General features: G+C 40.6%; 3 protein-coding genes and 1 non-coding gene across 10 annotated transcripts; 2 read left to right on the top strand and 2 right to left on the bottom strand.

The window, feature by feature from the left end:
- Window positions 1-82,407: 82,407 nt before the first annotated feature.
- Window positions 82,408-152,683, bottom strand: LOC126297827 (uncharacterized). Of its 3 annotated transcripts, none has more exons than XM_049989071.1 (6): window positions 152,056-152,683; window positions 151,778-151,931; window positions 138,535-138,687; window positions 113,837-114,015; window positions 91,294-91,470; window positions 82,408-90,085 (listed from the first exon to the last, which is right to left on the bottom strand). In XM_049989071.1, exons 2-6 carry the CDS (start codon window positions 151,893-151,895, stop codon window positions 87,578-87,580), a joined length of 3,135 nt encoding a protein of 1,044 aa, XP_049845028.1. In that variant the 5' UTR covers window positions 151,896-151,931; window positions 152,056-152,683; the 3' UTR covers window positions 82,408-87,577. The 3 variants fall into 3 exon arrangements, with proteins under 3 accessions (XP_049845028.1, XP_049845027.1, XP_049845029.1); XM_049989070.1 differs by having other exon boundaries at window positions 82,408-90,088; window positions 152,056-152,672; XM_049989072.1 differs by lacking the exons at window positions 113,837-114,015; window positions 138,535-138,687; window positions 151,778-151,931; window positions 152,056-152,683 and adding an exon at window positions 109,457-109,555 and having other exon boundaries at window positions 82,408-90,088.
- Window positions 112,877-112,951, top strand: Trnal-caa (transfer RNA leucine (anticodon CAA)). Its single transcript has one exon. It is a non-coding gene; the product is annotated as a tRNA-Leu (tRNA).
- Window positions 152,684-224,911: 72,228 nt separating the features above from the next.
- LOC126299618 (syntaxin-18) lies at window positions 224,912-248,451 on the bottom strand. Its single transcript, XM_049991656.1, has 3 exons — window positions 247,748-248,451; window positions 237,828-238,214; window positions 224,912-229,766 (listed from the first exon to the last, which is right to left on the bottom strand). The coding sequence occupies exons 1-3, from the start codon at window positions 248,144-248,146 to the stop codon at window positions 229,590-229,592; spliced, it is 963 nt and encodes a 320-aa protein (XP_049847613.1). The 5' UTR covers window positions 248,147-248,451; the 3' UTR covers window positions 224,912-229,589.
- A 9-nt stretch (window positions 248,452-248,460) lies between these two features.
- On the top strand, window positions 248,461-563,786 carry LOC126299616 (inner nuclear membrane protein Man1). Of its 5 annotated transcripts, XM_049991655.1 has the most exons (13): window positions 249,262-249,347; window positions 277,465-277,551; window positions 312,358-312,439; window positions 350,434-350,627; window positions 377,627-377,667; window positions 429,115-429,294; window positions 436,808-436,988; window positions 451,586-451,786; window positions 479,546-479,753; window positions 504,230-504,397; window positions 510,995-511,179; window positions 552,101-552,242; window positions 563,262-563,786. In XM_049991655.1, the coding sequence occupies exons 3-12, from the start codon at window positions 312,366-312,368 to the stop codon at window positions 552,220-552,222; spliced, it is 1,554 nt and encodes a 517-aa protein (XP_049847612.1). In that variant the 5' UTR covers window positions 249,262-249,347; window positions 277,465-277,551; window positions 312,358-312,365; the 3' UTR covers window positions 552,223-552,242; window positions 563,262-563,786. The 5 variants fall into 5 exon arrangements, 3 of the variants coding, with proteins under 3 accessions (XP_049847611.1, XP_049847610.1, XP_049847612.1); XM_049991654.1 differs by lacking the exon at window positions 277,465-277,551 and having other exon boundaries at window positions 248,461-249,347; window positions 350,437-350,627; XM_049991653.1 differs by lacking the exon at window positions 277,465-277,551 and having other exon boundaries at window positions 248,468-249,347.
- Window positions 563,787-576,716: the final 12,930 nt, after the last annotated feature.

Raw genomic sequence — 576,716 nt, 5'->3', positions numbered from 1 at the left:
CGATTTATTGCATGCACAGACATTTGTGCAGACAGGTTGTTGTATGTGGATGGGCCTTAAATGTGGAGTCTAGTTGCATGTCAGATGCTAGATGAGAGTTGAGACTATAGGCTACATACTGTATCTTATCCTTGGCATTGATAATCACACTGCATTTCTATTGTTTTGGTGGCCAAAGAGCGGTGATTGGTGTGTAAAGAAGAAGAGTTGGGACTATAACCTCCTTGGTCAAGATTCCAGAGTATCAGTGGCTGGCTTCCTTGAAGAAGCTGTGAAGGGATGTGATGCTAGAAATGTTGATTTTGTGGTAAAAAGTGATTACTGATGGTGCGTGTAGAGTCCACACAGAATACCATGGCTGGTAGATGCTCACTCAGTAGGGTATGTGTGGGAGAGTGGTAGTGGCGGGGGTTACAAGCAGGCTCTCTCAAATTCAAATGCGAGAGCATTGTAAAACAGTTGATTATGAAGGTTATTAAGGGAGGAACTGAAGAAATGTAAGGTCTGTAGCTTATGATAAAGCGCATCCTCGGTCAAGGTAAATGTGTAATCCCTTGATTTATGTTGTTCTAAAACCCATAGCATTTCTCATTTCACAGAACCTAAAAATTACATTCTTTCATGGAAAAAGTCTGTAGTTGGTGGAATAACACAGTAGTTAATGAAGTTTTGCATAAGAACCATAAGCCGGCCGCGGTGGTCTAGCGGTTCAGGCGCTCAGTCCGGAACCGCGGGACTGCTACGATCGCAGGTTCGAATCCTGCCTCGGGCATGGATGTGTGTGATGTCCTTAGGTTAGTTAGGTTTAAGTAGTTCTAAGTTCTAGGGGACTGATGACCACAGATGTTAAGTCCCAGAGTGCTCAGAGCCATTTGAACCATTTAAGTACCATACGGCAATATACTCTCCTGTTTGCGTGCTCTCTTTTGCCAAAATCTCATTTCGATATCACAAACAGTTTTTGAATTATGAGGAATGTTGTGAATATTTCACTCTGGATTTATCGCTGGTGTGGCGCGATCGCAAATGAGTGCGCTACATCAAATCAGTTTTTTCGAGATTGGTGACTGATGATGATGTTAGCTAAATGTCATATTATGTAATATGCATCAAACGCAAAATCACAGCTATCCCTATTTTTCATTGCAAACTTATTCGAATTTCACACATTGTTTTACTTCCATTTTGTAAGGATCTACGGATTGTGCGCAGCCGTACAGGACGTTAACACGCGCTCGTCAGCCGATCTGTCTGGAATGCTGACAATTTGCTTGGTCAGTAGACGCGGGTCCAGCCGCAGTGCGACGGGGAGTATGCGACTGGCCGCCGTCCGCAGTGGACAGTATTAACCAGCACGGCTTGGGGCACGAATATGTCTCTTTTCTTAGCTCACCATGGAGCCTTCCGATATGACTGTAATTAACTGGTGTTAGGATGTCAGACCCAGTGATGATGGGTGAGCGTAGCGTGCGTGTTTTATAATCCGCCTTTGTTAATAAAACTGTTTAAACTTACTTCTCGTATTTGCGTATTGCTGTACCTCAAGGATCCACCGCTTACAAATCCTGACAAAATATTCGTGTAATCATCATCCGGGCAACAACACAGACTACCCCCTTATAGAAGTGGTGTCAGCATAGGAATACTTATGGAAAATCTACCGTCCTGAAGAGGCACACTACAACGTGAACTTCGGGCAGCAGCAGCGTGTACATCTTCTGACTACGCGGGGACATCCAACGCTGGAATTCAGGTTGGTCTACTCCAGTTTGGTTATAATACGAAAGGCAGTGATGGATTTTTATTTTACATTTGAGTGACTCATTGCGTTAAATTAGACGAAATGTCGCAATCCAGTCAGAGTAACATTGTCGATCTACAAACTGTTATTAATGAACTGCAAGAAGAGATTCGGCAGTTAAAAGCAGAAAGAGCCGAGCGTAAGATTCCGAGAGACATGTCAAATGATAGCTCATGCAGTGCAAGTACAACTAAAATAAAGAATTTTTCATTATTGCCATCAGTACCAGTGTTTACCGGGAAAGCCGAAGATGATGTGAAAGTGTTTTTTCGTAAACTTGAAGGTGCCGCCCTTTTAGAATCATGAACAGATTCCAATAAGCTAGTGGTTGACAAATTAATGATTCAGGGAGCAGCACAGGATTTCATTAGCGCAGAGCCTACTTGCGTGAAAACAGAAGTTTACAATGAGCTTAGAACGATTGCTGTTCAGAGATTTAAACGTAAAAACGCGATCAGATTTTACGGAGAGCAGCTTCACAGTTTGCAAAGGTGACGTGAAGAATCTATCAGGCAGTTTGCTGACAGAATTCGGAACATCAACGCTCAGACGTGTGAGTTAGTAGAAGATGAAAATGAAAATCGAATTCATTTGTTCGAAGCCGACCAGAGAGCCTTGGACACATTCATTCATGGGTTGCACGGAAAGGAAGTAAGCAAAGCTGCTAGATTCGTGTGATGTAAAACGTTTCAGGAAGCAGTAGTATCAACTATTGGTTTCGTTGAAGCACTAAGACGACCGAATGAGATGCGGAAACAAGAGCGTATACTTTTCAACACTACAGTACAATGCTACAGATGCAATAAGTTGGGTCACAAGCGTAAGGATTGTTAAGAAAATCGAATCTGCTATCATTGCGGGAAGCAGGGTCATGTTTCGAGAGATTGTCGCAACAAGAAGAAAGGTAATGCGAACAACAGACAATCTGCCAGATCTTTAAACGAGTACGGGCATGTACAGGCTACCACTCCGTCCTGTCCTTGCCAGAGACACTGATTCCTGTTAGTTCTGGCGATAATCAGACCGAAAATGACTCCGTGATAGGTACTGTATATCGGGGGAGAAACATCAAGCTACTTATTGACACAGGAGCACAGACCTCATTAATGTGGTGTTGCATAGATAAACGGGATAAATTGAAACCGCCGCTATTAAAAGTGCGAGGGTTAAACGGTGGAAAGCTACCTAACTATGGAGAAGTTGACGTAGAATTAATTCTTGACCAACGCCAAGATGAAAGTGAAAATACACATAAATACACAGCAAGGGTGCAATTAGTTTCAAATAACGAAACGCGTTACGACGGTGTACTTGGATTTGATTTCTTGTCCGCTAACGAAGCAGAGAAATTTGTCGCAGAAAGAGAGATCAGACTAGGCCATAGTAACTAGAACCTAGGAAATCGTTCTTCAGATCGTACTCAAAGGAGCATCAAAACTGACGTCGTGAGAATGGACTGCCCAAACGATCCATCAGTTCAAACCGTCCGAGTCGATGTTCAAATTGATCAGCCTCAGCAAATTCCCAGGGGAGCAGGAAAGACAATCTACGCTGAAGTTAAGTCACCCCAAGGCAAGGAAGGAACTTTGTTATTAATTGAGCGATCCGAGAAAAGTGAGTTATTGGATACAATGCATTGTTACGTTGCTAGAAGTGTAGGTGTTGCTACAATGGTGAGACAGAATGTCGCAAAAGTCCCGGTTACAATAACGAATATGAGCAATGAGGATGTTGTTTTGCCATGAGGAGCGTAAGTTGCTGGAGTGTCGAGCGTAAGTAAAAATGACTTAATACAGATTCCAGATGAGGTAACAAATGCTGCAGTTATGAACACAGATTTGTGTAACAGTACCGCAAAATTTCAACGAGGAGACGAAGTTGATAAAGAACTGAAGTGAAAGATTTGGGACAAGATAGAACATTTGACAGTTGATGAACAGAAGATTTTAGCGCCTGTTTTGCTGGAGTATGCAGATTTATTCCGAGAACGTGCAAATTTACCTGTCACTCATTTAGTTCAGCATCGTATTCATACAGGGAATGCTGTCCCAATCACACAGAAACCTCACCGAGTACCATTAGTCAAAGAGAGTTGGTAGAAGACATGGTTAAAGAACAATTACAAGCCGGAATTATAAAACCAAGAGATCCTTCAGACCCACCGTGGTGTACGCCTGTTCTAATTGTAAAGAAGATATCAATTTCAGGAGAACCACATTTCCGATTTTGTGTTGATTACCGATCATTGAATGCTGTGACCACACCGGACATTTACCCCTTATCGAATTTAGTGGAAATCTTGGATTACTTGGGCAGATGTCGAATTTTTTCAGTATATGATTTAACAAGTGGTTATCACCAGTTTACAGTGCATCCAGATGATCAAACAAAAACTTCATTTGTAACAGCAACAATAGTATACAAGTATCTTCGTCCGCCGTTTGGACTTCGTAATGCTCCAGCTACATTTCAACGCCTGATGGATTCATTTTTAAGAGGACTGACCCCAACACAAGCACTTATTTCCCTTGATGACGTAACAATTTTTGGTGAAAACATGACGCAGCATACTGAGAGACTACAAGCTGTTTTTGAGCGTATAAAAAGTGCAAACCTGTCTTTATCAATAGATAAATGTCATTTTACGCAAAGCAAAGCTAACTACCTTGGTCATGTAATAACCAGTGAAGGTGGTCCACCTGATCCAAAATTAATTGAAGATGTAAAGAATTTTCCTGGGCCACAGAATTTGAAAGGACTACAATCATTCTTGGGATTGTCAAATTTCTACAGATGATTCATAGCTGGTTATGCCAATATAGCATGTCCAATTACACAGCTACTGAAGGAAGGAACCACATTTAATGGATCAACAGAATGCAAAAAGGCAATGGAAGAGTTTAAAACTGCTCTAACCACAGCCCCAGTGTTAGCCTATCCGGATTTCAGTAAACCTTTTACTCTTTCAACCGATGCATTCAATTTTGCCATAGGTGTAATCTTGTCTCAAGAAGTTGATGGTCATGAACATCCAATCTCATTTGCTTCCAGACAGTTAAACAAAGCAGAATGTAACTATACTACTACTGAGAAGGAGCTTTGTGCTTTGGTTTTTGGTATAACACATAACATATGTTTCTTAACTGGAAGAGATGTTGCAGCACTTAAATGGTTATTGAGCTTAAAGGATCCAAGTTCCAGATTAACAAGATGGGCATTAAGACTGAGTGAGTACCAATTTATGGTTATTCACCGACCTGGTAAACAACATGTGAATGCTGATGCAATGAGTCGAAAAGTCAATGTTTGTGTTACAATAAGTCAAGAAGAAGAGTTAAAGGGAGCTCAAGAAGAAGAGTTATGGGCAGCTCAAGAAGAAGATCCACAATGCAAATTATGAAAAAATGATCAACGTTTGGTCGAATTAGATGGATTATTGTACAAAATCATTAGTAAAGGAAATCGCCTAGTTGTTCCAGAAAGCATGAAAGAGCAAATCATGAGAGAGCAACCAGATTCTTTATTATCAGGACATTGTGGTAAAAAAGCAACAAACATTAAAATAACTCAAATGTTTTGGTGGCCGAGTCGCATATCTCACGTTTTCGAGTTTGTTTGACAATGTGATTCCTGTAACAGACGGAACACTGTAGGAAAAAGTAGAGCCCCATTGTAAGAACTGCCAGAAAGAAGTGAACCATTTCATAGGACCATTGCCTAAGACTAAAGAAGGAAACAAATACATATTGATAATGTTAGATCATTTCTCTAGATACCTTCTCATAATACCAATACCTGATGAGAGCGCTGAGACAATAGCCAAAGTTTTTGTGAAAAATTCGATTCTTAAGTTTGGATCACAATTAAGTATAATCAGTGATCAAGAAACGAATTTTATGAGTGAATTACTTAAACAGACTTGTAATCTCATACAAATAACTCAGTTAAGGACTACAACAGCACACCCTGAAGGAAATGGAAGAGTCGAGCGAGTCCATACAACAATTATTAAAATGGTTAGCCATTATGTGAACAGCAAACATGACAGCTGGGACGTCTGTTTACCATACTTGGTAAGTTGTTACAATGCCAAAATGCACAGCTCAACTGGCCTAAGTCCATATGAGGTTGTCTACAGAAGAAGAATGCATTCACCCTTGGACTTTGCATGATCGACTGCTGGAATCAGCAATGAACACGTAAGGGATCTAGCACACAAGCTAAAGGAAACATGGAGGGGAGTGAAACAGTAAGCAAGACAAGTTCGAATCTGCGTGCATCTGCCACTCCATGAGGATGGAACCAGTAAGTCATAATTATGCTCACAAATACACGATCAGAAGACTTGAGTGGTTGATTGTGAAGCACTCAGATTTGTGAGTGAAAGCAATGCATGAACATACAGCCACAGCCTAACATAAAAGTCATGACACTTCACCTCAATTTTGTTGCCTACTACGCCAGCAGCGCGCCAAGCGGCCAGTAAGTAAATCTGTTGAGTTTGGCGCGATCGAGAAAGCATATAGTAGTTGTCTATCTTGGTTTGCACAATTGTTTTTACAAATGGGAGCGTCTGCAGCGCAATAAATTGCAGCAACAAGAAGAAGAAGACACTTCATCTGTCTTTTTGTACGTTTCCTAAGGGCCCTGAGAGGTATACACCATCATGTTTCTGAGCTATAGCGTCAGGATTCGCTTGCAAACTTCATTTGTGTTAATGATTAACATTTAGTTTTAGGAGCAGAAAGTGGGTAGTGAATAGCAGACGAGAAGATCTTATGAAAAAAGAGCCTGTTTATCTTTTTATGTAATGTTAAATTTTCTTCGCCACACATAGAATAAAACCAGTTCATAAATGCAGACAATAATAAACTCGTGCGGAATGCAGAACCCACACTGTTGGATATCCCAAATAAGTCACCCCAAATGACGACGAGGAGGAAACTGCCACGAAGGTTCGACAATTTTTCCAAAGCTGTAAAATAGTCCTATTGCACAGAAACAGCCATTTAAATTCTCCATATCTCAGTGCCAGATTCATCTGAATCGTCAAGACACGCCTGCTTTGATGATGAAGTTAAGTCCATTTCATAGATTTTTCAGGAGAGCAATTTTAAAGTTTAAAACGTTGTAGTTTCATTGGTTATTGAAATATGCTTTTGTAATTTAAATAGTACGTTCAAATACCTTCTCTTTACAATTTCTTAAAAGTGGAAAAAAATATTATTAAAAATTGGACCCTGTATGTCTTTTTATCTGAATGTCTGTTATTTAATTTCTTTGCACTAATTAGATTGTAAAAGTCAGAATGTAATGTAACATTGGCACGATATTTCACAATAAAACTTCCCTGCAACTCCCTTAACAAAAATCCATTCATCTTTGATTCTAGTCATTTTGAACAGGATGTTCATGACTAATCAGGTATTAGAAACAATAATGTTTATTAATATTCTGTTTTTATTTTCATTGAACTCATGTGAATTATAATGATTAATAAGGCCATGTCTCCACTTTTTTACCTTTAAATCAACTGGTATACAACTACCAACAATTACTCAATATATGGTTACAACACATACATTAAAAATGTAGTTAATAGGATGTAATTTCAGTTATCAGCATAAATCACAATTTTTATAACCCACAGTCCTCATTTCTTACTTTTTACTTATTACAAACAAATAACACAAAACGTATTTGTGAATTCACTGCCAGAAAGAACGTTTGTACAGTACTCTGTGTCACAGAACACCTTCAGTTCTTGTAAATCACAATACTTTTCCTTGGTGATAGGCAGCAGTCCTGAAACATTGGACATGCAGCCTCTTATTAGGATGGTATCTCAATAGGTTTGTTATAATAAATCAGGACCTGCTATTTCACACACTGATATTTAATTAGTGTAACTAAGGTCCTTAGCAGCCTACCTTCGCAACTGGGTGAAGGAAACAAAAACTCTCTTTTTCCAAGTTCTGGTCCGTCTTCCATTTGTCCAGCAGGAGTAGTAACAACGGATGTGATCCAAGATCCGTTGTAAGTGTCACAATGTATGTTAAACCTTGGATGGTGACATTCTATCTTCATCTCCTTAATAATTCGCCATGGAAATGGACATTTTGGTCGGTATCTTGGTTGCAAGAAATCAGTCCAGTCACATATCATTGAGCCATCAACTTCGACGACCTGAAAAGGAGTGGGTTTTGCACGTGCATCTTTAATTATGTCTGTCCAGTCCTTTGGGAGGTCAGCTTTTGTTTTATGTCTGATGAGGCTCATGTCTTTGTCACTCTCCAGGTATGAATGTCCTCTTACTGGGAGTGTCACAAGAATTGATTCAAATCCCTCTGCATGATGAACAAGATAATGGATGAACCTGAAAAGGGTGTAGATTTGGTTTTGACCACCACATGAGCCACAGAAAATTCCCAAATTTTTAACCTAAGGATCCAGAAATGAAGAAACATAATAATGCAGGAAAGAAACTACTTCAGTTGAACCTTTCTTCCCTATGGTTTCAGGTTAAACATAAAACACTAAACTACTGTCTGAGAGTCGATGTATGTTAAATAGATATAGAGAAAGCTGTCGCTTATAATAGACAATGTTGGTGCTGATGTTTGGACATGGAAGATTTCGTTGGAAGTCCATACATATTGATTCTGTGTTTGTTAACTTTCTGCTTCTCTGTCGAGAGAGTTTTTTACGCTGATAGAATAAATCAGCTTTACAGCAGTACAGTTCACATTCAGTCTTCTCTCTCTTAATATTGCTTTGAACGTCTGATCTTTCCTTTCCATCTGTTGCATGTGTGAGTTGTGCATATAGAGCTTTGAAAGTTATAGAAAAGTTATCAAAAGTACTGCATGTATCACTACGAGGGAAACTGAATGAGATATTAAATTTTGTATAAAATATTTTACGATAAGTTTCATATGATATGGATAAGTAGAATGTGTCTCTTGAAACATCATGAACATCTCCTTAATTGTGAGTTCTTCAGGCAAATACAGTTTATGTGTTTTATTGATGCTTTAATGACTGGGCTGTCCTTTAAACGACTTTATGTGAGCGCAGATGTTTTGCTCCGTTTCTGTAGAAAGTTTATGAAATTGGTTTCCCTTTGTCTCTCGTTTATCAACTGGAGCCATGCTTTCATTTTTTTAAGGAATTCCTGATAGTTTCTAATGTTTTCCTTGAAATATCATACAGTGATATAAAGGCCTTTCGACAAACAGACAATTCTGTCACAGTATTGTCTCTCATTATTCTGACCTTATAATGTAATGTATAATCACTCAAAGTAGCTACTGTTTCATCTGTGCGAGGCCTTCGGCGTTGTACATTGTCAACAGAAATCAGTCCTGTCAGGTCACAACTTTGCTCATTCTAGTTCTTCAGCAAATTGAAATTACGTATCAGTGTAGCCTTCTCTGCATCAGTTAGCAAACCAATACAATCCTTCTTGTAGTTACAATGCTCTCCTATTTCAAGTTACATAGTTCTTAGCTTTTTAGATATTTCAGACTGTCTACCATAGCTCTGTCTTTTTCTAGACTTACCACTGCAGCTTGACTGGATATTCCATCACCAGTTGAAAGACTGACCACTTGCTTGATTTTACATGAAATTCAATTCTACCTACCACGCCATAAGGTGCTGAAGCAATTGGCAAGGCTGCTCTGTGTTAGCTCATATCACAGCACAAAATTCAATTCCACCACAGCACAAAGCAAAGAAGCTAATGTGAAATCTGCTCCATGTTAGCTTCGACAATACATAAGAAAGATCAACAATGACACTGCATTTAACAATGTCAACAACAAGATTTCCATAAAAACAGTCAAAAATATCAATACAGCTCAGAAATCAGCACCTGCTGGACTTCACCCTTTCTGTCCATGTACTAGACGGACTTGACCCGTTTTCTCCTTGTATACCATATTTTAATATGGCTACAACTCCGTGACTATGCCGATCATATTCATTTAAGTTCACCCCACTGAAACTATATCTAATGAACTTCATAATGATCCCACTAACTCTTTTTAGTGAGTTTTGGACTTAACCCCTTCATTCCGTGTAGTCTTCATTTGTGTCTCGCAAAAGCATGTGAAGTGTCTGTATGTGCAGATCTCTAGTCTTCATGCAAAATTAATGTGGGACAAGGAAAGTGGCTATCATTTTAAGTACAGACAGCTACAGAAATTGTATCAGAAGGATCAAGTGAAGGACAAACAAATTTTGAAGAGCATTGGATCTCGATATTAGAAACAGATGCCCTTGACTTGTTGTTAAACCAGATTAGGATGCCACTGAAGAAGAAACGTGCTGCAAGATGGAAACACTAAAATAAGCTGTGTGCTCTAAATTTATTATATTACAGCACTCAGGCATATAGGTTTTGTCAGAATGTTCTATGCTTCCGTCAGCACATACATTACAAAGGTATGTGGAAGGCATAAAAATTACATGTGGGTAAGTGACAATTTATTCCATCTTTTAAAGCAGAAGGTACAGAGATTTTCCTACACTGATAAACTGGTGAATATGTCATTGGATGAAATGTCTCTAATGGCAAATTTAACATATGACAGCATTTCTGACACTGTTACTGACTTTAAGAACTTGGGATTTACACCCACTGTATATTTCTCCCACTATTTGGCTGTTGCTTGTACCACTAAGAATAATGTAGATATGAAGGTCGTACTAGTGGCAACAGGTAACAATGACTAAAACACAGTAGGCCTATGGAACGACAAATGGGGCATCGATCCCTTCTGCATGTAGAGATACGTGTCTGTGCTTTTTACGAGTGGATCTATGTGTTTTTATTCCTTTGATATCAACGCGGTAAGCTGCAGTTCTATCCGAGGTCACAAATGTTTCTTCTCAAACGTGTTGTAGCTTGCCACTGGATTCATGATTTTTATCCCAACTTGTGCTTATTTTAGAATCATTTTTAGAAACATCTACGTCTTCTGATATTACACAAACCCCTGGATGGAATAAAATGATTCAAATATTTCGTAAATCACGTAGGAAAGGGACGCAGAAAAGACATTATGCTTACGACAAGTCTGACGTTCTCCTTTCTCACCGCTGGTGTCGTTCGAGCAGTCAAATGGTAACAACATTTACAACAGCGAGTGTTGCGACTCTTATGTTAGACTGTAGTACAGCCCTGAAGAGGAACTAATTGAGACTTTAGTGAAAGTGTCACTCGCACTGTGTCACCTTAATTAGTAGTACAACTTTCACTCACTCCCTCCACATTGAACCACACACTGAATGAAACTTTTCAGCTTAGCTGCAGTTACAGTGTTATGGAGTAAGTAGTAGCCTGTGGTGGAGCTATAGATAGGTGGGAAAGGCACAAGATTGTATAGATGAACTCTCTTCCCATGTAATACTGTGAAATAGTCCATCCAGGCCACATACATTGTGATATGCGTTGTAGGACCAGCATTTTTGGATAGTAATACTGATTGCATTTATTAAAGAATTAGCAGTAATGCGGCTGTGATGTGATAAGCGCAGCTAAAGTGATGAACGAAGAGCTTAGGTGCACAGTGATACTACTCAAAAGAGTAGTAATGTTGTTACATGCAAAGAACCTGAATTCAAAGATGTGATAGTTGGGCATTTCTGTCACCACCAATGGATTAGCAGATATAAGAACAGATAATCGCAGCAGTAGGTCATACAGCAACTCAGCAGTAGACCTGATGTCAGGAGCACACAGGACATGCCATCAGCATACAATGAAAAAGCAAACGCAAGTGTCACAAAAGAAGTGTAACAAAATCTAATAACAGTTGCAGACCCCACAGAATTAATAACATTGAGAAAGTAACTTACGTTTATTTCGTGCCATATTCCATGATGAAACCAAAAGGCAGCTGTGGTTACTCCCTAGACGACTTGAATGTAATTGCATTTGCATGTAAAGTAATTTTGGTTAACAAATGAATGTCCACTATCGCCGCTAGCACACATTGCCTGATATTAAAGTGTATTTTGGTATTGAAATTCGGCATTGCCAATGTCAGTTGATGTTGAATTCATTACAATTAATTTATGATACAACAACTAATATTAGGAATTTAGTCACCAGTAAAGCATTTCAGAAGTGAAGCTCTCATCAACTGAGAAACAATAAACGCTTAGAAATAAATTTTGAATACACATGGAATGGAGTGGAACCTGGATGTATATTCCAATAAAAAGGAATAAGTAGGAACCTATGGTGTACAATTTTGTTAACAATGCCAATGGGTTGCCAATCTCAATTGAACAAAACAAAGACACTTGTGTGACATGACAACTACAGATAATGGATAGGGCCAAAAGTTAACAAAATACATAACATTCATACCATGTTCAAAGAAACACACACTTTTGTAGTTTAAAATGCAAATAAAAAGGCAAAGAATAAAATACAGTTAGTAACAATAACACGAAAAAATTTTCTATAATGGGGAGTCCTTATAAGTCAAAAACATAAAATTACAGTTTCGTTGGTGACAAGTTATCGACATGAAAATAGACAATAGTGTTGAATTAACCTACAGAAGCCCAGATTTAGTCCAGATGGTTGTCAAACAAGGAAGAAAACCGATTTCTACTGTAACTGTTCGAACATAATACATTTTGTTGACATTTGGAACTATGCAGTGTTATGTGCACTTAATGTCATATAGATGGTTTTATTTTGTACCATTGAGATGAGAAGTGGCATCCCATTGGTGTCATTAACAAAACTGTACGCCACAATTCTCTATTAGTTCCTTTTAATTATAATATATATCCTTACTATCCATGCTCCCTTCCTTTCTGCATATTTTTTTCAAATTTTATTTCGGATCTTTTATTGTTTTGGCTCAATACTTTCTCTGCAATTATAACATGACAGGAATGAACTATTGTTTTGTTTAAAAGGCTGTTAAAGTTTAACTCTCATGTATTCTAGTAGTATTGTTTAAACAAAAAAATTATTGTTTCTTGTTGTACAATTTATAGTACAGATGTGGTAATCTATTAGTCAATGAATTTAAAAGCCTGACTGTTGATGTTTTTTTATCTTTGATGGAATGGTTGATGACAAGGATGCTAAAAGTATAATATGCTAGTAGCCATAAAATTATTCTTTTTATCTTAATAAAATAACCTTCCTCCCTTCCAATCCACATTTTTAAAAATTAAGTTTCTGATGAGGACTGTTGCATGTCTTCATACAATCTTTATATATGGAACTATCTGTAATTTGTTGTGCCGTGTAACACTGAAGTTACGTTTAAAATCTTACACACTGGCCTAACAGCTATGGCTTTGTTATGTGCTCTTTTATTATTAATTTTCATATTTCTTATTAACAAAAAATGTTATACTTATATATAGTCTGCCACTTTGGCTGAGTGGTCAGTGTGTCTAACCACCATGCAGCAGGCCCAGGTTCAAATCCCAGCTGAGTCAGAGATTTTCACTCCTAGGGGACTGGGTGTTATGTTGTCCTCACCATCATTTTGCAGACATTGACACACAAATTGCTTAAGGTGACATCAACTGAAAACACTTGCACATCAGTGGCCAGACTTCCCCAGGTGGGGCCTCCCAGCCATCAGTGCCATATGGTAATTTCATATATACAGTTAAATGATTCATGTTTAGATAATGAAATGAAGTTATTGTATCCGTTTGGGTACTGATGGCGATTCTACACTATTTCTCAACTTCACTGCGTTGTTTAGATTCCATTTCTTGTCTTATATTTTGTTTATATAATATATCTGGTAATATGGATATTCCGAAATGCATAATTTATAATTTATTAATAAAAGTTATATTGGTGATCAAGACTTGTGTATTTCTATTTGGCAAAGAGTATTGCGGTCTGTCACAATGGTGAATGATTTGTCAAACAAATATGGCAAGAACTTGTTGATGATCCAAAAAAGTGCAAGTCACTCTGTCTTGGTTTTACAGTATTTCTTCTTGGACTTAGAGAGTACTCTACAAGGATGAGATATCATCTTTTCAGCACTGACTTGAATTTGCAGTACAATTGCAACTACCCCATAACCGTATGTGTGAAGCTCTGTTTCAGCATTCTCTTCTTATAGTACTAGGACTGGAGAACATGTTAATGCCTTCTTAAGGACAAACCAAGATCTTTCTTGCACCTCCTTCCAGGAAAACTTTGCATCTCCTTGCAGTACATGTTGTAAGGGACGCACCTTGGTAAAGAAATTATTTTTGAATCGTGGCTAGTATGAGCCATTCAAAGAAATCTTCTGACATCACGAATGCGCCAAGGAGTTGGAAAATCTGTGACTGTTCTCATTAGCTGTGAATGGGGACAGACTTCATCACCATTCACTAGGCGCCTCAAGATTTTTATTTCTTGATGGCAAAGAAACACTTCCAGATTTAGGCAGAGATCTGTAATCTGAACACACTTCAACACAGTTGTCAGTCAGCTTAGATGTTCTTCGAATGTCGTGGAAAATAATGACAATGTTATTCATATAGCAAAGACAAGTTGTTCATTTGAGGTGTCAAAGCAGGTTTTTAGCCATATGTTCGAATGTGGTTGTAGTTTTATGTAGTTACACAGCATAAATTTGAATTCATGGAGGCTGTCAGGGGCTACAAAGACAGTCTTTTCCCCATCAATCTCTTTAACCTCACTTTGCCAGTAAACTGCTAGAATGTCCATAACTGAGAAATACTTTGCTTATTTCAAGCAGTCTCAGCGTTCATCATCTGCCTGGATAGCTGTGAACATAAAAGCTCTTGTTTCAAGGACAGGGAGGCGCACTGATCGCAGTTCGAATCCGCCAGGCAGATGAAGGATGTGGGCCACTGTGCCGGTCAGTCTGGATATTGTTTTCAAGCATTTTTCCACGTCCCACCAGGTGAATGCTAGGCTGGTACCCATGTCCTACCCCAGGTACATGCTATGTAAGCATCTAGAACATCTAGAACACTTTTAGACTCTTTCACATAGAATTTATTCTAGATGTAGACAGGTGTGGTACATTGATTCCTTCCTCAGGGCGAGTAGGGGACTGATGACCTCAGTTGTTTAGCCTTCTTAAACCCATAATTAGTAGCAGCAGTGGGTGTCATCAATCCATGGCGGTGAGTTGACATACCTTTCAGTGATTCTGTTGAGCCTTTGGTAGTGGATGCAAAAACACCTTCTTCACAATGACCACAGGAGAGGACCAAGAATTCTCACGGAACCTTCTCCCCTTCCTTCTGAGTTACCTGTCGTCCAGCTGGCGACATCCTGTAAAAGTGCTGGTTGATTTGTGGACGATCCCTGGTACTGGTATGGTGTTTCACTGTGAGCCACTTGGTTTGTCTCTCTTCAACTCTGGATTTAAAATCATTCGAAAATTGGTACAGAAGGGCCAATACTCACTGACGTTATTCCTCTGTTAGAACAGATCCTGTTGGTAGTTTGGTGGTAGCTTCTTGTCTTGCATTGTCCATAGCGATAAAAAATCACAAATCTTCACATTGACACTGAACTGTGCTTTATGAACTGTTTCAGCTGGCTCTATGCAAATAACCCCCCCCCCATAAACCATGGACCTTGCCATTGGTGGGGAGGCTTGCATGCCTCAGCGATACATATAGCCGTACTGAAGGTGCAACCACAATGGAGGCGTATCTGTAGAGAGGCCAGACAAACGTGTGGTTCCTGAAGAGGGGCAGCAGCGTTTTCAGTAGTTGCAAGGGTAACAGTCTGGAAGATTGACTGGTCTGGCCTTCTAACGCTAACCAAAACGGCCTTGCTGTTGTGGTACTGCAAACGGCTGGAAGCAAGGGGAAACTATAGCCGTAATTTTTCCCGAGGGCATGTAGCTTTACTGTGTGATTAAATGATGGTGGCATCCTCTTGGGTAAAATATTCTGGAGGCAAAATAGTCCCTCATTTGGACTTAACATCCGGGCGGGGACTGCTCAAGAGGACGTCGTCAGCAGGAGAAAGAAAACTGGCGTTCTACAGATCAGAACGTGGAATGTCAGATCCCTTAATCGGACAGGTAGGTGAGAAAATTTAAAAAGGGAAATGGATAGGTTAAAGTTACATATAGTGGTAATTAGTGAAGTTTGGTGGCAGGAGGAACAAGACTTTTGGTCAGGTGAATACAGGGTTATAAATACAAAATCAAATAGGAGTAAAGCAGAAGTAAGTTTAATAATGAATAAAAAAATAGGAGTGCAGGTAAGCAACTACAAGCACCATAGTGAACGCATTATTGTGGCCAAGATAGACACGAAGCTCACGCCTACTACAGTAGTACAAGTTTATATGCCAACTAGCTTTGCAGATGATGAAGACATTGATTAAATATATGATGAGATAAAATAAATTCTCCAGATAGTGAAGGGAGAGGAAAATTTAATAGTCATGGGTGAACGGAATTCGATAGTAGGAAAAGGGAGAGAAGGAAACGTAGTAGGTGAATATGGACTGCGGGAAGAAATGATAGAGAAAGCCGCCTGGTAGAATTTTGCACAGAGCATAACTTAATCATAGCTAACACTTGGTTCAAGAATCATAAAGAAGGTTGTATACATGGAAGAACCCTGGAGATATATAATGGTAAGACAGTGATTTAGGAACCAGGTTTTAAATTGTAAGACATTTCCAGGGGCAGATGTGGACTCTGACCACAATCTATTGGTTACGAACTGTAGGTTGAAACGGAAGAAACAGCAAAAAGTTGGGAATTTAAGGAGATGGGACCTGGATAAACTGAAAGAACCAGAGGTTGTACAGAGGTTCAGGGAGAGCATAAGGGAACAATTGACAGGAATGGGTGAAAGAAATTCAGCAGAAGAAGAATGGGTAGCTTTGAGGGATGAAATAGTGAAGGCAGCAGAGGATCAAGTAGGTAAAAAGACGAGGGCTAGTAGAAATCCTTGGGTAAGAGAAGAGATACTGAATTGTATATTTGGCGTAGCGATAATTAGAGGGATTAGGGAATTTACAGAGGCAAAACGAGTATCATTTTTTCCTCGATCAGTACGTGAGAATGCTATACGAAAGAAAATCGATAGTGCCGTAACCGTGTACCTTCCGCCACGAACTGCACACCAACTGCAGAGTATGTGTTTCACTCTATATGTATATGATGCTGTAGGAGGTCTGTAATGCCAGTAGGCTATAGCGAAATGCAAGAATAACAACTGCTTAGGATCGATGACTGATGTAGGCACTCACTGTAAATAAATGTAACATATTGTGTATTTAATAAGGTGACGAAGTCAATTACTGTTCGATTACACTATTGGTAATAAGTTATTGGAATAAGTAACAAGCATGAAATAACCTAAGGTATAATGATTACATAACATAACTTACATGCGAATTGGATGCCATGCTGAAGTTCACTGGCAGAATCTTAAGAAAATTCAATTTATCATCCACAGAAAAACTGTCTTATAAAACACTTTTCCAATTGATTCCGTCCTCCAACAGAAATCTTGATAAATTACAATTAATGTGAAGTCTCAGTCTAAGGATCCCAAATATGGTCCTGTATACAAGTGGATTACGATTGTGGTGATCTCACTGTTCTGTGCATATTGTCAAGCGATTCCAATCTTCATGTAATGAATCCATTTGTCCACCCATCAATATCTACATATATACTGCATCCACAGATGGTGGAGTGGCCATTGTTGTTATTCCATGGGTCTTAAGTAAAGAGAGCACCTTAAGCTACTGCTGTTCCCACAATCGATATTATTCTGCAGGTATTAAGAAAATGATGCAATGTATCAAACAGACTTAGGTATGTTTCCATTGAAGAATTTACTTCTAAATTCGCAACCATAATTTGGATTAGGGCATGTGTAGAGGCAATAGAATATAATTTTTCCTACATCACTATGTGAGAGTAGAACAGAAAAGAAAATCGACAAATTGCCAAAATGAAACCTCTATACAGAGGCTCGTAGAGTATATGTTGAGATGGAGATGTAGACGACGCTATACAGGTAGGAGGGCTGCAACGCTGGTAGGCTGTAGAGAAATGCACCAGTAAGAACTGCATACGACTGACGAGTGATGTAGGGATGGGCTCTTAGTGAATGTAACGTACTGTGTATATGAAGAGGTGAAAGCCCGCATCTCGTGGTCGTGCGGTAGCGTTCTCGTTTCCTACGCCCGGGTTCGATTCCCCGCGGGGTCAGGGATTTTCTCTGCCTCGTGATGGCTGGGTGTCGTGTGATGTCCTTAGGTTAGTAAGGTTTAAGCAGTTCTAAGTTCTAGGGGACAGATGACCATAGATGTTAAGTCCCATAGTGCTCAGAGCCATTTGAACCTTATTTTTTTTTAAGAGGTCCATTAATGTTCGATTACACTATTCGTAGTAAGCTACTGGAATCAATAACAAGCATATAATGCCTTAATGTACTCTGATTACATAATACGACTTGTAGAAGAATCAGACGAAATAAGCCACGAAATATGGAAATGCTGTGTGCCTAGGGGTTCCCGTCGGGTAGGCCCTTCGGCTGGTGCAAGTCTTTCGAGTTGACGCCACTACATCACTCAGCTACCAGGGGCCGACATAAGCCACTTATAAAACACGTTTGACCTATTACATGCTCCTACCCATGTCTCGGGGAATTGTAGTTAATCTGAAGGCTCAGCTTAAGGATCCGTGACCATATGTCACAGCCTTGTCAGTCATGATTTTTCTTTTTTTAAAATATGGTCTGCATTTCGACTGGAAAACGAACCCAATAATAATGTCCATTAGTCAGTGTCTAGATACTTTTGATCGCATGATGTATATCACGTAGTACATTAAGGGCAGCTAAAAAGAGGGGCAATTGTTTCGCTGCTAGAGTATTGGCTATTCTATGTATTGGACGATTCCACTCTACAAAGCAACATATAATCGACTTCTTTATATAAAATAAAGATTTTATATTATGCAGACACATAATATGGTGATTTACCGAGTCATTTTCCCACTCTCGAACAGCAAGGGCGTGGGTTAGACGGTGTAACTACTGTTCATCTCATATTGTATGAATCTGATATTAGGTATGGACACAACATGTAACCATTTTTTTTAAAAACTGTCATGGAAACATATTGTCTTTATTTGGACATCTCACATAAACACTGGACAGAGTGTAACCGCCATATTTCTATATACATACAGTTGTTATTTAGAATATGAAACACAGTAATCAATGCAAGATTATTAAAATGAAGGAGGTTGCTACGAAATGCTCTGTTGATGATTTTATGATAGGATCTTCAGCGTGTGTCATAGAGTTGCATGGGAATGTAAGTCTGCTGTAAACCTGCATACTATGTCCTGGCGGTCATGTGATGGGCACTCTTGTTTGTGGCATGGTGCAGTGCCGGACGAGAAAAACAGAGGTCGTGGGGAAACAAGCACTATGGCACATACTAATGGTGGCGAGCGAGCGAGATCGGTACTTTCCCATCACATGGCCAAGGCCAAGCTGGCCGCACTTACCGTGTGTGCAAGCATTCAGACAAAGCATTGTGCACTGCGCGGCTATCTAAAGTAAAAGTAACTATTTTAATAATGTCCCAAAAATTTTCTAAATAGTGTTCAAAAATGGTTCAAATGGCTCTGATCACTATGGGACTCAACTGCTGTGGTCATCAGTCCCCTAGAACTTAGAACTACTTAAACCTAGCTAACCTAAGGACATCACACACATCCATGCCCGAGGCAGGATTCGAACCTGCGACCGTAGCAGTCGCACGGTTCCGGACTGCGCGCCTTGTTCGCATTGACGGCACTTTGAACAGTGGACGTTACATTTCAGATGTGTTACGACCCGTGGCTCTACCCTTCATTCGATCCCTGCGAAACCCTACATTTCAGCATGATAATGCAGGACCGCATGTTGCAGGTCCTGTACGGGCCTTTCTGGATACAGAAAATGTTCGACTGCTGCCCTGGCCATCACATTCTCCAGATCTCTCACCAATTGAAAACGTCTGGTCAATGGTGGCTGAGCAACTGGCTCGTCACAATAAGCCAGTCACTACTCTTGATGAACTGTGGTATCGTGTTGAAGCTGCATGGGCAGCTGTACCTGTACACGCCATCCAAGCTCTGTTTGACTCAATACCCAGGCGTATAATGGTAGTTATTATGGCCAGAGGTGGTTGTTTTGGGTACTGATTTATCAGGATCTATGCACCCAAATTGCGTGAAAATGTAAGCACATGTCAGTTCTAGTATATTATATTTGTCCAATGAATACCCGTTTAGCATCTGCATTTCAGCTTGGTGTAGATATTTTAATGGCCAGTAGTGCAGGTATTCAATTATAGTGGGTAGGTACACCAATTGCATAATCAGTGGTTTCTGTCTCAGTACGTTGTTTTAATGTTAATAGTGCAAAATAAGTAATTAGTGTTTTTACTGGTGACGTTTAAGGATTCCTCACTACAAAGGTAAAAAAGGGATCTAGTGCAACTTCATCCAGCTGTATTTCTTATTTACAGCAACTAATAATATTACAGACTTGAAATGTAGAATATTTTTAAGAAACTGTCATAACAAAGAAGGTCGAATTGGAGGGTCGAACTTTTTAAGTAAGGCTGCTAGGTTAAGTGAAGCATGTACAATTTTTATATTGATGATACTTGACGTACAGAACTAAAACATCAGTTCCCTAAGCCGGTTGAATACTACTGTTCCAGTGTAACGACAAGCGCCGGCACGAAGATCAAGAACACAAGAGCAGAGACGACTGTGAGGCGACGTCAGCCAATAGTATGCTGACTAGGGCGCCACCATGAGTGGAACAGCATCTAGTGAAATTGTAAACGATGTTTTTCAGAAAGTCATTAAGTGGCTCTCTGCAAATGGGCTCTCATTAAACTTTGACAAAACACAGTATATACAGTTCCACACAGTAAATGGAATGACACCATTAATAAATATAGACTTCGATCAACAGTCGGTAGCTAAGGCAGAATATTCAAAATTTCTAGGTGTATGCATTGATGAAGGGTTGAACTGGAAAAAACACACTGAGGATCTGCTGAAACGTTTGAGTTCAGCTACTTATGCTATTAAGGTCATTGCAAATTTTGGCGATATACATCTCAGTAAATTAGCTTACCACGCCTATTTTCATTCTCTGCTTTCGCATGGCATCATATTCTGGGGTAACTCATCATTGAGTAAAAGAGTGTTCATTGCACAAAAGCGTGTAATCAGAATAATTGCTGGAGCTCATCCAAGATCATCCTGCAGACACTTATTAAAAGAGCTAGAAATCTTCACTGTAGCCTCACAATTTATATATTCACTTATGAAATTTGTTATTAACAATATGAAAGAATTCAACACTAGGAGAAAGGATGACCTTCACTACTCAAGGTTAAATCTAACTTTGGCTCAGAAGGGGGTAAATTATGCTGCCACAAAAGTCTTTGGTCACTTACCTAATAGCATCAAAAGTCTGACAGATTGTCATATAGCATTTAAAAGGAAATTAAAAGAATTTCTTAATGGTAATCCCTTCTACTCATTAGATGAATTTTTGGATATAGTAAGTGGGTAATTTCCCAACATCCACAAAAAATAAAAATAAAAAATATAATAATAAAAATATTGAGTGTCATGTAATATTTTGTCTAATGTAATATCTTGTATAGACACCTTTTATTAACCTGACACGTTCCATATCATTACGAAGTGTCGTATTCATGATCTATGGAACAAGTACTAATCTGTGATTCTTGAGTTTCTCCCGGCGTATTTGATAATCAAAATATCCACGGGTGTACTGCCGGTCTATAGTGTCCAACGGGCACAATATTTCGGCAATCAAACATGTCGCCATCATCAGGTGAACTGACGGACTGAGCTCCTGTGAACGTGCCGGCACGGAGATCCGTACGCTATGGCTGCTCAGGGGGAACTGGGTTCGGTCGCGGCGGCGGCCGATTTAAATACCCTCCGCCCGCGGCGCGCTCCCTCCGCCGTCCGCGCCCCGCGCCACGGTCTCGCGGTGGAACAGATTGCGACGGCGTCTGAGATGACGTCGGTGTGATGGCTCTGTCCGCCGTGGTCGTCACAACTATGCGTTTGCTCGATTTACTCTTGATTAACCCAATCGCTGGTTCCCAAGCCTTGCTAAGATTATAGCCACAGTCACGGTTTATGAGGTCGTCATTGGTGCGAATTTCGATGGCCTCTCTAACAGCGTTGTTAGAGGGCGGAGGGAGCGCGCCGCGGGCGGAGGGTATTTAAATCAGCCGCCGCCGCGACCGAACCCAAAAGCAGGAAGGCGCGGAGGCGGGTGCGCGCGTTCGGCGGAAGCAATCTGATACCGCCGGCGCGGGCTCGCCGCCGCGAGAGAATGCCGTAGCGGGGGAACCTCGGAGCGTTGCCGAGGGGAGCGAGCGATGCGCAAGTGACGTAGGGACCGCCGCGCAAGAAACAGACGACGAGGGATTCCAGCTGGCACGAAAAACCGCCAGTCGATCTCCCACCGTAGTGACACCAGCCCCAATCATCACCGCCAACAGATTCGATGTAATGGGAGAATCTGAACGAGACGAGTCGCAACGTACAAACGACACTGAGGAAAATGACCAAAAAAGCCTCAGAATCCCACCGATAGTCGTACAGTTTGAAAACAACTATAAAGCGCTGTACGACGTCATATCGAACTCCATAGGGGAAAGCAGGTTCACCGCCAAAAGAACAGGCGGTGACAAAGTTAAAATCACGCTAAAGAACGTTGACGACTATAAGGCAGTGAGGAAGGTGCTCGAGGAGCGGAAGTTTCATTTCTACACCTTCCCACTAGCAGCGAGAAGGCCAATTAGACTGGTCTTCCGCGGAGTGCCACACACCACCGACACAGCTGACATCAAAAAGTTTCTACAGGAGGAAGGTTTTGAGGTCAGCTCGGTGGTGTTGACGCGACCGAATCGACCCTGGCCCCTCCATACGGTCACCCTCCCAGATTCTGCCCAAAATCGAAAGATCTGGGAGGTCAAAAGGATACTGGCCCTAAAGGTCACTCCTGAGAAACTTAAGAAGAAATCGGGCCCAGGGCGATGCTACAACTGCCAGGCCCTTGGGCACATCGCGCGAGATTGCACGATGCCAGTGGTGTGCGTCAGATGCACGGAGCAGCACACGTACGACGAGTGCAAATTGCCAAGGGGGGAGAGAAAAGAAAAGTGCGCTAATTGTAAAGGAGCGCACCCCGCCAGTTACCTAGGATGCCCTGAATACAGAGCTCTGAGGGACAGGCAGAGGGGCAAAAACATCAGTAAAGCCCCGAATCACACCAAAAACATACCAGCGCCCAGGCCACCTCCCCCACCTCCCCAGAGAAGACAACACGATACCGTAAAAACGCAGGTCTTCGCATCCACCGCATATTCCCGCGCGCTTGCCGGTGACCCACCTGACCCGCCGAACCACCCACTACCACCACAACACAGCAGCAACCAGGTTCCCCAAGCTGACGAAAGTCCTAGGGAAGCCAGTCCTCCATGCCACCCACAAACCAGTCCGCGAGAAGCAGTCGAGTCTGCTACAATCCAGCAACTCGCGTCGTCCATCCAGCTGCTACAGGCACAGATGACCCAGCTAGTAGGTATACTAGCAACATTGACGCAACTCCCCGCCGACCTCAGATCGGCAGCACAGCAGTCGCCTGTAGCAGCGACAGCCCCAGGGAAAACTGTCCCCCACCATGGATAGGAGACCTAATATACAAGGTCTCAAAATATGCGCGTTTAACGCAGACAACCTCACTCGCCAACCCATGGAGTTTAGAGAATTCATACAGAACGAAAACGTTGACATATGCCTAGTGGGCGAAACATTCCTCAAACCAGGACTAAGAGTTCCTGTACCAAACTACATTTGTTACAGAAACGACCGACCCACTCACGGAGGCGGGGTCGCGGTATATGTCAAAAAAGGAATCAGACACCACCAAGTATACCCCCCAAATACAACAGAAATAGAAACGGCGGCAATCGAAGTGGCCACTGTAACTGGCCCCCTAACAGTCGTTGCAGTGTATCGCCCCCCTTCCCAAAGACTAGAAGAGGACGACATAGCTGCACTTAGCCGAATTAGAGGCAAACTGCTAATAGCAGGGGACCTAAACGCCAAGCACGCGGACTGGAACTCGAGACACCGAAACCAAGCTGGTCAACAGCTGCAACGACTCGCGCGCACACACCAGTTACAAATATGGGGCCCAGAGGAACCGACACACTTCCCAAAGAACGGAGGAAGACCGGACGTCCTCGACATAGCCATCACAAAGAATCTGGTGGGCTTTGTATCCGCGACATCGGTAAACAGAATGTCGTCGGACCACAATCCCGTGATTTTTGAGGTCGATATGGGAGAATGGCTCTCTATCCCACAACGACATGCGACCTACAAGCGCATCAATAAAGAGCAATTCAGCAATGCAATAGCAACTGAACTTGCCCAGACCCCGCCTCCAACTGCAGAGACAGTAGAACAGGCACTAGACGACCTCACAAGAGCGATCCTGCAAGCTGCTGAGGGAGCCACACCGCCTCAAGTGGGGCCCCCCCGCTCCAGGCAACTCCCCCCGCACTTGCTTGCGCAAATACGGCACAAAAACAGGATCGCCAAAGAGTGGAAGCTCACCAGAAACAAGGTCACGCGGAAGCTACTCAATAGGCTACAGAGAGAGCTGAAAGCAGATCTCAATGAGTACCGCAACCAACAATGGTCAGCAAGGCTCTCAGCTCTCAAACTAGAAGACAATAGCTTATGGCAAGCCACCAAACAGTACACAAAAAGACGCGCGAAAATGCCACCACTGCATGGCGAACGCGGACTGCAGTTCAGCCCCATTGACAAAGCTAACGCACTAGCCGACGTGTTCGAAAAACAGTTCAGACCAGCAGAAGTACAGGACAGAGAACACGTTGCAACAGTCCGCCGAGAACTGGCCGTGTTCCTGGAAGCAGACGACGAAGATGACTACACGCCACTCTTCAGTACTGAAGACGTGGCGCACTGCATCAAGTCGCTGCCCACCAGGAAGACCCCGGGTCACGACCAGGTCACAAATGAATTGCTGAAACTCCTCCCGCCTCTGGCAATCACCCACCTGACCGATATAGTTAATGAACTGACGCGATCACAAAAATTCCCGGCGCAGTGGAAGCACGCAGAAGTCATTGCGATCGCAAAACCAGGAAAAGACCCGGTGTTCCCGCAACACTATAGACCAATTAGTCTACTGCCTACCCTCAGTAAACTTTATGAGCGCCTCCTACTAACCCCCATACAGGACCATATCACAAGAGAGCAGATTCTGCCGAAATTCCAATTCGGATTCAGGCAAAGACACTCCGCCCCCCAGCAAATTATGAGGGTGGTTGAAGCAGCTACGGACAGCTTCAACCGAAAGGGCTACTGCGGGCTCGTCTTGCTAGACGTAGCAAAAGCCTTCGACTCAGTCTGGCACACCGGGATACTACACAAGATGTACACCCTAGGCTTCCCCGGAAAGATCGTCAAAATAGTTAAAAACTATCTCTCCGGTAGGACTTTCTCAGTTAAGATCGATGGATCCCTGTCGACCAGGAGAAGAATCGGTGCAGGTGTGCCCCAGGTCTACACTGCTGACATCCCTATGACTCAGCATGTACGCACTGCACAATATGCAGATGACACTGCATTCTTCTCCTGCTCGACAAACAGGAACCTGGCTACAAGGCGTCTGCAAACCGCCCTAAACAGGACGGAAAACTGGGCCAAGCAGTGGCGAATAACAATAAACACGGAAAAAACACAAGCCATGCTGCTCACCAGACGATACGGGAAACGCCGACCCCCAAGAAGACCATACCAACTGCTGCGATTACAGGGGCAGAACTTGCCATGGAGAAATTCTGCGAAGTACCTCGGTGTCACACTTGACAGACGCCTGACATGGAAGTGTCACATAGAGGAACTTCGCAGAAAGACTCACGCCAGGATGCAGATCCTGTACCCTGTATTAAACAGCACCAGTTCCCTCGACCCCGCAACAGGAGTAGCTATCTATCGAAGTCTAATTCGACCGATACTGGAATATGCGTGCCCTGTATGGGGCTATGCAGCCAGATCGACGATAGATCGCTTACAGAAGGTCCAAAACAGAGCGCTAAGACGGGCCTTACACGTCCCCATGCGCTTCCCCGCGGCGGACCTGCACGAAGCTGCAGACATAGAGCCGCTAACAACACGGTTTCGTGCCATGGCAGAAGTTTTCTACGCCACGGCACGGAATTCACAAAATGACCTAATAAACACCCTTGGGCAATACGAACAGAATGGGAACAGATACAAAAGACCTAAGTCGCTACTCCTGCAGTAGCACAATTAGTTAAATGACATCTCTCAAAAATCAGCAAAACACAAAAGACCAGTATTAAAAACAACAAAAAAGAAAAGAGGATGAAATGTCCAAATTCGACAACAACCTCCACCAACACCCCCCTCTAACAGTAGAGGAAAAAAGAGAGGAGAGAGACCGAACCCAGTTCCCCCTGAGCAGCCATAGCGTACGGATCTCCGTGTCGGCACGTTCACAGGAGCTCAGTCCGTCAGTTCACCTGATGATGGCGACATGTTTGATCGCCGAAATATTGTGCCCGTTGGACACTATAGACCGGCAGTACACCCGTGGATATTTTGATTAAGTACTAATCTAACCTAATCTAATCTCCAATCTAATGATCAGGTTGTAGATTCGCAAACTAACTAGTACAACCAACAAGTGAATGTGGTAGCAGCCAAGTATCAATTATTTAACTGCAAAAAAACGTCAGACCAAACTTATCGCGAGTGCATAACAGATTTGCAGGGTATGACGAAGAAATTCAAATTCAAATGGGCTTGTGGTGCGTTATATTCAGATGTTATGTTGCATTATGCGATTGTGTACAAGTTAACTGATGTCAAACTCAGAGAACAGATTCTGAAAGAGTCCGATCCATCATTTCAGCAAGTCGTACAAATAGTACGATTCAGGTGCCCTGTCGGCCAATAAATTTGAGCAGCCCGCAATTTGTCGGGTTGAGTCCTTTGTTTGCGAACGCCCCATTTGGCAGTGGCAGTGTGCGCTCGCCACGTCCTGTAAACAACTTCCCACGCCACTTAAGCAGCTTGCTAAACAGGCTGCTGTACAGGTGAACAGAATTACGTCATGCCCTCGGTGTTATCCATGGCACAAACGCCAAAACTGCCCCTCCCGACTAGCACAGTGTTACGCTTGTGGCCAGAAAGGACACGTACAATCTGTATGTTTGCAATGGAACAAGCATAAGAATTCGACACACTCACAAAAATCTAGTCACAAGGCCCAAGTCATTAATGCAGTATATGCGAAGTCTGCAACAGGCATTAGCAAAACTAGAAAACGAGCAGGTTGTTCAGTCCTACACGGGTCAAACAAACTTTTTGTTCATTTGCTTCTATGGGGGAAAAGTGTGAAATTTCAGTTGGACATTTTTGAATCGTCACACATGTGAAATACGTGCTCCCCGTACATGTCTAAAACTAGCACACACGTGATGGCTTATAATGGGGAACACATTCCCGTTCTCGGAAAATGAACTTTGCCTGCCATGTATCGCTCGCATATACGAACAGTGATTTTTACGGTGCCACAGTCACGAGATTGCGAGAACATATTTGGTCTTGATTAATTTGATTTGTTTGGCTTTAACATTCAGTACAATGTGATGTCAGTGTCTGCATTCCATGCAAAAGACAGTATAGCCAGATCGCTGAAAGAATTCTCTGAACTCATGTCTGAACGTTTAGGCATGGCTAACAATTTTGTTGCGCATATTACTCTGAAAGATAATGGTCAGCCGAAATTTTACCTCCCCGAACTGCTCCCATTGCATTACGGGACAAAGTTACTGCTGAACTTATAGAATTTCAAGATAGCGGAGCTCTTGCGCCCACACAAGATAGCCAATGGCAAGTTCACTGGTTTTGCTCCCCGAACCTTCAGGTCGCATTCGCCTCTGTGTTGACTTTAAGTCTACGTTCAACCCACAAACGGTGATTCATACTTACCCTTTGCCACGCCCAGAGGATCTCATGGACAGATCAGGCGCTGGTCGCTACTTTTCCAAAACTGATTTGCGTGATGCGCATCTTCAAATACCGTTCAATGAAGGATCTCAAAAAGTGTGTGTAGTGAATACTCATTTGGGCTTGTTTAAATGTTGGCGTTTGCCTTTTGGCAGTGCTTCCGCACCCGCCATTTCCCAACGGTATTTGGAACAGCTGACTGCTCAAGTGCCAAACTGTTCGAACTATTTGGACGATGTTGTCGTAGCAGGTCGTACACCTGAAGAGCATCTACATCTACATCCATACTCCGCAAGCCACCTGACGGTGTGTGGCGGAGGGTACCCTGAGTACCTCTATCGGTTCTCCCTTCTATTCCAGTCTCGTATTGTTCGTGTAAAGAAGGATTGTCGGTATGCTTCTGTTTGGGCTCTAATCTCTCTGATTTTATCCTCATGGTCTCTTCGCGAGATATACGTAGGAGGGAGCAATATACTGCTTGACTCTTCGCTGAAGGTATGTTCTCGAAACTTTAACAAAAGCCCGTATCGAGCTACTGAGCGTCTCTCCTGCAGAGTCTTCCACGGGAGTTTATCTATCATCTCCGTACCGCTTACGTGATTACTAAATGATCCTGTAACGAAGCGCGCTGCTCTCCATTGGATCTTCTCTATCTCTTCTATCAACCCTATCTGGTACGGATCCCACACTGCTGAGCAGTATTCAATCAGTGGGCGAACAAGCCTACTGTAACCTACTTCCTTTGTTTTCGGATTGCATTTCCTTAGCATTCTTCCAATGAATCTCAGTCTGGCATCTGCTTTACCGGCGATCAACTTTATATGATCATTCCATTTTAAATCACTCCTAGTGCGTACTCCCAGATAATTTATGGAATTAACTGCCTCCAGTTGCTGACCTGCTATTTTGTAGCTAAATGATAAGGGATCTATCTTTCTATGTATTCGCAGCACATTACACTTGTCTACATTAAGATTCAATTGCCATTCCGTGCACAATGCGTCTATTCGCTGCAGATCCTCCTGCATTTCAGTACAATTTTCCATTGTTACAACCTCTCGATACACCACAGCCTCAGTGAACATCCGATGTCATCCACCAGGTCATTTATGTATATTGTGAATAGCAACGGTCCTATGACACTCCCCTGCGGCACACCAGAAATCACTCTTACTTCGGAAGACTTCTCTCCATTGAGAATGACATGCTGCGTTCTGTTACCTAGGAACTCCTCAATCCAATCACACAATTGGTCAGATAGTCCATACGCTCTTACTTTGTTCATTAAACGACTGTGGGGAACTGTATCGAACGCCTTGCGGAAGTCAAGAAACACGGCATCTACCTGTGAACCCGTGTCTATGGCCCTCTGGGTCTCGTGGACTAATAGCGCGAGCTGGGTTTCACACGACCGTCTTTTTCGAAACCCATGCTGATTCCTACAGAGTAGATTTCTAGTCTCCAGAAAAGTCATTATCCTCGAACATAATACAATGTTGACTGGAATACTCTCTTTCAAATTTTGAAGGTGACAGGGGTAAAATACAGGGAGCGAAAAGCTATTTACAATTTGCACAGAAACCAGATGGCAGTTATAAGAGTCGAGGGACACGAAAGGGAAGCAGTGGTTGGGAAGGGAGTGAGTCAGGGTTGTAGCCTCTCCCCGATGTTGTTCAATCTGTATATTGAGCAAGTAGTAAAGGAAACAAAAGAAAAATTCGTAGTAGGTATTAAAATCCACGGAGAAGAAATAAAAAGTTTGAGGTTCGCCGATGACATTGTAGTTCTGTCAGAGACAGCAAAGGACTTGGAAGAGCAGTTGAACGGAATGGATAGTGTCTTGAAAGGAGGATATAAGATGAAAATCAACAAAAGCAAAACAAGGATAATGGAATGTAGTCGAGTTAAGTCGGGTGATGCTGAGGGAATTAGATTAGGAAATGAGACACTTAAAGTAATAAAGGAGTTCTGCTATTTGGGGAGCAAAATAACTAATGATGGTCGAAGTAGGGAAGATATAAAATGTAGACTGGCAATGGCAAGGAAAGCATTTCTGAAACCGGCCGCGGTGGTCGTGCGGTTCTAGCGCTGCAGTCCGGATCCGCGGGACTGCTACGGTCGCAGGTTCGAATCCTGCCTAGGGCATGGATTTGTGTGATGTCCTTAGGTTAGTTAGGTTTAAGTAGTTCTAAGTTCTAGGGGACTGATGACCTAAGATGTTAAGTCCCATAGTGCTCAGAGCCATTTTTTTAGCATTTCTGAAGAAGAGAAATTTGTTAACATCGAGTATGGGTTTAAGTGTCAGGAAGTCGTTCCTGAAAGTATTTGTATGGAATGTAGCCTTGTATGGAAGTGAAACATGGACGATAAATAGTTTGGACAAGAAGAGAATAGAAGCTTTCGAAATGTGTTGCTACAGAAGAATGCTGGAGATTAGATCGGTAGATCACATAACTAATGAGGAAGTATTGAATAGGATTGGGGAGAAGAGAAGTTTGTGGCACAACTTGACTAGAAGAAGGGATCGGTTGGTAGAACATGTTCTGAGGCATCAAGGGATCACCAATTTAGTACTGGAGGGCAGCGTGGAGGGTAAAAATCGTAGAGGGAGACCAAGAGATGAATACACTAAGCAGAGTCAGAAGGATGTAGGTTGCAGTAGGTACTGGGAGATGAAGAAGCTTGCACAGGATAGAGTAGCATGGAGAGCTGCATCAAACCAGTCTCAGGACTGAAGACCACAACAACAACAACAATACGTGTTCCATAATTCTACAACTGATCGACGTTAGAGATATAGGTCTATAGTTCTGCACATCTGTTCGACGTCCCTTCTTGAAAACGGGGATGACCTGTGCCCTTTTCCTATCCTTTGGAACGCTACGCTCTTCTAGAGACCTTCGGTACACCGCTGCAAGAAGGGGGCAAGTTCCTTCGCGTACTCTGTGTAAAATCGAACTGGTGTCCCATTAAGTCCAGCGGCCTTTCCTCTTTTGAGCGATTTTAATTGTTTCTCTATCCCTCTGTCGTCTATTTCGATATCTACCATTTTGTCATCTGTGTGACAATCTAGACAAGGAAATACAGTGCAGTCTTCCTCTGTGAAACAGCTTTGGAAAAATACATTTAGTATTTCGGCCTTTAGTCTGCCATCCTCTGTTTCAGTACCATTTTGTTCACAGAGTGTCAGGACATTTTGTTTTGATCCACCTACCGCTTTGACATAAGACCAAAATTTCTTAGGATTTTCTGCTAAGTCAGTACATAGAACTTTACTTTCGAATTCATTGAACGCTGACCGCGGCCATCAACACGCTCAGCTGTTCGCAAGAGTGGCCAGCTCCTTCTGCGTCCTCCTCACACTACATTTCGCTTCGCGTAGTTTTTGTTTGTCTGCAAGGCTTTGGCTATGTTTATGTTTGCTGTGAAGTTCCCTTTGCTTCCGCAGCAGTTTTCTAACTCGGTTGTTGTACCACGGTGGCTCTTTCCCATCTCTTACGATCTTGCTTGGCACATACTCATCTAACGCATATTGTACGATGGTTTTGAACTTTGTCCACTGATCCTCAACACTAACTGTACCTGAGACAAAACTTTTGTGTTGAGCCGTCAGGTACACTGTAATCTGTTTTTGTCACTTTTGCTAAACAGAAAAATCTTCCTACCTTTTTTAATATTTCTATTTACAGCTGAAATCATCGATGCAGTAACCGCTTTGTGATCGCTGATTCCCTGTTCTCCATTAACTGTTTCAAATAGTTGGGGTCTGTTTGTCACCAGAAGGTCTAATATGCTATCACCACGAGTCGGTTCTCTGTTTAACTGCTCAAGGTAGTTTTCAGATAAAGCACTTAAAAAAATTTCACTGGATTCTTTATCCCTGCCACCCGTTATGAACGTTTGAGTCTCCCAGTCTATATCTGGCAAATTGAAATCTCCACCCAGAACTATAACATGGTGGGGAAATCTACTCGAACTATTTTCCAAATTATCCTTCAGGTGCTCAGCCACAACAGCTGCTGAGCCCGGGGGCCTATAGAGACATCCAATTACCATGTCTGAGCCTGCTTTAACCGCGACCTTCACTCAAATCATTTCACATTTCGGATCTCCGTCAATTTCCTTCGATACTATTGCACTTCTTATCGCTATAAACACGCCTCCCCCTTCACTGTCCAGCCTGTCTCTGCGGTATACATTCCAATCTGAGTTAAGATTTCATTACTGTTTACGTCTGCTTTCAGCCAACTTTCTGTCCCTAGTACTATATGGTCGTTGTGACCGTTTATTAATGAGAGCAGTTCTGGGACCTTTCTATAGACGCTCCTGCAGTTTACTATTAACACATTAATATTGTTATTCCCTGTTGCATTTTGCCTACTCCTACGTTGCCGCGTCTCAGGAGGCGTCTTGTCGGGCCTAGGGAGGGAATTCTCTAACCTAAAAAAACCCCATGTGCACTCCACACGTAATCCGTTACCCTTGTAGCCGCTTCCGGCGTGTAGTGCACGCCTGACCTATTCAGGGGGACCCTACATTTCTCCACCCGATAGCGGAGGTCGAGAAATTTGCACCCCAGCTCTCCGCAGAATCGTCTGAGCCTCTGGTTTAAGCCTTCCACTCGGCTCCAAACCAGAGGACCGCGATCGGTTCTGGGAACGATACTACAAATAGTTAGCTCTGATTTCACCCCGCGAGCGAGGCTTTCCGCCTTCACCAATTCCGCTAACCGCCTGTACGAACTGAGGATGACCTCTGAACCCAGACGGCAGGAGTCATTGGTGCCGACATGAGCAACAATTTGCAGTCGGGTACACCCAGTGCTCTCTATCGCCGCCGGTAGGACCCCCTCCACATCTCGGATGAGACCTCCCGGCAAGCAGACAGAGTGAACACTGGCCTTTCCCTATTTCCCTAAGGGGTTCCATCATCCGCCTAACGTCGGACCTTGCTGAAGGAGTAGCCACATGTCCACTCACAGGCAGAGCGGGCGATGCGACACGGACAGCCTCCACATTTACCCTCCGCCTCGTGCGCCGCGAGCGCCGCTGAACCCGCCACTCCCCTTGGGGAGAGGGTGGCCCAACTGCGCCCGGTACCCGCGAAGATGTCTCGACAGCAGGGACAGTGGGTGAAGCATGTAACACCTGGAGTGTACCTTGCGACGCACCAGACTCCCCACTGCCGCTACATTCCGAGGCAGCAGCCTGAAGACGGCTGACCGCGGCCATCAACACGCTCAGCTGTTCGCAAGAGTGGCCAGCTCCTTCTGCGTCCGTACACAGCAGTCACACATCCTATCCATCCTAAGGAATCAATTTACTAAAGAGACTTAATTAACTTTTAACTAGACTGCTAATTCACTAAAGGCGGCTGATTATGGACTAAACTGTGATTGCTAGCCACTTCTTGTAGAAAACAATGAAAATAGCACTACCTGTCTCTGGACTGTATTGAAAACAAACACTAGCACTACTGGCACTATGGTTGACTAAAGGGACTCTCTCTGGCTGTATTCAAAACAAACACGAAATCTATGGAACACTATTAATAGCACTCGACAATTATAGCTTCCTAAAAGCAAAAACACACGGAAGAAGAAGTGACAAGTAAGAAAAATACAGTTAATACTTAAATTAAAGTAGCTCGCTGCACAGCAGGCGTGAAGCAGACGGCGCTTAGGACATTTGCATGCTTTGTTTCGTGTGTTATCAAATGCAAGACTCAAGTGTAGACTGGACCAAGTGCAATTTTTTTTAAACGTTAGTTGCGATATCTTGGTCGTATCATGAACAGTCAAGATGTACATCCTCTTCAGTGGTATTTGTTAGCCATATGAGATTTGCCAGTTCCTTGCAATGTCACAGAATTGCAGTCAGTTTTAGGGAAAATGAACTATTATATTCGGTTCATACCGAATGTTGCACAAATCGCAGCACAATTGCGTCGCAATGTTTCCTTTGTTTGGACAGATAAATGCCAAGTAGCTTTTCAAAAACTTTAAGATGCATTGCTTAGTGACCGATGCTTAGTTCACTTTGATCCCGAAAAACCAGTTGTGCTGCAAAATTAACTCTTCCTCTCATGGAATCGGTGCAGTAGTTTCACACAGTATTGGCGATGAAGGCAGGCCTATCGCTTTCGCATCAAAATTATTGTCCAAAGCATATTGTAGCTATTCATAAACAAAGAAAGAGGCGTTGGCTATTGTGTAAGGAGTCACCAGATTCAGCCACGATTTGTATGGCAGAAACTTCTACTTAAGTGACGGATCACAAGCCTTTGCAGTCCTTCTTTCAGCCGACGAAACCGGTCTCTGCATGAACTTCTCAAAAATCGCGAAGATGGACTTCGTTGTTGTCTCAGTACCCGTACGAGGTAGTGTATCGTCCAACAGCTCTGCATCTACATCTACATGATTACTCTGCAATTCACATGTAAGTGCTTGGCAGAGGGTTCATCGAACCACAGTCATACTACCTCTTTACCAGTCCACTCCCGAACAGCGCGCGGGAAAAACGAATACCTATACCTTTCTGTTTGAGCTCTGATTTCTCTTATTTTATTTTGATGACCATTCCTCCTATGTAGGTTGGGCTCAACAAAATATTTTCGCATTCTGAAGAGAAAATTGGTGACTGAAATTTCGTAAGTAGATCTCGCCACGACGAAAAACGTCTTTGCTTTAATGACTTCCATCCCATCTCGCGTATCATATCTGCCACACTCTCTCCCCTATTACGTGATAATACGAAACGAGCTGCCCTTTTTTTCACCCTTTCGATGTCCTCCGTAATCCCACCTGGTAAGGATCCCACACCGCGCAGCAATATTCTTAGCTGTCTCTTTAGTGGACTGGTTACATCTTCTAAGTGTCCTGCCAATGAAACGCAACCTTTGGCTCGCCTTCCTCACAATATTATCTACGTGGTCTTTCCAACTGAAGTTGTTCGTAATTTTAGCACCCAGGTACTTAGTTGAATTGCCAGCCTTGAGAATTGTACCATTTATCGAGTAATCGAATTCCAACGGATTTCTTTTGGAACTCATGTGGATCACCTCACACTATTCGTTATTTAGCGTCAACTGCCACCTGACACACCATACAGCAATCTTTTCTAAATCGCTTTGCAACTGACACTGGTCTTCGGATGACCTTACTAGATGGTAAATTACAGCATCATCTGCGAACAACCTAAGAGAACTGCTCAGTTTGTCACCCAGGTCATTTATATAGATAAGGAACAGCAGAGATCCCAGGACGCTTCCCTGGGGAACACCTGATATCACTTCAATTTTACTCGATGATTTGCCGTCTATTGCTACGAACTGCGACCTTCCTGACAGGAAATCACGAATCCAGTCGCACAACTGAGACGATACCCCATAGGCCCGCAGCTTGATTAGAAGTCGCTTGTGAGGAACGATGTCAAAAGCTTTCGGGAAATCTAGAAATACGGAATCAACTTGAGATCCCCTGTCGATAGCGGCCATTATTTCGTGCGAATGAAGAGCTAGCTGCGTTGCACAAGAACGATGTTTTCTGAAACCATGCTGATTACGTATCAATAGATCGTTCCCTTCGAGGTGATTCATAATGTTTGAATACAATATATGCTCCAAAACCCTGCTGCAAACCGACGTCAATGATATAGGTCTGTAGTTCGGTGGATTACTCCTGCTACCCTTCTGAAACACTGGTGCGACCTGCGCAATTTTCCAACCTGTAGGTACAGATCTATCGCTGAGCGAGCGGTTGTATATGATTGCTAGGTAGGGAGCTATTGTATCAGCGTAATCTGAAAGAAATTTTCCAACCTGTAGGTACAGATCTATCGCTGAGCGAGCGGTTGTATATGATTGCTAGGTAGGGAGCTATTGTATCAGCGTAATCTGAAAGGAACCAAATCGGTATACAATCTGGACCTGAAGACTTGCCCGTATCAAGCGATTTGAGTTGCTTCGCAAACCCTAAGGTATCTACTTCTACGAAACTCATGCTAGCAGCTGTTCGTGTTTCAAATTCCGGAATATTCCATTCGTCTTCCCTGGTGGAGGAATTTCGGAAAACTGCGTTCAATAACTCCGCTGGTAATGCAGACGCACGTTCACGTCATCCGATTGGCCCTGATAAAGACATTGACGCTTCCGCTGCATCTTGTTGTCACATCGGTGCTCAGGATTCTGAATTGCTTCAATATTTTCACCTGAACTATAGGGAAATTTCACAGGCCACGGAAGCTGATTCAGATTTGAACATTTTGCTAACATACATTCGCACATCTTGGCCTCTTTCCTTGCATAGCATAAAGAACTCTGTAGTATTACGATACTTTCATGTCGGCATAACCTCGCTATACAGAAAGGTGTGATTGTTGTTCAAAATGACAGTGGACAGTCACTTGTGTTGATCAGTAAAGGCCGGCTTGTGTGTCCGAGCGGTTCTAGGCGCTTCAGTCTGGAACCGCACGACCGCTACGGTCGCAGGTTCGAATCCTGCTCAGGCATGGATGTGTGTGATGTCCTTAGGTTAGTTAGGTTTAAGTAGTTATGAGTTCTAGGGGACTGATGACCTCAGAAGTCGCATAGTGCTCAGAGCCATTTAAGCCTAAGATGTTAAGTCCCATAGTGCTCAGAGCCATTTGAATCATTTTTTTTAACCGTAGAGCTTTGCAAAAAGAGGTGTTGCAGTTACTTCAACAAGGACATTGGGGAATTGTTCATACGAAACAGTTAGCGCGTGGACACTGTATTTGGAGGGGTACAGACCCCCAAATGGAACAGATGACGTCACAGCGTCACGCATGTGCAAAAAAACCAGTCCGCTCCACCACAAAAATTCTCTGCTTGGCCTGAGTCGCAAATCACCGTTGCAACATTTGCACATAGACTTTGCGGGATCTTTTTGTAACACCCGTTGGGGGATTGTTGTTGACTCGTATAGCAAGTCTCCTTTTGCTATGCCAATGAGCTCGACGACGTTACGTTGCACAATTGAGGTGTTGTCTTCTGTTTTTTTGCCTCGAAGGTTTGCCTGAAGTCATAGTGCCGGACAACGGCCCCTAGTTTACGTCAAATGAATTTGAAACGTTCTGTGAACGCAATGGCATACAGCATCTAGCTAGTGCACAATTCCATCCACAGTCAAATGGCGAAGTGGAGCGTTTTCTCAGAACCTTCAAGCAACAGATGGCCAAACTTCGTTCCGCACACACCAGGGATCGAGCACTGCAACTGCTTCTCTCCTATTGTTCGAACCACGAGATGGGACATCGCCGGCGGAATTGCTTCACTGCCGCCGCCATCGGGTGCTGCTCTACCTGCTCCATCTGGCGCCGAAGGAAGGTCGCAAGTATCGGTTCGCGCCGCATGATATTGTGTTTTATAAGGTTTTTAGCGGCAGCAGACGGTGAGCGCAAGGTGAGATTGTCCGTCGACTTGGCGCTTGCATGTATCTCATTTCAGGTCCAGAAGGATTACAGCGCCGACATCACAATCAACTTCGCCACTGTCATGTCCACGGTGATCCTTGTGTGTGCTTCCCCCAGATTCACGGATCCCGAGGACACTCTCGTCCTACCGATGGAACTGGACCAGCCCAGACTGCAGCAGCCGGCACCTTCTACATCTGGTTATTGGCCTCCAGAGGTGGACGAGTACCCTTCTGGTCGTTTTCCGAGGCACGTTTCCGGGCCGGCCGGAGTGGCCGTCCGGTTCTAGGCGCTACAGTCTGGAACCGAACGATCACTACCGTCGCAGGTTCGAATCCTGCCTGGGGCATGGATGTGTGTGATATCCTTAGGTTAATTGTTTTCAGTAGTTCTAAGTTCTAGGGGACTGATGACCACAGATGTTAAGTCCCATAGTGCTCAGAGCCATTTGAACCAAAGCAGCTTCCTACGCAATCTACAGGGTGTCCCAGCTGTCTTGTCCACCCGAAATATCTCTGGAACAATAACAGCTATTGGAAAACGACTTTCACCGGTATCAATGTAGGGCTGGGGCCCATGAAATATTTGGAAACATTCTAAAACGAAAGCATATGTGTTTTTAACACAAACTTATGTTTTTTTAAATGGATCTCCTATATTTTTTCTTCAGCAATCCATATCATGACAAAGCACATACACGATGGCGTTGATTGCATCGCAATATTCCCATTACATCGCGAGATATTGAGACGCGAAGTTGACGCTTGAAACACCCGACATGCGCTGATAGCGCACGTCCCGAGGTTCAGGCGTGAACCCCATGCTGCCCGTAATCGCGATGCGATTGACATGTGTAATCACACCTCCATACTTATCAAGAGGTCCGAAACGAATAATACGGTCTGCTGCTATTACGGGCAGCATGGGGTTCACGCCTGAGCCTCGGGACGTGCGCTATCAGCGCATGTCGGGTGTTTCAAGCGTCAACTTCGCGTCTCAATATCTCGAGATGTGTTTCACAGGAATTTTCTCAGGTGTCAAGTATGAAAGAGATGCCGCTGCCTCTTCCCTGTGGGTACCAAACGGACATCTGCACCTGGCTTGGCAGCTGACAGCCAAGTCATCGCTTTGCGGACCACGCTGAACGTGTCTGTGCATTAGTGTGTGTGTGTGAATTCCTAAGGGACCAAACTGCTGAGGTCATCGGTCCCTAGACTTACACACTAGTTAAACTAACTTATGCTAAGAAAAACACACACACACCAATGACCGAGGGAGGACTCTAACTTCCAACGGGAGGGGCCGCTCTGTGCATTAGTGTACTGCATTATTTTGTGAACATGTCTGCAGGCAGTGCAATGCATTATTTCCAAAGTTTATAATTAGTGAGCGTCTTTGCATAGTGTTTTCATGCATTATTTTGACAATTACGAGTTGTTTGCGTCTCTGTACATCAGTGTACTGCATTATTTCGGTAATTTATAAGTAGTTTTTTAGGTTTGTAGGTTGTGCAACGTGTTATTTCGACAGTTTACAATTAGTGGGCGTGTTTGCAAAGCCTTGTACAGTAGAGTACTGTATAGGTTAGGCGCAAATTGAGACGCGTATAGCGCGTGTGGCGCGACTCAGCGCAGCGCGCGTTTTTGTAACATCACAGTTCAAATGGGACCGCGTAAATTGCGACACGACGCGACTGGGACGCGACACGCGCCTGCGCCAGGTCGCGCGGCGTTGTGGTTGTGGCACAGTTTCTCGCGCCACGCGTCGCCAGTGCCTCGCTAGCACCGTGGGAAATTTGAGGCGGGGAGCGGGTAAGTAGCTCGGCCACATGCTCACTTCGGAACGGCGCATATGAGCAGTGGTAGCATTGCCCATACGATAAATTTTGCCTTACTGTATACTAAATTTTATTGCCTTTGGGTAGTGTTTCGTTTTTCGCCATTTAAGCGCTCCAGCATTCTTCGTTAGTACATGATACTTTTCTGTTATTTATATCTGTATAGTTTTGTTTTTCTTCTGTCAAGAAAAATTCATACTTCAATAATTGATGAGCCATTGGCCGCTGGAATTGTATCATATGCCTCCGCGATGTTTTCAGGTCGCGAGAAGGGACAGAGGGAAGTGAATAAGGAACTAAGGAATATTATTAAACATGTGAATATAATCAAGGTAGGAAAGTAAAACAAAGTTATCTTCTCGCTGCCTAGTATGCTGGCGTATCTAGGTGACTGCTTTAACTGTACTTGCTTTGTCACAGTGACAGCAGCTATTGCGACAGAATTCCGAAACGGAGTGCCTCATTAAACAAGTAATTGGCAATCACAGAGCTCAATAGCTTACGAAAAGCCTCATAGTGTCGTTTTGCAGTGACATAAAAGAAGAAATTTCATGTTTATTTTCATACTAGGAAGCTCTTGATTCGGTAGCTTAAAAAATTACAGTCACTGGAGTAAAATAAATAAAAAGGGAAGTATAAATACTGATATATCGCCATAGATAAGAAAGTTCCGGGCGTTTAAGAATTGGCAAAACACTCTCCTCCTTGTGTGCTATCACTCGCCAAACTTTCGTTTCGATGTCTCGAACGGTTTAGGAGATATGAGAGATGTTGCGAGTGTTTCAGTCACGCGGGCATGAGATCGGAAGTGAGCGCGCTACATGGGATCCATTTTCTCGAGATCGGAGGCAGACAGAGACCTTCTCCCAAGTCTAAACACAAATTCAACGTGTTAGCTAAATTTCATACGCAGCAACATATGGTATAATACGCACCAAACTCCAAATCATAGCGACCCCTAATTTTCGTTGCAAACTTTTTGAGTTTTGCGTAGTGTCTTACGCGTCGCAATATGCGCTGGAGCCGATCGAGCCGTGCGGCACTTGCTTGTCCCGCTGTAGTGTCGTGTCACGTCACACGTGCTATACGCGTCTCAATTTGCGCTTAGCCTAACGCTCAATGTTTGACCGGTCACGGCTCGCCTGTTGACGGGGGAAACAGAGAGCCGCTCGTGTCCGGCCCCATACGACTCGGCTCGGTCACGTACTCGCCCCATGTCTGTTGGGATTCTGGACACTCGGATAACCGAGCATGACCGGTCACTGTGCACTCTACTGTGCAAATCCAACTCCTCTCTCTCTCTCTCTCTCTCTCTCTCTCTCTCTCTCTCTCTCACACACACACACACACACACACAATGTATTTATCTCTGTCTCCCTCGCTTTTAATACAAAAGTAACGTTTCTCTCTCTCTCTCTCTCTCTCTCTCTCTCTCTCTCTCACACACACACACACACAGACAGACAATGTATTTATCTCTGTCTCTTTCGCTTTTAATACAAAAGTAAAGTTTCCAAGAACGGGTACGTGACACAGGTAAATTCATAAAGCACTTGGAAAGTAAAATGATATTTCAATACAATCGCGGATAGAAGACGAGTCTCACTTCCAAACAGAAGATATGTTTTTCCTTTCATTAATAAAAAACATTAAGTAAGTGCTGTCCCTGTAATCTAGAAGACAACCATCTGCATAAAGATAGCATACAAAGAACATTAAACATTTACAGACGTAACTTGTCATACTTTTCACTTGTTTGCAACAGAAACAAAATTATAGTTATTGTTGATCAGCAGTAAATTACCAAAATCATCGAAACGTTCTCGTAAATACGAGGTATTTTACGTTAATGAAATATTATACGAATTATAACATTCCCGTTTCTCTATAATGCAATATCCACTTACTATGCAAAAACGATTATGTTAATGATTGCATGTTGTACCTTCGAAAGTAACACACATTTGTCGCACATTGCTAAGAATTTCCTACTTTTCATTTATTTCAAGCATATTAAGATCACGGAAATACGGCCAAAGGAAGGTAGCAATTTTATGTCTGGAAGTGATAACAATCTTCTCACAAACGAAAGTCAAAGCTCGATTTTTAATCCTTTGTACCTCCTGTTAAAAAATACACATGTTAGTACACATCAATTACGCTAGTTAATTATAAACCTATCGCGTATCATAATGAAACAGCGCTTTTAACTGCAGTAATTACTCACTTGACAGTCAGTGTCATTGACACTGCAAATTTGTTGCAGTTTGTGAAACCGAAGAAGAACTAACTGGATTTTCGGTTATTTTTCGCCTTCTAATTCATCTGTGGCATCTTTAAATGGTCTCAGAAAATGCGCAATTTTTCCTGTAAGCTCATTATCTTATCCTTACAATCTGTAAGCGGAGTCCGGCCGGCCGTTGTAACCGAGCGGTTCTAGGCGCTTCAGTCCGGAACCGCGCGAATGCTACGGTCGCAGTTTCGAATCCTGCCTCGGGCTTGGATGTGTATGATGTCCTTAGGTTAGTTAGGTTTAAGAAGTTCTAAGTTCTAGGGGATTTATGACCTCAGATGTTTAGGTTCCTTAGTGCTCAGAGCCAATTGAATTTTTCTAAGCGGAGTCCTTTCCCGTCAGATAAGCAGCAACTTCGTTATACTGAGTGTGTAATGATTCCAGCATAGTGTACAAGCTGTCCCAGCGTGTGCAGACCTCTTGTTTCAACGATGATTTCAAAGACGAGCACAGACCATTTTTCGTAATGTACCTTACAATGCATTTTGCAGTATTTATTGTTGATGCGATGTTCGGGGCATGATTTAACCAGAAGTTATCTTCATCGAAAGTATGACTAAGGGCTGTGTTTATGCAATGAGCAGCACAAGGAATCCTTTCGTGATTTTCCAAAGCCTTTATTACACTGGCACCCTGGTCGGAGACAAAAACAAAACTGTGCAACATGTCCGGCGAAATGTCCCAATCAGCCATCCTCTCTTCAATTTCTTTCATAATATTTACTCCCGTCTTCTTAACGTCCGGGAATTTTGTTGTAAATAAAACATTGTTCACAAGAGACCAATCTGTGTTAATTAATGTGTTGTAAGCGTCAAATAGTGCACCTGATTCGCATCAGTCCACATATCAACTGTCGCAGCACATGTTTTATTAATAACTTCTGAAATAACAGAAGGCATTATGCTGTTTCGTATTGCATCAGTTTGTTCTTTGACATGTCTGCTTATAGTAGAGGGATGTGGCATGACATCTGTCACGTTAACTTCTCCATAATGAGCCTAGCCTCCATAATGGCCTAGCTCTGAAACCTTCACCGGAAACAGCATTAAAAGGTCTCATATCTTTAGCACACATTACAACACACTTTGCTCTAATACTATTTTTTATTACTGCCAGTATCCTGAAGGAGCGGTATCTTTGTGAGGTTTCTTGCAACTGTGTTTCTTTAAATGAGTGGTTACCGACTGGAAACACAATAGTGTGGAGCACTTTATGCACGATACGTACCCAGTAGACGCACTCTTTTCGTCTACAACCAACAGAAATGTACTCCATACTTGGCTTTTTATACCTTCCCGTTTCTTCAATGTGTAAACATTGGTTTCAATCTTACGCCTTACTGCACTTGCTTCCTCGCGCTGCATGATTACAGAGAGACAGACCACAAATGAGAAGCCCGTATTGGCTGCAGTCTCACACGGATAATGACACGTGTAATATGTTTGAAGTTAGTGCTACGTATTCGGTTACGGTTTCTATGTTCGGTCAATAGAACCAGTGCGGGCAGCCTATCCAGTTAGGGTGTGCTCGCCCCATCTCGTATTTTGTGCTCGCTCACTCGGTCGTTCAGGCATTACTTTGACAACTTACGAGTTGATTTCGTGTCTGTACATCAGTCTTGTGCATTATTTCGGTAATTTACGAGCAGTTTGCAGGTCTCTAGGCTATGACAGTGGCCCCAAGCGCATAAGGTCGAGTGTTTTGTATCAGCCTAATAAATAAATAAACTTTGTGAAGTCCACTCCTAAATAAATTGTTCCAGCTTCCTTCTGAAAATAAATAAAGTACACTCCTTCCTCTCTCCAGCAGCTGGACACAGACTGAGTTCTTTTCCCGCCATTTTCTCCCAGAACTCCATCTTGGATTATGTCACAGGAGGGACGACAGCGCCCTCTGGTGACAGTATTTTGTACTAGGTCAGTTGGTCTCCGAACCTCATGGTGAACACACTGAATGGAGCTATTGCCTATGACATCTCAAATTGTTTAAATGAACGATGCACGCAAAATGAATACTTAACTTCCATCCTATCCAGCAGCCTAGCACAGACTAAGGCCTTTTCCCGCTAATTCCAAGGAAGAGTTGGTGGCTGGATGACTTAGGTTAATGGAGGTAGCCCAAACGACCTAATTTCCCGCCAAAATTTCCCCACTGTTTTCTTAGGTTAGTAGAGGAAGCTCAAGTGACCTATTTTCGCGCCAAAATTTTCTCGCCATTTTCTTAGGTCGCGGAGGGGGACGGGATGGGAGGGATTAGGTTAGTGAGGGTAGCCCACATCTATCACCACCATGTTGGATAAATTTGGAAAAATGCAGAGTGCAGTGACGCCCGCCTTGCTCAATTACTGACGCCAAGCGTGTAATCGAACTTCACCTCTAAGGGTCCCACTTCACTATGTTCTTTACAGTGCCTAGTTACTATCAGACGTGTTCGTAGGATTTGTAAATGGTGACAGGCGACATTCTTAAAGCACGTCATTGAATTTCATGTTAATCGAATAATGAAATCGACGAATAACGTATCGAAATCAATGGAATGTCCATCTAAAGAAGGGTGAACCCTCTTTCCAGGTATGGTCTTATGCTTTTAAAATGAATATTATACCGACAACACTGAATTTTGTGTTGAAAGCGGTGAATATCAATTGAATGATCCCATTAAGGTGAACCCAGAATTTTTTCAGTCATTCAGACAGAAAGCAAGTAGCCCTGAAAAGTTCTAGTAGGGGTCTACCACCCTCTGGGAGGGGAACGGTGTCTGCCACCTTATGGGTCTCATGGGCAAGCAGAGTGAGCTGAGTTCCGCACACAATCAATGTTTATGGGAAGTGTGTTGTTATTCAGCCTGCAGAAAGCGCTGAGCTTAAATTTTTGCGAAGAACAATAAGATGTTCCGAAACGATAGGCTAAGCACAATGGGCGGTGGCGTGTTTTTTGCTATTAGAAGTAGTTTACCTTGTAGAAAAATCGAAGTAGATATTTCCTGTGAGTTAGTATGGACAGAAGTCATTCTTGGTAACCGGAATAAAATAATAACTGGATCCTTTTACCGACCATCCAACTCACTTGATACAATAGCTGAAAGGTTCAAAGAAAATTTGAGTTTAATTTCAGACACATAAACGATTCATACAATTAGTAAAACTGGAAATCTTGTCACTCTTTTGTGTTGCAAGGTTGTGTTATTTAGCTTGATGCTGGGATTTATTTTAAGTTCACCTTTAAGTAGTAAGTACACCGTTATATTATGTGCAATTGTTAGTTTATTGTTGTCACACCATTCACTGTTCTCTATGAGAAGCTGCAAAATCTTTAGTTCTGAGTGACTACTTTAATTTCCCGATACCGCTTCGCGCAAATCATCAGCGTACGCTACTATCCTCTTTCCTCTATCACCTATCTCTATTTTGTCGGTAACTTCCAAGAATGACTGACTGTCGAAGTCGCTGGGTCAAAACGATACATATCGAACGAATGATTATAAATCGATATAGCTTAGACCCCGCGACTTCTATAGGCAATCATTCGTGAAAATTACCATTTTGTCTATCAGTGGCTCTCTAGCAATGTCCCAGAATATGGGTCCACATATGGGCACCTGGGGGCACCCTTTGGTGATTTTCTTGACAACTATTTGGTGCCCGGTTCGCCATTCTACACTTCGTCTGTGCAGCAGTCAAGGTATCTGTTATTAACTACTGGCCATTAAAATTGCTACACCACGACGATGGCATGCTATAGACACGTAATTTAACCGACAGGAAGAAGATGCTATGATATGCAAATGATTAGCTTTTCAGAGCATTCACACAAAGTTGGCGCCGATGGCGACACCTACAACGTGATGACTTGAGGAAAGTTTCCAACCGATTTTTGATACACAAACAGCAGTTGACCGGCGTTGCCTGGTGAAACGTTGTTGTGATGCATCGTGTAAGGAGAAATGCGTACCATCACGTTTCCGACTTTGATAATGGTCGGATTGTAGCCTATCTCGATTGCGGTTTATAGTATTGCGACATTGCTGCTCGCGTTGGTCGAGATCCACTGACTGTGAGCAGAATATGGAATCGCTGGGTTCAGGAGGGTAATAAGGAACGCCGTGCTGGATCCCAACGGCCTCGTATCACTAGCAGTCGAGATGACAGGCATCTTATTCGCATGGCTGTAACGAATCGTGCAGCCACGTCTCGATCCCTGAGTCAACACATGGGGACGTTAGCAAGACAACAACCATCTGCACGAACAGTTCGACGACGTTTGCAGCAACTTGGACTATCAGCTCAGAGACCATGGCTGCGGTTACCCTTGACGCTGCATCACAGGCAGGAGCGCCTGCGATGGTGTACTCAACGACGAACCTGGGTGCACGAATGGCAAAACGTCATTTTTTCGGATGAATCCAAGTTCTGTTTACAGCATCATGATGGTCGCATCCGTGTTTGGCGACTCCGCGGTGAAGGTACATTGGAGGCGTGTATTCGTCATCGCCATACTGGCGTATCACCCGGCGTGATGGTTTGGGGTGCCATTGGTTACACGTCTCGGTCACCTCTTGTTCGCATTAACGGCACTTTGAACAGTGGACGTTTCATTTTAGATGTGTTGCGACCCGTGGCTCTACCCTTCATTCGATCCCTGCGAAACCCTACATTTCAGCAGGATAATGCACGGCCGCATGTTACAGGTCCTGTACGGGCCTTTCTGGATACAGAAAATGTTCGACAGCTGCCCTGGCCAGCACATTCTCCAGATCTCTCACCAATTGAAAACGTCTGGTCAATGGTGGCTGAGCAACTGGCTCGTCACAATAAGCCAGTCACTACTCTTGATGAACTGTGGTATCGTGTTGAAGCTGCACGGGCAGCTGTGCCTGTACACGCCATCCAAGCTCTGTTTGACTCAATGCCCAGGCTTATCAAAACCGTTATTATGACCAGAGGTGGTTGTTCTGGGTACTGATTTCTCAGGATCTATGCACCCAAATTGAGTGAAAATGTAATCACATGTCAGTTCTAGTATAATATATTTGTCCAATGAATACCCGTTTATCACCTGCATTTCTTCTTGGTGCAGCAATTTGAATGACCAGTAGTGTATAAAGCTGTTGGAATTTCCATTTGTCTTAACTTTTCAGATAGCACAGGCCACCAAAGGATATCAAAAGCGCTAGTATATCAATTAATATGGCCACCACATATCTGTCATGTGTCCTCTGAGTGACGTGTAAAGCCCTATTTACTGCATTGTCTATAGACTTGAGCGGCGTGAACTGATGTGGACTGAGGTGCAGATGCTGTCTGTGAGACTGTAGTCTGTCACACAGTAGCATCTCCTGGACCTTGCCTCGTATATTCAGTAGACAGATTGGTCTATATGATTTTGGGTATGTTGATTCCTTGTCCTCCGATTTTTTATAATTACTGCATTGGCCATCTTCCAACAGGCGGGTATTCTCCCTTGCAGTAAAGAATCATTCTGTAAGTCCTTCAGGTAGGGTACAATCTGCAGGGCAGCAGTTTTGATGGTTTCTGAGTGAACTCCATGTGGGCCCAGCTTTTCTTCTTTAAATTTCGTTATTGCCAGCGCAGACTCCTAATGGGCGAAAAGAGTCGTGATTCCACGAGTTATTAGTTAATGTCCATTTGGCTGCGTAGGTATATGTAGTGGTGTTGGTCTTGTGAAGGGTCATGTTCCGGTAGTAGGTTGTTTAGCAGGTACTCTGCCGAGCATCTCTAGCCCTTCATCCTTGTACCTCCTGTCGCTTTAATAGTATACCGATATTTAAACGGTTTGAACCTGTAGATATTAAACTGTATGTTGAAGCAGAAAGCATTAGAGTACTAGGTGGCACAGATAGCTTTTCATTTACAATACCTACACCTCGTTCATCTTGCTGTGGCATCGGAATCTTCTGGGATGGCTCATATGTTGGCGACCAGTACTGACCTCTACAGTGTGGGGTAGGGCCACCTGCACATTTCTCTGAGTCAAGGACAGGCTGAGTGTATTCATCACTGAGTGGTATGGACAACAGCACATCATTGTCCTGCTCCAGAATGATGATCAGGTCCCACGATGCCAATGCTAATGCTTGTCCTGGCAGGCTGGAGGTTACTGCTGCTGGTCTCGACACGTAGGAGGTCACTGCTGAACAGAGAAGAAGAAGCAATAAGCATCTATGGAGACAAAGAAAATGGAACTGAACAAGAAAAAACACACACACATATGCACACACTTACTTTTATAGTTCATATTCTTCTGCTGTGGTGTGCTGCATGATTTTGACTGCTGCTGGTGATGCTTCATGGTTCTTCTTCTTCCAGAGACTGACTGAGACTGATAACCTGCTGTGTTCGCCTTACGTCCTCCACATTACGACCACGTGACTGGATAGAGAGTTCCTGCACTCCTGTTTGCTCCTGAGGGATGTGGTGGGGGTGGACAACAGTGCCCTCTGGTGGTGATATTATGAAGTAACTCACTCAAGACTCAAATACATCTGGCAGTTTCAGAAAAGGTAGGCAGTTCCAGCACAAGCATCTGTGTGTGTGTCCTGAAATGCATCTTCACCCCATCCCACTGCATTGCCATTATTTACTGAAGAATATTCATGCTACACTTATCCATTATCTTTTCTTTCCAGTCTTTGTGTAGGTGGCTGTGGAAGTAGTGCTCAGTTGCATGCTTGCACGTAGTGTACTTATTAGGCTATTCTCTGTTTGTAACCAACGTCTCCTCAATTGAACACAGTGCACACACATGGTTGCTTGCGCTCTTGCCTCTTGCGCTTCAGAAGACTGACTGAGTTTTTCTCAAATGATCTACAGTTCCAGCACAGACATTTATTCACATGAGTTGGGCAGTGTAACATTAACCCAGTGCTGCTGCATCTTAATTATTTGATGAAGCATATTTGTGTTCTTCATATGTTCATTCAGTATCATTGCTTTCCAAGCAGCATGTAGGAAGCTACAGGCATAGTCCTCAACTACATGATTACAGCTAATATAACAATTAAACTCCTCCTTGAGCGACACAGACATCTCGTCCATTGAACACATAGCACACAGTTAACACTTACGTCAGTCCTGCCCAAAGGCTCACCACAGACTGAAGCTCCCTCACAAGTGGAGGAGGGAAGGGGGTGTGGGGTGGTGGGGGGAGGGTGGTGGTGTGGCTGGGGAGGGCCAACAGCGCCCTCTGGTGGTGGTATTGTGAACTATGTCACTTGATCTCCAGACCTCAAGGTGAACACACAAAATTTGAAACTCCCACCAATAAATTTGAATTTCCAGGCATTTTCGAATTTCATGCCAAATTCCAATTTACTGCCACTTCTACAGGAGAGGGGAGGGGAAGGGACCCATGTGCCAACTGGGGAAAACTCATGACGTCTTGAATGTGTGCAACCTGTGCTGACAAGGTGGCATAGAATGCAGGTTGCCCCCTACCAATGAGGACCTAGCTACGCTCAAGACCACAAAGAAAACATTATTGGAAATAACACGTTTACTAAGCAGGCATACAGGACTGTCTCCCAAGGTGCCACATCACAGTCAGGCAAGCAGAACAGCGGCCTAATCAGCAGAGAGACTCGCCACAGGAAAAGGAGAAGCAGCAGCAGTGGCCATCCCTCTCGAAGGTGAATGATGGGTACCGTCATGATCCCAGAAGGCCTGCAGTCTCCGTGCCTCACCAGTGTTGTCTTGGAAGATGGCACTGCAGTGGGCAGTGGCAGAGCCCTTCCAGCAGGACTTTTGACTCCATAGACTATTTAAGACATGTAAGCATGCCAAGGGTTGACTCCCATAGCCTCCTTTCTCACTGGATAGCTGTACCTGAAACAAGGGCTGACATTTTGCACTGCGTAGTCAGCGTTCAGCATTCGGCAATGAGACATTTGCTAAGAAGGGTGAGGTGTTTATGTTGGCGCTTTCCGTCTGTGGCGGTGGGGATGGCAATGACATCATGTTTTCTGGTTTTCCTTCGTTGTGAGGTCTGCTGTTGGCTTCAGACTTTTGCACTTTAACGTTTCAGAGGCTCGTTTCTGCTGGTTTGGCACCTGAATACTTGATGTTGCGTTGTATCTAGGCCTACCTTGCGACACTCTGCTTTGCCACGAGTATGAAAGAGCCTCTCAGCTACCACAATGACATTATGCTTCAGTTTCAGACTTGGGAGTTCAGTTGTTCCCTGGATGCTCTAATAGCTTCCATAATTGCCACAGTTCACTTAGTATTTCCCATAGTTGGCAGTCTGCTGGTCATTGACACAGGCAGTTAAGTGAGCAGGAGTTGCCAAGATAGAAATTGCTCGAATTTTTAGTGTCCACAAGGGATTTTGACGTGGGGTGTAACAGCAGCAATTTCATAAACAATTCCGCAGCTCTTGGAAGAGAATTGCTGGTTGATATGCTGTTTCATTCTGATTTGACCCACTCTGTTGTTTGTCGCTGATATAGTTTCTTTTTTTTTTTTTTTTTTTTTTTTTTTTTTTTTTTTTTTTTGCACTTTGAGCACATTGACACCCTCTCTTAGCTTAACAATTGTCTTTATACTGGTTCTGTTCGATGGAGCATGTTCAAAAGTATGACTTTTTTATGCCTTGTACTACACATATACTTGAGCCTTCATACCACTTCTGCAGTTTATTGCTAATGAACCATTGTTAATCCAATAACAATATTTCATTTTGTGGCTGCATCTTCATAAAAGCTAAAATAAAATTCCTGTTAATTAATCACCAGCACAAGCCACAATGCTTCTGGCACAGCCTTCTGTTATCAGAACCCAGCTTTTATTTAGAACTTGATAATTGTGGAGATGAGGAGTTGTGATTTCAGTACAACAGGAGTGAGCACCCTTTCTATAAGTAATATAGTTTTACCACATTTTTAGTTATGGTGCATCAGTGGTTCATGGAAGGATTCATTGTAGTATGTTATAGACGTGACATCAGATCCTATGGCTTGTTGACATTATATGGCTGTGCGAACAATTTGTTGTGACTAGCAGCTTATTGAATACATTGTGCAGTGTACAATGTACACTGAAGCGCCAAAGCAACTGGTATAGGTAGGCATATTCATATACAGTGATATGTAAACAGGCAGAAGACGGCACTGCAGTCGGCAATGCATATATAAGGCAACAAGTGTCTGGTGCAGTTGTTTGATTTGTTACTGCTGCTACAATGGCAGGTTATCAAGATTTAAGTAAGTTTTACGTACTGTTACACTCGGCACACGAGCGATGGGACACAGCGTCTCCGAGGTAGCGATGAAGTGGGAATTTTCCAGTACGACCATTTCACGAATGTACCGTGAAAATCAGAAATCCACTAAAACATCAAATCTCCGACATCACTGTGGCTGGAAAAAGATCCTGCAAGAACGGGACCAACGAGAATAGTAGAACGTGACAGAATTGCAACCCTTCCGCAAAGTGCTGCAGATTTCAATGCTGAGCCATCAACAAGTGTCAGCGTGCAAACCAATCAATAAAACATCATCGATATGGGCTTTTGGAGCCAAAGGCCCACTCGTGTACCCTTGATGACTGCATGACACAAAGCTTTATGCTTCGCCTGGGCCCATCAATATCCTGTCTAATCACCTTCATCCATTCGTGTCCATTGTGCATTCCGACGGACTTGGACAATTCCAGGAGGACAATGCGACGCCCCACACGTCCTGAATTCCTACAGAGTGGCTCCAGGAACACTCTTCAGAGTCTAAACATTTCCACTGGCCACCAAATTCCCCAGATATGAACATTATTGAGCATACTGTTACAGATTTATGGACAGCCGTGCAGGATTTGTAGTGTCAGTTCCCTCCAGCACTACTTCAGGCATTAATCGAGTCCATGCTACGTCATGTTGCGGTAATTCTGTGTGCTCGTATGGGCTCTACACCATATTAGGCAGGTGCACCAGTTTCTTTGGCTCTTCAGTGTAGTACTCTCAAATTCAGAAATGACAGAGCACCTTGTACTAGAGATAGGATGTTTATATTCACAGGACATGTACATTAGTATGTTCTGCAGAAATGAGTAGCATGTGTCGTGTGTGTAACATCCAAAATGTGTCCTATGGTATAGCCATCCATGTTGCATTCACCTGGTTCAAAACTTCATCTGTGGTGGTTGGCAATGGGTCACAATGCTGCACCTGTCACTTCATTATATCCCACACACTTTCGATTGACGACAAGTCTGGTGATCTGGCAGGCCAGAGCAAAAGGCTGACATCCCGTGACACCAAGATGGCATGTGTCTGTGTAGGAACATGTGGTCATGCATTGTCTTGCTGAAAAATGGCGTCTGGAATGCTGTGCAGAAAGGGTATGGCTATGAGGCACAAGATGTCATTCACACAGATTGCACTGGTCACAGTGCCCTAGACATGCGCCAGCTGTGATTCCTGGTTGTACCCAATAGCACCCCACACTATAAGGTCTTGAGTTGGCACTGCATATGTAGGGTGAATGAAGTCACTGTGATGCCATTCCCCCTGTCTGCAGCGAACCAAAATGTCACCACCTTTTTCTAACATACAGAACCTGGATTCATTCTAAAACACTATCTGTCCCTGTTGACGCCGTTCCATTCACCATTTCAGTCTAGCATGTTTCTGTGCATTAGTCAAAAGTAGACAGAAGAGTGGACGATACGCACATAACACAAGCCATAATAAACGGTGATGGACTGTCACTCCTGATTGTGTATGATGTGTTACACTGTTGTGCCAGAACCGAGGATGACACAGGTCTGTCATAGAATGCCTTTTGGGTGAGGTGTCGATCTTCTTGGATGGGGGTGATTTGGGTGGTGCAATCTGACTCGTTTCATCGTCTTTTACGGCCTCCTTTGAACCCTTCTGCACACATCTATTGCTCTGCCGAAACACTTCATCCCACATGAGTAGCAGTTTCCCCAATAGATGCATCACGCTCTCTCATGCCAATAATGTGCCCTCTTTCTAACTCACTGATCTGACGGTGTGATTTCTGCACACATCTGCAAGGCTTCCTGCGTGTCTGCTCAAGTCATAATGATGCACTACCTTCAGTTTATACTGACAACGAGACTCGCAGGCACATTTTACCAGTAGGTGGTGTGGCGCAGCAATATTGATGTTGACATTGAACCCACGGGCTGACGTGGTTCAAATGCTAATCATTTCTGGAAAACATACTAATATACACATCTTCTAAGTATGAACATCCTACCTTTAGTCGTTCAAGGTGTTCTGTTTTTTTTCTGAACACAAGTGTAGATGATAAACTGTTATCATGTATGTGTTTCAAAATTCTGAATCTGGTGGATTCAGACGTTACTCTAATTTTGTTTTTAACTAAACCCCACTGGAGATGACTCTACACTACAAGTTTTACTTATATGCACCTTTTCCCCATTCCGAGAAAGGAACTTCTAGATATGTCTCCTAATTTATATTGCCATACTTACCACCCTGAAAACGTCTCAATGCTTATCATACAAAGCATTACTCAGGAGATTCACAAGAAAATAAACACATTTCTAACATTTCTATAATATGCCACAGAAAGAAAGAATCAGCTTAGAATTCTTCCTCTATGTACTCATAGGCTAAATGACAAACTATTTTGCCTTATATTCACAGTGAATAGTAGACACATAACCTATTACAACTATCAGTGTACAACACATAAGATATAATTAGTAGTATTTCTTTTCAGCCTGATCATTCAACCAATGTAAGACATATCTGAATAGATCAATGAGTGCCTCAATGCTGAAAACCATGACATTTATTTATTTTACTGAATTAAGTGCTTTTAGTGCATATAAATGGCTTGAGTTGTGAACCTTTAAGTATGTCCTAGAAAATAAAGCTCAGTACTGTAACAAACTCAAATTTATTCTTCACTTATAATAAATATGTAGACATACAGCATATTGTCTTCATTAAGTGTTGTTTTTGCTTTTTACTCATGGTTTTAGGAGATACAGCAAACAAATAGTTACACTGTCTGGTGTATACATTGTGACAGCAATTTATAAGTGTGATAGCAGAGAGTGAGTGAAATTAGTAGTAGTAGTATAATAATATTAGTAGCTTTAATCGTCTGTAGATCTCTTTTTACAAGGATATAGGACATGTCAAAGTATTTACAAATTTAGACAATTTAAAATAAGCTAATTTGAATACACATATATTTACAGACTTCTAGTTAGAGACAATCATTGGATTTACTCCTGGGATACAATACTTTTTTTTTACAAATAACTTATTAAATAATGTAATGCCACATTGTTCACTTGTATCTCACTATCAGTCACTGCACACACTATACACACATTGTTTCATGCTTTGCATAGATTGGGGTTATGCATTTCTAGAAAGGAAAAAAGAAGGAAAAGAATAAAGTGAAGGTGTTATGTGGAATGTTGGATATTTTATGATCATTAGTATTATTATTATTATAATTTTTTTATCAAACCCCTACTCTGTTTTAGCTAAGTAATCCTTCGTGTATGAATGTATTGCATAACAGGTACTTTTTAGCTGCCTTTTTAGATAAGTGTATTTTTGCAATTTCTTTAATCTCTTTTGGTAATTTATTGTACAGTTTAATTCCTTGTTAAAAATGCTGCTTTGAGTTTTATGTTTATTTTCTCTTGGTAAATGTAAGTTGAGTCTATCTCTTGTTGCATGGTTATGGACAGAACTGATTGTGCAGTAATTACCAATGTTATTTTTGATGTATACTACTGACTGGTAAATGTATTCACAAGGCGCAGTTAAAATTCCCAATGTTCTGAACTGATCTTTACAATGAGCTCGACTAGTACTTTTGGTTATTATTCTTATGGCTCTTTTCTGGAGTTTGAAAATTGTCTTCATTTTTTGCATTTGTTCCCCAAAAAAGAATGCCATAGCTGACTGTACATATGAAAATATGTAACTAAAAGACACTGCATGTTACACACTGATGATAGGATTCTAAGGGCATAACATGGTGATGACATTCTGTTTGTAAGTACCTTTGTGTATTCACACCACTTCAACTGAGAATCAATATTCATTCCTAGAAATGTTGCATTTGTTACACAGTCTATAGAGGTGCCATCTACATTTAATTTAACATTGTCATTTTCCCTCTTCGAACTGAAATTCATGGCATTAGTTTTCTTTATGTTTAATGTCACTTTATTACTTATTGACCAACCATAAACTTCTTTGAGAGTTTCATTTGCTTTCTCGGCAAGGATTTCTCTTGTTTTCTCAGTGACTATAATATTGCTGTCATCAGCGAAGAGGATTTTTTCACCATTAGTAACACTACTGGAAAAGTCATTGATGTATATCAGGAACAGTATTGGTCCTAATATGCTACCTTGTTGAACCCCTATATTAATGTATTTTGGTTCTGATAACTGTTTTACTAATTTTTTAGATCTATTTGAAGTATGTGTTGTCTCCACTCTTTGTACCCTATGTGTTAGGTATGATGTAAACTAGTTTCTAATTTATTTAATAGAATCTTGTGCTCAACTGTATCAAATGCCTTAGAAAGATCTAAAAATATGCCTGTGACACACTCATCTTTATCAAGAGCATCAAGTACAACTTTTGTGAATTCTGTATTTTTGCCACTTCGGAAACCAAACTGTGATAATTTTAGTTGATTGTATTTATTCAGATAATAAGCAATATGCATAATGTAAAAAGACATCAACTCTGCCTAACGTGATCGCCCCACGGAACCTGCTCATCCTGTGCAAACAGCACCTTAGGAAAATAAAGGTTTAAAATAGGTACTTGCCTCCTCCCCCCACTATGTTTCTATAGGTATATTGTAATCATATTTTAGCTTCCACTAGAATACAGACCGTTGTCAATAGGGAGATCTGTGTTTTGCTTTCCATGAAGATCAGAAGTGCCCGAAACGGATGGAGAATTGGAGGATGTGTGTGTGGGCTTTGTATGACATATTTCACAATGAGCATTTCACAATTTACTGTTTGAGTTAATTATTTTCGGTTTCTGTATTGAAGTTTTGAATAAATAAACAGTGCCTTATCAACTATGAAATTTAAATTTTTGTGCTCCTTTATCCTCAGAGAAAACAAGAAAGTACCTACTTCAACTAACATAGCTGGCAGAGCAACGGAACCTTAATTGCCATGATAAACATGTACCATAGTGCCAAGTCTATGAATAACTTTTTCACATTTTGCTCTTCTTACACTTACATGATGCGGCTCCGTGACTAAACTGGTATATACACTCCTGGAAATGGAAAAAAGAACACATTGACACCGGTGTGTCAGACCCACCATACTTGCTCTGGACACTGCGAGAGGGCTGTACAAGCAATGATCACATGCACGGCACAGCGGACACACCAGGAACCGCGGTGTTGGCCGTCGAATGGCGCTAGCTGCGCAGCATTTGTGCACCGCCGCCGTCAGTGTCAGCCAGTTTGCCGTGGCATACGGAGCTCCATCGCAATCTTTAACACTGGTAGCATGCCGCGACAGCGTGGACGTGAATTGTATGTGCAGTTGACGGACTTTGAGCGAGGGCGTATAGTGGGCATGCGGGAGGCCGGGTGGACGTACCGCCGAATTGCTCAACACGTGGGGCGTGAGCTCTCCACAGTACATTGATGTTGTCGCCAGTAGTCGGCGGAAGGTGCACGTGCCCGTCGACCTGGGACCGGACCGCAGCGACGCACGGATGCACACCAAGACCGTAGGATCCTACGCAGTGCCGTAGGGGACCGCACCGCCACTTCCCAACAAATTAGGGACACTGTTGCTCCTGGGGTATCGGCGAGGACCATTCGCAACCGTCTCCATGAAGCTGTGATACGGTCCCGCACACCGTTAGGCCGTCTTCCGCTCACGCCCCAACATCGTGCAGCCCGCCTCCAGTGGTATCGCGACAGGCGTGAATGGAGTGACGAATGGAGAAGTGTCGTCTTCAGCGATGAGAGTCGCTTCTGCCTTGGTGCCAATGATGGTCGTATGCGTGTTTGGCGCCGTGCAGGTGAGCGCCACAATCACGACTGCATACGACCTAGGCACACAGGGCTAACACCCGACATCATGGTGTGGGGAGCGATCTCCTACACTGGCCGTACACCTCTGGTGATCGTCGAGGGGACACTGAATAGTGTACGGTACATCCAAACCGTCATCGAACCCATCGTTCTACCATTCCTAGACCGGCAAGGGAACTTGCTGTTCCCACAGGACAATGCACGTCCGCATGTATCCCGTGCCACCCAACGTGCTCTAGAAGGTGTAAGTCAGCTACCCTGGCCAGCAAGATCTCCGGATCTGTTCCCCATTGAGCATGTTTGGGACTGGATGAAGCGTCGTCTCACGCGGTCTGCACTTCCAGCACGAACGCTGGTCCAACTGAGGCGCCAGGTGGAAATGGCATGGCAAGACGTTCAACAGGACTACATCCAGCATCTCTACGATCGTCTCCATGGGAGAATAGCAGCCTGCATTGCCGCGAATGGTGGGTATACACTGTAGTAGTGCCGACATTGTGCATGCTCTGTTGCCTGTGTCTATGTGCCTGTGGTTCTGTCAGTGTGATCATGTGATGTATCTGACCCCAGGAATGTGTCAATAAAGTTTCCCCTTCCTGGGACAATGAATTCACGGTGTTCTTATTTCAATTTCCAGGAGTGTAGAATAATATCCTGGGTTTTGTGCACAGGGTGAGGAATCATGATAGCACTTGAAAAAGGTGACAAAATTTTTAAAAGAGGTCAGTAAAAGATGACCAACAGTTTCAATAAACAGATGTGGCACAAGTGAATTGTTTTCATTTTTGATAATCTCTAATAAAAAGGCCAGTTATGACCCCAGATGGGGTATGGCTGTTTTTCCCCTTCATACAATTTTATTAATATGTGCAGATACATTGGTAATTCTGTATGGGTAATCTGATATTGTTAATCGTAATTCATAAACAAAATCTACATCACATTTTTACAACTAATAACATTCTACACTTCAATATTGGAAAAAGACCAACAAAATATTTGTGAATTACTGCTTCATTTACATCTATAATCTGCGAACCACTGTAAGTACATGGCAGAGGGTATGTCCCACTGAACTGGCTATTAGGTCTCTTACCCATTTCTTTCACATACAGAATATGGGAGAAATGATTGTTGAAATGCCTTTGTGCATGCTGTAATTAATCTAATTTCATCCCCATGATACCTTTAGGAGCAATACATAGGGGATTGTAGTATATTCCTAGAGCCATCTTTTAAAGCCCACTATTGAAACTTTGTTAGTAGATTTTCTCAGGACAGTTCCCATCTATCTTCAAGAGTCTGCCAGTTCAGTTCTTTCAACATCTCAGTGACACTCTCTATGGGTCAAACAAACCTGTGACCATTCATGCTGCCCTTCTCTGCATATGTTCAACATCCCCAGCCAGTCTTATTTGATATGGTTCCCATACACTTGAGTAATATTCTAATTATTTGCAAGCAATCTCCTTTGTAGACTGACTGCATTTCACTAGCATTCTACCAATAAACCGAAGTCTGCTACATGCTTAACCCACAACTGAGCCTATATGATTATTCCAGTTCGTGTCCCTACTAAGTGTTGCACCCAGGTATTTGTATGATTTTATATATTCTAACTGTGACTTGCTAATATTATATTTGTAGGATACTATGTTTTGTTGTGAAGTGTACTATTTTACATTTTTGAACATTTAAAACACGCTGTCAGTCATTGCATCACTTTTAAATCTTTTCAAAACTCGATGAAATATTTTTACAGCTTTGTTCAGACTGTGTTTTGTTGAAGATAACTGCATCATCTGCAAAAAGCCTGAAGTTACTATTAATATTGTCTGTAAAATCGTTAATATACACACTGGAAAAAAACTGTACAAACTTTTACAGATTTCCATTTCACTCAAGATTTGTTGTTGCAACAGTGCATATGGAGTACGTTTATGGATCAGTAGTACAGGCACTTCTGAGGTACCAGGTATTGACACATGCTGAAACACCCATATTGGTATGTGCGTAGCCTCTATGGGCGGGAATGCAGGCTCTAATTCTGGCATCCAGTCGATTGTATAGATGGCGAATATTGTCCTGGGATGTTTTATGCCACGCCTGTTAGACCTGTTCACATAGTTATGTAAGATTTGTTCATTGACGAGTATCATGAGTTACTTTTCGTCCTATCATATCCCACATGTGCTCGACTGGAGACAAGTCCAGAGAGTGTGATGGCCAGTAAAGTTACTGCAGATCTTGCAGAGACATTGAGTATCACGGGCAGCATATGGGCAAGCATTGTCATGTTGGAACAACACAACACCTTCCTGTTGCAAAAACAGCAAGAGAACTGGTCTAACAACATTCTGCATTAGCTGAGCGGTGGTTAGTGTTCCCTCCAGGAACTTCAAAGGTGAATGCCAGTTGTAGACCATAAGACCTGGGGTGGAGGAATGCACTCTACCAGACATCACTCACCATTTCTACGTCATACGTGCAAACAACCATCACTTACGTGCAGACAGAATCTTCTTTCATCACTGAAGACCACAGCACACTATTCCGTCTTCCAAATGGTCCTCTAACAGCACCAGTCGAGCTGTGCATATTAATGCTGTAGCGTGAGTGGAAGACAGGCTTGAGCGGTTCTAGAGCTGCAGTCTGGAACCACATGACTGCTACGGTCGCAGGTTCGAATTCTGCCTTGGGCATGGATGTGTGTGATGTCCTGAGGTTAGTTAGGTTTAAGTAGTTCTAAGTTCTAGGGGACTGATGACCTCAGATGTTAAGTCCCATAGTGCTCAGGGCGATTTGAACCATTTGAAGACAGGCTAGAGTTGAGCATGCGTGTAGCCCCACTGCTAATGACCGATTTGCAACAGTTCATGATGACATGTCTGTGCTCACAAGCCTTCTTATCTGTGCTGTGGTAGCTGTATGATCTGCCACTGCTGCTCTTACAATATTATGATCCTGGTGGACATCTGTGTTGCTTGAACGTCGAGAACCTCATCTATGGGTGTGAGAATGTTAACACGACTGCTGATACCAGCATTGTTGCACAAATGATGCAGCATGCCCAACTCGTGTGACAGATCTCCAAAAGAACCATCCCATCACTTCGAGGGTCACAGTTTGACCCCTTTCAAACTCGCTCAGTTGGCTGTAGGAAGCACAAGTGCATCTCTGTGGCATGGTTGCCTGCATGCTTCATACATTTGCACCACACTGATCCTTCTGGCTGTGAGTATTCCCTATTAAAGGATAGACACAATGTTGCTCTGGTAACTATGCCACTACGCTATCTGTTGGCAGACGGTGTTGAACCCATTATCAATACATCTACTACCGCCAGGAGGCACATACTGTCATTGGATCAAAGTTGACACTGCCTTCCCAAGTGTTCTATTTTTCCTGGCAGTGTATAATACGAACAACAAGGCACCCAACACACTTCCCAGTATACAAGAAGTCACTTCTACATGGTTCACCATCTAATACAACATGCTGTGTCCTCCTGCGAAGAAATCCTCAATCCAGTGACATTTTTCGGAAACCGATGAACACTGCGTCCACCTGCCTGCCTTAATCCATGACTTCCAGGATGTTGTGTGAGAAAAGTGTGAGTTGAGTTTCACGTTATCTCCGTTTTTGAAATCCATGCTGGTCCACACAGAGGTGGTCATTCTGTTCTACATACCTCGTTACGTTTGAGCCCAGAATATGTTCTAAGATTCTATAACAAATGGATGTCAAAGACACTGGAAGGCAGTTCTGTGGATCACTTCTGGTACACTTTTGCAGACAAATGTGACCTATACCTTGGTCTAGCTACTGTGCACAGTATTTTGTTTGATTTACCCACAATACATTATAGTTAACCGAGGGACTAACCACGCTGCGAATTGGGTATAGAATATGATAGGAATTCAGTTGCGCCCTGGGACTGTATTCAGTATTAAAGATTTCAGCTGTTAGTCAGCCCCAATGACACTAATACCTATTTCACTCATCCTTTCAGTGGTATAAGAATTAATTTGGGGCAACAGTCTTGAGTTTTCGTTTGTAAAGGAACATTTGAAAACAGAGTTAAGAATTTCTGCTTTTGTTTTGCTAATCTCAACTTCAGTTCCAGTCTCGTCCATGAGTGACTGAACACTAACTTTGGTGAAATTAACAGCCTTTACATATGAGCAGAATTTCTTTGGGTTTTATGAAAGGTAATTCAAGAATATTCTGCTACAGTAGTCTCTGAAGACTTCATACATTGCTCTCTTGACTGCCAAATGTGTATCACTCAGCATCTGTCTATCTATAACCCTATGCTTTGCTTTATACCTATTATGCAGTAGTCTCTATTTCCTTAGATGTTTCTTTACAGTGACTGTGTACCATTGAGGATCATTCCCACTACAAACTGTCCTACTGGGTGCATATCTATCAAGCACATGTGCACATGTTTAACTGTTCTTTTAAACTTGATCCATAGATCCTCTACATGTTACTGTCCTGAGCTAATAGTTTCATGTTCCTCATTGAGATATGACATTATTGTTTCTCTGTCTAGTTTGCTGAACTTATAAATCTTTTTACTTGTTTCAGTTCCTGTTTGTGTTTTAGTACTCACTGTTACTGTAACTGTCCCATTGTGACTTTCCACTTTCCATGTGGACTTCCTCAAAGTCAGGGCTCTTTGTTGCCATTAGATCTAGTACATTTCCATAATGTTTGGCATTCTGAATTCTGTTACAGGTAGTTGTCAGAGAAGGCATTTACAAACAGCCGGCAACTGTGGCCGAGTGGTTCTAGGCGCTTCAGTCCAGAAACTGCGCTCCTGCTACGGTTGCAGGTTCGAATCCTGCCTTGGGCATGAATGTGTTTGACGTCCTCAGGTTAGTTAGATTTAAGTAGTTCTAAGTCTAGGGGACTCATGACCTCACATGTTAAGTCTCATAGCGCTTCGAACCATTTGAACCATTTAGCAACATTTCACAGGATACTAACAAAACGATAATTATCCCAGTCGATTGTTGGACGATTAAAGTCTATTCCAATGATTACAGGAAACTTATGTACAAGCAAAGTGAGGTTTTCTCTAAAGACTTCAGTTACATCATTAGGAGAATCTGCTGGTGAGTAGACGGACCCTATTATAATTTTTTGCCTATCCTTGATACTGAGTCTTGCCCTGACGGTCTCACATGCAGTTTCAGCTTCTATTTTGGTGGATTTAAGTCTCTTGTCTACTGCAACCAGCTTTTTGTGCCCAATAGGAGTGATTTGACCTCTGGCACTTTGTTGTGAATGCTTTTGCCAGTTAACAACAAAGATTTTGATACTCTCATATGTGGGAGGCATTTGTTTGAATCTTACATTGATACTTCTGGGTTTCCCACAGCTATCATTATTTGAATTGGATGGAAGTCACCTAATCTAAAAAAGCCTTATGTGCACCCTACACACAGTCAGCTATTTGGATATCTGCGTCTGACGTGTAGTGCACATCTGAGCTATATACGGGGACCCTAAAACTCTCAACACTATGGCGCAAGTCTAGGAAGTTCCAGTCTAGCTTCTCACAGAACCCTCAGACTCTCTGGTTCAAGCCTTCCACTCGACTAAGAACCATGAGAGCCACTGTTCTGGAGACAGTGCTGCAGATTGTGAGCTTCATTGAAACTCTGTGAGCAAAGCTGATTTTCTCAATCATCTCTGCTAGTCACTAGAATGATCCAAGTATGACCTAAGAGCCCAGATGACACGCATTGTTTGTTACACTGTGCGCCACACTCTGTAGTCTGTTGCACTCTGTTTCCTCGATGGCTGCTGGAATAGCCTCTTCAACATGCTGAATGAGGCCTCTCGGCACACACACAGGTGTTGCTTCCTATACCTTGTTGCCAGTTCCCTACAGGGTACCATTATTCACCATATGTTTGGACTGGAGACAATTAATAGACCCCTAACTTTTGGTGTTGGAGTTCTCTTGACATTGGACCAGGCCCAGCTCTAGAGGGAGCAAAGCAGGGTATCTGCCCCAGGCGGAAATTTCAGAGGGCGTCAAATTCATATTCTTGAAGAAAAAAACCTTGTTTGACAATGCGCCTGGCATCCAGCGCATGTTGGTCTATCGATTATTCATATGATTTTGAAACGCATCCCTGTTGGTTTTTGGACATTTTTGAACACATTGTAAGTTGATTTCTGAACGAATTATATGTTGATTTTTGAATGCATGCATAGTGTATATGACATCTCTGCCAGGGGAATCCCCGTCGCATCTAGAAATAAGAAGCTTTCCCACACACGTAAGTGGATAAGCCTTTATGAGCTGAGCCAAGTAAACCCAAACGGGTGAATATGAATCGCTATTTGTTCATGTAGTTCATTGGGTATGCGAATGATAAGCATTGTTATAATTATTAGCGAAATAAACAGATTTAGACTGCCAAGTGGATATAAACGACTAGCAGGAATAACAAGAGCGATTACATACGGGGGCTATCCACAAAGTATATTACGTTTTGGAATTAAAAATAAATAAAGTATTGTAATTTTTTTATTATATACAGATGAAAGCCACACTTAAATACTACTTTTCTACATAGCTGCCATTTAAATTAAGGCACTTATCGTAGCGATGGACGAGCTTGGAAATTTCTTCGTCGTAAAATTCGGCCGCTTGCTCCTTCAACCACGTGGTTAATCAGTAACCCGGTAGAAATACGATTTTTGTGGATTTCCTGGAAAGAGGCACTACAATAAACTCTCAAAGGTATTGCCAAACTCTGCTCCTCAGAAGAGCAATACAAAACAAGCACAGGGGAAAGTAGGGCTCAAAGATCTTGCTCATTGACGACAACGCCCGGGCCCACACGGCAAATGCCACTCGTGAAGTTCTCGAATCTTTTAAGTGGGAGTTGTTTCCTCATCCGCCATACAGTCCCGACCTGGCACCGAGCGACTTCCACTTATTCCCAGCAACGAAGAAGTGCTTGGCTATGCAGCGTTTTGATGACGACGCACAGTTTCAAGAAGAGGTAACCACGTTGTTGAAGGCGCGGGCGGCCGAATTTTACGACGAAGGAATTTCCAAGCTCGTCCATCGCTACGATAAGTGCCTTAATTTAAATGGCAACTATTTAGAAAAGTAGTATTGAAGTGTGGCTTTCATCTGTATATAATTAAAAAAATCAATACTTTATTTATTTTTTATTCCAAAACGTAATGTATTTAGTGGATAGCTCTCGTATTATCTTGACAGAAAATTTTTGCCAGATCGCTAGACTACTAATGACAAGTTGTACAGTGCCGAGTTACCAGCTGCATAAGTTCTATTCTCGGAATAGCGCGGAAAACGCTTTGTACAAACACTTAATAACGCCTAACTAGAGAATAAACACGGGATAACTAAACCGGTGATTCTGGCAGGGTTAAAAGAAGGTAACTGGAGAATAAGTTCTGACAATGGCAGGAATAGTTGCAGAATTAGTGATGACAAGATTGTTTGTTAGAACGAGGAAGGAGAAGAAACGGGGACATCACACAAATTATATGAAAGAATATGACGATTCCAAATTTATATAAAAATATGGTACTACTACTATTTTTGGGCTTGAGAGACTGGAGCACATGAATGAAATGTGAAACTATTTTCTAACATAAAATTTTTTGCTTGTAGTAGGCCCAATAGAATGAGATAGATAAAAGTGACCATTTGTCCCAAAACAGCCTCGCTTATTTGGCGTGTGTTAAATTGCTCCAATGTTAATCAGGCATTCTTGACTACTGTTCATTATTAACAGCTTTTTCAGTACTAGACGACATTTTAATTTTACATGCAGCAAAACGTTTGACGAACTTTGATGAAATAATAGATTCTTTCGCAGAAACGAAGCAAGATTACAGAGAAAAAATGCTGGGGCAAAACAATTGAAGAATTGTGTCTTGCTTGTCTCTTGACTCTACTGGTTTTATGTTTCCTATATTTAATTTTACGTCATACAAAAGAGAAAGTTGTTAGCTAATAGATAATAAAGAATGTAAATTTTTTGAAGAATTGTTATTCTCTCCGTCACAAATAATCCCACCCAGTATTAATTATAAGTTTTTTTAATGTCAAACCAGCCGACTGGGAGCAGGAGAAGCACCAGAGGACATTTTCATTTCCATTGTCGTGAATGAAATACAGCGACATGAGATAGAATAATGCTGTGTGAAGAGGCGTTACACTGCACTTAAGCAAACTTAAGACCAAATAACATGACTCACATTTCCTCGAACATATATGTTTTGTATATCAAATTCTTCAGAAAGATGTTCGCTACAAAACGAACATATTTTGAAAAATCGATAGTTTAAAATTTTTGACGTTCCCTCCCAAGCGCTCGAGGGGGAGGGGGGGGGGAGCCACTATCAAGTTTTTGCCCCAGCTCGGAAATATCGTAGATCCTGGGCTGCATGGAAAAAAGAAGGTTTCCCGAAAACAGGTGAAGTGAGTCCAACTGGCTCAGTTTCAGTTTCATTGAAAGACAGCACAGAGTTATCTGTATGCGCATGCACATAAATGTCGAGCAGCATAGCTACACAAGGGCATTTGTGTATTGCTACCCGCCTTCGTTGGAGATCCTTGCAGTTTTTAGCAAACGACAGGCAGCTAGGGCCCATATTTGTTTGTATAGTGAGTTGAGGTAATGCTGTAAAGCGATTTATGTGCAATAATGCCTGTTGACTCCAAAGGAGAAAACAATCATGTGTAATGCAGCTTCTAAAGATAGTTTGAGTAAATATTCGAGAGGGAGTGGAACAATGCATATATGCATGTATTAATTCAAAAAGGAAATTAGGTTTAAAAATGCCTTCTAAATTTAAAATGATTTTGAATATTGTTTATGTGAACTAACAGAAAGTAAAACTATAGTTGCATGTATATATTCGTCCCCACCTGCAATTTTGAATTGTTCTCTGAAATTTTGGAAATCTTTTTAACTGTCTAAATAGTCAGTGGAAATACATAACTGTGCTTGGGGATTTCATTGTTAATTTTTAAAGAAAACTGTAAAAAAATTCCAGAAACAGGTTAATCTACTAAAAACATACAATATGGACATATGTGTAGAAGATACCACCAGATACAGCAGTAAAAGTGAAAGTACTATTGACCAAATACACATTGATAAATAAAAATGTGGCCTTAAATCTGAGGTACTGGATACAGGTTTCTCTGATCAACAAGCAATTAACTTGATTTTAAATAAATCTCATGAGAAAAATGACTCCAACATATATGTTGAGAGAAGATTAATTAATGTTGACAGCAAAAGGGTCTTTAATCTCATATTAAAAATGTAAACTGGAACATCGAAATCAATAGTTTCGTAAATATATAATTCAACAAGTTCTTCTCTAATTATAAATACTGCTATGATATTTCATTCCCTCTGAAGAGAAAAAAAATAAACAAAAAATCAAATACATGGATAACAAGTGAAACCAAAGTGTCATCAGAAAGTCTTACACTGCAATATAAATGTCCAAAGCAAAACACTACCTTGAAACCATATGTCAAGTGTTATAGGAAAACGTACAGGGAAGCTACAGTTGCTGCAAAAAGAGATGCACAATGATTCATATATCAGAAAGGGAAACAACAAAATGAAACCAATGGGGAAAGTTATTATTAGTCATACAGGCAAGCATGAAAATGCAAGTAATAAAATCATCATAAAACAGAGAAATGAAATTGTTGATGATCCACTTTTAATAGATAATATATTTAATGGTCATTATATTAATGTGGCCCAAAACCTGATCACAGGTAAATATAATCCAAAGACAAAGATAATAACTACAAGAAATGAAAGGACAATGTACCTCTATCCTGTAACACGTGAAGAAATATAAAGGGCTATCAGTAAATTAAGTGTAAAATGACCTGCGGATTTGATGGTATCTCTGACAAAATTACTAAATATAGTACTGATGATGTTGTCTCTCAACTTGTGGACATAATCAAATGGTTCAAATGGCTCTGAGCACTATTGGACTTAACATCTATGGTCATTAGTCCCCTAGACCTTAGAACTACTTAAACCTAACTAACCTAAGGACAGCACACAACACCCAGTCATCACAAGGCAGAGAAAATCCCTGACCCCGCCGTGAATCGAACCAGGGAACCTGGGCGTGGGAAGCGAGAACGCTACTGCACTACTACGAGCTGCGGACTGGACATAATCAATGACTCCTTTGAAATTGGTGTGTTTCCAAGTAAACTTAAGTAGTCAACAGTAATACCAATTTATAAAAGTGGTGACAAGTTTGACATTAAACATTTCAGACGACTCTGATTATTATCTGCACTTTCGAAAATAATTGAAAGAGCAATGTATGACAGATTGCTGGACTTCCCAAACAAAAATAAAAATTGGACCTCACCAAAGCGTTTGATCTTATAAAACATAATCTGCTACTGTTAAAACTATATAATTACGGTGTTTTCTACAAGTGGTTGAAGTCATATTTAACTGCCAGGAAACATAATCTGCTACTGTTAAAATTATATAATTACGGTGTTTTCTATAAGTGGTTGAAGTCATGTTTAGCTGACAGGAAACAAAGAGTGCAAATTTCTCAGGATGGGAATTTGCACCATTCTGAATATAAAAGACTTAATTATGGGGTATCCCAGGGCTTGGTATTGTGACCATTGTTATTTTTGGTTTCCATTAATGACATACCGTAACAATGTTCAACAGCTAATACTATATTATTTGCTGATGATACCAGCTTCTTTATAAAAGGGAAGAATGATTATGAAATGCAGCAAAAAATCGACAAAACAGCAGAAATGGCTGAAAAATGGTTTAAAGATAACTGTCTAGTTGTCAGTGACAAGGAAACTATGGATAAGCTTCAAATATATAAGGGACAAAAATAGAACCAATGTAAAATTCATATTATCGAATAGCCAAATTCAGCAAAAGAATCACATTAACATTTTAGTACTACTGGTGGATGAACATCTAAGATGGGAGAAACATGTACAAATGCTTAATAAAGAATTAAGCAAGTACTGTTACATATTAATAATGCTTAAAGATTGCTGCAATACCAAAACAGTGTTAAGTGCATATTATGCATACATGTATGGCCTACTGAGGTATGGTATAGTATTCTGCGGGAATACCTCTTTTGCAAAGCAGTATTTTAAATTACAAATGAAAGCTTTAATATTATTAAGTGATGTTGTTTACAGAGCATCATGTAGAGGTATTTTTAAGGAGTTAAAAATCATGACCTTGCCATCTATTTTTGTATTTGAAAGTATCTGCTTCATTAAAAACCATAAAGTTTAAGCTCTGAATAGTGAGATCCACAATTATCAAACAAGGAACAGGGATGACTATCATAGGGATGTGCACAAAAATCAATATATCAGAACACTGTTGTTTACAAACCAAAAATTCTCTACAACATATTGCCTGATAACATCAGAAAAATACCAAACATTAAGGCACCTAAAAAGGAACTAAAAAGGTCTACAACATTAATGAATACCTGGAATTTTGTTCAAATCTGTAGGTCTGCCTCATGATCTCTCTAAAAAAAAATCACAATTATCAAAGTATTCCTAGATAAAACTAGACTTGTTTCACCAATGTATGTATCTAACTATGCACCTAACTTCTGTGCCATATGTTACTATGCCTATTTAACTAAAGTTCTGGTATTTAATAGTTTAGTAAAATCGACCAAAGTGTTTCGCTAGCTTTTATTTTATCTGAATCTATGTACAGTGTGATTATAATTAAAGTTAAACATTCAAAACACTGTAGAAATAACACCACTGGTCAGAATATTATCGGAGAAGGGAAAATGTAAGGCAGAAGAAAAAAAATAGTGTGAAAATTGATCAATAGATGGTACTGTATGTGTCAGAATACTTAAATGAAAACACCTATCATGTGCACAACCCATTGAATTTGGTATAAACATGCTGCATACACGGCTTTTCCTCCTTTTGCGTCTGTCACGTTCGACATGACTGTCTCAATGCAGGATCATGCTCTGCTTGTAAAGCTGTATTAAAAGAATGATGACTGTGCACACGTCGCTCTGTAGAATTTCCGGACACTGAAGGGTTTGAAAAAAGGCGTTGGTCCAATGACTGCTGTGGGTCTGGAGAAAATGATTTGGAAATTTGAAAAGACGGGTTCTTTTGGAGTGCAATCTGGTAGACGGAGAATATGAATTGATTCGATGTCAGTGGAAGCAGTGGCCACAGCAATGCAGGAGGAGATGAGTGGTGGTGTGCAAACGTATTGTGCATAGATAATTGCCCGAACATTGAACATACCCTTCAGCACAGTGCATAACATGCTTCGAAACATCCTTCTTTGCTATCCATTCAAAATTACCCATGTGCGCGAGCTGCTTCCTGTTGACCTGCCTCCAAGAGATACCTTTGCTTTAAAACTTCTTGCTCGCATGGAAGTGGACAATGATGTGGACAGACAAAGCCCACTTCCATCTGACAAGATATGTCAATACACAGAATTGTCGAATATGGGCAACTGAAAATTCACTTGCAAATCAATTAGTACCACTTCATCGTGAAAAGGTCACTGTGTGGTGCAGGTTTATGGCATCATTTATCATAGGGCCATATTTTTCGAAGACACAGGTGCATCCGGTTCTGTTACCTGTACCGTCACTGGCAAGCGCTATGAGTGTCTTTTGCACAACCACGTCATTCTAGCTCTCCAACAGCGTGGATGTGTGAATGGGATCATTTTTATGCAAGATGGCCCACCTCTGCACATTGTAAATCCAGTTAAGCAGCTGCTAAGGCACCATTTCGGAAATGCTAGAATTATCAGTCGGCATTTCCCTACAGCCTGGCCGTCCCAATCACCTGATCTTAATCGGTGTGACTTCTGGCCGTTGAGCTACCTTAAAGATGGAAACACTTTGATCAGTTGTGGAACATGCTGTTTCTCGATTTAAACTTGCTGAAAACGGTGGACAGCATATTGAACATGTTTTGCGCCAGTCACACGGAAATTAATAATCCGATTTGATATTGGTTGATGCTTTTTATACAGTTTTTGGCATCAGGACTTAAAAACCAATGTGATTGATGCTTTTATGCAGTTTTTGGCCTCAGGAGAATTACGAGGGTTGGAACTTAAATAGTGGCAACTGTTTATTCACAACCGATACAAAAGAGTTACATGTCTGCACCGGTTACTGTCCTTTAAAGTAGTAGTCACCAGCGTTGTGTAGAACCCGTTGCTAACGATGTGGAAGTCGTAGTATACCGTTATCAGAGCCTGTTCTGTTGATGGTGCGAATGGAGCGGTCTACTGCCTGTCGAATCTCTGGAACAATTCTGAAGCGAATGTCACGAAGCCAAAACTGAAACGCAAATCCAACGAATGGCGTCGTTATGGGTCGCCGCGAAAGTCGACTGTGATTGTGTTAACCTAACGCATTACGTTCCTCCACATTAGACCGTCAGTGCACAGTATTACTGGTCGTTTATGGAGCATCACCTGCGATCAGCTTTGCGAAAGATGCAGCGATACTTCCTGCGCAACCCACCCTTCATTTTGCACGACATTGTGCGGGCGCATACAGCGCAAGCTGTGGCTGCTCTGTTCGGTTGATGGGACTGCGAAGTACTGTACCATCCACCGTACTCTCCGGACTTTGCTCCATTCGCACCATCAACATTGCTCTGCTAATGATATACTACGCCTGGCAACGGGTTCTACACAAAGCCGGCCAAAGTGGCGAAGCGGTTCTAGGGGCTACCACTACGGACGCAGGTTCGAATCCTGCCTCCGGCATGGGTGTGTGTGATGTCCTTAGGTTAGTTAGGTTTAAGTAGTTCTAAGTTCTAGGGGACTAATGACCTAAGAAGTTAAGTCCCATAGTGCTCAGAGCCACTTGAACTACTTTGAAGGACAGTAACAGGTGCAAACATGTAATTCTTTTGTACTGGTTGTGAATAAATAGTTGCCACTATTTAAGTTCCAACCCTCGTATAAACCGACTTTTCCCATCTGATGTGATATGACCTTGCCGTGGTGGATGGGCTTACGTAACTAACAGTATCACACCAGTACACCCATGCACACTGAGTAGTACAGTTTGTTTAACGTTAAACATACACCGTTGGCATTATTGTATGATTCATTTGTCATTTGTAGTCGACCACTATTAAATTATGAAGCTTACAGTGTCATCTATTGCTCCATTTTGTAACTATTTATTTTCTTTTTCCATGCGTTTTCCCCCTTCTCCGATAATATTCTGTTGTAATGTGACGTCATTCTGACCAGTGGTGTTATTTCTACAGCGGTTCGAAAGTTTAACTTTAATTATAATCACCCTGTATATAATTTTATAATATAATTAAGCGGAATAATGTTTTGTTATAAAGATGTGTTGATAAGAATGATAAGATTTTGTACATGTCGTAAATATATATTTTATGCTGTTTTGTACTTTGACAAGTCCAATACCATGAATGTGATAATATGGGCACTAAATAAATAAATATATGTGTTACCCTGAGTGTCACGTATTAGATAAACAGTCTCAGATCATATTTCTGTGAAGAATAAGATGCCGTAAAGTTTCGACATAGGAGAACTGAGAAGAATAAGCCAAAAATTTGTGAAAATTGTATATGAAAACTGTAGGCGAATATTTGTGCAACGGCAACTTAAAAGCACAAGTAAGGAGACTGACATCTGAAGAAAAGGTGTGATGGGATATATGTTGTTCCTGAACAAACTACTAAAAATAGACATGAAGCACAGTGATGATGCAAAAAATAAGAAAATGAATAACACATCTTCAGTTCTAGTGGATTCTGGCGTCTATGAAATTCCTGAATTTGTCGAGTCCCGGGTGTTAATCTTAGTATCATATTTCATGATATGAATGACGCATTGAAAGTAAATTAACTTTCTCTCAACGACTCCCACAAGTATTTCTCACATTCGGGAATAATCGCTTTTATTTTTATTTATTTGTTCGTGTTCCGTTGATCAGTAGGCAAGAGAACTGCATAGATATGTAACGAGTCATAATTATACACGGGAACAGTACTTATAGATGCTAATAAATATAAATTTTAATATTGTATAGACACAAAATACGCTAATAATTACAAGCTTGAGCATTGCCTACAGTGAAAAGAGGTATAAAATAATCAAATAATAAATTATAATTTCCACATTCTCCAGAAACAACCCTCAAAATATATTAGAAGAGTCAAAAGGATTCTACAACATTCTCAGGGAAAATATAAAGAGTTATCAGCCTCCAAATATTTGCTTCAAAACAACAGACGGATCTCTGGAAACAAATACTACAGAAATCTGCAAAATTCTTAAAAATTATTTTGATAAGCTACTCAATTGCGAGAAGCCTAAATGAAAATTACTCTTCACGAAAACAGTACCAAGCCCCAAATTCAAAGCCACCTTCGGTAACAGAGGTAGAAGAGATTATAAAACAACTAGAAAAGCAGCAGAGCCCCACGAGACGACGGCATTATTTTCGGGTTCTTGTAACTCAAAGACCAAACCACCGTAAATAAAATCCATGAAATTCCTACAGAAATATGGAATACAGAAAAATTCCACAGGTATGGAAGTGTGCATTGAGCCACCCTCTCAACAAGAAGGGCGACAACAGAGACCTTCATAATTACGGAGGTGTCTCATTATTACCGGTCACGTACAAAATTCTCCCCAACGCATTAATCAACAGCTATAACCACAAGCTGATACAAAGATAGGTGAATACCAAGCAGGCTTCAGAAAAGGAAAGTCCTGTATTGAACAAATTTGGAACCAGGAAACGTTCCTGAAGGTCTGCCAAACGAACGACACTGTAGTTACATTCGTGGCCTTTAAGGAGGCCTACGGCTCCGCAGACATGCAGATTCTCTTTAACACATTAGAAGGATACGGAATACACAGAGAAACTAGGAGACTCATACAACAGACACTACATTCAAAATAAAATTTATGGGAGAAATCTCAGGCCCAGTCGAGATACATACAGGGCTCACACAAGGAGGTCGTCTCACCACTTTTATTCAACATTGTCTTGGGCAAAATTATGAAACAATGGGAAGAGAAAGTAATAGGAATTCAGTTAGGTTGGTTGGTTGGTTGGTTTGGGGAAGGAGACCAGGCAGCGTGGTCATCGGTCTCATCGGATTAGGGAAGGATAGGGAAGGAAGTCGGCCGTGCCCTTTCAGAGGAACCATCCCGGCATTTGCCTAGAGTGATTTAGGGAAATCACGGAAAATCTAAATCAGGATGGCCGGACGCGGGACTGAACCGTCGTCCTTCCGAATGCGAGTCCAGTGTCTAACCACTGCGCCACCTCGCTCGGTAATTCAGTTAGGAAGAACGTGTGCAAACAAGACGATCATCAAATGCCTGGCGTTTGCAGATGACCTTGCAGTACTAAACAACAATACACAAGAAGAGCTGGAACACGCACATTAAGTCTCTGCAAAAACAGGTCTACAGATATCGTATGAGTAATGCAATACATGGAAAGAAAGAACAACAACGAAGCCATGTACACAAAATATGGAAAGGTCAATAGAGTGGAAAAATTCAGATATCCTGGGGAATATATACAAACATGAGGAACAAATAAGGCATCGAAAAGGCAAAGAACAAAAAACTTCAGAAAGCATACAAACTGACATGGACGCACTATAATAAAAGAAAAATTTTGAGACAGGCTACATTCAGGCACTATAGTACAGTTGCACTACAAGAAGTGCTCTATGCATCAGAAACAACCACAATCAGAGCATTAGGCATAACAGAAACAGAAAAAATAGAATGTAAAATGCCCAGAAATTTTTTTGGAGCAGTACGTAGAGATGGCATATGGATAAAGAGACCAACCAAAGTATTATATGAACATACAGAGATGATCTGAAAATGCTGACTAACAACAATCTATGGACATATACACTGAACGAACAACAAGAGACTCACAAGGAGGCTTTTTGATGTAATATATAGTTTTTTTTTTTAAAGAACACCTATTGATTTCAAGAAATAGAAGAAGACCTAAAACACGCAGGGGTCAGTATTGAAATGAAAGAGACAAACTCAGAAACAAACTATTAACACGAAATTTGAAGTAAAAGAAAAGAAGAAAACAGGCAAAATAGGGACATATCAAAGGAAACTGCAACACACACAAGAATGAAGAGATTTTGTAAAGAGAGAAAGAAGGAAACAAGGAAAAATGATTAATAGTGTATCATTCAAGTTAATCACTATCTTGGTGGCAGAAATGTGTAATAATAATAATAATAATAATAAAATTACAGTCCTTCCACATTACAAGCTTCCAATTTGGTAGACTTGAAGTGCTTTGTTTTGAAATGAGGAATAAATAATTCAGTCGAGTATGTAATGTGTCTGTTACTAACTAACAAAATTTCAGTGCCAGCCTTATCGCTGAAGTTTTGCAAGTAGAAAATCTAAAATCTTGTTTTGACCTGCTCCTGAAATTTGGAGACCACTGTGGTCATCACTTTATATTTCTTGTGTGTCTGTTGTTCCTATACTTCTTTATCTACAGTAGCCTTTGTGTTTTCCTTTTCTGTCACCTTTTCTTCACAATAAATGCAACACAAGCTCACAAGCAACGAAGGGGATTCATAGCAGACTGTTTGTGCAGTGAGACAACGTTTGAACACGGAGGATGCTCATGTGTAGATGCGTTCTTTCCACAAATTTGTGTGCATGCCCTTTTATTCCCGTGCGTCTCCGATCGTGCACAACAAAAGAGGGAGCATGTCGACATACCTTAATACAAAAGAAATGCTGGAAGTCTGCTCATATAGGTAACTAGTCAATAAATGTGCACATCGCCCTGCCCTTTATTTCACTTTTTCTTCTATTTTTAGGATTTGTGCACCATCAGACATATCCTGGACCAATTTTGCTGCCTTTAAATCATTTTCTTTTTATGCTTTCTTCAGTTTAGCTGAGACCTGAGGGCGAAGTTCTTCTTGTTCCTCCTTAGGCAGATTGAGTTCTTTTTTCTTTACTTTTAGAGCAGCTGTCTCATAGTCAATTTATGTTGTCCTCATTATTCATATTTTAATCTCCTCTTCAAGATGCTTTTGATTTTGTTCCTCTTCTCTTCTAACTCAACTTTTCTTTTTTTTCACATTCTTCCTTATAAGCATTACTATTTGCATGTGCTTGCTGTTTATACTTGCTGAATTGTGAGTCAGTGAGCACAGAACAAAAATGGGGGCAGTGTCCCAACACATCCTTCGCAGTCAAAACACTGTCAAAAAATCTTTAAGTCATCGCAGCCTTGTCTTCTCCTAATGTGGGCTTCAAAACGCAATATCTTCTCTCTATGTCCACATTTCCATGTGTCAATGTAATAGAAGCCTTAACAAGGTCAGAAAGGTCAATGTCAGTCGTAATGTCATTAGTCTTTTTTTATCACAACACAGACCTAGTTTTCAACTGACAGTGCAGCTATCATTACTGCATTATAAGTAGTTGTGTGGACTGAATGTAATTATAATGACATATATTCCAATGTAACTCAGGCATGCTCAAACATTAGCCCCTAATGCTTATGTTATAACTATGTTTGGAACGCATGACTACTTATAATACACCAATGATAGCTGCACTTTTATCTGAAATCTAGATCTGCTATGCAATAAAAAAAAAGGACAGATGATGTTATGACCAATGCTGACCACCTGGATTACATCACAGTCATGGGGCACAACCATTCCAATGTAATCCAACTTAATGAAGTCTTAACAAGTTTTGAAACATTTGGATACTTTAGCTCTATGGATGATGATTTTTTTATGTGCTGTTGTCGTAGAATCTTCCACTCATGTTGTAAGTAATCTTGCTGGACATCGAATGGCATCCTGTTTGGAACTTTTAACATGTTGCTGTAGCTTTTGCTCTTTATTCTTTCTCTGGGGCCAAAAAACCTAAAACTCTGCAGTGCTGCATTTGGTAAGCTTGTCTTTTCTATCACATATTTGCAGGCTGCTATTTAACATGTTGCACACTTTTTAGAAACCACAACTTGTCACATTCTTCCAGTTTGGTATATTCATTGGTTACTTGCCCACTAACTACTACTGGAAGTTGGTTAAGAGGAAGCAAATTATCAAATGTAAAAAATTCATAACGAAGAACTTCAAAAATATTCTCATTTTTTTCTCAAAGCACAACCCTTCAAAAAACAAATCAAAACGGTTTGAAGTGTCTTTTCTATTTCTGTGTGCAATGTGTAAATCAAAGATGTTTGGCTTTGAAAATATTGGGTGAATTTACTTAATAGTTCTGCGCATGAAATTATGAAATGAAGTTCGGCTTTCATTGAAGGTTTTTCAAAGCATTAACAATGGCATTGTAGCACTGGGGCACTGAACAATAGCAGAATTCTTTTTCTGTAGAAGTATATGCTTAAGAAAGTAATACTGGATACCACTCCACTGTTCCAAAATTCTGTTGTCATGTCAAAAACATGTGATGTAGAATGTTAAACTTACACAAAATTTCTTCAAATTCTGCCCAGCATAGCAGGCCACCAGTCAAAATAATACAATTCAATTCAATTGATTATCATCCATTTTACCATATACATGATATAGGAATTGTCATATACACACACACACACACACACACACACACAGAGAGAGAGAGAGAGAGAGAGAGAGAGAGAGAGAGAGAGAGGGGAATAAAATTTTCTTAATTACACTTTAATATTTTTCTTAGTTAAACTTCACATATTTTGTCTTCTATTTACATGCAAGTTAGGAAAAAAAACGAAGGATTATGCAGAAAAATCAAAAGGTGAGCACTATCTGTTTAGATAGCAAAGAAATTCATCAAAGTTATAGAAACTCTGACCTAATAGTAACCTCTTTAATTGTTTTTTTACATATATGTAAGTTTTGTATGCTTTTTATTTCTTTTGGTAAGGCATTGAACATTATTTTTGGTAGATACATCACACTATTTTGGTACAGGGATTTTGAATGTGTGTTTCTATGGAAATCGTGTCTGTTTCTGGTCAGATAGTCATGTATTTCACTGTTAAGAGAAGAGAATTCTTGATTTGACTTTAGGAAACATACTGATTCATAGATGAATAAACTAGGGATGGTCAAAATTTTCAACTCCTTAAAGAGTCCTCTACATGGATCTCTGTAGGCAACACCCTTCCGAATACAAATAGCTCTCTTTTGGAGCTTAAAACAGCTTTTTGCGAAACCTGTATTCCCCCAAAATATAACACCATATCTTAGATTACTATGAATGTAAGAGTAGTAAGCACATATTACTGTTTCAAAATTTCTTTTTTCTTTAAGTTTTCTTAATATATAACAGTATTTACTAAGTTTTTTTTATTCAATAGTTCAACATGTTTTTCCCATCCCAATAAAAAGGCTCGTATCATCTGGGAAAAGTACTGATTCTGCTCTTGTTAGATGGTTAGGAAAATCATTAATAAAAACTAAGAAGAGCAGAGGGCCTATAACAGAACTCTGGGGTACACCACAGTTGACTTTCAGATATGTTGAGTAATATTTTGTGCCATTATGTATTATTTCAACACTTTGATATCTGTTGCACACGATTGAAACCAGCTGTATGCTTTTCCACGTACTCCATAGCAATACAGTTTCTCTAGCAAAATATCATGGCTGATGAGGTCAAATGCCTTGGATAGATCTTAAAATTTTCCACGGTTTAAGTCCTCATTATCCATTGCAGTTAAAACCTGTTCCAAGAAGTGATATACAGCTGTTTCTGTAGACCTGTTTTTCCTGAATCCATTCTGTGCATTGGTTAGAATTTTGCATTTGTTTAGGAAACTCAATTACTTGAGCAAAATCTGAAAGTTGTGACAATGGTCTATAATTTTGTATGGTGTATGGACAGTCTTTTTTATAAAGTGGTTTTACAATGATTTTTTAAGTGCAGAAGGGAATTCACCAGTTTTAAATGATGTATTAATAATATAGTGATATTGACCATAAATTCAGGGGCTTCTTCAACTAAACATTCCAAAGCCTTTACATAGGCATGTTGCATGTTGTAAGTTCTGATGTTTGTTAAGTTTTCTGCCTTGGATCTCCTGAAGATTACTATCTAAGATCCAAAACACTTTTTTAATTGATGTAGGTGCATCTGATCCCAGCATAAGGCATTTATTTAGGGATAAGTTAGCTTCAGAAAGTGCTCACATAATTTCTGATATAACATTTCACCGTCTCCTTTTCTGAACAAGTTCTTAAATGGTGCATTGTTATGCTACACTTACACTCTGATCAAAATGTAAAGGTTGTTTATAATTCCTTAACATTGGTAGTTTCATTGAAACTCAATGTGTAATATAATGAATATGCTTCTTCTTCTAACACATGTACCCAGAAAAATTATGTCAGGCCATCAGTTATTAGGCATCTCAACTTCTTAAATGAAAGTGAAAAATGTTCAGGAACATTTTCAGAAAACACCATCTTTACAATGTGGAAAATATCACTTGACAAATCCACAGAGAAATTAAAAATTAGTGATTTCATCATCCGAATCAATTTAGTGGTGTTGGAACTGTCCTTGGTACTTAACATCTGTATTGCTGGTGCACTCACCAAACTTGAAAGTTGTCTCTGAGCTGAACATTCTAAATGTATCTGATGTGATCCACATATAATTCCAAAGTTACACTTATGTTTTCTTGAAAGTGAGTGGCTAAAGATTGTCTCAAAGCCTTTTGTCTCGAAATTAATAAACATAAAACACACGTTGCAAAATAGTTAACTTTCACTAACCTTTTTTCCCATCCACATGCTTTTTTTTCCAAACTATCTGTTTTTTTCTTGCCGTCATACAGAATTTCCATCTTCCCATATCTAAAAGTTTATTTTCCAATTTGAGTATCACAACACCAGTTTTGTTACAACAGCAAAATTAATGATCTGACAACAAAAGTGAGACCACTTTTCGCTGTTATTTGGAACAATTACTGTCACAGTGAGACTCGCAAAAATCAGCAAAATATTTACATTGCTAGAGAGGAACAGCACTAACCAGCACGAATTCATGCCCCCACACTTCGCCCAAACATACACTTATTAAATATTGACCACACTACACTGCCTTTAATGCATATTCTTTGCTATAAATGAGAAAATGGGAAAAGAGTGTCATCTGAACAGTGACAGTGTACCCAATAATTTGACAGGAGGAAATATTAAAAATAATATTTTTGTCAGTAGCATGACTATCACAACAAAAATAATAAAATAGCAGCAGTCTGTTTATCCTGTACTCTCTGCAGCACTGTCAGGCTCCAACACCAGTAAAGGATAGCTAACTTTGGTCATGAACCAGAAACTGCATTTCTGTAGTAAATGTTCTTTCCATAAGCCAAAACAGATTAATTCCAAGTACATATAATTTCTGCACCGACATATTTTTGGAGAGAACAATGAAATGAACCAAGTTGGGATGGTTCCTTCAAAAATGACATGGGCCATTTCCTTTCTTATCTGGTCCCAGTCAGTGCGTGGGCTTTCTTTTTACTGCAATCTACAAGGTGTAGAAACTATTTTGCTATACCGTAATAGCAACCCTTTGCATAACAAAATGGTACTTGTGTGAAAATAACACTCACATGTGTTATTCCTCCTCCTGTGGCAGTCATGTACTAAAGTTCAACATTACTACACAATTAGTGGAGCCTACAGCTACATTTATACCAATACCAAATTTTGACAATCAGCTGCAATTATTTTCCACTGATAACTGCTTTACTTTGAAGTGCTCCGGCGTAGATATTGCCCCCTAGACACTGCACACCCCCCCTTTTTTTAGTATGGTAAGCCATAGTCAAGATGGCAACTTGCAGAGGAAACAGTGTGACTTGTTCAGATGTGATGATGCATTGTGTGGAACTGATAGGAAAGAAGATGGTTTTTGAATCTTTGTGCTCTGACAGTGCTGCAGATGTGGATTATCAACCAATTATATGCAATATTTCATCATTGTTAGAGGTAAGTATCACAAATTGTAATTATGTGGCATGCCATGTCATATCATGTGGCAAAGTGGATTACCATAACAGTGCAAATCATTCTTAACACTAATAATTACTGGAACCATGAACTATGGGAGACTTTCTAAGATATTTATATGGGGGTGGTTACCCCTAAACAACTGTCATACTTGCAACGGGCATGTCTAGGTGCCCACTATAAAGGTTATTGTGGGTTTTCATTATATAGATGTTAAATTTCTGTATTGTTCTAGGGGTTATTGTGGCTTGCCACTATACACCTGTTAAAATGCACTATTGTTCAGTGTAGGTTCATGCTATTAGTAATTTTTGCATTCTTTTTTTCTTCTGGAATGAAGGAGACTTCAGACTTTTAGTTAGAGAGGTGCTTATCTTCCCTGCTAAAGATGGAAGGCATCAACGGTGGCAGCGGACACCAGAGTCAAATAAAAGCGCTAAATGTAAATTTCGGTGTAATCTAGTATGTATTAAAATATGGCTATTAAACAGAATCAAAGAATATTAGAAAAATGATATAATTTTACTTGAATTATGCAAGTTATTAATATCGTTATTTTGGGGAATAATATTATATTAATATTATTATAAGTAATACAATTTTTTATAAACAAATTGTGACAATGACATCATTTTTATTTTTAAGGGTCAAGAGTATAAGAGTGATGCAACCAAAAGAAAAGTACCTGCCAGAGAAATGGGACCTCCATGTGACTACTGTTGGAAATGCGCGACAAAGGTAGGAGAACCAGCTTCCACAATATTCCATGGCTTCTAGGACTGAATGAATTTTGATGCACAAAACTACATCTTTTCATGTATCTCAATAGCACCTCCAAAACATTCCTACCCGGAAAAATAGCAGTCTTCCTGAAAGATCACTGCTACGTACTCTGTTCAGATTCAAGGCGAACTCATCAATGTCTGTAAGAAGGCATTTCTCTACGTTCATGGACTACACAAATCAAGAGGAAGAGTGGAAAACATTGTACAGTGGTAAATAGTTTATAAAGAAAGATCAAAGGGAGCACCATATAAATCGCCAGAAATATCCACCTGAAAGGATGGAAGGTGTTCATGAGCATTTATGAAGCATACCCACTCACCAGTCACTACAGGCACAAGAAGCAAAGGTTTATTTTGACTGCGAGATGACTATCAGTTCGTTACACCTATCCTACTGTGAGGAATAGAAAATTTCCATTGTTACAGAAGGTAAGTACAGACGGATTTTTTGCACAGAACAACATAGGCTTCAAGATGCCACTTTATGACACATGTAATGTATGCGACGAGCTCGATAGTGTGATTGAGCGTTGCAACCTAACCAACGAGCCACTGAAAGTGAGTGACTTGCAGAAGAAATGAGAACTAAATCACTGGAAAACAAAGGCAATGCAGGCTACTACAGCAGCAGATATTGATAGAGCCCTAACCAGTTCCAGTATCGTGGTCATCTCAGTTGACTTGCAGCAAGCCCTCCCTGTTCCAAAACTTACAGCTGGTCCAGTTTTTTTACACGCAAAAATTATGGATGTACAATGTGGGTATGCATGATTGTAGAAAAGGCATCAGATACATGTACATGTGAACTGAGGATGTCACAAAATGCGGCAGTGATATGTAGCTGTATATTTAAATTTCTCCAGACGAACAGCGGTGCTTCCAGAATAGTATGCTATTCAGATAACTGTGCTGGAAAAAATAAGAACTGGATGGTTACATGCCTGTAGTTGTCACTAGTGGTGACAAACTCAAAGATATTGAACACAGATTTTTGATACCTGGTCACACAACTCCTATTAGATACTACTGTGTTCAAATTTTTGGCCAAAATCCTGATTCATTTTTCTTTATGCACACTGTTAATGGAGACTTACATGAAATTAATGTCAAAAAGCATGGCCATCAAATACAGACATCTTGGATTATGACCTTAACATCAAAATATGTATCCTCTACAGCATAAGAAACTGTCTGAAGTCATGCACTTGCTTCCCTATATACCTGTGGTGCATCATGGATATTATTTATCCCTGACTCAGTACCAAGACACAGAGCACGTTAATGAACCAGAATTAATTGATGACAGTATCTTAGATTACACTGAGAGTAATGCGAATTGTGATCAGTGAAGCCAAATGTTGGCACTGAAACTTCGGTGATCTAAAATGACATGGCCCAAAATTATATGCATTCCCTACACTTAAATGTTTTTTGCTAAGAGCAGTAGCTAAAAATGTTCTGTTTCATATGAGAAGAATACCTTAAAGTATGTAGTATCTTACAAGACAATAAGCATGTCTCTTATGTCCATTACCTGATTTATGGAATTTTGTGAACTTTCAAATGTCTATACTGTAAAATATACTTACTATGGCTTACCATTATCTACCCCCAAGTACCTCAATTATTAAAATGTTTACACATTCTTGAAAATTACTTTTGAGCTTTCCTTTTCTTGAGAAGATAGTGAGCAGTTTTTTCATATGTCTTAACCATCTATGTTAGCCACCATAGTATTATTAAGACTATGTCAGCACGTTGTTCTTACCCGTTAATGACACTTTCAGAAAAAGTGTTTCAGCAAAATTAGCGTCTTTGAGAAGCTCAATGTCACCTCTTTACTTCTCGCTGTCAAATGTTATATGAATAATATAGAAAAAATAAATATTTTTAAATTTGTTGTTACGTATTACAACACAAGAAATAAAATATTTTCAATTTTCAATATGTTTTTATTCTGTGGATCACATCTCATACAAACTGCATCAATCACCTTGTATTGTGTATGTATATATACTCAACTAGAATACTATTAATGAAAATTTCACAAGTTTTCCTTCTTTTCCATTAAAATATGAATGAGAGACTATAGATCTTCAAGTACACAGTAAGCATACTTCCATACAAATTCGGTGAATCACAGTATATGAATTAAAGGAAATTGTTCTAATGATAGAACATTTTGATCAAATCACAAGCAATCCAAAATAAACTCTGAAGTTACAAATTTTGTACCTCTGGTCCCTTCAAAATCGAGTACATTACCTACACAACACACATTAACAGTGGAAAGATGGTGATATTCCCAATAACAGCTTTATCTACACCAGACACATAAAACAAGTCTTTAAATTTCTTTTAAAAAGTACATCACAAAGCACCACAATTGCTTTATAATTTTCTGGGTGTGAATACAAACTATCCATATATACAACATTTATTTTATATATATATATATATAATCTTTTGCTATCACAATTTTATTTTCATTTTATTTACAAAAAAACAAATAGAAGTGTAAGGATTCTTGTGGCACACACTGTAAGAAACTTATTACAGGAAAAAAGTTAGCATTCAGCTTCAGCAAAACAACTGTGATGTCAAATGCATTAATTATATTTATTCAGTTAAATGGAATGTGAATAGCATGTGATTTTCACTATTTTTCTGGTATGGCTATATGAGCTGAAGAAGTAAACCAATGTTATATCATAAGTTTCCTCAATATACAGGCACTTTGTAAATTAGCTGTTTGTGATTGTACCACACAATGCCTAAATATTATGTGCAAAATTACTGGAACAGGCACTTCTGTGAATATGGCTTCTGTTTATCTTATTTAACAGAGCTGAGAAAGAAAATTCTCCACATTACAATATGGGGTGATATATACAGACAAAATGTGCAAAAAAACTGTTAAGAGATTCTCAACATTTCAAGTACTACTTAACATTATAATACAAATTTCAAGAAGTTCAACAAAACGTTTACAACAAACATGCATTAAATATCCCATCAGAGGTTTGGGAATAAATTGTTATATCACAATATAATTTCCATATGAGGTATTACACAAAAAATTGCTATATAAATTATGTTCAACAATTATGATACTCCACATGCTTTTCGACACTGAAACAACCATTCGTGGGGGGGAAAAAAACCTTTCATAGTTTCCTATCAGATAGAAAATGCTTTACTACCCAAAAATGTTTTGTACAAGTACCACACAACTTCATACGAAACACATACAACAACAACAACAACATTTACTTCATCTAGTAACATTTTACACCAGATAAAAAGAGTTCAATTTTTTGATACATGTATGGAAAGGATTTGCACTGACCAGCATAACCGGCAAATGTGCATGACACTTTTGCTGCCGGCCATAAAATTACAGACTTTTAATAGCTTTCTTATTTATCTATGACTTCTCACCTTACCTCCATTTCAACCAAGATTACAGATTTTGTCCAGATTTTTAATGTTATTCACAACATCATCTTTGCATCAAAATAGGTTATATCAAGAATCTGAGCACACTGCTGCTACTTTCAGTCGAATTTGATAGAGAATTTCATAGCTAAAATACCCAGCAATTAAAGCCAAATGAGAGTCTTCTAGTTTCCCCATGTGTTTCCTAGTTCATATCTAAAAAAGAAGGTGGTCTCTCAGAGGTATGCTGCTCCATTAGCTGCCACAATGTAAATGACATTTTATTAGTGATATTTTTTCAAAATATTTAATAGAACCAGTCAGCATTTCAGTCTTAAGATCTGCTCATAATAGGGTGTCTTTACTATCAAAGCTACTACTGGTACCATCTCTTTACCAAATTAAAATTTCTTTCTTCTCAGGTACCTGAATGTCTTAGCTGCTGTGTCATCTACCCACAAAATTTGTATGTAATATTTGCAGAAAATGATTTAATGTAATTACATTTATTTAATCATCTATTCCCAACCTCCACCACTCCCAACAGCGTTTTACACATTAATCCCACATTCCTTCATCCCTGCCAGAAATATCAAAAATACTGACATTACATGATTTGCTATCTTTGTTAAAATCTTTACGCATTTAACTCCACAACTTTAACAGTCATTTTCTATAGTAAAAAATTACCTTTTTAAGTGATCAGGTGGTGCATCAAAAACTGATCTGGTTATTACCCAACAAGGCTAGCTGTGGTCCCGGCCAGAATGCTAAAACCCTCACTTTTACAGACATGGGGGAGGGGATGTGTGGGGTGGAGAGAGGGTGGAACAACAGATAAGATGCGGTATTGTTAAGTGGAGGGTGCTCTACCACTAATCGAATACATGATCACTAAAATGACTGTCAAGTTACAAGAAGAAAACAAAGCGACTTCATCTGCTGTCCATACCTTCTATAGAAATAACCATGTATGTTATTTTTTATTGCAATCTCAAGAGTTTTGTCATCAGTGATCATGAAGCAGTCTTTTGTTGAAACAGCCATAAATAATAATGAAGTTTCTTCACTGGTACACATTATCTGATGTTAAAGCATTTTAAGGTTTCACTATTAGTCAAAGCACATGTCCTTCAGTAATCGTCTAACACTTTTGTAACAATGTTTGACAACAGTATCAGATGCTGCCAGTTCACCAGCACTGATTACTGTGAAATTTGTGAATCCACATTTCAACAGAAATTATTTGCCTCACGGGCTCTCTAGTTTCATCATAAAAGCTCAGTTTGATAATTGTGTTGAACTGTTGGCACTTGGCTAACCACCTATTCTAGCACCTTTTATAATAGTATCACACTGGCATAATAATTTATCTGATCGGTTCTTTCCTCTAACACTGTGCAACGAAATCTATGCTTAATAGTACAAGATATGTTGTTTCTACACATTCCCATGGAATAAGGGTACCCCTCATTGGGCTCATGGGCAGATACATACAGCTTAGACTACCTGTCAGATGACCCTTTTACATGTGTTCTGCACACGCACGATCTGCTTGGCCAACCCTGCACACATGTGCTCAGCCAGTGCAGTACAATCACATACTCTTTATGGCCTGGCTGTAAGGTTCCCCAAGCATCAGCTGATTACCCAACTCCACCAACCTGTGCCAGCTGGAACAGCCTAGTATAAGAGAAACAGGCTCTTGTAGCACCCTTGTGCATGTCACCTACAGGACACTTGGATTAAACATTTTCACCTTCTTTCCTTCCTATTTGGAGAAGATACTCTAATAACACTCACCTCTGCACGAAATACTCATTTAATATTTTACATGCATCTATCTTATAATATTTCAGTAATTTTGAAACATATTATGTCTCATTTTCAATGGAACTCTTCTTCCTGTCTTCAATTAACATTAACAACAATCTGCCATGGCAGTCCATGGAATTTTTTATGTTATTGCTTTGTATGCTTAAACTAAAACTTAGTAGCAAGCACCACTTTACACTTTAACGTGACTATATCCTGACACATGATCAGGCTTTTAGTGATGTACATATAAGAACTCAGGTGGTGAGGCAATGCACAGTGTCTAAAGGCAAAAGCAATGCATCACACAACACTCCAGCTACGAGTGTCAATCTGCTATGTTTGTCTGCAGCATGTGCTTCGAGGAGCCTGTACAACGTATAGTATTGATTTCCTTATTAGTTTAAATGTGGTGAAGGTACTCATTCTCTGTAGTACTCATTATGGACGGCACAAAGCAAAGATGTTACAAAGCAGCAGAGATAGTTTTCCAAACATATATATTGACCTACAGACAGTCACAAGTAAGACATTGTCCTGGTGTGATGTTTACTGTATCACTATCAGTTACCAGACTACGCAATGGCTCCAGCATGTGGTATTTGACAAAGCCAACACATTGGTGGTGTTTGTAATGTCAGTTCAAATGGCTCTGAGCACTATGGCATTTAACAACTGAGGTCATCAGTCCCCTATAACTCAGAACTACTTAAACCTAACTAACCTAAGGACATCACACACATCCATGCCCGAGGCAGGATTCGAACCTGTGACCATAGCAGTCGCCTGGTTCCAGACTGAAGTGCCTAGAACCGCTCGGCCACCACGGCCGGTGGTGGTGGTGACACCACCACTACTACTACTACTACTACTACTACTACTAGCAGTAGTAGTAGTAGTAGTAGTAGTGATAATAAAAAATCTGTTGGGATCAATGGCTGGTGCAAGAATTTCAGTTGGACACTATTCAGCAACCTGCATGTGTCTAATCTACCTCAGTAAGCCTACCAGGAAAAGGGGACCTACAGTTTATTTGGGTGATCTGAAACAAGTTGTTTGTGGCAAATCTTAGTATCACTGAGAGGTGAAGGTTACATTCAAGGGAGACAAACATTCTGTACTCAGGCTGGGATTTGAAACTGTTACTTTTCAGTTTCCAGATATTCATTTTACCACTAGACCAACAGGCCTGACAACACACTAGTGATGCTGCAGAGAATTCTCCATCTCTGACTGAGTACAATGCATCATGCACCTGCCTTCTTACTTATACATCACTATAGTAGAAGTAAAGACCAGGCCCACACTTTGCTTTGTTGAGTAATACATGAATGTTCTATTCCAGTTTCCAAGGCACTCAAAATAAGAATGACTGCATAAAATAAAATATTCTGCTAAAGGTAATATATAAATTTCATTCATTAGAAGCAGAACACAATGTAATGAGGTTTACAATATTAAAAAATTACCATCTTTACTTTAGCATCAGTAAAGTATTTTCAAATAAACAACAAACTTATGTAGTCATTAATTAACAATAGACAATAAGAGCTATAAATCTCTTATCATTTTAGACATTAGCTTGTTTCTTTTCTCTCTCAACAATTTAAATATGTAATTTCTTAAAATTTCATTTCCAATCTCAACAACAAATTTACTGTTAAAAACATAATTTGTACAATACACACTCTGCAATAAGGTCAATCTGTGATCACAATTATATTACTTGGGCTTGTGAATATCCTGCAGCAAAATTTTAAAATGGCAACAAAAACAAACAAACCATTCTATTGCACAACAATGTGTAAAAACACAGTTCATAAGAAACTGTTAAAAATGACAAACACATTATACACTTGGGATAATTTCCTTTTCACCACAATGTACATAAGTTTCTTTATTAAAAAATTCTGTATTATTATTTGTTGTCAATACTTCCACAGGTTTCTCAGTACCTTTTAAACCACCATCACAAAGTCCTGAACTAAGGCCACTGCTTGAAGTGTCTGAATTTTGAGGTTGTTCACACTGTAAATCAAGAGTAATGTGGTCTGAATCACACCTTCCTTTCAAATTAGTCTCTGAATTAGAATCAGTACAACTACTTTCTGACACTGGTAACTTTCCTGTTAATCCAGGATAGTTAATTCTATCTGCACTCCCTGTAGTAACAGTGGTAGAATTGGAAACCTGTGGAACATATGTTTCCTCAATAACACAGACAGCACAATTTTGGGCTGTTCTTGCGCTATCTGTGTTGACTTTAGCTGCCTGCTTATCATCTTCTGAGGAAGAAGATTGGGGTGAAAATTTTGGCTGCACTGTTCCAATTATCCTGCTCACTGAAAGTTTATGCTGATCGGAAGCTGGCACAGTTCTGCAACTATTACTGTCATTGTGAGCAATTGAAAGATCTTTGTTTACATTCTGCTGTTGCTCTGTCTCTGGGGGACCCTGTAGCGCAACTGTTCCAGCTAGAGTCTGACCATGTAGTGCTGGATTTTGTTGTTCCTTTTCAATGGAAGTTGAAACACTTTGCCTCTGCTGATGCCGTGCATTAGCAAAGGTATCAACAGGTGATGAAAGAGGACTGTAATGTTTTAGAGGAGGAGACTGCATATGAGAATCATCATGAAGCTGAATGAGAGATGATACAGTAGCAACTGGTGCTGAAACTGGAGGTAAAGTTCCATAGAGCAGCTGTACTGCATTGGGTGAAATATGAGAGTTCTGAGTCTTTGATAGAGACATACTTGTTGGCACTGATTCAGATGCACATGGTACACTCACAGAACTAATATGTTTATCAGTAGTTCCACTTGGAGATATATTTTTGGAACCTATTCCACTTCTTGGAGAAACATTTTGAAATTCAGAATACTGTAGCAAATTCTTCTGATAAGTAGAAAAGCCAGGCATTACAAATTTATTCGAATCTACATGAGTCCTTGTAGATGGTGAAAGAGTGAAAGGAGGAGAACCATTTTTACCTGTAAATGGCTGACTTGGTGGTTTGCTGTTCAATTTGACAAGCTGTATGTTATTTTGTTTAGTTGGAAGCTGACTCAAGTATGGGGTTCTCATACCATCATTTTTCTGGCCACCAGGTGACACAACCTGAAACATACGTTTAACACCAGAAGCTGGATTTCCCAAAAATCGAGGCATATTGCGCATTTTAAAAAAGCGTGGCGGTTTTGCTACAGTTGTATTGTTACTGCCACCAACTTCTTTCAATAACTTATCTGAGCACTGAGAAGACTGTAAGACATCTGGTGATGTAGCATTCATGGAATCTGTTTTTTTAATGGGGTCACTTCTTTCTTGAAACAAAGAATTCGTCTTGGAGGAAAGATAACTAAGACGTGAAAGACTAGGATTCCAACTTTTTGGTGGAGTTTTCAGTGTCTTATATCCAACAGGAGAATTTGCATATGTACTTCTTCTTGAGCTGCACGTCACAGTGGGGGTAGCAAAATTTTGCTTCTCATGTCCCTTCAGAATTTGATCCTTAATAGACTTTTCCTGCTTAGAGTATGTATCTTTTTGTAATAAGCAGTGTGTGTGAAAACTTTCTGAATGTGGCACAGCCTGATAAACTGAGTTGTCAATGCTATAGTTGTAGTCCAGAGAGGAATGTGATTCAGGAAGTGACACAAGACCTACACCAGCATCTGATTTTTTGTTATCTGTTATAACTGGTGAATCACAGAACTTAGTAATCTCTTTTCTATCACTGACATCTTCCTTTAAATCAAGGGTTTTCTGAAGATACTGAGGTTCTGCTAAGCCAGGGAGGAGTAAATTGGAAGTTGCAAATGTTGTGTCAACCAGGGATCCTATTTCTGAAGAACCTGAATTGTCTGGAACTCTTTTACACAACAAATTTTTATCACTCTGGTTATTAGTATCTCCTGAACCATTAACCACTGGTCCATAGCTTTCCGAGAAGAAAACCTCAACTGAATTCACCAAAACATCATCACTTGTTTTCAATGTAGACACAATGTTTTCTAATGACAACTCCTGGTTGCCTGAAGTGATATCTGTGATACTCATTACACCACTTTCACTTATTTGTATCTGCACTTCCTTCCAACTGGATACATCACTTTTCTGCAGCACATCACCATTTGAAGTGTCCTCACATTCCACCAAATTATTAGGTGGTTGGCTGAAAGAAGAAAACTCACATTCCGCATGTTTGTTTTGCAAATTATCTTTGGTACCATTTTGTTCATCATCACAAACTAAATCTAGTTCTTTGCTATCTTCTTTTTCTACTTGCAGACCATAATCTATTTTCAACCTCTTAGCACAGCTTTCAAAAATTCGATATCTCAAATTCATCAGGCCCTTCTGAAACAATAAAGACTTGCTAGAGTCTGTATAAAATTATTCTATTCTACAATATCAAATTAACAATCATCATACAGTGTCACATTTTTTCCCCAACAAAACAACTAGAAGAGCACAATACCAATCAACAAAAATGAAGTCGAAGCCTATAAATAAGGATATGGATTATGAGAAGCCTTTTGACAAATATCAGTATACTAAATAATGGAAAATCCAGGACAGAATGTGACAATATTATGAAATGGATAGTTGCTACTCACCATATATAGCAGAGATGCTGAGTTGCAGAAAGGCACAACAAAATGACTGTCAGAAAGTAAGCTTTCAGCCAACAATGCCTTCATTGGGAACCCCCCCCCCCCCCCCCCCACACACACACACAAGACCACAGTCTCTGCCTGCTGAGCCCAGCCAGAGACAGTGGTCATGTGCATGAGAGGTGTGTGTGTGTGTGTGTGTGTGTGTGTGTGTGTGTGTGTGTGTGTGTGTGTGTGTGTGTGTGTGTGTTCTATTTCCTATTAAGGCCTTGTTGGCCGAACGCTTATTTTCTGACAGTCTTTTTGTTGTGCCTATCTGCGACTCAGCATCTCCACTATATGGTGAATAGTAAATATCTTTTCATACTCATATCAATATACTACCGAGAGAGAGAGAGAGAGAGAGAGAGAGAGAGAGAGAGAGAGAGAGAGAGAGAGAGAGAACGAACAAGTGTCCCTGAAACACAGTAGTGGGCCAGTTCTGTGATATAAAAATCTGCTTCCTATAACATCATCATCTCACAGTGTTAAGCACACTCAACACCAAGCACCACCATGAAGTGCACCCCTTCCCCCCAAAATGAAAAATACTGTTAATATTTCTTTAAGTTTGTGAACTGAAAGTTGTACACTAATGGCACACTTCAAACTATGTTCAATGCATTTTGTCTTTTATTTAAAACATGACAAAAATACTACACTTTGCATCTTGTCATACATGTGCTGAGAAACAATTTGGAATTTATGAAATTTTGGGTCATACCGCAACAGCTGGACACATAAAAAGAAAGGTGGTACCAAACATATAAAGGAGCATCTCAGAACTCTCAGACTTGAAAGAAACATAGATCACTTGCAAAAGCCATCAGGAAAACTACTAGCAAATTTAATGCTCTACAATTAATACATAAAAAAGCTTTCAAAAATGATAAAAAACACTCTACTTACTCTGCACCAGTTATGGATATAAGCAACGTCCATCAGTGTAAAATCTTCATCAAGGGGTTCATTTAGATACAAAATTTCAACAATATGTTCTTCCTTTAGCCCAAATTTTGCTCTTATCAGCTTCTGTAAATGACGCACCGTTACTGCAGCTGGACACCTCAGGTAACGCTTCACTGACTGGAAATACATAGTTTGTGAAAGTAAGAACTACATTTTATTGCTCAAATTAATATAAATATGTTACTGACACGTACTATCAACCAGTTACAAAAACATTTTAGGTACTGTAATCTGATAACCTTTACATCATGGACACAATATCAGTTATTGAACAATTCCAACCAGCAATCGAATGCAATATTTCACCAACAGATATATTCCAGCTTGTACTGTTATCTAAATTTGCACCCCTTATTGATACAATATGTAGACCTTGTAAATCGACAACAGTTATTTGTCATTGGCATTTGTACATAATAGCACAACTTAAGATTCAATAAATATGTCATTTATTTGACTACTGAAAAATGATATGTTCACTGTGATTAGATCAAATGGACTCAAGTTGACCTTTATCACAACAGTCTTTCCTTAACCCATGACCACTCTAGATTCATACCCAAGAAACATTGTTATCAGACGCAAATTCTTCAATAAATACATTTACAATAATGCACTCTGCCTGTGCAACACAACATGCGACACAGTATTTACTCCCATGGCAGAAACACATTTAAAAGAATATAACCCTACATATAAAATAATGATCAGCTGTGTCAAAAAGCACATTCAGTACAAGACCGTTCAGTGTATTACTGTGCACAAAAACATCACCAACAAATAAGCCACAGCAACACACACAAATAAGACTTACACATACAAACAGAACACAGTCCCCCGTGATGGGAGGTATTAAAAGCCACCAATAGTCTGGATAGAAACAAACCTTTATTTCCATATGAAGTGTCAGACAACCAAAAAGCCAGAAGTCTTCACAATAAAAACAATTCAGATACAGGACAACATACACTAAATAAGTAAAACCAGCAGCAAATCACAATAACCCTGCAACATTCCTCAAAGTCAGTCATTTTCAAACATTTGACCAAATGGGCCAATATAATCTTTGTACGCTTTACAGTGTCGCAAATACCAGCCGAATGCAGGAGAATAACACTGCTTTCTGAGTAATCGCTACTCACACTTTAAGTAGAGGTAGCAATACTTTTTTTTATTTTATAGAAAAGTGATTATTTAATGTAAAATCCAAAGAATACCCAAAACAGATGATACCACGAAAAAGATTTTTAACACTTTACTATCAAATATGATAAAGCAGTGTGACCAAAGTTCTTTGGCAAGTGCCAGTGGTGGTATAATTCTGATGGCATTCTCATACAGTCTTTTCAAAGGCAAGCAAAGGACTCAAAAACTTTGTCACGTGAACACAAGCATTAAAGAATGTATGTCCAGCACTTCTTAGCGATTGTCAATGAGACAAACCGAATGTTACAACTTCCAAATATTTTTGGCATTACATTTGGAAGATATTATATTTTTGTGTAGTAGCAAGATTGAATACATGTAACTTTATTGATAACAATTTATTTTAAAAGTTAATGACTGCCAGGTGAGGCAAGGTGTGGATTAGATTTTGAAATAAGTAGTGTCTAAAATGACTTTCTTTTATCCTTCAAGTAATAAATGTATGTAAAGGAAGAGTGAAACAAGACACCACAGAATGAGACATTTGACAAATTATTTAAAACAAAACTGGACATATGTGTTGGGCATTGTTTGATGAGTTACCTCCAATAACCATATTTTACAAAATATGGTACAAGAGCTGATGAACTTTTAACTTTTATTGAGAATGGTATGCAATTTTAATTACACTGACGGAAAAAATCACAACACAAGAAAGGAGTTGTGCAACATAAACAAAAGTTGGCAGGCATGTTTCTACATCTCAAAGATGATGTCTATTCAAATTTTGTGCCATTCACATAAGGATGGCACTAGTAGCACCACTATGAAGATACAAATCAGGTTTGCTTTAAATACATGCTGTAACAGCCATGAACATGAGTTACCTTTGAGATGGGATGTGGTGGGTTGATGTTAGTCACGAATGCCTTTAAAGTGACAAAGACTCCATTATCTACACCTCACGAAGTTTGACTGAGGTCATGTAATAGGGCTATGAGAAGCTGGAAGTTACTTCCATGATACTGTAGAAAACTTGGCAGGAACATAGCCACTGTACATGATTACTGGCAGCAGTGGTCATGAGAAGACCTGGCTTCAGGCAGCCATGTGGCGCTACCGAGAGGAAAGACCATCATGTTCGGAGTATGGCTCTGGCGCATTGTACTACATCTGCAGCAACAATTTGAGCAGTAGTTGGCATCACAGTGACACAATGAGTTGTTACAAATTGGTTACTTCAAGGACAGCTCTGAGCCAGACACCCTGTAGTGTGCATTCTACTGACCCCAAACCACCGCCATTTGAGACTTCAGTGGTGTCGAGCAAGATCTCATTGGAGGGTAGGGTTAAGGTCTACTGTGTTTCCTGACGAAGGCTGATTTTACATTGGTGCCAGTGATGGCCATGTGTTGGTTATGAGGTGACCAGTTTAGGGCCTGCAATCAACCTGTGTGCTAGACATACTGGACCTACACCTGGAGTTATGGTCTAGGGTACAATTTTGTATGACAACGGGAGTGCTATTGTGGTTATCTCACACATGCTGACTGCAAATTTGTATGTCAATCTGGTTATTCAACCTGTTGTGCTGCCATTTGTGAACAGCATTCCAGGAGGTGCTTCCAAAATTTCTACTGCTGTAACCCAGTATGCTCTACAGAGTGCCTGCACGATCAGCAGATCTGTCTCAGATCTGTCACCACATATAAGAGCCAACGGTATATTCCATAAACACATACAACACAGCAAACAATATCTTCAGCTTTGTCCATGGACACCATTAACTATCCCTGTACTGAAGAAGCACGTGCAACAGGCATGGAACTCCATCCCACAAACTCAAATACAGCACCTGTACAACACAATGCGTGCACGTCTGTATGCTTGCTTTCAACATTCTGGTGATTATACTGGTTATTAATGTACCAGCATTTCACATTTGCAATGGCTTATCTCATGCTTACATTAACCTGTGACCTTGCAATGTCAATCATTTAAAATAGGTTATCTAGACAAATGTATTCATGAAATGTCATTACTCTATATTAATTATCTGTTGCTTTTGCAATTTTTTCCATCAGTGTATAATCAAGATTTTACATAAAATGTACATTAAAGGTGCCTCACAGCAAATTGAAGTATTACTTTTCTCCTTCTTGAAAATACTCTTTCAACTTTCTGTTTTCTGAAAGTGTGCATTTTAAGATGATCACTTCACGTATTAATGTAGTCTACGGCATTCGATAAAAGGGTGTGGTGGTGGTGGTGGTGGTGGTGGTGGTGGTGGTGGTGGCAATCGTGGTTGGTGGGGGGAGAATGGAGAGGTGTGGGAGTTCTTGTACTTAGTGCTTTAGATATTATTACATACTTTGTTGAGTTATAGACACATCATGTCACTTCCGAGAGATCCGGAACCTGTACAGAAAATTGAAATAGATATTAACATAAACATCATTTCGGCCCTTTTTACTGCTCATGAAAACCACACATTGCATGTTGTACCACCATACAAGCGAGACCTTTAGAGGTGGTGGCCCAGATTGCTGTACACACTGGTACCTCTAATACCCAGCAGCACATCCTCTTGCACTGATGCACGCTTATTAGTCATGGCATACTATCCACAAGTTCAAGGCACTGTTGGTCCAGACTGTCCCACTCCCGAACGGCAATATGGCGTAGATCCCTCAGAGTGGTTGGTGGATCATGTTGTCCATAACAGCCCTTTTCAATCTATCCCAGGCATCTGGAGAACATGCTGGCCACTCTAGTCAAGTGATGTCATTATCCTGAAGGAAGTCATTCACAAGAAGTGCACGATGGGGGCGCGAATTGTCATCCATGAACACAAATGCCTTGCCAATATGGTTCCACTACCTGTCAAGAGGATGGCATTCACATATCATACAGCCATTATGGCGCCTTCCATGACCACCAGTGGCGTATGTCAGCTGCTCATAATGCCACTCCAAAACAGCAGGGAACCTCCACCTTACTGCACTTGCTGTAGAGTGTGTCTAAGGCATTCAGCCTGACCCAGTTGCCTTCAAACACGTCTCCAACGATTGTCTGGTTGCAGGCATATGCAACACTCATTGGTGAAGAGAACGTGATTCCAATCCTGAGCGGTCCATTCGGCACGCTTTTGGGCCCATCTGTATTGCACTGCATGGTGTTGTGGTTGCAAAGATGGACCTCGCCATGGATGTTGGGAGTGAAGTTGTGCATCATGCAGCCTATTGCACACAGTTGGGTCATAACACGATGTCCTGTGGCTGCACGAAAAGCATTATTCGACATGGTGGCATTGCTGTCAGGGTTCCTCTGAGCATAATCCAGAGGTAGCAATCATCCACTGCAGTAGTAGCTCTTGGGCGGCCTGAGCGAAGCATGTCATCGACAGTTCCTGTCTCTCTGTACCTCCTCCATGTCTGAATTACATCACTTTGGTTCACTCCGAGATTCCTGGACACTTCTCTTCTTGAGAGCCCTTCCTGGCACAAACCAACAATGCAGATGCAATCGAACCACAGTATTGACCATCTAGGCATGGTTGAACTACAGACAACATGAGCTGTGTACCTCTTTCCTGGTGGAATGACTGGAACTGGTCGACTGTCGGACCCCTCCATCTAATAGGTGCTGCTCATGTATGATTGTTTACATCTTTGGACGGGTTTAGTGACATTTCTGAACAGTCAAAGGGACTGTGTCTGTGATACAATATTCACAGTCAACATCTATCTTCAGCAGTTCTGGGAATCGAGATGATGCAAAACTTTTTTTGATGTGTGTATAATTTGATGTTGAGTCACATGACAGTTTTCACCAGACACTTTGAACAAATCATGGTATTATGATGGTGAATGCCACTGGTTAAGATTAACACTTTAGTTACACAATAAAAATGTTTCTCACTGGCTGTATATGCACTTAAACTCAAGACATCAAATCTTCATGCAACATACGCTAACTGAAAAATATATTTTGGAGAAATCTTATCAAGCATGTAGTAATGATAGCTGGTTTATTGCAAGATGGATAGTTTAGTGTGAAACACAAAAGATTGTGTATTTTTTGCATTAACAAATCCTTTTCAGGGTAAAAAAAAAAAAAAAAAAAAAAAAAAACTGATAAATCCTAGGGCTGACCAGGGATCTAACTCTGGACATTTGCCTTTTTAGTTTGCCACTTACCCACTGAGCCATATCATGGATGGTGTTTAAGTACCTCAAATTTGAACAATGACAGCAAAATGTTTTCTCAGTGAAAACACCACATCACCAGCTGTTCTATTTGTGATCATTTTCTTGCACAACAATCTACCTTTTCATCCAGCTGAATGAGACTCCATTTCCATAGTAGAGATAAGATAGTCCCGTAGGATACACAATTTCCTCTCTAGTGTTTACATCAACTGGAGATGCTGAATGGCACTCAAGTTGAATCAGAGAAGTAATTTCGTGGCATAATATGTCATCCACTCCAGTGCCCTTTCAGCCATAAGTACTTCTTTATCAAAAACTTAATCTGTTCGAGAAGTCAAACTTGAGGGCACATTCAGGGAATGACTATAAAATGCACCCTTTCATGGATAGTGTTTATTTATATAGTGTATCTGTGTACCACGGTGGCCTCAGTCCTGGAGACAAGATATTATTGTTGAAATAATCAAGGAAAAGAATAGAGCAGCAAAGGGTCTCTCTCTGTGTAAACATATTAGTATGATCATGATGTTCAAGAACATAGTTGTGGCATTGAGTTGTAATATAACACAGATTGAAAAACATAGTCTGAGATACAATTGAATTCCCAGCATTATTCTGAGTTTGTTTAGCAAGCAGGCTGGTGAGTAATCCCACTATCCAACAATCTTCTAATTACCTGGGTGAAAAATGTGGATAATCCAAAACACACATGTTCCCATTGGAAACTGCTAATTATTATATTTCAAAATGTACTACATATGACAGTTAAGAGCTCACTGCATTACTTACACATAATTCACCAAAAACAGACAACTTACTTACAAAATTGCTATTAAAACAACTTTTTGTTTCTGTTCTACATTTTTTCCCCTAATTGTGGTTCTCATTTTCTGGAGAGTCAAAATGTTAGTATAGTTAAATTCTGTCCTGTATATTCCAATAACAGACTGACACATTTCAGTGGGTGATAATGCGTACCTCAATCACCTCATCTATGCTCTCATCTGTAGAAGACACTTTGTTCACTATAACCTCACAACTTGGACACACAAATCCAAGTTAATAGGCATTACTATTCTACCACTGGTGAATGTTTTCGTCACTACATCATCAGATGACTAACAGTACCACATCCCTCACCACTGCAGTCTTCAGAGGCACTGTTGGTGGAACAAAAGGTGGATGACACATACAAAAACCATTCCATCATCCAAAACAAGTACATTTACAGCAGAATGGCAGGGTGCCTTGTACAATGAAACTACACCTCTCTCTGATAAACCTTTTACTTCAAATATGTACACACAACAAGAAAAACATGGAATGGAACCAATCTCTGAAGATAGTAGTATCCGTTCAGACTCCCATATGATGAATGTAATTAACTGATAATTTCATTATTCCTTGGATGAAACATGGTTTTTACAACTTGCCAATAATGAATGGCTTGAATTCACCTGCTGAATTTGTGCACAAAAAACAGTTAGCCTTTTTTTACTAGAATTATGGAGAAAATAATACTGTTGAATGTAACCAAAGAATTCAGCATACAAAAACATCAGCTTCATCATCGTTGGCACTAAATTTCTTTCTCCAGACAGTAGTTTCGCAAATTCCAAAGAAATGTTTAACCTGAGTCACTACCCTGGTGAGGCATAAAATTTTCCTTCAAACTTCAGAGTTTTTCTATTAACTTTGGATCAGATACGGGAACTTCTGCTCTCTTCTGCTTGAACCACATGAGTAGGCTTCATTTAGTTTTTAGCACACATGCTGGGATGGTCCAACTTGGCTGTCAACTTTAGTATAAAAGTTAACAGCTTTTCTTTGTATTCCTTCAAGTCTCTTACTATTTGTAAGCATATCCCAAACTCTTAAAGTTTTATTGCAGATTCTCCCGATTCCAACTCAAAAATGGTTCAAATGGCTCTGAGCACTATGGGACTCAACTTCTGAGGTCATTAGTCCCCTAGAACTTACAACCAGTTAAACCTAACCAACCTAAGGAAATCACACACATCCATGCTCGAGGCAGGATTCAAATCTGCGACTACAGCGGTCTCGCGGTTCCAGACTGCAGCGCCTAGAACCGCACGGCCACTTCGGCCAGCCTGATTCCAACTCAGCAGTGCATTATCAACTGTTGTTTTAAACTTGAGCCACAGTTCTCCTACATGCTCAAGTGGAGAGTTAAATGTTTCAAAATTGCTCACTGAAATACAACACTACTATCTCTGTATCTAGTTCAGAGACAAACAAATCGTTCTACTTGTTTTATTTCCCTTTTGTACTTTGGTAATCTTTGTTGCTACAACCGCATCATGGTCAATGATACCAGATTCAATGAGAACATCCTCTAAGAGGTGAGATCTATTTGTTACCATTAGATCCAATATATTTTATCAATGACATCTCTGGAACTTTTTCGGAGAAACACATCTGTGTAAACAATTACTGGTCAACTTCCAATTATACCATGTATAATCCTGGGAGTTTCCCTTACTTTTCTGAAGCTAGCAGATTGATTTAGGGAACGCAAACTCTTGACATGACCTCCTTTTGTACTCCAATTTTTCTTCATTCATTTGCCCTTGTGATTTGTGAAGTTTTGAGTTTCTCCAAATACAGTCAGTCTGCATTTAAACCATCATTACAGAGCTAAACACCTTGCCTAATTACACAGTGACACTTATTACAAAGAAGATAATGTTTGTCTCTTAAGGTGATTTGAGGACTTTGAGATAGATTCTTCAGCATCATCACGTGTCACGCTTGTCAATTGATCCATTCATTCCTCAATACTGTCCTCGTATTTAAAACAGGAAAAAGAGGTGGGGAAGTGCAGTGGCATAATGAGTGCTGTGCAGAGAAGGCCACGGAAAGCACAGATGTGCAAGGCAACAGAGAGCAGCTGGGGTGGATAATCCTGTCTGTGCAGCATCATATAACTGTACTGTCATTGGGACTACACAGGTACTTGGACAAGTGGAACTGGTTTAAAGTAGTTATAAGATTTTGCCTAAACAAAAATACTACTTGTATTTTACCTATGTAGAAAGTTGTTCATTCATTTGAACATATTGAACTATATGTAATTTAATTTTATGCACATGCCACATGTTCGTGGTAGGATTATTTTTTATTTCAATCATGGTTTTGTGTTGTTATATCCCCACCAACCTAGGAAAAGGGTATGAGAGAAAGGAGCATCAAACTGAAATAAGAAGAAAGCCAAGGGGGAAAGTATGAGAAAAAAATGAATGGACTATACTAAAGCTTGTGAAAGTTTCTTGCGAGACACCAAAATCTATGGCAGGGTCATCATGTGTGAGTTCTTCACAGGCTAGTGTTGCTCAAAACCAAGAAGTAGCTGGAATAGTACAGGTAATCTAGCACTAAAACCTCACTACGACCTGTAACCAATACTACGAATTTGTCAGCTTCAAGTGCTTCCAATCTGATAGCTGAAATTGAAGCACTAGAACAAACTGTAACCACATCAATTAGGTCTGATTTTGTCAGAAACAATACTGGAAAATGGTATACAAATGTATATTCCAACATGTAACTGCTATTAATATGGCAAGGTCTCAAAGTATTTTTGCACCTTAACACAGACCCTGCTCATGGGCCAGAAGTACCACACATGAGAAAGTCAGAATAGACTCCTATCACTTCAAAACTATTGTCAAAGAGATGGCTAATGCAAGAATAGTTTTGGCACACATTGACAAATGATAAAAATGTTTTACACACTTAGACAACTTATTATCCTTCCAAAGTGTCATTAATGTGCTGCTGTTGTCATTTGTTTGATAACACAAACTAACTGAATACATATAAGTTTTATTCTTCCAATGATTCAGTACTTGATGTGAACTGGATGCAGTAAACACGACACGAAATTGTTACAAAGAAATTTTGACAATGCTAGAGAAGCTAACAGAAATAGACAAATACTTGAACACATGATTGGCTGCAGGAACTTGGTTGGTCACAAAGCAATCATTTTCATTTCTATGGTTTTAGAGTCTCTGGCAATCGGTACTGCTTGAAGTGAATGATGCCCAAATTTTTTTGCATATGGAAGGTCTTAATGCATTTCAGTGTGCTCTAAAAATAACCAACTTGCTGATGGGACTGGAGAAGAAATGGAAGAAATTTGTAGATAAGCCTTTAAGTTAAACTAAAAGCTTGTGTAAAGAACTTGGCTCTTCTATTAAACCTCCAACACAAATTAGGAGGCAGCACATTTATGGACATAGAGATCGTAAAAATATGATTTAAAATGAAATTTTTTTTAGAGTAACTGCTGAAATTCTAGAAAGATACTGGCAGCGCATGAAGTTAACTGGAAAATATGCTTTCCTAAGGCTTGTAATAACACTTGGCATCGATGAAGAATGCAACCTCGACCCAGCTTCTTAAGATACTGACAGAGAGGACTTACATAAGTACGAGAGTGTCTACAGGCTACTATAACTACAACAAACTCTAAGAAAAAACTTCTTGCTTCTGGTCCACTGCGATTATGGAAGTTTATGTTGTAGTCCCTACTTGAAGGGGGGTTACCTAATATACTCTGGTGTGCAAAAATAAAGCAACAAAAGGAAATTTTGCAAGGTTTCATTTATTTTGTCGCAAAAAACAGGTGATAAAAAGAAGAAACAATGTAAAGAATACAGAATGTAAGCAACTGCAACATGCATACAGTAGACAAAAATGTTCGACATTTTTTCCAACTTAATGGATTTTCACACACATCCTGACAACTGGTTAATGTGCTCAGTATGGGTTGTGACCACCTCAGGCAGCAATACAGGCACGGCAATGATGGTGCATGATGTGAATGATGTCATCAATGTCATGGTGAGAGTGGTTGGCAGAAGCTGACATGATGCAACCCATCTCCCTGTGCGTGCGTCCCAGACGTGCTCTATGGGATTCAAATCAAGAGAGCAAGCAGGCCCGCCATGGGTGCAGTATCTTCCATTTCCAAAAGAACATCAACCATCTGTTCTCTATGAGGTCAAGCATTATCGTACATCATTCCTAAGTTTGAGCCCACAGCACCTCACAACAACTGCACAAAAGTCCCAAGATCTCGTAATGATAGCCGACAGCAGTTAAACCTTGCCGATTCACCCATACAATTTCGTGAAGAATTATTTGTGTGGTTAACATAATCCCTGTCCACACCATTAGGGATCCTTCTTGATATCAGTCTCTTTTCACAGTATTTGGGCCTCAAAACTCTACATTCCCTCCGGATGCAAATCTGTCAAGTATCACTCTCCACACCAAATCGGGACTCATCTGTGAAAAGAACATTGGCCCTTGTTCAACCATCAGGGTGGCACGCTGATGACTCCATTCTAGACATTCCCTTCTGTGAAGACGCATCAGAGGTACACATACAGTGGGTCTCCGACAGTAAAGGCCACTCTACAGAAGCCTATTTATTGTACACCATTTGCCTCAATGCAACATGTCCAGTGGATGCTGTGGGGTGAGATACCAGTTGCCGTGCAGTACTAAGGCTGTACTGTCATGCTCTTATAGCCAAATAACGGTCCTCTTTTTCTGATGTCAGAGATGGTTGGCCCAGCCCTGGTCTTCAGGATACAGTTTTGGTCTCTACAAACTGTCACCATGTGCGAGAAACAACAGAAGGATTCACAGTAAGCGATCAGGTCACATCAGTTTGCGACTGTACTGCTTCCATTCTTCATACGGTTCTCCACTGCAGACAGTCTGGCAGGTGTCTTCTGTGCCATACTGCACTGTCTGTGACTGGGTACACAGCAATTGTGGATGATGAACTACCTGTCAAACACTAACCCATTTTATAGGTGTTCTGACATCACTGGCGTGGTTGTCCATTGACCAGAATGCCACCTTCCATGCAGAATACGATCATAAGGACGTCTGTTGACAGTTTGTATGATTGCGTCGTGAATTAGACACAGAATGGGGAAATACTGATTTGTTGCTTTAATTTTGGAGACCAGTGTAGTTATAATGCTGAGAATATTCCTCACAGCTCCCATAAGTAATGTCAGTTATGAGAGAAGCTTCTCTAATTTGAAACTGATCAAAAATTATTTAAGATCTAAAATGTCCACATTGAAATTAAGAGATCTAACTATATTGGTAATTAAACAAGAGGTACAAATTAAAATTGATGGATGTGTTAAGAGAGTTTGCATTGCAAAAAAATGCAAAGTAAAAATTTAATTTAATAGATGTTTTATTTTGAAGAAATATGTAGTAGCAACAGAGTATCACTGACTTTTTTGCTAAACTGCAAAAATAGGGGGGTGACAAATTTAGGGTTTGTACCAAATGGCAGAAATCCACACTATGCCGCAGGGGAAGTGGTCACTGGAATGCAAATCATGAACTATTTCAACTGAGCAGAAATTGTAAGAGTACACGAGCAGAACTTGAGTACTCAATGACAAAGAAGGATTTTGCTGCACTGCTGACATGTCATCTGCCTGTACTGAGAAAACACAGCTCCTTACACAGTATAGCATTCAGAAACTCTATTCTATGGAAATGTAGAAAGAGTAACTCCCCTCTCCGTACACTGCCTGTTCTAAAATATGAGTTAAGAATGGTGTGGTGCATCGGGAGAGGTGAATCATAAAATGAAATCACAGAGCCTCTTAGTTGGCAAATAAATATATGACAGTGTTAAAAATTAATAGGACACGCAGATTTACAGCAAATATTTTAAAACTATTTGTCTCAGTTGCAAAGTTGGAGTGTTATGTTTTACACAGTGCATGTTATGCAGATCGTACAAAACCAAGGAATTTCATTCTTGATGATTGAAATGTTGACATCAATTGCATGGATTTTTTTTCAAATTTAATGTGCTGAACTGGTATTGGAGCACATGCCCATTTTTAGTGGCAAACTTCAAGTACCTTTATGTCATCTGGACAATATTTAAGACATGTATTACAAACAATTGTATGTACATGTGTAGCAGCATGTTCTTCAAAAATTGTTAAAAGTAAATGGCGTTCAACTATATGAACATCCACTGAATAACTGAGACCTGACATGTTTTGACAAGAGTGCTGGAACGAAAATGTGTCACCTGTCATTCACATACACAACCAATTGAACTATAGCTCTGTCCCAACTGAGCTCATCATTTGGGTGGAAGCTTCACCCCTAACACAGGCATCAGCAGGCTTAAAATGTAAGCTTAGAGTTTCTGTTAACATCTGTGTCCAGACATACATTCCCATGTAAAACTTAATATAACAAGTCCATTTAAAACACCAAGAAAAGGGTAAATATGAAATGTGGCACAAAATATAGGGCAGGTTTATGTATAACATTCTTTCATAGCAAAATATAGCAAATTCTTCTAGAAAGTGTAGCAAATGTGGGAGGGCAGAAGGAGTACAGGAGGGAAAGGGAGGGGGGGTAAAGCATGTTGCAAAATGAAATCACTTTGCAAATGGCTAGGGTTGAAAATTCTGACAGCAACTGTGGACATTAACTACAAGAAAGGCAGGTACTGAACATTTTGAGTTGTTCACATATATGCCCACTAGCCCTGTCTCTGCTCTTTTAACTTAAAGTTGGAGGCTGTATCCCCTTCATTTTTGGGTGTCAGCAGGTTTTACACGTCTTGAATACACAAATATATAGGGGTCTCTCACGTGTTTAGAATATGTTTCTCCACGACTTCTTAACTCTTGCAGTATGCGAGTCTTATTTCATTGTGATTATTTTTCCCTAACCAATCTCTTACATACTGAGTAATTCAGGTCAGAGCAGCAGAAATATCAATGGTTTCATAATAGAATAGACCCACAAGCAGCTAATTTGGATGGAAAAATTCTTCTCCCCCCCCCCCCCCCCCCTCTCTCTCTCTCTCTCTCTCTCTCTCTCTCTCTCTCTCTCTCTCTCTCTCTCACACACACACACACACACACACACACACACACACACACACACACACACACACACACAAATGTAGGATTCTTAATGGTTTTAATACAAATGCCAACTGAACTGGCCAGTTCTACCACACTGAGCTCAACTGGAAGGTGAGCTTAATTGAATGGTCCAAAACAGCTGCTCGTAACTTATGGATACATATGAAAGGCAATCAAAGATTTTTTTAAGAACAAGGTTGTAAGCATAAACCACTGAAAATACTGTTATTACAGCAAACAAAGAAAATAATTTAAAAAAAATGAGTGGGGATAAATGAATGAGTTTATTCAATATTCTCTGACTTGCAGGCTATTCTTAAGATTCACTAAAGAACATATTAGCAAATTTTGCTACAGGATTTGAAAACATGGTAATTTCCATCAGCAAATATTTCACATGGGACTGAATTGATGCTGAAGGCACCACAGTCTATGTGAATGAGATGTTCACAGAAAAAAATTCCTGCCTGAAGTACAGAGTCAACAATAAAAGTCTATGGAGCCTTGAAAAGGTTGCTGGCAAACTCAACTTCAGTTTAAAGAATATGGTAACTACATACTATGACCAAGAACAGGAAAAACTTTTTTATTTTATTTATTGATTTGAGCAACCCTTTTGAAGGGTACGATAAATCAACTTTGGTTTTGCTTCTCTGTTTTTAATTTTCATTGCTCCCAGACCACCTACATCCATAGAGAATGTTGTCCCTTTTCTTCCTGGGTCCACTTTCTTCCTTTTGCAGATCTCTTTCTGTCCTGAAGTCCTGCCTTTTGTGTTGCTTCTCTAGAAAGTATTCTGTTTATATATTATGTCCATTCTAATTCATGTTTTTTCCATATCTTTGTCAATTTCAGTGTACCATGTAGGTTTGAAATTGTAGCTGTTTAGTAAGGTGGAGATCTGCTTGGTTAGCCTGTTATTATTCATTCCGTATGTGTGTCCATAAAAATGTAGTCCTCTTTTCCTTACTACATGAGTTATATTTTTCATTTTCAAATCGAGCTCTCTGTTTGATATTAATTTGTATTTAAAAAAAAAAAAAAGGTTCAAAAGGCTCTGAGCACTATGGGACTCAACATCTATGGTCATCAGTCCCCTAGAACTTAGAACTACTTAAACCTAACTAACCTACGGACAAAACACAACACCCAGCCATCACGAGGCAGAGAAAATCCCTGACCCCGCCGGGAATCCAACCCAGGAACCCGGGCGCGGGAAGCGAGAACGCTACCGCACGACCACGAGATGTGGGCAATTTGTATTCAACATTGCTATAATTTCTAGGTATCAATTTTTTCATTAGAATTCTTCTATCACCTTTTTCCAATTTTTCAAAATTCCCATATCTTGTTAGCTTAATTGTTTCTCCTGAATACAGTATTTTAGGCGGTACCACTGTTTGATAGTGTCTTATTTTTGTGTTTCAGGATGAAGTTTTTTTGTTACATACAGTTTTTGTCATTTGGAATGCCCTCTCATTTTATCCATTCTGTTAGGTATTTACAACAGTTTGTTTTTGATATTGTGTTGCTATGAATTTTAAGATTTGGAGGGGCATCATCAGTGATATTTGTCATGAAATGTGTTTTTTTAAATGATACTTTTAGTCCTATCTTGTCTGCTTGTTTCTGTAGTTCTGAGATTTGTTCTGTGGCATTATCCAGTTAATGAGTAATTAACGCCATGTCATCCACAAAAGGCAGGCAACCGATGGCGATTTTATTTGGGTTTCTTCCTAGTTGAACACACTTACTATTGATGGATCTTCTCCATTCTTCCTCTACCTTCTCTATTGCTGCTTAAGGTGTGATTAAGTTGATCTTTTATAAGTGGTACCCATCTCTCCGAGGCCTTTTGATACACGTTTCCCTACTTCTATAATTTTTTTGTGTACTTATCATTTTTATTTGCTTTCCAGATATTCCAGGCTCATTGTCATCACAATCATAATTTCATCAAGCACGTTTCCATTTCTTTTTAAGAGGGATAGTTCCTTCTGCAGTCCCAATAATTTAGTTTTGAAGTTGTTCCCAACATTTAGGTATTCTTTTTCCAACTGCATTTTGTAATTATTTTCTCTAGATAACTTCTGTACATCAAACTTCCTCAGTTGGTATTGGTTCTTTTTTTTTCTAAATATTGGTCTAACCTTGAATTTCTAGATATATTGTCTGAATCTAAACTGTTGCTCTTGGCAACTTTTACATTGAGTACCTCCATTGCATAGTGTCTACTTACAGCAACATGACCGAGTTGTTTTTCACCACAAATCAGATTTGGTGATGCCCATGTAGTTTGTTTTCTAGGCAGTTTTTTGAAGAACGTAAATTTTAGTACTATGTTATGCTGCCTGCATAGCCATAAATCTTTCTCCGTTTGCACTGGTTCTTTTATGTGGAGGGAATTTTCCTACTACTGATCTGTGCCGACGTTCTTTGGCAATTCGTGCATTAAAGTCTCCAAGTAGTAATACTTTTTTTTCTGATAGAATGTGGTCTAGGGTGTTTTGACCATTTTGCCAAAAACTTTGTTTGCACATTCAAACGTTTGTATTGAAAGTCTTTCATTAGTTGACTTAAATTCTATTATTGAGTTTAATATGTTTTTGTTTACAATGAAACCTGGTCTTCCCTTAAATAACCTGATTAAAAGGATACACATAAGTAAATCTTGTTTTTTGCAGTGCTGCCATCATCATATTTTTTGCTGTAGAAAGTTTATTAAAGTTTTAATTTTTTCTGTTTTTAAGAGTTTATTTACACTACAAGTGGCTAAGTAAGTTCAATTTTTTCTTACCAGCTATCAGTATAGCAAACTGCTATCCTCCGATTTACAACACTTTTTGACGGGAATGGGGAAAAATGCTAAATTTTGGGATGTTTCGTATAAAATGCCAATTTCACATTATGTCACTAAAAACTGCATACTTCATGTAATCATTTACATTAAATCTTCCTTTCCCTAACTACATCTAATTTATTCACTTGAGCTTTGAACAAATGTTACTAGACATTCGCAAAAATTAATCATACTGCTCCATGTTAAAGTTCTGTTGCTTCATGCTACTGCTCGGCTCCACGTTACCATTGTGGCTAAAATACTTCGAATCAATGTGAATTTTTTTTACATTATCTCCCAAGAGTGGATTAGAGATCAATTGCTTGATATTCAGATGGGCTACTGGTACCATGTTTTGAACAAACAATATTAATGACTGCCAACTACCTTCTTCAGTTACTGCGAGTACAAAGGCCAGGGAGGGAGTTGGTGTGAGAAGGCAGAGGGTAGAGAATGGGGTCGGCCCTGTACAACAGTGGTTGCAGACAATTCATATTGATGTCAATATAACAGACCAAGTAAACTTGATAAAAACAAGAGAAATCGCTTTTCCTCATACAATAATTTCAATTCCATTAATATGAGCACCCCCTCCTCAGTCAGTCCCCAAAAAAGACAACCTGTATCTAATGACTACTTTTCACCCAAAAGCATTACAACAAGATGATACAACATCTAAGCACTGACTCAGTATTGGTCGCCCATTCTGGGATAGCGTTGACAAAAATATCTCCAGCCACTACTGATATTTAAACAATGAAAACTGTAGACAGTTTCTCAAGATATGTATAATCCAAAACAGCTATGTTAAAAATTTGATAGTTAATTTCATACTAGAAAGAATATCTCTTTACGATATATTCGTTCTACACCCAAAAATGACACACTTTTTAGTATTCATGGATAAAGCACAAATATGACCCCTCAAAGCTTCCCTTGACCAACATTCTCCATTCCAACAAATTTTCCACTGAATGAGTTACATTCATATAAAACACACACTAATTTCTTTCTCCACATCAAGTTTCTGGGAACTAATTTAGCACCATCTTCACCACTATTGCCTCTAAAATTCTTTGCTGCCATTTTCATACTATTCTATTGTCTCACTTCAAAATAGCTCCTGCTCCAATTCCCTCATACCTTCCAAAAACTTTCACCTTTAAGAGCATCAATGCACAGAAAGCCTTAGAAGTTTTATAGTGAGCAAATTCTACATTGGTTACATACTTTGTTCCCTTTCAGGTATCTTTAACATCTCAGTAATTAACTTTTCTGTAGTGCTTCAGATACAGGTAATTTATAGACACTATTCTGCTACAAAAATCTCTCCTCTCTCTCGTGTTATGATGAATAAAGTATTTAATGTAAATTATAAATACATAACAAATCTTGTCTACATATGTGTTATTAATAAAAACAGCAAAAAATATTTATAACTAGGTTTAAAATCAATGTACAATATTACAGCACATATTGGGTTTTAAGAGGTAACATCACACAGCAGAACAACACATTTTCTTATCTGCAGTCTTCATCTCAGAAGCAAGCCCTTGAAGAAACAACGTATCTCAGCAACACTAGTGCCGGGACGGGGCTTGGGCCGGGGGGGCTTGGGCCGAATAGGGGGGGGGGGGGGGGGGGAAGTGGAGGGCAAATAACACTGAAGTTAAAAGCAGTGATAACACTGAAGTTAAAAGCAGTGACAACATAGAACAATGACAATTATTTGATGCTTTACGGTAATCCTTTTCTCTCTATTTTCACACATATGGATCTAACAGCATCAAATGAAATGACAGCATTAGAAGCAGAGAGTGAAAGAAATAAAGAAATTAAAGCCCATATCCCACATGAGTGCAACTACATGACAATTTGGTTTTCCTCTCTCCACAGAACACATTCCAAAAACTTTTTACATTACTTAGCAGTGTGCCTCTCACCTCCGAAAAATTAAATAAATATTTGTTCCCTGCACAGACTGACTGGCTTTTGGTTCTGGATTAGAGCCATTCTTTTGCTTATCACACGAGAGTAGCAATTTTTCATTGATTCCCATATAGCAGCACCCACACTGACTCATCCAGTTGTCCAAACGAGTGATAGCAGACTAGTATTCCCTGCACACATAAATGCCAGCAACCTACAGTATTGGACACAATATTCCATATGATTCTGAAGGTAGAAAAACTGTTGGCACAACTTCCATCTGCTGCAAATGGTATTTGAGACAAAAAAAGAGGGACTTTAGTTTTTAACATTAAGTCTTAAAGCTCTGCAATCAACATCAGTAACAAAAAATATATGCACAAAAAAATCAATATTAATCAAGGAACATCTTTTAATTTTTGTTGTCCTGCTGTCCTGAGTTGTTTGTAACATTATGCTGATAATTTTCATGTCAGGTCCATCTATGCGCAACTGAATACGACCAGTTTTATCATGCCAGATACCTCACCTAACATGACAATCATCGACATAAAATTCAGGAACTTCTATCTTTCACTCAACTTGAACTTCAAACTACAATCATAATTAAAAACAGTAGCAGGAAGATAACTTGTCAGTTCATCACTTACACTGAAACAAAATTTTATCTAATTGATAGATATGCGTCTAAAGTAAATATTTTCCTTCCGCGTTTGTGTGCCAGTTGTGAAAATTCTGAATAAAACTAGTACATTCATTTGGATAAATGGAAAGGGAAAGTCCAATGTACCACATGTTAACATTATTATATTGCTAATAACATTCTGGTATATCACCTGATTGCCAAAATACCCAACAAGTGTTACCCAGAAATTCTCTAACTTGCTAATGGCTATTAATTATGTACAAAAAATATCTGCTGGGTCAGATTTTAATTTCAATATAATGGCAACACCAAACTTAAGTAGTAGCTCATGGTTTCAGTATCTGCCACAGCATAGATTTCATCACAGGGCTCAATGCTAATACATCATGGGCAATAAATAAATTAACAATAAATAGTGTTGGTAAGTATAATTTTCTAGACACCTACCACTAATTTATCTTGTTGGATCATGGGCACAGCAGAGCACAGTAAACAGTCGGCCACAACTAAGAGCCAAATTTTACTGTCTCATAAAATAATTTCTGGTTGACTGGAATACACTCTTCAAATTAACTATTTGTGACAGTGGTGCACAGTCATAAGATGTTTTAAAAGATCCCATGGGCATCTTTGACCGTTCATAAAACCCACTACCATAATCTCAGCTGTGTATCCATTATCAAGTGGTATACTGCAAAAGTTGTGTCATTATCACATATATATGCTGAGTATTTAATGTTGCTATTAGCTTTTGCATAACTAACATTAAATCAGTACACAGATTCACTCTATTAATGGACAGCCTCATTTGCCATTAGCATTGACTATGTGTAGTGAACTCATGTTATTTAAGCAAAAGATAACAGCAAAGTTAAATACTCAGCATAGGGGCATGTCAATGACGTACATACATACTAGAAATTTTTTAAACTTCTGCCATGTGCTGAATAACAATTACTGCAGTATCCCACTTCATTATAACTACACATTTGTAATTGCAATAATGATGTTATGAATAAAAGTTGTTTTTACAGTCAAAGGTATGAATAAATAGTTTTTACAGTCATAGGTAACCATGATGTCTTTTAAAAACCGTCTTTGAAGTTTTGAAGATAGCTGGAATACAGTAAAAGTAATGACAGATACTCTACAACTCGTACAAAAACCTGAATGCAATCCTAAGAGTCAACGGACTTGAAATGAAGGTGGGAGTTGTGAAGTGAATGGAACATGGCTGTAGCCTGTCTTCCATGTTATTCAGTCTTCACCTTGAGCAAGCAGTATACAGAACCACGGAGAAATTTGGAAATGAAATTAATTACATGAGATGAAATTAAAACACTGATGTTTGGCAATGACATTGTAATTTTGTCAGAGACAGCAAAGGAGACTGAACAGTAGTTGAATGGAATACATGCCTTGAAAAAGGGATTACCAAAATGTAAACTAACAAAAGTAAAACAAGGGTGATGGAGTACAGTCTTTCACGAGGGAATTAGACTATGGAATGAGAGACAGAAAATAGCTGATGGGTTTTGCTGTTGTTGAGAAAAATAATTGATGATGGTAGACATAAAGAAGACATAAAACAATATACAACAGAGAGTGTCAATAGCAAGCAGGAGCTTTCTGAAAAAGAGAAATGTGTTGACACTGAATATATATATGAGGGTAGCAACTTTAATAGTAGCAATTATTTATTTATAGCTCGTACAAAATAGATACGTGTTTCAAAGTTTTATTGACCTTCAAAGTAGTCAGCAGCATTGTGTATAACCCATTGCCAGCAATATGGAAGTCATAGGATACTCTTAGCAGCCTCAGATGTGTTGACAGTTCGAGCAGCGCCGTCTATTGCCCGACAAATTTGTAGCAGTTCTGAAGCAAATAATGTGAAGTGTTTCCTTCAATTTAGAAATCGAGTTGAACTCATGATGGCTTAAGTCGGAGAAGTGTGGCAAGTGGTATAACACTTAGCAGCCCCATCAGTCAAACAAATCAGTAACAGTTTGCACTGTACGTGCTTAAGCATTGTCCTGCAAAATTATGGCCAGGTCCTGCAGAAAGTGTCATCATTTCTGTCTCTATGCTGTTCATTTTTGGAACAACTTACGACCAGCTTACAGACAGAAGTGATGACACTTACTGCAGACATGACCATCATTTTGCAGGACAATGCTCAAGCACGTACAATGCAAGCTGTTACCGATTTGTTTGACTGATGGGGCTGCTAAGTGCCATACCACCTACTGCACTCCCCTGACCTAAGTCCTTGTGAGTTCAACTTGATTTCTGAACTGAAGGAAACACTTCACGGCATTCGCTTCAGAACTGCTACAAATTCATCGGGCACTAGACCACGCTGCTCAAACTGTCAACACAACTGGCACTGCTACGAGTATCTTATGACTTCCACATCGCCGGCAACTGGTTATACATAATGCTGGTGACTACTTTGAAGGTCAGTAAAACTTTTAAACACTTATCTATTTTGTACAAGCTGTTGGTAGAGCACTTGCCCGCAAAAGGCAAAGGTCCCAAGTTCGAGTCTTGGTCCGGCACACAGTTTCAATCTACCAGGAAGTTTCATATCAGCGCACACTCCACTGCAGAGTGAAAATCTCACTCTGGAAACATCCCCCTGGCTGTGGCTAAGCCATGTCTCCGCAATATCCTTTCTTTCAGGAGTGGTAGTTCTGCAAGGTTCACAAGAGAGGTTCTGTTAAGTTTGGAAGGTAGGAGACGAGAGACTGGCAGAAGTAAAGCTGTGAGGATGGGGCGCGAGTCGTGCTCGGGTAGCTCAGTTGGTAGAGCAATTGCCCGCAAGAGGCAATGGTCCCGAGTTCGAGTCTCGGTCCGGCACACAGTTTTAATCTGCCAGGAAGTTTCATATCAGCACACACTCCGCTGCAGAGTGAAAATCTCATTCTGGAAGCTGTAAATAAATAGTTGTCAGTATTAAAGTTCCAACCCTCGTGTAAGTGTTAAAGTCTTTCCTGAAAGTATTTGTGTGGAATGATAGCTTCCATGGAAGTAATACGTGGATGATACATAGCAAAGCAATAGGAAAATAAAAGCTTTTGAAATGCGGTGCTACAGGAAAATGCAGAAGATTAGATGGCTAGATTAAGTAACTAATGAAAGGGTACTGAATCAAATTGGGGAGAACAGAAGTTGATGGCACACCCTGATTTAAAGAAGGGTAGGTGACAGGACACATACTTTGACATCAAAGAACAATTAATTTGCTAATGGAATGTGGGAGGGAGGGAGCGAGGGGGGAGAACAAGTGCAAGAGGGGAGAGGGGGCAGTATTGCAAGGGGTGTGAGGGGGGGGGGGGCAGACTTGATTACGGTAAGCAGTTTGAAGTAGATGTAGATTGCACTTGTTAGGCACAGATGAAGACTTTTACACAGAACAGATTAGCAACAACAAGGAAAGATTACATGTTTTACTCACTGATCTGTTCCATAAGAAAAATGAACAGCTTTTATTAAACAATGGTAAACAAAAGAACTGGTAAATTAAAATGGCTTAGTCCTCAACATTGAAGTCATTTACGTAACCCGAGTAATTGAGTATGGCGAGATAGAAGAGATAAATCTACATTAATAAGATGTTGAAAGAACTCAATCATAATGAAAAATAAATTATTCAGGTTAACCAAATTTTTTGGCCACACTGATTAAAGCTGCTCAATATAAATTACAACAAAATTTATAGAGAGGAGGCAATATATTTGTATACCTGTAAATCTGCACAGCTACCCTCGCCCTCAAAAGTGCTGTGATACTGCAATGATATTTTCACATATTCATCAGGAGAATAAAAAATGGAGTCATTTTTTATTTCACCTCTCTGCTCAGGAAGTTCTGGCTTTGAATCTGAATGCACACTGTAGAACTGACGACGCCGTAGCATTTCATCTGTAACAGAATGAACCTTTTGTAAATAGTTATAAAGGACTTAAACTCACACTTTTTATTAAAAAAACCATATGTAAGAGATCAAGAAAAATCTAAAAAGAATTACATAGTCCCTATGACAGTCAGTTCACACAGCAGACAGCTCTGTCCTCCCTCACCCTCTTTCTCGCTCTGCAAATATATGTCAACAGGCTGAGGGATAGCCCAAATATCTCCACGTCCCCCCTTTTCTAATTTTATACACATTTAATAATATTACTCAAACAAGATCTCAAACCACTGCTGATGCTCAAAAGGGGACCACTTGGAGATATGGCCTCATAAAACTTTTCCTCTGACTCGTTTCTGTTTTTTATATGAACAACCTGCAGCTTAAAGATACGTGTTTCTTAATATTCTATATCCTAATACCCACTTTCCTAGAAATTTTATAATAGAATAGAGAATCCTGTGTGCCTAGGTTTCATATAACAACAGCTTCTGTCTGAATACCAACATTTTCATATGCCCTAATTAAACGAGTCAATGGATGTGGAGAGATTTTATTTAATCTACTAAATTTGTTTAATATCTGATAGTCAAAATTTTTAAACTATCATCTCTGTTTTGTTTACCGGGGAAATACTACAGGCGGAAATTTCTTCCACCACTAGCTATATTCAAGTCAAACACCAACATTGATGGGCTTACTCATACCACAGTGGCTATAATTAAAACAGATTTATGTCTGATGTTTCACTGAACATCTGTCAACCAAGACACGATTTTGTTTCATGTTGTGAAACAAATCACTGATTTAAGCAATCGGCTCAGCTCCGGTAGCAATTTGAGTAATGTAAATCAAATACTCACTATGCCTCCAAAGAGAAAAGAATGGGTATTAAAGCTGGACCATGCACTGCCTATTCCATAGGTCCTCCTCAGCTTACCTCATGTTCTTCAAAGTTAACTATTATCTGTGATTACACAGCAATATTAAGCTGTTTCTGGTTCAAATGGCTCTAAGCACTATGGGATTTAACATCTGAGCTCATCAGTCCAGTCTCCTAGACTTAGAACTACTTAAACCTAACTAACCTAAGGACATCACACACATCCATGCCCGAAGCAGGATTTCAACCTGCGACCATAGCCGCAGCGCAGTTCCAGACTGAAGTGTCTAGAACCGCTCAGCCACAGCGGCCGGCTAGCTGTTTCTGGAGCTCCATTATATTGAAATCAGAGGTTGTGATATACAGCACAAAATACAGTGGACAGTATGTGTGTAAAGTGTGGCATGGAGAAAATGAAAGTAAGCTGCTCCAGATAAGCACATAGTGTCTGCAACTTCAGAAATTTGAACAAATGCAGACAGTTATTTCATAACACCGAAAAGTTACATGTCTTGTGCTCACAGTACAGTATAAGTGTAGACCAGATGTGGCTTGATTTCAAAGAAACAGTATCAGCAGAAATTAAGAGATTTATACCAAATGAATTAACAAACAATGGAGCTGATCATCCTTGATACACAAAATGAGTCAGAACACTGTTGCAGGAACAATGAAACAAACATGCCAAATTCAAACAGATGCAAAATCCCCACCATTGGCTATCTTTTACAGAAGCTCAAAATTTAGTGTGGACTTCAATGTGAGATGCTTATAATAGTTTCCACAATGAAACTTTGTCTCAAAACCTGGCAGAAAATCCAAAGAGATTCTGGTTGTATGGTTGGTTGGTTTAACAGAGGGGGAAAGGGACCAAACTATGAGGTCATCGGTCCCATATTCCTAATAAAACAATGCCACAAGTGTGAGAATAAAATAGACGAGACATATAACACAAAACGGAAAGAAAGGAAAGATCACAACAAAAATGGAAAGGCAACAAACACTAAAAGGAACGAAAGAGGAGAAGAGAGCAACAGAGATGCAAGAAACAGTTAGAAGAGAGTAAAACAAGGAAGCAGTTTACAGTGGCTGACCGACTACGAAAATAAAAAGGAAGAGCCGGCCACCCTAACACATTAAAACCTTCACCCTAAAAGCACTAGCGTGGAGGATACACAGGGACAAAGGAAAGGCACTAAAACTCAGATCAAATGATAAAATCCACCCTCACGGATGAAACATAAAACCAAATCAGGCGACGAGGCATTGTCTGCTAAAATCAATGATAATGAGTCTGGCAACTGAACATGAAGTCACAGGGTAGCCAGAGAAGGACATAGCAGAAGAAGATGAGCCACTGTCAACAGGGCACCGCACCAATACTGAGGTGGGTCTTCACGGCGCAGGAGGTAGTCGTGGGTCGCCGATGCATGGCCAATGCAGAGAAACACAGAGTCCCTGCGAGACACCCTCATTGAGGACTTTCACACATTTGTGGTCCCCTTAATGGCTCACAGTTTGTTGTGCATACTGAGATTTTGCCATTCCGTCTCCTAAAGCTGAAAAACCTTGCGGCGTAATAACAAACTCAGCCCAGTTGCGGGGATGCCCATCTCCAGAAGTGGTTTCCGTGTAGCCTGTTTGGCCAGCATGTCAGCAAGTTCATTTCCGCGGATTCCGACACGACCAGGGGTCCAGACGAACACCACTGAACGACTGGACCGTTCCAGAGCATAGATGGACTCCTGAATGGACACTACCAAAGGATGACGAGGGTAGCTCTGGTCGATAGTTTTTGGGCTGCTCAATGAGTCAGTACATAAAAGAAAAAACTCCCCAGGGCATGAATGGAGATACTGAAGTGCACGAGAAATGGCCACCAGCTCTGCAGTGAATACAGAGCAGCCATCAGGTAAGGAATGCTGTTCAATATGGCCACTGTGAACATAGGCAAAGCCAGTGCAACCATCAAAGATCGAGCCGCCGGTGTAAACCACTTCAGAGCCCCAGAACACACCAAGAATCGAGAAGAAATGACAGCGGGGAGCTGCAGGATTAATGGAGTTGTTAGAGCCACGTGCAAGGTCCTGACAAAGCTGCGGCCGAGGCGTACACCATGGAGGCGTACGTGAACAGACCGCAAGTAGAGGTGGTAAAGGGAAGGACTAGTTCAGAGAGAAGGGACCGTACGCGAACTGCAATCGTTAGCCCCAACCTGGGCCACTGATGCGCGAGATGGACTGCTGTGGGTGGAAAAGGAGACGGTAATTCAGATGCTCAGGGGTACTACGAATGTGTGCTGTGTAACTGGAAAGCAGTTACGCACATCTGATCTACAATGGAAGGACCCCAGCCTCCACCAGTATGCTGGACACCGCACTTATTCTAAAAGGTCCTGTCACTAGTTGAACCCCGCAGTGGTGCACAGCATCGAGTAAATACAAAGCTGAAAGCACTGTCAAATCATAAACCAAACTCCAATAGTCAATTCAGGATTGGAGAAGGACTCTGTAGAGCCGCAGCATCGTAGAGCGATCTGCACCCCAATTGGTGTTGCTTAGGCAACATAGGGCACTGAGGTGCTGCCAGCACTTCTGCTTAAGCTGACGAAGATGAGGGAGCCAAGTCAATCGAGCATCAAAAACCAGTCCTAGAATCGATATATCTCCACTACAGTGCGTGGATCGTCATTAAGGTAAAGTGCTGGTTCTGGATGAACAGTACGACACCGACAGAAGTGCATGACACATGACTGTGCGGCTAAAAACTGGAAGCTGTGGGCTAGAGCCCATGACTGCGCCTTGTGGATGGCTCCCTGTAGACTCCGCTCAGCAAACCCCAAGATTGGAGCGCAGTACAAACTGCAGAAGTCGTCTGCAAAGAGAGAAGGTGAGATGGAGGGCCCGACAGCTGCTGCTAGACTGTTAATGGCCACTAAAAATTGAGAGACACTCAATACAGAGCCCTGCCGGACTCCATTCTCCTGGATACGGATGGAACTATAGGAAGCACCAATTTGCACATGGAAAGTATGGAGCAACAGGAAGTTTGGGATAAAAATTGGGAAAGGGCCCCGGAGACCTCACTGATACAATGTGGCAAGGATATGATGTCACCCGGTCGAGTTGTATGCTTTACGTAAGTCAAGAAAGACAGCAACCAGGTGTTGTCATCTGGAAAAGGCTGTTCGGATGGCAGATTCTATGGACACGAGATTATCAGTGGTAGAGTGACCCTGGCGGAAGTCGCCCCGACATGGAGCCAGCAGGCCACATGACTCCTGGACCCTACCCAACCACCAACATATACTTTCCAGTAGCTTACAAAGAATGTCGGTGAGGCTGATAGCTTTCCACATCAAGCGGGTTTTTACCGGGTTTGAGCACCAGAATGGTGGTGCTCTCCTGCCATTGCTATGGAAAGACGCCATCGCATGAGATCCGGTTGAAGATGACGACGAGATGTCGCTTGGAGTCAGATGAGAGATGTTTAATCATCTGGCTGTGGATCCGATCAGGCCCAGGAGCTGTGTCGGGGCAATGTGCAAAGGCACTGAGGAGCTCCCACTCTGTAAATGGGGCGTTATAGGATTCACTGTGGTGTGTAGTGAATGAGAGGACATTCCCTTCCAGCCGCCGTTTGACTGTGCGTAAGGATGGGGGGTAATTCTCCGACGCAGAGGCTCGAGCAAAGTGTTCGGCAATCGCGTTTGCGTCTGTAGATAACATGTCATTTATCGTAACACCGGGGACACCTGTTGGGGCCTGGTACCCAAAAACACGTTTGATATTTGCCCAGACTTGGGAAGGTGACATATGGCACCCAATGATCGAGATGTATCTGTCCCAACACTCCTGCTTCCATCGTTTGATAAGTTGGCGAATGCTGGCACAGAGCTGTTTAAAGGCTATGAGGTGCTCCAGGGAAGAGTGCAACTTATGCCACTGTAGAGCTCGCCAACGCTCCTTAATTGCTTCAGCGACTTCCAGCGACACCCTAAAGAGCGAGGGATCGGATTTTCTGCAGCAGAAACAATTGTCATAGTCATCTGCTCAACCATCACATCGACTTTACCGTATGGGGGAGATTCATCGGTGACAGCTGAAGTGAAAGTTCCCTAGTCTGCCTTGTTTAAAGCCCATATGGGCAGGCCTCCATGGGCCTGAAGCTGGGAAGTGACAGGAAGATGAGAACGTGGTCACTACCATACAGATCATTATGTGCTCTCCAGTGGATAGATGGTTAAAGTCCTGGGCTACAAATTGATAAATCACTGGCCGAGTAACTACCCTGAGTCACACTGAAATGTGTGGCGGGCCCAGTATTAAGGAGGCAGAGGTCAAACTGAGACAGTAAAGTTTCGACATCTCTGCCTCGGCCAGTAAGCATGGTGCCACCCTGCAAGGCGTTATGGGCATTAAAATCTCACAAAAGTAGGAAAGGTTTAGGGAGTTTATCAATCAGTGCAGCTAATACATTCATGGGTACTGTACCATCTGGAGGAAGATATAAATTGCAAACAGTTATTTCCTGCGTAATTGTCATTCTGACAGCCACAGCTTCAAGAGGGGTTTGAAAGGGCACATGTTCACTTAGGACTGAGTTTAGGACATAAACGCCAACTCCACCTGACACTCAATTATACTTGCTACAGTTACTGTAATATCCCTTATAGCTGCAGAGGGTAGGGGTCCGCATTGTCGGGAACCAGGTTTCCTAGAGGGCAATGCAGATAGCAGGTGTAAAGCCAACAGCTGCCGTAGCTCAGCCAGGCAGTCGAAAAAACCGCCGCAATTCCACTGGAGGATGACACTATGAGACTGGGAAAGCATGAAACCTTCAATGAGGCAGTTTACGCCTCAGAGTCGCCTGCTGCCACTGACCTATTGCCTCAGCAGCCTATATCCATTGTGTCTGAGGGTCTGGCAAGATCTAGGTCCACAGCAGACGCCAAAGTCTCCACCCCATCCTCAGACGCAGAGCTCGTAGGTAGCAGTGGTGTGGGTGCCACCGCAATTTCCTTTGTCTTAGGTGTTTTCTTTTTGGATTTCTCTCGCTGCTCCTTGGGTTTCCCTGGCTGAGAGGACTTCTTTGGTTCAGTCTCCGGGACGGAGGATGAGTGTGAAACCTTATGACCAGCTGCTTTTGGGCTCTTCAGCCACTGGCAGGCGTCGTCTTTCCCACTAGCAGAAACCTGGGAAGGGAGTGACCCAAAGGACCACTTTCTAGTGAGAGGAGCTGAAGAAGACTTACACTTCTCCGGCTTAGAAGTGGTGATGGACATCCCTAATGGTTGGGGGTGACGGGCGTTGCTCTCAAAGCAGGTGGTGCGGGAGCAACAGGGAGGGAAACGCCCCCCACCATCAAGGGGGCAGGTGTAGTCTTCCGTCTCTGAGAGATGACTTGGGTTGGCGGAGCTGATGGTGCCAGAACTGTTGTTGCGGCGGCGTAAGACGATGTCATACGCATAGGATACAGGTGTTCAAAATTTGCTCTTAGCCTCAGTGTAGGTCAGTCGGTCCTGGGTCTTGTACTCCATGATTTTCCTTTCTTTCTGGATACTTCTGCAGTCCGGCGAGCAAGGCAAATGGTGCTCTCCGCTCTGCAGTCCGGCGAGCAAGGCGAATGGTGCTCTCCGCAGTTGACACAGATGGGAGGCGGGGCACATGGAGTATTGGGCGTCCGCTATCTCGACATGTGACGCTGGAAATATAGCAGGAAGACATATGGCCAAACTTCCAGCACTTTTAAGCATCACAGCGGTAGACAATCACCTTGACCTTCTCGGGCAATGTATCACCCTCAAAGGCCAAGATGAAGGCACCGGTGACAACCTGATTATCCCTCGGACCCCGGTGGACACACCGGACGAAATGTACACCTCGCCGCTCTAAATTGGCGCGCAGCTCATCATCGAACTGCAAAAGAAGGTCCCTGTGAAATATGATACCCTGGACCATATTTAAGCTCTTATGGGGTGTGATGGTTACAGAAACATCCCCCAGCTTGTCACAAGTGAGTAACTTCCATGACTGGGCAGAGGATGCTGTTTTGATCAAGACTGACCCAGATCTCATTTTAGACAAGCCCTCCACCTACCCGAACTTGTCCTGTAAATGCTCAACGAAAAACTGAGGCTTCATCATCATGAAAGATTCTCCATCAGCTCTCAAACATACAAGGTACCAGGGCAAATAAGGTCCACTGCCATCCTTAGCCTGACGTTCCTCCCATGGTGTGGCCTGGGAGGGGAATGATTTGGGGTCATACTTCTGTGCGTTGAATTGAGCTATTGAGCACTTAGAGACTGCTGGTGTTTCATCACCAGCAAGAGATAATGGACTATGCTTAACTGTGTGTCATCTGCCCTGATGCCACCCATCTCGACCAGGGGCCCTTCCCACGGGTGCCTCCCAGATGCAGCAAAGGCCACCGGCAGGAGGGCCGTTGCTGAGAGTCCCGGTGCCCCAGAGGGATGGGCATCTACCCCTTAAATACATGGGGAGTTAACGGCACAGGCATCAGCAGAGCGATCCCTGTGTGGTCAGGAGGCTACAGCCAACAGGATACATGGCGGCCCCACCACAACGGACTGGCTACTGTGCTGGATATTAGGTGCAAAGAAATCCATGGTCATTGTTGACACAGAAAGCAACACTGTTTAGTGCACGGTGGAAAACGCACCCAGGAAGGTGTCCTCGCGCAAGATATGGAGAATGGGCGGGACTGCAATGCGACGACGAGAAAGTGGGCTAAAGATCTCAATGCATGATGGACAGGATGCACCATGTAAGGTGCCCTTTCCCAATTGGCTCACTCTTCACGAAAATTTGAAAGTATGGAGGTAAAACCCTACAGGGGACCATCACATAAAAGTCTAAACGTGTGAAACTCCATTTAGTCACATCTTAGGACCAGCAGTAATACCTTGGGCCTATTCTAAGCCCCAGACCGGCAGGCAGAGGAGAGGGAGGGAGGGGGGACACATCTGGTCGTATGTTAGTGGCAAGACACAATCAATGCCTTCTCTGCACAACAGCAATGGAGATACTATCACAGGCAGGGCTGCCAAAGCAGAGCTCCTAAGCACAGCCTTCCAAAATACCTTCACAACAGAAGACAAAGTAAATATTCCAGAATTAGAATCAAGAACAGCTGCCAACATGAGTAACATATAAGTAAATATCCTCAGAGTAATGAAACAACTTAAGTCACTTAATAAAAGCAAGTCTTCTGGTCCAGACTGTATAACAATTAGGTTCCTTTCAGAGTATGCTGATACAATAGCTCCATACTTAACAATCATATACAACCATTCACTCGACAAAAGATCCATAGACAAAGGCTGGAAAGTGGCACAGGTCACACCAATATTAAAGAAAGGTGGTGGTGGTGGTGGTGGTGGTGGTGGTGGTGGTGGTAATCCACTAAATTACAGGCCCATATTATTAACATCAATATGCAGCAGGATTTTTGAACATATATTGTGTTCAATTGTTATGAATTACCTCGAAAAAAATGGTCTATTGACACACAGTCAACTCGGATTTAGAAAACATCGTTCTTGTGAAATACAACTAACTCTTTGTTTGCAAGCAGTGTTGAGTGCTATTGGCAAGGGATTTCAGATAGATTCTGTATTTCTGGATTTCCGGAAAGCTTTTGACACTGTACCACACAAGGGGCTTGTAGTGAAATTGTGTGCTTATGGAATATTGTTTCAGTTATGTGACTGGATTCACGATTTCCTGTCAGAGAGGTCACCGTTTGTAATAAATGATGGAAAGTCACTGAGTAAAAAAGACGTGATTTCTGGCGTTCATCATGGTAGTTTTATAGACCTTTTGCTGTTCCTTATCTATAAACGATTTTCAAGACAATCTGAGCAACCGTCTTAGGTTGTTTGCAGATGATGCTGTCGTTTATAAATTAATAAAGTCATCAGAAGATCAACACGAACTGCAAAACGATTTAGAAAAGATATCTGTATGGTGTGAAAATTGGCAACTGACCCTAAATAGGGAAAAGTGTGAGGTCATCCACATGAGAGTGCTAAAAGGGATCCATTAAACTTCGGTTACATGATAAATCAGTCAAACATAAATGCCATAAATTCAACTAAATACCTAGGAATTACAATTACGAACAACTTAAACTGGATGGAACACATAGAAGATGATGTTGGGAAGGCTAACCAAAGACTGCATTTTACTGGCAGGACACTTGAAAATGTAACATATCTACTAAGGAGACTGCCTACACTACACTTGTTCGTCCTCTTTTAGAATAATGCTGCCTGGTGTGGCATCCTTACCAGATAGGATTGACGGAGTACATTGGAAAAGTTCAAAGAAGGGCAGCACTTTTTGTATTATTGTGAAATAGGGGAGAGAGAGAGTCACTGAAATGATACAGGATTTGGGATGGACATCATTAAAACAAAGGTGTTTTTCGTTGCCACGGAATCTTTTCATGAAATTACAACCACCAACTTTCTCCTCCAAATGCAAAAATATTTTGTTGACACTGACTTACATAGGGAGAAATGATCACCATGAGAAAATAAGGGAAATCAGAGCTCGTACAGAAAGATATAGGTGTTCATTCTTTCTGCACGCTATATGAGATTGGAATAATGGAGAATTGTGAAGGTGGTTCGACGAACCCTCTGCCAAGCACTTAAATGTGATTTGCAGATTATCCCTGTAGAAGTAGATGTATGCATCCTGGTTGAAGCTGCATGGCAAACTATCTCGAGTCTAGCATCCTCACACTCCAATGTTCTCATATCACATCTGCCATTAACAACATGTTCGGGACAAAGCCTTTCCAGTTCTCAAAGGCACTATACGAGTTGAACATAGATTTTGTGGTATGGATGTCTCCCCTTAGGAAACAAGCACACAAATGTCTTCCACTGACCCTGCCTGTGCCCCTCCCCTCACCTTAATACAGTGACATCAGTGAAATGAAACATACATGCTTGTTTTGTCAAGAGAAATCTCACAATTTATTTGATTCACAGCAGCCAGTGTGGTGGTTGTTGTTATTGTTATTATTGTTATTATTATTATTATTATTATTATTATTTTGTATGGCCTACTGAGGATCACATAAAATAACTTATGTCTTCTTTCTTTTCTCCATTCTTCTTTCACGGCAGTTTTTCATTCTTTTCGTATGTTTTTCTCTTCTTTCTTCTGTCCATATTATGTCGGTCTTTTCTTTGTTTTCTCCTGGAAGCCCTTGAAACTTTTTACTTTTACTCTGAACTTTTCTCTTATTTCTTCCTCCATTATTCCCAATCTACACAGGTTTACTTTAACTTCTTTGACCCACATCATACATGTTTTCAAGTTTCTTTCAAAAAAGTTACAAAACCTTTTTGTTATTCTTTTTTCATCTAGCCTTTTTAGATGTCCACAGTATACAGCTCTTCTCTTCTTCATTGTGTCTAATATTTGTTCTATTCCTTCAAGAACTTCTTTACTACTTCTTAATTTCAATTTTCCATCATCATATTTTGGTCTCAAGGTTTTCCTGACTTTTTCTTTCCTATTTCGCTTAATTGTTTGGCTGTATTGAACAAAAGGCATTCTGAAGCATAAAAGCATTCTGATCTAATGAGAGTTTTAGTACCAGAGTTTTGCATTTGTTATTATTATTATTATTATTATTATTAAAGCACGACATGAGTAACGCAAGCCAAACCGTAAAATTAACGGTGAACAGATGATACGATAACTGTTATAATACCAACACCCATCAGAAAAGGCAGAGAATAATCTTTTCCCACACTAATACAGCAGCATTGTTACACACACACACACACACACACACACACACACACACACACACACACACACACACGTCTAAGGCTGCCGTGCCCAGACTTACTGGGAAAACTCTCAAAAAGGATAGAATTGATGAAGTGTGGAGGAAACAGGTGAAACTTGTGCGAGTAGGGTGGAACTGAACTAAAATTGAAGCTAGAACAAAGTCGGAGCAAAGAGAAAAACAAATAAAAAGACCATAATCACGGGATGCAGATCAGTGGGTGGATTTGTGTACATACATTGACACAAGCACAACTCACACACACATGACCAATGTCTCAGACTACTGCAGCTGGACTGGTCTGAGACAGTGGTCAAAAGAGTGTGTGTGTGTGTGTGTGTGTGTGTGTGTGTGTGTGTGTTTTCTGCCTCAGAAGAAGGAACTTTTGGCCCAAACCTTAAATGTATAGCAGTCTTTTTGTTGTGCCTGTTTGCAATTCAAAGTCTCCTCTATACGGTGAGTAGCAGCCTGCCTTTTCATAATAGAGTTGTTATTTTATATTGTATATAAAATGCAATCAGTTAAATTGTGGCATACTGATTATCTTGGCTTCATTCATTTCCACCATAGTTTGCAAGTATAAAGAGCCTGAAACAGTGCCACTGTGATCACTTCCTACTCACCAACTTGTTCTCTCTCACTGAAGCATGCATCGGTGTAAGGCAAGTTGTGACTTAGTACAGAAGTCCCGTAACGGATCTCCTTGTTGTAAAATAGCACTGACAGGGAAAAATGACCAATTGTGAGGATCAGAGAGCCTCTAACCAAGCTGTATTTTGTGAATCTGTGGATGTTGTAAGATGAATATTAAACGAGCAGTGTATACAACTCCAAGTGGGCTCCATTTCACGAAAAGTGATGTATGGAAAAAGTTTGATGAAGTAGCTTGCCCTTCAGATGAAAAACATTCATAGTTCATTCAATGCAAATGAAATGATTGTATTCTTGTTTATTACACTCCCAGCATGTGGAAGTTTTATGACCTCACATTATAAAAAAAGTGATTAATGTAAAGATAGATAAAAACATTATTCCAGTTATCTGAAGCAAATAACTGTAATTCAAAGTAAACTTAAGTCTGACCAATTACAATTCACTATTTCTGTATGTAAAATATTCACTGTTCAAAATTACTTAGGACTGACAGCTACCACGTAAGTAGTGTGGCAGAAGCCCAGACTTGTAGCCACAGAAAGCACACAAAGTTACTTAACCTTAATCCCCACCAACACAACACTTTCTGTTAGCACTGTGCTCAAGTTTCTGGCAGCCTGACGTCCTGTATGATCATTGTACCACATGATTTTGTTTGTTTCCATTTTACTTGTTGCAGGAATTGTTATCTGACTTGTTACCGTTATTTTTTATGTGCTACTGAACAATGTTGGAAGAACGTTAGTCGAAAGTTATGAGTTAAATGTTCCATGTTGTTCTCTTGGCCAGGTAATTGCTGTACAAGGTCAATCAAGAGAAATAGTTTGCTCATTATAAGCCTACTTTGAGATTGAAAAACTTTATGGTTGCTCACTGTGCACCTTTAACAAGGTAATCAATATAACTGCTAAGCTTTGAATATAAACAAAAACACTGTTGTGAATATTGGCAAGGAAATGTTTGAGAAAGAACAGGAAGCTGGTAAAACATCGAAGCTTGAAACTCCATGGAAAAAATGTTGTAGAGGTAAACAGATAATCAACATAAATTCATTTGCTGAGGGAGCGAATCACCGTCAGGTTTATAATTATTATTGTATAAAGGAACATCCAGCACTCGGCAAGTTACTGCCCGCACTTAAGGAGTTAGCTCTTTTCCAATGCAGTCACATATTGTTATTCACAGTTTTTCACAACCTAGGATTTCCCAATGGACATTTCTGTGGTCATTTGCTGTTGATGGAGAGAGGATTAGCTACACATCAACGCCTATTTTTAAGGCAGATCCTTGGCATAAATATCAAAGTGGTGTGACTTGATGAAATGTGGGTCAATTCTGGTCATGTTCTCAAGCAGGGCTGGGAAGACAACACAACTAAAGAAACAATGGAAATGTCTTCTGGCAAGGGGGGCCAACTTATTCTCCTTCATGCAGACACCTTGTAAGAGTTTCTCCCAAAATGTAGCCCATTTTTTAATTGCAAGAAGACAGGATGCTCCTACCCTCCTTACCATTCAGTTGTTATTGACAAGGCAAATACCATGGCAAACTGAGAGGAGGAATTGGCTTCAATATTATGTTGATGTAGGTGATAAAGTTACAGAGGTGGAGCTTAAGGGCCTAGTATTCACTACTCTTAATACACAAAATTGACGAGCTGGCAAAACAATGCAAGCATACAATTACACTACCACCTTACTGCTGGCATTTTAACACAAAGTTAATAAAGAATCAAATTAAAGGTTACATTGCCAGGAATAACCATAAATTTGTGAATTTTAAAACTTTTTCTATGTACTGATTGTTCCACGATACAAACTTATGGCAAACTGTCAGAACACTATGTGCCGAAATATTGTGGCAGCAAGTTGTAGACATCCAGCAGTTTGCCCAAAATTTCATGAAACAATAATAAATTTACTTTTTCAGTAGTTGCAGCTCTCACAAAAGAAACTGTTACGAAGGTCACCTGAGGGCAATACAAGAAAGCTATCAAACATATACAGATTACCATGGAAAGAGAATGACAAAATGAAGCTGTTTCAGAAAATTCAGTTGAGAAGATGATTATTTCAGTAAATAACAACAGTGACAGTGACACTGATACTTCAAGCATCTGTCCTAGCAAAGTATTACAGCTAAGTAGTAGTAGCAGTTTACTGGTACATTTCTTAAATTCCATGGGTTTTTTCCTTTTTATGAGGTTAATCCCACATTTCTGTAACTGTAAAGTGTTGAGTCAGGCAGTTTGTAGCACAACTGTCATTTCTTCTGAACAGCCAGCTACACAGCTCATTAAAGTGTGAGCTTCCATTGGCAACGCGTCAGCTTGGTAGCAATTAACATAATTAGGTATCTCTGTGTGCTTCTACAGTTTACATCTTAAATTAGTTGTGCTGTGAGAGGTAGGCTGCGTAATACTGTGTGCAGGCATAGGGCAAGCTCAGTGCAACCTGCAAACAACTAAAGGCACTTCTGGTTATCATTAACCACCTTCAGGTTGTAGCAGAGGCAGAGAATCTGGCATGTTGCATGGGACACCTCAGGTGTTGCTCCTTTTGCCCACCCGCTGTGCTGCCGAGGCATCTTCCAGTGCACCCAATGCTGTGGGGGTCCGCCCACAGTGGCATGCAGTGACATATTTGTGCCACTCAAGGAAGAAGGCCACTATGGAGGCTGGTCAGCTGGCCTTGCCCATTCACCTTGCGGGTGGACAGATAGCCACTCCTTCAGCAGGATCAAGAAAGCACGCATGAGTGGGGAAGAGGGGGTGGGGATTGCTAGTTACTGGGAGCTCCAACGTTAGTTGAGTTATGGAGCCTCTTAGGGAAATAGCATTTAGATATGGTAAGAAAGCCAATGAGCACTCTGTACATCTGCTTGGGAAAGGGGGGGGGGGCCTCATCCGAGATGTGGAGGCGGCCTTGCCTGTGGATATCAAGCATACAGGGTGAAGTCGTCCGCAAGTTGGGGCTCAAATCGGCACGAACGACACCTGTCGCCTAGGGCCTGAAGTCACCCTCATTTCATACAGATGGCTTGCACAAGTGGTGAAAGCCTAATGTGTGGGCTGCATGCAGAGCTTGCAGTGTACAGCATTTCTCCAACAGTTAACCAGGTTCCTTGGGTTTGGAGCCAAGTGGAGGGTCTCATCCAAAGGCCTCATCAACTATGTAATGGCTTTGGCTGCAGATTTCTGGACCTGAGTTATCAGGTGGAGAACTGTAGGACTCCCCCCTGATACATCAGGGGTGCACCGCACAAATGAAGCAGCTACTCGGGTAGCGGAGTACTTGTTGAGTGTATATGGTACTCTGATAAACACTCACCGCACCAATAGTGAAGTCAGACTGTCAAAATTTTATTAGTAAATTGTCTAAGTATTGACATCAACCCCCCCCCCCCCATGAACCATGGACCTTGCTGTTGGTGGGGAGGCTTGCGTGCTTCAGCGATACAGATAGCCGTACCATAGGTGCAACCACAACAGAGGGGTATCTGTTGAGAGGCCAAACAAACGTGTGGTTCCTGAAGAGGGGCAGCAGCCTTTCCAGTAGTTGCAGGGGCAACAGTCTGGATGATTGACTGATCTGGCCTTGTAACACTAACCAAATCGGCCTTGCTGTTGTGGTACTGTGAACGGCTGAAAGCAAGGGGAAACTACAGCCGTAATTTTTCCCAAGGGCATGCAGCTTTACTGTATAGTTAAATGATGATGGCGTCCTCTTGGGTAAAATATTTCGGAGGTAAAATAGTCCCCCATTCAAATCTCCGGGCTGGGAATACTCAAGAGGACATCGTCATCAGGAAAAAGAAAACTGGCGTTCTACGGATCGGAGTGTGGAATGTCAGATCCCTTAATCGGGCAGGTAGGTTAGAAAATTTAAAAAGGGAAATGGATAGGTTAAAGTTACATATAGTGGGAATTAGTGAAGTTTGGTGGCAGGAGGAACAAGACTTTTGGTAGGTGAATACAGGGTTATAAATACAAAATCAAAAATGGGCAATGCAGGAGTAAGTTTAATAATGAATTTAAAAACTAGGAATCTGGGTAAGCTACTACAAACAGCATAGTTAACGCATTCTTGTGGCCAAAATAGACACGAGGCCCATGCCTACTACAATGGTACAAGTTTATATGCCACCTATCTCTACAGATGATAAAGAAATTGATTAAATATATGATGAGATAAAAGAAATTCTCCAGATGGTGAAGGGTGAGGATAATTTAATAGTCATGGGTGACTGGAATTCGATAGTAGGAAAAGGGAGAGAAGGAAACGTAGTAGGTGAATATGGACTGGGGGAAGAAATGTTAGAGGAAGCCGCCTGGTAGAATTTTGCACAGAGCATAACTTAATCATAGCTAACACTTGGTTCAAGAATAATAAAGAAGGTTGTATACATGGAAGAATCCTGGAGATACTAGAAGGTATCAGATAGATTATATAATGGTAAGACAGTGATTTAGGAGCCAGGTTTTAAATTGTAAGACATTTCCAGGGGCAGATGTGGACTCTGACCACAATCTATTGGTTATGAACTGTACACTAAAACTGAAGAAACTGCAAAAAGGTGGGAATTTAAGGAGATGGGACCTGGATAAACTGAAAGAACCAGAGGTTGTACAGAGTTTCGAGGAGAGCATAAGGGAACAATTGACAGGAATGGGGGAAAGAAATACAGTAGAAGAAGAATGGGTAGCTTTGAAGGATGAAGTAGTGAAGGCAGCAGAGGATCAAGTAGGTAAAAAGACGAGGGCTAGCAGAAATCCTTGGGTAACAGAAGAAATATTGAATTTAACTGATGAAAAGAGAAAATTTAAAAATGCAATAAATGTAGCAGGCAAACAGGAATACAAACGTCTCAAAAATGAGATTGACAGGAACTGCAAAATGGCTAAGCACGGATGGCTAGAGGACAAATGTAAGGATGTAGAGGCTTATCTCACAAGGGGTAAGATAGATACTGCCTATAGGAAAATTAAAGAGACCTTTGGAGAAAAGAGAACCACTTGTATGAATAACAAAAGCTCAGATGGAAAACAAGTTCTAAGCAAAGAAGGGAAAGCAGAAACGTGGAAGGAGTATACAGACGGTCTATACAAGGGTGATGTACTTGAGGACAATATTATGGAAACGGAAGAGGATGTGGATGAAGATGAAATGGGAGATATGATACTGCGTGAAGAGTCTGACAGAGAACTGAAATACCTGAGCCAAACAAGGCCCCGGGAGTAGAGAACATTCCATTAGAATTACTGACAGCCTTGGGAGAGCCAGTCCTGACAAAACTCTACCATCTGGTGAGCAAGATATACGAGACAGGCGAAACACCTGCAGCCTTCAAGAAGAATATAATAATTCCAATCCAAAAGAAAGCAGGTGTTGACAGATGTGAAAATTACTGAACTATCAGTTTAATAAGTCACAGCTCCAAAATACTAATGCGAATTCTTTACAGACAAATGGAAAAACTGGTCGAAGCCGACCTCAGGGAAGATCAGTTTGGATTCCGTAGAAATATTGGAACATGTGAGGCAATACTGACCCTACGACTTATCCTAGAAGATAGATTAAGGAAAGACAAACCTAAATTTCTAGTATTTGTAGATCTAGAGAAAGCTTTTGACAATGTTGACTGGAATACTCTCTTTCAAATTCTGAAGCTGGCAGGGGTAAAATACAAGGAGCGAAAGGTTATTTACAATTTGTACAGAAAGCAGATGGCAGTTACAAGAGTTGAGGGACATGAAAGGGAAGCAGTGGTTGGGAAGGGAGTGAGACAGTTTTGTAGCCTCTCCTCGATGTTATTCAATCTGTGTATTGAGCAAGCAGTAAAAGGAACAAAAGAAAAGTTCGGAGTAAACATTAAAATCCATGGAGAAGAAATAAAACTTTGAGGTTCAACAATGACATTGTAATTCTGTCAGAGACATCAAAGGACCTGCAAGAGCAGCTGAACGGAATGGACAGTGTCATGAAAGGAGGATATAAGCTGAACATCAACAAAAGCAAAATGAGGATAAAGGAATGTAGTCGAATTAAGTCAGGTGATGCTGAGGGAATTGGATTAGGAAATGAGGCACATAAAGTAGTAAAGGAGTTTTGCTATTTGGAGAGCAAAATAATTGATGATGGTCGAAGTAGAGAGGATGTAAAATGTAGACTGGCTATGGCAAGGAAAGTGTTTCTGAATAAGAGAAATTTATTAACATCAAGTATAGATTTAAGTGTCAGGAAGTCTTTTCTGAAAGTATTTTTGTGGAGTGTAGCCATGTATGGAAGTGAAACATGGACGATAAATAGTTTGGACAAGAAGAGAATAGAAGCTTTCGAAATGTGGTGCTACAGAAGAATGCTGAAGATTAGATGGGTAGATCACATAACTAATGGGAGGTATTGAATAGAATTGGGGAGAAGAGGAGTTAGTAGTACAACTTGACTAGAAGAAGGGATCAGTTGGAAGGACATGTTCTGAGGCATCAAGGTATGCCCAGTTTAGTATTGGAGGGCAGTGTGGAGGGTAAAAATCGTAGAGGGAGACCAAGAGATGAATACACTAAGCAGATTCAGAAAGATGTAGGTTGCAGTGGGTACTGGGAGATGAAGAAGCTTGCACACGATAGAGTAGCATGGAGAGCTGCATCAAACCAGTCACAGGACTGAAGACCACAACAACAACATCATTCACAACAATGTCCCTAACTTTACTGCCCTTCAGGAAATTTCGCATGTTCCAATAATTCTCAGGACTGAGAATTGCCTGAAGCCCATGATAGAAAGCTGAGATATTTAGCGAGTCATGGAACATACACACATGAAAAAAATTTTTTTGCATCACCCTGGTTCCCAGAACTCCTGAAGATAGACATTGACTGTGGGTATTGTATCACAGACACAGCCCCAGAGATGTCACTAAACCCGCCCAAAGATGTGAACAACCATGCATGAGCAGCGCCTATTAGATGGAAGGGGTCCGACAGCCAATCAATTCCAGTCATTCCACCAGGAAGAAGGTACACGGCTCGTGCTGTCTGTAGTTCAACCATGCCTAGACAGTCAATACCGCAGTTCGTTCATGTCTGCATGGTTAATTTGTGCCAGGAAGGGCTCTCAACAAGGGAAGTGTCCAAGTGTATCAGAGTGAATCGAAGTGATGATATTCGGACATGGAGGAGATACAAAGAGACAGAAACTGTTGATGACATGCCTCGCTCAGGCCGCCCACAGGCTACTACTGCAGTGAATGACCACTACCTACAGATTATGGCTTGGAGGAACACTGACAGCAACGCCACCACATTGAATAATGCTTTTTGTGCAGCCACAGGACATCGTGTTATGACTCAAACTGACCAAAATAGGCTGCATGATGTGCAACTTCACTCCCGACGTCCATGGTGACATCCATCATTGCAACCACGACACCATGCGGCGCCATACAAATGGGCCCAACAACATGCCGAATGCACCACTCATGACTGGCATCACGTTCTCTTCACCACTGAGCCTCACATATGCCTTCAACCGGACAATCATCGGAGACGTGTTTGGAGGCAACCCGGTCAGCCTGAATGCCTTTGACACACTGTCCAGCAAGTGCAGCAAGATGGAGCGAGGTTCCCTGCTGTTTTGGGGTGGCATAATGTGGGGCTGACGTACACCGCTGATGATCATGGAAGGTGCTGTAATGGCTGTACGATGCGTGTATGCCATCCTCTGATCGATACTGTAACCATATTGGCAGCACATTGGCGAGGCATTCGTCTTCGTGGATGAAAATTTGCACCCCCATTGTGCACATCTTGTGAATGACTTCCTTCAGGATAACGACATCACTCGACTAGAGTGGCCAGCACGTTTTCCAGACACGGATCCTATCGAACATGCCTGGGATACATTGCAAAGGGCTGTTTATGGACGACATGACCTACCAACCACTCTGAGGGATCTACACTGAATCAGCATTGAGGAGTGAGACAATCTGTATCAGCAGTGCCTTGATGAACTTGTGTATAGTATGCCACAACGAATACAGGCATGCATCAATGCAAGAGGACGTGCTACTGGGTATTAGAGGTACCAGTGTGTACAAAATGTGGATCACCACCTCTGAAGGTCTCGCTGTATGGCGGTACAGCATTCGATGTGTGGTTTTCATGGGCAATAAAAAGGGCGGAAATGATGATGATATCTATTCCAGTTTTCTGTACAGGTTCCAGAACTCTCGGAACCAATATGATGCAAAACTTTTTTGATGTGTGTATATTAAAAAGGCGCATTAGATGCCATTGGACGAGGAGTATTGAGAAAAATATTCTCTCTATTGACGCTGAATTTGAGTGTGACAGTGAAGTTATCTGGATGTGTATAACAGGCATATGTGAAGTCAATTTAATTGTTGGATGTTTTTACTGGCCATCAGATTCTACTATAACAGGCTTATGAGAAATCCAGTTAATTGTTGGACTTCTTTTACAGGCTATCGTCAGATTCTGCAGTAACAATTTTAGAGTCATTCAAGGAAAGTCTATGGTCAGTAGTGTGGATATGTCCAGATTATGCAATATCAGCTGGAGGTGACTTTAGCCTACCAAGTATAGGCTGGGACACCTATAGATTCATTGCAGGGGGTACAGACAGACAATCTTGAGAAGTACTTTTGAACATGTTCGACAGCCCACACACAATGGAAATATACACTAGACCTTGTAGCTACTAATAGACCTGACCATACTGATGCTGTCAGTATAGAGACAGGGATTAGTGATCATGGTATCTTTGTGACAATGGTTACTAAATTTCATAAATCAGTCAAAATGGCTAAGAGTATTTTTGCTGGAAAGAGAAGTAAACAGCTGATAGCATCCCAGTTAGACAATGAACTGCAATCATTTCGTTCCATTATAATGGGCATGATGAGTTATGGGCAAAGTTTAAAAAGACTGTAAATAGTGATCTGCACACATATGTGCCTATTAAGTGGATTAAGGATGAAAGAGACCCACTGTGGTTTAATAACGATATTCTTAAAATGCTGAGGATGCAAAGGCTGTTGCACTGTTAGTTCACAAGGGAACATGCAAATAACAGGCAAAACTAGGTTTGCGCATCAGTAAAAAGATCAATGTGGAAAGCATACAACCACTTCCACCATCATACCTTGGCAAAAGAGCATGCCAAGAACCCAAGAAAATTCTGTCTTACATACCATTGCTAAGTGAGTGAAAGACTCGTTGACCACTCTCGTGAGGCAGTAGGAGACATCAAAAGGAAAGCCAAAGTTTTAAGTTTCGCATTTAAGAAATTTTTCCCACAGGAAAATCGTACAAACATATTGTTGCTTGACCATCCCATCACACAGACTCCTCTATGGAGAACATAGTAATAAGTATCCCTAGCTTAGAGACCCAACTGAAGGAGTTGAAAACAAATAAATTGTCAAGTCCGAATGGCATCCCAATTCAGTTTCACAAAGAGTATTCTCCGACAATGTCCCCTCACTTAGTTCACATTTATTGCAAATCTCTCGCATAGCACAGAGTCTCAAGCATCTGGAAAAAAGCAAATTGACTCCTCTATATAAAGCAGATAAAAGAACAAGCCCTCAAAATCACAGACCACTATCTGTAACATCAGTTTGCTGCAGAGTTCTTGCACATATTATCAGATCGAATATAATAATTTTCTTTAAGACAGAAAAGTTTCTGTCCACAAATCAGCACAGTTTTTGAAAGCACTACTTGTGTGATACTCAACTTGCCCTTTTCTCACATGAAATCCTGCATATTATGGATGAAGGGAAACAGGCAGATTCCACATTCCTAGATTTTCAAAAAGCATTTCATACCGTACCCAACTGCAGATTGTTAATGAAGGTGTGATGAATGATCGCTAGTTCTAAATGTAGAAAAATGGAAGTTTATGCTCATGAGCAGGAAAAACAATCCTGTAATGTCTGAATACTACAGTGTGCTGCTTGAAAAAGTCACACTGATTAAATATCTAGGTGTATCACTGCGAAGTGATATGAAATGGAATGTGCATGTAAGGATTGTTGTAGTAGGAAAAGCAAATGGTTATTGGGAGAATTTTAGGAAAGTGTGATTCACCTGTAAAAGAGGCCACATATGTGACATAGGTAAATCATTCTTGAGAACTGCTCATGTGTTTGGGATTACCACTAGGTCAGGTTTATAGGATGACATGGAATCCATTCAGAGATGAGATGCTATGTTTGTTACCAGTAGGTTCTAACAACATAAAAGTATTACAGAGATGCTTTGGGAAATCACATGGGAGTCCCTGGAGGGAAAGTGACACTTGTTTCGAAGAACACTTCTGAGAAAATTCAGAGAACCAGCATTTAAAGCTGTCTGCAGAACAATTCTACTGCCATCAGCATACATTTCTCACTAATACCATGAAGATAAGAGAAATTATACTCATACAAGGGCAAATAGACAGTCAGTTTTCCCTCACTATTTGGAGAGGAAGAGGAGAAGAAATCATTAGTAATAGTACAAGGTACCCTCCACCATCTACCATATGGTGGCTCGCAGCATATATATGTAGATGTAGACGTTGAGTGATGTCAGTACATTGTTTAGTTATCATGACAGAAATGAAACAGAAGCTTATTCAGCTTCATGTCTGGAGTGCACACTTCATAATGGTAAGTAGAATCATAATAAAATTACTTTTTTAAAAAAAAAGTTTCAACATTTTAGTACGAAGGCCTTATCAGCAATTAACTACAACTGAAGTTCATCTCAGGAATTCAGTCTACATCATACACTACTGTTTACAATATAATTGTTGCACTAGTGATGTACTGTTTTTTGTATTGCTTTTGTTCTAACTCCCAATACCAGTTGGCGTATTTAAGATTTCTTTCTTCACAACGATAAACAAACAGTCCTATTTTTGTTATGTTAGAAATAAGGAGGCAGATCAGAAGACTTAATAACAGGTTTAATTATAAACCTAATGTTCTGTTTTTCATAATTAACCCATAATGGTGATCACTTAGTACTTGACATGTCAGCAGACCATTGTGTGTCATATTTAACTGAATTTATCTCATGTCAGAAAACTCAGACAGAGTTAATTTGGAGTAGACGAAAATGTATTTTAAGATTTCATTTGCATAATGTATTTAGGGAGGACTACCTGACTTCAATAACGAAAAAATTACCTTATATCTACATCTACATCTACATCCATACTCCGCAAGCCACCTGACGGTGTGTGGCGGAGGGTACCCTGAGTACCTCTATCGGTTCTCCCTTCTATTCCAGTCTCGTATTGTACGTGGAAAGAAGGATTGTCGGTATGCTTCTGTGTGGGCTCTAATCTCTCTGACTTTATCCTCATGGTCTCTTCGCGAGATATACGTAGGAGGGAGCAATATACTGCTTGATTCTTCGGTGAAGGTATGTTCTCGAAACTTTAACAAAAGCCCGTACCAAGCTACTGAGCGTCTCTCCTGCAGAGTCTTCCACTGGAGTTTATCTATCATCTCCGTAACGCTTTCGCAATTACTAAATGATCCTGTAACGAAGCACGCTGCTCTCCGTTGGATCTTCTCTATCTCTTCTATCAACCCTACCTGGTGCGGATCCCACACTGCTGAGCAGTATTCAAGCATTGGGCGAACAAGCGTACTGTAACCTACTTCCTTTGTTGTCGGATTGCATTTCCTTAGGATTCTTCCAATGAATCTCAGTCTGGCATCTGCTTTACCAACGATCAACTTTATATGATCATTCCATTTTAAATCACTCCTAATATCAAACATCAAGTAATGTTGTTACAAAATGCATTTTCGTAAACTATCCATACACTGTCTTAATAATTTGTTGCTATGAATAAAACTACAATGAAAACATAGTGCAGCTCTTCCAGAGCACATTGATGCCAGTTCCATACTTATACACTGAAGAATTCTCCTCTTTCATAGAGCTGAATGAAATGTAAAATTACAACTATATCCCATTATTCATCTGGAAGTTTTATCACTTCACATTATAAAGAGTAACTATTATAAAGCTAGAAAAATAACATTATTTTAGTTTTTTGAGCACAGGACTGTAATTCAAAGGATACTGCAGCCTGCCTGATTAAAATTCAATGCAACAACTAAAGGGTGACAGTTATTGAACTATATGAAAAAAAAAAAACAAATTAATTACAAACTACAGCGTGCATACACTTCATTCAACATGAACACATCACTACGAATATTCGGATTTAGGTTATGACATGTTTGATATGCCTGCCATCATTGGTGATGATGTGGTGCAGACGAATAGCGAAATTCTGCATGACCCGCTGAAGTGTCGGAACATCAATGCTGTCGATGACCTCCTGAATGCCTGTTTTCAGCTCAGCAGTGGTTCTGGGGTTATTGCTGTAGCCTTGTATTTAATGTAGCCCCACAAAAAGGAGTCACGTAAGTTCAAATCTGGAGAATATGGCTGCCAATCAAGACCCGTTCCAGTGGCCTCTGGGTACCGCAGAGCCAGAATTCGGTCCAAAAGTGCTCCTTCAGGACATCAAATACTCTCCTGCTTCGATGGGGTCAAGCTCCATCTTGCATGAACCACAACTTGTCGAAATCAGGGTCACTTTGGTTAATGGAGGTGAAATCATCTTCCAAAACTTTCATGTACTGTTCAGTAATCACCATGCTATCCAGGAATATTGCACCAATTACTCCGTGACTGGACATTCCACACCAGACAGTCACCCATTGAAGGTGAAGAGACTTCTAGATTGCAAAATGTGTTTTCTCCATCCCCAAATGCACCAATTTTGCTTACTGACAAATCCATCCAAATGAAAGTGGGCTTCACCGCTAAACCAACCGTAGCTAATTCCCATCATGCTCCGTGGCCAACCATGTGTTTGAATGTCCTAATGCAAACCGTTCAGAAGTTATGATGATTTTATTTCATGTAGTTCAATAACAGTCACCCTGTATGTAACATATTCACTACTGACCTTACTGTTTACTTATCTACTTTAGCAATACTCTGATGGTATATAAGAGGCTTCTCTCAACTTAGGAGTTCATAATTTTTAACATTAATTGAGACAATTAAACAGAAAAGGCTGTAACAATTTCCCTCTTACTATGGTGATTTACTTACTCTGATATAATCCGGGCACCAATTTGTAAACCAAATGCTGTAAAGTTGCATCTGAGCGAATATTTTGAAGAGGTCGTGTTTTATGAACCTGAACATCACATATTGGGCAATATTTATTTGCTTCTAGGTAACGGACAATGCAAGACTTGCAAACTGAAAGTAATAAAACAGACAAATTAAGTAATAAATAGCAAAAACCTTAATTTATTTAAAAATAATTAGAATGAATCTCAGAGTAATGAAGCATGTAATTGTATAAGTAAAAATGTTACACATGTTTACTGAATAACCTTTTACAGATAATGTGGAGTTCAAAAAATTGTTTTTCTGAAACTGAAGATACTTTACAAATATTTATCCTTTGTTAAAACTTACTGCAAATTATTTCTAACAGACAGAACCTACACTACATGTGAATGCAGGATAGCTCAGTGAACTGCACTGACAAAAATCAAGTTGATTATTATCTGTGAGGATATTACTCAGCTGACTTCTCAAGAAGAATTCATCAGAACATACACGAGACTACACAGTCACATCTTATGCATGATGCAGATGTGTGTGAGCCTTCCCTCTACCCCTCTCTCTCATCCCATCTGACACATGAGGTGCAGTATCAATACAATATAATCAGCCACAACCATGTAGTTATAGCTATGCCAGTATATTCTGTGGTTAGCTATGAAGGACATTGTCTGAAAGCTTAGTTATGTTTTCAAACTTATACATTGCAAGTCACTGAACTTGAAGCATGAAAATATTATTAGAACAATCCACCCCCTCCCCTAGAAAATAGCAGAGACCAAATTAACGTTAATACAGGGGAACACAATATGGCACTATTCACTTTCTGCCAGGTAGCACTCTTCGTGAAACATTCAGGACACTACATTTTTTGAAAATGATAAGCCACATTAAAAAAAAAAAAATTATTCATGTTCTGTAAGAAAATAAGTGAAAGTTGTACTGACTATATTTTATTTTTAAATTCTTTTTCTTTCTTGAAATAAGGTCCAAAACCAAAATCATAAGCAGAACTGTACATACAGAATTCAAATGGAAAGTTAGACTGCTTGAACCAGCTCACAGTACACAATGGAAAATTGTTGTGTTTATGTGAGCATTCATACTGAGCAGAGAGTTAGTTTTGCTGAGTTTGTACTTAGCTTTGTTCAACAGTGTCATCTTATAGATAGACTTTCATATCCTCCTGTTGTATATATCTAAATGCAAAGAGCATTGGTCTGTGTTTATCTTCTGCCTGTGTTGTAGAACAACATCATATGGCAGACTTTCATCTTTATGGTATTCAAGTCATGATTAATTTATGGTGAACCTGGGAGACCACAAATGCTGTCATGACCAGAGGAAGTGTGTGTTGTAAAAAGAGCCTGTAGATGAACTAAAATGCAGTGATAGATGCTACTGCTGTGAACAATCACAAAAGTTCTCAAAATATTGCTTGTGACTCTGAAATATCACAGACTAAAGTTCTTAGGACATTACAGCCGGTTTGCGAAAAATAGAAATAAATCCAGAATTTTTCCCCATGCAATATTATGAGATGATGAATTTTCATGAATCATGATGAAAATAGACATAACAATGCCTTACTGCAGCTCAATAAACCCACATGGACTGGATGAAGTAGATCATAAACCCACATGGACTGTATGAAGGAGACCACCAGTGTCCTTGGTCAATTAAAATTTGATGTGTAAACTTGTTGGTCTTTATTTTGTAGCTAGATGATCTTCAATTATGCGGTTCCAGCTTGATAGTTGGACAACACATTATTTAGGCAGAGTGCAGGAGATTTTTGATAGAAATTGCAGCAGTTGCTGGACTGGAAGTTGCTGTATAATAAATTAGTCTTCTAGACCATCCAATCTTACATCTTCAAACTTCTTTCTCTGTGGTGTCTTAAAAGAGAAAATGTAACAAGGAATGCCTATAAATCATACAAATACGATTGAACATATTATAAATGCCCACAAAGACACTGACAACAAAATATTGTTTAGTCAAGAACCCTTTACAATACAGATAAATAAATGTTTTGAGAGGTCATCTCTTCATGCATTTATTGGAGAAACATCTTTCTTTACAACTATTAAATGTCCTGTGAGTCAATGGTAAAAAATAGAGTTGCCCTCTGTTTATTACTAAAACTAGAAACATCCAGTAGAAAATTGGAAATAAAAGAACAAATTGACACCCGACTGGTAAAAATGTACTTAACAACATAATTATCTGTCTGCTAGGACATGAGGAAGGGCATATTCTATGGTTCAACTGTTGCATTGACAAATTGTGCTCATCCAACTTCACTTTCATCATCCTCCTGTCACTGAAACTATTGTCTTATTCAACAATTAAGTTGAAATGGATTTAGACAAGATAAAAAAAGGTCCACCTAAATCTTATTGCAGACTGCCTTATTGAATACATACTATACACACTTATTAAATGTTAATCATTACACCTACATCAACGTGCAGTAGTTTGACTCCGTAGACCGTAATGGATCACCCAGGCCAATCTGCAATGCTGCCAGTATTAGAATGAAGCAGGCTATTTATTACAAATGAGGACTATTATGTCTCCATTATTTACATGCTGCAGGAGATGAAAGCTTGAATATAAAAGTTTAAAAAAGACACCAATACACATACTGATAACTGTGAGAGGAAGAAAGATGGGGGTTTACTGTCCCATTGATGAGACCATAAAAACAGATGAAAAGCTCTGATTAGAGGAGAATACCGGCCATGTCCGTTTCAAAGGAACAGGTCAATCACAAATTAGGGAAATGGTGGAAAACCTAGATCAGAATAATTGGATGGGGATTTGAAATATTATTGTCACCCTGAGTACAACCCTTATGTCTGTCTCACTCAGTAAGCAAGAGCACTTATTGAACGTCTAACTGATGCGTTGCTTTAAAATATCATAAAAAATGTTATTGACAAAGTATACGTTGTATTTTCCTTATTGTACTAGATGCAAAAAACTTCTTTGGTGGCTCTCTCAAACTCAGTATCATCATTATAAAAATATTTTCTTCAAATTCTTTGCATCAATGATTAAACATTACTTTCGAGGATTGGTATTAACTGATTCTCTACTCCTTAACATCAGGGCGAACAGTGATTGCACAGTTCACTAGAGTTTTGTACTAACAATTATTCAATGAGCTCATGCAACATGGTGTCTACATGCAGCTGACTTGCATGAGTGTATATGCTGGTAATACGGCTGATACAGCTCCTGTAGAAAATATAACGTAATTGGATGGATAAATCTACTCACCAAGTGATGGCAAGAGAACATGCATATAACAGATACACAGGTTGCAAGCTCTTGGAACCAGTGACTTCTTCTTCTAGCAGAAGTGTTGAGGGGGCAGGAACAGGGGGATGAAGGAAAAGGAGTAGAGTTCACTAAAGTCACCCAGAACACAAGGTCAGGGGAGACTTCTATGTCAGTCAGGCAGCAGACTTCTATCAGGAGGGTATTCAAAAACTGGTATGTTATGACAAGTGCCTCAATATTGACGGAAATTATGTAGAAAAGTAGATTAAGGTACAGACTTTCATCTAAAAGTAAAATTATTGAGATATCTTAGCATGTCTTTTTCTAATTTCAAAGCGGTACTTACTTAAAAAATACGCCTCGTATTTCCAAATTATGATATGACTTTACTGTGGAATAGTTTAAATTTTATGTCAGCATTTGGTTCATTACAAATTTCATCCCAGGTCGCCTCTTCATCATCCCAGGTAATCTGCCTCTTCATCATCCCAGGTAATCTGCAAACTATTCTTAAAACAGTTTGTCCTGGAGCCATTAATTATTATAACTGGTTTCCACTGAGGAGTATCCAGACTGTAAGGCACTATGTTATGTATCCTAACTAACTGTGCATCATAATCCAGAGAGAGCATTTGTTGCTAGGTAAACAGTTATTTTCTTGCTTTGAGCTTCACCAAAGAAAGCATTATCAATTAGGGTTGAAGTTCCAGTAGACACCAATGGGATCAAAATTACAGCCGTACAACACAACATCTGCAGCATCTCATTACAGGAAATGTTACAATATTGTAAATGATGTTATTAGAAGGATCACAGTTACCATTTATGCCTATGGAAAACAATTTTTACAACATGTTGTGTGTGTTTTTGCACAAGAATGTTTCTAATTGTTGGTTTGTTTTCCCTGTTTCAGATACAGTGCAATACAACCCCCTCTGAGAAGGGAATCTGTTGCAGGAATAGTTGTATGTGTTGGCAGGTGTCCATGCGTTTATATTTTTCAGCAGTGTTAGGCAACATGTTCACGTATTTACATTTTTCCAAAAGTTTATATTATATAACAAAGTTTTGTGTTCTAGTAATATCACTGATTACACTCCTTGTGCACACTGTAAGCTCCTTGTAGACAAGCTACACGTGGTTTTCTTTCCCAATTATATATCAAGGAAGGTGGGAGGAGCAGGATTCGTTCCTTGTCCGACCGTCCTGAATTGAGTTTTCCAAGGTTTTCCCAAGTTATATCATACACTTGAAAGTGCTAACCCATAGTCCTAATTTTTGCAACTCACAAATAACAAAAATTGGTGTAGTGTAAAGTATGTTAAGTGATTTTATTCTGTTTTCTCTGCAAGTAATCAGTGTTGCAATGTATGGTAAGTGTGGATGTTACCATAGGATAGTCAAAGTGGGTGTGGATTGGGATTTCATTTTCATGACTGTAGTGGGGTATATGGAGAACTCAGCGAGGCTGACCCACAAAACAGTAGGCTATGTAAAAAAATACATAAGAATCGCTGAAGAGGAGCCAAAAATTTGTGCCCTTCAGGCTGAATTAGAACACGCGAAATTTTAACTAGATAGTCTGAAAGGGAGAAAAGGTAATGAGGTGCTGCAAATTTCTAGCAAAGAAACTAAGTGTAGGTCAGTTCCAAAACAGAGTAGGAAGAAATGAGCCTTGCTGCTATGTAGTAGCCATAGGAGAGGTGTAGGCCACATGGTTCAGGACAAATTAAAAACCGGGTGCTAGTACAAAAGTACTGTGAACCCAAGTGCTAGTCTTAAGCCAGGTGACTTGATGACAAAGGAATTTTGTGCAAAGAATATGACAAAGAGGGTCAGGTTATTGTAGTAGGTGGAGCAAGGAACAGCCTGGCTAAGGACAGATGTCACAGAACTAGGGGTGACCTGGAATAAACAGGAGTAGCAAAACAATACGACCACTGCCCGCTGCGAAGTTGGGTGCTGCCTGGTGGTGCTGAGAGCACGAGACGTGGTAACAGAAGTATTTAAGCGGAGAAGACGTGGGCGGAGGGTCACCCTAGCAAAGTTATGGGCTGCAAACAGGGAAATCAGCTGAGATAAGAGACTTTGACATAGGGCAGATTATTATTAGGGAGAGCCTGAGAGCAAATATCTTGAAAATGGCCCATTATTTATATGAATTACATGGCCTGTGCATAGATGTCTAATGCTACATACCTCCACAAACTTATCAAACATGTGTCGGATCTCTGATACGCAGAATCAGTGACATATTTCATTTGAAAGACAGACAGACAAGCTATAAAGAAGGTCATAATGTTTTGGTTATCAGTGTACACACATAAATGTGAGTTTTGTGGACTTCCTGTGGCACTATGACTAGCCTTGGGTCAACACTGCTGAAGTTGTGTGAACAGTGAGTTGAGCAGACTGTTGCTGACTGAAATGGAAACTAATATGAGGACAGTGCCTGTTGCTACAATTGGAAGATGGGGATATAATAGACACAGACTACACCTGAACAGGAGAGGGAAAGATAGATTGCGTGACTTCTTGCAGAAAATGTATGTATCACACAAGGCAAGATCCCTGTGGTTACTTGTGTAAGATGCCTATTTTAGGTTAGAATTAGGATTCAGGCACACTGTTTTGAAGGAATTCTAAATAACAGAAGTGCCCCATAAAATGCTTACAGTCAATCAGAGTGACTTTTTACCAGTCAGGGTATCTCTGTATCACTTACCACTTTTGTTTCAAATCACTGCTGCTTCATCTACTTGCATTATTTTCTATTAAAAGTAACAGTTTTTATCACCTCTGGTATTTCTAGTTACTATTTCAGTTGTCTTTCCAACTCCCTATAAGCTCTTAGGCTTGTGATCATCCTTTAATTGTGTTGGCTGTGAAAAAAGCTCTAGCAACAGTAATTCACATTGAACAACACCAGGTCGATACAAATATATTGGTATTTCAAAGTAAACCTGCAGTACTCAATTAACATTGTCTTCACTTCTTATTAGCACCTGATTTTCTTCTGGCATGATTTAAATTCACCCAGAGCATTAGATATAGGAAAAATTACTTTTCTTTTTAAGACTAGTCTAAAGTTATCCTGAATGACAGTGTAACTTTGTATCAGCATTAAAACTGAAATTTTACTCTGATAAGGCATAGTTAGTATACATTTTCACTTTTCCAAGAACTCAGTAACTACAGATGTAAAATGTTACAATGTCTGTTGTCATGTGTAATTTATGGCATGTCCAGTATTTTGAAAAAAATGGTACAAAGTTACCCCGACTAGCTGTAAGAATGCACAAAAAAGTAAGGTTAGCCTATTTCATCGAAATATTAGAGGATTGAGTAATAAGGCACAAGAGTTCCTTGTCTGCTTGCTCTGAAAAAATAGGCATCCTGTGCCTATCTGAGCATCACATAACCACAGGGATAGATAGGTTTCATATAAAAGATTAACTCGTGCAGAACTAATATGAGAAAAGAAAGAGATATTACCTATATTAAGACAGAACACAAGGTCAAAAACATTGAGACCAGTAGATTTTGTAGTGATCAGCACATAGAACTGTGTGCTTGGGAATTAGTACTGAAAAATATTTCAGTTTTAATTATATCTGTCTATAGATCCCCACTGGGAAGCGGTGAACTGTTTATGAGAAATTCGGTTTCTGTCATACATCAGGGAGCAGTTAATAGGGTGGCGACTTCAATGTAGATTTTCTACTGGATTTTGAAAGGAAAAATGACCAGGAAACCCTATTTGGATCCTACAATTTCATCTCGCTAATTAACTTCCTAACATGGGTGGATAAAGACTATAGGACCCTAATTGATAATGTTTTCTTTGGTGAGTCTCAAAGCAAGAAAAATAACTATTTACCCGGTAACAAATGTTCTCCCTGATCATGATGCACAATTAAGATAAATAACATAGTGCCTAACAGTATGGATACTCCTCAGTGGAAATAATTAACAGCTCCAGGGCAAATGTTTTTAAGAATAGTTAACAGGAGATTACCTGGGTCGAAATTTATAACGAACCAAATGCTAACATAAATTTAATCTACTCTATGATAAATTCATGTCATAATTCCAAAAAGCTTTCTTTGAAAGCTTATCAGAAAAGCCATGTAAAAAAAACATGAATCCCTACAGAGATTAAAGTATCTTGTGAAAAGAAAAGGGAAACGTATGTGCTCGCAAGAACTAGCAGAGAGTCCGCAGTAGTTGCATACTACAGAAACTACTCAAATTTGCTAAGAAAGGTTATTAAAAAACTAAGGAACATGAACATAATATCAGAAATCAGTAATCCCGACAACAGACTTGAGGCTATATTTTGTGAAGGTGATGTATTCTAGAATAGTATCTCACCTTAGCAACAATAATATCCTCAGCAAATCACAGTTTGGGCTTCATATTGGTATTTTCTGTGACACGTCTAAGGCATTTGCCTGTGTGGAACACAGTAGTCTCCTGGATAAATTGAAGTTTTATGGGATTGATGGCAGAGTCAACCAGCGGACAATGTCATATTTAACCAAAAGAACACCAAAAGTTGTATTTAGTATAGTCCGGGGACATTATTGTGACTGGTGAGAAATCACGTATGGGGTTCACCGAGGCTCAATCTTACATCCACTGTTGTCCCTCATATACTTAATCTCCCTCCTAATAAACAACAAGCAGTATTAGTCCTTTTTCCAGAAGACACTAGTATTGTAATCAATCCAAGCGTAGTACAGAAACTGATGTAATAGTAAACAATAGTTTGGCTGGTTTTCTGTGAATGGTTCAGCACACCTATGGTACTACACCAATGGTAAGTGTAAAACATAGTGAGGAAATAACAAAGTGGGAGGAAACTAAATGATTCTTAGATGTCCATGTTGATGCGAATTTAAAGTGAAAAAGGCACATTTTAGAACTCCTACAATAACTTAGTTCTGCCACATTTGCACTTAGAATCATTGTAAATCTTGGGGTGGGACAAATTAGTTGACTTTTGTATATTTTCATTCAGTTATGTGGAATAATATTCTGGGGTAACTCATCTTTAAGAAAGAAACTCTTCATTGCTCAAAAATGTGCTATAAGAATAATACTTGGTGCTCATCCACAATAATCATGTAGACATGTGATTAAGGAGTTGGGCATTGTGACTACTGCTTCACAGTCTATTTGCTCCCTCATGGAATTCATTGTACACAATTCACTACATTTCAAAAGAACAGTAATGTACATAATTAGGAAAAATGACATTCGTTACTGAACTGTAAGATTGTCTTTAGCAAAAAAGGGGGTGGACAAGGATGCAACAACATTTTTGATAACTTACCCAATGACACAAAATGTCTGACAAACAGGAAAGTACAATTTGAAATCAAATTTGAAAGTTTCTTCTCGACAACTCCTATTCTGCAGAAGTATTTCTATTACTGTAATGTGTAATAGGTGTTGGGCAGAAATTATTAAGTCACATTTTAAAAAAGTCTAAATTTTCAGTATGTAACCATATTAAAAATTAAGTTGTAATGTGTATGTAAAAGACTCGTCCCACATCATTATGATTTATTGTGAAAATGGTCCAAGGAACATGGAACTCACTATGATAAATGGTTCAGCTGATAAGGCCATGGTCGGCTTCTTGCTCTATCCTCACCTTACCATTCCCTACTTTGCATGTTTTACATGTGCATTATTTATTTATGAAAACTTTCAGACATTCCTATTCCACTGTGCTGAATGGTTTAAGGATGGATGGATGAATAAATAAATAGGAGTATTGTGATGGCATTGTCCAGAATTAGCGATTAAGTGAAATGGGAAATAAGAATATTGAGAATATTATGAAATCATGTAAATCATCAAGTACTCACAGTAACTAGTTATGTAGAAGTACAGATTATTTCACATACATTTAGCATTTTTAGGCATTGGTGCTAAGAGAATTTTCATGTGTTTACTTGACCAGTTGCTGAGGTTGTCATTCATGTGAATCACTTAAATAAATTGGTTCATCACACAAAAACACATCTAACACCTTCAACATTTATTTACTTATCCCTGCCATATTTATTGAGACAAGTGTTAGCTTATGTACAACTTAACACGATCCCACAAGAAAAAATTCCAATATCATGAATGCAAAATCTAGAAGCCCAACCTAATTAAATATAAATTTCTTGTCATGACAATATTGCTGCATTCTGATGAAAAAGGTGGACAAAGACAGCAAGGGAGTGGCTGAAGTTCTGCCAAAGAAATTCTCAGTATTTGTGTACAACAATTTAGTGACAAAAATTTAAAACACAAAGACCAGAGCAGAATTTGAATTCAGTTGCTCCTAAAAGGTTATGGTGTTTGGCAGATCCCTTTTCTCTGTACACAGACCTCTCGTAGGATACTCACATTTGATGGGAAGGTGATTGAGCCTCATTAAAAAAAAAGGACAAGGAGAATATCACATGTTATTCCCAAATATGAAGCAAAACAGTAAAGACTATCTTCCCTCCTGCATTGGAACTTCGATCAGTCACTTTGATCCTATACTTTTAACACAATTTGTTCACACAACGACTGAATTAAGCTCAAACGAGGTATCTATTACAAAATAAAACAATGTGAAGAGTTGACCATCTGTCTAAATAAGTAAGACTAGAAAGGTGTTATGAAGACAGCTACAGGCTAATAATGCTTCCATCAGAGCCTTCAAACACATTTAAAAACACAATCAACAAAAATAAAGAAAAAGCAGTATGTGCTATATTTAGTAGTCACAATGCTTATTAAACGTGCTTTGGAAATGAACAAGGAATTAAAGAAATCTATTTTTCCTTGAATGAAACACCACAGAACTTGGAAAAATGTTGGCACTCTTGGGTCCTATTGGATTGCACAGAGCACAACAAATTGCTCTATTAAGATAAAGTACGGAATTTGTCCGGGTCATTTTTGCTACTTCCCTCTATACCACAAAATTTTATCCCAGAATGTCTTTTATGCTTACTGTCCTGCTTTCATTTCAATATAGGAGTACATTCCAGACATTAAGCATTGATGAGTCCCCCTTATCTTTAGGTTCATGTGGTTCCTTGTTGGACTTATTTGTTCTGGAAGGTGATGCTAGCAAGGATTACTTTTTTAAATTTGAGAATTACACATGTTACCTTAAGAAATGACATTTTGTATTTATCTCCAGCATAACTTGCATTGTTTAGGAGAAACTACTAATACTTTCAGCATCATGCTCAGATCCTTTTCTGTGTCTGCAACTAAGTAAATCATATGCAGTGAGTTAGGTCTCTATTTACTGTCCTCAATAAACATGTTTCATCTGTATGAATAAAGGCACCAGCCCTACCTCATTCTTTTCCGATTTTAACTGCTCTTTGACTCCCATTAATAGTTATTCATGCAGCCTGATACTGACACACTTTACAAATGGGCTTTCTATAATCTTAAATAAATTTGAAAATCAAGTTTCTTGTTTACCATACCAAAAGCCCTTTCCAGATCTATGAAAGCAACAATGATGTTGTAGTTTATTTCCAACATTATTTTATGGTAAATTTTCATATCTTAATATCTAAGCCTCCAGATCGAAATTCAAATTGATCTTCCCTGATGTAAAAGTCACTTTTTTACTCTCTTCTTTAGTATGTTTAGCTCTATTTTCTGTGTGTGAAATAGATGTGAAACAGTTCTGTAATTACTACAGTCCCTAGCAGCCCCCCCTTTTTTTTAACGGCAACTTTTATATTTCTGCTCAAATTTTTCTTTTCTTACAGACTTCCACGATGATCCTGAACAGAGTTCACCATACTGTCACTCACAATCCTTTAAGAATCCTTTCAGTACATCAAATGCATGGGATAAAGAGGAATATTTCATTCTAGTTGTCACATTTGACCAATGATGCAGGAACCAAGTAACAAATGTCATGAACAACATCGAGACTATAACGTGATATTAGTGGTGATTTTTTCAGAGAGACTAAGCAACAAATTAAGTCTGTCATGACAAGCAGGTTTCTTGCTTTCACATTAGTTGTCTTTGCCAACTCATAACCAAACTGTCTCCTTCCTACCTAACCTACAGTCAAGTCGGCATAAGTTGATCCCTGACAGCTGGCAATGCTGCTGTTGGCCTTGAACTACAAAGTGTCAACAGCTGCAGACAAGAGCAATCACAGTCTATAGTGCTCTGGAAACATTGAGGCACTGCTGTCAAAATGTTAACAAAATCACGTACCATGACTGACTGCAGTAGGTGCACAAAGCTGCTGTGCCCAGTCCACTGAACCGTCAGGGATCTTCTTACTGCACACATTGACTATAGACTTCAAGCTAAGCTACAGATCAGTGTCACAAATTGGTTTTATGCTTTCATGTAATTTGGCTTTGGCAACTAACAACCAACTGTGCAAATACTCATCAAAAGGTGATGTCACAACAGCCTTTAATGTTATTTCACAGGTCAAAGCCAATGATTAGTACTGAATCTTCATCTTCACCCAGTTCACATTGCTTTTAAATGGGACCCATGATCAAGAATGAATTTCAATTAGCTCTACAGTGTCTGAGATAGACAAAGGTAACACAAACTAAACAACAGAACACAGACTAAAGCTTTCCACTGAAACATATACTCAATTACAAGATTTTGGACTGAAACATATGCTGAAGTATAAGAGTAAGGATAAATTTGGGCTACCTTAGAATACATGAAAGAAATCCAAGAATACACTCAAAACATAAGCATTTAATAAACAGTGTCAGCTGTGAACTAAACCACAATATTTTGTATTTTTTGTATACTGTCTACACTTGTGGTGCGAGATCCTCACATATAATGAAAAATACATCAGTTCAGTTAAATAGATCATCATCTTAAAAAGCAATAGATAACTTTAAACTTGAAGTAATAGTAATATCAAATGTTACTAGCTATATCATCACAGTATCTATATTGATATCAATTGTGTCCAGTGATCTTTTATCGTGCCACAAACATGGGAGGTCCACTGCAACTAGTTAGATAAAAATTATGTCTTTGTATAGCAGATGCTACACTCATGTATAATGAATGCTGTTATAGAACAATATATAATCTTATTATGACAGATCTCTCAGTGGTGTAATACTATATAGTTTGTTCATAGTTAAAAGTGGCATTGCACTAACTGACACTCTCTCTCTCTCTCTCTCTCTCTCTCTCTCTCTCTCTCTCTCTCTGTGTGTGTGTGTGTGTGTGTGTGTGTGTGTAATGTGAACAACCTAGAACAAACCTTACAATGTATGCTACTGCACTTCGGTAAGTTCTATTTTGGTGCCAACATAAACCAACAATGACTTGTTGCCAAGCGAGAATTTACATTGTATGACAAATCAAAATAAATGATTTTATGGCAATCGTGAATCAGCAGTAAACATATGACGTTCAAAGTTTTTGGAAAAAAATGTCAATTTGTCTCTTACGCTTTGATGACACTTGTCTCTAAGAGGTGCATAAATAATTTAAACAGCGAAATGCATTAGTACAAAAGGGAACTATTGGGATATTTACTGTACAGATAACCTGTCATTCCGCTGCAAACTACACATCTCTTTCAATGATGTTATGGAAACTAATATCATTGTTTCACGTCGAATTGTTTGCCTAGCTGTCTAATATTTAAGAAGAAATTTTGGTTACACAGTTAAAGTAATTACACAAGATCCCTCATCTAAGAAATCAAATGTGTCAATTTTCCGTAGCAAAATAATTTGCAAGTATTGTGATGATTTTTGTTCCACAACTTTTACAGTATAATAGATACGGTTCAACGACGACACAAATATTGCGAATGATTCAAGACCCTACAGACATATCATTTTCCTTTTACTACTATAATAAACTAGCGCGTGTATTGAAAACAATGACTTACATGAATGTAAACATTCGATGATGGTTGTAGCATCTATGTAATATCCTCCGCAAAGCACACATACCAAATTGGCGTTGAGTTCAGTAATCTTGATTCTATTTCGCCAAGTTCGCCGCATTGTTGGCTAGGAAAGTAATTTCCAGCCAACAGCTACCTGAAAATTAACGTCTTCAATCAGGGCCTAAAAACACTCACGATATGACATTCACGGCAAGTAATCGTCGCAAAAAACTATTTTCTTTTTTTAAAATTAAAGATTTCCACGTAAAAGGAACTACCTGTGCAAAATAACTGACATGCAGCAGCAGCTGCTGCTGCTAGAACGAGCTTCATTTATTGATTTCTCGAATTTAATTTCACAACAACTTCGCTGCACAATGTATTTAGTTACACTTCATAGTTTTAGATGAAAACATATTACTGGCAAGTCAGCCTTGTTATGCTATATAGAGATCATGCCCGCTACTCCAGTGCGACGTATTCACGTACAGCCATATTGAAATTACAGCGTATTTTGTTGTAAATGACCCCCATTTCAAAACGGCAACAATTCTTCGTCAACCATGCGATGACAGCTACATGTAACGGCACAATCACAACCTAGGAGTATCCGAAAAATCTTTGAAGCTGCTTTCTGCTATTGTACCGCATTCAAACAACTTTCCAACAAACTCGAGCAAACCGCAATTCAAAGGCGCACTTTCTTCTTCCACGTTCAAAGATCACAAGATGACAGCGAGGAATAGCATAGGCAAAAAAGAAGAAAAAAGGCATCAAAAATAAGAAATGATCAACTTTTGAAGACTTAAGCTTATCATGTCTGGGAAACCGTATTAATTACTTGCTTAACTACACGACTGAAATATATACACGCTGGCTTTCATTTCATGTCACTAAATTAACTTCGACAATAGCTCTTCCTTATATTGCTTAAAGTATCGTCTTCATTCAAATTATTTATTCATTCCCCAATTACAACACAAAAATCCGTCACAGGTTGTGTCAGCATAGGATTGAAAGCATTCATAGAAAGGCAGCATGAATCAACAGGACGCGAGACCAAGAAATTATTTGGATATACGAAACTGAAGGCTAAAGAAAGTTTAACGCCTCATTGATTCCAACGTTAGACATAGGGTCTTTTTTGATAGAGGACAGTAGTGAAGGGAAGTGAACTTTCTCTTGGTGTAATTTTGGAAAACCATGGAAACCTGAATCAGCACGGCGAGACAGATCTAAGGGATCCTACTCCTCCAGACTTTAACCGGTGATGATAACTACTGTGACACCACGTTTGATACAGAATAACTATAACAATAGTGGTGATAATCCTACACCATTATCTATACGAATTGTTGTTTGAATAACTAACTTCATTTTTCAGCACGGAGAGGGTAATGGCCGGACCGTATGAGCAGTTTCTATCCTGAAACCAGAAAGTGTGTATTTCACAGGTTCTAGATGCACAAATGTACACAGATCCCACAGCTCCAGAAGATTATGAGGAAGTTATGTGAGTTCTGCATCATCATTATATGACAGATTAGATGTGTTCAGTACCTATGAAATTCGAACAAATTTTTGAACAAGAACGTGATCTGGAAGATGCTCTGGATGCGAACTCCAGTATGCTGTCCATGGTGATTGTTGCTAAAAGACATGTTATATCCAGGATCCTGGTCAGCATCTGTATTGCCTGACTCTGTCAAAACGAAGGTCATGTTGAAAACTTACAGGCAATATGCTAATAAGATGATCAGCAGCAGACACTTCGTATTCGTGAATATTTTGACAGTAGTGAGCACAGTCTAATATATACAGTCGCGACACTTGCTGCTGTGAAAGTTGTTACCATTTGACAGTTCAAGTGACGCTAGCGCTCCTAGCGGCCAGAAAGCTCGCCTTCCTCTGACAGCAGATGCGACGTAAAAATAATGTTTGTTTTTAATTCGTTTTGTACGTAATTTACAAAATAGTTAATATATTTTGCGTCACAAGTGTTAGGAGAACAGCGAGATACATAAATGACCTTGAAATATAAGTAAACAGTGCACAAACTATTGAATGAAGTGACATAAGTTGCAACATATTCTTGAAGAAATAATTAAGAAGTAGCATACAGTCGCACTTATTCCACTGAAAGTAAGAGAATACACACTGTTTATCCCAGATATGAAGTATATAGATGACCTTCCTTGTGTAAAAATGTAGCGACACGTCACTTTTCATTACATTCTGCTTTGCAGGAAGCCTGCTTCCAAAAATACAATTTCCGTCTTATTCTTTGTGGTATCAGGTTATCTCAGTAAAAAAATATGACTGTTTTAAAACTTTATTGTATCCCATTGATACATTTAACGAAAATAAAATTAAATGAATGAGTCAGTCCTAACACTTTAGCAACCCAAATGAGAAAGCTTCGTCACTTTTTTATTTCTTCTCTTGCTTCTACAGACTAAGTCTTGATTCCTGAATTTAATAATGTAAAAGAGTCTCACTTTCACAAACAGTCTTACTAACAGCAGCTTGGTTTCAGCACAGCATCCTGGTGGAAAATTGGGGATATCCATCAACATGTTCACAAAGAAAGCACCACAATTACTTATGTGAGCATATTCATCAAAAGTAGAAGTCATCTTAGTCTCACAATGAGTTAAACATTCTTTGAAATCTTCTGTGCAAATAAATAGGCTTCCAAAATTCGCTTCATACCTTTTAAAATGACAATAAACTTTGTCATTTGAGTCTAAGTCTTGGCTGCAATCCACAAGTATTGTCCTACATTTATAACAGTCATGAATGGTAAGCAGTTTCTTTAATACATAACCAAACATGTATGTCATGCTGTTTGCCTCTCCGAGGTTTGTTTGGACTTCCACATTTGGTAGTCTGATCAGTGTACTCGTGTCACTGATGTCCAACAGTGGTGAAACAAGTAATTTGGGGGCTGCTTTCATATCCACTATTGTCTGACCCCAGTTGATCCCCTCACAATTGGAGGTGGCTACACTACGTGTGTTCATTAATTTGCTTAAAGCACAATTATTGAATGGAGCACAAAACTGTCGTGGTGATGGGTTGCTACAAAAACCACCTTTATGCCTTATCACTGAGAAAAAGTTTTCCATTGGATCTTGATTAATTTTGCGTGTTAATAAATATAACTTGGTTCCATCCAAAACGTCATCAACAAACATGTTCAAAGCGCTTGTGTTACCCAGAAGTCCTTTAACACACTTAATCCTAGATGAAAAATCTTTCGCATCAACATCTACAAATTTCCATGACTGTATCCATGGCTTCAGTGTCGTTAATATTTCTAAATGTCTTGAGGTACTTGTAATGCAGTTCCTTAAGGATACAGGCCCTTTAACACTATATGCATTAAATATGTCAAAAATATTGTTTACTTTTTGGCAAAAATCTGCAGTAGTAGTAGAAGATGATGATGTGGTGCCACAAGTTAAAAGTGTTTCAATACATGCAGTGCTTACCTTCATTTTTGAAAATGCTGGCAGTTGGACAGCTCTTTTAGTGAGCTTGGGGGCCAACTTGTACTTCCTTTCACTGTCACTTGAGTACAACTGATAAATGTCCTTCCATGAAGCAGTGCCAATCCCTCCTTCATCTGTTGTGTGGATAATGTTATAGCTGAATAAATTATTATGTATGCTTTTTATCAAGTGTAGGGTGTCATAAAAAAATTAGATCTTACTCCCTTCGTGTACTAAGCATGGATTAACTGGTGTGATACCCAGTCTGTTCCTCCACTCCACAAAATTCGAGCCTTGGTCAGTCACACATGTTTTTACAACCAAACCAATCTCTGTGAGTTTTTTGACAACTTCAAAAAATATGCGCGTCAGATGGGTGGCTCCTACTGGTCCTTTGGAGAAATAATATACTAATGGCTGTTTAAAATTTGAGAAGATACAGTTAATCATTATAACCAATGCAGTACTGGCAACCATAGATGTACTTATGAAACCCATGTCTTCAAATCCAATAACACGATCCCTAGAGCAGTCATATACCAAATTTTCCGTTAGTGACATCTCATCCATAGACAAATTAACAATTATATCAGTTTCTGGTAACTGCTGCACTTTCTGCTTTAAAAGATGAAATATGTTATTATTTATCCCACAATTTAATTGTATATCTTCCACATACCTTTGTGAGGTACGTACTGATGGAAGGCTAAAACAGTGTGATAAAAAACTGTATGCCTGAGTACTATAATACAACAAATTAAGTGCAAATAATTTAGTTTCACCTTTCCATCTCGCACCACGTTTTCCATTCAATGGTATACTGATTTGGCTCATCCATAAATCGAGAGCATCTTTTTTCAAGTACTTGGAACCAATACTTTTTCAAATGAGCTTGTCCTTTTGTATTTGTGTCCTGTGACGATGTGGTTGCAGTTTATTCTTACGATGGGCACTTTCCTTGTCATGTAGTAATTTTGTATGAAGTCTAATGATTTGCACATTTTTACATTTCACACGATTTTCCAACACGCGAATAATTTCACGTAATCTAAGCATTTCATCTTCAAAAGATGTCTGTGTTGCAGATTCCGTTGTTAGTGATTTTATATGTGTCTATCGTGTAGTAACACTTGTGATAGCTCTTTCTTCCGTGTCAGGAGACAGTTTTATTGTTTTTGCAGTAACACTTTCACGTTTATATGGCAATTTTCTCTTCATCGCCACTAGTTGTGGCTTATTCGGCACGTCGAGTAACGTAGGAACTGCATTCCATACCAATGTCTTTTTTTCCGCGCTCACGAACTGGTTTGACTCGAAATGTAACGCACAAAACTTCACGTTATTGTGCAAATAAAGGACATCTTTTTGCAGCAGGTCCTGTCTTCTACTATTTATTAACCATATCTTGCTCCTAAAAAAAAAACAAATTCAATAATTCAATACAGTTTAGAAAAAAATAGTACATAAAGAGCACTTTAATGTGATATTTCATACCTCTCAGGGTCCTTAGGAAAGCTGAAGAATGACAAATGTGGTGTCTTCTTCTTATTATTACTGCAATTGATTGCGCTACATACGCTACATTTCGTAACTACCACCTTAAAAATGAATATAAACGATACTGTTTACGTTTACTGAATACCGTATTCAGCAGCGTAGCTTCTCCACTGCTTGGGGCGCTGTTGTCGCTGCATATAACAAAAATCAGCGAGAGTGTCGCGACTGTATATATTAGATTGTGATAGTGAGTACAACCACAAACGCAGTCCTGGCGTTGACTTGGGTGCTATGTTTAAAGAAGAAGAAGAAAACAAGACACTGGTCCAGAAAATGGCTTAAAATGAGAGATTTACCCATGAAAATCTGCTAAAGGAAATGATCCAATTACTCTCAGGCCCCGATTATTGCACCAACTTTCTTCGAATGATCAATGAAACTTACAAAAACGCGTTAAGGCCCTCGTAAAAGAAGAAACTTTTCTATCCGTTTCGCTCTTATCTAGCGAAGGATATGTCGAAAAAACCTGTTCATGTACCAAGAAAGTTTGTCAATTTACTCTTGCTTTTGAAGCAGATGCCTTTCATGAAAAACTGTACCGTAAATGGAAATGTTACACTCACAACCTAATGTTAACGTCGACTTCGGCCGGAACTGACAGTAAAACGTTTAGTAACTATGCCACATTGAAAAAGAATACACAAGCACGTTGTTGTTGTTGTGGTCTTCAGTCCTGAGACTGGTTTGATGCAGCTCTCCATGCTACTCTATCTTGTGCAAGCTTCTTCATCTCCCAGTAACTACTGCACCCTACATCTTTCTGAATATGCTTAGTGTATTCATCCCTTGGTCTCCCTCTACGATTTGTACAAATTGTAAATAGCCTTTCGCTCCCTGTATTTTACCCCTGTCACCCTCAGAATTTGAAAGAGAGTATTCCAGTCAACATTGTCAAAAGCTTTCTCTAAATCTACAAATGCTAGAAACGTAGGTTTGCCTTTCCTTAATCTTTCTTCTAAGATGAGTCGTAGGGTCAGTATTGCCTCACATGCTCCAATATTTCTATGGAATCCAAACTGATCTTCCCCGAGGTCGTCTGTAAAGAATTCGCGTTAGTATTTTGCAGCTGTGACTTATTAAACTGATAGTTGGGTAATTTTCACATCCGTCAAAACCTGCTTTCTTTGGGATTGGAATTATTATATTCTTCTTGAAGTCTGAGGGTATTTCGCCTGTCTCATATATCTTGCTCACCAGATGGTAGAGTTTTGTCAGGACTGGCTCTCCCAAAGCTGTCAGTAATTCTAATGGGATGTTGTCTACACCCGGGGCCTTGTTTCGACTCAGGTCTTTCAGTACTCTGTCAAACTCTTCACGCAGGATCATATCTCCCCCGTTTCATCTTCATCTACATCCTCTTCCATTTCCATAATATTGTCCTCAAGTACATCACCCTTGTATAGACCCTCCATATACTCCTTCCACCTTTCTGCTTTCCCTTCTTTGGTTAGAACTGGGTTTCCATCTGAGCTCTTGATATTCATACAAGTGGTTCTCTTTTCTCCAAAGGTCTCTTTAATTTTCCTATAGGCAGTATCTATCTTACGCCTTGTGATATAAGCCTCTACATTCTTAAATTTGTTCTCTAGACATCCCTGCTTAGCCATTTTGCACTTCCTCTCGATCTCATTTTTGAGACGTTTGTATTTCTTTTTGCCTGCTTCATTTACCACATTTTTATATTTTCTCCTTTCATCAGTTAAATTCAATGTTTTTTCGGTTACCCTAGGATTTCTAGTAGCCCTCGTCTTTTTACCTACTTTATCCTCTGCTGCCTTCAGTATTTCATCCCTCAAAGCTACCCATTCTTCTTCTACTGTATTTCTTTCCCTCATTCCTGTCAGTTGTTCCCTTATGCTCTCCATGAAAATCTGTACAACTTCTGGTTTAGTCAGTTTATCTGCGTCCAGTCTCCTTAAATTCCCACCTTTTTTCAGTTTCTTCAGTTTTAACCTACAGTTCATAACCAACAGATTGTGGTCGGAGCCCATATCTGCCCCTGGAAATGTCTTACAATTTAAAACCTGGTTCCTAAATCTGTGTCTCACCATTATATAATCTATCTGAAACCTGTCAGTATCTCCAGGCTTCTTCCATGCATACAACCTTCTTTTATGATTCTTGAACCAAGTGTTAGCTATGATTAAGTTGTGCTTTGTGAAGAATTCTACCAGGCGGCTTCCTCTTTATTTCTTCCCCCCAACACATATTCACCTACTACGTTTCCTTCTCTCCCTTTTCCTACTATCGAATTCCGTTCACCCATGACTATTAAATTATCCTCTCCCTTCACTATCTGAATAATTTCCTTTATTTCATCATTCATTTCTTGAATTTCTTCGTCCTCTGCAGAGCTAGTTGGCATATAAACTTGTACTACTGTAGTAGGCATGGGCCTCATGTCTATCTTGGCCACAAGAATGCATTCAGTATGCTGTTTGTAGTAGCTTACGTGCACTCCTATTTCTTTATTCAGTATTAAACTGTCTCCTGCATTTCCCCTATTTGATTTTGTATTTATAACCCTGTATTCGCCTGACCATAAGTCTTGTTCCTCCTGCCACCGAACTTCACTAACTCCCACTTTATCTAACTTTAAACTATCCATTTCCCTTTTTAAATTTTCTAACCTACCTGCTCGATTAAGGGATCTGACATTCCACGCTCCGATCCGTAGAACGCCAGTTTTCTTTCTCCTGATAACAACATCCTCCTGAGTAGTCCCCGCCCGGAGATCCGTATGGGGGACTATTTTACCTCTGGAATATTTTACACAAGAGGACGCTATCATCATTTAACCTTACAGTAAAGCTGCATGCCCTCGGGAAAAATTACGGCAGTAGTTTCCCCTTGCTTTCAGCTGTTCGTAGTACCACAACAGCAAGGCCGATTTGGTTAGTGTTACAAGAGCAGATCAGTCATTCATCCAGACTGTTAACCCTGCAACTACTGGAAAGGCTGCTGCCCCTCTTCAGGAACCACGCGTTTGTCTGGCCTCTCAACAGATACCCCTCCGTTGTGGTTGCACCTACGATACAGCTATCTGTATCGCTGAGGCACGCAAACCTCCCTACCAACGACAAGGTCCATGGTACAGGGGGGACACAAGCACAGTATGCCAAAATTTACACCCTTCTCTTGGCCTTCTAATCGTAGTTCATTAACCTATGGCTAAGCGGAAACATATAGCCCACATCGTCCGTGGAACAACGGAACTTCGATTTCTTTTATGTCATTGCAATCTCACTTGTATGTTATGCGTAAAATATTGATTTTGTTCATAACCTCTTCCTATCTATTACATGGCTGGGACAGATGTCATACCACTACCATTTTTGTACCTGTCAGAGCTGTTTTGTTTTTATCCTTTATCGTATTTTCTATAGTTGTGGATACTCATGATACAATGAGATAAGTTGTAGTAAAGCAGCTTTTCGCTGAATATATACGGCGTATCATCGGTACAAAAGACGTCTGCCATTTTCTCAAACCTTCCGCTAGTCCAAATTCAAAACAAACACGTAAAACACTATCTCTTCTTGACAAACACGTCAAACAGCACAGTACACGATCAAATTCTTGGCAAAAATAGTTAGGTTTTACAAAATGTTTGAATGTTTACGGGGGACTTAACACTAAAAAAGACGCACCACGAAGGAATCATCTGAATTGACGGAAAGCCATAGATGTGATGCACATGTACAGAGAAACAAATGATTACAATTTCAGGAAAATTGGATTATTTAAGAGGAAGAGCTTCACAAATTGAGCAATTAAATAATGGGTTGGTCTGTCTCTGGCTCTTATGGAAGTAGTTATTGAGCTTGGCATTTTTAATAGAGTTGTTGAATGTTCTCCTGAGGGATATCACGCCTAATGCTGTCTGATTTGTGCGTTACATCATCAAAATCCAGAGCTGCTTGGAGGGCCCTGCTCATAATGCTCCAAACGATTTCAATTGGTGAGAGGTTCCGTGACCTTGCTGGCCAAGGCGGGGTTTGACAAGCATGAAGACAAACAGTAGAAACTCTCGCAGTGCGCGGGTGGGCATTATCTTGCTGAAAAGCAAGCCCACGACGGCAACAAAACAGGGCACAGAAAGTCATTGACGTATCGTGGTGCTGCAAGCGTGCCACAGATGACAAGCAAAGAGATCCTGCTAAGAAATGAAATGGCACCCCAGATCATCAGGTTGGAATCCTGCTACTGTCCAGGGCGTCTATCGACACGTCTTTGCTGGTCATTGGAGCTCATTTCAAAGCATGAATCATCACAGAAGACAATTCTACTCCAATTAAAGGGATTTCAGGCCGAATGTACCTGACACCACTGCAAATGGGCTTGTTGGTGTTCAAAGGTCAAAGGTAGTCGGCGCAAGGGGCACTATGAGTTCAGCTCCCTTTCTGTGAGCCGCATATTAATAGTCCTTGTTGTCAATGAAGCAGCAGTCGCACGTCAGATAAATGATGATTATGAATTCACAGCTCTGAGTGGTTCTCTCACGATTGCCCAGTGCTCTCATTCTGTCATCTGTCTAGGTCGACTGCTCTTTTCTTGAGGCTGTGTTGGGCCATGGTTCACCCATTCCTGTCAACATTGTCGAATAGTGGTATCACTCCTACTCAAATCTTGAGCGATTCACCGATCACTCGTACTAGCATCTTTGAGCCCAACTACACATCCTCTCTCAAATGCTGACATTGCGACGGGTCAGGCTCTTATCGCGCAGTTTCCTTTCCCTGAAAGAAAATCCACCTACCTCGTTTCTTAGGTAGTTGCTGCACTCGCCTCTCCTGATAGCAGCTACTGGAAAAATTGCAGAAAAGCAGTGTTGAAGAAACTGCAATTTAATAGCCGCTCACCGGAGGCCGCGATACATGTTTGCTGAAATACAATCTATGAGCAATCTTCCTAAATAAATTGAGTTATTGGAATGGTAGTAATTGTTTACTCAAACGAGAACGCGAAGTTGGTAATTCTATTTAAGCTCTTTATTGTCTTTAAGCCTGATCATCAGCCCGCTAATCTACGTTTGAAGAAAGTTCAGTTCACAATTCTATCCACACTCAAACCCCGCCAGAATTAGCTTTCAAAGTTACGGAATTTACTTAACTGCAACACAGACGATTTTCTAACATACACGTTTGCAGTCGATGTTCAATAATAGTTCGTTTTTTAACGTTAATGCTCGCCATAAGCACTTAGTAAAAGTTTACGAAGTACCGCCACGCTTTTAATTATTAAAGTTACTCGCGTCTTTCGCGGAACGAAAAGTCACAACTCGCTCAAACTCACACTACGCGTTACTGGACTCTTCCAGTCTCAAATCGCACAGTACCGAACCGATGAAGCCGTTTTATGACTTCATTTTACACATTATTCGCGAGGACACATCAAGCATGTCTCTTCTCGATCACAGTTCCTTCGCGACCCCTCATCCACTCGCGACTCACTCTCCTAGTCTGCTAACCGTCCTCGCATCTCATTGGCTCACACATCACACAGCCAATCAGAATTAACTCTTTGGGTGCGCCTCGCGCCAAAATCTAGCACGCACCAGTCATGACTTCTGAATCATTTACGTCATGATTTCTTGTTACACAAAATTTACTGTATAATTTAACAAACCGAAAGGAAAACTAGACTTTACTTTATTTCCAGAAATTATTTAAATACTCGCGAACGTTCTGGCTGCTTGTACAATACCATACACTCTTGGACATCCGACATTCACTAAGATGGGGAACCACTGGCGACTCTGTTCCCACGGTTACATCGTCTGAACACTTGCGAGTTCCAACCTAGATTTTATACACTTGCAAAGAATGGCGAATGTCCCTCTTTCATTCACTCAGGCACACTCATTCACTCTCACCTACTCATATAAAATAACTGTTCACAAAAATTCAAAACATTTATGGTTTTAACAAAGTTATAGGTGAATTTCTAAAAGTAAAATTCTCAAAATAAATACAAAAGCACGGAAGGTGATTTTGTTTCATAGTTGGATGGTCACTGAAGGTGATCTATACATAATGGTATTTATTTAGACTCGAAAATTGTAGAAATTTGCGTTTTCTGTAAGATTTTTCTAATTTCCAAAATATGCAGGTTTCAAAGCTCAAATTTGGATGACTTATTTTTATTCATAACAGAAACTAGTATATTAACTTTTAATTTCCTCAGGTTCCTCAGTTAGAAGTTATTAAAGATGAAAGTTCCACGTTATACACGCGGCTAGTTAGCGCACAGGTCTTACATTCTCACGGTACAGACATGCCATATGGTCGTGACGTCAGACGAACGGACACCGGTAATCTGCCCGCTACAGCACATATGCTAATCTGATGGCTACTTTACAGTCTGTCTACATTTCACAGTAAATATTTGATAGAAAACTGTGCGCTCGCACTAGTTGCGACGCCACAACATCTTCGTATGTTGTTTCATGCACCTGTCTACTAGGTACAGTTACCGTGCAACAGAGTACACGGAATGTAATTTGCAAAGACTTTATACCCTGGTATCGACATGTCCACTGCTTACTGTCCCTCCCAGCTACGCTATGAAACTTTACTACCAAAGACAAATGCACCATGGCATCATGATATGAACACATTGCACTATCTTTTGACAGTTGCCACCAACACTGAGACATTCGTCGTCGCATGCAACCATTTTGAAGAAATCACTATGGTAAAACTCAGTGCCCTGCGATGCAAGAGACTGTCAAAAATGGCTCTGAGCACTATGGGACTTAACATCAGAGGTCATCAGTCCCCTAGAACTTAGAACTACTTAAACCTAACTAACATAAGGACATCACACACATCCATGCCCGAGGCAGGATTCGAACCTGCGACTGTAGTGGTCGCGCGGTTCCAGACTGTAGCGTCTTGAACTACTCGGCCACTCCGGCCGGCCAAGAAACTGTCAAACAGCTTGCTCCACCTCAGCACTGGTCAGGAAGTGATGTCCCAAGAGTGCACCTATCAATGCAGGGGACAGGTAAAAGTCTGATGGTGCAAGATCAGGGCTATAGGCAAAATGATCCAATTTCTCCCATCTGAGGCATCAAATCTTATCCTGTGTGAGCCTTACTGTGTGTGCTTCTGCATTTTGTCCAAGAGCACAACACATCCAGTCAAGAGCCTTGATCTCTTTAGTTGAATGATGGAGCTGAGTTTGGTGAGGGTGTTGAGGTAGCATGCTGTGCTGATGGTCCTTTGATGGGGGACATCAAGGAGAGTAACACTTTTCGTGTCCCAGAACACTGTGGCCACAAACTTTCCTGTGGTGGGTCACAATTTGAATTTCTTCCTCACTGGTAAACTGGGATACTTCAGTGTCACTGAGGCAGCCTTGGATACTGAAGTAATGTGTTGCACTCATGTCTCATCACCAGTGATGATTATGAACAGGAACTCATTTCCCTCTCACACAAACCATATCCAGAGATCGAGGCTGATTCCAGTTCTTGCTCTCTTGTGATTCATGGTCAGGTTTCTTGGTACCCATCTTGCAGACACTTTTTGGTAACCCATCACATCGTGGAGCCTGAGAACAGCCAATACTAAAGACGGAAGAGGTGTTAATAATTTCTGGGCATGGAGAAGCTCATGCTCTTATGTCACTAAGGCACCTACAAGAGTGTTTGAAGGAATAATTATCCCCATATTTCTAAACAGAAAAGTGCAGGCTTATGCACAGTCATATTAAGTGCAACAGTTTCTGGGAAAAACAGAGGCAACGGAGTGCCAAAAAGAAATATTGTCACATGGGATATCATCAGTTTTTGTACCAGAAACTGTGATCATGAATTGTTATAAGAATGGAAATCCTCTAGGCATGGTAAAGTTCGAGTTAAGTAATAGTGGTATTTTGGTGACCGGCACAACTTGTGAGATATCCGGAACAAACGCCTGCCTCCCAGCTATGATCAATGGGTACGGCTGTACTCCGACTAATGACTGTGCATTGCATTGGCCAGAGAAACCATCGAGAGTACTGCCAATGCAAAAACTAACCTACCTTAACACTCTGAATCCTGCTATCATACACTCTTTAGACATACTAATAACATACCAGCAATGCAAAACCTCCATGGGGCAAATGTTGCAACACATTTATCAATATCAAGAAAACTGACACCAAAATGTGGTGACCATAAGCATTATGACCACTAGTCTTTCCATGTTTCTGATAGCACTTTGCATACTTTACTTATTCTGAGAAGTACTTGTAGAAGTATCCATTCTACAGACCTATTGACATATCAAATACCTGTCGCGTGTTTAACTAGCATAACACAAGAAACATGGAGTACGAAAAAAATAAGGATAATGTAGCATAACTGTAGAAAAGGGTTCAGTTACCCAAAACTTAAGACTAATGGTACAGAATTATTAAAGAAAGATACAGTCTATATAAGTCATCTCACATGAGCAAAAAAGGTGGTACAATGGGCACAATGGGCAATTATGTAAGTAGACCTAAAATATAGTTGCAGTCGATTACAAAAGGCAAAATTTGGGACTAATTTTTTGAAACAGGGAAGGAGGGTTGTGCAGTAGCTTAATTTTATGGTACACAGAAAGCTCAGAACAGATAAATCTAGCTCTGGACCCATGTGCCATTCGGAATGTCGGTAACGTGTATCATCAATGTAACAGACGTCAGGGCAAGCCGCAAGTATTGCCACACATCCTGGTGAGACTGATAAACGAGGGTTGTTTATCAGTTCCACCAGCAGTCCTTGCCTAGGTATGACAATTCAATAATTATTCTGGGCTGCCGAGCTCCTCGGATATTTCTGCCTACATCTGACTTTGCAGTGACGCTCTAGCATTGAAGTTATTTAGTGTTACTTCGCCATGCCTTGTTATGTAGCACTGCAACGTTTGTATTTCTGCTTTCCTCGCTTGGAGGATATGAGGCAATACTTGCGTCTTGCCCTGACGTCTGTTACATTGGTGATACACCTTACTGACATTCTGAATGACTCTGCTCAAACACCCGGAGCCACTACACCAAAGGCACAGGCTTGGCCTTTAAATAAAGAGGCTTTTGGAGCTGAAAGTCATGTTCAGTTGTCCTGCCATTCTCTCTGTCTTGTTAGAAAACAAGGAGAATGACAGTCTATGATGGTCTGCCTGCTACTTGCTCGCTGACTTCACCACCAAGATGCAATCAACCTGTTGCATGGCAGAGCCATGGTCTGCCATTGCTAGCTACTAGGCCATTACAGATGAGAAGACTGGTGTGTGGCCTGCCCTCCTCCACTACAGGTAATCATAAATGATCTACAAACTGCCATCTTCCCAAAGCAGGCATGACACATTCCCACAGCCTACAGGCCGAATCGTGAGCATCTTCTGCAGCCTTGGTCGATACATGGCGGATGACCAGGGCCTAATCTTTGCGCCAACTGTCATCCTGGACCACAGTCAACAGTCTCCACCTGAGCTTGCTATGGGCTGCCTTCGAGAGCGCTGAAGTGGGATCCGCACTGTATCACGGAATATTTAGGCAGGTGACACCTTATCACCCCGCTGCCGCCAGCACAGCATGCAGCCGTGGCTCACTGAGGTACGGGGCGTTGTCATATCTTGTTGATGAGCGCTTCTTCGCGGCATGCGCACTTATACCCAGCCGCCGACCATCGCCCTGAAGACACTTATAACGTTGTAAAAGCTGGACAGAATATACCAATGATAACCTTAAATTTCTGCAATTTCTTCAATTTTTGCAACATGAGACTTTTGAACCAGTCGTTAAAAGTGAAAGAATCAAAGAAATTTGATTTAGTGCTTTTGAGGAGACAGTCTTACCTCTTTCCATACAGGTATTTCATAGTTGGGTGGTTTTATAGCCCACAAATCGAGGCAGCATTCCAGCAGCTGCACGTCCAAGTATCATTGAAGACATTCTGGATTCTGAAAAATTGAAAATTTTCTCTGGGTACTTGACTCCATAACGGCATATTACTCTGTTCTTTGCACAGTCATCAGTTAGACTGGTTTCTTATGAGATCCATATATTCTTTGCACATGCACATTTCTTTACCATGTTCTTCAAATTTTCTTCACAGGCTCGTCCTCGGGCCAGTACTATACTGCATGTTCACATCGGACCTACCAACACCTTCACGGGTCGAAAAAGCTGTCTACGCGGACGACACGATGTTGTTCTCCAAAAAAAATGGTTCAAATGGCTCTGAGCACTATGGGACTCAACTTCTGAGGTCATTAGTCCCCTAGAACTTAGAACTAGTTAAACCTAACTAACCTAAGGACATCAGAAACTTCCATGCCCGAGGCAGGATTCGAACCTGCGACTGTAGCGGTCTTGCGGTTCCAGGCTGCAGCGCCTTTAACCGCACGGCTGTTGTTCTCTAGAAGTCGCTGGCGCTAGGTGCTGATCCCTAACCTTCAGGCAGCTTGCCACGCCTTGCAAGATTGGGCTGCAAAATGGCGTATTCCGTTTAACCCGACGAAGACACAGGCCATTGTCTTCACGAGGAAGAGGACTGCACCGGAAAGAAGACCCCGCCTACGATGCTGAAATTCCATGCAGTGACACCGTCCGCTACCTGGGGGTCCTCATGGATAAAAGGTTGACGTGGAAGCCTCACATTGGTGACGTGAGGATAAAGGTCATCCAACGGATGGGCGCACTCTACCCATTCCTAAACAAACAATCGGAGCTGTCGCCATAGAACGGCCTTCTCGTATTTCGACTCTATCTACGACCGCTGTTTGATTATGCGTGTGAGGTCTGGGGCAGCGCAGCGAGGACGCATATTCAACGCCTCCAGTGTCTGCAAAGCAAGATCCTGAGACGGGTCTTCCATGTGGACTCGCAATTCCCTCATGGATACCTCCACGAGGCAGCCGAAGAAGACGAAGTGCTGGAACGGCACAAGAAGAAAGCAATACGGTTTTATACCCGGACAAGGACTTCTACGAACCCTCTCATCAGGGAGCTAGGAGCTCCAGCCAATCCCAGAGACCGCTACAGACGACCAGTGGCCATGTTAGACCGATGAAGACTGAAAGCAGAAAAGCACTGCCATCCCCCATCATAACCTGAAGACCAAGAAAACCCCAAAACTGATGAAACCACAACGTCCCGCACCCACAGATGCCACACAAAAAATAAAGATGATAACATAAACACATACCACCTCAGCAGAAGCAGAAAATGCCGCAAGGTAAACTCTGCATAAAGCAGCTAATTTAAGTTAGCCTTAAGTAAGCGGATGGAGCATTCGTTGTTCATTTGCTGCAGCCCAGCTGCGTTTAATATTTGATACAAAGCGTTCCTTCAGTCTCAAGTTACATAACAAAACTGACTTCATCTAGTCTTGTTCGGGAACATTTTTACAAAACTCGTCCACTTTCCTGTTAACGTTGCTGAAGTAACAAGTTATGATACTATTAGGATCTTGTTGAGTCACCATGAAACCATAGTCACTCATTGCTTCAATGTATGACACAAAGGATTCTTGTACTGAGAACACAATGTACCAGGTTTCTTAATGTGATGTTGTTTTAGTTCATTTATTACAACCCTACAAGTACCAAAATGTGCAGCAGCTTTGTGCCGAGTAAGTGTTTCGTTTCTTACAGATTCAAGGCTTTCCTTCAGATTTTCAGTGCTGTAATGTGCATATTGGGAATTCCTGGCTTATGTTTGTACACTTATTTGGTACTAAAACAAAATTAATATCTTATCAATATTCATTTTAATGCTCTAAATTCATTCCAATCTGTGTTATGTCTAAAACGAAGTACTGCAAACACTGTGCGGCTACTTCGTTCCGGTTTCTTAACAAACGTTTACATGGGCCACAAAGATTGCACATTGCCTGCAGTATAGCCCGCCAATGTCGTCCAGCAACAACAACACGGACACATGAAAAGCAGCCACATGTTTGGTAACATTGCCACCCACTATTGTCTGCAGCAGTACGTTTTCAAGCTAGAGGGATTTACACTAGCCACTCTATGGCCACCAAACGGACGAGAGCGAACTAGTAGGAGTGAGTACAACCCTCTTCCATTTGCATTCCAGAAGGAAAGAAATTAGCAAGAAAAAGAGAAATCGCACTTCCTGTATGCACATTGTTTCAAGTAAACGAACTGGTTCCCTAATCTTATCTCATGAAATGATGCTAAATACATATCTTTACCAGAATGCTCAAGCACTGTTTTGAGTATATTGTTAAGAGCAGTTTGTCCATGAACTGGTAAGGCCAATATCAACATAAAAGACTTTATATCACCTACAACTAGATTGGGGATCAGCCTTCTGTTTTTGGTCAGTGGTCATACATACAGACGTTTGATGTACCTATAACTGCTGTAACATAATATTTACGGCAGTTTCCAAAAGATTTTGCTTTTCGATATTTAGTCTAATTTTAAAGCACCAAGAACACACGCCACTTGGCCTGCTTAAGACTTCTTTATTGACTTTTCTGAGCAGCTATTCCAGAATCATCACATATTTGCTACCAAAGAATAAACAAAAAAAATTAAAGATATTACATCATGTTATCAGTAATGAACTATAACTATTAACGGTTTTGGCAACTTCATAAAATATAAAAATTCCATTTAGATTCACCACTGTAGCCTTTACACTACTCCCCCACAAGTGACATGGTTACGAATTAATACATGGTGATGAAGGAATTTTCTTTTAAAAAAATCGGCACAACATTGACATAAAACAATAAAAAAAAAACATATTGGAATGACAAAAGATACGATACAAAATAAAAACAAAAACTTTTTGCAATGTCTGATATGATATTTGATTAATTATCCACAGAGACAACTGCTCTAAGAATTGGGGTGGGAACCTTATAATCCGCCCTGACTTTGATACTCTGATATTTGGAGATGGTTCCTCTGTGGGATGTTGTGGTTCAGTGTCCTTGGAAAAGTTTGGAAGTTTCTTCTCTGATTCCCATTTTTCTTGCAGGAGATAAGTTGGTTTAAGTCTGTCCACTGACACATTTATGTGTTTGCACTTCCTTTTAATAGTGAAATATTTTTCATGTCTTGAAATGGCAGGAAATGGACCATCATATGTAGGTTCTAATGGTTTTCTGACCCTGTCACATCTCAGGAAGAGATGGGAACAGGTTTGCAGATCTTTTGGAACAAATACTGATATTGATTTACTTTGTGTAGGCCTACTAGGTTTCAGATGAAACTTTTGTTCTTGCAAATTAGATGCAAATGAATCAAGGTCAATCTTTGTAGTGGGCTCTTCAAAAAATTCACCAGGAAGTCTTATAGTTTTTCCATATACCATCTCTGCAATTGAATGGTTCGATGTTTCTCGCACAACAGTGAGCAACCCCAATAGAACAGTAGGCAGAATTTCTGTCCGATTAGAACTGTTATGGGCCTTGATTGCAGACTTCAGAGTTCTATATAGTCGCTCAATTTTCCCATTGCACTGAGGATGATATGGCGTTGTGTGCTGCATTTTCATTCCACATACTATGCCCAAATTATTAAATAACTGCGATCTAAACTGTGTTCCTTGGTCAATGATAACCTGTGATGGTACACCAAATCTTGCAATCTAGTGCTGGTAGAAGGCTGTTGCCCCTTTTTCAGCTCAAATATCTTCAAGTGGTATGACTTCCATCCAAAATGTGAAACGGTCAATACAAGTTAAACAAAAAGTCATGCCATTAGAAGGAGGAAAAGGTCCGATGAGGTCAATGTGTACAACACTGAAATGTTCAACAGGTTCTTCAAACTTCCCTAGTGGTGATTTTGTGTAGCGAGTGGTCTTGGTTTTCTGACAACTGACGCAGGGTTTAGTCCACTGTCGCACATCACTTTCGATGTTTGACCAAATGGCTGTGCTACTCAACAGTTCCACTGTTGTCTTTATGCCAGGATGAGCTAAACCATGAAAATCAAGAAATATTTGATAACAAAAAGGTTGAGGAATATAAGGTCTGATATTTGCAGTGGATGTGTCACACCACAACGCTTTCACTGATGGAAGTTTATATGACTTGAAGTTTAAGGAGTTGTTCCCTGTTGAGGGTTGCTGTAGTTCTTGATCTTGTTGCTGGTTTTTGGCAATTTCATCATAGTCCAGTATTACTACTTCATCAACTCTGGATAGGGCATCTGCAACAATATTGTCATTGCCACTGACATGACGAATATCGGTCGAAAATTGTGAAATGAACTGCAACTGTCTCATCTGTCGAGGATATGCCTTATCATTGTTTTGCTTGAAAGCAAATGCGAGTGGCTTATGATCAGTGAAGATTATGAAGTCTCTTCATTCCAGAAAATGCTTAAAGTTTTTTACAAAAAGGTTAATTCCCAGTAATTCTCGGTCATGGGTACTGTAACCCTTCTGTGATTTACTCAATTTCTGTGAAAAGAATGCAACAGGTCTCCAATTTCCATTTTCCAGTTGCTGGAGCACAGAACCAACAGCAGTATCTGATGAGTCTGTACATAATGGTAGGGGTAACTCCGAGTTATGAAAAGCCAATAATGCAGCATTTGCTATATCTTGTTTAGATTTATCAAACATTTTCTTTGCTTCTTCAGTCCACTGAATTTGTCTATTATCCTTCTTTCTTGCTCTCTTACGATAGTCATGCAAAACAGCTTGAGCCTGTGCTGCATCTTTAAGGTAGCGACGGTAGTAGTTGACAATGCCAAGAAGTCTGCGGAGCTCATGCAGTCTGTCAGGTAACTTATACTCTAAAATTGCTTGCACTTTCTTAGGTAGTGGACGGGATCCCTCTGATGTTATTCAGTACCCCAGGAATTCAATTTCATTTACTCCGAAGGTTGATTTTGATATGTTGATTCGAAGTCCATAATTAGACAATTGCTCCAGGAATAGTTTCAGGTGTGTTCGGTGTTCTTCAATACTGGATGAGGCTATTAAAATGTCATAGAGATAAGGAAACACAAAATCTAGCCCAAACATAACTTCATTAATGAATCGCTGGAATGTTGGAGGTCCATTCCGCAGGCCAAAGCTCATGACATTAAATTCATACAGTCCAAATGGTATGATTACAGCTGTTTTATGTTTATCTTCTTCAGCATTAGGTATTTGATAATAGGCCTTAAAGAGATCGATTTTAGAAAATATGTTTCTGCCTTGAAGAATACAATAGAAATCTTCTATTCTAGGTACAGGATAACGGTCTGGAATTGTTCTTTCATTTAAGCGTCTATAATCTCCACACGGACGTACTGAGCCATCCTTCTTAGGTACAATATGGAGAGGACTTGCCCATGCAGATTTAGATGGTCTAATGATGCCATTGTCTAACATGAATTTAAATTCTTGTTTTGCCATCGCCATGCGCTTTGGGTCTAATTGTCTTGCCCTAGAAAACACAGTCGGGCCTTCAGTGGTAATGTAGTGTTTGACATCATGTTTAATTTCGCTAGGTACCAAATTAGGGTTAGCTATATCTGGATACTGTAACAGTAGATCTGTAAATTTTGTGTTTTGGCTCATGGTGCTCAGGACGTTTTCCTCTGAGATTGACATAACTTTACTCTCAGCATTGAGCTTGGTTACATCATCTATTAATCTTTTACTATGGACATCTACTAATACTTGAAATTGATGCAAAAATCGGCACCCAATATAGCTTTAATGATCTTCGCAACTATAAATGGTCACTGAAATGGACGTCGCAGTCCTAGATCAATAGTACGAAGTTCGATTCCGTATGTAGGAATTTCGGTACCATTTGCAGCATAAAATTTATACGATGACTCACCATTAACATTTGTGTGAGCGGGAATTACAAAAACATCCGCCCCACTGTCGAATAAAAATTGCAATCCCGTTTTTTTGTCGGTTACAAATAAGCGGGTTTTGCGGCAATGAACTTGGGCAGCAGAACTTGCCGCTAATTCAGCTGCTGGGTCGCGTTTCCTTTTCAGTCCAGCTACATGGAGGTGTGCATTTTTCAGGCTTGCAGTTCTGCCCAAAACGAAAGTGGTAATAACAGTACTTGCCCTTGAGGTTGTACTTATTTCGAGACTTACTACGACTTCTTTTACATTGACGCTCACAGCTTCCGTTACGAGACCTGCCTCGATAACCAGTTGACAGCGCGGCCATATGTTGCTCTAGCTCCGAAATTCTTGTCATCAAGTCACTCATTGTTATCGAAACATCCTGTTGGCTACGAGCACTACTTTTTGTGACGAACAATTCGTTACGGGGATTTATTTCTGTTATTCTATCAGAGATTATAGCCACCTTTTCGAGTCCCTCGTCACTGACAATTAAAATGTTCCTTATAGAATCCAGAAGTTTTTCTAGCCAAAGTGTCTTTAGGTCGTTTTCTGACACATCTACACCTGCCAAGGCTTGCATTTTGCTTAATAACTGACTAGGTTTTTGGTCTCCCAAATCAATTCCAGTAACTAATCACTTAATACGCTTATCTTCACTTTCCTTGAAAATATTCAGTAGACGTTTCTTAGCTAACGAATATTTATTCGCATCTGTGCCGCAAATAATGTCCCAAATATTCTCGATGTATTTTGGTTCTAATTGTGACACTAGGTGGTTAAATTTAGTTTCTTCTGTGACAACTTTGCAAATGCTGAACTGTGCTTCTACTTGATAGAACCAATTTTCTGGTTTTTCACTCCAAAAAGGCGGAATTTTGATGCTAACCTTGTTTGATTCCGTTTGTCGTCATTTCTTCTTATTATCACGTCGGGGTCACCAAATATAACTGCTGTAACGTAATATTTGCGGCAGTTCCCAAAAGATTTTGCTTTTCGATATTTAGTCTAATTTTGAAGCACCAAAAACACGCGCCAGTTGGCCTGCTTAAGACTTCTTTATTGACGTTTCTTAGCAGCTATCCCACAATCATTACATCTTTGCTACCAAAGAATAAACAAAAAAAAAATTAAAGATATTAGATCATGTTATCAGTAATGAACTATAACTACAGTATTAACGCTCTTGCCAAGTTCATAAAATATAAAAGTTCCATTTAGATTCATCACTGTTGCCTTTACATGCCTCTTTAAAGTGGAAAACTGTTCAGTATGCCTCTTGGTACAAAGCATTTGCAACGTTTTGATGGGGAGGACCCAAGGAATTCATTAAGGTAGGTTGAGATAACACTGAAACATTTATGTTCATATTTCGCTGGGGTCCACCAATACAATGAGACAACTATTAATATCATAAATGCGACATGTCTGCGACCAGAATTTTGGGACATGAAAAGGAATGTATACAAAAACTGTCATAAAAAGTTACAGGGGTGGACAAAAATATAGAAACAACACAAACACAACACGTTACTGTGCCTAATACAGTGTAGGAAAACAGCTGGCATTCAAAACAGCTTCCAGTCATCTCGGAATGGATAAATACAGGTCCTGGATAGTTTTCAAGGGAGTCTTATACAATTCTTCCTGCAAAACAGTATCAAGTTCAGGCAACAATGATTGAGGGGCTAGCGATCATACAACCTCCTCCGTAAAGTAGAGCACAAAGGCTCAATAACATTGACATCTGGTGACTGTGGTCGACAAATGAGATGTGATTATTCATCCTGGTGCTCACAAAACCAGTCCTGGATTATGTGAGCTGTGTGAAAAGGGCCCTGTGGTCTTGGAACACAGGATCACCATTGGAGAATAAACATTCTACCATAAGATGTACATAATCAGCCAAAATAGTCACAGAGTCCTTGTCAGAAATGCGACCTTGCAGAGTAACCATAGGGTCCATAGAATACAACACTACAGCTGCCCAGATCATAATTGGACCCCTGCCATGTTTAAGTCTTGAGACGTAAACTTGGCCAGAAGTTGTAAAGAGTGTGAACCAAGACTCCCCTGACCAAATTACATTCTTCCACTACTCCACATTTTCGTGTTACAGGCATTTGCATCACTGACGAGTGGTTTTGGAATTCCAACTCCCTCATTGTTGTTTTGGTGCTGATAGGGTTCTTCAGTGGCTTTTGCAGCTCTTGTCCTCTTATTATTTGTCACAATCCTATTCAATGACCGTCTCTCATGACCACAACACACAGTTTCTTCCGCATTGTGATTTAGAGGATGTTATCCTGCTTTCCGAGTACGCAATATACATCTTCGATTCAGTGCCTCTTAAAACACCAAACACTTTGGCTATTTTGGTTACAGAAGCATCCACAATAGCAGCACCAACAATTTTCATACATTCGCATGCACAGAGCTCCGACATAATGCACTCACAATTACACAAAACACTGTTATGACCACAAATGACGCTTGAAACGTATTGGAGACATCGCACAAGTACAGTTCATGGTCAAATATAGCAGCACAACCCGCAGGCTCGACTAGCGCCTGGACTTACGTTAGAGCATTCATTTTTCACGGTGTTTTCAAATGGCTCTGAGCACTATGGGACACTGCTGAGGTCATCAGTCCCCTAGAACTTAGAACTAGTACTTAAACCTAACTAACACCAGGACATCACACACATCCATGCCCGAGGCAGTACTCGAGCTAGCGACCGTAGCAGTCGCGCGGTTCCAGACTGTAGCGCCTAGAACCGCTCGGTCACACAAGCCGGCTCACGGTGTCGACCCCCTATAGTTGGCAAGTTATTGCCCAAGGAACATACGTGAGGAAAGTTCAAAAAACTTGTGCTGTCTTGAGAACCTACGTAGAATAAAATTATGACTTATTACTAAAGATCTTCGATTACGACAGTAGCAGAGACGATGTCTTTTTTCCGATTTCAGTCTTTGCATGTATACTATTTTCTGTGTTTCATAGTTCTAGTTGCGAATGTAACATTTATGGAATTTATGGTTGTGTCATTTTCCCACCTCTAAATTATTGTAGCCAACAAACAAACTGTGTGCCTCTATGTTCACAATGAAACGAAATGATATTATTTCCCGTGTTTTGGCACTGCAGCACTATCGGCATGAGAAAGAGAAAGAAAGGCTGATTGTGAGAGTGAGAGGGAAGCATATACAGGCAAGGACAGAGAAAGGTATGTCGCAGCCATACGAAATATTCTCCATCCTTGGTGGACAAAACGGCAACACCTCAACAATATGTCGGCCTCTACTTGCAACAACCTATTCTGTCAGCAATATTGCCGCGCCTTACTACAATACTGCCACGTATGGCTGCCACAGTGCAGCATTGTTGACGGCAACACTATTTCAGACACACATTGGCAAACTACGTACCGTGTAAATGCACCTTTAGTATTGCAAAGTTGCTCATTTTCCAAGGAAGTAACTTTCACGGGTGCTTCCAATCGTACAGTGATGCATAATGTGTTGATGAGGATTTTGTGGGTATGATTTATACAGTAATTAATTTCTGCACATAAGTAAATGGCACTTACCTTCTGTTTAAGTAAATTTCTCGTAGCAAAATACTTCTTCGTGACACAAATTACTTCGAAAACTCAGTAGCACAGATGTGCTTAGCAGATAGTACCCAAGATGACAGGTGGCAGAGTAACTCGAACACATGAGCTACAATGGAAGCTACAATCGGCATTCGGATTGGTCACCTGACATCTCTCGCTCACTACTATGGAGGCGGCATATGAGATTTCATCGTATATTGTTGTTTCTGTATTATAAGTTGCGTGTTTTGACTGTATGCCGTCTCAAGGCAATGGTGCATTGAAGATTTATCATAAATGTCACTCTTTGTACGATTAGTTGCAATTAAATGTCAGTCAACAGCAAGCGGCGGCAAAATGCCTTTAGATCTTAAGATAAACAGTGTTAATGCATAGAGCTGCATGCGATTTGTGTGGTCTTGTGCTCATAATTCTGTGATTATGGAGTCGAAGGAAGTAGGTTCCTGCTAATATTTTTTTCCATCTTTGCGTTTGTAACAGATTCTGGCCCTTTTCCGTTTTCATATAATAATAGAAGTATGTTCTACAATCTTCGATGTTATTTGCATATAAGAGCATGCTCTCTCAGGAACGTGCTTCTTAGATATTGTGACTTCAGTCCGATTAAAAAACGAAAGATGGGACTCTTGCAAGTGAAAACAGTGAAACCTCCAGCAATAGTATTTGTATTCTTGATCTTCGCAGATATGTAGCTGTTTTTTTAATTTTTTTCGAACAGGCGGGAACTTCAGAGGACAGTTTCAATACCTCCTACTGAAACAAGAAGTAATCATATTTCTAGCCTTCCTTATCAGGAAGACTTTGCTGTTTATTCTGAATATGTCCCTTTTTCCGAAGGTGTGGTTAGGCAGGAACCTAAGAACGTAGCCTTAATTGCTTTGGAAATTTGTGGTAAGTTCCTAGGGGACCAAACTGCTGAGGTCATTGGTCCCTAGCTTTACACGTTACTTAATCTAATTCAAACTAACTTACGCTAAGGACGACACACACACCCATGCCCAAAGGAGGACTCGAACCTCCGACAGGGGAGAGCCGTGCGAACCGCGGCATCGCTCACAGACCGCTCGGCTATGCAACGCAGCTTAATTGCTTTGACTAAAACGAGAAGCAATGACATTTACATCCTTACTTGTCACAAATATTTAACTGTGGTCAAATCCTGAGCAACGCTTTCGTAAATTCGGCGGTCAGGCCAAAGATCACACCACACAGGAGTGAGGGACACTACGTGACCGGAGAACCAGCCTAATGTCAAATGCCGGTTGTAGCCTCCAAATTTAACACTCCTCATGTGAGAAGACAGGTGCTGCCAACTGTTGGGTACAACTGAAACTTTTCCGGAATTGTTATTAGAATAGACAGGATTTAATCTTTTTCTTGCGTTGGTGCCAAATCACCCCTGTAGGTGTAAAGTGGCGCCACTGTATCGTACGCAATGCATTGATACTCGTAATGCTACAAAATGAGTGAACAAAGTAAGAACTCAGGTGTTTGTTAATGATTAACACCAACAGACTTTAAATTTAGTACTGTGCCTGAACACTGCTCGAACGGTTCGAACAATTTACTCCCGTACACGACGAAATGGTCAAATTTTAAGCATATCTATAGCTTGTTCGTGTGGCTAGTTAGTAGTTTCTCGCGTATCTAAAACTCATGCCGAGAAAAGGTGGGTTCACACTTGACGGGACGTCACCGTCACGTCAAGAGATTCTTCTCTGTAATTCAATTGATGTCATCACGCACACCGTCGACGGTAGGTCTTCGATACGTCACTTCGCGTCATATCCTCTCGGGAAGAATGTTTCGACGAGCCATTGACGGAGTCACGTGATATTTTCCTGTTGCTGCCGGCGAGTAGCATCTCCATATTTGTTTTCTTTAGTTCAGCAAAACAGCCCATGGAGACATACCTTAAGCAAAACATCACCTTATGCTGTCGTGATATTGGACGCCTAAACCTTGAATTTCTCTTCGTAATTGTTATTTGTATCTTGCTTAACAAGTAAAAAAAAACTGTTGTTTAGACATTCTGAAATATTTATAGAACGATGACTCCTCCTCTTCCGGCTCCATGTTTTAACATTTTTTTTCTAAAATAGACACTCTTTGCTCGCTGTTCCTGTTCCTCATCATCAAATGTAGCAGCAATCGTTGCAAGCTGCTTTAAACTAAATTTCGACATTTTATGGCGATTTACGACGAGCTACGAAATAGGGCCTCTGTTGGGTATTTTATGAACCAGCTGTAACGTCACAACCGTTCTTCGACGTTGACGTGCCATGTAGTGTGAACGCTCAGGAAGTGCTCTGACCGACAACGCTCAATAACGTGTCGGTGAAGTTCCGACAAGTGTGAATTTACCTTTAATCAAATGTTACGTCATTTTTTGTGCAGAATCGATACTATATCGAGCGCCGAGTCACATCTGGATATCTTGGCCGGCCTGCAATCGATTTCAGCCTGGTCTGCGGAAGAAATTGGGAGAGCGCATTGTGCTTTGCCTCTATTTTCGAATATTTCCATATTATAATTAGTAAATAATACTCGTCCTTTGTAGGTGTATTAAAACACTGCAACTGATGTAAACAAACGTAATTTATAATGAATTGGCTGCAATGACTTGCTTTTATAGGCTTACATTTTTCCATGGTGACATTTCAAGATGCCTAGACCCCGTTTTCGGATGTTTACATTTATTGCTTGTCATGAACATTGTTTCTCTACTAACGGCGTTATAGAATTTTGCAACCGATGTTTTCCAGACAGCTAGTGTAAAACTTTCTAAGAAACAATTGTCATGATGCATAACTACATGTACACATCTGACGATGATGTGAACGTAAAATGAATATACTCAAGTGGGTGTTTTGAAGGATAATTTGTTGGCGTACCGTATTGGGAAAGGGGTGCCATTCAAATGGTTGAAATGGCTCTGAGCACTATGGGATTTAACATCTGAGGTCATCAGTCCCCTAGAACTTAGAACTACTTAAACCTAACTAACCTAAGGACATCACATACATCCATGCCCGAGGCAGGATTCGAACCTGCGACCGTTGCAGTCGCGCGGTTCCGGACTGAAGCGCCTAGAACCTCTCGGCCACAATGTCCGGCCAGGGTGCCATTCATATCGATCCATTACCCCACAAACGTAAACGTCATGGGACACTACAACTTCGAATGTACGCACTAGGGCCGCTGTTGTCGCCTCGCCTGACGTGGCAGCCCACGAGCATAAGAATGTCTGTACCCAAAAACTTAAGTTAGCATGCGTATCTGGCCCGCGGGCCACTACTCTATACTGTTTCAACAAAAGTGTCGTTTTCCCAGCACTATTTATATCTTAGTCTCCCAAAACGTTTGTGCACTTCTAAAGGCTTCCGCAAGTGTTTTAGCACTAACTCAAGCGTTTCAGATGACGTTATAACGCAAAAGGAAAATTTATTTTGAGCGTTATTTGTAAGATGAAGCTAAAGCCTGATCTACACGTAACGTTTTGTTGTCGGTCTTGCATGATCATGCCAGATTTGTCAAATAAAACGTCATATGTGGACGGAAGTCTGAACAGTCTTGTATGAACTGCTAAAGTTTGACAAAGTGGCAGAAGGCCGACGGGCTTAAGATTTGTGTACATGTAAGGCTACCAACAAGTCTGTCCATGTAGACGCACGGCAGAATTAGCGTTAAAATTTGCTCAGCTGCCAGCCTACTCTCAGTGACTCTCTGTTATTTTAGTGCGTGTACTGGCGAAAGAGAATGACAGAATTGTGACACTCGACTCACGTATTTTTCATGGAGTTGATAGAGCTGCATACTACCAAAGAGTTTCTTGCCTCTGGTAACTAAAATTTAAGGATTAGACAAGGAAAAACAGGCAAATACCACTTTGATTAATAACTACAAAGAAGCGAGTAGTAATGTAACAAAAGAGTTGGTCACCAATAAGAGTAATTCATTTCGAACAGTTTACCACTTGTAAAGATGATTAAAACAAAAGAGTCTCTTGACAAGTGTGAAGTGCCTGCTGAGTGGTTCCGCATGATTTCATGCAGCCCACATTAAGTAACTGCAATGTGTTTCGTTTCTGATCATGCGGTCTAGCACAGACCAGGTGCAACAATGATGCTCCTGCATGTGTTTTCGATGGGAACCGTTTTATCATCCAACATACTGCCCACACTTGGCTCCTTCTAATTTTCATGATTGCATGAACCAGTCGGTATGAGGACAGCATTTTGGCACAGACGGCGAGCTACAAAGCAGCGTATGGAACTGGATGAAAGCAGAGGGAACTGCCTTCAATGATGAGAGCATTGGAAAGTTGGTATTACGCTATGACAAATATCCAAGGAACCACTTGAGCGTGAGGTTGCAAAAGGATGAGTAGCTCATAAGTATGGTACAGTGATAGTGGCGTCGATACAAAGCAGAGCAATGGCAACGATAGACAAAGCAAACATTGCATTACATGTACAACAACAGTTGCTGAAGTTGACGTTTTGTCAGAAAGGAACCCAATGAATTTCGCAGAGTGAGAAAATAGTGGCAGATAAAATACTAGCGTTTCTGCAAAGGGATGTGAGTACTGGGACAACCTATGTTGTGCACCAAAGTACCGTTATCCAAGATGGCGGCGATGACATCATCAACTGACATCAGCTGATGACGTCATCCAAGATGGCAGCAGTGATGTCACCCAGACCCAAGGCTGACTCTGCGCCGATGTACCATTATCCAAGATGGCAGGAAGTGCCACGACCCCTGCTACGGCCTCCTCCTCGTGGGAAGTCCCAATTCCATCAGGACAATGCGACCTCTACAAAACTAAGATAAGTCACTTGGGCTACCTCCACTAACCTAAGTCACCTGACCAGCACCTCATCCTAGGAATTGGCGCCAAGTTTGAATTTTGGCAGGAAGATAGGTCACCTGGGGTTTCTCTATTAACCTAAAAAAAATGCGGGAAGATAAATCACTTGGGCTACCTTAACTAAACTAAGTCACCCGACTGCCACCACCTCCTATGGATTCGTGGGAAAAGGACTTGAGCAGCGTTTGACATAAGTCTTTATTGTGCATGCACTACTTTATTTAAACAATTAGAGGCACTACCACCATCCAGTGTGGTCACCAAGGGGTCTGGACTCCAGCTGACCTAGTACACAGTACTGTCATCAGAGGGCGCTATTGTCCGTGATGTAATCCAAGATGGCAGGGGAAAATGGCGACAGACAGTGTCTCCGCCAAGAGATCTAGAGTCCAACCGACCTAGTACACAGTACTGCCAGCAGTTGGCACTGTCGACTGTTCTGTGACGTAACCCAAAATGGCGGTCTGGGGTGGGGGAAAACGGCGGGGAAAGGACTCTGCCTGTACTGGACATGAGCTTTTATTTTGCAGGCAGTGTCTCCATCACAAAATCTAGAGTTCAACTGACCTAGTACACAATACTGCCTCCAGAGGGTGCTGTCATACCTCCTGTGAACCAAGATGGTGATCTGGAGGGGGAAAATGGTGCAAATGTGACTCAGCCTGCGCTGGGATGCTGGAGAGACTCAGGAAGGAGTGTACACTATTTATTTTGGAACAGTTTATTTACAGATGGAGTATATTTATCACACTGATACAAAACAAATGCTTGGAGTCACAATACACAGTGTGCACACCTGCAAACCACTCCTAAATAACGCTCTTCAAACACGCAAACAACTCCTAACTTACCAAAATAATTTCAGCACAGACCTCCTAACTGTCCCTAAATAATGCAGCATGGTGATATGTAGACACACTCAGTATTCGTAAACTGTCCAAATTGCGCATAGCACAGCCTACATACCTGCACACAAAAAAATGCAACAGACACGCACAGACACCGCCCGCCGTTGCCTGTCCACTGGACTGCACACGCTCCCAGAATTCGGGATGGACCAACAGCACCACGAAGTGACATGGCTGTCAGCTGTCATACCACACACAGGCGCCCATTAGAGTCCTGCATGCATGAGGTGGGGGCATCCCTTTCATACACAACACCTGGGCAATTCCTGTCAAAATACATGTCCACCTAGGTGCCATTGATGACGCGGCTGCACGGGAGCGATAACCTATATACAAAGTGCAGACGCTTCAAGGTGGGGCACGCATTCACGTTCACCGCTGCTGGTGTGAACCCTCCCTCTACCTGCAATACGGCGTACAGCTTATTGCTAAGCAACGCTGCAGAAATCCGTTCCAGAATCACAAGTTGCTTTCTCCCTAGTGATTGTAACGGACCATGCGTAACGTGTGGCTGACACATCACCGCGTGTAGCTACATACCATGACAAGCGCTTTTAGCATCGTTTCCAATGTTATACTGAAGCCACATGTCTCAGCTTGTATGCACTCATATTCTTTCCCTAAAAGAACCTGTTTACGAAACTAGTGCAGAATAACATCGAATGCACTCTTCCCAGTGGTCCTTCCTGATCTAAACATACGCAAACGTTCTCACCACTATGTAGAGACTCCTATATCACAGCATAAAGGATGTCTTGTGAATGAATCGAGCATCATGACTGACTCTTTTCGAATTTACCCGCCGAATTCCTTATGCCGCCAGTACCGAAGCACCGTCCACCTTTTCTTTCTTTCTGCAGACGAGACTTCCAGCGGTAAAATTATTTTGCACAGATCGCAAAATTGCATTGACAGTTAAACCTGCAAAGTTGTCTACAGACCATCAAATAGATACTAGACTCACAAGAATATTGGAAGCCAGGAACATATTTACCAGTGTAACTACAATTAAATATTACGATTGCTGTTACAGTCTGACACCGATCGATGTACAGGTAATCTCTCCTCGTGACGGCTGTGCTTGTGGAACGAAGCTCAGTATCTATAGCACACATAATTTTCCAGGGAAAAAAATCTCTCTCATATCCTGACAGCTATCGACGTGCTGAATCTATATGTTCCTCACAGTAGCACACACAGTCATCTTCTCTGGTCATGCCACAACATAAACTACAGTAACTTTACAATGCAATATATACACATTTTACACAAACAGTGCAGTTATCTTTTATATCTGTACAGCACACGAAAAAATTATGGTATGCCTACACTCACACTGGCTGTATGTCACGATTCTCCTCAGTCCTAGGGAAGCACCGTCCGCCTTTTCTTTCTTTCTACGGACGTGACTTTCAGTGGCAAAAAAACTATTTTACACTGATCGCCATACTGCACCGACAACTGTATGGCAAAGTGCCATACATATCGTCAAATACAGACTCTTACTCAATTACACTGCCCTCCTGCTAAGGACAAGAGCTTGAACATTAGTGTGTGAAACCGATCTCCAACCCAGCAATATATCACTGCATACCGTGTTGATGTAGTAAACATAAAATTCATATCCTCCAGCATACAAAATTATCCCTGTTAGATCAGAAAGCCGTCTGTGGATCGAAGTCACTCTCAGGACTGTTGTGCAAAGACTGGCCCATTTCCCCTTAGACACAAACGCGTACAAGAAAAAAACTTTTTCGCATGGTTTGTACACAGCGGTATCCTACCGATCGCTCACGCAACGTAATTCCGAAGATGCGGACTCCAAATTATTTCTCTACAAACCCGAAACTTTAGCTATGCGGAGTGTGCTCTAGACCATTGAGTAACTAGAAACTTATTCCGTCTGTGAAGACCTTTACTCGGCAACATGAAACAAACAGAGGAAACTGATATTTCCACTCTCGAATACCGATGTCGGTGATGTAGTAGATTCCATATCATCCCTGTAATTTACAAGGTCAACTAAAGTGTTTTCTCATTTCTAGAGAACTGGCAAATGTGTCTTCCACACGCTAGATGCACACGCCACAATCAATCTTCTCTCAATTAAAGAAAGGCGCGAAATGTGCAGAAGCAGTCAACCGAACAAGTTACATGGGCGGGAATAACGATCCAGTGCAAACGCACCTTCGTATTCATTCTCAAATATCCACACGATCACGAAAGCTATCCAACACATACTAAGTATTAGTTCGCTATGTGGTCGTCTAGAAGAAAACACGGTTAATTCATATACATTTCTACAAGAAAGGCAGCACGTTTTTTACTATTGCGAAATATGGGAGTGTCACAGAAATGATACAGGATTTGGGCTGGACATCATTAAAAGAAAGGCGTTTTTCGTTACAACAGAATCTTCTCACGAAATTCCCATCACCAATTTTCTCCTCCGGATGCGAAAATATTTTTTGACACTGGCCTACATAGGCAGGAACGATCATCACGATAAAATAAGGGAAATCAAAGCTCGGACGGAAAGGTATAGGTGTTCATTCTTTCCGCACGCTATACGAGATTGGAATAATAGAGAATTGTGAAGGTGATTCGATGAACCCTCTGCCAGGCACTTAAATGTGATTTGCAGAGTATCCATGCAGATGTCGATGTAGATGTAGACTCCAACAGGCATCTCCAGTCTGACAGCTCCTACCGTTAACGGGAAACTTGTATCACCCCAGCACAGGTCACCGGCGCTGCAGGCCGAGCATGTGCAGGTAGAATGTTTATCCTAAGATATCGGTTACACATATATTTGATCCCTGTACTTACAACTAAACGTTACGATCACAGTCTCAGCTGAATAACATTCAACAATGAGTGAAGTATCGGAAACACACTCTGTTGACAGCTGTGGCTCTGGAAATAGAAATATCAGTACCATTCTTATGACTTGACACACTCTGCCCATGTTATCACAGTACTTCACATCAACTCCATACCTTGCTTAAGGCTGGACATAGACATTTCCTTTACACATGTCGGAACACAAACACATACTTTATAAGCCTGATGCTCAAATGCGAACATATCACACACCCCCTACTACTAAGTATAATACTTTGTCAGTAACTGATTACCTACGATACAAAATAATACTGACAGAAAATCAACCATGAGTGGACATGTCTCATACGTTTTGTTGTGAGTCCCACCACTGTGTCCTAGAAAGAGAGATTTAACCACCGTATGTTAAAAAACAACTAAGGTATGCTACTGTCACAAGCGGCCATGGTTCTACAGGTGCACACAAGTATCCATGTTAAAAGCTATACTGTCTTTATAAATCGAGGTATAAGATTACTTCTGAATGAGGTGGTTTTTTTGTCCGGACATATGCCGTGACGGTGATCGCAGGAGTATATGGTATCAGACCAGCTCTCCGATTACACGTCACCTACGATGCAACATTGTAACAAAATCGCTGACTTGTGCAACAGGATCGTGTTTTGAGTATTCGGTGGAAATGCATACAATGTGATACTTCCCCAAACTAGATACAGATACTACAATCCAAAGCAGATCCGCGTCCATTCAAATCTATCAGCCCAACATTCCATCATCGTTATTCTCTACCCCCCAACAGAGAAAAATTAAGAACTGTACAAGCTCCACTAACTTCATCCGATATAGAATTCGCCTAGCCACCGTCGCTCACACGATGAGGCACGGCTGCAGTGCGGTCTGGCGCGGAGAGGGAGATTTCGCAATGCTCCCCAGGATAGCATTCCTACAGGACGCCCCGTCCGTCATAGAATTTACTTGTCAAACTGCCTATGCAGAACGATTTATGTGATGATTCCATCCACCCCCCGTCGCATCTTGGGTGTGAAATCGAGACTTCAGCGTCATAACTAAGTTAGCGATAGGTGCTTGATGCGTTGCAATCTCCATGTACACATTTGCCTGACAGATGTGCTGTTTACAGAGTTATTTACGGAATTACTTGTAATTTTCACATGTCGGACGCTGCTGCTATGCGTTTATCTGTTTCCTTGTAGGACGTATCCCCTGCTACTAACGATCATTTTATATAGGTCTGATGCAGGCATCGTATAATTTCTGAAACGTGATCGGATGTGAACAGTGGACACTTTACTTCTCCGGAAAGCTATATTGTGCTTGTATCACGCAGAGCAAATGTTTTACGGGAATAGTTTTTTCGTTTTACGGTTCGATAACATAGTTTATCGTAGAGTAACCGGGAAGAAGGACGTATGACATGCGCTTGAAATATATTTCTTACATTCGAATATTAACAGCGCTACATTCCATATGACTGATAGGTTTGAAATGCAGGCAATCTAACATTATAGCCCATTTTAAGTGCAGAACATTTTAGCCTTAGGAGTGCGTTTGTTTATGTTCTCTCTTGCCAATACCTTCCCGGTACCAATCCTAGACTCTAGAACAATACTTTAGAGTTGATAGCTTCTCGAGAAATCTCATGCACTTGGATGAGTGAAGACTCGGAAAGCTCTATTCATTCACGGGACGTGGGGTGTAGCTGTCTACTTCTGGTCGCTTGCAGATTAATTCGGTAGCGGTGCTGCAGTGCGAGTTGGTCAATGACAGTGTGAGGAGGGTCTTTCAGGCCCTAATTGTGCCCTAAGACAGCGAGAATGCTCTGCGACTCTCAAACGCAGAGAGATATATTGTAAATTAAGCACTGTGCTCGAGGTTTACAAATATATAGAGTGCTGTCTGGTATACTTTGATGGTTTATGTGTTCGAGAATTAACACTGAATAGACGTACTGTGCAGTCATCTATCTGCATTCACAATGATGCTCGCAAAGTAGAGAAGGGGCGGTTTAACTATGATACTTCTGGGAGTGTGTGCAGACCAATGGGCAGTGGGCGGCGGGCGTTGTTTGTGCGCATCTGTTGCAATAATTTTGCGAGTGGGTCTGTAGGCTGTGCTATGGGCAATTTGGACAGTTTACGAGTCCTGAGCATGTCAACACATCACTGTGCTGCATTATTTAGGAGCAGTTTGAGTATCTATACTGAAATTGTTTTGGTAAGTTAGGAGTTGTTTGCGTGTCTACAGAACGTTATTTAGGAGTAGTTTACAGGAGTGCAGACTGTGTATTGTGACCCCAAGCATGTGTTTTGTATCAGTGTGATAAATATACTCCATCTGTAAATAAATTGTTCAAAAATAAAGTCCTTTTACTGCCATTTTCCCCCACCCCAGACCGCCATCTTGGGCTAAATGATGGAACAGACGACAGCACCCTCTGCTGGAAGTACTGTGCACTAGGTCAGTCGGGGTCCAGATCCCTTGGTGACCACACTGGATGGTGGTAGTGCCTCTAATTGTGTAAATAAAATAGTGCATACAAAATAAAGACTTATGTCCAGCACTGCTCGAGTGCTTTTCCCACGAATCCCTAGGATGAGATGGCAGTTGGGTGACTTAGTGGAGGTAGGCCAAGTGACTTATCTTCCTGCGATTTTGTTACGTTAGTAAAGAAACCCCACCCCCAGTGACCTATCTTCCCACCAAAATTCAAACTTGGCGCCAGTTCCAATGATGAGGTGGCGGTCGGGTGACAGGTTGGTGAAGGTAGCCCAAGTGACTTGTCTTCCCGCGATTTTCTTAGGTTATCAGAGGTTGTATTGTCCTGATGTAATTTGAACTCACCACAAGGGGGAGGGAGTGACACTTTCCCGCCGTCTTGGATAACGGTACTTTGGCGGAGAAATCACTTTTGGGGTTGGGTGACTTCTCGGCCGCTATCTTGGATGACGTCACGGACGCCATCTTGGATGACGTCATCAGCTGACGTCATCGCCGCCATCTTGGCTACTGGTACTTGGGCGCGGAACATAGGTTGTCCCAATACTGATGCGTTGTGTCATATACACTTGACTGTAGAGAAATGTCATGAGGAGAGCAATGATGATAATACGTGCTTTAACAAGTGAAAGTGATACTGAAACAGATGTCGATGAGGCATGTAGCTTATTATACTTGTCGGACAAGGAGCAACAAGTCCCATCTCCAGTGACTCGTAGCAATTGAAATTCGTTGTCCACGGAGGAGGTACTAAACATAATTACGTAAACAGAAGGTCATCCGCAGCATATTAACAAAAATTATGAACAGATTTCGTATAAGTCTGCTGCAGTATTACTGTATAGTGTATGAGAAAAAGAACGATATTCAAAGGAAGGCAAGGCGCACTAGTTACAAAAAATTGTGCGTGCCCGCTTCAGGGGTGCTCGATAGTAGGGATGCATGATAGAAACCTACTGGATTATGCACATAAAATTACGCGCGACGTATATAACGGTGATTTCAAGAGAATGAATGGCTGGTTGCATAACTTCAAACAGTGCTATAGAACTGAGAAACGTAAGATAATGAAATTTCAAACAAATTGTCGACCTGACGATGCACAGCAGACTGCGGAATCGGCCCGAAAGTTTGTAGGTGAGATGAACACATTTATCCCATCGTTCAGTAAGGAATTTGTTTTCAACTCCGCCCAATCGGGATTTGAAGAGGAAATGCATATGAAAGGAATTGTGGAAATTCGTGAGACCAAGAGAGTAGTTGTGTCAAGATCAACTACTATCACTGCCTTAATGCATTCATATACAATCATGCCAGCTATTAATCTGGTTGGTTAATTAGCTGGGAAGTTATTTATTGTGCTGCAAAAAAGTTGGAGGTGCTCTGCTCCCTATGAGTCTTTCTCGTGTGCATGATTTACAAGGACAGTAGGGAATATTAGCTTCACAGCAAGCAAGAGTAGGAAAATGGGCGTAAGAGAACTTTGGTATGAGCACTGCTTTTGGCCAATAGCTGGTTAAAATAATTTTCTTTTGCTTGATTCTATGTCTGTGTATAAAAATCATACTCCTTTAGACCAAACTACCCCTCCTGTGTGTGACGTTGCAGTTCATACTACATGGAACCACTTGACAAATTGAGTATCTGCTTGTTTGTTTTTCCGTGGCTATAAAACATATCGTCACACTATCTGCAGCTATACCTTAAAGGATAGCCACTTTCACGATAAGCTCCACCACAGTCTGTTTCGCAATCAGTTGTCTGCCATCACATTTCATTAGTTATCATCACCCTTTTACACCAATATGATTTTATATGAATTCTTTAGGAGAGGATACCTAGTTGATCATCCTGCACGGATTGTAACTCCCAAGGAGTTCGCCTTCGATTTTGATGGTGCGAACCTTTATGATACTGTGGCGGGCCGTTTTTCATTCACTGTTTATGGTGCAAGTTAATGGTTCGTTTTGAATATTTGCTGATCTCTGCACCTTTCGGAAACTTATTTCCTGTCGCCCTCGCGACGCACGTGGTGAGTCATTAGCAGCCAATATTTTTCCTGTCTTAATTATTAGCACAACACTTTCAGATGAGTCTTACTAAAGATAGAACTTGCAACCTCGCAACTCAAGGGGTTCCTTGTTAAGTTGGAAGGGCAACTATGTAGAGAAGTATCTGGAAAAGATTTTTATTTTTACTGTGGCTTCGATTTCGTGAATGATCTGGAATAAACTTTCTTTGTGGTAGGCTACTTTAACTTACTTCCTTTCTTGAAAGTCAAAGACCAACGAAGATCACAGTCGAACTGAGACGATCCTGAAAAGGAGGTAAACACTTTTAATTTTCGTGGCCAACAAACATTGTTTATTGCGTCCCCCATGCAAAATTGCGCAATTTGAGTTTTATAAGTGCTATTTATGTGTAATGTGGACCATAATTTTTTTGTACGTTCTAGACGGGTTCTAGTGCCTTTTTAAGGAAAGAAAATAATGTGCAGCGAAGTTGGTAAATAACACAATGGAGTGACCTTTTCCTGATCAGTGCCAAGCTGCTTAAAACACATTATGTAGGCCTATACTTTTACGATACGATAAATAAATACCAGCTTAAATTTAACCGTTTTATGTATGTTTTAAACTACACTATGACTTTGTCTTTCCAGGGTACTGATAAATCATTGTTGAAGTGCATTTCAAAGTTGTACCTCACTATTCTTGTGCTTTCTGGAACTAGACTACGTCTGCCTAGTTGAAGATTATGCATTATTTCTAGGTTACATCTCGCTCCTAATACCACGGAACTGTCCTCTATATACTCTGGATTGAGTGTATTAGATGATAAATAGTTTTGAGAACATAGTCGCCTTAGAAAGAAAAAAATAACTGTGCAATACACAGCAAGTGATTACTATGACTTCACTATTTTCTTACATCCAAATTAATGGCGGTTTGCAAAATTCGTAAATTAGATGCCACTGTTCCGTTTTTTCAACGAACGATAATTAAAAATTCGGGCGTCGCGGTTTATGTTACTTCTAGAACATGGTTTAGGAAATCATTGACAAACATGTGGGGAAGTACTTGAGTACTATTTGCAACTTTCTCTCCTTTAGGTATCTTAAGGCTACCTTATTTCAGTTTCCACAAAACATTTGAGTTCGCAATCCATCCGAAATTTGCTCCAACATCACATTAGATTAATTCCTAATTAGTGTTGGCAACTGCCAATGCTGTGACTGATTTGCAACTTACATTCTACGAACCACTATGTCCTGGTGATCCAATTCTCACATGTTCCTGCCAACTGCACGAATGCAATGAGAAAACTGATATTCCGTGTTTAATTTTTCAGCTATATCTTTCCATTCTTTTTCTGTCTTTGGGAACTGAAAAGAACAAAGAATAGGTCACTCAAACATTGGCGAGAATTAAATAGATGTTTCGTTTTTTTTCGTGTAATAGATAAAAAATAGGTTTTTTATTTTATTTAGAATTGGGTTGGACAAGAATTGGTAAATGACGACGAATCGTCAACAGAGGTTGCATTCCCACCTTATCTAACACCACAAGAGAGAAGATAGTAAACTGCAAGTAAAGCTGTATCATATAGATTGTAGATGGTGTGCAGCAACCAACCACAACTTGGTTTCAAGTTATTTTATTCAAAAAGTAATGTTACCGGTTTCGAATTTATCTATTGCTAGCTGATAACCCAGCACTGCACAGGTATTCATTTTGGCAATTTTCTATTAGAAACGTAAGTATGGTGACGCTGAGAGCGCCGTAAATGTTTCACTGCAGAACACACGTCACAGCTATAAAGCTAGAGAAAATTTAAGGATAACAAAAGGTGAAGGCTGAAACGACTTGGGACGCGCGTTTCACTGAAACAACGAAAAAGTGAGGGGGATATCTTTTCGGCTATAAAAACTATTGAGATAGGCACACGACTACATATTATTTGACAAAAACAAAGAAAAAAAAGGAAATATACGGTCTGTGCACAATTTAGGTGCGACTGTCACAGCGAAAGTTCTCAGTTAATCAGGTTCGGTACAGGAGCAAACTCACGTTTAAGGTAGCTGGAAGCGCTCACTAAGATTTAACAAAGTTCGAAAGATCAACATAAACACTAAATGGTCATCCCTAGGAGGGCTCGAGGGTAATGATGAATAAAATTATAGGGGGATACTGCGGAGAGGAGACGTCACGTGAAGTGGAAGTTAAAAAAAAAAGGTGTGTTAATTAGATGGGACAGTCCATGTGGGCGCTCGGCGCTGGCACAGGTCGTTTACATGCGTCGCTGCACGTGGAATTAACGCACTCCAGAAACTGGAAGGCGGCTCTCTAAAGTGACTCGGAAAAACTAAAGAGAAAATGGCGTGCGGGTGATAAACCGCTGATTGTCACCCGTCTTGTTCGGGAAGCTATGGCACTAGCAGGCTATTTGCCTGAAGCAAAGCACAAGGCTGACTCACAAGATTGGTTCCCCAATATTTATTGTGCGGTAGTCTTCTTATCCTCATTGAATGCTGGCCCGAAACGAAAGCACTGGTCCAGAAACGGAAGCATTGGTTCACAAATGACAGCACTGGTTCACAAACGAAAGGCAGAGCACTCATTCAGAGGCTGGATGGAGAATTTATTGCTAGTGCACGCTGAAGAATGCGTAGCTCGCATGCGGACGCAGTTCCAGGCGAAAGCACCACTAGGCAGATTGTGGTAGTGGGGGAAAAGAGATTCCTGTTTTAGGTGTCCACTATGGTGAAGGTGCTGAGGAGAAAGTCTAGGTGTGTCTGTGAGCCGAGAGTCATCTCATAGGGCATGCTGTGTGACTCACGAAATTTTAGAATTTACACAGGAGCCAAAGAACCCCCCCCCCCCCCTTACCTTTGCAAGAGCACAACATTGGGGTAACAATGGAGCTATGGCACATTGAATGCTAGTATGGATACCACAGCAGTGAGTGTCGCTGGCGGTGGCATGGGCACGTGAGAGGCGACGTTCGCAGCCATTACATTGACAGCCACTGTGTTGACAAGGGGTATGGCAATACATGGTGCAGTTTGGGAAAATAGCTGACCAGTGCTGGGCAGTGGTCCAGAACATGCAACCGGCGCACTGGACTGCATGGCTGAAGGCAGGCATGATGAGGTGTGACATGGCTGTGGCTGCAACTTGGGAAAGAAGGTGGTGAATGGCACAGTGACTGGCCCACAGGAGAATTCAGGCAGCTTGAGGAGCCTTGACATGGTGCAGTCTCACCGAGTGCAGGTTTTTGGGGTGGGCATGCAGGGCATATACAGCTAAGCCCTGTTCGGCTGGTACACAGGATGTAACTTGTGCTGGAGTGCACAACACTGATGCGAGGGACCAATAATGTTGGTGTGAACAAGGGAGAACTGGTGCTCAGTGGAGGAAATGGGGAAAAGGGCACATGAACATGATGACCCTCTTTAATGTGCTGGCATTGGATGCAGGCCTGGGACCAAGTGCAACAATCCCACTGAACACTGGGACAGATGAAAAATTCCTGGAAAAGGCCAGTGGATGTGCAGCTGCCAGTGTGTGCCACACCATGCAGGCAGTCAAAAGCTAGTTTACAGAAGGTGGACGAAGGGGAGGTATGGGGCACACATGGCCTATGGACCCATCGATGTGCGCGGGGTCAGAAAGGATATCGAACAAAATGTACAGGTCTGTGCCAGGGACCTGGTGGAGATGGAGGGCAAGGTCAGTAGTTGGGTAGTGATATAACTGAGCTAGCGTTGGCTCGATGAAGTGGGCTTCCTAATCTGTCAGAGTGCTGAGGCTGCAGGAGTGGCTGAGGCAATTAGCAACAATGTTATTAATGCCAGCTATGTGGCATATATCAGTAGAAAACTGAGCCACATACACCTGCTGGTGGAACTGTTGTGGTAAAATTTGGGTGACATCTTTCTGACTAAACCCTGTCATAAGAGGATGGTGGTCAGTGAAGATGGCGAGTGTTCCCCAACTGAAGGGTGGAAGCAACTCACTGCCTCACAGATAGCGAGCAATTCCTGATTGTATGTAGCCTATTTGCACTGGGGCTCAGATTGCTTAGCCGAAAAGAAGACCAGTGGCTGCCAAGTGCCCCCAATGAACTGTTGAAGGACTACACTGATAGTGGACTGATTCACATTGGTGATAACATAGAAGGGGGTAGACAGGTGCGGGTGTGCCAGAACAGCCACATCTTCGAGGTCATGCTTAGTGGTCTAGAAACTGGCCATCACATGCAGGATCCACGGTCACCTTGCAATGCAGCAGTGAGAGGTTCATGAACAGAGGTCATGTTTTTAAGGCAGCCATGTCTAGGACTCTGTGAAGTTCTTATATGTCACAGGATTTGGAAATTCGGAGATTGCATGGACTTTCTCAGGCAGGGGTCACAAGCTGGAAGTGGAAATGGTGTGCCCTAAGAATTCAGTCTTGCCTATGCCAACAACACATTTTTTCTAGGTTAAGAACGACTCCTGCTCTTCCCAGGTGGGCAAAAATGTCTGAGGTGCTCACAACAATTATCTGTCTTCCAGGAGTAGATTAGAACATCGCCCCAGTAGGCAAAACAGCTCAGTGCACTGTGGAGAAAATGGTCTAAGAAATATTGCCAGGTTTTTGCAGTGTAACAGAGGCCATAGATCATAAAGGGGCTTTCAAAGAGGCCAAAAAGTGTGATAATCGCCATCTTATCAATGATCTATGGTGCTACCGGGATCAGTGTGAAAGCTTTCGTGCAGTCTGTCTTACTAAAGATGTTGGTGTTAGAAGTGTCATCACTATAGCTGCGTAAGAGTGGGATGGGATAACAATCAGAAATGGTTCTCGAACTGAGCTGTTGATAATCATTGCAAGGGCGCCAGGTCCTGTCTTTGGGTGTTAAATGAAGTGCAGAGTGCTAAGCATTTTTGTATGGTGGAGGATTCCCGCGGCAACAGAAGTCTCAATTTCTGCCCATGCAAACCTATGCTTATCAGGCAGAAGAGCATGGGCATGGCAGTGAACCATTGGGCCTGTAGTGGTCACGACGTAGTGCACCATGTCGTGGTACAACTCATGGAAGTTGATTGGGGGGGGGGGGGGGGGGGGGAGAGTAGGAATTGGGAAGGGAGATTGGTGAAAGTGCTGCATTACAATAGTTCTTTAATGGCAAGATTGGCATCAGGGCTGGAAGTGAAGGGGATGCAGAGACCCAGCGCATTGTCAAGTATGCAATGCTGTATGAGGTTGGAGAGAAGATTGCACTGAGTATGGGGTCATTGAAAGTCCAAAGAAACTCTTCACTGGGAGCAAGAGGAATGCAAGGGGTGTGGGGACTGTATGTAGTGGTGACAGAGCCGTTTGTAGTGGTGAGGAGGAAGGGGGAGGCAGGGCCAGACCAGAGCAGAAATTTGCATGGGAAGGTGGACAGACTGATCAAAGCCAGTGTCAATGATGTAGGCGACTGACAAGGTGGGTTACGAGTGAACAGGCCATAAGAAATTGCTGAGCAATGAGGTGTACCGACCGTCTGGGTGCCGTGAGCACGGCAGTCTGCAGTTAGCAGTTTCACTGTCAATGCACTCATGATACCAGCACACAGTCTTGGTGTCACATGGGGCTTGCAGTTCGCCAGACTGGGGGGGTAATGCACCCTGGAGTGTGCATCGGCATTTGCTGTGGAGGATGGAGGTTCGGAAGTGGGTGTGAGTTAGTAACTGAGGGTGGCAGTTAAATTTGTCATCTTTCTGCTGAAACACAACACGGTTTGTGCTAGGTCTGATTGTGCATCCTGAGGAGCAGTTGCCCTTCAGGACAGCTGGTGGACTTGTTGATGCAATGACGGGAGGCAACGGAAGGTAGGCGAACTGGGCATTGACTGCAGCCAGTGATGGGTCAACAGACTCGAACATCTGGTCTGCAGCATCTATGTCTGTATTGTCCTACGTTGCAAGTGCCATACAAATCGCACGAAGCAAGCAAGAATTCCAGAAGTGGATCAAGAGCTTGTCCAGCAAGACATGGGGGTTCGGCTAAGGCACAGAGGTACTGCAGAAGTTGGGTGGGCCTCATGCTGGAACACTGTTTTGGATGCCAATCGCAAAATTAAGCATTCTTTCAATTTATGGTAGCTGTCGGGCTTCAAAGTGCTGGGGATTATGTTGTGAACCTCTGCCACAAGGGTAAACTTTTGTTGTGTAGCTTGTAATTCCAGACCCATTGGAGGAAAACCATAGATGAAGGCCATGGGTATCAAATGCAGGGGATGGGCAGAAGTTCTGTTTGACTCATGGGTCAGTGACAAGACTTGTGTCTGAGGCGTAGCAGCGCTCAAGGGCTGTGCTAACTGGGTGAGGGCATTATTTAAAGTGGCCACCTGTGCCAGTAGTTTGAACAGGCTAGGAGTACGGACCTGCCCAGATGAAACATTCTCCACCATGGAAGACATTTCAGGGGTCTGTTCAGAGGCACCACTTCCCAGCACATGCTACGTCTTAGGCATGGATGTGGGACGAATGCGACCAGAAGCGAGAGAAAAAAAAAAAAAGTACACTTGGCACTCATGAGAGTGCAGGCATGGAGTGGAAACAGTGACTAAACCATGCGTGGAGCAACACAAAGGCACATGAAGGGCAGCCAAATAGGGAATGTGTGCTGCATGGAACATGTGAGGAATTGTGACAGCAGAAAGGGGGGGGGGGGGGGTGCATGATGTCCGGGTAACAAGTGTGATAACACTGCAGTGCCATAAATGTTTCACTACACAACAATCAAGTGAGGGAAATTAAGCGGGATGGGAGAGAAGATGGAAATGAAGTGGAATGTGTGTTCCACAGAAGCAACGAAAAAGTGAGAGGACAAATTTTTGACAACACACACTATTTATCAAAACAGACAAACTACTACATATTATTTAACAAAAAAAAATCAAAATATACGATCTGCACATTGTTTAGGTGCAACTTGCACAGCGAAAGTTCTCAGTTTATTAGGTACAGTACAGGAATAAACACATGTTTAAGGTTCAAAGATGAGAGCCTCACTAAGATTTAATCAAGTTTGAAAGTTCAATGTTAACACTAAAAGTACTTTTATACACTATGGCAATACACATAATAAAAGAACATACATAAAAGATTACACCAGACAGTTAATTGTTAAAAACATAACTGAACATTATTAAGTTTCACACAATGAAAGAATAGAGAGTGTTCATCATCAGAAGTCTTTCATCAAAACATGATACAAAGGTTTACTGGCGAGTTGCCTGAGGATAAGCAACAATTCAGTTACCTATGCGTAATAAAGATGGCTGTGCTCCACACTTGTGTCAGAGTGCAGTTTCTGTGAATTGCCTGTTTGGAGCATTTATTTTCTTCCAACAAATCATGTTTTCAATGTTTATATTTTCACCTTCACACATGTTATATTACATTATTAAGCACTCCTATTTGGTCACAAAATTAATTTCCAATGCCTACCACACATTTTGACTCACAACATATGAAAACAAATACAAAGTATATGAGTATCAGAGATGCCGCAATCCAATGATATGGTATTTTGGGAAAGGAAGCATGAATTGTTGTTTTAAAATTGAGAAAAGTATTTTACATCAAATGTAGGGCATTAAATACAGATAGATAAATGCGATTTTGTGAATTATAGTGTTACAAACTTATGTTAAAAAATGACAGAGAAACAAACGTCTGTAAGAAAATACGTGGAATCCTTATGTGCTATTTGAACAATGATGATGATAGGCCATTAAAACTTACATTTAATGCCATGAATAATTCTGACTATTGTACATACATACAATATTATAAGATTTGTTGCTTAATCTGTAGATAAGGTACACGATAGCTCCTTTATCAGCTGGCTGTAATATTTCCATATTGCTGTGAGTGGTTTTCTTCAGCAGTGTGGGCTGCAAATGTAGATTTGTTCAAGATTTGTCAATGTAGATTTGTCAGGACTTAAAGTGTCAATGTGTACCTAAACTCAAAATGTCTACCTGTGAGCAATGTAGAATTTTGGGCACAAATCATATTGGAGCTTGTATATTCGTGTAGGGGACCATAGAAATATTTACACCATGGATCACTTTTTTCTGTAATTTACTAATAGTAGATTTTAATATTTTATTTAAATAGGTTTGCTATTTTGTTTGATAGTGGGTCTATGTATAGGGTAATAGCATATTAAGGTTTAACTTCTGTAGGAGGCTTATTTATTTTGGACTGAATGTTGTGTGACATGTTGTTGTGTGGTTCTTATTTTTATTTTGTTGCAATGTTTTTCTATCATCGTAAGATCATAGCCATTATTATAAACAACTTTGTTAATTACATTGATTTCAATTTGTTGATCTGTGTGACAACAAAATTCATTCGGTGTGCCATGGCTCTGAAATATAACACTTCATATTAGCTGAGATGACATGACGAGCTGTCAATGCAAACCTATCTGGTGGTGGGTTTTCTATACAGATGCTAAATTGATATTTATGGTCACTATTACAAAATGTAAGACTAGAAAATTTATGCTTTTGTTTGTTCATGCTCAATTGTGAATTTAATATTTTTATGCATTTTGCTGAGGTCTACAGCCAGTGCATCAGTTTAATTGTTTATAGCATCAAAAAGCAAGAATATAGTACATTAATTTGTTTGCAATTTGTTGAGAAGTATTTTTGTTGGATGTGGTTGATGTTCCCAGCCAAGCTACTTCCCATTGCCATTTCATCATGTTGTTGAAGCTAAAATAATTGTGTTCCACAATTAGCGAGAGTATTTCTATGAGCTAACAGGTCTCTGCAATCTATCTATAAAATATTTTCTCCATTCTTATTGCTCTATTTAATTTAATTTTTCAGGTGGTTAATATTTACTTAAATTTTCAATAAAAATTGTAAAGTATTAATATGATATTATTTTTGTCTCATCTCTGTTTATTTTAATTAAAGCAAAACATCCATATGTTTCATTACTTAGCTTTACATATTCCTATTTTATAATGCTGTATACATCCTCTCAGGTTTCTTGTGTGGTGCAGCTCAAAGCTTGTTTCAAAATTATAACTGTAATTACAGGGTACTTGGGGCTCTTGCCAATGATTAAAAACATTAATGTTGTTGTGAGTCTCTTGTAGGGAGACTTATCAAGTCCTTTCCTCATGACACTATCTTCTTTTTCAATTTCTGGAGTTAGAAGCATTAACAGTTTACAGTATGTTTCTGTGTCTATATGTAACTGCAACCATCATCTGGTTCCTGTTGTAGCTCTCTGAGAAGCCCCACATAGAAGAATGTCCCTCTCTTTAATAACCAATCCCAGGACCATCATGAGAACTTCATTTCCTTTTGTGTAAAACATTAGTGTGCCACACTGGCAAATTTTTGAAAATCAAATATTTTGTTATGAGAAGTTTGACAAAAAAAGTTGTTCTGAAAACTAGTTTAAAAACAACAAATAGTGTATTTGTTTAATAAATAACGAAATATTGGAGCAATAAATGTCAATGGATTTCAAATTTCTCTATTATTTGCAACACTTCATACTTACAGATGACAAATGGTTTTATTTGTATAAATGAATAATATGTTATCTGCAATCATTTTCGTTTTTATAATAGAAATAAACATACAGAGAAATGGCTTCGCTTATAAGTAGCTGCAACTTTGCAGCCTGAGGTAGGTCTGTGTTAATGAGCAGGAAATTAACCTGGCCATTGCACACATTCATACTCTCAAGCCTTAGATTATGAAAAGGGCATTGCATCCTCATGTTGTGAAATATTTCAGATATTATGACAGGAAAATGTATGATCTGTTGCAATCATAGCTGGCAGCAACATGAAATTTAGCAGTTACAGAATGTGTTTGCATACTTTTTGTTTTTCAGTGCTAAGTGACTGTTCATAAATATATAAGAGTACTTTGAAAATGCAGTTCATCTTCTGCATTATGGATAAAGAAGCATTTCTATAATACCACAAATTTTCTCAGCAAACAGGTTTAAGTTCAGAGAGCAGTCATTTGGAATGATTCTCCCCATAACATTATTTGAAAGAATTTTGTATTTTGAGGTGTACAACAGTGTTGTTGTTTCTCTTTTAGGCACAATATTTTCATTACTGACCCAATCATCTTCATCAGGTGTGAGTTCCACTGCCAGGTGTACTTGCTGCATGAACACCAACAACACTGTCTGAGTCCAGGCAGTGAGTACATATAGCAGCACAACTTGCAGCACCTGAAAACAACGAATGGGTCGTTTGTCAAATACTGAGCATAAAATTTAAGCAATAACTCAGAGTATACAACTGAGAAGACCTGAGAGAGAAAATAATTGTGTATAGCATACTAAGCAGCACACTGTGACAAATGATTCTTGTTCTGTGAGGGTGATGTTTGAGGTACTGTGATCATTTTCACATCCTGACTCAGGAATGAGGTGTGTTTTCTACATCTTCTATGCCTGAATTGACGAGATGGTACTATGCCTTGTAGTTCTTAAACTTAAGAAGTATGTCTGCAGCAGCAAGCGTACCGACACACATTGTGTGATCAAACTGATACTTAACAGGCAGACCAGTACTACTGAAAACATTCAGACACTACATGCAAATGTGTTTTTTACATCATGTGCAGATATTTGGAAGGATGTGAGGTGGGATATGCTTTTGACCTATCGATGATGATGCTTAGTGTAGTTTTTAGGTAGTCCTCTTTGAAAATATCTTTTTGTATTTGTTTAAAACAGTCTCTGTGATGTCTGGTTTATTGAAGTGTTCATCCCAAGTTCACCAGAAACACCATTATCAACTTACAAGGCGATTTATGAATAAATATCGCTGAAATCCATTCACAGTGGGGGAAAAAACAGTCAGCATCGCGGCCAATGTGGCAGCATGTAATTTTGGATCTGGAAGAATTGCAATATGGTCTTGGGATCACTGTCTAGAGGTATGTTTAGTTGAATTAAACAAAATGTAACCCAAAGCTTTTAACAGTTTTTCCCCCAACCATATTTTTCCAATTAACTGGGAACATAATCTGAGGATTGTACATATGATTCTGATAGGAATTTTATGCTGGCATTCTAAATTTAATTCTCTAACAGAATACACACCCATCTGCGATTTCTTCAAAAGTCCAGTTTTGATGTGTGTTTTGTCTCAACTTTGTGGTGCAAAGAAAATGACATTTGTTTCAACATGTCAGGATTTATTATTAATATTTTCCATTCATCCCATGTATGTGATAGAAAATATATAGAAAATGAATTTTACAAAATTGTTTTATACTTTGCCAGGAAACAGGACTTGTTGTGAGCAAGAAGGTGAATGGACAGTGGATGTTATTAGTGTGTGACAAGTTGAGAATTTGTCAGACAGGAAGCATGTCTACATGGTCGAGGCAGTTAAGGAAACTACTCACACTATGTGGAAGATTTGGGTTCGAGTCCCGGTCTGGCACAAATTTTCAGCTTTCATCATCAAATTACCTTGATACCAAACTGCGGCTAGCCAGTCTCTACTTTGAAATTGAAAATTATTTTGTTACAGGTCCAGCAGGAGGCTTCGGGGATTCCTGCCAATGACCAATGTTTTTTTTAAAATTTATTTATTTACTCGTCAAGTTCCGTAGGACCAAATTGAGGAGCAAATCACCAAGGTCATGGAACCTGTCAGTACATGAAATACAACATAAACTTAATAACAGATAAAATTAATGTTCATGAACATTAAAAAAGTCAGTTCACAACTTTAAGTAAACACTATCAGCAATACAATAAAAATCAGTTTAATTTTTCAAGGAACTCCTAGGCAGAATAGAAGGAGTTACCCATGAGGAAACTCTTCAGTTTCAATTTGAAAGCACTTGGATTACTGATAACATTTTTAAATTCGAGTGGTAACTTATTGAAAATGGATGCAGCAGTATACTGCACACCTTTTTGCACAAGAGTTAAGGAAGTTCAATCCAAATGCAGATTTGATTTCTGCCGAGTATTAACCGAGTGAAAGTTGCTTATTCTTGAGAATAAACTAATATTAGTAACAAGAAAAGACAATAAAGAATATACGTACTGAGAAGCCAATGTCAAAATACTCAGACTCATGAACAGAGGTTGACAAGAGGTTCGTGAACCAAGACCACTTATGGCCCGAACCGCCCGTTTTTGAGCCAAAAATATCCTTTTAGAATGGGAAGAGTTACCCCAAAATATAATACCATACGACAATAGCGAATGAAAATAAGCAAAGTAGACTAATTTTCATGTTGAATGCTCACTCACTTCTGATACTGTTCGAATAGCAAAAATGGCAGTATTAAGTCTTTGAACAAGATCCTGAACATGGGCTTTCCACAACAGCTTACTAGCTATGTGAACAACTAGAAATTTGAACTATTCAGTTTCACTAATCATATGCCTGTTCTGTGAAATTAAAATGTCAGGTTTTGTTGAATTGTGTGTTAGAAACTGTAAAAACTGAGTCTTACTGTGATTAAGTGTTAGTTTATTTTCTACAAGCCAGGACTGAGGTCATGTACTGCACTCTTTGAAACCGAGCCAATGTTGCACACAACATCCTTTACTACCAAGCTAGTGTCATCAGCAAACAGAAATGTTTTAGAGTTTCCTGTAATACTAGAGGGCATATCATTTACATAAATAAGGAACTGGAGTGGCCCCAACACTGATCCCTGGGGTACCCTCCCCCCCCCCTCGCCCCACCACCTTGACAGTACCCCACTCAGACCCCACATCACAGCCGTTATCAACATTGTGAATAATGACCTTTTGCTGCCTGTTGCTAAAGTAAGAGGTGAACCAATTGTGCGCTACTCCCCGTATTCCGTAATGGTCCAACTTCTGGAGCAATATTTTGTGATCAACACAATCAAATGCCTTAGTTAAATCAAAAAATATGCCAAGTGTTCGAAACCTTTTGTTTAACCTATTCAGTACCTCACAAAGAAAAGAGAATATAGCATTTTCAGTTGTTAAATGACTTCTAAAGCCGAACTGTACATTTGATAGCAAATTGTGTGATATAAAATGATCAATTATCCTTACATACATAGCCTTTTCAATAACTTTTGCAAACACTGATGGCATTGAAATAGGTCTAAAATTATCTACATTATCCCATTCTACCTTTTTATAAAGTGGCTTTTCTACTGAGTACTTTAATCGCTCTGGAAACTGACCATTCCTAAAGGAAAAATTACAAATATGGCTAAATACGGGGCTAACATATGCAGCACAGTACTTTAATATTCTGTTAGACAATTCATCATAACCATGAGAGTCCTTTGTCTTCAGTGATTTAATTATTGACTCGATCTCCCTCTTGTCTGTATCACAGAGGAGTATTTTAGACATCAATGTCGGAAAGGCATTTGTCAAGACGGTTATATGATTTCCCGTAGAAACTAAATTTTTATTTAATTCACCAGCAATTCTCAGAAAATGATTGTTAAGTACTGTACATATATCTGATTTATCAGTAACCGAAATATTTTTACTGCGAACTGACTTTATATTGTCGACCTTGTGCTGCTGACCAGACACGTGCTTCACAACAGACCATTTGGTTTTAATTTTACCGGAGACTTAGCTATTCTATTTGCATACCACCTACTCTTTGCCTTCCTAATAACATTTTTAAGCACCTTACAATACTGTTTGTACTGGGCTACTGTAGCTTGATTGTGACTACTTCTAACATTTTGATATAATTCCCTCTTTGTTCTACATGATATCCTTACCCCACAAGTCAGCCACCTGGGCTGCCCATTACAGCTAGTATCCCGTTTAGAATGTTCTGACTACAAGGGGTCTTTCCATCTGCAGGGAGGAGCCAATGTGGACACAAAAATGATTTCGTAAAGACTAAAGCGTAAGAAATAAACTGTATCATCGGATTTATCATTATTTTCTATTTTAGTTAAAAATCAGCTATTTTTCATGTGTTCAGAGTTCAGTCTCCTTAACAGGATGATTTTCAAAGAAAATCAACTGGGAGGGGGTGGGGGGTAGGAAAACTTGTTTTACTGGTTTGGTTTTTCCAGGATATCCACATCCACCAAAATCTGTGATCTCTTTACCTCAAATTTTGGATTTTCTGCAATAGTAATCATAAGTTTTCTTCATTCTATAGTGGCTTACACGCAATGCATATTTCATTATACAGGGTGTCCCAAAAAGAATGACCTGATTTTAAATAGATTTATTTATTAGGAAGAAGAGCTTAACACCAACAAATTGCATACTAAATTACTCAGAAAAGACAGACGTTTATAAAAATCCATCATAAATGTTCAATATGTTCTCCATTGGCTGCACGGATGACACCTAGCCAATAGCCGAATTCATCCCAAACTGAGTGTAAGGTGTCTTCTGTCACTGAAGTTACAGCAGCTGATATTCTGGTTTTTAGTTCATCAATGTCATGAGGTAAGGGAGGAACGTAACCACATTGTTTAACATATCCTCACAGGAAGAAACACATGGTGTTAAGTCAGGGGATTAAGTCAGGGGACCTAGGAGGCCAAGAGTGTAAAGCCTGGTCTCGTGGTCCTATATGCCCTATCCAGCATTGAGGTACACTGGCATTGAGGAAACTGCATATGTTGTTGTGCCAGTGAGGTGGTGCTCCATCTTGCTGATAGATGAAATTGTCAAAGTCAAGTTGCGGGAATAACCAGATCCATAGCATTGCAAGATGTGATTGTTCTGTTACGGTTTCTTCCTCAAAAAAGTAGGTCCATAAACCTTGCTTTGTGAAACAGCACAAAAAAATTCACTTTTGGTGAATCATGTTTGTGTTCAATTGTGTCATGAGGATTTTCGAGCCCCCATATACACACATTATGTCGGTGAATCTTACTGCTAATATGGAAAGTTGCCTCATCAATGAATATCAACTGTGACATAAAAGTGTCATCTTCCATGTCCTCTAGAATAGCATTACTAAAGTCCACTCACTTTACTTTGTCAGTATCTCAAAGAGCTTGTAGCAGTTGTAATCAGTATGGTTTGAGGGCTAAATGATGCCATAACACATGCCACACTGTCATACACAGTAACGCAAGTTCTCGGCTAGCACGATGGGTAGACTTGCGGGGGCTCTGCTCAAATGCTGATCGGATTTGTTCCACCGTTTGCTCAGGAATGCGTGGCTGGCCAGGACTTTTGCTTTTACAGAGGCATCCTGTTTCTTCAAACTGTTTATACCACCATTGAATGTTCTTTGGTGATGGCAGTTTAGCACGAAATCGAATATGAAACACCTGTTGAACTGCGATCACTGATTGAGTATGGTTCAAATGGCTCTGAGCACTATGGGACTTAACTGCTAAAATCATCAGTCCCGTAGAACTTAGAACTACTTCAACCTAACTAACCTAAGGACATCACACACTTCCATGCCCGAGGCAGGATTCAAACCTGTGACCGTAGTGGTCATGTGGATCCAGACTGTAGCACTTAGAACTGCTCGGCCACTCCAGCCGGCGATGGAGTATGACTAAATTCAATAACACAATATGTTTCCTGTTGCACGGATGCCATAATGCGCAAGACTGGCTGCACGTTGCAGGTCAGCACTTGTAGCGAAATCTAGCGGATTTTTTATAAAACTCTAGACCATGCCGATTACATCTAGCGGTGTTTCAGTTACCTAGTGACATTTGTCTCAGTATTATTACAAGTTAAAATTGGGTCATTCTTTTTGGGACACCCTGTATATATTTCTTGAATCAGAAGTGATGAAGCATGTTAGGTGTGATATACCATTCTATTTTCAAATATATTCTCACTGCTTCATGCAGACTGTCACTGGCAACCCTTAGCATTGCAATTTATTCAAAAGCTTCCATGAGCAACTGAACAGATGTATTATTAGGGTGGCAAGCTTGTAACTTGAGTGTGGTCAAATTGGCACACTAAAACTTGTTACTTCTGGAATAATTAAATCTGTTGGTATTTGTGCTGTCACCAGAGCCATGCACTGTGCAATGCCAGACTTCCTCAAAGATGCTAGCCCATAATGCAACCTGCTACATTATGGCTGGCCCACTAGTTCATCAATTATTCACACAGCATAATGATTTTGCTGAGTAGTGTGCAACTCCAGCTCTCACTACATGAGAGTGTGGCCACCTGTATCGTAGCATATTATTCCTGATCTCACTGTGAGACTGTCCTCTTGGCCACTGGGAGACACCAGAGCTAGTTTGTGGCATCCAGTGGAAGGTGGCTTTGTCCACTCTGGAGATGACTGATTAACCTTTTTGTAATCCTTGGCTTCTGCTTGAAGCCTACTATGCTGGCTTAAGGGCTAGTGGCTTTCTCATGAGGGTAGGCATTTTCTAGCACATATTGCAAATAAACTTATGGAGTGTCCTGGCAGAAAGGAACACATTCCACTACAGTGCTATTACTGGGAGCAGTAATCAAACAACTGGGAATACCTTGGTTCTAAATTGCAGTTTTGCTAATGTATGAAGCAAGTTGTGTGCCCTCTGGTATGGAGTTAGCGTTTTAAAGTATTGAAAATTTTTGAAGTGAGCAGTTATCAATCTTTAGTGATTGACAACATTATATTTTCAATAAGAAAGCCTACAAGAATTTGAATGTGTGTTCTCGTATGAAGTCATGGAATTACACTTAGTCACTTTCTGGTTTTCTAAGTGAATGTTGCAGTTTGCAGAGTAAGCAAATGCTTTGTACGAGGTGGCCTCATATCAGTGTAGAGCTATTAGCTAGCTTGAGGTAGTGTTTAATGAATGCGACAAGTCTTGGCAAGATCTAACAGATGCCAAGGGATCACATTTGTTTCTGTGAAAACTTGAAGAGTGGTTGTTTAGTATGACTTTTTTGTGGTGACTTTAAACTGTTATTGTTTCGTCTTTGTGGAGGTTTTAGGTGCAAATTGGTAGGAAGCAGATGGAGGTGAACAGTGACAGGTTTATCTCTGTCCTAATTATCAAAGCAGCACTTATTTACATTGGTTTTAACAGAGTAGCACTGCAGAAAATTGATCACAGTCCACCAATAAACATTTTCTATTTTTTGAAGTGAAAAGAAGATATCAACATTATCACTAAACATACCTGCAGTTTTCTTTTTCTTTCATATAACACACAAATGGTGCTGTAACTCAAACTTTTCAACTACATTATCAGGAAGAGGTCACGTCTACATCTACATCTACATGGATAATCTGCAAATCACACTTAGTTCCTGGCAGTAGGTTCATTGAACCACTTTCACGATAATTCTCTATTAGTGCGTGGAAAAACCAAACACATATATCTCTCTTATTTTATTATGATGATCATTTCTTCCTATGTAGGTCAACATCAACAAAATATTTTCACATTTGGAGGAGAAAGTTGGTGACTGAAATTTTGGGAGAAGATCCCCCCCCCCCCCCCCAACCGCAACCAGGAACACCTTTGTTTTAATGATGTCCACCCCAAATCCTATATCATGCCTGTGACAGTCTCTTCCCTATTTCTCAATAATACAAAACCTGCTGCTCTTCTCTGAACTTTCTCAGTGTACTCCATTAATTCTTCTCTATGGATACACTTAGGCCCATAGAGATTTCTGACTAAACCATCAGTAATATTCTTGCAATGAATAACAGCACTGCAATTGATTGACATCATATCACTACATTATAGCCAACAAAAACTACTATAACCTATGCTTTCTGGAGCTCTATGCTAGGATTCTGTGTCTATTTAAAATACTTACTGGGGTCTGTTTCTGTTACATAGGTCAACAACTAATTGGTATCACCAACCAGTACTCAATAATGGGATGTTACACTATTGATGACCAATTACCACAGCTTTCAACTATATATGAAAGTATTTTTTTTTAATTTGCAGAAAAGTTCAGGACAGATTTTACATTCCAACTTAAGCAGTGTCCTGATGAGGCAGAGTTTGCTGTTAAAACTAATTTCTATATTACAAAATGCAATAAAAACATTTATTTGATATAAACCAATCCCTATATAACCAAGTACTCAGAAATTATGACTAAAGTTGAATATACTTCAAAATTCTCTTGTGTGTGTGGGGGGGGGGGGGGATGACAAGTTATCAAATCTTTGGATCATATTTAGGACTTTAGATCATGTCATTTAAGAGTACTCAAGGAGCAATAAATTTACTGAAAATATGCAAAAAATGTAACCACATAGTTAAAAAGAACTGACTTGAGTAAGCACCATGAAAATTAAGGTGAGTCGATGCAATACAATTGTAAACATGGTGAAGACAGTTGCAAATGTAATAAAAAGAATCACACAGTTAATACATCATCAGCTTGGGAAAACATCTGGAACGGAGGTCTGGTAACAGATTTGGTTAGATTTGTGTTCACATTTAGACAACTCATAGTGGAGTGTGATCATACATTATCATGATCTATGAACACAGTACTCTGAACCTATATCATAATTTAAGGTGAGTGTCTCACAATTTCATAAAGTTTTCGTATAAAACTTAAACATTAGAAAAAGGATTATGGTTCAAATGGCTCTGAGCACTATGTGACTTAGAACTAATTAAACCTAACTAACCTAAGGACATCACACACATCCATGCCTGAGGCAGGATTCGAACCTGCGACCGGAGAGGTCGCTCGGAAAAAGGATATGTTTTTGGAACTATGTCTACTCTTGAAATAAGCAAAATCATTCCTTACAAATAAACATGAAATAAGAAGTGAATATTTGGTTGTGGAGTATACTGACACTGAAAAATATAGTCCAAAAGCATACGTGTGTGCTCCTAAAATCACAAAACGTGGCAGAGCACATAAATAAGAGAAATGTTTAACATGACACTGAGTGGACTATTAAAATTTTTTGTATTAAAAGAATTCCATGTTTGGTTGTGTAAGTGGTAATGATATCGAAGGACACTAACAATGTACAAATTTACTAAAATATTTCATTAAATGTCTGCTTAGTTTCAATAGCCACAAATTCTCTAAGTACCAAAGAACCTCGTACTTTGGAGAATACCAGGTGGTGAAATCTTCTTTGGCATCACTAAATTCCAAGCAGAATGCAACATATGTAATGCCCATAATAAATTATTCAAGAAATAATTTCACGCTTCACTTGCAAGTAAATAATTTTTGAATTATTGCTTTCAATAGTAAAATTTCAAGTTTTTATCTAAACCCTTGATCACGTTTGTAAAACACTTTTGGTTTTTGGAAGCAAAAATATACACTTTACTAGCTTTTAATTACATGATTCATTTTAAAGTCTGTACAGTTGTACCTTCTGACAACTTTGAGTTGTTAATGTGTTCTCATTACCAGAACACACCCTGTAGCTCAGAAAGTCATTTGTTGGGTTTGTCATCTTATAGCTTAGGTGGGCAGTCAAAAGTTTTTCTGGGGTTTATTTTCTTAACATTTGACAAAATAAAAAAAATGTAAAATACAGAAAGGTAAAATAAAAATGTAAATATTAGAAAAGAGTAAAAAGTTAAACCAATGAACAATGTAATAGATAAATAAAAGATAAACCACAGGACCACAAGAAAAAGAATGTCGGCTTGATGATTACCAGTACAAGGCGTAAAATATGTACTGCATGGAAAAAGAAGTATTGCGAGACATGAGGGGAGAGAGTCTGAATAAGGCTGACCCATGAAGACAGAACAGGCATAATGCCTAATCCCTGAGAGTGAAGAAGGTGGTGGTGATGTGCTTTTAATTTAATATTAAGTTGTGTCACACAATCACCAACAATAATTGTGACTGTGCTTTCCTAGTAAAAAGTAGCTTGTACAAATAGAGAATACAATTGGTAAACATGGCAGTCACTATTCATAATTTTTTGTTCACCACATTTGGTAATGTTCTTCCATTTATACGCTTTTCACCATGAAAATTTTGGGACATTTCTTAGATCAACCTGAATTTCATCTTACTTACACCACAATTCTTAGAGAAATAACCCCCTTCCTGTTCCCATGAACAGAATTGTCCCTTGAACAATAAAGTTTTATTGATTATGCAATGTTAAAACTAGCCATTTTTATTAGCATTAAAGACAAGTTTCACATCACATTGTTCAAATACTGAAAGCAACACAGACAGCAATGAACCTGAAGTCATAGCTGGTAAAACTTGGTGGTATTTATTGCAGACTTTTTTTTTCTTTTTTTTTTTTTTTTTTTTTAAACACTAAGCTGTTTCTCTAGTTGAAGCATTAAACCACCTTGGATTTGTAGAAAAATGAATATTCATTTGTTTTGCAAATTTATAAGCTCTTCCTAGCTGTATAAAGAAGAATCCAAGACCTAGCTTGTTTGAACTGAACAACGTGTACACATTTATTATATGTTTTTCTCCCTGGCTTGACCATATTGCACTCAAACACTGCTTTAAGTTACCATATTGCACTCAAACACTGCTTTAAGTTGATCTCCATTTTTAATTATGGTCAAGAGTACAGAGCTGGAAATGACAAACTCTTTGCAGATTTCTGATTTCGACCACAGAACTATTTTATGTTAAAGAATTCTTTGTGTTAAGAAATTTTGTGTTAAATATTTTTCTCTCTATAAATTTAACGGCATTGGATTGAACATACAATATCCTGAAATTATTAGTGGCAAAGTACATTTATACAATTTTTCACATGCACTGTTTAGTCCTAGAAGGAATTTGAAGCTTTGATTAAAAAAACTGGTTTATGTTTAAAGAAATTTTGCAGAGACTTAAACTAGCTACACTCTGCATTGCATAACAATACAACACAAATATCACTAATTTAAGAAACTAACAGAACACAAATTGGAGTACGGCACATACAAATTAGCACAAGGAATCATTTACTTTCTTGAAGCACAAGTGCAACATGATATTTCAGATCCTGCTAGAAGGGTCACTGAACACTATGAAAACAACAATTATTTTCTTAAAGATTTTTATAGGGGGGAGACAATATACACTCAAATATGTAAGTCATAAAACTGATTTAAACAGAGAGGATCACAAACACAAATGGAGCTGTCTGTTTCATTTGGTTGGATGCCAAATTACAATACGTTCTGCTATCACACATAAAATTTGTAGGCGTCAGTAAAGAAAAAAGGGAAAAGACTATAATAGCTGCTGACTTAAATTCACCGACTTAATAAAAAACTTCAGCCTCAAAGTAAACTTCAAACAACCCACTAGAGTAAATGCAGAGTCAGCAACCTGTATTGATAAAATTGTTTATTACAAATGTTATGTAGACGACACTTTGTTACTTGTCAATGGTTCCCATGAGGACATTGAGGAAATAGTAAAAAAGTTCAACGACACACATAATAAAATAGAATTTACCGTGGAATATGAAACTGACAATTGTTTACAGCTCCTGGACCTGAATATAAAAAAGCAGGGCAACAAACATGCGTTCTCTGTTTATGGAAAACAAACTACGACTGATGCCATGATCCCGAATGATTCATGCCATCCACAGGCTTATAAAGAGGCTGCTTTCCGTAGTCTCGTGCATAGGTCAGTCAATATACCTATGAGCGAAAAAGATAGGGAGACTGAAACTAATACCGTTAAGAGAATAGCGATGAATAACGGTTACAGAATAGATATGGGTAAAAAACTGTTACGGGAAAAGTAATAAGCGCAAAAAGAATAAACCTGATGGAGAGAAAGTCAAAATTATCACGATGCCATACTACGGAACAGGCTCACAAAAGATAGCAAATATTTTTAAGCCATACGATGTTAAAATAGCTTTTCAGACTAATAAGCTAGTGAGGTATAGCCTTAAGCACAATATTGGCGAGAAGAGAAATAAGTTTGAAAGATCGGGAGTTTATAAGATCCAGTGCAGAATTTGTAATGCAAAATATATAGGGCAGACAGGAAGATCATTCGCGATCCGGTATAAAGAACATAAAGATGAGTTCAGGTAAGGAAATTATGACAAATCAGCTGTTGCGAACCATATATATGAAACATGCCTTCCCCTTAATAGCATAGAAGACAACGAAGAAATATTGCATGTAGAAAAGAAAGGGAGGAAACTTGATTTACTAGAGGAATTTGAGATAGCTATCCATGAAAAGAAACAAACCAATATTCTAAATGCACAAGATAATTTTAAAGAAATGAGTTTTTTTACTGGGTTTTTAGAATTATTTTAGGGTAGGTATGTGACTTTAAACTTGTAGCATGTCATCGAGGGAGTTGCGAGAGGCTAACAATGGCAGACCAATGCAATAAGGAAATCAGGTGCCCAATAGCATACCATTACTGTCAAGCATACGGCTGTAACCATGCATATTTGGTAGCTATGGGACGGCCATCGACTTGTGTCAACAACTTCAATGTAAGACGAGGACCTACAGTTCAATATACTTTTAATTCTGTTTTACTCTATGGACTTCCCAACTATTTGTGATGGTATTTTGTCTTTTTAGTCCGTTTAATTTCATGACATAGACTTTACAACCTGATGATGAGAGCATTGTCTCTTGAAACGTGTTGTTAAAATATATGTATAAGAATCGCGGTTGAATACTAACAGCGATAACCTGTATTGATAATATTTTAACAAATTTTTTATCTAAAGATGTTTACAAATTTTGCGTAGATTTACGAAACTCTGACCACTCTGCATTATCCACTAAACTAAAAAAATTAACAAAGAAATTTCATGCAGCAAAAGCCATATGAAAGAACTTCAATGAAACAGACAAATTATTTACGAATAAAGGAGACAACTCACCAAAAGGTATTTGTGCTGTGTCTTTGGCAGGCACACAAACAAAAGGTATGGAGCTAGGCTAGCTTACTGAATGCACTTCCTTTTTCTAGCTGTAGGAATAGAGTCAACTGCCAGCTCTTTACCAGTGCACGAAGTTTGTACAGGGCTGGGTTGATGGTGAGAGACAGAAGGCAGGGAGGGAGTTGGAGGGAAGCATCTAGCATTTTACGAAATAGTGGGTAGCTGTCTGTGGGCTGTCTAGGGGTGCAGGTAGTGGGGGCAGGCATCTGCACAGGTCAGATAAGTTGGTGATAGTGGAAGGATCCAGATGGCATGGGTTGTGAAGCAGCCACTGAAATCTCACATGTTGTGCCACAGACTGGTTCACTTTGTTTTTGGCATTAGTTTTGCAGTGGCTATTCATTCTAGTTAACAGCTGGTTGGTTGTCATACCAATGTAAAACACAGTGCAGTGGTTGCAACAGAGCTGGTATATAACATGGCTGCCTTCACACATGGCCCGGCCTCTTTTGGGGTAGTGTAAGCTTGTGATGGGACAGGAGTAAATGGTGCTGGATGGGTATTGGGCAGATCTTGCATATGGGTCTGTGGCAGGGGATTGGGGGTGGAAGTGGCATATAGATGAACTAGGATGTTGTGGAAGTTGGGTGTGCGGTGGAACACCAATCTGGGAGGGGTTGGAAGTATCTTGGGTAGGATGTCCTTCATTTCAATGGGAAAAAAATGTTGTATTTAGTAGTAAGTTAAGGCAAATTTTTTAAGTAGCCTTCTTGAAATTTTTAATGAAACATTTCCACTTAGAACCGCATGTAACAAAATGACTTATAAACTTAAATGGATAAATCAGACTACAAAAATTTCTATGCCAGGAAGAGGTACTCCAGTATGTACTGAAATACAAGACAAGACTGCATTTTAAAACTTTTTGTCAGATGATTTGCCGAAAATAGGTGTTCATGGATCAATTTTTTATGCTGGTTCTAGAAATAATTACTGTTTTTGTCTATCATGTCAGGTTTTTACACAAAAAAGAAGTAATGTTTTGACAGTTTTCACTTCTTAGCCCACAAATATACTCTAACGCCCATTTCATTTCAGACAAGGTGAGTTTTTGATCAAAATACATCTAAAAATGAAATAAATTTAAAAAAAATACTCCTCAGGACTCCTCTAATTTGTTTCGTGACTACCATGTATAAAAACAAGAAGTCAACAGTGTTCCACAAATTTTTAAAATTTCTCTTCTTTGGCCTTCTTGTTGGTACTTGTATATGATGACTGCCCTCTTCAGCAGCCAACAGTAGTCGACCAAAATAGCTGCTATTCAGTGCTGCTGGTATCTCCTCTTAATATCTTGGTGAAAAAGTTAGGTCTGCTCTTCAATACAGGGTGTATCAAAAAGAATCATCTAATTTTTAAAAATCATAACTATTATGTTATTTGAGATATCTGCGTGAACAATGTACTGTTGGAAAGACCAAACTCACATGTTTTACAGTGTTCCTGTTAGATAGCAGCACTGTGCACCCGCTTCAGTTCTAGTAAAAATGGTGTTGGAACTAGAGAAAGTGTTTTGTCTTCTACGTTTTGCGCAGTGCGGGTCAGTAATAACTGTTCAGCGTGAATTTCGTGCTAGGTATGGTGCAGTGCGGGTCAGTAATAACTGTTCAGCATGAATTTTGTGCTAGGTATGGTGTGGCTACTCCCACAGCACAGAACATTAGATGATGGCATGAACAATTCTGAGAAACAGGTTGTTTGTGTAAAGGCAAATCGCTGGGTCATCCCAGAAAGTCTTCCACAGACGTTGAGTGTATCCAAAATTGTTTCACAAGGAGTCCGCAGAAATCCATTTGCTGTGCAGTTCAACAGCTCAACATGCCTCCAATGTATGTCTGGTGTGTGTTGCGCCAACGTTTACACATGAAATCATATAAAATCTACCTACTGGAAGATCTTCATGAAGATGGCAAACAACAATGTGTGGGGTTCTGTAATTTCGTTCACGGCAAGATGGAGGATAACAGTTTACTTCCACACCTAGTGTTTAGTGATGAGGCAACATTCCATTTAAATGGAAAGGTGAACTGTCATATTGTGAGAATATGTGGTACAGAACAACCACATGAAGTTTTACAACATGAGAAGGATTCTTCAAAATTTAATGTGTTTTGGGCAGTTTCGTAGGAAAAGGTATATGGTCCATTTTTCTTTGCTGAGAACACTGTTACAGGAAGCACATATCTCGATTTGTTTGAGAACTTTCTTTTCCCATAGTTAGAGACTGATCTGAACGCCTTCATTAACCAACAGGATGGGGCACTGTCACACGTGCATCTGGAAGTGCGGGAATTTTTAAATCAAAGGATTACTGAATGATGGATCGGTCACACTGGACCAAATGATTTAGCCTTACATTACTGGCCTCCAAGCTCACTGGACCAGACTGTATATGATTATTTCTAGTGGGGGCTTAGAAAAGACACTGTTTATGTGCCTCCATTACCAACAACAGTGAATGAACTCAGACATCACACAACAGTAGCTGTGGAAGCTGTAACTCAAAACAGTGCAGTGTGGTACCAATTTGAATACCACATTGCATATGCCGTGCATCTCAAGGGGTCATATTGAACACCTATGAAACGGTATGAAAAAAAAACACACTTTTAAGTTTCCATTCATCAAAAAACAATATTAACTGTATATGTTTAATAGTTTCTGAAATATAGACATGAAAAATTGGATGATTCTTTTTGATACACACAATATAATGTCCCAAATTTCCAGAAAGTAGTTCATATGTGAGTATAGAAGGTGGACATTTAACAACCCATATTCTTGAAATTTTGCAACTTTTTTCAACAATGGCCTTGTAAGTAGGATCTTTGTTATTCCACAGAAATTTCTCAGTAACTGATCAGAAAGTGGTCATGCATCTTTTTCTCTTTCCTTTATTGCCTTCTGAGAATCTTCATCCTTCTTCAGTTTCTTTATTTGAGGACTAAAAAAGAAATTCAGCTTTCAGTTTGTCTCATGTGGTGAAGGGAAACTTCTTGGAAAGGTACTTGTTGCAGGGTCCATCCTGTGGTAGAGCCTTTAAAAATTGCTTCAAGTCCAGTTTTATCTGTAGAGGTGGAAGCAAGGCTTTTTTTTCTCCCCCCCCCCTCCCCTCCCCTTCTACAAGCGGTTCATGCAGGATATTTTTAGTTACGGGCACAAAATTTCTTCACTCTGACCAAACTCCCACACTCCAAGGTCTTTGCCTAAACTGACTGTCCCATTCATATAGAAAACAAGGCATTTTTGTGAACCCAGCCTTCTGTCCCAACAGTATTCCAATAACTTTGAAGTCACCGCAAATAAGTCAAGTGTGCTCCTCATACTGAATATTTGTTAAGAGTATCTTCATGTTCTCATACGTCACTTTCATTTGAACTGAATGGGCTACAAGAATGGACTCGTACACACTTCCATTATGCAGTAACGTGCCTTTCACGGTCCTCATTGACAAGTCTAGAAATGTCTCTACAGTGTAGGATCATGTTCAGTGCCATATGAGTGCATTAACTTATTTATGTCATTGCAGTAAACCAAGGACTCATTCTGTGAGAATAAATGAACTAATGCTTTCTCTCTCTGTCTGTACCATGAGTAATGTGTTCCTACTTCCAGAAGATTCTTACTTTTTAACTGGGAGCCAAGTAGTTCTGCAGATTCGTTAGGCAAATTGAAATCTTATACAAGAGCATTAGTTCACTCAGAGAAGAGTTATGGAGTAAAAGTTGCATTCAGGCTGGTGGACATCACTATCATCTTCGGTAATTGCATCATCTTCATTTTCTTCATGATCTCCTGCCACATTCCCTGCAACTACTGGAGGGAGATGACCAATCAGATCTTCTCCATGAGCAAAGTGCCCTAATGGCTGAATCAATGCTTAGATACACAATTTGCCTCTTATTTTTCAAACTGCAGCCCTGAAGATTAGCTAAGGAGAAATAACAGACACTAACATGATTTTTATGCTCCCTCCACACCTCTGGAATCATAAGTGGAAAGCATGTTTTCTTTCCTTTTGTCCACAATCTTAACCTTTGCACACAACAGGGGATAGAAAATATTTAGGTTCTCACACACTTGTGTGTTGACATTGTTGAACTATCAACAGTAGGTGAAGTGTTTTATTAATACTGTCTCAAATATACAGAATAATCACAACAGAGCACTGGTAATCCAAGCCTGTGAGACAAGCAACACTTTCAGGATCACACAAAAACAACTAACATTAACAGGTGTAACAATCTATAGGTATGCAGGACCTTATTGAGAAATTTACCTCCAACAATACACATAACCTACTGGCCTAGCAATGCACCTTTAAGTGAAATTGCAGAAAAACTGTATATGACAACAAAAAATTGAAAACAGATTTGAAACCAGAGTAAAAAGTTGAGGTAGTATCACACAAGGTGCCGACTTGAAAGGGAAAATGCCGCGTAAAATGATTTCATAGTTAGTGTAAGCGGTGCAAATGATGTGGGAAGCAACGAACCTGGTGTTTGCATGGAAGCTCTGAAGAATTTTCTTCAAGAGAATAAGCAGAAAAACATGATTGTCACCACTGTCCCACATTGGTACAATCTGATCCACAACTTGTGTGTAAGCAAGGAAGATCAACAACTCGTGTGTAAGCAAGGAAAGAAGAAAAACAGACATTAGAATTAGGGCACTATGTTCAAACTATGGAAATTGTTCAATTCTAGAAATAGGAAAGTTGGATAGAGGTCACCACACTAACCACGGATTTCATTTGAATTATGCAGGTAAATGTTATTTGTGTGAAAAATTAAATCCAATAATAAAAGAAAGGATCAAACTGAAAAGCCTTATAAATAACAACAGTTCGTTCACAAATGAAAGTAGTCCTACAGAAACTTTTTTAGAGTAAAACAGCCTTCACCATGTATATGTGAAGGTGAAGTACTTGACAACATCACGAATGACAGTAAACTCAAAATAATATCACAAAACATCCAATATATTACCAGCAAAATTGAACAAATTGATGAATTTCTAAGTGCTAGTAGTCTTCATATTTATCTCATGAATGAACTAGGGCGCAAAACTGAAGAAATGTGTAGCACCCCGTGGTCTAGGGGTAGCATCTTTGATTCATAATCAAAACGTCTTTGGTCCCGGGTTTGATCCCCGCCACTGCCTAAATTTTGATAAATAATCAGCATTGGCGGCCGAAGACTTCCGGCATAAGAAGTCAACCTCATTCTGCCAACGGCCTTTTCAAAGAGAGCAGAGGAGCGGATAGAGGTTCAGGGCACTCTCTTGTCCTAGGTTTGGGAAATTGCCCCTAAAGGCGGAAGAATCAGCAATGATCAACGACATGAGGATGCAGAAGGCAATGGAAACCACTGCATTAAAGACACGTAACGTGTATCCACAGGACATGTGGCCTGTAGTTGAAGAAGTGTCGTGATGATCTCTCCATTGGCAAAAGATTCCGGAATAGTCCCCCATTCGGATCTCTGGGAGGGGACTGCCAAGGGAGAGGTTACCATGAGAAAAAGATTGAACAATCAACGAAAGGATAATGTTCTACGAGTCGGGGCGTGGAATGTCAGAAGCTTGAACGTGGTAGGGAAACTAGAAAATCTGAAAAGGGAAATGCAAAGGCTCAATCTAGATATAGTAGGGGTCAGTGAAGTGAAGTGGAAGGAAGACAAAGATTTCTGGTCAGATGAGTATCGGGTAATATCAACAGCAGCAGAAAATGGTATAACAGGTGTAGGATTCGTTATGAATAGGAAGGTAGGGCAGAGGGTGTGTTACTGTTAACAGTTCAGTGACCGGGTTGTTCTAATCAGAATCGACAGCAGACCAACACTGACAACGATAGTTCAGGTATACATGCCGACGTCGCAAGCTGAAGATGAACAGATAGAGAAAGTGTATGAAAATATTGAAAGGGTAATGCAGTATGTAAAGGGGGACGAAAATCTAATAGTCATGGGCGACTGGAATGCAGTTGTAGGGGAACGAGTAGAAGAAAAGGTTACAGGAGAAGATGGGCTTGGGACAAGGAATGAAAGAGGAGAAAGATTAATTTAAGTTCTGTAACAAGTTTCAGCTAGTAATAGCGAATACCCTGTTCAAGAATCACAAGAGGAGGAGGTATACTTGGAAAAGGCCGGGAGATATGGGAAGATTTCAATTAGATTACATCATGGTCAGACAGAGATTCCGAAATAAGATACTGGATTGTAAGGCGTACACAGGAGCAGATATAGACTCAGATCACAATATAGTAGTGATGAAGAGTAAGCTGAAGTTCAAGACATTAGTCAGGAAGAATCAATACGCAAAGAAGTGGGATACGGAAGTTCTAAGGAATGATGAGATACGTTTGAAGTTCTCTAACGCTATAGATACAGCAATAAGGAATAGCGCAGTAGGCAGCACAGTTGAAGAGGAATGGACATCTCTGAAAAGGGCCATCACAGAAGTTGGGAAGGAAAACATAGGTATAAAGAAGGTAGCTGCGAAGAAACCATGGGTAACAGAAGAAATACTTCAGTTGATTGATGAAAGGAGGAAGTATAAACATGTTCCGGGAAAATCAGGAATACAGAAATACAAGTCGCTGAGGAATGAAATAAATGGTAAGTGCAGGGAAGCTAAGACGAAATGGCTGCGGGAAAAATGTGAAGACATCGAAAAAGATATGATTGTCGGAAGGACAGACTCAGCATACAGGAAGTCAAAACAACCTTTGGTGACATTAAAATCAACGGTGGTAACATTAAGAGTGCAACGGGAATTCCACTGTTAAATGCAGAGGAGAGAGCAGACAGGTGGAAAGAATACATTGAAAGCCTCTATGAGGGTGAAGATTTGTCTGATGTGATAGAAGAAGAAACAGAAGTCGATTTAGAAGAGATAGGGGAACCAGTATTAGAATCGGAATTTAAAAGAGCTTTGGAGGACTTGCGGTCAAATAAGGCAGAAGGGATAGATAACATTCCATCAGAATTTCTAAAATCATTACGGGAAGTGGCAACAAAACGACTATTCACATTGGTGTGTAGAATATATGAGTCTGGCGACATACTGACTTTCAGAAAAGCATCATCCACACAATTCCGAAGACGACAAGAACTGACAAGTGTGGGAATTATCGCACAATCAGCTTAACAGCTCATGCATCGAAGCTGCTTACAAGAATAATATACAGAAGACTGGAAAAGAAAATTGAGAATGTGCTAGGTGACGATCAGTTTGGCTTTAGGAAAAGCAAAGGCACGAGAGAGGCAATTCTGACGTTACGGCTAATAATGGAAGCAAGGCTAAAGAAAAATCAAGACATGTTCATAGGATTTGTCGACCTGGAAAAAGCGTTCGACAATATAAAATGGTGCAAGCTGTTCGAGATTCTGAAAAAGTAGGGGTAAGCTATAGGGAGAGACGGGTCATATACAATATGTACAACAACCAAGAGGGAATAATAAGAGTGGACGATCAAGAACGAAGTGCTCGTATTAAGAAGGGTGTAAGACAAGGCTGTAGCCTACTCTTCAATCTGTACATCGAGGAAGCAATAATGGAAATAAAAGAAAGGTTCAGGAGTGGAATTAAAATACAAGGTGAAAGGATATCAATGATACGATTCGCTGATGACATTGCTATCTTGAGTGAAAGTGAAGAAGAATTAAATGATCTGCTGAACGGAATGAACAGTCTAATGAGTACACAGTATGGTTTGAGAGTAAATCGGAGAAAGACGAAGGTAATGAGAAGTAGTAGAAATGAGAACAGCGAGAAACTTAACATCAGGATTGATGATCACGAAGTCAATGAAGTTAAGGAATTCTGCTACCTAGGCAGTAAAATAACTAATGACGGACGGAGCAAGGAGGACACCAAAAGCAGACTCGCTATGGCAAAAAAGGCATTTCTGGCCAAGAGAAGTCTACTAATATCAAATACCAGCCTTAATTTGAGGAAGAAATTTCTGAGGATGTACGCCTGGAGTACAGCATTGTATGGTAGTGAAACATGGACTGTGGGAAAACCGGAACAGAAGAGAATCGAAGCATTTGAGATGTGGTGCTATAGACGAATGTTGAAAATTAGGTGGACTGATAAGGTAAGGAATGAGGAGGTTCTATGCAGAATCAGAGAGGAAAGGAATATGTGGAAAACACTGATAAGGAGAAGGGACAGGGTGATAGGACATCTGCTAAGACATGAGGGAATGACTTCCATGGTACTAGAGGGAGCTGTAGAGGGCAAAAACTGTAGAGGAAGACAGAGATTGGAATACGTCAAGCAAATCATTGAGGACGTAGGTTGCAAGTGCTACTCTGAGATGAAGAGGTTAGCACAGGAAAGGAATTCGTGGCGGGCCGCATCAAACCAGTCAGTAGGGGAAAGCACCGGTAGATGAATAAAACACACACACACAGAATTTCGAGCTTTCGCAATCGGCGGCTGCTTCGTCAGGAAAGAGGGAAGGAAAAGGAAAGATGAAAGGATGTGGGTTTTAAGGGAGAGGGTAAGGAGTCATTCCAATCCTGGGAGCGGAAAGACTTACCTTAGGGGGGAAAAAAGGATAGGTATATACTCGCGCACACACACACACACACACACACACACACATATCCATCCATCCATACATACACAGACACAAGCAGACATATTTAAAGGCAAATGGTACTAGAGGGAGCTGTAGAGGGCAAAAACTGTAGAGGGAGACAGAGATTGCCTTTAAATATGTCTGCTTGTGTCTGTGTATGTATGGATGGATATGTGTGTGTGTGTGTGTGTGTGTGTGTGTGTGTGTCCTTTTTTCCCCCTAAGGTAAGTCTTTCCGCTCCCGGGATTGGAATGACTCCTTACCCTCTCCCTTAAAACCCACATCCTTTTGTCTTTCCTTTTCCTTCCCATATATGCGCAATAAGAATAAAGCTTAGAAATAGCAGTTTAATAACAGCTAGCCTGTACAGATCCCCTAACAGTAACATGGAAGAATTTTTCTGTCATTTAGAGGAACTTATTGACAAACTCTCACTTCATAAAAAACAGACAATAATAGTAGGGATGTCAACATAAGACTCCTTAACTAATAATGTAAATAATCGTAGATATATTGATATTTTACAGTCCAATAATTACACCCATGTGATTCAACATCAACAAGAATTACACACGACTCTAAGACATGTATTAAACATGTTACCACAAACTTAAGAAAGGAAGACCTTGTAGTTGGAACTGTTGAGAATCACATTTCAGATCATAGTGCATTAGTCCTAGAGCTTCATACAGACAAATACGTAGTATCTGATGGGGACCTATTCACCTATAAAAAGAGAGCTTGACCAATGTACATTAAAGGAAATCCTGTCACACATAAATTGGCATCAGGTAGGCCTACATGAAATAGAAGATATTAATGAAAAGTGGGGCAAATTTTATACAGCATTAACCCATTGCCCTAATCAAGTGTGCTCAGTGGTCAAAATACTAAGGAAAACTGACAGTTCCAGGAATCTTAAACTTCATCCTAACATGATAAAATTAAGTGAAGATATGAAGGATTTATATACTTTTTAGAGACACCAATCTGCACTACTTCCAATCTAAATACAAAGCCTGTAGAAAAATCTACAGGAAATCACTTAAGACATTAAAAGCACAGGTGTATACTGAAGAGATGAGGCAATCTAGCAATGTTACCAAAACAGTGTGTAGTATAGTAAATAAGGAAAGAGGAGGGAGTGGCAATGCAGTGTGCAATAACATAATAATAAGTGCCAGTGGAAAACTGCTGAGTGACCAAAGAAAGTATATGAAAGATTCATAGATCAGTTTAGTAAGATGAGTAGGGAGGATATGATCAATCCACCACAGGTACTAAATCCCAGTAATGTTAGTAATTCATTCTTCCTGAGGTGTGTTACAGAATGGGAAATCCTGAAAACCACTTCCAACTTAAAAGCAAATACATCCAGTGGCTGGCATGACATCTCATTGAAATTGATGAAAGAATGCAGTACTGAATTAACAAAGCCTCTACAACATATAATAAACAGCTCTTTCAGTAAGGGGTCATTTCCTGACCTGTTAAAAGACACTGAAATAAGACAGGCGCATAAAAAGGGAATAACCACAGATATATAAAACTATAGGCCTATTTCATTGACATCAATACTTAGTAAGCTGTTGGAAAGGCTACTTCTGGATCAACTTCAATCATTTTTCTGTAAGTGCAATCTATTAAAAACTGTCAGCATGGTTTCAGGAAGGGCCAGTCAACAATAACAGTTGTAGCTAAATTTTTGCAAGTGGTATTGAATAAACTTGATCATGGAAAGAAAGTTATTGACACTTTTTTTAGACCTATCCAAGGCTTTTGACCCTGTAAATCATTCTGTTCTTCTACATAAATTAGAAACTTATGGAGTCAGAAAAGTAGCATTAGATTTGTTAAGATCCTACCTTGCTGACAGAAGACAATGTGTGAAGCTGTATTATACAACTGGGAGACATACACAAAAAGTAAAATCATCTTCCAAAATTCTTAATTGTGGAGTCCCTCAGGGAAGCATTATTGGCCCTTTTTTGTTTATTGTGTACATCAATGATATAATAATTCCACAAAATTCAAACCTAGTAAATTATGCTGATGATATCTCCTTCATAACTTGGCGCTCTACAAAACAGTTCATCATCATAAACTAAAGGCTATGCCTCGTCGATTTAGCCACGTCCCTCTCTCCATTGTCGTCCTCTCAATTCTTCATACGATTTTATCCCGATATCTTCTTTGATGTTATTAAAATATGTTGCTCTTGGCCTGTCTCTTGGCTTTTTTCCGAAAACTTTTCCTTCAAATACATTCTTTAGGAGCTGGTTGTGTCTCATTATGTGCCCTATCATTTTTGTTTTTCTTCTTCCTATATAATTTAGCAGCATTCTGTTCTCATTCACTTCTCTTAAGAAAAACAGTTAGCAGTGCAAAATAATGCAGAGAACATTAGCCTTGTCACAGAATATCTCACAAAAAACAAATTGGCACTAAATAAGGACAAGACAATTCTGATGGAGTTTCTGTTAAATTATAAATCATAACAAGTGGATACAGAACCAGAGCTATCAGTTGAAACAATTGTTAAACATAAATTCCTGGCTATTACAGTAGACAAATATCTTACATGGAAGGAACATATCAGCTACATGTGTAAAAAAATATCCTATAACACCTACCTGCTAAAACGCCTTTCTAGCATAATAGCACAACATGTTTCAAGACAAATCTATTTAGGAATCATACACTCCCACCTGCAATGTGGTATTGAGATTTGGGGTGGAGCACCAACAGTATATATGATTAGGGCTTTTAGAGCCCAGAAAAGAGCAATTAGGATAATAGCTAATACAGTATAACCCCACTTTTATGTTCCTGGAATGAACATTTTCCCACTGTTTACAACATTTTTTATTGGTCCCATCAAGTTTCCTTTGCCCACAATGCTAATTTGCACTTGATTTTGGGTCAACATATTTATCATTTTCCCACGACTTACGCATTTCGAAAAAATGTTTGTGAGGAAAAATGATGCTGGCATGATGTTGGCCATCCAGTAGTGTTTACAAATATTATGTGGTTAAGTTTCTTGACACCATGGCACTCTACTCAATGGATCTGAACAAGAAAACATGTAAAATTTGGAACAATTTGTGCTGTATCTCCTGCCACTGCCAAGCTCTGTTTGTCATGGTGGTTGATGGGAGTAACTAGGTTCATTCGAATGAAGATATTGCGACCAATCACAATCATTTCCAAACTGTTTCTACTGCGCAAACACAGTTTCTTGATTGTTGTGATTATTGTGACGCCCTTGTTGAACCATATTTAGAGTATTTAGGTGTACGGCCACTTGGAAAGCTAGTTGACACCATCATTCACCTTGTGAAGCTCAAATGTTTTTAGTTTAAACACAGCGCAGGTTATGTATTTTATTCATTCTGGGCAAAAAGTGTTTCAAGAATTTATTCTCATTGTCAAGTGCCGTATTTATGTTTGTATTTTTTGTGATGTTACACAAACAAACAAACAATGTGAGTGACAGTTTTGTGTGTGTGTGTGGTTTTATAAATAACTGATGACTGATGAGGTACAGTACCTGATAACCTCAAAAAGATGACTATAGTGCAAGAGATGCAGAATAACACACATTCAAACACTGCACCAAATACTTGTGTACATATTTGCAACTGACGAGAAAAATTTCTCGAAACACGCCCTGCTAAGCATGAAAAAATACATAACTAGTGCAGTATTTTATTATTTAAATAAGGAATAATAGTTGCTGACTTTCAAGAACATCGATTATGACATATGAAATTGAGTCAAAAGTTCCTACTTCCCAGACAGTTATCAGTTCCAGTTACATCAGCGGTTTTTATTAGACAATAAACCTTCATGAGATAATAAACAAGTCCCTGACAAGTCTTTTGATGCCTGTTATATATAATGTGCAAGGGGGTAAACTACATGTAACTTATACAGCATAAAACATTATTTCCAAATTTTTACATTTTCGGCGTTTTACACCATTTTTTTGAAGTCCCTTGAAAAGTGTGAAAGTGGGGTTTCACTGTATTAGTAAGTGTCAGTCTTGTAGAGAATATTTCATTAAGTATAACATACTAGCAGTCATAATCATAACACAAGAAAAAGACTGGATTACCACATAAAATTTAGTAATAAAAAAGCAACAGATCATAGACCATTTTCTGCTGGAAGATATGTTTATAACAACAGATTGCCAAATAATATAAAAATGTTAAAGGGGAACATATTTAAGACAGAATTAAAGAAACTTTTAATTCATAAATGTTTGTACTCCCTCAAGGATTTTTAATCTTAGTGTGTTTGTAAACTATGTCCATGGCAGTTACGTTATTATGGACGAATAAACCATGTATTTATTTATTAGTTCTCAGTCATTTGATGCCTTGCAGACTAGTGTAATAAAAACGGATATTTTACCGAGTATGTTCAATATTATAAAGCTATGTTAACAAAGTAACAGCAGCCAAACAAATGGCAAACTAAACGTTCACTGTGCAACATAAAAGTGAGACAAAGACAGTGTTGTTCACGGTAAAATCAGAGTTAGACATAAGAGTTGTAGCTAGGATTAAAGAAGCTCAAATATCAATTTCTTTATAAATGTGGCAAAGTCAGATGTTGATGTAGTAGAGAATCAGAGAAAAGTAAACCCCTTTGGACTCCATCAAGAAGCTGAGTATGTCAACAGATTTTAAAAAAGTCACATAAAGGAGTGAAAAGTGTTACATTATTATTATTATTATTATTATTAATAAAAATAAAAACTAGGCTGAGTGGCATGGGACGCCCACTATAGGGATGAAATCAGTATGTGACATAATAGCAGTTCCTCCAACTAAAATACTCAACCAATCTTTTGAACAGGGACACTTCGCTGATGTGTTGAGATACGTTGGAAGTCAGACCTCTGTTCAAGAAAGTTTTGCAAGAAGACATGGGAAACTATTGCATTATTTCTATTCTTCCAGTCCTGTGGGAAGTGTCAGAGAAAGTAGCTGCAAACCCAATCAATAATTTTGATGTAAAAAATATTATTGTAAGTACATAACCAATTTGGATTTCAACCAGGAAAAAACACTCTGGATATAATGAATACCACTACTGAAAAGCTATACAAATCATTGGCCCAGATGAGAAAAGTTGCAGGTATCTTCTGTGAGCTTACAAAAGCATTTGACTCTGAGAACCATGCCATGCTTATCTACAAACCAGACAAATATGGAATTAAGGACAAATACTTTCAATTGGCTCACATCACACTTTAACAATAGAAAAAAAAGAGTAACTATCATTTCATATGCAGTGAATTACTATTCTAAGTGGAGAACAGTATCACAAGGTGTGCGTCAAGGCTCCATTTTGGGGCCAATCCTGCCCCTATTAGACCTAAATAACTTACCCATAAGTATAAATTCCCCATGAGTTCGGTTTGCAGACAATACTTCTGTTTTAATTGAAGATGAAAGAGCAGAAAAAAAACAAGCTCCATGATAAGCATGCTGGATATGCTAGAAAACTGGTTTCAGTTAAATGGGTTCAAAGTGAACATTGCTAAAACTCATATGGCACATTTCAAAACCAAGCATTTGAAATGAGTGGAACTTATAATACAACATAACAATAAACTTACAGAAGAAGACATTATCAAACTCCTTGGGCTAAATGTGGACAAGCACTTAAGCTGGAATACACATATTGACTTCCTATCAAATAAACTAAGCACTAAGCAATGCAAATACTAGTGAATTCCACAGACTTTACTACATGATTAATAGTATATCATAGTTATTTTAAATCTGTCATGTTATATGGTACAGATTTCTGCGACTGTTCTAACAATGTATCTCGAACACTGAAATTGTGGAAGAAAATTATGAGATACATTTGTAAAGCATAGCAAACAAATCTTGTTGCCCATTATTTAGGAAACTACAAATTCTAACTATTCTCTCCACATACATTTATGAAATTATAATCTTCCTACACAGCAGACAAAAATTATTTGAGGAGAACCATTGTAACCACACATATAACATGAGAAATAAAAATCATTTTATGCTGCCAATATACCAACTGAAATTATATGCATGGACTCCACAATACATGAGGAGGACAATATATAACAAGTTAATGGATAAAAACATATTTAACATGAAACCAAAGATTCTAAAAAAAAAAAGGCTGCAACAGATTCTGTGGGAGAAATGCTACTATTCAAGAGAACAATTGAAAGAGGATGCAATGATAATTTGAGCAAGGGATAATTAAGTTTTAGATTTTATTGTGTGTAAAATATATATATATATATATGCTATATTTAAGTTAAAGCAATTACAGCCTTCGATCGTAAAAAATTAAGTCAGTTGACCTGGTTTCGGCACTTCTATGAGTGCCTTCATCAGAAATTAAACATTCAAATTGGGATGTAACATAAGTACAAAATTATGGGATTTTTTAAAAATAAAAGTTTCAGTACTGACTAACGGTACAAGAAAGAAACAGTACATCCATGTCACATATAAAATAAATATCAAGTGAGAAAACTTTAGTCACAACATTAAAAAAAAATAATAATAATAATACATGGGAGATGAGCCACTATCGGCTACTCATACATGTCAAGCCATAGGTATCAACAGACTGAGATGCTTGCATTAGTAATTGCGGGCAGGTGAATATTACACCAAGAGTACCATCTAGTAGTCACAAATATAAGTAGGCTACTGAACATTTAAAAGTAAAAAAGGAAAAAAAAAACTGTATTCATAATTTAAAATCGACTCATTCCCCATTGGAAAACTCTGGCATCTATAAGATTTTTCGCAGCATATGCTCTTCTTACTACAAAGGACAAACAGAGTGTGCCTTTACAACCAGATATAAAGAACATCTTTTAAGAAAAAATGACACTAGCACCCAAAATTTGTCTTTTGCAGACCACCTTTTGATTACAGGTCACGTGCCTAAATCTGTTCACAATATCAACATTTTGCACACCGAGAGGAAAGGGCATACATTAGATATCCTAGAAGAACTAGAAATTTTTAAACATCTTTCTCAAAATGGTAGCCTCTTTCTCAATGAGCAGCTACAATTACGTATTACAAACTTTTTCTACAGTATAAAGTTGTTACTTGATATCTGATTTCAGGTTTCCTCATGCAGTTACCGAAATGTTTTTTCTATCTATGTTAACTCATAATTTTTCGTTTATTAAATGGTTTATATTGGCTGCATTTCATGTTATATTTTTTTCTACAGGCTGTGTCATTCAGCCCTCTTTATATTTTATATAATGGTGTTTTCATTCTTTTTGTACTTCTAAGCTCTGATGTAGGCAAAATGTTACCTTGTCTGCTGTTGTCAAACAAAATATTGTCTTTTATTTCATATACTGAATAATGTTCATCATAATATTAGTCTTTTCATTTGAATGTTAAGTAGCCAGTTTGTACTTGTGGCTGCTAGATGGCACTCTTGGTGCAATGTTCACCTGCACACAGTTGTTAACTCGGGCGCCTCAGTCTGATGCTACCTGTAGCTCGACATATACAAGCAGCCCATAGTGGCTTGCTTTCCACGCATTCTACTTTAAAACATTTTGTGACTAAAGCTTTGTCGCTTGATATTTATTTTATATGTGAGATATAAGTGTTGTTTCTTTCTTGTACTGTCAGTCAGTACTTACACTTTTATATAATAAAAATTTTCCCATAATTTTGTACTTCTTTTGTAGGCCAATTTGAATGTTTAATTTCTGATGAGGCACTCACAGTGGTGCTGAAACCAGGTCAAAATACTTAATTTTTGTGACTGAGGACTGTAATTGCTTTACCATTAATTTGTAAACAGTCGCTGGTCACACAGCCATGTTTAAAACTTTATTATGATGCTGTTTGTTAACATCAGGTATTCTATGTTTATAGTGAAATTTTACCACAGTTTTGACATGTCTCCTGTACCTGAATCAAATGATGTAGATTATGTTTGTTATAAGACTAAGAAACCACCGCTGATGATTCTTTCAGACATAAACAATACTCTTAAGCTGTCAGGTACATGTTCCGCACAATAAGAGAAAGGCATTGAATTACAGAGAACCAGAGGCTTAAATGAATTACATTTTCTGATCAGAAAGATTAACATCTGGAACATAAATATGCTTCAGTTTCTTCCCTTATTATTATTATTATTATTATTATTAATTCATTGATACTCTTGTGGCCTATAACATCTCATGAGTTAACACTTTTCTTTTAAGAGGTTGTCCTTGTAACTGGTGTAATACAGTGTAAAAAGACAAACAGAAAATTACCTAAAGCACAGAATACTGAATAAGTATTTAGAAAAAAAACAGCAAAAGTTAGGCTCCAAAAATGTACATTTCTTTAAAAAAAAAAAAAGTATAAAACCAAGAGAAACACTAAGTGTCATTTCAAAATACAAGAACCACAAACTTGAGCATTGTTACCACAAAATATATATGCACTGAGAAATAAGTAACAGCTTCTTGACATACAGAATATAAACATGAGGTATTCAAATGCATATATTTGTAAACATCAGTATTGGTTTCATGAATTATTAACATTTCGTATCATGAAAGTCTGTAGATAGTATGCAATCTTCGTTGAATAAAGGGTGAAATATACCACACATCTTCCATCCTTCTTCCTGTCCAGGTGCCAAACCGCAATAAACTCATAGAATAGCAACAACAGTCAGTCATGGTACCAGTGCAGAAACAACAGGGAGAAGGACATGACAATGAAAAAGAACAGTGCCCATGCACGAAGACCTGCACTCTTTTGCATGACCTGATGTAGTTGTTCATTTCCTTCCTTCACATTCTCTGTAGACCCAATCACAGTTGTTGAAATGCGTTCAATTTTTTCTTCCTGTAAAAAGAAAATGATACATGATTTTGAGAGCAAATCAATATTTTACTCAATTAATACTGCAACACAATAAGATGGACAAGGTACAAAGCAGGATTTTGTCTCAACTGATTTAAGGAAACTAAGGATTTGCATCTTAAATCTTCCAAAAATGAATCTCACATTTTATTGTTGTTCTAATTTGATCAGCATTCATACAATATGTCTACTGTAAATATAATTTTGTAACTGACATAACTTCCATAAATTAGCAAGCTTAAGCATTTTAAGAGTGCCCTTAGCAATACACCTTGTATTGACTGGAAATATGTAATTGCTTTCAAATTTCCGACAAGATACCAAATTACTGTGCAAATCAAGTATTACATTCACAAAATGGGAGTTGTGACCTTTGCAAAAAGCAAACAATGGGATTTCTACACAGGCAATATAATATAAGCCTGCGAACACAAATGGAATGTTTGCAAAGAACATTTATCATTCTGCAAAAATATCTATTTGATTCAGAACCAATAAACCACGCACAAAAATTTCATATCTACAATAGGGTAGCTACTTTTGGGCTCTAGTATGCTCCCAGATAGTCAAATGTGTTAAAACATCCCTTCTGGGACATGGGTAGGTATGCTGGCCTTGGACTGAATCTGCCTTGGGATTACTGGGACCAGTGTGCTGGCCAGCCTGGATGTGGTTTCCCCATATTCATCTAGATAAATATCAGGCTGCCTTATATAAACAACGCGCAAACATTTGAAAACGACATGAAATTTGATCATGCTATTATACTAGATGCAACCAGAGGGGGTACATGGATTTTTCCCAGACTGGGGTGGGGGGCGACTGGCAGTAGCTTTCAAATGTCTTTGGGAGTGGCTACCCCATCATCATACAAGCCCAAAGGCCTTATAAAGGTACGGTTGGTTATCTTCAAAACTGGAGAACTACCAGACTACTATTGACAAAACAAAGGCTGGATAACAGGTACCAGAAAGGAAGGAAGGACTGTTGAGCATCAGTGCACCTGAAAGACAGTGAAAAATTTCTACCAGTGACAACTGCAGGCACAGTTTGGGGAGGGGTGAGGAGAGGAGAGGAGAGGAGAAGAGAAGAGAGACAGGAGGCGAGAGAAAGAAGAAGAAAGAAAAAATATTGTTCTAATGAAAGCAGTGTTGCCAAGATTTCAAATGCACTGCAATACAAGTTCCACACTTTGTTGTCACTCACATCAGATCTTTGTTGCCACCTACATCAGAGCTATCAGGGAACTCCAAATCTGCCAGCCCATAACAACACTGATTGCAAAGAATCCTAAAGCAAGTACAATTAGGTAAGGAATCAACAGTCAGAAATGAATATTTCAGGTGATATGAGGTCTTGGGAGAGCGTTCATAATGAATAATATAACGAATAATATAAAGTTCCTTTATTTGGGTTCAGGCATATACACTACCAATGTTTCAGGACACTAATTTTATCTTCAGGTGCTAGTGTAACAATTAATAAATATTACATAGCTCACTAAACAAAATAAACAAACATAAGTCTGTTAAGTCTGTAAACCAACAACAGGGCATATCTTAATTGCATATGACAAAACCATACAAGTCATGTGGATACATTAACAAATTTAACCAGTAATATGAGAGAGCCTATGCGGAGGGGGAGGCATCAAACATGTGGGGTCAGCTGGTAAGATTTGAGGTAAACAGGGCCTTAAAAAAAACTAATCCATAAATATGCACTGACAGATGACATGATTTTACGGTTTGGGCATCCACAGTTCAGGTAAAAGATAAAATATTTTAAAATTTTTTAAAGAAACTATTAAAAATCTTCTAAAAAAACTTTTTGGTGGCTGCATTAGCTGTTAGCAGTTCCTTTACTAAAGGATCACACACAACCAGTTTCACATCTTCAAGTGGAAAAGATAAATAATTTAAAACTGATTTGTTAAAATACACGACATTTGAACACTGGGAGACCATAACATTGCTTCGTTAAGATACTCGGCATCCAAACATTGGGAGACAGTGTATTTTAATGAACCAATATTAAATTAGTTATATGTAAACACTTGAGGATGACAGTAAGTCATTGTGAAACTAATTTTATGTAATACTGTTGACATTTAATGTGGATACCAAAAAGTTTTAGAGAAAGTAATGTAACCTGACAACCTAATATGAATGGCCAGAGATGTGCTTTGGACTTAATAAAAGCAACAAAAAGGCGAAAATGTCATTGCAAACAACCAAAATGCCATTTGCCTATCTGCAAAAAGGAACTTACCATAAAAGAATTCTGGCAATGGCACGTAAAGTACTTTCTGTATGATCCGCATAACTTACAGCCATGCAGAGCACAAGGAGGAGCTCCAGTACACACATGCCATTCTGTGGCTGTGGCATGAATCAGTGTCAAAACAAAAGTGAAGAATACTCAGGAAATTTAGCTACTAAAATCCATGCCTTACCCCCACAAAGCAACCCAATACAGATACACTAAATAGGTATTACTAAACAAAAGACATAAGGCTAAGCTTAAATGTGTGCAGCACAGAGCAATAAAAGGTGCACTTTGTATGGTGTTTCTTCTTGCACTGACTTCACGTTACTTTAGATTCTGTACTCCATGATTATGGAAAATTTCTGTGTAAAGGCCTTATGCCTATTCAGCCAGCAAACAACAACAGACAAGTTATGTGGGCACTGGCCTCGCACGGAACAGCTGTTCAGAAGATGGCCACCACATAGCAACCCAAGCGTCACCAGAGGTCAGTGGTCCTGTGGGTATTTTCTTCTCTGGGTACCATGTGACAGAAAGTAGTATCTACAGTACCCCAGCACCCGGGCAGTATTTAGGCCAGCCAGTGCCAAACTATTTTCAATGAGTTTACTCCGAGAATGTTCCCTGAGCCAGGTGCCGATTGGGAAACCATTCCTAAAATCAGGATTTTATTTTCTTCTACTTTAAAGTACACTTACTGTAACTTTGCTTCCAGCATGACAGAACTGGTTGATGTTTCTGCTCAGGTGTTGTTACTTTCCAGCAGATGCAGCACCCTCATGAACTCCTGATCGTGCGGCCAGCAGCCATCTCCACATCACCTCTAGAGCTCATCAATGGATGGACTCTGTGGCTAAGGACTTTTGGAGTGTGCCCCAACCATTCCAGCAGTTTGAAAAGATGGTTGAGCCAGGGGTGAACTACACCGCACTCATGGAACAGCACTTCTTAGCCCATGGCATCACAGGTGATGCCCAGCAGCGCACCTGTTTTCTGGCATATGTGGGCCCGTACATTTACCATCTTTTGCCACAACTTAACCCAGAAGTGGAACTCCACACTCTGCCTTATGACATTTTGAATTGCAGGTTTGTTCGAATATTTTGACTCCAAGGTGCACATTGTATAGCTTGCCATAAGTTTTTCAGCTGCTGTAAACTTAACAGACAGTCTTACCCCCTAAGGATCACCTACTTCCAGAGTTTATCTCATGACTGCTATTTCCAGCATAGTAATCCTCAGTGTAAACTGTCATATGGGGACTTCCTTGGTCTGGGGCATGATTCTTGTGCATGCCCCCTCTTGAAAGACTATGCACGAATCTCATTAAATTGAAGGACCCTTCCTTAGAAACATGTCTCCCCATTATCAGAGCTTTTGAACAGGCTCTCGCATCATCAGCCACCTTGCAGCACCCATCATGCCACAAGGCCAACATGCTGCCCTCTGCCACAGTCAAGCCCTGCCCCCCCCCCCCCCCCCCTCACAATCCAGGTCAGATTCACATTTCACATAATGCACGCAGACTCAGCAACCAGAAGTCACCCTCAACAGTTCCCTTCCTGCAGATAGTGTTATATTACTTACCAGAGACACCAGTGCCACTAATGGTGAGCTATGTGCACTTTTTGTGGGAAATCCAGACACAGGGCTGAAGTGAGCCAAGCATCACTGAAAATGAACATCAACTGTGAATGTATGGGCCCATCAGATGTGGAGATGGATGACAGGGTGGACCTGTTCCCAGACGTATCCTATGTCTAATCTGTGCTTCCTCACTTGTACTTGTGGCGTGCACGAGTTTTTTTTTTTTTTTTTTAGGCTACGCAGTAGTGCGAGGTGTCCTGATGAACACTCACCAGTCGACGTGCAGGCAGGGAAATCAAGACGCGCTCAGTGTAAAGACACTTCAGCCATCAACATATTAGCAGTAAATTTTCAGAGCGTTCGGAATAAAGTTCCTGAATTTACTGCCCTCCAGGAAGCGTGTGGCGCGCAAATTATTTTCGGGACTGAGACCTGGATGAACCCTGAGATAGGAAGTTGTGAAATAGTTAGTGAGGGTTAGAACGTGTATCGTAAAGACAGATTAGACACCATATGAGGTGGTGTCTTCATTGCAGTTGACAAAAATATTGTGTCTATTGAGGTCGAAGTAGAGTGTGATTGTAAAGTTATCTGGACACGTTTAACAGGGCTAAGAAAAATAAAGTTAATTGTTGGGTGTTATTACCGGCCACCAGGTTCCACCGTGACAGTTCTAGAATCATTCAAAGCGAGTCTACACTCTGTATTGCATGCTATATTAGTCGGAGGCAACTTCAACCTACCTAGTATAGACTGGGATGTCTATGGATTCATTACAGGTGGTACAGACAAGCTGTCGTGTGAATTACTTTTGAACACATTATCCGAAAACTGTCTTGAGCAGCTAAATCGACAGCCAATGCGTAATGGAAATATTTTAGATCTGATAGCCACGAACAGACCAGACCTCATCGATGGTGTCAGTGTTGAGACAGGGATTAATGATCACGATGTTGACATTACGACTATGGTTACAAAAGTTAAAAAGTCGGTCAAGAAGGCTAGGAGAGTATTCTTACTAGAAAGAGCAGATAAGCTGTTGTTAGCATCCCATTTAGTGGGATGGACAAGGAAGAATTATGGGCAAATTTTAAATACATTGTAAATCACGCATTGGACAAGTATGTGCTGAAAAACTGGGTTACGGGTGGAAAAGACCCACCGTGGCTTAATAGCGCAATTTGGAGAATGCTCAGGAAGCAAAGACAGTTGCACTCGCAGTACAAGAAAGATCGGGAGAATGAGGGCAGGCAAAAGTTAGTAGAGACTCGTGGTGCTGTAAAAAGAGTGATGCGCGAAGCATACAACCACTACCAGCGTCATACCTTAGCAAAAGATCTTGCTGAAAACCCAAGAAAATTCTGGTTAGAAAGCATCGCTCCTGCAAAACACAACTTGTCCTTATTTCACATGATATCTTGCAAACCATGGATGAAGGGTATCAGATGGATGCCATATTCCTTGACTTCTGGAAAGCGTTTGATTTGGTGCCCCACCGCAGACTCCTAACTAAGGTATGAGCATATGGGATTGGTTCCCAAATATGTGAGTGACTCGAAGACTTTTTAAGTAATAGAACCCAGTACGTTGTCCTCGATGGTGAGTGTTCATTGGAGGTGAGGGTATCATCTGGAGTGCCCCAGGGAAGTGTGGTAGGTCCGCTGTTGTTTTCTATCTACATAAATGATCTTTTGGATAGAGTGGATAGCAATGTGCGGCTGTTTGCTGATGATGCTGTAGTGTACGGGAAGGTGTTGTTATTGAGTGACTGTAGGAGGATACAAGATGACTTGGACAGGATTTGTGATTGGTGTAAAGAATGGCAGCTAACTCTAAATATAGATAAATGTAAATTAATGCAGATGAATACGAAAAAGAATCCCATAATGTTTGAATACTCCATTAGTAGTGTAGTGCTTGACACAGTCACGCAGATTAAATATTTGGGTGTAATATTGCAGAGCGATATGAACTGGGACAAGTATGTAATGGCAGTTGTGGGGAAGGCGGATAGTCGTCTTTGGTTCATTGGTAGAATTTTGGGAAGATGTGGTTCATCTGTAAAGGATACGGCTTATAAAACACTAATACGACCTATTCTCGAGTAATGCTCGAGCGTTTGGGATCCCTATCAGGTCGGATTGAGGGAGGACATAGAATCAATTCAGAGGCGGGCTGCTGGATTTGTTATTGGTAGGTTTGATCATCACGCGAGTGTTACGGAAATGCTTCAGGAACTCGGGTGGGAGTCTCTGGAGGAAAGGAGGCATTCTTTTCGTGAATCGCTACTGAGGAAATTTAGAGAACCAGCATTTGGGGCTGACTGCAGCACAACTTTACTGCCGCCAACTTATATTTCACGGAAAGACGACAAAGATAACATAAGAGAGATTAGGGCTTGTACAGAGGAATATAGGCAGTCATTTTTCCCTCGTTCTGTTTGGGAGTGGAACAGGGAGAGAAGATGCTAGTTGTGGTACGAGGTACCCTCCGCCATGCAACATGTGGTGGATTGCGGAGTATGTATGTAGATGTAGATGTAGACTTACACGAATCTCCATCCCTCACAGAAGCCCCTGACAACATGTCTGTCGAACTGCAGATAGACGTGGGGTCTACTGCGACCACCACAGGTTGGCAATCTTATTATCATGTGGCATTCCCTTGCCTTCAACTTTTTGACACACAGCTGTGTAGTTATAGCAATGACATCATTAAAGTCGATGGCCAATTTACAGATCAAGTTCAATACCGTTCGACTGCCCTCACAGCCATGATTTGATGCAGATCCTGCATTTTACGCACATCCTGAAGTTTGCTTCCACCTGGACTACATCACCGAGGTAGCTGTGGCCAACCTTCCATTGGACACCGAGCTCATTGCGTGCTGCACCACTGTGTAACCCAGTGTACCACGAGGTACTCTGCCTGGTGCAATGTAACTGGCAGCTGGACCACAAGCAGCTGCAACAAGAGGTCCAGGCCTACTAGTAACACTACAACGAGCTCTCCACCATCAACGATGTGCTCCTGCTCCAGGGAGACAATGGCTGCATCAGCACTGTGATCCCAACAGCTTTCCAGCAGTGCATCTTGTCTCTCTCGCATGTCAGGCACTGGGGCATTGTGCTCAGCAAGTGCCTGGCCTGCCAACATGTCTACTGGTGGGCACGGATGCGGCATTCACCGACGTGGCACACAGTTACCTCCTATTCCACATGCCAGAGCAAGCAGATTGCCCCTCCACATCATTTTTTTCCTCGGTCAGACACATCTACCCCTTGGTCCCCACTACTCCTGGAGAACAGGCAGACCACCCCTACATGTTCTTTTAGTGGCTGCAAATGGTCTCCAGGTAGCAAAAAATAACCATTTTCAGTCAATGATTGGTTCAGTTGGACCAGAGGATGCAGTCCATTCCATGTAAACACAGCCTGCATCATTATGGAGCCACCATGAGCTTGCACAGTGCCTTGGTGACAACTTGGGTCCACAGCTTCCTGGAGTCTGCACTACACACGAACCCTACCATGAGCTCTCATTAACTCAAACTGGGATTCACCTGACCAGACCATGGTTTTCAAGTTATCTACGGTGGAACTAATAGGGTCACAAGCCCAGGAGAGGCATTGTAGGTCATATCATGCTGTTAGCAAAGGTACTTGTGTTGGTTGTTTGTTGCCATAGCTCATTAACACCAAATTTCACCACACTGCCCTAAAGGATACATTCACTGTATGTCACACAGTGATTTCTGTGGTTATTTCATGCAGTGCTGCTTGTCTGTTAGCACTTTTCCCAACCGGTCTGACAACTCTATGAATTATAGTCACATCACAAAAAATTGCGACACATTACATTCTGGACACACCCTGTAGATCGGGCAGTGGATGGTAATGATACTGGCACATGATGGACACTTTGCCACACACAATATTAGTGCTTGCAAAGCACATATTTGCAGATTAAAGGCATAATTAAAAAAACTCATTAAAATTTATATTCTTTTTGCAAAGATGTTCTTCAGACACTGAAGCTGGCACTCATCCACACGAATTTCCTCTCTCTGGATTAGTGCTGAATGGAAAATTACATTAAAAAACAAAAATCAAAATAATGACTATCCTAAGACACAAAATGATTTAACTTAAAAATGGAAAAATTACATTTGGGAGTTTGTTCCCTTACCTGCTGGAGCACCTTTTCTGTAAACACATCCTGGAGCTCTGCAATCCGCACTACTCTGCTCTGAATTTGCCGTATTTCATCTGCCAAAGTGTTTAGTTCATTGTACAGCTGCAAGTTTTCCCTCTGAAATATTTGAAGTTCTTCTACACTCAGGTCGGCATTATAGTTTTCAAAACTTTCTTCGTTAATGCTCTCAATGGGTGTTGCAAGATCACGTGCTTGTGCTGACTCTGTGTCATCTGATAGCTGTGTCCGCACTAGTGAATATGAAGCTGATGTTATGGGAGAGGTAAACACACGTTCTGGTTCCAATTTTGACAGTTTCTTGTGTTCCACTGTCCGTCGGACCCTCATAAGCTTCTGTTCAGAGTAAATCTCACACACAGCCTGGTAAATGAGACAAATTACACAAACAACTAATTAAATACACTAAATGAAGGTAACACCTGAGGTCATTAGAAATGGAGTAAGCTGGGATTGGGGAAGAAAGTCAGTTGTGTCTTTGCTAAAGGATCACCTCAGCAATTTCCTTATATGAAACCTAAATCAGCAAGGCAGGATGAGACTTTGAACTCACATCTAATCAAATGAATCTAGCCATACCCACTGCTGCACCATCTTACTCAGTGCCAATTATGTTACACATGAGGAGAGCCATAAATGCTCTTTAGCATGCAATGTGTTTGCAGAATTGTGGAAACGGTATCACTTCGCTACATTATGGCATGAAATCATCATGAAGTATCAGTTGGTTCAGTTGAGCCCTTTGTTATATCTTTCATTGCGACCACACATCACCACTCCAATAATTTAATTTCACTGATAGTTTTCTTAAATGCAGGACCTTTTATAAAGTTGTGGCCACCCACACACATGTGACTGTTAACTAAGTTAGATTGTTGTTGTTGTGGTCTTCAGTCTGAAGACTGCTTTCATGCAGTTCTCTATGCTGCTCTATCTTGTATAAGTCTCTTCATCTCCGAATAACTACTAATACAACCTACATCCTTTTGAATCTGCTTACTAGATTCATCTCTTGGTCTTCCTCTAAATTTTTTACTACCCACACTCCCCTCCAGTACTAAATAAGTGATCCCTTGATATCTCAAAATTTGTCCTATCAACCGATCCCTCCTTCTAGTCATTTTGCGGCACAAATTTCTTTTCGCACCAATTCTATTCAGAACCTTCTCACAAATTACATGATCTACCCACCCAATCTTCAGCATTCTTCTCTAGCACTACATTTCAAAAACTTTTATTATCTACTTGTCTAAACTGTTTATCATCTATGTTGAACTTTTATATGTAGCTACACTCAATACAAATACTTGCAGATAAGACTTCCTAACACTTAAATCTATATTTTATGTTAACAAATTTCTCTTCTTCAAAAACGCTTTTCTTGCCATTGTCAGTCTACATTTTATATTCTTTCTACTTTGGCCATCATCAGTTATTTTGATGGTCAAATAACAAAACTCATCTCTGCTTTAGGGGTCTTGCTTCCAAATTTAATTTCATCAGCATCACCTGATTTAATCAGACTGCATTCCTTTACCCTTCTTTTACTTTGATTCATGCTCATCTTATAGCCTCTTTTCAAGATGCAATCCAATATGTTCAACTGCTCTTCTGAGTCATTTTGTCTCCTTGACAGAATTACAATGTCAACAGCGAACAACAAAATTTTTATTTCTTCTCCCTGAACTTCAATTCCTACCCCAAATTTTTCTTCTCTTTCTCTTACTCCTTGCTCAGTGTACTGACTGAATAACATTGGTGATAGGCTACAACCCTGTCTTCCTCTCTTCTCAACCATTGCTTCCCTTTCATCCCCCTCGACTCTTGTAAGTACTGTTTGGTTTCTATACAAGTCATAAATAGCCTTTCGCTCCCTGTATGCTACCTTCAGAGTTTGAGTATATTCCAATCAATGCTGTCAAAAGCTTTCTCTAAGTCTACAAATGCTATAAATGTAGGTTTGCCTTTCCTTAACTGATCTTCTAAAATAAGTCATACGGTCAGTACTGCCTATGTGTTCCTACATTTCTCCAGAATCCAAACTGGTCAGTCGGCTTCCATTAGCTTTTCCATTCTTAGGTAAAGAATTCGTGTTAATATTTTGCAACTATGACTTTATTAAACTAGAAGTTCGATAATATTCACACCTGTCAACAACAGCTTTCTTTGAAATTGGAATTATTACATTATTCTTGAAGTCTGAGGGTATTTCATCTGTCTCATACATATTGCACACCAGATGGAAGAGTTTTGCCATGGCTAGCTCTCCCAAGGCTATCAGTAGTTCTGAAAGAATGTCATCTACTCCTGGAGCCTTCTTTCGACTTAGGTCTCTGTCAAACTCTTCTCACAGTATAATGTCTGCCATTTCATTTTCACTTATGTCCTCTTCCATTTCTATAATACTGCCTGCAAGTTTGTCTCCGTTGTATAGACCCTTATATACTCCTTCCACATTTCAGCTTTCCCTTCTTTGGTTAGGACTGGTTTTTTCACCTCAGTTCTTGATATTCATACAGCTTCTTCCATTTTATCCAAAAGCCTTTTAATTTTGCTGTAGGCAGTATCCATCTTTCCCCTAGTGAAACATGCTTCTAAATCCTTACATTTCTTCTTCAGCCATTCCTGCTTAGCCATTTTGCACTTCCTGTCAATCTCATGTTTTAGATGTTTGTATTCCCTTTCGCCTGCTTCATTTGCTGCATTTTTATGTTTTCTCCTTTCATAAATGAAATTAATATCTTCTGTGTTATCCTAGGATTTCTACTAGGCCTTGTTTTTCTACCTACTTGATCCTCAGCTGCCTTCACTATGTCACCTCTCAAAGTTACCCATTCATCTTCTACTGTATTCCTTTCCCATGTTCTAGTCGATCAATGCCTAATGCTCCCTTTCAAATTCTCAACAACCTCTAGTTCTTTCAACCTATACAAGTACCATCTTCTTAATTTCCTACCTTTTTGCAATTTCTTTAGTTTTAATCTAAAGTTTATAACCAATAAACTGTGGCCAGAATCCACATCTGCCCCTGGAAATGTGTTAGAATTTACAATCAGGATATAAAATCTCTGTCTTATCATTATGTAATCAATCTGAAACCTTCTGGTATCTCCAGGTCTTTTCCACATACACAACCTTCTTTCATCATTCTTAAACCCGCTGTTAGGCATTTGATACAGTTCCGCACTGTCGCCTGATAAACAAAGTAAGAGCCTACGGAATATCAGGGCAGCTGTGTGACTGGATTGAAGAGCTTTTAGCAAACAGAACACAGCATGTTGTTATCAATGGAGAGACGTCTACAGACGTTAAAGTAACCTCTGGCGTGCCACAGGGGAGTGTTATGGGACCACTGCTTTTCACAATATATATAAATGACCTAGTAGATAGTGTCGGAAGTTCCATACGGCTTTTCGCGGATGATGCTGTAGTATACAGAGAAGCTGCAGCATTAGAAAATTGTAGCAAAATGCAGGAAGATCTGCAGCGGATAGGCACTTGGTGCAGGGAGTGGCAACCGACCCTTAACATAGACAAATGTAATGTATTGCGAATACATAGAAAGAAGGATCCTTTATTGTATGATTATATGATAGCGGAACAAACACTGGTAGCAGTTACTTCTGTAAAATATCTGGGAGTATGCGTGGGGAACGATTTGAAATGGAATGATCATATAAAATTAATTGTTGGTAAGGCGGGTACCAGGTTGAGATTCATTGGAAGAGTCCTTAGAAAATGTAGTCCATCAACAAAGGAGGTGGCTTACAAAACACTCGTTCGACCTATACTTGAGTATTGCTCATCAGTGTGGGATCCGTACCAGATCGGGTTGACGGAGGACATAGAGAAGATCCAAAGAAGAGCGGCGCGTTTTGTCACAGGGTTATTTGGAAACCGTGATAGCGTTATGGAGATGTTTAGCAAACTCAAGTGGCAGACTCTGCAAGAGAGGCACTCTGCATCGCGGTGTAGCTTGCTCGCCAGGTTTCGAGAGGGTGCGTTTCTGGAAGAGGTATTGAATATATTGCTTCCCCCTACTTATACCTCCCAAGGAGATCACGAATGTAAAATTAGAGAGATTAGAGCGTGTATGGAGGCTTTCAGACAGTCGTTCTTCCCGCGAACCATACGCGACTGGAACAGGAAAGGGAGGTAATGACAGTGGCACGTAAAGTGCCCTCCGCCACACACCGTTGGGTGGCTTGCGCAGTATAAATGTAGATGTAGGTGTTAGTGATGATTAAATTATGATTTGTGGAAAATTCTACCAGGTGGCTTCTTCCTTCACTTATTTACCTCATTCAATATTCATCTATAATTTTTCAATATTTTTTCAATCTCTTCTTTTTCCTACTATCAAACTCCAGTGCTTTGTATCTATCTTGGCTACAATAATGTGTTCACTATGCTGTTCATAGTAGCTTATCTGCAGTCCTATTTTCTTATTCATTATTAAACCTACTCCTGCACTACTTCTATTTCATTCTGCATTTATAACCGTCTATTCTGTTCCTCCTACGAATGAACTTTGCTAATTCCCACTATATTTACCTTCAGCCTATATAGTTCCCTTTTTAAATTTTCTAACATACCTGCACAATTAAGGGATCTAACATTCCATGCTACGATCCATACAACGTCAGTTTTGGTTTTCTTGATGATATCATCCTCCTGGGTAGTCGCCACCTGGCAATCCAAATGGAGATCTCAAATGGCTCTGAGCACTATGGGACTTAACATCTATGGTCATCAGGCCCAAAGAACTTAGAACTACTTAAACCTAACTAAACTAAGGACATCACACAACACCCAGTCATCATGAGGCAGAGAAAATCCCTGACCCCGCCGGGAATCGAACCCGGGCGCGGGAAGCGAGAACACTACCGCACGACCACAAGCTGCGGACAAATGGAGATCTATTTTACCTCCGAAACATTTTACCCAAAGAAGATGCCATTGCCATTTAACCATACAGTTGAGCTGCATGCTCTTGGGAAAAATTATGGTTGTAGTTCCCCTTTGCTTTCAGCACAGCACAGCAAGACTGGTTTGGTTGATGTTACAACACTAGATCAGTTAATCATCCAGACTGTCACCCCTGCAACTAATGAAAAGGGTGCTGCCCCTCTTCAGGAACTACACATTTATCTGGCCTCTCAATAGATATCCCTCTGTTGTGGTTGGGCACCTGCAGTACAGTTATTTGAATTAAACTACAAATTCAAAAGACATTATTCGATCATCTTTTGGTAATAAGCTTCTTTTTGTCATTTATTGCTTCTTTCACTTGTGGCAATTATTTTGAAAAGTGCAAAATGACAAGTCGTGCTGTGGTCCCTAGCCCTTTTAAACTAATAGGTTAAGTCAATTTGTAGGTTGAAGGAATGTAGAACTCCATCAGATGATGATATTGCATTTAAAAATCCAACAGCTGGATTGAGAAAAGCTTTACATTTTTTTCTACAAATGGGAATAGGGGTGGCCTGTAAGTTAAAAAGGAAGGAAGGAAGCAAGCAAGCAAGTATAACAACATGACTCATGTTAACAGCTGATCCGAACCTGACAGACATAAATATCAATAACCAACATCTTTTACCAACTACAGATTACAGGAAAATACATAATTTTCTACATGACACACAGAAATATCAATAGCCAGCATCCTCTGCCAACTACAGATTACAAGAAACATATCATTTTCTACATTGTGCTGGTGCAGGTTTAAACACTGGTTTAGTAAATTGATTTTCCCACAGGAATAAATTGGGCGACGATATCAACATGATCTATCGAGCCAGGAAGCAACCTCAAGCTGGCCTACAAAAGCCACAACCTACAGCATATTCTCTTGCCCTCTTACACCACTGGCTTAGTCAGTCTTAACCATTTCATGTCCATTTCTTTTTCTCACTAAAATCGTTCTTGACTAATAATCACATTAGTTTTTGCACTTGCAAATTGTAAAACTGATGTTTGTGTAAATTTTACCTCAAAATTATGTCAATTTTAATAGTATAAAATTAAAAATTAAATCATTTTGTTTCTCTGGCACCCTTACTGTGAGACTACTGCACTTCTTAGGATTACGTTTGGACTGGATTGTAAACATAATTAGTTTTTGGAAAACTTTACGAAAGTCTCTTATTCTTTGATTCCCCTACTGGAAAAGTTCAAGTTGCTACTGTGAATAAAATACAAAATTCGACCGATTAAGCCAGTGGCTTAAGACGGCGAGAGGATATTCAAAATATCATGTGGTGTGCATGAACTTAGGTGGCTTTTGTAGGCCAATTTGAGGTGGGTCTCTGACTTGATGGAGCACAGTGTCCTATATTGGACTGTTCATCTTGGCTTCAACACCAGTGTGGTATGTTGCTCATGATTTACACCAGTTGTACCCTGCTGACCACAGACATTGTGTGGCTGGGCATACTTCGTACCAATATTAGACATTCCCTGTTTTATTCCATGTGTATTGGAGAAAATGAGGGCAAGAGGGGGGGGGGGGATGATTGTCTGTTGATGCCCATAAATTGTGTGATTTCAGTTATCTTTTTCTAATAACCAATGTGCAAGAACACCGTATATTTGCAGACTACCTTGAGTACCAGTTCCCAAAATTTCCTTATCACAGTTCTGTGAGAACAACCATATCTTTCCAACAACTGCTATTTTATGACAAAAAGCTCTCAGGGTCCTGCCAAGTGGCAGTGGTACAAAACTGACATTTCAATGAGTGTCATATTTATTATGTTCTGCTGAAATCAATGACAATCAGCCAGAAGATGATGAGTGTGATATTTGTCAAAATGTGGTTTTTCATTTCTGATACTGGTTAAAAACCTGACAGCTTTTTGTCAGCAGTAGTAATTGGAAAAGTCAACAATCACAATTTCCCTTTTCGGTTTCCTGGGCACCATTGCTATGCTTTTGTTATGTGTTATACTAATGGTCCAAGTAGCAAACTAATTAATTATTTCAGTACTTGTTGACAGATCTACTTGGTAAGGATCTTAAACACTTGAGCTGTACTAAAGAACAGATGTACTTGTGGTTTAATACTATGTTTTGCAGGGGGGGGGGGGGGGGGGGGAATCAATGAAACTGCAATGTGTGACTTTCTAAAAACTTATTGTCAGTGCTACATATAACAATAAAGAGAATTGTGGGCTGCTTATTGACTTTTAAGTAATCTGTCATTATGAGATAACAGAAGCATTAGATTTCACCCATCTGTTTTGACCCATGTCACCAATATGGCGTAAATGACCATTCTTGACAAAACCAATACGGCGCCTATGATGTCAATACATAAACATGACAACAAACACATCTCCCTCCAAAAATATAATTAAACTAACGGTACCAGTGTGAGAAATTGGGGGGGGATTTGGGGAGGGGACAAACTACGTAACAACACATACACACACACACCACGATCCCAAACCACACAAAACGATGACATAAAAAAACGTCACAAAATTCCCAAATTCAATTACACTCATGGGTCAACAGCAGATCACGATTCCAGAACAGCTATGATGACACATAAGAATCAAAAACTTCCCTTGACCTATATAGTTCAACAGCAGCTCACGATACCAGAACACACATAGCTATGACAACGCATTGGAATATCGGACACTTCCCATGACCTATATAGCCTAAATACAACAGACGGTACCAAAACAACTGAAATCGAGTACTTCCCCTATGATACATAAATCATACATGTGAACAATAGACGCAAAAAAAGACTACTTACCACAAAAAAGTTCTGGCGCTACACACTAGGTGGGGCACCACAGTCTCTCTCTCTCTCTCTCTCTCTCTCACACACACACACACACACACACACACACACACACACACACACACAAACAAACAAACTGCCAACCCACCCACAATCTACCAATACTGCCCCCCCCCCCTCCCCCTCAACTTTCACCCTCTCCCCAAAAACAAAAATCCACCAACAGTCCCTGGTCCGAGACACCAGAACTCTGGCCAACCGCAGATTCTGCTTGCTTACACTGCATTTCACTATCTCCGCCACAAGCTCAAGTTGCAGAAACTTAATGACGGACAACATCTTGTCCCCCATTTCAGCCCACAGACATGCACTATTAAACTTAGAAGACATATCCATACCTAACAAAAGAATCCACAAATTGAATTAAATTACTTACCACATGACAAACAGCAAACGACACTGCAATAATATAAACACAACAGAAACTTAATTCTTAATCACTGAAACCAATTTCCGTTCTTCTACAACAGTCACGGCCGAGAAACGCACACTTCAAGCACCGACACCCAAATGAACCCATAACACGTGGACCATACACACACCAAAGGACAACACCAACCGCTACAAGACTACATCTACAAACACAACACACTCAAACTAAACTTTGCGCCATCATGATGTCACACACCACAACACCCTTATGTCATGGATCAAAGCTCACGGGTGGGATCGGATGCCTCCATTTACCTGCCATGATTTATTCCTCTCTCGACTATTTTCCATGGTATTTAGGGAATGGCCTATGAATGATTTAGGCTCTATTTTTAAGCTTTTCTGACCATAGACTGTATTCCCTGGTACTCAGTTAAGTGTGAGGTTTCAATTATCTTAACACAGATGGTACCAATGATTGGCCCATTTATGATACAGGATGTAGCATTTTTTTAAAATTGGTATGATGATGAATGTTGATCAATTAACAAAAATAAAGGCTGAAAAAAACAGTATGAATTTCAACACTGAAAATGCAATGAAGAATCTAACATGGCATTGAAGTTTTGGATCCATTTGGCATGCAGGCCTCACACACAAATTTCTTATAGGCTAAGTGGAAAAAAAGAAAACCAGTGAAACTGCAGTATATGAAGGGAAACTCATCTAGAAATACACAAAGCAAATTAAGAAGTTGTAACATTACAATAATACTAAAAAAATATTGAGACAGAGAAACATTTACTTCCAGTTTATTTTTCTACATGTAGTTTACTGTGGTATGAGGTTCTGTTGCAGAATAATGTGGGTATCAAAACCATAACATGTACGGAAATTTTTAATGAATTCAAAATCTTTAGCTTGCCAGCAATCTACATCTGCAAACTTACATTTCCTGAAAGGCTTTTTAATAGTATACAGTTATGGTAATAAATACACGAGACAATAAATATGGGCAAATCCCACCTGGAAAAATAAATGGCAATGCTCTTACCAAAAAGTGGCGCTACTGAACTTTTGTTTAGTGTGTTGCCACAAAGAACAAACAAATAACACAACTGTATTTGTACAAGAATTAATTAAATAAAATGGTGACACGCAGAAGACAGTAACACGAGCGACACTGGTGATGGTGTAAGTTGAATTCTGGTGTTTTGATCAGTGTTAGTTGTGTAATACTGTTGCAGCATGTTTTGTATAGAACTTACAGCTTCAGTTTCATTTCATTTGTCAGTTGTACGCTTTCTCCTTAAGTCGGTAATGTAACAGTATGTAATTTTTTTACTTATATGCACTAGTAAGGAAAAACCCCGTATCAAAATCTTGGTGACCTGGATGCTACTTAATAATAGCAATAATTTATTATTATTATTAGTGAATTTTGTGTGAATTCTAAGATTTACTTTCCGTTTCTGGATTAAGAAAAGCAGGAGTATATGTAGTTTTTTTTTTGCTATATTAGTTTTTATTTATTTGTAGCTTATACCTTTCTTTGGTACAGCATATTGCATGCAAGGGTAGACTCAACAAAGAACTGCTGACAAGAGTGTAAAGAGGGTACGGTTTTGAATCAAAAATGACAAGAACAACGAAAAATTTACTGGTAAATTATGCAAGTAATTACGCGCTTTCAGTTACCTTTACGAACCTTCAAGTATGTTTCCACTAGGTCTAACGTGATTCGGTGATGTTCCATTAACTGCGATGGCCCAACATTGTTTTTCCACTCGCGTTTCAATTTGGTGATCAGGTACGAAGAGTTGCCAATGATGCGTTCAGCACCAACCTCGATCTCATCACGCTCCTCATCCGTCATTCTTGGCGAATCGCATAAATGACTCGTAAAATTTAAGTATGCTTTTCTGTGTTTCAACAAGAAAAGTCTTAATCGCGTGATTTGTTCCATCAGCTCCTTCACCTTAATTGTAAAATCGCTCTTCTCTGAATGCCGAGGCAAAATTCGTGACTTGTCAATGGATATTCCAAACGCTTTATTTTTTGTCCGTACAGTTTTGACGCAGGCTTTAAATAACGACGTGATATCCATTTTCTTTTCTTTCTCTTGAAAAGTTTAACAAATCACTCTCCAATTATTAACGAGGTAACTGTAATTCGATACTGCATTTACAATACAAATCGCGCTGGTTATCCAATAAACACAACAGTCTCCATATAAGTTTATCAATAAGTCATTAAAATACACAAACTATATCACAAATTTTTTTGCATTTTCAGTAGTGGTCCGGGGAAGGTGTATTTACACTGTCGCACGCAAGTACAAAATCAACACGGGTTTCTTTCTACATCATTGTCATCTGTTTTCACGTCAAGCCAACGTGTTAACAAGCACCCACAGACAACATACGAACGCAAGCATAAACAGTTGTGGTGTTATCTGCGACATTTGCAGCATGTTATAGTGTCTGTGGAGAAGTTGTTTGTGAATGTTGAGTTTGTATGTTGGTTCAAAAGAATGGTTGCTAATTTATTTTCGTCGTTTGGCGTGGAAGGTATTTAATATATTCCAGAAATGACGTAGCTGTGCTGGTTAGTGTGAGACCACTGAGTTTGAAGAAACGTTAGTGTGAAAATTATGGCCGATATCAGTCAGCTTTCAAATGAAGAAATTAGAGCTGAGTTGGTAAGATTCGGATATCGTGTGGGGCCAGTGACACAGTACTCCCGAAATGTTTATATTAAAAGGCTTCAACAACTTTTATCTGAAGATGAGGATAATCATACGAAATCGGATACTAGGACAAGACTAGCAACATTAAGGCTTTCAACATTAAGCTCAGAAGAAGATACCGACGAAGCAGGAACAGAATCTTCGAACAGAGGTGGTAGAAAGAAGAGAAGAAGTTCGCACTTTCCGTCGAGCAACGTACCGTATAGAAATTCACGCGCAGCACCAAACATACAAGATCCTTGCATTGTTAATGCGTTCAGAGTACCAGTTATTCGACCAGCACGTAGAAGTCTATTGGAGAGAGCAACTGGGGAAGTGAGAGAACGTGCAGAATTCAGAGGCCGTTATGCAGATTATTCATCAGGACTGGAAAGTTCGGAATCTGACGAAGCTGATGCACGATCTGGGTTTCAATCTCGTAAAAAAAATGTATCATCTGAGGTCACAAGTAGGCCTATTTACCATTCCAAAACCGCCGAGAGTCGTAGGAAGTTGTTACCTACAGGAACATCAACTTCAAGCTGGCTGTCCACAATTCGCTCTGTCATTAACCCGCTGGGTAAGTTATTGTATAATATACAGAAAAGTGAAACTTCTCTCTTTTGTATGGGTAACTTTTACTGTAGGTAGTGTTGGCAATGGCATTTTCATTAACTGTTTCATTCTTGAAGAAATTATAGTGTTACTGAATTGTCAGATAACCTTAATAGGAGTGCATGCGAATATGTTGTACGTTAAATAACAAATTAACGGTAAAAAATTCATGCACTTAATTCTTATGTATCCATGGTAACATTTTAATGGCACATGCAGCCCATTTTTCTTTTTTTAATTTTATTTAGGCATTGGTAATTAACATTTTGTGGGCCTTAATCTGTGGTCTAGGGCACGTTTCTGTACGGAACCAAACGTTAGGCACAGAAATATGCTGTAGACAACAACATTGTGTCCATAAAACAAGAATCTCTAAGAGTGTAAATACTGCCCATGAAAGCCTGTGCGCTATGATCTTGTTTGTTTTCCTGATAAATCGTTTTTTTTTTTTTTTTTTTTTTTTTTTTTTTTTTTTATGTGTAACGATGGTCATGGGGTAGTTGCAGTCCACAATCATAGCTAAATATTTAACTATTCTGCAGCTTTAAAATACACGCTCATCTTTCATCTGAGTATTTAGTATGAGATGAATGGGGCACACCATCCCCATAACTGTTTGTTAATTTGGGAAAACTTTTTTATATGTAAATAACAATCTAGAATTATACAAAGGCATGTGTTGCTCTCTTCATACCTTTTTTTCTTCACCTGCATTCTATTTTTTTTTCGTAGTATTTCCATACAGCTATTGTTTTTGTATTTGCTGGGATTACTTTGATTATAAGCTTTACCAGGGACAGTGCAACAAATTTTCACAGCCACTGACTTTCGAAATTACCTAATTTGTTGTCAGTACTTAATAGGTGGTTTACCAACTAGGTGTTCAACAGGAGATGGTGTAATTTGTTGTATTCAGTAGGACATGGATACAGGAGGAACAATATATGGGCCAAGAGTTACAAAGTGTCCTCCCACCCCTACCCCCTCCCACTGACTTGATGAACAATCTTTTTTTCCTTTCTTTTGCTTGTGCCGTTATCCCACGGTTTTGAAGGGTCAGCATGGTTAGGATCGGATTTGGCAAGGTTAATGTTAAGGAGTGGCCGGATGCCCTTCCTGCCGCCGGGATGGAATTATAGTACCTCACCTGTCTGCGATAGTGTATTCCATGGAATAGTGTGAACATGTTCCGATGTCTGTGAGTCATGTAACTGAGGTTGAACGAGGGAACCAGCATGGTATTCACCTAGTGGGATGTGGAAAACCGCCTAAACACCACATCCAGGCTAGCTGGCACAGTGGCCCACATTGTTAATCCTCCAGGTGGATTTGATCTGGGGCCAGCGCGCCTATCTGAGTCCAGGAAGCAGCGTATTGGTGCTCTCGGCTAACCTGGTCAGTACTGGCTTGATAAACAGTATTTGTGTAGAATATGCATCATAGTCCTTATTGAAAATGTATATGATGTAATACAACCTTTCATGGTTTATGTTTCATTTGTTGTAATTTATAATGAAAAGTATTAAGGAAATGTTGACTATGACCGATTTCTCACACAATTGAAAAATGTACTGAACTAGTCACTATGTAAGGTCCACATGTTGTCGTAATGATGTGTATTTAACACGAAGGCATTGTTGCCAACCATGGATGTTGATGTTGGGCTGTGCTGGAAATTAGTCTATGGCCAGAATCTTCATTTTGCATTCACATTTGTTGGTTTCGCCAGCTTGCAACCAAATTGTCATCGTTCAGCCTATCGTAGATCTTGTTCTCTGCTACAGATCAGTCTGTCACTACAATAAAGGATCCCTTGTAGGGTGGAGGGTGAAGTGGTGCACTACCACAGTCTAGCTGAAGAGTTCTTCTTTTATGACTTGCAGCAGAAAATGCAGTACCAGTACCTTAATTGCACACTTAATCAAACAGTGGAATGCAAAGCCCGTGGTAATTTAGCAGTAGACACATGTGACACAGAGGAGTGTGCACCTATTTACAGAATCTTACGGTACAGGAAACAGATATAATACAAAGCAGTTAAACACTTCTTAGAGTGGTGAAAAGTTGTAGGCTTTCCCAATGGATTGCAGTGTTTGAAAAATGCTACATTTCGATAAGTGTTACATATATATCTTCTGGTGAAGATTACTTTGCCAGAAGCGGACCAGTGTGACTTTAGCTGAAACGCCATAGTTTATCAGCACTGCCACCTAGCTGGAGACCTATGACCTTTTCATCAGCAGTACAGACTGGAAATGTCTTCATTCTTTCTACAACTATTTAATGTATATCCTAATATATAAGAAAAATAAATAAAATTCAGGTATTTATAACATGAATATTTACATATAATGGAGGGTGGTGTTGTGGAGGGGGGGGGGGGGGAGAGATAATGGGAGTTTGTTGTTCAGGGGTGAAAGTCGGCAGGGTTTGCAAAGGTGAGCAGGTAAGCGCCATTATTGCTGTTCAACAATTTCTAGTTCGGGAATTTTAACTTTATGTGAATCAAAATAAATAAAAAACTTTAGAAGCCATCTTTTGATGGATATAAAAAAAGGTAAGAAATATCTTATTGAACAATACCATTATTGTTCCTGTGGCACCATCTTCAGGAAGCTCGTATTGCATCTGGCTGGATAAGCAGTTTTTTCCTACCAGTGCCGAGGCTTCCCTCCTGTTACCACTCTCGTTGGAAACACATAGATCAGTTGTCAGGAGGAGCTGCAGCTTGTGGATCCAAGGAGTACCCATGCTCAATCCATCCCAATGTCCACAGCGGATAAGCCCTCGCAAGAGTTTTGGCCACTACAAGTTGCGAAAGAGGAAAAGGAGAAGGGGAGAGGAATCTGGAGAAAGCTACTCCAGTGACCCCTCCCCCTGTGATGTTGGGAGCTAGAATGGACTTGCGGTGATTCCTTGTCTGTTGTAAGAGACAACTAATAGGAGCCTTTTTATTTGCCCATGTTTTTACCTTGATATTTTGACCGTTCTTTGGACTTCTGAACATTTTTGACCTTTTTACTTCTTTTCCCTTTTTTTTTTAAGTTATGATCCCCATTTTGTGTTTGACCTCCACTTTCCAAATTTTACAGAAGTGCGGTCCGTTTGGGGAAGGATGCCTTACTGTGGTGCATTAGCTCTCCACCGTGCATTATCTCTTGCTCCTACCAATCAAGTGGATGTATCTTTGCTTCCGAAATCCAGTGCGGTAGCCACTCCATCGTATTTGGTTCATCATGTACCCTCCTGGTGATAGCCCACTGACAATGCAGGGATACCATTGCTGATGCTGCCCTGTGTCAACTAAGGAATAGATACATATCCACTTTGGGGTACCAGGACTCTGGGCAATGCCTGCTGTGCTAGGTGGCCTTTGCCTTGGCAGGGTGAAGCACTTGGGGAGAGCCTGTGATCAGAATGAGTTGCATAGCGTGGATGATCCACAATGAAATGGTTCAAACTTAATGGTGGATGTGCCACCACGGCTGTCTTATTAATCACGAACAGTGATTTTAAAGCAGTGGTTTACAGTCAAATTTAATTTCTATCTTTAACCATGCCTCAAGATGAGAGCCAGGTAAGGAGAAATGGAAGTGGTCAATTTGCCGAGTTGTTGGTTTGTTCTTGAACTGAAAGCGAATCTTTTGCTAAAATGAAGCCACTGTTTTTTGTTGAACATATTGAAGATAGATTTGGGGAGGTTGCTGCAATAGAGAAAATGAAAAATGGATCTTTGCTGATCAAAACATCGCACACCAACCAAACGTGGGCACTTCAGGCCTATGTCAAAATAGTAGATGTACCGATCACCATTTTGCCTCATAATGAGCTCAGTAGAATTCGAGGTGTTAGCTTCCATCAGGACCAAATGCTAAAAACTGATGAAGAGCTGTATACTAATCTGGCATGGTGTGGAGTTCATTTTGTTCATATCCAGAGGGACCCACGTATAATAGAGTGGACACTGGAGCTTTTATCCCAGCCTTCAAAGGCATAGCTTCGCCTGAGAAAGTTAAGGTCATGATTTATAGGTGTGATGGGACACGTCCTCCTGCTTTTCTATTGAGGCTGTCTGTAAGGCATGTGGACGGGCATCCCATAAGGGTAATCCTGGTGACGAACTCCCTCAATGTGCCAAGTGTCCAGAACTGTAGTCTCCTCATTCACCACAATTTTCAGTGATCAAGAGGGAGAAGAAAATTCAAGAGTATAAAATGCTTGAGCGCTTGTCTTATCAAGATGCAAAGAAAAACTTTGAAAAACTTAATCCGAATTATATGGTGTCAAATTTTGCAACTGTTGTCACAGTTTATACCTCCCATGATGACAAGGTGTTGCGTGACACCTCCTGGTCATAGTTCAGGGCCTGCCCTACAGTTGGGGGACGGAAGTCAGCTCCCTCGCCTCCTACATCTCCTAGCGCTGGTGGTTCCTATGCCATCAGTGTGATCAGAAATGTGTAGTCATCCTCTGGCGGTGTTAGGGAGGAGGAAACGTGTCAACTTGCGGTAGAAAATAACACATCTCCCAGATCCATTACACAGCCCACCACAGATCATCTGGTTAGTCTGCAGTGTGCAATGCTTTCGTGCATTGCCAACATCTGATTGACATGTTCCTCGCCCTACAGATGGCATATAATACCACCTGGCGACATCATATTCTATCTGCACTGCATGCATGGGATTTCTGGGGAAGTTTTTCCATTTTTATCCAGAATTTCGTATCTCTCTGACTTTTTCAAGTCCAGATGGGTTCGACTGTTAGCAACTGATATGTCCAGGAAATTGGAGTCCCTCAGGGATTGGTTCTGGGAGTAAAGCTGTTTGTTATTGACATCAATAGTATTGTAAATGCAGTGGCCCCCACAGTCTCTTCCTCACAGTATGTGGATGATCTTCGCCTGCATTATGCCTCTGCATCACTGTGCACAGCTGAGCGCCAACTTCACAGGGTTGTTTGGAGAGTACATCAAAGCTATCAGTTTTCTCCTACTGAATGGTAAAATCTGCACTGATTCCGTGGTACTTGCAATATGTTTTGCAGTGCACTTTGCCCTCATTTTCTGACCCTGAATCACCTTATTGAATGCCGCCCGCTATCCTATCATGCTGTTGGCAAAGGGGGCGTTCTGTAAGAGCCCTGTCGACAGCCTCCTTCTGTTGGAAGCCAGTGTGGGTTAGATGACAACAGCTTCTGACAAATTACGCAGTCACAATCTTTCAGATACCTAATCACCCGTGCCACTCAACTCTGTTCCACAACCAACAGTTTAGACTGTTTGCACATCATCCAAAACTGTAGACCATCTGGGATCCGACTCAATACTCTACTGAAGGACCTCCAACAGCCTCCTTTAGTCTGTGTTCCTAGAGTTCCCTGTCAACACCCCCCATCGTCTATGCCCTGTCCTGATATACAGATGAACCTCTTTTGTAGGCCCAAGAAGTATGTTGATCCTACCCTTCTCGGACACCTGTTTTGTTCAATCCTCAATAATTATTCTCATGTGGTATGCATCTACATGGTGTGATTGAAAGTCAGTGACAGAGTTCGTTACACTTTTGTACATGCAAGGGGACACGAGAAGCACTCTTTGCTGAGTGCCTGCAATGTATACACTGTAGAGTTGGTTGCCAAATATCAGGCTTTGCAGAACGTCAAATCCCTAGCCGCGATGAACAGATCAGAAATCTGTAGCAATTCCATGAATTGCTTAAAGGGCATATGCCAGTGCTATCCCTAAAATCTTTTGGTTGCCAACATCCAGGACCTACTGGTTGACATCTATGTCTCTATAAAGACAGAGACCTTCATCAGGAAATGAACTCGCCGACCATCTAGCAAAAGACACAACTACAGGAGATAAGCTTCATGTCGGAATACTGGGCACTGACTAAAGATTGCAACTTTGATGCAATATTTTTAGGCTCTGGGAATTTGAATGACAAGCTACTATGACCAAAAAAAAGTTGAGAGCAATTAAAGGGTCTACTAAGGAGTGGCATAAATCTTTTGAGGCCTTTCGGTAAGCTGCTACTGTGTTGTACCGACTATGCATTGGCCACATCAGATTTGCCTACAAGTTCCTTCTCTGCTGGTAGGATTCTTCCCACTGCAGCTGCGGTAGTGTACTGACAATAGTGCATGTCTTTGTTGAGTTTGCCCTACTGGCCAATGTGTGGCACTCTCTCAGCTTCCCTACCTCACAACCTCAGACGCCTGCGGATGATGCAACAGCCACTACCAAAGTGCTGTATTTTCTGAACGAGAGTGGATTTTACATGAAACTATAATACTCCTCCACTTTGGCGTAGGGATGTTTGTGGAGGGAAGAGCTTCCCCCTTCAGTGGGTACCCCCATGCAGCTGCAGGTTAATTTCGTTCCCCCCCACCTTGTGCCTTTAAACCCTCTTGCGCAAGACGCTGCCCAGGTTATCTCTATTTTCTCTTTCCTGTCGTGTTACAACTACTGTCGCACCCTTTTTCAAACTTCTTGATGAGCTTATATAGTTTGAGCAGCCAAGTCCGCACTTTTTTCACTTTTTTACCTTTTTACATGTTTCTCACACGAAATGGAGGGCTGATGACCCAGTAGTTTAGTCCCTTTAAACACACAATCATTGTCATTATCTGGTGACCCCTGAGGTGCCTGATGCTGCCATGTCATCAGATTCTGATATTATCTAGCAACTAGTATAATGTGTAGGCCTGCCTGGGAAGACAGGTGGTGTGGATCTGCTCAGTAATAAGTGAAGTATACCATGTGGTATGTTAGCCAGTAATACAATTCTGTCTGCTCTGTGTGTGATGTATATTTTTGGAAAGGAGCTGAGCATTTAATATAATTATTTGGTAGTGGAGAGTGTGGTTGATCACTCTACAAAGGTCGTGCTTGCAGACAACTTCCTTTGTGTTTCAGTTGTACAAAACCCCATGTTCACCACTTTGCCCAGTATCTAGAATACCTGCTTCCTGTCAACAGCAAGTCACAGTTATCCCTCCCCCCCACCCCGTCTCATAGTTCCCTCGGCACCATCTTTGGGAACCACTCTGTGCCCCTGACTGGAGAAGCAGTTTTCGCCTCCTGCGTCTATCGGTGACAAGGCTTCCAGAAACCCACAGATCAGAGGCCTGACACCAGTCATTGGCAGGAGGAGCTGTGGCTTGTGAGTCTCAGCACTACCCACTGATCATTCGTCCCCATGCCCACTGTGGAGAGGACTACTCTGGTGAACATGGAGGTGCCAGAGACCCTGGAGGTGCCAGATCCCTTTATATCATGGGATTCTGAACCAACATTCAGTTATCCCTCCTGTCTCTCCCCCTCCTGTCCTATCTCCCCTGTCAGTGACAGGCAGTTATCAGTGGCCATGATCCATCACTCTGGCCCCATCACACCTAACCAGGATACCCTCAAGGTGGTGATACGGTGGATATGATTGTCGCCTGCTGGAACTACAACTAATTTCCTTTTATTTTGAAGGCTCTGTTGCTCTCTAAGAAATGCTCTTCACTGATAACTGTTCCTCAATGCTTCGAGTTTACCATGCACTCTGAATTGTACTGGCTGTGAGAGAGCATCTGGAGGGTTTGTGTATTGGTTTGCACAGATGTTGTAAGTGAATTTATTCCCCTCCATACCACATTGGAAGCAATAGCAGTGCCAGTGTAAACTACCCCAGTGATCGCCAATTGTAACCTATATTTACCTTGATGCAGAACACTTACTTACCCTAAGATGACTACTTAATCCATCCACTCTCTCCTACGTTTTTCTTTTACTTAGAGATTTCAGTGTGCACCCTCTACCCCTCCTCCCCAGTGACTCGATGACTATCTTTGTTGCAGTGACCCCTTTCTGGTGATCCTGTCACTTCCTTGTTACTGCCCAACAGACCAATTACTGTGATGGGCTCCTCAAAGACTCAACTGGCAGTTATGTACCTCTGCTGTCACCTTCAACACTTCTGTGTCAGAGTGCATTGACGAGGTTGTGGAAGACATCTTTGATGCGATCACCCATACCTGTGGAACTGCTATTCCCTTTCCTGCAAGCACCAATCAGTGGCATGGTGGACCAAAGACATTCCAACTACTATTCATAATTGTCGGTGAGCTCCTCCTCAGGCTACACTCCTCATTTTTAAGTGAGTCCTTGCTAAAGCAGCTATCTAATGAAACATACTAAGAAGGAATGATTGGAGTGCAATGTCTCCTCCATGGGAATGTATGCCTCTTCACCCCAGGTGTGGACCGAACTCCGTAGTTTTGTGGGTCCTCAAAGATCAGCAGCTGTTCTAGGTCTCATCCTTCAGGGTGGTCTTTGTACCAAAATGTCTTCTCTCACTGAATGCCTTGAGACTAACTTCGTGACACCATCAGCATCCTCTTCTTACTCAGCCACATTTCAAACACATAAATGAAAAGTTAAAGACATCTCCTTATGCTTCATCCTCTGCCAAGCTGAATTACCTAATGAACCTTTGACTGGGAACTCGTCAAAGGATATGAGTCCAGGTCCTAGTTTGATTACAGTCAGATGGTTGAACATCTGAATGTTATTCAAAAACTCCATCCACTCAGGTTCTTCAACCATGTTGGCTAGAAGATGTCTTCTCTTCACAATGACATAGTGTTATTGTCCTACAGTACCTAAGCCAGGCAAAATTCCAACATCCATGACAGATACTGACTGACTAGCCCCACCAGTGTACTCTGCAAACTTCTTGAGATGATGGTAGCCCTCCAGTGTGTTGGACCTTTTTCCCCCCGATCAGTGTGGTTTCACGACCAACCATCTGTTTAGATTGGAAACAGCAATAAGATAGGCTTTATCTAAATTCCAACACCTCTGTGTAGTCTTGTTTTGACCTTCATAAGGAATACATCATCACTTGGCATCATCACATTATACTTACCCTCCATGACCAGGGCTGTTGACACTCCGTTATTGATTTTTATTCATTATTTTTACCCCACCAGTCGTGAGGGGCTAGTATTGGTATGTCACTCAGCTGCCCATTGGTTCAAGAGAAAACCATCCCACAGGGATCTGTGCTGAGTGTTACGCTCTTTCAAATATCCAAAAATGGGCTAATGACATTGGTTGGGCCACTTGTCACATCAATGCTGTATGTCATAGATTTTCACATTTTGTATAGTCCCTAGTCAGTAGCCTTGATTGAAGGCCAGCTTAAAGCTCCTATCCGAAGAGCTTTTGCTTGGACCCTTTCCCAGGGTTTTCCCAATTTTTTGGATCACCTTTTTTTTATATTCAAAGCTGATTTGGATGTCCCATATTTATCTACTAAATACTAGTTGCATGCAAATTGACATTCTCTGCTTCCTTGCCCACATCTCTTCGTGTGCGGATTGTGCAGCTCTCCTCTGTATTTACTAGACCCTGGTCTTGTGCATATTTGACCATGACTACCAGGTTCATGGCTCAGTGGCACCTTCAGCTTTGAAATTGTTGGATTCAGTTTATCATTGTGGAGTAACACTGACCTCTGATGCCCTTCGACTGGTCTCTTAGACAGTCTCCTTGCTGAAGCAGGAATCTTCCCTCATCAGCTGTGATGGTGTCAACTGTTACTCACTCATGCAGTCACCATCTGACAGTTTCCTAGTCATCCAGCTTACCACATCCATTTTGCATAGGAGGGCCATTGACCCTGTGACACACATGTGGCTTTACCATTTGGAATGCTCCTCGAGGCCTTCTGCACCTAACTTTAGAATGTGTTCTCCTGCACGCCACACCTTGGTTAGTACTTAGACTTATAAGTATGGTGGATCAATTTCAAGATATTAGAGTTTTAGTCACTCCCATGATCTTTTGGCATTTGTTCCTTTCAGTTCTTTATGTGGACTGATAAAATAAGAAATCAGGTTCTTTGCAGAATTGCCAAAGAAAGGAGTATATGGGAAACACTGACAAGAAGGGACATTCAACTTTTAAGATATCAGGGAATAACTTCCTTGGTGCAAGAGGGAGCAGCAGAAGGTAAAAACTGTAGAGGAAGACTGAGATCGGTATACATACGGCAAATAATTGAGAATGTAGGCTGCAAGTGGTAGTCTGAGATGAAAAGCTTGGCACAGGAAAGGAATTAGTGGAGAACTGCTTTAAAGCATTCAGACAACTGGTGACGCTAAACAAGTTGTATCAGGCCACTACTGTCATTTGCACGGATGGCTCTAAAACCATAGATACACTTTTATATCTCCCGTGTCAGGAACAACATTCGTTGCCAGGAAAATGTAGTATTTTTACAGCATAGCTGATAGCAATTAACATAGCACTGTGTTTTATTAGACAGATCTCCCTTAACCACATTTTAATTTGTTGTGACTCAATAATCACTATGTAGGCCATTGGTGGATGTTACTCTTGTCACCCTGTAATTTCTGGTATTCATGACCTCCTCTGTGGTCTTAGCCATACTGCCTACTCACCTGTCTTTCTCTGGGTCCCAACTAACTTGGATATCCTAGAGAATGATTTGGCCAACCATTTGGCTAGAGAAATGAATACCTACCCAACATTCGCTTTGATCATCTCAGATGCAGATTTGCAGCTGCAAATACTTCCTCTCTTCGAGCGGAAATGGTACATCGTATAGTGACTACTGCCCCTTCTTGATAAGCTCCACATTATCAAGGAGAGTACTGCTGCACAGCTTTCCTCCAAGAAGGAATCTGCTGTCCTATGTCACCTCCACGTTGGTCATACCAGGTTAACTTGCTTTTATTTTATATAATGAGCTGCCGCCATGTTGTTTCTGCAGAGCCTTACAGCCAGTACCTCACATCCTGGTGGAATTCCCCTCCTTCTCCGTTTTCTGTGAGAAAGTGGTTTTTGTTCTCGGATATAATGTATTAAACTGCTTTTCACAGGGAAGGGGCAGGGTGGTTGGGCTGCAGCATCTCCCACTGCATGCTTAGTCTGGGTGATCCTCAGCTCTACCTCCTTTGCCAGCTGCCTCAGTCATCCCTTCTTTACTGTGCTTTACTTGCTTATGGATACGGTCAGCCCTTTTTCTGCTACACCCCATATTCCATTTTAGGGATAGCACTCCGATTAATAGTGGATTCTGTTCCACTCTTTACTGATATGACTCCCGTCAGATGCAGAGCTGTGGAGGACTCTTACCTGATCTCACCCACCTTCTGACCCATCACCTTGTTTTATTATTGATGATCCAATGGATATCCATTACGTTTTTAACCTTCTCACTTTTATTATTACACTAGTAAACCCGGCAATGCTTGGCAATGGCTAAATATATACGGGAATTGTACGCATGTCCTAATCTCGTACTCTCCCATCTATCTGTCCATCTCCCTCTTCCATTCTCTCCCTCTACCTTGTCCTACCCCATCCTCTGTCTGTCTGTTCCTTCCACCTCCTCTATTTCTATTGAAGTAAATTGTTCAATAACTTTTTGAGAATTTTGATAAAAACGTAAAATGATGTCTTACCTTTATATAGTAGTGTAGATATCTCCCAGCTAGAATGTGTTAATTACTCTGCAACTCACCTGTACTCGAGTTGATGCCAGCCCTGCCCTACATACCTTTCCAACTGATATATGTAACTTCTCTGTAAATTATTCTGAGCTCTGAGCTTCAATGCATTCATTTTTATGACTTGCTCAGCTGTCGTACGCCTGTGTGATGCTTATGCCCAGTACACTGGTCCTTAAACTCCTAATAGTAAGAACAATATATGAAATGCCACAACTGCAAGGATTACGATAGACACACACCTTACACAAACCAAAATCATCGTTTATGGAATTGAAAAGAACCCTTTTCTTAGATGATGGTTGAAAAACACATTTCACATCATATTTCTGCAAAATATGACCAATCCTGTTTGAAATACTAACTGCATGAGGCAAAAAGCCCATAGACGTTGGTGCCACCTAGGTATTATCATTTCTCATCTGGTGCATGGTTGGTTGGTAGCATGACACACATCTGCTCTGTCTTATACTGTAACCATTCTGATGAAAGGTGACCTCAAGATGGCCAAAGTCAGCTGACAAGCTCCAGGATCTGAGATGCCGTGGGCCCTGTGAACCTAGGTACGAAGTACCCCATCAGGCTGAGTCTGTGGTGAGAACTATCAGCCTGCTGATACAAATCATTTTGAGTAGAACTCTGATGAATGCCATGTCCCAGTGTACCATCAACCTTTGTCCTGACCATCGCTATAAGGAAGGGAAGGCAACCATCCTTTTTCTCCTCTGTCATGAAATGAATATTTGTGTGGATTTTATTCAGGTGTTTTAAAAAGTCATTTAAATTCTCACTGCCATAATTCCAGACAGCAAAAGTATTATCTACATATCTGAAGAAACATGCATGTTTCAAAGATACCAACTCCAAGGCATGTTCTTCAAAGTCTCCCATAAACAAGTTGGCAATGGTAGGTGAAAATGGGCTCCCCATCACAACTCTGTCTGCTCCTAGTACTGATTGAGAGAAAGACTAAAAGCCTCCATAAGACAAGTTCCTTGTCACATGAGACCATCCAGAGTCTTAAATTCTTATTGCGCCGTGTTCCCCAAGGTTATATGGCCTTTTGAAGGTCCGCAAGGAAGGGGTCCATCTTAGGCTGATTGTGAGTAATACTGATGCTTCGACATATAATGAGGTACCTTGCTGCACTGTTGAGCCCACTAGTAGATCAGTGTGAGCATCTCATTAAGAACTCAGCGGATTTCTTACATCAGTTAGAGGGAATGTGTTTGAATGATTCTGACAGTCTAGTGACTCTTCGTGTGATCTCTTTCTTCACTTGTGTTCCTCTTGTGTAATTTATTGCAGTTAGGTTTGGTGTTTGAATTAACGAACCTGTTTCAACACATGTTGACTTCCACTTAAATTTTAATCAATGACCCAGTGCTTCGAACAGACAGGTGGAATTGCCATGGGAAGCTCTTTGTCACCTATTATTGGCAATTTGTTTATGGAAGACTTTGAGGAACGTGTCTTGGAGTCGGAAACTTTGAAATCTGCATGATCTTTTAGATACAGGGTGCTTCAAAAATGACCGGTATATTTGAAATGGCAATAAAAACTAAACGAGCAGCGATAGAAATACACCGTTTGTTGCAATATGCTTGGGACAACAGTACATTTTCAGGCGGACAAACTTTCAAAATTACAGTAGTTACAATTTTCAACAACAGATGGCGCTGCAAGTGATGTGAAAGATATAGAAGACAACACAGTCTGTGGGTGCGCCATTCTGTACGTGGTCTTTCTGCTGTAAGCGTGCGCTGTTCACAATGTGCAAGTTTGATGTGGACAACATGGTTTATTCCTTAGAACAGAGGATTTTTCTGGTGTTGGAATTCCACCTCCTGGAACACAGTGTTGTTGCAACAAGAAGAAGTTTTCAACGGAGGTTTAATGTAACCAAAGGACCGAAAAGCGATACAATAAAGGATCTGTTTGAAAAATTTCAACGGACTGGGAACGTGACGGATGAACGTGCTGGAATGGAAAGGTAGGGCGACCGCGTACGGCAACCACAGAGGGCAATGCGCAACTAGTGCAGCAGGTGATCCAACAACGGCCTCGTGTTTCCGTTCGACGTGTTGCAGCTGCGGTCCAAATGATGCCAACGTCCACGTATCATCTCATGCGCCACAGTTTACACCTCTATCCATACAAAATTCAAATGCGGCAACCCCTCGGCGCCGCTACCATTGTTGCACGAGAGACATTCGCTAACGATATAGTGCACAGGATTGATGACGGCGATATGCATGTGGGCAGCATTTGGTTTACTGACGAAGCTTATTTTTACCTGGACGGCTTCGTCAATAAACAGAACTGGCGCATTTGGGGAACCGAAAAGCCCCATGTTGCAGTCCCATCGTCCCTGCATCCTCAAAAAGTACTGGTCTGGGCCGCCATTTCTTCCAAAGGAATCGTTGGCCCATTTTTCAGATCCGAAACGATTACTGCATCACGCTATCTGGACATTCTTCGTGAATTTGTGGCGGTACAAACTGCCTTAGACGACACTGCGAACACCTCGTGGTTTATGCAAGATGGTGCCCGGCCACATCGCACAGTCGACGTCTTTAATTTCCTGAATTAATATTTCGATGATGGTGTGATTGCTTTGGGCTATCCGAAATATACAGGAGGCAGCGTGGATTAGCCTCCCTATTCGCCAGACATGAACCCCTGTGACTTCTTTCTGTGGGGACACTTGAAAGACCAGGTGTACCGCCAGAATCCAGAAACAATTGAACAGCTGAAGCAGTACATCTCATCTGCATGTGAAGCCATTCCGCCAGACACTTTGTCAAAGGTTTCGGGTAATTTCATTCAGAGACTACGCCATATTATTGCTGCGCATGGTGGATATGTGGAAAATATCGTACTATAGAGTTTCCCAGACCGCAGCACCATCTGTTGTTGACAATTGTAACTACTGTAATTTCGAAAGTTTGTCTGCCTGAAAATGTACAGTTGTCCCAAGCATATTGCAACAAACGGTGTATTTCTATCGCTGCTCGTTTAGTTTGTATTGCCGTTTCAAATATACCGGTCATTTTTGAAACACCCTGTATGTAGGTGATACTTTTGTTGTTTGGCATCATGACAGTGAGAATTTGAAGAATGTTTTAGAACACCTGAATTCAGTGCCCTTGAGTATTTCACGATGGAGGAGGGAAAAAATAGCTGCATTCCCTTCCTTAATGTGTTGGTCAGAAGAAAGGCTTGGTGGTATGTGGCGACATGCCATTCAAAGGAAACCTACTCACATTGACTTGTATCTACAAGGTGCTATATCTCACCATCTGGCTCAGCCTGATGGGGTACTTCATATCTTGGTTCACAGGGCCCACGTCATCTCAGACCCCAAGAGTTTGTCAGCTGAGTTAGCCCACCTTGAGGTCACCTTTCATCAGAATGGTTATAGTGAAAGATGGATCAGATGTTGGTGACACTAAAGTCTATGGCCTTTTTGCCTTATACAAGGAGAATTTCCAGCAGGACTGGTTGTCTTTAAATGCGAACATTTTTAGGTTAGGCTTTACCATGACTGTTACTGACATTAAATGAAACAACAAGTTCACTGTTACCAGTCACCGTTTTATTTATTTCCACGACGCGTTTCGAAGGTTTAAACCTCCATCATCGGGTGGATTTACATAAGTAAGTATTACATTTGTGTGTGTGTTGCGTTACGATTTTTGGAGGAACTTGTGACACTGCCTTCAGTGGTCACAGGTTCCTTTTGCTGTCGTTACACATCACATGTATACTGCCCATACGAAGTCCCAATTTTTCACACTGTCCAATTTCTTTACACAGTCCAATTTAGCCACTGTCACGAATGATGATGATGACGACGACGACGACGAAAACACAAACACCCAGTCCCTGGGCAGAGAAAATCCTCAACCTGGCTGGGAATCGAACCCGGGACCCTTTGTGTCATCTGGTATGAAACCCCAATTCTTACCCAATTAAGGGTCCTCCAAACATCATACAAGTTGTTGTGAGTCTTGTATGGATTTCCTTAAAAAATGGTTTTCGTTGTCTGTTGGAGATAAAGGTTTCACTGTTCAAACGAAACTACGTCTCAAGTTAATCCTAGACTGAAGTAGTTTATGGCGAAACAGCGAGTGAGCTTCAACATTCTCAGCATTTTTGATTGACAGAAAATTCTTGATGGAATATTTGGTGGTGCAATACTGGGCAAGACAGTAAATCTTCTCAAAAGTGGTTGGGTTTAAGCACCTTGTAATTGACCTGCAAGCTTCATTAAGAGGAGGGTCCACAGTTTTGGCATGAGATGATTTATACCAAACAGGGGAGACATATTCTCCTGCAGAATAGCTCAGTGCCAAAGCCGTGGTTGTAAAAACTTGTGGCTTAACTCCCCAGTCTGTGCTTCTTAGCTTTATCAAGATCCAAGCACTGGTTGTATGTTTGTTGTCTGGAGGTGAGAGAGTAGTCCAGTGTTAGCCCTTAGTACTTGGAGCAAAGCCATGTTCCAATGGATCCTCTTCAAAGACACAGTCAATTTTGTTTAGGCCTTGCTGTTCTTGAGATGGAAATCACAGAAAAGAGTTTTTGAGGGTTTTAGCTGTAGGTGCTTAGCCTTATAGTATGTGCCTAGTTGTTTCAGAGTACCATCAGGGGTGGGCTTTTATTTGTTCAGATGTTTCACTTTGGGAAGCCAGGGCGAGGTCGTTGCCACAGATAAAATTTGGTGTGTTGTAAGGAAGTGGCTGAAAATTTGTATAAATATTACACAACAAAGGGACCAACACACTTCCTTGAGGCAGACTATTTTCCCGTGTTCTCCACTTTGTTGCCCATGAAAATTGTACAAGGGACCTACGATTCTGCAACACTATTGGTATCAACGTGGTAAATTTTGGATCCTTGATGAGAGCAAATACTTTTTGTAAGAGTATATGATGGTTGGTAAAAGCACACTGCCGATGTTGGCAGCTTTTCTCTTTCATGCTGCAGCTGGTAACTGTTTGTGTGGTGACTGATGAGAAGTGGAACATGATGAATGATGAGTCGACTGATTAGACAAGATGGCAGAACTAGTGAGGAAGTAGTGATTGATAAACATTGTCACGATGTGGAGTATATGAACTTACATAGCATCATAATGGAATATATTGTGTTTAATGTTGTCATATAAAACAGAATATTCCATAAAAGTTAAACTTTACTCTTAGGTTCATGCATAACCACAATCTCAAGAACTGGGAAATTTCAAAAATAACCCACTTAGTTTTCGGAATGGTGTTTGGGCTTCTCTAAAGATCGGTCCATTACCACAGCCAATGTTCCTGCAGAGACATTCATTAGCTTCACCAACTCAGAACCAAACTATAACATTGGAATACAGAATAATATCCCAGTAAATCCTGTCATATTGCAAGAAATATACAATATAAGAAATATCTATGAAAACCAGTAAGCAACTTTATAAACTGTAATAGCTGGACCCCCCCCTCCCCCCCTCCCCTTGCGGGTCCGGGGGGTTAAATAGGCCCGAGGTATTCATGCTTGTCGTAAGAGGCGACTAAAAGGAGTCTCTCATGTATCGACTTTTATGTGATGGTCCCCTGTAGGGTTTGACCTCCATTTTTCAAAATTTTCCCGAAGAGCAGGCCAATTGGGGAAGGGCACCTTACATGGTGCATCATGTACATCGAGCGCTGAGACCTCTCGCATTTTTCGTTGACGTGGATCTGCACTTCCGCTCATTCTTCAGCTGTTGGGCGAGGTCACCCTCCTGGGTGCATTTTCCTCCATCCTCTGTGCAGTGTTGCTTTCTACGCTGTCGACGATAATGGACTTCTTAGCTCATTTGCGCCTGATATCCAGCACGGTAGCCAGTCCATTGTGGTGGGCCCGTCATGAACTCTGGTGGTTGTAGCCCCTGACCACACATGGATCGCTCTGCTGATGTCTGTGCCTTTAACTTCCCACATATGCCAAGGAGTAGATGCCCATCACCCTGGGGCATTGGGACTCCTGACAATGCCCTTTCTGCCAGGTGGTCTTTGCTGCTGCTGAATGGTGCCCGTGGGGAGGGCCACTGGTCGGAGTGGGTGGCATCAGGGCGGATGACACACCATGAAGTTAGTATGTCATCTCTTGCTGGTGGTGAAACACCAGCAATCTCTAAGCAGTCAATGTCTAACTTCAGTGTTAAGAAGTACGATCCCAAATCATCCTCCCCCCCTCGGCCCACATCATGATGGGAGGAATGCCAGGCTAAGGATGGCAATGAAGCTTATTCACCCTGGTACCTTGTATGTGCGAGAGTTGATGGAGAATCTTTCTTGTCAATGAAACCTCAGTTTTTTGTTGAGCATTTAGAGGACAAGTTTGGGGAGGTGGAGGGTTTGTCTAAAATGTGGTCAGGGTCGGTCTTGATCAAAACAGCATCCTCTGCCCAGTCATGGGCACTACTCACCTGTGACAAGCTGGGGGATGTTTTTTTGTTTCCGTCACACCCCCTAAGAGCCTGAATATGGTCCAGGGTATCATATTTCACAGGGACTTTCTTTTTCAGTCTGACAACGAGCTGTGTGTCAATTTTGAGCATTGAGGTGTCCATTTTGTCCGGCGTGTCCACTGGGGTCCAAGGGATAATCAGGTTGCCACTGGTGCCTTCATCCTGTCCTTTGAGGGTGACACATTACCCAAGAAGGTCAAGGTGATGGTCTACTACTGTGATGTAAAGCCCTATATCCCTCCCCTGATGTGGTGCTTTAAGTGCTGGAAGTTCGGTCATATCTCTTCTTGCTGTACTTCCAGCATCACCTGTCAGGATTGTGCTTTACACATGCTTTCTGTACTGCCCTCCATGAAACCTGGTTCCCAGCAATGCAGAGCCCTGCCCTCCACGGCTATAAGGGATATTACAGGAACCGTAGTGACTATAATCGAGTGTCACGTAGATTTTGCGTCTGTCGTGAACTCAGTATGTAGTAAACTTGTGCCCCTTGAAACCCTTCCTGAAGCTGTTGCTGTCAGGATAAGGACGACACAGTAAGTAACTGTCTGCAATGTATATCTTCCTCCAGATGGTGCAGTACCTGTGAATGTATTGGCTGCACTGATTGATAAACTCCCTAAACCTTTCCTACTTTTTGGAGATTTTAATGCGCATAACCCCTTGTGGGACGCCGCCATACTTACTGGGCGAGGTAGGGAGGTTGAAAATTTAGTGTCACAACTCGACCTCTGCCTCTTAAATTCAAGTGCCCCCACACATTTCAGTGTGGCACATGGCACATATTTGGCCATTGATCTCTCAGTTTGCAGTCATGGCCAACTCCCATCTATCCACTGGAGGGCACATGACGACCTGTGTGGTAGTGACCACTTTCTCATCTTCCTGTTACTCCTCTGGTGTCATGCCCATGGACACCTACTCAAATGGGCTTTAAACATGGCAGACTTCACCTCTACTGTCACTGCTGAAGCTCCCCTACATGGTGCCATCAATGTTGACATTGAGCAGGTCACTACAACGATTGTTTCTGTTGTGGAAAACGAGATCCCTCATTCTTTGGGGTGCCCCTGGTAAAAGACAGTCCCTTGGTGGTCGCTGGAAGTCGCTGAGGCAATTGAAGAGCGTTGGCGAGCTCTACAGCGACATAAGCACCACCCTTCCCTAGAGCACCTAATAACCTTTAAGTGGCTCTGTGCCTGTGTTGGCCAGCTTATAAAATGAAAGAAATAGAAGTGTTGGGAGAGGTACGTGTTGACCATTGGGTGCCATACATTACCTTCTCAAGTTTGGACAAAAATCAGACGTCTTTTTGGGTAACAGACCCCACCAGGTGTCCCTGGCATTAACATTAATTGCAAGATATCTACCGATGCAAATGTAATTACCGAGCACTTTGCTAAGCGTTATGCTCGAGGTTCTACGTTGGAGCATTATGCTTGAGCCTCTGTCGGAGAACTACCCCCCCCCCCCCCTCCCCCCGTAGCCTTTCACACTGTCACACGGCTGATGGAAAGGAAAGTCCTCTTGTTCACTACCCATCACAGTGAATCCCATAACGTCCCATTTACAGAGTGGGAGTTCCTCAGTGCCCTTGCACATTGCTCTAACACAGCACCTGGGCCGAATCGGATCCACAGTCAGATGATTAAACATCTCTTGTCTGACAACAAGCAACATCCCCTAGTCATCTTTCACTGGATCTGGTGCGATGGCGTCTTTCCTTCGCAGTGATGGGAGAGCACCATCGTTCTGGTGCTCAAACCTGGTCAAAACCCGCTTGTGGATAGCTACCAGCCCATCAGCCTCACCAACTTTCTTTCTAAGCTGCTGGAATGTATGGTGTGTTGGCGATTAGGTTGGGTCCTGGAGTCACGTGGCCTACTGCCTCCATGTCAGGGCGGCTTACAGCAGGGTCGCTCTACCACTGATAATCTTGTGTCCCTCGAGTCTGCCATCCGAACAGCCTTTTCCTGATGCCAACATTTGGTCGCCATCTTTTTTGTTGTACATAAAGCATATGACACGACCTGGTGACATCATATCCTTGCCACATTGTATGAGTGGTATCTCCAGGGCCTGCTCCTGATTTTTATCCAAAACTGCCTGTCGCTGCACACGTTCTGTGTCCAAGGTAGTGCCTCCCATAGAAGGCTTTGCGTATGTTCCTGGAGGACATATTGAACAACACTCCTTGCCAGATGGCTGCAGTGTTTTCACTGCAGAGCTGGCGGCCATATCTTGTGCTCTTGAGCACATCTGCTCATGCCCTGGCAAGTAATTTCTCCTGTGTACTGATTCCTTGAGCAGCCTACAAGTTATCAACCAGTGTTACCCTCGCTGTCCTTTGGTAGTGCCGATTCAGGAACCCATCTATGCCCCAGAACAGTCCTGTCGTTCAGTGATGTTTGTGTGGACCCCAGGACCCGTTGGAATCCCTTGCAACAAACTTGCCGACAGGCTGGTCGAACAGGCTACGTGGAAACCACTTCGGGAGATGCGCATCTCTGAAAGTGACCTGCATTCTGTCTTACACTGCAGGGTTTTTCGGCTTTGGGAGATGGAATGGCATAACAGCATGCACAACAAACTGCATGTCATTAAGGAGACTCACAGGGAATCAGTTGTCACCTGCCGGCTCCGCCTTGGCCATACATGGCTAACGCTTTGTTACCTCCTCCGTTCCAAGGACCCACCTCGGTGTCGCTGTGGCTCACAAATGATGGTCGGCCACCTCTTGCTGGACTGTCCACTTTTAGCAGGCCTGCAGCGGACTTTTAACTATCCCAGCACCCTACCTCCAGTGCTGGGCACCAATGCCTCAACAGCAGCTTTAGTTTTACATTTTATTCGTGCGGTTGGGTTTTATCATTTGATCTAAGTTTTAGAGCATGTCCTTTGTCCCTCTGTGTTGTTCACCCTAGTGCTTTTGGGGTGGAGGTTTTAATGTGTTGCGGAGTGGCTGGCTTCTCCTTTTTATTATCATGGTCAGCCAGCCATTGTAATCTGCTCTCTTGTTTTGATCTCATCTACATGTTTCTTGTGTGTCTCTGTGGTTTTCTTGTCCAGTTTTGTCCATTTTAGTGTTTGTTATCCTTCTGTCATTCTTGTGGTTTTCTCCTTTCTTCCAGCTGTGTTTTCTATGTCTCGATTATTTTACTCCCACCCTCATGGAATTATTTTAATTGGAGTGAGGGACTGACGACCTAACAGTTTTGTCCCCCCCCCCCCCCCCCCCGCCCCCTTTTAAACCATTCAACCAACCATAGCTGGATCAATAATTATCAGTTTTGCACTATCAGCATAAAAAAGTAATGAATTCGTATCTTACTCCAAAACAAATCATTAGATTCAGAGTTTCTCATTAGCTACTGTATACTATCACCCAATTGGTTATGAGCAATGGAAATAAGTTTCCAACAGCAGCATTCAGCAGAAGAGCCACCAACATTGTAAGTGTATTTTAATCTGATAGTTAATGGTATCTTATGCAGCACTAAGGTCAATGAAGTTTACTCCTGTGGTGTGTCTGTTCACAGAACCTTATCCAGCATATTAAGTTAGGCTGAAGATATGTGCGATAGCTTTCTTGCCTGGTTTGACACGTTGTTGTTGGATGAGCTGTTGTTAAACAGCCTGAATGAGTTGGTTGAGTGGCATTCTTTGTGTATAACTGACACTTGAGAAATATTGATCTATAGGTCTTGGTGTGCCCACTGTGTTGTCCAGGCCTTAGAACAGGTATCATGCATTCTTTCTTCCATAATTCGGAATATTGGACCTCCTTAAGCAGTTAATAAAAGTTGTATCAACCATGCGTTTCTGACCACACCAAAGTTTATTATTTCTTCTGCTTTATTTGTTCTCCCATTAATTTTCCTCAACTCTTTTTGAAGAGGTTATTGTTTGGGTGCATACTGCTGTGATGGTTTTTTCAACCACTGGGTTCTGTTGGAATAGTCTGTAGTAGTCTTCTAGATGTAATATTACATCTGGATTCAAACATTCAGTGTAATTAGTGTGACACCATTGAGGAACACATTTACAGGAACTCTTCTCAGACAGCATCCATGAACTTGTCATATGCTTCAGGAACTGGCTTGATGTTCTGTATCATAGTGTCCAAAGCAGCAGAAAATTTTGGCTAGTTCACTTTCTCATGAAGTGAAGGCATGTGACATTTCTGATGATGGAACATCTGTCATATGGGAATGTTAAGATTTGCTTCTCCCTTGGTGTTGTTTGAGAGGAATTGACTACGTAGTGGCACCAGATTTCACCCTCTCCCTTCTGTTCACCTATACTAACACGTACTCAATGAGCAGTCCTCACAGACATTCACACAACACAGCTATACACTTACTTGACGCTTCATATCAGGTCAGAAGGCAATGGCAAACCACCTCTACTATGACCTTGCCTAGAATGGCAGTGCAGGATTCCTGCATCTGCTCTCCTTTGTACATTCCCTGTGTATAGGACTACTTTAACTTGATTTCCCTTCACCAACTCTCACCCAAAATCCAACACTTTAACTTAACATAGACATTGGGCTATGCCACAAATCAGTGTCTTACCACAATCTACATTCCTACAGACAGACAGTTTTGCAAATTATTTTTGAAAGCAATTTTTGAAAACCTATACACATTGGAAATATTTTATACCTCATAGCTACAAACAGGCCTTATCTCCTGACTGTCAGTATAGAGACAGGGGTTAGTAGTGATCATGATGTCGTCATAGCAATGATAGTTACTAAAATTAATAAATCTGTCATGAAGGCTAGGAAAGTATTTATGCTAGAAAGACCAGACAAGCAGTCATTAGCATCTAATTTAGACAATGAGGAACTATTGGCAAAGTTTAAACTGACTGACTAACTGAATTGCCCCATGGATAGGTTCTGTACCGAGTAAATGGATGAAAGACAGAGAAGGTCCATTGTGGTTTAATAACAACATTGGGAAAATGTTGAGGAAACAGATATTATTGCACTCTTCAGTTAAAAAAGAAAGCACTAACTTCATCAGGCAAAACTTAGTAGAAATTCATGTGTCTGTAACAAGATAAATGCACGAAGCATACAACTGTTTCCATTGTCGTATCTTAGTGAAAGATCTAGCTGAGAACCAGAGAAAATTCTGGTCATAGATGTAATCACTAAGGGGGTTGAGGGATTTTGTCTAGTCACTTGTTGCCCAGTCTTTTATGGCAATAGAAGATAGCAAAAGGAAAGTTGAAGTTTTAAATTTCAAGTTTTAGAAATCATTCATGCAGGAGGATCATCCAAACATACTGTCAATTGACTTTCGCACAGGCACCTGTGCAGAGTATGCAGTAATAGGCATACCTGGCCTGGAGAAGCAACTGAAAAAGTTGAAAACAAATTAGTTGCCAGGTCCGGGTGGAACAACATTCCCGTTTTACGGATGGGGTGCTGTGGCATTGGCCCCTTACTGAGCCCTCTAAATTTTCCCCAGTGCAAAGTCCCAAGCGACTGGAAAAAATTGTAGGTGACTCACATTTATAAGAAGACTAAAAGAACGGACCCACAAAACTACAGGCCAATATCCTTCACATTAGTTTTTTTGCAGAATTCTTGAAAATATTCTCAGATCAAATGTAATAAATTTCCTTGAGACAAAAGCTTCTATCCACAAATCAGCATGGATTTAGAAAGAGTCACTCCAGCAAAACTGGGATTGTCCTTTTCTTGAATGACATCCAGCAAACCACGGATGAAGGGCAACAAGCAGATTCCATATTGTTCCATAAAAAGACCGGAGAACTGCCGGATATCAGTAATGTACTGCTACAATATTTCAGCACAGAGTCTTCTTGCCATCTTCAGGCAGTTCTCCCGTGTTTTTATGGGACAATCAGTATGCCGCGAAAGCTTTAAACATCACAGATTCTATATTCCTTGATGTCCTGAAAGCATTTAACATGATGTCCCACTAAGCAGGTGGCTCAGTGGATAGCACACTGGATTTGCATTCTGGCCGACGATGGTTCAAACCTGCGTCTGGCCATCCTGATTTAGGTTTTCTGTGATTTCCATAAATGGCTTCGAGCATATGCTGGGATGGTTCCTTTGAAAAGGCATGGCCAACTACCTTCCCTAATCCGATGGGACTGATGACCTCGCTGTTTTGTCCCCTCCCCCAAATCGGTCAACCAGCCAACTAATACGATGTCCCACTGCAGGCTCTTAGCGAAGGAAAGTACGAGTGTATGGCATAGGTTGCCAGATCTGAGAGTGGCTTGAAAACTTCTGAAGTAGTAGAACCCAGTATGATACGCTCAATGGCTAATGTTCATCAGAGACAAGGGAGAATCAGCATTTGAGGCTGACCGCATAATGATTCTACTGCCGCCAACATGCATTATAGACTTTCATTTTTCCCTTGCTTCATTTGTGATTAGAACAGGAAAGGAAACTGTTAGTATTGGTACAAAGTACCCTCCACTATGCACCATACAGTGGATTGCGAAATATGTATGTAGATGTAGAAAAAATATATGTAAATATTTTTTCTGTGTTCTGTTCTTTCCGTTTGTGTATGTATCAACTTCATTATGTCATGGGTCAGAGTCAACATAGTATTGGTAATTTCAATTAATGTGGTTATCTTTCGGCAAGTGGGAAGATCTATGTGATGATGTTGGTTAAATGACAAGATAGTGTTTCATTGCATAGCTCAGCTGCAGTAATATGTGAGGTTTTTTTTATTTTAAAAAAAGAGCAATGTGGCTACTATGACTACTAACAGAAAAGTTAGGATTTGTTGGACCTACAGTTCACTAGTTACTTGCATCATCACTGTACAAATAGATCATAACCCTTTGGACCATATTACTGGTCTGTTTTGCTTGAGTGCCTCTGAACCATTTTGAGCTTCCTGTTTTGTGAAACACAATTGTGAGGGTTTTCTCATAGATACCATGTTCGTATCTCCATCACATGCAGTTCACTGATACTTGTCTTTGTAGAGGTGTTTTCATTATCTCTCAGGTGTGAAAGATAGTTACTATGACAAGGTGTAAAAACTGCATAAACTGTTGTAAACCAGAAACTATTTTATCTGCCATAACATCAATTTGAATTTTTTCCCAAGGTGTGTACTCTGACCTCTATAGACTTTACAGCTTTATTCTAAACTATGGATGCAACAAATGATATGACATCATTTGATACCCATCAGACAAGCTGCTTATTACTGTGACATCCAATTTTTGCAGTACTATAAGACTTACTATAGAGGCCGTAGAGTGTTGGAAGCTGATATAAGGTGTATCTCTGTGAAATCAACACAGTGTTCCACAAAGGAGCTTAGTTTTCATGTACTTCAGATTCACGCGATAGTTCTAATGTGCATTTTGCTTTTATATATTGTATGATTTGTCATCTGAATCTGTGCTTGATGTCCCTACTCTGATACTGTATGTCTGTATTAGAATGCGGTTAAACAGAAATCAGAAAGAAAACCTTAGTATTTGCCTCAAAAGAAAGGATCTGCAAACACGAACAACTGGAAACATCAGGTTGGTATGCCCTAGAGTTTTTTTCTTTTTTCAAAAGCATATTAAAAATAAGCTGCAGAGTATGGCATGACTTTCTGAATGGAGATTTGAGGTGGTAAATAAAATAAATTAATTGTGGTATGCTTTTATACTCATTTCAGAACCACATTTTCTTTGACCTGAGATTAGAGCTGTAAGTGCTTTGACTTTCCCTTAATTCTGTGTTGTGCACATAGTGAAAGGAATATAAACATTTGTTTTTATGTTATGATTTCAGACACTGTTTTGATGGTGAAGACAGACAAGCTCTGTAATGTTTGTGTGTGTGAGTGATTTACAAGCGATTTTTCATTTACAATCAATTTAATGTCCCTGTCATCTCTGATTACACAGTTGTTCCAAGTAATTCCATTTGTGTTTTGTTAAGTCAATTTCTTTCTGCATCTATGTCTGTGCTCTGCAAACCAATGTGGAGTGTGTGGCAAACGGATGTTCATTGTACCACTTTTAAGGGTTCTTCCTGTTCCATTCATGTATGGAGGGAGTGCTGTAATTAATCTAATCTTGTCCTCATGATCCCTATGTGTGTGTGATACATAGGGATTGTAGTACATTCCTAGAGTTATCATTTGAAGCTGGTTGTGGAAACCTTATAGGTAGGTTTTGGCTTGCCAGTTCAGTTTCTTCAGCATCTCTTGTGACACTCCCTCAAGGTTCAAACAAACCTGTGACCATTCATTCTGCCCTTCTGTGTATATGTTCAATACTCCCTGTTAGTCCTATATGATTTGGGTCCCACACACTTGAGCAATATTCTGGAATTGGTCACAGAAGTGATTTTTAAGCAAACTCTTTTGTAGACTGACTGCATTTCCCCAGTATTCTGCCAATAAACACAAGTCTACACCCCTACTTTACATGTGACTGAGTCCATGTGATCATTCCATTTCTTGTGCCTTCAGAGTGTTACACCCAAGTATTTGTATTAGTTTGATGTAAATATTAAAGACCACAGTTGTGATCAAGTCCACATAAAGTAATTTTTAAGTCTGAGACATTTACTGGAAATATATTGATGCTGAGGTTTAAACAATGGTGCTTTATTTTTCTTTGAGGTCCAATACTGCTTGTGGTAATCTTACGTTCCAATACCAAGTCCGAATCTCACTCTCAAGTTTTGTGCTCAGGAATATTTGTTTCAGTGTACGTGAAGCTGTGGAGTGAAATATCCTTCTGTGGCTAAGTGGATCACAGCTATGAAGTGCACAGGCCTTGATTTGAGTCTAGTTTAGTGTACAGTTATGTGTAAAAATGTTCAGTTCAGTGCACAGTCATCTGTGGAGTAGGGGTTTTAATCGTAAAGACAATGCCTGTCTCTCTTTCTGCAACTGTTGTTTGCAGCTATCTGGTAAAATGCATTACAGAGGATACTTATTATTGTAAGAATAAAATGTAGCAACTTGAATGCTCCTCATATTGTGTGTATGTTACAATTACTCTAATCTTAGCTGCATGTTTAGTTTATCATTTGTGTGTAGATGGTTAAAAAACTTCTACAGACCCTCACTAACAATTTATTTTTAAAATTTTGTAAGTTCACTGCCCACAGAAATTTCTCTCTCTATCTCTCTCTCTCCTCTCTCTCTCTCTCTCTCTCTCTCTCTCTCTCTCTCTCTCTCTCTACCTCTCTACTGCTATTGCCCTTTGGATGATCTTTGTTCAACATTTCCATTAAACACTCACACAGACTAGAGAGTCTACTTTACTCAGTATTTCTGTAGCATGAATTGCTAGACTCTCCCTTGCTTGTTTATTAAGAAAATTGTTAAAGGTGTGTTAGCCATCCTTTCTCCCCCACCCCCTCGTGCTTGTCAGTGCATTGTGCAGTGCTGTTGTCATTTTGAACAGAATCCAAATAATTATCTCCTCCTATAGTCATATGTGTCATATTTTACACCCTTCTTTTATAAATTCTATGTAGACCATTGTTTTCTGCATGTTAGTTAAAATTCTGGAAAAATATTCTAAATAAATTGCAAAGTGCATTGCTGAATGTGTGGCTAAAGAATCTTCATTATTGCATTGACTAAGTGAACAAAAACCCAAGTCTTTGCTTATCGTTGACGTAATAATTCCTTTGTTATCCATCCTGCTAATTTCATGTTGATTCTGCGCATTTGGTTGCCTCAGGAAGGCGTCTACTGTAAAGATTTTATTATTTATGTACAGAAATGGCATGCAGCTCAGGAAGTATGACAAATATTTGCATATATCTGTGCTTATTTAACATTCTCATGTGTCTTCTTCATCTGGAGCCTTGTATTGCTGCCCAGAAACTACTTTTGCAAAATATCGTATTGCTTCAGTTTTAGTCAGTGTTTTGCCATATCTGGTAGCATAATGCTTACCCCTAATCTCTCTAGTAACATTTCTAACAACAATGCAGCAATTTTTGTTGTATGCTTTTATGGATGGACTGTGGTTATACTTGGAATTCTGATACAGCTGTCACTTTCTTCTGCAGGTTATCCATAATGGTTGCTTATGGATACTGGGATTGTGCCTTCGGTGCCTTAATGGAAACAGCTTTCAAAGAAACTAACGAATGTCTGTAAGAAAGCAATACATTTATCATTTAAAATGTCCATATTTTCTTGCCACTCAAATCTTCATTAAGTTTTTCGAAAGGGTCTGCTGCATGTGGATATACATATGGTGAAAGTTCAGTTGACAGATTTTTGCTGGAGATACAGTATGCTCATTTCCTGTTGTGGATCAATTAAATGTTTACCTTACAAACAGTTGTATGCAAGGCACAAAATGATTGGTGTGTAATTTTACATTTCGCATTGCAACATATATGAATTGTGTATTTATACAACACTCATATATGTACTTTGCTTATTAACCAGCTATGTAGAGCAGTAAATATTTATATTGTTTTATATGTTTTAATATCTAGCATGCCGTGTGTCTGTAGTATCCCTGCAGAAACTGTTGAGTGAACTTTAACATCATCAGTGTAAATTTTCCCGATTTGCTATGGGCCTTCTACTTGCTTCAGTTTTTCACTTTTGGACTCTGATTCTTAAGCTGAACAGCTATTACTGACCCATTTTATGCAGCAACTATTATCAATTAATGCAAGATAATGAAAGTTAATGGAAGATAATGAAAATTTTATGCCTTTCTGCATTTCTCCATCTCTTGTAATGATCAAAATATTCACAGTTTAGGTTTTATGTCTGAGTCAGAAGGCTCATATTATTTCTTTCTTTCTTACTTGCAAAAGGGTCCCACAGTACTTTTTTTTAATTTATAACATCAGAAGATATTGTTACAACTTAATTTCGAATTGGATATTAACAAACTTGAAGTTCAACAGTAAGACAGCCAACCTCTTATTGTGTTGATATGCATGCAAACAAGAACATGAACATGTAGTAGCACACTGCATAATGGAAAAGAGGAGTTAGTGCTAGAGTAATATTTTCCTGAGAAAACAGACAACTCAGGTCTGCATAGCTGTGGGTATTTGCAGCAGTAGTAACTTCGTAGATAAGAGTCTGTGAGAATATAAATATCCATGGGTGTGCACATTGATATCCACCGTAATAAAAACTTTATGATTAAAAGTCAAAGAGTAGTAGCAATATAATAATCCATTTTTCATTTACTGGCCTCAAATGCAGTCAGTGCATGAAATGGAACTGCACATTGTTTGTGAGTCAAGCTGAAAACAGGTATTATATGAATCTTCACAACACTCAGTTTCAGTATTATTAGACTAGAGGCTAATCTAGGAATTAATGTCATGTTAAATCATGTATGAGAGATTGAATAAAATAGTACTAGTAGTACTGGTCAACAACGAGATATGTCCAAAGTAAGTATTTGAACCTCAGCCTATGAAAATGATCCAGGCCCGTGCAAGCATTCATCAGAGATCCAGCATATGGAACAGGTTAAAGGGGCTCACAAAATTCTAGTGTCTATGGCTGTGGATGGAAGACTTAGAGATGTAGTTTTTTTATGCTGATGGCACTTTACTTGTAAGTGCAGTTCTCTATATGTAAACATTTTTGAAGTGAAAAATGGGGAGGGGTGCAAACAAGGTGAGATTTGAGTCAGGAGGATTACCATACTGAAGAAAGTTTTGAACAGTTCCCATTTGCACCATTGGAAGAAGTTGATATAGGAGGAAATATGGTCTAGATGGTATGGATTAGAAAACAGCTGTTAAGTTAACCATATTGTGCTCAGTAGTATGCTCCAGCAATGGGTAATCAAATGTCCCCATAGTTACAGTTTGACAGTGGCTGCTTATACAGGTGCACAGCAGCTCTGTAGCCAAGCTCATAAAAAAATAAAAATAAAACTGTTCAGTAATCACAGCAGAGTTATATATGATGTTGCTTTCACAGGTATGTGACCTATGATACAATACACCAACACCATATTCGTATTATCTGTCCCGCTATCCCTTCATTACCTAACCCTTGCCTTTCCCTTCCCATTTTGACCCTAGTCAGACGTGTGTGTGTGTGTGTGTGTGTGTGTGTGTGTGTGTGTGTGTGTGTGCCCGCACTCTGGTGAACACACATTCATACACTGAGCTAGTGTGTAGATGTTCTTGTTTATGTGCCAATCCACTATTCACCCCAACTATATGGATTTGGTGGTGAATAGTTGGCTTTACCCATTCTGTTTGTTCCTCTCAGGATTTTTCAGTAGCATAGTAAAATTTAAGTTTGGTTGCATAAAGTCTCATAATTGATGTTATTATATTAGAAAAAATTGCTATGAAAAGCTTGGGAAAAATGTATTTGTATGAGAAAGAAAATTGCATATCTGTCACTTTCTAGATGATGATCTGAAGAACAAACCATAATTAAAGTATACACAGATTTGTCTTCACTCCTAATAGAGAGAGAGAGAGAGAGAGAGAGAGAGAGAGAGAGAGAGAGAGAGAGAGAAGTAGCAGAAAGGGTATATGGGAAAATTGGAAAGGGTGATATGATAGCCAAAATCCCATGTAAGAATTATGACAGGTTATGGAGATACATTAAATTTAATATAAGCATAGCAAGTGGTAAGATGTGAGACCATCAGGCACTAGAGCTAATAATATTTAAGACTGCACAGGTTAATCAGCAAGAAGAGAGAGAAATTGAGGTAGGTCATTGATGACACAAAATTATGTTCTGGAAACAAGTATGGGACAACCACTTGGTCATTTGAAACAGGATTGCAGCATGGTATTTGAACTTATTCTTATTCTTGCTCAGTGAGTCCAGTATCATAACAGATGAGATAGAATGAGTAATTGGGATTGAACAGATTTTTTGTTACAGAATGAAAATTTGTCAGGGAAAGAAAAACATATTGTCTAATACTATTTAGTTTTAACCATGAATACAACTAGATACGAAATTTGGAAGGGATTGTAAATGGATAAGAAGATTGAAAAATATGAGTGTTGAATGTGGAAATAAATCAATGAATAAAGAAATAAAAACAATAATGAAAGTTGTAGATGACAATCTGCATCAAACTGGGAGATTCTGAGAATACTAAGGGACAGGGCAACCACAAATTTGAGTAATGCTGATTTGGTTACACAACAGTGAGACAGAATTTGGCCAGTGTATGTTAAAATCAAGTTTGCCATGTAGTGTGGGACTGAAGGGGGGTGAGGGAGATGTTACAGAATTTTTGCAGTGTGAGATGATGAACTGAGATGAAACAAGTTGAATAGCAAAGAGAAAGAATATGTTTTCCCTCTTTGGAAATCTGAAGCATTGGTGTTAAATGAGATTTCAGATAATGCAGCGAATAAATCAAACAATAAAGTAGGTGCACAGAACTGTCATTACAGATTATATGGCTTTACATTTTGTATCTTGCTCATGAATTGACTGATCATGTGGACAAAGAAGACAACCCTGGATGATACAGGAAATGTTATCATTGGGGTGGACAACCAGTGTTGAGAATGACTTGGAGAAGTGTCACCTTTTGCAGAGACTGATTCAATGCAGCATTGCTCTGTTCATCAAAAGAAATATTTCTGAGACATTTGGAGTAATGTTTTCTTCAGAGAGAAACAGATGCAGCCTGGGAAATCTGTCTGTCTGGGCACAACTGATAGTATGGTTGCTGGTTAGAGGGCTATGGAAAGATTTTGTTCAGATTGTGTACTTAAAGATTCAGCATTCTTCCAGATCCAGCTGATTAGATATACAGTCTGTGCAAAAAGGAGGACACTGAAAATTGAAAGTAGTGTTGTTTTTGGATGACTCTTCTAGGTAAAGAAGAGTGAATTTTGATTTTTTTCCCCTGTAGATCTAAACCCTTCGATCATTGTGGCATAGAATTTGGTAAAGGAATGAATGAATTCTTCCTTCAGTCCAAGGAACTTTAGGACATAGTTATATTTTTTTACATTTTACTTCATGAAAAGCATAAATATTGTTTTGTTAATGGCATTCATTGAGATCCTCTACTTATACAGTTCTCTGCTTACTTCATTGGATGACAGAAAATTCTTCTTAAAATGAATTGGTAGTGGTTGTGGTGGTGGTAATGGTAATGACGACGTCAACGATGGTGGTGGTTGTGGTGCAGGACGCCAAAAAGTAAGTTGCACATTACTATGGCTGGCCGAGTAACTTTTATTGAATGCTTCACTACATTTCAAAGTGACAGAGGTACATGATACAACTTTTTAACATAGTCAGCAGATCTCAGTAATCAACAGTCAGAATATTCTACTACCAGATATACTTTCTGTTTGCCGAAAAAATGGAAGTAGCTGGTGCAAGGACTGGACAGTGTGGCATATCAACATTACGTGCATATGTGTGACCTCGGTCAAATTGTTGTTTCACTACGGCTGGATGTGAAATGGCATTTGGTTCATGTGTTGTTGTTATGGTCTTCAGTCCTGAAACTGGTTTGATGCAGCTCTCCATGCTACTCTATCCTGTGCAAGCTTCTTCATCTCCCTGTACATACTGCAACCTACATCCTTCTGAATCTGCTTACTGTATTCATCTCTTGGTCTCCCTCTACGATTTTTACCCTCCACGGTGCCCTCCAATACTAAATTGGTGATCCCTTGATGCCTCAGAACATGTCCTACCAACGGATCCCTTCTTCTGGTCAAGTTGTGCCACAAACTTCTCTTCTCTCCAATCCTATTCAATACTTCCTCGTTAGTTATGTGATCTACCCATTTAATCTTCAGCATTCTTCTGTAGCACCACATTTCAAAAGCTTCTATTCTCTTCTTGTCCAAACTATTTATCGTCCATGTTTCACTTCCATACATGGCTACACTCCATACAAATACTTTCAGAAATGACTTCCTGACACTTAAATCTATACTCGATGTTAACAAATTTCTCTTTTTCAGAAACGCTTTCTTTGCCATTGCCAGTCTACATTTTATATCCTCTCTACTTCGACCATCAGTTATTTAACTTCCTAAATAGCAAAACTCCTTTACTACTTTAAGTGTCTCATTTCCTAATCTAAAACCCTCAGCATCACCCGACTTAATTCGACTACATTCCATTATCCTCGTTTTGCTTTTGTTGATGTTCATTCCGTTCAACTGCTCTTCCAAGTCCTTTGCTGTCTCTGACAGAATTACGATGTCATCGGCGAACCTCAAAGTTTTTATTTCTTCTCCATGGACTTTAATACCTACTCTGAATTTTTCTTTTGTTTCCTTCACTGCTTGCTCAATATACAGATTGAATAACATCCGGGAGAGGCTGCAACCCTGTCTTACTCCCTTCCCAACCACTGCTTCCCTTTCATGTCCCTCGACTCTTATAACTGCCATCTGGTTTCTGTACAAATTGTAAATAGCCTTTCGCTCCCTGTATTTTACCCCTGCCACCTTCACAATTGGAAAGAGAGTATTCCAGTCAACATTGTCAAAAGCTTTCTCTAAGTCTTCAAATGCTAGAAACGTAGGTTTGCCCTTCCTTAATCTAGCTTCTAAGATAAGTCGTAGGGTCAGTATTGCCTCACGTGTTCCAACATTTCTGCGGAATCCAAACTGATCTTCCCCGAGGTCGGCTTCTACTAGTTTTTCCATTCGTCTGTAAAGAACTCGCGTTAGTATTTTGCAGCTGTGACTTATTAAACAGATAGTTCGGTAATCTTCACATCTGTCAACACCTGCTTTCTTTGGGATTGGAATTATTATATTCTTCTTGAGGTCTGAGGGTATTTCACCTGTCTCGTACATCTTGCTCACCAGATGGTAGAGTTTTGTCAGGACTGGCTCTCCCAAGGCCGTCAGTAGTTCCAATGGAATGTTGTCTACTCCAGGGGCCTTGTTTCGACTCAGGTCTTTAAGTGCTCTGTCAAACTCTTCACGCAGTATCGTATCTCCCATTTTATCTTCATCTACATCCTTTTCCATTTCCATAATATTGTCCTCAAGTACATCGCCCTTGTATAGACCCTCTGTATACTCCTTCCACCTTTCTGCTTTCCCATCTTTGGTTAGGACTGGGTTTCCATCTGAGCTCTTAATATTCATACAAGTGGTCCTCTTTTCTCCAAAGGTCTCTTTAATTTTCCTGTAGGCAGTATCTATCTTACCCCTAGTGAGATAAGCCTCTACATCCTTACATTTGTCCTCTAGCCATCCCTGCTTAGCCATTTTGCATTTCCTGTCGATATCATTTTTGAGACGTTTGTATTCCTTTTTGCCTGCTTCATTTACTGCATTTTTATATTTTCTCCTTTCATCAATTAAATTCAATATTTCTTCTGTTACCCAAGGATTTCTACTAGCCCATGTCTTTTTACCTACTTGATCCTCTGCTGCCTTCACTGCTTCATGCCTCAAAGCTACCCATTCTTCTTCTATTGTATTTCTTTCCCCCATTCCTGTCAATTGCTCCCTTATGCTCTCCTTAAAACTCCGTACAACCTCTGGTTCTTTTAGTTTATCCAGGTTCCATCTCTTTAAATTCCCACCTTTTTGCATTTCTTCAGTTTTAATCTACAGGTCATAACCAACAGATTGTGGTAAGGGTCCACATCTGCCCCTGGAAATGTCTTACAATTTAAAACCTGGTTCCTAAATCTCTGTCGTACCATTATATAATCTATCTGAAACCTGTCAGTATATTTGGTTTATTTGGTTCATATACCACCAGAATTTCGTAATGAATCTGTATGCAACTTAGACATTTTGCTCACAAGAATTGTTCTGTTAAATATACTTCAACTTTGGAGTAGGTTTGCAGTTGCCATGCCATTTCATTCCCACACTGATGCACCTGTTATCTGTACCACAGCAGAATTGTCTGCACGAAATCAGGAATGTGTGCTCCCTTTTGACATTGCACCACACCTGTCATGTTATGGTCTTAATATGGGGCGACATGTGTAACTCACTTTCTGAAGTCCGTACGCGGTGGTGGTGGTGGTGGTGGTGGTGGTGGTGGTGGTGGTGGCGGCGGCGGCGGCAGCGGGGGCAGCAGCAGCAGCAGCAATAGGAGTAGTAGTAAGAGCAGCAGTAGTCATATTGGTAGTAACTATTAGAAAAACTATTGAATTACATGAAAATTCTAAAAAGTATTTAAATCAGATAAAAAGACACAAAACAGAATATAGTTTACACTGCATTAAAAATTGAGTTTGTGTATTAGATGACTCATACTTGAATCCAGGAGGATGATGGTTCAAATCTGTGTCCAACCATCCAGACTTAGGTGTACTGCGTTTCCCATAAATCACTCCAGGCAAATGCCTAGATGGTTCCTGTGAAAGGGCACATGTGATTTTCTTCGCCATACCTGAAACATTCTAAGCGTGTGCTCTGTTTCTAATGATTTCAGTGTTGAGTAGACATCCAACCCTCATCTTTCCTCTTTCCTACTAGATTATGCCATTTGGTACCATGGTCATGAAGGGTATGACAACAAGGTTTTAAATTCTTGCCACATCATGCTGAACATTCAACGTCCTTTCAACAATGACCAAATTAATCTTGTTGTCTTATCAAATAGTGCCCCACACCAAATTCTTAACAGCTGTATAAGTAGGGGTCTTGAAAAATCACTGCTTTCTGTGACCTTTTACTAGGTCCTCTACAGACACGTTATTGTCTGACCACCACAAACAGAAGCGAGACTTGTCACTGAGCACCACAAAATGTCACTCATTGTCTCAGGTGACTGGCTCTACACCATCCAGTTATCTTGTCTTTGGTATGGTATTGATAGTAAAAGATGCATGCCAACCTGAGACTGCAATCCAGTTTCCAGTAATCTGTTCTCAACTGTTCATGGTGACACTTTGCATGCTGTGGTGACACACTATCTGTAACCTCTGCCCAGAATTCAACTGTTGTCATCCATCTATTCATCAGAGCCAGTTGAACAGTGCTACAATTTTCTCTTTAGTTACCTCTTCTGGAACAACCAGTGTTTGTTCTTGTCGTCACACTGTTGTTCTGAGTCCAACTCATCATCATTCATTCTACTGTCATTGCACTACAGCTAACTGTCTGTATGATCTGTGCGTATATTGCTTTCATGTCCCTCATTCCAGTTATTCACCTTTTCTCAAGGTGTGGAAGATGGCAGCAAGCTGCACATTCATGTCCTCTGCATATTGTCTGAAAGATTTCAGTAAAATTAGATGCACCCAATAGCTATCATGTACTGACGCTACATTTCATCTGTAGGAATGGCATTTTTCTGCAGTAATAATGCTGAATATAAGCTTTCAAAGGATGAATTTTTAATTAACGTATCCCACAGACATGGAAGTACTGGGGTATCAGTTTAGTTGCATTTGGTGAAGATGTTCAGTGTGTAACACTTGCCATTTCTGTCAGTGTATATGGAAAGTAAAATTAACTGTTGTCAGTTTCAACCAAGTATATGCATCACTGAAAACCTTATTAGATGTGAGGGAAAATGGCCATGCCTGAAATTTTTGCCGTTTTTGTCGTAGTGGTTCGTTGTTTAACTGAAACTACTACATGTGGTAATTGCTGTAATAACAGATAATAATACATTAGTGGTTGTTAGAAACACTCTAGCTACAGTGATCATTTGCTATTCAACAAGATCAGATTTATATGCCACACTATTGATGAAATGTAAATGATCTAAAGAATGCTGCTGTGACATCTCAGCGATGAAAGATTCAGCATGCCTGAAGTAAGGAGGCCCACATCTCATAGCAGTGCAACTGATGTGACAAAAAAATGCATCATAGAGGTTCCAAATGGGGTACTGAGACACATTCTACCATTCTTCCTAAAACTATACATGTAGATTGTTTCATTGTTTATACCAGTGGTTGACTGTGAAACATATATTGTAGTAACATTTCCTTAATGCACACTGTAGCAATCCTGGGGACTTCACAGACCAAGTTGTGTCTTGCATCTACATTGTCCAATTCTTTTCAAGCTACTATGTAGGTTAAGGTTTTTACCATTACAGCTGGTTGGATCATTATAAAAATGATTGATTATACTCCTCTGTAGAGTTGTTGTGAATGTACTTTTACTTTAGATCTCTACAGGAGTTACAATTAAGAGTCTCTAGAATGTTGGTGTATTTGGCTCTGTCAACTGCTCGTATATAGGTATCTTTACTCTGTTATTTATTATTTGATATTTCTTAGCAATTCTCGTACTTTTCTGTCAGTCAAAACAACCTGTTATCATATTTGGTGCTTGATGCCCATCTTTGTATTGATTTAATGTCCTGTATTATCCCAACCTGATACGAATCTCATATTCCTAAAGAATATTCAGTGCAGGTCACACTTCATATTTCTATGAAGTACATCTTCAGATTTGTCCACACAAAGAACAAGAACACGTCATTTCGTGCTAATGGTTTCACATGTTTCTGATATGCAGAACAGTAAAAATATAAATTTTTGTTGATGCCTACAATAGGTAGCAGTGAATACTTCTCTCTATCACATGGATCATAACCACAAATTTGTAAGGATATAATGATCATTTGGTAAATACTCCACTCTACAAATGTGCGAGTGATAAACCTTATTTCACTGGTGCTGAAAAAAAACTTGGTTCACTGTGGTAGGTATTACAAGTGCTTGAAAAAGAGTGTACCTAGGATCTGTCTGTTGGTGGGGAGGGGATGGCATGGCTGGCAGTTCACATTAGTTTCAAGCAAGGGAGAGGAATAGAAGAAACAAAGCAAAATTTCTTACTGTACAAAAACTCAAAATTATCGGGAAAACCATTTGTGTTAATTGACAAACATATTAGTGGTGCCACTTAATAGTAGTAAAAACTGCCTATGTATGAGCTTTCCACGCATTATTTTCGTGTGAGGTAGGTAACTTTCAGACAAATGTGAATAAATTTATTTTAACCAAGTTTGTAACATTTTAAAAACTGCTCACTCAGTTTAAATTAAATTAAGGGCATATAATTTCCCGATGTTGTTCACTTTGAACATTGAGTAAGCAATAAAAGAAACCAAAGAAAAATTTTGAGAAAGAATTGAAGTTAGGGAAGAAGAAATAAAACTTTGAGGTTTGCCGATAACATTGTAATTCTGTCAGATGACAAAGGATTTGGAAGAGCAGTTAAATGGAATGGATAGCATCTTGTAAAGAGGTTATAAGATTCCAGAATGTAATTTTCACTCTGCAGCGGAGTGTGTGCTGATGTGAAACTTCCTGGCAGATTAAAACTGTGTGCCAGACCGAGACTCGAACTCGGGACCTTTGCCCTTCGTAGGCAAGTGCTCTACCAACTGAGCTACCTGAGCACGACTCACGCCCCGTCCCCACAGCTTTACTTCCGCCAGTACCTCTTCTCCTACTTTCCAAACTTCACAGAAGCTCTCCTGCAAGGAAACATTGAAAGTTGAGCTAAACTCTGCTGCTCCGAAAGATCCAGCCCCCACTCTCCCCATGGTGGAGCCTGTGAATGCCAGTGAAGACTCACACTAATAGGTGGCGCATAACTCAGCAGCAAACTATTTTGTCATCTTGTTTCCCCTTTGCTGCTTTCTCAGATCCCAGTCTGACAGTTCTTCAATGGAACTGTAACAGCTACCATTGCCATCTGTCCATGTGGAGGTGTCTGCACACTCATATGCTCTGACATACAGTGAGCAAGTGACACTCAACATTAAATTAGAAGTTGTTGCTGTTTGTGTCCGCCTTTCAGTTGGGGTCTGTAATTCCTGTCTATCCTCAGACAGATCTATGCCACATAGCGAGTTGGTGAAGCTAGTGGAACTGCTGTCTCCACCCTTCATTTTAGTAAGGGACTTAAGTGCCAACCCCTATCTGTGGTGCCGCCGAAACACGTCTAGCAGGGACCAAGTATAGAGAAATTAATTCTGGGACTGGAAGTCTGTCAGCTTAACACAGGGGTTGTAACACACTTCAGTACAGACCAAAAAACATTTTGAGCCATAGATAGAACAGTCTAGAGTCTGCAGTGTGATCATGTCATGCTTGTTCTGACACTGTGGTACGTTGATGGTGACCTTTATGACAGGACCACTTTTCTATGACACAATCTTTCTCAAACCACCAACCAAGGGAATATGCACCACATTAGTCACTGTGGAAAGAGAACTGGCAAGCTTTCACCTCCAAAGCAACTTTTGAAGCCAGTGAATAGAAAGATATCGAAGGAGTGGCCCAAGATATACACACTGCGGAAGCTGTGATTCCCAATTCAGGCCCTCCCCACTGGGAACTGGTCTGAAAAAATGCACTGTCTTATGTCACATTAATGTGACCACTTGTCAAAACCCTGAAAAACAAACTTTTGTAATGTGGACTGCTGCAAGATGTGTAGGAAGAGAATCAGTGAGGTTCTGGAAGGTAGTGACAGGAATGTGGAACCATGCCGACTCAAGTGCCATGGCCAGCTGCCCTAGGTTTCTCAGTTTGAGGATTTATGATGCAAACAGCCCAATCAATGTGGTCCCACAGATTCTCGAAAACTTGCTTCATGCACTTTTGTTGACCCGGGATTGTGCATCATCACCCAGAAATTTACCTCAGTAACTAGTTACCTGAAATCATTGAAACTTTCACATTTTTAAGTCTTTATTTTATCCCACTTGGACTATGAATGAGTAGACTATATGGGGTAGCACCATTAGGATAGAGATTGTTAGACTGTTTCCTCCACAGAGGTGTGCGATTAGCAACTTGAGTCTTCTGACGGACCCTGTAGACACCCTCCTGCTGGGAGCTTGTTTCCCACCACTGAGGATCCGATGCGAGCAACTTCTGGTCAAACCGTGTGGTCACAAGGTGTCCGATGCTTATTCGTCTATGTTACTCAACTCTGTATCACAACCAGTAGTTCAGATTGTCTAGGAATCATGCAAAAATGGGTAGACCATTTAGGATACAATAGGAGGCTCTGTGCGAGAGCCTCCATCTATCCCTTCTGGTCTTTGTGCACGAGTTCCCCCTTGGCACCCCACATGGTTTGTGTGGTAACCAAGCACTCAAGAAAAGTATGCACAACAGTCAAACAGTTTAATGGCAACACAAAACTTCATAGTACAGCACAGGTCCTCTACGAATTTGAAATAGCATGGCTAAAAACTGAGTTCACAATTATTCAGTTCTCAAGAGCAGAGTACTAATAATGATGGTAACTATGCAAACAAGAGTGGGTTAAGTGATCTGTACTCTGTGTTTTATGTTTGCAATTGGTGTGCCCTTGCATCATTGTGCTACTGCTGGTGGCTGATGGCCATCCCCATAATTAGCCTCACTAAAGTATGGCTGAGCTGGTAGTGGTGACTCGTGCGGGTGCCCTGCAGAAGCAGAGATGGCGTTCAGCACTGATGTGGCATCTCCCAGAGCAGCAATGATGACTCGATTGGTCTTAACTCTTTACAGGAGAGGAGGCAGGCTCATTTAGTAGTGGTGGTGGTGGTGGTGGCGGCGGCGGTGGCCAGCAAAGGGTGGTAACATGGGTGGATTTATGTGTTACCACATTCTTCCTCCCTCGGGGAGGTGATGATTAGATGGTGGCAGCAACGCCGCCATGCTGTGTGCTGCTGAGTTTCCCCCCAGGAATGTGATGTCCATTGTGTCTTGGACATCGAGGTCTGTTGAGTGTGGTGTTGCCAGGAGCTCCCCATGTGGAAAGATCAGAAGTGGATGTCGCAAAAGGAGGCTCCAGCTAGCTAGGAAATGCTGAGACTCAGTGGTGGCAGTTAGTTCCTCCATGGCTGGTGCTATATGGATGTATGGCTTCCAGAAGGTGGAGCTATGAATGTTCTGGGGGTGGCTTCAACTGGCCCTGTTATTGCACATCCTGTGAAAAGCCCTTTGTGAATACAGCTGAGGAAGGTTGTGTGAAGGGCTGGAAAAATCAGCTGATGAGTGCTCTGTGTGGGTTGGCCAGCACGGAGCAGGATGGTGGGTCAAAGGGTGTTCATTGGCCAGGATGATTACTGGAAAAGTTGGTGTGCTTGGATCTAACTGATGGTGAGGTGTTGCAGGTGTGCGTGGTGTTGGTAATTGCTCCCACACTCAGGAGTCATAGCTGGTTTTGATGGTGGGCCACCTGCCTGTTGTCCACCAGCAGCATGAGGATGCCCCATCCACATGGCTCATGAATAACGGTGGCGATTCAGTACTCTTGCAAGCCTTAGGTGTGAGCCTGTGCTTGGATACCTGGTTTGAATCTCGGCAATGATGGTGTATGAGGTGGGTGTGGCACTAGCATCCATAGGTGCAGCAGGGTATGCTGTTGGTGGCTGTGCTTCAAGTCTCCCATTGGGGTTGTTATTTTAGGTGCTAAGAAGGAGTGTTAGTGCATCCTCTGCTGAAGTGTCGTATCTGTATTTTTTAATTTGATTTTTGAATATATACACTAGATGTTCTACTTCTGTTTCATTGAGGGTAAAATGGTGGTGCTATTATGTGGTGGACAAAAGTTTGAGACCAAGTGAGGTGACACAGTGGTTAGCACACTGGACTCACATTAGGGAGGACGACAGTTCATATCGGCAACCGGCCATCCAGATCTAGGTTTTCCGTGATTTGCTCCAGGCAAGTGCCAGAATGGTTGATTTGATACGGCACGGCCGATTTCCTTCCCCATCGTTGACACGATCCAAGCTTGTGCTCCATTTCTAATGACCTCGACATCAGTGGGACATTAACCCCAATCTTCCTTCCATTTAAAGTTTGAGACATGAACTGTGGCCCATTATCCGTCACTAGAGTGCAAGGAAGTAAGATGAAAAAGATCTTTGTGAGTTTTCGTAGAGTGTTCTCTATTGTGTGGAATGGCAGGTGACGATGTCTGGATGTTGCAAATGTTCAACAGTAACGGTTAACAAATTTACATCCATAAAGGGGCCTCTGAAATCCAGGTGGACATGTTGCCATGTCTGTGGACGTTGGTCATGGTGAAAAACATTGTTGCAGAGATGCGTGTTGTCCCACGCACTTTGTATGTGCATGAATTAATAGCTCGATTTGCCTGGACTGTAAATGTAGGTTTGGGTGAACATTTTAGCTCGTAACATCCCCCAAAGTCCATATGCAGTATCTAAGTATGTTGTTTTGTAGAGATGTTGGGGCTACCACGGGAGGGAGGGGGGGGGGGGGGGTGTTTGTTCTGTTGTTGACAGTACCACAGCATCTACCAGAATTGATCTGTGTGGAAGCATAAAATTGTGATGTACAGTGTCTGATTCCTATCTTGGGGGTAGTTTGGGCAACCCCGAGGATATAATGCTGCACCTGTTGTAAAACAGGGTATGTGGCAATCTCATCCGTGATGGATGAACTTATAATTGGGAAGGTATCTACCATTTATTGAGAGTCACCATCAAAATAAAAAAAGATAATTTCTGCTTGGTCAAAGTGTGGATCTGTGCCCATTGGAAGATGAGGTAGGATGTCTGCGTTGGTGTACTGTACTGTGCTATTGCTCAAAAGTATATTTCATAGTTTTAGCAGCTTAGAAACAGCCAAACATTGTAGCCTGTGTGTTATTTTATTTGGTAAATGACGAGCTTAATGGTTTGTGGTCCACGATTAGATGAAATTTCTATGCCATATAAAAAACACAAAATTTTTTTATTGCATGTATTATGTCTAGGGCTTCTTTTTCTATTTGCAAATAGGTTTTTGTGGTGTATTTAACATTTTATAGGTGAACACTATTGGTTGCTCTGAGTTTTGTGAATTTTGATGGGCAGATACCGATTCCAGCCCATATTTTAATGCATCAGCACCTATAGTCGGCTGTTTTCCCAGCAGAAAGATGGCCAGGCATGGAGTTGAGCTGAGTCTCTTCTTCACTAATTGGAAGGAGTGTTCAGACTCAGCTAACCAGACAAATGGCATACCTTTTTATCTAATTGATTTAATGGATGTGCAAATTTAGCCACCCACAGAATGAATTTATTATAGCCAGTAGTTTTGCCCGTATGAGACTGGAGTTCCTCTATGCTCGTAAGCTGTGGTAGAACACTGTTAGCTGTGATATGGCTGTCTGTTGGCTGACTTGCTCGCTGTGAAATTGTGAGCACTAGGTACTCAGTAGAACACTAACAAAACTTTCATTTTTCAAATAGCGTTTTAGACTTGCATCCTGGAAGATCTGAAAGATTTCTGAGTCTTGAGAGTTGATCGTCAGAAGTTGATCTTGTGACCACAGTATCCGCCAGGTATTTGATGCAACATGGAATGTTCTGCATGAGCTACTCTGTAAAATGCTGGAACACCATGGGGGTGTTTCCCATGCCATATACAAATGGTTTGTATTTGTACATCTGTAGGGTGTGATGACCACTAAGCAGCTGTTGGGATGTTTCATTGAGTGAAAGTGCAATTACGTATCTGAAAGATCTACTTATGAAAACTTCTGACCACTTGGCAGTTTTGCTACTAGTTCTTCTGGGTGAATAGCTCTGTATCAATTACTGCTTGAGCATTTACTATCACTTTGAAACTGCTGCAGAAGTGTACTTTTCTGGACTCCCCCGCCATCCTCAGTCATCACTAGTGGTATTGCACATGAGCTAGTGTGTTTTTTTTCTATCACTCCCACCTCTGTTAATCTTTCTAGTTCCTGCTTGGTTTGTGCATGTGGAGGCTCTTTGTTCCTGTACAATTATCACATCCTGTATCCTCTTGAACGTATTTACTGTGGTCAGCCTTTGTCTCCCCACATTTCCCTCCACTATCTGACTGAAGATTCTTTGATGCCTAAGGATATGTCGTATCAGTCACTTCAGTCTTTTAGTCAAGTGGTACCATTCATTTATTTTCTTCTCTGTTAGATTCAGTACCTTTTCATTAGTTATCCGATCTCTCCACATAATCTTCTGTAGCACCACATTTCAAAAGCTTCTATTTCACTTATGTGTAAGGCTACGCTTCAAATAATTTCAGAATGCACTACTTAACATTAAAATTCCAACATTTAAATTTTATTAGATGTTAATATATTTCTTTTTCAGAAATAGTTTTCTAATTGTCAGTCTTTGTTTCATATCCTTTCTTATTTCGGCCATCATCAGTTCTTTTGCAGCCCAAATAACAAGACTCATCTACTACATTTAGTGTGTCAATACCCACTATAATACACTCAGCCTCACCTGTTTTAATTCGACTACATTCCATCACCCTAGTTTTACTTTTATTGATGCTCTTCTTATAACTTACCTTGATGAAGCCACTATCTGTTGTGTACAATAGCTCCGACCTGTCCATTTCTGTCTCTGGCAGAATTACAGTCCCACCAGCAGACTTCAAAATTTTTGTTTATTCTCCCATAACTTTTAATTCCACTTGCCAAATTTCTCCTTGGTTTCCTTCACGGCTTACTCTTGTAGAGTGAATAACACTGGGGTAAGCTATAATCTGTCTCCATCCCTTTTAAAATACTGATTCCCTTTCATGTCCTTCAACTCTTATGATCTTAGTATGGTTTTTGTACTAGGCTTAGAGGATGATTCACTCTCTGTATTTCATTGCAGCAAACTGTAGAATTTCCATGTGTGTACGTTGGTCAACATTACCAGGACCTGACATCTAATGTACAAATGTTATAAAGATAGGTATACCTTTCTTAAACCAGTCAAAGGTAAGTCGTAGGATCAGCATTGTCATGCATATTCTTACATTTCTCTGGAATTAAAACTGATCTTCTCCAACTTCACCTTCTGCCAGTCTTTCCATTCTTCTGTAGATAATTTGTGCCAGTATTTTGCAACCAGGACTTATCAACTAATGGTTATGTAATAATCACATCTGTCAGCACCTACCTTCTTTGAAATTGGTATTATCACATTCTTTTTGAAGTCTTAAGGCATTTTGCCCATCTCATAACTAGAACGATGTTTACACTTAGGTCTTTCATTCTCCTGTCAAATTTTTCTCACACTATCACATTACCCATCTCATCTTCATGTACTTCCTTCTCCTTTTCCACAATATTGTGTTCAAGTTTGTTTTCTTTCTATAGTCTCTCTGTTTATTCATTCCACCTTCCAGCCTTCCCCTTATGGTGTCTCCAGGCCTCTTCCATGCATACAGCCATGTTTCATGATGATTCAACCATGTTAATGATGGTTTAATTGTGCTCTGTACAAAATTCTACCCTGCAGCTGGTGTCTGCCTTTTCCACAGCCATGCCTGCTTCTATAGCTTCGCATTTCTTGTCTAGCCATTCCTGGATTGTCATTTTAACTTCCTTTACATCTCATTTTTTAGACATCCGTATTTGGTCTCACCTGCTTCCAACAAAATCTTGTGTGTTGGCCAGGGATTTCTGCTGGAGCCTTTTCTTTTTGCCTCTTTGATCCTACGTGGACATTGCTATTTTACCTCTCAAAGCTACCCATTTGTGTTCTGTTGTATTCATTTCTGCTATTTGAATCAATTATTGCCTAATGTGCCCATTGAAACTTTAAACAACCAGTGGTCCTATTTATTTATCCAGGAACCATATCTTTAATTTCCATTTTTCTGCAATGTCTTCAGTTTTAATCTGCAATTCATGAACAATAAATTAAGATTAATGTGCGTATGCTCCTGGAGATACCTTGTAGTTCAAAATTTGGTTTAGAAATCTGTCTTACCACCATATTGCTGATCTGAAATCTTCTGACGTCTCCAGTTCTCTTCCATGCATACAGCCTCATTTCACAATTATTAAACCAAGTGTTAGCAATGATATGATTGTGCTCTGTACAAAATTCTGATAGGCAGCTTCCCCTTCCATTACTTTTCCCCAATCCACGTGCTGCTTTTTTTTCTTATCATTTCCCTACTATCTAATTCTGTTGACACACTATAATTAAATTTTTCTATATTAACAATCTGAATAATTTCTTTTATCTCATCATGCACTCTGTCTCTTCATCTGCAGAATTAGTTGGTACATAAACTTGTGTTACTATTGGGTGGGAAAGGAAACCCCCGCAGTCAGGCCCTGAAGACCAATTATTAGTTGACTGACCACTGTGTCATCCTCAGTCATCCATCATCGGGTGTGCTATAGTGGGCCATGGGGTCAGCACACCACTCTCTGCGCCATTGTCAATGTTCCAAACTTAGAGCTATTACCTCTCAATCAAGTAGATCCTCAATTAGCATCATGAAGCTGAATGCACCCCATTCCATTCCTCCCTCCAAGGAAAAATCCCTGACAATATCAGGAAATGATTCCACATCCCCCACATACATGTCTGTCACCTTAGCCGCTTAGCTATGGAGGGGCCGCTATTTGGTAGTATTAAATCATTTCAGGTCAAGAGTCTGCTACAGTTCCAGCTAATGTTAAAGAGCAGACTGACTATGGAATACACAGATATTTTTTTATTGGGAGGAGGAGAAGGAAGTGGCTGCAACAGTGATGGTGGCTTCCTTGTTATAGTCATTGTCCCGGGTGATTAGGAAGGTGTATTGGGAAGGGAGAGGCTAGAGAGTTGAATGGGCTGAAATGTAAAATGATTCCAGATGTGACTACAGTCTTTACGGTACGGATGTATATTTCGGGAAAGGTTGTGGATGCTTATAAAGGGGAAATGATTGAATTGAAGTAGGCACATAAATGAGGCTGAAAATGTTGCTAAGCTTTCAGATGGTGTCCATACAATTGCATTGTACTGGCACTGCTGCAGCTCAGTTGCAGTGAGGGGGGAAGCTGAATTCGAGGGAAGGCTGGCTTACAGCTGGGAAGGAGACACTGCAAGCACCCTAGACAGGAACATGGCACCAGTGAGCTTATTCTGGTGCAAATCAGAGGAGATGGATGTGGTGCAAAATGAAGAGGAGTGAACTGGAAGGAGGATGGGATACAGAACAGAGGAAGAGAGTGACTGTGGAGGATACAGTGTGAGGCTAGCAAAGAAAAGTGCCAGAAGGCTTACAGAATTGAAGAGTCTGCCTCATTCTTCCGGAGTCTGTCATTGTGCATCTGCTGCAAATCCTGCTGCCTTCACCAGAGTGAGCTCACAGAGCCCATATTCCTGTCCCATGTGCTTGCTGTCTCTCCTTCTCAGTGACCAGACACATTTCCCTCCAATCCTTCCTCCTCCTGCTGACTTTGTTTCTCCTCTTACCCCTTCATACAATATAACCCTTCATACAAGTCGAGTTGCAGTGCTGGTACCATGTAGTCGACCAAGAAAAGTTGCTGTGCCAGTATACGTGTATTGCGCAGCTAACTTGAAATGTGAATATTGAAAGCTTTCCAGAATTTTTCACATACCTATTGATGAATCGATGCCTCAACTTTGTGGTGAATTGTTATCTTTACTCCTCTCATTATTTGCATTCCGTTGAGGGTTGTCCATTGACAAAGTAGAGATATCTAAAGGAAACCCTTCGAAGCAAGCAAGTGGTTTGATTTCTATAAACTTTTTAGTCTATTTCGATCCTGAAATGAGATGGGATCATGGTAGTAGATAAGCAGTATCAACTACATGGAAGATCAGAGATATCACATTTTCTCCTTTTCATATAGTTTGTTGCTCAGAAACCACAATCTCGGACCCCATGTTCACTCGAAGAATGAGGAATGGGAGTGGTTTTGGATAAAGAAATTAATAGGTGACACTGCTTGGAAATGACGGAGTATTTACATAATCCCAGCAGCTCTTGATACTCCTCATTCATTGCACTTGTCTAGCTGATTCCAGCCATTTCTGTAATAAGTGGTTAATATCTAGTTGTCTGATATGTCACATCAGAAGGTCTGCATATTACACACTAGAGAAGTATGATTGTCATATTAAATAACACAAACCAAAAATACTTTAAGAGTAAAGGAAACCACTCACAGCTAATAAGCAGCAAGCACAAGCGTTGAATCGTTGACAGGTACACACAAAATAGGCAGAAAACTTTCTAGGTTTTGGAGTAATCTTTTCCCGAGCAAGAGCAACCCCCCCCCCCCCCCCCCCCCCCCCCCCTTTCACATACACACGCACATGCCTGCATGCCTGTACACCTACAAACTGTCGTCTGGGTGCACAATGCCAGGAGTGCAGTTCAACAGGTAGACTTGGGTGGTGTGAGGGTAGTGTTGGATGGAGTGGGTAGCTAGTCTCTTGGAGGGAAGCAGCTGGTGTTCTGCCCAGAAATGCGGGAGGGAGGGTTGGCAGATTCATGGGCTAGGCATGTGATGTATGGGTTTCAGAGCCGGGGGCAAGCAGTGCACGATGAAATTGACAGAGAGAGGTGAATTGAGAGGGGTGATGGGATAGAGGAAGGGGAAAACATTGGGTAGAGAGTGTGGGAATAGTGGATTAACAGAGATTGATGATGGATGGTTCCAGGTGCTAAGGAGTGTTGCAGTGGTAACGCCCATCTGCATGGTTAAGAAAAAGCTGGTTGTGAAACTAAGGATCCAGATGGCCTGTGTCGTGAAGCAGCCATTGAAATTGAGATTGTAATGCCCGTCTGCATTGTGTTCTATTGGGTGGTCTATTTTGTTTTGGCCACACTTTTGTGATAGCTGTTCATTCTGATGGATAGATGGTAGGTTGTCATACTGAGAGAAAGCTGTGCAGTGGTTGCAGTATATTTGCTATATGACATGTCTGCTTTCACGGGTTGCCTAGCCTCTGATGGGCTAGGATAAGCTTGTCACTGGTCTGAAATAGGAAGTGCTGGGTGGGTAGATTGGGCAGGTTTTGCGTCTGGGTCTTTTTCAGAGATTTGATCTCTGTGGTAAGAGATTGGGAGTGGGAATGGCATAGGGATGGACTAGGATGTTGTATGTGTAGAGTGGGTGATGGAATACAACTTTAGGAAGGGTGGGCAGGATCTTGTGTAGAATGTCCCTCATTACAGGGCATGGTGATATATGAAGTCCTGGCAAAGGATAAGGGCTAGTTGTTTTAGTGCAGTGCAGTGTATGTGAGGGTATGGCATGGGAAATGGTTTGTGGGCTAGGTTTGAGGGGCACAAGGGGGGGGGGGGGGTTGCAACTGCAGTGAAGATCCAGATACTCTGTCTACTGGTGAGTGAACTATGTAGGAGGAATTTTTTGTTGTGTAAGGGATGAGAGCTGTCAAAATCCTGGTAATGTTGGTGGTTAGTCAGCTTTATATGCAGAAAGATGTGGATGCTGCCATGAGAGAGGCAGAGATCTCCATCCAGAAAGGTGGTGCTTTGAGTTGAGGAGGACTAGGTGAAGCAGATGGGAAAGAGGTGTTAAGGTTATGAAGGAATGAGGATAGTGTGTCCTGTCCAGATCTTGAAGATATTATCAATGAACCTGAACCATACAAAATGTTTGTGATTTTGGGAGGACGGGAAGTTTTACTTTGCATGGTCCATACAAAAGTTAGCAATGTAGGGTACCATGCATGTGCTCAGGTTTTTGCCACAGATTTTTTTTATATATCTTCTCCTCAAAGTGGTAGTTAAGTGTCAGGATATAGTCGGTAAGGTGTATGGGCAATGAGCTACCACCTCGTCAATATCATCATCATCATCATGCTCTGGACTCAGGCCCAACACACAATATCCTCATTCCTTCACAACCTCAACACTCTCCCATTCGCTTCATCTGGTCCTCCTCAACTCACCCAACCCTAGTCGACCTGCCAAACTCTGTGTGTGTGTGTGTGTGTGTGTGTGTGTGTGTGTGTGTGTGTGTGTGTGTGTGTGTGTGTGATTTTAACATCACCAATTGTGTACTCCTCAATAATGAATTCTGTGTCAATTACCAAATTGGTTCCTGTGGCGCCTGATAGCTTGAATCAGTCATAGTGGTTGGCTTTCAACAATAAATGTGATTACCGTTAACTTTTGAACTCCAATTTACAAAATCTGAATGCCGTCAAAGTTGCCTCTTGTGGTTGATACTTTAACTTCCAATTCTACTTGTTGATTGAGTGAACTTCAAAAATGTTCCTTACTATGATGAAATCACCAACAAAGTCTAGTAAAATTTGATAGGTGGCTTGACTCTCTTACCTCAGAAAAATAAAACAAGAAACTATGCAATACTTGACAGAGTTGTTGATGTCATCGTCGTCATCACATCACAAGACCACTGCCACATTAAATGTCCATTCATGGCATCATGGCACACAGTTTGTGAATCACTGATTAAAAAAATATTAAATATAAAATCTGTTATAACACTTAAATACTTTCCTGAAAGTGAATGCTTTAATGAGTGTCATTTTGATTTGCACAATAATACACTTTGAAGGCGTTCTCAGACTCGAAGGTGACTGATAATTGAAACGTCATATGTACATCTATTTCAGTGCAATTGGTGACCACCTCCATGACCTAGTTAGCATTTCTGACCACTGATGAGCGGGGTAGCTGAGGGCCAGGGGTGGGACCAATGCAGGATGTGTGATTGGACCCTATCTCCAAATATAGCAATCTAGTTTTATTGTTATTTTGAAGAAGGTTTGACGTGATTTAAATATTACATCATTTAGGGAATTTATGGATTCTTCCATACTTCTTGGTAGAACAGTTCCATATTTACAGTTGAATAACAAGTACACAGTAGAACAAAAACAGGGTGCTTGTTATTCAACCTTAAATAATTTGGAGCATATTGGAGATACACACAGAATTCTCATTGAAATGAAATATTGAATAAATATAATTCCTTATTAGACACTAAACTTTATGTTCGCAAGAGCAATGTATACTGTGGTACTGTACATTGCACAAAATGTTGCCGTCAGCAATCTAGTTAGGTAACAGTTGTTCACAGCACAGTAGGTTGAATCACAGCACGCACTAATAAACAATGTGTATCATCAGTCCACTATCAATAGCACTAACGTTAAGTCCAGTTGCATGTTGGGTGCAGTGTTATCATGTTTTGTGGAGCCCGTAAGCATTCAAGGAAATTATGCAGACTGTGAGATATCATTCCATTGTGTTTAGAAATAAGATGCACTCGAAGAAATCATCTGAACTGTTCGTACTCACAGTTTTTACACAGTGATTCTTATTAATGTTTAAAAAACCCCAAAGTGACGAAGATGAAGCTGTGACAAATAATTTAATATAAGACACACAGGCCTGCAAATGTTGCGAAATACCCCAAAAGTGGATGGCAGATGTTGAATATGTGACGTCATCAGATTATGTAGCTTGCTGCATGTGCAGTGATTGGGCTTGTCAATCCTACACTTGCCGGCAGGGGGCAGCGCTACAGGTTGCTCCACTAGGCTACTCTGTTTTCAAACACCTTGTGTAAGTGTGATCTGTTGTAAACATATGAAGTTATAATTTTTTTCCTTTTGTCCTATCTTCTTCTACTTTTTTTCCAAGCTTTATTTAGTAAAGAACACACAGGTCATTTACTGGTAGCAATGCAGTTCGGAAGCTTATACTTATTTAGTTATGACACAATGTGGTAGGTTTTTGTCTTACTATACTTTGCAGGTAACCAGCAGAGACTGCGAGACAAGTGAATTAAATAATGAATATTATCTGAATTGAAACACACAATTGTGTTATTGCTACGTGGCTTAACCGCTGCACATGCGACGAGGTATGTCATCTGGGGACGTCGCATTTTCAGTATCCGTCATCCAATTCTGGGGTATTTCCCGACATTTGTGACCCTGTGTGTCTTATATAAATTACTTGTCTCATAGTCATCTATGTTGCTTCAGGGATTTTTTAAATGTTCATAAGAATCACCCTGTATATATGTGTATCAAAGTAATTATTCCTAGTTTTATGATGTCATAGAGGATATAAAACATAAACATTACTTATCAATAACAGTGTGTCTGCAAATGTTTAGTTTTTTTCTAATAAAAAAGCCAGTGTTCATCACTCAGATTTTAGATGCTTTTGTTTCAGCTGTTATTCTTACCACGGAAACAATGAACAACTGAGGTTAGTTTGTTGTTATAAGTCAGAGAATATCTTATGTGAAATTTGTTTACTTACTTTTGGGTACTAAAATAGGTAACACAGATTCCTTTGAAAGTGTGGAAATACTGGCTTTGTAATTACGGAATTGACACTGAAAGTTAAACTTCCTGCCTCTAGTATGTAATTTTTTTTAGCGTACATTTTCTGCATTCAGATTTCTGATTTCCGTGCTCATTTTCAGTCATAATTGGAAAGATTGTGTAACTAAAAATTTTAATAACATTTATAAAAATATTTACTTGTAATAATTTTGTAGAAAGAAAACAGTTTGTAGCATACTTTTGTGGTGTGGCATTGCTAGAATTGTATTCTAAATTTCACATGTTTTGTAATGAAGTTGTCTCAACACTTTTATTACAGTATGCAGTTTCCTTCATCCCTGTATGAGGTCAAAACTATGCACTACTGGACATTGCTTTATTATGAAAAATGTTTTATTTCATGCCTTTTGTTACTTCAGAAAAGTAGAAATAGTTGTTAATATACACGTCTTATTATGTTCCGTTACAGTCAAAATCATTTGGAATGTAGTGAAACAAAAAAACACACACTCGCACTTCCATGTATTGGAGGTTGAAAGAAAAGTAATAAATATTGATTTGAAAAATAGTGAAGAAGACAGATATTAGGATCCCCAAGACCATCACAGATAGGGAACTGGATGAAAACTCAGCCAAGACTTACATAGCAAGAGAGAGAACTGATAACTCTCTCGACAATGAATGATTGTTAAATGTGTGCCATTAACTTTTATTTTTTGTATTGATTTAATTTACTTTCATTTCACTTTAAAGCAGAAGGCTAAATATTATACTGATTTGTGCATTGATGAATGTCTAGAGTCAGTAACACTGTGATATGGAGTGTTCTGTTCCTGCTCGTTCTCTCGCACATTTCAGTGAACAGACATCATTGTGCTCACATTTAAACTGCAATGAGTCGTGCAGTGGGCAGCATGTTATAACCTGTCAGTAGCACTTTTTCGTTCAGCAGATGTTTGAATTACAGCATCAAAATCTAGTTGCCTTTCCAAATAGCAGTTTGTTGCCAAAGTCCCAAATCTGTGTGACATTGTTAGTGCCTAGTTGATCTGAGACCATTTTTAACTGAAGCCAGAGGGGCAAAACCTTTCTGTTTCTGCTAAAATGACTAGGACAGTGTAAAAGATGTGCATAGCTACATCTGCATTTGGAAATAAGCTGGATATTAAGCTTGTGATTCTTATTTAGAAGGTCTAATGGTTCCAAAGTAATGTATTCAGAGTTTGAAGTATGAACCGTTTTCAAAGATTTAATTTCTTCTTTTATATCTACATCATACTCCACAAGCCCACCTACCCTGTTCCATTTGTGAATGGTGCATGAGAAGAATGATTGTCGGCAAGCCTTTGTATTGGCTCTCATTTTTCAAATTTTCTCTTTGTGGTCATTGCGTGGGATGTATGTGGGAGAAAATAATATGTTGTCAGAATCTTCCTGGAAAGTGCTCTCTCGCAGTGATGCACAATGCCCCTCTTGTAACGATTGGAACAGGAGTTTGTTGAGCATCTGTCTAATGCTCTTGCGCCAACTAAACAAACCCGTGATGAAACTTGCTGCGCTGTCAGATCTTCGCCCTCTCTTCTACCAGTCCTAACTCACGAACCGGTTAAAAAAGTGTCTTGCAAGCCAGTTCTTTCATGGATGAGTTACATATCCTTAAGATTCTTCCTATGAATCTATCTGGCATTTGCTTTTCCCTATATTTGTTTTATGGTCATTCCACTTATGGTTGCTTTGAATAGTTACTCCTAGATATTCGATGTTAGATACTGTTTCCAACAGTTTCTCATAAATAGTGTAGTTGTACAGTAGTGGCTTTCTTATCCTATGTATACACATTATGTTACCTTCTTTATGTTCAGGGTAAACTGCCAAACCCTGCACCATTCATCAATCCTCTACAGGCCATTCTGCAAATCGATACTGTCTTCTGACGTTGCTACTTTGATAGACAACTGTATCAGCTGCAAACAGTCTTTAAGAGCAACTAATGCTTTCTACTAGATCTTTTGTGTACATTGTAAACAGTAAGGGTTCTATCACACTTCTTTGGGGTACTCTGAGAATTACCTTTATATCTGTTGATCTTGTTCCATTAAGAGTGACATGTTGAGTTTTATCCCCAAGGAAGTCTTTGAGTCTGGTCACAAATCTGGTCTGATGCTTGATAAACACTTTTTTCCCCCCTCATTAAATGGCAGTGTGGGAGTGTGTCAAATGCCTTCCTGAAGTCAAGGAACGTGACATCAGCCTAGAGTACCATTGTCTACAGACCTATGTATCTTATGGAGAAACAGCGAGCTGAGTTTTGCTGGATCTTTATTTGTAGCAATCCATGTTGATTTTTATATATAGGAGATTTTCGTTCTCCAGAAACAACATAATCCTTGAGCATAAAACATGTTCCATAATTCTAGAACAGATGAAATTCAACAATATAGATCCATAATTATGGGCATCTGTCCTGTGGCCGTTCTTGAGAATGGGAATGGTCTGGACTTTTTACAGTCGCTGGGTACCCTTCATTGCTCCAGCAATCCGAAATAAACTACTGGTAAAGGGGGGGGGGGCAAGGTCTTTGCATTATCTTTGTTAATTCTTATCTCATTTTTTGTAGATTCTTCTCTCTTTGTAGATTTGTATCTCATCTGGTCCTGCTGACACCTTTCCACTACTAAGAAATTGTAGTTGCTTTTTTGTTCTGCGATTGGTTGTCTCAGTATCTGCCATTTTGACATTTGTATGATGATTGAAAGGAAGGACTCTGTTAAGATATTTCACAGTGAAAGAATTTCGGAAGACTGGATTCAGTATTTTGGCCTTCTCTTTGTTATTTCTGTTTTGGTGGCAATATGGTCTCTGAGTGGATGAATAGATGATTTTGAACCACTTACTGATTTTGTGTAAGACCAAAACCACTTAAAATTTTTACTCAGAGAAAGTGACAAAATTTTACTTTCAAAGTCATAGAATGCTTCCTTCATTGTGCTCCTTACACATATTTTCGCTTCATTCACCTTTTGTTTGTCAGCTAGATATTGACTACTTGTGAGTATGAGATGTAGCTCTCTTTGTTTACGGAGCAGTTTTCTAACATTGCTGTTAAACCTCGGTGGGTGTTTCGCATCCCTTAAGACTTTGCTAGGAACTTACCTGCCTAAGGCATATTGAACAGTGCTTTTGAATATTTTTTTTTATTTGTGCTGCACATCTTCGTCCTCATCACTGAATGTATGAATGTATGTGTAGTCACACATATACTGTGCAATTTATATCCTGTCATTCTCGCTGAGCAAAAAATCTTAATACCCTTCTTAATATTCCTTGTAAAACCTGTAATCGTTGCTATCGCAGCCTTATCATCACTGATATCTTTCTCTACATTAACTGATTCAATAAGTTCAGGTCTGTTTGTTGCTAGGTGCTCTAAGACATTACCTTCACGAGTTGGTTCTCTAACTATCTGCTCAGAGTAATTTCTCTGTGAGAAATTCTAAATCTGTTGTGACATCATTATGGTATTCATTGATAAGTAACTTGCATGCCTCAGTAACCTGATTCAGTCATATATGTTAATTTCCATAAAAACCCAGAAGTTTCATCTAAATTCTTCTCTGTTTCTTAATTGGGTTTTTCAAGTTATACACTAGGCTGTTAATAATAATTTTAAAAAAAACATTTATCTTGAATAATCTTCTGTGAATTCATATTTATCACTTCATTCCTGGTTCCACCATGAAATGGTTTCCTCTACTTAGACTGCACATCCAAAAATTGAGCATTGCTGTTAATTGCACTGGCAACTACATTAGATTCAGAGAGAATGGTGTCTCAAATTTCGCACAAATATTTTAAGTCATTTGATACGCTCTCTACATCTACATTAATACTCCGCAAGCCACCCAATGGTGCGTGGTGGAGAGCACTTAACGTGCCACTGTCATTACTTCCCTTTTCTGTTCCAGTTGCGTACGGTTCGCAGAAAGAACAGCTGTCTGAAAGCCTCCGTGCGCGCTCGAATCTCTCTAATTTTACATTCGTGATCTCCACAGGAGGTATAAGTAGGGGGAAGCAGTATATTCGATACCCCATCCAGAAATGCACCCTCTCGAAACCTGGCGAGCAAGCTACACCGCGATGCAGAGTGCCTCTCTTGCAGAGTGTGCAACTTGAGTTTGCTAAACATCTCCATAACGTGACGAAACGCGCCGCTCTTCTTTGGATCTTCTCTATGTCCTCCGTCAACCCGATCTGGTACTGATCCCACACTTACGAGCAATACTCAAGTATAGGTCGAACGAGTGTTTTGTAAGCCACCTCCTTTGTTGATGGACTACATTTTCTAAGGACTCTCCCAATGAATCTCAACCTGGTACCCGCCTTACCAACAATTAATTTTATATGATCGTTCCACTTCAAATCGTTCTGCACGCATACTCCCAGATATTTTACAGAAGTAACTGCTACCAGTGTTTGTTCCGCTATCATATAATCATACAATAAAGGATCCTTCTTTCTATGTATTCGCAATACATTACATTTGTCTATGTTAAGGGTTGGTTGCCACTCCCTGCACCAAGTGCCTATCCACTGCAGATCTTCCTGTATTTTGCTACAATTTTCTAATGCTGCAACTTCTCTGTATACTACAGCATCATCCGCGAAAAGCCGCATGGAACTTCCGACACTATCTACTAGATCATTTATATATATTGTGAAAAGCAATGGTCCCATATCACTCCCCTGTGGCACGCGAGAGGTTACTTTAACGTCTGTAGACGTCTCTCCATTGATAACAACATGCTGTGTTCTGTTTGCTAAAAACTCTTCAATCCAGTCACACAGCTGGTCTGATATTCCGTAGGCTCTTACTTTGTTTATCAAGCGACAGTGCGGAACTGTATCGAACGCCTTCCGGAAGTCAAGGAAAATAGTATCTACCTGGGAGCCTGTATTTAATATTTTCTGGGTCTCATGACCAAATGAAGCGAGTTGGGTCTCACACGAGTGCTGTTTCCGGAATCCATGTTGATTCCTACAGAGTAGATTCTGGGTTTCCAAAAACGACATGATCTCGAGCAAAAAACATATTCTAAAATTCTACGACAGATCGACATAAGACATATAGGTCTATAGTTTTGCGCATCTGCTCGACGACCCTTCTTGAAGACTGGGACTACCTGTGCTCTTTTCCAATCATTTGGAACCTTCCGTTCCTCTAGAGACTTGCGGTACACGGCTGTTAGGAGGGGGGCAAGTTCTTTCGCGTACTCTGTGTAGAATCGAATTGGTATCCGTCAGGTCCAGTGGACTTTCCTCTGTTGAGTGATTCCAGTTGCTTTTCTATTCCTTGGACACTTATTTCGATGTCAGCCATTTATTGTTTGTGCGAGGATTTAGAGAAGGAACTGCAGTGCCGTCTTCCTCTGTGAAACACCTTTGGAAAAAGGAATTTAGTATTTCAGCTTTACACATGTAATCCTCTGTTTCAATGCCATCATCATCCTGGAGTGTCTGGATATGCTGTTTCGAGCCACTTACTGATTTAACGTTAGACCAGAACTTCCTAGGATTTCCTGTCAAGTCGGTACATAGAATTTTACTTTCGAATTCACTGAACGCTTCACGCATAGCCATCCTTACGCTAACTTTGACATCATTTAGCTTCTGTTTGTCTGAGAGGTTTTGGCTGTGTTTAAACTTGCAGTGAAGCTCTCTTTGCTTTCACAGTAGTTTCCTAACTGTTGTTGTACCACGGTGGGTTTTTCCCATCCCTCACAGTTTTACTTGGCATGTACCTGTCTAAAACGCATTTTACGATTGCCTTGAACTTTTTCCATAAACACTCAACATTGTCAGTGTCGGAACAGAAATTTTCGTTTTGATCTGTTAGGTAGTCTGAAATATGCCTTCTATTACTCTTTCTAAACAGATAAACCTTCCTCCCTTTTTTTATATTCCTATTAACTTCCATATTCGGGGAAGCTGCAACGGCCTTATGATCACTGATTCCCTGTTCTGCACATACAGAGTCGAAAAGTTCGGGTCTGTTTGTTATCAGTAGGTCCAAGATGTTATCTCCACGTGTCAGTTCTCTATTTTATTGCTCAAGGTAATTTTCGGATAGTGCACTCAGTATAATGTCACTCGATGCTCTGTCCCTACCACCCGTCCTAAACATCTGTGTGTGCTAGTCTATATCTGGTAAATTGAAATCTCCACCTAAGACTATAACATGCTGAGAATATTTATGTGAAATGTATTCCAAATTTTCTCTCAGTTGTTCTGCCCCTAATGCTGCCGAGTCGGGAGGTCGGTAAAAGGAGCCAATTATTAACCTAGTTCGGTTGTTGAGTGTAACCTCCATCCATAATAATTCACAGGAACTATCCACTTCTACTTCACTACAGGATAAACTACTACTAACAGCGACGAACACTCCACCACCGGTTGCGTCCAATCTATCCTTTCTAAACACCTTCTGTACCTTTGTAAAAATTTCGGCAGAAATTATCTCTGGCTTCAGCCAGCTTTCTGTACCTATAACGATTTCAGCTTCGGTACTTTCTATCAGTGCTTGAATTTCCTGTACTTTACCAACGCAGCTTCGACAGTTTACAATTACAATACCGATTGCTGCTTGGTCCCATCATGTCCTGACTTTGCCCCGCACCCGTTGAGGCTGTTGCCCTTTCTGTACTTGTCCGAGGCCATCTAACCTAAAAAAACCGCCCGGCCCACGCCACACAACCCCTGCTACCCGTGTAGCCGCTTGTTGCGTGTAGTGGACTCCTGACCTATCCAGCGGAACCCGAAACCCCACCACCCTATGGCGCAAGTCGAGGAATCTGCAGCCCACATGCTCGCAGAACCGTCTCAGCCTCTGATTCAGACCCTCCACTCGGTTCTGTACCAAAGGTCCGCAGTCAGTCCTGTCGACAATGCTGCAGATGGTGAGCTCTGCTTTCATCCCGCTAGTGAGACTGGCAGTCTTCACGAAATAAGATAGCCGCCGGAAGCCAGAGAGGATTTCCTCCGATCCATAGCGACACACATCATTGTTGCCGACATGAGCGACAACCTGCAGATAGGTGCACCCTGTATCCTTCATGGCATCCGGAAGGACCCTTTCCACATCTGGAATGACTCCCCCCGGTAGGCACACGGAGTGCACATTGGTTTTCTTCCCCTCTCTTGCTGCCATGTCCCTAAGGGGCCCATTACGCGCCTGATGTTGGAGCTCCCAACTACCAGTAAGCCCACCCTCTGCGACCGCCCGGATCTTGCAGACTGAGGGGCAACCTCTGGAATAGGACAAGCAGCCATGTCAGGCCGAAGATCAGTATCAGCCTGAGATAGAGCCTGAAACCGGTTCGTCAGACAAACCGGAGAGGCCTTCCGTTCAGCCTTCTGGAATGTCTTTCGCCCCCTGCGACACCTTGAGACGACCTCCAACTCTAACACAGGTGAGGGATCAGCCCAGTATCCCGGGCAACCACAGTCTTAGTCCGATCGGGGGATGCGTGGGACGAGCTGGCCGTCCCTGACAAACCCCCATCCGGACCCCCACAGTCTTACTTCAACATCAGTGATATTATTTCGAACTTCTAATTATTTGCTTCTGTAGTCGTTTGGTGTCAACACTGTAGACAAATTGATGCCATGATTAAACACTTGAAACATCTCACATAATCCAAAACACCCTGTACCACAGAATGTGTTTTGGATGACAGAGTTGACCTACCGAGAGTTCCAACAGCAATGGCAATCTTGTCAAAGTGAACTGCAATTGGTTTACAGCATCAACCCGAACACACTACTGGATATCAGATGTGGTATATGAAGAACATCTAACACACTGTTTCATTAGGAACTGAATCACTCCAAAAACAGTATCTGCTTTGTGACAACTCACAGCTGCATGTTGTCCACATGAGGCTATGCCAAGCACTTGGAGAAAATTTTGCAATAGGTTTCCACTGAAGGAAATGGGTCTGAACTCCTTTGAGACCCTGTCATGCTACATCTGTTGTTACAATCTTGTCTGTGTCATTCACTGGTGGGAATTAAGTATTTCACAAATATTGATCAAATAAAATGTGCAATAGCAACTCCTGGTCTCTGATAAATATGAAATAAAAGGAATCTGTAGATTGTAATCAATTTCCTTGTTGAAGTAAATATAAGGCAGCATGAATTCACCTTTTCGGCATGATTTGACCCAGGAATTGCATCAACAGTAATTGAATAATGCTTCTCATTTTCTCTTTGTTCCAAGATGGCACTCCTTTTGTGACGAGGGTAACTAGAAATGAATTCAATCTGAGTATCATTTGTGGCAAATATTGCACTTGTAAATGCTTTTCAGCTTTTTGTCCATCTCTGACCTTGTTAATGTGTTTTGCAAGAACTGGACTACAGTGTCTCAAAAGCTCTTAACATTCTGAGGCAATTTCCATTATTTGACAACCAAAAATTTCTGAGATGAACCTCTGCAGGCCAGTAATTAATGTCAGATCAAGTTACACAAGAGTTCATATGTAAGTTGGCTCTTTTACAGGTGAACAAAAGAACAATAATACCCGTTTGCTTCTGAGCATCAGCATGGCCAGTGTACCTCCTTTCTGCCATTTCATTTCTTCACTTTTATGATTCTTCCAGGACAACTATATAGAAATACATATATCTTTATTTTGCGTGTAATCTTGAATGCAAAATATTTTCTTATATTTTGTGTAAAATCATCTTTTAATGGAATCAGAATATTGTCCATTCAAGATTAACAAGAAATAGAATAGTAAGCAGGTAGCATGTAAGAATTGTAAAAGTGAAGAACTAATGTGGAAAGCAAGGACTAGATAAGGTATGCTGATGCTGGAGTAGTGTTATTTTATTTATTATGATTCAAAATTTATTTTACAATAGCAGTATGATATTTCCCAACTGAGCACCATAGGGTTTGGAATCCTTGAGGGACTTGGGTTGCCCAAGAGCCTTGGGCCGAAGGACTTTGCCATCCCCTGCCCCCCACTCCGCTCTTTGGGGCTGCTGATGAGTCAATATCCACCTCATATATTCCTATATAGAGAGGAAAGTATAATGTAATTTTTCAGAGCCAGTGGCAGAAGAGTTGAAGGGAAAGGAATTGGGATGAAGGGAAATGGTTGGAGAGGTTTAGGAAAAGGGGGTACAGTTCGGAAAAGTCACCCAGAACTCTGGGTCAGGGGAGATTTACCAGACAGGATGGGAAAGCAGGAGGGGAAAGTGCTTTAGACAAGAGATTGATAACACTGTACTGTTGTGACTGGTTCTTGTGATTGAGTTGTTACTGGTCTGGGAGGCAATGGTGAAGGTTGTGGGATGTTAAGGAGGTTGGCCAAGCTTCGTTTGTGGGAGAGGAGTGGTGGTTGATGGTGTGGCTGTTTGGAGAGCTGCAGAGGGGCAGGAAGGGAAACACCACTGTTGAGCTAGTTTAGGAGAAACCGGGATGGTTTTTGGGGTAAGTCTGGCATGTTGTTGCAGTCTGAAGGTGGCTTGGCAGATGATACTATCCAAGGAAGCAAGAGAGGCAGATAACTGCAGAATTTTGTGGAAAGAGAGAGATCCGGTGGAGTGGAAATTGGCAGATCTGGACTATAGGTCACAGATGAGTCGGGTAAGTGCAAGAGATTGTTGTATTTGGAACTGTAAAAGAACCTGATGTAGAGTAGGATTTCATCCAGAGACAGGGACTTTCAGTGTTGGGCCTTTGGGAGTAATTCCAAGGGACAAGCAGGTCTCAAGAAACAGAATGTGGGACCTTAGTTTTGGTAGTGCAGAAGCATGTTTTGAAGAAGAACAGATGTATTATGTGATGGGATTCATCATGGCAAGAGAGGAAGTGTTAGAAATGGTGGGAGTGGCAAAATTGAGAGGCAGAGGGTGAAAATAGATAGAAAAATGGAAGAAAAGATGGGAAAAAATTTGGAAAAATCAGGAGGATTTGTACGAAAATTATGAGGAAAGATAATAGCTAACAAGAGACAGTGAGTGGGTGAGAAGAGTGGTCTTTGTTTGGCAGTTAAAACAATGTACGAGATGGCAGTAAAAGTCGACCAGAGCAGTTTGACGAAAAACAAATGCTCAAAAATGTGAAAGAATTAGAGTATAAACAAGGTAAGTGGAGGTTTAGAAAGAAAGTAGCTGTCAAATTTGCAAATAAATTGGTGAAAGATGAGTGAGAGAAGGCCCTGCAGTATAGTGAACTGCAAACAAATTGTTTTCTTCAAATTCACAAATAACAATGGGCCCATCTATGTGCATGGAAATCAGTACTAGAAAAGATGTAGGGGCAAAGTGTTGATTAATCTGGGTGGTACAGATTAATAAATGATCGGACTACTAGCACATAAGGTAGAAAACAACGACAACAAAGACTGACACAAGGGTTACATTAGAAGGAATGATGGCCACATTGGCTAACATAACAATCAAAATAACCAATTTTTGACAATATAATGTAACTGGATCGATAAAAAAATCTACTCACCAAGTGGCGGCAAAAAGGTTTAATTTATGCAAGCTTTCAGAGCCAGTGGCTCCTTCTGGCAGGAGAGTTGGAGGGGAGGTAAGAGGGGTGAAGGAAAATGACTGAAGAAGGGAAAGGGGTAAAGTTTGGAAAAGTCATCCAGAACTCCGGGTCAGGGGAGACTCACCAGATGGGATGAAATGGTAAGTATCCCCTGACCCAGGAAGCTGTTCTAAATATGTAAAATTTTTAGATATTTTCCTCCAGTTGTAAACCTTCATCATACACAACAAATTAAAGAGAATCATCTTAATAATTAGTCAGTGAAAACTTATTTTAAAATGTAGTGTGCAGAACAAAAATGTAAATGCATGTCCATTTTTATATTATAGAAATGTATATAGAATAAGTCTATTTTCATTGCTTCAAGAAAAGTGTTTTTTGTTTCTAGGTTCTCTGATGTCAGGCTTTTCAAGACGTTCTAGTGTGTCAGACAGCCGTATAGAAAACAATGGGTATATTCCACAACGCAGGTAGCATGGAATTTATTTCTCTTTCATAGTATTTAATACTGCAATTAGCAACTTGTTAGCTTTTACGTATTTCTAGAATCTCAATTGACAGCCAAAGCTGCAGTGTTAGATACTATGTTCACAACCAGTTTTGACCACCTAAGGTCAGCATGAGGCGTAAACAGTTTTAGCGTTTGTGCCTTACAACCATGATGTATACTTAACCTGCTTGTTATTGAAGATCACTACGTTCAGTTTTACAGATCATTGTGAAAATATTGTCTGTCAGATTTTCACAGGCATGGGTGTAATGGTTGTAATAACAAATGCTGAGAAATTGAAACTGTTTTAGCCTGCTGGTGATTTTACATGTTTTAATCTGCTTGCAATTATTATTTCACATAGCAGCTGTGTCTGAGTAATATTCAATAAGTAATTTATACTTAAATTTATCTATGTTATGTGGAACTTTTTGAGGTCTGCAACTGTGTTGTATAATTTTAAAATAATTTTGACTGCTTCAGTCCATTTTTACCAATGTTTATTAGGGTGAAACGTTTCAGCAGTGTGCTGCCTTTGTCATCAGGTGCATTGAAGTTAGATGTATATACATTAACCTGAAGTAAGATGTATATGTAGCAGACAATCCTCCTCATACTTCAGATTAACATAATGTCGTGTACAGTCTTAGAAAAAACATGGCTGCAAGCCTGCTGCTGCAGAAACTAACACCTCATCCTACGTGAGTGGTCTGATGCGAATGTTGTGCAGTGTGGGACCACCCAAGTAGGCGAGCGATTTAGTGTGAAGCGATTGCACTGTCCTATGTGCACAGCCCAGCCATGTGGTGACAGATTCCAATACACAAGAAAAATGAGTTTTCTGATTTTCCTGCTTCAAAAAAATACTTCATGTTAATAAAATAAAGCTACATCAACTCCTGGAGTTAGTTTATTGGTAGAGATTCTTCTGTTCCTTTAAAAAATTAGAATCTGTTCCTTTAAAAAACTAAAAACCACATTTTTGCTTTTTGTGTTTTCTTCGCCATTTTATACTTCTCATTCGATTCTGAGGAAACTAATTAGCACACAAAATTGATTTTCTTCATATCATATAGTTTGAAATCAGTCAGATGAAGAAGTGTGTATTTTTTTTCAATTTTGGTCATAGTTATTGTGATACTTAATTTCTAAGTAGGCTATTAGATAAAATTTCAAGGGTTTACAGTACATATTAAATGCAGCTAACATATCAAAGTTGTTTTTAAAGCTGGAACCAAAGCCATATCTCACTATATTATGGAGAAAATAGAAGCTGAAGTATTTTACTTCAGTTTGCTGGCACCGGGCACCCTGCCTTAGCAGCTCAGTCATGAACAGTTTGTGGAAGTAGGCATGTTATTCCGCTGTCAGCACACCCACCCTGGTAGCACAGTACATTCATTATAAACAGATGGAGGACATTTTTAATGAAAAAGTTGTATCTTAAAGATGGAATACTGAAGAAACATTGTCAATGATAAAACAGTGAAACAAATAGTTCATATTTTGAAAAGCATATTCATGGGGAACTTAATCATTTATATGAAGAAAGTTATATGAGTTGAAAGTTATAAGCGAAAATGATTCTGATACTTCTGACAGTGGGCTGCTCCTACTGCAAAGATCTCCAAATTTTGGGAGGAGGTAGTAAGGACTGGAAAAAAAAGTCCAGTAAGTAAACATTGGGTCTGAAATGTGCATCTTAAGATATAAGAGCACCTGTTTACTAGTAGCAAAATGGAAATTTTTTTCTTGCTTTGGTCCTCATTATCTACTGCCAAAATATGGGAAGCAAAGAGCTTGCAACAGAAGTGTAGTGCCAGACTGTACATACAAACCAGTTGTGGTGAGGAAAACAGCTGCCATCACCAGATTGCGTAGGCAACCAATACAGTGCATAAATGACTGCTGAAAAAGGTAACAAACAAACAGATCATATACTGAACATAGACTATCTACTACACAATTTGAAAACCATGGAGGAACCATGTGGGCATAGTATTTTAAAAATTTGTGAGTTGCAAAGACTAACAATAAATAAAAAGTACACGGATTTCATGTGGAATGTTGGCTGCTACAGTTACTAAACACACAGCCGGTATCAATATCATGTAAATTATAACAGCATGCAAGATATAAAATATGGAAATAGGAAAGTGTCTGGTCAGCAACACATGGTTGACGATATAAAGACAGTTCATAGTAACAATATTTCTGTCACTGATAAATAAGATATATGTACAGTATTTAACAATCATTTTCTGAGGATTGCTGATGAATTAAATAAAAATTTAGTTTCGACAAGGGAATGTTATAACGCTCTTGGCAAATGCCTTTCTGAGATTGATGTCTGAAATACTCCTCTGTGATACAGACAAGGGGGAGAATGAGTCAATAATTAAATCACTGAAGACTAAGGACTCTCATTGATATGATGGAGTGCCTAGCAGAATATTAAAGTACTGCAGTGCTCGTGTTAGCCCTGTATTTAGCTATATTTGTAATTTATTCTTTAGCATTGGTCAGTATTTACAGCTTCTAACACACAATTCAACAAAACCTGACGTTTTAATTTCACAGAATGGGCATAAGATTAGTGAAACTGAACAGTTCAAATTTCTTGGTGTTCAAATAGATGGTAAACTGTTGTCGAAAGCCCACGTTCAGGATCTTGCTCAAAGACTTAATACTGCCATTTTTGCTATCGGAACAGTACTTGGAGTGAGTGATCATTTGACGTGAAAATTAGTCTACTTTCCTTATTTTAATTTGCTTATGTCATATGGTATTATATTTTGGGGTAACTCTTCCTATTCTAAAAGGATATTTTTGGCCCAGAAATAGGCAGTTGGGGCAATAAGTGGTGTAAGTTGGTTGGTTGGTTGTTTGGGGAAGGCGACCAGACAGCGTGGTCATCGGTCTCATCGGTGTACGGAAGGATGGGGAAGGAAGTCGGCCGTGCCCTTTCAGAGGAACCATCCCGGCATTTGCCTGCAGTGATTTAGGGAAATCACGGAAAACCTAAATCAGGACGGCCGGACGCGGGATTGAACCGTCGTCCTCCTGAATGCGAGTCCAGTGCCTTACCACTGCGCCACCTCGCTCGGTGGTGTAAGTTCACGAACCTCTTGCCGACCCCTGTTCACGAGTTTGGGTATTTTAACATTGGCCTCTCATATATTCCTTACTGTCATTTCTTGTCAACAATATTAGCTTATTCCCAAGAATAAGCAGCTTTCACTCAGTTAATACTCAGCAGAAATCAACCTGTATTTGGATCGAACTTTCTTCACTCTTGTGCAGAAAGCTGTGCAATATACTGCTGCATCCGTTTTCAATAAGCTACCTTTAGGATTAAAAAATTGTTGCAGTAATCCACACACTTTCAAATCGAGACTGAAGAACATGTAACACGTGAGCCTCAGTTGCAAATAGAAACCAATCTTTACCCGGGTTTCAGGCAAAATAATTTGGCCTTCTTCAGAAGCCAGTGGCACTAAACTATTGCATGCCAAAGTTTCTAACTACCCTACACAATTTTTGTTAATGTTATCTTCATTAATGGTACTAATGCTATGTGAATTCAAATTCATCTACATTTAAGTTTTTAGGTGCTGTTGCCTTTATTGATACTTAGTCACACTGATGTACTCTCTACGATATTACAGATCATTCCTGTAAATAGCCACACATACATTTATTAATTAACCAGATAAAGTTTGAGCATTGTATTCAAAATTGAGAAATAATTTTGCTGAGTAATAGCTAGTCTTTCTTACAGGCTCCGTATCTGTTATAGGGGTATCATTCTCCTTATAAGTAAGTTCTCTTACATATTACGCCGTTAAAGGTTTTAATGCTTATATTAATCGAATTCCTAATGTAAAGATAGCTACTGTTACGTATCTATATTTCCACACGTGCATACGCAAGAAGCACCATGAGCGATTCTCAGTACACAGCCGCTCACCGCGTTTAGTTCCGGAACATCTCTCGCGGCGTGCTGACCTCGTCTGCGCATTGGGGCCTGCTGTTTCTTTTCAGCCCAAGTAATGTAGATTTATGACTGATTACTACGGTGCTACAGTTTTATACTTGACATGGCCAAACTTTGGCATGCAATAGTTCAGTTTCACTGGCTTCTGAAGAAGGCCAAATTATTTTGGCTGAAACCTGGGTAAAGATTGGTTTCTATTTGTAAATGAGGCTGACATGTTACAATTTCAATTATCACAGTTGCTGACAGGGTTGCACAATGTTAAAAATTCGAGACTGAAGAGTTTCCTCATGGGTCACTCCTTCTATTCTGTCAAGCAGTCCCTTGAAAAATTAAGCTGATTCTTGTTGTATTGTTGATTGCATTTACTAAACTTATGGCTTGAATTTTTTTGGGTCCATAAACATATTATTTTTATCTATTATTACTTTTATGTTGTAATTTCATGTACTGACACGTTCCATTACCTTGGAGATGCACTCCTCAATTTGGTCCTACAGAACTTGACATATAAGTAAATAAATAAATAAGTAAATAAATATGACTTATGTTTATAAATGAGTACAATGTCAGCATAAAATGTCATGTAGCTTCATAAAAATTACCTTATTTACAGTTTTTCTGTGCTGTATGCAATTGTTTTTAAAAATCATATGCCTGCATGGTTTCTCTCTGGTTTACAAATTGCGTGTAAAGTTTGGTGCTAGGCTTCATACATGTATGAGCTGTTTTCATTACCTTATGTACCCACTATTGTGTAGCTCTTATTTCTTCGTAAGTTTTAATGCCACGGCTGACCTTTGTGCATACAATTGTTCTGTGACATTTCATACTGCAGTTCTTCCTTTTGTTTTTAATGCAGTTGTGTTCTGATGATGTACTGAAAAAGTCAATAAATTAGATTGTGACCAAGATTTTCCGCTGTTCATTAAGTGACAATTTTTTTCTCTCTTGTCCCACAACATAAACATTCTTGAACAACTCTGATCAAAATTTCAGACATTGTAAGTTAAACCACAAACAATGTCATTTTTTGCTAAAATATCAGAACTAACTATTGTGTCTATGTAAATAAAACAGAAAGAAACTTCCACATGGGAAAAATATATTAAAAACAAAGATTCCAAGACTTACCAAGCGGGAAAGCGCCGGCAGACAGGCACATGAACAAAACACACAAACACACACACAGAATTACGAGCTTTCGCAACTGGCAGTTGCTTCGTCAGGAAAGAGGGAAGGAGAGGGAAAAATGAAAGGATGTGGGTTTTAAGGGAGAGGGTAAGGAGTCATTCCAATCCCGGGAGCGGAAAGACTTCCCTTAGGGGAAAAAAAGGACAGGTGTACACTCGCGCACACACACACACATATCCATCCGCACATACACAGACACAAGCAGACATATTGCCTTTAAATATATCTGCTTGTGTCTGTGTATGTGCGGATGGATATGTGTGTGTGTGTGCGCGAGTGTACACCTGTCCTTTTTTTCCCCTAAGGGAAGTCTTTCCGCTCCCGGGATTGGAATGACTCCTTACCCTCTCCCTTAAAACCCACATCCTTTCATTTTTCCCTCTCCTTCCCTCTTTCCTGACGAAGCAACTGCCAGTTGCGAAAGCTCGTAATTCTGTGTGTGTGTTTGTGTGTTTTGTTCATGTGCCTGTCTGCCGGCGCTTTCCCGCTTGGTAAGTCTTGGAATCTTTGTTTTTAATATAACTATTGTGTCTGCTTCACCACATTGCACATTTCACAATGCCCTGCAAGTGTTGCTCACATAGGACAACTCGGCTGTTGACCATTGTTTTTGTATGTATGCTGCGCCATGTTCACAATGGTTTACTCATGCAAAACACTGCCAAAGTCAGAGACGTTCACTTATAGTGGCCAATGTAATCTGCTGCCCATCAGAATTCCAAGTCTGGCCATATACACGAACTTGCAACACTGTAGGATGCAGAAGGTTATGGAGGAAGAGCTGTCATTCCACCCAAGCTGTTATAGAGCTGTATGTGCATGTGATTTAGTGGTAAATGTTGCACAATATGGATATGAAGTCGTGAGTTAGAGACCCATCAATGCCTTGTTTTAAAAAAAACTGTATTTCAGATTTGTGCTAAAGTTATGTCTAATGGGACCTCGCTTCACTGACCCACCAGTAATAACAAAAACTTCCAGAAACTAGTGAGTTTCTTCTCCCTACGGTGGCCAATGGACTCCAACTACTGGTCATATGCCACCTGTCGCCTAACGTCAGGTGCAGTCTGACCAGGTGAACGCAGTGTAGTGCTATTGGTGTATTATCATCTGCCGCGATAGCTGAATGATCAGCGTGATGGACTGCTGTTCGATTCCCGGCTGGGTGGGGATTTTCTCCGCTCAGGGACTGGCTGTTGTGTTGTCTTCATCCTCATTTCATCCCCATCCTACGTGCAGGTCGCCCAATGTGGTTTTGAATGTAATAAGACCTGCTCCAAGGCTGCCTGGTCAATGATGCCAAATGCTCATTTCATTTCCAGTGTATTATCTACTGTCACTTCCTTATTTGGAGTTCTAGTATTTATCTTGCAGTTGCATACTGGATTTTGCATGCGTGGAGCTTATGAACATTATAGAGTTGTAAAATAGTTGCAACTGGAAAAAGGTCTAACATTTAAGACTTTTTTTTCACTATGGGTTTAATGGAGAGGTGAAGACAATGGAGGCACCTCAGAACATTTGTATTGTAGGTGCTTTTGGCGAAACATATCAAAGAAGCATTTTCTTGTTTCAAGAAAGATTGTTTTGGCATGAATGATTTTCCACATTCAGGAAATCTTGAAACAGACGTGTGTGATGAACTGTGACCACTTAAACGTTGTGCGACATTTGCATTTGATAAGCAACGTTTAGAAGTTATGAGTAAGAGTACTGCTTGCTCTAATTCAAAACAACAAAAATCAAAGGGATGACTATTGCTGCATTTTTGCACAAACATCATTAGTTAACTTGTTGAGAGTTGTTGTCAATAGCTGAGACACCATTTGGTCGCAGTGTAAGAAAAGTAACATGAAACACTGCATCATGTGTTGCTATTACAAGATAATGCATTCTGCCAATTTCACAGATAAAATTATTCAAGAGTTTGTTTTAAATGTCACCCCTGTGCACTTATTCTTCTGGTCTTATACCCTCAAATGTTTACCATTCTCGGTCCTTATCAAAAAACTGCCAAGAAAATACCTTCTGGACAAAAATGCACTTAAATCCTGGGATTGAGGACAGCTTTAACTCAGATCCACTTGAATTCTACTGGTGTAGAATCTGTAAACTACCTGAGCATTGTCAAATTGTTTTAGATAATGTGAAAGAATAGTCTGTTGATGACAAATTTTCTTCTATTAAATTATGCACTGTAATAATACAAATGAAATACAGCTTTCAGCAAAAACCAAACATCAAAAGGGATCTGTAACAGAAATGAGCCTATATTGGCAAAAATTAGCATGATATTACTTACACTGGACTTCAAAATGGTCTGTGTTTACTGGCTGTCCTGTGTCACTCTCAACCGGATAGAAATGTGGTTGTTCATAAATAAAATAAGAAAGATTTTGTTACTGATTTTCGATCTGGCTGCCTATAGATCTGTCAGAAAACTGATAAAAGTCTGACCTTTAGTGAGACTGTAAATGAGAGCTGAAGCAGCGTTCACATCACAGGCGGCTGTATTACGTCAGAGCTAGTGACGATCTACAGTATTTGTCATCTCTCACTTATTTCCCCCAGTGGTGGCCACAACAGCTAAATCACAGTGTAAAAGATGAGATTAGTTGGAATTTCCATGTGGAATGACGTTCCTGGACTCAAAAACAGCATAACTTAGGTGATATGAATAGTTGAAGTGCTTCACTAGCTGTGTCAGGTTTAATTTTCAATGGATTTCTGAGCCCACATTTTATGTCTTTACATATGGTTTCCTGCACAGTAACCTTTCGTGATTGGAACTTTGTTATTTGTAGCTTACGAAGTCTCCCTGTAGATATTCACATTTTTCAATCAATGCTGTGGGGTTGTATCTTTGTGCCTCTCATTTAGGGATAGTGTCAATGACAGTGATCTCAAGAAAAGTATTTTCCAAGTCTGTAATAATAAAAACATGTGTTGCCTACTTATAATGTTGACGGTCTAAACACTGGAGATGCTCCAAAAATATGTATCATATCTGGTGGTGAGCTTTTTACTTTTCAGAAAAAATGCAAATAACTGTGACAGTTATTGATTTGTGATGTTTACTTCCCAGTTGGTGCATCTGAATATTATTAGTAAACTATGCTCTAGTCCCTAAACCTAGTTACAGAAATGCGAATAAGACTCGGTGACGTATACTTTTGGTATTCCAGCCCTCGGCAGCTGCATATTCGAGACAGAATCTGTGAGCACTTTGCAACTGCCTCAAGGAACACACTGCCTGGTATTCCTCCTGCAAGTATAACTGAATCTTGGCAACAAAACAGGATATATTTGGTGGCTCTGTGAATGATGAGTTACTTCCTGAATGGCACAGAATTATTCTACTAAATTCACTTGTTCTATTCATATCACCTGAATGATTTACACACAAAGTGTGAATTAAAGTTATCAATGTATGCTGTTTTTGAGTCCATGAAAGTCATTCCTTGTGGAAATTGCAACTAATCTCCTCTTTTATGGTGTGATTTAGCAGTTGTGGCCACCACTGGGGCAATAAGTGAGAGAAGACAAATACTGTAGCTCGTCACTAGCTCTGAGGTAACGTGGCTGCCTGTGAAGTGAAGGCTGCTTCAGCCCTCATTTACATTCTCTCTGAAGGTCAGATTTTTATCAGTTTTCTGACAGATCTGGAGGCAGCCAGTTCAAAAATCGATAAGGAAATCATGTTTATTTTGTTTATGAACAACCACATTTCTATCCTACTTGAGAGTGACACAGGACAGTTAGTAAACATAGACCATTTTGAAGTTTTATTGCAATAGACTTTTGATGTTTGGTTTTCATGGTAAACAGTATTTAATTTGTATTAGTACAGTGCTTAATCTAATGGAGGAAAATTAGTCATCAACAGACTATTCTTTCACATTCTGTAAAACAGTCTGACAATTCTTAGGTAGTTTACAGACTCCACACCTGTAGAATTCTAGTGGATCTGAGTTAAAAATGTCCTCAAACCAGGACTTAAGTGCATTTTTGCCCAGAAGGTATTTTCTTGGCAGTTTTTTGATAAGGACTGAGAATGGTAAGCATTTGAGGATATAAGACTAGAACAATAAGTGCGCAGGAATGACTTTTAAAATAAACTCCTGGGAAGATTTGTTCGTGAAATTGGCAGCATTCATTATCTTACAGTAGCAACACATAATGCAATGTTTTAGGTTGCTTTTCTTACACTGTGACCGAAAGGTATCTTAGTTTTTGGCAACAAACACGAGTTGTGATAGCCATGCCTGTAGGGAGGGATTTCTAGTGCACAACCACCTTTTCAAGCCACCAGATACAAAATATTATATTCAGCTTTCCCTTTCCTTAAGTATGTCTCTCTTTTTATGGCGTGACCATTAATTGCTTCTTAAGAAGTTATCATAAAAACATCATAACTCGTCACCAGTAACAATATTGAACAGGATTTCTCAATGAACGAACTGATGACATTCAAGCAAAAATGCACCAATAGCCATGCCTTTTGTCGCTTGGAACTAGAGCAAGCAGTACTCCTACTCCCAACTTCTATACCTTGCTTATGTCCCATGACATTTAAAGGGTCACAGTTCATGACATATGTCTGTTATTGTGACTTCCTGAATGTGGAAAATCATTCATTCAAGAGTGATCATTTTTGAAACAAGAAAATCCTTTTGTGCCGTGTTTTACCAAAAGCACACACAATACAATCATTTTGAACTGCCTCTGTTACCTCCACCACTGTATAAATTCATAGCGAACAATATGTCTCAATTATTGGATCTTTTTCAAGCTGCGACTATTTTATAACTCTTGAACAACATTCATAAACTTCAAGCATGTTGAATCCAATATGTGACTGCAAGATAAATATTTGAATTGCAAATAAGGAAGTGACAGTTGTAAATACACTAACAGCTCTGTGCTGCGTTCGCCTGGTTGGAAGGCACTTGGCATTAGGTGGCTGGCGGCCAGTGTAGGGCAAGCAAACTCTTGAGCATGAATTGCTCTAATTTTGACGCAGTCACTAACTGGAAGTGTTTTGCTATTACTCATGGGTTAGACAGTGAAGCAAATTATATTTGTTGTTCCATCAAACATAACTTTAGCAGACACCTAAAATATGATTTAAAAAAATAGGGCATTAATGGGTCTCGAATTCACTACTGTATGTCCATATTGCTCAATGTTTACCAGTATACCACGCATGGATACAGCTCTGTAATGGGTCACAAAGAATTGACAGTGCTTCCTCAATACATTTAAACATCCAACAGTGTTGTCAGGTGGGGCATAAAAAGTGAACGATTCTGATTTAGTCTCTGCTGCAGCCAAGTTTTTTCCTCTAAGACTGTACATGTAACTGTAATGCACCTGATTGTGGCAGCATGCTGCCAAAAACCGCATCGCCGTAGTAAACATTAGTAAAAAGGGAGTGAATCAGTAACAATACTTCATAAATAAGTACCATATGTTTCAAAGACATTGTATATAATGTATTATAGTGCGGAATGCGTTAAGTTTAGAGGCAGTTTCATTGTCTATATATTTGAGGTGGTTTGGAGTGTGTTTGTTGTGCGATATGACCAAAGCATTCCATGTACTCAACTAATTGGTGAATAGTGATTGTGGTTTTCTCGCTGAAGCTCATCAGTGTACTAAAATTGATTTTTACTGTCCAGAATATAAAATTGACTTATTATAAACATATTTCATGTTACATATGCCAGGCAGCATGTTGAAGACTGTTTGCGTTTTGTATCGTGTATGAATTTTATGTTCAAAACTAAACTGATTCTTGATTAATTAAATAAATAAATTAATTTAGTTTTTGTATGAATGATAAGCAGCAAGGTTACTTGTGAAATTTTATTTTCCACTGACAGACAAGTTTTGAGACAGTACAATGTCATTGTTAGGGCGCTTTCATATTTTTACATTAAACAAATAGTGATATTTCAAATAATAGCGCACGTCAATAAGTCGTCCTTTTCTTGCAAGTTTTACTTGGCAAATCTAGATTTCAGCTAGTGCCTAGCTATTATCAATGCACCATTTTATAGTATCAATGCATGTTCTAATATGTCAGTCCTCTGTTGTTTGGGCTTCCGTCACATTTCTTTCAAGAATATTGTATGTAAGGTAACCTGATAAATATTGGTAGTGTATGTTTAGTTCATTGCTAGATACAGCATTCCACGTCATAAGTTCATGCACATTAATTTTTTCTTTATTTCAGTACAAGAAGAGAAAGAGAACTCAATTTGTTCAAATCAATCTTATTTTTTCCCATACATTCCATGTTTTCTTTCTGTGAAATAAGCAAGCAATGTTTCTATCTTCACTTAATAAGTGCCCTTCAAAAATATTTGTAAGTGGGAAACATCATCAACTTTAAATCACAGTAATAAATGTGTCTAAGTAGTATAATCTTAGGCAATAATCAATATTCATTTAGTTTTTCTCTTTAGCAGATAAATTATTTTAGCAGTTCTTTCAGATGTTGAGGGTGTTCTGCAAATTTGCTTCACTTCCTTCCATTCTGATTTTCAAGCAGCTTGGCAGTTTCCTAATGTTTTATCCCAGTCATCACTGTTAAATTTCCGGTTTGACCTAGTTCATTTGTTGTTGCATACATTTTAGTAGCACATCATACTTGTGGTACTTGAGTACAGTCTGTCTGTAAACTCGTGAGTGAGCAAGTGAGTCACCGTTCTGCCCACCCAACTACATCACAAGGGTCTTCTACAAGCTGTATCACAAGTTGTACTGGCCCTACCATGGGATGCACTTTATATCCATAGAGACAGTGTGTAGAGACATCTGGGTAGCATTTATTTTTAGACACGTGTGTTAACACCAAATGGAATACGAAAGATGATTGTCTTGTTCTGAAAAAGAATGATATAGAGTAAATTATAGTAATGTAGGAACATAAGTCAGGATTTTTGTATCCACTACTAATATAGACCGGAATGCATGTTCATGTGCTATCTTCTCCTAAAATGGTGCATATATTGTGATAGAATGTTGAAGACCATATATTGCAGTTATTCTCTAGAACTTAGACTTATTCTTACTCTGTGTTGCCATGAAGAGGTGGAAGTTTTCTATGCAGGCCTGTCTGTGTTCAGAGACAACAATTCTTGCTGCGCAAGAAGTGTTTAAAAAGTAACAAAGAATTTGTAATTTCACGTGTTGTATGAGTCTGATTCAAACAACTTTTTTGTTATTGTGTTTGTGAACATGTCTGAAAAGTTTCTGTACTGTGTTAGGCATATTGAATGTTTAGTCTGTTGTCAGCTGTAAAAACAAAGTATCAACAATTATTTATTTTAAGTTGGGAGGGGGGATGAGAGAATTTGTATTAAATTTTGCTATAAGAATGAAATAAAGTACATCTAACTTTCAAAAATGTAATAATGCTTTTGGTAAGTATTCTATGAGAAAAAAAAAAACCCACTGGTTTATAAGTAGTACAAGCATTTCGAAGGAGGCACTGAAGTTGACGAGTACCCTGGATGCTCCAACCTATCATCAGTTGATGAAATTGTGGAAGAAGTGAAAGAAATGACTATGAAAGATTGCCAAATTGCAGTCAGAGAAGTCTGTGATGTTTGCATATCAGTGGGCTCATGCCACAAAATAGTTTCTGATGTTTCATGTAAATTTGTTCCAAAATTGTTGAATTTTGAATTAAACAGTGGGAACTGCAAGTTAGATAGAGCCAATGTAGGTACTTAAGAATATTACTTAATGGATATGGAAATCTACAGTAATAATTACTATGTGATAAAAGCCATCTCCATTGTGGATACCTGTGGGTATCTGCAGTAATAATTACTTTGTGGTTAAATCCTAAAATATAGTGCCAGCATATGCCTTACATGCACTGCCCCCCCCCCCCCCCCCCCCGCCCCCCAAACTCACACAGTGATCAAAAGTATCTGGACATCTATTAGTAAACATTAATATGGGGCATGCCCACCATCACCTTTATGACAGCTTAAACTGTGCATTTAACAGGGTGTATAAATGTTTGTGGAGAAATGGGAGCCCATTCTTCCTCAAGGCACTGGGGTCTGGGATGAAGTTGACATTCTAACTCATCTCAAATGTGTTTCACCAGGTTCAGATTGAGGACTATGGGCAGGCCAGACCATTTCGTGAATGTTACTGTCCAGAAACAGTTGTCACAGATGCTGCTTTATGGCATTATGCATTGTCATGCTGAGACAAGGAATCGTCATCTCTGAACTGTTCCCCTACAATACACAGTACACAATTATGTAGAAGTTGTTCATATTCTTTCAGAGTTAGCATTTTCTTAAGTGCAGTAAGGGGACAACACCCTTATCACAAAAAACACCCCCATACTGTAATAGTACCTTCACTGTTGGCACTACAAATGATGCAGGTAACTTTTTCCAGGCAGTCTACAAACCAAAACTCTTCTGAGTATTGCCGCAGGGTATAGAGTTATTCATCACTCCAAATGGCTCATTTTGTCATCCATTGTTGAGTGGCATCACTCTTTACACCATCTTGTACAATGCATGGCATTGACTGCAGGAATGAATGGCTTGTGAGGAGCTATTCAAAATTGTGTCCCTTCTTTCGAACTCACTATACACAGTCATTATGCTAGCTGGACTGGTGGTAGCTATTCGGGACTCTTTCCATTGATTTCATGTGATTTTTTTACAATCCTTCTCTACAATGCTGGATGGTCTCTGTCAGTACGTGAGGGTTTATTTTCAGTTGTTCCTTTGTGTGTCCATTTCATAGTTGACTTGCACAGCTTTAGAAGAGTTGAAATTTCCTTGATATATTTTTGTTATGCAGATGACATCCAGAGACTAGTCCATGATTGAAGTCACTGAGATACCCTGACCAACCCAACCTGTGTTTACTACTTCTCTACTCACAACAAGATACTCTCCAGTTCGTTTTATATTGGTGGATCTGCCTCTCATGACATCTAGTGCTCAATTCCACATTACATAGAGATGTCCGGATACTTTTGATCAGATAGTGTATAAATAGTGTTTGATATAAAATCAGTGACTTATCAGTCTTTCTCTTATAATATAGTTACAAGTGCACAGCACAACACGGCACAGGACAGCATGTTACATTGAGAAGTATAGCACATTACAGTGATTTAACATTCTGGTTAATTGATGTAAATTTTATAAGCGAATTGTATGACTAGCACTTAACAGTATCCAAGCTGTGACAACGTGTAACAAGATTTCATTTGGCTTTTCAGTGTTGCAGAAATGGCCCAAAATTCGATAAAAACTGTTTCAGTAATTATGCCAGAACAATGTGACATAAGCCGCTTCTGCACACCCTCTCCTGCCCCCTACTCTCTCTCTCTCTCTCTCTCTCTCTCTCTCTCTCTCTCTCTCTCACTCACTCACTCACTCACTGCGGCCTTCTCCTCCTCCCTATCAGGTGGGAAACAGGATGGAGGGTTGGGGAGAGGTGACTGATGACTACAAGGGAGAAGCAGCAAGTTCACAGATAGAAATGTGGCACTGGTGAGATCATTCTGGCTGAAAGTAGAGGAAGTTGTGCACAGCCCATTATGGCAGGAAGAGTGTATCGGGAGGAGGACAGAGCAAGGGGATACTCCAGAGAAGTGGATGTGGCTGTAGGATGTGTGAAGTTGGGTCTTGGGCCAGGGGTGGAGGTGGGCCTGAGGGCAGGGACTTGTACAAATTGAGACCAAGAGGATTATGGCATCTAATTATGTGTTGTAATGGTGCCTCCCATCTGCTTTTTGTGAAGTAGCCATGAAAAAGCATGTATTGGGCTTATTAGTGTGTTGTGCTACTGAGTGGTCAGCTTTACTCTTGGCCACAGTTGATTGGTGGTCATTCCCACTTAGAATCCTGCACAGAAATTGATGCAGAACTGGTATGATATGTTCGCTTTGGCAGATGCCCCTGCATCGGATGGGATGGGATAGGATAGGATAAGATAAGATAAGCCTGTGATGGGAATGGTCTAGGATGTGTTGGGTAAGTTTATTGGACAGGTCTTGCACCAAGGCCTTCAACAGGAGTAGGACCAATGTGTCAAGGGGCTGGGAGTAAGATGTTTGTAAAAATGGGCTAAGATATTGCATAGTTCAAGTGAGAAACAGTACCTTTTTGGGAGGGGTAAGAATGGTTCTGCGTAGAATGTTTCTCACTGCCAGAGATAGTGATAAATAGTTGAAGCCCTGGAAAGGAATATAGTTCAGTTGTTCCAGTCCAGGATGATGTTGGGTAGCTAGTTCCTGGGGTGGCTGCAGGATTGGGGTGGGTATGTGTGGGTATGGCATCAGAAATCTTTCTGTTGACTAGGTTTAAGTTGTAATGCTTGTCTGGCAAGCCCTTTGCAAGACTTAAACCAACCATGACAACTGATCCATATCCTTCACCAGGTCTTTACCATTTATTATTGTGCCCAAAAATGAGGAACATTGTACTCAAAATCCTTTCCATCACTCCCAAAATGGTATTCCATTGTCTGCCTAGTCTACACTTTGAAAACCGAGCAAGGTGGCGCAGTGGTTAGCACACTGGACTCGCATTCGGGAGGACGACGGTTCAATCCCGTCTCCGGCCATCCTGATTTAGGTTTTCCGTAATTTCCCTAAATCGTTTCAGGCAAATGCCAGGATGGTTCCTTTGAAAGGGCACGGCCGATTTCCTTCCCAATCCTTCCCTAACCGGAGCTTGTGCTCCGTCTCTAATGACCTCGTTGTCGACGAGACGTTAAACACTAACCACCACCACCATCTACACTTTGAAAGGACACGGCCGACTTCCTTCCCTAATCCAATGAGACCAATGACCCCGCAGTTTGCTCTCTTTCCCAACCCCAACCCAACCTAGTCTACAGAGTATTGTAGTCCATCTTTACATCACACCTACTCCCAATCCCTTACCCTACCCCTTGGAAGACATCCTTTCAACACGTACTATTAAGAGTCCCATCACTATATTATCCTATCCTATCAGAGCCAGGGCCACCTGTGAAAGCAGTCATGTCAAATAGCAGCTCTGCTGTGTAAGTTCTGCACATCATGTTATGTGGATGAGACAACAAACCAGCTGTCCACCACCTGAATGAATGGCCACCTCCAAAGCATAGCCGAGAGCAGAGTTGCCCACCCAGTGGCAGAACCCATTGCGTAGCACAGATAGTTAAATTTATTTCAATGGCTGCTTCACAACTCGTACCACATCCAGATCCCCACCCCCCTTCCCCCTCTTGCCACCTGAATGAATGGCCACCTCCAAAGCGTAGCCGAGAGCAGAGTTACCCACCCAGTGGCAGAACCCATTGCTTAGCACAGATAGTTAAATTTATTTCAATGGCTGCTTCACAACTCGTGCCACATCCAGATCCCCCCCCCCCTCCCCCTCTTGCCCTGGTAACATTAGTTTCTCTCTTTGGAGAGGGGGGGGGGGGGGCAGACACGAGCCAAGTTCTGTCTTGTTTATGTGTGTAGTGATATTGATGTCCCAGCACCACTACTTTCCTGTGTGTTATTACCTTTACTCCTTAAATTATTTACATTCCACCAAGGACTTTCCATTAACATATTTTTATGATAGGCTGTATTATATTAAAATGTGATTGTGATCACACACTGCTTTCTTAGGCAACAGTGTGTAAATTATGAGCTCCAACTTAAGCTGATGAAAGTTGTAACCGTGTACATTCCTAACATCAGAGCTCCAGCATCAAAGTTGTTTACAAAATTGTACTATGTGTTTGTAGATGAGGATAATTTATTTGTTGATGGGGACAGCATTTTCTTCATCTTTGCAACCCTCTTAACTGTGGGATTTATACAATGTGATCTGGCAACAGCCTTGAGAAGTTGCTACCTTAACACCTGGGAGAAACTGAAGAATCACAATATTGGTGTGATGCATTTATTAAGTGAATTGGTCCCAATAATATTAAAAAGAGTCCTAGGTTGCACAGTTCTATATTTTGGTTCAAAAAGATGTGTTTCATCCAGGTGGGGCATCATCAGGTGGATGTACTGTGTATACATTGCGTGAGTGCGGCTTGGCCCTTGGTACTTTGTCCCAGGACCGTGCATGAGCATGGTCTTATGCTACATTGCTATAAATGATGACCCACATTGCACCAAGATAACTTGATGATGTCCTGCCTGGGTGAAAAACACCGTTTTTGAAGAAGTAAAAAACATTGTGCAACATAGGACTGTTTTTTAATATTAATCACAGTATAAGGTTGCTGTACCACCACTTCACAATGAAATGAAATGAAATAAATTTTAACTGCCTCCTGTCTCCATATTTGTATTTAGAGCATTAGCTGAAACGGAAGTAGGATGCAGTCATTTATTACTATTTCTTGTTGAATTTTCAGTTATTGTGATATTGGTGTTAGATTCAGAGAGAGCATCCTTAATCACAAAATGGTGCTTTAAATAGTCATGTTTTATTAGCTTATTAAGCAGAATGCACTCAAATTAGATCCTGGTATTAACACAGGTGCAAATAGCATTACACTTTGAGGGTACCACTTATTTGGGAGAAGCATTCCATTTATATTAGGTGACCCTCTTGCCCAACATGACTACTAGATGCAGCTATGACATTAAGTATCAATTATGTATCTTTGTTTATGAGAGTATTGTATTGTTATGTGTAACCAGATGCTCATTATTTGATAAATTTCATAATGTCTGAACAAATATCATCACTTTGAATGCAAATACTAGTTTTGTTCTCCACAAGTATACCTCAGTCAACTCTAATGTCTTTTGTTAGTGCAAAATATCATTGTTTTTATATTCTTAGGTGTCATTGGCCATTGTACAACTGGGTTGCTGCAATTACCACGTACAATATGCTAGGTACCTTTTCTTAATTTAATGTACTTGTTGATCAAATTCTGTCCATCTGTAACAGCTGTTTTTGAAAGAAAATGCTGAATGTTGCCACAAAGAACCCATGGGTGGACCTCAAAAATTAATCTAAATATTGTGAAGTAAAATAGTTCCGCACTCAGTTCTCTGTGCAGGAACTGATCAGAAAAGAAAATTATAACATTGTTAGTAGTAAATAAGATGTTGGATTGAATATGTATTATAAGAAAAACTGTGTTTTCTGTAGAAAGCATACGAAAACCAGAAATGAAATAGGCTGTGTATAATACAGGGTGTTTATAAATGAATATTGGGGTTTTAATACTTTATAATATTTATTACATTAACCTTACAGTTATAAATGATATGTCAAATGAAAGAGCAACTCAAACAGTTTTACCAAGAACCTTATAAATGTTCAATGTGAGCACTATTTGTCTTGCTACAATCACTGAAGACACACTTATCAACGTTTGGGAAGAACTCTGCTATAGACTTAATGTGTGCTGTGTGACAAATGGTGCTCACATTGAACATTTATAAGGTTCTTGGGAAAACTGTTTGAGTTGCTTTTTCATTTGACATATCATTTATAACTGTAAGTTTAATACAATAAATATTATAAAGTGTTAAAACCCTGTTATTCATTTATAAACACCCTGTATTCTGAAGACAACAGTTCTGACAAAATTAAATCAGTGCCGTGGGAATATTCCTATTGCCAACTATGGACCTTGCCGAGGGGGTGGCTTGATTGTCTCAACAATATAGATAGCCATACTGTAGGTGAAACCACAATGGGAGGGGGGGGGGGGGGGGGGGAGGGTAAGCCTTGTTGAGGCGAGTTGTACATTTGGTTCCTGAAAAGGGGCAGCAGCCTTTTCAGTATTTGTGTGTGCAACAGCCTGCATGATGGACTAATCTGGCCTTGTAACATTAGCCACCATAGCCTTGCTGTGCTGGTATTGGGAAAAGCCAGTATTTTTCCAGGGTTAAATAGTCCCTCACTCTGATCTTCCAGAGGGGACTACTCAGGATGATATTCTCATTCCTCATTTAGATATGGAAATTAGGAAATATAAAAAGGGGTTAGGTTGAAGTTAAATATGATGGGAGTAAGTGACGTATGGTGGCAGGAAGACAGGTCTTCTGGTCAGGTGAGTACAGAGCTGTATATACAAAATCAAGTAGGTCAGTGCAGAAGTAGGTGTAGTAATGAATAAGAAAATAGGAATACCAGTGAGGTACTATGAACAGTGGAGTAAACACATCATCATAGACAAGAAAGTCATGAAGCCAACAGCACCATAGTAGTACAAGTTTATATGCCAGCTAGCTCCACAGATAGTGAATGGATTGGAAGAATACGTATGATGAGTGAAAAGAAATTATTCAGATGGTTAAGGAAGAGAAAAATTTAATTATGATAGTAGGAAAAGGAAGAGAGAGAAAAATTGTAGGTGAATATGGACTGGTGTAAAGGAGTGAAAGTGAAACCTGCCGGGTAGAATTTCTCACGGGGCACACTTGGTTTAAGAACCATGAAAGAAGATTGTATACATGGAAGAGAAATGGGGACACTGGAAGGCTTCAGATTGATCATATAATGGTTATACAGAGTCTTCATAACCAGATTTTAAATTGTATTGCATTTCCTGTGGCTCTGACTATGATTTATTGGTTATGAACTATTGATTAAAACTGAATAAATTGCAAAAAGGTCAGAAATTAAGGTGATGTGAAGTGGATAAATTGGAAAAAAAAACCACAAGTTGTTGAGTGTTTCAAAGGGAGCATTAGGCAGTGATTGACCGAAAGTGGAATACCGCAGAAGATAAATGAGCAGCATCGAGAGATGAAATACAGGCAGTGAAGACAGTAGAGGCTCAAATGGATAAAAAGACTTTACCTATTACGAGCCCATTGATAACACAAGAGATACTGAATTTGAGAAAAGGAGAAAATATAAAAATACAACAAATGAAGCACTTAAAGGGGAATTCAGGTGTCTAAAAAGTGAGATTGGCAGATGTGCAAAGCAGCTAAGCTGGAATGATTAGAAGAAAAGTGCAAGGCTGTAGATGCATATATAACAAGTGGGGAGACCATTAGAAAAAACGGAGGCAACTGTTTGAATATAAAGGACTCAAATGGCAAGCCAATACTAAGAAAAGAAGGGAGATCTGAAAGGTAGAAGGAATATACAGAGTGACTCTACAAGGAAAGTGAAGTTGGAGACAATATAATAGAAAGGGAAGAGGGAGTTGGTGAAGATGAAATTGGAGATATGATACTGCAAGAATTTGACCGAGCACTGAAGGGCCTAAGTCCAAACAAAGCCCGAGGAGTGGACTACTTTCCTCAATAATTATTGAGACCCTTGGGGACGCCAGTGATGACAAAACTACTGGTGTGCAAGACATGTGAGACAGGTGAAATACTCTGACTTTAAGAAGAATGTAGTAATGCTGAAGAAAGACGGTGCTGATAGGTGTGAATATTACTGCACTATGAGAGTGTACTGAAAAGTAATGCCTCCAAATTTTTAATGTGAAAAATCTTAAAGCTTTTTAAATAAAATAAAAGGCTATGTCTTTATTCTTGATGTCTACATATTCAAAGCTCTCTGCTGGTAGAGGGCTCTTAATTGAAGGGTGTAACATGTTGGTGTGTAATTTAGCTATACCATTGCATGGAAAATAGCGTGCTGTAATTGAATTTCGCATCACTCTCTACTTCAGCATGATACGACCACACATCAGCACTAAGAGACTGCAACAATCCGACACCCTGGCTTCAGTCGTTGATCACCCCGGCTTGGCCCCATGAGATTTTCAAATGTCTCCAAAAGTTAGTTTTGTATCCCACCTGGAAGGCGGCGCATGGGTCTGCTATTGGTAACTAAAAGGTTGGCCGAATGAAGGCAGCGAGTAAGAGCAGGTGAGGTAAAACATGCCGGTAATGCAGTATGAATTTAAATCACATTTACTCTAGCAAGAAGAATACATAACTTTGCAATGAGGTGCGAAGTGTCCCAGCTGCCTGCTCTTGATGAAATGGGCAGACTCTGAAGTGACACTCGTAGAGAGCTCTGCACAGCACTAACTAGAGGGCGGTGTCTGTCGTAGTGCCAACCTAATAACTTTAATACACCGTGACGTCGTTGCTATCGATACCACATAAAGAATACCTTTGAGGACTTCCCTTTGATAGTGATGAAATGGTGCAAGCAGAGGTGAAGTAGTGACTCTGTCAACAATGTAAAATATTCTGCTGTGACAGTATCAATAAATTGGTGTCTTGTTGGGAGAAAAGTGTTCATCGCCAGGGTGATTATGTTGAGAAATAAATATGTATACATGAAGAATAAAGATGTGGAATGTTAATAACATTTGTTTTATTTAAAAAGGCTTAAGAGTTTTCACATAAAAATTTGGAGGTGTTGCTTTTCAGCACACCTGTGTATTGGTTTAATAAGTCGTGGCTTGAAAATATGAACAAAAAAGAAATTTTACGAAGGAATGGAAAAACTGGTATGAGGGTATTTCAAAAAATAAGTTATACTTGTCGTCCCATGCTAAGACCATTGCACAACAAGAACGGTGCATTGCTGCAGATACAGTTCTGCTGCAGTATGGATAACAGGTGCACCTTAGTGTAGGAGTGAAATTGCACAGTTACTGTAGACACACACACACACACACACACACACACACACACACACACACACACACACACACACACACACACACACACAGACACGCGAAAATACTAGTACATGGGACAGTAGAGCTCTTGTGGGCGAGATAGAATACCATAAATTATGTAACAGAATTGATATTTGTGTATATATAGCAACAATAAAAAAATTGCTAAATTATATGAGGAACAGTTGTGACATACATAAAACATTACAGACAAGAGCTAAAACTTGGTGAGTTGTAAAGCCCAGTTACTGTGGGTCAAAGCAGTGCTTTGAAATTTTTTGCCACATGGAGGCTGAGAGGCTTTTGAGAGTCATGTGAACCTTCTTTCGCTACACAAAAGTCACTTAAGGAGGCTGAAAGCTGCTGATCCACAAATGTCAAGGCAGTTTAAAGTGAGTACTACAATAACTTTTGTTACATAGCATGCTTCTCTGCCGCACTTTTATCACCACAAGACTCTTTGTCAACATTTGTTGTCAACAAATTTGTTTGCCATCTTTACTAGCAAGTGATTGTTGGTCACAAGTTCTACATCTGTCAGAATCCAAGCAGTCATATCTTTGAACAAGTTCAGCTTAATTTGAAAGACGTTTATTTGTTACTGTCAGATTCTCAATATCATCATACTTTTCATAGTTAGCAGATTACTCCACAATGATTTTATGGTTTTTTTCCCAAACTGTACTCCAAAGTACTGGGTTATTCTGAAATACTTCCAGGTTTTTGGAAGGCGACTGTGTGAAAACTAAAAGACATACAGAGAATATACACACATCAGTGGATGAGAGCATTTCTCCAAGTTTAACACACATTACATGTTCTCACTATGGGCACCATTTTTGACATGGCAAAAGTAAATGTGACAGTCAAGCTCTTGTCATATCCATCCTAACATGTTATGCTTGATATTGGCATCCTCATTAACTATCCTCTTATGCAATTCACAACTTTCCTAAATTAAGTGGCAATGGAGGTAGGAACACACACCTTCAACATAACCATATAAGAACAATTCACATGGAGTTAAGTCATGTGACCAGGGGCCACTGAAGAAGTAGTCAGGATGGAAAGCATGTTCAGCCCAACGCTGTGGCGGTTATACATTGAAGGAACAGTAAGTGTGAAAGAAAATGTGATGGAGCACCACCTTGTTGCAAAATGAAATCTCCACTGTCATGCTATATAATAATTTTGTGTGCATCAGTGACCGGGTGCAAATGTTGAAATTGGACACTACTTGGCCAACTTCCCCCCCCCCCCCCCCCATAGTCCTTGTAATCCTCTAGTTAAGTTTGCAGTCAGAAACGTGTGTCATTCCTCGTGAATTTTCACAACGTTGAGAGGTAAAGGCTAGGTTACAGGTAGACTGAAAAATTTCTGTGCTTTGACCAGGATTTGAGCTCACAGACTCTTGATTTTGAGGCATGGGCTTTGCCAATAGGCATAATTGTAGTATAAGCCATTGCTGAAGCATGTCCAGGTACACAGTACCAGTCAATGTTTTCTCTGCAAAGAAAAATGACCCTTAAACTTTTGAAGAGGTCATGGCACAAAACTGGCTTTAGGTTAATCATGAATGTGTTCCATAATCTTATGTACACATTCTGTATCCCAGACACACACATTATGATGATACGCCTTCCCAGACACATGGAATGTGGGTTTGACACTGAAAAGCATCTTCTGTGAGAGACAGTCTTTTTCCAGTAGCCACTGGAAGTCATTGCAAGTCAGAACTGAGCTCATTGTCCCATGTAGTCAGTGTATGTAACAACTGCAGCTGGTATGGGTTGACAAGCAAAAGTTTGAGTAAAATGTGCCATACAGTTGGTCATAGTAACTGCAATTCTCTGTTCACATGTGTCATTGATTTCTTTGAGCTCCTGATGAATGATTCCTACATGCACTTCACCTTCCCTGCTCACGGTCCCAGTCAACCACATAAGCAGCCAGTGTCGTGCAATTTGTTGTCATTGAACCATCACAACTGACTCACATTTAGCAAATTCTAGGGCACAGTATGCCTGCATCGCTCCATTATACACTGTATTCTGACACTCCTGCTGCCTAGTGGTGCACGCTGCAACTATACCATCATGCACATTATGGATCAAAGCTATCCACTGATAAGTGTCATTTTTCTGTATATCTTGTAGTTTTTGTGTAGTAGTGTTCTGAAACCCAAGAAGTACATACAGTTGCTCAATATTAGTGTGCTTGACATATGAGGGTAGTTTGAAAATTTCTCGGAATCACCACAAGAGGCTAGTGCAATGAGATGTTCACGTGATATTCATTGTACTGTTGCCTGTAAACATGTACCACGTCAGTGGTCTTGGAAAAGAGCTGTGGCAGTAACATGACTGTTGTTGTTCCCCTGTAGTGATTTGCGAAGATCGAAAAAATCGAAATTCGAGCAGTAATTAAGTACTTCGTAAAGAAAGGTATGAAAGCAAAGGACATTCATGCTGATTTGCAGAATACACTGGGGGACTCTGCTCCTTCATAATCAACTGTTGCCAAGTGGATAAATGAGTTAAAATTTGATCAGTAGAGCTTAGATGATGATGCACATGGTGGTCGGCCAAGATGTGTCACTACTCCAGAAATCATTGCAAAAGTTCACAAGATGGTCATGGAGGACCACTGATTGAAAGTGTGTGAAATTGCTCCCGCTTGCCAGATGTCTTCTGAAAGGACGTACCACAATTAAACTGAAGAATTATAAATGAAAAACTTATCTGCAAGATTGGTGCCGTGGCTCTTAACACTGGATCAAAAATGCATGAGAATGGACATATCAGAACAATGTTTGGCCCGTTTTGAGGGAAAAGAACAAGATTTTTTGCACCGGTTTATGACCACAGATGAAACTTGGGTACACTACTATATCCCAGAGACAAAACAACAGTCAAAGCAGTGGAAACATGCTGATTCTCCACCGCCAAAGAAAGCAAAGTCAATTCCTTTGGTGGGAAGGGTAATGGCATCAGTGTTCTGGGATGCGAAAGGGGACTGTTTGTATATCATCTCTCCACTGGACAAACAATTACTGGAGAATACTATGCTAACCTCCTGGACAAATTGCAACAAAAGATACGCGAAAAAATGCCAGGTTCAGCAAGGAAGTAAGTCTATCTTCCATCAAGACAATGCTCACACACACACGTGCCGCTGCCATGGCAAAATTACATGAACTAAGGTATGAATTGTTGCCACATCCACCTTATTCACCTAATACTTCCATCTCTTCCCAAAACTGAAAATTTTACTTGGTAGACAGAATTCACTTCAAATGGAGGTCATTTTGAGACCGATGACCAAGCTGTCTGGTCTCCTTCCCCAAACAAACAACCAACCAACCAACCAACCAACCAAATGAAGGCCTGGAGGAAACTCATTTTTGAGATGGGATCAAGACACTGGAGCATTGTTGGACCAAGTGCATTAATCTGCAAGGAGGCTACACTGAAAAATAAAAAAAGTTTCAGTGATGTAAGTGCCCTTTTCTTTTGCGTTCCAAGAACTTTTCAAAACCACCCTCGTAAATGGGATGTGCGCATTCCTGGAAAGGTATGTTGTCACAGTGATTCAGAAGCAGTTCTTGAAGGTGTAATCAATAGTGTCACTGAAAGTTTTAATAATTCTTTGTTTCATTAGCTAAATTAGGCTTGTTTCATTGTGTGGGAGAAATTACTTATTTTTTTGCATTTCGATTATGTTTCACTTTGGTGAGATAGAATGTTGTCCAACAAGGGCAAAGATTTTCATGGAAACCGCTGAGACATAAGGTGTTAAACAACTTTAAAGGCAAACTACTAACAAAACTAATCACAAAAGAAATTTACAGACTTTTATGCACTTTGATAATTTTTTTGTAGTGGATGAAGAGACTTGTAAGGACTTTTTTTTTCCAGAAACCATGGCTTGCTAGATTTACCAATGACCTAAAGTAGGAAGATGTGAGTGATGGTTTATTAGTACAAGTCATTACAATCAATTGCTCTTTATTCGTTATAGCACCTGTGGCACTTGTCATTTTGCTCCATTAATGTTTTAATTGGTAAAATTTTAACTCGTCTCATCAGAGTTATAAGAGTCATAAAGTATACAACACTCTCTCTCCACCATATCTTGGAAATCGTCATAAAACAGATCAGATGCCAAGTCATTTGGAGCTAACTTTTTACCTGAGAAAGGAGGTGCTCAATAAAAAAATGGTGTGCCCAATAAGATATTTGCCACCTATTTAGTGAACCTTCACTTGCCAGTTAATTTTTCTCATCCAGTATCTTCTCTTTAACCATACTTATGGAACACACTTCGATTCTTCTATAAATTTGTCAAATATTTTTCTTCCATCACCAGTGGTTAGAATATTTACAACATACTTACTAGCTACTGAATAGTTCATTGCCACTGTCAGTATGTTTTATTGCTTCTAATGTCTTTCGAAGTGAAACCAGTATGTATTTCTTTCAGTCTTAAGACGTTCCCTGACATAATTTTTGGTAAGGTGCCATTTGAACTCTGCCAGAAAACTAACACTGTAACATGAAAAAACAATGATTTTTTTCTGGGTTTCTTAAAAAAAATTAATACACACACACACAATTATATATCAGTGTAGAAAAGAGAACAACTAATAATGCCGCAAGAGAGTATTTTTTCTGGAATCTCTGGTATGTGTTTATGTACAATTGGACTGGAGCCATAATGCAATAATAATAATAATAGAAAAGTCTTTTAATGTCAGTAGATGTTCCACACCAGCAAATGTAAAAGCTTAATAGCAAGGTGAATTTACTAGTCTCATATAAGCCTCAGAATATTAATAGGAGATTTTGAATTCTTGGATGATTTGTACCCTGATAATTGAGACACTACTGTATTATGCTATTAGCAAGGCTACAGAGGCCTGTGGGTTTTATCTTACCTCATTAACACAGTGCCCTGAGCTATATTAAGAAACCAAATTAGTTTGTTTAATTGTTTAGTGTCTTCTCAGCAGACAAAAATGCCATTGGTGTGTGACAGGGATAAATATTGGGTTTACTTTTGTGTATAATGGGTTTTCCACTGCACATTCAGGAAGATGATTACCCCTCCCCCGCCTCTTCTGGTGAAGGAAACATTATAATGAAGATTTTTGGAGTTACCTTATTTACTCGAAACTAAGCAGCACTCGAATCGAGTCAAAAACTCAGCAGTTAAGCTTTACCAGGTAGCCATTGCTATGCGTCAGGCACTCGGTCCGTATTTATACGGGTACCCTTCCTTTTCCACGTGCTTCGTCTGGTTTGAATCGATTGCTTATTTTTCTTCGATCTGATAAGTGCCGTTCTGTTTGTTATAGGTGTTTACGTCACTCAGCTGAAAATGCATTACTGTACTGTGCATTGTTTGTTCGCGGCACGGCTTGCTTTTGTGCGCGCTTCCGCCGCTTACAATAAAAAAAGGACAGGAATTGTCTCATTAGCGAAAGCACGGCAAGAGACTGCTATTTGTTGCTACTTACACTGCTGCTTTCTTTGATAATCAACGAAAACCAAATAATAGACTGCGTATGATAGATGATGTTCTGAACGAGAGTTTAGCGAAAAGTTTTCTCCGTTTGAAAATCTTTGCAGACACCTCTTTAGTACATTACATTCTGCACAGAAATTAGTCATCTTAGATTTAAAAATCTAGTCAATTGCCGTGTTTCATTTCTGACTGTATCACTATTAGGCATAAGAATAATACGAATATAAACACGACATGATATGTATATTCTTCCGCGTTTGCTGTTGTCTCACTCTAGTTTCGTAGTTTATTAGGCAGACAGGATTTAAATGAGATACCAGCAAACACGAAAGAATACATGGCAAAATGTTTATATTCGTATTATTCTTATGGTGAAGAGAATACTGCATGTGATTCACAATTCATAAAAGTTCCTATTAGCAACCATCTCTTCTCACAGGTAGGAAAAAATTCAGAACGTAGAGTTGGCCATATTGACAAACATCCCAGTCTTGCCAGTCGGATTTTCCTAGTAAATTGAAATGCTGCTACATTCGAAGACGAACAATACGGAATTATTATTTACTTCGTTGGATAATGTATGAAAATGCAGTGGTAGAAACTCGGGGCGGAGAAAAAAAGCTCGTCTTCCACCTTCTTTTTTTTAAATTTATTTATTGACGCAGAGGTTTTGGCGCCAGTATTTATCTTTGTGCCTGTAAAGCATGCCTGTGTAGCACTACATACAGGGTGGTCAGAAAATATGTGAAATAATTGTAGGGATGTTACAGGGCAGGTTGTACTGAGTCATAAATGTTAAGAAAGAAATTCGATACGTTGCGCCGTTTCCGAGTTATTTAGCATTGAAGTTAGTCAATCAGATCGTCGCGCGCGTAAATTCAAGTTTCAACTAACGAGACAAAGCACTCGTTGGGCAACACCGCCCCTGGCAGGCCGCTTGAATGCGAGCGCGCGACGCCCCGATTGGCTAAATTCTATGCTAAATAACTCGGAAACGGAGCAGCGTATCGAATTTCTTTCTTAACATTTATGTCTCAGTACAACCTGCCCTGTAACATCCCTACAAGCATTTCACACATTCTGACCTCCCCCTGCGAGTCCGGGGGTTAGAATAGGCCCGAGGTATTCCTGCCTGTCGTAAGAGGCGACTAAAAGGAGCCCCTCCCCCTCAAGGGGGTAGTTAGCGCCTGCGTCCGGAGACGGACGGTTTCACGACCTATATTTGCGTTCATTTTGGTTGTTCACTTCTTCTGGTTTCTTCCTTCCTTCCTTTGATTGGTTCCTTTCTTTGTTCTTCTCCATCTCACTGTCTTACTTACTCTTCTCCTTGCCTTCTTCTCCTTCTCTGGTCTCCGCTTCAGCGTTTGAGACAGTATGTACTTTCTTTCCCTCTCTCCTTTCTTTTTCCTCTTCTTCCTTCCTCCCTGTGCGTGCCTGAAGGCCGACCCACGCGTTCGCACGCGTAGCCGGTGACGGGGTAACGCGTAATTCCCCGCCCTGGGTAGACAAGTAAGGCACGCACGTACCCCCGGTAAAGGCCAGGCCCAGGGAGGGGTGATTGCCAGAGCTGACACCTTCCGACCATGCCGATTGGTCCCTCCGTCCGTTTCTCGGAAGGTGTGACCTGAGGTGTGAAGAATCACCTAAGGCGGGAGTGCCCTCTGAGAGGGTCCCCACAAGGAAGTAGCGCGCCACCGGAGACGCTGGCAATCATGGGGGATTCCTCCGCAATGGATTTCTCTTCGTCTCTCTCGACTTCTGCCCACAAACGGCCACCAGTGACAAAAGTACTACCGCCTGCCCCACAGTTCCTCGTAGTTTCTCGATCTGAGGACGGAAAGGATTTTTCCTCTGTCAACGCTTTCGTTATCCAGAAGGGCGTAGATGCCATAGCCGGATCTGTCAAGTCTTGTACCAGGTTGCGTAATGGTACCTTGTTACTAGAAACTGAGAGCACCTTTCAGGCACAAAAACTCCTTCGGGCCACACTCCTGTACATGTTCCCTGTCCGGGTGGAGGCTCACCGCAGTTTGAATTCATCTCGTGGTGTGGTCTATACTAGATCACTCGACGGATTGACTGACGAGGAGATTCAGTCTTTCCTCGCTGAGCAGGGCGTGACGGCTGTCCATAGGGTCATGAAAAAGGTCAACAGTGACCTTGTACCGACCCGGACACTTTTCTTGACCTTTGATAGTGTTCAGCTGCCGTCGCGCATCAAGGCGGGCTGCTACCAGTGTCAGCGTTTTAATCAAACTCGCCATTCTTGTTCCAATGCGGCTACATGTGTGACTTGTGGCAGGGATGCCCATGAGGGTGACTGTCCACCTCCGTCTCCTCGTTGTGTGAACTGTTGCGGTGACCATGCAGCGTCCTCCCGCGACTGTCCCGTCTACAAGGAAGAACGCTGTATCCAAGAAATTCGGGTCAAAGAGAAAGTCTCCACCTCGGCTGCTCGCAAGCTATTCGCTAGTAGGAAGCCCACGTTGCTCCCAGCGGGGAAGTACAGTACTGTCCTCGCCTCTCCTCGGACTACCAGGGAGGTGGCGACGCAGACATGCGATCTGACCTTCAGCACTACCGTCGTCCGTTCGGCCAGTGCTAAGATCGCCCGGTCGACGTCTCCTCTTCCTCCCGTCGCCCCTCCGACACAAGCACTTTCATCAGCTTCTGCCAGGACGAAGACCCAAAAGTCAGAAGCACGGGCCTTCAAGAAAGAACCGTCTTGTGCAGACCACCTACGTACCTCGAACCCTCAGCCATTGACCAATCCTTCCACAAAACGGCCTTCCAAGAAGGTTCATAGGAAGCACAGTTCTCCTTCCCCGCCACGGCGCATTTCTCCTCCTGCGCCCCCCAGCGGTTGCCGCCCCAGGCCGTCATCCGTTTCGCCTGGCCGCACCGCTGGTAGCCGAACATCTGGCCGTTCACCAGCGGAGGAAGCTCCCCCTCCCAGCTATCTTCACAAGATGGCCGATGAACCTATAAAACAAATGGACGAAGACGGTCCGCCTCCTGCTAGCGGCGGCAGTGCTCGCTCGAAGCCGGGCCCTCAGCGGCCTTCTAGATGACCCCTTCTTGCATCATCTTCTTCACACGATGGCACTTATTCACTGGAATATTCGCATCATTCGTTCCAACCGAGAGGACTTGAAATTGCTGCTCCGCTCGCACCGTCTGCTCGTCGTAGCCCTCCAGGAAACGAAGCTACGCCCATGTGATCAAATTGCCTTGGCACACTACACCTCTGAGCGTTTTGACTTACCCCCTGTGGCAGGTATTCTGGCTCATGGAGAGGTTATGTTGCTGGTCCGGGATGATATCTACTATGATCCCATCACATTGGACACCGGCCTGCAGGCAGTTGCCGTACGCATTACTCTCCCCAATTTTACATTTTCCATCTCTACCGTTTACACTCCATCGTCGTCTGCCGTTACCAGGGCAGACATGCTGCAAATTATTGCTCAGCTCCCTGTACCATTTTTGTTAACTGGAGACTTCAGTGCTCACCATCCTCTTTGGGGCTCTCCAGCATCCTGTCCGAGGGGCTCCCTGTTAGCAGACGTTTTCAACCAGCTCAATCTTGTCTGGCTCAATCTTGTCTGCCTCAATACTGGCGCCCCTACTTTCCTTTCAGACACCTCTCACACCTATTCCCATTTAGACCTCTCTGTATGTACTACCCAACTTGCACGCCGGTTTGAGTGGTATGCGCTTTCTGATACATATTCGAGCGACCACTTCCCGTGTGTTATCCATCTCCTGCATCATACCCCCTCTCCGTGCTCAACTAGTTGGAATATCTCCAAAGCAGACTGGGGGCTCTTCACTTCACAAGCTGCGATAGTCAGGCCGCACACCTCACGGAAGTCATTCTCACTGCTGCTGAATATTCCATCCCTCACACTACTTCTTCTCCACGCCGCGTACCGGTCTCCTGGTGGACCGCAGCATGTAGAGACGTCTTACGTGCTCGTCGACGTGCTTTACGCACCATTAAACGCCACCCTACAGTGGCGAATTGTATCAATTATAAACGATTACGTGCGCAGTGTCGTCGTATTTTTAAAGAAAGCCAGCTGGGCTGCTTTCACAAGCACCTTCAACAGTTTTACTCCTTCTTCTGTTGTCTGGGGTAGCCTGCGCCGGCTATCTGGCACTAAGGTCCACTCATCAGTTTCTGGCTTGACGGTCGCGAATGACGTCCTTGTGGCCCCTGAGGATGTCTCCAATGCCTTCGGCCACTTTTTCGCAGAGGTTTCGAGCTCCATTCATTACCCCCCTGCCTTCCTCCCCCGAAAACAGGCAGAGGAGGCTCGGCCACCTAATTTCCACTCCTCGAATTGTGAAAACTACAATGCCCCATTCACCATGCGGGAACTCCAAAATGCACTTGCCTGGTCACAATCCTCCTCTCCGGGGCCTGATTCTATTCATATTCAGATGCTGAAGAACCTTTCTCCTGCGGGTAAAGGTTTCCTTCTTCGTACTTACAATCGCATCTGGATTGAGGGACATGTTCCCACATGCTGGCGCGAGTCTATTGTTGTACCGATTCCTAAGCCGGGGAAGGACAAGCACTTGCCTTCCAGTTATCGACCCGTCTCTCTTACCAGCTGTGTCTGTAAGGTGATGGAGCGAATGGTTAACTCTCGGTTGGTTTGGCTGCTTGAATCTCGACGCCTACTTACCAATGTACAATGTGGATTTCGTAGGCGCCGCTCTGCTGTTGACCATCTGGTTACCTTGTCGACCTTCATTATGAATAACTTTTTGCGGAAGCGCCCGACCGCGGCTGTGTTCTTTGATTTGGAGAAGGCTTACGACACCTGTTGGAGGGCGGGCATTCTCCGCACCATGCATACATGGGGCTTTCGCGATCGCCTCCCTTTTTTTATTCGTTCCTTTTTAATGGATCGACAGTTCAGGATACGTGTGGGTTCTGTCCTGTCAGACACCTTTCGCCAGGAAAATGGGGTACCACAGGGCTCCGTTTTGAGCGTCGCTCTCTTCGCCATAGCGATCAATCCAATAATGGATTGCATCCCAGATGATGTATCAGGCCACCCTTTTCGTGGACGATTTTACCATCTATTGCAGCGCGCAGCGTACATGTTTCCTGGAGCGCTGTCTTCAGCGTTCTCTTGACCGTCTTTACTCCTGGAGTGTCGCCAATGGCTTCCGTCTTTCTGCCGAGAAAACGGTCTGTATTAACTTCTGGCGCTACAAAGAGTTTCTCCCACCGTCCTTACGACTCGGCCCCGTTGCTCTCCCATTCGTGGAGACAACAAAATTTTTAGGTCTTACATTTGACAGGAAACTTAGTTGGTCTCCACATGTGTCATATTTGGCTGCCCGTTGTACCCGTTCTCTAAATGTCCTCCGTGTTCTCAGTGGCACGTCGTGGGGAGCGGATCGAACCGTCCTACTTCGCCTATATCGGTCGATCGTCTGCTCCAAGCTGGATTATGGGTGCTTTGTATACTCCTTTGCACGGCCGTCCATCTTACGCCGCCTCAACTCCATACAACATCGGGGTTTACGGCTTGCGATGGGAGCGTTTTATACTAGTCCTGTCAAGAGTCTTCATGCTGAAGCCGGTGAATTGCCACTCACCTACCGGCGCGATATGCTGCTTTGTCGTTACGCCTGTCGGCTTCTGTCAATGCCCGACCACCCATCGTATCGTTCCTTTTTTGACGACTCTCGCGACCGTCAATACGGGTTGTATGTCTCTGCCCTGCTACCCCCTGGAGTTCGCTTTCGTCGCCACCTTCAACACCTTGATTTTTCACTCCCTACAACCTTTAGAGTGGGCGAGAGCCACACGCCACCTTGGCTCCAGGCTCAGGTTCGCGTTCACCTTGACCTCCGCTCGCTCCCAAAGGAGGTTACCCCCGGTTCAGTATACCACTCCCGTTTTGTCGAACTTCGTTCGAAGTACATTAATATGACCTTCATTTATACAGATGGCTCTAAGACCAATGACGTGGTCGGGTGTTCTTTTATTGTCGGTGCACAAAGTTTCAAATACCGGCTACATGGCCATTGTTCGGTCTTCACAGCCGAGCTCTTTGCCCTCTACCAGGCTGTTTTTTACGTCTGCCGCCACCGACATTCTGCTTATGTCATCTGCTCCGGTTCTCTGAGTGCCATCCAGAGCCTCAGTGATCCGTATCCGGTTCACCCTTTCGTGCACCGGATCCAACGCTCTCTTCAGCAGCTGGTGGACGACGGGTCTCCAGTTAGCTTTATGTGGGTTCCTGGCCATGTCTGTATCCCTGGGAACGAAGCTGCAGATGCCGCGGCCAAGGCTGCGGTCCTCCAGCCTCGGACGGCTTCTTGTTGTGTCCCTTCATCAGATTGTAGCACGGTCATTTGTCGGCGCATTTTATCGCTGTGGCATGCCGATTGGGCTGCACTTACGGACAACAAGCTTCGGGCCTGGAAACCTCTTCCCGTAGCTTGGACGTCCTCCTCACGTCCTTCTCGGCGGGAGGAGGTCGTTTTGGCTACGAATTGGACACTGCCAGTTCAGCCATCGCCATCTGCTGACGGCAGCGCCGGCGCCGTTCTGTCCATGTGGGCTATTGCTGACGGTCCGCCACATTTTAACGTCCTGTCCGGATTTTACTGCGCTGCGTCTTGATCTTGGCCTGCCATGTCCTCTGGATGCCATTTTAGCGGATGACCCAGGAACTGCTACTCGCGTTCTTCGTTTTATCAACTTGACACACCTGTCTAAGGACGATTGATTATGCTGTAGTTTTTTAATCCTATGTCTGTTAATACGTCTTTTATAGTGTTGTCCCTTTTAGTTGCTGTTTTTACCTTGTGACTCGCGGTACATTCCTAAATTAGTCAGGGCGCTAATGACCATTGTAGTTGTGCCCCCCCCCCCCCATAAAAAAAAAAAAATTCTGACCACCCTGTGTATTTGACGGCAGAAGTTAGTTGTGGCGGCACCTACCAGCATTTATGGAACTTCCGCCTACTTTGCACTCGATTCTAAGCCTCAGGCGGTTTTTTGGATTACAAAAACCGGAAAAAAAGTGCGGCTTAGATTCGAGTAAATACGGTACCTGAACACCAGGAATGGTAATTTCATGGTTCTTTTTTCTTTTATTTTTTTTACCACATTTTACTCCTTAAAAAATCTGACAGTAATACAATTCAATAAATAAAAATGAGAGATAAATTTCGTGCTAAGAAAATTTTAAATACACTCCTGGAAACTGAAATAAGAACACCGTGAATTTATTGTCCCAGGAAGGGGAAACTTTATTGACACATTCCTGGGGTCAGATACATCACATGATCACACTGACAGAACCACAGGCACATAGACACAGACAACAGAGCATGCACAATGTCGGCACTAGTACAGTGTATATCCACCTTTCGCAGCAATGCAGGCTGCTATTCTCCCATGGAGACGATCGTAGAGATGCTGGATGTAGTCCTGTGGAACGGCTTGCCATGCCATTTCCACCTGGCGCCTCAGTTGGACCAGCGTTCGTGCTGGACGTGCAGACCGCGTGAGACGACGCTTCATCCAGTCCCAAACATGCTCAATGGGGGACAGATCCGGAGATCTTGCTGGCCAGGGTAGTTGACTTACACCTTCTAGAACACGTTGGGTGGCACGGGATACATACGGACGTGCATTGTCCTGTTGGAACAGCAAGTTCCCTTGCCGGTCTAGGAATGGTAGAACGATGGGTTCGATGACGGTTTGGATGTACCGTGCACTATTCAGTGTCCCCTCGACGATCACCAGAGGTGTACGGCCAGTGTAGGAAATCGCTCCCCACACCATGATGCCGGGTGTTGGCCCTGTGTGCCTCGGTCGTATGCAGTTCTGATTGTGGCGCTCACCTGCACGGCGCCAAACACGCATACGACCATCATTGGCACCAAGGCAGAAGCGACTCATCGCTGAAGACGACACGTCACCATTCGTCCCTCCATTCACGCCTGTCGTGACACCACTGGATCCGGGCTGCACGATGTTGGGGCGTGAGCGGAAGACGGCCTAACGGTGTGCGGGACCGTAGCCCAGCTTCATGGAGACGGTTGCGAACGAATGGTCCTCGCCGATACCCCAGGAGCAACAGTGTCCCTAATTTGTTGGGAAGTGGCGGTGCGGTCCCCTACGGCATTGCGTAGGATCCTACGGTTTTGGCGGCCAACACCACGGTTCCTGGTGTGTCCGCTGTGCCGTGCGTGTGATCATTACTTGTACAGCCCTCTCGCAGTGTCCGGAGCAAGTATGGTGGGTCTGACACACCGGTGTCCATGTGTTCTTTTTTCCATTTCCAGGAGTGTAAATTGACTGGAATCACATATTTTATTTTGGGAGAGACACTTCTATGTGAGCTGTTGTTTATTGCATTTGAATAAGTTCACTGGAGCACGAAACAAAGGTCAACAAGTTCACAATAAAATAAAGTGATTGTCCTGCGCCACAAGAAAATCAAAGTCCCGAGCCACAAGAAAAGAAAAAAACTTCAACAATTAATTCGTAGTTCACACAGCATGAGGTCAATTGCAATATAGTAACGCATGCATAGCGATATTGATAGAGGGTGATGAGGTTAGCCATAATAGTTAGTTAGTTCGCGTGCATAAATAAATATATCAGTCTTTAGGTGTCATACAATGATTATTCTCAAGCAATCTCACACACAGATGTTGTCTACATGCACAACAGTAAGAACAGTCTTTGTTATTGGCGGGGTCTGTAAATATAGTGTTGTCCTCTAGGGAAACATTGGTCAGATCAGAACACGATGTCGACTGACTCACAGAGAATGAGACCATACTTATGGTCGCTCAGACTTAAATCAGTTGGCTAGATAGGCAGGAGATGCTATGTTTCCCTCTCAGTGTTTTCTTCGCTTGTTGATAGTTACACATCTTCCACCAATACCAGTGGGGTTATGAGGTCCCTCCCTGTTGAATCATCACATAGGGCCAAAACAACCTCTGCGAGTGTGGGAGAGGACAGTTAGGTGGCAGTGGATGGTTGCTTGAGGAAGTCCCTATTATCAGTTCCAGATCAACAATTTAGTCCCTAGATAGTGGTGGTGGAACCAGAGCTAGAGGCTCCAGAGGCTGTGTGGGAACTTCGGAAGAAGCCACACTAATGCTGTGTTGTGCAGATGATGGGTGTTTGTTCTTTCCATCCCACTCCTACAGGGAACCCCCATGGACACTGATCCTTGAAACCACCAGACCTGGATGTGCTGGATCAGTGTCCCTTGGGCTTGTTGTCGGTGGAATGGACAGAAGAGACACCAGTCATCTGTGATGAGCAGTTGTAGGGCCTGGTGCAGAGATTGTCACTGTTGTGGTGACCTTCTGAATGATGGAGACATCTAACTGGAGTGCTGCAACCAAAGCTGGTTGTTGTGTCTGCACAGTATCCTTCATTCAGTTACTACCAGAATCAGCTTGTGCTCCTGTTGCACTGTGATGTACTCCCAGATTCGACCCAGGGTGTGCGTGAAAGTGCACCCCTAATACTGGGGCACTCACACAAAGCAGTGTTGCTTCCTCTGCAGTCCGGTGGTGGAAAGAGAAGATCCAGTAGAGTCCAGTGAGGATGGCCAAGCAATAAGTCTGATAGGCTAAACCATGTATTGATATTAACCTCTAGGAAGCTAAAAAGGTATTTAGACCGCTAACTAATGGTAGAAATAGAGTATATAAACAGCAGACGTGAAATGACAAGAAACACTTTTATGAAAGGAGAAATATCTTAAATCTGAGGTAATTTAAATGTTAGTATTTTCTGAAAGTCTATGTCTGGAGTGCGTAGTTTTGCATGGAAGTGAAACTTGGACATAAATATTACAGACAAGGAGAGAATAGAAGCATTTGAAATGTGGTGCCACTGAAGAATGCAGATTATTTGGGCAGATCTGATAACTAATGAAGAGATACTAAATCTAATAGAGGAAAAAGAAATTTGTGGCACAATTTGATTAAAAGAAGGGATCAGTTAATAGGTCAGATCATTGAAGCATCAAGGAACAGTTAATTTAGCTATGGAGGCAAGTGTAGGACAACAATTGCAGGGGCTGATCAAGGCATGACTACAGTAAGGAGGTTCAAGTGGGTTTAGGTTGCAGTATTTATGCTGAGATGAAGAGACTTGCACAGAATAGACTGTCACGGAGAGTGACGTCAAACTAGTCTTTGGACTGGAAATCACAGCAACAAACACCTGGTTATATGAAGGGTCCAGGAGAGAACTTAAATTCTAGAAGGAATTTTAGTAATTTTATTTGATAATGTGTGTACTCCATGAAGAATTTGCAATCATCTGATACTACCTGTAAATTGTTTCTATGCATGTGTGGATGAAGTGGTATTTTTTTTATTCATGCTCTGTACAGTAAATACCCCAGTTACAGTTTTGAAGAAACGAGAATTGACATAAGGATATTTCACGGTCATTTTCTGTTAAAGGCTACTTGATCAGTAGGTACTCCTTGTAAAATTTTGTCATTGGTGTTTTGAATGAAATATTACAGCATTAATATATGTTTGTAAAGTACAGTAATCATTTAGTGAGTCTTGACACTCACTTCACAGAAATTGCAACAGAATTATATCGTTATTTCTTTTGTCAGCAGGTTTGGCAGTCTGGAACGACAAGGTAACAGAACTATAGAAAGTTTCCCGACAACAGAAGAGAGGAATTGGTTTTCACGAAATTGTCAAGTTGTGCCGAAGACACTTGTTTTGATTGTGATGCTTTTTTTCCTTGGCCTGGGAGTATCGTATGCAGCTCTAGGAAGAGTTAAGTCATATAGGAGTCACACAGGTAAGTCTGAAAAGAAATAGAATCTGAGGCAATATTCTTATATGTGGATACCATTTTTTTTAAATGGTGCTGTGTATGATACCTTGAGTAGATTTAAATACTTTATGTAAATTACAAGTGTGAGAATGCTTCATTTCAGGTCCTGATACTTAGGAATATTTGTTGGTTGGTGTATACTACATATTTACTGCACTGCCACCACTTTCCAGAATCTGTTTAGCCCTGAAAGCATTTCCAATAACATGTGCTATCCTCTGCTCTACTATGTGCTCATAATGCTAGACAGTATATTTCATCAACACTTTTTGGGTGAATTTTTGTCTCTGCTGACAGGTCATGAAGCAGTTGCAAGATGGCAACTGATGGGTTGTGTCTTAGCTTCACCCAAATTTTCGTTTGTTTACTACACATTCATAACTCTTAAAAGTTTTCTCTGTATTTACATGCAAGAGGGTATTTGGAACAATAAATGACAGTGCTAAGCTTCAGTTGTTCTTTTTCAGGATAGAGAGAAATTCAGAATTGAAACAGGAGTTGGACAGTGATATTCCATATTGTCAAAACTATTCTTAGCTGTCATTGAGGAAGTTTTCATATCCCTAAACTTGGAAAACTAGTAATCAACATGCAGAATCTATGTCCATTTTGTTGATATTGTGTTGCATGCTTCTAGTGCAGATAAACAACAAATTGAAGGGCATAACAGAGCAACTTTGAATTTAGGTCTGAAAATTGACAATATAAACTATTTAATCAACTCCTTGAAAAGAAAATTTTGCAAATTAACAAAGAATTCATAGAATCAATTGGTGAATCTTTTGTCTGTAGGATAGTTGAAGGTGATAACAATGAGTGGCTAGTTAGCAAAAGAAATGCTTAAATGGTTCACAAGTGTCACGTCAGATGGCGTTCTGTTGTCATAATTTTCATATATTTATCACACATATATAGTTCTTAAAATGTCCATTGTATTTATGTGCAATTGGGTGTTTGGAAAAATCTGTGTGTCAGGTCTTCAGGTCTACAACTACAGTTACACAACACGAGTGAACCATTCAAGCAGTTATTATGTCAGGAAAGCCTCAAACAGCACAGCAAAAGAAATAACAAAAGTGTGGCCTGGAGTGATATTGGTATATTATATATTTTCAAGAGTGAGCTTCCAATGTGTGTGAAACAGAAAACCTAGTCCATGTGCATCACCAATTATGGTTAGTGGATATGAGAGCTGGATTTTCAGTGTGAAAAACCATTTAAAAATTAAGGGTTGCTCAGTGAGTAGTGCAGAGAGGCTGGTTCAAAAGTTCAAGGAGAGACAAGAAAGTGAACAAACGGATCAGGGAACAGTATGAAGCTAAAGATTTAATTACAACAAATGAACATGAAAAGTCTCCTAGTGAAACGGGTAGCTAAGGAAGTTTTTTTTCTGGATTCTAATAGATAAGACAAGATGGAGGTTACTACCTAATGGAAGATGGGTGGATGATATTGGAAACAAAACACTGGAGCAACAAGGACACACATTTCTGAAGACTGTTGGCAGCTGCTGATAAAGTGATTATTTTTCACAAGCAAATAATAAAAAAAGTGGTGCTTTTCCGTTGCATTACAGAAACATTTACTTAACTGATGGAAAAAAATGGCGACACCAAAAAATTATTGACGTAGAGTAGTGTAATTTCAGGAATACATTTTTCTAGACAGCATATTTAAGTAATCAACATTGCAAGATTACAGGTTAATTTACGCACGAGATTAGCCATTGAAAATGTGAAGTTCTATTACATTAATAACCAGTGTAACTGCCAGAATATTGAATTCAAACATGCATGCATTATGTTGTACACGTGCTGGATGTCAGTTTGTGGGATGGAGTTCCATGCCTGTTCATGTAGAGTCAACATGGGAAAAGGAGGGGTTGCTACTTATATATAAAAACTGGACACAAAGTCAAAAATATTGAAATAAATAGTTTTTGTGCAGATCAGATCCTTGAAGCATATGATTGTGAGTTGCTACTGCAATATACTTCTATAGTAATTGTAACAATGTACAGATCCCCTCGAGGTAACTTTCAGCTATTCATGAAAAATCTAGAGGCATTATTGAGCTACATGTCAGACAAAAAGAAGCGGTTAGTGGTTTGTGGCAATATTAATGTAGATTTCTTAAAAGATACGGATAGGAAAAATGAGCTAGAATCTTTGTTTGGTTGTTTCAATCTAGTATCTGTTGTAAATTTTCCAACTCGTGTGCAGCAGGATAGTAGGTCACTTATTGATAACATTTTCATAGACAGTGCTCAGGCAGAATTGATTAATGTGTACCCAGTTGTTAGTGGGATATCTGATCATGATGCACAGTTTATGGAAATAACACATATAACACTGTACAGGCTTCAGGCAGGTTCATACAAAGCAGGGAGGCTTATTGATGTGAACAGGGTACAGAGTTTTAAGAGCAGCCTTGAAGAGGTAGAATGGGATGAAGTATACACAGAAAATTATGCTGATGCCAAATTCAGTTTATTCCACCATAAATTTGTCTCAGTATTTGAGAGTTGCTTTCTTGAAACGTTATCCAAAAAAAACATTACAAAGTCAAGTAAGCCATGGATTACTAAGGGAATTAAGATATCGTGTAAGAGGAAGAGGGGAAATATATGGACAGGCCAGAACAAGTCAGGATCCGACACTACTTGCTTACTACGAAAGATACTGTAATATTGTATGGAAAGTCATCAAGAGGTCTCGAAGCTTGTCTGTTCTGACAGAAATTAATAATGTGGATAATAACATTAAAACTATATGGAATATTGTCAAATGGGAGACGGGGCAGCCAGACAGTGCACATCATACCATAGCAATAAAGCTAAATGATGATGATGTGAGTGATAATTCAAAGCTAGATGATGAGGAATAAAGCTAGATGATGATGATGATGATGATGATGATGATGATGATGATGATGATGATGATGTGAGTGATAATTCATGAGTTGCAAGTATTTTTAACAATCACTTTCTGAATGTAGCAGCAAAAATAGGGTTAAAGGGTTCAGTTGAAAAAAAAAAAAAGTTAAAAAATTTCGTTCCCCAGGACCTTAGGCCTTTAGAAATAGCATCAACATCCCCCACTGAAATTAAGGGAATTATGTACTGAAAAACAAGAGCTCGTGTGGTCTTGATGGAGTCTCTAACAGAATTTTGAAGTGTTGTTCTAATTTAATGAGGGGAGTCCTTAGTGATATATGTAAAGCTTTACTGGCACAGGGAATTTTTCCAGACAGATTGAAATACGCAATTGTTAAACCTCTTCATAAGAAAGGGGACAGAAGTGACTTTATTAATTATAGACCAATCTCATTGCTGACTTCATTTCCTAAAATATCCGAAAAAGTTATGTATTCAAGATTAGTCTCACATTTAAGTGAAAATAATTTACTCAGCATGTCACAATTCGAATTCTGGAAGGGTTACTTGACTGAGAATGCTATCTACACATTTATCCATCAGATAATACAAGCCTTAAATAACAAATTATCGCTAGTTGGTATTTTTTGTGATCTTTCCAAGGCATTTGACTGTGTGGATCATGTCACACTCTTGGAAAAACTCAGGTTTTATGGTATTGAAGGCTATATACACAGCTGGTTTGAATCACACTTAGTGAACAGAAAGCGAAAAGTTGTGCTGAATAACACAAATAATGTTGGGAGGGTGGTAAATTCTAGCAAATGGGAGTTATCACAAAGGGAGTCCCACAGGGTTCAACTTTGGGTCCTCTGCTGTTCCTTATTCATATGCGTGACCTATCACTTAACGTTCAGCAAGCAGAACTAGTACTTTTTGCAGATGACACGAGTGTTATAATAAATCCCATTCCAGAAAAAGCAGCTGAAGATATTGTTAAGTATGTCTTTCAAAGAATTATTAAGTGGTTATCAGAAAAGGGACTCTCCCTTAATTCTGAAAAAACTCACTATATCCAGTTATGTACACCAAATAGTCATACTGACAATTGATGCAGTATATGAACAGGGCTCAGTTAACAGGGTAGATTTCTCCAAATTTTTGGGTTTTCACATTGATGACAACTTGAACTGGAAGAAGCACATTAGTGAGCTTCTCAAACAATTAAGTTCAGCTTCTTTTGCTCTTCGTACAATTGCTAGTCTTGGTAATAAACAGATCAGCCTCCTAACCTACTTTGCATATTTCCACTCAATAATGTCTTATGGAATAGTTTTCTGGGGTAACTCACCACTTAGATATAAAGTATTGATTTCATAAAAGAGAGCAGTGAGAATAATTAGTGGTGTTCACCCGAGGATGTCATGTAGGCACCTATTCAAGGAGTTAGGTATTTTAACTGCACCATCAGAGTACGTATATTCGCGAATGAAATTAGTCATAAATAATCCATCTCAACTCGCGAAGAACAGTGATGTTCATTCGTACAACACTAGAGGAAAAATGACCTTTCCTATCCGTTATTGAAGCCGTCAATTGCTCAAAAAGGAGTACATTATTCAGCAACAAAAATCTTTGATCATTTGCCCAACAACATAAAGTGCCTGACAGGTAGCAGATCAAATTTTAAATCTAGCTTAAAATCATTTCTTTTGGACAGCTCCTTCAATTCCATGGATGACTTTCTGTTTCAGAACTGGTATTAAAAAAAAAAAAATGGACCTCTAAATGTAGTTGCAGGTGTAGAACTAAAAATTTCAGTAATATTAACATTAACACTATTCATGTGTGTGTTTATATATATCGTGTAATCTGACTTATTCCACATCATATCGATAAAATAATCATGAAAATGTTATCGGAACATGACATAACTAAACTAAACTAAACTCGGTCAGTCGATACTGGGACGGTTAATGGTGGTTGTGGATGGTACTTTTGAGTTGTGATCCAAGATTTCCCGTATGTGCTCAATTGGAGACAAAACTGGTGATTGAGCAGGCTGACGCAACATATCGACACTCTGTAGAGCATGTTGGGGTATGACAGCAGTATGTGAGCAAGTGTTATCCTGTTGGAAATCAGGCCTTGAAATGCTGTCCACAAATGGCACCATAACAGGTTGAATCACCAGATTGACATGCAAATTTGCAGTCAAGGTGCATGGGGTAACCATGAGAGTGCTCCTACTGTCATATGAAATGGCACCATGGACCATACCTCCAGGTGTGCTCCAGTGTGTCGAGCACACAGGCAGGTTGGTTGCAGGTCGTCAGCTCGGCACCTCCTAACCAACACATGGCTGTCACTGGCACTAAGGCAAAACCACCTTCCATCAGAAGAAAACAACCTCCACCCTGCTCTCTTGCTTGAAACCACTGAATTGCAAATAGTGGTGGTTTGGGGTCAGTCGAAAGCATGCTACATGGCGTCTAGCTTGGAGCTGTTCTTGAAGCAACCAATATGTTGTTGTGGTGCCATCTGCTGCTCAGATCACTGTAGCAGATGTGGTATGATGTGCCAGAGCCATACACTAAAATACTGAACATGATGCTCTCGGTAGTGCCATATGGCTGACCGGAGCTCGTCGTCTTGTGACCATAAATTCTTGTGGCCACTGCTGGCAACACTCAAGTTTCCTGCAATATTACAGAAGGTACATGTATCTTCTCATAGCCCTATTAAATGACCTCGTTCAAAGTCAGTGATGTTGGTAATGACATCTTTGTCATCTTAAAGGATTTCTTGACTAACGTCAACTCACCATGTTCAATCTCAAAGGTAACTAACTGTTGTTATCATCATTAGCAGCAACAGCAACAGCAGCAGCAGTAGTAGCTAGCATACATTTGTCCTGTATGCTATTGTTCTTCAGTTTGACAGTTCATTAATTGGAGAATAATTTATGGTTTGTAATTCTTGAAGTATTCTCAGTGGATGTAACATTCCATCAGTTTTTGGCCATGTGTATGGAACATCAGGAAGGTCTGAACTCTTGAAAAATTAATTTTACTTTTGCTGCAAATTTCTGTCTTAGTAGTTTTTTTAATTGTGCCATCATTTCACTGTGAAACTAGAACCAAATTAAAATAAGCTGAATTTTTTTAGTTACAGAAAGTATTTTACATGCAACATGTTTAGCAGTTTACATAGATGGATCAGAAGCAAACTGCATCATATGCCATTGAAGTTATCAAATTGTTTCTTGAGTGTTGCAACTCTTTTAGTGCTGGGTAGAATTGAAATTTATCTGTTGTCATAGCAATGAACTCATAACAACACTCCTTCAGTTATGTGAGTGTTGTTGACCAAGTGCATCATTGTTAGACAGGTCTTCATGACCCATTCTTGTGTGACCACAAGAGTAATTATTTTACAATATGATGGTCAGAAGGCAAAACTGATTACAAGACAGTTACACAACGACGAACATCTTCAAGTTGGCAAATTCAGAAAAGTAAAAGTGAGAACATGCTTAAATTTTCTGCCCCCTCCCCCCCATACAAAATTTAGTGCATTAAGTGACTGCTTAGTGTACTTACATGTTCGAACCAGTTGTGTTGTTAGCCTTTGACGCATACACTGATGCTAACTGTGGATGCCAGACTTGACGGAGAGGAATATCATTCAGTTTAGTGATCACCATCAAATTGAGAACAGTATGTACACAGCCGTCCCAAATCTGAATTGCCATACTTGTGAAAAAAGTAATATTGCTTTTGAGTAATCACTGACACTGTTTATAAAGGTTTCCTAAACGGACAACTGGCTAGTACATACTTTTGTACAAACCCTCCTTTGATGTTGCTCCTCTTCTTCTTCTTCTTCTTCTTCTTCTTTTTAAAGCTCTCATGAATGACAGAATTGAAGACTTTTTCTGGTGCACCATATTTTCTATTTTAGAGGTAGCACTCTGTTGAATAGTGGGTGCTGTGTAACCCCTTGACTATATTGGGGCAGGGGTGAGACAGCTGTCGGTGGAACCACTCTCATCACATGAAGAGCTCTGTTGACACCCACCTGCTGCCTTACCTATTTCTCATCTTGTGTTCTTATTATTCATGGTCCAACTGACGTCCATTACATTTTTAGCTTTCTCACTTTCACTGTTCTGAATTAGTCGACTTGAAGATATTCTTTGCTCTGTAACTGTCTTTGCCATTCACTGAGCTCGGGGGGGTGGGGGAGGGGTTGGGGTGTCAGATGTGGGGTGGGGTTTTTCTTGCTGTTCATACCCTTCTCTGTAAATTATTTCTCAGCTCTAGCATCAGTATTGCCTTCAGTGCCTCAGTCTCACTGGTTCTGTATACTTTCAGCAACAGAACACATAATTTGTGGAAGTCATTAATTCCATATAAACTACCCTTGGATCAGGGGACTGATGGCCTTGCTGTTTAGTACCTGAACCCCAATCAACCAACCACCAATTTTGGAGACCTGATGAATCTGTATCCAAGGAGGATTGAAGTGAAAAGATTCTTTCTCCCAATGGATGCCATATGTGACTAGATAGTCTCTCGCCATTGTGATAGAAGACACAATGCTGCCTCCAGTGTTGAGAGTTGTTCCATCTGTGATAATGATTGACATACTTTTGCTGTGGCAGTTAGTGCAGATAGAGGCATATCTGCTACAGGGCATTGTATTGTAGAAATTGAGGTGGTGTGGTCTGGCATCATAGGTTCAAGTGAAGAAGAAGAAGATATGGTTGTCTCTTATGATACCTTCTTTTATTTATCCTGACTATATCTTGGCAATTTGTGTCATAGGCTGACATTCTTTCAGGTTCGCCAGGCTGTCAAAATGATGTAATGATCTTTGCTCAGCCATTTAGTGGAGCTGCTTAAGTAGAGGAATAATCTCTGTAAAATTACTTGAACATTTGTAACGCTACTGCATGTTACCTCTTTTCTTCTGTTACTCTTCTGAGAGAGTGTGGTATCTAAAGGACAAAGAAATTGACAAATAAAGAAACCATTAAGAATTCCATAGATAATTAATCCAAAGATGCCTGTTGTCTTTACAGTTTGATAGTTTACAGCCTCCCTCCCTGTACAAAATGAAATTCCTTATGACCTTAATGTTGTTGTTGGCACATTGAGATGGTTGTCCATCTTAAAGACCACAAGCAATGAACTTTCATGTTGTATGCTTGCTGAAATATTGCCATTGAGTTGATGAGACAGTTTTGCTGAAGCAGTGGAGTCCTCCTTTGCTGGTATTTGTTCATTGTTGAGACACACACACTCACACTCACACTCACTACCTTGCAATGATTTGTTAATGTTCAAAATGCCAAGATGCTCTGTGATTTGAATATGTTGGAAAGCTGGCTGGGTAACTTTGTCCAAAGGTTGGAGAAATGTAAGAAAATACCACCTTCAATATCGTCATGCATGATAAACCACTGCAGTGTTCGGACTTTTAACTTGAGGAAACCTATATTTTTTAATTGTCCCTTTTCTTAAATTCCACTTGGATGTACCCGCAGATTTCATGGCCATTACTACAGCTCAGTTGCTGGCTGTGTCTAGTAAGCTTCACTGTCAGCTGGACTTTGGGCTCAAACTGAGCTATTCATACGGTACAAATTCTGTCTTTCATTTATTTTGCACATATTGAATGATTTTACTGTTTGTGCAATGAGATTCTGCAATATGTGAATTATTTTAGATTGTTACTGATACTCTCATGTGACATTCATTATTACAGGGTGACTCTGTGGTGATGTTACAAACTTTCATTGATGATGGAGAAAGGTAAATGTATCAATTTGCGGTAAGAGACCCTGGTCTGGAAATGACTGTGTCACAAGTTATAAGTGAAAATTATTCTGGTATATCTGACAGTGGACCTCTTCTCCCACAAGCTCTTTGCCCTCCATATTTTGGGAGGAGATAGTATGGAGTTAAAGAGAAAGTTGTCTAGTAAACATCATCTCTAAAGTGCATATCTTAAGATCTATGTGAACTTGTTCATGTTTGCTATTGTGAAACACATCTCTTCTACTGAAGATATGTATTTTCGAGCCCATGTTTACTAGATTTTTGTTTCGGTCCATGCTATCACCACCCAAAACACAGAAAACAAAGAGCTTGCACTGGAACAGATGCAGTGTCACAGCTATCAGAATGATTTGAGCTAATAACTTGCAGTGCTGGAGGGAGAGGCAAGGTCTCTTGAGGAGTACCTGCTGTACGTTTTTGTGAATTGCAGCGAGCCCTCATTAATGCCAACTTTTGTGTGTGGCACCTCATGTTCTGAACACCACCACCCCCCTCCCTCCCAAACCTCTGCACTGTTGTTGTGTAGGATGGATGAACGTGATGACAGTGGAAGGGGGGAGGGGAGGGTAATTGTGCCCACACACGGAACATCCGCCGTAAAACCAGTCACAGGGTGTATGCTCGCATCCAGAAAGCGTCCTGGGACCTCTACTGTTCCTGATCTATATAAATGACCTGGGTGACAATCTGAGCAGTTCTCTTAGACTGTTCGCAGATGATGCTGTAATTTACCATCTAGTAAGGTCATCCGAAGACCAGTATCAGCTGCAAAGTGATTTAGAAAAGATTGCTGTATGGTGTGTCAGGTGGCAGTTGACGCTAAATAACGAAAAGTGTGAGATGATCCACATGAGTTCCAAAAGAAATCCGTTGGAATTCGATTACTCGATAAATAGTACAATTCTCAAGGCTGTCAATTCAACTAAGTACCTGAGTGTTAAAATTACGAACAACTTCAGTTGGAAGGACCACATAGATAATATTGTCGGGAAGGCGAGCCAAAGGTTGCGTTTCATTGGCAGGACACTTAGAAGATGCAAGAGGTCCACTAAAGAGACAGCTTACACTACACTCGTTCGTCCTCTGTTAGAATATTGCTGCGCGGTGTGGGATCCTTACCAGGTGGGATTGATGGAGGACATCGAAAGGGTGCAAAAAAGGGCAGCTCGTTTTGTATTATCGCGTTATAGGGGAGAGAGTGTGGCAGATATGATACACGAGTTGGGATGGAAGTCATTACAGCATAGACGTTTTTCGTCGCGGCGAGACCTTTTTACGAAATTTCAGTCACCAACTTTCTCTTCCGAATGCGAAAATATTTTGTTGAGCCCAACCTACATAGGTAGGAATGATCATCAAAATAAAATAAGAGAAATCAGAGCTCGAACAGAAAGGTTTAGGTGTTCGTTTTTCCCGCTCGCTGTTCGGGAGTAGAATAGTAGAGAGATAGTATGATTGTGGTTCGATGAACCCTCTGCCAAGCACTTAAATGTGAATTGCAGAGTAGTCTTGTAGATGTAGATGCATATGCTGTGTTTGGCGTTGGCTGGATGGCAGGAGATCTTCTGGAGTGGCATGATCAGCTGCTGGGGGTGGCTTTACTATGGATTGCAGCAGCTGGACAGGAGCCAGCACCGATGACACAGATGAGGACTGCAACGATGTGCTTGGTCTGTGAACAAACATTCTAAAGCAGAATCACCGATATACGTGCATGCACTGCGCAGTTGGTATTGGTGGCAACTCAGTAGCCCAGCAGGACTGTGGACGACATACGACGAATCTGTGATTGCCTTGGTAATGACTCCAAGCTCCTAACAGTATTGCTTGCCGAGGACTTTGTGAAACACTTCATCATGTAGTTGAAACTTCGTCCAACCATGCAGAACTAATTGTTTCCGTAGTGTACAAATAAGGTATAACAGGGTACGGTGCCTTGGGGCATGTAACATTCTGCCAGTGACTTCCCATCATGTGGCAAGGAGGGGTAGGAGGACAGGAAAATTTTTGGAGCTGGACCCTTTGAGTGGGAGGAACAGTTTGTCCATGTGACTTCTGAACATTTGAATGAACCTTTCATATTTACTGTTAGACTATGGGTGAAAAGGTGCAGTAGCCACATGGTGTGCACCAATGGCGGCACAAAACTGTTGAAAATCAGGTGATACAAATTGTGGACCTTTGTCTGAGACAGTGACCTCAGGAAGTCCTTCCAGACAAAAAATAGGAGACAAATCCAATACCATACTTGCAGTGGATGTCATGATGACAGCAAAAGGAAATGTATTGTAAGCATCTACCACTAACAAACATTGTGTGTTCCAGAATGGACCCACAAAATTGATATGAATGTGCTGACAAGGTCTGAATGGATGTGGCCACTCAAGAAAGGTCACTGCGAAGCTGACAATTGTTCCGTACAAACTTTCCAACTTGTGGTCATTTTCCCAAGCTGAGCATCTATGCTCTGTCAAGTAGAATGATGGCTGGCAAGTTGCTTCATGTGAACTACGCCCCAGTGACCTTGGTGCAGTAAAGACAGAACTTACCACAATTGGGATTGAGGAATCACAACCTGTACGTCGTTGTTCCTTGTATGCAGTAGCATACAGCATTGCGTGAAAAGTGATTGACAATGCGAAAAATAGTGTCATCTCACTGGATGGGAAACTTCTTTCAAACTGTGTGGCCACGTGTGGCACACATGCTGCAAAACTACCTGAAGAATTGTGCCAAATGTTCAGAGGAAAATTTTGAAGACATTCAATATAATGAGAATCGATTTGAAAACATGATTCTGCATGAGAATCAAATGCTATGTCAGTACCACTTGGTAGCTGAGACAACATGTTAACTTTCAACTTTTGGGCAGTTGGTCTGTACGGCAACTCGTACTGATAATTAGACTATATCAGAGTCCAACATTGCAATATTTGCACCATCTGAGGTGGAACAGGCTTGGCAAGGTTGAACAAGGGTGTCAGATGCCAGTGATCTGCCAACAAATAGAAATTCTGACCATACAAATACTGGTTGAATTTTTGTAACACCATAGATAATGGCAAGTACCTCTTTTTCAAGCTAACTGTAGTTACACTACAGTTTAAGAGTTTTTGAGGTAAAAGCGATAGAGCTGTCAGAAGAAACAGTGTTACAGGAGAGCCAACTGCAACCCATAAGAAGATGCGTACACAGCTAACACAACAGGTTAAACTGGTCAAAGTGAATCCGACACCTGTGACTTAGCAATGCGTCTTTCAATTGCTGAAACGCGAACTGGCATTCCTTGAGCCACACATAAGGAACATTTTTCTGGCACAGCCAGTTAAGTGGAGCAGCAATTTGCATATTGTTAGAAATAAATTTTATATACTGGCTGAGCTTCCCCGTGACTCCTTACTGGCAGATGTCTTAATGGAAACCAAATGGAATGTAGTTGGATATATAACCTGTGTGTTTATTATGTGACGGAGCAGTTTCATTGTTGCACTTTAACCCATCTGCAGAAAGAAAGTGAAACAAACGGTTCATATTTGACAAATGTTCCACAGGCATACGACCCGTGATGACAATATTGTCCAGGTAGTTAGTCCGAGAAGGGACCTTTGATGTTAACTGTTCCAGGAACTGTTTGAAAATGGCAGAAGCTGAAGTGCTTCCTAATGGTAGTCTTCAAAACTGGAACTAACCTAAGTGAGTATTTATCACAAAGTGTTGCATGGTCTGTTCGTCCAGCAGTAATTTTATGTATGCCTCTTGCAAATCTATCTTTGAAAAGTATCAGCACTGTCCCAGTCTGTCCGTCAATTCCTCTGGACATGGAGGAGGAAAAGAATCCACTACAGTGTGTGTGCTGTCTTTACGGTGACAGTAAATCCACAAACATAAACCACGTGAAGGCTTCTTCAGAATGACCAAGGATGATACCCATTGGCTTGCAGAAATCATTTTGATAACCCCATTGCCTTTCCAACGTCACAGTTTTTGAGCAACTAGCTCATATGTTGCATGGGGGACAGGTTGTGTGTGAAAAAATCACAGCTGTGCATTGTCCTTCAGTGATATGCACTTGAAAGTCTTATGCCCCTTATTTACTTGCTTCAAATAGTCCATTGTACTTACTACACAAGTCATTAATGTTAGTGTGAGGCACAGAAACACTGATTTGTAACACATTGTTCTGAATGCATATGCTGAATAAATCAAGTGAATCTAACTCGGATATGTTTGCGCTGTTTTTTTAGAATTGAGTACATGAAAAGAAACACACTTTGTCACTCCTTGAAAATTTTCTGGCAAACTACACATATTGAGGACTGGAATTCCTTGTCCATCATAGGCAGACAAAATAAAAGTAGGCTTCTGTAGTGATGGGTTACTGATTATGGCATAAATGTCTTTATGTATCAGGGAAACAGACGGACCACAGTCCAACTGTAACGTAATTGTCTGTTATTCCACTTTTAAATGAGCAAAACATTTGTTTCCCTGCTGGCGTATTGTAGTGGAAGCTTTCCACAATGTAGAAACTTTGGTTCAGTTTGCACCTGGGTCGCATTGCCTGCACTGTGAACACTTGGTGACAGTGAAGCTGTGGTCGCCACACACTAGAACAACAGTGGCTGCCACCCCTGCACTTCCTGCCACATCATTCAGTTTGAATGTATTCATCATGTCCACATTGAAAGCAGTTAGGACAATATTTATGATCATGTCTAGAAAAGCACTGAGGATACGATTTTCTCCAACACTTTTGTAACACACACCATGTGCAGAGAGACTGAAAATATTTGCTTCTACACGCCTTGTTTGTCTGAGCTCTCTTCTGAACTACATGAACACTATTCTGTGAATGAGAGTGAGTGCCTGGTACACTACATACAATTGAAACACAAGGAGCATTAAAATCAACCTCAGCTGAGTCTGCAATAGTCTGACATTCCACTGTAGACAGTACTGTTTTAAGTGAGCATCAGGCAGTTTTAGAATTGCAGCGTGGGTGCTTGCATCAGATACATTCTGTGTGATAGCATCATGTAATGTTACTTCACTGTAGTTAATTCCACACAAACATATGAAATCTGCAATGCTTGGTGAGACCTCTGAGAACTGCTATCCAGTGTTTGACTTTCTGAGCAGGTTGCTGCTTCAGACAAAAAAATTTAAAACTTGCGGCTGTCGTAATATTTATCTAGCAGTTTCAGAAGATTGTTATACGTGACTTTGTTCGGAATGGTTTTGCCTCACAGTGTCACAAGGAGTTCATAAACTGTAGGACCAGAGGTGGACAAAAAGTAAGCATAACACTCCATACCTTTTATTTTGTAGGTAGCAAAGTGTGCCTCTAATTGGGCCCTGTAGTCAGACCATTCTTTGTCTTGGCTGTGGTATAGGTGAAATTTTGGAGCAGCTACTGGCATCAGTGCTGCTTGCTTGGTGAGTATTCACATCAGTTGGCTGATAGTGAGTAGCAGGCATTCAGTCTTCTGCCCCTGAAATTGTGCAATTTTGGTGAGAGACATTTCCCATGACACATGACATGGGAAACTGTGGTTTCTTTGATTGCTGTGGGAAAATGCTCATCAAACTAGAACACATGAAATATTAGTTCACTTCATTACATAAGTGAATAAAAGATTTACTGTACTTCGACACAGTTCTTTGCCAGAGGATTGCTTGATACTTTACAACTTTCATTGACTATGAAAACATCACTTGTTGCACATATTAACAAATTGTTCTCTTGAAGCATAGTGTTCCACATTTACTAAAGTACAATTTCAACTGGCAAAAGAATGTGCCATGTGGTATGTACGAACTCAACAAAGTTCATGCAAATAAACGTGTTTTTTTCATTCTTATACCTTTCAGATGTCGTGTGTGAAATAGTGTGACAAAAGTTGAAAGAAATATGTAATTAAAAAGAACTGAGCTGGAGTTGATCCACAAGCCACAGATCCACTGATCATGGAGCTTGAACGCTAATCACGTGACTGCCACCAGATCATGCTCGGAGTCGCAACGCATAGGCACATATTCGAGGTGTAAAATTTCTCTTGTGATTTTCTCTAAGTTGCCTAGGCAGTATGCTTTACTACTTGGGCCTTATGTTGTCCTAATGGACCACTAAAATGTATGAAGTTTGAAGTAAAACTCTGAAGCGAATGTCGTGGCCTCCCATTGTGAGTTCTCCATATAATTTATCAATCCAGTTACACATCAGTTCAAATATTTCGTAATGTGGAAAAATCAGGCTTTCTGAAAGTCAAGAGTAGTTATTCATCTTAGAACACCACTGTAAACAGCTTTCTGTATAATGTGAATTTGGAAGTTTGCATATCATAGTTTCTGAAATTGTTAATGATTTTTATGGAGGAGCTGTTCTACCTCAAATCAGGTTAGTTTAATATAAAATATGCTGCAAAATGTTGTGTTACATTAAGCTAAATCATATGTATCGACAGTTTTGTGTATCAGTTCCTGGTACAGCTTTAAAATAGCATTAACTCGTGCTTGCCTCCAGTCTCTATAAGCTCTGGTGCTCCACTGGTGTACAGTACACAATCTCTAAAAGGTCAATCACTTAATTATTCAGAAAGAGTTTCATTTCTGTCAATAATAGCAGTACAAAATTTTTCATTGAAATTATCAATTCCTCATGGCCATTGCCTCATCAGCTTATTAGATATAATTCTCTAATTAGTTGTATAATGTAGCTTGACAAACTTCTTATCTTATACAGATCTGAAGATGGCAATGTATAGCCAAATGACCATTATAACAACAAATTGTATTGTAATCATTGACTGAAAGGATAGTGAAACTTTTATAACATTGTCTCTCATACTTTCGGTCAGTTACATTTCATAATCTGTATAGAAACTAACAAGGACTCCTCCATAGTATGTGTACACACCCTTAAAAGATTAAATGAGAGTAAGTCCAGTTTAACTTACAGATTTTACATTCTAACAAAGTTAATCACAGAATATTGTACCAGGAATTCTAATAACAGTTCTGTTCTGTACTCCGTATTCACACTCACTGTAGTCATCCTCATCTACCAACACATAGCCCCATATTAATTTAATGTCATTAATTGCATTTCATTTCTGAAAACATTTGTTAAACATTTTACAAATAAAAAAATATAGTCTCCTTCCATGGAACAATTGTTCAAAACAAAATTCAGTAAATATAAGAGGCAGTCAAGTGAAAAAGGGACATGTGGACAAAGAAGTAAACTGTTTATTATTTCAAAAGTAATTGCCACTATTATTATTACATTTATCTCACTATGAGACAAAATTGTTGACACCTTTGTGGGAAATGTTTGCTGTTACTTATGGAACCATGATTGTACACAGGCATTCAGCTCTTCATCCGAAGTAATCAGTGGGCATGGATATCTTTCTTCAGGGCTCCAAAATGTTTGCTGTTACTTATGGAACCATGATCGCACAGGCATGCACCTCTTCATCTGAAGTAAATCAGCGGGCATGGATATCTTTCTTCAGGGCTCCAAAAAAATGTGGATATTATATGAGAGATAGATAGGACTATTTGGAGGATGCACAAGGGCTTCTCAGTACAACTTCTGTAACAGTCTCAAAACAGCTGTGGCAACTTGTTGGCAGAAAATCATGGTTCCATAGGCAACTATCAACATTTGGATGATAATGTGGTCTGGATGGAATGTAAAGGGCTCAGGGATGATGATGATGATCTCACACAGGAATTTGGTGAGATCTCTGTGGATAAGACACTCATGTACCTTCAGGAGAAAGCGCAGGCATGAAATAAGCCTATAGCTGTGGAGAAGTAGGAGGTCCTTATTGGGTTTAGGTAGGGTTATAACCTGTAAGTTTGCCAAGCAGTTGGGATGTAGGTTAGGGAGAGGTACTGGTTGCATGTAGTGGTGGGGTATGTGATTGTGGTAGGAGGTTGGTACTTCAGGTATGGCACACAGATCTTACCAAGACCAAGGGATTTATTGTTTTGTAGCCATCAAATGTAGGCATACAGAAGGTGCTTGGACACCAGTGTAAATTCTGTCTTTGTGACTTGAGCAACCTGTCGAACTATTACTTCTTCCTGCCCATCTCTCTTATCATCTATGATGACATGAGTTCGAAATTGTGATTCTAATGATGTTGCAATACTTCATCTTTTTTCTCATCTTTGTAAACTAATCCATTTTCTCCTCAAAGTGACCTGTTTACCCTGGGAGTAGCCTACTGCACTGTCATGATAATGCTTGGTTCATGTCTTGTTCTGTGTCTTGAATCATTGTTCGCAGCAGAAGCCTCTATGCTCCTGTAGCTTTAGCTCACCTGGGCTTCCAGCCATCTAAGCAGACGAGAATTGGTGAGATCTCAGTATTACAGCCATTCCCTCCTCGTGTGTCATTTAATGACTATAAGTCCCAGGAGTCAGGGTGCACATCCCTAGGAACAGGTTTGGTGGTCAGCCTGGTGCTTATCTCTCGAGCATGGGTCTGGAGGACATCTGTCAGATACTTGACTGCCTAACCCACATCACTTTCAGTCTACATTTGTGATATGACGTATGGGTGGTGGCACATTCCAGGACAGATGGGCTGTGGTCTTGAATCCAGCTCATAGTGAACTATTGCTGCAGTCCTCAAAGGCTGTCCCCTGCACAGGAAGATATCTAGGATATATGGCCTGAACAGGCTTGGTAAGGGATGTGAGTAGGCTCCTTAGTAGCAAATACCCATGTGGAGGGACCAGCCTCAGCAAACCACCTCAGTCTCCGCCTGCTGCCATTTTCGCTGCTGCATATTGATAATCTGGTGTCAAATCTTTCATCTCACAGGGATGACAACTCTACTGCCAGAAATGCTGAGGCAGTTGACCCCATCGACCGAGTAACTGTGAACATTGAATTGATCGGTCAGCGATAGATGTGTGTCTGTGATAGAGGCAATATCTAGAGTGTGCCAGTCTAGAGACATCTGTAATTGAACTACTGTATCAGCAATGCCATAGACATTCTGATGTTGTATTAAAAAACTCGGAATTATGTTAAAGTCCATCAACAAACAGTGCCATTGCAGCTTGTGCAAGAATCGTCACTTTTATGAATCAATCCTACTCAGGGCAGACCACTGACCATCAGTATTATCATGTTCAGGTTGATCCTTGCAACAAAAATCTGATCGCTGTAGACTCTAGCATTAGACTACAGAGATCGTTACTGGTGCCTGGCACCTCCTGAGATGTTGGTTATGTGGGATGTGGAGTGACACTGGCAGCATCTCTGCTAGCTGTGGCCACCTGGGGTGGTGAGGGTAACAGGGTTGGGAGCGGGCACACCTGTGACACTGCTGGAGAGATCATTGTGACAGTAGAGGTGGAGGGGGAAGCCCAACCATTCCACGGACGCGTAAGTACCAGAAACTGACCAAGCTGCAGTTCGAACTTTGCCTACTGCCAAGTTTTCTGTCCGGAAGTGGCAGTAGCTGTGGTGGCTGCTTTCTATAGCCCCTGGTTCTGTTGCAAGCTGTGGTAAGCCTTGAAGTCATGGTAGTACACTGAGTGTGAGCCGTTGCAGTGCAGATGTCTGTTGTGTTCCTCTCTGTTTTACACAGTTTCGTCAGGTGGTGGTCTGCCCACCTAATGAACTCTGGGCTCTGTGCTACAATTCTTACTAGTATGGTTGAATTTATGGCAGCAGTGACACTGCCCAGGACCTTCAGGTTTGTCATACCTCTCTGTCCTTAACCCGAAGCCAAGCAGATATCTTAGTCTAAACACCCTTTGTGCTTCGTTGTTGTAGTTGTTTACCAGCACCGCCATGAGATTTGGCTCCTTCTTGTGGCTGTTCAATCCTTTCCCAGGCGGAGTGGGTTTCAAGAATTGCTGTACTGATGACAGCTTGAATCATTCCACAACTAGTGCCTCTTTTAACATCTTCTGTCCTTGCATCTATTTGTAGGATCTTTTGTTACTATCCTAAGTGCCTGTTTTGACTCCATTGAATACGAGTGGAATTTGGTCTCTCGGTCCTATAATTCTGCCCTTATCTTTTGATAGTCCTCTATGGACTCGGCTTGTATTTTAGTAGTCCAATGATGGTAAACTGCTGTCAACTTCCACTTTATGAGTTCTTGCAAGTCCTTGACAAGAACTGTATTGCCCCTGGGTATAGGGATGGATGGTACCTACTCCTTCTTTTTCCTAACTGCTTGTATACCACCCTCAAATTTGGCATCCGCATTTTCTAGTGTAGAAAAAAAGTTTGCAGTTGGCACATTAGCTAGCACTTTCTCTATCCTATCTGTACCCTCTGTGTCCTTCCTGCTCTCGTTGTTGATCAACCTACACTCATTGTAAAAGCTGACCTATTCCTCTTGCACCAATGGTAACGTTGCCATGTCAATGATAACTGTTGTTTTGTGATGCCGTACTCATGTTGCACGCACTCTGAGGAGTGCTACAATGGACTGTGATTTGGGGTTCCCTTGAAGACCGTGCCGAAACTGAGCTCACAATCTGACATTTTGTTGTGGTGCTACTATGGGACATTGGTTGATCCTTAATTTTTACTTTTGTAACTAGATGGTAGATACACTATGTGATCAAAAGTATCTGGACACCTCGAAAACATAAGTTTTTCATATTAGGTACATTGTGCTGCCACCTACTGCCGGGTACTACATATCGGCAACCTCAGTAGTCATTAGACATCGTGAGAAAGCAGAATGGGGCACTCCGCAGAACTCAAAGACTTCGAATGTTGTCATGTGATTGGGTGCCACTTGGGTCATACCTCTGTAGGTGAGATCTCCACACTCCTAAACATCCTAGGTTCACTGTTTATGATGTGATAATGAGGTGGAAACATGAAGGGACACATACAGCACAAAAGCGTACAGGCCAACCTCGTCTGTTGACTGACAGATACCACTGACAGCTGAAAAGGATCGTAATGTGTAATAGGCAGACATCTATCCAGACTATCACACAGGAATTCCAAACTGCATCAGGATCCTCTGCAAGTACTATGACAGTTTGGCAGGATGTTAGAAAACTTGGATTTCATGGTCGAGCAGCTGCTCATAAGCCACACTTCATGCCAATAAATGCCAAACGATGCCTCAGTTGGTGTAAGGAGAGTAAACATTGGACGATTGAACAGTGGAAAAACGTGTGGAGTGATGAATCATGGTACACAATGTAGCGATCTGATGGCAGGGTGTGGGTATCACAAATGCCCGGTGGACATCATCTGCCAGCGCATATAGTGCCAACAATAAAATTTGAAGGCAGTGGTGTTATGGTGTGGTCATGTTTTTCATGGAGGGATCTTGCACCCCTTGTTGTTTTGTGTGGCACTATCACAGCACAGGCCTACATTGATGTTTTAAGCATCTTCTTGCTTCCCACCGTTGAGCAATTTGGTGATAGCAATTGCATCTTTCAACACGATCGAGCACCTGTTCGTAATGCACGGCCTGTGGCAGAGTGGTTACATAACAATAACATCCCTGTAATGGATTGGCCTGCACAGAGTCCTGAACTGAATCCTATAGAACATCTTTGGAATGTTCTGAAATGCCGACTTCGAGCCAGGCCTCACCGACCGACATCGATACCTCCCCTCAGTGCAGCACTCCATGAGGAATGGGCTGCCATTCCTCAAGAAACCTCCCAGCACCTGATTGAATGTATGCCTGCCAGAGTGGAAGCTGTCATCAAGGCTAAGGGAGGGCCAGCATCATACTGAATTCCAGCATTACCAATGGAGGGCGCCATGAACTTGTAAGGCATTTTCAGATAGGTGTCCATATACTTTTGATGACATAGTGTATCTACATGAGAGCCAGTTACTACACCTTGGCAAACATAAGTATATGTGACTTGGAAATAAACACCTAAGGGGGAGCAGAGAGGATGCCCCGTGGCAGTAAGGAATAAAATGGCATGGCAACGGCAATGCCAAAACGAGCACTTGAGAAACATACCTTTACCTCCACCTTCTCCAGTAGAATGGGAATGCTATGACTGCAAGACGTGCACTTATAAGGCATGAAATCGACATCTGTGCAACAGATGCGGTTGTGAAACATGACAATTTGGTGTTGAAATAATCCTCTTGGGAGACTCGTAAGGTGGCAATACAAAGTTGTCAAACTGTGAGGCAGTACACTCAGTACAACTGTTGCGCTGCATGTACCTACAGCCCTCCTTTCTCTCGCTCTCTATATTATATAAACTTTCTGTGTAGGAAAGTGGATATTACCACTTGAATTAAAGCACTCATTTTAGTAGTGACTTTGTAGCCAATACTTGAAATTTATGGATGCGTTATTTGCTCTTATTGCACATGGTACATGGAATGACTTTTTTCTTTTTTATGGTATTCTCTTCTAGTGTCAGTTCAGTGAGGGAGACAGAGCCACCAAGCACATCTTCCACCCCAACTTGTATTCTTTGGGGAACCTTTACCGGCGCACTTCACTCCGCTACTCTACCCTCGCATGTGTGTGTCCTGTAAATTCTTATATTGACTTTCTTAGTTAACAGTTCTTTTTAAATTGTCTTTTGTGATAGCATCAGAGCACTTAACCCAATTCTATTAATATTAATTGCAAAACTCCTTTATTGGATTGTCAATTATGAGGATAAATGAGCAAATAACCACAGTGTCGAGTCCCTTGGAAACCTCATTCACTACTGCCATGGGTAATTCATTGAATGTCAGGAAACATGACACATTGTTCACCAACTGACTGTTCATTTCATAGCATTGTGACCATCACAAAAACTTTGTGTGTGCATGAATGGGCATAGAACAACTTTCGGCCTTGGACAGCCAGTAGTCAGTTGCTGAGCATGCTTCCTACAGCACATCTCAAGTGACCTGAGTGCTTGTTACATCACACTCGCTATATATATGCTTCGACTCTGGAGATGGTAACTTCCCTGCAACAAATTCTCACATCCCTACACCATCCTAGTCTTAACCTCAGTTAACATATAATGTTTCCCCTCTTTCATTTTTCATCAATATTATTTTTTTTAATTCCATTTTCAATTTTTCACTTAGTTTCTATATTGTATTTTAGTTTCTTTATCACATTTTACTTCCCCCCATCACCCAAACTCTGGTTTTATCTTGTGATTTTCCTCTTAGTTTTGAATTCCACTATTCATTTCATCTCTCTTCTTCTTAATCTCTCTTTACTTCTCACTCTGTCCTCATATCACCTCTGCACTTAGGCAGGAATAGTGTTTACTAATGTACTGTCTGTGACTTTTTGCCCACTCTGAAACTCGAAGGAAGGAAGGAAGGAAGTAAAGTAAAGTAAAGTTCCAAATGTTTGGCTAGTTTTTTTTTTTATTTTTGTGTGTGTCAATTGGCAGTATTAAGAATTTCTTCTAATGCCAATAACTATTGTCCAGCCATTCTGTCTCGTAATTTAGAATGCTACTTTCATGTCATTGTATGTTTTCTTCAATATTTCAAGTGAGGCAGCTGTGCTGCTTGACATTACTGTTTTTTCCCCCCTCCTTCAGAAAGACTTTTGTGTTTCCCCAATATCCCCTATGCAAATTGCTGTCATGTAGCTTCAGCTTTAAAAATGAATTGCTGAAGATATTTTTCAGTTCAGATTTCTTTTGTATTATGTAGAGTGAATATATATAAAAAAATTTAAACTGGGAAACAAACTTCTGCATTTAATTTGGCTTATCACTCTTGTTACATTCCTTGGAAAAGCAGTGGAGGGCAGCGGTAGAAGAGGGAGAGTCAGTGCTGGAATTACACTCCTGGAAATGGAAAAAAGAACACATTGACACTGGTGTGTCAGACCCACCATACTTGCTCTGGACACTGCGAGAGGGCTGTACAAGCAATGATCACACGCACGGCACAGCGGACACACCAGGAACCGCGGTGTTGGCCGTCGAATGGCGCTAGCTGCGCAGCATTTGTGCACCGCCGCCGTCAGTGTCAGCCAGTTTGCCGTGGCATACGGAGCTCCATCGCAGTCTTTAACACTGGTAGCATGCCGCGACAGCATGGACGTGAACCGTATGTGCAGTTGACGGACTTTGAGCGAGGGCGTATAGTGGGCATGCAGGAGGCCGGGTGGACTTACCGCCGAATTGCTCAACATGTGGGGGGTGAGGTCTCCACAGTACATCGATGTTGTCGCCAGTGGTCGGCGGAAGGTGCACGTGCCCGTCGACCTGGGACCGGACCGCAGCAATGCACGGATGCACGCCAAGACCGTAGGATCCTACGCAGTGCCGTAGGGGACCGCACCGCCACTTCCCAGCAAATTAGGGACACTGTTGCTCCTGGGGTATCGGCGAGGACCATTCGCAACCGTCTCCATGAAGCTGGGCTACGGTCCCGCACACCGTTAGGCCGTCTTCTGCTCACGCCCCAACATCGTGCAGCCCGCCTCCAGTGGTGTCGCGACAGGCGTGAATGGAGGGACGAATGGAGACGTGTCGTCTTCAGCGATGAGAGTCGCTTCTGCCTTGGTGCCAATGATGGTCGTATGTGTGTTTGGCGCCGTGCAAGTGAGCGCCACAATCAGGACTGCATATGACCGAGGTACACAGGGCCAACACCCGGCATCATGGTGTGGGGAGCGATCTCCTACACTGGCCATACACCTCTGGTGATCGTCGAGGGGACACTGAATAGTGCACGGTACATTCAAACCGTCATCGAACCCATCGTTCTACCATTCCTAGACCGGCAAGGGAACTTGCTGTTCCAACAGGACAATGCACATCCGCGTGTATCCCGTGCCACCCAACGTGCTCTAGAAGATGTAAGTCAACTACCCTGGCCAGCAAGATCTCCGGATCTGTCCCCCATTGAGCATGTTTGGGACTGGATGAAGCGTCGTCTCACGCGGTCTGCTCGTCCAGCACGAACGCTGGTCCAACTGAGGCGCCAGGTGGAAATGGCATGGCAAGCCGTTCCACAGGACTACATCCAGATCTCTACGATCATCTCCATGGGAGAATAGCAGCCTGCATTGCTGCGAAAGGTGGATATACACTGTACTAGTGCCGACATTGTGCATCCTCTGTTGCCAGTGTCTATGTGCCTGTGGTTCTGTCATTGTGATCATGTGATGTATCTGACCCCAGGAATGTGTCAATAAAGTTTCCCCTTCCTGGGACAATGAATTCACGGTGTTCTTATTTCAATTTCCAGAAGTGTATTTTACCTCTTTCAGCATAGACAGTTTTCAGCCCAGTACTAAAAAATGCTGAACTCTGGTGAAGTAATGATCTACAGTGAAAAGGCACAGTTGTTAATGACTCTGCAGCAGTCATGAGACTAGAAGTAATATATATTTTATGCACTATTTAAAAAAAAGTTGAATATCCAGAAACATAAATTAGATAATGTTTATTCTCACCCCTCTAGATTTATTTGAGAGTGCCCATTGACTATCACGTATGTATGTGTAATCACCATGTAAATAACTGTGTATGTAACTGCAAAAAGTAAGATTTTTGTAATGCATTTATGAAGATAAATGTTTTGATAGCTTTTGTACTTTTTGGTAGCACTAAAAGGGCAAGCATTAACTAAATTATATTTGTGGAAATAATATGTTAAGTGCAGCAACTCAGTGTTTTTTGGGCGGAAAGGAGAGTTTTGTGGTGGGGTAAGTGTACACAAATTTTCCGTGAGAGCATGTGGGAAGTACCGGAAGTAAGCCAGAGATATAAACATTTTACTGTAGTTAAAGCATGTGCTGGTCTCAAAAATGCATCTCTCAAAATGATTTTACATTAATTTATCCATAAATAGTAGTTTTCCAAGGGTACAGCAATGTGTACGTGTGCCCCATTAGGTGGGTTAAGTGTAGACTCATGAGTAAACTTGCCCCTTTGAGAAAAAGATCATGAAACAATCTCTAACTTTAGAAAATTGAGGCTAAAGTATTGTTTTGAAAGATACAACTTTTTATTGCATAATAAAGATTCAAATACCAACATTTATATGTAAATATGAAATAATACATCAACTCTAATGCAGATATTTGGTAACAAAACTTGAATAAATGATGGACAACATTATACGAAATTATCACTGTAATAAGGCACTGTAGCTACTCAGGTCATCTCGAAATCCAAATGCACCTCTGAATTCACTCCAGCTAGATTGCAGTGCATGTGAAAGTTTCTTCCACAATGTCGTCCTTATGAAAAAACACATCCCCTATTGTCTTGATAGACTGAAGTGCTTTAGGAATCCTTTTATTGAAAAACCTGCTTGATTGACAAATTACAAAATCACCTTTTTGTATAGACGTAATCAATGTGGACATGCCACTGTCGTGTCTCAGATTCTGACAAAAAATTCCAGTTGCACGTGTTTTCACTTTTATAAAGGAACATTGTACTGGACTCTTTGGAAGAAGAATTAGACAATGTTAGTTATCTTTTCCCTGCGGTTTTAGATTTTTGGTTCTTAGCCTTGGACACTTCATCTGCTCTTCGCGTCTTCTCATTAGCTGCATCCTCTTCCGCTTTAATTGCTTGTTACAACTTTTGTCTGTGTGGATTTGATGTCACGTGGGTTGATTTCGAACTTTTCCTAGATTGTTTCCTTGCTTTTTGGATATGAGGAATAGGAATGATATCCGACACTGATGTGTGACTACTTGAGAGCCACATACACTTGCCTCTTTTTTTTATTTATCGTATGTTCGATTTCTTCAAACTTACAAGTTTTCACCTTCAGGTAATTAGAGTTTCTAGTGAACAGGAACATTGTAAGATGTTAACACTAAATTAATTAGAACAGTCCAGTTTAATTAGTATGCAAAAAAGTAGAAATTAAGTTGTACCAAGACTACAGTGAAGATGAGAAAAACAGAACTTACTTCATATTATGATGTGCACATGCTGGCTGGTGCTCAGGCACTGTTCTTTCTCATTTGACAGTACTACCAAACTAGTAATGCTGCATTGCTGCCAACCAAAATTTTCGGAACTGAGATGTGACAATACTTACTCTCTAGATGTTTGTACCAAATCATTCATAACACTGTGATGGTTTCTGTTGACCTACTACCATAAGCAAATGCCAGGATGGATTTAGACCCTTCCTATCTCATCCTCCATCCACTTCCACACCACCCCAAAAAGTTCACTTTCCTCCTTCATTTGACTGATCCTGTAGTAAAACCTTACCTATGCATATTTCTGGTACTATATGCTCCAGTCTCTCTGGAAAAACATATGTAATCAAGAGGATGTCACCCTGTAAGAAAACACACATAATCTGTCAACTGACCTGTAAGTTTGGTCCAGCATTTTACATTGACATGTCAGCTTTGAATACATTGGTTAGAAAGACAAACTGCTTTAGCAACAGCTCATATACTGACGCTGATCAGATGTGGATCATATCAGTAGTGACTTTGGAAGTACCAATGTTAGGAGTTGGTATCCAACTGAAAATGGTTCATCTGGTGAAACACATACCAAAGTCCATTTATGGGCTCTGGTGCTATTAGAAAGTCTACTGTTTTCTACTTTTTGTTTTCATTGTTTAACTTCAGTTATATATATTTTTTACACGATTGCATTTACCTACTGCCATATTTTTATCTTTTCCTTCTTAATGCCTGTTTTACCATATGGACCTCTCTGAACCATATTTATTTCTGCTTTCCTGATGTTATGTATCTTCTTTTTGCAGTTAGGCAGCATTAAAGTACTTCTTGAGTTTAGCACTCGCATTAGACCAACTGATACAAATAGCTCTTGGTAGTTCTCTAGTACTTCTCTTTGCCACCTATACTGCTTTCACTTTCTTTCTTTCTTTATATTGGCTATTATCCCCTACATCCTGATTAAGGAATTTTTAAAAATAAGAAAGCTGAAACCTTTTTCTCTTTTAAAATTGTGTGTCTTGAACCTGCTTGAATTTTTCCTGTATCAGTGGCTGCTAAATAGATGCTTGTCTCCTTTGTCAAATTTTATTCAGGATATTATTTAGGTATAGACTTCAGAGAATAGAGAAATCTGTTCCTTTTATCTTGTGTTGTGACAAGTGAGAGGTGTTGTTAGTAGACTACATAAATAATCCCTTTTCCAACTTCTATCGGTTGTGTGACTTGGTTATTCTCATGAATCTGCTAGTGTGGAAACCTAGTAACATATAATGCATAACAAACATGAATATTATTGTCATGTCATCTTACAGTGATTTGTGTTAAATTTTTGCAGGAAACAATTACCCCATCTGTTCAAACCAAGCAGGTTCCTCGGTGAGTAAACATTCTCTGGATCATTTTTATCCTTTGATGTGGTGTATATCTCTTTAAGTTCATTCTTAGATTCAGTTTTAACTGCATGTGTGTGAATGTTACTTTATAAGGGCAGTTAAGGAAAAAGTGTTAAAGACTTGAGATTTGGTAGTTTTAGTGATTTTTGAAGTGTGTAACATAGTGGAAATGAGTAACCATGTCCATATAGGAAATGTTAATGCAAAATGACCATTTTACATTCAGCTACAAACAGAGTAGTAGTAGTAAATTACAAAACATCAGCAACAACAGTAATAAAAAAAATATTTTCAGTTTCAATTAGGAAACATAGTTACATAGTATCCTGGTGTGTTACCATTACCATTCATTTGAACGCTGCACAGTGCTGTGTTAAATAAACTAATGGTTTGTGGAACCATTTAGGTCTCATTACCTCTTGTTAATTTTTTGTTACCTACTTTATTTGTTTCATTTTGCCTTTCACAGATACATGTGTTCTTGTTTCCATCATTCTGTGTACAGAATACGTCACTTACGTTCTAGGACCTTGTCCACAAAATGTTAATTCAATAAGACTCTGGGTCCTTACTTCTTGTTCAGCAGAATCTTACCTGTCTCCATGTGCAAGGTTGCAGAATTGCAATTTTGCAGCAACTGTCAACTTCAATGTAGCTTACTGAAACTACAGTGGCGGAAAATTGTTCATTGAAGTGATATTGTCAGTGTGTTGTACAACCTGATGGATCTACAGCAGCTTTGGTTGGAAGGACCACACAAAACAATAGTAGGAAAAGCAGTGCCAGACAGAGATACATAGGAAGAATCTGAAGGAAATGTCTCATCCACTAAGGAAGTGGCTTACATTGCACTTGTTTTACCAATTTTTGAATTTTTTTCATCAGCCTGGGATCTTCATTAGGTCACACGCGAGACAGATGATGGAGAAGATCCAACGAGGAGCTGTGCGTTTAATCATGGACGTGCTTTGTAGGCATGAGAGCATTACAGAGACGCTTAACAAACTCCAGTGGCAGACATTACAAGAGAGGTGGTGTTCATCACAGAAAGGTTTAGTGTCTACTATTGAAATTTTCAGCAGTTTCTGAGAAAAATTGCACAACATATTACTTCCTCCCACACAAATCTTGCCGAATGACAATGAGAAGAAAATTCGAGAAATTCGAGGTAATACAGCAGTGCACTGGCAATCTTTCTTCCTGCATACCATTTGCAAGTGGTATGAGAGGGGGCGGGGGGGGGGGGGGGGTGGCAGGGGATGGTCAGCCACATACTGTTTGGGAGCTTTTGGTGTATGAGGAGGATGAAGATGCAGAATGGCCACCACCAAACTGTGGTAAATCTCAAACTTGACCATAAAGTTGCTGAAGATGCTGCACACAACAACAATGTTGGCTTCAATCATTACTTCACTACACAACCCATTTGAACATTCCATTCCAGCATAATTTTCTCTGCATTATGCCCTTGGCAATTCTCTCTCCAACATGTCCTGCACTTTCACAATCCCACTGGCCTCTTAACTTGTTCCCCATTGCATTGCATTACCTTACTTACCTTCACCATTCTTTCCCTATCCACATCACATACTGCCTCCCCCCACTTCGCATCCCCCCCACACACCCCGCCACCCCGCCCCCCACGACCCCGCCACCACACCCGTAACCCCACCCCCCCCAACCCCCACACCTGTAACACCCCACAGGCACCACCCCCAAAAAACCGAACCCCCTCTCCCCCCCTCTCCCCCCTCTCCCCCTCTCCCCCCTCTCCCCCCTCTCCCCCCCTCTCCCCCCCTCTCCCCCCTCTCCCCCCCTCTCCCCCCCCCTCTCCCCCCCTCTCCCCCCCTCTCCCCCCCTCTCCCCCCTCTCCCCCCCCTCTCCCCCCCCTCTCCCCCCCTCTCCCCCCTCTCCCCCCTCTCCCCCCTCTCCCCCCTCTCCCCCCTCTCCCCCTCTCTCCCCCTCTCTCCCCTCTCTCCCCCTCTCTCCCCTCTCCTCTCCCCCTCTCTCCCCCTCTCTCCCCCTCTCTCCCCCTCTCTCCCCCCTCTCTCCCCCTCTCTCCCCCTCTCTCCCCCCTCACTCCCCCTCACTCCCCCCTCTCTCCCCCTCACTCCCCCTCACTCCCCTCTCTCCCCCCTCTCTCCCCTCTCTCCCCCTCTCTCCCCCTCCTCCCCCTCTCTCCCCCCTCTCTCCCCCCTCTTCCCCCTCTCTCCCCCTCTCTCCCCCTCTCTCCCCCTCTCTCCCCCCCCTCTCCCCCCTCTCCCCCTCTCTCCCCCCCTCTCCCCCTCTCCCCCCTCTCCCCCTCTCCCCCTCTCCCCCCTCTCTCCCCCTCTCTCCCCCCTCTCTCCCTCCGCCTCTCCCCCTCTCCCCCCTCTCCCCCCTCTCCCCCTCTCCCCCCTCTCTCCCCTTTCTCCCCTTTCTCCCCCCTCTCTCACCCCCCTCTCTCCCCCCCTCTCTCCCCCCACTCTCTCTCACCCCCTCTCTCTCACCCCCCCTCTCTCACCCCCCCCTCTCTCACCCCCCTCTCTCACCCCCTCTCTCTCACCCCCCTCTCTCACCCCCCTCTCTCACCCCCCCTCTCTCACCCCCCCTCTCTCACCCCCCCTCTCTCACCCCCCCCCCTCTCTCACCCCCTAGCTCTCTCACCCCTCCTCTCCCCCTCCTCTCCCCCCTCTCTCTGCTCCCTCTCCCCCCTGTCGCCCCCCTCTCTCTTGTCAGTTGGTTCTCTTCACTAGGAATGCCTATGTCCTCCATAAATGAGTCTGTGAATGGTCATATGATGGTATGTTTGTACGATCCTCCTGCATCCATGATTTCTTAAACACAAAAATGGAAACTTCATCATTCCTATCACTGTCTTCAGTTCCCATCCCATACTGGTCAATATGTGACTGAATCAGAATTTTCTCATGTTTTCAGCAAGATCTTTCACTAAAGTATTGCAATGGAAGTTGTCACCATCTTCGCACATCAGTCTTTTTTTGGATAACTGAATTTCTGAGTCTGCCTCAATCTCTGTTTCCTCAGCATATTCCAAATTTTGTTATTAAACCACGGTGTGCCTTTTCAATCCTTAATCCAATTACTCAGCACACACTTCCCAAGAGTGTTTGGGTGTTGCCTGTAATTCCTCATCGTCTGTAATCTTTGAACAAAATGATGTCCATTAATTGTTTAGCAACTGATTATCTGCTTTTTCAAGCATAAAATGCCTCTAACTTTTGTGATGGATTTATTAACTTTAGTAACCATTGTAAAATGTCACAATTAATAAAATATTCTTGGCTATTATTCTGTAATTGGATGGCTATCCCATTAAAACCTAATGTTTTGTCCCCATCTGCGAAGTACATTTTCAAGGGGGCTCATAGCTTCTTTGAATGTCCAGTTCATACTGTGGCTCACTACTGACTCATCTGCAGAGGACATTTCCTTTAAGTGTCTGCTTCACACCTTGGCTGAACTGCGAGCCAAGGTGTGAATGAGACACTCAAAGAAGCTACAATCCCCCTTGAAAATGTCATCCGCAGATGGAGACAAAATGTTTGTCTTTAATGTGAGATATGTCTGACCATGGCGTAATAGCTTGGAATATTTTATTAATTTAGTAACCATTGTCATTATGATACCATGATCACTATTCCATTAGTCAGTATTCAGACTGTTGTTAAGGTCAGCCTGTTGTTAAGGTCAGCCGGTTTGTAGTTAAAAGGCATAAAATATGTGCATTGCATGTGGTTGTTGAACTAGCCACCTGAGACAATTTTCGGAAAAAGTGTTTATAACTACTTCGAAAGACTATCCACCCATACTACATGCAGCTAATCCATAGGTGTCCCAGAGTATACTCACTAGATTAAAGATGCCCCCAACTAATCTTGCATGAAATTCCACACTATTGAGCAGAGACTTTCTTTGAATGATTCTACAACTGTTACATCAGAACTGGATGGTTGACAAAAATGTCTGATGATTAACTTGAGTTGACACTGTGTGTGGCACATAGGGCGGCAGCACCAAACACATCGGGTCTCTTACACATTCAGAAAACTTTGAAAATACTGTACAGTGCCAACAACATTTAATTAAGTATATTGTTAACATCAGCCATATGCCAGATAATTCCTATTATCTTTTACTTTTTCAGAGCCCCAGCATCTGCTTACTCAGTAATTGCTTGAAAACAGGGTGAACAGCAGTGGCATATTTTGACAATGTTAGATGTAAGCTACTGATTTCCCCAATGATTTGAAGGTGTACCCAAAAGCGATTAGTTTCTTTGTGATACCTACAACTTAAAGTATGATACCATGGATAATATAGACCCTAGAATGTACCACCATAAGTTTTACTTCATTCTAGAAGTCTATGCATTGTTTATCCAGATATACACAGGGCAGTAACAGAATTGGATACACATATATTCATAAAAAAAAAATTTTGAACTTTCGAATGAAAACAGTATTTACACACCAGAGTTCTCAACCATATTAAAACTCTTCCATAAGAGAGGCTCTCATCTGTGATGATTCCCTAAGCAGCATATACACAATAACCAACTGCCACCCCCTCACCCTCCACTATCTTATCATCCAAAGACTATACAATTTCAACAGGACAGAGGCTATTACTGTATTTCTTTGAATACAAAGTCACGCTGACATTCCAGCAAATGACCATTTGAGGAAAGAGGCTGCCATGATGGCACTTTTGACAGTCCAATTCCCCAAGCTGACAGGACACATCTATCACTCTATACCTTGGATAATGAGAAGGAGATTGGGAAATCAATACCCATCTAAAAAATCAGATGATAAAAGAGACAAATAAAGATATGAGGCTGTCACATCATATTACATCTCAAGAAAAGAGACTGCTGTGCTGTGCTGTTCTGTTCTGTTCTGTTCTGTGCTGTGCTGCAGCCCCTTCAGCCATACCATGTTTACTCACCGACATACATTATGACGAGAGAACCTTCCCCAGTGCCTTTACGGGGTAGTCCTAATAATCAGCCATATCCTAGAAAAATGTAGGAACCTATCAGATGCACGATGTGTAACATGAAACCTGGCCGGCAGCTGGACTCTGCAGATTATTGGTCTGCACCTATTATACAAAGGCACAAATAAACTGGTTATGCTGATAATACACTAAGTCTGGCTATCTGCACAATCTGGCAACACTTAAGGCTGTGGCGGTTCCTGGAGGAAGTCTCATCATCTATTAGAGTTGTTATGATGTGTGTAGCAGAAACAGTGTGCCATCTGAATGCAGTGTCTCACGTTTGAAACAGCGCATTGCCTAAATTTTTATAGCATCTTTCATCTGGATGCTGAAGTCTTTAGTGTAATGATAGTACAGCTACAATGTATTTCACTTTCTGACACACGTGTAATAACAGTTCCGTCCAATAAAATTTTCTGCGAAGGATTTTTTGGCAGGTTCCCTGCCTCTGTACACTGCATGCATCACAGCTCTCCAGGGCCCACTTGCTGGCTACCTGTAGTGGCTACTGCAGTGGTGCTGTGCTGCCTGCCACCTTCTGGACGTCAGGTACCGCTCATCACTTTGGATAGTATAAAATGCTTTACTGTTGTTGAGTGATGATCTACAAAAAATGTCTTCAATTTTCATTGCACATTCAATAGCAATGGAGACAGATGACCCATTTTTACATGATGATTATTGTACTGCACTAATGTTAAAGACATGAGTATTCTTCAGAAAACCTTTTGTAGGAATGGCTACTCAGCGTCACAGATAATACGCGCTCTCCAGCTGAAAAAGAAGAAGGAAGAAGATGGCCCAAAAGAACATGAAGTGTCTGGTGTCCCTTCCATACATTGGACCACCCATAGCCAAGTTTGCCATGGTTGTAGAGAAAAATAACATCAGAACCATTTTTCGTTCATAGGCAAAAATCAAAAATGTGCCCGGCTCAGTGAAAGACAAATTATGACTATAGACACCGGGGTCTATAGCAACAGTTGCAAATGTGACAAACAGTACATCGACCAGACGCAGTGGTGTATTTCTCAGTGCCACTTGGAACATGTGAGAAGCATTAACCTCAACCAGATGAAGAAATCTGCAGTTGCAGAGCCCAGCCTCAACGAAGGTCATATGCTTAACTCTGACTGGACCAAGGTGCTGTGATTAGTAGGGCAACTAGGACATGGCACCGTGTTGCGTTGTTGCCAAATTTATTCAAGATGATGGCGATAGATGGTGTGTGAAAATAGGTCATCTGGCCTACCTCCACTAACCTCCCTCCCTACCCAAAGAAAATGGTGAGAAAATTTTGGCGGGAGTAAAAGTCACTTGGGCAGTCATCCACCACAGCCAACGGTCACAAGTCATCTGCCCCTGCACACAGATTGGTCCGACGCATGACCAGAGGGCTCTCAGTGGATCGAGATCACTCTCCGAACTGTTGTATAAAGGTTGAGTCAATTCTCCTCAGCACAAATGCGTCGCTGTTTCTGACCCCGATCTGCTTGCTTGCTTTGTACACCCATCTCCACACTGAGAGATTACAAGAACATACATATATTCACATGGTTTACCAGAATATCATACAATTTGTGTGATACTTCTCAATATCAAGCATGTAGCAATATAGCTTGCATAGCAGTATCGTTTGCACAGTATAATTCTGAAGATATAGACTGGAAATTATTTATTTAGAAACCCGAAACTTAAGCTAGGTGCAGCGAGGTGGAGCATGTTGTAAGCCACTGAGTGACTGGAAACTTACGTTGTATGTGAAGACCATTGACCATTACGTGGAATCTCACGGGGTGGGGGTAGAGGAAGCTGATATTTCAACTTGCGAATATCGATGTTGGTGATAAAACAGATTCCAAATCATCCTTATAATTTACAAAGTCAACTAAGTTGCTTCTCATGTCTAGAGAACCAGCAAATGTGTCTCCGACCCATCTTTCACCTGCTACATGAACACAACACACACCAAAATCGATGTTCTCTCAACAAAGTAAGGACAGAAAATGTGCAGAAACAGTCAACCAGACAATTTACATGGGAAGGAATAATGGTCCAGTACAAACACACATCAACATTGAGTTTCCTTAAATTTCCATGGAGAATGCATGCGATGACGAAGGCTGCACAACACGTACTGAGTATTAGTTCATTATCCAGCCGTCTGGAGAGTGACGCAGTTAAGTCAGCTACATCCCAACCGCCCTTTCCGTGTGTGTGTTTTTTGATTGTGTGTGTTTTTTGATTGTGTGTGTTTTTTGATTGTGTGTGTTTTTTGATTGTGTGTGTTTTTTGATTGTGTGTGTTTTTTGATTGTGTGTGTTTTTTGATTGTGTGTGTTTTTTGATTGTGTGTGTTTTTTGATTGTGTGTGTTTTTTGATTGTGTGTGTTTTTTGATTGTGTGTGTTTTTTGATTGTGTGTGTTTTTTGATTGTGTGTGTTTTTTGATTGTGTGTGTTTTTTGTTTGTGTGTGTTTTTGTTTGTGTGTTTTTTTGTTTGTGTGTGTTTTTTTGTTTGTGTGTGTTTTTTTGTTTGTGTGTGTTTTTTTGTTTGTGTGTGTTTTTTTGTTTGTGTGTGTTTTTTTGTTTGTGTGTGTTTTTTTGTTTGTGTGTGTTTTTTTGTTTGTGTGTGTTTTTTTGTTTGTGTGGTTTTTTTGTTTGTGTGGTTTTTTGTTTGTGTAGTTTTTTTTGTGTAGTTTGTTTGTGTGGCTTTTTTTGTTTGTGTGGCTTTTTTTTGTTTGTGTGGCTTTTTTTGTTTGTGTGGCTTTTTTTTTTGTTTGTGTGGCTTTTTTTTGTTTGTGTGGCTTTTTTTTGTTTGTGTGGCTTTTTTTTTGTTTGTGTGGCTTTTTTTTGTTTGTGTGGCTTTTTTTTGTTTGTGTGGCTTTTTTTTGTTTGTGTGGCTTTTTTTTGTTTGTGTGGCTTTTTTTTGTTTGTGTGGCTTTTTTTGTTTGTGTGGCTTTTTTTTGTTTGTGTGGCTTTTTTTTGTTTGTGTGGCTTTTTTTTGTTTGTGTGGCTTTGTTGTTTGTGTGGCTTTGTTGTTTGTGTGGCTTTGTTGTTTGTGTGGCTTTGTTGTTTGTGTGGCTTTGTTGTTTGTGTGGCTTTGTTGTTTGTGTGGCTTTGTTGTTTGTGTGGCTTTTTTGTTTGTGTGGCTTTTTTGTTTGTGTGGCTTTTTTTTGTTTGTGTGGCTTTTTTTTTTGTTTGTGTGGCTTTTTTTTTTGTTTGTGTGGCTTTTTTTTTGTTTGTGTGGCTTTTTTTTGTTTGTGTGGCTTTTTTTTGTTTGTGTGGCTTTTTTTTGTTTGTGTGGCTTTTTTTTGTTTGTGTGGCTTTTTTTTTGTTTGTGTGGCTTTTTTTTGTTTGTGTGGCTTTTTTTTTGTTTGTGTGGCTTTTTTTTTGTTTGTGTGGCTTTTTTTTTGTTTGTGTGGCTTTTTTTTGTTTGTGTGGCTTTTTTTTTGTTTGTGTGGCTTTTTTTTGTTTGTGTGGCTTTTTTTGTTTGTGTGGCTTTTTTTTGTTTGTGTGGCTTTTTTTTTTGTTTGTGTGGCTTTTTTTTTTGTTTGTGTGGCTTTTTTTTTGTTTGTGTGGCTTTTTTTTTGTTTGTGTGGCTTTTTTTTTGTTTGTGTGGCTTTTTTTTTGTTTGTGTGGCTTTTTTTTGTTTGTGTGGCTTTTTTTTGTTTGTGTGGCTTTTTTTTGTTTGTGTGGCTTTTTTTTGTTTGTGTGGCTTTTTTTTGTTTGTGTGGCTTTTTTTTGTTTGTGTGGCTTTTTTTTGTTTGTGTGGCTTTTTTTTGTTTGTGTGGCTTTTTTTTGTTTGTGTGGCTTTTTTTTGTTTGTGTGGCTTTTTTTTGTTTGTGTGGCTTTTTTTTGTTTGTGTGGCTTTTTTTTGTTTGTGTGGCTTTTTTTTGTTTGTGTGGCTTTTTTTTTGTTTGTGTGGCTTTTTTTTTGTTTGTGTGGCTTTTTTTTTGTTTGTGTGGCTTTTTTTTTGTTTGTGTGGCTTTTTTTTTGTTTGTGTGGCTTTTTTTTGTTTGTGTGGCTTTTTTTTGTTTGTGTGGCTTTTTTTTGTTTGTGTGGCTTTTTTTTGTTTGTGTGGCTTTTTTTTGTTTGTGTGGCTTTTTTTTGTTTGTGTGGCTTTTTTTTGTTGTGTGGTTTTTTTTTGTTGTGTGGTTATTTTTGTTGTGTGGTTTTTTTTGTTGTGTGGTTATTTGTTGTGTGGTTATTTGTTGTGTGGTTTTTTTTGTTGTGTGGTTATTTGTTGTGTGGTTTTTTTTTTGTTGTGTGGTTTTTTTTTTGTTGTGTGGTATTTTTTTGTTGTGTGGTATTTTTTTGTTGTGTGGTATTTTTTTGTTTGTGTGGTTTTTTGTTTGTGTGGTTTTTTTGTTTGTGTGGCCTTTTTTTTGTTGGTGTGCCTTTTTTTTTGTTGGTGTGCCTTTTTTTTGTTGGTGTGGCTTTTTTTTGTTGGTGTGGCTTTTTTTTGTTTGTGTTGTTTGTTTATGTTTGTGTTGTTTGTTTATGTTTGTGTTGTTTGTTTATGTTTGTGTTGTTTGTTTATGTTTGTGTTTGTTTATGTTTGTGTTGTTTGTTTATGTTTGTTTATGTTTGTTTATGTTTGTTTATGTTTGTTTATGTTTGTTTATGTTTGTGTTGTTTGTTTATGTTTGTGTTGTTTGTTTATGTTTGTGTTGTTTGTTTATGTTTGTGTTGTTTGTTTATGTTTGTGTTGTTTGTTTTCCAACATGTGAAAAGAAAACATATATGTCCTGTCGTAATGGAAGGTATGGATTTGCTGTGGAATACCACGGTAGCTGCATAGGGAATAAAAGATTTTTTTATGTGGATAATTATGTCAAGTCATAAGAATGGTACAGGTATTTTTGTTTCCAGAACCACAGTCATCAGGAGTGGGTATTTCTGATACTTTGTTCATTTTCAAATGTTGTCTGATTGAGGCTGCAATTGTAACATTTAAGTGTACGTACAGCAATCAAATATATATTTGTGGCCGTTTTCCTTGGACAGTTCTGTCTGAGGGTGCGTGGTATGTGGCAGCTATGGCCTGTGGTGGGAATGATTCACATTTCTGGCTAACGGCAGGAGCAATCCGAATGGAAAGGGCGGTTGGGGTACAGGGATATCGCTGACTCAACTGTGTCAACCTCTAGATGGCTGAATAACGAACTAATACTCAGTATGTGTTGGGCAGCCTTTGTCATCGCATGTTCTCCCCATGGAAATTTGAGGAGATTCAATACGGACATGTGTTTGCACTGGACCATTATTCCATCCCATGTAAAATGTCCAATTGAGTGCTTCTGCACACTTTCCATCTTTATTTGGTTGAGAGAACATCGATGGTGATTTGTGTTGTGTTCATCTAGTGGGTGAAAGACATACTTGCCTTAGTTGACTTTGTAAATTACACTCGTGCTCATAACTTAAGGATAATGTTGATACAGGATGAAACAAAGCTCTTGTGGGCAGTTTGTGGGTTTAAATCACCTCGGGGTATGACCATGCGGTGGATTTGACCTGTGATTGTCGCAAAGTGGCACTGGCAGTGATCCACATATGCAGAGGTGTGTTGCTGCATGTCAGAGTAAAGTGTAGCCAGTAAGTGTGTAGACATTTTCAGACATGCTAATGCTGACTGTGTGTTGCAAATCGCTCAAAGAACGCATATTGATGACGTTATGAGAGGTAGAATACTAGGGTGACTGCAGGCTGGTCAAACAGCAGGTCATAGCACGGGCTCTCCATGTGCCACAAAGTGTGATCTCAAGGTTATGGCAATGATTCCAGTAGACAGGAAATGTGTCCAGGCACTACAGTACAGGAAGTCTATAGTGTACAATGCCACAAGAAGACCGATATCTCACCATCAGTGTCCGCAGACGCCCATGGAGTACTGCATGTAGCCTTGCTTGGGACTTTACCACAGCCACTGGAGCAGTTGTCTCCAGACACACAGTTTACAGACGACTGAATAGACAACGTTTATTCACCCAGAATCTGCAAGTTGCATTCCACTGATCTCTGGAGATCACGGTGTCAAGACCACAGTACATGGTCATTGGAACAGTGGTCCCATGTTATGTTCACCGACGAGTCCAGGTATAGTCTGAACAGTGATTCTCGCCTGGCATGAACCAGATACCAACCCCTTAATGTCCTTGAAAGGGGCCTGTATGGAGGTCGTGGTTTGGTGGGGGGTGGGATTATGACTGGTGCACGTACACCCCTGCATGTCTTTGACAGAGGAACTGTAACAGGTCAGGTGTATCGGGACGTCATTTTGCACCAGTATGTCCACCTTTTCAGGGGTGCAGTGGGTCCCACCTTCCCCCTAATGGCTGGTAATGCATGGCCCCACCGAGCTGCCATTGTGGAGGAGTACCTTGAAACAGAGGATATCGGGCGAATGGAGTTGCCTGCTTGTTCTCCAGACCTAAACCCCGTTGAGCATGTCTGGGATGCTTTTGGGCGACGTATCGCTGCACGTCTTCAAACTCTTAAGACACTTCAGGAGCTCCGACAGTTACTGGTGCGAGAATGGGAGGCTATACCCCAGCAGCTGCGCGACCACCTGATCCAGAGTATGCCAACCCGTTGTGCGGCCTGTGTACGTGTGCATGGGGGTCATATTCCATATTGATGCTGGGGTACATGTGCAGGATATAGTGGTGTTTTGTAGCATATGTATTTCGGGAAGGTTTTCTCAACTTATCACCAATACCACGGACTTCAGATATGTGTCGTGTGTGTTCCCTATGTGCCTATGCCATTAGCGCCAGTTTTGTGTAGTGCCACGTTGTGTGGCACCAGATTCTGCAATTATCCTTAATTTATGAGCATGATTGGATACGGATGATTTGGAATCTGTTATATCATCGACATTGGTATTCGCAAGTAGAAATATTAGTTTCCTCTATTTTTTTCCTCTTTTCCAAGATTTCACATAATGGTCTTCACAGACGAGATACATTTCTAATTACTCAGTGGCTTACAACATGCTCCACCTCGCTGTACCTCACTAACATTTCAGGTTTCTAGAGAAATAATTTCCAGTCTATATCTTCGGAATTATACTGTGCAAGCGATACTGCTATGCAAACAATATTACTATGTGCTTGATATCAAGGAGTATCACATAAATGGAACGATTTCTGGTAAACCATGTGAATATACATATGTTCTTGTAATCCAAAAGTCTGGAGATAGATATAGAAAGGCAGGGAAGCAAACAGGTCAGGGTCAGAAACAGTAACGCCTTTGTGCCGAGGGGAACCGATCCAGCCTTTGTACAACAGTTCTGAGAGTGACCTAGGTCCACTGAGGGTACTCTGGTCATGCGCCGTGCCAGTCTGTGTGCGGAGCAGATGACTTGTGTCCTTTGGCTGCGGGGGATGACTGCCTGGCCTCACAGGAAATATCTAGTGCTGTGTGGAGTATATAAGGTGCATGTGCTTAAGCTGCCTGTCTTCGCAGTATATGTACAAGTGTCTGGGACTGATAGGTATATGCAGGATACAGAAGTGGTGATTTTGTATGTTGTAGGATAGGAATTGTGCGTTTTACTGCATCAATATGGATGGAGTGCATCATTAAGACCATCGGGGAGAATGCAATCGGTGTTATTTTGGGCTCTTTTCATAAACAGGTCATACTGGGACAACAATTTCCATGCAGACAAGCTCGTACACCAACAAAAGCGCCCGTTAATTATTTCTGTCACAGATTACGATTTCCGGGAAGGGACTGATATGTAATGGACGAGCTGTCCTGTTAGGGTCACTAGGAAGAATGCATCCTGAGTTATTCTGGGATATTTTTGCAAACAGTTGCAAGAGACATATATTGCGCTTCGAGGGAGACTTGGCTGTTAGTTACATAGACATGAGACATCAGTATAACACTGACAAACTTTTAGCACCACTTGCGATGCTGAGTCACTAGGCAAACATCTCGCTTGACCTGCAGGTACAAAGGCTGTGTGTAATCGTGCCAGCAGCGATACACATGTGCGTGGCTGGATGCATCTGACATGTGGCACTGGTTGGACCAGCATGTGTACACTGCCCCGTCTGCATGCGTTCATCATCTGTATGGAACAGTTTGCTGATACGTCATGGTGAATGTGCCTGTGCATCAGTGTACTTCATTATGCTGTGAACATGTCTGCAGGCTGTGCAATGCATTATTTCAACAGTTTATAATTATTGAAGGTGTTTGCATTGCGTTATACTTGCATTACTTTGACAATTTACGAGTTACTTGCATGTCTGGACATCGGTGTACTACATCATTTCGATAATTTATGAGCAGTTTGCAGATCTATAGGCCATGTATTGTGGCCCCAGGTACATCAGGGTGAGTCTTTTGTATCAGCATAGTAAATAACCCACTGGAAGTAAATAAAGTGCATTTCTTCCTCTCCAGCAGCTGGACACAGACCAAATCCTTTTCCTGCCTTGTTCCCCCCCCCTCCCCCCCCTCACCCTTGAACCGACATTGTGGATTATGTCATGGAAGGGACAACAGCATCCTCTGTTGGCGGTACTGTGTACTAGGTCAGTTGGGTTCCGGACCTCATGGTGAATACACTGCATGGAGCTACTGCCTATGACAGCTCAAATTGCTTAAATAAACAATGTATGCAGAATACTTAAGTCCATCCTATCCAGCAGCCCAGCACAGGCTGCGTGTTTTTTCCTGCCAATTCCAAGGAAGATGTGGTGGTTTGGATGACTTAGGTTAGTGAAGGTAGGCCAAGAGACCTTTTCTCCCATCATTTTCATAGGGTTGTGAAGGTAACCCAAGTGACCCTTTTCCCGCCATTTTCTTGAGAGGTTAGGGGAGGGGAGGGTCAGAGGTGATGAGGTTAGGTTAGTGGAGATAGCCCAATTGATCTATTTTCCCAACAAATTTGAACTTATGCTATTGTGACATTGCCATGTCTATATCGCTGCCATCGTGGATTCACCATTGAATAAATTTGGCATGTTCGTGTTGCCCTACTACTCCTGTGCAGTGTGAACGATTTCTGGGACTCAATCATCAAAGAGGCAGTGAAGATACATATCCATTATGATCTTGTCAACTGGGGGAGTGGTTTCTATCTGAGATCTGCATAGGATTTGACAGCTCCAAAAATACACCAAGATCCCGGTGACGAAGGCAGCAGATGGAATAGACAGGTAGCAGCAGGACACAATGCCCAGACCATCCAGTGCGCCACGAGTTGGCCCCACCCACTGCAGCTTTCCCCATCACCCTACCACCGTCGGCGATACTCCATCCAGAGGGACACGATTGGCACAGTGGCACAACCATTACAGACGATTCAGAGGAGCCTGTGGTGCAGCAGACGTAATGGACATGAATCCGACACTTCTGAATGATATATTCTGCTGCTTGACTCAATGCGCGTGGCTTCATTGCTACTATAGGTTGTTTACACATCCGAGCATGGTTGGACGTGGAAAGGAATGCAAGATCGCTGCTGTAGTAGAGTTCCTGTTACAAGCTGTCGGGAACGACCCCGACGGCAAGACAATGCTACATGTGGCAGAAGATGGGGCATGTAAACAGGACCTGCAGAGGCACATTTTCATGTCTGAATGTGCAGAAGTGCATGATACACGCAAATGTGACAAACCAAGAAGTGTTACTGCCACACATGTGATCTGCAGTGACTGTCACGCTGCAAACAGTTGCAGCTGCAGCTGCATAGAGGGCTGGACGAAGCAGGAGGCGGCTGCCACAAATAAAGAGACGGCCCCAGGTGACACGGAGCCCCCCCTCGTCGACCAAGCGAGGTGGCTCAGTGGTTAGCACACTGGACTAGTATTTGGACGATGGTTCAATCCTGTGTCCAGCTATCCTGATTTAGATTTTTCCACTATTTCGCTACATCACTTCAGGCAAATGCAAGAATGGTTCCCTTGAGTGGGCATGGCCAACTTCCTTCCCCATCCTTCCCTAATCCGATGAGACCGATGACCTCACTGTTTGGTCTCGTCCCCCCAATCAATCCAACCCCAATCCAAAAGGGGTTAAAAAGGAGGGGAATTGGGCCACGCAGCTACAAAGGTGATGTAAGTGATACACAAGAGGTGAGGCATTGTCCGCCCTCAAAGCCGCAGTGGCTGTTGAGAGGGCCACCATGGAGGAGAGGCTCACCGCTGTTTCCCACCAGCTGCATCAGGACGCAGATGGGCGACTCCCTAGTCCTTGCAGAAATGCGAGAGGTTGAGGTGGTACCTATGTCATTAGAAACGCCTGCTCATCTCCCCGAAGCAGAGGTCGATATGCAACAGACACAAGAAGAAGACAAAGAGACGCCTATGGCGGCAGCCCCGCAGGAAGATAACGGAGGATGCTTGCTTGCCACTCCCAGACGAATGTAGCCTGCAGACATTCCTTAAGAAGATCGCTGAGTCGCTTTGCAACGTTACCTATCCCCCACCTTGATAATCCCTATTCTTTCACCTCACCTGTATTTCCTAAACCTTACCTGCCTCACAAGCCACTTGACTGTGGTGGCTCTCAAGGAACCCTCATTGCCAAGTGCGAACTGAGGCTTATCAGTACTCACCCTGTTTTCATCCCTGATGATTGGTGACACATACTCAGTTTCGCAGAAGACCTTGCTAGCAAACATGTTTTTCTTTACCTCAGTTCACACTAGGGCAAGACTTCAAGTCAGGTACCATTCAACACCAGCTCAAAAGGAACAGGAGGATCTGCAGTTATCTGGACAAACTACTGCAAAGACCGGACCAATGAAATGTCCGTTATTTATAACAAAGAATCCGACACTTCAACTGAAGTGGACTAGTAGGAAACTTGGCAAAATGTTGCCAAATACAATGCCTGGACTCTGCTGATAAGTCGAGAAAACTTCATCATGATGTATTGCTCTAAATTAATCACATAGTTTGTGATCCAATCTGAATATCTGACCATGTTTCCAGAATGAGATTTTCACTCTGCAGCGGAGTGTGCGCTGATATGAAACTTCCTGGCAGATTAAAACTGTGTGCCCGACCGAGACTCGAACTCGGGACCTTTGCCTTTCGCGGGCAAGTGCTCTACCAACTGAGCTACCGAAGCACGGTAGCTGCCAGGAAGTTTCATATCAGCGCACACTCCGCTGCAGAGTGAAAATCTCATTCTGGAAACATCCCCCAGGCTGTGGCTAAGCCATGTCTCCGCAATATCCTTTCTTTCAGGAGTGCTAGTTCTGCAAGGTTCGCAGAAGAGCTTCTGTAAAGTTTGGAAGGTAGGAGACGGATACTGGCAGAAGTAAAGCTGTGAGTACCGGGCGTGAGTCGTGCTTCGGTAGCTCAGTTGGTAGAGCACTTGCCCGCGAAAGGCAAAGGTCCCGAGTTCGAGTCTCGGTCGGGCACACAGTTTTAATCTGCCAGGAAGTTTCATCTGACCATGTTGTCTAACGTTGCTCTTAATGCATTATGTCTTATTTTTTCCTTTCAGAAGCGGTTCTTCATGCATTCGTATGTTTTCGTGAGGCCTCAGTCAGTAACTTTGGTGTAATGAGTTTTACTGTCGTGGTTTGATTTCGTGTGGTAAATGTATGCGATAAATTATGTGAATACCTAGTTGCGCATGCTCTATAGAAACGCAGGCACATTCCACATTTTGAGGTCCATGTACTGATTCAAGGAGACCTTAACACTAATCTGAAGTGTCAGATTTAAACAAACAAAATTGCCCGTTTTTGCAAACTACGCAGAATGGAAGTAAATTGCCAATGTCAGAATCAGCAGAGTCAATGTAATGGAAAGGGAATAGCAAGTAAATTTAGCGGAATGATTCAAGATCACATGCGGTAGTAAGTTCACTGTCACAGGGTTGCCAAATATTTGTAACGGCATTGACAGTTCTCAGCTGTGCTAGGAACAGCTATGTAGCGAAATGAAAATCCATGGCAGATTGAAACTGTGTGCTGGACCAATACTCGAACTCGGGACCTTTGCCTTACGCGGCAAGTGCTCGACCATTTGAGCGAACCTCGTCTCCTGCCTTCCAAACTTCACAGAGGCTCTTATGCTAGCTTTGTAGAGTGAAAATCTCATTCTGGAAACATCCGCATCTGTGGCTAAGCCATGTCTCCGCAATATCCTTTCTTCCATGAGTGCTAGATCTGCAAGGTTCGCAGAAGAACTTCTGTGAAATTCGGAAGATAGGAGATGAGGTACTGGCAGAATTGAAACTGTGAGGTCGGGTCACGAGTTGTGCTTGGGTATCTCCAGTGGTAGAGCACTTGCCGGCAGATGACAAAGGTCCCGAGTTCAAGTCTCGGTCCGGTACACAGTTTTAATCTACCAGGAATTTTCATATCAGCGCACATCCTGCTGCAGAGTGAAAATCTCATTACGTAGCAAACTGTTCGTAGCGCTCGTTTTATACGGACGCTCAGAAGGGAAGTGCGAGCGCATTTGGGTTTTATGCAGCGTTGTCTTCTCATACTTTCTAACGACGCATATTGTGCGTGGCAAAACATCCAACATTCCATTCTTTAAAATTCGCAGGTCATAGCAGAGGATCAAGTAGGTGAAAAGACGAGGGCTAGTAGAAATCCTTGGGTAACAGAAGAAATATTGAATTTAATTGATGAAAGGAGAAAATATAAAAATGCACTAAATGAAGCAGGCAAAAAGGAATACAAACGTCTCAAAAATGAGATCGACAGGAAGTGCAAAATGGCTAAGCAGGGATGGCTAGAGGACAAATGTAAGGATATAGAGGCTTATCTCACTAGGGGTAAGATAGATACTGCCTATAGGAAAATTAAAGAGACCTTTGGAGAAAAGAGAACCACTTGTATGAACATCAAGAGCTCAGATGGAAACCCAGTTCTAAGCAAAGAAGGGAAAGCAGAAAGGTGGAAGGAGTATATAGAGGGTCTATACAAGGGCGATGTACTTGAGGACAATATTATGGAAATGGAAGAGGATGTAGATGAAGATGAAATGGGAGATACGATATTGTGTGAAGAGTTTGACAGTGCACTGAAATATCTTGAGTCGAAACAAGGCCCCGGGAGTAGACAACATTCCATTGGAACTACTGACGGCCTTGGAAGAGCCAGTCCTGAGAAAAAACTACCATCTGGTGAGCAAGATGTATGAAACACGCGAAATACCCTCAGACTTCAAAAAGAATATAATAATTCCAATCCCAAAGAAAGCAGGTGTTGACAGATGTGAAAATTACCGAACAATCAGTTTAATAAGCCACAGCTGCAAATTACTAACACGAATTCTTTACAGACGAATGGAAAAACTAGTAGAAGCCGACCTAGGGGAAGATCAGTTTGGATTCAGTAGAAACACTGGAACACGTGAGGCAATACTGACTTTACGATGTATCTTAGAAGAAAGATTAAGGAAAGGCAAACCTATGTTTCTAGCATTTGTAGACTTAGAGAAAGCTTTTGACAATGTTGACTGGAATACTCTCTTTCAAATTCTAAAGATGGCAAGGGTAAAATACAGGGAGCGAAAGGCTATTTACAATTTGTACAGAAACCAGATGGCAGTTACAAGAGTTGAGGGACATGAAAGGGAAGCAGTGGTTGGGAAGGGAGTAAGACAGGGTTGCAGCCTCTCCCGGATGTTATTCAATCTGTATATTGAGCAAGCAGTAAAGGAAACAAAAGAAAAATTCGGAGTAGGTATTAAAATCCATGGAGAAGAAATAAAAACTTTGAGGTTCGCCGATGACATTGTAATTCTGTCAGAGACAGAAAAGGACTTGGAAGAGCAGTTGAATGGAATGGACAGTGTCTTGAAAGGAGGATATAAGCTGAACATCAACAAAAGCAAAACGAGGATAATGGAATGTAGTCGAATTAAGTCGGGTGATGCTGAGGGTTTTAGATTAGGAAATGAGGCACATAAAGTAGTAAAGGAGTTTTGCTATTTGGGGAGCAAAATAACTGATGATGGTCGAAATAGAGAAGATATAAAATGTAGACTGGCAGTGGCAAGGAAAGGGTTCTGAAGAAGAGAAATTTGTTAACATTGAGTATAGATTTAAGTGTCAGTAAGTCATTTCTGAAAGTATTTGTATGGAGTGTAGCCATGTATGTAAGTGAAACATGGACGATAAATAGTTTGGACAAGAAGAGAATAGAAGCTTTCGAAATGTGGTGCTACAGAAGAATGCTGAACATTAGATGGGTAGATCACATAACTAATGAGGTAGTATTGAATAGGATTGGGGAGAAGAGAAGTTTGTGCCACAACTTGACCAGAAGAAGGGATCGGTTGGTAGGACATGTTCTGAGACATCAAGGGATCACCAATTTAGCATTGGAGGGCAGTGTGGAGGGTAAAAATCGTAGAGGGAGATCAAGAGATGAATACACTAAGCAGATTCAGAAGGATGTAGGTTGCAGAAGGTACTGGGAGATGAAGAAGCTTGCACAGGATAGAGTAGCATGGAGAGCTGCATCAAACCAGTCTCAGTACTGAAGACCACAACAACAACAACAACAACATCAACATGAATCGGCACCACATAGGAATTGGAAGCGTAACGAGAGAAAAAATAACAATAATAATGTACAATAAAAATGGTAATGAATAAAGTTTAATGAATTACAGAAGCATGTTGATAATTAAAAATAAAAATAGATTGATGCTTAGTTGATGCAGTGCAAAGTTGTTCTTAGCATTTTGTTACTGTATTCCGTTCTGGCTATGTCCAGAGAAGAAAAGAAAAAACATAGATAGTCCAATGAGATCTCAACCAGCATCTACCCTTGCCTTAGTAGATCACGAGATGAACATGACACCACTGAACAAAAATGACACTGCTTCGTTCAGCGCTCTGCCATTGCTCTGGTTGTAGGTAATGCAGACAGTATACGACGTGAAATACAAAACCATTTGAAATTTCAGTTGGAATTACATTCCAATGATCGAAAAATTGACTTTGTGATCTGGATCTAATATAAACGCTGTGACTAATATTACTTTACCAGCATGAAAAGGGAGTATTACAACAATTTAGCAGGATCACACAACACCAATCCCGAAAGTGAAGGTGGAGTCACGAGGTGCCCAACATCATCATGAACATTGCCAAGTCTCAGCCCCACTAGCAGTATGAAGAACTTGACGGAAAGTTTAAGTGCCCTCACTGCTGTCCACAGCCTGCTGCAGCCAGCCCTCAGTGGAGCTGCGCTTCCAGACGCCGATCTAAGTGACAGCTTCCGACCTTCAGTAGATTACACCCCAGAAAAATACAAATGTGTTGCCCACTTATTCTGTTCGGCTTGCGGCGAAAACTTATGTTAACACTTAGCTTCCCACGTCATTTTTTTAACACTCTGTCCCAGGTGCAGTCTGACAGACCTGCTGTATTTAAATAAACATAAAAATTGCATTCAGAAATTTCAGTGAAACAGTTCATTTTTTATGTGGGAGGTTACCTTAATACCACACAAAAAATACATCCAAATAAATTATTTTTACGAAAAAATACATTTAAACAAAAAACTTACAAAATGAACGTAATATTACATGATAATGTTAATGCAATGAAAACTGAAATACCCTGCACTCTGCATTTTACTTTTTGCTGTATTTTTTTGTTTATTCCCCATGTAACAATAAAAACATAAAAACCTTTACAAAACATTAAAAAATTAAAATTACGGTAGTAGTTTTCGGGTTTTTAGTTTCCTTCTCAGAGATTTTCTTTGCATTCGCTGGAAATTTTTGTAGAGAAATCAAATTAGATTGGCTTCTTGCAACAAGGACAAATATATAAGGCGTCTTTCTCTTCATTTTTGGTTCACAGGTGGAGCATGTTTTGTATTTTTCGAATGTTTCTACAACGACTTTTACTCTTGTTTCTGCTACACCCAAAATGCAGTGAATCATTGGAGTTCTTGAGTCGCTTTTGGTCTGCAGTGTCACAAATGAGTTCACCTGCCTATCGTCTTTGTAGGAATTGTGAAGGACAAACGAATTTACCCCACTTACGACCAACATGCGTAAATATAATGCCATTGGCCATCATTGGAAGAGGTTTCGACGACCAGCGATATTTGTTTATTGGGATTCACAGGGAAAAATGGAACGTATGAGTACTGAAGTGGAAACAAAGCAGGCAAATATGCAGTTGACCACTTCCACACATTATTCACCTCCATAACTGTACCCTGTTCACCATAAAAATAAACATGATGTAAACAAACACAAGCGCGATGATTGGTCAGAAGCACAACTACAGTGGTATCTTTAAGCTCGTGAAAGTAGGCCCTACTTATGTATGAGGTACACTCCTGGAAATTGAAATAAGAACACCGTGAATTCATTGCCCCAGGAAGGGGAAACTTTATTGACACATTCCTGGGGTCAGATACATCACATGATCACACTGACAGAACCACAGGCACATAGACACAGGCAACAGAGCATGCACAATGTCGGCACTAGTACAGTGTATATCCACCTTTCGCAGCAATGCAGGCTGCTATTCTCCCATGGAGACGATCGTAGAGATGCTGGATGTAGTCCTGTGGAACGGTTTGCCATGCCATTTCCACCTGGCGCCTCAGTTGGACCAGCGTTTGTGCTGGATGTGCAGACCGCGTGAGACGACGCTTCATCCAGTCCCAAACATGCTCAATGGGGGACAGATCCGGAGATCTTGCTGGCCAGGGTAGTTGACTTACACCTTCTAGAGCACGTTGGGTGGCACGGGATACATGCGGACGTGCAGTGTCCTGTTGGAACAGCAAGTTCCCTTGCCGGTCTAGGAATGGTAGAACGATGGGTTCGATGACGGTTTGGATGTACCGTGCACTATTCAGTGTCCCCTCGACGATCACCAGAGGTGTACGGCCAGTGTAGGAGATCGCTCCCCACACCATGATGCCGGGTGTTGGCCCTGTGTGCCTCGGTCGTATGCAGTCCTGATTGTGGCGCTCACCTGCACGGCACCAAACACGCATACGACCATCATTGGCACCAAGGCAGAAGCGACTCTCATCGCTGAAGACGTGTCTCCATTCGTCCCTCCATTCACGGCTGTCGCGACACCACTGGAGGCGGGCTGCACGATGTTGGGGCGTGAGCAGAAGACGGCCTAACGGTGTGCGGGACCGTAGCCCAGCTTCATGGAGACGGTTGCGAATGGTCCTCGCCGATATCCCAGGAGCAACAGTGTCCCTAATTTGCTGGGAAGTGGCGGTGCGGTCCCCTGCGGCACTGCGTAGGATCCTACGGTCTTGGCGTGCATCCGTGCATCGCTGCGGTCCGGTCCCAGGTCGACGGGCACGTGCACCTTCCGCCGACCACTGGTGACAACATTGATGTACTGTGGAGACCTCACGTCCCACATGTTGAGCAATTCGGCGGTACGTCCACCCGGCCTCCCGCATGTCCACTATACGCCCTCGCTCAAAGTCCGTCAACTGCACATACGGTTCACGTCCACGCTGTCGCGGCATGCTACCAGTGTTAAAGACTGCGATGGAGCTCCGTATGCCACGGCAAACTGGCTGACACTGACGGCGGCGGTGCACAAATGCTGCGCAGCTAGCGCCATTCGACGGCCACCACCGCGGTTCCTGGTGTGTCCGCTGTGCCGTGCGTGTGATCATTGCTTGTACAGCCCTCTTGCAGTGTCCGGAGCAAGTATGGTGCGTCTGACACACCGGTGTCAATGTGTTCTTTTTTCCTTTTCCAGGAGTGTATCTTATTACCAAGTTACGTTAAATGTATTAACAGCCGCCAAATTTTTTCTTAATCACGCTTTTGCTATGTACGAGACGTATTTTTTAAGTAAGATGCGTTTGAACATAAGTACACAACGAAAGATTATTTCAAAAAAGTAAATTTATTTTCAGAAAGTACGTACTTCACTCTATTTTTCGACATAGTTGCCAAGTTTGTTCAAACACCAATTTTAAAAAAAAGCCATCTTCATAAAAACTTGCCACCTGCTCTGATAACAAAGAGTTCGCTGCCGTTTTCATGTCGTCGTCGTCGTCATTGTACGGTTGCCACTGAGGTGGGGGAACAGATGGTAATCGCACGGCGCTTGATCAGGTCTGTAGGGTGGGTAGTCTAAAACTTCCCAACCAAAATTGTCCACTAAATCACGGGTCTGACCTGCAGTGTGAGGTCTTGCATTGTCATGGAGAAATTCCCTTTGTCAGCTTGCCGCGTCTTTTGTTTTGAATCGCTCTGTGTAGCTTTCTCAGGGTTTTGGCAGTATACTTCTGCATTGATAGTGGTTCTTTGTTGCGTGAAGTCGACCAACAAAACACCATTCCTATCCCAAAACACTGACGCCATGACTTAGAGCTGGGACGGAGTCTGTTTGGCCTTCACCTTTACAGGCGTGCGTGCGTGTGTGTGCGTGTGTGTGTGTGCGTGTGTGTGTGTGTGTGTGTGTGTGTGTGTGTCCATTCCATGGATCCGAATGGTAGTCAGGGCGTTGGTCCCGGCGGAGGTTCGAGTCCTCCCTCGGGCATGGGTGTGTTTGTTTGTCCTTAGGATAGTTAGGATTAAGCTTACAGAGTAATGACCTTAGCAGTTATGTCCCATAAGATTTCACACACATTTGAACATTTTTTTTTTTATTCGGGCGTGATATGCTAAACCCATGTTTCGTCTCCAGTTACGATCTGACACAAGAAGCAGTCACCTTCTTCATGATAACGAGTCAAGAACTTCAACGCACACTCAAATCTTTGGTTTATGTAGTCCTCTGTTAGGAGTTTCGGAACCCAGCAGGAGCACAGTTTCCTAAACTTTAGGTGTTCAGAAATGATGTTGTAAAGCACTGATCTCGACACGTCAGGAAATTCGTTTGAGAGAAGCGTCTGTTCTCGCGAATCCTCGCTTCATCCAAATCATCTGTAATCAAAGAAGGGCGACCAGAGCGGTCCTCATCATGGGCGTTGTCACGGCCATCTTTGAATTCTCGTGCCCACTTGCGCACTTTGCTTTCACTCATAACAGTATCACCGTACACTTCGCAAATCTGCCGATGAATTTCTGCAGCAGACAGGTTCCTCGCTGACAAAAACCGTATCACTGAGCGATCCTCACACGCGGCAGGCGAGTTGATAGTCTTAAAACATTATGAAAGCACAGAGCAGAACCGTACAGGTTAGCTACAGAGTTGAAACTGAGCACAGTTGTTCCCGAGGCACACCGGTAAAAGATGTACGCACTCGTAGCGGTACGCGTGAGCGCGAATTACTGGTGTCTAGACCAAAACTGACCTTACTTTAAAAAAACACGCCTCATAGTTTTTATTTCAAAAATCGTGTAGAGTCAGTCTCTGTACCAGTGCTGTGCTCTGATTGACTTGCTAGTGAAACAGGCATGTGGAACACGGTTAAATAGTGCCGGCAAATAAGTTGTTCTTAATGTTTTTCATAAATTTACAGAAAAAAACCGGCTTTAAAGTTTTCCGAAGTTCTGTATTTGATACATACCCAACGAATGTGTAGCGGAATCAGTAGCTCAGGAGATTAGATTAGATTTGATTTACTTTCATTCCAAGTGATCCATAGTGAGGAGGTCCTCCAGGATGTAGAACATGCCATAAAAAAAAATACATGACAAATATTTACAAGTAAAACAAATAAGCTAATGTACCTTCCACATGCCCCAAATGGAATGATTATCTTTTTCTTTTTAATGAGCACTACACCCTCATTAGTAAGATCGCATTGATGCACTGAATTTAAAATTAAATTTTTTATTTGTTTATAAGGTAATAAACACTGATTTACAATGAACACATTCCTTCACTGAAATGGTGCAGAAGTTAGATTATATATATCTGTGCGCGCGCACACACACACACACACACACACACACACACACACACACACACACACACACACACACACGCACACCAGTTTGTTCTACTGAGAAATTCATCAGTGGAGTAGAAGGAGTTGGCCACCATTAACTCCTTAGGCTTCTGTTAAACTGAATTTCATTAGTTGTTAAGCTTTTTATGGTTGCTGGCAAGTCATTGAAAATGTGTGTTCCTGAATAATGCACATCTTTTTGTACAAGAGTAAGTGACTTTAAATCCTTGTGAAGATTATTCTCATTTCTAGTATTGATTCCATGAACTGAGCTGTTGGTTTGAAAAAGTGATACAGTTTTAAGGAATAAATATGTTGGGAAGCAACAGTTGGTATTTTTAGTTCCATAAACAGGTTCCTCCAGGATGTTATTAAGTTCAGATCACATATAACTTTCATTGCACGTTTTTCTGCCTGGAAAACTTTAGCTTGGCTTGATGAATTACCACCAACAAATAATCCCATGTGACATTATGGATTGAAAGGAAGCATAGTATGCCAGCTTTTACATTTTTATATCCCCCATGTCTGACAGAATTCGCATTGAAAATAGAGATTTGTTTAGATGCTTCAGCAGTTCTGTGGTGTGCTCCTCCCAGTTGAATTTATTATCCAGCTGTAATCCCAAGAATGTAACACTGTCCACTACTTCATTCTGCTTGTCATCATATGTTAGGCATGTACTCATGGGACACCTGTTAAAAGTTCTAAATTGCATGTAGTGCGTTTTTTCAAAGTTTAGTGACAAAGAATTGGCTAGGAATTTGCAGCATTTCCTGTTACACCATAATATTCTAATTTACTTAAAAGGATATTGTGATTTACACAGTCAGATGCCTTTGACAGATCATAAAATATACCAGTTGCCTGCAATTTTTTGTCTAATAAGTTAAGTATATTTTCACTGTAAGTGTAGATAGCCATCTCAATATCAGAACCCTTTAGAAATCCGAACTGCAACTTTGACAGTATGTTATTTGTCATACGATAGCTATAAAGTAGATTGTATGGGGTGTTCAAAAACTCTCTCCGTAGTGCCGTGTGATTGTTAAGCCACGCATGCCGTATGCAACAGTGAATATATCGAAATGAAACTCGGTGAAATACAAGTTATTAATTTATTGAATATTCATTTTTACTTACAAATTTTCGCATTAAATGTTGAAAGTGTCCCCCCTGTTGTTGAATACACATTTCAATTCATCTAATCATGTTTCCAAACACAAGCTGTAACATTTCTTCTGTAACAGAAGACGAGAGATATTAAGGCCACCACGCTCATCGACCAAAGTTCTGAAGGCTTCGCCATCTTTTCGTTTTAGCTTCTTCCTTACCATGAAACCTTCTTCTTCTTCTTCTTCTTCTTCTTCTCTCTCTCTCTCTCTCTCTCTCTCTCTCTCTCTCTCTCTCTCTCTCTCTTATGCTGCTGTTGGTTACTTGCTCTCACCTGCCATCCACGATTTCTAAGTTATGAAGTCTGCCGGTTACGAACGACTTGGCCTCCCAGTTACTTTACAGCTGAGGCGCCTTGCTGTGTGTAAAATTTCCGAAGTGCTTTAGGACTTGGTAGACCTTCTGTTGTACATATACAGATTTTAGTTTAAAGTCTAGAGTCTGTACCAGCGTACATGTTGATTTACTTGTAGAGGAATGATTTACCCGCATAATTTTAAAATATGGTTTTACTTGACATCCAGTATAGTGACAATGTCGGTTTTTATGTATCCCTCCGTGCCTAGAAATGTAATAAATGCTCTTCAGCTGTTGTTGTTGTCTTCAAGTTATGTTTTCTTGCTGTTCTTCGACGTACTTGCAAGCCCCCTCTCCATATTTTTCTGCTAATCAAGTCCGCAGCAAAGGAAACACTCTGGATGATAATTCAGTTTGTACATGCCTTGTAAAACCTATTTAAGTATTTCCATGCCAGAGTAGCAATGTATATTTGGACCCTGGAATCGGAACGGTTGCCCTTGAAGTTTTGCATGATTCGATGGCTGGAGAATGTAGGCATTACGGAGTGCGCTCTAGTAACTGCTTCTGTATCTGCGAATGTTTGTTGCAAAGATAGAGCACAGAAACAACCCAAAACGTGCTAGCTACACCATAGTCTGATCATCTGAAGAACATGCAACTTGGTTCAATAAACTCGTATTTCAAGACACTTGCTTCAAACTTTTCTTATTTAATTACTGACCAACTTACTTAATGTTATTGTTTACCACTTCCCTGTCAGCTAGTATTTTCCTATAATACTGTCTAGATGTGGTGTTTTTTTACATATACCAAGTTATATTTTTTGGCATTGGATGTGTAAACGGCAATTGTTTTATTTGTATTTAATCTCTGTAACAGCGGCTGTATTATTATGGCGTTTCACGGTATTGGGATTTTGAGCAGGCATGTAACGATGTTAGCTGCTGAAAGCGATGGCTCGTCTTTCGTGTGATCGATTGCTGGCTTGGTCACCTCACCTCGCCATCTCGGCTCGCAGTGATCTCTTTTTTCCACTTCATCCAGTCACTGGATCGCTTTGCATTGACCAGCTGACACCGTGGTGACTGCTCTTATTCTGTCCTATCCTTCATTGCCACTCCTAGAGGTCTGCACGGATGTGGATATCTCCGAATATATCCGCGGTATTTGTTACTTGGCAGATAAAATCTCAAACGGCGCAGATATCCACGGGTCATCTGCGAATAATGAGCAAGGCATCTGCCCAGTACGTATGTTGCAATGTTATTTCAAAACTTCAAGTTTGTTGACATTCTTGGAATGTTGCAGGGCCCGGGTAGAGCGGATGTATGTTGTCCTCAGCCCCTGGGTACGACCGACGTAGCTGTACCCAAGAGACTTGCGCCTAATCCGTTTCCGCGACTGTGTCTTTCGTGTGGCCTTTGAAGTGCTCTCTGGGTGGCAAACCTGCCCACAGTCTACCAGACAGGTGGCCGTTGCAATTTTCCGCTGCCTTCAATTTGCGCTTTGTAGTGACAACGTGCATTGTAGCAAATACCAGTGAGAGTTCTTTCTTCAAATGAACACCATATCGATGGATACAATTTCGTGTAAGATGAAAAAGGCGATTTTCCATTAGTGAAGGAAAACAAATTGAAATCGCCAATTTGGAAAAAATTCGCATATGTATTTGATGGCAACGAAAAGATAAAAGATATAGTGTCTTGTTTTGCATGTAAAAAAGTATATTCCTACACTGGACACAAAAGTGGAACTTCAAATTTGCTAAAAGATTTGTGTGAGGCTAGAGAAAGTAGCATAATTACTTACATAAATACCAAGAGAGACGTGAAAGTTCCTGAAGTTCCTCCAAATTTGAAGACAGCTGCGACAGAGAAACTTATCAATCTCGTCAGCAAAGACATTTTACCATTCGAAGTTGTGTGTGGATCTGGGTTTCTCGAGACGGCACAGTTTCTTATTGATGTGGGGGCCAAGTACGGTGCAGTGAGTGCTAAGGAACTGCTACCTCATCCAACCACTCTTAATTTCTATAACCACTGATTTTGTTGTCACTCTTCGGAAGATGAGTTATTTCTTCCAGACAATGTCAATTATTACTGGCAGTTTAACTTTTTCACGGATGCGCCAGCGTTTTGCAGTGTAGGCCTAATACTGTAAATATTTTCATCTGGAAATGACAAGGACTGAACGCATAAGCAAGCTGTAATATAATCATCAGCTGACATGAATGGCTTTCCTGTTTGGAATGGTCTGCTTTAGAGTATGCATAAAGCATTTCCTGTGATTTAAGAAGTCAAAAGTAGTTAAGTTGTTGCAGAAATGGCACCCTAACAATAACTATGTCATTACATACCATAATTCTAAGCACTACTGTCTATTACTATTAATTACTCATTCAAAACTTAAATATATGCGAACAAGGAACTTGCGGATGCGGATTAATTGCTGCGGATACGGTTGCGGATTGCACTTGTCTTATCCGCGCAGACCTCTAGCCACTCCAGTCCCTGTCAGGCATAACGCAGAATGCTCGCAAAGATTCCCAGACCTTGCTGTGAGTGCTCGCAGCCTTATGTCAATGGGTGTTTAAATGTTGCACAGTATATTCGGAGTTTCGAATAAAAACAATGTAAAAGTTGTTGCACCACTCATCGAGAAAACATGACATTCACTACAACTAAGTATAAACTTCACTTTGTAAAGATTCTCCTAAATCGCTGCAGCCACGATCAGAAATAAAAAATAAATAAATTGTGTTATTGGAAAACGGCTTATGGAAAGGTTAGGGGTTTTATACTTCCGAGCACTTTATGAAATGAAATCCAGCAATAAACAATGCGTTTTGGAAAGATCTTTGATTCGCATCGGCATTTGAACTGCATGTTTGTGTAGCACGGAAATAGATGTACGAAATACATCAAATACAGCAGTTCAGTTTCCAAAGCATTCTTAGGTTCCTGCCTAACCATGCCCTCCAAGAAAAAACAGCAAACATTGTTAATGCCCGAACTGTATGTGAAAGTTCAGCTTTTCATGAAGATATAGTGTACTTGCATTACTTTAACCCATTAACCTTTCGTCTTCGTATGGCCGCGCTACTTAACAATGATGCTGCTAGTGGTTGATTACATAACATATCTTATGCCCTGAACAAGGTCCACGAGAAAGACAGGCCGTGGCGTGTACCTCACGAAGAACGGCCTGAGCTTGCTCGTTCCCTTAACTCAGCGGGCAAAATGCGTTTCCAAATCTGTTGACTCGCAACTGGGTGCGTGCATACTAACGAGAATTGCATCTTGTACTGGAATCCGTTATTATGAAGTCTTACTGATTACGATACGTGCAACAAAATTTAAAATCAATTCTCGATAGAAATGGTATAACCGCTTGTTTATAGCATTTAGTCCTTTCTTCCTAATATGTCTCGTTTCATAGAAGATGTGGTGCTTTACGTAACTGATAATCATTTTGGCATGATTTTAATTGCCAAATTAGAGCCTGTTAGTAGGCCTACGGACTTCCTACCAGTGTAGGACTAACAACGGTAAGATTCCATAGTAGTGCATTCCAATAGATGATGCAATTCTTGTTCGTACATACACATCTAGTTATGGGTTAACTGGTGTAGAAATGCACTTTGCTGAGTTGAGCGAGCTTGGCCTACCTTCGTAACGTAATCGCTGCGGCCTGTCTTTCTCGTAGGACTCGTGCTCTGAATAACTGCCATCATTCGGTAATGAGACTACGTGACACGAGCTATGACTGGCTGATAAAAGAGCATCACTCAACGCAATCTCTATTTTAGAGCTTCGCAAGCTACCATCCTGTAATTTGTAGAAATACGAAAATAAACTGTGAGCATATTGTCTCGCATCAAACATCTTTCCAAACGCATTGTTTTTCCTGGATTTCATTTCCTAAAGTGCTGGTATGTCCTCCGCCGGTATAAGACCTTTAAGATTCAAAGGACTGATAGGCTGTACAGCTCCGAGGGAAAGTATACTGTTGCTTAACAGGGATGTATTTTCACCTGCGTTATACGTAATTTCATCCGTTAGAAATTGCGTTTTTTAACTGGAAAATCCGGGAAAAATCTGGAAATTTTGTTTCTTGTCCACATATACACCCTGTGTATGACATGGCTTGGTGCCATCACAATTTAGTTACCCTCCACGACCGGGGTTTATCTCTCATCGGCTCTTCCGGGTTCTACTTGGAATTTTACTCAGAACCCCTCAGATTCAGGAGAATGGTATCTCACAGGGTTCTGTGCTAAGTGTCACAGTCTTTCTCATTGCCATCAATGGGCTTGTGACCTCTGATGAGCCTCTGGTTACTGCGACATTGTACGTTGACGAGTTTTGCATCTGGTGTAGCACCCACTTGCTAGAATCTGCTGAGTGCCAGCTCCATGGCCCCATCTGATGGGCCTCTGCGTGGGCCACCGCCCATGGCTTCCAGTTTTCTCCCTCCAAAATGCGGGTTATGCATTTTTGTTGTCAACCCACTGTACACCGTGATCCAGAACTTTATTTAGGCAACCGACTCCTCAATGTTGTAGTGCAGTCCTGTTTCTTGGTCCTTATTTTTGATAACAAGCTGACATGGCTGCCCCACATTTGCTACCTAAACACTACATGTATGTGGAAGCTTAATGCTTTCCATCTCCCTGCCCACATATCTTGGGGCGCAGACAGTTCCACTCTCCTCCATCTTTACCGTGCTCTGGTCTTTTCCAGACTAGATTATGGTAGTAAGCTTTATGGCTGGGTAGCTCCATCCACTTTGAAACTCCTTGAGCATGTCCATCATTGTAGGTTGCATCTGGCTATTGGTGCCTTTCACACTTGTCCTGTTGCTAGTCTCCTTCAGAGAAGTGGGGTTCCCCCTCTACACATCCGACAGCCAACTCCTTCAGAGAAGTGGGGATCCCCCTCTACACATCCGACAGCCAACTCCTTGTTTCTTACGTAGTTGTCGTTCGCCAATTCCCTGACCATCCTGTGTACCCTGTGCTCTTTGCCATTGACGGATGTCTCCCTCCTAACACCTGCCCACATGTGGGATTGCCAGTTGGCATGTCTCTCGCTTCCCTCTGACAAGATCTCCATCTCCACTTACTGGACTGCACCCCATGTCTTTCCTCTCGTACACCCCCTTGGATGGTGCCTACATCACGGATTAGGACCAATCTATTCCAGGGTCCTAAGGTCTCTGTCGCTCCTATGTTTTTTGGCATCTTGTATGTGCCATTCTTGCAGAGTTCCAGGTTTGGTTCTAAGACAGTTGATAAGGTGAGATATGCTTTCATGTCTCCCACTGGCTTCGAACACGATTTATTGCTGGGATCATGTAAAATGTTCACAGGAGAGCTAAGAGCCATTCATGGGGCCCTCCTTTCTGTTTCTCTGTTCTCCCTCCACAGTGTTTTAATTTGTTCATACTCCATAAGCAGCCTGCAGGCTACCAACCAATGCTACTCTCATCACCCTTTGGCCTCTGCTATCCATGACCTTTTCTCTGCCCTTGAGCATGCCGCCTGTTCAGTCGTCTTTCTCTGGGTTCCAACTCATGTGGGCATCCCAGGGAATGAACTGTCTGACCGTTTGGCTAGAGAAGCAGATACTTACCCCCTTTTCCTTTCACAATTCCAGCTGTGGATATGTGGATCTATGTCAAATCTCTCTTTGCCCAAAAGTGGAATGCCATCTGGAGCACTACTGCTCATAGTAATAAACGCTGCACAATCAAAGAGTCTATTGCAGTTTGGTGCTCTTCCTTCCGCTCCTCTCGGAAAGAGTCCACTGTTTTATGCCGTTTACACATTGTTCATACCCAGCCCACCCATTGTTTCCTCCTACGTAATGACCTACCCCCACAATGTGGTTGTGGAGCCAGACTGACGATATCTCACATGTTGGTGGAATGTCCCCTTCTTTGGGCCCTGTATGTTAAGTATAGTCTTCTCAGTTCCTTAAATTTAATATTAGCAGATGATCCATGGATCATTGAACTGGTTCTCAGTTTCTTCCGTGAAAGTGGTTTTTATTTTCAGATATAAGGTTCTGCTTTAGTCTTGGAGCAGGGGCAGGTTGGTTGTGGTTGTGACTTCTTTTACAGTCTTCCTGGACTGTGAATCCATGACCACCCCCTTTTTTTCCAGTTTCTAGATTTGGTCTTGCCTTGTATGCCTTTACTGTGCTTGTTTAATGTTCATTATTTGATAATTTGAGTCTCCTGTCTGGATCCGTCCACTTTTACCTGACACTCTTTCTTCTGTGACGCACTTCGGAATCGTGGGAGTGATGGCCTCACCGTTTGGTCCCATAACCCCTCTCAGTTAATCAATAAATCAATGTAATAGAAAAATTTTTGATTAAAATTATTAAAACAATTTTTCTCTTTGTCACAGGTGTAATAGTTTAACAACATGTAACGTTTAACACATCATACAAAGTTAATTAATTCCTCATTTATTATTAAGAGTGAATGTTTGCGGATGGTAAATGAACCCCTTCCAGCTACATGCTGTCACATTTCTCTTTTAAGGTGAAGACAGTGAAACAGTTGGAAAATCGATATTTATTAACACTCTTGCATATTATGTAGGTAATAACTTCTGCATAGTACTGAATCAGTTAGATAAGTTATTTTACTCTCCACCATTGACAGGTGTACAGCAACAAAGAGAGATGGAACGTAATATAAATTGTGTTTGTTAAAATGGCAAGCTGCGTTTAAGAAACTTACAAAATTTAGTAAAAAAAATAGCACTTTAATCTTATATTAAAAGCAAATACATCATGTCCCTAAGATCACCAGTCTCAAATAATAGGTCTGTTCCGACAGACTCTTAAACTTATAATTTTTAGTATTATATTAATCATTTAAGTCTTAAATTCCGTATCCTTATTTGATTCAACTGAAATAGCAGTGTGGGGCGTTCTCATAGCCATGCCCATGATCACAAGAAATAAATTTATATCTTCCTTCATAGACACCTCTAGGTATTTTATTTTCAATTTTGCAGATTCTTTCAGTCTGCCCTGTTTTATGAGCAGGAGATACATTTTGCCCTCAACACTCATCTTCTTTCTCTTATGTAAATTTATGACACTGGGATCAGGACCTTCATTTATCTGCACGGAAGTTGTATGTCCGTCTGAAACACTTTAATGGAACTTCTATCTCTGTCTCATCTCAGACTCTCCCAGGTTATGTGATATGGATACATCTTCTGTATTGCCTCTGGAATCAGTCACAATGTTTGAAACAATACTATCGGACTTTTCTTCCGACTCGAAGAGTAAAATATTGGAGATAGATCTGCAACAAATCATTTCCTGTTTTAGTTTGTCAAATGTATCGGTTTAGTGCTTGCAGAAAGCTTAGGAACACATCTAAATTTGTTGAATCCACATTTGTCCCCTAAGTAACAATTCCCCCAGGGGGCTTGCCACTCTTTGACAGGTTCGTGCTTGGCTACCATGGGGCCCCAGCGTTTGCAGCATCTTTCCCATTCTGTGCTGCGTGTCTGTCTGCTTGCTATTCTTTTTGCCCTCCCTTGGCTAACATGTCTGGGATGTTGCTGAAAATATGTCCTACATATTCAGTTGCTGATATCAGAACAGTCTCTTCACTGTCTTTCGTTTCTTCTTTCTTTTTTTCTTTCCCCTTCTCCTATCCTTCCTCCACTTCAGTGTTTGAGGGTTCCCATTTTCTTCTTTCTCCCCATTTGCTCCTGAAAGCCAGCCCACACGTCTGATGCGTAACAGTTGACTGGGTAAAATGTAATTCCCAGCCTCAGGTTGACAAGTGGGGTTCACACGTACCTCCTGGTGAAGGCCAGGCCCAGGGAGAGGTGATTATCTGAGCTGCTGTCTTCCTAAAGTGCTAATTCGTATTTGTCAGGTTTTTGGGAGGTGTCACATGAGCTATGAACAGTCTCCTAATAAGGCCGGTGCACCCGTTTATCAGCCCCCCGCCCCCCCTCCAGTTGGGAGGAGCGCACCATCGGAGAGACTGGCAATCATGGAGGATTTTTTTTGCAATGAGCCAATCATCTTTTTCACTGTCAACATCTACTAAAAGTGAACAGAATGAGGCTCCAAGCTGCACCACCATTTCTCGTGGTTTCACGTACTGAAGACGATCAGTTCTTTGCTGCAGTACATCTGTTTATTATTCAGAAAGCTGTTGATGCAGTTGCTGGCTCTGTGAAATCCTGCTTTCATTTACGAAATTGCACTTTGTTTTTGGAGACTACGTCTAATTCTCAAACACAACAATTACTTGGAGCTACGCTCCCCCACGTCTATCTTTTTCATGTTGAAACCCGTCGAATACTAAATTTATCCAGCACTGTTATTTACGCTAGGTTGCTAGATGGTCTGACTGAGGCAGAAATCCAAATGTACCTCTCTGATCAGAGTATAATTGCAATCCATCGGGTGATGCCTCCGTAGTGCCCACATGCACTCTTTTTCTCACCTCTTGATAGAATGACGCTTCCATCAGAGATCAAAGCAGGCTTAGAAGTTATCACACTAGGACCACACATTCTGAACCCAATGCACTGCTTACCAGTGTATAATTACAAACACACTTGAGAGTCCTGTTGACACCCAGCCAAAATTGTAACCTGTGGTAGAGATGTTCACAAGGGCAATTGTCCACCTCCTTCTCATTGCTGTATCAACTGCAATGGCGACCATGCCACCTCCTCCCGTGATTGACCCATGTGTCTTTATGAGATGTGGGTGAAGGAAAAAGTGCCTCACCTGGTCGCTCGCAAATTGTTGGCTAGTTGAAAGCCCTGCATGCTACCATCTGGGACCTACAATACTGCTCTTGATACATCTCGCTCCATGAAGTATATGGGTGCACAGACATGTAACGTCAAATTTAGCACTGCATTTGTGAAATCGCCCAGTGTGTTGGTAGTGTCCCTGTCTTCTACTCGAGCTGTGTAACGTCAAATTTAGCACTGCATTTGTGAAATCGCCCAGTGTGTTGGTAGTGTCCCTGTCTTCTACTCGAGCTGTGCAACGAACCACCAAACTTCAGCCTCATAGGGTGAAGTCACAAGCTACACAAATGTCAGGCAGGAAAGGAAAGAAGGAATATCCCCTTGAACACTTCCTGTATCCCTCCAGCCAACACACATTTGAGTCTTCCTCTGCCAATCGGAAAGACTCCAAGAAGTCAAATGAAGGTACACGATCTTACCCATCACTAACTTGGAGATCATTTTCAGTGGTGTCGCCGTGTGATACCCTTGCCTGTCTGACCTCCGTGTCACTGGTGCGCACCACCATTCATTTTTCTGCCCTGGACTGTACAGACCGACAGAAGGAGAATGGTGACACCTCTGTAGACCTCATGGAGCCAGATCCTCCAACCTCTGTGCCTTGTAGCAGTGAGTCTTCAGCAGGTTCTGAGGTGACACCCCTTCATTTTTTCCTCGTCATGACTCTCCTCCGGGGACTGATGACCATAGATGTTAAGTCCCATAGTGCTCAGAGCCATTTGAACCATTTGACTCTCCTCCAGTGGAACGTTTGGAAGTTTCAGTCCAACAAAGAGGACTTTCGGCTGCTCTTAGAATTGCAGCATCTGCTAGGACTCTCCCTCCAGGAAACAAAATTGCATGCTCACAACTGCTTTGAACTCGTGCATTTTTTCCCGATCCGCTTTGACCTTCCTCCCGAGGACCCCCCAGGAGGTCCAAAACTCTTTCGTGCATATGTGTGTGCAAGCATAGGACCCTGACTTAGTTCAGCTCTTTCCTTTCCGGGCTGCACACCCTCCTTTTCCACATCCCTCCCCATCCCCGATCTTCCCCCCTCTCCCCCACCCCTTTCCCTTCTCTCTCTCTTTGGGAATATATTTTGTGCCTACATCTGGAGACAGACGCTTGTGACCAAGACTAGTTTTTCTTCTTTGCTCTCTCTGCTGGAAAGTCTCTGTCCTCCCTTTGTCCTTCTGTTTTCGTTGCCTCTTCCCTTTACTCTCTTCTCCGCTGCAGTGTTTGAGACCCCTCTTCTTTCCAATTCCTTGTTCCTCCCTTTCTCTTTCTTTGCTCCCTGTGTGTGTGTCCGAAGACCAACCCACGCGTCCCCATGCGTGGCCAGCAACGGGGTAACGCGTAATTCCTCGCTGCAGGTAGACAGGTAGGACAAATACGTACCCCCTGGTAAAGACCAGGCCGAGGTATGGGTGATTGTCCGAGCTGGTACCTTCCGAACATGCCAATTGTTCCCTCCATCTGTTCTCGGGAGGTGTAACCTGAGGTGTGGACAATCACCTAAGGCGTGAGTGCTCTCAGAGACGCCCCATACGAGGAAGGAGCATGCCTTCGAAGATGCTGGTAATCATGGGGCATACTTTTGCAATGGTTTCTTCTACGTCTACAAATTCTGCCCACAAGCGAAAGCAAAATGAGTCACAGCCACAGACAATTCTTCCCTCAGTGCCAAATTTCCTCGTTGTTTCTCATTCTAATGAAGGTAAAGACTTCTCCACAGTCAACCCTTTCATTATTCAGAAAGGTGTCAATGCCATTGCAGGTCCTGTAAAGTCTTGTTCTCGATTACGAAATGGTAACTTATTGTTAGAAACAGTCAGTGCCCTTCAGGCACAAAAATTGCTGCAAACTACACTGTTACACACTTTCCCTGTCTGGGTGGAAGCGCACCACACTTAATATTCAGCCTGCGGGGTGGTTTATACACATTCATTCGACAGATTGTCCAACGAGGACATTCGAAGCTACTTGTCTGACCTGGGTGTAATTTCTGTACATAAAGTCATTAAAAGGGTTGACAAGGACTTGGTACCGACCTGTACTCTCTTCTTGATGTTTGACAGAGTTCAACTTCCGTCGAACGTTAAAGCCGGATACGAGATCATTTCAGTTCGCCATTACATCCCCAACCCTACTTGTTGCTATAGGTGTCAGCAGTTTTATCATACCAGCCAGTCGTGTTCCGATCCAGCCAAATGCGTTACATGTGGCAGGGATGCCCATGATGGTGATTGTCCACTTCCATCCCCTCGTTGCATCAACTGTAAGGGTGACCACGCTGCTTCCTCTCGAGATTGCCCTATTTTCAAAGATGAACGAATTATTCAGGAAATCAGAGTGAAGGAAAAGCTGTCTACATTTGCTTTTCGGAATTTATTCGCCAGTATCAAGGCCACTGTGCTGACAGCGGATAAATATAGCACTGTTCTTGCATCTCTTCAAGCTACTAAGGAGGTAGCCACACAGACTTGTGATCTCACCTTGAGTGCCACAGTCGTCAGATCGGCCACTGCAAAGATCACCTGTTCAACCTCCCCACTCTCACCTACTCACTCTACGGCTCACTCTTCATCAGCTCCTGCTAAGTCACGGGTCCCAAAATTGTATGCCCGGACTTCCAAAAAAGAGCCTACTCGCGAAGATGTTTTATGTACTCCGACTTCACAACCATCGATTCCCCTCTCATGAAAACATCCTGCTTCCAAGAAAGCTCATAAGAGACACAGTTCCTCTCCTTCCGCGCCTTAGCCGTGTCTCGTCTACAGTGCCACCCAGCTGTAATTGCCCTTTACCGTCTTCTGTGTCGCTGAGATGCACCACTGGCGGCCGATCAACTGTCCGATCACTGGCGGCAGGATCTCCCTCGAACAACCTATGGATCAGGATCTTCTGCCTTTGGCTGAATGCTGTTCTATGCCGTCGGTCGCTGGCTCCTCACGGTCGTTGAGTTGATGTCAACTGTGGTGAGATTTTTCCCTTGTCTGTCCACCATATGTCACTTATCCATTGGAATATCTGCGGAATTCGAGCCAATGAGGATAACGTGTCCATCCTCTTATGATCCTACTCCCAGTCGTCTTCTGTCTTTAGGAAACAAAGCTAAATCCCCACAATCGCTTTGTTTTCCCTCATTTCCAATTAGTACGGTTTGATTTCCCCTCAGTTGATGGCCCTCTGGCACAGGGGGGGACTTAGGATTTTTCTCCACGATACTGTCCATTATCATCCAATCCCCTTATAAACAGTTCCTTCCAAGCTGTTGCTGTTGGTCCTCCCTTTCTGGATGCATCTTCTCTCTTTGTACTGTATACATTCCATAGTCCACAACAATGACGAGCCGATCTCCTTTATCTCCTTGGTCAGCTCCCGCCCCCCTATTTGCTGGTTGGGAACTACATTGCCCACCACCCACTTTGGGGATCTCCGCATTCCTGTCTGCGAGGCACTCTACTGATTGTTGACCTTTTCCACCAAGAGGATCTTGTTTACCTCAACACTGGGGAACCTACATTTTTGTCTGCCTCTATGTCAAACTTCTCTCATTTGTACATTTTGGTCAGTACTGTTCAGTTACCTCGGAGCTTTGAATGATTCGCTCTTGCTGATAGGCACTTGAGTGACCATTTTCCATGTGTCCTTCTATTACAGCCACACCCACTATCTATGTGCCCCAAATGCTGGAAGTTTTCCCAAGCCGACTGGACACTTTTCTCCTCTCTAGCGACATTTGATGACAGTTAATTTCCTAGCATTGACGATCAGGTCACTCATGTTACAGTAGTTATTCTTACAGCCGTGGGACATTCAATACCTCATACCTCCCCTTTGCCCTGGCGCCGTCCCCCCCCCCCCCCCCCTCTCCCCCCCTGTTCCTTGGTGGAACGAGGCATGCCATGACGCAATATGTGAGCGGAGGTGTGTTCTTTGCATTTTCCGACATTATCCTACGTTGATCAACTGTATCCGCTATAAGCAGTTACGTGCGCGATGCCATCGCATCATCCGTGATACCAAGAAGGCAAGCTGGGACTTCTTTACCAGCTCCTTTAACACCTTCACTCTCTCATCTGAAGTTTGGCGTCAAATTTGACTGTTATCTGGCACGTCTAGTTTCTCGCCGATCTCTGGGCTCACTGTCATGTATGATAGCTTAGTGGACCCAGCCGCAATTTCTAACTCATTGGGTCAACACTATGATGAGATTTTGAGCTTTTCAAATTACCCGCCAACCTTTTTCCCAAAGAAATGAGTGGCGGAAGTGCGACCTTCCAAACTTTACAGAAGCTCTCCTGCGAACCTGAAAGAAAGGATATTTCGGAGACATGGCTTAGCCACAGCCTGGGGGATGTTTCCAGAATGAGATTTTCTCTCTGCAGCGGAGTGTGCGTTGATATGAAACTTCCTGGCAGACCGAGACTCGAAATCTGGAGCTTTGCCTTTCGCAGTAGAGCTTCTGTAGAGTTTGGAAGGTTGGAGACAAGGTACTGGCAGAAGTACAACTGTTAGGACGGGGCGTGAGTCGTGCTTCGGTAGCTCAGTTGGTAGAGCACTTGCCCGCGAAAGGCAAAGGTCCTGAGTTTGAGTCTCGGTACGGCACACAGTTTTAATCTGCCAGGAAGTTTCATATCAACGCATACTCCGCTGCAGAGTGAAAATCTCATTCTGTTAAACTACATGTTTGTATTGGTAGCACTGTCAATAACAGAATCTTACTGTTTCATTCTACGAGCCTAAGTCAATTATTAACCGCAAAGTAGTTATAAAATTTTATTGTAATCAAATAAGAAACTTACAAGAACATCATTTTTCGACATAGTCTCCTTGCGTTTCAACGCACTTGGTCCATCGTTGTACAAGCTTCCCGATGCCCTCATAAAAGAAGGTTCTTGGTTAAGCTGCGAGCCAGGAATGCATCGCTTCTTGCACTACTTTGTCCATGGCAAATCGACGGCCCTTTAATGCCTGTTTGAGTAGATCAAACAAGTGATAGTCATAAGGGGCAGGCTCCGGACTACACAGAGGATGATCCAGTACTTCAAATTTGAGTTTCTGGAGCGTTGCAGCAGTGTGGGCAGCAGTATGCGGACGGGCATTGTCACGCAACAACACAACACCTTTTGACAGCAATCATCGGCGTTTGCTTCGAATTGCAGGCTTTAGCCTGGCAGTAAGCATCTCACTGTAACATACACTGTTTATTGTTGTGCCCCTTTCTCCATACGTTGCAGTACTGGGCATTGTGCATCCCAAAAAACCGTAAGCATCAGTTTTCCTGCAGACGGGTGGGTCTTGAACTTTTTCTTGCACAGCGAATTTGGATGCTTCTATTCCATACGCTACCGTTTACTCTTTGGCTCATAATGATGGATCCATGTTTCGTCACCAGTAATGATCCTGTCTAAGAAGTTGTATCCTTCGTTACCATAGCGATCCAAATGTTTTTCGCAGATATCCAGATTTGTTTATGCAACAGTGTGAGTTGTTTTGGGACCCATCTTGCACAAACTTTATGAAACCCAAGTCTGTTGTGGATGATTAGGTAGGCAGAACCGTGACTAATTTGCAGATGATGTGCCACTTTGTCAGTTGTTAATCGCCTGTCTAAGAGGTTCATTTCATGTGAACGCTCAATAGTTTCTTCATTTGTGGCGATAAACGGTCGTCCAGCTCCTTCATCATCCGTAACACTTGTGCGACCATTTCGAAATTTTTCAATCCATTCGTAGACACTCCATTGTGGCAAAACACTGTTCCAGTATTGTTCTGAAAGTCTCCGTTGAATTTCGGCTCTTGATACACCTACCCCCCCCCCCCCCCCCCCCTCCCCAAAAAAAAAAACAGGTCACTGAACGTTGCTCTTCTTCGGTGCAAATAGACAACGGAGCAGCCCAGATTAACAGTACAGCAGTGATAACGAAACTAGCCTAGTAACTTGTAAAGTGCAAAGATATAACAACAAATAAACAAAGCATGTGTCATCAACGTAGAACAACAGCACCACCAAAATAAACAAAAATATAACTGATTTGCAGATAATTGACTTACCCTCGTATAAAAACGCATTGTATGTCGAAGTGCTAATGTTTTGCCAAGGAAAAGTGATGAAGAAATTGCTAAATCTCTCAAAAAGTAAAGTATGATGCCAAAACGAAGTGTTTTTAAGGAACATGGGTGTTAGTATCTAGAGAAACACCCATTAGTGCTTTGAAGGTTAAAATAAAACGTTGTGATGCACAGTTTTGTCAAAACGAAAGTGATGTAAATGGTAGGCTAGCTTATATTCTGATAGATTTACACATCCTAACAAAGGTGTTAGGTGAATGTGTGTGTTTCAAAGTATGTGGAGGGCCAGTTAGTTTACATGAAGGCAGTGAGGTATGAAATGGACTAGCCAGGAAACTTATCATTAACTGTGCCAGTTGTAAATATAATCATTCATTTTGGAATTATGATACGAGTAAAGCTAATTAATCTGAAGTAAATGTTATGTGGCTTTGTGGATTGAGGGCTATTGGCAAAGGACAGTGCAGTAGCCACTCAGCCTTATGGTGAGAAAATTATCGCAGAATGTGTTGGGCATGTTCAGAAGAGGAAGGACAACAGGTTGAGGAAGTTGAAACAAAGTTTGAGAGACAAAACTTTCTAATGGCAAAACCATAAGAGGCAGGCTGACAGTCAAAATGATGAACCACAGCAATATTACGGGATGGCCATTAGAAATAATAGGGCCTACTGATTGTCAACTGATGAAAAACCAGTACACCACCTTTGCCCTCCTGGGCTGATTCACGATGCAATTACCACATGCCCAGTACTCAAACAGTTCATACAGCCATAAACAGTCCATCCCAGCAGCAGTCATGGATATCATAAAACCTATTTACAGAGACCTTTCAAATCCTGAATTACTGATGCAGTGTGTGCATGGTCAGACTGAAAATCTCGATGAGTCATTCAATAATCTTAAATGAACTCGCTTACCAAAAAATGTTTTTGTTGGAATGAAGACACTAAAGTGAGTGTCAGTAATGCTGTTATTGCTTTTAATGATGGCAACATTGGTAGGGTGAAAGTGCTACAGCATATAGGAATCAATCCTCGAGCAAACTTCATCAGAGAACGTAAACAGATGGACAAAGTTCCTATTGATAAGAGTACGCAGTACAGTTGGCCACTAAGACATCCAGAAAGAAGAAAAGAAGAAAAACCTTGGATAAAGGTCAAGAGAATGATACACAGTATGGTGCAGGGTGCTTCTAAGTGACTAAAAATAAAAAAATAAGCTTATATTAAGTGAGTTACAGTGTTTGAAACTTAAGAAGCCGTTTATGAAAATTTACATTTTCTGTTGCATTTTCCCCAAATCTCATAAATGACTTACAGTAGAGTATTCAAATTTTCAGGGAGTAATAACATACATATCCTGAGTCTACTGAACTAAAAGAAGAACATAATGCTATGTCTAACTAAAATTATCTAGGGTAAAATGCAAAAAAGTACACAAAATTTTAATCGTGTAATTAAAAAATTGTATTTTCGAAAGCCGTGGCGGAAATGCAATTATTGTTGTTGAGTAGACTCAGAACATACAGTTTAATGTCCCGTAAAAGTTTCATGTCAGTGTCTGCAGTGGTTCCCGAAATACAGGGAAGCCAAGTCACTAAATTTAACTTTGTTGGGATAGGGCATTCCAACTCCCCTTAAGCAGCAGCCAAGTCATAATCGGTCGAATGTAAAGCATTGCTGCATGCATGCACTGCAGGTTATTCGTGCAATTAATTGCAGTTGTTGAATGAGGCTTTACGAAAACATAAACATTTCTGGTGAAAAAATTGCATGAAGAATTGATTCTAATAGGGAAATAAACGAGATATAAAGCATTAAGAATAACAATAAACAATGTAGTAAGGTAGACAGATTGGATCACAAACTATAAAATTAATTTTCAACCATACTCCTGTCTTGCTTCTACATTTACACTCCGCAAGCCACCCAACGGTGTGTGGCGGAGGGCACTTTACGTGCCACTGTCATTACCTCCCTTTTCTGTTCCAGTCGCGTATAGTTCGCAGGAAGAACGACTGTCTGAAAGCCTCCGTGCGTGCTTGAATCTCTCTAATTTTACATTCGTGATCTCCTCGGGAGGTATAAGTAGGGGGAAGCAATATATTCGATACCTCATCCAGAAACGCACCATATTCGATACCTCATTCAGAAACGCACCCTCTCGAAACCTGGACAGCAAGCTACACCGCGATGCAGAGTACCTCTCTTGCAGAGTCTGCCACTTGAGTTTGTTAAACATCTCCGTAACGCTATCACGGTTACCAAATAACCCTGTGACGAAATGCGCCGCTCTTCTTTGGATCTTCTCTATCTCCTCCGTCAACCCGATCTGGTACGGATCCCACAGTGATGAGCAATACTCAAGTATAGGTCGAACGAGTGTTTTGTAAGCCACCTCCTTTGTTGATGGACTACATTTTCTAAGAGCTCTCCCAATGAATCTCAACCTGGTACCCCGCCTTACCAACAATTAATTTTATATGATCATTCCACTTCAAATCGTTCCGCACGCATACTCTCAGATATTTTACAGAAGTAGCTGCTACCAGTGTTTGTTCTGCTATCATATAATCATACAATACAGGATCCTTCTTTCTATGTATTCGCAATACATTACATTTGTCTATGTTAAGGGTCAGTTGCCACTCCCTGCACCAAGTGCCTATCCGCTGCAGATCTTCCTGCATTTTGCTACGATTTTCTAATGCTGCAACTTCTCTGTATACTACAGCATCATATGTGAAAAGCCGCATGGAACTTCTGACATTATCTACTAGATCATTTATATATATTGTGAAAAGCAATGGTCCCGTAACATTCTCCTGTGGCACCCCAGAAGTTACTTTAACGTCTGTAGACGTCTCTCCATTGATAACAGCATGCTGTGTTCTGTTTGCTAAAAACTCTTCAATCCAGCCACACAGCTGGTCTGATATTCCGTAGGCTCTTACTTTGTTTATCAAGCAACAGTGCGGAACTGTATCGAACGCCTTCCGGAAGTCAAGGAAAATAGCATCTACCTGGGAGCCTGTATCTAATATTTTCTGGGTCTCATGAACAAGTAAAGCGAGTTGGGTCTCACACCATCGCTGTTTCTGGAATCTATGTTGATTCCTACAGAGTAGATTCTGGGCTTCCAAAAACGACATGTTACTCAAGCAAAAAACATGTTCTAAAATTCTACTACAGATCAACGTCATTAGTGTAATTCAGTAATCATCATATAAAAACAGGTTTTCTGTCTCCATTGCTATCAAGCATGAAATGCAAATTTGAGACATTTTTTGTATAGTACCACTCAACAACAGTAAAGCATTTTATAGTATCCAGGGTGATGAGTGGTAGCTGATGCCGTCTGCAAAGTGTGAGGCAGCACAGTACTGCTGAGGCAGCCGCTGCTGGTAGCTGGCACATGGGCCCTGGAGAGCTCTGACGCATTCAACATTCATAAGAAGACAGTATGCCAAGAAATCTTGCCCAAAAAATGTTATTGGACATAACTGTTACTACCAGTGTGTCAGAAAGTGAAATACATTGTAGCTGTGCTACCATTACACTAAAGACTCCAGTATTCAGATGAAAGGCACTATAAAAATGTAGGCAACGAGATGTTTCAAAGTGCGAGATGTTACATTCAGACGGCACGCTGTTTACTGCTAGACCATGGGCATAAACGTAGCGTAGTAACTTGAACAGACAACAAGGCTTCCTCCAGGAACTGCCATAGTTTACAGTGTTGCCAGACTGTGCAGATAGCGGGACTTAGCGAATTATCAACATGGTCAGTTTATTTGTCCCTTGTCACGATCTGCGCGGACTTAGAATCTGCGGCATCTAGCCCTTGGAAGTTTTTATGTCAAAGAGTGTACACAATAAACTACAGATTGATCAGTCCCTAGAAAAGTTTCTGATCAATAACATAAAAAGTACAATCAGTGTGTTAAACCTCCCCTAAAAAAGTGGATTGTATAACAAGATTTAATCTCATACCATGAAAATGACTCTTTCCCTGACCTGACAGAGAAAAAATTATTACCAATGTAATGGGGGAGGATTGGAGAGCACACCCTCTCACAAGGCTTGTGTAATGAACAGGGCCTACAGCCAAGCTCTTCCTTTCTTTGATATGCCTACTTTTTGTGTGTTAGCAACATCTTGTAATGATATATTTAATAAATATACCATTAACACCATGTCACACAGTTTTTCTCTAACACTCACAACTACTTGAAACTATCTAGAATGAGTTCTGACTCTGCAGCCATGTTTGCATTGATCTGAAACTTCTTGCCAGAGTAAAACTGTTCACCAGACTGGGATTTGAACATGGGACCTTTGCCTTGTTATGGCAAGTGGTCTACCAGCTGAGCTATCCAAGCACAATTCATGATCCATCGCCATAGTTTTACTTCTGCCAGTGCCACATCCCCTATCTTCCATACTTCACTGAAATTCTATTGCACACCTTGTGTGACTAACATTCTGGAAAAAAGGATTCCAGGAATGCTAGTCCAGCAAGGTGTACAGAAGAATGTCTGTGAAGTTTGGAAGGTAGCTGACAAGATACTGGTGGAGGTAAAACTGTGAGGACAGGTGAGTTGTGCTGGGATTTCTCAATTGGTAGAGCACTTGCCCGTGAAAGACAAAGGTTTTAGATTTGAGCTCCAGTTGGACAAACAACTGTAATTTTCCAAGAGGCTACTTTAAACGAACTCTTACACAATATTTTAGTTTCAAATGGTTGTCCAAGAGAATAGACAAAAACAAAAAGGTTGGGTCCCTTTCAAAGCACATTCATAATCACTATGTAATGACACTGTTTGATATCGGCTTACAAGGTGGGCTCAGAGACAGTGCCTTTATGCTCATTTTGACCCTGAAGCACTCCTTAGTTTTACCTTTATTGAAATTCTCCACTGACATCATTGCAGCAAGGATGTGCCCTTCAGTACATCCATATCCCAAAGTTTCTCGTCATGTAGATGAATACTCTGCAGTTCGCACTTAAGTGCCTGGCAGAACCACTTTTAGAGTCTTTCTCTACTGTTCCACTCTGGAACACACACAGGAAAAATGAACATTTAAATCTTTCCATTGGGGGGGGGGGGGGGTTCTAAGTTTTCTTATTTTATTACTATGATCAACTCTCCCTATTTAGGTTGACAAATGTAGTGTACTAGGTAGTCTCTTCAGTAGACATGTTGCATCTTCTAATAACACACAGTCCTTGATTCTCTTTCCCCTCAACATGATCTGTGTAATAGTTCCAATGTATGTTGTTTGTAATTGAGGTATTCTGTGGAACAATGACATAACTGAAATGTATTGAGATTACAGAGAATTAAATGTTTTAGATAGGTTTTTTATTCATTTTAAACTCTTGAACACGGACTAAATTTTGGTCAAATATTTGTGAAATATTATGGTTTCAGAATATGTGATGCGATAGTGTAATCTGTAAGAACTACTGACTGATTTGGATTTCAGTTAAGTCATTGTTCCAGAGAATGCTGCAGTTGTAATTCCCACTATTTAGTTTAATTGCCAGCCTTTAGATTTGTGTGGTTTGTTGTGTAACCAAAATTTAATGGATTTCTTTTAATACTCATGCTTGTGACCTTACACTTTCTGTTGTTTAAAATCAGTTGCCACTTTTTGCACCATGCAGGGATCTTGTCTAAATTGTTTTGCTGATGGTTTTGATCTTCTGATGACTATACTGGATCACAAAATGACAGTATCATCTCCAAACTGTCCAAGAGGGCTGCTCAGATTGTCTCCTAAATTGACAGGAAATCATGATACTTCATGGGGAGTCCAAGGTGCTCATCATCTTCATGAAATTCTTCAGAATGCTTATGCCATTCAAAAAACATTAGTTTACTCATAGCTGGACTGACAAACAGCAATATTTAACATTTATAAAACATTACTGCAATTTTTCTTTTCTTATAACAAAACATAATACAAAATCTGTGATCCATTTTTTATTGAATAAATTATGTAAGCTGAACATGTTGCTGGGCACAGTTGATATTTGGTGATAAATAATATTTTTTTGCAGCCACTATTATATTTTAGTTTACTCAATGACCAGTTTCAACAGTATTTAGTTGTCATCTTCAGATCTTCTCAGAAATAATATTAAAGTGCGTGAATTACGTACCAGGGGTATGCCCTGGAGTGCAAATGAGTTGGTCCATAGAACTCCTGGAGCCCGGTCCATGGAACTCCTGGAGTCTGTAGCTATAACAACTCTGCATGCTGCAGAAGCTCAGAGTCATTTTAGATTTAGTGTGGTACAAGAGAACCTGTACTCCTGCATCTTTTTTTTAATGCAGTATTTTATGTCATTTTAATGAGAACCACACTGTGTAGCTGCTTTCATAGAGGGTTACAAACAGAGGGACACAATTTGCCACTCTGTTCTTTCCCTGCTCGTGTTATCAAGATCTTGTTACCTCAATAATTCACTGTGTTTTATGCTGAATTTTGTGCATTCTTGGGGGCAACAGAAGAGATTATATGTGTTGTGACTGCTTTATTCCTCACCTGTTCAAACTCCTGAGTGCCCTTAACCCTTTACAACACTTGTACCCAACAGGTAAAGTAGTCCGTAACATCCTTGATGGTCTTCTCCACCTATGAAGGCTGGGGCAGGAGGTGACTGTCTGTTAGGTGGTAGAGCACGTGGAGCACTACAACAGTGACAATTGTGATACCCCTAGAAGAGCAGGAAGGGGTCATACATTGAAAATCCACAGCATGGTGAAAGTAAGACCTGTATTTTTCCAGTCATCTGTCTGTTATGTACACATTTCAAACAAAGCTTTAACTCTACAGTCTAACACTTTTAGATTACTGCGTTGGATGCAAAACATTGCATGCCAACCCATGTGATCTGTTTCTAAAGTTCCAGGCATTTCTTCATTTATTTAATGTATTTATAAATAAACATTGACTCAAACTTACTAATTTTTATTCATATTTTTCTCAGGCAATTGTTTCGCGTTCCTCACAGACATAATTGGTTTTGTTACCTTGTGATATTCCAATTGGACTCTTGTTTTGCATATTTCATTTTTCCAGTCATACAGTTACTTCTTTGTTTGGCTTTGCTGCTGTTGTCCTGCTCTTTGTTGTTTCCCGCTTGTGAATTCATTTACCAGTTGAAGGAGGAGTGACTTCTGCTTCTGATTATTTGGCTGTAAGTGATACGTACATACATGCATGCAACTGCTGTCTTCTGTAAGCAACAGTTGAGTATTTATGAGTCATTTGATCAATGACGTCCACATCATACTTCGTAGTGTTATAGAAGATAACATTTTCTTCCTTTCCTCTTCACTCACTTGTACTTTAGATTGTAGTGTGCTGAGAGTAGATACCTTCCCCTTCCCGTTCCCATTCCCTTTGTACACTGTCAGGGTCATTATGGCTTATCAGTCTCTTCCATAAAGATGGAGGAGTGTAAGTCAGAACTGTTGTTCTTCATGTGGCTGTGAATTTGTAGGCAGTTTGTTGTTCATTGTTCCCACAAACAACGTTTTCTTTCTTTGAAATTTCTTCTTTGATGGAGGAATGTGAAAAAGTTGTCTGTTGTCATGTTCTGTTCACAATTTAGTAATAGCGCCTGTGGTGAAGAAGACATATCCTTCCAGTGGCTAGTTGTCAGGTTGGTCGTCCTTACCAAGGTACAGGAAGGCATTGCAAATGTTCTTTGATGCCTGCAGCCGTCCACACCTTCACCACAAAACACCTATGAAGTGTGATAGCAGTATATTACTTCCAGTTCCTGCAACAACATGGTCCACGTGGCGTCTAGTATATCATTCTGAGTGTTTTTAATATGCAGCATAGAATGTCTAAAATAAGTCAGAAGGCACTGATGATGAAGTCATCCACTCAATGGCAAGCATATGCAGTGGGCACTTCTCTCTTCTTAAGGACATTCAAAGCAGCCAGTTTTCCAGGTGATGGCACATTAAAGACCTACCATTTTGTTCCAATCTGTAGCAGCCAACTTCACTGTTGTGCCAGTTGATTCTTGAGGTAATGGATGAAAACTGAAATGGAGAGACACGTAATGACAGAAACTCCTCCTCTGCCTGTCTTCATTTGGCAGAAAATCACCATCTGAATCTGATCAAGAAGTTTCTGATTCAGTATCTTAGTTCTTGACAATATTGAAAACATCATATTTAGTAAGGCCATGCTGATGTGACATCTGGTGTGCTAACAAAAGGCTGACAGCATATAAAAGCTTATTGCTCTCTGCTGCCTTCAGGTGTGTATTGTGCTACTCTCCTCTGTACTTACTTGGGCCCTGATCTCATCCTGATTGGGCTGTAGTTGCATTGCCAGGTTTACAGCTCAGCAGCACTTTCTGCTTTGAGGTTGTCAGACCCAGTCAGTCATTGTGGAGTAAGATTGGCCACCTGGTGTCTTCTGGACTAGTCCTGTAGACAGTCTTCTTGCCAAAGCAGGTTTCTTCCCTCTTCAGTACCAACTTGTGCTTGTATATGCAGTCACCATCTGACAGTTTCCTAATTATCTAACTTACCAAATTCTTTTTGCATTCAAGGGCATTGACCTCCTGTCACCCACCATTTGGTGGTATTACCAATATTACCAGTTTGAAAGTGCCTTGAGGCCCTCTGCCAAGACCTCCACTTAACCTCCTTAGAATGTGCTCCTCGTATTTCAGTAATCTAGTACAAGGATCTAAAGTTTGTTGTCCTCATGACCCTTTGGCACCTGTTTCTCTTAGTTCTTCAGGAGTATCAGGAGGCTATGGTCAATCACACTGACAACTCTAAAACCAGAGTAGGACGGGATGTACTTTTACATCATCTGTCAGTCAGGAACAATATTTGTTGCAGGGCACATTTAGTGTTTTTACAGTGGAGCTGATAGCCATTAACACAGCCCTATGTCTTATTAAACAGGCTCCCTTAAGTGCATTTTAATTTGTAGTGACTCATTTCTGTTTCTGGTGTTATATTTGTGAATGTTGTCAAACTGATTTATTGTTGACAACAAATTTCATAAGGCAATAAATGTACTGTGAGGTTGCTGCCAGTATGAACAAGTGTTTAAATAGCTGTGTACAAGATATTCTATAATGGGACCACATATAACTTTTTCCCTCAGTGACAAGTTACTCCAGAATATGATGCCATAAGTGGTATTATCCATAATGCAAATGTTGCAGACCTTAGACATTTAAGATTATTTGTAACTTGTTGCTTCCAGTTCAGTTTCTTACCAATATAAACCCCTAATAATTTAGAATATTGTGTTTCATTCAGAGATTTGCAGTTGTTGATTATTTTTAATGGTATGGTCACATGTTGTACAGAATTGAACTGCACTTATTGTGTTGTATTTCAATTCAGTGACAGTCCATTTGTACAGGACCAGTTATCACTTTTCAAGAAAATACTATCTACATTTTCAGGTGGTGAAGTTACTCCTGTAGTCTTCATTATAGTATTTGCATAATCATCATTATAGTATTTGCATGAACACTATTTCGTCTTATTGGATATATGATGGAAGAACTCAAGGGTCATTAACACTAGAAGTTCCGTGGACCTGTAATTTATTTCTGCTGCCGCCTTGTAAAGCTAGATGCAACAGCAGTTGATCTGAATTGTGTGCACTCTGACTTTGCACATGTGCTACTCAAATCAGCCACCAAGTCTGAGCATGCACAAATCAAATCAGCTACCACTGCTTCTAATATTTCTAGGCAGCAGCACAAATGTAGTACATGTCCACTGGACCTTTGATAAGTTTGTGGCTTTGAGTTGCTCAAAGATTAGAATTTCCAGTCTGTGCCAATCTGTGCTTGCTGTGTATTTATCACAGAGTGAAAGAAGTTGCTTGGTGTCTAAGAAACACACACACACACACACACACACACACACACACACACACACACACACACACAAACAAACAAAAAGTTTAACAAAAAAGGGTGTATTATATGTATAAATTTTTTAAGGCATGTGACGTATCAGATAACCACAAATACTGCACACTGGCTGAAGACCCTGACTGTCAAGTAAGATAGCTTCAGTTTGTAATATTTTACCGTGTTATCATTAGAAAAATTGAGAAAAAATTACAGTTTACTATTTTTAAGAGTATTTATGAATCAAATTTGAATTACTTTTTGCATTGTGTTAACTTGGTTCCTCTTGTTTTCTAGAGAAACTGTGTGCCGAGGGATAAGCTGCACGCAGCTACCAGTTTATTTAAGATTGTTGCTCCACTCATTCAAGAGAAATCTGAAGAATATGCATGCCTGTCGCTATATGGACAAGCAGAACGGACACTTTTGACAAGTTCTGCTCTCTTGGCTTACGTGAAAGAAAAGGGATATTCTTATGTAAGTATAACACTTATTTGGCAATGACAATGTATTGATATCTGCAGTCACTTGAGAACCAAGATTTTGTTGTGTTAGTTGCTTTGCATTCTTCTCTGCAATGCTGGGGCAGTGCAACTAGCATTGACAACATACACCTCAGATTTTTATGTAATGATGCACAGACAGAAAATTTGCCACTCCCAGAAGACATGAAGCTAATACCATGTAACACCATCTCTAGCCTTGATAATGTGTACAAGTCAGTGAAGGAAAGACTCCACCAGTTTGTTCAGATGTTTTCTGTAGCATTAAGATTGGATGATTTAGTATGACAGACGAGCTATGATAGGTTACCTGAGAGTTTGTAGAACTAGGAATGTGTGCATGTAGCTGTGTGAACATAGTTGTTGTCATCTTGGAAGACAGAAGTATCCACAGCATACTCATCATGAAGAGGTAGGAAAAAGGGCAACATTTAAATAAACATCCTACTTCATGTTGATAGTCACCTGAAAGAGTGGGCCTTAGTCACAATAACCATCTGAACTACACCCCACATACACTGTGGCTTAAAAGCCACATTGGGCTGTTAGTGCACTGAGTATCTCACATGATTTGAAAAGAGGTGAAATTGTGATTTGTCAGACTTAATTATTTGCCTCAAAACTTCTGTTGTCCAGTTTCTGTGCAGTTTGGTGATTGCAGCTTTATGAGCAGCTTTTAGCAATGCTCTTGAATAGATATTGCACTTGTTTGGCAACTGGTATTCTTTGCCTGCTTAGTGTAAATGCATAGATACATTTCCAGTGTGTTAATTTTGTGTGTATTACAAATTTGTGTGGGGGCCTCAAGTGTACCTACAGTCATATATATTTAAAGTGGTCAACAAATTGATTTGCTAGAGAAATGGTAATTGATGATAATTTATACAGATGTAGAAATCATTTGTAAGTTTAAACTACTGTAATATATGTAAGTTAAAGGATTAAAATGAAATATGGTGATAATTTGAACACTGTAATGTGTGTTGGCAACAGTGATAGATACAGATACAATATACACCAGTAGACTATCCATTGCACTTAATGTGTTTTCTACTCACACACTGATGGCATTCAGAATGTCAATAAAATTTGCAATGCCCACTCATTGGTATTTTTCCCTTTTTCACAGTAAAATTTGATTAATTTAATATAACTATATAACTTTAGGCCAACTTTCATTCTCTGCTGAAAATGTGAAATCTCTTGCAAGAACTGTGATTTGAACCCACACACACTGTGATATAAGTGCAGGCTGTTTATCACGTGTTCACCAGCCCAGTTAGCAAGTATTTGCCCCATTATGCACATATTAATGAATCACAATCACTTGGAAACTATTAATTAGTTTGTGGACTTGATATGTGTAAATAAATTTTCCTGATTTTTTTTCCTCCAGTTTCCTAATGATACTAAGTAGTTGAAAACAAATTGTACTTCATTACTTTTAATCTTAATTGTTTTTAAACAAAAGTGTAGTGATGTATATTCTTTCAAAGAGTTGCTATTGAGTCCCCCCCCCCCACTAATATGCCAAAGTTCATCAAAGGCAGCAGGACACAGGTTCTGGCTTCTTGGGAAATCTTAAATTAAATTGCCACAGAGATATTATAATGAGATTGATATTATAATGAGATTGATATTGAATGTAAAGACAAAAGTTGTTATACATGAATAGGTGTCTGTTAAGAAGTATCTGATCTCTGATGAGCACTGTTCGTCAGTATTCTGCACCAGTGTGCAGATGTGTTACTTGGAGGATGAGATTTTTTGTGTCCATATAGAAAAGATTGCTTTTACTGTTGTTAAAGTGTAAACTATTTGGGGGGAGGGGGTGATGCTTTGTGGCTTTATGGTAAATCACACCACTCTCTCGTTCCCCCATGGGACTCTCAACTCTTTTGTGAATGCATTTGTTGTTAGCATTGGGCCTCAAGCCATTGCTGTACTTCCTCTGTTTTTGTGCTACAATTCTACATGCTGACTATTTTCTTCTCAGATTTATTCTCTAGTACAGATTACTAGCTGAAAACCTAGTTAATTCGTAGGGTGTCAGTTGTGACTTTTCCTGCCCAGTTCCTTTTATTTTACACCACATATTTCACTTAATTTAAATTAGTCCCAAAATATGAATTTGACCTCCACCCTTTTCAAAAATTTTGCAGATTGCTTGGGCAGTGTGGTAATGGTCACTCTTTAAACAGCATGGTAACCAATCTATGAGACAGGTTATTAGGTACCCATATGGTGGTAGCCCCATGACCATGCACGGATCACACTATGATGCCCAAGATGTTAGCTCCCCCTGCATGCTGAGGAGTAGTGCCTGTCTGCCTGGGATTCTGGTCACTGGGAATCATGCTGCTAGGTGACCTTTGCTATGTGTGCAGCACCATGAGGACAGCCCTAGTTTGGAGTAAGCATTGGCATGGCATATATTTGATGTTATGAAATTAATTAAGTTATCAGCCAGTGACCATAAGGCTCCATCAGTCTCTTCAGACAGACCAATATTCAGAGCAGATAGTTATGACCATTGGCCATGCCATGGAAGGAAAACAAAACTAAGCAACTTGCAGACACTGATTCCCTCAACTCCTGGTTTATACTCAAACAGATAAAGAAGGGCCTTTCTTTCCACTATGAGAATATTCTTTGTGGAGAATACTGAAAATGTATTTGGGAAACACTCTTCCTACAGTAAATTATGAAGTGGTTCCATCTTAATAAACACTTTAAGGTCCAGGCACTTTTAAAAAATTCAGGCCCAGAAAACAAGACATTTATGTTGTCATTTAAAATGTTACTGGAAAGTTTGTGTTTGACTTGTCTTAAAAGGCAATACACACTAAAAATGACAAAACTTAAAGGTTTATTTTCATATTTATTTTAGTTATTTGGTGTTTTAAAAATTTTAGAGTCATGATGGTAAAAAGTATATGATTAAAAAAGTGCAAGGTGAGTTATTGAGCAGTTTCACAAGTAATTGGCTTTTGCATGAAAAAATCTGTAGTTTTCTTGCATGCAAAGAGATATATTGCATTCAGACCAATACCAGATTGTTTCTTACGTGTTCGCTTTGCCAGTGGTCTCCTCTTTTCCAATCAAATCTTGGAAATCCACATTGGATGCTGCTTCATCATGAGAGTCATTTGTAAAAAAGATGAGATTAAGACAAGTAAAACAAAAATGAACTGTAATCACAGCAGCAGTATCTGTAGCAACAATACTAGTGATGAAAAATTATAGCAGAATGCAGAATACTTCAATATGAATCTTCTTCAGTCTGTTTCCACTGAGATTTTCTCCCTACGACCCAAAATCATTTAATTATTCTTACTGAGCTTCCAAAATTTCGTGGTTACTCAACAAATGTGACATATTTGCATCATAATTACAGCAAACAGCAAAACCTGATGAATACACGCACGAAATTTATGAATGTGTGACTGCACATTGGCTCAGTTAGTTGCAACAGCAGTTCTTACGTACACTTCTGTTTCTTTCAAATTAATTCTAGAAATTGACAACAAAAAGTAGCACCTGTCAAAGGACAGATACAGTGATGTCTCATATAAATAGGTGCAGTTTTCAAGTGATAGGTTGCTTATGCTTCGAGAAAATTACGGCCTGAGCTACAGTTCGGCATAGTCTTTTGAACACAGCACTGTTTCCCAAGTAATACTTGGGCTTTGTCCTCAAAGTGTTGAAGTGGAAAATCCTACTCAGTCCCAGGCATTTTCTGTTGTAAACAACTTGGTGATGTACGCCCCATAAGAACCTAAGCATGGTACATGGATTATTTTTTCTTTTTTTTTTCATTAAAATCTAGTGCTACAGATTGATGAAGAACTAGGCAGACAGTTGGAGACATTATTGTTCCACTTTGCATGTCATACATCAATGCCTGCCTGGATGACATGGTTGACGTTGGCATATTCATCCTTGCTTTTGAGGGGTCCACGTCCAGAGGAGGCCAAAATCATGTTACTGCTGAAGTGTGGAGCCATATTTCCCACCCCTGATACAGTGCCTTAAGTGCCAGTCCTGGCCACTTCACAAAAACTCACCATGTGCTATACCGGTTGAGGAAACGACCTTTTTCTCCAATCTCCAAAGTGTGCTACCCTAATCAAGCAGCACAAAATCCAGGAACTGTATGTCATAAATGACTTCTGATATTTTGTATCTCGGAAAAAAAGATGATCATTTTGGCCAGTCTCAGTGATATCGACTTTCACCAGTATTCTGGCTAGGTCATCAGCAGTATGGTACCTCAGTATTGACATTTGGGATGCACAGAAGTAAACTTGATCTGGGGGCCATAGGCCCTCCCATCTTTGGGAACCACTCCCCATACTGGACTGGAAAAGCATCATCATCATCTTGTGTATACTGGTGACAGGGCTGTTTTTCCAGAACCCCTTTCCCAGAAATTCACAGATCAGGAACCCAACAAGTTGAAAGAGCCCCCCAACTTTGGGTTCCAAGGCTGCCTGCTCTTCTTCCATTGCTACACCCACAGATAAACCCTCACAAGAATCTTGACTGCAAAAACCTGTGAAAGAGAAAAAGAAGAAATCTTGTGGAAAGGCTACTTTTGGGACCCCCAAGGTACCACATGCACAAGCTGTTGGACCCCAAACCGATTTTTGGTGGTGATGATTCACCTCCAGCAGTGACAGATAGTGATATTGTGGTGTGACCCATCCTCTTCAGGCCTAACCAGGAGAGTCTCAATGTGAAACTCTAATGGAAATGTAGTTGATATTACTGTCACTTGCCAGAACCACAATTAATTTACTCTTGTTTTGTGATCTGTGTTACTCTCCAAGAAACACATTTCACTGTTGACTTTCTCTGACTCTTAAAGGTCACCGTACATTCATTCTGAACTGTACTGGCTGCGAGAGTGCATGTGGAGAAATCTGTACATAGGTTTGGTCATCAATGGGTGGATTCACCTTAATACCATGATGGAATAGCGTTGTGCTGCAAAAGAGCACTGCAATCACCAATCATAATGTTTATTTACTTTCAGGCAGGGCACTTACTTTGTTGAGATGCCTACTTCAGTCCACCTACTCTCCCACTGAATAAATGCTTCTCAGAGTTCTTGCCACTACCCATTTGTCAGTCTTGGACTCAGAACAACTTCCTCGTTAATCATCAGTAGATTTCAGTAGGCTGTGTAGTGCTTTTATATGCCATAAAGACATCACAAAGGCATGGAACTTCCATATGCTACAAGAGAGTAACATCGATGTCTTAAGTCTGAGGAACATTGGTAGCAATGCTGATTTCACTAGATGGTGGATGGCTCGGCTAATTTTCTGTTGTCTGCAGCATCAAGCACTAACTTCTATTTACCACCAAGGGTGTAGCCAGAATCTCGATTAAAGTTTTTGTTACAGATGATGATCTGAATGAATTCTGTGATGACAGAATCCCAATGAACAGAAGTATTGGATAATATTTACACTTTGGGACTGTGTTTGGCAATAGCAGATTTGTCAGAATATTGATATTCGATGTGGCATTGTTGTTCTCAGCAGTTTTATGGACTCATTTGTACAACTAGTCAATGTAACTGCTACCTCATTCACAGGTATTATGTAAATTACAGTAGCACCGTGACCAAGGATGTCTTTTACTCAACACAGCAAGTTTGTAATGTTCATGAATGGTTTTAAAATGATTGATTACTAGGGCTCTGCCTATTTAATTAGTTGTATCTCCAAAGAAAGGCAGGAGTACTATGGGCTTATACCTTTCTGATGATTGGATATTTGTGTTTGTTTCTTAGAGATGGCTAACTTAAAATCTTAATGACTTTTACATAACATAATTCAGCAACTATATATGTAAGTTGCACACAGACTACTGAAATCTCCTGATCATGACAAGGGAGTAAGTCATCAAAAGCTCAAGATTGAATACAAATCTGACAAGGCAAGAACTCTGTGAAGCATTTATTCAAGAATCTCCCTGTGAAAACTATGTTGCCATGTCTATTCCATTTTCCCTTGCTTGGGGATTTCGGTGTGCTTCACCCCATATGGAGAAGTACCACTTCAGCTGGTTGGGGCCTTCAAATTGTCTCGCTTCTTTCTGATCTTTATCTGTCTCCCCTCAATGAATGTACTCCTGCCAACTTCAGGGCTGCCTGTGGTACGTTTTTGGCTATCAGCCTTATACAGTCTCCTCTCCCAGTCTTAATGCTTTGCTACAATGGTCATTACATGGTAATCTTTGTGACAGTGACCACTTTCTGATAATTCTGTCACTCCATTGTTCCTGCCTGATGGCCATATTACCACACAGATCTTTTTGAAGAGCCACCTGGCAGTTGTGTACCTCTGTCACTCCATTGTTCCTACCTGATGGCCATATTACCACACAGATCTTTTTGAAGAGCCACCTGGCAGTTGTGTACCTCTGCCAAATTGCATCGATGAGGCTGTGGGAGACTTATCCAACATAATCATCTGGGCTGCTGAAACTGATGTCCCCCTTTCTATGGACAAACTCCTCTGCTGGCTGGTGCCGTGGCTGTCCAAAGATGCTAAAACAGTTATTCAGGATCATCAAAGGGCCCTATATAATCTTGAGCAACATTCTTCACGGATCACTCTTATCACTTTCAAGCAGCTCTGTACCAATGCTAGCTGTCTAGCTAAATGCAGTAAGGAAAAATGCTGAAGCACTATGTCTCCTCCTTGGAGAATGTGCCTCTCCACTTCAGGTGAAGGCCAAACTCTGTAGTGTGCTGGGGCACAAAAGATCAACAACTGTTTTGGGTCTCATCTTTCATGGCGGTACAACTACTTATGCGTTGAATATTAACAAACACCTCGTGACCCACTTGCATTGCATCGGCGTTCTCTTCTTACACAGCTACCTTTTGAGTGTAATATTTTTATGTTATGCTGTGTAAATTAGTATGTTGCATTTGAAATGCTGATGAACGCAGTCAATAAATGTTTGGCGACTTTTGTCAGGAATTTGTAATAATGCAGTATTATTAAAGTGGCATATACTTGAGTAAAACTGGGAAGCTGTACCTATGCAGTCTCATTAATGTAGATATAACTGAGTTAATAATGTACTTAGAGTCTAATCAGTGTGTTTCTCAGCCTCATGATACATTGTCTAGATTAATCACATTTATAACATCAAAATTGGTGACACAAACTGTTAAATAAACTCATCCAAACACTTTGTGCTACAAATTTGTAGTGATGATAATAGGGATTTCTCTTTTCCTTTTGATATGAGCGTATCATCATACTTACTTTTTATGTTGTTAATTCCGCTTTTTAGTTTGTAATTGAAGTGTTTATTATTGATAAACTTTCAAAATAATGTAAGAACACTTTCTCAGAAAATGTAAAACACTTAAGATTAATTTTTCTTCATGAGTTTAAGTGTGGTGATTATTTTATTATTCTATATTTCTGTACATACAATAACAGTAGCTTAATTTTCAGGACCAAGATGACATTAAGAATGTGGATGTTCTCATATTATTCAATCGTCACTGGGGATATACACTAAACAGGACAGGTGGAGGAGAAGTTATGTATGTTTATACAATGAGAGCACCTTTTAAGTGCTATTTAATGTATCATCTCAGTTGGTTCGTGAATCGATTGGTCGAAGCTACACTTTGTAAGTTGCACACATTTAATTACTTATTTGATTAATTGTAGATTAAGAAGGCTTTCAGCAAGGTAAAAGTAGGATTGATGTTTTCAAATGATCATAGCTAATCATAAAGTAACATTTATGAAATAATTAAGTTGTTTAACATTTCTGAACTTAGCATAAGAACTGCAATTTGTATGACTTGTCTATTTATATGTCTCACCTCTCACAAATCTAGTATGAAGTGCAAAATTGTAGCAAGTGACTTAAGTAATACAACACAATATAATTTTTCTATATTAAATGCTGATTGAGCACTGTGTAAATAATTCCATTAACATTTGACAACAGGCAATGCAGAACAATTGCTTCACCATTTCCCTTTAAATTCTAAACTCAAGGTGGCAAGAAAGAAACATTCTTTGTTGAAGTTTTACACTGAGGTGACAAAAGCCACACTAATAGTGTGTTGGACCTCCTTTTGCCCAGCGTAGTGCAGCAACTTGACATGGCATGGATTCAACAAGTTGTTAGAAGTCATCTGCAGAAATACACAGCTGTCCAAAATTAAAGCAACAAACAGAAATTTGCAAGGTTGTGTATGGCGTGTGACCACCTCTGATAAAAAGGCAGGCCTGACAATGACGAGCATGCTGAAATGAGTCATGTCTTGCGTTGAGGCAATAACACCCATTCTTCCTGCAGAGCTGCTCGCAGTTGTGGAGAGTGTTTGGTGGATGCTGACGTGATGCAACCCATCTCCCTAGTGCATCCCAGGCATGCTCTATGGGATTCAAATTGGGAGGGTGACCAGACCACGCCAAACATACAATATCTTCTGTTTTCAAGAAAATGTCTACCATATGTGGTCTAGGAGTATGAAGTCTGGGGCCACAGCACCTTGCGACAACTGCAGATGAGGTCCCAAGACCTCATCATGATACCAGCAGTTAAACCTTGCCAATTCATCCATGCAATTTCATAACGAGTGGTTCAAATTGTAAACATAATCCCTGCAGATGCGATTAGGGATCCTCCTCGATATCAGTCTCTTTCCACAATATTTGGGTCCTGGAATTTCGTTTCATGTTCCCTCCAGATGTGAATCCATCGAGAATCACTCTCCAGACTAAATCAGTACTCATGTCTGAAAACAACAGTGGCCCACTGTTTGACCATCCAGGTGCTATGTTGACGACTCCACTGTAGACGTTCCTTTGTGCAAAGGAGGTAGTCAGAGGTAGACATGCAGCAGGTCTCTGACAGTAAAGGCCACTCTACTTAAGCCTTCTGCACACTGTTTGCCATCATGGCCAGGGCTGCAGCAAGCTCACATGCCAGTTGCTGTGCATTACTAAAGCAGTACTGTCATGCCCTTATAGCCAAATAACGGTCCTCTCTTCTGAAGTCACACTTGATCGGCCCCACCCTGTCCTGCACTTCGGAACACAGTTTCGATGTCTATAAACTGTTGCCACATCCAAGAAACAACAGAACGATCCAAAAAGCCATCTGGCCACCTCTGTTTGCTACTGTCCTGCTTTCTTTCTTTCTATGGTTCTCCACCACAGAGGCTCTGGTAGTCATGTTCTGTGTGTCATACAGCTCCATCTGTGACTGTGTACTCAACGATTGTGGATATTGGGGCTCCCCGTCAAACACTACCTCATTCCATAGGTGCCCAGATTTCATTGTTGGCATGGTTGTCAGTCGACCGGAATGCCGTCTTCTGTACAGAACATGGTCACACAGACATCTGGTTTGTGTGTTTATATCATGAATTAGACACAGGACAGGGAAGTTGTGGTTTGTTTCTCCTATTTTGGACACCAATGTATTAAGCTATGCTGCCTCTATAGCCCTCTGTAATTGCGAAAGTATTGTTGGTGCAGGCTTTTATGTGCAAACTGATGTTTCAAATATTTCCCATAAATGTTCAATGGGATCTGGGTGTCCAGATCATTCACACGAACTGTCAAGAATGTTCTTCAAACCAGTCATGAACAATTGTGACCTGGTGACATGGCACAGTGTTCCACTGTTGTTTGGGAACGTTAAGTCCATGAATGGCTGCAAATGGTCTCCAGGTGGTCTAACATAACCATTTCCTATCAGTGATTGATTCAGATAGACCAGAGGACCCAGTCCATACCATGTAAACACAGTCCACACCATTATGAAACTGCCACCCAGCTTGCGCAGTGCCTTGTTGACAGCTTGGGTCCAAGGCTTTGTGGGGTCTGTGCCACACGTGAACCCTACCATCAGCTCTTACCAGCTCTTACCAACTCAAGTTGGGACTCATCTGAGCAGGCCACAGTTTGCTAGTAGTCTAGGGTCCAACCGAAACGGTCACAAGCCCAAGAGAGGCGCTGCAGACGATGTTGTCCTCTTAGCAGAGGCACTCACATCAGTTGTCTGCTGCCATAACCCATTATTGGCAAATTTTGCAGCACTGTCCTAATGAATACATTAGTCGTATGTCCGACATTGATTTCTGTGGTTATTTCACAAAGTGTTGCTTGTCTGTCAGCACTGACTACTCTAAGCAAATGCTGCTGCTCTCGGTCGTTAAGTGGAGGCTGTCAGTCACTGTGTTGTTCGTGATGAGAGGTAATGCCTAAAATGTGGTATTCTCAGCACAGTCTGGATGCTGTGGATCTATGCAATATTAAATTCCGTAACAACTTCTGAAGTGGAATGTCCCATGTATCTAACTCCAACTACCATTCCGTGTTCAAAGTCTGTTAATTCCCATCATGTGGCCATTATCAATTCAGAAACCTTTTCACCTGAATCACCTGAGCACAGCTCCACCAATGCCCGTTTATGTCTCGTGTAAGCGATAATACTGGGGGTACATGTGTATATCACTATCCCATGACTTTTGTTACCTCATTGTATGTACAAAAGCTATTCTTTTGGTGAGAATTTCTCTTCAAATTTTGATAAAACTTTGCTACCACCAATATTTACGTTCAGCCAGCTATGAAGTACATTTAAGAATTATTCAGGAGTTATTCTTTTGGTTGGTATTCCTTTTATTTTTTTCATTGTTTCACTGTATTGTCTTTGCTGTTTCTCATTGAATGTGTGTGTACATTTGCATTGTTCCCTCTTGAGAAAACGTTGAAAGTGTGAGACTATTTAAATAGTCTTCCCTGTTTCATATGTCTTCTTCTGATTTAACCATCCTTCTAGGTACTTTGACTGTGACTTGTCCATTTATTTTTGTTGTTGACCAACAGAAAAATTTGTTTGGTTAAGCTGTGTATGCCCATTCCATCCACAAGCCCAACTTTCAAATTGTGTCTGGAAAGTTTGTTATTTTTCCTTAATTTGTACTTGTGATTTCTATCTGTTTCTTATCCCAAAATTTGATTGAAAGTATTCTTCTTACTTTTTCTCGAGTTATTCTGTCTCTCCTACTTTGACTTTCACAATGAATTCAGCTGCATTGAGTGCATAGCTTTTTATAACTACGTTTTAGTGTCTAATTTTTGCATAATATGTGTTCTAATTCCACAAGAGAACACCACACAGTGACTGACACAACAAACTTTATTAAGTCTAGAAAACAACATGTTATAACAGGAACACTAGCAATGGAGTGGCTCATAATAAGTCTGATACCACATGTGCACAGGTAAACATGTAACTGAGTTAGAGCTGGCCAAGCCCCCTCTAGAAGATGTTGGCCAGCCATTAGCGTATACAGACTAGAGGCACGCACATCCATGACTGGTGGCCTCTGATGGTTATTGAATGTCTAGCTGCGTCTGCCAACTTCTGTGGCGTGCCTTACTACTGTGCACCCAGATCTTGGGTGTGGATCTATGTGGTTTGCTACACCCCTCTCCTCTTGGGGAGGGGGTTGGGGGGGGGGGTCATTGCTGATCTCTCAGGTGAGTTGTGGATAGCTGCATCCACATCCATCGAGTCCCTGCAGGTAAGAGAAGTGAGCAACCCCAGGTAGCCAGATACCTTGGGAGACAGGCCAAAGGGGCCAGTGCGAGGAGAGGCCTGAAGCCACTCCGCCGGGGCACAGGACCACAGAACTGGCAACAGGTGGCCCAAGTCAGGATCCATGATGATGTCTGCCAGACATGTGGAAGTTGGAAGTGACATCACCGCAGGCTGAGGCTGTTCTCATGAGGGGCACGCACTCTGGCGGGAGTGCAACTGAGGCTGCTGCCAGAGTCTGCCAAGGCATAATCTCTTAATGCGGAATCGGTGACGCAGGTAGAAGACGAGGCTGGAACTGTCGCTGGTAGGTGGCACTGAGGAAAGGAGGTGGCACAGCTGGGATGAGGGGAGGGAGTGGCTGCTCACATGGATGCAGAGCTGATTGCAAAGGCACTGGACATCCAGCTCCCCTCCCTGTCCCCAGTCCATAGGGTATAAATGTGGCAGCTGTTCTGGCCCATGATGACTGCTGGTATGCAGTGGGGGTACCAAACAAAACCATGTGCCCAAGCTGCTGTCACTGGCTTGAAGCTTGATACACCAGAACTCCATCGCGGGAGAGATCATTGACATAGGAGATGGAGGAGCGTCCTTGGCTGGTACCCATGGAGAAGCTACGCTGGGTTATGGGAACCAATAGGAATCATTTGTTAAGTTGTCAGAAAAAAATTTAATGTCCATTCATCAGGAAGTCTTGCAGTTATTTTTTCATCTGTGTCTCTAAAGGCGTGACCCATGTGCTTGACCTCCTCATTAGATTGTGGGTGAAAGGGAGGGGAATGAATGTGGCGCATGCCTGACTACACAAAGAAGTCATGAAAGCCTGAGGCAGGAACTGGGATCTGTTTTCAGAAATGAGAATAAGTGAAAGACCTTACCTCAGTAGTGAGCGAGGGGCACTATACCATGTATGGAAATGTGAAAATACATCAATGACAATCAGCCAGAACAAATTCAGAAATGGACCCACAAAATCAACATGGATGCATTTCCAGGGCTGGGTTGCTGGAGGCCATGAAGAGAATGATGTTCTAGGAGTCATCTGTTGACTAACACACTGGGGATACGCAGCAACAAAATGTTCCTGCTTTTCGTCAAAGACGGGTCAGTAAACTAGTCTGTGAGTGGGGACATCTGCTAGTGAGCTTCGACGATTCATAGCGCAGACGCCCTACCAACCGCTCTCCCTCCCGCATTCCAAACACATTACTGCAAATTTATTGTTAAGCTTTTTTTGCATGAGTGTTGAGTTAGTTTACCGAGTCACTGTGCCTTTTTTATTTATGTTTGTAGCCCTTGATGTCAGCTGTTAAATATTAAACATGGCAAGTAAACCAAGTCTTTCTTTGTGTACTTTAAAACAAGAACTTGAAGTGTTAAAAAGACTGGACAGCAGAGAAAGTGCTACTAAATTATCACTCAATTATGGTGTCAGAAAAGCAATGATTAGTGACCAAACAAAAAATTGCTTTAAAACTGGGCAGTTTTTTTCTGTTTCAACTGAAAAGTGGTTTCACTCTTGAAAAGTGGCAAAAAATGACTGTTTCTTTATATGAATAATTTGTCAAGGCCTTATTTTTGCTCAAGAAAGACAGACAGGAATCCCCATTTTTGATCCTTTGGTAAAAGAAAATACACCTCAATTGAACAAGCTTATGGATGGTGACCCATCACTTTCAGCTAGCTGTGGTGGTTGTTGTTTTCTTCTCCTCCTCCTCCTCTCTCTCTCTCTCTCTCTCTCTCTCTCTCTCTCTCTCTCTCTCTCTCTCTCTCTCTTCTGAAGAAAAAAACGCAGAATTAGACAACTCTCAAATGCTGAGTATAAGGTGTCATCTGACAATGATGCAGCTATCAGTTACCTAAAAGAATTTAAACACCTAGTTTCTTCTCAAAACTGCTCACTGCAGCAAGATTACAATGTGGATGAAACCACACTAAATTTTAAGGCCTTGCCTAACAAACGTCTTGCTTTGCAAGAAGAGAAATCTGCCCCAGGGTTTAAAATAGACAAACATTGTCTGACTGTCTTAGCTTGCAGCAATGTCTCAACAACAAACAACCTTCCGCTGATGGTATAGGCAAATCAGTGAAACCACAGGCGTTCAAACACATTAACATCAACCCACTTCCTGTGTATTACACTACTGGCCGTTAAAATTGCTACACCACGAAGATGACGTGCTACAGACGCAAAATTTAACCGACACGAAGAAGATGCTGTGATATGCAAATGATTGGCTTTTCAGAGCATTCACACAAGGTTGGCGCCGCTGGCGACACCTACAATGTGCTGACTTGAGGAAAGTTTCCAACAGACTTCTCATACACAAACAGCAGTTTACCGACGTTGCCTGGCGAAACGTTGTTGCGATACCATGTGTAAGGAGGAGAAATGCGTACCATCACGTTTCCGACTTTGATAAAGGTCTGATTGTAGCCTATCGCGATTGCAGTTTATCGTATCGTGACATTGCTGCTCGCGTTGGTCAGTATCCAATGACTCTTAGCAGAATATGGAATCGGTGGGTTCAGAAGGGTAATACGGAATGCCATGCTGGATCCCAACGGCCTCGTATCACTAGCAGTCGAGATGGCAGGCATCTTATCTGCATAGCTGTAACGGATCGTGCAGCCACGTCTCAATCCCCGAGTCAACAGACGGGGGCGTTTGCAAGACAACAACCACCTGCACGAACAGTTCGATGACGTTTGCAGCAGCTTGGACTATCAGCTCGGAGATCATACCTGCAGTTACCCTTGACGCTGCATCACAGACAGGAGCGCCTGCGATGGTGTACTCAACGACGAACCTGGGTACACGAATGGCAAAACGTAATTTTTTTTCGGATGAATCCAGGTTCTGTTTACAGCATCATAATGGTCGCATACATGTTTGGCGACGTCACAGTGAACGCACATTGGAAGCATGTATTTGTCATCGCCGTACTGGCGTACCATACGGCATGATGGTATGGGGTGCCATTGGTTACACGTCTCGGTCACCTCTTGTTCGCATTGACGGCCCTTTGAACAGTGGACGTTACATTTCATATGTGTTACAACCCGTGGCTCTACCCTTCATTCGATCCCTATGAAACCCTACATTTCAGCACGATAATGCACAACCGCTTTTTGCAGGTCCTGTATGGGCCTTTCTGGATACAGAAAATGTTAGACTGCTGCCCTGGCCAGCACATTCTCCAGATCTCTCACCAATTGAAAACGTCTGGTCAATGGTGGCCGAGCAACTGGCCAGTCACTACTCTTGATGAACTGTGGTATCGTGTTGAAGCTGCATGGGCAGCTGTACCTGTACACGCCTTCCAAGCTCTGTATGACTCAATGCCCAGGCATATCAAGGCAGTTATTACGGCCAGAGGTGGTTGTTCTGGGTACTGATTTCTCAGGATCTATGCACCCAAATTGCATGAAAATGTAATCACATGTCAGTTCATAGTATATTTGTCCAGTGAATACCCGTTTATCCTCTGCATTTCTTCTTGGTGTAGCAATTTTAATGGCCAGTAGTGTATAAGAATCAAGATAATGCTTGGATGGAGTGTGACTTGATCAAGAAATGGTTTGAGCACCCAATTTGTCCCTAAGGCGACTGTGTTCAATAAAGAAAATGGATTGCCTAATCACGCTCCGCTTTTTATAGACAACACTATGTCCCACCCAGAAGAAATGAAACTTGCTTGTGGAGACATTGAAGTAGTTTCTCTGCCAGCAAATGTAACCTCAATTCTTCAGCCTAAGGACAAAGGTGTGTTGCAGGTCATTAAACGAAATTACAGGGAAGTGCTGCTTTGCACCTTACTTGGCGAAGATGAAAATGCAATCACAATCCTACAAAAGCTTAAGAAAATTACAATAAAAGATGTGATTTACTGGTTTTCTGAAGCATGGGATAACACCACAAAAGGTGTATTACAAAGATCATGGAAAAATCTCTGGCCAACATAGGAATTTGTTGTAACAACTTTTATGCCAGTGAAAGACAGTGACCTCCTTCCACTAGTCAAGAAAATCCTTGGCTATGAAGATAAAGAAGAAAGCTGTATTGAGAAGAAGACTGCTGTTGACAACAATGGCCATGAGAAGCATCATAGCAATGCTGCAAGGTTCATCAGCTCAGAGGAGGAAAGCAAGGGGGAGGTGAATGCTCAAACTGAACTCATATCACACACAGATGTGACAAATGCTGTTTACTCACCGTATGCTATGTTGAACAGCATATTTCATCAATACCAAATGATGATATACACTCCTGGAAATTGAAATAAGAACACCGTGAATTCATTGTCCCAGGAAGGGGAAACTTTATTGACACATTCCTGGGGTCAGATACATCACATGATCACACTGACAGAACCACAGGCACATAGACACAGACAACAGAGCATGCACAATGTCGGCACTAGTACAGTGTATATCCACCTTTCCCAGCAATGCAGGCTGCTATTCTCCCATGGAGACGATCGTAGAGATGCTGGATGTAGTCCTGTGGAACGGCTTGCCATGCCATTTCCACCTGGCGCCTCAGTTGGACCAGCGTTTGTGCTGGATGTGCAGACCGTGTGAGACGACGCTTCATCCAGTCCCAAACATGCTCAATGGGGGACAGATCCGGAGATCTTGCTGGCCAGGGTAGTTGACTTACACCTTCTAGAGCATGTTGGGTGGCACGGGATACATGCGGACGTGCAATGTCCTGTTGGAACAGCAAGTTCCCTTGCCGGTCTAGGAATGGTAGAACGATGGGTTCGATGACGGTTTGGATGTACCGTGCACTATTCAGTGTCCCCTCGACGATCACCAGAGGTGTACGGCCAGTGTAGGAGATCGCTCCCCACACCATGATGCCGGGTGTTGGCCCTGTGTGCCTCGGTCGTATGCAGTCCTGATTGTGGCGCTCACCTGCACGGCGCCAAACACGCATACGACCATCATTGGCACCAAGGCAGAAGCGACTCTCATCGCTGAAGACGACACGTCTCCATTCGTCCCTCCATTCACGCCTGTCGTGACACCACTGGAGGCGGGCTGCACGATGTTGGGGCGTGAGTGGAAGACGGCCTAACGGTGTGCGGGACCGTAGCCCAGCTTTATGGAGACGGTTGCGAATGGTCCTCGCCGATACCCCGGGAGCAACAGTGTCCCTAATTTGCTGGGAAGTGGCAGTGCGGTCCCCTACGGCACTGCGTAGGATCCTACGGTCTTGGCGTGCATCCGTGCATCGCTGCGGTCCGGTCCCAGGTCGACGGGCACGTGCACCTTCCGCCGACCACTGGCGACAACATCGATGTACTGTGGAGACCTCACGCCCCACGTGTTGAGCAATTCGGCGGTACGTCCACCCAGCCTCCCGCATGCCCACTATACGCCCTCGCTCAAAGTCCGTCAACTGCACATACGGTTCACGTCCATGCTGTCGCGGCATGCTACCAGTGTTAAAGACTGCGATGGAGCTCCGTATGCCACGGCAAACTGGCTGACACTGACGGCGGCGGTGCACAAATGCTGCGCAGCTAGCGCCATTGGACGGCCAACACCGCGGTTCCTGGTGTGTCCGCTGTGCCGTGCGTGTGATCATTGCTTGTACAGCCCTCTCGCAGTGTCCGGAGCAAGTATGGTGGGTCTGACACACCGGTTTCAATGTGTTCTTTTTTCCATTTCCAGGAGTGTATTTATGTGGCAATGGTGGAACATTTCGTGTTCAAGTTGATTCAGTGCTCTTTATCAGAAAAAAATACTTACTTCTTAAGTGTGTGTAAATTGATTATTTTTTGTGTTTATCAGTGATTAAAAATGATTCGACAGGTTGTATAAATGGAGCTGACATGTACTGTATGTACTTTATTGCAAGTAACCAGCTTTCATTTCAATATGGTTTCAGATGTTTTCATCATGCTTAAGCTCTATGTATTTAACTTCTTTGTACAATAATAAACGTACATTTTTCATGGACATCTTTTTAATTTCTCCTGTTTTTAATTTTTTAAAAATTGGAGTTTTTCTGAACTCTGTTTGGAATAGGTGAATTTTCAGAATAGTGGAGTTCGGGGTAGTGGGACTCTACTGTATTTTCAATACACTTTTAGTTTTTGAACAGTGCTGAGTTGAAAGTATAAAAACTGATGTGCTCCTTTTGCTCATCATCTTACGTAAGTTATCTTGGTTGAACATAAGCTAAAAACCTCTGTCATGGATGCAAAATAATTGTTTGGAGCAGAGTTGGAAAAAGTGTTTGTTCTATTTTATCAGACAGTAGAATGATATTTCTTATTTACAGAAATAATTATCCTCAAATTTTCAGTTTGAGACCAAATTTTTAAAAAATTCAGTATTTTCGAGAGGTAAAAGGAAAAGGTAGAAGCAATTTCAACAGAACACTGTTGCAACTCTGAAAAATTCTTGAAAAATCGACTTCGAGGTTTTCCAACCATCTTTATACACTAAAATTAGATTAGTTTTTCTCAACAGGCAGCATGGCTTTGTGGTGCAATTCTCATCTGCCATGTATAGGTCCTGGATTCGATTCATGGCTAATGCGAATTTTTAATCAGAGGTGCTAGTTCTGATAACATTTCTGTGAAACATAAAATACAAGCTGAAAAAAAAATTGATAGTGCTAGAGGCTAGAGTCTCCTTTCAGTTATTTTTTCCGTTTTACCCTCTTTCTACCCCCCCCCCCCCCCCCTCCACTTTTCTATTTAGTTTGAATACCTGTGTCATTTAAACATAAAATTTATCAAATATATGGTAATGTAACACATATCTAAGCAACTTCTGGTAGATTAAAACTGTGTGCTGGACTGAGACTTGAAATTGGGGCCTTATAAGTGTTAGAGTCTTGATCTGGACACAATTTTAATCTGCAAGGAAGGTTCATATCAGCGCGCACTCCGCTGTGGAGTAAAAGTCTCATTCTGTAAGATGGATCTAATTGTCATTTTTTATAGAAAATGCAAGTCTTCTTATTTATGATTACATATCACACAAAAAATCCAATTTTCATTGGAAGTATAAATTCTTAGATATTGATATTTTATAAAAGATAGTTAATGGTGCTATTAAAATAAAAAAAAACATTAAAAATTAATTTTCTTAATCCTCGTGTGTTTCACGCCTAATGGAAATGCTCGTGGAACATGTAACTTTGTGTAAAATTTTACAACAATCATGAATTGAAGATGTACCACCCACATTATAGGTGAGCAATCTGCCACAGAGCTACAGGGACCATCTAAAAGACAACCTTGCTGTAGGGTACTATAGACATTCTTAAAAATTTGAAGTCAGCTTTCTCAACAATTTTTGGGAGCTATGTTGACATGCTTTGTGTGAATGATATTTGAGTTTTGAACTACAGGTACCATTAAAAAAAATAAAAATCAGATTGCCTTGTGTCTCGTGAGCTGTACCTCCATCTACAATGATTTCACTAAACAGCAATGTTCCTTTATGATTTGCTGTGTATTTTTTCCTCAGTGCTTATAGTACTTCGTAGTTTATAGCCTTTTCTGAACGTGTATCAAGTGATATCAGCAGTGAAACAGGTGGTTAATTAACCACCCCACCCTGTCGCTATTGTCATAAAAGTATATTTTAGTGGCTGCTGTGAATTGGCCTGACCTAAAGGAGCACTACATGCCTCACTAAATCCATTACTCAGTATGTGGGAACAAGACATGGAAATTATATTGGAAGTTATAAAAAATTTCAGTTTTGTTAATTTTGAATGGGACAATGGGAGAGAATTATTCAGTTGTTGGCTGTGGGTAATGTAACCAAACCTCTTGCAGATCTCTCACTTGCATGTGCATTTGCTGCTGTGAGGCTGTTCGATGCTTCACATATTAATATTTCCTTCTGAAACACAGTTCCCTGTTTTCTCCCATAACTAAAAGAGGCTCTTTGTCTGCCATTTGCGTTAGCAGCTAAGAGTTATGCTCAGTGGCAACTTGTGAGTATACATTCTGGGTGTTCACAAATTTCTAGATTCAGATAAATTTGAGAGAGTGAAATTAATAGCTTCTGCGGCGTAACAGTTACGGTTATCAAGAAGTGTATATAACTACAGCCACTACCAATTGTAATAACAACAGCAATAATAATAGTAAAAAATAAGATGCATAGTTTATCTGACAAGGAAAGAATTGTTTTTGTGGAATTTTGTTGTTTTGTACATAATTAAGTATAGTTTAGAGCAATAAAGAGATAATGTGTAACATTTCGCAACTCTCCATTTCGCATTTTTGTGTAAGTGGGGGTTTTCGTGCTTTTCCATTTTTTCGGACGAATGTGCAATATCCGTAACAGATGTATTAGTTCACGAATTTACCTCTGGTCCGAAAATCAAATATTCTTACACTGCACACACATGATAACTTTTGCTAACTGCACACTTACTTGTTACACGTTCGCTTGTAGTCGCACTTATTTGATGTTGTCACTCTCTCAATCAAAGGATCTGTGTCTCGGAGGCCATAGTTTCTTTGTGACTTACTTTTTGTGGTAATTTACCTTTCTGTTCCCAGAATGAGATTTTTCAATCTGCAGTGAAGTGTGCACTGATATGAAACTTCATGGCAGATTAAAGCTGTGTGCTGGACCAAGACTCGAACTCAGGAACTTCTCCTTTTCCGAGCAAGTAGTCTACTGTCTGAACTACCCAAGCACAACACACAACCCTTTCTGAAAACTTTATTTTTCTGTTAGCATTTAAAATAGATGAAACACAGTTCATGTATACACTGTGCATGAAAGCCAATTCCTGCACAGTAAATAACCAATCATTGTGGAAATGTTAAACTTAAGTAGTAATGTCTACCAACATGGTCACTTGACTAAAATACTAATGAGGCACTGCTGTCAATCCCACATTTAAGTGAATATCAGAGAAACCAGTGATACAGCTTTTTGTGAAATTTCATATATACAGTGTGGGCCTACAGCACAGATAAATCTGCTCATCATAAGATCAACAGATTTCAGAAGCATGAATAAATGCTAGTCTCCCAATCTACGACGATGTGCATTAGTCTCTCACGATTCTCAGTACCTCAAATGGATTACTGTATGACAAAATTCATAAGTTAATATACCTATAACTCATTCAGAAACTGACAGAATAAGTTTACTGTCAGTACAACTTTTTGAATATACAGTCGTTTGATCTAATTTTACTATATAGTGAGTGAATTAGCAAATCTGAGGACTGTGCTATCATCTAGCAGGATTTATGCTGAGCAAAACAGGGTAAAAGTCTGCAGCAGTGTGCTATCACCTTGTGACACTGATGTAAACGTCTAGTTGAGTGACAAGGCTAGCTGTGCACGTTATCAAATCCATATGTATATGGCCTGTAAGGCAATTGGGTCATGTGAGCTGCATATGCACAAAAGCTCCTTAAAACATGCACAACTGAAAGTATGCTCCTGACTCCGATACGAAGTTTCACGGAGTGTAGAAGAGCAGTAGCACGGTAGATTTAAGTGCTGTTTCTTTCAGCTGCAGCATATATGTTGCATTTAACAGTATTCAAACCGCAAGCTGTTGAAAGTTAGGATGTTCATGTGCTCTTACACAAGACCTACCACTGGTTATGCTTATTGGAAGCTAGGATCCATCTTTGCAGTGATCCGTAGTTTTTAATACAATTGTTGACCCAACACCAACATGGAGAAACCTGAATTTTAGGTTTTCCAGGTAAAGTTAACTGTTTTTTAGTGTGTGTGTGACACTCTTGATGTACGAGCTACTTATTGTTACTTCCACCACTGCTCTGTTAACTTCTCCCTTCTCCATCTACTTTGTCTTCTTCCTTCATCTGCTCAGTTAACTTTGAGGAAATGTTTCTTAATGATTCTTTGTTTCTGGAAGCCAAAGGTTTATTATTGAATTTTTGATGGTTGTACAGGAATTCCACAATTCACAAAGTATTATTTTCATGATACACAGTCAAGGAGAAAATGTCACAGCCTGCCTGTGGCATACTCTGGGTGTGTGTGTGTGTGTGTGGGGGGGGGGGGGGGGGGGGGGGTGTCCACTTACTGATGCATCAAATAGGGTGGATATAGTGGGAGTTTAAGAAACAGGAGCAGATGAATTATCTCCAGTAAAGGGCAGTAATATTTGAATTCATGTGCCTATTTGTTAAATACGGGAAATAAAGTAACTAATTTCGTAGATATATTCACCAACTTTTGAGGAATTTTTGGGAATAGTAAACGATCTCCAACAAACCATTTTGTGGTGACGTGCTTTGCAGTTCATCCATTGCAACGAAACTCACTCAACTAAATTAAATTCAGTGAAAGCCAGTGAGTGGAACTCGGGGAATTACATCATTAACATATTCAAAATTCATACATTCATACATAACTACTTCTGAATTAAACTCTTCTGCATACTGTTGATACTGTACTTAGGTTAGTGCATAGCATGTACTTGCATAACAAGAATAAAATTTAATTTAATTTTCATACCATCTCTGTGCCAAGCCAAGCCATTTTCTTATCATTCTAATAGATAAAAATCTCACAATTAAAAATTTTAATATGTATTAGTGTAATTAAATAAAATATTAATTTTAAGACACACACTGGTTCAGCCCGTTTGTTTCAAAAATGTGTGTATGGTAATTACAGGTGTGATGGTGATTTATATTATCTTTAAGCTGCTGTCGGTTTACAAAGCACATGCTGAAGCTCACAAAAGAAATGTTCGTGCAATGGTGGGTCGAATTACCAAGTTTCTTAGAACAGAATCTGACAACAATGCTGAAGAACCATTTTTTGTTGTTATTGATTATGTTCGTGACCAGCTGATACCAGCGAAAGACTATAAACGTAAGTTTATGTATTTGAAATGTGTTAGTTAATTCTGTGTTATAGATGGTATTCATGAATAATGTTATCGTGTAGAACATGTCTGTTGAACAGAAGATAACAGAGACACTGTGTGTGTGTGTGTGTGTGTGTGTGTGTGTGTGTGTGTGTGTGTGTGTGTGTGGTTGCAGGCCTATTAAAGGTTTGTAGTGGACTAATTAGTTTTATTCAAGAATCCCTCTACCATCTTCCATTGTAGTATAGTGTTGGTGAATCTGTCATATTTCTTTCAAAGTGTGTTGCAGAGTTGACGACAAATTCCGTGAGTCAATGAGTGTACTGTCAGGCTGTGGTTAATATTCTCAGTTGTTTGAACAAATGCTTGTGAGATGTACTTGTGTTATTTTTTATTTTTTTGTAAGTGAGGAGTTACAGCAGAATATTATCCCCTGTTATGTTAGTGAATGAAAATATGCTAAATATGTTAACTTGATTTGTGTGTCTCCAAAGTTGGCAATTATTCTTACGATAATAGCTGAATTGAAATGTTTTAGGTGGTCTGCTATATGGTTTTCCAATTTGTTTTCATCAGTATACACACCCAAAAATGTAGAAATTGTGCCCTTTTTTGTAAACAGCATTGACAGTAGGTGGTCCATTTATAATGTTTTAACGGTGCAAATCTGGATGAGCTGTAGTTTTACAAAGAACTAATTTTGACACCTTATTCCTATGAAATGGTAAATCATTACTATAAAGCAAGAATATTAATGGGCCCATGATTGAACTATGTGGAAAGCCTCTTGTGATTTCTCCACATGAAGATGATATGCTGTGCCTGTTTGTATTACTCAAACATCTTAATGTAGCTTTTTGCTCACTGTTTCTTAAATAGGAACTAAGTTGTGTGTGTGGTGAACCATGTATCCCACAAAATCTCAGTTTCTCTGATAGAATATTGTTATTGGCACTGTCAGATACCTTTGATAAGACACAGAGCCTCCCAACTGATGATATTTTATCATTTGAAAAAAAGAAAAAAATAGTATTTGCTCATTGAAGGTGGAAACTTCTTTCAAATAGAGCAGCCGTTTTGAAATCCAAACTTTGACTAAGTATCCTATTTCTACACGAGTGACTGACAACCCCCAAGTACATTACCTTCACAAAAATTGATGAAAATGATGAGGAAAAATGAGAAATTGCCTTTCTTGTAGAGAAGCCAATAATGGCATATTTTAATGTGTGTGGTAATCTATCCTGAACCCATGATGGTTTACACATGCGACTGAGAACAAGTTACAGGGCTGTAATGTTTAGTGCTTATTGGAGGTTTCATCAGCTCTGTGTGAACTTTCACTTTTAGGTTAATGATAATCTTCCTTACGTCAGGCGGGAGATGTGTGACGAATTTTCATATCACTAAATCTCCTCTATGTGGATTCTTCAGTGTACTTTTTTTTCTTTTGCATTTGGACTTCATGAAACAATTTTCTCAATTACTTTTAAAAATAAATTATTAAAAATACCCGCTACACTTGAACAATCTTTTATAATGCTCCCATTCTATTTGGTAGTGGAAAAGCACCACTTTCTAAAGCTTCTTCCCCTGTCTGTTTTAACAGTATCCCATATTAGTTTCATTTTAAAGTCTGATTTGCAAATTTTTGACATGATATGCATACTACAGTAGAGTCTCCATTATCTGACCTAAACTGGTCGCTGCAAGGTCGGATAAGCGGAAAGGTCAGATAACATGGAAAATAATACAAAAAAACACAAAAATTAATCTAAAGTAGGCTAAATGAGTTAAACATTTAATACAATACAATACAATACAAATCAAATTAGACTGAATAGATGTTTACTGTGTGAAGAAGTTAGTAATTGTCTTTTGTTTCCTCGCTGTTTGCCGGTCCCCCCTCCCCCCCCCCCCCCCCCCCCACCTCCCTTAAGAAGTAAAACTTTGGTAGACGATGTTTCCTCCAGTTGCTCTACATATTTTAAAGCAGTTTCTAAGGCCTTGTGTCCTTCATTGTGAGAAATCTTGGGTGCACTTTCCTCCACTACATCCGCTTCTTCACCTCCTTCTTTTTTGTTTACCATGTTGACTATTTCTTCATCTGTCACTTCAAATTCTTCATCTTGAACAATCCATTCATTTATGTCATCTTCTGTGGTGTCAGCACATCCCGGAACTTTTCGTAAAAATGAAAGCAGGGTAGTATTTTCTGGTTCAGTCTGCTGCTGTAGATTTTCATCATCTCAAGAATTTTCAGGATTTTCCTGTAGCAAAATTTTCCAGGATTTTGCAGTTGTATTTGCTCCAACACTCTCCCAAGATTGGGCCACATCATAAGCTACGTCTTTCAAATTAATATGGCGCAACTGCTCTAGCATGTCTTCTCCCTTGTCCATAGCATTAATTAAAGAGGAAAGCAAGTTCCTGCGGTAGTTTCGCTTCAGTGTCTGTAAGGTCTCTTGGTCCATAGGCTGACATAAGGATGTGACATTTGGAGGCAAAAAAATGGCCTTTATATCTTGATCTTGAAGTTCATTTTCATTAGGAAGACAAGTGACATTGTCTAGAAGCAACAGTGCTTTGCAGAGCAAGTTGTTGGCTTTCAAAAACTTTTCAGTTTGTGGCACAAACTTGTTAAAAAACCATTCTTTAAAAATGTCTGAGCTCATCCAAGCATTTGTTTGGTTGTAATATTTCATCGGTAAAGCATTTTTAGATACATTTTTAAATGCTCTCAGTTTTTTTTGGCTTATCTATCATAGTTTCATTTTCAAATTTGCTATGGCATTACTGCATACAAGAATTGTCACTCTTTCTTTGCCATGTTTATAGGCTGGCGATGCCTTTTCGGCCTTTGATGCTAATGTTTTTTTGGTGACATTTTGTAATTGAGACCAGTATCATCGCAGTTAAAAATTTGGTTGTCTGTTAAGTTTTCCTTGTCCAATACCTTATGAAGTTTATTCCTAAACAATTGAATAGCTTCAAAATTTGCTGAAAGCTTTTCATGACAGCCATTAAGTTGCCAAATTCCGTATCTTTTCTTCCAACTGTCCAGCCAGCCTACACTAGCTGTGAAATCAGGTTCACCTTCATTTAGTTCGTTACAAAACTTTAAGGCTTTTTCCTGCAAAATAGGTCCCGACATGGATGCACCTTTATCTCTCTGTTGAGTAAACCATAGGAACAAAGCTTCATTTACTTTTTCATAATCACATTTTTTCATGGTTTTCCAATCTTCCAAAACAGCTGAGGTTGCTCGCTGAGAACTCCACTTCTCAATTTCATTACAGTTCCTTTTCCAGTCTCCAACTGTTGTTTTCCTGACTTTATAATCTTGCACCACTTTTAACAAAGTTTCACCATTGTCTATTCTTTTTAAAGCTTTAAGTTTTTGTTCCACTGAAACGACTGCCCTTTTTCGTTTTGAAGCCATTACCACAAATTTTTACAATAAACAAATTGCAACACGTCCACTCCACTACAGATCTAAGGTAGCACTGAGGAGTGAGGAGTAGCATACGGCGACAATGAACTGAGTATCAACAAACAACATGTTAGTCACTGACCTGTCATCGGCTGGCACACGTTTGGCGTGGTGAAAGGGTCGGATAATACAGAATGCCGGATAACCGAAGATTGGATAATCAAGACTGTACTGTATTAAATTTCTTCTGCTACTTTCCTTAAAATGTTACAGTAATATATTTTATAATATGAAAGTACCTCAGTACCTTACTTGTTGTGGCTATTTTGTAAATTTCTCTTTTTCATTCTAAAGGTTTTTAATGCTTATAGTAATCCTTGTTTTTTTTGTTTTTGTTTTTTAAGTTTTCCTTAGAATTTTCCATTGTTTTGTTGTCAATGGTCCTCGTTGTCTTCATTGAGTGTTAAGAGATTGAAGATGTAGTTAAATTGTGTAATGCAATGAACCTTTTTTACACCATGCTCTGGCATTACATTTACCACATGGAAGGCATGTGTTGTCCAGCTTCTGCTTATTTGAATGCAGATCTATCACTGCAGCACTACCTCTAGCTACTTAAAGGGGGAAATTTATAACTGACACTAAACCTTATGTGTCAGACGAAGTATAGAAGTGATCTGAGCAACATTGATTAATCTAGTATGAGTGAATTCGAACAGGGCAAACAATTTTGTGTATGTGTGTTTTGGGGCCGGGGGGTTCTGCATGCTCAGGCACAGCAAATGGTGTCAATGTGTTGCACATTGACATCATGATCCAGTCTTTTGTAGATTGGGTTGATAGCACACATGCCATTGTACACTGTTGAGCCAAAACGTCTTGCTCACTGCCCATGACAAGCATGGGACTCTGTAGCAGACGACCCTTACATGACTCCATAACAGCTTCAGTAAAGGTTGCGGTGATGAATGATGGACCGGTGAAAACATGTCACTAAGCTGGAAGAATCTCATTGGTTGTTACATCAGGTTCATGGCCATCTCTGGATGTGCCACCCTCCAGGTGAATGGTGGCTTGAAGCATGCACTGCAGTATGGACACAGGCAAGTAGGGCAGTATTATGCTATGTGGTACAATAACCTGGACTTCCATTGGTCCTGTGGTAGTAGTCAAAGCACCACGACAGCTGTGGACTGCACGAACTTTATTGTGCACCACCTGCACCACTTCATGCTTGATGTCTTCCATGACAGTGATAGCATGTTCTAGCAGAATAACTGTTCATGTCACAAGGCGCGATCATGATACAGTGGTGAAGGACTTGTTGAATCCACATTGTGCAGAGTTGCTGCTGTATTGCATTCCAAATGTGGACAAATATGCTATTAACCAGGTGGTCATAGTGTTTTAAATTATCGTTGTATTTTTCTTCTGTTGACCAGAAATACCCTGATGAAAATGGATACACAGTCACTGATGTACATGGTGGTAAGATATAGTTTTTATGTACAATTTGTTCTTCAAGCTGCCCTACCTCAGTTGCCATGTAGATTTTACTTGGCACCATAGCAGCCAAAATTGTTGAGTGGCTTTGTTCATCAACATGATTTCAGTAAGTTGAGACACTATAGGATACAACATACAATCTCAGCTGCTACTTGTTGAGGGCAGTCTCAAAAGCAGTTTATTTCCCCTCATTCAGGCAACTCCACATGCTATATTTCAGCTGCATAGGGAAAGGAATGTGCAAGCCGTCTTCAAATAATGTTAGATGCTAATATCTTCCTCGGTCTGCAAGTTTACCTGCATGTTTGACCAATATCTTGCCCATTGCTCATTTCGGGGGTATGATTACCTGGTAGTTTGCTTGTTTTAGTCCTGTGCAGTCACAACAGATAATTTGTACTCTAATACAAACCACATAGAAATAGGTTCTCGAGAAACATAACCAGGCCTTCAAATTCCACACCACAGCACTTACAGACTTCGATTGCAACATGCTGAATTCAGTCAGCCACGGAACATATATGCAGTTTTCACAAATATTTAGTCTACTTCCCCTTCTGTGCTGCAAGTCTATCCTCTGACTACCCCATATCTTTCCTGACGGCCGGGGTTCAGAGTAGGTCTGTAGTTACTTCACCTTGTTGTAAAAGGCATTCAGAGAGGGTTTTTACTTAGACATGCCCACATGTTGACAACACAGCCATGATTAGATTTTCTTCTGTACATTTTACAGTAGTGCAGGCTGTCTGGGGAAGGCCATCTTAAGTGCCGTCCAACACATCCTCTGTGTGTGAAGATCTTGTACACACCTAAACCAACTGACTTACCTATGCATCTAAATTCTAATGTCATGGAGGTGTCGTGAAGTACCTTCTCATTCATAGTCTCCTGACAAGGTAGAGATCACACTATTGATAACTGAACTGCAGACACTCCATATACACTGAGGAATAGTTGCCTGTCCAGTCCAGGGCAGAACGACTCCAGCCAATGTGTAATAGGTCAGGTAGCTCCTGCCTTGGTGGAATTATGCATTTGGGAGAGATCCTCATATTGGAGAGAATGGCATCAAAGCAAATGATAAAATTGTAGAAGAGCATTGCATAAACTTTGAGCACACAAACAACCAAAAGCTTTCCTCCCAAAACAACAGCTGATCTGTGGCCTCACAAATACCAGTGAACTAAAGGGTCATGAACATCAAGCCACAGAGTGTCTCAGTCATGCTATTTTCTGGAATAAAAAATGGAAAATTCCCATAGTAACTGAAACACAACAAAAATATTAAGAAAGTAAAAGGAAAAGAAAAATCTGAACCAAATCCAAACCTGGACATTCTGTCTGTCGCCAACCTTTCCTTGACTGAATGCACAGATATTACACCAGTCTCATAGTAATAGGAATCTGAGACATCTTCACTGCTTTCACTTTCCCTGCCTGGATGTTTTTATAATCATTGCCTGATTGCGTCAACTGGTGACAACTTATCTACTGTGTGCGTTTCAATACAGTAATTGAGGAACTTGGATGATCATGTCCCTAATAATAGAAATTATCAGATTTATTGCAAAACCTGAGTCAGTACTGAGAAGGTACCAGAAGTGTATGCATGTTTATCCACTCAGACACCTACAGTGAGCAAGCCCCACTTAACGTGCTGCATGTGGTACCTAATCTTCTTTAGGCCTCACAGTATGCAGTCCTTGATTCCCCTGAAAAATCCAGTGAAACATTCATTGAGACACTTTTGGTAGTGGTCACTTTCCTGTTACAATATCCCTACTAAACCAAAGAACTAATGAAGTTCTAACACACTAGTCTCTTAGATGACCTAATTGGGTACTTTACTCCTGCAGAGTGCTGTTTTAAAAAATGTTGCGGTTGTGACCACACATGTTGTGGATGTAACAGTACCTTTATCTTCAGCTGTCTGGATTGAAACCCATACCATAATTGTTAGAACAACTGGATGAGGTCATTAGAGTCAGTATAAGAGTTCTCTAACACTATAATTATGTGGCCAATTTAATTTTATTCAACCGATAAACAGTGTGGAGGCTTAATTTTTGATAAGAAAATGGAAGATGGCATGTTGGGCGTAATGTATCTCACCTGGAGAGCACACTCCACATCCTCCCAAGTGTGGGCTAAGTTCTGGGCATTTACAATCATATTACCCAAAGTAATGCCTGACATCTCTGTTAACAGATTTACTATCACAAATCCCTGGAATGTTGCTGAACATTTTGCACCTTACTTTGCAAAAATATTTTTGTACGGCAATTACAGTCGTACTGTTGCAAAATGTTTGACACAATGTAAAACTTAATTCTTCCACTCTCAAACCCTTGAAACTTCCAGTGATCCTTGTAATGAACGGGAACTCGACAGTACTTTAGGTTTGTGTTGGAATACATTCCCAGGACACAACAAAATACATAATGAAATTCTACATCACCTTAGCAATAATGGCAAAAAAGATGTTCAAGATATTTTTAATGGAATATGACAGGAAGGGATTTCCCTCTGTGATGAGAGAGCATTATAGTATCCACATTTGAACAAGAAAAAGACAGGTAATATAGTTAATGCACCGTAGCCTAACTGCTAGTTAATGCAAATTGTTATAGAGAATGATTAATACAGGACTTTGTTGGGCCTTGAAATTCAGAAATGTGTACACCCCCTTGGAGGTGTAGTCTGGATTGGAAGGCGATGTTGGCTTGTAATTAATACACGATACTCAGGCTTGGAAAAAGACTGCATGCAATGTGGGGTAGTGTGCTGTTCTGTGGTTGTTTTAACAACACAGAAATGTATCCTTTGGTTGATGTAACATTAAGCTTGAATCAGACTGTCTACATTACTTAACCTTTATGTTCATCTATACTACTGGGCAGGGGCTGTGCCATGTGGGAATCTGGTATACAATGTGTGTGTGTGTGTGTGTGTGTGTTTTCCATCGTCACCCAGAGAGCCCTCAGTTCTCACCAGTCAGGTGATATGGCGACGTGATCTGATTGGCAAGGCGGCTTTGCTGATGATGATTAGGCCTGTTCTGGTGTGAACAAGACAATTGTTGTCACGTCAGCTGAATGGCGATGGATGAAGTAGGCAGACTCTGTGTAAAATTTAAATAATAAAAATTAACAACAATATAGGAAAATATGTATTGCTACATACCATAAAGATGACATGTTAAGTTGCAGACAGGTACAATTAACACTCTTACACACAAGCTTTTGGCCACAGCCTTTGCCAGAACAGGAAAGAGAAATGCACACCATTCATTCACACAAGCAAGTACACCTCATGTGCATATGGCCACTAACTGTGGCAGCTCTGGTCTGACATGTAACTTCACCAAATAAACTGAACGTGTCCAAAATTGATCGGTTGGAGATTGAAGAACTTGAAATGCAGCTGATTTATTTCCATTGTAATTCAGTATGGACTCAAATTTATGGACACAAGTAAAGAATTGGAATTAAATGAATTTAAAAAACTATGAGGCAGTATGAGCAAAATGTCTACTTTAAAATCATGGAAACATGAAATTCAATTCCAGGCACATGCAGCTGTCTCAAGAAGTTACTGTATTTACTCGAATCTTAGCTGCACTCAAATCTAAGCCGCACCTGAAAAATGAGACTCGAAATCAAGGAAAAAAAAAATTCCCGAATCTAAGCCGCACCTGAAATTTGAGACTCGAAATTCAAGGGGGGAGAGAAGTTTTAGGCTGCACCTCCAAATCGAAACAAAGTTGGTTCATTGATATATGCGACACAATTAGGTGGAATGAATGACGATACAGCTACAGTAGTTAGGTTCGAATCGTAAGCTTAGCAATTAAGCTTTACCAGGTAGCCGTTGCTATGCGTCAGGCGCTCCGTCCGTATTTATACGAGTACCCTTCCTTTTTCACGTGCTTCGTCTGGTTTGAATTGATTGCTTATTTTGCTTTGTTCTCATAAGTGCCGTTCTCTTTGTTATAGGTGTTTACGCCACTCTAAGCTGAAAATGCAGTACGGTACTGTGTCATGCATTGTTTGTCGCATTATGATAAGGAGTGTTTACGGACTGTCGCCGCTCGCGGCATGACTTGCTTTTGTGCACGCTACCGCCGGTTACAATTTCTTTTTCTTTTCTTTTTTTTTTTTTTTTTTTTTAATTTAAATAGAGACAAATCATCTCATTAGCGAAACAATGGCAAGAGACTGCTATTTCTTGTTACTTACACTGCTGCTTTCCTTGATAATGGTCAACAAGAACCAAATAATAGACTGCGTGTGATAGATATTCTGAATGAGAGTTTAGCTAAAATTTTTCTCCGTTTGTAAATCTTTGCAGATGCCTCTTTAGTACATTACATTCTGCACAGAAATTAGAGTCAACTCAGATTTAAAAATCTAGTCAATTGCCGTGCTTCCTTTCTGACTGTATTACTATTAGGCATAAGAATAATACGAATATAAACATGACATGATATGTATATTCTTCCGCATTTGCTGTTGTCTCGCTCTAGTTTCGTAATTTATTAGGCAGACAGGATTTAAATGAGATTGCAGCAAACACGAAAGAATACATGGTAAAATGTTTATATTCATATTATTCTTATGGCGAAGAGAATACTGCATGTGATACAAATTCGTAAAAGCTCCTACTAGCAACCATCTCTTGTCACAGGTAGGAAAGAATTCAGAACGTAGAGTTGGCCACATTGACAAACATCCCAGTCTTGCCAGTCGGATTTTTGTAGTACATTGAAATGCTGCTACATTTGAATATGAACAATGCGGAATTTGTATATACTTTGTTGCATAATGTATGAAAATGCAGTGGTCGAAAATAGGGCGGAGAAAAAAAGCTCGTCTTCCACCTTTTTTTTTTTAAATTATTTATTGACGCAGAGGTTTTGGCGCCAGTATTTATCTTTGTGCCTGCAAAGCATGCCTGTGTAGCGCTACATATATTCGACGGCAGAAGTTAGTTGTGGCGTCACCTACTAACATTTTTCAGAACTTCCGCTTAGTTTGCACTCAATTCTAAGCCGCAGGCGATTTTTTGGATCACAAAAATCGGTAAAAAAGTGCGGCTTAGATTCGAGTAAATACGGTACTGTTTGCTATTTTGACAACATTTTCATCTGCCTCTGCCTGTGAGTCATTGTTTTCTGAAATTAATAACATTAAAAACGTGCTAAGAAACTGTTTTTCAGGTGGCTCAAGCTCAGCTTGCATTCTAGTAGAAGTTATGAAGTGTACACCCAATATAAATTATTTGGTATCAAATTTTGACAGCAGAAGTTATTTTAATTTTTCTTTTATTTAGATAAATTAAAAAGTTTGTTTAAGGCTATTTCTGATAGTTAATGAAGAGCGTTAATATGGAAATATTTAGGTATTTTCCCTTCATTAATCAGTAGAGCCCATATGTACTATCAAATCTTAAAATATGCATGCATTCATGCACTGTCATATGTCATAACATGCACAAAATAGAGCAATATACAGTATCAAAATTTATTTCTATTATTACTTTGATGGCATGCCATGGTCATATTGAACATTTCTTTGGAAAAAATGGCTCATGGATGTACAAAGGTTCGCCATCCCTGCTGTACACCATAGTGGAATATGATTAGTGAGTAGTTTGTTTCATAGAAACCTAGTCAACAGTCTTTCAGTTTAATCTCAGTAAATATGATCCTTCAGCTCCTTGTAAACTCTGTTCTTGTGATTAATCAGAAGGTGGAACTCCCGTTTTACTCCACGTAGCTCTAAAACCAAAGATGCATGTTGCTCTTGAATTGCCTCCAAATGGGCAAACAAGCCAAGTACAACTTGAGGACCTACACAGGAAATTCAAACTTCCCCACTTGCACGTGTGTACAGAATCACATACCAGATACCCACATGGTACGGCCCCTGCCCAGTAGTATAGATGAACGTAACTCAAAGGTTAAGTAATGTTAGACAGTCTGATTCAAGTTTAATGTTACGTCAACCAAAGGATACATTTCTGTGTTGTTAAAACAACCACAGAACAGCACACTACCCCACATTGCATGCAGTTCTTAAATAATGCTTAATCAGATTTAGGGTTAACAGGACATTGTGCATAATTCACATAACAATATTCCAAGGTTTACTGTTGAGCTCTTTGCTTGCTTTAATGTACAAATCTTGTGAACAAGAGTGACCAAAGGTCTGTTGTATGCAATTCTTTTCCAAATGTCCACGTACTCGGAGGACTCCCAATTCATTTGCGAGTATGTTTGTGTTAAGCACAAGGCTTCAAATTATTGCAGCACCTTCTACCTTTCATGTGCTGCAGTCTCTTATTGCTGACTATCCGTCCTTCTCTTACTTCCAAGGAGGCACCATTTGATGTCACGCTGGCTATTCCCTAGGTTCTATTTTCATTTCTCAGAATATACATTCATTTACATTACATCACCTTTTGACTGAAGCAATGTTTGGGCCACTTCTGGGTCTGACCTTCATTTTCCAAATTTTTTCTGTATTGTGGACCGACTTGGGAAGGACACATCAAATAACACCCACTGCATGCAGTGGTGAAGATCATCTGCGCACAAAACTTTCATATGCTCTTATCTGCACTTCAAAGCCAATGCGGTAGCCAGTCCGACAAGGTGAAATCATTTTGTACCCTTTCAGTTGAGTCCAGTGACAATACAGGGTTCACACTACTGATGGCTGAGCTGCTAGCTCGACACATTTGCCGAGGAGGAAGTGCCTATCTCCCTGGTGCATCAGGATTCCCGACAACAGCTGCGTCACCAGATGGTCTTTACTGCTACTGGGTGGTGACTGGGGAGAGCCCTTGATCAGAGTATCATTGGGATGGATGATTCGCACATGAAGCCCATCAAATTACACCAAAAACAATGACTGTTTTGATCCAGTCATGTCGTCAGGTAGACCAAGACATTTCTATGTGGACACTTACAATCCTACTGAGAAGAGAGACAAGCTAGATGACTGAGAGTGAAACAATTTATACACTACTTGGTATGTACTCGAACTGATGGTGATACTTTTACTCTGACAAAGCTGTTATTTTGTGGAACATACTGAAGATAAATTTTGAGAAGTTGAGTCTCTGGGAAAAATTCACAGTGGATCGCTATTGAACAAAGCTTTCTCCCATGCACATTCTACAGCTCTTCAGGCATTGATGGTCTTGGTGACATGCCAGTGACCATTACCCCCACATAAAACTGAATACGGTCAAAGGAATCATCTCCCACAGAGACCTTATACTCCAAACTAGGAGCTACATGCTAATCTTGAGCAGAGAAGCATACGTTTTGCCTGATGTATCCAAAAAGGTTACAAGGATAGCTGAACAGATACAGGTGCCTTAACCTGAAGCATTTGAAAGGAATGTGCTCCCAGAAAGTTTTAGTCATGGTGTACAGGTATGATGTGAAACCTTACATCCCATCATCTTTAAGGTGCACCCGATGCTTAAATTTGGTCATATGTCGTCTCGCTGCACGGCAGACCCAAAATGTGACAACTGCAGATGAACACTCAATGAAGTTAGTCTTGGTGAACAACCAACTCTGTGTTTCAGTCGCATGGGGCACCACCCTCCATGTTTACTGGTTTCCCCAATCTTCTAGATATAACAGAAAATACAGGAATATAAATCTATTGAAAACTTGTCACATTTTGAGACAAGAAAAAAATATGATCACCTACATCCTGGTAATTTGATGACTAGTTATGCGAAGGTCTCAACCATCACACCCACTACCTCAGTTTTTTCTAGTCCAGTTCTCCCACCACCCTCCTGTCTTTTGATCACTGTGGCACCATCTTCAGGGAAAACTTGTCACACCTGACCGGAGAAGCAACTTCTTCCTCTGGCACCTACCTCTGACAGGCTCCCCCCTCAGGATCCTGTTCGCCAGAAATCCACACATCAAAGGCCACTCACCAGCCGTTGGCTGAAGGATCTTTGGCTTGTGGGCCCAGGGCTACTCGCTCTTTATCAATCACATCCCCACTTTCTTTGCAAATAGGCCCTTGCAAGAATCTCAGCTACCAAAGTCTGTGAAGGAAGAAGAGGAGGAGGAGGAAAATTGGAACAAGCCTACTTGGGTGACCCTGGATGTGCCAGATCTTCCCATGTATCCAGAATCTCAACCAGTGCTCAATTACGTGATTTCATAATTGGTGAGCAGTCTGCCTGGTGCCTTCATGCCTAACTTGGACACTATAATTCGGTGGAACCGTAATGGATATTACTACCACCTACCGGAACTATTACACCTTATTTCCTCCTATTCTGAAATTGATGTTCTTTTGCAAGAAATGACCATTCCCCAGCACTCTTTTGTTATCATGGGTTCTGCGTTCTGTTGGATCCATGCTGGCCTCGAGAGTGCATCTGGAGGGTGTGTGTACATTGGTTCACACAGATGCTGTCAGTGAGTGGATTTCCCTTCATACCACATTGGAAGCAATGGCGGTGTGGCTGCAAATTACCTCAGTCATTACTATTTGCAGTGTTAATTTACCTCCATGCAGGCCGCTTACTTAAACTGAATTGACCACCTTAATCCAACAATGCCTCTCCCCCTTCTCCTACCTGGGGACTTCAGCATGCATCCGCCCCCATGATGCATGCCTCTTCAATGATGGCACTCTTACCCACTTCAGTGCTGCCTGTGGCACCTTTTTAGCTGTCAACTGAACAATATCTTCCCCCATTCTCATGGATTCACTCTTTTGGTTTCTACATAATGTTCTTTGTAACAAAGACCACTTTCTGATGATCCTGTCACTTCCTTGCCACCACCAGATGGATGAACTTCCATGTTGGATGTGTCAAAGAGCCAACTTGCAGTTGTATGTCTCTGCTGTTACGTTCACCTGTCTGTCAGATAGTACTGGTGGAGTTTTGTAAGACATCTCCGATGTGATCACCCATGCCCCTGGAGCTACTCTTCTCCCACCCCCCTGACTTCAGGTTCTCTCGATCGCTGGCCAGTACCATGGTGGACCAAGGACATTCCTGTAGTTGTTCAAGATTGTTGAAGAACCCTGCAGCATTGTAAGTGACATCATACATGGCCAACCTTTGTGCTAAGTCTTGCTATTTATTGAAATGTTGTTAGAACGTATGCTGTGAATGTGACTTTTCTTCCCTGGGAATGCATACCTCTTCATCTTGTGTGGGCCTAGCTTTGAAACCTTTGGAGCCACTAAAGATCCACAGATCTGATGGATCTCTTATTTGAGAATGGTGTCTGTACTGACATGTAAACTCTCGCTGAACACCTTGCGACCCATTTTGTGATGGCATTGGTAACCTCCTCTTACATGGCTCCCTTCTCAATACATAAGTGATAAATTTAAGTCATCCCCCACTCCTTTTCCCATTGGCATGTGAATTATATAGTGAAACATTCACTAACTGGGACTTCATATGGTCTGTGACCACATCTTGCGTTATGGCCCTGGACCCTGATTCCATTCACAGTCAGATGTTGCAGCTTTGTTAGCCTAGACATGTTCGAGAATGTGGAACAGTGATCTCAGTTTTTAATAGAACTTTCATTTGTGTATATTGTGAACTTATAACTTACAACAAGTACAATATGAAAAGAGGGGAAGTGACGAAGCACATGCCATAAAATGTCGCTACAGAGTGTAACACATCACATCATAAAAGTACTGTGTGTTTTAATATGCTGCTATTTAAGATACAAAGAGGTGTGCATTTGCTGCAGGGCACCATTGTACTTATTGTAAATAGATAGAATTCTTATGAACAATTTTTTTCTGTCTGTTTTAGATCTGAATGTGAACACTAACACATTTCAATGCAGTATATCAGTTTATACTTAGTGATATAGACAAATAAAAGTTACAGATGATGCATCTGACGGTTACTCAACACCGCCATCTCCTTGGGGTCTTCAACCATCTTTGGCTCAATGGTGTCTTTCCTTTACAATGATGGGATAGTATCATCAATACCAAGCCTTTAGCTGGACAAAAACCCAACATCCATCAGCAGTTGACTGACTAGCCTCACCAACGTGCACTGCAAACTACTTGAAAGGATAATTAACTGCCGATTATGCAGGGTTCTCAAATCTTTGAGTCTTTTGTCCTCCTATCGGTGTAATTTCAAGGAGGGACAGTTTGCAACCAAACATCTAATTTGGCTGGGAACAGGCAGTCAGACAGGCTTTTTCTAAATGCCAACACCTCATTGCAGTACTTTCTGACGTATGTAAGACATACAGCACTGCCAGGCAGCATCACATTTTATTTATCTTCTGTGACTGGAGCTTTATAGCTTCCCTGCCAATTTTTGTCAGTTTTTAACCCACTGGCTTTTCCATGGTTAGAGTTGATACGTTACTCACCATGGATCCAAGAGAATGGTGCCCTGCAAGGCTCAGTGCTGAGTCTCACACTCTTCATCATTGCCATCAATGGACTCCTCTTTGACAAGAAGCTGACTTGTATGCCTTATATGTGCTAACTAAAGACTAACTGCATGTGAAAGCTTAACATCTCTGCTTCCTTACTCACACCTCTTCAGGTGTGGATCATGCTACTTTCCTTTATCTCTACCAGGCTATGATCCAATCCCGCATGGACTGTGGATTTGCGGGTTTATTGCATGGCAGGACTTTCAACTTTGAAATTGTTCAACCCATTCCATCATCATGTTATTCGTCTGACCGCTGTTGCCTTCCAGAATTGTCCCTTAGACAGTATCCATGCTGAAGCAGGAACCTTCCTTTTCAGCTCCAAAGGTTCCAATTGGTGCTTACCTATGCAATTGCCATTCACCAATTTTCTGATCATCCAATATATCATAATCTTTATGCAGAAGGAGGAGAATCGACCCCGACACTTGCCCTCAAATAGGATTACCAGTTGGAATGCACCTCACAGCTATTTGGTTGGTACCCAGACCACAAATCAGAATCTGTCTAATTCAAGGTCCTAAAATTTGTCATCCGCATGGCCTTTTGGTGTCTTCTCTCAGTTTTGCAGGTGTATCAAGGTGCTGCCATCTTTTACACTGACAGCTCTAAAACCCTGAATAAGATGGGTTTTGCTTTTTTGTCTCCTGCTGGTCAGGGGGTACCATTTGTTGCCCTGTAAATGTCATGTTTTTACAGCAGAGCTGCTGGCTGTTAACAGAGCCCTCCATTTCATTATTGGACTTACCTTGATTGTGTTTCAATATGTAGCTGCTTACTGAGCAGTTTCCAGACCATTAACCAATGATGTTTCAATATGTAGGTGCTCACTGAGCAGTCTCCAGGCCGTAGACCAATGTTACTTGTGTCAGCCTCTATCTGTTCTCTGAACTTAATTATACTGGCTGCTCAGTTGTCTTTCTCCAGGTCTCAAGTCTAGTGAGGATCCAGGGGAATGAACTGACTGACCTATTAGCTAGAGGCACAATTAACCAACCCCCCTCTCCCCATTTGCTTCAATGGTCGCAGGTGCAGATTTGTGGGGGCAACTAAGGCCTCTGTTCACTCAGACGGAACACCTTCTGGTGGAATACTGCTGCGTGGCGTTCATCCTTCCATTCCTCCCGGAAGGAATCCACTGTTGTACGTTGCCTCCACATCAGTTGTGCCAGACTGACCCATACTTTCATATTATGTAGTGAGCCACTCCCACATTGTGGTTCTGGAGCTTTATTGACAATTGCTCATGTCTTGGTGGAATGCCCTCTCCTTCTGGCTCTCGATGCTAAGCTTAGTCTCCTGACTTCTGTGCATCTCATGTTGGTGGACAACACAGAAAATTGAACTGGTTCTCTGCTTTCTTTGTGACAGTGGTTTTATTCTCATATATAATGTTTTAAACTATTTTCAGGAATGGGACGGAGTGGAATTGGTTGAAGGGCCCCTCGTGCTACATTGTTACTGCCTCTGTCATCCCTCCTTTCCTCTATTTTCACTGTTTCTAGGTGGTTTGCCTCTTTCTGCTACTCCCTACTTTCCTCTATTTTCACTGTTTCTAGGTGGTTTGCCTCTTTCTGCTACTCCCTACTTTCTGTTTTAGGAGTAGCACTCTATTAATGAGTGGGTGCTATTCGTGTATGAGACATTTGTTGGAGGGCCCGCTCTCTTCGCGTGTAGACTGCCTGGGGACGCTCATGTGCAGCCTTAACTAGTTCTCTCGTCTTATTTTATTATTGACAATCCAATTGATGTCCATTACATTTGTAGTGATTTCCCTTTTACTTTTCTGGATCTGTTGACCAGAAAGCATTATTTACTCTGTAGGTGTCTCTGGTAGGAAGAACACACAATGTTGTATTATACATACTGCACTATACTGTATTTAAATTTAAAGAACATGGGATTTAAAACATGTCAGAAACTTACCAAATACAGTACAGCAATTAGACAAATGTCATTTAAACATCAACCAATGACATGAGTTTCAGTGTGGTATATAAAGTAGACTGTCCAATATGGTAATTTACAACACTTCCCGTAAGTTGCAGTACATCATTATTCTACTGTTTTAAGGTAGTTAGATAGCTTTCTTTGGCAGGTCATTTCACACAGTTTCTTTAGTTTCTATTGTTATAGGCTCATCAGGTGCAATAACTCAGTTGGATTTGATTCACTCTGTCACTCTATCCATGTAATCACTTTATTTATATTGTCCAGTATTTCCCGTGTACCGGGAATATCACCTATACTTTCTTGTTCGGCCGTGAGTCGTGCTTCGGTAGCTCAGATGGTAGAGCACTTGCGGAAGGCAAAGGTCCCGAGTTCGAGTCTCGGTCGGGCACACAGTTTTAATCTGCCAGGAAGTTTCAAAATCAATAGTGCCCTTGCCACCTCTGCTCTCTGAAGCCAGTTCTTTGTTGTCAACAACTACCCAATGGTTCAGATCTTCAAGATCACTATTGCACTGTAAAACATTACATGGAGACTAAATGTCACTGCTGTTGAAATCTATGTCACTACAGTGTTCCTCTGTTGCGTTTTCCAGCAATTCCTAATAGTGCTCGGGCCAACACTTTACCATACCAGGCCTACTGAATATGCAACACTGTAAGAGTTACACATTTAAAGGCTATTTCCATTTCCTCATCTGAATTTGCTATTGAAGTGAGCAGTTCATGGGGTTAATGAGCCTTAAGTTTTTGTATGATTCCTGATCCAGTGGGAGCTAGACAGTGGTCAAGGATTAGCAGAGTTTCTTCTCTCAGCATAAGTGACCGTAGGTGCTTTCTCACTGAAGGAATAATCTCTTCTGGATATGAAGTGGTGAAAATATCAAGTCATCCAAGTATTCTTTGAATGCCTGTAAGTGAATTGCAATGATATGTTTACATGCTTGAAACATCTCAGGCTTTTAACTATATAGACAGGTTTCAGCTTATGGCTGCCCAATTCCAATTTATTTGTGACAAAGAGCAGGTTATTCTGTCTCTGTTCATTTTAAAATCCACCTTATTTCCTGCTTTTTTTATTTATTGGGAGTTCTGATTGGAAGCAATTGATAATGAAGTGCCGTTTCATCACAAGTATACACTTGATGATCATTTAAATTTTCATGTACCATTACTTTACGTAGAATTTCAGGAAACTGTGAGGCAGATTAACTGTTGCAAGTGGTCATTTGGCAAATTCCACAGCAACATTTCCGCTTGAAAAGTATCTGTTGGGAGCTGTAAGATCTTTGTTGCCATGTAACTCAAAGTGAAATTTTTCTGCTTGGGCTTCAATAATTGGTCCAGTAAATGGCACACATTCACTTCTCTTTATTAAAAGCCACCTACAAAGGCATTCATCAAGTCCACTGTCTTCTCCTAGTTTAGTCCTGTTTCTGTCCATCCCACATCACTTTTAGTAGCGTTTACAAAATTTCTAAGTTTATTTTCTTCTTTCACCCATCCCCTGATTGTTTCTTCAGGAACACATTACTTGCATGATAAACTTGCTTTAGTTCCACCATTCTTCACATGATCAATAATTTTTAGTTTATCACTCACACAATAGGCGTTCCATTTCTGTGACATTGAAACAAGCACACGGAAATGTAGATAATGAACGATCGACATGATGGTCCTGCTCATTTCGATTATTGTCAAGCATTGTTGTACAGTCACTTTGTCGACTGCATCACAGTGTTAACCATAAGATGTGTATTCAAAGGTCCTGTGCAGCAACAATCCTTGATACATTGATAAGCCAAACCAAAGGTTATGTTTAATTACGTCCAAGTATTTTGGTTATTGTTGAGAGAGTATGGAGATAGCAGCATTACATTATGCTGCAGAAAGGCTACATTCAGACTGTAAATAACGTTTATTAAATATACCAAGAGTCCAAAAATCATTCATAAATGATATTTCATTTTCTAGAACATACTTTATACCCTGTTATATTCGAATCTGTGGTATATTGGACTTCTACTGTATTTACTGACTCATAAGGAAGATTTTGACAGCTATGAGCCAGGACATCTGCCAGAGGATGTAGTCTAACAAATCATCTTTTAGCCACAATTCTGAGGTGAATTACATGTAGATTGGGATGTTACTACTTTCATTAAACTGGACTTAGTGTGCAAAGCCAATCACCCTCTATGTATTTATATATTGTGCATAACTACTCATTATACCTGTATGTTGCTGTGTGATCAGTTATTTCTAGAAACTTTTAATTAGGTGTAAATTTACTGCAAACCTAAAAGATCACGTAAGTAAAATGTATTAGCTGTTGTGAATATGGACAACCATGAGCTGTATAATAAAATGACAACAATGAAAATTTATACCAGACCAGTACTCGAACCCATGTTTCCCACATATCGCGAGCGGTCACCTTACTATTAGGCTATCGAAGTATGTTCCACAGCCAGACCCAAACTTCCATATGTCACCAACCATGTGTCTACAACCTGCACTCAATTGTCCATTATGTATATTCCTGTATAGGATAGACGTTGTAATTGACAGTTGCTTGCCTGGTGTTGGCAGATAAATATGATATTGCAGTGAATATGTTGTTCAGAACTGCAGTGCAGTGTTCCTTTTGGCATGGATGCATGTCTGAAGGGACAGGCACTGCGGCAACTACAGTAGTTACAAAATACATGAAAAGTATTCACAGTTGCTAATATGGACAACCATCAGCTGTATAATGGACACATAGTTGATGACATTTACATATTGAAGTCTGTATCTGCCTGTAAAACATGTTCGGTTGCCTAATGGTAAGACAACGGCTCACAATAAACAGGAAATCCGAGTTCGAGTCCCAGTCCGGCACAGATTTTCATTGACATCATTCCATTATACAACTGATGGTTGTCCATATTCACAACTGTTAATGCATTTCATGTATTTTGTAATGGCTGTAGTCATCACATTGCCTGTTCCTTTGGATATGCAGGCATGTCCGAAGGAATATTGCATCGTACCTCTGAACAACACAGGCACCACAGTATGGTAAAAAGTCAGAGGTGTAAATGTGTATGCCCTTTTTATTAGTCTTTGCTTAGTGGTGGTTTGGCATGACATTATTTGTCTGGGTTAAATTGGCTGACTCATTTACCCATCTGCAATAGAATAACCCAAAGGTGGACAGTAACACAAAATTTTGTGGATTGTGATTACTTTAATATGAGAAATTAAATTATAAAATGCCATTCAGTTTTAATAAACAAAATTGCAATTGATGCATATATGCAAACTGAAGGCGGCGAAAGAAAATTTGTACCAAAGCCGGGATTAGATCCTGAGTCTTGAGCAGATGTACTAACTGACATCCCATGTTTAGTTAGATTCTGACGTGGTATTCCAGTATAGCTGGAGAGCCTCTGCAATGATGTTTGAGTTTGGAGGGAATACGGAATACCAAGTGGGCTGAGATGTGAATGGGCATTTGGATTGAGGAGGGAGCCATGCTGGTCCATGCAGTTATGTGGGTTGAGGAGGGAGGCATGCTAGGGTAGTCTGTGCGGTTGTGCAGAGCCACCGTGCGAGGGTGGCATGCCTAGTATGCAGGAGACCCGGGATCGAATTCTAGCCTTTGCACAAATTTTCATATGTTGCTTCAGTCTGCATATACGTAGATTGGAACTTAAATAGTGGCAACACTGCTGTGGAGACATTATGCAATGGAATCTACTATTGTCACTGATAACACGCATTGTTGACATACCTACCTTACCTCCGAGCAAATGGACTCACCCGTCCCACGTCACCAGCATTTGCAGTCAAGGGAAACAGTCACTTGTGAGCGAGCGGTCTAACATAACTATGTTTTTGAAACAGGAACAACGTAGTTGGATCAAGATTGAATGTGCCAGAGGTCGTACAGCATGACAGTTTCATCAAGGTCTTCAAGAGGCATTGCCGTACAGAACAGTGGCACATTGGGTAAAAGCCTTCAACGAAGTTCGGCAAACTGTGGCAGATATGCATCGGGCAGGTCATACTAGCGTCTTTGAAGTAGTAGTACATGCTATTGCCCGTTAGTGGACAGTGATCGATGCCATATTATTTGTGAGCTCGCCCACGAAACCGGATTAGCGCATATGACTGTGCTTCGCATCCTAAAGGAATGCTCGGGCATGTGAAAAATTGTATCATGATGGGTTCCGCATGATTTCATGGAAATGCAGAAATTGATGCATTACAATGCTGCTCAGATGCACTTGGAGTGCTGTGAGTGCGAAGGAGAGGCTTTCTTACGCCATATCATAACACTGGATGAGACATGGGCCACATTGTACCAGCCAAAACTGAAACGCCAATCCAACAAATGGTGTCATTGTGGGTTGCTGCAAAAGTTGAAAGTGCGTGAGAGCCCCAGTATGGTGAAAGTTATGGTGATTCGCATGTACGACTGTGATGGAGTTATCCTAATGCATTACGTTCCTCCACAGGAGACAGTCAATGCATAGTATTACTGTTTGTTTTTGGAGCATCACCTGCGACCAGCTTTTCGAAAGAAGTGGCGACACTTTCTGCTCAGCCCACCCATCATATTGCACGACAATGCGTGGGCGCATATGGCACAAGCTGTGGCTGCTCTGGGAAGTACTGTACCATCCACCATACTCTTCAAACTTAAGTTCTTGTGACTTTGATTTGATTCTGAAGATGAAGGAACCACTTTGTGGCATTTGCTTGAGAACGGTTCCAGAGATTTGACAGACAATAGACTGCTCCATTCACACCATCAACTGAACAGACTTTGCTAACGATATACTACGCCTTCCATTTCACTGACAATGGGTTCTACACATCGCTGGTGACTGCTTTGAAGGACAATAACAGGTGCAAAGAAGTAACTCTTTTTGTATTGGTTGTGAACAAATAATTTCCACAATTTAAGGTCTCTGCAACCATATAGTTTCATAAAATTATGACTGATTACAGATTTTATATGTCACCACATTTTGGTACAGTTTTTTACAGGAACCACTTATTGACAGACAATATTGTCAGTGAATTTCCTGTATTGTAGCAGATTACTTATGTGGATAGGGCATTTTCTCTATCTAACCCCAGCTAAATGTATCATAGATACAGGCTCCAAGCTAGTTATAGTTCCTTGATCATCAAGGACCAGGTACAACAGGTATGGGTCAATGTGCTTCAGGAGAGAATGCAACAGCCACGACTACCTTCCAAACTATATCTGAGCCTGTATGTAGGTCCAGTGAGTTGTATTACAATAAGAAGGGACCAGAAGCACTCGTGAATTAATTGACAACTGTATTTGCAGATGGGATCTCTCTCTCTCTCTCTCTCTCTCTCTCTCTCTCTCTCTCTCTCTCTCTCTCTCTCTCTCTCTCTCTTCCCCCCCCCCCCCCCCCCAGTATCTGTCATATTCATGGTGCACATCAAACTAATTAAGTTTTTTGTAAGAGTGTATGTGTAACATACTGGAATGTATGTGTAGTCCTGCAGGAAAATCCCATAACTTTCTGGGGCTATTTGAATTGCATGAAGTGTCAGGAACTAAGACATTCTGGGAATGTCTTAGTTCCTGTCACAGCTACTGTCTATCATATCACGTTGTCAGTGCCATTCCAGAATCTATTCTTGAAAGTGGACTAATAAGACCTGTGATGCCAAGCCTCATGTTTCCACAGATTCTTATTCTGCCAAGCAACTTTATGTGCACAGATAATGCCATTGTTCCTGTGCTATGATGTAAATACACCTTGGAAACTAATGTACAGCTGTATACCCAGTTTTGTACACCTCTGACAGCTGCTACATTAATCAACAAATTTGTCTGATAATTGTTCCTAGTCATTACTAGTCAAGATTACGTGGCTGCCACAATCGACCTCATGGTTTAAATTGAGAGATAATACAGTAATTGAAGATTCAAGTAGTTACAATGTGATCAATTGAGAACCTTTGAATGGATGTGGTGTGTTCATAAAGTAATGTGATTTTTGCAGTTTTGCATGTTTTATTAGCCAGTCTCACAAGATTTTTTCATTGTTTGTTGATAAACATATCGGAAAAATATCTGTGCAGTGTTAGCCATACCAGATATTTAGTTCGTTGTTAGCTGTCAAAATGTTTACATATGTTTTGATAGTATCAGTGATTATTCGTGTTTTATAAAAATGTATCACAGAGTTTGCATTAATTTTTATTATAAGAACAAACTTGAATACAGTAAAGTTTTAGAGTTAGTGAGTCTGCTGTGACTGAAACAAGAGGTTACTAGTGATGGAAGTGTTTCAAAGAAGTCTGTGAAGACATTGAAGATGATGAACACTCTGGATACTCCAGCAGATAATCATCCAATAAAATCATGGAAAAAGTGAAAGATTCACTAAATCACAATGAGAGAAGTCACTGATAATGTTGGCATGTCAAGTGGTTCATGCCATGAATGTGTGTGTGTGTGTGTGTGTGTGTGTGTGTGTGTGTGTGTGTGTGTGTGTGTGTGTTTGTGTGTGTGTGTGTGTGTAAAATTGTTGAATTTCATACAGAAACTGCATCGTTAGGTGAAGTTGATAGTGATCCTAAAACCCTGAAACATGTCATAACCGATGATGAAACATGGGTTTTTGGATGTGACTAAGTCTCAGTCATCCCTGGAAGCATTCCATATCACAAAGACCGATAAAAGCTTGACACATACTGAAATGTATAGGTTGTACTCACTGTGTTCTTAGATTTTAGCAGCATAGTTTATCATAATTTCTTGCTGCAAGATCAAACAGTCAGTGAGGAGTACTACACAGATAAGTGCAACGCTGTTTGCGTGAAGCAATTAAAGCAGCTCAGGTTTGTGCCTGAACACACCTCACATCTGAAATTCTTGTTTAATTTTAGATTTCATTATTGCTTTACAAGAATAAACTAACATAAAAATAATAATAGTAATAACATTTATCTTACAATAGAACCCAAATTTTAATGGAAGTAAAAGAAATTTTAAAACCAATTTTTACAGGAATAAATAATGGAATATTATATTTGCTAGCTTCATTTTCTCTTTCCAAAAACTTTTTATAATAATTTTAAGAAAATGCTTGGGGTTATAAATTCTGTGTAGAGATAACAAGTAAGGTCTTGGTGGGAATAGTGCCAAAAGCAGGGTGTGCTAAGGAAATGGAGAGAGTAACGCAAAATGCAGAATAAAACAATAGATGACTCACTGTGTTCGTCTGTGAGATAACTAATGTTATGATGTTCTGTTTACCATTATAAACCTATTTTGGGTGTCACTGTTCCCTTTTCTGGTCTCTCTTACACTTGGTTCACCCATATTATCCATTTCCAATGCTATATTTTCCATTACCTAGAAAAATATCACCATATTTCCAAACTTTCCTGTTTGAGAACATCTCATCCCACTTTCTCTATTCACTATGTACTTTCATATCATATCCTACTCAGATTTTTTGATTTTATCATCAGCACTCAGACTTTTCTTCTTTTTCTTTGAAATTTGTACCTTTGTAGATTTCAGAAAAAGGGAGAAAAACCTTTACAAAAAGGGATTGCATTGTACCATTTGTCATAAATATTAAATATACAATCTTCTTCAGATAAGATCAACATTTAAATAAGTATAATTATTTGAAGTTGCTGATCATTTATTTGTTAGATTACCATTGTGTTCGAATTTATTAATTTGCACTTTGACTACAGAAAACTTGACATCATGATACATAGACTAACTATCATGAAAGAGATTTGCAGGTGCCATGCATTTTTTAATATAGTTATGTGCAAAAGATAGATTATTCTACTTTGAATGCTGACAAACCATTGTGGGACTGTATAGGAAACAAGTGTCGATATTGCAGCAGATGTATTACAAACATTAAAGGGTGTTTTTCATGTCTGTACAACTACTATTTTACTTGCACTATTATCAGTAATCTAACAAGAGCAGCAGCTGATCAGTATGGATTTCAATGAAGTTTCATGCACACATTATTCATTTGTGGCAGGCAAAAGGAGGGGAGGGGTTGACGGGCTGAACAAAACCTATTTTAACTTTTATTTTGTTGAGAAAAATGTGTTACTTAAATTGTTTTGATTCTTAACTTTTATTTTATGCAAAATAAATTTTATCCACAAAATAATCATTATTTTAGTACTAAAAATATTTTTAATCTTACGGTGAATAAATTGTGAATATTAACCCAAATACACATTTCTATATCATTGGTAGTTAAAATTTATATTGCTTTGTTATTAAATGTATGTTGTAAACTTCATTTTTCTAAACAATCATTATTGATTAACATCAACCTAATTTTATAGTTTTCTCGAGCAGTCAGATGCCACCTGTCATGAAAGTAGCAGCAAAACACATGAATAGCATATTCCACATTGCCGATTCTTCCACATCAAATTAATAATTATGATATGGAAACTGTAATCATGTTTTGGAAAAAAAGTATTTTATATTAAAAACTGGTTTCATCAAAATCTTAAGACGGGGGTTGAACCAGAACTCAAAAATTGGAAGCTTGGCATGTTCATTATTGTCCCATCATAGCTCACCAACTGGTTATAACAATTAAGACTTGTGTGTGTGTCTTTTTTAAAGACACTGTTCCCAACCCAACTGACAAACGTCTGCAAAATTTCGTCTTAATGTGTCACCAGTAATTGCCATATCTCTCTCTCTCTCTCTCTCTCTCTCTCTCTCACACACACACACACACACACACACACACACCGACAAACTCATAGTACCACAGCACCCAACAGCAGAAGCTTCTTGTATGCTGATGACTTTGCTCTAGTCACCCAGAGCACAGATTTTGAATCAGTGGAGAACACTGTCGTGAATGCCCTTGAACAACTTCCCAATCACTACAGTCCAAACAAATTGAAACCAAACCTCTCAAGGCCACAAGTGTGTGTGCTTTTCATTTGAGAAATGGGAAAGCTAGTAGCAAATTGAAGGTAGTATGGTCAGTTGTCAAACTGGAACACTGTGAGACCCCAAAATATCTAGGAGTGGCACTTGACAGATCTATTCCTCTCAAGAAGCACTGCATGAACTGCAAGTCAAAGGTTTCCAACAGGAACAGTCTTGTACAGAAACTGGCCAAATCACAGTAGGGTAGTCAACCTGAATTTATACAAACTTCTGCAGTGGCTCTATGCTACTCTGTGGGTACAGTATGCATGTCCTGTTTGGTATAATTCAACACATGCCAAACTAGGTACACATAGCTCTCAACAGCACTTGCAGAATCATAACATGTTGCTTGAAATCCACTCCAATCAAATTGCTTTACCACCTCACAGGAATAGCACCACCCCTGTTCAAAGGGAAATTGCTGTGAATGAGGAAAGGCTGTGGAGCAGGAGAGAACCCAACTTCTGTACAGGCACAAACTTCATGCACAATGACTGAAGTCAAGGATTAGTTTCCTTAGAACATTGGTGGCACTTAAAACTGCCACTGAAAAAGCTAGGTTGCAACTATGGAGAACTTTGACTATGATGAGCAATGGATGACTTGGAATTCCCGAAATAGAGTGAGATCTGGAGTTGACAGATCAAAGGTTAATGTGGTGAAATGGAGCTACACAGACAAAAGATGATGTTTAGTACAACTGAGAAGACAACCAGAATTTTATCATATCTTCAATGCCAACTGCGTCCAAACTCCAGAACTGAAGATGAACTTTATTAAGAAACACCAGATGCATTGAGAGTTGCAGTGTGTTGGGCAAAAGTATGTAGTGTGTGTAAAATACATGTTTTTGATATGAGAATTAAGAAAAAATTGCCAGCATCCCTATGCTAGTACATTTATACTCCTGGTTATCTTCATTTATCCATGATGGGCAATGTTATAGAATCTTTTTGACCCAAGATCATCACAAAAGTTACAGAACTCCTTTCTTCTCCAACACAGTTACAGCTTTGATGGTTCATGAAGTAGTGCATAATAAATGCCATCATCTGATGATTAGTTTTGCAGTTACTTAAAAAACTTGTAATAGAAAAAAAGAAGCAAATCATGAGTGGTGGCTATTTCTGCTCAAATCATCCTCTATTTACCCTTACATATGGCTTATCTGAAATTCTTCTGAATGGCAGTCATAATTAAGACACACACTTGAGATGTAGTTAATTAGATTTTGCATTTAAACTTGACATAACCAATGTATCTCCATGCTCAACATCCTTCCTATAACTGGAAGGAATAACCTGTTCGCTAGACCTAGTGGAGGCATAGGCATGGAAAGAGATTACAAAACTGTGAATCTCAGTGTTACAGTTACTGCAGTACATATTTTCTGTATAATTATTGTAATCTTTTTAGGCATGGCTTTGGTTTGGACGTCAGCTGTCAATTTTATTAGACACAATGATCCACGTATTAAGGAAGAACAGTGTGTCGTTAATGGAGAACTGAAGACCGTGTGGCGCTGGTTGCCAGAGTCTGGAAATGCATCATCTGACCAAACACAAGAATTTAATAAATCTTCACAAGGACGTCGCTCAGTTTTGTCCAATGAAAATTTTTCTGGGTATGTGAGTTGCAGTTTCTGATAATTCCTGTGTAATTTTGTGTAATTTGCTTAATAACTTTGAGTAATGTTACGTAGTCAGTTGTAATCTGGATTTGCACTCTAATGGTTCAAAATAATAGTGCCAGACAGTAGCAGCTTGTCAGCGCTAGAATTCTGAACAACAAGCAATTTGTATAATTATCATCATCATCATCATCATCATCATCATTATTAGTTCTGACAGTGGAGAGAGAGCAATTTCTATGTCTATAGGTTGCCACAATGAACAGGAATAAAATCTTTTGTTGATATTGTCTGATTACACCTCCATGGTCATTATAAAGCGTCGTATGTGTAAGATATATATTAGGGTTTTCCTTATGTTGCTTTTTAGGATGTGTTTAGTATTCTTTATAATATTTTATTTCCAGTATTTCTTTCTTGCAATCTGGGTACAGTTTATGATATTTTTGCACACTACACAATACAAATGCCTTTTGTACCTCATATGTGGTCAGAGATTGAATTCGGAGTCACAAAATAATGAATTAAACCATTAATAAATAGTTATCAGAAATTTTTAAACTTGCCTTGTACTGATCCATCCAGTTCTCCACAAAAATGTATATATATCTTTTCCATTTCTAGATTTTCTCTGCCCAAAATTGTTACCATTTTGAGTTGGTTTTGTGTGCTAATTTATCATCATCAAACAGCAAAAAAAGAGAGAGAACTGTTCTAATAAATAAACAAATAATGACTAAATTTCCTTTTAGTTACTTTTGATACCATGGAATCTATCCTTTCATATACTTTCAGTTCTTTTAAGAGGCAGAGAGATCCAGATTAGGAGGTTTTGTAGCTCTAGTTCACTGAAGCCATGGTTCAGAGCTTAATGAGTTCATGGTAATCACCTCTTGCTGTTTGTTTATCTAATTCACTTTCACGAAACTGTAATATCTCTTTAATTACTGTCTCATTAAAAAACAAACCCACAATCTTTTTCCAGTGTCTGAAAATTACTGACACTGACAATTCTCCAGTTTTCTTGTAAATATCTAAACATTGATATGTCAAGACTGCTTTACATTAAAATAAACTTTTTTAAAAAAAATTCATCTATGTGATGATGGGATGGGAAATTACAACCACCTTCTTTTCTCTTTTTCTATCTGCTTCTATTTAGAGAAGATTAGTTAATACAGAGCTATTCAGTATTGTAACCAAGTTCTTCTGCTGTCGCCTGGAGAATACGTACAGAATCTCTTCCTAGGCAGTCCTCAATTTTTTGGTAATAAAATCTGTAGTATCTCGCCCTTCAACATTCTCAAATGAACTACTCTCAGAAGTACATTTTAAAAACTCACCATCGCCAACGTCAAATCCATGCAAACTGCAAATTACTTTACCTGATTCTTCAAATGAAGAAGAAGGAAGCTCGGCAGAAGTAGTAGATGCTGTGCTGTTGTGTTTTTCTTGCCTCTTCCGTTCTTCCAGTTTTCTGTGCCTCTCCCTTTCTCCTTTATCCTCAAGTATTCAGTCTACTCCTGCAAGGTAACCTGTATGCCCTGGCTCTCTCTGTCAAAGTAAAACCATCCTGTCTTCTTCCAACTTGTTTGTTTGTAGAACGTTGGTATGTGTGATATCAAATAAATTCTCCAAATTATGTATAAACTTTTTTTTGCAGTGCTTAAACACATCTTGACACTTTTTTTGAATTTTCCCTTCACTGTATGCACATTAATAAGTTTTTTTGAACAATACTGAATAACTCTAGTTGGGATTCTTACTTTCTCCCAAATTATAATGCAGTCCCCAATCACAAGATTAGTACTTTCACAAACTGCTAATTTTCTTTCCCACATGTTATAAAGTAAAACTTCCAGTGCTCGTGTGATGGTAATTTGTGTCTATTTGTCTGGTGTTCTCTCTCTCTTATTAAAAATGCATGCTTCATGGTGCTGCGTAATTGAAGTCATATTCTGAGGTGGTGTCATCACGACATCTGCGAACAATGTGGAATATCATGTTCCTCATACTGTCAAATTTGCACTAAGTCGGCACGAGTTACAGTGCTCCAGTCTCAAGAAAATTTTGTACAAACATATTTTGGAGGCATTCAAACAATATTGGAGGGTGAGCACATATAAATATTGAACTCAGAAAATAAGGGACACCTTAAGTGAAATTTGAGCACTCGGGCTTCACAGTGCAACTCCTCACACGCCAGCGATGCCCCCAGAGGGTCCACAACTCTTTTGTGGATACGTGCATGGTGAGCATGGGACCCCGAACTTGTGCGGCTCTTTCCTTTCCGAGCTGCATACCTTCCTTTCCCACATCCTCCCCCCCTCTCCCCCCCCCCCAACCTCCATCTCTTCCCTTCCCCCTTCTCCCTCTATGGGAGTATGTTTCATGCCTACGTCCGGAGATGGACGCTTGTAACTGTAAGACACACTCTCTCTCCTTTGCTTTCTATGGTGGACGGTCTCTGTCCTCCCTGTGTCCTTCTCTTTTCCTTGCTTCTTCTCTTTACCCTCTTCTCCGCTGCGGTGCTTCAGACCTCCCTTCTTTCTTTTTGTTTCTTCCTCATTTTCTCTTTTTTTCCTCCCTGTGTGTGTCTAAAGGCTGACCCACGCATTCCCACACGTAGTCTGGGCCGGGGGAACGCGTAATTCCCCACCCCAGGTGGACAGGTAGGACACGTATGTACCCCCTGTTAACGGCCAGACCCAGGGAGGGGTGATTACCCAAGCTGGTACCTTCCGAACGTGCCGATTTTTCCCTCTGTCTGTTCACGGGAGGTGTGACCGGAGGTGTGGACAAACACCTAAGGCATGAGTGCCCTCAGAGAGGCTTTCCGCGAGGAAGGAGCATGCCTTTGAAGATGCTGGTAATCATGGGGGATACTTTTGCAATGGTTTCCTCTATGTCTACAACTTCTGCCCACAGGTGAAAGCTAGATGAGTCACAGCCACGAAAAATTCTTCCATCAGTGCCAAAGTTCCTCATTGTTTCTCGGTCTGACAAATGTAAAGACAGTCAACCCTTTCATTATTCAGAAAGGTGTCGAAGCCATTGCAGGTATTGCAGGTCCTGTAAAGTCTTGTTCCCAATTATGAAATAGTACCTTGTTGTTAGAAGCAGTCGGTGCCCTCCAGGCACAAAAATTTGCTGTAAACTACACTGCTACACACTTTTCCTGTCTGGGTGGAAGCGCACCACACTTCATATTCATCCCGCAGGGTGGTTCATACACATTCGCTTGACGAATTGTCCAATGAGGACATTCAAAACTACCTGGCTGACCAGGGTGTGTAATGGTTGTACATCAAGTCATTAAAAGGGTTGACAAGGTCTTGGTACCGACCCGTACTCTCTTCTTGACGTTTGACAGAGTTCAACTTCCATTGAACATTAAAGCGGGCTATGAGATAATTTTAATTCACCCTTACATCCCCAGCCCTACACGTTGCTATCAGTGTCAGCAGTTTAATCATACCAGCCAATCGTGTTTCATCCCGGCCAAATGTGTTACGTGTGGCAAGGATGCCCATGAGGGTGCTTGTCCACCTCCATCCCCTTGTTGCATCAACTGTATGGGTGACCATGCTGCTTCCTCTAGAGATTGCCCTATTTTCAAAGATTAACGAATTATTCAGGAAATCCGAGTGAAGGAAAAGGTGTCTACATTTGCTACTCTTAAGTTATTCGCCAGTAGAAAGCCCACTGTGCCTCCAGCAGGTAAATATTAGACTGTCCTTGCATCTCCTTGGCCTACTAAGGAGGCAGCCACACAGACTTGTGATCTCACCTTTAGTGCCACAGTCATCAGATCGGCCAGTGCCAAGATTGCCCGTTCAACCTTCCCACTATCACCTGCTCACTCTACGGCTCACCCTTCATCGGCTCCTGCTAAATCATGAGCCCAAAAATCAGACACCCGGACTTCCAAAAAAGAGCCCACTCGCGAAGATTTTTTACGTACCTCAACTTCACAAACATCAATTCCTCCCTCATGTTAATGTCCTGTTTCCAAGAAGGCTCATAAAAAACCAAGTTCCTCTCCTCCGCCACAGCGTGTCTCATCTACAGTGCCACTTGGCGGTAACTGCCCTCGGCCATCTTCCGTGTCGCCAAGGCACACTGCTGGCAGCCGATCAACTGGGCGACCGCTGGTGGCAGGAGCTGCCCCCGAACAACCTATGGATCAGGATCTTCTGCCTTTGGCTGAATGCCATTCCACGTTGTCAGCTGCCGGCTCTCAGCAGCTGTTTAGTTGGGAGAAACCGTGGTAAGATTCTTCGCTTTTCTGTCCATCCTATGTCAGTTATCCATTGGAATATCCACATCATTAGAGCCAATTGGGATGAATTGTCGATCCACTTACAATCCTACTCACTGGTCATCTTCTGTCTTCAGGAAACAAATCTGCATCCCCACGATTGCTTTGTTTTCCCTCATTTCCAGTCAGTCTGGTTTTATACCTCCTCAGTTTATGGCCCTCTGGCACACAGTGGACTTACGATTCTTCTCCATGATACTGTCCATTATCAGCCAATCCCTTTAAACAGTTCCTTCCAACCTGTTGCTGTTCGTCTTTCCTTTTCTGGATACACCTTCTCTCTTTGTACCGTATACATTCCATCATCCACACCGATGGCAAGAGCTGATCTCCTTCATATCCCTGGTCATCTCCCACCCCCCAATTTGCTGGTTGGGGACTTCAGTGCCCACCACCCGCTTTGGGGATCTCCGCATCCTTGTACGCAAGGCTCCCTATTGATTGACGTTTGCCTCAACACTGGGGAACCTACATTTTTGTCTGCCTCCAAAACGAATTTCTCTCACTTGGACGTTTCGGTAGGTACTGTTCAGCTATCTCAGCACTTTGAATGGTTCGCTTTTGCTGATACATTCTCAAGTGACCATTTTCCATGTGTCCTTCGATTGCTGTCACAACTGCCATCTCTGCGCCCGAGATGCTGGAAGTTTGCCCAAGCCGATTGGACACTTTTTTCGTCTCAAGCGACATTCGATGACCGTCACTTTATTAGCGTTGACAATCAGGTCACTCATGTTACAGATGTTATTCATACAGCCGCGAAACGTTCAATACCTCGCATCTCCGATTTCCCCTGGTGCGCCCCCCCACCACACACACACACACACACACACACACACACACACACACACACACACACACACACACACACACACACCGCACAGCGACGCGCTCTTCACGTTTTGTGCTACCATCCTACTTTGGCCGACTGTCTCCACTACGAGCAGTTACGTGCAGGATGCCGTCGCGTCATCTGCGATAGCAAGAAGGAAAGCTGGGACTTCTTTACTAGCTCATTTAACACCTTCACTCACTGCTCAGAAATCTGGAGTCAAATTCAACGGTTATCTGGCGTGCCTAGTTTCTCCCAGATCTCTGGGCTCACTGATGCACATGATACCTTAGTTGACCCCATCACAATTTCTAACTCATTGGGTCAACACTCTGAGATTTCGAGCTCTTCAAATTACTCGCCAGCCTTTCTCCCAAAGAAACGTGCAGCGGAAGTGCGCTCTCTTGCTTTCTCCTCTCAAAATAGCGAAAGCTATAATACTGTCCTCTCCATGTGGGAACTCCAACACACACTATCCTCTTCTCACTCTTCCACCCCAGGACCGGATGGTATCCACATCCAAATGTTGCTGCATTTATCATACCATAGTCTGCGTTACCGACTTCGCCTTTATAGTCAAATTTGGACCGACAGCACTTTTCCCAGAAGATGGCGGGAAGCTATTGTCATTCCTTTTCCGAAACCTCGAAAGGACAAACATCTCCCCTCTGTATGTTGCCACATTTCTCTCACGAGTAGTGTATGTAAGGTTTTGGAGTGTATGGTGAATTGCCGTTTAGCCTGGTGGCTGGAGTTCTGAAGCCTTTTAACACCTGCCTAATGCGGTTTCCGATAGCATCATTCTGCAGTTGACCATCTTGTTGCTCTCTCCACTACAACAGTAGCAATGTTTTTTGATCTGGAGAGAGCATACGATACCTGTTGGAGGACAGGCATCCTCCACACACTGTTCTCTTGGGGCTTTCAAGGTCAGCTGCCCCTTTTTATTCATGAATTTATGGCAGAGCGCACATTTAAAGTGCGGTTGAATACTCTCTCCCGCACTTTCTCCCAAGAAAATGAGGTACCCAAGGGCTCCGTGCTAAGTGTTGTACTGTTTGCCATCACCATAAATCCAATTATGGATTGTCTCCTTCCCGGTATATCGGGCTCCCTCTTTGTGGATGATTTTGCGATGTACTACAGCTCTCAATGGACCACCCTTCTTGAAGGATGTCTCGATCGCCTCCACTCTTGGAGCATCATAACCGGCTTCTGAATTTCTCCCAGTAAGAACGTTTGTGTCAGTTTTTGGTGTTGTATGGAGTTTCTTCCGCTTTCCCTACACTTAGACCCTGTCGACCTTCCGTTCGTACGCATCGCTAAATTCTTGGGTCTTATGTTTGACAGAGAACTGTGTTGGTCTTCCCACGTTTCCTATCTTTCGGCTCGCTGTCTGCGATCCGTCAACACCATCCGTGTTCTGAATGGTACCTCCTGAGGAGCGGACCGAGTGGTCCTTCTCCACCTTTATCACACCTTAGTGCGCTCGAAATTGGACTATGGAAACATAGTTTACTCCTGTGCTTGGCCGTCTATTCTTTGGCGTCTCAGCTCTGTCCAACGCTATGGATTGCGTTTAGCATCTGGAGTTTTTTACACCAGCCCTATGGAAAGCCTTTATGCTGAGACTGCTGAATCTCAACTGTCCAATCGGTGAGCTGTCCTTCTGAGTTGTTACGCTAGCCATCTGTCTTCCATGCCTGCTAATCCACCTTTTTCTCGACACCTCCTTGGATTTATGGTATGCAGGCCGCCCTTCCTCTCTACTGCCACCTGGAATTCGCTTCCATCAACTGCTGCGTTCTCTTTCCTTCCACTTTCCTAAAACTTTCTTGACAACTAGGGGCACACACAGCACTGCCTTGTCCCTGCCCCCTGACCTGCCTGCTCCGTGACCTTTGGCAGCTTCCCAAGGATGGTACCCCTTCTCTTCTTTATTGTCAGGAATTTGCTGCTCTATGCACACAAATGAAGGATGCCTCATTTATTTACACTGACGGCTCAAAAACATCATTTGGTGTTGGGGGCGCCTATATTGTTGGTGACACCACTAATCGATTTCGGCTTCCTGAGCAGTGTTCTGTTTTTACTGTGAAGCTTTACGCTGTTCTCCAGGCTGTCAAATACATCCATCGCCATCAGTGAATACAGTATATTATATGTTCAGATTCTCTCAGCTCTCTCCTCAGCCTCCAAGCTCTTTATCCTGTCCACCCTCTGGTCCACCGGATTCAGGACTGCCTCCACTTGCTCCATTTGGAGTGTGTCTCTGTGGCATTCCTCTGGATCTCAGGATAGGTTGGTGTCCGTAGAAATAAGGCCAAGGCTGCAGTCTCTCTTCCTCGGCCTGCTGTTCGCATGGTTCCCTTCACCGATCTACAGAGTGTTTTCTGTCATCGTGTTTCTCTTTTATGGCACGCACATTGGTCTACACTTTCCAATAATAAATTGCGGGACGTGAAAGCTCTTCCCTGTGCTTCGACCTCTTCCTCCTAAGCTCGTCGTCAGGAGGAGATAATTTTAACTAGACTCCAGATAAGGCACAATCGACATATTTTAAGTGGCAGTCCTCGCCCTCTTTGTCCCCACTGCTCTCAACTGTGGACGGTGAGACACCTTTTACGTGAGTGCTCCTATTTTGCTCTGCCAAGCACCCATCTACAGTTGTCGCCTTATATGTCTTCCATTTTTGCAGATGACACATGCTCAGCCGATCTCGTCCTCAAGTTTATCAGTGTCAGTGAGATGACGTCGGTCATTTGAAGCTCTTTTTGGGGAAATCAACCCCCCCCCCCCCCCCTTTCTATAGTGGTTTTCTAAGCTTTCCTTCTGTTTTTTAGTTTCCCCACTTTTTGAGTTTCACTCCCATTGCTGCTGATTCCCAATTTTTTATACCTTCCCTTAAACCACAGACTGGGTGCGAATGACCGTAGCAGTTTGGTGCAACAAAAAAAAAGGGTCAGCGATTTAAAAAAATGTCAAAAATGTCTGTCACAAAATTTTGTCCACTGAGTACATCTGGCAGAAAAAAGACTTTAAAGAGTGGCAATCTGGTGACACTGTAACCACATGTATGGTAACTACCTCTGTTAGCACCTATTTGTTATGCTGTATGGTTGGTGCAGTGGATACAGTTTTGGGTCGTCATGCAGGAGGCTGAGGATTCAATCCTGGGTTGGGCATGTATTTTAATTTGCTAATTTCGTTTTGAAATTTCATACTGTAATATACACTGTTTCTTAGGTCACATGTATCCTAAATTTACTACATTTTGTAATGCTGAACACAACAAATCGGTGATTAGTCAAATAAGAAATAGACAGTTGAAGCAAATGACCTGTCATACGGCAGAATACCTTAAAAACAATACAAATTTCGAGATGCTAAAGATGATAGCACAGTACAGTAGCACGACATCCACTTTTCATTTTATTTATGAGCTCTCAGATGTCGCGTATCAGCAACCAGTGATGATGATAATGTCCATATTATTGAGCGCATGACCTTCACAAGAGAATACGTTGTTTTCAGAACAACAGATGCTCAAAATGACATCCCTGCATGTCCCAATATTGCGCAACCCTCTGGATCATGCAGCTCTGGACCCATCACAGCAAAGCTGCTTCCTCAGTAACAAGAGCAGCATGAACACGTGCTACCAATTTGTCCACATTCGTCAGCGGAGTATTGTACACGTGCTCCTTCAGATGTCCCCACAGGAAGAAATCTAGGGGATTTGGGTCAGGTGAATGCGGTGGCCATACAACTGGACCTCCAGGTCTGAGCAATTTCCCTGGAAATGTTTTGTCCAAATACTGCTGCACATTAATTCCACAGTGTGGACGTGCACTATCATGTGGAAACCATATCCTGTGCTGAACATGTAATGGGACATCTTCCACCGCTTCAGGCAGTTAGTTTGAGAGGAATGCATGATACCTTTGTGCAGTCAACCGGTCAGGCAACATTTAAGGGTCCAAACACCTGTCCCCCAATATCCTGGCCCAGATTTTGATACCAGAGCGAACTTGATACCCACGGTTGCAATTGATGTGCAGGTTAACCTCACACCAATGGTGGGCACTGTGCATATTGAGGACACTCTCATAAGTGAATGCTACTTCATCCGACTGTATTACGGTATACACCAAGTCATCGTTGACGTCCTGTTGTTGTTGGAACCATTCACAGAATTGCAGCCACTGATGCCGATCTGCAGGATGTAGGCGTTGCGTGAAAGCATAATGAAATGATAGGGGGTGCAGTCCATGCTCGTGCAGCATGTATGACTGGGTGTTGCGAGACACGCAGCTGCCTTGCTATGTTACGTGTACTTCGCTGAGGTTCTTGGTGTATGACCTCCAGAATAGCTTCCTTAGTAGCTGGAGTATGGCAAGTCCATGGACAATCTCTGTCATGCAATGGTGGTAGGAGATAACCTGACTCCTGAAGGCGCAGCTCCAGAAGACGAAACACATTTTTATCTGGATGGTGTTGACAAGGCTATCTAGAAGGATATTATGAGGAGCAACACCAGCCCAGTTATCAGGTGCACCAAGGACCAGAATCATATTCATCGTTTATGTATGCCATACGTCTGCCACACTGGTTTAGAGGTTTACAATGAGAAAATTCAGTATGTGTATGCATGTACATTGGAGTCTGTCACGGGCGCATTACTCCGCTCACTAGTCCCTGTCTATTGGACAGCGCATACAATATAAGCACGGCATCAGTCCAGCGTGCTGTTCCACCTAACGCACATTACCCCTCTGACAGATATCGTTCTGCATGATTCATCCCAACACCGCTAATTGTGAAATGTTCGGTTTCGAATTACACTGTTTCCCTAATGCTAATAGGCTTGATGTTTCCACAATCCCATTGACAGAATAATAATAATAATAATAATAATAATAATAATAATAATGCATTGAGATACATACTAAACAGCATGCGGTTACCAGACTCAGTGTTGAACGGCATAATTTGTGGGACCATGGTGATAACACATACAAATAGCAAATAGTAACCGAGTTTGGATAATATTTGCAAAGCACGTTGGTAGTCCTACTGTTAATGTAAGGCTCTAACAAAATGTAATGGGCCTGAATGAGGCAAGAATAATAGTTGGTACGAATCAGTGGGACCATTGGAGGAGGGTACAAAGAAAACAGGTTTCGCATCTAGTAGATGAAGTGGTGCAAATAAATTCATGCCCACAACATGGATAGGGCTTCTTTCAAAGCTGACCAGTCTTCCATTTCTATGATTGTTGTATGTTGAGACAAATTATAACAGGTTACTCTGCTCAAACCTATTGCCAATAGAGTACAGAACACACATCAATTTCCTTTTATCCATGTAGGGTAAAATGGCAACTTGTTAGGTTATTCTTTGCGTGTGAATAGATCAGATTATTGCCAAAATCTTGAGACAACATTTTGATTTACTTTTGTGCAAAAGATACCCTAATAACTTGCCATTCAGCCTTCACAGATCCTGGTGAAACATATTTTTGTTGTGTGTCCCTTCTGTCAAGGCATGAGCGGAGTGACAGTTTGTGTGTTGCAATGCAAGTTACAGTCAGTTCGATTGACAATACAATCGGTCTTCCTTAATAGTTTCATTTCTTATTTATAATGACACTTGAGCCAGACACTGCCTTTGCATGGGTAACGCTAAGTATCTACAGCCAGATGACGTGTCTGGTGAAGGGGAAATAGATTATACACTCAAACTTTCCTTGTGAGTCAGTCTGTTTATTAGTGAAAGCTGTATCAAAATTCCTACAGTAGTTCCTGAGATTAGCCTTCACATACAAACAGGAAAACATGGTGGAGGATATTTATAAATAATATATAGGGTATCAGAGGAAGAATGGTTGATATTCAGGGATATGACAGGAAATATTATTTAAAGCAGAAGAGCCTAGTAGATAAGGGCTCTAAAATGCATACCGTACATTAAGAGCTATGAAAATTTGTTCATCTTTGCCACTGTGGGACATATCTCTTCTGGTGCAAATGTGTACATAACTCATAAGTTATGCATTTTGTGACCCCTGGATACTTCCACGAGGTACTTTGTTGTTATGATTCTGGTTCGAAGTGATGACACCATGACTATCTCCACCCACCACTCATACCAGGAACGCATTCCCTGCCCAGGCATAGCGCCACAGATGAGCAAGACAGTGGGCCATTCAACGTGCTTCCTGGTGTGGTTGAAGACTGTGGGGCACCAATTGGACACAACTTTGCGCATGCGCAGTCATTCATTCATGGTGATGTGAATACTTCCGATGCTCAATCCGACCACAGCGGCTATGGCTTTCACTGTCACTTGGCAGTCCTGGGTAATGAGTGCATCCACCAGCTGGACGATGTCATCGGTAATGTGGCGTGGTGCTCCAGACTGTGTACCATCGGCTAATGACAGCCGTCCTTCCCTGAAGCACTTGTGCCATTCCTTGACCCCTAAAAGGGACATGCAGTGTTCGCTGTACACTTGTGACATTTGTCGATGAATGTCCATTCCTCCGACTCCTTCCACTGTCAGAAAATGAATAACACCTCTTCGCTCTTCTGTTTGCAATGCGACTGGCCGTATTGGATGATTGATGCATGCTGCTGCTAGCTCTGTATAGTCATGTGATCTGCATCCGTGCCCTCTAGCAATGGGCTGTGAACTTCCACACTCTGGTCGCAACCACACCTCGTTACACATGTTACGATATTACCCTCCAGACTCCGGCTCATTTCTTTTTGAACGCCCCTTATATAACACAGATGATTTGTTATGATTATTTTTGCATCTGGTGGAAAAAAGTGACGCAGACATAGCTAGTTGTAGAACGTAAACGTTTATGATCAGAAATGTCACAGTTAATAAAATGTTCTGAGCAATTATGCCATGGTTGAATGAATTACATATTTACATCTGTTCAAACAATTCTGGAACTTTGTCTGCCAAATTTTTCTGTGCTTACCTTTTACTTATATTCTCCTCCACAATTGATACACTGCTCCCAACACAGCCTCCTGCTGGATCGCAGTAAGTGCCATCTGCGAATTTTCTTTTACCTCGTCTATTGTTGCTAATATCCGTCCTTTCAATGGAATTTTCAACTTGGGAAATTAAAAAAAAGTTTTTTTTTCCGACAGTCATGCACCAACAGGGATGAATGACGTGCGGGTGCATTATCGTGATGCAAGAGCCATAAATTATCTCACCACATTTCAAGCCGTTTCCTTCTTACATTTTCTCACAGGCATCACAACACACCCTGATAGTACCGTTAATTAACAGTTTGTCCCTGTGACATGAATTCATGTTGAACTAATCCCTCAAAGTCAAAGAAAACTATCAGCATGGCTTCAACATTTGACCTGACCTAACAAGATTTTTTTATTTTAATTATTTTTTATTTTTATTTTGAGAACCTTTTCTGGCCAATTGTGAAGACTGAACGTTTGTCTCAACATCATAACCATAAACAAATGTCTTATCACCAGTTATTCTCTTAAAGAACATATCGTTCTCATTTACCCAATCCAAAAGCTGATTACAGGTTGTGAGACTAAGGCAACATTATTACAGCCATATGTAGGCTGATAAGATTTGTATATCAAGAAGTTGGCACATTGTGTCAGTAAATTATATGAGATAGTGGTCCAGCCAGAGGACGTATTAGTTAGTTCTGGTGTAGTATCTCTATTCACTATTGGTTCTGCTCAGTGGGGTGTTGCAACAGCTGAATCAGATTTTTTCCTCCTGATATTGTAGAACTGTTTAAATATTGCTTCAAATGGCACAATGAGTTCTATGAACAGATGGATTGTGCGGCTATGAGGAGTCCCTTAAGCTCAGTTATGTCAAACTTCTTGACAGAAAAAGTCAAGGAGATGGCATTGGAAACTGCCAACAAGAAACTGAATATTTGATTCTGGCATGTGGATGACACATTTGTTTTGTGGAGGCATGGCAGAGAGGAACTAGATCGTTTTCACAAACATCTCAACAGGATTAATCTGGAGATTGAGTTTACCATGGACAAGGCAGGTGGAAGATTAAATTCTCTTGATGCACTAGTTTTCAAGAATGGAGATGGTAGCTTAGGCTACACACCCATGCACAGAGACTGTTACCTAGTGTGGGATTTGAACCACCACCCACAACCAATGCGAGGCATCATAAAAACCTTGCCAGATAAAGCAAGGAACATCTACGAACCAGAGCTTCTTGATGCAGAATTAAAACATCTCATAACTGCATTGACCAAGAATGGTTATTTGTCCTCTGAGGTAAACGAAAGTTTTCCTGCCTGTATTAAGGACGTTACTGATCACACAGGAAAATTTTTGAAAAAGAGAACATCATGGTAATCTACAAACATGAGATTGCCTAAAATTGGTCAAGGATGCTCATCAACCGCTGGAAAAAGTAAGAATTTATAGGTTTCCATAGTAGTTGGGAAGTGTATGTGGGAACTACAAAAAGAACAGTAAAAAAACGATTAGAAGAGCATAGGGGCAATTGCTGAAGGAGGGGGGGGGGGGGGGGGAGACTGACAGATCAGCTGTTGCAAAACATTCTTTATAGTTAGGAGACCACCACACTCATTTGATAGGACTCTAGTACTGGCAGCCACAGGCAGATACCATGAAACGCTATACAGTGAGGCCAGAGAGATTGTAAAACACCCCAAGAATTTCAGTAGGAAGGAGGGCATGAAATTGAATGACATGTGGATTTTGGTCCTGAAGAATATGTGTGCCAGTCTTCCATCATGAGTTGATAGCTACAGTGGATGATAACCAATTGCACTCGGGTATTCCAAAACATGTGACAACACGCCACTGTATGGAAGCATGCATAAACAGAATTTTGCTGTGGTTAATAGTGAGCCAGGGTGTGAATCGCACACACAAAGAAGCTACGATCCCCCTTGATAATGTACTCCACTTATGGGATGAAACATTGGGTTTGCGAGGCCTGTTCAAAATTTCTGGATCACTCGTAATTTTGTGCCAATGGTGTGTTGGTGCAAAATGTGGATGGCATCCCTGTACACACCTGTGTTTAATGTGTAATTGCTGGAAGTTTCACTGTTGTGTGTATCTTCGTTACTGTTCACCGCGCTATTGAGCAGAATGTTGTGTCGCACAGTTTGCGAATTTTGAAGTGGCAGCATTAGGGGTGCAACACATCTGCTTTAAATTTTGCATGAAACACAAGAAAACCTTGACAGAGCCGCACCAAATGGAGCAGGAACCCAATGGTGATGAGTGCTTAAGCTATATTCAGTGTTACGGATGGTTCAAGCGATTTAAAAATGGCCAGATGGAAGTTAAAGAAGGTGACTCAATAGCCCTTAGAGGAAAATGTTATTTGTGTACCTTTATGAGTTGCCAAAGTCTTGGTGGTAGTGCAACTGAATTGAACAGTCTTTCCTGAATGTTCTCTTCAATAGATGACTTTTTTATCAACCACATAATGGTTCTGAGAACTTTTATCAGTGGGGTCATTTAGCAGTTGCCTATATGTTAGCAGATCTAATAAGTCGTTAACCTTACTGTGATGGTATATCACATTCAAAGCCATCATAGCATTTTCCTTGTCAACGGGGAGAATGATGATACTGTCATCCTCATTCAGGCATTTTATGGGATTCCTCTCACCCATAGTTAAATTACCTTTTGGTGGTTTTATGCAATCTTCTGTACAGCTTCTATACAGACTTCTTCAGCTGTAACCTTTTCCACTCAATGAAAGTCTGCTTGTACACTGGCTGTGATTTCTTCCATAGGTACAACTTGCAGAGTAAGTGCAAAATTTCCGCACTTGTCAAGCACAGATCACTCATCATCAGATAACAAATGTAAGAACAAATTGATAAAATGTTCCAGGCTGTCATGCCGTGGTTGAATGTATTTCACATTTAAACTCAATGTTTTGTCCCCTTCTGCGGAGGACATTTTCAAAGGGGATTGTAGCTTCTTTGAGTGTCTAATTCACACTCTGGCTCACTGCTGACTGCAGTAAATTCTGTTTACGCGTACTTCTGTGCGGTGGCATGACTTCACGAGTTTTGAATACCTTAGAGCAATTGGCCGTCTCGTCTGCATTGTTCATTGTGGCCATTGTAGCCAGCATAGAAGCAGGCTTTTGTAGTGTGGACACAGTTACAGCTAAAGAAATCCATATAGAAGCTGTAAGAGTATTGTCTCACACAAAGCCTCCAAAAAGTAATTTAACTATGGGTGAGGTGGATGCCATAAAATGCCTGAATGAGTACGTTAGTTTTACATTGACAAGGAAAAGCTGATGGTTCTTTTGAAGGTGACTAGCTGTCATAGTAAGATTAATGACTAATTAGATCTGCTAACATATAGACATTTCTTAACACCCTACTGATGAAGTTATCAAAACTGTAACATTGTTGATACAAAAGTCTTCTATTGAACAGAGCGTTCAGGAAAGTCTGTTCAATTCAGTTGCACTACCACCAAGTCTTCATGATTTGCCGAAGGTGCACAAAGAACATGTTCCTCCAAAACCTGTAGTGAGAGCTATTGGTTCACCCACCTATTCAATTGCCAAGTTCTTGACAACATTACTACGATCATACATGGGCTGATTGGATTAGTGTATCGAGAATTCGGCAGATTTTATCAGTAAATTGAACAGCATAGTGGTTCAGCTGGAGGACATATTAATTAGTTTTGATGTGGTATCTCTATTCACCATGATTCTGTGCAGTGAGGTGTTGCAACAATTGAATTGGATTTTTTCTCCTGATATTGCAGAACTGTTTACATATTGCCTCACAGCCACATATTTCAAATGGACCGATGAGTTCTGTGAACAGACAGATGGTGTGGCAACAAATATCTTTAAGAAAAATTTGAGGAGCAGGTATTGGAAACTGCCAACAAGAAACCAAATATTTGGTTGCATTATGTGGATGATGCATTTTTTTGTGGAGGCATGGCAGAAAAGAACTGGGTTGTTTTGACAAACATCTCAATAGATCAGTGTGAAGATTCAGTTTGCCATGGAGGAGGCAGGCAGAAGATCAAATTTTCCTGATGTACTAGTTTTCAAGAAAGAAGATGGTAGCTTAGGCTATACACTTTACTGAAAACCCACATACACAGACTGTTACCTAGTGTGGGACTTGAACCACAACCCACAACTAAAGCGAGGCATCATAAACACTTTGGTGTATAGAGGAAGGAATGTCTGTGAACCAGAGTTGCTTGACACAGAATTCAACCATCTCATCAATCCATTGCTCAAGAATGGTTATTGGTCTGCTGATTTAAAAAGTGGTCTAAGACCACCATGCAGAAATCATAGTGATGCACAAGTGGCTACGGAATCGAAAGTTTTCTGCCTTTCATTTAAGACGTTAGTGACCACAGAGGAAAAATCTTCGAAAAACGGAATATGGCAGTAATATACAAACCCACCAGGAAGATACAAGATAACTTAAATTGACCAAGGATGCTCGTCAACCTTTAGAAGAAGCATAAATTCATAGGTTTCCATGTAGTTGTTGGGAGAATGGTCAGAGAATGACTAGAAGAGCAAGCACAAGGGCAATTGCAGAAGGGGGAGACTGACACAGCAGCTGTTGCAGAGCATGCTTTGCAGCCTGAGAAGACCACATTCATTTTGATAAGATTCAAGTACAGGCAGACACTATGAAACACTATACAGAGAGGCCATAGAGATTGTGAAATACCCTGGGAATTTACGTAGGAAGGAGGATGGTGTGAAATTGAATGGCATATGGATTCCAGTGTTGAAGGTGTGTACCAGTCTCCCACCATGAGGTAATAACAACAGCAGACGATGGCACTCAGCTACAGCCAATTGCATTTGGGTATTCAAAACTGTCATATCATGCCATTGCATGTCAACACGGGTGAACAGAATTTTTCTGCAGTCAGTATGAGCGAGGGTGTGAATCAGACACTCAAAGAAGCTACAATTCCTCCTGAATATGTGCTTCACAAGTGGGGATGAAACGTTGGTTTTAAATGTGAAAACCAGCCCGGACCATTTTATTAATTGAGACATAGCTAGTTAATTAATCCCATGTTCTTTGTACTATTTTGCATAATTTCTATAAAAATTACTTGGACAGAGTTCACTTATCACTAGCACATACATGGTTGGTTGTGTACATGGGTACATAGGGTGCCACGATGGCGTAAATTTGATAAAAAATGAACAAATGAGTTCTTGATGTAATCCATATTGTTAGGGAAACATGCATAAATTTTATCAAAAAGTAAACATCTACATCTACATGGATACTCTGCAAATCACATTTAAGCACCTGGCAGAGAGTTCATCGAACCGCCTTCACAATTCTCTATTATTCCAATCACGTATAGTGCGCAGGAAGAATGAACACCCATATCTTTCCGTATAAGCTCTAATTTCCCTTATTTTATCTTGGTGATCGTTCCTTTCTATGTAAGTCAGTGTCAACAAAATATTTTTGCATCCAGAGGAGAAAGTTGGTGATTGGAATTTTGCAAGAAGATTCCGTCGCAACGAAAAATGCCTTTCTTTTAATGATGTCCATCCCAAATCCTGTATCATTTCTGTGACACTCTCTCCCATATTTCGCAATAATACAAAACATGCTCTTTCTTTGAACTTTTTCAATGTACTCAGTCAGTCCTATCTGGTAAGTATCCCACACCGTGCAACAGTATTCTAAAAGTGGACGGAGAAGCGTAGTGTAGGCAGTCTCTTTAGTAGGTCTGTTACATTTTCTAAGTGTCCTGCCAATAAAATACAGTCTTCGGTTAGCCTTTCCCACAACATTTTCTGTGTGTTCCTTCCAATTTAAATTGTTTGTAATTGTAATACCTAGGTATTTAGTTGAATTTACGGCCTTTATATTTTACTGATTTATCGTGTAACCGAAGTTTGACGCGTTCCTTTTAGCACTCATGTCAATGACCTCACACTTTTCGTTACTTAAGGTCAACTGCCACTTTTCACACCATTCTGATATTTCTTCTAAATCGTTTTGCAGTTTGTTTTGATCTTCTGATGACTTTATTAGTCGATAAACAACATCATCATCTGCAAACAACCGAAGACGGCTGCTCAGATTGTCTCCCAAATCGTTTATATAGATAAGGAACAGCAAAGGGCCTATAACACCAGAAATAACTTCCATTTTACTTGATGACTTTCTGTCGATTACAACGAACTGTGAGCTCTCTGACAGGAAATCACAGATCCAGTCACATAACTGAGACAATATTCCATAAGCACGCAATTTCACTATGAGCCGCTTGTGTGGTATAGTGTCAAAAGCCTTCTGGAAATCCAGAAATATGGAATCGATCTGAAATCCCTTGTCAATAGCACTCAGCACTTCATGAGAATAAAGAGCTAGTTGTGTTTCAAAGGAACAATGTTTTCTAAACCCATGTTGACTGTGTATCAATAGACCATTTTCTTCGAGTTAATTCATTATGTTCGAACACAATACATGTTCTAAAATCCTGCTGCATATTGATGTTAACGATATGGGCCTGTAATTTAGTGGATTATTCCTACTACCTTTCTTTAATATTGGTGTGATCTATGCATTTTTCCAGTCTTTGGGTACAGATCTTTCGTTGAGCATACGGTTGTATATGATTAAATATGGACCTAATGTATCAGCATACTCCAAAAGGAACCTAATTAGTATACAGTCTGGACCAGAAGACTTGCTTTTATTAAGTGATTTGAGTTGCTTCACTACTCCGAGGATATTTACTTCTATGTTACTCATGTTGGCAGCTGTTCTCGATTCGAATTCTGGAATATTTACTTCGTCTTCTTTTGTAGAGGCATTTCGGAAGGCTGTGTTTCGTAACTCTGCTTTTGCAGCACTGTCTTCGATGGTATCTCCATTGCTATTGTGCAGAGAAGGCATTGATTGTTTCTTGCCGTTAACATACTTCACGTATGACCAAAATCGCTTTTGGTTTTCTGCCAGGTTTCGAGACGAAGTTTCGTTGTGGAAACTGTTATAAGCACCTCGCATTGAAATCCTCACTAAATTTCGAGCTTCTGTAAAAGATCGCCAATCTTGGGGATTTTGCGTCTGTTTAAATTTGGCATGTTTGTTTCATTGTTTCTGCAACAGTGTTCTAACCCATTTTGTGTACCAAGGAGGATCAGCTCCATCGTTAATTTATTTGGTGTATATCTTTCAATTGCTACTGATACTATTTCTTTGAATTTAAGCTACATCTGGTCTACACTTATATTATTAATTTGGAATGAGTGGAGATTGTCTCTTAGGAAGGCGTCAAGTGAATTTTTATCTGCTTTTTTGAATAGGTATATTTTTCAAGGATTTGGGGATTACAATATTCAATCTTGCTACTACAGCCCTGTGTTCACTAATCCCTGAATCGGTTTTGATGCTAGTTATTAACTCAGGATTTTTTGTTGCTAAGAGCTCAAGTGTGTTTTCACAACCATTTACTATCCGCATGGGCTCATGAACTAATTGCTCGAGATAATTTTCAGAGAATGCATTTAGCACAATTTCAGATGATATTTTATGCGTACCTCCAGAATTAAACATGTATTTTCGCCAACATATCGAGGGTAAATTAGTCACCATCAACTATTATCGTATAATTCAGGTACATGTTTGAAATCAAACTCAAGTTTTCTTTGAACCTTTCAGCAACTGTATCATCTGAATTGGGAGGTCGGTATAAGGAGCCAATTATTTTTAAATGCGAACATTTTTAGGTTAGGCTTTACCATGACTGTTATTGACATTAAATGAAACAATAAGTTTACTGTTACCAGTCACTGTTTATTTGTTTCCACGACGCGTTTCGAAGGTTTAAACCTCCATCATCAGGTGGATATACATCAGTTAATATGGCATTTGTGTGTTTGTGTTATGTTACGATTTCTTTGGAGGAAGTTGTGACACTGTCTAGTGGAAAAACAAAACAGTATTTCAGAACTTGGTCTGTTTTGACAAAAATTGAACTTGTATCTAGCAGTAGACATAAATTAAGTAAGATAAAGTACCTCCAGTGGTCACAGGATCCTTTCACAGTCGTAACGCATCACATGAACACTATCATATTGTATAAACAAATATGGCGTCGTAATCTATTAGGTGCATGGATCGTACAGCAAAAGAGAAAACGTTATCACAAAGTCCAGAGAATATACGTCCTAACAACATTATTACAGAAAACTTTTTTGAAGGATTTGGAGGTGTTGAATACATTTGTTGGAGTAAATACTTCAGGCAGTAAGTACATACGATTTTGACAGCTTAAAATAGCATAAAGTTCATACTCATTTATACAATCAGGTGAGGTATTAGAAACTTTCAGTACAATAATCATATTGGCTACAGTGATAAGATAAAATAAAATAATACACAATTGACAATTCTTATAGGGGTACATAGGTAGATATGAAAGGCTGGAGGTAGAGGGGGAAGGAATATAAAGAGAACATGAGAGGGAGGGAGAGGGTGGAGAGAGAGATTGTATGACAGCAACTTTACAAGGCAAAGAATCTTAAGATTATATCTGTTGCATGTATTAACTGTCTAAAGGTTGTGGTAATACATTGGTAAATGTTTAAAAAGTGCACATGGATGTGCATTTGTATCAGCAGTTGTATACATAGTTTCAAGCTGACAAGGGGTACAAGCTGTTGGTGTAATTGTATATCTGTAAATGAAGTCAATCTCCTGTACACTCAGGGCTGTTATGGTAACATAAATAAATATTAGTGGTAAATCTTAGGGTCTGTGTGTGTGTGTGTGTGTGTGTGTGTGTGTGTGTGTGTGTGTGTGTGTGTGCTTAGTAATTTTTAATGACGTAGGCAGTTGTTGAAAACGGAGATGATACTACTGTAAATATTGTCATTTTTGTCATTTAAGATGCATTCTGGTTGTTTAGTTTGATGTTTGTATATTTGGAGTGTTTCAAGGATGTCTAGTTTTCTGCCTTTTGGTTGGATGTGTAGGATGCTGATACTTGTGTTGTTAACATGGTGTTCTGTTTCATGCAGGTGGGTGGCAATAGCTGATGGGTGGTATTTTTTGTTTTTTAGTGCTGCCATGTGTTCTTTGAACCTAATCTCAAATGATCTCCCTGTCTGGCCTATGTATAAGCAGTCACAGTCTAAACATTTAATTTTGTATATGCCTGTGTGATGCAGAGGGTTTTGTGTGCTGATGTTGTGGGGTAATTTCTGTCCGATCCTGTTGTCTGTTGTGAAGGATATGCTTATGCCTTTTCGTTTGAAGGCATTGGCTATCTGATAGGAAATCTTACCTAGAAAGGGGATTGTGTGGAAGATGATATTTTCTTTTTGTTTTTTGTGTTGTGATTTCTTTGCCATTATTGAGTGTTTTAGGGTGTCTACTATGGAGCTGTTATAACCATTTGCAATAGCTGTTTGTTTTATTATTTGAATTTCTTGATCACTTTTGTCTTCAGAGAGTGGTAGTTGGATGGTATTCACTCACACCAATGCTGATGGGATCAAGGAGCCACTATTGTCTGTCATGACTAAAGTTTCATATCCCTACTGCTTCAAAAATATGTACAAACTGCCACATGAGTACAAGTTTTCACATGACTAAAAGCATTTGATCACAAAATGATAAAGGAAAACAGCAGAATTGTGCTTCTTGTTGACAACTGTGCGGCCCACATGAAAGATGTTTGGTTGCAAAACATTCAAGTTGCTTTCTTTCCTGGATATATTCTAAGGAGCTCATGGAAAAGGAATTATAAAAGTCAGAAAACAATTTTATCTCAAGTGTCTAGTGATACCTAAAACACATTAATGTGTTGGTGTCTGTGAAGCTGCTATAACCTCTGGATGCACTGAATTTTGTTTCATGTGCCTGAGATGCCATAGAACCTTGAGTCATTGCAAACTGTTTCCAGAAGGTAGGATTTTCTTAAAAGTGTTTGTCAATCTTTCATTTTTTGGTAAATATTTTTGTAATGCACATCATTGTCTTTATAATATTTTAGTAATTAATTATTTGATTGATTGATTTTCTTCACTGACATGTGGTGGGGCAGATATCGAAGTTAACAATCCTAAATAAAAATTATGAACATGCTGAATTAAACCAAAAACATCACAGTAACTAAGTGGTTAAAGAATAAGCATAAATGTGGACATCTGCATAATGACAAACTTTGCCACCATAGCTGTTATTGTTTAATGCTTTTCTTATGAGCCACACCTCACATGCTCACCACTGTTAAAAGTGTTATTTTAAGCTTGATGAGAGAGAGACAGAGATGTGAAAAAATAAGTTTAGTTCCCCAGTTGACATTACAAGCTTATTTGAAGTCGGCTCAGTGAATTTCTGTACACCTTGTAAAATGTAAATTTGAAAGAAAGCTCAGATGCTATGATTTTTCTTCATGCCCTCTATCACCGCTGACGATCTACACTGTGTGGTGTGGGTGTGGTGCAAATTATATACGTGAATAGCGTATATACTTGTTGCAAATGTATTGTGTCAGATTTGAACACAAATGTCTTTAAAATGTGCTGTTGCAAAACCCTTGTTCTGTTGTCTTGTTTTTCCATTACCTTTGTAACCTAGCAGTAGTATCATAATTGCTTGTTGAAGCTAAATGTTGAAAGTTGTGTTGGCAACGCCAGTTGTGGATTACATCAGCATTTCCTCCCTCACGTCCCCCCTCTCCACAAAAGCCTAAAATATTCCCTTAACTCTGCCACCACTCGTGGTGTGAACCATCTATCTTTCGTGCCACTTGTAACTTGTTCAGTCTCATCAGATGTGAATAAGAAGAAAATGGGATGAAGAAAAGCGAGACATCGAGTAAGAACTTAGAATCCAGGTAAACCTTGCTAGGAAGAACTGTAAAATGGAGGAATTTTTACCATTGAGCTTGTGTGTTTTTCACAGGGGCTACAAATTTGCCTGTGGACCATTGAAGAGATTTTACTAGGTGTAACTGTGATGGTGGTGGTAAAATACCTAACCCTTTGAGGATATGAGTACAACCCAACCACAAAATTCACCCTGTTTGCAAAAATTACAGAAATGTGACAGAAGCATGAAAACAAGGTGGTACATTTTAATTTTGCCCAGACATGTAGCACACCAGTGGCAGTTTGAGCTGGGAATGGATAAATGTTCCTGATAAGTTTCATGTAGATTGTAATCATATCTGGATTTGGTGTACAGATGGTGAAATAACAGTCTAGCACTAATTCACTAGTTGAGGTAGTCTTTTGTGACAAAAAGCTATAATTTTGGATACAGTCAGTTATGGCTTAAGCTTTTTGTCTACATGGGTACAGGCAGTAATGGATCAATGGGGTTCTGTAGCCAGATTTTTGACATTTTTTTCCCCACTATCATTATGTAGGAGGAAGAGACTTGCCTGTACAGCTTGCATGATGTAATAGACTGATGTCCAGTACTGTGACTTGTAATACATTTTGTTTAAGGCAGAGCTGTGTGTTCTCTGCCATCAGTCATCTCCACAAATGCGGAGCAGTATTGGGTCCAAGTGCAAGATGACTGGTGAAATGCGTTACTGGGGACTATTCGTAAATTTGTTTAACCATTAGAATGAATATTCATTATGTAATCTAGATTCCTGTTTATCAAACAAATATCAATACATTAAATTATACAGAATCCAATAAAAACTTGTGACCCGTCTCAATGCAGCAAGCTTGTTTCAGAATAATTTTAAGAACCAACATTAAGTAATATTTCATCACATACTGTATAAGTCAGACAGGAAATGGAGGTGGTTTTACAAGCATCTGGGGACAATCCTTGCAAGACTGAATTTTCTTGATCAATTTTGGGAACTCAGTTCAAAATATAGGCACCTTGCTCAACATACTGTACCAATAAATTGATGCCTTTGGTTATGAACTGACAAAATATAATGTTTACAAACTGACATGGCAGGGAATATGTTTTTTGTAAATTTCCTTTAAGTTCCTCATGGCAAGAAAATTATTTGCAAAGGAGGGAATGTGACAGATATGTCACAGTCTGATAAATAGCTACACATTATGGAAACACATTTTACATTTCAATTGCCACAGTTTCAATCTTGTACCCACACAATCCTGTTCATTATCATGTGGTGTTTGGCCTATTTACATTTTCATGGAGATCTGAAGTCATTTTTTCTCTTAGTTTTAATCTTGATGCATGTTGTATGATAGTGATCAGCTATGTAATATATGCTATTGTATGATAAATATCCAATTTTGTAGTTCGAGTGGCGAAGATATCAATCAGGAGAAACTGTCCAGAAGCAATAATCACCGAAGCAGTAAGATCTGGCAAGGTCAAGCATTTGAAACCATGGCGGGGAGTCCAAACTCTGTGCCTTGCAGCCCAACACCTTGTCTGAAAATTCGACACATGTTTGATCCAGATGCGTAAGTAACATTTTAATTATAAGAGGTATTTGCACATAAAACTGCTTTCTAATGAATGTCTCAGGACCCAAATATTTTCACCTTAAATGGGAGTTTTCTCTGAGTACATGGAACAAGCAAGTTGTGGTGATATGGGTGTTACTTAATTACAAATTTACCAGTATTCTATGCTGAACATTTAAATACTTTTCGCAGAACACTTTTTTTTAAATCCTCCTCCACCACCACCCATGTCACTGCGCCATCAGAATTGTAATTTTTATTGTTACCACCAGCTCCTAATTTACAGTATTCCTTCACAAGCGTTTCACACGCCTGACTTGCATCCATTTGGGTGTGGAAGTCAAGCTGCCATCATCACAACAAACACCTGGAAACCACATTTTCAAAAATATTAGTGATCCTACTACATTCTTCTTCTAAAACGAGGTTATCTTCAGTGGCAAATGTGCTACAGAATTCCAGGCAGTAACAAACATATGCAGACCATATGGAATGTAAAGTCTCATTACATACTTTCTCTCAAAGAGTGAAACTAACTTCCACACAAGTGATACTCTTTATTTGGCTTTAGCGGAGTGTATTACACTCAGGTCTATATTCTGCAGATGACTCGGGCAGTTCAGAGAAAGGAATACTCAATTTGCATTCCTCAAAAAATCATGCTTCATTGGGATGTACAGGGCTCTGGTCAATAATAAATACAATTTTCCTTCCTGCTGCACACACCTTGGCGTCTAAATGCCTAATAAATCGTGTAAAATTTTTTTGATGTCATCCAGGCACTGCTGTTGTACTCACACGTACAATGTAGTGATCGTACACTCCTGGAAATTGAAATAAGAACACCGTGAATTCATTGTCCCAGGAAGGGGAAACTTTATTGACACATTCCTGGGGTCAGATACATCACATGATCACACTGACAGAACCACAGGCACATAGACACAGGCAACAGAGCATGCACAATGTCGGCACTAGTACAGTATATATCCACCTTTCGCAGCAATGCAGGCTGCTTTTCTCCCATGGAGACGATCGTAGAGATGCTGGATGTAGTCCTGTGGAACGGCTTGCCATGCTATTTCCACCTGGCGCCTCAGTTGGACCAGCGTTCGTGCTGGATGTGCAGACCGCGTGAGACGACGCTTCATCCAGTCCCAAACATGCTCAATGGGGGACAGATCCGGAGATCTTGCTGGCCAGGGTAGTTGACTTACACCTTCTAGAGCACGTTGGGTGGCACGGGATACATACGGACGTGCATTGTCCTGTTGGAACAGCAAGTTCCCTTGCCGGTCTAGGAATGGTAGAACGATGGGTTCGATGACGGTTTGGATGTACTGTGCACTATTCAGTGTCCCCTCGACGATCACCAGAGGTGTACGGCCAGTGTAGGAGATCGCTCCCCACACCATGATGCCGGGTGTTGGCCCTGTGTGCCTCGGTCGTATGCAGTCCTGATTGGGGCACTCACCTGCACGGCGTCAAACACGCATACGACCATCATTGGCACCAAGGCAGAAGCGACTCTCATCTCTGAAGACGACACGTCTCCATTCGTCCCTCCATTCACATCTGTCGCGACACCACTGGAGGCGGGCTGCACGATGTTGGGGCGTGAGCGGAAGACGGCCTAATGGTGTGCGGGACCGTAGCCCAGCTTCATGGAGACGGTTGCGAATGGTCCTCGCCGATACCCCAGGAGCAACAGTGTCCCTAATTTGCTGGGAAGTGGCGGTGTGGTCCCCTACGGCACTGCGTAGGATCCTACGGTCTTGGCGTGCATCCGTGCGTCGCTGCGGTCCGATCCCAGGTCGACGGGCACGTGCACCTTCCGCCGACCACTGGCAACAACATCGATGTACTGTGGGGACCTCACGCCCCACGTGTTGAGCAATTCAGCAGTACGTCCACCCGGCCTCCCGCATGCCCACTATACACCCTCGCTCAAAGTCCGTCAACTGCACATACGGTTCACGTCCACGCTGTCGCGGCATGCTACCAGTGTTAAAGACTGCGATGGAGCTCCGTATGCCACGGCAAACTGGCTGACACTGACGGCGGCGGTGCACAAATGCTGCGCAGCTAGCGCCATTCGACGGCCAACACCGCGGTTCCTGGTGTGTCCGCTGTGCGGTGCGTGTGATCATTGCTTGTACAGCCCTCTCGCAGTGTCCGGAGCAAGTATGGTGGGTCTGACACACCGGTGTCAATGTGTTCTTTTTTCCATTTCCAGGAGTGTATATTTCTTAAACACCTGAGTATTTTACATTTTCCTATTAGTGGAGGAAACTTTTCACTTTCGGCGCTATTTACACACAGTAGTGTTGTCATCTACTCTTTATCATTTCTTATGTAAGTGGCATTTTTCTTCCTTCACAGAACATGTTTTTTTACAGGAAGTTAATTATAAAAGACGCCACTTCCATCAGTTTTCAAAATGTCTCCGGGCTAAAAACCTATATCTGTCGCAGCAATGTAATATTTTTCCGCAGCCACACTTTCTCCACTTACACCTTGAAATGACAGATTACGTGTGTGTGTGTGTGTGTGTGTGTGTGTGTGTGTGTGTGTGTGTGTGTGTGTGTGTGTGTGTGTGTGTTATATATATATGACCCAACCAGCTGTGCAGTGCATTGAAATTTTCAGTGATTAAGTGCCCTGAAATTTTCAGGCAGTTACTCAAGACTTCCCTTAAGTACTCTGAGGTGACTCAGTGGAATACTTCCTAATATTGTGTTGGACCTCCTTTTGCCTGGTGTAGTGCAGTAACTCGACATGGCTTGGACTCAGCAAGGTGCTGGAAGTGGCCTGCAGAAATATTGAGCCATGCTACCTCCATAACCATCCATAATTGTGAAAGTGTTACTGGTGCAGGATTTTGTGCACGAACTGACTGTTTGATTATGTCCCCTAAGGGTTTGTGGGATTTATGTCAGGTGATCTGAGTTGTCATATGATTTGCTTGAATTGTCCTGAATGTTCTTCAAACAATTTATGAACAGTTCTGCCCAGTGACATGGGGCATTGTCATCCATGAAAATTCCATCATTGTTTGGGAATGTAAAGTCCATGAATGGCTGCAGACAGTCTCCAAGCAGCAAAACATAACCATTTCCAGTGAATGATCGGTTCAGTTGGACCAAGGACCCACTTGATTCTATGTAAACACAGCACCCACCATTACAGAGCCACCATCAGCTTGCACAGTGTCTTGTTGAAAACTTGGGCCCACAGCTTCATGGGGTCTGCGCTACACTTAAAACCTAACATCAGCTCTTACCAACTGAAATTGGGACTCATCTGACCAGGCCATGGTTGTCCAGTCATCTAGGGTCCAACTGAGATGGTCATGAGCCCAGTAGAGGTGCTGTAGGCGATATCGTGCTGGTAGCAAAGGCAGCCACATTGATCGGGTGGTGCCATAACTTATTAATGGCAAATTTTGCTGCACTGTCCTAACAGATACATTTGTCGTACATCCAATATAGATTTCTGTGGTTACTTCATGCGGTGTTGCTTGTCTGTTAGCACCGACAACTCTATAAAAATGCTACAGCTTTCTGTCATTAAGTGAAGGCTGTTGGCCAGTGCATTATCTGTGGGAGAGGTAATGCATGAAATGTGGTATTCTTGGCCCAGTCTTAACACTGTGGATCTCAGAATATTGAATTCCCCAATGATTTCCAGAAAGGAATATCCCACGCATCTAGCTCCAGCTAATATTCCATGTTCAGAGTCTGTTAATTTCAGTCATGTAGCCATAATCATGTTGGACACCTTTTTGCATGACTCGTTTGAGTACAAATGTAACCATGGTTGGATGTGCCAGGAGAAGGAAGTTGGTTCGTCAAGAAAAATGACTGGTCTTAATGTATTAAAAATAGTCTTTCCGAGAAAAGTCGAGGAACATAATGATTTCCATGGCTTCCACAGTGCATAGTTAGCATGAAGGTAAAACTGGAGAAATTGAAATATACAGAAAGCCTTATTGAGTTTTTATTTACTTCCATGTGCCAGACAATGGTATTGGCTGTATCTTTTGCTGCACCCTTTGGTGGCTTGGACAATGCATAACTGTATATAAATTGTATAAGTTGGGCACTTTAGCTAGAAATTTAATTGGAAGGGGTACATTCTTTTCCTCTTCCATCTTGTGGTTGACGAGTCTTCACAATCTTAAAATGCTTTCTGTTTTGCATTCATATTTGTGTGTTTTGGATTTATAATTAGGTTCCACAATGAGCATACTAGATCTGGGATTTTTACTAACTACTCAACATGTATTTTTTATCCAATTTACCAGGCACAGACAGACGTAATGCAAGATTGATTGGAGTTACAAATATCAACTTTATTAGTGCCAGTCTGCTGCTCAGTACTTCTTTTATACAGTCTGTTATTTTCTTTTCTCATACTACTGTCTGTATCCTGTCGCATATTTTTTCAATATAATTTTATTTCATACCTCAATTGACTTAATTTCTTACCCACATTTCCACTTCGCTTTGCCTTCATACCACTTGCGGATTAATTTAATTTGTGACACTAGGTTGCACAGGAGGCTGCAACCGTTATATGATTAACTGAGCATGCTCTTGAAATTGCTTCAAGTCACTAAGTAAAAACTTTATTGAAGCATTACAGGCATGGCCCAACATTAGATTATATGTCAAGAACACCACCACAATTGTCATACAAGCATGAATTAAAGATGACATATTAAGTGCAAACCCACTTAGGTTCATAGAAAAGAAGTTTACATACCAGAAACAAACTTGATATAGAGTATCCTGTCAAGTGATAACTCTGCTGACATTGATGCTCAACTGTCAGCAGACCACAGTAACAAGCAAGTTAACATTTCATACCACTGGGTGACATGGTTGTGACAGCACAAGAACCATGTGTTACAAAATTATGTAACTATAGTAGAATGTGTTAATTTCTTTAGAGTGCATAAACAGAATATTAACTTACACCAGCTCTATATATGTGAGTATGAAATATATCTAATATAATCCTCTGTACAATCCATTAGTTCTGTCAAGACAGGAAGAGGCACAGATGCATATGCCCAAAGGCAGAGGGAGGGGGTGTGAAGTTGGAAATTATCTCTCTGTTAATTTGGTGTCATTAAAATGTTAATATAGTCACAGCACATTAAAATATTGTAAAGTTACAAAGACAATTAAATAGAAATAACAAAATTTATTTACCAGGCACTATGGGAGATCACCTGTTCCGTAATGTACATTAAAAAAAGAAATGAGCTGGATGCTGTAAAATGAAAATTGCGGAAAGGTTCATGATGCCATTGGCTGCAGAAGGAGGTGTGGTCCTTATAAGAGCATTGCCACTGGAGGGTTACAGATGCACACTCACACAACATGACAAAGTGACCATGCACGCACATCGATAATTTACTTTTCTCTGTCATGTTGAACACAGTGAAATGCAGATTTCAGAAGAAGAGAAAAGGGGCGTAGTACTCTCCCTGACAACGGAAGAAATGGAAATTTTTTGAAGAATGGGACAAATATACAGAGAGCACTGCATGTCTGTTGCAAAGGTCAAGACATGGCAAAGCAATTCAGGATAGGACAGATGTCATTTGCCAGTGATGCATGGTCTGAAATGTCGCACCACCTAACCGATACCGTTGTCCAGACAGGCAAGTGACAGTAGTGGCCATTGCCACAGAAGTCAGATTGAATGTTGTAAGTATTCACGCCATCGTTAAGGACAGATTGAAATGTCACAAAGTGTGCACCCAGTGGGTGCCTCGCAGTCTTCACTCAGCACAGCAGGCATATCGAATGGGATTCTCTGTTGAGCCTCTGCAGTGGTGTGCTGAGGAAGTGAATAAGTTCATGTCACATGTGGTCACTGGAGAAGAAACATTATGTCATCAATATGAACTGAGTCAAAACTACAGTCTCCAGTGAAAGCATGCAGGGTCATCGCCAACAGAAAACTCCAATGCCATCCAAGTATGTAAGAAAAGGTTATTCACACTAGATAAGGGTCTCTTTATTTACTTTTTGCATCATAGGACAACAGTGAATGTACATTAATACTCACAAACCATGGCCAGGCTTCACAAAGTGATAAAATAGAAATGGATAGGGTAGCTCACCCACAGGTCGTTCTGCTTCACACTGTTACAAGACTCCATACAACAAACGGAGTCAAGAAGCGCTTGCAAACATTCAAATTGGAGGTCCTCAGTCACCCTCCATACTTTTCAGACCTGTCTCCCTGTGATTGTGCCATTTTTAGTGAACCAAAGAAGGTGCTAAGAGGCACATGATTCACCTTGGATGAGGACATCAAGCAGTACATTTGGAACTGGTTGAAAGTGCAGCTGGAGGAATTTTATGAGACAACTGTTCGCCACCTTGTGTGACAGTGGGACAAGTTCCCCAGCAGTGCTAGTCAGTACCTTTGAAATAAAGGTACAAATTTCTTTTTACAGGCCTCTGGCTCATGTATTTTTAATCCCCTTCATAGCAGCAGTTAAACACAAATAAGTTCACATTTACACTTGTCCATTGTTTACATTATGTTAGGTTAAAAACTTTGTTATTACAGCGAGCATGGTGAAGACTGGCCAACATTTATTCGAGACGCCATACTAGAAAAGTGTGAGGGAGTGGCCATCCTTCATCTCTTTGTTGACAAAGCTTCTCGTGAAGGATGTGTGTATGTGAAGTGTCAGACACCAGAAGATGCAGGCAGAGCGTATTGTGCACTGCATGGCTGGTGGTTTGGTAATTGTAAGTATACTACGCATTTCTATGTTTATTGTTACTTCCTGTTGCTAGCAGATTGTATATAATATTTTACTGTCTAAACTCTTAAAAGTGCACACACATTTATTTATTGATATAATTAACAATAAAATGAGAGAAAATGTTAAAACATTATTCCTCGTATATTTTGTATATCATTTTGTTGTGTGAAAATAACTGCTGATGAGTTTAATTTTTGTTTCATATTTGGTTTAGTATATTTGACCACATTATCCTTTGAAGCTCAGAGCCTCATTGCTGTCATTTCTATGTCTTGTTCCGTTTCCCCGTACTCATTCATGCATTCTCCATGGTTTTGTATGGCTTGTGTCATCACTTTTACATATCTTTGTACAAGGGTCATTAAGAAAGTTTTCAGAAACCACTGCAGATTGTAGCATTTCCTGAAATTTGTGCTCACCTTTGCTCAAAATACTCTCCTCCACCATTATAACTCCCAAACCACTTAGTGGTATTTCCAAAATACCGTCAAAAGTGAAGGTAGCATCCAGTTTACCTCAAGGCTGCTGTTGAAATTATTTGTAATTGACATGACGGATAACCTACAATGCTGTTTGGAGATAAAATAGTTGTGTGCAAGGAGATGACAGCATTAGAAATTTGTTATGGAGCGCAGAGAGGCTTGGAGGTGATCAGTGCCTGGTGTAGTGGTTAACAGTGTTTGATTTCTTTTAACACGTGGTATTATAGCTCTCTACAGATCCACCAGTTCAAATTTCATGACATTCGTCTCCAGACTTGGTACAGTGCTAAGCTGGGACATAAGTTAATTTTGTGTTAATGGATCTATTTATGTTGTTCGACCTGAACAGTTTCATCTTTCTAGGTACTGCATTGTGAACCTACCTTCAACACTGATACTTTCTTCACAACCAACCATATTTTTATTCTGAGAATTCTCTACTCCCCAAGTAACTGATTCTGAGGTGAAAAAAATGTTTACACATCTACTTAGGCCAGACAGCCTGAAGCAGACAACGTATTTTTCGTAGAGCATAGGGAAACTGTAGCAGGCTTATAGATAATACCTTCACAGATTGTTCTCTAGCTGGAGGGGTATAGTATAGCAATGGCCTCTGAGAACACGATGCAGAAATACTATCACTGAAATGATCATGTTGATCATGTCCCAATTTAATAAAGAAAGGATTTAGTGAAATGATCCCACTAGAAATGCAGGCACTGAAAGCCTATCTTGTTGCCAAGTAGTTACAATACAGATAACTTGAATGATTAACATTATACATTTCTACAAACCACCTTCAAATTTTTTGACAGTTCTCATTTTCCACTGTCAGTGCGGATAACTATTGGCATTATAAAAATGTGTTGCATGAAACTAATATGTATCATAATACAATGGACAGTCGCAGCCAAGTTCAAGAATTTCATCGTAGTCAGTTCTGCAAATTATGGAATTGTAAGAATAAAATTAAAACTATGTGGTAGGTTGTGAAAAATTATCACTGTGGAAGATTACTTCGCAACATATTACATAGAAGAATGAAACTATTAGTGATTCATCTTAGTTCTACAAAATTTAATAACCACTTCTTGTCAGTAGTTGGCAAGTTCAATTATAATTTCAAATTCTGCATTTTAATATTGACCAAACCAATATAAAAGCTTTAGGGTTTGGCTTAGTGATGTACATCAAAATGGATCCTGATGACACACTCTGCTCTGCAAAACTTAAGGATGGGACAGATAAAGTAATGTAATACCTGAACTACTCAGTGGAAATAAATGAAACTGTGAGAGCCTGTTGCCAGAGGTCTCCCAGTCATGCACAGAAAGTTGGGCATCGTATGGCATGAAGTCAGTGTGACTGTAACACCGAATGTAACTAGCCCCACAACACATGGCAGTTGAAGGAATAGTGAAGGGTAGTGTGTGTCAATCAGCAAACAGTTCCGGTGCGCTGTGGTAGTTGTCTTTGTTGCAACATAGCCCGGAGACAGCATTCGGGTCAGAGGCGCCGAAGTAGCTGCAGTTTGTAGTGTAACCAGTCCATTTATGGCAGTAAGCAGCTGCGTCATTTGCTGAGCCTGCAAACGTACAAGATCAGACAGTAAAGCCTATTCCTGTGGCGAAGCCATGGTTTTCACAAATGTAAGTCTTATACTGAAGCTAGCATGAAAAGTAAGCAGTACCGAGCAAAAAAGGAAATGATAGGGGAAACCTCGTCGCCAACTTTTGTATCCCGTGTGGCTCGTGTGTAGGAGCAGGAAAAGGTGGAAATCTCTCAGTACTGCAGTGTGAATTAAAATCACCTTTACTTTAGCAACACAAGTAATACATAACTCTTCCCTTAGGTGCGAAGCTGAAGCAAAGTGTCCCGGCCGTCTGCTCCTGATCATATGGGGTGAGTCTACAGTCGTGCTTGTAGAGCTGAACAGCGCCTGCTAGAGGGCGCTGTCGTCAGTGTCCGTCATATTGCCAACTTAACTGGCACTTAGGCCGTGGCATTGTTGCTATCGATACCACAGTGTGGAGGCTTGTTTCATGGGCATACTGACCTCCAAATCTTTGAACATTATACATTCACCAATCAACTTTATTGTGACACGGAGTTCCTTCCTCGCGTGTGTCTTTTCAGGGGTGTGTTTGACCCTGATTCCTTTTTTGTGAATGATAATGCATGACTTCACCAAACAGCACAGGTGGAGCAGCTCCTTGAATGAAATGATATTCTTCGTATGGACTGGCCTGCTCGTTCTCCAGACTTAATTACCATTGAGCATGTGTGAGATGCAGTGGGGTGGCGTATTGCAGCATGTCTACATGCACCAACAACCATCCCACAGTTTTCAACTATACTGGTGAAGGAATGGAATACTCTACCACAAAAACTTCTTATTAGCGTTGTGATCAGCATGGAAACAAATTGTGAAGCAGGCAACCACACAGCATATTAAAAACCATTTCCAACTACCTAGTATTGCCGTGGTTCATAAATATTGTAAATCCGAGGCTGATGCGCAGAGCAATCTGAGTTGTAGTGGGGAGATGGGTAGTCTCCATGTGACCCATGTTTACATTTAGTGATTTTGCTGTTTCCTCTGTATTTGCTGCTCTCACATCAAATAAAAACAGAACGGATTTCTCTGGCCAGGAGTGATCAAGTGCATTAAAATACATTCACATAATTACGCAAACTAAAATGTGTTATTAGCATTAATCACCTTGCAGAACACTGAAGTTTTTTTGGTCAGTTTGCTACAGAAATTTGGCTTTTATTAATCTTTTCCAAAGAGGCAGTCAATTTATTTGAAGCAAAGTGTTTAATTGCACACTATTGACTAGTGTCAACTGTTCAATGCATTTCAAGTGCACAGTTTCATCTTCTAGCATGTATGCCATTATGCTACAATAAAGAACCAAATAAGAGATATTACAGTACTGGAACTCCAAGAAAATGTAATCCCGAAAACTACAATTAAAAGCTTAATATCAGGTCAGGTCTACTTCATTGGGAATCTGGATTTACAAATGTGCACTTTAAACAGAATTATGCATTTTAGTATGGTTCATGAAATTTTGATGCTCTTGGATTATCCTCTAATGTCTTGTTTCTTTTATGACATAATGTAAGATCTTTTAATGTTTTATAAGCACGAACATGCGGGCTTCGTGCATCATCGTAGCCATGCAAGCGCAGAGATGCCTGTTGTCTGGCGCTCCCTGGCAACTGCTGGATGAAACCTGTTTCTAACAGGTCACGGGAAAATATTGCAAATGGTGGTTTGAAAAGTGTCACTTTCAAAGTAAATTTCCTTTTACCCAAGTTGAACTGTGTGCAAGAATGTACGATAAATTTCTTAAATCACAGAGAGTTTGACTCTTATTTAAAAATCAACTCTTTAATGGCAAGTCATTTAGAAGAATTTCGAGCCCAGATGATGACATTTATGTCGTTATTAAAAATTTTTCTGGCACATTTGTGTGATGTAAAATAGTAACACGCACAAACAAGATCAACAATATATGTGAAAGCTTAGCTTCTCTTGCAACTTATTAATGTTTGAGACCAATATTATATTTGAAAGCCTTGCGTTTCTTGTATCAACAGTATGTATATTAATTTAAACCATTAAATTTTCCTATTCATGTGTTCATACTAGTTAACAGTAATATTGCTATTGGCTGACTACATCACGTGTCCTATGCTTTGAATATCCACTGTCATCGGGTGGCGAGATCGTGTGACTTGAGCTATGACTGGCTTACAAAAGCGCATCGCAATCTCATTTCGATGCTTTGGAAAGGAAAATGCAGTGTGTAGTGGAATTCAAATTTAAACTTTCATAATACGAAAATATGCAGCATACATGTTACTGTACATCAAAGATCTTTCCAAAATGTGTTCTTTCACCCTGAGTTTTGTTTTCTAAAGTGCCAGGAAATTCTACACTGGTGTATAAAACCACAACAATTCAAAGGATTTATAAGTTTTACAGTTCTGACAGAAAGAATACAGTCACTTAACATGGAAAAAGTGTATTTTTAACTAGTAAATCCAGGAAAAATCTGGGAATTTTTTCCATGTCTGCATATACAACCTGTTATTGTGTTTGAATAAAAGTGATATTCCTGTTTGAAACTTGCTGTCAGATCAAAACTGTGTGCCGGACCGAGACTCAAACTTGGGACCATTGCCTTTTGCAGGCAAGTGCTCTACCGATTGAGCTACCCAAGCATGACTCATGACCCATCCTCACAATTTTACTTCTTCCAGTATCTTGTCTCCTACCCTCCTATCTTCACAGAAGCTCTCCTGCAAAACTGGAGCACATGACTGTGAAAGGCAACGGTCCTGAGTTCGAGTCTTGGTCTGACACACAGATTTAATCTGCCAGGAAGTTTCATATCGGTACACTCTGCTGTAGAATGAAAATTTCATTCTGATATTCCATTTCTTTTGGTTATATTACGTACTATATTATATAAGTTCTTTCTACATATGATTCAAGTTTCATCGATCTATGTTGCTTACTGGACACATCATGTGAAAGTTACAACCTTAAGTTGTGCATGCCATTTTATTTTAAAGACATTTAATTATGATCAGAAAAGGAAGAAACTATGTTGTTGTCTATAGTCTGTAAATTAATTTGATGTTGCACTCCACATCGGTCTATCTTGTGCCATTCTCTTCATTCTCCATCACTACTGCAATCTATACTCAATCGAATCTGCTTTCGGTAATCAAGTCTTTAACTCCATCTACAACCTCTCCACCCCCCCCCCCCCCCTTCCCTACTTCCCAACATTACCATATTAAGTAATTCTTGATGATGATGCATGAGAATGTGTCCTAGCAACCTGTTCCTTCTTTTAGTCATGTTGTACTTTAATGTTTTTTCTGTTCCAGTTCAGTTCAGCACCTCTTCATCAGTTACTTGATCGATCCAAGCATGCCACTATAACACCACATTTCAAAAGTTTCTGTCTTCTCCTTCTGTCTGTATTGCTCTTGATAACCTCACTTAATCCTCAGGTAATTTTGACAGCAACAAAAAATTATAAAAACACACTATATCTCTTGTGAACTGAAGTTTCGTAATAAGCTTTTTTTAGTTACTGATCCTATACTTATTTCTTGTCAGATCAAAGTACAAATTAGTATCTTCTTTGGCGCACCACCACAAAAATGTCAATATTATAGATTTTCCAGTTTGTCTCACGTAGTAAACTTACTGTCATGTTAAAGCTGTTAATAACCCTACCATTGGCTTCAAAATTATGTTTTTCGTACAAAAGCTGAGGTACTGAACTGTTGACTGAAGAATGACAGAAATATTGTCATAAATTGCCATATTGACTCTTATTTGAAGTGTCTGTTTGATTAAGAATAGTTAACAGATTTCTTAACCACAAGTTCATCTTCAGTTTGTTTCAATTTTTAAAATTATTTTTGTTCATTTTAGTCAATTTTACAAAAAGGGATTTCCAGTTTCTTGTTGACCAGCACTTATTAATTGTCTCAGATCTCAACTTTTCCTTAATCCAAAATCACCCTTCATGTTGTATGTTTGTTGATCATGCTTCCCTTCCCCCCCCCCCCCCCCCCCCCCCCCCCCCCCCCCCCGTGATTTTCTTGATTTGGGTGTAATTCTCTCATGTCTGCTGATGATGTCCAAAGAATAGAATTTGTTTCTTCTCAATTCCATTTCTTTGTAGACTGTTTCATTAGCAGTTAGTCTCCAGTGTTCATTTTCTTGGTATTTTTTTGTTTATGCATATTCTGATTGTTCTTACTTCTATCTTGAGTCTTTTGTCCATTTCTGCAGTGTTGCTTTCTTTGAAAATGGTTTCACTATGCATTTGTTATTTTTATTAGTATAATGTTTTGCAATGTGTTTATTTTGTGGTTACGACATGTTTTTATTGTTGCATATATTATTGGTACTATAAAATTGCTTTTACAATTTATTTATTTATTCTGTTATGCCACATAATTTTTCTTAATGGGAAGTTATATGTTATGGTTTGTCCAAAATATTTAATTTTGTCAAAGCTTTTTAGTTGTTGTTTTGCTGTTATAAGTGAGGGTCACTCACTTCCTTTTCCAAAGAACATTTTGGACACTGATTTTCTTTGCTATTTCCAGTACTGATTTAACTTGGCGGGTTTCCAAAATGGTGTTGGTTGGGAGAGTAAGGGCTGCAGTAAATCCCAGGCAGTTTAAATTTATGTTGTCTTTGTGTCTTACAACATGTTTGCATTAACATAGTGGAGTACACAGTCATTTGTACACCACTTCTCTGGATGTTTTCTCCCCATGTCCTCCCTAACATCTTGGAAGATTGTGAGAGAATTTTTTATTGACCACTGATAAGGAGGATCAAACTCTTTATGAACAACAGCATCAGTATGAAAGCGAAACAGATCAACAAAAGTTTAATGTCATTCTTGACTTGTTAAACTTTATTTAGGATGGAGTGAAGGAAGACCCTTCCATGGGGATGATTGCTGTTTAGTGTCAGGAGAATCTGTGTACCCACATTCTTTCAACACCAATGAAAACCTCTGAATGTTTGGATACCCTTGAACAAGTTGCTCAAGTTCCTTGCAGACTTCCATGCATAGATAGAAGTAAGAACAATCAGAATATGCATAAACAAAGAATATCAAGAAAATAAACACTGTTATGGGTCATCTTGAAGCAGTCATGGTATAAATTTCGCCACAGTCCTCCTTGTGTTCAGTTCTTCTGACACCAGGTTTTTATGTACAGTCACATAGTCCTAAGATATTGCACAAGTCTTAGATGGTCTGTTTATGGTCTTCACAATGAGATCCCTCACTGAACATTTTCTGACAAAATGTGATTATCACAATTTCTAGGCTAAACTTACAATCTTACAGGAGCCCCTGCTAAAATTATGGGAATTTACTATTTGATTTATTTCAGTAGTTTGACAACCCACTGCTTTTCGCTGCTTCACCAGTATTGTTTCAGAAATAATACAGTACCCTTTCATCATATGTTTCATACAGACTCTGTAATATACACAAAAACTTCTCTACAACAGTGCTGCCTCTCTAACATGAGTGCTGTGGGTGCATAAACTTGTAGTTATGTTGTGATTTGGCACATTGATGTTCATGTCGTGATGTCTCTGTTGAGTGTAAAGCAATTGATTAGCATTCAAAATAACTTGCACACTTTTTTAGTCTCTTTCAGGCCTACATATTTACTTTTCAAGACTTACAATTAGGCTTCGAATTGTGACTTCTGCTGTCATTTAGGAAAAAAAAAAACACTGTAGTAGTCCCCATCCTCCTCCTAATAGTGTCTTTCCAAACTTGACATCTCTGATAATGCATTGTAGATAGTTAGCTTCATAAGTATTGGGAAACTATTGTGTTCTGCCTGTTAACATCTTGCCTACCATCATATTAAATTACTTCATGTGATAGTCTTCTGCTCCCTGGACCATGGTGACACAGGCTTCTTCATCTCTGGCTTGTATTTACATTTCTGACTAAAATTAATTGATAAATGCATCATGCATAGCAGATATTTTGTACCAAGCAGTATAAGCTCTCTTTTCTTCCACCATTCCAAAGTCGTCAAACTGATATCGTGAAAACTCCAATTCTTTTTCCCTCGCAATCAATCAAAATATCAGGAAATAGCTTATTCAGCTTTAAAACTGACAAAGATTTTCCATTCTTAGATTCAGTATCTTGATATCTTGATAAAATTTTGTAACTACAGATTTTTCAAGCTTGGTATGGCGAATATAGCTTCTAGTGAGTGTCTACACCAATGACAATATCTTCATCCCCATGCTTTAAAGAAATCTCTCTTGAACCCATTGTTACAAAACACATTGGCCAGATTTATTTTATTTACAAAACGTGGCCAAATGTCTGTCCAGTTTTACATCTTTTGGTTACACTGCCATCCACTGTACTAACACTTTGGTGTTCCACAATATTACTTTCTGAATAAGGTACAGTATTTTTCTCACTTTAACTTGGGATATCTTTCACACTGTTTAATTTCAGATTATCATTTTTTTCCAGGCCTTTCTTTGTGGACAGTATTAACAGTTGCCAAAGAAACAAAGCAGTCCAATTTCTTGCATTTTTAACAAGCAACTAAAACTTTCCTTAGCAGCTAACACAGTGTTTTCAAATTGTAAATGGACGAATATTACCACTGAACACAATCTAATGATTACTGAAGATATCAGCAATCTATACACAGTGCACACACTATAGTCCTGGCATGTTCCTGTGCATATGAACTAGCCCAAAATACCCTGATCACTGGAAATATAATGCACAAAACTTGAAGGGGACTTTGATTTTTTGTGGAGTGCCTCATTTGAATTAAAAATTTCAGAGCGCTCAGAGCTCCTAGTTATTAAGTAATTGTTTTTTGTTGTTATTTATTACGTAATTTTTTTCTCCTATGTAACTACCACGGAACTATGTTCTGGATGCATGCGAGCATTATCGCCGCTTAGTATGCATGCAAATGACGTGTCAACCAATTTTCTTAGTTCCCCCGGTAGATGGCTATCGCACTAGATGTGTACGTCACAATCTTTTGTAGACAGGTTCACTACGTGCTCTGAATCATTACAATCTATAAACCATATGAGTTGCAAAAGATTGGTGGAAAGCAAACAGTATGTTTTCCATTTCTTTTTAGACATGAAATCGATAATGTTCTTTTCCATAATTTTTTAGTACCTCTCCATAACTAGGCAATAAAGGTGATAAATCCATAATAATTACAGACAATCCGTAATAGGTGGCAGCGTTTTCTGCAACAAGTTAAAATGGAGAAATCGAGAAACAGCACTGATCAAAGTGTTTCCAGGATCACGTTCAGAATGTGTTGCACAATGTGTGCCTTCAATGCAGTTTAGTTTGCAAATGGAACACTGAAGACAACATCTTTTGGGTATCCCCACAGCCAAAAGTCACACAGATTAAGATCAGGTGATCAGGATGGTCAGGCGGTAGAGGAAATGGTGGGTGATAGTTCTAGCATTTTCGAAATGGTGCTTCAGCAGCTGCTTAACTGGATTTGCAATGTGCGGAGGTGCACAATCTTGCATACAAATGATACATCCAAGCTGTTGGAGAGCTGGAATGACATTGTTGCACAAACGACACTCATAGTGTACTGGTGACAGTACAGGTAACAGGAACAGAAGCACTCATCTCTTCGAAAAAAATATGGCCCTATGATAAATTATGCCGTTAACCCACACCACTCAGTGACCTTTTCAGGATGAAGTGGTACTGGTTGATTTGCATGTGGATTTTCCGTTGCCCATATTCGACAATTCTGTGTATTGACATATCCTGTCAGATGGACGTGTGCTTCGCCTGTCCACAAAATCTCCTATGGCCAATCATTGTCCACTTCCATGTGAGCAAGACATTCTAAAGCAAAGGTCTGTCTTGCTGGCAGGTCAACAGGAAGCAACTCGTGCACATGAGTAATTCTGAATGGATAGCAAAGAAGGATGTTTCATAGGATGCTAATGGGTATGCCAAATGTTCAAGCAATTCTCTGTGCACTACATGTCTGCACACCACCACTCATCTCCTCATGCATTGCTGTGGCCACTGCTTCCACTGACATCAAATCAGTTACTTTCCTCCCTCTACCAGGTTGCACACCAAAAGAACCAGTCTTTTTGAATGTCCAAATCATTTTCTCCAGATCCATGGCAGTCATTGAACCAAAGCCTTTTTTCAAACCTTTCGGTGTCTGGAAATTCTTCAGAGCGGTGTGTGCACAGTCATTATTCTTCTAATACAGCTTTATAAGCATAGCGCTATCCTGCATTGAGACAGTCAAGGTGAATGTCGCAGATGCGAAAGGAGGAAAAGCTGTATGCCCAGGGAGGACTCGACCCTCTGGCAGGAGGGGCTGCGCAGTCTGTGACATGACACTTCAAACCATGCGGTCACTGCACAGCTCATCTTTCTGTCTTTGATATTTGAGATGCCCTTATTTTTGCTGTATTTTTTGCTTACAGACTGCTTCCACAGTATTTAATCAACAAAGTTTCTAGTTCAATGACTTTTTATTAATGATCACACAATTTCAATACTGCCCCGAAATATGAATAGCTGTTACATAAATCTTGGGCTGAAATTGGTGAAGTGATATCTTTGAATAATTTTCTCCAGTGACTCTTTGTATAAATGTGTTTGTTCAGATCTTCCTAGATAATGTTGTGCTTATTTCCCCACTACAGTACTGAATGCATTTGTAATTATAGCTGTCCATATTAACCTGAACATACATTTGTACCATTTGATTTGTGAGGTGGTGGACACTGAAAAGTCTACTCATTTATCTTAGCTACAGTTACTGATTCCTCTCACTCAACAGTAGTGTGTTCCTGGTGACATGAAACATTCTGTCAAGTCTGATCACCATCAGCTATGTTAAATTCCTGTTGGCCATTCAATTTGCTTTGCTGACTACTTTACTGTACACTTATTCTGAAATCATCAGTGTGAAATTCGAAGTGTGCAAACTACCATTGGAAAATGAGAGTCCAGATTAATTTATGTACTTCACATCAAATACACCTGAAGAAGCATTTTAAAACTAGTTATTAACTGCCCATAAATTAATTTAAAAGTTCTTTAATAGAAATATTCTCATAATAATCCATAACATATATAGCAAATGCACAGAAAAATTAAAGTTTACCATGACAGAGTGTACGGGGCAGTCAAATGAAAACTGAACACCCACCATAGTGGGACCATGCAATGGCTCCGTTCAAAAGATATTACTACAAGTTTTAAGACATTCATCCCACTGGGAGACGAAACGACCAATTCCAGTTTTGTAGAACACAGTCGACCACCGACAAGTGCACAACGGCATCCACTCTTGCACTCCCTCGTCCGACTGAAACCAACATCTATGCTTGTCTTTCTTCAAGTGGCCAAAGATTGGCATTGTGGAGATGGGCATTATCGTACAACAGGATGATTCCGTCTGACAACATTCTGACAGCCCAAGGGTAAATGGCAAAGCCAACAGTGGAAACATCTCACATCTCCCCTGCCACACAAAACTGTCCACACAACTTCTTGTAAGGTCATGACGACTGCCTCCTTCGAGTGCAACGGCCATCTGTCCTTTGAGTTCCTTGAATGTGGAAAAACAATCACTTTGCACTGTTATGAAGACATTTTTCAGAAACTGCAGTGTGCCATTAAGTCAGTGTAGTCAGGAGTGCTGTATGAGGGAATCATCCTGTGGCACAAGAATTTTCTGCCTATATTTTAGAAGTTGGTTATGATACTTCGAGCTAAAGAGTTCTGTCTCATCAGCAGCATGTAACTCCTCCATTGAGAAATGCTGTAGTAGGGCTATCATATGTCCACATTTTTCCAGGCATGTTCTCTTTTTAAGACCTGAAATTTGCATGTGGAAGGAGTTTTAAAATTTGTTAAAATGCCTGGAATTTTGATTTGCCTAAGTTCAGAGGTGAATTATGTGACAAATTTTCAGTGCAGTGTGCAGTGGTGGTTACACTTAGTTATGTAATAAGCAATTGTTAAAGTCCGCATGCAATGTTATGCCCCCTACGTCCATTGTTATGATTGTTATATGTCAGTAAATTTTATTCTGCAACCAGACTCTGCCAACTTTGGTGACCTAATAGTGTTACAAAAAGATCAGTTTAATGTCAAATTCATTACTTCAAAGAAGTACCTCATTTGATCATAAATTTTTTACATTGTGCTTTCTCGAATCCTTGTTGTGCCCCAGTAGGTGGTTGTTAAACGTTTTCATGACAAAATTAATTAATTTTTTTCATATTACTATAAAAATTTGTTTCCTGCTTTTGGAATACATACAGAGTCTGACCATGTTTCTAAATTTCAATAGTTCTTTATAGTTTTGTGATTATTGTGTGTGGTATATATATATATATATATATATATATATATATATATATATATATATATATATATATATATATCCTGCTGGACTTGAGATTGAATAAATGGTTCCCTAAATTTTTCCTTCTTGAGTCCAGTGGATCATATGCTTATGTCTCACTCAAAATAATTTTTTATAGGGATTATGATCTGTTTTTGAAACATTGCTGTATATGTGGTGCTACTTTGCAGTAGCTACATACGAAATTAGACTTTACCTCTTCCTTCTATGTGCAGCATTTTCTGTGTTGCCGCCTTCTGCTCCTTGCTGGAAAATGTTTTCCAGCTGCATGTAAGTGCACGACATAATCCGTATAAAGGGGTGTGCATGTGCAGTAAAATTTCAAAATAATAAGTCTGTTACAGTTTTATCAATTGCTCATCACCCTAAAGATAAAAGATTTGTCATAAGAAAGAAATAGAGATGGTACAAACTCAGTTATATCCTGCCCTGCAGCCATAGCAGAGTACACAGTTGTAATGGGAGGTGTGAACTGGTTTGACCAGTGGAGAGAAAGCTGATATGCTATTGGCAGTAGGTCACTCAAATGATGCCATCATCTTCATTATTTTCTTTTGGACATTGCAAAAGAAAACAATTTCATCATGTGTAACAGTAATAATGGAGGTAAATGGGACCGACTTTTATTTCATTTTGCTCTTATAAGGCAGCTTTTATCTGGAAGAAATATGAAAGGAAAGGGAAGGCAAGCATTCATTACAAATAAATAAATAAACAGGAGTCTGAGGAGTTTTTCATTTTATATCAGACCAGGGGAAATAAATTATGATACAGCAGAGCATAAAATACATAAGTGTAAAAAATGTAGACACATATATGAACAAATGGCAATGGAAATTTTCTACACACACTGGCCCTAAGGTAACATCACAAATTGAATTTAAAATTGTTTTATGAATAAATATGTGCACAAATCTGTGTATTTCTAGCAAACAATGCAAAACGACAATAAGTACATTTACTGGGCTTATTTATCGCGGACAGGAAGAAACCATAAAACCACCAAAACACAAGACACACAATGCACAACTCAACAACTAAGCAATATCTTGCCCATTAGGTGCCAAACAATGAGCCTGTTGGCTCCAAACAGTTCATACATTCAGTGCTAGACTACAGCACCATACAGATGTGATCACATGAAATAAATTTGTATGTGAGACACATGAAAGGGTTAAGAAGTGAGATCCAGGCCTGTGTTGTTAGTGCTGAGAAAGATGGTGGAAAATTTCCCCCTGCACCAATTTCCTCCTAGTGACAATCCGCATTCTGTTTCCATACTGTCCATCCACCTCCTAAAGATAAGGTTTCATGATGTGCACAAATGTTCCCAGTCATCATGTGGCCGTAGTTTGAAGTGTGCATTGGTGTTTAATAAGCTATTAAATTTATAACAAATAAGCCTAAAAGAAAGTGCAATTTTACTATATAACTGCAAAAAGTATCCTGGTTTTAGATGTGGCAGGGATTAATTTGAATGTGAGCATGTGGTTTGTAAATCCGGTACATAATGCCTGTGGGAAACAAAGGAGGGCAAGATTTACAAATACATTTGGAGTCTGAAAAGCACAAAAGAGCTATCTGAAGAGAAGCATCATCTTCAAAGTCAACTCAATTTTTTGCAAAAACAAGGTGTAAAGAAGGAGAGGAGTGTGTGCCGCTGAAGTTACTTTAATGTTTCGTACTGTGAAGCACCGTAACAGCTATAAAGTGATGGACTGCCCAACTAATGTGATAAAATCCTTATTTTCAGATTCCGGTACGGCAAAAAGTTTTAAAGTGTGAGAGCAAAAACAGAAGCAAACTCAGTGCGTAGTCCTTACTCTGTTGAAAGTGTTATGAAGAGTTTGAAGAGAATTACATTGCTCACTGCAGTAATTCTATCAATAGCAGTAACCACGGCCCAGTGAAAATATTCTCAATCATTATTCAGTATTTTTATTGGAAAATTGGTGGTTTGCACTTCAAATTAATTGGATTAGATCAACAACCTAATGACACTGCAGACATTACCTCTTCATTTTTAAACAGTTCTTTTCAAAATAAGGGGCTTCTTGATAAATGTAAAGCATTCACAGGAGATAATTGCAAAACACTGTTTGGAGGATTGCATTTTATTTAGAAGGAAAAAATGTTTTTTCAAAACTTAAAAAACTGTTAGGGAGAGAAATTTTGATTGAAGTTGGACATACAACTTACATCCTAAATAATGGTTTCAGTACTCCAAAACTGTACAGTCTGGGCTATTGAACTTAAAAAATTTTCAGAATTTGTCAATATTCATACAATAAATTGCTATCCCAGATCAAAATGATATGGTTTTCATTACTTCAGGAGATAAACGGGGATATCCATATCCGTATCTCCCCTGCTCTGAAATCCAAAGTGTAGTCCAGCTACAATCATTAAGTTCTATGAAAAGGAATTTCATGAGATCTGTCTGTAACATCTACAAACACTTATTAGTGTGTTTCATTCATGCACAGCAGAGCTTGAGAATGTAAATTATATGCTTGTTGAAGTCCTTGGAATCCTACTGTTCATTAATAACATGCTCACTGATTGTGAGCCCAATAAATTTATGTGCAGAAAAATGAAAGCTGCTGGAAGAGAAACATAGAAATTGACTGGACGCTGTATGTGACATATTCACTGCAGCAGTAGTTGGACTCAGTGAAAGATATTCTGTATTTGTTCGAAAGTGTTTGTCCCCCATGCAAGAGTTCACATGTTTTATGTAGCTGGGAAGGATGTGGAATCAACCATTAAATATCTGTTGGATAGAAGCGTACCTGCAGATGATGTGAAATGTTTCAAAGAATTCTGCTGCCTGAAGAAATTTGTGAATGAAGAACATGAAAGTAAACACGATTTCGTTAATCTTCATTGTCGCACAAAGCTGACCTTGTATTTTGAGAAATCCAGACATTCTTCCTGCCATTCAGAACTGCTAAATATTGTTCAGTTTTTTGTTGCCTTTCAATCCCACAATGCAAATGCAGGAAGACTTTTCTCCCAAATGCAGAGTCAGTGTACAAAAGGAAGGAACAGTTTTTGCAAGTACAGAGCGATTAAAAAAAAAAACTTGTGTGCTAGGAATTCATTAGCTACCTAATGAATGATGAATAACTATTAAGAAAGGTAAGCTGTACTGGAAAATATTCTTGGGCTACTGTTGACCAGGAGCAAATGTTGGGAAACAAATAATAAGGTATTTAATTGTTTCTAAATGCAAAAAATGCAGAAAGAAAGCATATCTATAGTTATGAAACTTCCTGGCAGATTAAAACTGTGTGCTCGACCGAGACTCGAACTCGGGACCTTTGCCTTTCACGGGCAAGTGCTCTACCATCTGAGCTACCGAAGCACGGCTCACGCCCAGTCCTCACAGCTTTACTTCTGCCAGTATCTCTTCTCCTACCTTCCAAACTTTACAGAAGTCCTCCTGCGAAACTTGCAGAACTAGCACTCCTGAATGAAAGGATACTGCGGAGACATGGCTTAGCTTCTTTACTTCTGCCAGTATCTCGTCTCCTACCTTTCAAACTTTACAGAATTTCTCCTGCGAAACTTGCAGGACTAGCGCTCCTGAAAGAAAGGATACTGCGGAGACGTGGCTTAGCCACAGCCTGGGGGATGTTTCCAGAATGATATCTATAGTTAGTTTACATTTTCTTGACGCATGAGCACAGTGTTCTGATCCGTGCTTGGTGGTAGAAATTGGATGACTATAGCATGCTGCTATCGCCAACCTATGGGACCTAACAGTTGTGTTATTAACAGCCTCAATTTCATTTCGTGATCGTATATTCATCATGACAAATACACACCACCTTTGAACATGAATGTCTCTTTAATAAGTTTCTAAGAAACCTTGTTACTTTTCTGTGCCATTTATACTATAGATCAATATCACTAGGCACAATAGCAGAAGCATTCCCTCATACCTGTCCTCACCCAGCAGTTGTCCAGTGTTGCTTCTTCTGCTCCCCGAGTCAATCAAAGTTCGTCACTCAACAATAGGTGAACGGTCAGTGGTTCTCAGTCTAAATATTACTGCTGTAGTATCCTGGATCTGCTTGGAAAAAGCTATATTAGACCGTCATTTATGAGGACTACCAGTTTCTTCATTTCTTTTCTAGGTCATTACATTCATCAGATGCTCATGCAGAAATGACTCCAACAAATTATGAAGTGAAAATTATTTGTGATGGTAAATTGTGCTTATTTCATCACTTTACCATTGTCAATGTATAATTAATGGTCATTGTGTGGCTGTTGAATAAAGTTTCCTCTTATTTTGCATTCCAAAATATGGTAGCCATATGCTATGGTAGCTCTTCAGTCTGCATGGTATATAGTGTTTAAGTTAATTTAGCTGCATATGCTTTTATAGGACAAGTGTGCTACAAAATTGCATATAAGTTTCCATACAGATCTACTCCCATTGTCGCCAATAATGAACTGTGACACTTGAGAATTGGTTTGAGAACCTTCAATCTTCCTATGAATATATTCTTTGTGTGAATTTTCCATGTTAAATGCTTGTTGAGGCTTTCACTTAGATACCTTGCAGGATGTCTCCAGTCATGTACTGTCTTTACAGTCTCAGCAGTTGTACGGGTCATCATGTCATGAGTCCCCTTACTAAGTTCCTGGTGAGCACAATGGCTAAAGTCTTCTCGGAGTTGAGAGTAATGGTAATAATTTGTAGCATTCAGCACACATTAACTGTACTTCCCACAATATAACAATGCATTTTGAGAGAAAATATTTCCAATATCAAACTTCCGGCACTCTGTTCACGTGATTGAAGCACTAAAAAATTCTAACAGCACTTTTGTGGCATTAGAGTTTTTTGTGTTTTAGTTATATGACCTATGTATATGCAACCTGATAATGAAGGTATTGTGTCTCAAAATGCACTGTTCTATTGTATGAAGTACAATTAATGTATGTTGAACGCTACCAGTTATTACTGATTAAGCGCAGTAACTGCTACCTCACATCCAGACCATGAATGATAATAAACTAGGGATGAGAGTGGTGCTCTCTTTCTTTCTCCAGGATCCTGTTCTGTTCAACACAATTTGCAGGCAGCTAGTTATGAAGTTCCCATTCTTTGAGCAGGGGGGAAAATATTGTGTCATCTGTGTATTATGCAATATTTAACAATTCTGTTGCTTAAAGTACTACACCAAATACTTCTTGGGAACTCCTGCAGAAATGAGTCTCATTTAGTGATCTAGACGGCCTTGTCTTCACGGAATAGCATTCAACAATTTTGACTATTTTTCCGGGGAAGCCTTAGATGTATAGTTTGTATAAAATCCCAATGAGCCATATGGAAGCAAAGGTTTTGGGTTATGACTAGTAACACTACTCTTCTATAGTCATTGTTAAGCTTGTAGTGTGGCAGCTTCAACTTCAACTACCCTCAGTATCTGGGGGAAGGAAGGATTTCTGCTACAACTGAAACTTGAATTTTGTGTAGGGGGTTGTTATTTTCTGATGTGATGCCTGTGTGGCAAGATTATGAAGGCCTCATGTATTGTACTCAATGTTGGCAAGAGACTAACAGGGTATAATTTTCCTAACTTCTCCATTGCAACCATTTGGCTTGCTTACAATGCACTGAAAACCAAGCTGATCATGTGATCTTATCAAAGGTATTTGTGAAGTGTGTGATAACCAAGAACAGAAAATTCATTCCTAACTTGTTGATGAGCTCTTCATGTACTGGGGCCTTCATTGTGGACAACAGGTTGGAGACTTTTGCTGTGTCTTCAGACATGAATTATAGAAAGTAGTCAGCATGCTTGTCTTCTAAAGCAAGAAATGCTACTGTTTGTCATGAGATTTTCTGTCCTGTACCTCTGCAAATCCTAACTGCCTTTAAAAAGTATCAATTAACATGTTCACACTGTCGTCAGTGATGACAGTGTGTCTGTCGTGTAGAGATGTCATTCAGGCACATATTTTTCAAACAGTTTCATTGCTTGCCATAGAGGGTTATCTTCTACTTTTAGGGCTAAAAGACAAGCAGACATTACTGGTTGTGGTGCTCATGGAGCACTACTTTCAACTTATATAGCCAGTTGAGCAGCCTCCTGTTGTTTGAGTTTCTGGTGAGTTTCCTGAATGAGCAAGAATCAATGTCTACTCATTGTATGGATTCTGTTGGCACTTGCCACGCAGTGAATACTTCACTAGCATATCTTGGAGATTCGCCTTAAAAGCGTCAAAGCATTAGCAAGTATGTTTCAATGGGTTACATAAGGCAGAAAGTACAAGATTCTGTCGCCAAAATTATAGCAGCAGCAGCTGGTATGAGTTCCACAGATGTGCAAACACAAATGGTGAAACAATGCCAGAAATGTAAGGATATGGACATTTTAATTAATGAACTAAAAATTAAAGTATATAATTAGTCATTCCGACGTAGTTCAAATTTTGACCCTGGTTCCTACTAGCTGGAGTATAGAATAAATAGCAAAAGAATTTAGTATTTTTGTGTGAATGGTGAAGATGGAAGCTGGCATTTTGACAGTACTTGCAAAATGAGAGGGAGGAAAAAGTCTCAATGACCAGATCAAACAAAATCCTCGGGTTCTTTGAAAATGATGCATTTTCTTGTCTCTGCCCAGGTGAAAATGATTACATAGCAGTTAAAGTGGATGGTGAAAAATTTCATAGGCAGAAACGCCTTGTACTTTATAACTTCAAAGAAATGTTCATAGGCTATTGTAAGCAACAGGACAGTGAACTGGGTTTCTCAGAATTTTGTGAACTCGGGTCGTAGTGGTGTATTAAAGATGGTGTGCTGGTACACACTCTGTGTTTCATTTCAAAACATCAAAGTTCATATCTCAGGCACTGGAATGAAAACTTGCAGATGATGAAGTGTTGATTTTGATGGGTTTTGCTGAGAACTGTCCATTTTTCATTCAAGATGCTGTTCAAGTGTTCCATTGAGAGAACAGCCAAGCCACATTACATCCCTTTGTGGTTTACTTTGCTGGTAAAGAACTACATAATATCAGCATCTGTACTATTACTGACTGCCTTAGTCACGATATCATTGCAGTTCATACACTCATAATGAGGCTGATTAAATATTTGAGAATAACAATAGGGGAAATTAAGCACATTCACTGCTTTTACTGATGAATCTGTTGCCCAATACAAGAATTTTATCAATTTATGTCTGCAGAAAAAGGACTTTTGTATCTCTTCTGGATGGAATTAACACACATCAAAAAAAGTTTTGCATCAGCTCGGTTCCGAGGTTTCCAGAACATGTACAGAAAACTGTCATAGAGATCAACATAAACATCATTTATGCCCTTTTTATTGCTCATGAAAACCACACATTACATGTTGTAGCACCTTACAGCGAGACCTTCAGGGGTACTGGTCCAGATTGCAGTACCCCGGTACCTCTAATTCCCAGTAGCACATACTCTTGCATTGATGCATGCCTGTATTCCTTGTGGCATACTATTCACAAGTTCATCAAGGCACTGTTGTTACCGGTTGTCCCTCTCCTCAATGGCGATTTGGCGTAGAGCCCTCAGAGTGGTTGGTGAGTCACATCCTCCACAAACAGCCCTTTTCAATCTATCCCAGACGTGGTCGATAGGGTTCATGTCTGGAGAACATGCTGGCCACTCTAGTCAAGCGATGTCATTATCCTGAAGGAAGTCATTCACAAGACGTGCACGATGGGGTCACAAATTGTCATCCATTTAGATACCGTGCCAATATGCTGCCGATATGGTTGCACTATTGGTCGGGGGATAGCGTTCACGCATTGTACAGCTGTTACGGCGCCTTCCATGGCCACCAGCGATGTACATCGGCCCCACATAATGCCACCCCAAAACAGCAGGGAACCTCCACCTTGCTGCACTCGCTGGGCAGTGTTTCTAAGGTGTTCAGCCTGGTCAGGTTGCCTCCAAACACTACTCCAACGATTGTCAGGTTGAAGGCATATGCGACAATCATTGGTGAAGATAACATGATGTCAATCCTGAGTGGTCCTTTCGGCATGTTGTTGGGTCCATGTGTACCGTACTGCATGGTGTCGTGGTTGCAAAGATGGACCTCGCCGTACACAGCAGGCGTGAAGTTGCCCATCATGCAGCCTATTACACATAGTTTGAGTCATAGCACGATGTCTGTGGCTGCACAAAAAGCATTATTCAACATGGTGGCGTTGCTATCAAGGTTCCTTTGAGCCATAATTCATAGGTAGCTATCATCCAGTGCACTAGTAGCCCTTTGGCGGCCTGAGCGAGGCATGCAATCGATAGTTCCTGTCTCTCTGTATCTCCTCCATGTCCAAACATCATCACTTTGGTTCACTCCGAGATGCCTGTACACTTCCCTTGTTGAGAGCCCTTCATGGCACAAAGTAACAATGCGGATACAATCGAACTGTGGCATTGACCGTGTATGCATGGTTGAAATACAGACAACACGAGCCGAGTACCTTCTTCCTGGTGGAATGACTGAAACTGATTGGCTGTCGGACCCCCTCCGTCCAATAGGCGCTGCTTATGCATGGTTGTTTACATCTTTTGGCGGGTTTAGTGACATCTCTGAGCAGTCAAAGGGACTGTGTATATGGTAAAATATCCACAGTTAACATCTGTCTTCAGGAGTTCTGGAAACCAGGATGATGCAAAACTTTTTTTGATGTGTGTATTTGGAACCAGCCATAGAAGATCTCTTTGTGATGGATTTGGAGGAACAACTAAAAGACTGGTGGCTCATGCTAGTTTGCTGAGGCGTGTAGATAAAATATTGACATTTCTTGAAGTGTCTAAGTTGTGCAGTGACAGCATGTCAGGTGTTGTCTTTTTCAAATTGATTAGGAAAGAAGGTTCGCCAAATGCCACACTATTGCTAGGACAAGAGAAAATCACCAGGTCAAACCCACTGATTTAAAAAAGATAAAAGTAAGGAGAGTTTCCAATGATACTATAGCATTCACAGTTAATACATTTAAACCAGATGAAGAAATTCCAGTTATTTCAACTACAATTTTACAACCTGAGCAGTATGTTATTGTATGTATGAAAATGCTGGATGGGTGGGAAATTTATGTGAAGTTTAATTTGAACAAAAAGATGCCTCGGTCAGCTTTATGGTTCTGCCCATTCCTTCCACTGGCTATCTAGCGAAGATACTTCCTGAATTCCAGAGTAATACACATTTAAAATCATAAAAGCTCCAACAACACGGCCATTAGGAGAACAAGAGTGTTACTCAGAATCTGATTAAGATGATATCGGCAGTTTATTCAACCTGCAGTGGGAAAAAATTATTCCAGTCGTACAGTGTTTCTAAAGTTCAGACTTTCTGCTTATTGCTTAAAGATATATGCACGTAACTACATGTGTATTTTTATTTACATAAAAGCAGTTTTCACTGATTTTGTTTTCTGTTTCTCATTAATATCACATCTGAACATATACACTGTGTATGAAAAGTAATAACTGTAAGCAATGTTTTTCATCCATAAGCAGACAGGGGTCAAAATTTTAACTACATAGCTTCTGAAGCTTAAAGAATACTCTCTTAAGATACAGCAAGATAAAAAGATCAAAGAACATACAGTTGAGATAATACTGTGAGTGCACCAAGTGTAGTGTCGCCGCACGTGTACATTCAAAATCAACTGCCAACTGTATCAGTGTGGGCCAGCCACTAGAGGCCACCAGTAGGAAGCGTGCATATGGCACAATCTCTTGCCATGCCGTCTGTGAGTGCACCAAGTGTAGTGTCGCCGCACGTGTACATTCAAAATCAACTGCCAACTGTATCAGTGTGGGCCAGCCACTAGAGGCCACCAGTAGGAAGCGTGCACATGGCACAATCTCTTGCCATGCCGTCTAGCGGTTACCCATGCCTATATATTCATGGAGCAGTGCTGACGGACCCTCTTTATGTTCTTCTACTTTGTACACTCACATCAGTTGTTCGGTGTCTTGTTATGTGCAGAATCATGAGAGACTTATTTCTGTTATTGTTCAGAATGTTATGAATAAAGACATATTTGTGCTACTTTTATCGGTTACATGTATTACTTCGTTACAACAATTTGGCCCCCCAAAATTACTCAATATTTGGCACCCAGAATGGTTTCATCAAATTTGCTGGTGCATACATTTTGATAGGAAAGGACAGGGGCTATTATACAGAAAGCACAAGAAGACAGTGTGGCTGTGTGTCATATTAATAGTTCTTGCTTCAATCCATCCTTAAAGTAATGATTTATTGCTGGTTAGATAGGGGCTCGCCAAGTCATCCAATGAATTTTCATTCATTTTCAAAGCAGTGCAACTGTCATCCAATGTATTCAAAAATTTAATCACTAACATGTTCTTGTTCAGTACAAAAAATTGTTTAAATGTACAAATGCATGGGTATGTAAGTTACAAATACCTATCAGAAAAGTTATCCAAATTTGGTTGTTTTGCATGTGTGTACGAGTTGCAAACTTGGGATCCCTGCTGACAAGAGGCTGTACAAATGGAGTCAAAATATATTAAGCTGAAACTCAAAAAGAAAATTCATTGGATTTGGAAATGGTCAAGCAGGGACCATCTCTAAAACTGGTCCACTGGATGTGGAATTACCCATAAGCTCCTTAGTACGTGGAAAAAGCAATGAATAAATAAACTTTTGAGCTTTAACAATTGCTTTAAAGTTGTCACAAAGTTGATTTTCCCTGTTAGATTTTCTTGTGATAACCAGAGGAGATGCCCACTTTTTTAGCAGGAATAGGTTTCAAGATGCCAATTTGTTCTAATCTGTTAAGTTAAGAAGCAATTTCTTTGCAAATAATATGAGGCACCAAATGTGCATGGTAAAACTTTGGTTGAGCATTGTCTTTGAGCTTGATGTTTGCTTAAAAATTCCTTGCATGTCCATATTTTTCACATGATGAATGCTGGCATGGGAAACTTTTGTACCAGTATCATGCACATTGTCCTGAATATCTTATTTCAAACTAATCAAATGCCAAACATGTTGGGCATCAAGCAAGAATAAACTCATATGAGTGGCACTGATGCAGTCATATTTTAATATTTTGCTTGCAAAGTACACATCCCGAGAACTGCTTGCAAAGCACAAATCCCAAGAACAGGAATATTTTAGCCATTGTATGTTGAGAGGCACAGATTTGATTAGTCATTGTGATTGAGACACCAGTATCGAACTGAAATAGTAGAGAATGATTGCAAATCGGTAAAGATATGAAGAGTTTGCTGTCTGTTCTCCAAATATAGCGGTCAGTTCTGACTTTCAGAAGACTGCTTTTATCTGTTTTGTGAGAGACAGAGCCTTTTGTTGCTTGTCCATGTGAGGAGAATTGATTTGAATAAGCCATGTTTTGCACTGTGCACGTTGCTTTGTGATTCGTCCACTTGTGTCTATGGTCCTTGTGAGTATAGCCAGGAGCAGATAAAGATTCAGAATATGAGACAATATTACTCTCCATTTGCTCAAACCTATATTGAATTGGAACAGACGTTGTTGGTTGTTGTTGTTGTTGTTGTTTTTTTTTTTTAAATACTGGTTTGCAGCATCCGGGAAGGGATGACATCAGCAACCTTTCTGGTTAACCAAATTATGCACTAAACTGCAGAGAACCATCAGAGTTGCAATATTAGTTTCCGTTATTACTGATGACTAGTTTTGAGTCTAAGCTCGTTATCAAATCACCAAATAAGCTACACAATAATGTAAGTTACTGACAACTACATAAAAGTTCCTTGTAGTTAGTTACATCCTTAGTATAAATCATTACAGAGCTGAACTTCATTCACCTTGTGGTGATGATTTGGTAATGAGCTTGGGCTTGAAACTAATCATCAAGTAATAAAGGAAATTAATGTTGCAATTCTGATGGTTCTTTGCAATTTATTGCATAATTTGGAAGAGAGTTTGCTTTGTGCTCCTTTTGAAACTGAGGGTGCCCTGAATTGTGACAGTGTTGACATTCTGCTTGGCAGAAGAAGCAGGATTTGCAATTGTGTGTGACATAAAATTTGATACAAGACTTTGGAGTGTGTAAATTTGCAGTATACGTGGCTGGATGCCTCATCCCCTGTTTATCCTGTGGCTTGCAGCTGTTGTCATTGTGTGCTATGTGAGGCAGAGCCTGCTTTGATCTAGATGCAGTAAGTGTTGCAACAACAGGCACATTAAATTCAAGTTTTGCAAAGTCTTGTACTTTTTGAGCTTCAGTTACTTTAAGTACATCATTGAGGCAAGGATTATGATGCTTAAGAATCTTGCCCTGTATTCTATTGTCCGCAAGGCTCTGAATAATTACATCGTGAAACACTTCATCTTGAAAAGAAGCTTTAGTGCAGTTGAATTTACGGTTCCTAGTCATGACCTTGAGTTTGATACACTCCTTATAAGATTGGTTACTAAGATGATGTGTATGAACAAATTTTAAATGAGCAGCAGCTACATGAATCGTAGCTTCAAAATATTCACCTTCAAAATTTCTAATGCCTTCTTAATAGGGTAGGCTTTGCAGCTGTTTTTGAGGGAACAGTTTTATACACAAACTAAAAATATGCACTCCAACCCAAGAAAAATAGAAAAGAACGTTGTGAGTCACCTGTGATTTTGTAAGCTGAGAAGTGCTACTAAGCTGCAAAGTGCTACTCAAGCTGTATGCAGTACTTCATACTCTTGGTTTTCATCAAAAGAGTGGAAGGGTGGAGTGGCACCTGGCCTCTGGCATTCTGTGCTTTTCATATTTGCTTGCTTTCTTCCACTAGTCTGGTAGTGCTTACTAGAAAAGTTTGAATTTGTTGGCTCTAGAACTGAATAAGTGGAATGAGTGGTTGCTCTCCAGAAGTTGCTATTGCACACAAAATTTAAGTCACTTCAAGAGCAGATATAACAGACTTAGGAACACTGTAAGAATAATGATAAAATGAAGAAATCTGGACACTTCCCACTGCTCACTGTATCTATAAAAGGAGATTTCAATGTGTTCTGCTGACACCGGAAGAAGCATTGAATAGTTCAGCATGTGGATATGTCGGATCTTCTTCTGTAGATCCAAGTAGTCACCAATCACAAACTCGTCACCAGAATTGTCTGTCCTGCCTGTTGGTGTAACAAGGTGGATAAACACTAGAATACATCAAACACTATTGAATGATTAAAATATAAATGTATTTTTTACAATACATATAGTATTACGTATACAAAACTTGGTATCCTTGAGTCTCTCTCTCTGTTCCACAAGTTCTGGTTTACAATATTCATTAGCAGTTGGAGTAGATATAGCATCATGGTAAGTTCATAATGTCTCATTGCAACTCCTAGCTCAGCATGATATTGAAGTGGAGCTCTGGAGTGTAACATGCACCCCAATCACAGTTGTGACCTTCAGCAAGGTCCGAGCAGGCACACGGGGGGAGGGGTTTATTAGTTATTGGGAGCTCCAACGTTAGGCGGGTGATGGAGCCCCTTAGGAAAATAGCGGAAAGGTCGGGGAAGAAGGCCAGTGTTCACTCTGTCTGCTTGCCGGGGGGTCTCATCCGAGATGTGGAGGAGGCCCTACCGGCGGCGATAGAGAGCACTGGGTGCACCCGACTGCAAATTGTTGCTCATGTCGGCACCAATGACTCTTGCCGTCTGGGTTCAGAGGTCATCCTCAGTTCGTACAGGCGGTTGGCGGAGTTGGTGAAGGTGGAAAGCCTCGCTCGCGGGGTGGAATCAGAGCTAACTATTTGTAGTATCGTTCCGAGAACCGATCGCGGTCCTCTGGTTTGGAGCCGAGTGGAAGGCTTAAACCAGAGGCTCAGACGATTCTGCGGAGAGCTGGGGTGCAAATTTCTCGACCTCCGCTATCGGGTGGAGAAATGTAGGGTCCCCCTGAATAGGTCAGGCGTGCACTACACGCCGGAAGCGGCTACGAGGGTAGCGGAGTACGTGTGGAGTGCACATGGGGTTTTTTTAGGTTAGAGAATTCCCTCCCTAGGCCCGACAAGACGCCTCCTGAGACGCGGCAAGGCAGGAGTAGGCAAAATGCAACAAGAAATAACAATATTAATGTGCTAATAGTAAACTGCAGAAGCGTCTATAGAAAGGTCCCAGAACTGCTCTCATTAATAAACGGTCACAACGACCATATAGTACTAGGGACAGAAAGTTGGCTGAAACCAGACGTAAACAGTAATGAAATCCTAAACTCTGATTGGAATGTATACCGCAGAGATAGGCTGGACAGTGAAGGGGGAGGCGTGTTTATAGCGATAAGACGATAAGAAGTGCAATAGTATCGAAGGAAATTGACGGAGATTCGAATTGTGAAATGATTTGGGTGAAGGTCACGGTTAAAGCAGGCTCAGACATGGTAATTGGATGTCTCTATAGGCCCCCGGGCTCAGCAGCTGTTGTGGCTCAGCACCTGAAGAATAATTTGGAAAATATTTCGAGTAGATTTCCCCACCATGTTATAGTTCTGGGTGGAGATTTTAATTTGCCGGATATAGACTGGGAGACTCAAACGTTCATAACGTGTGGCAGGGACAAAGAATCCAGTGAAATATTTTTAAGTGCTTTATCTGAAAACTACCTTGAGCAGTTAAACAGAAAACCGACTCGTGGCGATAATATATTAGACCTTCTGGTGACAAACAGACCCGAACTATTTGAATCAGTTAATGCAGAACAGGGAATCAGCGATCATAAAGCGGTTACTGCGTCGATGATTTCAGCCGTAAATAGAAATATTAAAAAAGGTAGGAAGATTTTTCTGTTTAGCAAAAGTGACAAAAAGCAGATTACAGAGTACCTGACGGCTCAACACAGAAGTTTTGTCTCAAGTGCAGATAGTGTTGAGGATCAGTGGACAAAGTTCAAAACCATGGTACAATATGCGTTAGATGAGTATGTGCCAAGCAAGATCGTAAGAGATGGAAAAGAGCCACCATGGTACAACAACCGAGTTAGAAAACTGCTGCGGAAGCAAAGGGAACTTCACAGCAAACATAAACATAGCCAAAGCCTTGCAGACAAACAAAAATTATGCGAAGCGAAATGTAGTGTGAGGAGGGCTATGCGAGAGGCTTTCAATGAATTCGAAAGTAAAGTTCTATGTACTGACTTGGCAGAAAATCCTAAGAAATTTTGGTCCTATGTCAAAGCGGTAGGTGGATCAAAACAAAATGTCCAGACACTCTGTGACCAAAATGGTACTGAAACAGAGGATGACAGACTAAAGGCCGAATTACTAAATGTCTTCTTCCAAAGCTGTTTCACAGAGGAAGACTGCACTGTGCTTCCTTCTCTAGATTGTCGCACAGTTGACAAAATGGTAGATATCGAAGTAGACGACAGAGGGATAGAGAAACAATTAAAATCGCTCAAAAGAGGAAAGGCCGCTGGTCCTGATGGGATACCAGTTCGATTTTACACAGAGTACGCGAAGGAACTTGCCCCCCTTCTTGCAGCGGTGTACCGTAGGTCTCTAGAAGAGCGAAGCGTTCCAAAGGATTGGAAAAGGGCACAGGTCATCCCCGTTCTCAAGAAGGGACGTCGAACAGATGTGCAGAACTATAGACCTATATCTCTGACGTCGATCAGTTGTAGAATTTTGGAACACGTATTATGTTCGAGTATAATGTCTTTTCTGGAGACTAGAAATCTACTCTGTAGGAATCAGCATGGGTTTCGAAAAAGACGATCGTGTGAAACCCAGCTCGCGCTATTCGTCCACGAGACTCAGAGGGCCTTAGACACGGGTTCACAGGTAGATGCCGTGTTTCTTGACTTCCGCAAGGCGTTTGACACAGTTCCCCATAGTCGTTTAATGAACAAAGTAAGAGCATACGGACTATCATATCAATTGTGTGATTGGATTGAGGAGTTCCTAGATAACAGAACTCAGCACGTCATTCTCAATGGAGAGAAGTCTTCCGAAGTAAGAGTGATTTCAGGTGTGCCGCAGGGGAGTGTCATAGGACCGTTGCTATTCACAATATACATAAATGACCTGGTGGATGACATCGGAAGTTCACTGAGGCTTTTTGCAGATGATGCTGTGGTGTATCGAGAGGTTGCAACAATGGAAAATTGTACTGAAATGCAGGAGGATCTGCAGCGAATTGACGCATGGTGCACAGAATGGCAATTGAATCTCAATGTAGCGAAGTGTAATGTGATGTGAATACATAGAAAGATAGGTCCCTTATCATTTAGCTACAAAATAGCAGGTCAGCAACTGGAAGCAGTTAATTCCATAAATTATCTGGGAGTACGCATTAGGAGTGATTTAAAATGGAATGATCATATAAAGTTGATCGTCGGTAAAGCAGATGCCAGACTGAGATTCATTGGAAGAATCCTAAGGAAATGCAATCCGACAACAAAGGAAGTAGGTTACAGTACGCTTGTTCGCCCAATGCTTGAATGCTGCTCAGCGGTGTGGGATCCGCGCCAGGTAGGGTTGATAGAAGAGATAGAGAAGATCCAACGGAGAGCAGCGCGCTTCGTTACAGGATCATTTAGTAATTGCGAAAGCGTTACGGAGATGATAGATAAACTCCAGTGGAAGACTCTGCAGGAGAGACGCTCAGTAGCTCGGTACGGGCTTTTGTTGAAGTTTCGAGAGCATACCTTCACCGAAGAGTCAAGCAGTATATTGCTCCCTCCTACGTATATCTCGCGAAGAGACCATGAGGATAAAATCAGAGAGATTAGAGCCCACACAGAAGCATACCGACAGTCCTTCTTTCCACGTACAATACGAGACTGGAATAGAAGGGAGAACCGATAGAGGTACTCAGGGTACCCTCCGCCACACACCGTCAGGTGGCTTGCGGAGTACGGATGTAGATGTAGATGTAGATGTAGAATTCAGTGTCCTTTTGTGGAATGTGTAGTGGCACCCGGAAGTGTATGGTGAAGCCTTTGTAGCAGAGGCTCATGACAGCCAATTTAAATGTCTAATGTCTCTTCTGGAGAGATGTGAGCTGTAAGTGACATGCTACATGCAATCAATAAAGAAACAGTTGTGACCACAGGTATACTTGGTGGTGGTGGGAGATTCCTCTCGTTATGAAGCCTGTCATCGTACTTCCTACACTTAGCTAACATTTTCTGCAACTGATATAGTTAGGCAGTTATGTGCTAACTCAAGGTGTTAATAACTGCTTCCTTTGAGAATTCCCTGAATTATGTAACCTGACCTGTGAGTGCATTTGCATTCAAGACACACATACTTAAATCTTATGTTTCTGATCATCTATCCATAGCGGGGGAACTATCTTCAGGGAATTTTCCACTGGGAGATTGGGGGGGGGGGGGGGGGGGTGTAGATGGCAGGCAACCCATGAAGTTGGCAGGGAGTAGCATGTCATTGTTTTACATTTAGTTCGTCATTGCTGAAAGCCAAGAGTTTTCATTGGTCAGTTGCTGAAGTGTTTTGCAGACTGGTCTTTTTGATCCAGTGCTCTAAGACATCCCTGCTTGCCCTTCTGTTCCCTACTCTGCTCCATATGCCTATACATTATTCAACTATTAGGGGCGTTAACAAAGAAACGAACAGGAGGCATAATTACAGAAACCAGTATCTTTATGTTAGAAGTATTGATCCTGGCTGTTGAGACACTTATCCCACTGTGACACAAGGTGGTGAATGGCTGTCTCATAAAATTCCTGGGGCTGTGATGGGAACCACTCCTGCATGTACAGCTGGATGTCGTCGTCCAAACGAGTGCAGGAAAGGTTATGCTGACGTTCTTCTTTGACCATGATGGCCAGCATGCCCAGCATTACTCACAAACCTTGACTACTCTTCACTAAGTGATCAAATAAAAATGACCAGGCAGTCTCATCCATGGGGTCACTCTGCTCCACAACAATGCAAAGTCTCACTGCCCAACACAGTCGCAGCTCTCTTGCAGAAATTCAAATGGGAGGTTCTCTGCCACACTCCATACAGTCCAGGCCTCTCCCCCTGTGATAAAGCCTTTTTTGTCCCCTTAAAAAGGCTCTGAGGGGCATATGATTCACCTCAAATGACGACGTCCAGCTTTACGTGTGGAACTGGTTCACATTGCAGTCCCGGAAATTTTATGAGACAGCCATTCACCGCCTTGTGTCATAGAGGGACAAGTGTCTCAACAGCCAGGGTCAATACTTGTAACATACAGGTACAGGTTTCTTTAATGATGCCTCTGGCTAGTTTCTTTTTGAATGCCCCTCTTATCTATCTTGCCCTAACAGCCTCCTGTATTCTTCAGTGTAAGTACTGTGGTGCATGTTGCTCACCAGTTTCTGCATTTCACTCAGCAACACTTTTTAGGGTTGATTTTTTGAAAGCGTAGATACATACCCAGAAGTCTTGGAAAAGGTCACAGACCATTGCAGTTTAAGCATTTATGGATCCTAACTTCTTGTTTAGTTTTTTCTGATGTCATGATGACTGAAACAATGCTTTTTACACTACCTATGTTCCTGTTCTGAGGAGTGTACTTTTGTACAACAAAGTAGAATGGCATTGGCTGCTTCTTCCAGATCACATCAAGAGAACCTAGAAGCGTTATGTTAACGGGCCTTTCTTGGGCCTTTGAGAATCTAGAATAAGTTATATTTTCTCAGTCTAGAACTTATATTGTTGTAATACAGTTCTGTGCCATCCACAAAAGATCATCACGTTGCCTCTTACAAATCTTAATGCAAAAGACTCTTCACGTAATGTGGTGTTAACTAACTTTTATTGTAATTTTTAATTCTGTGGGAATTCTACTACAAGGGCTGGAATCCAGAAACCTATACCAGTTTTTTTTTTTTTTTTTTTTTTTTCCCCCCCTGCTGTGTAGAGTCGACCATTAGAGCTCACCACTCCTCCTCCTTATATAAGGAGGCTCATTCTTATTCTGAGCAACATGTGCACGGAAAAGCATACAGTTTAAGGAACTTTCTAAGTTGTGTGTGTGGAAGACACACTTAAGGCATCTCAATTTAATAGTAGTGCTGAAAGGCCTTGGGTTCAGTGCGTCAAAAATTATATATAAAATTAGGATACTGTTTCCACATATTGGACATGTTGAAACGCATTTCTGTTGTATAAATGGGTGTTTCAAAGTCTTCGCAACAAATGTCTATGAGTGATAGATCATGTCATGGGGAACAACTTTTGTTAGAGACTAAATGTTCGCCAATGCTTCCCAATGACACTAAGTATCATTTAAGACTGCTTATGCCTCAGAGAGGTGGCAGGGTGTGGGCACTCTGTGGCATTTGTGTGCAATGTGTGTTGCCTATCATCCAGTCCTCTGCTCTGTGTGAAACATGGGAGGCCACACAAAATATCTTCCTCCATTTTGTATTGTTTTCTTGTCAAAAGTAAATCAATTTACTGGGGTAGGTTGTATACTGCACACCTGGTCAGTAGACGCTGCTAGCTCGGTGAAGTCTCGTCATCCCATGGCCAGCAAATACTATTGGATGCCTTGTGTCACTGGGAAGTGTCAGTGAACATTTTGTCTCTAACAACAGCTGTTCCCCACTGTGTGCTGTATCACCTATAGATATTTGTCACAAAGGCATTGAAAGATCCTACATCACCTTAAAAGAAAAATTAAGAATTAGTAGTGGTACACTACGGCAGACACATTGAACCCAAAGATTTTTTTTCTGTCATTTATCCCTTCCTTCATCTCTGGCAGTGTTTGATGTGAAAAACACCCAAGTTGCTCCTTGTTCTCTAGTCCAAGTTAAATGTAGGTCATGCTGTAACTAATCAGATAAGTCACTTCAAAGGTAAGATAAATGCAATGGCGTACAACCAATAGGACCTTGTTTAACAAAGTACTGTGGCGTTCAAACCAACTTTCAGGTTGATGACAGTTTTAATTTTTAAGATGGTTTAAAACTCAGTTACTCACAATGCTTCAGAATTTGTTAACTCACTTCTGCTTTTTGTAGATGTAGGTGCATCATTATCACAGTGTTGTCTGCTAACTAGAGTCTGCAGTGATCAGAAATCAGTCAATACCAATTGATGTCATTCAACTTCAGTCAGCTCAGCAACATTCATCAGCCACAGCACCAAGAGTCTTCTTAAGGTGCTTGTCTAGTACAGGTATTTGCAGTTTTATGCAGCTGCATTGACTTGCACAGAAAATAAACTTTTACTAATATGGTTATATGAAATCACATTAAACACATCAGTCATTTATCTGGACTAATATAATCATACTGTGTTCATTTCATATAGTTTACAAGCATGAGTTGATCGCACCTGAGTGTTAATTTTACATTTAACAAACGTTTTCACACTCATATTGTTCCATACATGATTTAATACCTGTCACCATAACAAAACCATCCAATTTCCCCCCATTTCTCTGTCACTCAATTCAGGAACCTACCAACTGTTGTACCAACAGTGCAGTCTTGAATATGGCTTCTTTACTGCATCACAGAGCTTTCCAAACATTATCACCTAAAGGTGATAATGTTCTTTAGTTAAGACAGTGGACTTGTATTCAGGAGGGGACAGTGTTTCAAATTCTCATACAGCCATCCAGATTTAGGTTTACCTTAGTTTTCCTTACTCATTGAAGGCAAATGTTGGGATGATTCCTTTGAAGAGGACCTGGCCAATTCCCTTCACAGTCTTTGAGACTGTGCCCCCATCTCTAAGATATCATGGACACTAAGGTCATTAAACACTAACTTTCCTTTCATCTTATCTAATACACACAAACCTAAATTGAAAATTTATACATTTATAGTTAATACTGAATCTTTACAGATACTGATGTGTTTCAGACTAATACACCCACACCTATGGCACAACATACAAATTTTGTATAGCCACAGTGACTTCAATAACATTCTGTACCCAGTTGCATTGTATCAGAATAGCACTGGACGTAATTTTGGATTCTGCCCTGGCAAATTATTTTTGTATGAAGCTAAAATTTATTGGTACTGAGAGCTACAAAGAAGTTAATGGCCAATTACTTACTGATTTTAGTATACAAGGAATGACCAAAAAAGTTCTTGTAATCCATATGTTTATGGCTATTTTTCAATTTAGTCCCCTTTCAGAACCACACATTTTTGCCACTGGTGCTTGCCCATTATCCCTCCTTGTAGAACATTTCTTCCTGCATGCCAAGGCCTACAGTGCAGCCATGACATTATCATCTGATCAAAAGTTGGTTCCAGTTAGTTGTTTGTTGACCTTAGGGAAGAGATGAAAGTCAGAGGGTGCTATATCAGGTGAATAAGGTGGGTGCTGAAGAAATTCAAAGCCACAGGACTCATTGATGGCAAACATTGCAATTACAGGTGTGTGCACAGACACATTGCCCTGATGAAACAGCACTCATTTTTTCGACATCCCAAAGCATTTCACTTTGATGTTCTCCCTCAAATGTATTATAGTTGAGCAGCATAATATGCTCTGCTCACTGTTTCACCCTTCTGAGGTATTCAGCTGGGATAACATCCCTCAAACAACAGAGACCGCCATCTTGCCAGCTGAGGTGACTGACTTGAACTTTTTGGGTTAGACGAGGAGATGTTTCCACTGTTTTGGTTGAACTTTGGATACAGATTGAAAGTGGTGAACCCATGCTTCATTCATTGTCAGAAAACACAGGACCTGACACAAAAAGGGTCAGGTTTTTGGTGGACATAGCGTGTGTCTGGTGTGTGTTTTCTGCTGTCTACATTCTTGGGACCCATTGACATGAGACCTTGTGCATGAAGCACAACTCTTACGATGTGTCCAATGTGTTCCTGTGATATGTCCACTCGCTCAGCAATATAAGTGTTCTGTCATACACCGGTCTGCCATGATAATATCCTGAATTGCAGTGACGTTTTCCTGTGTACTGGTTGTTACCGGTCTTTCAGTGCGAGGTGTATCTTGGACAGAGGTTTTGTCTTGCCTGAATTCAGCCATCCACTTATTCATAGTGGATTAGGAAGGTGAATCCTCCGCTGTTGTTTCCATAATGTCATTGTGGATCTCCTATCCACCCTTGCCGTTTTTCAGCAGTGTTTTATGACTGCATGCTTGCTCTCTCTACCCATCTTTCAACAGTGTACACCTTAGACACTTCAAATTCCAATATCTAGGGAAAAAATTAATGAAAAATTTTGTGTGTAACCTAGCAGAGGAATATACTTTCAGCTGCTAAACTGACATTCAGCTGAGGGAAGTATTTCATGGGTAGCCAAGAACTGTTCAGTCACTCCTCATATATGATCGATTGGTGACATTTCCAGCAGAAGGATGGCTAAAGATGAGTAGTATTAATATGGTAGTGAAGTCCCTGCAATCTTGTTGCATCTTTAGAGTCTTTGGACTACCATTTCATTCAATCACTCCCTCCCCCCCCCCCCCTCCACCCCCCTCCTTCAATCATTTGATCCAACTCTAACTCTGTAATTTGCTTGTATACAATCTTTTTAATTTATGAATCATGAGAACTTCTGCTGTTCTGTTAGTTTGCTGATAGCAGTATGCTACTTGTGTCAGTATCCATTTTCTCATTTTTAGTATGGGTACTAAGGACTCAAAACATGTTAATTTATGCTGAACTAAAATCTCCTGCACATTTTTTCGTTCTTCCAAGTATAATTCCATTTTTCATGGTATTGTAATTTTAATATCTTTGTGTATTATGTGATAAAATGACAGAAAACCTGATGCAGGAGGATTTTATATGTGCCATATAGTGAGGACAGTAAAGTTTTATTACAAAAACATTCCTTATGGAGAAATTTTAATTCTCCATTTGTAGTTGCCATCTCAGGTTAAAGCATTTTCTAGCAAATATTTGTTACTTGCATTGTATGTGATGGTACTGTAACTGTCTATATTTTGTTTCATGTGTCATGGCACGGGGTGAAAGTCTGGAGACGAAAATCCCACAGTTCTAACGAGATTTTATGGTAATGTTTGTAAAATCTGCTTGAAAAAAAATTATGAGAGCTATTCTGTGTGCGAACTGCAATTACTGATACCACCACAAATACATCAAGTTTAACCTGAAATACTTTAATAGTGAAGTGTACATGCCGCCAATGTGTTACACACTGCAGAATTCAAGATAAACAGTGTTTTACCAATGCAGAACACACAATCACATCTCTAAAATGAGAAATAATGCTACAAAACATCAAATATGATAAACTGTTGGTTTATACCAAGAAGCAGAAGTGCAATGTAATATACTAGAATGGGAAAAACAGTACACACCTAAACTATGAACTCATAACCCACATGCAAATGTAAATATCTTTAACGAAAAACGCTGTCTGCCAGAAGACCAAATAAAGAGAGGAAATCAAGTCGTAAACTGTGCTTAGAATCCAGTGGTGACTACTAACAGTGATAAACTGCAGTCTCACATTATATGTGATTTTAGGCATGTACCAACACAATTCATATGTAAGAAAACTGCCTTGGCACACACAGCTAATGCACTGGAATATCAAACCAATTTCTGTGTTTGAATATGCTAAATGTGGAAATAATGCTAAAAATCTATAAAGCTTCGTAACCACTTTGTAATGAATACAGTTACTGATCACATACATTCTAATGTTGTACACACAATATAACGCCTAAAACAACTTCAGAGTCTAAGATCAAATTACCAGTCAGTGGAATCAGGCCAGCGCAAGCTACTTTATGTGTACAAGACGAAAACAAAAGGAACAACAGTCCATTACCTACCAAACATTTCTGGGGAGAAGGAATGTACTAATATTAGAGTGACAGTCACAGAATACACCTGTGCAAAAATTACAAGGGAAATTAGGACTTTATACCAGGTACAAGTATAGTAAAATCTTGTGTTCATCCAAAAGAGGTTGTAAGAAATTCTGGAAAGTTGATGAGAAGTTTCAATGCATGTGATACTCTAGCTGTGATTTGGGAGGGAGGGGAGGAGGAAGGGTGTCAGGTGACACCAACAAAGCTCTAGAACTAAAAATGAGGCATGTGGTTGAACTACAGGAACCAAGTCACAAAATGAAAGTCATTGTTAATCCTATAGCCAGGGGACGATATATGTGAATCATTTAAATAGGACAATAAATAGTGGAAGCTCCATCTCACTGAAACACCTATTGTTGCAAAATATGCCTTTGACAGAAGAGTTGCTATGAACTTTGACATAGTGTCTAACCAGAAACCATTTCTCACCAGATGGTTCCCACCTAAACAAATGTGGCAAGAAACTTATTTACAATAGTGTGGCCTTACTAAAATCTGTGAACAAAAATACAAAATCAAAAATTGGAAAAAACAGCTACTTATGAACAACAGAATCACAGTAAACAAGCCAGAAGTTAAAAAGTGTACTAGTGGTTATGCTGTTCAAACAACAATAGGCCAATGGGTCAAAAATCACTAAGGAGAAATGGACTCACTTTGAGGCCCCAAACTAGCCAGGTAACAACTCGAATGCAGCTGTCCTAACAAGCAGAATTGTGAATATGGAAAGTGCTCACCTACAAGCCAAGTGAGCCTCTAGCCTGTCCTATCTGTAAAACGAACAAAGAAACATCTTGGAGATGGGCTTGCACCCAAGGATGTCCAACAGTGCCAGCACAACAGCTCTGAAGTCAGTATTTATGAAATACAGTAGAATTTAAACTCAAGGTCAGTGACACAGTACATATGACTCCAAACCTCTCTAGTAAACTCAATACAAAACTCAAAATTTACTTTCAGAATAAAAACAGCCTTGGTTGTGAAATTATTTAATGTCGATGACATGTTTCGCCCTTTTGAGGCATCATTAGATTGTCGGTAAAAACAAGAAACCAATCAGTTTTTAACAGAGGAAGGGGCATGGTCCTATCTTGCACTACTACCCAGGTAAAATGAACTGTAAGTAATAGAAACTTACGTAATAGTAGGTGGATATAAAACCCATCTGTCATATAAACATATAAAATAGAAAATGGATGCAGCAGTAACTGGATATATAATCCATCCATCATGAAACCACACAAAATGTAAGGTGGACCCAGTTAAAAGAAACGAAAGCCACTAGTATATCATCATGAAGGTACAGAAAAGTGGCAGACAGATTTCTTTGATACATTGCATGTTACCTAGAACACACCAGCTGACACTGCCATAGTAATATAAAATAGGACCACACTCACAAAAATAAAGGCATTATAAGCTACATGGACCACAATGTCTTTTTGGTGCGCACACACAATTTACTGTCACAATGTGCTGTCCTTACCCATTAAAATTGAAGGCTTAAACATTTTGTTAACCAGTGAGCCAAGCAATATCTCAGTATGTGTCCTGCAGAGCATTGGCTCTGCACCAACATACTGAATTTGAAATCTGAATGTGAAATTAACTTCATTAAGCACTACTCCAGAATCAATAACACACATGGTGAGGCATCCATCCTTACAAAACAGCAATATTGAATCTGACACAATACCTACCCTAAAAGAAATAGGAAAAGACAATATCTTTGAAAGTGCAACCATAAAATTTGCAAACCTGAATCTCATTGTAGCAACAGTTTACCGTCCACCCTGAAGTAATCTTAATGATTTCCTGCATAAACTGGACTTGTTTTTAAGAAATGCAAACATGATGTAATTGTGTGTTTCATGACTTTAAAATTGACTTTATCACCCAAAATAGAACAAGAATTTGGTTACTCCAAGTATAAAAAAAAAATCGTGCCAAAATTTACAGAATACTCATAAGTTGTGCATCCAAAGTAATGACTCCTCTAAACTGCTCAAATTCTATAAAAATCTGTACATGTATCCTAACATGGGTCACAAGACAGGTAACAAGGATGCATGATGATGAGTATATTGACAAAGCCAACAACAAAGTAAAAGCAATGTGAAATATAAAAAGGGAAAGAGGGGTAACAAAGCAATGCACATAAACATAAAAATTAAACACAACAATGAAATGATAACTAATCTTGACTCTGCTTTGACCACTTTCAACAAATTCTTTACAATAACCCAAACACTAAATGTCAATCAGTAAACCAGAAAATTCATTTGTGCACAGAGTCAATATTCATTATAACAGTCACTAAAGATGACGATGTAAAAACAAATCCTTTGCAGTTTCCATTGGTGGTATTACAGCAACTATCATGAAGTGTGCTCATACTGTTGCTGAACCACTTACTCACCTCTGTGACTGTTCTTTCCCAGCTGGTACTTTTCCAGTGTCACTGAAAATCTGAAAATTAATTCTTGTTATCAAAAGAGGTGGAAAAAAGAGCAATTAAGGACCTATCACAATTTCATCATACTTCCCTAAAGTATTTTAAAACAGTATGCACAAAAATTGATGGACTTTATTGACAAGAAAGGTATGCTGAGTGTGTTTCTACAGGAGTTTAATTACAAAATATATATATATATATATATATATATATATATATATATATATATATATATATATATATATATATAACTGCATTAAAATAATAATATATCTTCCATATACAGAACAACCCACTATGGGCATGTTTCTTGATCTGCCGAAGGCTTTTCCCAAAGTGGATTTTAGGATATTGCTGATAAAAATTGACTGTATGGTAGACACAGAAAAACAACTCAATTCAGTAAATGAAATTCAACTTGAGCTTAAATGTAGATGCTCAGAGCACCAATATATTTGCACGTGATACAAGTGTACTTCTCAAAGTGGACAACATAGAGCTGTTAAGAAAGCTGTGAACTTGGCTATGGAACAGTTCAGTAACTGGGCTATAAACAACAGACTAACCATCAGCACCAAAAATACAGTTCATGAATATTCACACGATAAAAAACACAAACCCCTCTCAGTAACTTTTAACAGTAAATAACCAACCAATAAAAAATCACTGAATTTAAATTTCTGGGTCTATGGTTACAAGGTAAACTGAAATATTATATTGATCAGTTAAAAGTTGAAATATGTACTAGCTGTTATGCATTGAGTGTGCTGTAAGCATATACTAGTCAGAAAACAGTAAAAAGTGCATACCATATACATGTATAGACTTCCCTAAGATATGGTGTGATATTCCAATGTAATTCTCCATCTGTCCTTAGTACTTACAGAATCCAGAAGAGTGTCATCAGGATCATTAATGGAAGCAAAACTACATACTCTTGCAAACCAGTTTTCAGAAAACTAGAGGGTCTAACACTACATTGCTTATAAATTCTTTAAGTTCTTTAAAAAAACCTCTTGGTGCTCATCTAGATGCAGACTTAAGAAAAAAACTGAAATTTACAAACATTACACTAGAATAAATTCAAACTGGGGTGTGTTACATGTTAATACACAGCTTTATCAAAATGGAGCGTTCCATATGGGCCTCTAGCAGCTCAATAAGCTCCCCACAAGTATAAATGCTACTGCAGGCAATACACGTTTTTGTAAAGCAATGAAGTTTTATTTACAATACTGCAGTGCCAGTATGTTTCAGAAATACGATGCTCACAATAAGCAGGAAATCCAGGTTCGAGTCTTAGTCTGGCCAAAATTTTCATTGTTGTCATACACGTTTTTGTAAAGCAATGAAGTTTTATTTACAATACTGCAGTGCCAGTATGTTTCAGAAATACGATGCTCACAATAAGCAGGAAATCCAGGTTCGAGTCTTAGTCTGGCCCAAATTTTCATTGTTGTCATTCCATTATACAGCTGATGGTTGTCCGTGTTCGCAACTGTGAATGCATTTTATGAAGTCTTATTTGCTGTGTCACTGGTTTTACTCTATAACAAATGCCTAGAACTGTAAATGTGCTGGCTATGGTTACATATAACACATGAACTATTTAGTGAACCAAATCTTCTATAAACCTGCTACAGTGTATTGTAAACCATAATCTGCCCGTTGTAAATATTAACATGTTTTGTCTGACATCTGTTACTCATTGTACAGTATCAAATCACATGGAGCAAATCAATGAATATTTTTATCATTTGTTGCTTCTTGACATTTAAAAAATCTTATATGATCCCATTTACCTCAGCCTCATAGCAAACCTGAAATGATATAATATTCATTAGTAACATACAAACACATTCTATAGATTTACGTACTAATCTTTCCTACTGGTTATGATTAATTATTTCAGTCATTGTTGAGAAGACTGAACACTGTTGTTTATTGTGTTTGAATTGTCTAACTATGTATTTTAGTTAAAATGACTTGAAACTGTATGCATTTAAACATTTGCAGTATTTAGCTAGAGGAGAGTTCCAGAAATCAAACTAAATATTTTGTATTATTTACTATTGTTGGTCACAAAGCTCTAAATTTTTCACAGATAAACTTTAATTATTTCTCATATCACTGCCTTAAAAGTTTTGCTGTTTCTATTTTACAGCACACCTTGTCACAGTCAAATACCTTAGGATTGAAAGATACCATGAACGCTTTCCTGAAGCAGTGAATGCTAAAACTGTACTGAAGCCTTCCAACAATCAAAGATTGTCCTTGGGAGACTAGCATCATTACAAATTCTTATGGTACGTTTTGAGAGTAGCCAGTGTAAGCTAATTTGAAATATGCCCAATTCAGGCATTAGTTTTCCTAATTGATGGCTTCTCATACATAAGTATTCTTACAGTAAATATGATTGTATAATACATACAGTCTTAGTCTCCTTGTACTGTTTTTAACCCACTACTTTATAGTGAAGGGAGGCATACATAATTTTGTGCGTCCTAACTATGAATGAAAATTATATATGTAATTTTTTGCTTACTGCCCGAGATTCATTAACAGTATTGTACTGTGATTATTATCTTAAAGTGATTTAATATATTGTTGCAGTGTTAAGAGTTTTCATTTTTAATGTTATTCAAATAAGGTAAAGGTTAAAATAGCACTGACAAAATAAGATCTGGAATGGCAGTGATAGCTGGAAGCTGTCTAAAAATACACACATTATATACTGTTCCAACAGAATGTGATATTGACTGAAATATTGACATCAGAAAGAGTGCTACACGGGAACCAAGCAGAAAAGTGACATACGAATATACACATAGAGGCTATAAAGTAAAGTGGAAGACTTGTAAGCAGTTGAAACGATTCTCCTTATGGTACTCAAACCCAGACATATGTCGTCCACAGGCAATACTCTGATGTTGAGGCACCCAAGCATGCCTCCCAAATCATCTTAGATCACAAGTCCATCAATATCTAGTCCCTATTCCTACTAAACTTAATTTTTCTAGTCTGTTTTAACTTTTTACAAGTGTCCAATGTAATACATACACTGTCAAGAGTAAAACTGTCTCATATCAGTTATAATGGTACTGCAGTGAAGTTAAAACTCTCAGTTGAATCCATTATCATGGATCAATGGCTTGCGGGGTCAACAGCTGTGGTCTGGGGATTAGTGCTGCTGTAGTGGTGAGTACATAACAAAGCCGTTGGTGGGGCAGTGTGCTGTGGCAACGTGAAACTTCAGCCAGTAGCATCATTGTATCACATCTCTCTGTACTGTGCACTTTGTGGTGTGTAAAGAATTTCTAGGGTTGATTTTCATGTTAGTTTAGCCATTGTTAGGGTATTAGTAACTATAATATTCATTGTGAGTAACATAAAGCAAACACAAAAACTAGTATGTTAAGAAGTGACAGCAATAGTTGTTTGTAGGGAGAATTTGAAACAGGAACATTGGCACCCAACCCAGAATTGCTAGTGAACAGGGCAGACAATGGTTGGAATATTTTATATTGGCCAGATACAGAGTACACTGGAGACACTGTGAAGTATTCTTTGTCTCTCTCTACAGAATGTGTCGCACAGGCACTTTCTTCGTTTCCACACTACTGTAGCTGCTGACGCAAAAGTTTTGAATTCATTTCTCAGTGTTTGCCTCATATTTTTCTGTGGTGGAAACTTCAGACTGAATCCCCTCAGAATCCTAAAGCTAAGTGAGAATTTGCTTGAGCAAAATTCGTATACAAGCAACCAAAGTGGTGTCCCAATTTGAAAGTCTTGCACCGGTCTGTTTAGTATGGCTGGTGAGCCTCTGTGAAGTTCTTGAAGGAATGGAGAGCAACCAGTGGCAAGATTAAATTTTACACTGATACATGTGGCATGCTTAGATAGTTCAGTAGGAACAATACAGACCGAGAAAAGCAGATGTCAGGATTCAACCCATTGTCTGATGCATAGTTTTAACTTGTGATCAGCTCGGTTTACATTCTGCAAAGAATAAAAGAATTTCATCTCAGATTAGCAAGTAATTCTGGACATTAGAGAGCTTGACTGAAAGGAAATATAAAAATAATTGGGGGGGGGGGGGGGGGGGTGAAGGAGAAAAGCTCTCAGTTGGAAACTAACTTTCACATTAAGGGTTTTTATTTTCTTAAAGCATTGTTATAGTTATTAATTCACTGCTTTGTTAGCTTGGCTGTGTAATTTATATGCAAACCTATAAATACAAGAAAAGTTGGGTGCATAGACAGCACTATTCCATCCTCTTTGCAAGCCATTCATATTTAATTTAGTGATCTTATTAATAATCATTACTACATGGATAGTTTTTGGACAGTTACACTATCTTGTAATATTATTCAGGCTACTTACATTAAATGATTAACCACATAATATACACACAGCTACAAAGCTATACCACGTTGTTATATTACTGTATTGATGCACATTTCAGAACTGAGAAATTTTACGTTATGGGAAGAATGTAACATGATATTGCTCTCTCCAAAGTGAAATTTGTCTACAGCATTTGTAAAAGGAAGCCATGTACAGTGTCTGATTGAGACCAATAGTGATTTAGCTGCTCCATCTACATCTACATCTACATGACTACTCTGCAATTCACATTTAAGTGCCTGGCAGAGGGTTCATCGAACCACAATCATACTATCTCTCTACTATTCCACTCCCGAACAGCGAGCGGGAAAAACGAACACCTAAACCTTTCTGTTCGAGCTCTGATTTCTCTTATTTTATTTTGATGATCATTCCTACCTATGTAGGTTGGGCTCAACAAAATATTTTCGCATTCGGAAGAGAAAGTTGGTGACTGAAATTTCGTAAAAAGCTCTCGCCACGCCGAAAAACGTCTATGCTGTAATGACTTCCATCCCAACTCGTGTATCATATCTGCCACACTCTCTCCCCTATAACGCGATAATACAAAACGAGCTGCCCTTCTTTGCACCCTCTCGATGTCCTCCGTCAATCCCACCTGGTAAGGATCCCACACCGCGCAGCAATATTCTAACAGAGGACGAACGAGTGTAGTGTAAGCTGTCTCTTTAGTGGACTTGTTGCATCTTCTAAGTGTCCTGCCAATGAAACGCAACCTTTGGCTCGCCTTCCCGACAATATTATCTATGTGGTCCTTCCAAATGAAGTTGTTCGTAATTTTAACACCCAGGTACTTAGTTGAATTGACAGCCTTGAGAATTGTACTATTTATCGAGTAATCGAATTCCAACGGATTTCTTTTGGAACTCATGTGGATCATCTCACACTTCTCGTTATTTAGCGTCAACTGCCACCTGACACACCATACAGCAATCTTTTCTAAATCGCTTTGCAGCTGATACTGGTCTTCGGATGACCTTACTAGACGGTAAATTACAGCATCATCTGCGAACAACCTAAGAGAACTGCTCAGATTGTCACCCAGGTCATTTATATAGATCAGGAACAGTAGAGGTCCCAGGACGCTTCCCTGGGGAACACCTGATATCACTTCAGTTTTACTCGATGATTTGCCGTCTATTACTACGAACTGCGACCTTCCTGACAGGAAATCACGAATCCAGTCGCACAACTGAGACGATACCCCGTAGCTCTGCAGCTTGATTAGAAGTCGCTTGTGAGGAACGGTGTCAAAAGCTTTCCGGAAATCTCCAATTGAGATATGTTGTTTGCAAATCCAAAATCTTAGAACAGGTACAGAAGAAACATGCCAAAACATTCTAAGAGAGAATCACAGGATTAAAAAAATAAGCAGAAGTGGATATATTGTTGGACATTTGCGTACCACCACCACCACCACCAATTTTCCACAATAACATAGACAATTCACATTTCAGAACATGGAACAGAAATACTCACACAAACTGAATTACATAAAAACAATAAATTAGCCAACCCTAGAGATGACATAGTAATACTGTATAACACCTCCTCTGGCCTTGATAATGGCCTTAATTTTGTAAGCAACAGAGTCCACAAACTTCTTCATATGTGCCACATCCAGCTAAAACCATTTGTTATTGATGAGATCCTATTGAGTTACCAAATTATGGAGATGTTGATTGCTATGCTTTTCCCCCCGTTCCCAATAGACTGAGGTATTTTCTATGTGATTAAAAGTGGGTGACTGAGCCGGCCAGTGGAGGTGCAGTAGTTCCGGAGTGTTTCTCAAATGAGGAATATGAACACAGCTGTTGTCATCTCAGAAGATGGGAGGGTTGACAGAAAACTCATAGTGAATGTATAAGAACCACCAATACTTGGTCATCAAGAATGTTTATGGCAACCTGAATGACTGCACCCAGTTGATGGTATGAAAGCATAACAGAATCACCACCTGCCTCAACTTCACTTTCCGTGCACAGAAGATTAAAGATGTCATTGGGCTGTCAGTGCACTCGGCATCTTGCGTCATTTGAAAAAGAGGTAAAATGACGACTCGTCAAACCGTACTATGTGCCTCCAGTCAGCTACTGTAAAATTTATTTTTTCAGGCAATTGAAGTTCTGCACCTTTGTATACTGCTGTGAGCAGCAGCCTTTTGTGAGGTACCCAACACCAGTTGTCTCTTGCATGCCATTCTCTTTGCAGAGTTCACTCAGAAGCTCGTAAAAAGGACCTGCACTGACTGACAGCAGCAATCCCTGTTGAGCTTGAAACTGTTTACCAGAAACAAGGCATGACTCTCATCTGTGGTTGGTTGGTTGGTTGGTTGGTTGGTTGGTTCAGGGGAAGGGATCGTTGGTCCCATCAGGTTAGGGAAGGATGGGGAAGGAAATTGGCGATGCCCTTTCAAAGAAACCATTCCGTGATGTGCCTCAAGTGATTTAGGGAAATCGTGGAAAACCTAAATCAGGATGGCCACAAGTGGGTTTGAACCATTGTTCTCCCGCATGTAAGTCCAGTGTGCTAACCAGTGCGCCATCTCGCTTGGTCATCAGTGGTCCCTTGTTGGTTAAGATCTTTTCACAACCACTACGAGGGGTGTTTGAAAAGTCCGAGAGATGGCACCACCGGCGTGTATCGAGGTCGTGTTTAGTTAGTAGCATCTTTGGAAAGAACGCACACCAAGTTTCAACCATATTGGCCTATTTCTTTATGTTTGGCATTTGTGTGAATCAAGGAAGTTGAGGGATTGTCAAAAAATGGACAAAAAAGAATTTTGTGTGGTGATTAAACATTACTTTATGAAAGATTAAACGCCTCAGGAGACTAAAGAGAAGCTTGATAAACATTACGGTGACTCTGCACCTTCGATTAGAACAGTTTATGAGTGGTTTCAAAATTTTCGGAGTGGCTATATGGGCACAAGTGATGCTGAATGCCCTGTGGAGGTTACGACTCCAGAAATCATTGATAAAATCCATGATATGTTGATGGATGACAGAAGAGTTAAAGTGAGTGGTAATCTTGAATGAATGGGTACATAATATTTTGCATAAACATTTGGACATGAGAAAGCTATCCGCAAGATGGGTTCCGCGATTGCTCACGCTTGACCAAAAACAGAAGTATGTGCAGTGTTGCTGGGATGGTTTGCATTCGTTCAGGAAGAATCCGCAGGACTTTAATCATCGTTTTGTCACTGTGGATGAAACGTGGATACATTATTATACTCCTGAGACTAAACAATGGGTTACCAAGGGAAAATCTGCACCAAAAAAGACGAAAACCAGTCCTTCTGCCAGAAAGGTTATGGCGACTGTCTTTTGGGATTCACAAGAGATAATCCTCATCGACTATCTGGAAAAGGGTGAAACTATTACGGGTACATATTATTCATTGTTATTGGACCATTCGAAAACCGAGCTGCAAGAAAAACGCCGGTGATTGGACCGCAAAAAAGTCCTTTTCCATCACGACAGTGTACCAGCTCTCTCTCTCTCTCTCTCTCTCTCTCTCTCTCTCTCTCTCTCTCTCTCTCTCTCTCTCTCTCTATATCTATCTATCTATCTCTCTCTCTCTCTCTCTCTCTCTCTCTCTCTCTCTCTATCTATCTCTCGCTCTCGCTCTTGCAGAATTCCACATTATTTTTGCTAATTTCGGTGCTATTTTTGTCATCACATCAAAGTTGGGAAGTGAACTGTCAAGTTAACAATTTAAAATTATGCACAAACCTAAAAATGCAGTTTCAACATTGTCCCAAAAACAATATCACCACCAAACCATTCTGACTCCATTCCTGAATTGACGTGTGGTGGTGGTGGTGTATGGTCTTTTTTGAAGTTACAAATCATCTGCAGTCTACTGTAGGTGGATAGATGGACGTATGTGGTCTGACAGTGGGTTCCTTCATCATTTGCCAATGAGCAATGAGAGATGATAGCAGCCACATCAGAATCCCATCCCACATGGTCGTCCTCAACACAGTAATAAGTCCACCACCTGCTTAAATGGTGCTCAGCTGGAAAGTGGCAAGTAGACTGCTTGCCTTATGTGTGTTTGATGTGCGAATACTAAATCTCATCAGTCTAGGAAACCTTTTTCAATGGTTCAAAACATCTAATAACAGCATTCTTATAACCATGGTAATAAGTTACCTGTGACATGAAGTGAGCAAAGATCAACATAACATAATGGCTTCTATAGAATTGTGATGGTTCTGGATGGCATAGTACAGATTGCTATTGTTAAGCATTGACTTGGCCAGTTATTTTCTGCACTTGCTCAATATATGTTCTTATACAATTCACAGTAGCCAATAATGATCTGTGTCATCAAGATGTAGCCCACAGTAGTTGAATCTTGACAGTGGAAGTTGCTTACGATGGACGTTGAATAAGTAATGCAACACCTCTTTCTTCCTTCCTCTTTTTTTTTTTTTTTTAGCAGATTGATTTCGTTCAGGATTCCAGTACACGTTATTTTTACCCACAAAACACTGTTTTCAATATAATCTCCATTCAATGTGACAGCCTTACGTCACCATACTGTGAGGGCCTGCATGGCACCACCCCACTGGTTGGAGCGTATCTTGCCAGCATCCAGGTACAGCTTCCTGAAGATGCATCCTTCATTAGGCCAAACAGTTGGAAGTTGGAAGGTGCAAGATGCGGGCTGTAGGGTGGATGAGGAAGAACAGTCCATGAAGTTTTGTGAGCTCCTCTTGGGTGTGGAAACTTGGGAGAGTCCTTACATTTTCGTGGAGAAGGAGCAGTTTAATTTTATCCATATTTTGCAGCTTAAAAACATTGGAGGTATGAATTAAACAATGCCCTCAGTCACAACTGTTTCGTGTTCTATTAACTACACGATGCATTTCGGACCCTTTGGGTCCATCATTAGGTGTAATTTGTCTTAATGCATGTTTTATTTCTTCTCCTGAATGAAGTGAAATGCATATTCCTGTCACGAAAGGTTTAATGTTAGGTTATGAATTTCATAAGTCGAATGCAGAAAATATGTGCAAAATAGTGGAAAATGAACAGTGAAAACTTACCCCCTAATCCAAGGAAAGCATTTTCAACATTTATTACCGGCAAACATTCTTTTCTCTGTCGTTTTAGTATATGTGATTTCATTCAGGATGTAAATTTTGCACACACATGCTTATAAACATTTCCCAGATGTTTAGTACATGGTGTTGTCAAAGATGAATTTATTCGTAGTGCTAAAAATATAACTATAAACGATTGACATATGCAAGAAATAACTTTAGAATAGGTCTTTAAAATTACTGAAATAACTATGGCTTGTGAAATCTGTTTGTTTGTTTAACATAGTCTGTTTTTATTTTTTTTTATTTTGTGGAGGTATATCTCCATTTGTTCTAACAGACTTAGGGTCTTACCATTGGGTTCATTATGTAGTATTACCAAATTGTTTTCTAGACTGTTGATGGCATGTTTCATTTCCAATATATGTTATGCAATGATTGATTTTTCAAAATTCTTGAGCCTGAAAGCATTTACATGTTCTTGAAAACGGGTCTTGAAGTTTCTACCTGTTTTCCCTACATAGTAGGCAGAACAACTGGGGCATGATACTTTGTACACTCTGCTGTTGTTGTATGTTTGTGTATTTGATTTTACATTATGGATGAGTAGGTTTCCTAACTTATTATTGGTTGAGAATGCAACTGTTACATTTTTTTCTGAAAAGGTTGGCAATTTTTTGTGATATGGGGCCCAGGTATGGGATACTGGTGAATATTTTCTCTTCTTTCACAGTGTGTCCATTCGTTGTCTTGCTTTTTTGTATTTGTCTGCTTAAATTGTCAATTGTTTTGACTGTGTAGCTCATTCTTGACAGTGTTTTCTTTTAAATTAAGGGAGTGTACTCTGTGTAGCGTGGATCTATATGCAGCATGTTTCTGTGTGGTGGGATGGTATGAAGAGTTGTCCAGTGTTATGTCTGTGTATGTGCATTTTCTGTGTATGCTGAATTTGTGTTTTTGTTGGTGGTTCGTGATTTTAAGATCCAGGAAGTTTATGCTCTTGTCGTCACCATGCTCTATATGGCAGACATATTTCTCAATCATCTGGAAAGTAAGTTCTTTAATGAAGACAATAGACTCAAAAGTAAAGTAGTATATTACTGGAGATATGTTGATGACACCTTGCTGCTATTTGATGGAACAAAAGATGAGCTCGAAGAACTACTAGCAGATTTCAATTCTTTCCACAAAAACATAAAATTCACAATGGAGCATGCGGACAACAAGAGCATAAACTTCATGAATCTCAAAATCACCAACCACGAACAAAAATGCAAGTTCAGCATACACAGAAAATGCACATACACAGACAAAAAACTGGACAACTGATCATGCCATCCCACTACACAGAAACATGCTGCATTTATGTCCATGCTACACACAGTACACTCCCTTGATTTAGAAGTAAACACTGTAAAGAATGAGATACAGTAAAAAGCATTGCCATAAGCTATTGCTACACACCTTTGAGTAACCCAGCTGGTGGATGAGTCTGTCAGCACTACCAACAGAGACTTCAGGATGAGCTGTAAGGTGTTTGATTGTGATCCATTGATCACCTCGATTGAGAGTGACCATTGGTTGCAACATTGCAGGAGTCACAACTGTGTGTGGCCAGCCAGCACACAGGAGATTAGACAGATTCGCACAACCTTGTTGCAGTGATGACAGACGCCTCGCCCAATGACTCACCACACTTTTGTTTACTCCCAGGTCTCCATAGACACCCTTCAAGCACCTACGAATATCTGTGATGCTCTGGTTTTCCTCTAAAAGAAACTCGGTGACAGCTATCTGTTAGGCATGCACCTCAATTACAGATGCCATTTTGTAGGTTACACATAGTGCCACAACCTATTGGAACTTCATGAAACTAGAGGGTCTGAAGTATGAATACTCCACAATGTCCCCACAACGAATTCTGTGTCTTTTTTTCAGCAGGAATTGACCGAAAAGGGACAAAGAGTGTTGCATTACTTATTGAATGCCCCACGTATTAATCAAGGTATCCACAGTAGTGGACCGAGCGAGGTGGCACAGTGGTTAGCACACTGGACTCGCATTCGGGAGGACGATGGTTCAATCCCGCGTCCGGCCATCCTGATTTAGGTTTTCCGTGAGTTCCCTAAATCTCTCCAGGCAAATGCCGGGATGGTTCCTTCAAAAGGGCACGGCCGACTTCCTTCCCCGTCCTTCCGTAATCCGCTGAGACCGATGACCTCACAGTTTGGTCTCTTCCCCCAAAAAACCAACCAACCACAGTAGTGGGATTAACACTCTGAATTACTTTGTTAACTGTTTTTGACTTACCATAGCAAATTATATATGAGAGACTGGTTTAAGTCTCCAGAGATATAAACAAAGTAACTTTTTACTGAAGGAAACCTATGCACAACTGTATTGTCTGTGCTGAAAGTCCAAAAAGGCTGTATTCTGGTGAAGAAAGCTCTTTAACTTGCCCCATAAAATTTGGATAAAATCCCAAGCTTTCAATTACTGTCGTCATCACCGTTGTCAGGGACTAACTCGGACTGTTATGGAACTGGCAAGACTCCCAATTCTGTGCTTAGATTTCAAACATACTCTTATGTTTATTCATCAGACTTTATTCAGCCAACACAGTTTTTTTTTAATTTCTGTACTTGAGATGGTGCTGATGTTCAACTTGGTGATCAGCTGCCTCATGTAACTGCTGCCATGCTGAAAAGGAATATTTTAAATTCCTGGTACTCTCTGGCTGAGTTTATCTGTAACTGTGCACAAATTTTCTTTAATTTTTGTGGGTGTCTAGAAGGCAGGTCTGAGTTCAGGTGTGTTTACGGCTCTGCCAATCTTACTTGTTGTTGCACCTCAGAATGGAAGTGGGCAGAGTTAACCTAATGTCGTGGACTTAATATCTATTCCTTCTTAACATAGTTGTCAGATGATTAAGCCCTGATCCAAGGTGGTGTTTGTCTGAAGTATCCTGGCTCTGTGTATTAGGCCGTTCAGCATAGCTACCTTCTGTGCTAGTTGTTGAAAGTTATGCCCATTGTGATAATGGTCTGTGTGCATCAGTTTTTGATACAGTGTGTCCTCCATCTGCTTTCTGTACAACCAGCATATCTATGACAGACAGCTTCCCACCCTTATCTGTATCTGCTGTAAATCCTATATTTGAATGTATACTGCTTGTATGCTCACTGAACTGCTGCAGTGCCTCTTTGCCATGCAGCCAAATTAAAACTGTATCGCCTATATGTCTGAAAAAGAATAATGGATGGATGGAGGGGGCCAGTGTTCAACACGTTTTTTGAAACCCCAATGAAAACATTTACTGTGGTCAATTACTATGTTGAACTCATGACTTTTCTTTTAGCCTCGAAATGGTCTCTCTGTGTACAAAGGTAGCAGTAGAAAAAAAAAAAAACATAAAGTTACAGGCTGATCATTTCTCCACTGAAATTGTAAAATTATTTCAACACACGTTGATAACCATCTCTCTCTCTCTCTCTCTCTCTCTCTCTCTCTCTCTCTCTCTCTCTCTTTCTCTTTTTCTCTTTCTCTCTTTCTCTCTCTCTTTCTTTTGGAGGGAGGGGGGCTATCAAAGAAAGAGCATTGAACACTACCTCATCCATCCATACTGCTTATTCATTTATGTTGGCAATGCGTGTTTATTATAAGCACATCAGCTTTTCAGTTTATTCTTGGCCCAGGTATGATCCACATTATATGGTATCTTTCCTACAGCCATTATATAGTTTGTAATAGTAATTATAATATTCATATATGATCAAACATGTCTCATAAAAGTTTCCCATACATTTGTAAGGAGTGTCAGGTAATTTATGAGACTCAACAGTAGTTTTTTTCCTCTTTGCAGGTTGTGTTGCTGGACGAGTGCCATAGAGTGGTGGTACTGTGCGTTTGTTGAGCTGAGTGATTTCCCAATAACCACATATCCTTATAATTAAAGACAAGTGTTTATTATTAGTCTTCATGTTGGTATTTTAGAGATTCCAACACATGCCTGGTAAATATGGTTACAGTGATATAGTAAGGTTTACTGCAGCACTTGTGATTTTTAAATAACTTCTTTTGTGGGAGCTGCAGAAGTTCTGTTGCTGCAAAATTTGTAGCATGTACCTGAATGACGTTTTCCTTGTACCTGTGTATACTTGAGCCACAGCACTGGAATATAATTTTTCGAGTGATTAGGGTATACTAATTTTGTGTTCAAAGATGTATATTTGGCTTTTGATTGTATGTATGCCTCCTGTATCTCTGTTTCCATAAGTTGAAATGTGATAATGCTAACACTGTTAAAGAAATTTTGACACTATATGAAAGAGCGCTATTTTTTATATGTGGTGTACTTTAACAATTTTATTACATCTAAAATAAGAGATCTGAACTGTTCTTATTCATGAAAAGCATTTACCACCTCAGCCACCACCTTCCTTAAAATCCCATTGTACTGCAGAAAATTTGTCAAGGGTATGAAATTTCATTGATGTTTTACTTTATCAAAATAAATATTTTTTTCATATTTGAGGAAAGATGGAAAGTAGAAATGTATACTCTCTCAAGTAAGGAAAAGCAAGTAACTTGAACACAAACTACTGAAAACTTAGCTAGACTATAAACCTGTATCCATCAGTTACATGTTTTATTTCTTGAACATAATGCTTGTATCTGAAAGATTGAATTCAGGCTTTGTGGTGTGTTGTAGCATATGATTGACCTTATCATTCTTGTTATTAAATGTTTCTTACCTCCTGGAATCTTCATCGCATGATACTGCACACACACATTCAATTCCCAACCCACCTTGTGCTGTGTATCACTTACCTGGATGTCTGTTATGTGACCACTCAGCCAGATACTCCGGTTGTGACTTTCTGCTTCCTTGTAATCTGAATACTTTGGGTTAGTTTCACAAACATGCAGTCAAAACCTCAATACCTGCCCACATGAACTGCCGCAAGTACGTTCTCATGCTGGAATGTGATGTGTGTGCTCTTTTCTTTAATTTTATCAATGTCTGATGAACATTAAACAGCATCCAAAAAATACAAAGTCGAGGAATGCGTTTGCAGAGCCCTATTTAAAATGCCTGTCGTAATCTTTGATTCCTACATTAAATTTCTAAATTTTGTGTATCTGATCAGTTCTTAAGAGAATTTTGCACTTTGAGTAATACAAGCAGATCTTTTCTGGCGCTACTTTAAACCAAAAACTTTTGATTAAGCCCTCAGGGCCTTGGCATTTGTTTGCTGGGTATAGACTTGGTGACCCTGGGGTTACTGACCTGGGGACTAGTAATTGCCACCAGTCCTCTGTCTCATTAAGCTCTGGATGTACTTAAACCACTATAAATTGCAGTGGTGGAATCTTCCACAGGGAATGGGGATCATGGCTTGACTACCTCCATTAAGAAAAACCTCTCAGTCTCAAGGTTTGTTGCATGCCGATGAGATGCGTGGCTGTTTAGGTGGAACAGTCATTACTAGGGAGTCTCAGGGGAAACTGCCACACCTCAATTGTATAACACTTGCTCAGGCAAGAGGGGCTCTGTCTGAGTGGACCATTATTTCCCTAGCTACTCATGGGATTGCCAACCGGCCTTGCCACAGTGGTAACACCGGTTCCCGTCAGATCACCGAAGTTAAGTGCTGTTGGGCTGGGCTAGCACTTGGATGGGTGACCATCCAGTCTGCCGAACACTGTTGCCAAGTGAGGTGCACTCAGCCTGTATGAGGTAAACTGAGGAGCTACTTGATTGAGAAGTAGTGGCTCCTGTCTCGGGAACTGACATACGGCTGGGAGAGCGGTGTGCTGACCACATTACCCTCCATATCTGCATCCAGTGATGCCTATGAGCTGAGGATGACACGGCGCCCAGTCAGTACCATTTGGCCTTCATGGCCTGTTCAGGAGGAGAGACTCGTGGGATTGAGATGCAATTCTTCAACTCGCAGTGGAATGGATGTTTCACAGGTGGGTATTTTGACTGTGCGCCCATACAATCAGCCACCACAGTGTTTTTATGTGGCCCCAGTGGCTGCCAGGCGAAGAGCAAAACAAGTGTCCCACCATCACCTACAGCCAGTGCGACAGCTGACAAGTATGAACATTTTGGGAAGCTACTAGTGGGGCCTCGTCCACTTGTATCTTCCCCATACTATGCAAACTTTCTGGAGTCAGACCAGCTCGATGCCAGTGTGCATTCAATTGTCAGCAATAAGACTGTATACTTGGACAGTTAATAGTTGTGTTAATGTTTCTGTAAGTTTGTCATTATTCAGCTTGCATTGTATATACTGACTGTCTATAAAGTGTGTAGGGATTTTTCAGAGTTCTTGTGTTAGTAGTAACAGAATAATGCGTGCTACCAATCAGAATGTGTTTTCAGTAGTTAAAAGCAAATAGGACAACTTTGAGAAAGTTTCCCATTTCTATATTCGAACGTGTTTAGAGGGCATTACTGGCACTTTAAAATCCGTCAAGCGATTGTGTAATGGGACTCTGTTGGTAGAACCTTGAGATAGCTAAATGCCTTAGAGGAGTATGCAGTTGACACTGAACTACACAACACCTTGATCTACAGCAAAGGTGTGGTGTTATGTAGAGATCTGGTAGGTATTCCCAAAGAGGAGGTGAAAGCTGAGTGGGCCAAGAAGGCATTGTTGACACAAAAAATAATGAAAAGTGTAGATGGCAATCTGATCAAATCATAGTCGTTTATGCAAGGGCCATCCAATAATCGCCTCTGAGATCCGTGACATTCTCTCTCATGGCTGGGTTGACCTTGTTTAAAAGCAAATCTGAGTACTATTGACTGTTCATTGTACACTGCTGTTTGAGGTAATCACAAAACACTTGACCTTCAGCATTTCAAAACACTGTCAATATGACTTTTCTTGCTGATGCTTGGGGTTTGAAGTTTTTCTTGACTGGTGAGTTGGTGTACTTCTACTCCATGTGTTGTCTTTTTGATTCTGGCTCATAATAGTGAACCCAAGTTTCATCACAAGTTAAAATTTTCCTGAGAAAGTGCTCACCTTCCCTTTCGTAACGTTCCTTTAGCTCTGTGCACATTCTCAACCTTGTCTCCTTGTTTAGCCTCGTCAACTCCTTTGGGACCCGTTTTGCACATGCTTTATGGTAATTCAGCTAGTTACAGGTAATGTTATGAGCTGTACCAATACTAACTTGAACCTTATCAGCTATCATTTCCACAGTCACATGGCAGTCGGCACGAATAATGTCATCAATTTGACTTTAGGGTGAGGGAGTTGAAACGGCAAGTGATCGGCCAGAACAGTGTTCGTCAATCACTGAGTCGCAACCATTTTTGAACTCCTCTACCCACTTGTAAAAATTTGCGAGATTCATACAACATTTACCATCAACTTTAGACATTCTACAGTATATATTCACTGGTTTCTCACCTTCAGCAAGTAAAAAAGAATGACAGAACGTTGTTCAACTAATGTAGACATTTCATGCGGACTTGCAATTGTGAACTATATTTTTGAGGTTAGAAAACAAAACAATATTGACATATCAGCTGATCAGGGCTCATTCCAATGATGTCAACTTAAAGCCATAAAAGTACCAAACTTGCCCTAGTAACGGTTTTTTCCCCAGACCAATTTGTCTCTCTAATTATTGAATGACCCTCGTACTTTCAATGGCACAAAACTTCCAGACCACATCAAGGCAGGTTTACATTGCCTAAGTGTGTGGCCTTATGTACGCAACCCAGTGCACTGTTTTAAATGCCAGCGCTTTGGGTGTACTACTCTCAGTTGCAAGGGAGAAACCACTTGTGACAAATGTGGTGAGGCCACACATGAAGGAATTAGTCGTTAGTCTCTTCCAAAGTGTGTCAATTGCTCTGGGAATCACCCTCTCTGAAGTAGGAACTGCAATACCTTCCTTGGCGGACATGAGATACAGGGAGCCGAAAACAACAAGGCATATAATGTATGATGAGCACAAAAAAATTCTACGGAGCGTTGCAGCCTCCCAAATTCACTGCATCCTTTGTTTCAGCTCCCTCTTTTGCTTCAGCTCTTAAAAAGCATTTTCTGACGGCTGATGCTTCCACACAAACAGAGGTTACTAGTGTCAGCACAAATACTTGCGTTCATAAGTGCACTTGTATATCAGCAGGTATTTCAGACTCCATAATCCCCCTCCCTTCCCCCTCCACCCTCAAGAATGTCATAAAAACTCATGGTTGCCAACATTGCAGAGCTCCCAGCACCTCCAGAGGCAGAATCTGGTAAACAGCCCAGCACTGCCACTACGATCATTGTGGTAGTTTCTATAAAGCCCTCCCAGACCAAAAAAAGCAAACACGATGGTTCCACCACAGATGTCAACAGGTAGTAAACTGTCAGCCCATGGTGATGTCATTCAGCCTCACAGTTCTACTGCACCTGCTTCAGAACCATTGGAATGTGAAGTCCGACTGTAGCAGCCATCTCGCCCTAAGACTGAACCTCACCCATTGCTGGCTCCCAACCTCAATGGAGAGACTGTGATAAATGTCTCCCACACTGCAGCGGAATATCAATGTGTGCAGCATGCATTTGGAGGAATTGAAACACCTAACACAGGAACACTCCCTGTGCTCGGCCCCAGTGTTCTGAGGCTATACCCTCTTTCACAAGGATGACGTGTTTGGGAAAAGGGCCAAGGGAGGGGTTACTGTGTTTGTCAGTAATACACACCATTCCTCAACACACTCCTTCGTTATTGTTCTACAAACATTAGCCACTGAAGTTCATGTGGGTCAACGGATTACCATCTGCTCTCTGTATTTACCATCTGAGGGAGCGAAAGATTCTGAGGCTCTTGGAGATGTCTCAGAACAATTGCCCCACCCATGTCTTGTACTGTTCTTGCCCCTGGGGTTGGGTTTTAGCAAGCATCATGATTTTTCAGGAGCTGTGCATCCTACTCACTGGTGATACTGCTCATTTCAACACTGCTAGTGGGTCATCCTCAGCCATGTATTTCCCTTTCTGCTCCATGGTCCTCACAGATTCAGATTGTGACCTTCATTCCAGTGACCACTTCCCACTCAGGATTCACCTCTTGGGTGGAGCACTCACTGAAAGGGCACCACCAAGGTGGATGATCAGCAGAGTTAACTGCATGCTGTTTAGCCAGCTGTCTGTGCTTGAATACCAAGGCAGCATCCACAAATGGGTGGACCACTCACACTATTGGTCCACCATGCTGGTGACTTATCCATCTGGAAGTCTTCAGATCATCTTAGGAGGCAACCTGTACCTTGGTGGACTGATGAGTGCTGCTTAACAGTCTGAGTCGAGCATGTGGCTCTGTGACAGTTTAAGTGGCACCAACGATGGAAAATCTCTCAGCTTTTCAATTGGCTAGAGCCAAGGCTTAATGTGTTCTCGAGGAGAGCAAGAAAAGGTTATGAGAAGTATTCCTGTACTCTCTAAACTGCTTCATTTGTTCTACAAAAGTATGGGAGCCATAAGGATGATTTCCAGTAAATACAGTCTGCTCCCTATAGCAGTGGTGCTGAAATATGGTTGTCTTCCGACAACACCCAGAAACATCATCCAGATGATGACAGAGCATTTTCCACCAACTAGTGCCATTGCCAGCCAAGATTCAGTGTTCTGTCATTATTGCGCCAACATGGAGAAAAGTTGATGGACTTGTCCAACAATGCAGTCCTACAAATACCCGTTCTCCATGTGGACAAAGATGAGGCAATTTTGATATCTCTCCTTAAGCCAGGAAAGGACCAAATGTGTCCTAGTAGTTACCAAAGTGTCACCTTAATGAGCTGTGTAGGGAAGACTTGGGAGTGAATGGTTAACTGATGTCTGGTCTGGATGTTCACATCGTCATTTTAGTTCTACTGACTTGCATATAAAGGACACCATTCTACCTTTTAAAGATACTGTGAGGTTTCTGAGCCTATTTTTTTATTCCAAACTGTCATGGTTACCACACCCAAAAGACCTGAAGGCAAGAGCTGAGAAGGCATCTTGAAGCAACTTAGCCAAAAATCATGGGTAGTTGACAGGAGTCATCTGCTCCAGTGTTATAGAGCTTTCGTGAGATTGTGGTTGGATTACGGGTGCATGGTGTATGGCTCAGAGAGACTTTATCTGAAGATCCTTGATGCTATCCACCTTGAGGGGATCAGGCTACAGCTCTGTGCTGAGGCTGGGGAACCATCGTTTTTCGTCCGATAGTGCATGGTCATGATGTTCAAGCATACAAGTTACGCGCTGCTCTGAATTCACCAATGTGTCATACTGTTGCTAATCTAGCTGTGAAACACTGTTTCTCCAGTCACCCACGAGCAACAAGGCTGTTTGGAATCAGTGTGAAGCATGAAATGGAGTCTGTTAGTGTGGGTAATGTACAGGTTCAGATCCAGGATTTTAACTGGCTGCCACCCTGGTTACTGTGGAAGCCCAGAGTGAATTTAGGGTTAGTGCAGTGCAGGAGAGGTTGCACTGCTGCTTATGTTTTTGTTAGATGTTTTTTGACATTTTAAATGAGCACCAGAACTATGTACTGCATTCATGGATGGGTCTAAAGAGGTGGATTCCGTTGGCTGCTCTTATGTTTTCCCTGACTGTGTCCTCAAAATTTGGTTGCCTCCAGACCTCACTGTCTTTGATGATGAATGACTTGCAATCTTGAGGGTGCTAGAACATAAGAGATCTGTTGTGCCTGCTCAATTCCTCCTCTGTTCCCAGCCGATAAAGTAGTCCACTATATCCAGGATGCCTTTCTCCACTTACAAAGGCTGGGGAAGGAGATGTCTTTCTGCTGGGTACCAAGGCCCATGGGTATGAAGGGGTGGACGTAGCAGTCAAGGAGGCATGCCATGATCCTCAGTTACTTAGATGTGTCATCCCCCTGCACGCTATTGTCTCATTGTTGGCTGGACATGACAGACAACAAAGTGCATCTGGTAAAGTTCACAACTCAGTGGGGAGGTCTTTCTCACTCATCTTCGCTTAGACCACAGCCCAGTGACACGTGGCTTCTTGCTGTACTGAGAAGAGCCTCCATTGTTTGGTATTCATGATGTGCAAATCATGATGTGCCATATTTTAGTAGACTGTATTTTTTAGTCAGACAAGAGGGCAGCCACTCATTTGTCAACTAATTTGTTCTGTTTTAAATTACTCGATTGTTTTGTGCAATGTCTGACTTGTTCCTAAATATTTTAGAGTGACAATTTAATGTGTTTTTAGAGTGGATGGCTCATCCATATTTTTGTTAGGTGATTGGCCAGCCACATGCTCCTGTGCATTTGTTTTATTTTTCCGTACTTCATTGTGTTTTAATAGACAGTTTTCAAACATCTCCCCATTTTTCGCATATGTTACCTGTTATGAGCTAGTGGTATTAAGCAGTTGATGATGGTGAGATCGGGAGAGAGTGAGTACGACTTTATCTCAGATTGCCTTTTATTTCTTTTATTGTATTTTCTACATTTTAATCACATTTCTAGTCATCTTTGTATGGGTGCCGATAACTTCGACATTGAGCGCCCCTAAACCACAAATGGGCGGGTAAGAGTGCGCGCGTGCACACACACACACACACACACACACACACACACACACACACACACACACACACACACACACACACATTTTTCTGTTTTGATATTGTCATGCCACAGTCCCTATTTTTTGTGATCACTTCTAATTTAATACATATCATTGATGGCTGAAGCGTGGAGGAATAAGTGTGCTCTCTATATGCCTTCAAGAAAAATGAACAGATCAGAATGAGGTTAAAGTATAATGTCTTATCAGCACCAATGGCATGAGAGACAAACCATTCTCGAGAAGATGGAAAGAGATAAACATACTAACACATGATGTTAACAAAGATTGATTAGAGGACAGGGACTATTAAAAGGAATTGCTGTGATAGTTTATGCATGTACAAGGGTTGGAACTTCAATAGTGGCAACTATTTATTCACAACCGATACAAAAGCGTTACATGTTTGCACCTGTTACTGCCCTTCAAAGCAATCACCAGCGATGCGGAGGGCGTATTATACTGTTAGCAGAGCTTGTTCTGTTGATGGTGCAAATGGAGCTGTCTACTGCCTGTTGAATCTCTGGAACGGTTCTGAAGCAAATGTTACAAAGTGGTTCCTTCATCTTCAGAATAAAATCAAAGTCACAAGAACTTAAATTTGGAGAGTATGGTGGATGGTGCACTACTTCCCAGTCCCATCTACCAAATAGAGCAGCCACAGCTTGCGGCGTATGCGGCCGCATATTGTCATGCAAACTGATGGGTGGGCCGTGCAGAAAGTGTCGCCCCTTCTTTCGCAAAGCTGGTTGCAGGTGACGCTCCAAAAATGACCAGTAATACAGTGCATTGGTGGTCTGCTGTGGAGGAACGTAATGCATTAGGATAACACCATCACAGTCGTACACGAGAATCACCATAACTTTCACCACACTGGGGCTCTAATGCACTTTTGACTTTGGTGGCGACCGATAATGATGCCATTCGTTGGATTGGTGTTTCAGTTTTGGCTTGTATAATGTGACCCATGTCTCATCCAGTGTTATGATACGGTGTAAGAAAGCCTCTCCTTCCCACTCATAGTGCTCCAAGTGTATTTAAGCAGTGCCGTAACAAATCCATTTCTACATGTCCACCAAGTCATGCAGAACCCATCATGTTGCAATTTTTCACATGCCCAGGCATTCCTTCAGGATGTGAAGCGCAGTCTTTGCATTAATCGGATTTCGTGGGTGAGCTCATGAATCGTATGGCGTCGATCACTGTCCAGTAATGTGGCAATAGCATGCACTACTTCTTCAGGGACACTAGGACGACCTGCCCGATGCATGTCTGCCACACTTTGCTGACCTTTGTTGAACGCTTTTACCCAACGTGCCACTGTTCTGTACAGCAAAGCCGATTCCCCGCACGCCTCTTGAAGACCTTGATGACACTGTCGTGCTGTACGACCTCTGGCACATTCAATCTTGATCCAACTCTGGTGTGTTTCGAAAACATAGTTATGTTAGACTGCTCGCTCACATGTGACTGTGTTTCCCTCGATTGTGCGCACGCCGGTGACGTGGGACGGGTGAGTCCATTTGCTCGGAGGTAGTGTAGGTATGTCAAGAAACTGTGCTATCAGCAACAATAGTAGATTCCATTGCATACTGTCTCCACAGCAGTGTTGCCACTATTTAAGTTCCAACCTATGTATGTATATTCTTTAATGAGATATAAAAGAAGACACTAAAAGATTATAGTGTAAAAAGTGAGAAAAGTAACACAGATCTAACTCATTAGAACTACTATAACAGATATTGGTGAACCGCTATGTAGAAAACTGGTTAGTAATTACCTTCAGGAGACTGACACATTTAAAAGTGAAAACAGTAATCGTAGCTTTTGGAACTACGAGGGTCACTCCAAAAGAAATTCACACTACTTTTGTAAAAATACAGTTTTCATTCTGCATGTGTGAAAGTTTTGCAGTGTGTAGATACATCCTTAGTTCAACCCGTTCCCTTGAGTGGCGCCGTCACAGCATGTCTTCAAGATGGGTGCTACACTTGACGTTTGTCAGAAGCAACGTGCTGTTATAGAATTCCTGTGCTGTGAAAACGAGATATTGGGAAACATCCACAAGAGGTTGAAAAAGGGGTATGGAGATGCTGCTGTCGATCGCAGTACAGTTAGTCGAAGGGCAAGCAGGTTACGTGATGAAAGCGGGCACGGCAATATTGAAGATTGTCCTCGCAGTGGCAGGCCTCGTACTGCACACACTCCAGGCAATGTGCAGAGAGTTAACGAATTGATGACTGCTGACAGACGCATCACAGTGAACGAATTGTTATGTTACGTTAGGATAGGGGAAGGAAATGTTTGCAGAATACTGAAAGTGTTGGAGTTAAAAAAGGTTTGTGCCAGGTGGGTACCCAGGATGTTGACAGTGGCTCACAAAGAAACAAGAAAAACGGCATGTAGCGAACTTTTGGAACAGTACGAGAATGGTGGAGATGAATTTCTTGGAAGAATTGTGACAGGTGATGAAACATGGCTCCATCATTTTTTCACCAGAGACAAAAAGGCAATCAATGGAGTGGCATCATGCAAATTCAAACAAGGAAAAAAGAATTCAAAATCGCACCATCTGCTGGAAAAGTTATGGCTATGGTATTTTTTGATTCCAAAGGACTCTTGCTTGTGGACATCATGCCAAGTGGAACCACCATAAATTCTGATGCATATGTGACAACACTGAAGAAACTTCAAGCTCGACTGACTCGTATTCGACCACATTGGCAAAAGTAGGATGTTTTGCTGTTGCATGACAATGCACGGCCACATGTCAGTCAAAAAACCATGGAAGCGATCACAAAACTCACACTGAAACACCCGCCTTACAGTCCTGACCTGGCTCCATGTGACTATCATCCCTTTGGGGAACTGAAAGACTCTTTTCGTGGAACAAGGTTTGAAGATGATGATTCCCTTGTGCATGCTGCCAAAAAGTGGCTCCAACAGGTTGGTCCAGAATTTTACCGTTCAGGTATACATGCGCTGGTTCCAAGATGGCGTAAGGCAGTTGAGAGGAATGGAAATTATGTGGAGAAATGAAAATATTGTTCCTAAAGGATGTATGTACACACTGTAAAACTTCCAAATATGTAGAATAAAATATGGATTTTAGAAAAAATAGTGTGCATTTCTTTTGGAGTGACCTCTGTATTAATTCCTTTCTTAAGAAGTAAAGAGGGACTGACTGGGTAAAGTTAGAAAGGGCGGCAGCTCACTCAGACTTCAGGATGAGAGCGACCCACATTCCAGAAGCTAAGGTGTATGTTTTTACTTGTAAATGTATCTGGCAGCAGGGATTTTGCCACCCTGTGCCGCTCAACTGCTCACATCGCAGTTAACAGTGAAAGGAGTTTCATTGCAGCAAGAAAATGCCTTGAGTCTGAGGTGTGCTGTTAATTATTCCTGTACCCAAAGAAATCTTTTTACATATAACCTTATAAGCTAATTGTGTATGATCATGAAACAAGAATCTGCATAACTCACATGAAATGCTGCTGATTTTTTTCTTATTTAAGAAAGATAAACACACATGAAATACAGCAAAAGACTCTAAACTAGTACCAGGAACATTGGTACTGAATAAGACGAGTTAACCACAAAAAAGCCTTTTGCCATAAATCTGATAACTTGTTGGTGTATCGTACACATTTTTCAGCTATTCTGAAAGCGTATAAATAGGATCTACAGAATGAAAATGTAATAACTTTCACTGTCTTCCCTGAGGATATTAGCTAGATTCCATTTGAATGTGTACACCAGGTGAAAGCAAATGATCTTTCATCATAATCATCATCAGCATCACGTTTTGAGATGTAGTGACTGAATGTTACTATTTATTCAGCCCAAATATGTGCAGATGTAGTTCATTCAAATGGGTGGCAGATTACGCCCTACTACGATTTAATTAAACACTTGCTCAATATGACAACACTAGAACAGGAATGAGACAACACAATAAGAAATAACCAGCAACTTTTATTACGAAAAAGTTACTAAACTTTACAGATTGATGTGTGAAACTTGACGTCATATATGGATTACAGTGAAATCTAAATAACTCTGTTGTTAGTTGGTGGTCTACAAAATAGTCTCTATAACTGAAAGTAATTATGGAGAAACTCATTCAACTGTCTTAGTTCTCCATAAATAGTGACTGCTAAGTCAGAATGTGGTCTTCAGAATGGAACTCGTGAAACTGTACTCCATGAACTGTCACTGCTGCCTACAGGCACTGTACTGTTCTCACTGCAGGATCAGAACTGAAAGTGTGTCTACTGTGCATCATCTTTTTCTGGCTGTTGGGGGAAGGATTTCCATCTTTGCCAGTACTAGGTGGAAGCAGAACAGTCCCTGGTTGACAACACTCTCTTTGGCAACTGGCAACACTGTCAGTGGATGACTACGATGCACTGACAAGACATGGCATGGAAGCAGAAAGTTGTCTGGATTTGAGAGTGACACCTGGAGGTTACTTCTTGGAACTGATAGGTGCTAGGTGTGTGTGGTTGTACATGTGTTATGGCAGCCTCTCATGGTATTTGTCGTGTATCTATTGAGCTTGATACGTTTCAACGGGGTTTTCAATTTTGGAAATAAAAAAACATCCTCAAGGTCCTGGAGAGTGTGGAACATGAGGCAGCACAGCGATTTTGTTTTTTTGTGCAATAATTATGCAACAACAGAGATGAATGCATGGGTGCATTATCGTGATGCAAGAGCCATGAATTGTCTCGCCACATTTCAGGCTGTTTTCTCCTCACATTTTCCTGCAGACATCGCAGCAAGTTCTGATAGTAGCATCGATTAACAGTTTGTCCTCATGGTGTGGATTCATGATGAACTAATCCTTCAAAGTCAGAGAAAACCATCGACATGGCTTCGACATTTGACGTAACCTGACATGCTATTGGAGAATCTTTCCTGACTTGTTGTGAAGACTGAACCTTGGTCTCAACTTCATAACTGTAGATCCATGTCTCATCACCAGTTATGATTCTCTTAAGGAACATCTCATTTTCATTTGTAAGATCCAAAAGCTCTTCGCAGATTGTGAGGCAAAGGTGTTTCTGGTCTTGACTCATGAGCCATGGGACAAGTTGGCGGCAACATGATGCATTCTAAGATGCTGTGTCGGGATTTCATGCCATGATCCAAATGAAATGTTACATTCTTCTGCAATCTCTCAGAGAGTCAATATGTGATTGGCATGCACGATTTGGTTGACATTCCTGACATGAGCATTGTCGGTAGATGTTGTGGAGGTGTCCTGAATGAGGGTAATCTTTAACATTTTTAGCCAGTGTTCACCATTCATAACACCAAGTACAGGTTAAGCACTCATCCCTATAGGCTTCTAGCATCATTTGGTGTGTCTCTGTAAAGGTTTTCATGATTTTCATGCAGAATTTAATCCAGATGCATTGCTCCTCTAACTCTGCCATCTCACAACGTACAAATTGTGTTACACAATGTTCAACTCAATTCAGCACTGAACAATGACTAACAGACATACAACAATGAAACTTCTGGCAGTTACACATTGAACACAGGCCTGTACCGGGATGCCATCTACATTTCACTCCAACACCATTGATGTGAAATTATGAATGTCCCGGAATATTTTGAACAGACCCCATGCAGCTGCACTCCAAAACTTTGAAAATATTTCCCAACACTTAAAATTTATATTCCACTCTTTACTTCTGCCA

The sequence above is a fragment of the Schistocerca gregaria genome, chromosome X (assembly GCF_023897955.1).
Source record: "Schistocerca gregaria isolate iqSchGreg1 chromosome X, iqSchGreg1.2, whole genome shotgun sequence".
In the NCBI taxonomy this organism is placed as follows: domain Eukaryota; kingdom Metazoa; phylum Arthropoda; class Insecta; order Orthoptera; family Acrididae; genus Schistocerca; species Schistocerca gregaria.
Note: the sequence above shows the minus strand (reverse complement) of the source record. Positions and strands in the feature narration are given on the sequence as shown.

What these genes read in the sequence shown, in the direction of transcription:
- LOC126297827 (XM_049989070.1), bottom strand. Translation starts at nt 151,895, where the DNA reads ATGCGGCGAACTTGGCGAAATAGAATCAAGATTACTGAACTCAACGCC. An exon ending in GGTGCCCGGATTATATCAGA is followed by an intron (nt 114,016 to 138,534) that starts GTAAGTAAATCA and finishes ATTCTGTTACAG; the next exon opens with ATGAAATGCTACGGCGTCGT. An exon ending in ATATCCATAACTGGTGCAGA is followed by an intron (nt 90,089 to 91,293) that starts GTAAGTAGAGTG and finishes TTATTGTTTCAG; the next exon opens with AAGGGCCTGATGAATTTGAG.
- LOC126299618 (XM_049991656.1), bottom strand. Translation starts at nt 248,146, where the DNA reads ATGGATATCACGTCGTTATTTAAAGCCTGCGTCAAAACTGTACGGACA. An exon ending in TAGTGGAAACATACTTGAAG is followed by an intron (nt 238,215 to 247,747) that starts GTTCGTAAAGGT and finishes CTCATTTACCAG; the next exon opens with GCTGTGTGTGAGATTTACTC. An exon ending in CAGAAAAGGTGCTCCAGCAG is followed by an intron (nt 229,767 to 237,827) that starts GTAAGGGAACAA and finishes TTCTTTTTACAG; the next exon opens with GAAGAAAAAATTGAACGCAT.
- LOC126299616 (XM_049991653.1), top strand. Translation starts at nt 248,693, where the DNA reads ATGGCCGATATCAGTCAGCTTTCAAATGAAGAAATTAGAGCTGAGTTG. An exon ending in CTCTGTCATTAACCCGCTGG is followed by an intron (nt 249,348 to 312,357) that starts GTAAGTTATTGT and finishes TTTTGTTTCTAG; the next exon opens with GTTCTCTGATGTCAGGCTTT. An exon ending in TCCAATGAAAATTTTTCTGG is followed by an intron (nt 479,754 to 504,229) that starts GTATGTGAGTTG and finishes CCAATTTTGTAG; the next exon opens with TTCGAGTGGCGAAGATATCA.